This window comes from Salvelinus fontinalis, chromosome 4, assembly GCF_029448725.1.
Source record: "Salvelinus fontinalis isolate EN_2023a chromosome 4, ASM2944872v1, whole genome shotgun sequence".
Classification (NCBI taxonomy): domain Eukaryota; kingdom Metazoa; phylum Chordata; class Actinopteri; order Salmoniformes; family Salmonidae; genus Salvelinus; species Salvelinus fontinalis.
In genome coordinates this window covers 13,668,792-14,245,507 of record NC_074668.1, presented here as the reverse complement: position 1 = coordinate 14,245,507, position 576,716 = coordinate 13,668,792, and the positions used below count along the sequence as shown (strand labels likewise).

The window sequence follows — 576,716 nt, the reverse complement described above, 5'->3', positions numbered from 1 at the left end:
TCAGTTAACCACTTAACTGAGGAACTCAATTTAACCTTGCGCAATACCCTAGATGCAGTTGCACCCCTAAAAACGAAAAACATTTGTCATAAGGAACTAGCTCCCTGGTATACAGAAAATACCCGAGCTTTGAAGCAAGCTTCCAGGAAATTGGAACGGAAATGGCGCCACACAAAACTGTAAGTCTTCCGACCAGCTTGGAAAGACAGTACCGTGCAGTACCGAAGAGCCCTCACTGCTGCTCGATCATCCTACTTTTCCAACTTAATCGAGGAAAATAAGAACAATCCAACATTTATTTTTGATACTGTTGCAAAGCTAACTAAAAAGCAGCATTCCCCAAGAGACAATGGCTTTCACTTCAGCAGTAATAAATTCATGAACTTCTTTGAGGAAAAGATCATGACCATTAGAAAGCAAATTACGGACTCCTCTTTGAATCTGCGTATTCCTCCAGGGCTTAGCTGTCCTGGATCTGCACAGCTCTGCCAAGGCCTGGGATCGGGAGAGACACTTAAGTGTTTTAGTACTATATCTCTTGACACAATGATGAAAATAATCATGGCCTCTAAACCTTCAAGCTGCATACTGGATCCTATTCCTACTAAACTGCTGAAAGAGCTGCTTCCTGTGCTTGGCCATCCTATGTTGAACATATTAAGAGGTTATAAGACTGTCATCTGATGAAGTTGTTTCTTGGTTGATTTGGTTTGTTCTATTTTAGTTTGGTTGATTTTGTGCATGCTACCTGTGCTGTGAAAAATGTTTTTTCTATTTGTTGGTGAGCTAACATAAATACATATTGTGTTTTCCCTGTAAAACATTAAAAAAATCTGACATGTTGGCTGGATTCACATGATGTGTATCTTTCATTAGCTGTATTGGACTTGTTAATGTGTGAAAGTTAAATATTTCAAAAAAATATTTTTGGAATTTCGCGCTCTGCCTTTTCAGTGGAATGTGGGAGGAGTTCCGCTAGCAGAACCCCGGGGCTCGACAGGTTAACAAGTCCAATACAGCAAATGAAAGGTACACATCTTGTGAATCCAGCCAACATGTCCGATTTTTAAAATGTTTTACAACGAAAACAGCACGTATATTTATGTTAGCTCACCACCAAATACAAAAAAGGACAGACGTTTTTCACAGCACAGGTAGCATGCACAAAGCCAACCTAACTAACCAAGAACCAACTAAACTAACCAACAAACAACTTAATCAGATGACAGTCTTATAACATGTTATTCAATAAATCTATGTTTTGTTCGAAAAATGTGCATATTTCAGGTATAAATCATAGTTTACATTGCAGCTACAATCAGAAATTGCACCGAAAGCAGCCAGAATAATTACAGACACCAACGTCAAATACCTAAATACTCATCATAAAACATTTCTGAAAAATACATAGTGTACAGCAAATGAAAGACAGGCATCTTGTGATTCCAGCCAATATTTCCGATTTCTTAAGTGTTTTACAGCGAAAACACAATGTAGCGTTATATTAGCTTACCACAATAGCCAGAAACACAAGCCATTTCCCAGTAGCAAAAGTTAGCGATCGTAACAAACCAGCAAAAGATATATAATTTTTGACTAACCTTGATAAGCTTCATCAGATGACAGTCCTATAACATCAGGTTATACATACACGTATGTTTTGTTCGGAAATGTGCATATTTAGAGCTGAAATCAGTGGTTATACATTTTGCTAACGTAGCATCTTTTTCCCACAACGTCCGATATTTTTCGGACACTTTTTCTGACACACACATTCTGACCAAATAGCTATTCATAAACATAACAAAAAAATACACGTTGTATAGGAAATGATAGATACACTAGTTCTTAATTCAATCGCCGTGTTAGAATTCTAAAAATAACTTCATTACGACATCCAGCTTAGGTATAGCGAGAGAGTACCGAATAGCTGGGCGCAAACGACTAGCACAACATGTTCGACAGATATATGAAATAGCATCAAAAAATGGGTCCTACTTTTGCTGATCTTTCATCAGAATGTTGTACAAGGGGTCCTTTGTCGGGAACAATCGTTGTTTGGATTTAGAACGGCCTTTTTCCCTCTCAATTTAGCAAGCACACTTGCCAAGTGGCGCGAATCTCTCCATGTCAACAAATGGAAGAGAACGGAACACGGCAAAACTCCCGAAAAAAATTCAATAATCTGATTAAACTATATTGAAAAAACATACTTTACGATGATATTGTCACATGTATTAAATAAAATCAAAGCCGGAGATATTAGTCGTCCATAACGGCAGCTTATCAGAAGGCAAATCCAGGTCCCTGCTCGCACTCTCCAGAAAACAGGAAACTGGTGACACGTCATGCCAAGAGCTATGATTCGAGTCCAGATCAAGTTACACACTCGATTTCTTCTCTCACTCCTTGTCGACATCTAGTGGAAGACGTATGAAGTGCATCTAAACGAATAAATATCAAGGACTTTAATAGGCAGCCCCTAGAAGAGAGCATCGATTTCAGATTTTCCACTTCCTGTCAGGAAGTTTGCTGCAAAAGGAGTTCTGTTTTACTCACAGATATAATTCAAACGGTTTTAGAAACTAGAGAGTGTTTTCTATCCAATAGTAATAATAATATGCATATTGTACGAGCAAGAATTGAGTACGAGGCCGTTTGAAATGGGCACCTTTTATCCGGCTACTCAATACTGCCCCTGCAGCCCAAACAGGTTAAATAAAGGTTCTAAAGCCATGATTGAATTTTCATGCTGTTTAAAGGCACAGCCAACTTCGTGTATGTAAACTTCTGACCGACTGCAATTGTGATACAATGAATTATAAGTGAAATAATCTGTCTGTAAACAATTGTTGGATAAATGACTTGTGTCATGCACAAAGTAGATGTCCTAACCGACTTGCCAAAACTATAGTTTGTTAACAAGACATTTTGTGGAGTGGTTGAAAACAAGTTTTAATGACTCCAACCTAAGTGTATGTAAACTTCCCACTTCCACTGTATATATCTCACTAGTTCAGGATATTTAAGCCTCCATATATCCACTAGTTCCAATATATGCATGAAATTCAGGATTTCCTTAATTAAGTGTATGAGGGTGATAGTTTGTGGTGTGATTTAAAACCGCATTATAATCTGCCACCATAATAACAGACTCTTGTATTGTTTGGGTTGTTAAATGATGATATATATTTTCAAAGAAGCTTGGATCATCATTATTTGGACCGTATAGGTTAAAGAGCTATATTTGTTTATGGTCCAATAAAATATTTAAAATCATCCATCTACCTTGAGGATGTTTTTGGACAATTTGCACATTAGGATTATTGTTAATTAATATCGTCACCCCTTTTGAATTTCTTTGCCCATGGGAGAAATATATTTCCCCACTTTTTCCACAAAACTTCATCTAAAATTGTTGAATGAGTTTACAGTAAACAATAGATATTATATTCCTTCTCTTTAAGCCAGGTAAATACTGATCTTCCTTTCTTATTATCAGCCTCACCATTACAATTATAACTGGATATACTTATTTCACCATTTACCATAATAAGATACACATTTCTAATCTATTCATCATAATATATGTTTGTAAACTCATCATTAAAAGGTACCATAGTGATTGAGTGTCCATATAGCTGTACCATGATATTTGAATTTCTACTAAGTAAACCTCCAATTGTTCTGCGCTATTCCACCCACTAAAACCCCTCCCCGTACCAAGTTGAGTTGTCATTCCAGTGACCGGCAGCAATCCCCGTCCCCCCGCATCCCGTGGCCCCCAAGAGACCATTGAAAAGAGAGAACACAGTGCCACCCACAGAACAGAGGCAGATCAACTGCAAAAAGCTTTCCCATTGCCCTCACCTTCATTTGCATTATATTTAGCTATTAAAATATATATTTAAAAAATCCTGCATATCCTAATTTCCATAATTAGCAAATAATATGTGTAATAATGTAGGCAGTTCATGCAAAGGACTGTTACCTATAAGCAGGATTGCCATTACAAGAATTACATTTTTTGCAAGCAATTATTATTTTAGCAAACAATTATTGTGATTCCTCCTATATTGTCCCTAACATCCTTACCACTTTGCAACAGATGTGGGATTCACAAACACACACACACACACACACACACACACACACACACACACACACACACACACACACACACACACACACACACACACACACACACACACACACACACACACAGTCTTGTACAGCTAACCTTGTGTGGACATACAATTCAGTCCCATTCAAAATCCTATTTTCCCTAACCCCTAACCCTAAACCTAACCCTAATCCTAACCCGTACTCTTACCCTAAGCCTAACCCTAACCCTAACCCTAACCTTAACCCTAACACTAACCCTAACCCAAAAACCTAAATCAATCAATCAATCAAGTTTATTTTATATAGCCCTTCGTACATCAGCTAATATCTCGAAGTGCTGTACAGAGACCCAGCCTAAAACCCCAAACAGCTAGAATGCAGGTGTAGAAGCACGGTGGCTAGAAAATACTCCCTAGAAAGGCCAAAACCTAGGAAGAAACCTAGAGAGGAACCAGGCTATGAGGGGTGGCCAGTCCTCTTCTGGCTGTGCCGGGTGGAGATTATAACAGAACTATGCCAAGATGTTCAAAAATGTTCATAAGTGACAAGCATGGTCAAATAATAATCATGAATAATATTCAGTTGACTTTTCATAGCCGATCATTAAGAGTTGAAGAACAACAGGTCTGGGACAGGTGGCGGTTCCATAACCGCAGGCAGAACAGCTGAAACCGGAACAGCAGCAAGGCCAGGCGGACTGGGGACAGCAAGGAGCCACCACGCCCGGCAGTCCCGACGTATGGTCCCAGGGCTCAGGTCCTCCGAGAGAAAGAAAGAGAGAAGGAGAAAATAAGAGAGAGCCAAGATTTTCAAAATGTTCATAAATGACAAGCATGGTCAAATAATAATCAGGAATAAATCTGTTGGCTTTTCATAGCCGATCATTAAGAGTTGAAAACAGCAGGTCTGGGACAGGTAGGGGTTCCGTAACCGCAGGCAGAACCGTTGAAACTGGAATAGCAGCCACCATTTCAGATTTTTAAAATGTTTTACAGGGAAGACAAAATATGTAAATCTATTAGCTAACCACGTTAGCAAAAGACACCATTTTTCTTTGTCCACCATTTTCTCTCTCCACCAGTAGTTATCACCAATTCGGCCAAATAAAGATATTGATAGCCACTAACCAAGAAAAAATCTCATCAGATGACAGTCTGATAACATATTTATGGTATAGGATAGGTTTTGTTAGAAAAATGTGCATATTTCAGGTATAAATCATAGTTTACAATTGCACCCACCATCACAACTCGACTAGAATAAATACACAGAGCAACGTGTATTACCTAATTACTAATCATAAAACATTTCGTAAAAATACACAGCATACACTAATTGAAAGACACAGATCCTGTGAATACAGACAATATTTCATATTTTCTAAGTGTCTTACAGCGAAAACACAATAAATCGTTATATTAGCATACCACATGTGCAAACATTACCAGAGCATTGATTCTAGCCAAAGAGAACGATAACGTAAATATCGCCAAAATATATACATTTTTTCACTAACCTTCTCAGAATTCTTCAGATGACACTCCTGTAACATCATATTACAACATACATACAGAGTTTGTTCGAAAATGTGCATATTTAGCCACCAAAATCATGGTTACACAATGACAAAAGTAGCCCAGCTGGTCAGAAAATGTTGTGCGCCATATTAGACAGTGATCTAGTCTTATACATAAATACTCATAAACTTGACTAAAAAATACAGGGTGGACAGCGATTGATAGACAATATAATTCTTAATACAATCGCTGAATTACATTTTTTAAATGATCCTTACTTTTCAATACAGGTTGCGCCAAGCGCAGCTACACCTAACAAAATGGCGGCATAAGCGTTTCAAATTTTTCGACAGAAACACGATTTATCATAATAAATTGTTCTTACTTTGAGCTGTTCTTCCATCAGAATCTTGGGCAATGAATCCTTTCTTGGGTCTAATCGTCTTTTGGTCGAAAGCTGTCCTCTTGCCATGTGGAAATGCCCACTAACGTTCGGCACGAACTGGAAACGTGCCCAGCGGTTCAAAGTGTCTCAGAAAGAAATGCCTCAAAATCGCACTAAACGGATATAAATTGCTATAAAACGGTTCAAATTAACTACCTTATGATGTTGTTAACACCTATAACGAGTAAAAACATGACCGGAGAAATATTACTGGCTAAACAACAGGTTGGAAGGAGGCGAGTCCGACATCCTTCGTGCGCCAGGCGCAGGCAGCCAAAGAAAGTTACTTCCGGTATTTGGTGATTTATAGAGGCACTGATTGCGCAATAGACTCCATTCAAAGCGTCATCACGTACTGACATCCAGGGGAAGACGTAAGAAGTGTCTGTTTCTCCATAGCATTTACAGGGACCTTTAAACTGACTCCAGATCAGGGGCCAAGATGTCTGAAATCTGACTCCCTATCATGAAAAGTGCTGTAGAAGGAGTTCTGTTTCACTCAGAGACAAAATTCCAACGGCTATAGAAACTAGAGAGTGTTTTCTATCCAATAGTTATAATAATATGAATATTGTACGAGCAAGAATTGAGTAGGAAGCCGTTTAATGTGTAGAGCAAATTATGCTAATGCAAAACAGCACAGAACAGAGCCTCGATTTCAGACTTTCCACTTCCTGGTCAGGAAGTTTGTGCCAAATGAGTTCTGTTTTACTCACAGATATAATTCAAACGGTTTTGGAAACTAGAGAGTGTTTTCTATCCAATAGTAATAATAATATGCATATTGTACGAGCAAGAATTGAGTACGAGGCAGTTTAATTTGGAAACGAATTTGTACTATGTTGAAATGGCACCCCCCTAGTGGCAAGAAGTTAATCACAGTTGTGCACTCGAGTCACATGACTTGGACTCGAGTCACAAATTTGATGACTTTAGACTTGATTTGGACTTGAAGCCTCGAGACTCGGGACTTTGAGTTGAGACTGATGACTTGAAATTATATGGCCAGGTTTTGTAACATGTTGTCACAAATTTTGTGACACAGAATCTGTGGATTACCCTTCCCCCAAGCCAGAGACAGTAGCCACAGCTTCGCCCTTACAAAAAACAATAGCAACATATTGGCTAGTGAAATGCACACTCAGCCCCTCTGATTGGACCAGCAAACTGTCAATCAACACGGGTCAGGTGAGCTAGCGAACAGTTTGCTGATTTGTTGTACAGCTATAGGATCAGGTACAGTGCAAACATCAAATTGTAGGGAGAAAGGATTGCCATAATTCTTTGCACATGACTGAAAGAAGTCCTCTGCCGAAGTTTGATTTTGTGAATATATGGATAAAAACTGCCGACCCAGATGTATTTATGCTTTCTGAAACCTGGCTTAAAAAATCTGTTACAGACAAAAATATTGGCATAAATGGTTACAATGTTTGTCGTACAGATCGTAAATCTAAGGGTGTTGGTGTTGCTGTATATGTAAAAGACATGTTCTCGGTGGTCGTTCTGACTTCTGTTACTAAACCTAAGCAATTTGAATATCTGTCTTTGAACCTAAACCTTGGCTCATCTTGCTGTTATAGACCTCCATCTGCTACTGTTAGCTCTCTGGATTGTATTTTCAAATTGTTATCACAGAATGTCAATTCTGAGTTTGTTCTGATGGGTGATCTGAATCAGGACTGGCTAACATCTAGCTCTGATTAACTTAAAATTCTGTGCAACACCTACACTCTCACTCAGATAGTCAACAGTGTACCTAGGTTGAAAATAAAATAATAATCCTCTAAAATCCTCTTTGATTGATTTGATCTTAACCAATACTCCTCATCGTTTTAACCTGTCTAGGATCAGCGTGGCGCTAGCGGCACACCCCCCCCCCCCCCACTGAAAAACCAGTGCCGCGAAATTCAAAAAAAATATTTTTTTAAAATATTTAACTTTCACACATTAAAGTCCAATACAGCTAATGAAAGACACAGATCTTGTGAATCCAGTCAACATTTCCGATTTTTAAAATGTTTTACAGGGAAGACACAATATGTAAAGATGTACATCTATTACCTAAAAACACATTAGCATAATCCACCATCTTTTATTTGTCCACCAACACCAGTAGCCATCACCAATTCGGCTAAACTAAGATATTTATAGCCCCTAACCAACAAAAAAACTCATTAGATGACAGTCTGATAACATATTTATGGTATGGGATAGGTTTTGTTAGAAAAAAGTGCATATTTCAGGTAGATGGCATAGTTTACAATTGCACCCACCATCACAAATGGACTAGAATAATTACAATGAGCAACGTGTGTACCTAACTACTAATCATCAAACATTTCGTAAAAATACACAGCATACACGAATCGAAAGACACAGATCCTGTGAATACAGACAATATTTCAGATTTTCTAAGTGTCTTACAGCGAAAACACAATAAATCGTTATATTAGCTTAGCACATAGCAATTAGCAGCCCAGCATTGATTCTAGCCAAAGTGAGCGATAAAAGTCAACATCGCCAAAAGATATTAATTTTTTCACTAACCTTCTCAGAATTCTTCCGATGACACTCCTGTAACATCACATTACAACATGCATATACAGTTTGATCGAAAATGTTTATATTTAGCCACCAAAATCATGGTTAGACAATGTGAAATGTAGCTCAGCTGGTCAGAAAATGTCCTTGCGCCACTTAGACAGTGATCTACTCTTATACATAAATACTCATAAACGTGACTAAAAAATATAGGGTGGACAGGGATTGATAGACAATTTAATTCTTAATACAATTGCGTTATTACATTTTTTAATTTATCCTTACTTTTCAATACAGTTTGCGCCAAGCGAAGCTACGTCAAAAAACATGGCGTCCTAAGCCACTAAAATGTTTCGACAGAAACACGATTTATCATAATAAAAATGTCCTACCTTGAGCTGTTCTTCCATCAGTATCTTGGGCAAAGGATCCTTTCTTGGGAGAAATCGTCTTTTGGTGGAAAGCTGTCCTCTTGCCATGTGGAAATGTCAACTGCGTTCGGGATGAACTGAAAAGCGTGCCCAACTTTTCACATCGTTGCAAAAATAAATGTCCCAAAATCGCACTAAACGGATATAAATTGCTATAAAACGCTTTAAATTAACTACCTTATGATGTTTTTAACTCCTATAACGAGTGAAAAGATGACCGGAGAAATATAACAGGCTAAACTAACGCTTGGAACAGGTGCGCGCCGGTGTCCTCTAGGCTCATGACGCAGCTCCCAAAGAATGACTAGCTTCAGGGTTTTTTCATTTGTAGGGCCTGTGAACGCGCAATCGACCCCGTTGGAATCGTCATCACGTAAAGGCATCCAGGGGAAGACGTAAGAAGTGTCCGTATAGTCATAGCAACGACAGTGCCCTTTTAAATGACTTCAGAAGAGTGGCCAACATTTCTCAAATCTGACTCCATGTCAGGGAAATTGCTGTAGAATGGGCTCTGTTCCACTTAGAGACAAAATTTCAACTCCTATAGAAACTATAGACTTTTTTCTATCCAATAATAATAATAATATGCATATTGTACGATCAAGGATTTTGTGGGAAGCCGTTTAAAAAATTAGCCAAATTAGCATAAATAGTCTAAACAGCGCCCCCATCCCCAACAGGTTAATGCTTCTGGTATTTTTGCAAATGACATAAGTGATCACTGTGCTATTGCCTGTGAGACATGTTAAATTCCTAAGAAATCTCCACGTGTTATTACGAAAAGAAACTGGAAGCGGTTTGAAATTCAAGGTTTTTTACATGATGTATCTAGCATTGAATGGAATAGAATGGAATTAATCCCTGATGTTGAACTAGCCTTTTCTTACATCCACAACGCATTCCAGGATTTATGCAATAGGCATGCCCCCTCTAAAAAAATCAGAATGAAGGGCAGAGAGAACCCTTGGTTTACTAAGGAACTTACAAAAATCATAAGGGAACGGAATGCTATGTGGGCTAAAGCAAGAGGGACTGGTTTGTCAGATGATTGGATTGCTTTTAAACGTCTTCGAAATATGGGTGTGGCTATGATCCGTAAGTTAAAAGCAGACCACCAGATCTACTTCACAAAATGTAAATAATCCATCCAAATTTTGGCAAGTAGTGAAAGGTTTGGAGTGCAGAAAATATACACAGCTTCCTAAACAATTGTTGGTCGACACACATATTGTAACTGAGATAACCTCCATTCTGAAAGCCTTGAACCAGCATTTTTTAGATGCAGGCAGTTTATTTGAAAAGGTCAAAGGTATAATTGAGCCCCTTAAAAATGTACCTGACACCCCTGTGCACTCCTTCACCAGGTTCTCCTTTTCATCCTTCTCTGTTTCAGAAGTGTGAAAGAAATGTATTTAAAAAAAATCCCCTGGCCCTGATGAACTAGACCCCCACCTCCTACACCTAGCCACAGACATCATTGCTCCCCCCTTAACATGTATTTTTAACCTTACGCTTGATGTTAAGGAAATCCCCAATTTATGGAAATTTGCTTTTGTACTGCCTCTCCTGAAAGGTGGAGATCCCTCGTTACTTGAAAACTATCGACCCATATCAAAATTGTCTGTATTGTCAAAGGTACTGGAGTCCTTAGTTAGTAGGCAGCTAAAGACCTACTTCCAAGAAAACAACATCTTAAATTGAATACAATCAGGTTTTAGATCTGGCCACAACACTGTTTCAGCAACATTGAAGGTTTTAAATGACATCCACTGTGCTCTTGATAAGAAGTTACATTGTGTGTCTGTTTTTATTGATTTGTCAAAGGCTTTTGGCACCGTGGACCATGCTGTGTTAGTGCAAAGGTTAAAATGTTGTGGAATTACTGGTCATGCTCTAGATTGGTTTATAAATTACCTATCAAATTGTACACAATGTGTAATGGAGGATGGTTGTAAATCCATAGAGGTGTGCTCAGGTGTTCTGCAAGGTTCTATTTTGGGCCCACTGTTGTTCATTTTCGCTGTTGTTCATCAATCGCTGGTTGAAAACTGTTTTCTGCCCCTCCCAAAAGATAGAATTTGTAGATAATTGGCCCTCTTTCTGGGACTCACCCACAAACAGGACCAAGCCTGACCTGCTAAGGAGTGACGGACTCCATCCTACCTGGAGGGGTGCTCTCATCTTATCTACCAACATAGATAGGGCTCTAACTCCTTTAGCCCCACAATGAAATAGGGTGCAGGCCAGGCAGCAGGCTGTTAGCCAACCTGCCAGCTTAGTGGAGTCTGCCAATAGCACAGTCAGTGTAGTCAGCTCAGCCATACCCATTGAGACTGTGTCTGTGCCTCGACCTAGGTTGGGCAAAACTAAACATGGCGGTGTTCGCCTTAGCAATCTTATTAGGATAAAGACCTCCTCCATTCCTGCCATTATTGAAAGAGATCGTGATACCTCACATCTCAAAATAGGGTTACTTAATGTTAGATCCCTCACTTCAAAAGCAGTCATAGTCAATGAACTAATCACTGATCATAATCTTGATGTGATTGGCCTGACTGAAACATGGCTTAAGCCTGATGAATTTACTGTGTTAAATGAGGCCTCACCTCCTGGTTACACTAGTGACCATATCCCCCGTGCATCCCGCAAAGGCGGAGGTGTTGCTAACCTCTACGATAGCAAATTTCAATTTACAAAAAAAAAAATGGCGTTTTCGTCTTTTGAGCTTCTAGTCATGAAATCTATGCAGCCTACTCAATCACTTTTTATAGCTACTGTTTACAGGCCTCCTGGGCCATATACAGCGTTCCTCTCTGAGTTCCCTGAATTCCTATCAGACCTTGTAGTCATAGCAGATCATATTCTAATTTTTGGTGATTTTAATATTCACATGGAGAAGTCCACAGACCCACTCCAAAAGTCTTTCGGAGCCATCATCGACTCAGTGGGTTTTGTCCAACATGTCTCTGGACCTACTCACTGCCACAGTCATACTCTGGACCTAGTTTTGTCCCATGGAATAAATGTTGTAGATCTTAATGTTTTTCCACATAATCCTGGACTATCGGACCACCATTTTATTACGTTTGCAATCGCAACAAATAATCTGCTCAGACCCCAACCAAGGAGCATCAAAAGTCGTGCTATAAATTCTCAGACAACACAAAAATTCCTTGATGCCCTTCCAGACTCCTTCTGCCTACCCAAGGGCGTCGGAGGACAAAAATCAGTTAACCACTTAACTGAGGAACTCAATTTAACCTTGCGCAATACCCTAGATGCAGTTGCACCCCTAAAAACGAAAAACATTTGTCATAAGGAACTAGCTCCCTGGTATACAGAAAATACCCGAGCTTTGAAGCAAGCTTCCAGGAAATTGGAACGGAAATGGCGCCACACAAAACTGTAAGTCTTCCGACTAGCTTGGAAAGACAGTACCGTGCAGTACCGAAGAGCCCTCACTGCTGCTCGATCATCCTACTTTTCCAATTTAATCGAGGAAAAAAAGAACAATCCAAAATTTATTTTTGATACTGTTGCAAAGCTAACTAAAAAGCAGCATTCCCCAAGAGAGGATGGCTTTCACTTCAGCAGTAATAAATTCATGAACTTCTTTGAGGAAAAGATCATGACCATTAGAAAGCAAATTACGGACTCCTCTTTGAATCTGCGTATTCCTCCAGGGCTTAGCTGTCCTGGATCTGCACAGCTCTGCGAGGGCCTGGGATCGGGGAGATACTTAAGTGTTTTAGTACTATATCTCTTGACACAATGATGAAAATAATCATGGCCTCTAAACCTTCAAGCTGCATACTGGATCCTATTCCTACTAAACTGCTGAAGGAGCTGCTTCCTGTGCTTGGCCCTCCTATGTTGAACATAATAAACAGCTCTCTATCCACCGGATGTGTACCAAACTCACTAAAAGTGGCAGTGATAAAGCCTCTCTTGAAAAAGCCAAACCTTGACCCGGAAAATATAAAAAACTATCGGCCTATATCGAATCTTCCATTCCTCTCAAAAAAAATTGAAAAAGCTGTTGCGCAGCAACTCACTGCCTTTCTGAAGACAAACAATGTATACGAAATGCTTCAGTCTGGTTTTAGACCCCATCATAGCACTGAGACTGCACTTGTGAAGGTGGTAAATGACCTTTTAATGGCGTCAGACCGAGGCTCTGCATCTGTCCTCGTGCTACTAGACCTTAGTGCTGCCTTTGACACCATCGATCACCACATTCTTTTGGAGAGACTGGAAACCCAAATTGGTCTACACGGACAAGTTCTGGCCTGGTTTAGATCTTACCTGTCGGAAAGATATCAGTTTGTCTCTGTGAATGGTCTGTCCTCTGACAAATCAACTGTACATTTTGGTGTTCCTCAAGGTTCCGTTTTAGGACCACTATTGTTTTCACTATATATTTTACCTCTTGGGGATGTTATTCGAAAACATAATGTTAACTTTCACTGCTATGCGGATGACACACAGCTGTACATTTCAATGAAACATGGTGAAGCCCCAAAATTGCCCTCGCTAGAAGCCTGTGTTTCAGACATAAGGAAGTGGATGGCTGAAAACTTTCTACTTTTAAACTCGGACAAAACAGAGATGCTTGTTCTAGGTCCCAAGAAACAAAGAGATCTTCTGTTAAATCTGACAATTCATCTTGATGGTTGTAAAGTCGTCTCAAATAGAACTGTGAAGGACCTCGGCGTTACTCTTGACCCTGATCTCTCTTTTGACGAACATATCAAGACTGTTTCAAGGACAGCTTTTTTCCATCTACGTAACATTGCAAAAATCTGAAATTTTCTGTCCAAAAATGATGCAGAAAAATTAATCCATGCATTTGTTACTTCTAGGTTAGACTACTGCAATGCTCTACTACCCGGATAAAGCACTAAATAAACTTCAGTTAGTGCTAAATACGGCTGCTAGAATCCTGACTAGAACCAAGAAATTTGATCATATTACTCCAGTGCTAGCTTCCCTACACTGGCTTCCTGTTAAGGCAAGGGCTGATTTCAAGGATTTACTGTTAACCTATAAAGCGTTACATGGGCTTGCTCCTACCTATCTTTCCGAGTTGGTCCTGCCGTACATACCTACACGTACGCTACGGTCACAAGACGCAGGCCTCCTAATTGTCCCTAAAATTTCTAAGCAAACAGCTGGAGGCAGGGCTTTCTCCTATAGATCTCAATTTTTATGGAACAGTCTGCCTACCCATGTGAGAGACGCAGACTCGGTCTCAACCTTTAAGTCTTTACTGAAGACTTATCTCTTCAGTAGGTCATATGATTGAGTGTAGTCTGGCCCAGGAGTGTGAAGGTGAACGGAAAGGCTCTGGAGCAACGAACCGCCCTTGCTGTCTCTCCAGGGCCGGTTCCCCTCTCTCAACTGGGATTCTCTGCCTCTAACCCTGTTACTGGGGCTGAGTCACTGGCTTGCTGGTGCTCTTTCATGCCGTCCGTAGGAGGGGTGCGTCACTTGAGTGGGTTGAGTTACTGACGTGAACTTCCTGTCTGGGTTGGCGCCCCCCCTTGGTTGTGCTGTGGTGGAGACCTTTGTGGGCTATACTCGGCCTTGTCTCAGGATTGTAAGTTGGTGGTTGAGGATATCCCTCTAGTGGTGTGGGGGCTGTGCTTTGGCAGAGTGGGTGGGGTTATATCCTTCCTGTTTGGCCCTGTCCGGGGGTTTCTTCGGATGGGGCCACAGTGTCTCCTGACCGCTCCTGTCTCAGCCTCCAGTATTTATGCTGCAGTAGTTTATGTGTCGGGGGGCTGGGGTCAGTTGGTTATACCTGGAGTACTTCTCCTGTCTTATCCAGTGTCCTGTGTGAATTTAAGTATGCTCTCTCTAATTCTCTCGTTCTCTCTTTCTCTCTGAGAACCTGAGCCCTAGGACCATACGTCAGGACTACCGGGCATGCTGACACCTTGCTGTCCCCAGTCCGCCCGGCCTTGCTGCTATTCCAGTTTCAACTGTTTCTGCCTGCGGTTACGAAACCCCTACCTGTCCCAGACCTGCTGTTTTCAACTCTTAATGATAGGCTATGAAAAGCCAACTGAGATTTATTCCTGATTATTATTTGACCATGCTTGTCATTTATGAACATTTTGAAAATCTTGGCTCTCTCTAATTTTCTCCTTCTCTCTTTCTCTCGGAGGACCTGAGCCCTAGGACCATACGTCGGGACTACCGGCCGTGGTGACTCCTTGCTGCCCCCAGTCCGCCTGGCCTTGCTGCTATTCCAGTTTCAACTCTTCTGCCTGCGGTTATGGAACCCCTACCTGTCCCAGACCTGCTGTTTTCAACTCTTAATGATCGGCTATGAAAAGCCAACTGAGATTTATTCCTGATTATTATTTGACCATGCTTGTCACTTATGAACATTTTTGAACATCTTGGCATAGTTCTGTTATAATCTCCACCCGGCACAGCCAGAAGAGGACTGGCCACCCCTCATAGCCTGGTTCCTCTCTAGGTTTCTTCCTAGGTTTTGGCCTTTCTAGGGAGTTTTTCCTAGCCACCGTGCTTCTACACCTGCATTCTAGCTGTTTGGGGTTTTAGGCTGGGTTTCTGTACAGCACTTCGAGATATTATCTGATGTACGAAGGGCTATATAAAATAAAATTGATTGATTGATTTTCTATATCAACAACATTGGGGATCTTATTGAAACAGCGGATGTTCATTTTTATGCAGATGATACTGTTCTTTCTTCAAGTGGTAGTAGTTTATCTTTAGCTTTTGAAAAGGCCTAAAGTGTCACGTTCCTGACCTGTTTTCTGTTGTTTTGTATGTGTGTGATGGTCAGGGCGTGAGTTTTGGGTGGGCAGTCTATGTTTTCTGTTTCTATGTTGGTTTTGGGTTGCCTGGTATGGCTCTTAATTAGAGGCAGGTGTTTTGCGTTTTCCTCTAATTGAGAGTCATATTAAGGTAGGTTGTTCTCACTGTTTGTTTGTGGGTGATTGTCGCTGTGTCTGTGTTTTTTGCACCACACGGTACTGTCTCGTCTCGTTCGTTCGGTCGTTCCTGTTCATGTGTTCTTCGTTTCATGTAAGTTCGTAGTTTAGGTCTGTCTTGTTCGTTTTGTTATTTTGTAATTAGTCAAGTGTATTTCGTGTCTGTTCTTCGTCTTGCAATAAAGTCATTATGTATTCACAACCCGCTGCGCCTTGGTCTACTAACTCACCGAAAGACAGCCGTTACAGAATCACCCACCAAACCCAGATCAAGCAGCGGGTTAACGGACAGCAACGACAGCAGCAGTGGGAAAAGGAGGATTGGACATGGGAAGAGATCCTGGACGGTAAAGGACCCTGGGCAGAGCCAGAGGAGTGTCGCCGTTCCAAGGCGGAGCTGGAGGCATCTAAAGCGGAGAGGCGACGTTATGAGGAGGCAGCACGGAAGCAAGGCTGGAAGCCCGCAAGTACTACCCAAAAATTTCTTGGGAGGGGGTTAAGAGGTAGTGGGCCGAGGGCAGGTAGGAGACCTGCGCCCACTTCCCAGGCTAACCGTGGAGAGCGGGAGTACGGGCAGACACCATGTTACGCAGTAGAGCGCACGGTGTCTCCTGTACGGGTGCATAGCCCAGTGCGGGTTATTCCACCTCCCCGCACTGGTAGGGCTAGATTGGGCATTGAGCCAAATGTCATGAAGCCGGCCCTACATATCTGGCCACCAGTACGTCTCCTTGGGCCGGCTTACATGGCACCAGCCTTACGCATGGTGTCCCCGGTTCGCCTACACAGCCCAGTGCGGGTTATTCCACCTCCCCGCACTGGACGGGCTACGGGGAGCATGCAACCAGGTAAGGTTGGGCAGGCTCAGTGCTCAAGGGAGCCAGTACGCCTACACGGTCCGGTATTTCCGGCGCTACCTCCTCGCCCCAGCCCAGTACCACCAGTGCCTACACCACGCACCAGGCTTCCAGTGCGTTTTAAGAGCCCTGGTCCTCCTCCACCGACTCTCCCTATGGTGCGTGTCTCCAGCCCAGTGCCTCCAGTTCCGGCACCACGCACTAAGCCATCTGTGCGTCTCCAGAGCCCTGTACGCACTGTTCCTTCTCCCCGCACTCGCCCTGAGGTGCGTGCCCTCAGCCCGGTACCTCCAGTTCCGGTACCACGCACCAGGCCTATAGTGCGTTTCGAGAGGTCAGTGTGCCCTGTCGCTGCTCCCCGCACTAGCCTTGAAGTGCGTGCCGTCATCCCGGTACCTCCAGTTCCGGCACCACGCACCAGGCCTACTGTGCGCCTCAGCAGGGCAGAGTCGGCCGTCTGCCCAAAGCCTTCTGCACTGCCTGTCTGCCCAGCGCCGTCTGAGCCATCTGTCTGCCCAGCGCCGTCTGAGCCATCTGTCTGCCCAGCGCCGTCTGAGCCATCTGTCTGCCCAGCGCCGTCTGAGCCATCTGTCTGCCCAGCGCCGTCTGAGCCATCTGTCTGCCCAGCGCCGTCTGAGCCATCTGTCTGCCCAGCGCCTTCTGAGCCATCCGTCTGCACAGCGCCTTCTGAGCCGCCCGTCTGTCCCGAGCCATTAGAGCCGTCCGTCAGTCAGGAGCCGCTAGAGCCGTCCGTCAGTCAGGAGCTGCCAGAGCCGCCAGCCAGTCAGGAGCTGCCAGAGCCGCCAGCCAGTCAGGAGCTGCCCTACAGTCAGGAGCTGCCCTACAGTCAGGAGCTGTCCTACAGTCATGAGCTGCCCTCCAGTCATGAGCTGCCCTCCAGTCATGAGCTGCCCTCCAGTCATGAGCTACCCTACAGTCATGAGCTGCCCTTCAGTCATGAGCTGCCCAACAGTGATGAGCTGCCCTACAGTCATGAGCTGCCAGCCAGTCATGAGCTGCCTTACAGTCATGAGCTGCCCTACAGTCATGAGCTGCCCTACAGTCATGAGCTGCCCTACAGTCATGAGCTGCCCTACAGTCATGAGCTGCCCAACAGTCATGAGCTGCCCGACAGTCATGAGCTGCCCGACAGTCATGAGCTGCCCGACAGTCATGAGCTGCCCTACAGTGATGAGCTGCCCTACAGTCATGAGCTGCCCTACAGTCATGAGCTGCCACTCAGTCCGGAGCTGCCACCCAGTCCGGAGCTGCCACCCAGTCCGGAGCTGCCACCCAGTCCGGAGCTGCCACCCAGTCCGGAGTTGCCATTAGTACAGAGTTGTCCCTCTGTCCTAAGCTGTCCCTCTGTCCGGAGCTACCTCTCTGTCCTGAGCTGTCTCCTCTATGTAGGAGGGGCCTTAGTAAAGGTTCCTGGACCATGGTTGGGGGCGAGGGTCGCCACTCAAAGGACGCTAAGGAGGGGGACAAAGACAGTGGTGGAGTGGTGTCCTCGTCCATCGCCGGAGCCGCCACCGCGGACAGATGCCAACCTGACCCTCCCCTTGAGTTTTAGGGGTGCGCCCGGAGTTCGCACCTTGAGGGGGGGGGGGGGTTCTGTCACGTTCCTGACCTGTTTTCTGTTGTCTTGTATGTGTGTGATGGTCAGGGCGTGAGTTTTGGGTGGGCAGTCTATGTTTTCTGTTTCTATGTTGGTTTTGGGTTGCCTGGTATGGCTCTTAATTAGAGGCAGGTGTTTTGCGTTTTCCTCTAATTGAGAGTCATATTAAGGTAGGTTGTTCTCACTGTTTGTTTGTGGGTGATTGTCGCTGTGTCTGTGTTTTTTGCACCACACGGTACTGTCTCATCTCGTCTCGTTCGTTCGGTCGTTCCTGTTCATGTGTTCTTCGTTTCATGTAAGTTCGTAGTTTAGGTCTGTCTAGTTCGTTTTGTTATTTTGTAATTAGTCAAGTGTATTTCGTGTCTGTTCTTCGTCTTGCAATAAAGTCATTATGTATTCACAACCCGCTGTGCCTTGGTCTACTAACTCACCGAAAGACAGCCGTTACATAAAGAGTATTTAACATCATAAAACAGAATCTGTATGGTTTAAAGATTTCTAAATTTGGGCAAAACAAAATGCATAGCATTTTCAAATGCCAGCCATGTTACAAATCATGGCATTGCTACATTGCCTGGACATACTATAGAGCAAGTTAAAGTGTACAAATATTTGGGTGTGTGGGTTGATGATAAGCTGAGCTTCACTGTGCATGTAGAGAACTTGATAAGGAAGCTCAAACTGAAAATAGGATTTTATTCCCGGCATAAGGCTTGTTTTTCTTTTGAGGCCAGGAAGGAGCTGGTACAATGTATATTACTGTCGGTTGTAGATTTTAGTGAAGTTATACAGTATATATGCAGGCCTCAGCCACTACCCTGAGAGCACTTGATTCAGTGCATCATGCAGCCCTCAGGTTCATTGCAAATCAGAAACGTCTAACACATCATTGTGATCTCTACAGCGCTGTTGGCTGGTCGCCATTGACCTTGCGTAGGCTTAAACACTGGTATACACTGATTTATAAGGCCATATTGGGTAAAATGCCTTTTTATCTCTGTTCTTTTTTAGTCAGGTCAGTAAATAAATATCAATTACGGTGCCATTCTGATTTTCTTCTAACAGTACCAAAAATTAGAACTGTCACACCCTGACCTTAGAGTTCCTTATTTTTCTCTATGTTTGGTTAGGTCAGGGTGTGACTCGGGTGGGAAAGTCTATATTTTCTATTTCTTTGTTTTTGGCTGAGTGTGGGTCCCAATCAGAGGCAGCTGTCTATCGTTGTGTCTGATTGGGGATCATATATAAGTTGTCAATTTCCTTTTGGGTTTTGTGGGATCGTGTTTTCTGTTTAGTGTTTTTATGCCTGACAGAACTGTGTGCTTTCGTTTTCGAGTGTTTTTTGAATATTAAAATCATGAACACTTTCCACGCTGCGCCTTGGTCCACTCTTCATTTCACAAACGAGAGCTGTTACAAGAACAGGTCATGGTAGAAATAGTTTTAGTTACTTAGCACCGTGGTCCTGGAATTCTCTCCTGAACATTTAAAAATGTGATGATCTAGTTTCGTTGGTGGAGTTTAAACACTTGATCGATGTTTATATCATAGAAGAGTGTAATTGTTTTTAGGCCAGCTGTTTTTAGTCAAGATGTTTGTGTTTTTAATGTAATATGTAATTGTTGTACTGGTTGTGTGTTTATAGTTTTGTTTAATGTTGTGTTGGTGTATGTAAGTTGTTTTGTCTGAAACGTTGTTCCCCCTGCTGCTATTGGACCAGGTCTCTCTTGGAAAAGAGATATTATCTCAATGAGAAAAAACCTGTATAAATAAAGGTCAACAAAAAAATAAATAAATTGATATGACGCTCCCAATACATTTTGGTGATCAAGCACATTAACTGTTTACTTTGCAAGCTCACCATAGGGGTATACTACGAAAGAAGTTAGATCTACTCAAGGTTTTTGAAAGCTAGCCAGCTATTGCGATGATGGATTTTGCTCTTCTGCCTACCGCTAACTGTAGTAGGCTTGTAACTGCACATGCATGTCGCACGTGGCTAGTTGAACGCCCAACTCTTCAAACATGGGCGAGGCAGTGACAAATTGTCATTTGTGCCGAAATCAAAATGAAAGTCATACAAAAGTGTTTCTGTGCATAAAGTTTCAAATACATTTCGTCATTACTAAATGTGTATTGTGATATGTATTTTAATATGGCTGCGATCCCGTTAACGGTCGATATATCGATATATCGATCGATATGACAACAGGGTGTCAAATTCAAACAACAGAAAACTCAGAATTAAAATTCCTCAAACATACAAGTATTTTATACCATTTTAAAGGTAATCTTGTTGTTAATCCCACCACAGTGTCCGATTTCAAAAAGGCTTTACAGCGAAAGCGCCACAAACGATTATGTTAGGTCACCGCCAAGTCACAGAAAAACACAGCCATTTTTCCAGCCAAAGACAGGAGTCACAAAATGCGGAAATAGAGATAAAATTAATCACTAACCTTTGATGATCTTCATCAGATGACACTCATAGTACTTCATGTTACACAATACATGTATGTTTTGTTCGGTAAAGTTCATATTTATTTCAAAAAATCTCAGTATACATTGGCGCGTTATGTTCAGTAGTTCCAAAAACATCCGGTGATTTTGCAGAGAGCCACATCAATTTCCAGAAATACTCATAATAAACGTTGATCACAGATACAAGTGTTACACATGGACTTTTAGATCCACTTCTCCTTAATGCAACCGTTGTGTTCAATTTCAAAAAAGCTTTACGGAAAAAGCAAACCATGCAATAATCTGATGTCGGCGCTCAGAGCTCAATCAAGACACAAAGATATCCGCCATGTTGTGCAGTCAACAGAAGTCAGAAATAACATTATAAATGTATTCACTTAACTTTGATGATCTTCATCAGAAAATACTCTCAGGAATCCCAGTTCCACAATAAATGTTTGATTTGTTCGATAATGTCCATCATTTATGTCCAAATAGCTACTTTTGTTAGCGCGTTTGGTAAACAAATCAAAACTCACGAAGCGCGTTCACTAGTTCCGTTACAGTCCGTAGAAACATGTCAAACAATGTATAGAATCAATCTTTAGGATGTTTTTAACATAAATCTTCAATAATGTTCCAACCGGAGAATTCCTTTGTCTTCAGAAAAAGCCAATGGAATGGGAGCTACCTCTCATGTGAATGCACTTGACCAGCTCGTGGCTGCTGGCAGACCTCTGACTCATTCCCCTCTTATTCAGCCCCCCTTTACAGTAGAAGCCTCAAACAAGTTTCTAAAGACGGTTGACATCTAGTGGAAGCCTTAGGAAGTGCAACATGACCAATATCCCACTGTATCTTCAATAGGGGCTGAGTTGAAAACCAATCAACCTCAGATTTCCCACTTCCTGGTTGGATTTGTTCTCAGGTTTTTGCCTGCCATATGAGTTTTGTTATACTCATTAAATGAATGGTTACAGTAATTCACCTATTGCCAAATACACTGTTATTTTTTGATGTGACCTGTTTGTAAACCCATTTTTGCCATTGGGCCTGGACATCAGACTCCAGAACCATTTATTGCAGAGTTGTGTCAATGGTCGGTTTTCAATAAGATAACACTCACCAACTGGTCATAGCAGGCTGAAATACGTTGCGTTGGGATGTTATCTTAAACTTTTTAACATTTGCAACAAGCACGGTAACAAGATTCGTTGTTACAACTCTGTAATTACAGACTGCAATTACCATCAGTTACATGTTGCTATTACAGTGTAACTATGCATTACTACAATTCATTACAATACTTGTTACAGTGTAATTATATATGTGAATACAATGTAATAAGGATCCCTTAAAATTAAGTTTTTCCAAACTTATTTTATCATGTGCTTTTATCGCGGGAGGCTAGAGAAAATATGACAACTGATTTGTTCTCTTACAGCAGGATCTACTTGAATAGGTTTAGTTGAATTACATTTCTGAAAGCAGCGTACTGTAGCATATTCTTTTACAGAAACAACCCTGATTTTGTCAAATGCAATAAAACATGACAATATTGAGACCTTGCCATTGGACTCCCTTTAGATACCCTTTTCAGCACATTGTAATTACTAGTGAAACAGAAATGAGCATACAGTAAATGTCATAGTTAACTACATCCCCACACAGTGCATGTTTCATATTTACTTGAGTGCAGCGCATACATTTGCATGATAGTACTCAGACATGGTGTTGTGTGTTGATTTCTTGATGCACATTAGATAGTAATTACAATATGTATTTCCTGATATCAATTTCCTTTTTACTTCCACCAAACCATACCTTCCATACTATTAAAGTGATACTTATTGGCACGATATCACCTAATATAATGGAGTATTCCTAGTCTAGCTCTATTCAGAAGCCACACACCAAGTGTGCAGTGTTTTCTTCTCCTTCATCCTCCCCTCAGGGATCAGCCTCCGGCTATAAGGAGAACCCAAGGTCGTCTGGCTGGGAAACCTGCATAATGGCCAGAGCAGGTGTGCCCCTGGGATCCACAGCTTGTCTACACAATTCATGAACTCACCTAATCACTTAGACGCCTAGTACCCCCATCCAGAGTCCGCACAGATACATGGAGATAGTGGGATATCCAATGTTTATTGTTCAAAAATAACTATTTTGGTAATTTACCTAGAAATATATGGCACATTGTGAATAATGTCATAAGCAGCAATCATAACCATAGTAGTGTGCCCTGGAGCATGTTTGTTGTTGCTCTGATGCAATGATGATACCTCCAGGAGATGACAGAGGTTTTCATATTGCAGTTTTGGGAAAAGGGTAACAAATATATTGCCAGATTAATGGTTTTATGCTTTTCTGAGCTAATTCTACTTACAGTATCTGTAAGATTCTGCCATATTAAGTATAAATGTAAAACAAAACCAAGAAGTTTAAGGGAACTTGGCGATAATGTTGTTTCTCGATAGATTGTAGCGTTTGGTATAAAGGCCAGAACCAGGACTATGGCTGACACGGCACTGGGGGGCCTTTGGACCTCTGTTTACCCACAACAATTCATCTGAGCGGCAAGGGCGATCCAGACATAAGCCACCAGCGCTGACTGCCAACTCACATTCATGCTGAATCATACAGCATAGGGCAAAAGGCTGATTTTAGCAAATGTTCTCCGGGGGTTCACTCACTCAGCAGCCAGTTTGGCAGGAAATCCTACTTTTCTTTTTCTGGGGAGAGATCTATAGTTTTACAACACCAATTCTGGACAATTAGCTTGATTGGACCTGGCTCACGTGTGTTGCTTCTTCTCCCACATTGATTAATTAATAGACACAAATCAGAACTTTCATAGCCTGATTTATATTAGTAGAACATGGGCCTTTAAGGCAGTTGAGTGGAGAGTATTTGGCATATGATGCAGTGATTTTTTAGACAGCTGTCAGAATATGCTCATTGCTCAGCTATAAACTGTGATTTCTACCACTCTAGTTGAGGACAAGGATGAAGAGGTCATCCAATGCTGCTTAAGTGTGGAATCTCAAAGTAGGTTAAAAGGAGATGAGTAAAATACATGTAGCTACCTCTATATCATTATCAGCCTTATGTCCACAGTGTGTGACCAAGTAAAATACCAGGGCTCTCATATCTAATCCACTCTTCTATCTCATTGCTCTCCTTCACCAATTTTTGGTTACACTTTATTTGGATAGTCAACCCGCAGATGCTCTACAGCAGGGCTTTCCAGCTGAATCAGGTTAGTTACAACTAACCCTAACCTTAAACACTACCCTAACCTTAACCCTTACCCTAACCTTTATTCTAAACCTGACCCTAACTCTATTGTAACCTTAGCAAGCAGTTGCTTATTAACAGATGGAAAATCCAGATGAACCAAATAAAGTATGACCAATTTTTAAAATCAGATCTAGTTATCCAAGATACGTAGTTCACACACAGGCATTGCTACAGCTGCCTTCATAGATGTGATTATTTGGGTTTTCTCATAAGACAACTTCTCAAAACACAGCCTGCAGGTTAGGCCTCTGGCAAAACTGCCTAAAAAGCACGACAACAAAAAGTGTGTGCGTGTGTTTGTGTGTGTGTGTGTGTGTATGTACTTGTGTATGTGTGTGCAGGCATGCCACTACTTCACTTCAATCAAGCTAACCATGCACATTTGCTGGAGAATCAGGCTTCTTGCAAATCTATATCACACATCAGATGTAGGCCTAGTCAGCTGTTTTCTTTTAGAGGGGGAAAAACTGGGAAAACTTTGAGTTGAAATCCCTTTGTACTTACACATGCATGTGATGTATCATCCTTGTTTCCTACCCATCCAATCATTTAAACTGGAAATTGAAAGGACGTAGGGTATATGAAGGTACTGTACACAATACGGTTATTGGTCACATACACATATAGCAGATGTTATTGCGGGAGTAGCAAAATGCCTGTGTTCCAAGCTCCAACAGTGCAGTAGTATCTAACTATTTAACAACAATACACACACATTTAAAAGTAAAATAATGGAATTAAGAAATATTTAAATACTAGGACGAGCAATGTCGGAGTGGCATTGACTCAAATACAGTAGAATATAATACAGTATAAACATATGAAAAAAGTAAAGCAGTATGTAAAACCTTCTTCAGGTTAGGGTCCTTTTATCTCAATTTCCGCCTGACTGATGTGCCCAAAGTAAACTGCTTGTTGCTCATGCCCTGAAGCCAGGATTTGCATATAATTAGTATCATTGGAAAGAAGACACTTTGACGTTTGTAGAAATGTTAACATAATGTAGGAGACTATAACACAATAGATCTGGTAGGAGAAAATAAAGAAAAAACAACCAGATTTTCTTTTTTTGAGAGAGCCCATGCTCTTACAATGGAAAGTACAGGGAAATATTTAAATCTAGCTCCCAGTATGCAATTCCTATGGCTTCCACAGGATGTCAGCACTCTATGTTCAAGGTTTCAGGCTTGTTTCTTCCAAAACGAGTAAGAATAATGAGTTTTAGTACTGAGACACACTATTGGAAATTTGTGTATGCGCGCGCGATGAAGACAAGACGCATAATTTTTCTATTGAACATGCTTCTTTCTGTATGAAATATTATAGTTTGATTACATTTTAGGGTATCTGATGAGTAAATAGAAACGTATTTTGACTTGTTTTAACAAAGTTTAACGGTAGAGTTTTGGATTCCTTTCCCTGCATGTTGAACGAGTGCATTACTCAAATCAATGGCGCAAACTAAAGAGACTTTTTGGGATATAAATAAGGATTTTATCTAACAAAACGACACTACATGTTATAGCTGTGACCCTTTGGATGACAAATCAGAGGAAGATTTTCAAAAAGTAAGTGAATATTTAATCGCTATTTGTGAATTTATAAAACCTATGCCGGTGGAAAAATATATTTGATTTGGGGCGCCGTCCTCAATCAATCGCATGGAATGCTTTCACTGAAATGGCTACTGTAAATCGGACAGTGCAGTTAGATTAACAAGAATTTAAGCTTTCAACCGATATAAGACACTTGTATGTACCTAAATGTTTAATATCCATCATTTTTATAATTTTTTATTTGAATTGCGCGCCCTCCAGTTTCACCGGAAGTTGGCCCGCTAGCGGGACGCCTAGCCCTAAGAAGATTTATTTTTAAAGTTATTTGTGTTCCATTATTAAAGTGACCAGTGATTCCATGTCTATGTATAAAGGGCAAACGCCTCTACGATGCAGGGTTGAGTAACTAGGTGATAGCTGGCTGGTGATGGCATGATTGTGCTCTGCACTATGTTAACTTAACTTAAATTATATAAATATCAAAACCAGTCATGTCAATTACTGTGTAAAAATACAAAATATTTCAGTAGATTGTGGATGACAATTAATTAAATGTTGGTGGGTACTCATCACATAATATGAACTCATCATCAATGTTACCTCTAAGCTGCATGCGTACAGAGGCAAGCAGCTGCCCAGGGACTGCCTCTCAGAAGAAAAATCAGCACGCGCGCAGAGAAACCCGAGATTGAACTTCCCTTTACTGTGGGTATTGTGATCGAATCAACCCACTATTAGACATTTTCAATGCAATATACAGAATGAAAATTAACTATGCAATAATTCGTATGCAACACTAACTATGCAAGAGATTTTGTTGTAGGCAGAGCACATTGCCAGCAGCATATCACCCTGCACCCCACTGCTGGCTTGCTTCTGACACTAAGCAGGGTTGATTCTGGTCAGTCCCTGGATGGGAGACCAGCTACTGCTGGAAGTTGTGTTGGAGGGCCTCCTGTTGTATTTTTTTCATGTTAATTAATTCTGTGTTTCCGGTCCGAAATGACCTCCCTATTTTAGCGGATTATAAATACATAATAATGCATATATAATCACCTAATGTTATGTTAGAACTTTTTATCAACTTAAGTTATTGTGAACATTGCAAGTTTTGAATTTGCTATTTATGGCCTGTAGGCCTCATTGACCTGAGCTCATTAAACTAATTTTTGAGTAAAAAAAGCATAGTGTATGGATTATTTTGACTATAACAGATACTCAGATGAAACATATTGTGCTATTTATCACAGACTACTTTCTCCTCTAATGCATCTTCACTGTCCATTTCCTGGCCTCTCTCCTCCTCACCAGTATCATGATCATATCAAAGATATGATCAAGAGCCTTACATACAGTATATTGTTTGGTCATTGTGCTGCCACAGAATGAATTTTGAGGTCTTAAAGGTCTTAAAAAAGCTTTATATACCAGAGCTGCAAGAAAGGTTCTATATACTATTGAAACAATGTTGCAATTCTTTGTGAGAATGCCAACAGGTGTGGTTCCTGTGGGGGAAAGATTCTACTGAGGAAAGTTTCCCGTGGTGGATGCCATGGAAGCCAAGAAGGGGAGTGAGGTGTGTGTGTGTGTGTGTGTGTGTGTGTGTGTGTGTGTGTGTGTGTGTGTGTGTGTGTGTGTGTGTGTGTGTGTGTGTGTGTGTGTGTGTGTGTGTGTGTGTGTGTGTGTGTGTGTGTGTGCTCAAACGCACATGCATGTATGGGTCTGGGAGAGGAAGTGTGTCCATCTGATGAATGGGCATGTGCCTGAACTAAATTGTATACACTAATTGTAGTCTCACCCATTCATTGCTAATGACCGGTCATTTTTGATTGAGAACACCACAGGTGTACAAAAGTTAAATAAAACACCCAAAATTGAATGGAAATCATACAAATGTATTTTGTGTGTTCAGATGCCCTGTGTGGACTAAGTCATGGAACCTTTGACAATCAGATTAAATGAACACCATTTTTTAGAGAGATAACTTGTACATCGGTCCAATTCGACCGGAACGCAGCAGGAGGGTTAAAGGGGCAGTGTTGTAATTTGAGACAGGCTTGAATTAGCTAAGTTTGCCAATAGGCAGAGGGTAGCATCATTTGTCTGATTCTCTGTAATGCATGGGGATAATAATTTATTTTATTTTATAAAGTGGTTTGTTGCATCAAACTACACCACAAAATGTTCAGTCACTTCCTTATCTGAAGAGCAAGTGGATTTAACAGGTTAATGTCAAGCCCTGCATGTCTTATGGAATGTAAACCTACATTGAATACCACACATTGGCTGCTACTGTAGGCTGTTAAAATGTTATGTGATGCATTTCTCCATTGTTTTTGATGGTAGGGCACTACTGGTAGTTCTACATTATGATCAAATAGCCACAGTAGCCTACTTGGGCACTGTTAAAACACTAAATTCATTGTTCAGTGCCCCGGAAGTTGCACAGAAATTTCACAAGGTTCAAGTTTGCACTCGGCAGACCCAAAATTTGCTCAGTGCCAAAAAATATTAGAGTGAACATTGCTCATCACATCACCAAATTAACTCCTCACATTGCCAACTCAACAGCATCATTACTGAGATGTTGGAAGGTTTAAATCCCTAATTTAGATAAGATTAACAATTTCTTATATAAAGGGATTGTTCAGGATTTTGGAAATCAGCCCTTAATCTACTTCCCCAAAGTCAGATTAGCTCGTGGATACCGTTTTTATTTCTCTGCGTGCAGTTTGAAGGAAGTTGCTAACTAGTTTTAGAGCAATTGCTTACAATAGACTGCCAGTCATTGTGCTAATGCTAGTTAGCATTGGCAAGCGAAAATATCTCTAAATTCCTTCATACTGGATGCAGAGACATAAAAATGGTATTCATGATTTCATCTGAAATGAATACATTTCGATTACTTACAGAGAAATCACATACATATATTAAGTCAATCTTCCAGATAAAGAAGAGTTACACTTTAGCCACCTGTTTGAAATATATTATGAATTTATTTTTTATTTAACTAGGCAGGTCAGTTAAGAGGGGCAGAACAACAGATTTTTTCCTTGGCAGCTCAGGGGTTCAATCTAACAACCTTTCAGTTTCTGGCTCAATGCTCTAACCACTAGGCTACCTGCCGAATGCAGATAGTGCCTTGTATTCTATCCCCCATAGTGCATTATAGAACATTCCTAACAGCCCATTGTTCCATATAACGGCCTTTATATAGTATGATATATACATTTAAGGTAGACCTACAGGCATTCATAATAGTGCATGACTCTTTATAACAGTTAACTAAATGCATATATTAATGTCATTGCGGAGAGGAGGTGGATTATACAAACCAACGCTTGGAGCTGACTTCCAGAATGTATTCAGTCATTAGGCATTTCTAAAGCATACACCTCTATCAATGACAATACAGATAACAGCATCCAATCCATAGAGGGACCTCTGTCAGAGTTTAAGAATGAAATTCTCTCCTAACCAAGTGGAATTCATTGAGAGAATGCTGCAGACAGAGACCTGCAAGGGGCAGCTAATCGTAGTAAACCTCTACTCCATAATCTGCTCCCTCTTGATTGCTTTTTGTGACATCACCCATGGCCGAAAGCCAAGCACCAATTAATTATGGAATGCTTCCTTAGGAAAGTGTGGCTGGCGTGCCTTGATTGAAAAGTCCAAAGGCAAAATACAAAATGAAAGCCTATTTGGAAATACTGCCGCTGATGCTCAAAATAAGAAGAATTCAAAAAGGGTAGACATACAGCCTCAAGAGATGAAATACACGTCTTTGTAAAGTGTTCAACAGTGTTAGGTCTTTTATATTTTAGTATGAAATGGCAAAATGAAACATTTATCGTATTTATGTCAGCGTTATTCAAGCTAAAATTGCTCACAAAAGAACAAGGACCCTAGGGTAGGTTTTTTGTAGATAGGAACGCAAAGCTGTGAATATGAAGGCGAGTGTCAGAGGGTAGAAACACAACATAGCAAAGTACAAAACATAATGAGCCAATTAGTGAACAACCCCAGACTGGTATCAGTCCCCAAACACGCTGGCATTGTACTATCTACTCAGATAGGAACTGATGAATGTCGCAAATAGTTTATTTCATCCCTTTAAAGTGATGTTTTGTATTCTCCTATTGCTTATTTATTCTCAACTTTGACTATAGTCAATACACTCTCCTAAAAGATGGTATGCCCTAAACCTTTTCTGCCTTTCTCTCTATTCCCTCAAGTGAGGACTTCCCATCTTCTCCATTATTTGGCTTGTTGTGTTTACTGTCGGTGCAGTGAGTGTGAGCAGGCTCTGGCTCTTTGTCCAGACCAGAGATAAACCAGCTAGGAGACCAGGATTGCTATAACTACAGTGCCGTGAAAAAGTATTTGCTCCCTTTCTAATTTTCTCTACTTTTGCATGTTTTTTACACTGAATGTTGTCAGATCTTCAACCAAAACCAATTATTAGATAAAGGGAACCCGAGTTAACAAATAGCACAACAATTACATACTTATTTATTTAATGAACAAAAAAATGTAAGGGGATCATTCTCTTGCTGCGTGACCCAGCTGCGCTTCAGCTTCAGCTTCAGCTCACAAACGGATGGCCTGACATTCTCCTGTAGAATTCTCTGATACAGTGCAGATTTATTTATGTCGTCCAGGTCCTGAGACAGCAAAGTATCCCCAAACCATCACACTACGACCACCATGCTTGACCATTGGTATGCGGTTCTTACTGTGGAATGCAGTGTTTGATTTTTGCCAGGCATAATGGGACCCATGTCTTCCAAAAAGTTATACTTTTGAATTATCTGTTCCTAAAACATTCTTCCAAGAGTCTTGCCTTTGGAAACTTGAGTTAAGTTTTTGGATGACATGGGTCCAATTATGCCTGGTGAAAACCAGGTCTTGCATAACTTTGTTTATTAAATAAATAAAATAAGTATCCATTTGTATATTTATTTGTATTCTCAGGTTCCCTTTATCTAATACAATGACGAACCGTCATTCAGGGAAGACAGAGCCCCAGATTTTTAGCAAAATAAATCAATATTTATATATACATTTTTGTGCTTGCCTGTTTTGCATGTTATTTTGGCATTAATACGTGTCACATCAGTCTGCAATTAATGTAAAACAAAATATATATACCATTGAGTTAATAAAGCATACAAACACTGCCTCTTTTTTGTTTTCTTGAGTAAGGCAGCTCCAAAATGCAGGTGTTTCAGCCTAGCTCAGTGCTTTCTGTGGTGGTAGAGTAAGCCAGCAGAAAATACAGAGCTTTGCACTGTGATTAGCTCAGTGTTCTGTCACTCATGGGGACACTACGTCACCGCCAAGTCTAAGGGTAGAGCTATACAATTCCAGCCCCTTGGGTGCTGCCATAGACTTACATTAGAAATTCCCATCCAAGAAGGCTCAAGGTCATTGGCCACAGATATAATTACGTCAAATCACGTTATATGTTCAGTAGCTTTGATTGGATTGATCGTGTCAACATCTTACTTTCGCAATCCCTACAGTCCCTATTGAAAATACAGTGGGATATTGGTCATGTTGCACTTCCTAAGGCTTCCACTAGATGTCAACAGTCTTTAGAAACTTGTTTGAGGCTTTTACTGTAAAGGATGGACTCATAATCGCTCTTTGAGTCAGTGGTCTGGTAGAGTGCCACAGGCTCGTGACGCTGTGTCACGTGAGAGGTAGCTCGCCTTCCATCGCATTTCTGAAGACAAAGGAATTCTCCGGTTGGAACATTATTGAAGATTTATGTTAAAAACATCCTAAAGATTGATTCTATACATCGTTTGACATGTTTCTACTGACTGTAACGGAACTTTTTGACATTTCGTCTGCAACTAGTGAACGCGCTTCGTGAGTTTTGATTTGTTTACAAAACGCGCTAACAAAAGTAGCTATTTGGACATAAATGCTGGACATTATCAAACAAAACAAACATTTATTGTGGAACTGGGATTCCTGGGAGTGGATTCTGATGAAGATCATCAAAGGTAAGTGAATATTTATCATGTTATTTCTGACTTCTGTTGACTGCACAATATGGCGGATATCTTTTTGGCTGGTTTGGGCTCTGAGCGCCGTACTCAGATTATTGCATGATTTGCTTTTTCCGTAAAGCTTTTTTGAAATTGTCACACCCTGGCCTTAGTTATCTTTGTTTTCATTATTATTTTAGTTAGGTCAGGGTGTGACATGGGGATGTATGTGTTTTGGTTTGTCTAGGGGTTTGTACGTTTAATGGGGCAGTGGACTTGTCTAGGTGTTTGTATGTCTATGGCTGCCTAGATTGGTTCTCAATTAGAGACAGCTGTGGTTGATTGTCTCTGATTGAGAGACATATTTAAGGCAGCCATAGGCATTTGGGTTTTGTGGGTAATTGTCTATGTTCTATGTTGCATGTGTGCACTTAGTTCTGTTTAGCTTCACGATTGTTTGTTGTGTTAATTTTGTAAGTGTTTGTTTTTTCCTTCATTAAAGAAGATGTATTTTTCACGCGCTGCGCCTTGGTCCTCTCTTTCTCAAGAAGACGATCGTGACAGAATTACCCACCAATCTAGGACCAAGCGGCGTGTCAAGCGGCAACAGGACCCACCTACACAAGATTCATGGACATGGGAGGAGAAACTGGATGGAAAGGGACCTTGGGCACAACCGGGAGAATATCGCCTCCCTTGTGAAGAGCTGGAGGCAGCTAAAGCCGAGAGGAGGCGATATGAGGAGGCAGCACGGAAGCAAGGCTGGAAGCCCTTGAGTACAACCCAAAAATTTCTTGGGGGGGGGGCTTAAAGGGAGAGTGGCGAAGTCAGGTAGGAGACCTGCGCCTACTCCCTGTACTTACCTTGGAGAGCGAGAGTACGGGCAGACACCGTGCTACGCAGTAGAGCGCATGGTGTCTCCTGTACGTGTGCATAGTCCGGTGCGGTACATTCCAGCTCCACGTATCGGCCGGGCTAGATTGAGCGTTGAGCCGGATGTCATGAAGCCGGCCCAACGCATCTGGTCACCAGTGCGTCTCCTCGGGCCGGCTTACATGGCACCAGCCTTACGCATGGTGTCCCCGGTTCGCCTACATAGCCCGGTGCGGGTTATTCCACCTCCCCGCACTGGTCGGGCGACGGGGAGCATACAACCAGGTAAGGTTGGGCAGGCTCAGTGCTCAAGGGAGCCAGTACGCCTGCACGGTCCGGTATTTCCGGCGCCACCTCCCCGCCCAAACCCAGTACCACCAGTGCCTACACCACGCACCAGGCTTCCTGTGCATCTTCAGAGCCCTGTGCCTCCTCCACGCACTAGCTCTAAGGTGCGTGTCTCCAGCCCTTTACCACCAGTGCCTACACCACGCACCAAGCCTCCTGTGTGTCCCCAGAGTCCTGTGTGTCCTGTTTCTGATCCCCTCACTAGCCCTGAGATGCGTGTCCCCAGTCCGGTACCACCAGTTCCGGCACCACGCACTAGGCCTAATGTGCGTCTCCAGGGTCCAGCATGCCCTATTCCTTCTCCCCGCACTAGCCTTCAGGTGCGTGTCCCCAGCCCGGTACCACCAGTTCCGGCACCACGCATGAGGCCTACAGTGCGTCTCAGCCGGCCAGAGTCTGCCGTCTGCCCAGCGGCGCCTGAACTGCCCGTCTGCCCAACGGCGCCTGAACTGCCCGTCTGCCCAACGGCGCCTGAACTGCCCATCTGCCCAACGGCGCCTGAACTACCAGTCTGCCCAACGCCGTCTGAACTGTCCGTCTGCCAAGCGCCGCATGAATTGCCCGTCTGCACTGAGCCTGCAAAGCCGCCCGTCTGTATTGAGCCTGCAAAGCCGCCCGTCTGCAATGAGCCTTCAGAGCCGTCCGCCAGACAGGAGCCGCTAGAGCCTTCCGCCAGACAGGAGCCGCTAGAGCCTTCCACCAGACAGGAGCAGCCAGAGCCTTCCGCCAGACAGGAGCAGCCAGAGCCTTCCGCCAGACAGGAGCAGCCAGAGCCTTCCGCCAGACAGGATCAGCCAGAGCCTTCCGCCAGACAGGATCAGCCAGAGCCTGCCGCCAGACAGGATCAGCCAGAGCCTTCCGCCAGACAGGATCAGCCAGAGCCTTCCGCCAGACAGGATCAGCCAGAGCCTTCCGCTAGACAGGATCAGCCAGAGCCTTCCGCCAGCCATGAGCAGCCAGAGCCTTCCGCCAGCCATGAGCAGCCAGATCCGTCAGCCAGCCATGAGCACACAGGTCCGTCAGCCAGCCATGAGCAGCCAGATCCGTCAGCCAGCCATGAGCAGCCAGATCCGTCAGCCAGCCATGAGCTGCAGTCCCTCAGTCCGGAGCTGCCGTCCCTCATTCCGGAGCTACCCCTCAGTCCGGAGCTACCCCTCAGTCCGGAGCTACCCATTCGTCCGGTGGCGCATTCTGGGATGGTATTCAGTCCGGGACTTTCTACAAGGGTCACCGCTCCAGAGGCGCCACCAAAGCGGGTATTGACAATGGTGGAGTGGGGGCCAAGTCCCGCACCCGAGCCGCCGCCATATTAAGGCCCACCCCGGACCCTCCCCTTCAATGTCAGGTCGTGCGGTCGGAGTCCGCACCTTTGGGGGGTGGGGGGTACTGTCACACCCTGGCCTTAGTTATCTTTGTTTTCATTATTATTTTAGTTAGGTCAGGGTGTGACATGGGGATGTATGTGTTTTGGTTTGTCTAGGGGTTTGTACGTTTAATGGGGCAGTGGACTTGTCTAGGTGTTTGTATGTCTATGGCTGCCTAGATTGGTTCTCAATTAGAGACAGCTGTGGTTGATTGTCTCTGATTGAGAGCCATATTTAAGGCAGCCATAGACATTTGGGTTTGTGGGTAATTGTCTATGTTCTATGTTGCATGTGTGCACTTAGTTCTGTTTAGCTTCACGATCGTTTATTTTGTTCATTTTGTAAGTGTTTGTTTTTTCCTTCATTAAAGAAGATGTATTTTTCACGCGCTGCGCCTTGGTCCTCTCTTTCTCAAGAAGACGATCGTGACAGAAATCTGACACAACGGTTGCATTAAGGAGAAGTGGATCTAAAATTCCATGTATAAAACTTGTATCTTTGATCAACGTTTATTATGAGTATTGCTGGAAATTGATGTGGCTCTCTGCAAAATCACCGGATGTTTTTGGAACTACTGAACATAACCTGCCAAAGTATACTGAGATTTTTTTATATAAATATGGACTTTACCGAACAAAACATACATGTATTGTGTAACGTGAAGTCCTATGAGTGTCATCTGATGAAGATCATCAAAGGTTAGTGATTCATTTTATCTCTATTTCCGCATTTTGTGACTTCTGTCTTTGGCTGGGAAAATGGCTGTGTTTTTCTGTGACTTGGCGGTGACCTAACATAATCGTTTGTGGTGCTTTCGCTGTAAAGCCTTTTTGAAATCAGACACTGTGGTGGGATTAACAACAAGATTACCTTTAAAATGGTATAAGATTCTTGTATGTTTGATGAATTTTAATTATGAGTTTTCTGTTGTTTGAATTTGGCGCCCTGCACTTTCACTGGCTGTTGTCATATCGATCCCATTAGCGGGATCTCAGCCATAAGAAGTTTGTAAGCAAGTCAACCATATCAGCTATGTTTTTATAAAAGGCAGTAAATGAGGCTGAATGAACTGTTTCGCTGCCAGATAAGGCTCCACTGATAGCCAGGTGTAGCAGTGGTAAGGTATTGGGACTGGTGTTGGGACAGCTTTATGTAGGTCCTAACAGTTTGTGGGCACTGTTTGTCACCGGTAAAGTGCAATTAATGTATTGTTTAGTGATATGTTGTGTAGTGGCTTCGCTGGCATGCGTCCCACAATTATTATTTTTTGCCCCACCTGTCACGACTTCCACCGAAGTCGTTTCTTCTCCTTGTTCGGGCGGTGTTCGAGCCATCGTCGATCCATTTTTAATTTTCCATTTGTTTTGTCTTGTTTTCCTACACACCTGGTTTCAATTTCCCTCATTTATTGTTGTGTATTTAACCCTCTGTTCCCCCCCATGTGTTTGTGCGGAATTGTTTTTTGTAAGTGATTGTGCACATGTGCGCATCGGGTTTTGTACCCATGTATGTTATTTCGTTATGCCGTTGGTTTTACAATTAAACTGCTCCGGCTATTACCTAGTTCTGCTCTCCTGCGTCTGACTTCCCTGCCACCAGTTACGCACCCCTTACAGAATTCCACAACACCCATATGGAGTCAGTAGGAGCAGGTGCCACTGGTGTAGGGGTCGAGGCGCGCGTCCTGGAGCAAGAGGCGATGATCCACCATCACGGCGCTGCCCTGGACCGCGTTGTCCAAACCATGGACCGCTGGGAGAGACAGGGAGTTCCTCCAGCGCCTTCCCCAGCACAACAGGGGCCTCCACTACTCACTCCCCCTGCACCTGGTTCCAGTGGGATTCAACTCACCCTCCCCGGGGAGTACAATGGGACAGCTGCCCACTGCCAGGATTTCCTGCTGCAGTTGGATTTATACCTGGCAACCGTCCACCCGGATCCTTCAGGCCGTGAGAGGGTGTCCGCCCTCATCGCATGCCTCTCGGGGAAAGCCCTGGAGTGGGCCAACGCCGTGTAGGTGGAAGGAAATGCGGTGCTGGACCACTTTGAGGAGTTCACCCATTGTTTGCGGGCAGTCTTCGACCACCCGCTCGAGGGCAGAGTGGCGGGTGAACGTCTTTTCCACCTGCGGCAGGGGAAGAGGACGAGTTCGCTTTGGACTTTCAGACCCTGGCCACAGGAGCGGGATGGAACGAGCCCTGAATGACCACTTTCGCTGCAGTTTGCGAGTGGACATCCGTCGAGAGTTGGCCTGCATGGACACCACCCTTACCTTCGAGCAGCTGGTAGACCTGTCCATTCGGCTGGATTTCCTGCTTCCAACAGACCCCGATCTGGACGTCCGCTCCGATGCCCATGGAGTTGGGAGGTGCTGCGCTCAGGGAGACCAGAAAAGGTTCCGTTGTGGCCGCCGAGGTGCCGGGTTGGTTCCTCTGGAGGTCGAGGCAGCAGGCAGGGCATTCTGGCGTCACCCCAGGTGAGAAGGCACCATTCTCACCCAGAGCCCTCTGTTGCACACATGTTTTTGTTCGTCACTTTTCCTGAGTTTTCCCCGCATAAGGCGCTCGATTCAGGCGCGGCTGGGAATTTTATTGACAGATCATTTGCCCATAGTTTAGGGATCCCCATTGTTCCTGTGGCTAAGCCCTTCCCAGTTCACACCTTAGATAGTCGACCGTTAGGGTCAGGGTTGATTAGAGAGGCCACCGCTCCCCTGGGCAGGGTGACGCAGGGGGGTCACGCGGAGAGAATCAGTCTCTTTCTCATTGACTCCTGCGTTTCCCGTGGTGCTAGGCCTACCCTGGTTAGCTTGTCATGACCCCACTGTTTCATGGCTACGGAGGGCTCTCATGGGGTGGTCGCGAGAGTACTCGGGGAGGTGTTTAGGGGTTTCCGTAGGTGCTACTACAGTGGAAAGTCCAGACCAGGTCTCTCCCGGGTCCTTTTCCCCCGAATATGCCGATTTGGCTCTCGCCTTCTGTAAAAAGAGGGCGACTCAATTACCCACCCGTTGATGGGGGGATTGTGCGATAAATCTCCTGGTAGACACTGCACTTCCCAGGAGTCACGTGTATCCTCTGTCACAGGCGGAGACAGTGGCTATGGAAACATATGTCTCCGAATCCCTACGTCAGGGGTACATTCGGTCCTCCACTTCCCCCGCCTCCTCGAGTTTCTTTTTTGTGAAGAAGAAGGAGGGAGGTCTGCGCCCGTGTATTGATTATTGAGGTCTTAATCAGATAACTGTGAGATGCAGTTACCCGCTAGCTCTTATCGCCATAGCGATTGAGTCAATGCACGGGCTCGCTTCTTCACCAAACTTGATCTCAGGAGTGCTTACAACCTGGTGTGTATCCGGGAGGGAGACAAGTGGAAGACAGCGTTCAGTATGACCTCAGGGTATTATGAGTACCTCGTCATGCCGTACGGGTTGATGAATGCTCCATCAGTCTTCCAAGCCTTTGTAGACAAGATTTTCAGAGACCTGCACGGAAAGGGTGTAGTGGTGTATATTGATGACATTCTGATATACTCCGCTACACGCGCCGAGCATGTGTCCCTGGTGCGCAAAGTGCTTGGTTGACTGTTGGAGCATGACCTGTACGCCAAGGCTGAGAAATGTCTGTTCTTCCAACTGTCTGTCTCCTTCGTAGGGTACCGCATTTCCACCTCAGGAGTGGAGATGGAGAGTGACCGCATCTCAGCTGTGTGTAATTGGCCGACTCCCACCACTATAAAGGAGGTGCAGCGGTTTCTAGGGTTTGCCAATTACTACCGGAGGTTTATCCGGGGTTTTGGTCAGGTAGCGGCTCCCATTACCTCACTGACCGGTAAGTTTGCAGTGGTCGGCTGAGGCGGACAGGGCTTTCAGTCACCTGAGGGCTCTGTTGACCTCGGCTCCAGTGCTGGCCCATCCGGATCCCTCTTTGGCATTCATAGTGGAGGTGGACACGTCCGAGGCTGGGATAGGAGCCGTGCTCTCTCAGCGCTCGGGTACGCCACCGAAGCTCCGCCCCTGTGACTTCTTCTCGAGGAAGCTCAGCCCGGCGGAGTGAAACTATGACGTGGGGGACCGGGAACTGTTGGCTGTCGTTAAGGCTTTGAAGGCGTGGAGACATTGGCTTGAGGGGGCTAAACACCCTTTTCTCATCTGGACTAACCACCGTAATCTGGAGTACATCCGTGCGGCGAGGAGACTGAACCCTCGCCAGGCAAGGTGTGCCATGTTTTTCACCCGTTTTGTTTTCACCCTTCTCTGCAGACTAGGTTCCCAGAACTGTAAGTCAGATGCACTGTCCCGGCTGTCTGACACAGAGGAGCGGCCCATGGATCCCACCCCCATACTTCCGGCCTCCTGCCTGGTGGCGCCGGTAGTGTGGGAGCTGGACGCGGACATTGAGCAGGCGTTGAGTGCAGCGCACGCTTCCCTCCAGTGTCCCGCTGGGCGTCTGTACATTCCGTCTGCTGTCCGTGACCGGCTGATCTATTGGGCCCACACGTCACCCTCCTCTGGTCATCCAGGCATCGGTCGGACGGTGCGCTGTTTCTTTATTTTTTCTATTTTCTAAATTGTAGAATAATAGTGATGACATAAACTATGAAATAACACATATGGAATCATGTAGTAACCAAAAAAAAGTGTTAAACAAATCAAAATATGTTTTATATTTGAGATTCTTGTAAGTAGCCACCCTTTGCCTTGATGACAGCTTTGCACACTCTTGGCATTCTCTCAACCAGCTTCATGAGGTAGTCATCTGGAACAGTTGTGTTGTGACAAGGTAGGGGGTGGTATACAGAAGATAAAATACCAAGGCCATATTATGGCAAGAGCAGCTCAAATAAGCAAAGAGAATTCATTAGAGTTACCTGCAACTGTGTTATTTCTTAGTGTTGATGTCTTCACTATTATATGACCATGTAGAAAATATAAAAATAAAGAAAAACCCTTGAATGGGTAGGTGTGTCCAAACTTTTGACTGGTACTGTATAATGTAAAGACTACAGTATCATAATTTTTATAGTGTTAGATAATACATTGCAATTTGAAAGTGTTTCTTCATAATATCATGAAATGTATAATTGAAAACCAAGGCAAGCTTTTGATTTCAGTTCCAGTAATCTTTTCTCGCTGAGAAAATGCTGTGTACACAGCTTGTCTGAAGCAGATACTTGCAGCTTTCGATAGCATAGCTGTGTGTCTGCAGGACACATCCATCATGTGCCAAGATAAGGCCATCTGTCTCTTAGCTGCAGTGTGTATGTCGATTGAGCTATAGTAAATTATACATACAGAGAGGAACAACATTATGTTAAAAAGAGACTGAAACGATGACACAAGTATTGTAGTCTTATGCCCCCCCCCCCCAAAAATATATATTTTAAAATTATAATCCAAAAATTATAACTGCACTTGCTTTGTCATACTAGCACTGATTTTGCTGATATCTTATTTGTTGAGGAAAACATGTACTCACTACGACTGAGAAGTATTTTCCTCACCTATCTATTTTAAGATTAATGCACTAACTGTAAATTGCTAAAATATCAATGTAACAATGGCGATGAGAGAAAATAATTCACCCAATCAAAGTAAAGCATTTTCAGGATTATTTTAGAATTTCAACCGTCAGTATTCAATTTGAATAGACTGATGATGTTAGAAGTTTTTTGATTATTTCAGATATTCACCAGTCAGTATTCAACTTGAGTACTGACATTGTTTGTGTTAAAAAGTTATTGCTCTGTAACCTCTTACTTGCATTATCTTCTCTCTGTTTTCATGCCAAGAGAAGAGAGTACTGTACCAGCATAACTTTCACTTATCACAAAAAGATGTGTTGAAGGGAAACTTTAGTATCTGTTTTATCAGGAAACATTGAGCCACAAGAGTATGCTTATATAATGGGAAGGTCTATCTCAAACCATTCATTTTAGGTATCTAAGATAATTACTGTTTATCGTTTTTCCACTTAGCATTTTGGTGCATATACGTCCTCACTGCGATAAAAGAAAAGTATTATCATTCCATACACAGAGGATTTCAACATTTGGAGTTGGACCACAACCAACTGTTTTAGTTAAATAACCCCCACCCCCCCCACCACCCTAAGCCTTCTGATCCCATTTAAAAATGGGTTTGAAACTGATAAGGATTTGGCTGTTTCAGGAGATTGCAACTGCTCTGATGAGTGCCCTTTTATTACACTCTTGAAGGACATTATTTATAAAGACTAATACGTATTTATGTACATTTTGTATGGAAAATCTGTTTAGCATATCCATATTCATATGTGAAATTGAATGTTCAAGTCAAGTTGTTTAAGAATACTTTCTCTTTTGAAAATGAGTGTCAAATTTAAAATACAAATAAATATCTTGCAATGAGTGGAAGAGGGAAGTCGATAAAGCATGTGTTTCAGCAGAAAGTCAAGGGTGAGTTAAGATAAGGGGCATCCTGATTAGGAGAGTGATAAAATGGATGGCTCCACTCATAGCTCTCAATGGCAAACAGAGATATACAGAGAGAGAAAGAAAGAGAGAAAGTGAGAGAAAGAGAGGTCGAGAAAGAGAGACAGCGAGAATGATAGAGACAGAAATAGAGAGCAAAGAACACATCGGGTGAGGAAGTGATTCACCCTAGACATAGGGTATGGGAGATGGGTGCATAAGGAGAGGTGCAGGGAAGAGCTACGTGGATTTTAAGCATTTCAGTCCTGGTTAAGAAACTAATACCTCAATTCAGCACCTGCAGCATGACATAATGCATGCTGTTCACGTATCCATCTCTGCCTGACAGAGACCCCTTGAGGGAGGAAAGAATGAGAGAGAGAATGGGAGGAAAGAGATAAATATAGGGGAGAGAGAGAAAGAACAGAGAGGGACTCAGCTCTGAATAGGTAGGCACTGACGATTATATACTGTGACTTTACTACCTTGATAACCCAAAAGCTCATTGTGCCACATCCCAGTGGAGTGAGATGAGAGAAGCAGGTTCTCTCTACATGTCTATGAGGGTGAACAAAAATGTGTATTTAGTTATTGTAACAACTAGATCAGATTAACGTGTTGCCATGAGTTACCAAACATGCAGTGTCTTCTCCTGCTGCTCTCTGACTCATTGACCTATGGTAGGCTGGATGAGTCTGGCTAAGCAGTGATTTGTCTGCTCTGAGGGAGGGTTGACCACACATGCACCTAAGCAACGCGCACACTCCGGGAGGTTGCCTCAACACTTCAACACAACCATACAGATCATGTGATTCTGTCGACAAACAGCTTTCTTTGTCATGTGTGACAACCTGGCGCAAATAGAGCAAAAACCATCCAGGCCTTAGTCAGAACCTCACATGGTGCTCAGCTACGTACATAGAAGGAGTCTGACTCAGTGACAGCTGACACTATGGACAGCCTGACTGCAGGCTACATTCTCTCTCCCGTACTCTGCACAAAGATGCTATTGCCAGAAGAACAGTACTGTGCGCTCAGTCGATATGACGGTGTGTAGCATCATAGAGCTCTACCTCAATTTGTATCAAAGAAAAATAGAGAAGCATCGACCAAATTTCCTCATAGCATACCCAGAAAGATGATCTGTTATGCGTAAGACCAGTGATAAATACCAGGATTTGAAAAGGGCAGTGGTGCACAACATGTTTAAAGAGTTAACTCCAACATGATGTTGAAGATGGCTTGACTTCAAGAACACCCTGACCTGTGTTTGACTCTGCACTGCTGGGACCTGCGTGACGCCAACACGATCCTCAGCGCTCAGGTCCAGGACACGGGCTCTCAGAGCCAGTTACACGGGCTCTCAGACCCAGAACACAGCCTCTCAGACTCAGGACCCTCAGCTCTCAGACTCAGGACCCTCAGCTCTCAGGCCCTAAATTATCAGGCCTTAAACTCTCAGGCCCAAGACACAGGCTGCTTGTTCGCATTGGAGCAGGGATTATCCACTGCTGTCTGGTGGGCTCTCAAACACTAATGAAGTGCTGCCCTTAGTTCCCCTGAACACACACTCTCTCTCACACACACACTCTCTCTCACACACACACGCACACGCACGCACGCACGCACGCACGCACACACACACACACACACACACACACACAGACACACACACACAACCTCAAGGGACACCCAGGGGAGGCTTCTGGATAGGTGCTATATAAATGCAAATGTGGCAGGACACATTGCTCCTCCATTTGCTCTTCATTGAGGGAGGAGAGGACAAGAGGAGGTAGGAATAAAGCCCTGTACTGACACTGCCATTAGATAAAAAGCAACCTTTAATTTTCCATGGACTTGTAAAGATTGCAGCCCTTCAAGGTTGCTGCCCTACACAGTCATCTCTGGGGGAGAGTGTAAGGATCCTTTATTAAAGCAGTCAGACACTAACAAACGACTGCAATACACTTCACTCTACACTGCATGAATTCATCAGAGGAAAAGGTCTCTTTGTGCCCTCTTTGTCTCTGCCAGAGTAGAGGAAAGACTCATTAAAGATTCGAAGTGAGGAACACCTTGTTTATGATTCTCTGTTGGGCTCTGAAAGGAATCCACAGAGAGCTGCTTGCCACACCGGTATACTGTACCAATTGATATCTCTTTGTTCAAATGCGGGAGCTGTCCTCCTGTAAGTAGCAGTTACAGCTAAAAAAAGTTTGAGATGAACGTACCCTACCTGATTTGAATGTTAACCATTAGGAGTTACACATAGTAACTGTACCCAGTCAGCATGCTTTGCTCTGGTGAGAGCGTACATCAGACAATAATACCTGGTTTAGTCTAATGGTGTGGTGGATCATATCACAGAGAAGGGAAATAAATAATTGGAATTATAAACGCCAATCAAGTTTACTGTTTCAACCGTTTCATTTACTTTTTATTGTTTTATTTACTGTTTTTACTGCTTCATTTACTGTTTTTACTGTTTCATTTACTATTTTTACTGCCCCATTTACTGTTTTTGCTGCTTCATTTACTGTTTTTACTGTTTTATTTACTGTTTTTACTGCTTCATTTACTGTTTTACTGTGTTATTTACTGTTTTTACTGCTTCATTTACTGTTTTTCTGTTTTATTTACTGTTTTTACTGCTTCAATTACTGTTTTTACTGTTTTATTTACTGTTTTTACTTCTTCATTTACTCTTTTTACTGTTTTATTTACTGTTTTTACTGTTTTATCTACTGTTTTTACTGCTTCATTTACTGTTTTTACTGTTTTATTTACTGTATTTACTGTTTTATTTACCTTTTTACTGTTTTATTTACTGTTTTTACTGCTTTATTTACTGTTTTTGCTGCTTCATTTACTGTTTTTACTGCTTCATTTACTGTTTTTACTGTTTTATTTACTGTTTTTACTGCTTCATTTCCTGTTTTTACTGTTTTATTTACTGTTTTTACTGTTTTATTTACCTTTTTACTGTTTTATTTACTGTTTTTACTGCTTCATTTACTGTTTTTACTGCTTCATTTACTGTTTTATTTACCTTTTTACTGTTTTATTTACTGTTTTTACTATTCAGAAGACAAATCATATAGACACTACAGGTGACTAATTGACAACCATTGTCACGACTTCTACCGAAAACGATGCCTCCCAATGTCAGGGTTTCCTATTACAACTGGAGCTCTACCTAGCAACTGCTCACCCGGCGCCTTCGGACCGAGAGAGGCTGTCCACCCTCGTCACATGCCTCTCAGGGAGAGCCCTGGAGTGGGCCAAAGCCGTGTGGGGCTTTGGAGATGGAAGGAGATGCGGCGCTGGACCACTTCAAAGATTTCACCCGCCGGTGAACGTCTCGTACATCTGAGGCAGGGGACGAGGAGCGCCCAGGAGTTCGCTCTGGACTTCCGGACCCTGGCCACTGGCGTGGGATGGAACGACAGGGCCCTGATCGACCACTATCATTGCAGTTTGCGCGAGGATGTCCGTCGGGAGTTGGCCTGCAGGGACACCACCCTCACTTTCGATCAGCTGGTGGACCTGTCCATTCGGTTGGATAACCTGCTGGCTACCCGCAGACGTCCAAATCAGGGTCTGTCGGTTCCACTCCCAGCACCACCGCTCTGACACCGATGGAGGTGCTGCGCTTAGGGAGACCAGAGGAGGTTCCGTTTCATGCACTATCTGTGGCCGCAGAGGGCACACTGCCGGTCGGTGCAGAGGAGGTTCCTCTGGGAGTCAAGACAGCAGGCAGGGCGCTCTCGCGTCACCCCAGGTGAGCCGGCACCATGCTAACCCAGAGCTCTCTGTTGCTCACATGTTTTTAAATGTTACTTTTCCTGAGTTTTCCCCACATTCCCAGCATAAGGCACTCGTCGATTCAGGCGTAGCTGGGAATTTCATTGACAGATCATTTGCCCATAGATTAGGGACCATTGTTCCAGTGGATATGCCCTTCCCAGTTCACAGCCTAAACAGTCGACCATTAGGGTCCGGGTTGATTAGGGAGGTCACCGCGCTCCTGGGCATGGTGAGGCAGGAGGGTCATAAGGAGAGAATCAGTCTCTTCCTTATTGATTCTCCTGCGTTTCCCGTGGTGCTAGGCCTACCCTGGTTAGCCTGTCATGATCCCACTGTTTCGTGGCAACGGAGGGCTCTCACGGGGTGGTCACGATAGAGGTGTTTAGGGGTTTCTGTTGGTGCTACTACGGTGGAAAGTCCAGACCAGGTTTCCACCATGCGCATTCCCCCTGAATATGCCGATTTGGCTCTCGCCTTTTGTAAGAAGAAGGCGACTCAATTGCCACCCCATCGACAGGGGAATTGTGCGATAAATCTCCTGGTAGACTCCGCACTTTCCAGGAGTCATGTGTAACCTCTGTCACAAGCGGAGACGGCGGCTATGGAGACATATGTCTCTGAATCCCTGCGTCAGGGGTACATTCGGTCTTCCACTTCACCCGCCTCCTCCTTTCTTTTTTGTGAAGAAGAAGGAGGGGGTCTGCACTCGTGTATTGACTATCGAGGTCTAAATCAAATCACGGTGAGGTACAGTTACCCGCTACCTCTCATCGCCACGGCGATTGAGTCAATGCACGGGGCGCGCTTCTTCACAAAACTAGATCTCAGGAGCGGGTACAACCTGGTGCGTATCCGTGAGGGAGACAAGTGGAAGACGGCGTTCAGTACCACCTCAGGGCATTATGAGTACCTCGTCATGCCGTACAGGGTTGATGAATGCTCCATCAGTTTTCCAAGCCTTTGTAGATGAGATTTTCAGGGACCTGCACGGACAGGGTGTAGTGGTGTATATTGACGACATTCTGATATACTCCGCTACACGCGCCGAGCATGTGTCCCTGGTGCGCAGGGTGCTTGGACGATTGTTGGAGCGTGACCTGTATGTCAAGGCTGAGAAATGCCTGTTCCCTACGGCCTTACAGACTGCGGAGGCCTTGTTTACAGACGTCTTCCGGCACTACGGGGTGCCTGAGGACATAGTGTCTGATCGGGCTCCTCAGTTCACATCTAGGGTCTGGAGGGTGTTTATGGAACGTCTCGGGGTCCCGGTCAGCCTTCCCTCAGGTTTTCACCCCGAGAGTAACGGGCAGGTGGAGAGAGTTAACCAGGATGTGGGTAGGTTTCTGAGGTCCTATTGCCAGGACTGGCTGGGGGAGTGGGCAGCGTTCGTGCCCTGAGCAGAGATGGCCCAGAACTCACTCCACCACTCCTCCACTAACCTCTCCCCCTTCCAGTGTGTATTGGGGTATCAGCCGGTTCTGATTCCTTGGCATCAGAGTCAGACTGAGGCTCCTGCGGTGGACGACTGGTTCCGGCGCGCGGAGGAAACATGAGATGTCGCCGATGTCCACCTTCAGCGCGCCGTGCTGTGCCAGAAAGTAGGCACAGACCGTCACTGCAGTGAGGCCCCGAAACCTGCCCCTCCGCCTGCCCTGTCGGAAGCTGGGTCCGTGGTTTGTGGGGCCATTTAAAGTCCTGAGGGGAATGAACGATGTTTGTTACAGGTTACAGCTTCCCCCCGATTACCGCATTAACCCCTCGTTCCATGTGTCTCTACTCAGGACGGTGGTGGCTGGCCTGCTCCAGGAGTCTGAGGTGGGGGTACTGTCACGACTTCTGCCGAATTCGATGCCTCTTCTTGTTCGGGCGGTGTTCGGCGGTCAACGTCGCCGGTCTTCTAGCCATCGCCGATCCCTTTTTCATTATCCATTTGTTTTGTTTCGTTTTCCCACACACCTGGTTTTCATTTCCCAATTACTGGTCATGATATAACCCTCTGGTTCCCCCATGTCTTTGTGTGTGATTGTTTATTGTTAAGGTCGGTAAGTTTCCGGCTGGTTTTTCCGGGTGCTGTTTTCACCCGTGTTTTGTGGCAACCGTTATTGTTCGCACATTGGTATTTGTTTACTTTGTGCTATTTTCTTTAGTAAAGTGCGTTGTTCACTCATATCTGCTCTCCTGCACCTGACTTCATGCACCAGCTACACCCACCACCTGACAACAATCTTTAAAGAAAATCAATAGCCGACATGACACATCCACTTTGCTTGCTGATTCAGTTGTCTGAGTTCGTCTGAGGTCTGAGTTTGCTAACACACATTACATAGACACAAGGCACAGGCTTCAGTAAATTCAGGTCTCACCTGTTTCCTGGTCAATTTGGCAAGTGGTATCTTACAGGTATACTCCTACCTACCTCTTAATTTAAAAGGATATGCTCTTTTTCCCTGTTTAGCTCAAAGTAAGTGAGAATCTACTTATAAGTCGTCATTCAAATCAAATGTTATTAGTCACATGCGCCAAAAACAACAGGTATAGATAGACCTTACAGTGAAATGCTTACTTACAAGCCCCTAACCGACAGTGCAGTTTCAAAAAATGCGGATAAGAATAAGGGATGAAAGTAACAAGTAATTAAGAGCAGCAGTAAAAAAAATAACAATATATACAGGGGGGGTGCCGGTACAGAGTCAATGTGCGGGGGCGCCGGTTAGTTGAGGTAGTATGTACATGTAGGTAGAGTTATGAAAGTGACTATGCACAGATGACAACATGAGTGGCAGTGGTGTGGAGAGGGGGGGGGGGGGAATGTGAATAGACTAGATGTTCAGGAGTCTTATGGCTTGGGGGTAGAAGCTGTTTAGAAGCCTCTTGGACCTAGACTTGGCTTTCCGGTACCGCTTGCCGTGTGGTAGCAGAGACAACAGTCTATGACTAGGGTCTTTGACAATTTTTAGGGCCTTCCTCTGACACCACCTTGTATGGAGGTCCTGGATGGCAGGAAGCTTTGCCCTGGGCCGTTCGCACTACCCTCTGTAGTGCCTTGCGGTTGGAGGCCGAGCAGTTGCCATACCAGGCAGCGATGCAACCAGTCAGGATGCTCTCGAGGGTGCAGCTGTAGAACCTTTTGAGGATCTGAGGATCCATGCCAAATCTTTTCAGTCTCCTGAGGGGGAATAGATTTTGTCGTGCCCGCTTCACAACTGTCATGGTGTGTTTGGACCATTTTAGTTTGTTGGTGATGTGGATACCAAGGAACTTGAAACTCTCAACCTGCTCCTCTGCAGCCCCATCGATGAGAATGGGGGCGTGCTCGGTTTTCTTTTTCCTTTAGTCCACAATCATCTCTTTTGTTTTGATCACATTGATGGAGAGGTTGTTGTCCTGGCACCACACGGCCAGGTCTCTGACCTCCTCCCTATAGGCTGTCTTGTTGTCGGTGATCAGGCCTAGTAGCACTGTTGTGTCATCGGCTAGTTGAATGATGGTGTTGGAGTCATGCCTGGCCGTGCAGTCATGAGTGAACAGGGAGTACTGGAGGAGGCTGAGCATGCACCCCTGAGGTGCCCCTGCGTTGAGGATCAGTGTGGCAGATGTGTTATTACCTACCCTTACCATCTGGTGCGGTCTGTCAGGAAGTCCATGATCCAGTTGCAGAGGGAGGTGTTGAGTCCCAGGGTCCTTAGCTCATTGATGAGCTTTGAGGGAACTATGGTGTTGAGCGCTGAGCTATAGTCAATGAATAGCATTCTCACATAGGTGTTCCTTTTGTCTAGGGGGAAAGGGCAGTGTGGAGTGCAATAGAAACTGCATCACCTGTGGGCGGTATGCAAATTGGAGTGGGTCTAGGGTTTCTCGGATGATGGTGTTGATGTGAGCCATAACCAGCCTTTCAAAGCACTTCATGGCTACAGACGTGAGTGCTAGGGGTCGGTAGTCATTTAGGCAGGTTACCTTAGTGTTCTTGGGCACAGGCTCTATGGTGGTCTGCTTAAAACATGTTGGTATTACAGACTCGGACAGGGAGATGTTAAAAATGTCAGTGAAGACACTTGCTAGTTGGTCAGCGCATGCTCGCAGTACACGTCCTGGTAATCTGTCTGCGGCCCTGCGGCCTTGTGGAATGTTGACCTGTCTAAAGGTCTTACTAACATCGGCTGCGGAGAGCGTGATCAAACAGTCTTCCGGAACAGCTGATGCTCTCATGCATGTTTCAATGTTATTTGCCTCGAAGCGAGCATAGAAGTAATTTAGCTCGTCCGGTAGGCTCGTGTCACTGGGCAGCTCTCGGCTGTGCTTCCCTTTGTCGTCTGTAATGGTTTGCAGGCCCTGCCACATCCAAGGAGCGTCAGAGCCAGTGTAGTACAACTCAATCTTAGTCCTGTATTGACTCTTTGCCTGTTTGATGGTTCATCGGAGGGCGTAGCAGGATTTCTTATAAGCTTCCGGGTTAGAGTCCTGCTCCTTGAAAGCGGCAGCTCTAGCCTTTAGCTCAGTGCGGATGCTGCCTGTAATCCATGGCTTCTGGTTGGGTTATATAGAAACGGTTACTGTGAGGACGACGTCATCGAGCCAATGACAGATGTGGTGTACTCCTCAATGCCATTGGAGGAATTCCGGAACATATTCCAGTCTGTGCTAGCAAAACAGTCCTGTAGCTTAGCATCTGCTTCATCTGACCACTGACTATCATTGATACTATTCTAGCGTCATGGGTTTAATCTAATTTCATTCACCCAAAATGTTGCCTCACAGAAAAGCACATGTTCAGTAATAATGACCACAACAAATTAAGAAAAGCTATGACATTTTCTTGTTGATGTCTATAAGTACAGATCTAATAGATTCTTTTAAAGTTATTTTTTGGGAAACTGACTATCCACGTAGACTCAGCGAAATGACGTTTCCCCGAGCAGCACCGGAGATATTGAGATAAGCAAGATGCAACACTTCGCTCTCACAAAGGCACACACAGTATCTGCGCATGCACACAGGTTCGCTTCACACTGTGTACAGCGTGGTAGCCAGGGCACCAAAACAGCAGAAAAATTGAGCCTTGCGCTTCAACTCTTCAATCACCTGGTTGTCAGAAGAGGGGAAGGAAAAAAGTAGTTGAGTGTCATCCGCATAACAATGATAGTAGAGACCATGTGACGATATGACTGTGATGAGTGATTTGGTGTATAGAGAGAAGAGGGTTTAGGACTGGACCCTGGAGGCACCAGTAGGGAAAGTACGTGGCGCAGACACAGATCCTCTCTAAGCCACCTGAAAGGAGCGGCCTGCCAGGTAGGATGCAATCCAAGACTGTGCAGAGCGTGAAACGCTAAGCCCCGAGAGTGTGGAGAGAAGGATCTGATGGTTAACGGTGTCGAAGGCAGCAGATGGATCTAGGAGGATGAGAACAGAGGAGAGAAAGTCAGCTTTGGCAGTGCAGTGAGCCTCCGTGACACAGAGAAGTGCAGTCTCGGTTGAGTGTCCCGGCTTGAAGCCTGACTGGTGAGGGTGAAGAAGATTGATCTGAGAGAGATAGCGAGAGAGTTGTTTTGGAAAGAAAAGAAAGAAGGGATACCGGTCTGTGGTTTTTTAGTCGACTGTTGGTTTCTTGTGGAGGGGAGCGACTCAGGAAGTGAAGAATGGGAGAAGGTCTCCAGAGATGGCCTGGAGAAGGGAAGAGAGGGGGTGGGGTCGAGTGGGCAGGTTATGGGCGGCCGGAGAAAAGGGGACAAAGAGATCACAACGTAGGGTAGTTCTGTGTGAGTGGGACCAGTGGACTCAATAGGCTGAGTGAATGAGGACCGTGACTGTTATGGAGAATTTAACGACCTGTGGGAGGGTGGAGGGCGAACGGTGGATAGGGTGTATCCTGAACTGGAAACATGACAGACGTCTACAAATGAGATATGTTCCTGACAAGTAATTTGATAGTTTTTAAACAACCACAGACAGTGTATATAGCAAGGTAGGGAACTTTGGACTGCTCACTTTTCTCCATTGCTGCCTCAGTGGTTATTATATGTAATTTTCATCAACCAGGTGATTCATAAAGGCCGTTCCCTGGATAGACAACCATAGATTCAACCGTCATCATAATTTATGTACATGTGTTGTAGGCCTACATGGTCTTCTGTGAAGCCCAGTGACACTTTTCTCAGTGGTCTATGACTTATGGATTCCTATAGTCTTCCTCTGAATGTAGGCCTATGTTCAAATAATCACCACTGTCTCTATAACTGTATTTGTTTTATGCAGGTGCATACTGTGTTGTGAGAATATTCTAGAGCCCTCTGGGAAATAACATTATTTGTTTGTTTTCCTCCCAAATCCAGGGACTGAGAGGTGACAGGGTAGTGTTAGGCACATATCACCACAGCACAGGAGATACAAGAGGCACTGTGGGTCACTCAAACCAAAATATTCCAAGATTTTGTCTTAGTGAGCAACATGGTCTCAGAGCATTTTGTATTACTATTTTTGTAAATTCTAGACACTATTTAGTATGATATGGTACAGGGCAGGTTCTTATGGTACAGGGCAGGTTTCAGACATAAGTGGTTGCTTAGGGCTCCCGGCCGCTACGAGGCCCTTGACTGAATTCTTTAAAATAAATATTAGAATACACTAGGTGCAATTTTGAAATTTGGTTGTGTATTAGCAGTTTTTCTGTTGTTATGTCAGTCACTGACAGTCACTCAATTAGCCATGTCAGCTAACAATTGTCAGCTAAAAATCAACACTGTATATCAAGCTGACAGGCACATCTTCCCCTTCCTGGAATAGACTTGAAGGGGAAGATAACTGGTTAAATCAACATTGTTTCCATGTCATTTCAACCCACAAAAATCTACGCGATGACACTGAATCAATACGGAAAATTCATTGGATTTGCAAAAAGTCATTAACATAAAGGAATTATAATTTTTTTCAACCAACTTTTAACATAAATCCCAGGACATGGTGAAATTCAATCAAACTCAACCAAATGTAAATCAAAACTAGACTTTGAACTGATGTCTGTGTCCAGTGAGACTTCTCATCGTCACTGTAGCTACATGCTGTATTTTGCTGAAGGACTAGACTACTGAAAGTGTGTCAATATAGCAGCAGACTAATTACACAGTTAAGTCAGGCCAGAAATTAGTATCTTCAAGGGCAGAAAATTGTCCAACAGAAATGAGAAGTGCAAGCTGATAGTTTTCAAATAAACAGGTGAAGAATTCATCACTGTAACGGCGATCCTCCTCCTCTCCATCTTCGGAAAAGGAGGAGTATTGAGGGAACCAAGGCGCAACGAAGTTTGAACACATATTTATTAAACAAGACGAAAAACGAACACGAACTACACTTGAAATGATACAAAATAACAAACGACGTAGACTGACCTAAACATGAGAACTTACATTGTTTCCATTTCGTGCGTTCTTCGTGTCAGACTACATAAACCGAAACAGTCCCGTGTGGTACGAAATAACATACAGACACGGAAGACAATCACCCACAAACAAACAGTGAGAACACCCTACCTAAATATGACTCTTAATTAGAGGAGAACACAAAACACCTGCCTCTAATTAAGAGCCATACCAGGCAACCAAAACCAACATAGAAACAGAAAACATAGACTGCCCACCCAAAACACACGCCCTGACCAATTACACATACAAAAACAACATAAAACTGGTCAGGACCGTTACATAACCCCCCCCTCAAGGTGCGAACTCCGGGCGCACCAGCACAAAGTCCAGGGGAGGGTCTGGGTGGGCAGTTGACCACGGTGGTGGCTCCGGCTCTGGACGCTGTCCCCACACCACCATAGTCACTCCCCGTTTTTGTCTTCCCCTCCCAATGCCCACCCTAAAACTCACATCCCCTAAATAAACAGCCAGCACCAGGAGAAGGGGCAGCACCGGGACAAAGGGCAGCACCGGGACAAGGGGCAGCACCAGGACAAGGGGCAGCACCGGGACAAGAGGCAGCACCGGGACAAGGGGCAGCACCGGGACAAGGGGCAGCACCGGGACAAGGGGCAGCACCGGGACAAGGGGCAGCACCGGGACAAGGGGCAGCACCGGGACAAGGGGCAACACCGGGACAAGGGGCAGGTCCCGGCTGATAAACTCTGGCAGATCCTGGCTGAGGGACTGTGGCAGGTCTATGCAGGCTGACGGCTCTCGACGCTCATGGCAGACTGACGGCTCTCGACGCTCATGGCAGGCTGACGGCTCTCGACGCTCATGGCAGGCTGACGGCTCTCGACGCTCATGGCAGGCTGACGGCTCTCGACGCTCATGGCAGGCTGACGGCTCTCGACGCTCATGGCTCTCTGACGGCTCTCGACGCTCATGGCTCTCTGACGGCTCTGGCTGCTCATGGCTCTCTGACGGCTCTGGCTGCTCATGGCTCTCTGACGGCTCTGGCTGCTCATGGCTCTCTGACGGCTCTGGCTGCTCATGGCTCTCTGACGGCTCTGGCTGCTCATGGCTCTCTGACGGCTCTGGCTGCTCATGGCTCTCTGACGGCTCTGGCTGCTCATGGCTCGCTGGCGGCTCTGGCAGATCCTGTCTGGTTGGCGGCTCTGGCAGATCCTGTCTGGTTGGCAACTCTGGCAGATCCTGTCTGGTTGGCGGCTCTGGCAGATCCTGTCTGGCTGACGGCTCTAGCGGCTCCTGTCTGGCGGACGGCTCTAGCGGCTCCTGTCTGGCGGACGGCTCTGTAGGCTCATGGCAGACGGGCGGCTTTGCAGGCTCATGGCAGACGGGCGGCTTTGCAGGCTCATGGCAGACGGGCGGCTTTGCAGGCTCATGGCAGACGGATGGCTCAGACGGCGCTGGGGAGACGGATGGCTCAGATGGCGCTGGGGAGACGGATGGCTCAGGTGGCGCTGGGGAGACGGATGGCTCAGATGGCGCTGGGGAGACGGATGGCTCAGATGGCGCTGGGGAGACGGATGGCTCAGGCCGGATACGGCGCACTGTAGACCTGGTGCGTGGTGCCGGAACTGGAGGCACCGTGCTAAGGATAAGCACCTTCCTACTAGTGCGGGGAGCAGGGACAGGGCACACTGTACTCTCAAAGCCTACTCTATCCCTGATGCGAGGTACCGGCACTGGTGACACCGGGCTGAGGACAAGCACATCAGGATTAGTAGGGGGAGAAGATACAGTGTGTTCAGGGCTCTGGAGACGCACAGGTGGCTTAGTGCGTGGTGCCGGAACTGGAGGCACCGGGCTAGATACACGCACTACAGGGAGAGTGCGTGGAGGAGGAACAGGGCTCAGGATACGCACTGGTAGCCTAGTGCGTAGTGTAGACACTGTAGGTACTAGGCTGGGGCGGGGAGGTGGCGCCGGAAATACCGGACCGTGGAGGCGTACTGGCACTCTTGAGCATTGAGCTTTTCCAACCTTACCTGGTTGAATACTCCCGGTTGCCCGACCAGTGCGGGGAGGTGGAATAACCCGCACCGGGCTATGTAGGCGAACCGGGGAAACCATGCGTAAGGCAGGTGCCATGTATGCCGGCCCGAGGAGACGCACTGGAGACCAGACGCGTTGAGCCGGCCTCATGACACCTGGCTCAATACCCAATCTAGCCCTACCAGTGCGGGGAGGTGAAATAACCCGCACTGGGCTATGCACTCGTACAGGAGACACCGTGCGCTCTACTGCGTAACACGGCGCCTGCCCGTACTCCCGCTCTCCACGGTAAGCCTGGGAAGTGGGGGCAGGTCTCCTACCTGCCCTTGGCCCACTACCTCCTAGCCCCCCCCCAAGAAATTTTTGGGAGTTACTTACGGGCTTTTTTGGCTTCCGTGCCAGACGCGTTCCCACATAGCTCCGGTTCCTCTCTCCGGTAGCCTCTGCTCTCCCCAGTGCCTCCAGCTGCTCCCATGGCTTTTCGGGCTTCCAGCCACGTCTCCTTTCTGCCTCCTCAAACCACCGCTCCTGGGCTTTAGCTGCCTCCCTCTCTTCCTGAGAGCGGCGATTCTCTCCTGCCTTAGCCCAGGGACCTTCTCCATTCATTATCTGCTCCCAAGTCCAGAAATCCTTGTTTTCCTGTCGAGCTTTCCCTTGCCGCTTGGTCTTAGCGTGGTGGGTGATTCTGTAACTGCTGTCGCTCTCCTCATCCTCGGACGAGGTGAGGAGAGAAGGATCTTCAGACCAAAATGCAGCTTGAGGGAAATAAGCCATCTTTTATTTTAAATACGACGATGGCAACACGAAACACAAAACACTTTCAAATTTACAAAACAAGAAAACGACGTTGACGAAACCTGAACATAAACTTACATAACTAAACATAAACTCACGGACAGGAAACAGACGACATCGAAACGAAACGAAACGAACAGCCAAACAGTCCCGTATGGTACATACATTACACGACACAGGAGACAATCACCCACAAACAAACAGTGAGAACACCCTACCTAAATATGACTCTTAATTAGAGGAGAACACAAAACACCTGCCTCTAATTAAGAGCCATACCAGGCAACCAAAACCAACATAGAAACAGAAAACATAGACTGCCCACCCAAAACACACGCCCTGACCAATTACACATACAAAAACAACATAAAACTGGTCAGGACCGTTACAATCACGGACTTGGTGGCAATGGTACATTGGAAAATATCCAGAAACCAAGGCGGAATTCAATGCTGTTCTTATACAAGAAGTGAACATCATTTTCACAGTTCTATATCTTTGCCTCAGTTGGGCCCAAGGGCAGTCAGTCTCATTACCCTTGTGGTATTTAGCTGCTATGGTCCAACTATTTTGTAATAACATGGGGAACACAACGGCTTTTGAATTACTGAACAAAAGGCATCTCAAGTGTCTCAAGCCACGCTGCCTCAATATACTGAAGGGTAATTTAGCGTCTCAATTGAACTAATGAATCAAATGCTGGCTTTAAATATACCACGTCTTTGAAACCCGCTGCATTTTCAAAGCACACATTAATACAGGAAGGGAAGTATGCAACAGAAAGCTTTTACTAGCAGGACAGAGTGACACTAAGCTTAATGGGGAGATATAAAGAAAGAAATAACCTTTTTTAGTTGACGAGAATCCTACAGGAACAGTTGTGTGATCCAAGGCGAGGGAGGATCCTGAAAGCTCCCCCAATGATTTGTGTTGCATGGTCTTTAAATGTGCGGCAGGTAGCCCAGTGGTTAAGAGCATTGGATTTGTTAACGGAAGGTTGCTGATTTGATTCCCTGAGCCGACCTAACTGATAAAAAAAAAAATGTATTGTCCGATGTGCCCTTGAGCAAGGCATTTAACCATAACTGCTCCTATAAGTCGCTCTGGATAAGAACGCCTGCAAATGACTCAAATGTAATGTATATCAAGATCATCCCCTGTGCTTTCCCATTGCATCTACACAGGAGTTCTTATCTTGCCTCATTTACACATCAATATATGTTTGATCATCATCATGCATGCAACTTAAAAGTGCTTTTGGGGCCACAGAACTAGGCAATATTTTTAAGCACATAAGACTATTCATCATTACCCTTTTCATTCCATCTAATTAGTTAACTAGAAAGACATGTGTGAAACATCTAGAACACATTTGTGTTCCCAATTGGATTCTGTGTGTTGCTAGTGCCATGTCAATTGCTTCCAGCCTCGTTTGAGCAATTAGAAGGAATACTGTTTTGCCATACCTCTCTTTTCATTCTGTGTGTGATTTGTCAGCCGTGCTCACCCAATCTTTAATGAAAAACTGTCAGGGAGTTATCCTCATCTCTGGTGAACAGAAATAAATGTTGCTACAGTGTCTTGACATTGAGAATTCACCAGGCTTGTGTACACTTAAACAGTCCAGACAGGTAGTGTATACCACAACCAATATCTAATAGTGGCTTTTACTTTTCCTGCCCACAGTGAATCATTTCACTACTCCCGCTACTGTTCGCATTTTAATACCTCAAAGTATTTCATATGGATTTTGTCATAAGCTCCAATCAATAACCCTCCAGTGATTTGTGGCTACTGTTTAAGTCGAGCAACAGGCCCAGCTGACAGTAAGAACATGCAGTAGGGCTGCAGAGATACGTGATGAATTACTAATATTTAGTTAGTTAAGCATACATATGTACAGTACCAGTCAAACGTTTGGACACATCTACTCATTCAAGGGATTTTCTTTATTTGAAATATTTTCAACATTCTAGAATAATAGTGAAGACATCAAAACTATTAAATTAAACATTTGGAATCATGCAGTAACCAAAAAAGTGTTAAACAAATCAAAATGTATTTTATATTTGAGATTCTTCAAAGTAGCCACCCTTTGCCTTGATGACAGCTTTGCACACTCTTGGCATTCTCTAAACCAGCTTAATCTGGAATGCTTTTATAACAGTCTTGAAGGAGTTTCCACATATGCTGAGCACATGTTGGCTGCTTTTCCTTCACTCTGTGGTCCAACTCATCCCAAACCATCTCAATTAGGTTGAGGTCGGGTGATTGTGGAGGACAGGTGCTGCAGCACTTCATCGCAGGTAGCCTAGGTGTTAGAGCGTTGGGCCAGTAAGTGAAAGGTTGCTGTATCGAATCTCAGAGCTAACAAGATAAAAATCTGTCGTTCTGCCTCTGAGCAAGGCAGTCAACCCACTGTTCCTCGGGCGCCAAAGACGCCCCCCGCATCTCTCTGATTCAGAGGTTGGGTTAAATGCGGAAGACACATTTCAGTTGAAGTCATTCAGTTGTACAACTGACTAAGTATCCCCCTTTCCATCACTCTTCTTCTTGGTCAAGTAGCCCTTACACAGCCTGGAGGTGTGCTGGGTCCTGTTGAAAAAAACAATAGCCCAAACCAGATGGGATGGCGTATCGCTGAAGAATGCTGTGCTGGTTGCCATGCTGGTTAAGTGTGCCTGGAATTCTAAATAAACCACTAACAGTGTCACCAGCAAAGCACCCCCACACCATCATACCTCCTCCTCCATGGTTCACGGTGGGAACCACACATGCGGAGATCATCCGTTCACCTACTCAGCGTCTTACAAAGACATGGCGGTTGGAACCAAACATCTCAAATTTGGTCTCATCAGACCAAAGGACAGATTTCCACCTGTCTAATTTCCACCATTGCTCATGTCCATTGGACCAAGAAAGTCTCTTCTTCTTATTGGTGTCCTTTAGTATTGGTTTCTTTTCAGCAATTCGACCGTGAAGGCCCGATTCACACAGTGTCCTCTGAACAGTTGATGTTGAGATGTGTCTGTTACTTGAACTCTGTGAAGCATTTATTTGGGCTACAATTTCTGAGGCTGGTAACTGTAATGAACTTATCTCTGGGTCTTCCTTTCCTGTGGCGGTCCTCATGAGAGCCAGTTTCATCCTAGCGCTTGATGGTTTTTGCGACTGCACTTGAAGGAACTTTCAAAGTTCTTGAAATGTTTCATAATATGGACTTGGTCTTTTACCATATAGGGCTATCTTCTGTATACCCCCCTACCTTGTCACAACACAACTGATTGGCTCAAACGCATTAAGACGGAAAAAAATTCCACAAATTAACTTTAATCAAGGCACACCTGTTCATTGAAATGCATTCCAGGTGACTAGCTCATACAGCTGGTTGAGAGAATGCCAAGCGTGTGCAAATCTGTCATCAAAGCAAAGGGTAGCTAATTAAAGAATATAAAATATAACATATCTTTTGATTTGTTTAACACTTGTTTGGTTACTAAATGATTCCATATGTGTTATTTCATGGTTTGATTTATTCATTATTATTCTACAATGTAGAAAATATTAAAATAAAGAAAAACCCTTGAATGAGTAGGTGTGTCCAAACTTATGACTGGTACTGTATATCTGATGGCCGTTAGCCAGTATGTTAGCCCCTAGAGGCCCTTACGGGGAAAAAACTCACATGTGAATACGTTTGAAGTGTTCCAAAAACATGTTTCCATGCGATCACGTCATCTTATTGGAACATACAATTACACATGTGAAAACGTGAAGTGATTCAAAAACATGTTTTCAAGTGAAATTTCATGTGAAATCATGTGATTTTCCACATGTGAAAGCATGTGTTTTTTCTGTAAGAGGAGAAACAATGCTCAAGAAAGCATGTGAATTTAATGTAAAGATGTGTATCTTTTTGTTCTGTTCGCCTACCCATTTCCATGGGAAATGTGTGACAGTAAATCACAATTTCTATCACCTGAATACTACTATACATTGTGCAGTAGGATAAAAATACATATATAGTCAGGTTTGTATTTAAAACGATTTATTCTCTATACAAGAGCTCTGTCGAGAATGTTAGTATTTCCCAGAAGCAATCAGGGGTAGCTAGGAAATGCATTGTGGGAGAAAGTGACACTCCAATTACCTGCTGGAGGCTATAGGGGCAGCTCTTCGATGCGTCCTTGGGGTTGTGACACTCTCCCTTTTAGCTCCCCTCAGATTTACTGGAATCAGTGGTTGCTGCTGAGCAGGGCACTTTATAAATACATCTCCTCTCAATTACAGTGTCCGTCCGCCCTGGGCGGCCAAGTGGAGCCGGGATGGCTTCATCCCCTGGGACTCGGTGCTATAGATCAGGCCCCCGAATGGCCACCTAACCCCGTCAATCTCCGTTATCGCCCACGCAAGGGACACACAAGACACGTTCCCATATAATCAGTGCAGTGCCGATCACTGGGAGGGAGCAACACAGAAACAAATGCTTTTTATTCCTTGCCTTCAGGTTGATGAGCAGTACAGGGGAAAGTGGATCTGGTATTTTATTTAAAAAAGGTCATGTAATCATATAATCCACTGAAATGAAAGAGATCTAATACACGTTAGCTTAGTTAGTATTTATAGCATGCACATAGACCTGTTATTAGCATGCATACAGACTTTATAAATATGCATGCAGCGTTTAAAAGCATAAATTGTCACACCCTGATCTGTTTCATCTCTCTTTGTGATTGTTTCCACCTCCCTCCAGGTGTAGCCTATCTTCGCCATTATCCCCTGGGTATTTATTTCTGTGTTCTCTGTTTGTCTGTTGCCAGTTCGTCAAGTTAACAAGCGTTTTTGTTCTCATCTCCTGCTTTTACCAGTCTCTCTTTTCTTGCCCTCCTGGTTTTGACCCTTGCCTGTCCTGACACTGAGCCCGCCTGGTTGGCCACTCTGCCTACCCCTGACCCTGAACCTGCCTGCCGACCTGTACTTTTGCCCCACCCCTGGTTTACTGACCTCTGCCTGCCTTGACCTGTCTTTTGCCTTCCCCTATTGGATTATTAAACCATTGTTAATTTGACGTGTCTGCATCTGGGTCTTACCTTCATATCTGATATGCATACAGCCTTAATAAGACGATAGAAAGTGACCCATTTAGGGGATCTGCATGGTTCTGGTATCGTTTCGACCAAAAGTTCTACTGCAACAGGGTGATCAAATTAAGGTCCTACATCTGTAATGGTTACAATGTGATATGATGATGATGATGATAATTGAGCTGGTTATATGTCTGAAACCATGTGTTGCTTGACGTCACTGAAGACAGTGAACCGATAGCAGCATAAAGAGCATGCAAGGTGTATTCATGTTACCACAGTATGATCTCATTAATGATTTCCAAAGTGATTTTGTCAGCTACTCTGTGTTTCTCATTAACCTCTATGTTGTGTCAACTATTAACCTGAAAGGTTTTTCAACAAGAACTCCTGTACACACAGAATAGGAGAGGTTTTCAAACTCCATTGCACACCATGCATAGTTGGGGAATACAGTATGTATTTGAAGATTAAACTCTTCAACTTTACATCATTCATCACACAACCTCACCTCCTCCCAGGAACCCAGAGCTGGAATATCTCATCTTTGTCAACTCAGGGGAGATAGTTCAAACTAAATCAAAAACATGCGTACATCTAGTATGTGTGACAAAGGGGGATCTAGTTGATTTGCTGTCCATTCCCACACAGTTGGGGAAGTTGCAGTGAATACTTTTTTTTGGAAATGATCATAATCCCAATATCTTTGCACAGCGACACAGCGACACAATGTGTGCATAACAGGTTGGTCTATGTAGCATACTTTAGGAGCAGGTCAGATTCTGAGGTGGGGATATAGCTACTGTTCACACAAGCTTCTTTCTTTCTTTCAGTTGTTCTACAGGCCTTTCTCTATACCCTCACCATGCTAGCATCCATGTTGTTATACTTTCTGTTACTGAAAATTTATGATAATCGCTTTTCTTATTTTTGTTTTGCTGAGTGCTCGGTGTTGTGACTAATTCATTTGACTCCATAGCCTGTAATGTTATTAAGTGCATTGGAATTGCTTGTGCTTTTAGAGACCATCCACATTTGAGTTATAAAATGTTTTGTCTTTCAAAAAAATTGAAAAGGTATTGTATCCATTCATCACAAGTTTTTGTCATGATTCTCCAATGTTGGTATATACACTGCTCAAAAAAATAAAGGGAACACTAAAGTAACACATCCTAGATCTGAATGAATGAAATATTCTTATTAAATACTTTTTTCTTTACATAGTTGAATGTGCTGACAACAAAATCACACAAAAATGATCAATGGAAATCAAATTGATCAACCCATGGAGGTCTGGATTTGGAGTCACACTCAAAATTAAAGTGGAAAACCACACTACAGGCTTATCCAACTTTGATGTAATGTCCTTAAAACAAGTCAAAATGAGGCTCAGTAGTGTGTGTGGCCTCCACGTGCCTGTATGACCTCCCTACAACACCTGGGCATGCTCCTGATGAGGTGGCGGATTGTCTCCTGAGGGATCTCCTCCCAGACCTGGACTAAAGCATCCGCAACTGCTGGACAGTCTGTGGTGCAACGTGGCGTTGGTGGATGGAGCGAGACATGATGTCCCAGATGTGCTCAATTTGATTCAGGTCTGGGGAACGGACGGGCCAGTCCATAGCATCAATGCCTTCCTCGTGCAGGAACTGCTGACACACTCCAGCCACATGAGGTGTAGCATTGTCTTGCATTAGGAGGAACCCAGGGCCAACCGCACCAGCATATGGTCTCACAAGGGGTCTGAGGATCTCATCTCGGTACCTAATGGCAGTCAGGCTACCTCTGGCGAGCACATGGAGGGCTGTGCGGCACCCCAAAGAAATGCCACCCCACACCATGACTGACCCACCGCCAAACCGGTCATGCTGGAGGATGTTGCAGGCAGCAGAACGTTCTCCACGGCTTCTCCAGACTCTGTCACGTCTGTCACATGTGCTCATGTGCTCAGTGTGAACCTGCTTTCATCTGTGAAGAGCACAGGGCGCCAGTGTCGAATTTGCCAATCTTGGTGTTCTCTGGCAAATGCCAAACGTCCTGCACGGTGTTGGGCTGTAAGCACAACCCCCACCTGTGGACGTCAGGCCCTCATACCACCCTCATGGAGTCTGTTTCTGACTGTTTGAGCAGACACATGCACATTTGTGGCCTGCTGGAGGTCATTTTGCAGGGCTCTGGCAGTGCTCCACCTGGTCCTCCTTGCACAAAGGCGGAGGTAGCGGTCCTGTTGCTGGGTTGTTGCCCTCCTACGGCCTCCTCCACGTCTCCTGATGTACTGGCCTGTCTCCTGGTAGCGCCTCCATGCTCTGGACACTACGCTGACAGACACAGCAAACCTTCTTGCCACAGCTCGCATTGATGTGCCATTCTGGATGAGCTGCACTACCTGAGCCACTTGTGTGGGTTGTAGACTCCGTATCATGCTACCACTAGAGTGAAAGCACCGCCAGCATTCAGAAGTGACCAAAACATCAGCCAGGAAGCATAGGAACTGAGAAGTGGTCTGTGGTCACTACCTGCAGAACCACTCCTTTATTAGGGGTGTCTTGCTAATTGCCTATAATTTCCACCTGTTGTCTATTCCATTGCACAACAGCATGTGACAATTATTGTCAATCAGTGTTGCTTCCTAAGTGGACAGTTTGATTTCACAGAAGTGTGATTGACTTGGAGTTACATTGTGTTGTTTAAGTGTTCCCTTTATTTTTTTGAGCAGTGTATATTTATATCATAGCAAATTATTGATTATACCACTAAATCAGTATAATTCCTGAGTGTCTCAACCATTGTAGAACACACTTTATTGGTTTAAGCTTCTCTCTCCATTTTTCATTGAAATCATTCTGGTACACTGGTGGGGGAAAAAAGGAAAGCATACAAACGCCCTAGATGGGGGATGGCAGATGGGAGGTTTACAACAGCAACCGAACAACAGCACACAGGGGAGTCACAGACACACACATTACCATACAATACTAACCCAACCCACCACGGTAGCCCTTGACTCCCATTGGAGATGTGACAGCACATAGGGTCCCAAATGGCCACCACTATCCTGCAGGCATATGTTGCCATGGTTTCAGATGGTTCTCTTCAGCATTCTTAAGCCAGGGCATGTTGGGCATAATGTTGCCTCGAGCAAATGTTAACTATTTAATTTTTACTTCCCTATTTTTAAGTGTGTATCTCTTTTAGAATAACATTTCTTAATTAAAGGTAGGGAAGTAGCGTACTCAACACCTTTTGTTAATGGAAAATAGTATATTGTGAGGCTGATCTGTCAATTAATGATGATGCGTTTTGCATTATATGATGAGGTGGCAAGAGACACTTTGCTTCTTGAAAATCCTATACCTTAAACTTCACTGCTGACATGAAAAACATTTTGGGACTGTATTAACAGTGGATTGAGTAAAATGAAAATAAAAACATAATTTTTGGAGTGGATGTTTGCTTTAAAGCCATAGCATCAATAAAACAGGATAAGACATACTCTTTAACATGTTATGGTGCCTAAATGCTGTACATTGTCTATACAGACGAAAATAATTATTGCCTGAGGATGAAATCCTAACAATGACAGAAAGCATCTCTCTCTCTCACACACTCACACACACACACACACACACACACACACACACACACACACACACACACACACACACACACACACACACACACACACACACACACACACACACACACACACACACACACACACACACACACACACACACACACACAGAGAGAGAGAGACAGAGAGAAACAATGTACAAATACACAACACACAAGCACACACACCTTGCTACGTGTATAATGTTTAGGAAGCATTGCAGAACCCTGTCGCTGTATGTTACCTATCCACCTGTAGGCCATATTTGATGGAGCAATTACGCTGTCACCTGCTGCGCTAACAATATGTTTAAACAGTGAGCAACTGATATCTCGAACAGGGCATGCTGTTTTGTAGACCTTCGGCGCCTGCAGCATTTCCGCTTCCATTTGTGCAATCCACACAGAGGTTTCAGAGGTGAGAACAATAGTGCTACCAGGAGGTTGCATTCAGTGATGAACTTCACCACCGTAGGACAGCAGGGGCAGGTTCCCAATTTATGCTCTGAATATAAAGTCCAGTGACATCAAAGCACGACACCTAAAGCTGTACATCTGAATGGTCACCCTGACCCCTGACACAGTTGTTGTTGTGTTTTTGTTTTGTTTGTGATGAGAAAAGATTATCACATTGACCAGAGAAGAGGGTCATCTCCTGGTAACGCATGTTCTCCTTTTGCAACCAAACTGCCTGTCCAACGTTTACTAATGTGATTAATGGAATTTCACTGAAATTAACTGAAATGGCACTTTTAATATAAACGTGGGAGAGCAGCACAGGAGGTTGGTCGCACCGTACTTGGGGAAGACGGGCTCGTGGTAATACCTGGAGCAGAATCAGAGGAATGGTATCAAATACATAATTCACATGGGTCCCATGTGTTTGATGTCGTTCCATTAGCTCCTTTCCAGCCATTATTATGAGCCGTCTCCACTCAGCAGTCTCCACTGGAGAGAAGACAGATAAAACATTTTGTAATGGTAATTGTATTGATAAAAAACACCATACAGCGCAGTCATCATGATGCACACACTAACAACTGCAGCAAGGCAACTCCACATGTGGGAAAATCACAAAGAGAATATACAGTGTCATTAAATGTGTAGCACGTCATTTCTCATAGATTTGTGACTAATACACTTGTTTGGTTTCTGATTGCATGGGGCTATAGTTAATTTGCTGTTCACTTCAGGTATTGGGGGAAACAAAAACTATACCAATATGAAAAGTGTACATTGCATTCGGAAAGTATTCAGACCCTTTGACCTTTTCCACATTTTGTTAAATGGATTAAATAATTTTTTTCCCTCATTAATCTACACACAATACCCCATAATGACAAAGCAAAAACAGGTTTTTAGAAATGTTATATAAAAAAACTGAAGTATCATATTTACATAAGTATTCAGACCCTTTACTCAGTACTTTGTTGAACACCTTTGACAGCAATTACAGCCTTGAGTCTTCTTGAGTATGACGCTACATGCTTGGCACACCTGTTTTTGTGGAGTTTCTCCCAATCTTCTCTGCAGATCCTCTCAAGCTCTGTCAGGTTGGATGGGGAGCGTCGCTGCACACTATTTTCAGGTCTCTCCAGATATGTTCGATCGGGTTCAAGTCCGGGCTCTGGCTGGGCCTCTCAAGTTTTTTCAGAGACTTGTACTGTTGGAAGGTGAACCTTCACCCAGCCTGAGGTCCTGAGTACTCTGGAACAGGTTTTCATCAAGAATCTCCCTGTACTTTGCTCCATTCATCTTTCCCTCGATCCTGACAAGTCTCCCAGGCCCTGCCGCTGAAAACATCCCCGCAGCATGATGCTGCCACCACCATGCTTCACTGTAGGGAAGGTGCCAGGTTTCCTCCAGACGTGACACTTGGTATTCAGGCCAAAGTGTTCAGTCTTGTTTTCATCAGACCAGGACATCTCATTTCTCATGGTCTGAGAGTCTTTAGGTGCCTTTTGGCAAACTCCAAGTCGGCTGTCATGTGGCTTTTACTCAGGTGTGGTTTCCGTCTGGCCACTCTACGATAAAGGCCTGATTGGTGGAGTGTGGTTGTCTGAGATGGTTGTCCTTCTGGAAGGTTCTCCCATCTCCACAGAGGAACTCTGGAGCTCTGTCAAAGTTACCAATAGGTTCTTGGTCACCTCCCTGACCAAGGATCTTCTCCCCCAATTTCTCAGTTTGGACGTGGGCCAGCTCTAGGATGAGTCTTTGTGGTTCCAAATGTCTTCCATTTTAGAATGATAGAGGCCACTGTGTTCTTGGGGACCTTCAATGGTTCAGACATTTTTTGGTACCATTCCCCAGATCTGTGCCTCGACACAATCCTGTATCAGAGCTCAACGACCTCATGGCTTGGTTTTTGCTCTGACATGCACTGTCAACTGTGGGACCTTATATAGACAGGAGTATGCCTTGCAAAATCATGTCCATTCAATTGAATTTACCGCAGGTGGACTCCAATTAAGTTGTAGAAACATCTCAAGGATGATCAATGGAAACAGGATGCAACTGAGCTCAATTTCGAGTCTCATAGCAAAGGGTTTGAACATGTATGTAAGTCTGAATACTTATGTAAATAAGGTATTTCTGTTTAAAAAAACATTTTTTGCTAAAGTAAAAAAAAAAACATTTTCATTTTGTCACTATGGGGTATTGTGTGCAGATTGATGGGGATTTTTTTTATTTCATTTTAGAATAAGGCTGTAATGTAGCAAAATGTGGATAAAGAGAAGGGGTCTGAATACTTTCCGAATGCAATGTATTTCCCTTATATAATGGACAAACCAGGGATTATATACTGTACATATTATTGCTCAGTTGTGTTGTGTCTCCAACAGAAATGTAAAGGCCCATAAATAATTCGGTCCGCAATCAGCTGGTTGTAAAAATTCTAATTTCAGTTTATGTGACAAAACATAGTGTAGAGAGTCATTGTATCATCAAAACCACTGAGAAATTTATTTTCAATAACCATAAAATAAGGCATCATATTTCCAGCTGTTTGAAGCTAGTGTGCATAACCGACAGTAAAATTACGCACAAATTAAACAAATTGAGAGAAAATAGACCCCATAGAATGGATCTAGTGCTTATCAGACTTGCATTCAATGAGGAGAGATCTATAACTCCCATTTCTTTGTGAACTGTCGGGATGCGGACTCTGGCTCCACTCAATATTTATTTTCCAATACAATAATAAATACTGTAATGCAACCTAGCCAGTGTCCCAAATGTGGTTGACAACATTTGCTCTTTTGTCAAAGTACATTGCTGCTCACATACACATAGCTGCAGGAAGTAAGGGTGCTGAGGGTGCTACAGCACCCCAACCCTAAAACATCTTCCCGCTGCCATGCATATGCAGCAGAAATGTATTATGTTTTTTCATGCCCTGATCTGTTTCACCTGTCATTGTGCTTATCTCCACCCCCTTCAGGTATCGCTTATTATCCCCGTTGTATTTATCCCTGTGTTTCCTGTCTTTCTGTGCCAGTTCGTCTTGTTTTGCTATGTCAACCAGTTTTCCGAACTCCTTTTTCCAAGTCTCTGTTTTTTCCTAGCCTTCCTGGTTTTGACCCTTGCCTGTCCTGACGCCGAACCCACCTGCCTGACCATTCTGCCTGTTCTGACCTCGAGCCTGCCTATCCCTTTGTACTGTTTGGACTCGGACCTGATCACTGAACCCCTACCTGTCCTGACCGCGAGCCTCCCTATCGCCTGGTATTGCTTGGACTCTGACCTGGTTAATGAACTCTCGCCTGTCCCTGACCTGCCTTTTGCCTACCCTTTTTGTTATATTAAATATCAGAGGTCAACCATCTGTCTCCTGTGTCTGGATTTGGGTCTCGCCTTGTGCCCTTATTGTATGAACTGGCCATGACAGACCCAGCAGACTTGGACCAGCTCAGTCACATTGTCTACCTGCAGGGAGCCACCATTGGGAGGCATGAGGAGCTACTACAGGACCTTTTGGAAGGGCTTCATTCCCTGACGGAATGCCACGACCAAGGGTTCAAGGCTATAATGGAGCAAATCAGGGAGTTAGCTCATAGGCAGCACGCCACATTTGCGACCTCTAAGCCACCCAGTAACCTTTCTACTACAAGTGGATTTGTTCAACCTACCCCTAATCCCCGAGAATCCCACTTACCTCCTCTGGAGCATTATGCAGGCGATCCTGGTACCTGCCCGGGAGTTCCTTTCCCAGTGATCCCTCATTTTGGAACTCCAGCCCTTTTCGTTCCCGTCGGACCGATCGAAGATAGCGTTTTTAAGAACCAGTGTATCTTTCATTTGCCATACAACAAGTATTTTTATGTCAAATTTATGATGAGTTCTTTGGTCAGATTAGGTGAGTGTCCAAAATAGCTCCGGACATTCTGGTGAATCGATGCTACACATTCACAATGTATAACCATGGTTTGCAGCTCTAAATATGCACCTTTTCGAACAAACATAAGTGTATTGTATAACCTGATGTTATAAGACTGTCATCTGATGAAGTTGGTCAAGGTTAGTGATTAATTTTATATCTTTTGCTGGTTTTTGCAATAGCTACCTTTTGCGGTGAATAAATGCATTTGTGTGTTTGGCTATGGTGGTAAGCTAATATAATTCTATATTGTGTTTTCACTGTAAAACACTTAAAAAAATCGGAAATATTGGCTGGATTCACAAGATATTTATCTTTTGTTTGCTGTACACCATGTATTTTTCATAAATGTTTTATGATGAGTATTTATGTATTTCACGTTGCTCTCTGTAATTATTCTGGCTGCTTCGGTGCTATTTGTGACGGTAGCTGCAATGTAAAACTATGATTTATACCTCAAATATGCACATTTTTCGAACAAAACATGAATGTATTGTATAACATGTTATAAGACTGTCATCTGATGAAGTTGTTTCTTGGTTAGTGACTAATTATATCCTCTATTTGGTCGGTTTTGTGATAGCTACCTATGCGGTAGAAACATGGTGAAAATATGCGGTTGAGTCTGGCTATTGTGGTTAGCTAATAGAAATACATATTGTGTTTTTGCTGTAAAACATTTAAAAAATCGGAAATGATGGCTGGATTCACAAGATGTTTATCTTTCATTTGCTGTATTGGACTTGTGATTTCATGAAAATTATATTATATGATATCCCTGTCCCGTTAGGCTAGGCTATGCTAGTCAGCTTTTTTGATGAGGAGGATCCCGGATACGGGAGAGAGAAGTGGTACAGGTTAAAGTCCAATACAGCTAATGAAAGACACAGATCTTGTGAATCCAGCCAACATGTCCGATTTTTAAAATGTTTTACAGGGAAGACACAATATGTAAAGATGTAAATCTATTAGCTAAACACATTAGCATAATCCACCATCTTTTCTTTGTCCACCAACACCAGTAGCTATCACCAATTCGGCTAAACTAAGAAATTGATAGCCACTAACCAAGAAAAAACCTCCTCAGATGACAGTCTGATAACATATTTATGGTATTGGATAGGTTTTGTTAGAAAAATGTGCATATTTCAGGTAGATGTCATAGTTTACAATTGCACCCACCGTCACAAATGGACTAGAATAATTACAATGAGCAACGTGTTTACCTAACTAATAATCATCAAACATTTCGTAAAAATACACAGGATACACTAATCGAAAGACACAGATCCTGTGAATACAGACAATATTTCAGATTTTCTAAGTGTCTTACAGCAAAAACACAATAAATCGTTATATTAGCATAGCACATGTGCAAACATTACCCCAGCATTGATTCTAGCCAAAGAGAGCGATAACGTAAACATCGCCAAAATATATTAATTTTTTCACTAACCTTCTCAGAATTCTTCAGATGACACTCCTGTAATATCACATTACAACATACATATACAGTTTGTTCGAAAATGTGCATATTTAGCCACCAAAATCATGGTTAGACAATGAGAAAAGTAGCCCAGCTGGTCAGAAAATGTCGTGCGCCATATTAGACAGTGATCTAGTCGTATACATAAATACTCATAAACGTGACTAAAAAATATAGGGTGGACAGCGATTGATAGACAATTTAATTCTTAATACAATCGCGGAATTACATTTTTTAAATTATCCTTGCTTTTCAATACAGTTTGCGCCAAGCGAAGCTACGTCAAAAAAGATGGCGTCCTAAGCCATCATAACATTTTTCGACAGAAACACGATTTATCATAATAAATTGTTCCTACTTTGAGCTGTTCTTCCATCAGAATCTTGGTCAAAGAATCCTTTCTTGGGTCTAATCGTCTTTTGGTCGAAAGCTGTCCTCTTGCCATGCAGAAATGCACATTGCGTTCGGCATGAACTGGAACGGTGTCCAGAGATTCACAGTGGCTCAGAAATAAATGTCCCAAAATCGCACTAAACGGATATAAATTGCTATAAAACGCTTTAAATTAACTACCTTATGATGTTTTTAACTCCTATAACGAGTAAAAATATGACCGGAGAAATATAACTGGCTACACTAATGCTTGGAAAAACAGTAGGTCGGTGTCCTCCGCGCGCCTGACGCACGTAGAAAAGAGTTCCTACCTACAGGATTTTTTCATTTATAGTGGCTGTGATTGGGCAATCGATACCATTCAAAGCGTCATCACGTAAAGGCATCCAGGGGAAGACGTAAGCAGTGTCCGTATACTCATAGGAATAACAGTGGCCTTAAAACTGACTCCAGAACAGGGGCCAAAATGTGTGAAATCTGACTCCATGTCAGGGAAATTGCTGTAGAATGAGTTCTGTTCCACTTAGAGACAAAATTTCAACGGCTATAGAAACTATAGACTGTTTTCTATCCAATAATAATAATAATATGCATATTGTACGATCAAGTGACAACAGCACCCCCTAGCCTTAACAGGTTTTAATGTGTGAAAGTTAAATATTTTAAAAATATATTTTTTTTGAATTTCGCGGCTCTGCCTATTCAGTGGGACCCCAGTCCTAGCGGCACCCCAGTCCTAGACAGGTTAATGCAACCGCCGTGTTAGATTTTTTAAAATAACTTTACCATAACAAACAGCTTGCGTTATTGCGAGACAGCGCTCGCCAAAACGGCAGAGAATAGGAATCAACATTTTCCACAGAAATACGAAATAACATCATAAATTGTTCTTACTTTTGCTGAGCTTCCATCAGAATCTTGTACAAGGAGTCCTTGGTCCAGAATAAATCGTTGATTGGTTTTAGAATGTCCATTTCTTCTGTCGAATTAGCAACCTTAGCTAGCCATGTGGCGCGAACATGCACATCTTCTCTTGACGCAAAGAACGGAAAATTCCAAAAGTCCCAATAAACGTTGAATAAACTGATAAAACTCGGTTGAAAAAACCTACTTTATGATGTTATTATCACATGTATCAAATAAAATCAGAGCCGGAGATATCCGCCGTGTATACCGAACGCTTATCAGAAGACAATGTCGACGTACTTTGCGCGCCAGAGAAGACAAAGAAATTTCCAGACCTGTCACTCCAAAAGCTCTTGTTTGGCCTCAGATCAAGCTAGACACCCCATTCCACCTTCCACTGCCTGTTGACATCTAGTGGAAGGCGTATGAAGTGCATGCATATCGATAAATATAAGGCAATTGAATAGGCAGGCCCTGGAACAGAGCATCGTTTTCAGATTTTTCACTTCCTGTATGGAAGTTTGCTGCAAAATGAGTTCTGTTTTACTCACAGATATAATTCAAACAGTTTCAGAAACTTGAGAGTGTTTTCTATCCAATAGTAATACTAATATGCATATTGTATGATCAAGAATAGAGTACGAGGCAGTTTCATTTGGGCACGATTTTTTCCAAAGTGAAAACAGCGCCCCCCTATTGACAAGAAATCACGCCAATGTCCGGAAGGGCGCTCTCTTGGGCAATGGCTGTGTGGGAGCAGCAATCCACTGTGTGCCTTAGCCTGGAGGAATTCATGGCAGAAGTGAGGAAGGTTTTCGCCTCCCAGGAGGGCTCAAACTACTGCAGGTACATCAGAACTTTCATTGTGTGGCAGACTATGCAGTAGATTTTCGCACATTGCCTGCCGAGAATTCCTTGAATCCGGAGGCTCTGTTTGACACCTTCCTCCATGTACTATCGCAGGGGATAAAGGACGAGTACGCAGCTCGGGAAATACCACGGGACCACAATTCCCTCATCGCCCTGGCGATTAGAATTGAGAGGAAGTTGGGTCTCAGGAAAAACCCCTGATTTCCCATGGAATTATGGGTGAGTTAGATGCTCCTGAGCCCATGCAACTGGGAAGAGCTAGGTTATCGATTGGGGAATTCTCACGTAGGCAGAATTCTAACTGATGTCTGTAATGTGGAGGGGCGGGACATTATATTGCCACTTTCCCTGTTAAGAAAACCTTTTCTTTAGTGTGTACAAGTACTCTGGTGAGCCAGACTGGGAGTCTCCTAATTTCCATCACCCGGCCACCTTTTTTTGTGATTCTGCTGTGGGGAGACCAGTCTAAGTCTCTCCGGTTGCTCATTGACTCTGGGGCTGATGAAAGTTTTATGGATGCTACCATGGTTTCTGAATTAGGTACTTCCATTCAACTTCTCTCTGTCCCCATGGATGCAAGGGCAGTGGACGGCCGGTCTATTGGAAGAGTCACCCATAGCACAGTGCCCGTTCACATTCGGGTATCAGGAAAACACAGTGAGACCATACAGTTCCTCCTCATCGATTCACCCCATGTTCCTGTGGTTTTGGGATTTTCTTGGCTCCAGAAACACAATCCTGTTATTGACTGGACCACGAGCTCCATCCCTGGTTGGAGCCCATTTTGTCATTCTCATTGCCTTAAAGCGGCACAGCTGTCCTTGAGACGTCCCCGTCAGGATGTCAACAAAGCCTCGGATGTCTCTGCCGTTCCCACTGAGTACCGTGACCTCCTGGAGCTCTTCAGTAAGGCACAGGCTACTTCTCTTCCCCCGCACCATCCTGATGATTGTGCCATTGATCTCCTCCCAGGCACCACACCACCTCGTGGTCGGCTATATTCTCTCTCCGGCCCGGAGACCAAGGCCATGGAGGAGTACATTGAAGATTCTCTGGCTACTGGAGGCATCCGTCCGTCTGCATCGCCTGCCGGCGCAGGGTTTTTCTTTATGGAGAAGAAGGACAAGACCCTGCGTCCATGAATTAACTACCGGGGTCTGAATGATATAACGATCAAGAATCGTTACCCCCTACCACTCTTCTCCTCGGCTTTCGAACTTCTCTAGGGGGCCACCATTTTTTCCAAGATTGACCTTCGGAATATCTACCATCTGGTTTGGATAAGTGAAGGAGATGAGTGGAAGACAGCATTTAACACAGCCAGCGGACATTATGAGTAGCAGGTCATGCCGTTTGGACTCACCAACTGTCTTCCAGGCTCTGGTAAACGATGTGCTCCGGGACAGGCTAAACTGTTTTCTGTTCGTCTACCTTGACGACATCCTGTTTTTTTCTTCGTCTGCCCAAGAACACATTCTTCATGTCAGGAAAGTCCTTCAGCGCCTCTTGGAAAACCAATTATTCGTGAAAGATGAGAAGTGTGAGTTCCACCGCTCTACAATCTCCTTTCTGGGATATGTCATCGCTGATGGTAATGTCCAAATGGATCCTGAAAAAGTGAAAGCAGTGGTATAATTGACCTCAACCTTCGTCCAGGGTGCAGTTACAATGTTTCCTGGGATTCGCTAATTTCTACTATCATTTCATTCGGGGCTACAGCACCCTGGTGGACCCCCTCTCAGCACTCACCTCGCCCAAAGTACCATTCACATGGTCTCCAGCTGGACCTGAATCAACAGTTCACCACAGCCCCCATTCTCGTTCATCGAGATCCGTCCCGTCAATTTGTGTTAGAGGTTGATGCTTCTGATGTTGGAGTGATCTGCCCAGGACCAAAAGCTACATCCCTGTTCTTTCCTGTCCCATGGTATCAATCCTGCAGAGAAGAACTACGACATAGGAACTACTGGCGGTCAAGGTGGTGCTGGAAGAATGGAGGCACTGGCTGGAAAGAGCAGAGCAGCCACTCTTGGTTTGGACCGACCATAAAAATGTTGAATATCTCCGTACAGCCAAGTGGCCAGTTGGAGTGAGCTAAACAGGACCTGGAAACCACCCTAAGATGCCTGGTCTAAACCAAACCCACTACCTGGAGTCGACAACTGGTATGCCCGGGAACACCCTTCCCTGTTCAGCCACAGGACTCTCCCCTTTTGAGTGCTCTATGGGGTTTCAGCCTCCGCTCTTCCCAGAACAAGAGCAGGAGGTAAATGTATCCTTGGCCCAGATGGTTATCTGCCTCTGTCGACGTATCTGGAGAAGAGCTCAGGTGGCACTTCTCAAGACCAACTCCACGTATTGTCAACAAGCGGACCGCCGCTGGACTCCAGCTCCCCGCTACCACATTAGGCAGAAGGTATGGCTTTCCACACGGACCTGCCCCGTTGGGTGGAGTCCCGCAAACTGTCCCACCATTTCATTGGTCCTTTTCCCATCTCTAGAGTCCTTTGTTCCACTGCTGTCTGTCTTTTGCTAACCCGTACCCTCCGTATTCACCCTACTTTCCATGTGTCTAGGATTAAGCCCGTGTCTCACAGTCCTTTATCTTCTGTCTCCAGGCCCACCCCTCCTCCTCGTGTCATCGATGGATATCCGGCATACACAGTGAAATGCCTCCTGGGTGTTCGACCACGGGGCAGGGGTTTCCAGTACCTGGGTGACTGGGAGGTTTACGGCCCGGAGAAGAGGTGCTGGGTTCCCGCTAGAGACATCCTGGATCCAGCACTTATCGCCAACTTCTACCCCTGTCAACGAGGTATGCGCACAGGTAGGGCGTCAGTTGGCACCCCTAGAGGGGGGAGGGTACTGTCACTCCCTGATCTGTTTTACCTGTCCTTGTACTTGTCTCCACCCCCTCCAAGTGTCGCTTATTCTCCCCAGTGTATTTACCCCTGTGTTTCCTATCTCTCTGTGCCAGTTCTTCTCTGACCTGGTTTATGAATTCACGCCTGTGCCCTTATAATGTTTACAGAATGGGTCAGGAGTGTAAAAGGTTAATTCTGCAATCATGCTTACTGTGAGATACTGTGGTTGCTAGAGGCTTGTGTTAGATGACTCACACCTGGCTGTTGGACAAAGTGATGGATCCCACTGGTCAGTGTGTGGGCTGAGGGAACCAGGATCCTACTGGTCAGTGTGTGGGCTGAGGGAACCAGGATACTACTTGTCAGCGTGTGGGCTGATGGAACCAGGATCCTACTGGTCAGTGTGTGGGCTGAGGGAACCAGGATCCTACTGGTCAGCGTGTGGGCTGATGGAGCCAGGATCCTACTGGTCAGTGTGTGGGCTGAGGGAACCAGGATCCTACTGGTCCGTGTGTGGGCTGAGGGAACCAGGATCCTACTGGTCAGTGTGTGGGCTGAGGGAACCAGGATCCTACTGGTCATTGTGTGGGCTGAGGGAACCAGGATCCTACTGGTCAGTGTGCGGGCTGAGGGAACCAGTTTATGCCAGCTTCAGCTGTAGTGTGGAAGGAGAGAGGGGAACCATTTGAACAGCTCTAGAGATGCTGTACCAATGGGCTTGCTTTTAGATATAGAGGAAAGAAATGAAGAATGATAGCAGTTAAGCACTGTTCAAAACATGGTTAGAATAAGAGCAGAATGGAGGTCATTGCAGTGACTCAGTCATTGTGGTGCATTGACTGAAGTCCATTGCACACAAGATCTGAGTGTGTGGCTTAGTAGATTTCTCCCACTGAGTATCTCTGTGGCACCAGAAGGTAAATGGGAAGATGGGCACCAGATTAGTCATTTCCTCTTTGACTTTGAGAAAACTACAGCAACAAAGCAGAATTATTGACTTCTTCAACAGACATCCCACAGGTTAAATATAGTCACAGACAGAACATTAAGTTAAATTCAAGTGATAGGAAAAAAGATCACAGAATTCATGCAATGTTTTTGATTAACCAATGTTATATCAAGATGTCAGGAATTGATGATTAATAAATCATCAAAATATTAACACGGTTTATCATTAAGTGAAGTGATAAGGTTGAATGACAATAGTACCTCTTACTGGAAATCCTGCAAAATAATTCTCTCACGTTATGCGCCAGTACAGACGGGAATGATGTGTGTTTTGTTTCCCATGGACGTTTCTTCAACGTATCCATCTCTGTGTGGCTTGTGCTGGAAAATGTCAGTTTTAAGCGAAGGAATCCATCTTTTTGTCGCCGTGGGGATAAGCGATGCACATATTTTTAAGTCCTCCAATGAAGGGCGTGTGGATCTTTCTCATCATCTGTCTGCATGACACATTCTCAGTAAGCATCCCCATAGGCTGCCAGGACGACAACAGCAGTAGAATACAAATCTGACCTCTGATTCTTCCAGTAAGATAGCATATAAAAAAAGACTTCATTGTTTTCATCAATCCATCAATCAAAGCTTAAAAAAGGTGGTACTGACTGAACCTCTCTGTGTAAGTTTATGTGCTATTTTAACCAGTGAGTCTACAAATCCAATTCAATAACGGTGCACTGTGTTATGGAGCTTTGCTCCCAGACTTCCATTGGCATGTGAGTCACAGCTCTCCATTTGTCCCTCTAACCAAGGTCGTATACTGCCAATGACCAGGTAGAGATTATAGGAAAATGTAACGTTTTCATTAATCTCATATCTAGGCTCCCTTAAAAATCAAGTGACATTGATTTTTGCTTTTAGTGCACTGAAATAGCCTCAATATTGTTGTTGATCTCACAGAGCCTGCACAGCGCGATTGACATAAGCCTCAAGACGGGTGACGGAGCAATCTAATTCTATGGGACGACGGAGTAAATCTAAGGACAGCACATTCACATCACATTGTATTACACAAAAAGAAAAGGGAAAGGCATCAAGTGAGGGTTGAAAACAACCAAGCCTGTTAAGCTTTGACAGCTAACCTGGTGGCTGCACGGGCCCTAGAACCCATTCAATAACCTGGACGGGAACACTTCCAGTTGTTTGTCTTTCACAGAGAATCCATTAAAAAGTTCTCTCTCTCTGGGTTTACAATGTATTCGCCTCGTACCCTATAAATCATTCCCAGACTAGGCCCCTCTGCCTACTGTGCTCTCCCATTTGTCCTGTTTATACATCCAAACACCCATCCAGACAGCATTGAGAGTTTACTCATTTGGAGAATGATTAGGATGTAAACACATGGAGAGATGCCAGGTCATATAGAACCCAATCGGTTCTGACATATTATCAATATAGTTAATGCACATATGGGTTACTATCCATTGATTTATTTGTGTCTTGCTGTCTTGTCAATGAGGAGTCTACAAGGTACATATTAAGTTAGGATGAGAGTTTTTCAATGCAGTATTTAACAAGTCCACTATGAAGGTGCAGTGAGATACCGTATGGGTTGGACTTATTTTCTTGTCAATCATCTTGAAAAAACAAATACTTAAAAAGTGGAAATCAACCAGTCCTCCATGGTTAGCACATGGAGAGGTCAAATGCTTTATTATCTAAAAGTTGAAATTGCGTGGGTGACAGAGAGAAACAAAATGGGGCAGTTTCAGGCCATGTGGTGGAGAGTGATGTGGGCGCTGGAGATGGGGTGTGAGCAGGTGGGTCTGGGCAGGGTGATGTGGGGACTGGAGATGGGGTGTGAGCAGATGGGTCTGGGCAGGGTGATGTGGGCGCTGGAGATGGGGTGTGAGCAGGTGGGTCTGGGCAGGGTGATGTGGGAGCTGAAGATGGGGTGTGAGCAGGTGGGTCTGGGCAGGGTGATGTGGGAGCTGAAGATGGGGTGTGAGCAGGTGGGTCTGGGCAGGGTGATGTGGGAGCTGAAGATGGGGTGTGAGCAGGTGGGTCTGGGCAGGGTGATGTGGGAGCTGAAGATAAGGTGTGAGCAGGTGGGTCTGGGCAGGGTGATGTGGGAGCTGAAGATAAGGTGTGAGCAGGTGGCTCTGGGCAGGGGTGATGTTGGGGATGTTTGTGTGTGTGTGTGTCTATATGCTCTCATTTACATTTGGATGTTTTGAACCAAATCCTGGTATCTGCCAAGGATCTAAAACAAAATCACAAACCAAAATAGAGTTCTATTAGAGTTCTATATATTGAATTGTTTTAGGAAGGTAATTCCAAGGATAATTTAGCAATTTGATTTAGAATCATAAGATCGCTTGAAGATATATTTAAAACATATTTGATGAAAAATTCTTTTTGGCCTTACTGCTACCAGCCCGTATAAACGTATTGAATAACAGATTCACTACAGAGAACAACAGATAGTTCCCCCAAACATCAAAAGTATTCAGACCCCTTGACTTTTTCCACATTTTGCTACGTTACAGCCTTACTCTAAAATGGATTAAATAAATAAAAATCCAAATCAATCTACACACAATATCCCACAATGACGAAGTGAAAAGAGGTTTTTAGACATTTCTGCAAATTTATAATAACAAAAAGAATACAGAAATACCTTTAAATAATTATTTGAATAAATATTCATACCCTTTTCTATGAGACTCGAAATTGAGCTCAGTTGCATCCTGTTTCCATTGATCATCCTTGAGATGTTTCTACAAACTGATTGTCCACCTGGTAAATTCTTAAAGAAGAAGTTACAGGTCTGAGTGCCAGAAATCTTGCTTGTTTGTAGGTGACCAAATACTTATTTTCCACCATAATTTGCAAATAAATTCATTAAAAATCCTACAATGTGATTTTCTGGATTTTTTTTTCTCATTTTGTCTGTCATAGTTGAAGTGTACCTATGATGAAAATTACAGGCCTCTCTCATCTTTTTAAGTGGGAGAACTTGCACAATTGGTGGCTGACTAAATACTTTTTTGCCCCACTGTATATGTCAGTTGAACAAAGGAATGGAAGTACAATATATATACAAAAATTTGTGGACACCCCTTCAAATTAGTGGATTCAGCTCTTTCAGCCACACCCATTGCTGACAGGTGTATAAAATTGAGCACACAGCCATGCAGTCTCCATAGACACAAATTAGCAGTAGAATGGCCTTACTGAAGAGCTCAGTGACTTTCAATGTGACACCGTCACAGGATGCCTCCTTTTCAACAAGGCAGTTCATCAAATTTCTGCCCTGCTAGAGCTGCCCCGGTCAACCGTAAGTGCTGTTATTGTGAAGTGGAAATGTCAAGGAGCAACAACAGTTCAGTCAAGGGAATGGTAGGCCACACATGCTCACAGAACGGGACCGCCGGGTGCTGAAGCGCATAACGCTTAATAATCGTCTGTCCTCGGTTGCAACACTCACTACCGAGTTCCAAATTGCCTATGGAAGCAACGTTAGCCCAATAACTGCTCGTTGGGAGCGTCATGAAATGGGTTTCCATGGACGAGCAGCCGCACACAAGCCTAAGATCACCATGTGCAATGCCAATGTCGGCTTGAGTGGTGTAAAGCTCGCTGCCTTTGGACTCTGGAGCAGCGGAAACACGTTCTTGTTACACCCTGATCTGTTTCACCTATCTTTGTGCTTGTCTCCACCCCCGTCCAGGAGTCACCCATCTTTCCCATTATCGCCAGTGCATTTATACCTGTGCTCTCTGTATGTCTGTTGCCAGTTCGTCTTGTCTCATGTTCCTATTTTTCCTAGTCTCTGTTTTCTAACCATCCCGGTTCTGACCTTTTCTGCCTGCCCTGACACTGAGTCCACCTGCCTGACCATTCAGCCTTCCGTGACATCGAGTCTGCCTGCCGCCCTGTACCTTTCGGATTATGACCTGGTTAATGAACTTCTGCCTGTCCTCGAACTGCCTATTGCCTGCCCCTTGAATTTTAATAAATACCAACGACTCAAACCATCTGTCTCCTGTGTCTGCATCTGGGTCTCGCCCTGTGTCGTTACAGTTTTCTGAAGTGATGAATCACGCTTCACCATCTAGCAGTCAGACAGACGAATCTGGGTTATGCCAGGATGCCAGGACAACGCTACCTGCCCCATTGCATAGTGCCAACTGTAAAGTTTGATGGAGGAGAAATAATGGTCTGGTGCTATTTTTCATGGTTCGTGGCGCACCCGTTAGATCCAGTGAAGAGAAATCTTAACGCTACAGCAGACAATGACATTCTAGACGATTCTGTGATTCCAACTTGGTGGCAACAGTTTGGGGAAGGCCCGTTCCTGTTTCAGAATGACTATGCCCTGCACAAAGCAGGGTCCATACAGAAATGGCTTGTCGAGATTGGTGTGGAAGAACTTGACTGGTCTGTACAGCGCCCTGACCTTAACCCCATAGAACACCTTTGGGATGAATTGTAACGCCGACTGCGATCCAGGCCTAATCGACCAACATCAGTGCCCGACCTCACTAATGCTCTTGTGGCTGAATGGAAGCAAGTCCCCCCAGCAATGTTCCAATATCTCGTGGAAAGTCTTGCCAGAAGAGTGAAGGCTGTTATAGCAGCAAAGGGGGAACCATCTCCATATTAATGCCCATGATTTTGTAATGAGATGTTCGACGAGCAGGTGTCCACATACTTTGCGTCACGTAGTGTAAATCCACAACCCTACCCAACTGTGCTTCTCTGTCTGCACAAAGCATTGGGAAATTCCTTTCCACAGAACTACAGAAATCCATCTAACTTGCTACATCCTACTCCGAGTGAGTGAAATAATCAAGCTTTTTAACAGCTTGGAACAGTTCCTTGTCTTTAATCAGTCCACAATACAGAGATAATTCATCTGTGTTATTTTTTCTGTCATAAATCATGCTGTGACATTGATATAATTGCCTTTGATTGTGATCTTGGGGGATTCCTGGTGTGATAGAGCGTTTGCTTCCTGATTTAGCTCCCCTACCCCATAAACCATCCCTCCATTTCTCTACCTCTCCATCTCTCTAGATCTTAGAAATGCTGAAGACAGGATCTTTAAGAGCAGGCCCAGGTTGAAAGTTCTTGAGGAATGTGGAGATGAATCTAGGAGGAAAAGCTTATTTCTTTCCTGATTCCCACTCCTTTTCTTTGCTCCTAGTGGGAGCCGTTTAGAGTCTCTCTGTCTGATTGACATGAAAGTGTCAGGGATGTCGAAGGCGATTAATTGCTTGTCAAAACCACGCCACCTCAGGGAGTCTTGAACGGGCTGCGGAGGATGTGCTCAATTGGAGCTCTCGCAGCATTTTACCCCGGATGCTGAGGGGAAGGTCAATGCACTGGAGTCCGCAGAGAAGAGGAAGAGAGCAGACGAATCAGGGTGTTAATGCTACATGATGGATGTGCAGAGCGATGCATCTGGAAAGAAGGCCTCAGCACAGAAGTCAATATAAATGTATACGTACACAGTTAGCGAGACATTCATCAAGTAATCAACTTCAAACTGTTTTTCGCCCCTAAAAAGTTGAGAGAAATGTAAGCTCAAATCGCGTACGCCCCCAGAAACAAAGTCAAAATCATAGTGACTAGAATGTCAAAACATCAAAGTGTCTAGAAATGGGATTTGTGAATTGCTGTGATATGGGTTACGCTATACATTTACAGTAAGCCACATTAATAGAGATCTTGAAGTAACATTATAGTTAACTCCACATCATTACATAATGCATTTGTTTGTGTTGTTTCTGATGCACTCAGGCCCAGTTATTTTATTTTATTTTCTGAGCAGGGGGCAAAGTGGCTCGTTCATACGCTATTTGGAAGAAGGCCCCATTGACCATGGTCCTGCTTTGAGCACACGCTATGTTTTATGTGCCTTGATAAGAAATGATTTATTTGGATGCATAAGGAACCTACAAATTTCAAATAGCCCATGAAAAGATAAGATAGCAGAGTCTGCAGTGCATTGCACTGCTAATTTATCATTGTTCTGACGTACATTCCCCGCAAGGTAAAACAAGCTGCTAGACTTTATGGAGCGTAATAAGGAGATAAAAGTATGGAATATGAAATGTTCCGGGTTATGGTTTGCAATTCTCCAAAAATTAAATAGATACATTGCCTTCAGAAAATATTCATACCCCTTGACTTATAAGACATTTGTTTGTGTTACAGCCTGAATAAAAAACGTATTAAATAGATTTACACACAATACCCCATAATGACAAAGTGACAACATGTTTTTAGATTTTTTTGCTAATTTATTGAAAATGAAATACAAAAAAAATCTAATTTACTTAAGTATTCACACCCATGAGTCAATACTTTGTTTAAGCACCTATCAATGATGACAGCTGTAAGGCTTTCTGGGTATGTCACGGCATTCAGAGGAAGAAGGTGAGGACCAAGGTGCAGCGTGATACGTGTTCATATTATTTATTCGAAACTGAATACTAAATTCAAAATAACAAAAGGAATAACCGAAACAGTTCTGACAGGTGATACAAACACTAAACAGAAAATAACCACCGACAACTAACAGTGGGAAAACAGGCTACCTAAGTATGGTTCTCAATCAGAGACAACGATAGACAGCTGCCTCTGATTGGGAACCATACCAGGCCAAAACATAGAAATACAAAACCTAGGCATACAAACATAGAATGCCCACCCACATCACACCCTGACCAAACAAAAATAGAAACATACAAAGCAATCTACGGTCAGGGAGTGACAGGGTAAGTCTCTAAGAGCTTTCCACACCTGGATTGTGTGGAAAACACAACATTTGCCCATTTTTCTTTTCCAAATTATTCAAGCTGTGTCAAATTGGTTGCTGATCATTGTTAGACAACCATTTTCAGTTCTTGCCATGGATTTTCAAATAGATTTATGTCAAAACTGTAACTCGGCAACTCAGGAACATTCACTGTCTTCTTGGTAAGCAACTCCAGTATTCAGTTGAAATCGGAAGTTTACATACACCTTAGCCAAATACATTTAAACTCAGTTTTTCACAATTCCTGACATTTAATCCTAGTAAAAATTCCCTGTCTTAGGTCAGTTAGGATCACCACATTATTTTAAGAATGTGAAATGTCAGAATAATAGTAGAGAGATTTATAAATTTCAGCTTTTATTTATTTCATCACATTCCCAGTGGGTCAGAAGTTTACATACACTCAATTAGTATTTGGAAGCATTGCCTTTAAATTGTTTAACTTGGGTGAAACATTTCGGGTAACCATCCACAAGCATCCCACAATACGTTGGGTGAATTTTGGCCCATTCCTCCTGACTGAGCCGGTGTAACTGAGTCAGTTTTGTAAGCCTCCTTGCTTGCACATGCTTTTTCAGATCTGCCTACAAATTGTCTATAGGATTGAGGTCAGAGCTTTGCGATGGCCACTCCATTACCTTGCCTTTGTTGTCCTTAAGCCATTTTGCCACAACTTAGGAAGTATACTTGGGGTCATTGTCCATTTGGAAGACCCATTTGCGACCAAGCTTTAACTTCCAGACTAATGTCTTGAGATGTTGCTTTAATATATCCACATAATTTTTCTGCCTCATGATGCAATCTATTTTCTGAAGTGCACCAGTAGGACTCGTTTTACTGTGGATATAGATACTTTTGTACCTGTTTCCTCCAGAATCTTCACACGGTCCTTTGCTGTTGTTCTGGGATTGATTTGCACTTTTCACACCAAAGTATGTTCATCTCTAGGAGACAGAGCGCGTCTCCTTCCTGAGCGGTATGACGGCTGCGTGGTCCCATGGTGTTTATACTTGCCTACTATTGTTTGTACAGATGAACATGGAACCTTCAGGCATTTGGAAATTGCTCCCAAGGATGAACCAGACTTGTGGAGGTCTACAATTTTTTTCTGAGGTCTTGGCTGATTTCATTTGAATTTCCTATGATGTCAAGCAAAGAGGCACAGCGTTTGAAGGTAAGCCTTGAAATACATCCACAGGTACACCTCCAATATACTCAAATGTTGTCAATTAGCCTATCAGAAACTTCTAAATCCATTCTACATCCAATTTTCTGGAATTTTCCAAGCTGTTTACAGGCACAGTCAACTTAGTGTATGTAAACTTCTGACCCACTGTAATTGTGATACAGTGAATTATAAGTGAAATAATCTGTCTGTAAACAATTGTTGTAAAAATGACTTGTGTATTGCACAAAGTAGATATGCTAACCGACTTGCCAAAACTATAGTTTGTTAACAAGACATTTGTGGAGTGGTTGAAAAACGAGTTTTAATTTCTCCGACCTTAGTGTATGTAAACTTCCGACTTCAACTGTATATTTTGCCTTGTGTTTAAGGTTATCGTCCTGCTTAATTAATCTCCCAGGATTGTGTTTAGGATTTTGCCCTTGCTCATCTCCATTCTGTTTCTTGTTTATCCTTATAAACTCTCCAATGCTTACCGATCCCAAGCATACCTATAACATGATGCAGACACCACTATGCTTGAAAATATGGAGAGTGGTACACATAACACTTTGTATTCAGGACAAAAAGCTAATTGCTTTGCCATATTCTTTACAGGCTTCCTTCTTTTCACTGTCAATTAGGGAAAGGGGGATACCATGTCAGCTGAACAGCTGAATGCATTCAAATGAAAGGTGTCTTCTGCATTTAACCAAACCCCTCTCAATCAGAGAGGTACGGGGGGCTGCCATTATCAACATCCATGTCTTCAACATGAGAACAGTGAGTTGACTGCCTTGCTCAGGGCTAGAACAACATATTTTTACATGATCAGCTCTGGTATTCGATCCGGCAACCTTTCAGTTACTGGCCCAAAGCGTTAACCACTAGGCTACCTGTTAGTTTTTTGGAGTAACTACAGTGTTGTTGATCCATCCTCAGTTTTCTCCTATCAGAGCTATTAAACTCTGTAACTGTTTTAAAGTCACCGTTTGCCTCATGATGAAATCCCTAAGCGTTTTCCTTCCTCACCGGCAACAGAGTTAGGAAGGGCGCCTGTATCTTTGTAGTGACTGGGTGTATTGATACACCATCCAAAGTGTAATTAATAACTTCACCAAACTCAAATGCATATTCAATGTTTGCTTTTTATATTTTTACCCATCTACCAATAGGTTCCCGTCTTTACAAGGCATTAGAAAGCCTCCCTGGTCTTTGTGGTTGAATCTGTGTTGGAAATTCCCTGCCCAACTGAGGCACATTACAGATAATTGTATGTATGGGGTACAGAGTTGAGGTAGTGATTTAAAAATCATGTTAAACACTATTATTGCACAAGGAACAAGTCTTATTATGTGACTTATGAAGCACATGTTGACTCCTGAACTTATTTAGGCTCGCCATAACAAAGGGTTGAATACATGTAGTATTGACTCAAGACATTTAAGCTTTTAATGTTTTATTAATTTGTAAACTTTTTGAAAAACGTCATTCCACTTCAACAATATGGGGTATTGTGTGTAGGCCAGTGACCAAACAAATCTCAATTAAAAGCATTTTAAATTCAGTCTTTAACACAAAAAAATGTGGAGAAAGTCAAGATGTATGAATGCTTTCTGAAGATTGTCACATGATTGCCTGACCCACTTGCTTACTAGGTACAGTTTTGAATGTTGTGAATATGTATTGTAAACTGTTAAACTTTATGATTACTATGATTGTTGCTCTCTGGGCAATCCTAGTTTTATCTGGGTAAACGTTTTATATGGCTGTTATGTGTAGAAAATGGATGTTTTAATCTGCAGTGTGTGAACAACATATTGTATATCTGTGGGGGTCTCTGGTCTCTGAAACTTTAACCAAGCTACTGGACCACTACTGTTTCAAAATGACCTTTTCAAACAAACAGCTATTTTATTAACGGGTGTTTCGAAGGGGATGTCATTTTCTTAAATATACTGTAGGGAAATGTCACAAGAGCCACACTGAACAGCAAAGTGTTGTAAAATACAGCACTCTGGTTGGAAGACGCATTATATGATTTTTGAGTGGAACATTAATCTGCCTATTACCTGGTGATTGCATCAGGAGACAATGTTTTTCACCCCGTTGAGCCTTTCTCAGTAATGGGAAATTATCAGCAAAGATTGCATGGGTGGTTTAAGTAAGTTTTAATAACAAAATAGTCTCCGACACACCTTCAGAGCAAGAGAATGAGAGAATTTCTTCAACATGATATGGCAATGCGGGAGATAGACGTAACATCACTTTGAGTAGTGGATGGAGTGTATCAATGAAACATATAATATGTTCACAGTGCAGTCCATTTGCTCCATAAACTCTGCCTCAAATGAAAATGACTACATTGTAATGTCAACAATACCAAACAGTTATTCCCAGCAGTGTTACAAAGTCTATTTTTACTGATGTCATGTTTGTATATGAAACGAACAAGAGCCAATAGCCAGTTATTACCTCAGAATAAAGATCATTAGTTGAATGATTACTGCTTGTGTATAGATGTGCTTAGGAGATACAGATGATCCTTCGTAGTAACATTTCATTAAGATATTATCTATGCTTAAGCCTCTCACTCGCGCTTTGTGAGTTCGCTCTGTCACACACTTTTGTCACTGCTGTGTGGCTGTCCAAAAGCATTAAAAAAATTGTTTCTAACAGATGTAAGACAAAATCAGTTATAGAAAGTGCCAATACATTTTTTAAACTGATAACCCACTGTAGTGATTTCAAATGATCGGTTAGTGGCGTTAAAGCCTATATCCAGCATATTCATCACATCTGCACACAGACAAGCACACACAACACACACACATTTCTTTCTAGCAGACTGTCACTGTTGAAACAGAGTGTGAGGGCTGGATTTATTATTCAAAACGTAGTTATTCACAGGCTTGAAGGCAGATAGGCTGTCTTGGTTTGTTTACCTCCAAAATATCCCCAGAAGCTGTCACTGAGCACACACCTGGGGAAGTAGTCAACCTGCTTCTGCCTCCCCACAAAGGCACTGGGAGTGTGGGGTAAAGCCAACCTGCTGGGTCCCCACATCGTCAGCTAGAGTGGAGGTCCCTGGAGCAGGGTAGTGACATGGGGGGTATGAAGGGGGGGGGGGGGGGGGGGGGGGGGGGGGGGGTATAGGGAGGATGGGATATAGGAAGTGAGGTATAGGGAGGAGGTATAGGGCCCAGAGTTTTTCCTAATCAGGTCATGTGTTCAGTAAAAACACTTGGCTGGCCCTACTGATGTTGGGTAAAATGTAACCTTTGTAGAGATTTAAGAGTTCCTTTTTTAGGGTTTTTGAGAACTGTGATGTTTCAATGCTTGTTTGTAATGCTTGTTTTTAATGCTTATTTTTAATGCCGATGTTAAAGATAAGCGAGACTAAACATGCTATTTATTCTGAATTTTGTTGAGTGTCATGCTGTTTTATCTGTCTTGGAAAAAAGTGCAGTATTTCATCATGGCAATAAATGGTATGAGTAACTCCTTAGTGGGATGATGTAGACTAGAGCAATAGCATCATGAAGACGGAGGGAGGAGGGAGGGTGAAGACGGAGGGAGGAGGGAGGGTGAAGACGGATGGAGGGTGACAACGGAGGGAGGAGGGAGGGTGAAGACGGAGGGAGGGGGGAGGGTGAAGACGGAGGGAGGAGGGAGGGTGAAGACGGAGGAAGGGGGGAGGGTGAAGACGGAGGGAGGAGGGAGGGTGAAGACGGAGGAAGGGGGGAGGGTGAAGACGGAGGGAGAGGGGGGGTGAAGACGGAGGGAGGAGGGAGGGAGAAGACGGAGGGAGGGAGAAGACGGAGGAGGGAGGGTGAAGATGGGGGGAGGGTGAAGACGGAGGGAGGGGGGAGGGTGAAGACAGAGGGAGGGGGGAGGGTGAAGACGGAGGGAGGAGGGAGGGAGAAGACGGAGGGAGGGTGAAGACGGAGGGAGGAGGGAGGGTGAAGACGGAGGGAGGGGGGAGGGTGAAGACGGAGGGAGGGGGGAGGGTGAAGACGGAGGGAGGGGGGAGGGTGAAGACGGAGGGAGGAGGGAGGGTGAAGACGGAGGGAGGGGGGAGGGTGAAGACGGAGGGAGGAGGGAGGGAGAAGACGGAGGGAGGAGGGAGGGTGAAGACGGAGGGAGGGAGGAGGGAGGGTGAAGACAGAGGGAGGAGGGAGGGTGAAGACGGAGGGAGGAGGGAGGGTGAAGAATGAGGGAGAAGGGAGGGTGAAGACGGAGGGAGGAGGGAGGGAGAAGAATGAGGGAGAAGGGAGGGTGAAGACGGAAGGAGGAGGGAGGGAGAAGAATGAGGGAGAAGGGAGGGTGAAGACGGATGGAGGAGGGAGGGAGAAGAATGAGGGAGAAGGGAGGGTGAAGACGGAGGGAGGGTGTCTTTGATATAGTTTGTATACGTTTGTATCCCTGGGTTAGTAGTGTTCATGCTTGTGTGTACAGTATCCATTTAATTGCAAGAAAGTGTTAGTGTGTTTCTGTGTGTGTTTCTGTTTGTTTATCTTTATTGTTTAAGGGGTTTGGGGTCTGTCTGCAGTGTGGGCTTTTAAATTACATTTGTAACAAATCAGAAGTTAATATAGAAGTCTGTGGACAGAGTAACACAAGCTTCCTTTGATGTATCGCTCTGGGTGTTCCACATTATTGCCTCTATTTACACAGTCTATTGAGTCATTCAAAACACACAAACAATAACAAAAAGTTTCAAAGTATACATCCCATGCCTGCCTAACCAGAACAAAAATCATCTAAATAATGATGGTTTCAACTTCAAACAATTTCAAGCCTGTTTTTCCGAAAATGAAACGTAATATAAAGGTAACAATAATGAGAAATAAAACCTGGTCATGCTTCAGTTGGTTCTACTATTGACACGGATTAAATGCATTTGAATCCATTTAATTTATCTTTTTACTGAATACATTTCAAGGAGTATTTCTTTAATAAAACACTATTGTCACAGCTAGGAGTAAAGTGATAGTCGCAAAATATATGACACCGTTTTAAAAAGCATTTAAGCTTCGCTACAGACGGCAGGCATTTTTTGCAATGAAAATGTAATTATTCTGCACCTTTGCCATGTCGGATTTTCTTAAAGGTTATGCTTGTAGAGAACAGCCTGTACACAACCACCATGTCTCAGGGAAAGAGGATGTAAATTAATTAAAAAAGGAAACACTATTGTCTCGTTTATGAGAGGCAAAGTTCCTGGGCAAGTCTGAAGAATCATTATACTGCTCTGTCACAAGGCACTAAGAGATTGTCATGGACAAATCTGAAAATCTGACAGTGTATTTGCCCACAACAAATACAAATATACGAACACTGGCGGAGATTCAAACCATCGAAAGATGATCAAAATTGTCACTCCAATTGACTCTTATAGGTGATTTATGTTTGAGGTGGCATCTAAAGCAATTTTGGCAAGCACAAAATCAACAAACGTCTGGTAAATTCCCTTTAAAAATCTACTTCATCAGTGCACAGGTTGTTCATTTGCATTGGTTTTAATCGTGGCTATAAGCATCCGACCAGCATGATGAGTATCTTCATAAAGAGTGGAGATACCTTTTATGAATCATACTTTGTTAAAGGCCAGTTTTTACAATATGTCACTGCTATTTATCATACAGTACACTGTACCTACTTCTGAACCTTACCCTGAAAGTAAGTAACCTTGCACAAGTTTTGGCTTGTGTGCGCCAGAACGACTCATAGGAGCAGGAGACCATATCCTGTTTCTGTAGCGTGAGGCAGATTGACAGGACGCTATTCAATGGCAGGGCCTTATCCCCAATCTATCTCCTTAAGGCAGAGTGCCAAGCAGAGATGCATTGAGTCACATTTTTACAGTCTTTGGTATGACTCGGCCGGGGATCAGGGCTTGCACTCTAACCACAAGGCCACTGAGTTGGTCTGAAACGTGTGCATCCTTGCTATGTCAAGCTGTTGGGGGTGATGGACATTGATCTAGTACACAGGTGGCTGTGACCCATAAGGCAGTCATGTTGTGAGTTTCACAATATTGGATGACTTCTTTCCATGATGTCAACAAATCAAGAAGCCACATTTAAGTGTGCTTTGGGTCTATGTGTCAATTTGCAATTAATTTTGCATATCTACAGTTTACAATCCATTCAGGCCTCTCCTGTATCCAACCCCCCCACCCCACCACCCCCAACCCCATTTTGTAACCTCTCCATCTTTTGTTCACTTACTGTCGATGACAGATGTGTTCAAAGCCACACACAAACTCAAATCGATTACTATGTGTACAAACAAGTGGCAGAAGAAGACAAAGGAGGGCTGAAAATAGCAGCAGCCATCCTTCACTTCTTCGAACAACCACATTTCCCCAGAGCTCCTCTCCTAGTCTTTCTCCCTCCTGTTCCCTTGGGGTGACCTAGGAAGAATTCCTCAAGCTATTTTTCCGCGTCACAGCCTCCGAGAGCTATAATTTGCCTCGACACGAGCAGCGCTCCATCGAGCTCGTATATCCTCCATGTGTCGAGCATTGCCGTTGGGCCGGGTCTCTGCGATCAGCAGTGAAATGCTTGGTCACTCAGCACACAGGGTATTGGGCCCTGAGAAATTGCCTGGCAAATTCCACCCCGCGCTCTGCGGTAGACCGAGGGGGCTCATATGAGAACACTTGTCAAAACAGTTCACAGTTCACCTGACTGCCAATCTCACAGTATGTGTCTGCTTTACCACCTTGAGGCTCTAGATATGGCAAGGTAAGGTCCACTGATATCTCTCTCTGAGCATAGTGGCCAAAACTTTCGGTTAGACTTTGGTCAATATATCAGTGTAATTCTTGTGGCTCAACCCATTTCTCCACAATATTTAAATCCTTGATTTATGTTGTTGTGAAACTACTGCTGAGCAACAAGAGTAATGCAGTATGTTGACTGCAAATTTGAATATATCTAAAATGGTACAGAAGCATTGACACCATATGCTAGTGCGTGTAGGATCACACAATATTCGTCATACATATTATGACAATACATCTAAGTTATATAAGCGCACACACACACACACACACACACACACACACACACACACACACACACACACACACACACACACACACACACACACACACACACACACACACACACACACACACACACACACACACACACACACACACACACACGGAACAGAGAGAGATAGCATCATTCTGTCAGATGGTGTCTTTTAATCAGATCTGTATCGGACACCAATGTCTTGCTCCCAGACAAGCTAAACACCTTCACCTGCGTTGAGAATAACACAGTGCTACCAACGATGCCCGCTCCCAAGAACTGTGGGCTCTCGTTCTCCGTGGTCAGCGTGAGTAAGACATTTAAACGTGTTAATCCTCGCAAGGCTGCCGGTCCAGACGGCATACCTAGCCGCGTCCTCAGAGCATGCGCAGACCAGATGGCTGGAATGTTTATGGACATATTCATTCTCTCCCTATCCCAGTTTGCTGTCCCCACTTGCTTCAAGATGTCCACCATTGTTCCTGTGCCCAAGAAAGCAAAGGTAACTGAACTAAATGACTATCGCCCTGTAGCACTCACTTCTGCCATCATGAAGGCTAGTTAAGGATCCTATCACCTCTACCTCACCTGACATGCTAGAACCACTTCAATGTGCTTACCGCCCCAAAAGATCCACAGACAATGCAATCGTCATCACACTGCACACTGCCCTATCCCATCTGGACAAGAGGAACACCTATGTCAGAATGCTGTTCATTGACTATAGCTCTGCCTTCAACACTATAGTACCTTCCAAGCTCATCATTAAGCTCGGCGCCCTGGGTCTGAACCCCGCCCATGTGTAAATGGGTCCTGGACTTCCTATTGGGCCGCCCCCAGGTGGTGAAGATGGGAAACAAAACCTCCACCTCCACTTCGCTGATCCTCAACACAGGGGCCCCACAAAGGTGTATGCTCAGCCCCCTCCTGAACTCACTGTTCACCCATGACTGCGTGGCCACACACGCCTCCAACTCAATCGTCAAGTTTGCAGATGACATAACTGTAGTAGGCCTGATTATCAACAATGATGAGACAGCCTACAGGGAGGAGGTAAGGGCCCTGGTGGAACGGTGCCAGGAAAATAACCTCTCCCTCAACGTAAAAAAAACAAAGGAGCTGATCGTGGACTACAGGAAACAGCAGAGGAAACAGCAGAGGGAGCCCCTATCCACAGTGACGGCACCGCAGTGGAGAAGGTGGAAAGTTTAAAGTTCCTCGGTGTACATATCACTGACAATCTGAAATGGTCCACCCACACAGACAGTGTGGTGAAGAAGGCGCAACAGTGCCTCTTCAACCTCAGGAGGCTGAGAAATTCAGCTTGGCCCTTATTAAGACCCTCAGAAACTTTTACAGATGCACAGTTGAGAGCATCCTGTCGGGCTGTGTCACCACCTGGTATGGCAATTGCACCCTCTCCAGAGGGTGGTGCGGTCTGCCCAACGCATCATCAGGGGCACACTGCCTGCCCTCCAGGACACTTACAACACCTGATATCACAGGATGGCTAAAAAGATCACCAAGGACTTTAACCACCCAAGCCACGGCCTGTTCACCCCGCTATCATCCAGAAGGTGAGGTCAGTATAGGTGCATCAAAGCTGGGACCGAGAGAGTGAAAAACAGCTTCTATCTCAAGGCCTGTTAAATAGCCATCACTAGCCGGCTACCACCTGGTTTCTCAACCCTGCACCTGAGAGGCTGCTGCCCTATATACATAGACATGGCCACTTTAATAATGTTTACATACTGCTTTACTCATCTCATATGTATATACTGTATTCTATTGTACTGTGTTTATTCAATGCCACTCCGACATTGCTCGTCCTATTATTTATGTTTAAGAAATTCATTTATTTCTTAATTCCGTTGTTTTACTTTTAGATTGCTGTGTGATTTGTTAGATACTACTGCACAGTTGGAGCAAGAAACACAAATATTTTTGCTACACCTGCTAAATATGTGTATTTATTTATTTAATTTAACTAGGCAAGTCAATTAAGAACAAAATCTTATTTACAATGACGGCCTACCCCGGCCAAACCCGGACGACGCTGGGCCAGTTGTGCGCCACCCTATGGGACTTCCAATCACAGCCGGATGTAAAACAGCCTGGATTCAAACCAGGGACTGTAGTGACACCTCTTGCACTGAGATGCAGTGCCTTAGACCGCTGCGCCACTCGAGAGCCCAATACATTTGATTTGATTTACAAAAGAGCCAAATAGTTTAACCAGTTTAACCAATAACTTTTAAAAAAAGACAATTTGTCAAAAGCTGATTCCTCAAAGGTAAACGGAACTGTTAGCCCTGGCATTTCTTTTGATGGATTATGAGCTTTGCTTTATCAGTAGATTAGGACACCTGAAGCAGCAGAATTCTAATGAAGCTGGCAGAGAGTGTGTGGTAGAGGGAGAGGAGAGCGAAGCTGCAGCTCAAGGCTCCCTTCCCACCACTGGATATATCTGTCAGGCTTAACTCAGCTGAACACTCGCAGGCATGCTTAACCCTGAAGTTATTTTGGAGGTTATGATTATCTGTGATATTTGAGCCTTACTGACAGGATGCTATATAAGTCAAATGAAAACAATCACTGAATTGTTTCACTACTTTTCATTACCAATCAGAAGTACAGAGCAACAAAGCTCTATGCCTAGCATACAGGGTCAGACACATAATGGTGTCAAAAGGGACTGAGGTAGTCTACAACCCAACATGTAAGTCCTGAAGCCAATTTTCATAGGACTTTAAATATAATGGTCCAACATTAACAAACACCCTGGTTCAGAAAAACTCTGCTTCGCACAATGCTTTGCACAATGCTTTGCACAATGCTTGGCACAATGCCTCTAACATGGCCGGGTTCCATCAAACTCAGCTTATTTTACACATACAAAGGTGAGACTCCACTATTCTCCCTCCATTTGTGTTTAACATTTGAAAAGGAGCAATCCCACAGCGGCGAACAAAGGGCGGGCCTGCCAACACAGTGCAAGACCCTCCGCCTGGTTCGCGCGATGACTGACGACCAGGTCTCTCTGCAACGCAATGCCATGAAGCCTCTGGCAGATCGATCAAGCCTCTCGTTGCAATGCTGGCATGCTACTGTTACAAATGCCCATGAAAAGAGATGGATACTTCCACCATGCTCACTATTTCAATGATGAATTGATCCTTGGCAGCATTTTCCCCTGCCTTCCCTATTTTGGCACTTTTCTTTAGTTACATTTAGGTCAAGCCACACACCTCTAACTGGGCACAGATATCATTTTAACGTCTAGTTTTGATTACATTTTGGTTTAGTTGTCAACTAACAAATTAAAACGGGAAATCAACAAGGAATGTCACCATGTCTGCGGCTATGGAACCCTGACCTGTTCACCGGACGTGCTACCTGTCCCAGACCTGCTGTTTTCAACTCTCTAGAGACCGCAGGAGCGGTAGAGATACTCTTAATGATCGGCTATGAAAAGCCAACTGACATTTACTCCTGAGGTGCTGACTTGCTGCACCCTCACAACTACTGTGATTATTATTATTTGACCATGCTGGTCATTTATGAACATTTGAACATCTTGGCCATGTTCTGTTATAATCTCTATCTGGCACAGCCAGAAGAGGACTAGCCACCGCTCATAGCCTGGTTCCTCTCTAGGTTTCTTCTTTCTAGGGAGTTTTTCCTAGCCATCGTGCTTCAACACCTGCATTGCTTGCTGTTTGGGGTTTTAGGCTGGGTTTCTGTACAGCACTTTGAGATATCAGCTGATGTACGAAGGGCTATATAAATACATGTGATTTGATTTGATTTGATGTCATTGGATTTAGGTTATATATAAGTTATATGATAACTTTTTGAAAATCCAATCAGTTTCAACATTGATTCAACGTCATCACAATGATTTTTTGTTGTTGTAATGATGTGAAAACAATGTTGATTCAACTAGTTTTTTGCCCAGTTGGCTGTAACTGGTTGAGAGGGTGAATGATGAATCCATAGGCGCATTGCAATGTGAGTGGATTTATGTGGCTAAAACCTGTGGTTGTGTTGTTTTTGGTGTGTGATATTGTTTGGTTGTGTGCTGAGACGTATGAAGCACAGTCTGTCTGCTCAACACAAGAGACCTCTGAAGGATTTAAAGCTTGCAAAGAATCAAAGCTTGAGTCATGAAAATAATGTAGCACAGATGAAAAACCACAATGGACTGTGTCTAGCGCCAGCTGGATAATGTTTACTCCTTTTTTTTATTTTTATAATGGCAATACACACATACTACACATCTAAGAAGTAATCCCAGAACAACAGACAGAGAATAAAATATTTGAAAGGTCAAAAGTGAATGCAAAAACACAATACCCATACAGCATCTGTTACAACTCCGCATAAAGAGCCTTTCTCTCGTGTCAGACAGAGCTTATCGTACACATGTAAGATGCATGCCTAGACAGACTGGATCATTTTAGGGACGTGTTCAGTTGTGATCCATGTAAGAATGGGAGTCAATAACTATGGAACGTCGGTCACTGCGCTCTTAGAAGAAGTAAATGGTTTGCTGAGCAGCATATCCTGGATGGAGGGAGTTGACACTCAATTTAAGAATTAACAATCCGGATGACTTGTCAGCTAGGTTTTTAAATCAGTAAAGAACAGGTCATGCCACAAGACTGCTGATTATAGAATCAAGTATAAACTCCCTCCACTCCACATACTTCAGAGAAAGCATTGTGGCGAATGCATTAGCTGCAACAATTGATTTCTATGCCCACTCTCCCATACACAAAATCACACTGTTACAGACCATATTCTTAGGTTTGGTCTTTTCATTTACAGGAAGTAATGAGCCATAATGGGCCAGTCAGCTTGTTTACTCAGAAATGGTTAGTGATGCCACAGAAAGCACAAAGGAGCTCACTAAAAAGCAAACAATCTAGGCTTGAAAATAAATGTCCCTCCAGTATAAGTTAGAGATGGTCAGGTACAGACTATCTGTGAATCACAGCAGATGCAAAAATAAAAGTTCACCTCACAATGGTGTTATCTGCATTTAATAAAACTTAGCAATTGAATAATAATTCTGAAAATGGGAAATCTGGGTTTGACAGTTATGGATTGTACCCCATCAGTGTACTGCAGTCTCTCCTACAGGACTACAAAGACAGTTGACAGACTGTGAGAAATTGATGGACTCCAAAGAGAGCTTGGGCCTATCAATCATGGAAATTACATCTCACATCGTCTCCTAGACTCCTTCAGAGTATGTCCTTTAACTTATGATAACATAATTTTAGAGTCTGGGCACATACGACTTTCCAAACCCAGCCCAATACCTTTCCAAACCCTTTCCAATCCCAGCCTAATACCTTTCCAAACCCAGCCCAATACCTTTCCAAACCCAGCCCATAAACTTTCCAAACCCAGCCCAAAACCTTTCCAAACCCATCCCAATACCTTTCCAAACCCAGCCCAATACCTTTCCAAACCCAGCCCATAACCTTTCCAAACCCAGCCCATAACCTTTCCAAACCCAGCCCAAATCCTTTCCAAACCCAGCCCAAAACCTTTCCAAACCCAGCACAATACCTTTCCAAACCCAGCCCAATACCTTTCCAAACCCAGCCCATAACCTTTCCAAACCCAGCCCAATACCTTTCCAAACCCAGCCCAATACCTTTCCAAACCCAGCCCAATACCTTTCCAAACCCAGCCCAATACCTTTCCAAACCCAGCCCATAACCTTTCCAAACCCAGCCCAAAACCTTTCCAAACCCAGCCCAATACCTTTCCAAACCCAGCCCAAAACCTTTCCAAACCCTGCCCAAAACCTTTCCAAACCCAGTCCATAACCTTTCCAAACCCAGCCCATAACCTTTCCAAAACCAGCCCATAACCTTTCCAAACCCAGCCCAAATCCTTTCCAAACCCAGCCCAATAGCTTTCCAAACCCAGCCCAAAACCTTTCCAAACCCAGCCCAAAACCTTTCCAAACCCAGTCCAAAACCTTTCCAAACCCAGCCCAAAACCTTTCCAAACCCAGCCCAAAACCTTTCCAAACCCAGACCAAACCCTTTCCAAACCCAGCCCAATACCTTTCCAAACCCGGCCCAAAACCTTTCCAAACCCAGCCCAAAACCCAGCCCAAAACCTTTCCAAACCCAGCCAAATACCTCTCCAAACCAGCCCAAAACCTTTCCAAACCCAGCCCAATACCTTTCCAAACCCAGCCCAATACCTTTCCAAACCCAGCCCAAAACTTTTCCAAACGCAGCCCAAAATCTTTCCAAACCCAGCCCAATACCTTTCCAAACCCAGTCCAATACCTTTCCAAACTCAGCCCCAAAATATTCCAAACCCAGCCCAAAACCTTTCCAAACCCAGCCCAAAACCCAGCCCAAAACCTTTCCAAACCCAGCCCAATACCTTTCCAAACCCAGCCCAATACCTTTCCAAACCCAGCCCAATACCTTTCCAAACCCAGCCCATAACCTTTCCAAACCCAGCCCAAAACCTTTCCAAACCCAGCCCAATACCTTTCCAAACCCAGCCCAAAACCTTTCCAAACCCAGCCCAAAACCTTTCCAAACCCAGACCAAACCCTTTCCAAACCCAGCCCAATACCTTTCCAAACCCAGCCCAAAACCTTTCCAAACCCAGTCCATAACCTTTCCAAACCCAGCCCATAACCTTTCCAAAACCAGCCCATAACCTTTCCAAACCCAGCCCAAATCCTTTCCAAACCCAGCCCAATAGCTTTCCAAACCCAGCCCAAAACCTTTCCAAACCCAGCCCAAAACCTTTCCAAACCCAGTCCAAAACCTTTCCAAACCCAGCCCAAAACCTTTCCAAACCCAGCCCAAAACCCAGCCCAAAACCTTTCCAAACCCAGCCAAATACCTCTCCAAACCAGCCCAAAACCTTTCCAAACCCAGCCCAATACCTTTCCAAACCCAGCCCAATACCTTTCCAAACCCAGCCCAAAACTTTTCCAAACGCAGCCCAAAATCTTTCCAAACCCAGCCCAATACCTTTCCAAACCCAGTCCAATACCTTTCCAAACTCAGCCCCAAAATATTCCAAACCCAGCCCAAAACCTTTCCAAACCCAGCCCAAAACCCAGCCCAAAACCTTTCCAAACCCAGTCCAAAACCTTTCCGAACCCAGCCCAATACCTTTCCGAACCCAGCCCAATACCTTTCCGAACCCAGCCCAAAACCTTTCCAAACCCAGCCCAAAACCTTTCCAAACCCAGCCCAAAACCTTTCCGAACCCAGCCCAATACCTTTCCGAACTCAGCCCAAAACCTTTCCGAACCCAGCCCAAAACCTTTCCAAACCCAGCCCAATACCTTTCCAAACCCAGCCCAAAGCCCAGCCCAATGCCTTTCCAAACCCAGGCTCCATGCACAACATATTAGTAAACAAGGATTCTATCTGTCATATGAAAAAGAAAGTGAGTAAAAATGAGATACGCCATCACCTTTAGCCATGTCCAACCCAGCTGGTGCTGAATGGACTAATACTGGCTCCCACGGTGTTGAGAGGGGCCTATCATGTATTACAGTGAACAGTGGTAATCCCACATGATCTCGGACTCCATTTTCCATGGCTGAAGGCAGCAGGCAAACTTCCCTGCTGTCCATACTCATCCTCCCTTTGATTTATTGGTTGGACCACTGCAACGCCCGGACAGACAGATCATAGCCACGCCACACACTCCCATGCACACCTGCAGCTTAAAAGGTCAAAGGTCAGGAGCAGATCTAACAGTGCAAGATCAATATCCCGCTCCTCGGGGGAGGAAGTCATCATTGCAAGGTTAATTTAGCCGCCTCAGAATACATGAAATGAGTGATTATGATCTTGCTGTGTTTCAATAGAGGTTGAATAAAATCGAAACCTTGCGTTATAAGTTGTAGCAAAAGATAATAATAGTACATTACCGCTATTATCAACCCGAATATGGGCAAAGCAGCGACACGACTCAATTTAACATTGTTTGCCGCAATTTAGTCATGGAGGTGCATTTGATGAATCTTAGTTGCACCACAGTGCCTTTTGAAAATGTTGATACATGTACTTTTAGAGTAAATATTTTCACTGTGTGAAGACTAAGATGTAAATAAAAGCCTGAAAAAAAGATAGAAGAGCAGTGTATTTGGACTGCGTGAGCGTGTCTGGCTCGTGGACTGAGGCAAGTAGCAGGTGTTCTTAAAAAGTCTGTCTAGCCTTTGCCTGGCCAGAATCAGATGTTTAACTAATGGCGGATAGATCCAACCAACAGAGCCATCAAACCACATTCCAAAAACATCTACCAAACAAAATAAAAACAAAATAAACAAAACCCTTGGGCAGCCAGTCATGCATAAACAAGCCTGGAATAAATTATGCACTATTCATGAATAATTAAAGCATAACTGAATTGAAGGGGAGGCCAAAAGCGAGTTCTAAAAATAATAGGAATGAAAATAAGTAAAAGGAATGGCATATTCCCAGTCTTGGCCAGCAAAGCTAACACCTGAATTAACCTTTATAGGCACACACATTATTTTCTGCCACGGCAAGCCAACCACATTGCATGGTTCAGCTTAGGTTCAAAGTTATCTCCAATCCTGCACACCCACAGATCCACAGTTCTTTAGTGGGCATACACAGAAGCAAGACCTTGAGCTTGTGGCAAACAAAACGGCAGAAGGGCTGAATAAACATTTGAGAATTATAAAAATAACATATGATGGGGATCAAATTATCGAATGATGTTGCACCTAAATTAAACAAAATAACACTTCAAATGAAATTAGTCATAGTGAGTATGAAAACACTTTTTCAGACCGTGAGTCCAAACTTTTTTACAGTTAATATTGCTATTTCTATCTATAACGTTACACTTTAAAATGTTTGAGAACTGCCAAAAAAAGCAATCTTCAGATTTCAAGTTTGGACCTATGGGAGTGGATGGGGAAGAAAACCAACATGTTCTGATTGAGAGAGAAAAGAGTCCAACAGAGAAGTGGAGGGTATACCCAGGAATATAAGCCTGACGTTTTTAGGGGAATGCATGAACCACTCTCCAGGGTTTATATACCTGGGCTCTTCACAGACAAGTCCAGCTTCTTGCTTCAGGGCAACTTAAGACACCTGCTTGCATAGAAATGGGTTTGCTGCTGTTGATTTATGTTTTATTAAGAGATGTCTTGCTCGCTAAAGATCACTCAAAGATAGACCTCAGATTATACCCAGTTTGTATGTGTGAGAACATACATGTTTTATAAGTTCATGTTTGAGAGTATACGGGAAAATACCTTACTTTAAACTGAACCAATAGCTGCGCATATTAGGTTTTTTTTGTCTGTTGTAGTACAACAATTCTTACTGAGGGAGGTCTGATAATTACAGTACAGCATATCATTACATCAATCATCCGACCAATTCCACAAGGAAGTTCCACATCAATAAAACTCAAATCAATAAAACTGAGAAAGTGGGGAAAGACTATTTAACTTGAAGGCATTCACTCAACATGCACCACTGCAGAACTCCTTCATAACAGTTGTCCTATCTTGGAATACATAATGTGTGCCAATGGTTCAAGTTGTGTTACAAGCTTTGGTTTTTTCATTTAGGTTTTGAGGTTGGACATATAGTTCGTTAGCAAGTAGGGTGTCACTTCGTTAATCAGTATGTGCTACACCTGTGCTGGTTCCCATCTCATTTGTGGGAACGTGTTTCACCTGGCCCAGGTGCTATTTAAGAATGGCTGGTCCAGTGCTCCAGTTGTCCTGATAGATCTGGAGGGTTAACGCCTTTAGTTGGCACTCCCTATTTAGAGTTCTAGACAAACAATCCTTTATCTGATTTAATTTTGCTCCACCATTTTGCTTTTCTTCCTGTCTTTAAGTTTGTGGGTTTTTATTTTGTTTGCATCTTAGTGGGAAAATTTAGTGGGCGCTCATGGTGGGTGTCTTTTAGGACCCAGTTGTTGATGCTATGCAACTTTCAGGGACACCCCAAACAGTGTATTTTAGAACCCTTCCTAAAACTCCATCTGTTTAGTTTGGGTTGTTGTCAGTGACTCTTTGTTAGTTCCCCCTTCTGTTTGAGCGACACGTCTTGTTTTCTTTCTGGGGAACGTAACAGTGGGTAATTACAATGGATATGCTGTATCTTGTAGTCATGACGATGGACATCGTGTATTACATTTTGAAAAAGAAAAGGCAGAGTGAGTCAGTTCAATGATTATCATAGAGCCTGCTAGCCCATTAATCATTCCAATGTTTCATTGAGGAGTTATGGTGTGGAAATAGACTGTGGTAATAGAGATTGACACAAGAAAAGGGAAAGGGGGATACCTCGTCAGTTGTACAACTGAATGCCTAAAACTGAAATGTGTCTTTGGCATTTCACCAAACCCCTCTGAATCAGAGAGGTGCGGGGGCTGCCTTAAATCGTCATCTACGTCTTAGGCACGCAGGGAACAGTGGGTTACTGCCTTGCACAGGGGCAGAATGACAGATGTTTGCCTTGTCTGCTTGGAGATTCGATCCAGCAACCTTTCAAGAGAGAAGGTGGTGGAGGTGGAGGAGGGGAGGAAGAAGAGCTCAAATAGAGAAGAGGGGAGGAACAAGGGCTCAAATAGAGAACAGGGGAGAAGAAGGGCTCAAATAGAGAACAGGGGAGAAGGGCTCAAATAGAGAAGGGGGTGGGCCCAAATAGAGAAGAGGGGGAGAAGAAGGGCTCAAATAGAGAAGGGGGAGTCCAAATAGAGAAGCGGGGGGGAAGAAGGGCTCAAATAGAGAAGCGGGGGGAAGAAGGGCTCAAATAGAGAAGCGGGGGGAGAAGGGCTCAAATAGAGAAGCGGGGGAGAAGAAAGGCTCAAATAGAGAACAGGGGAGAAGAAAGGCTCAAATAGAGAAGAGGGGGTGAAAGAAGGGCTCAAATAGAGAACAGGGGAGAAGAAAGGCTCAAATAGAGAAGAGGGGGGAAGAAGAGCTCAGGTAGAGAAGAGGGGGGGGAAGAAGGGCTCAAATAGAGAAGAGGGGGGAAGAAGGGCTCAGATAGAGAACAGGGGAGAAGAAAGGCTCAAATAGAGAAGAGGGGAAGAAGAAGGGCTCAAATAGAGAACAGGGGAGAAGAAAGGCTCAAATAGAGAAGAGGGGGGAAGAAGGGCTCAGGTAGAGAAGAGGGGGGGAAGAAGGGCTCAAATAGAGAACAGGGGAGAAGAAAGGCTCAAATAGAGAAGAGGGGAAGAAGAAGGGCTCAAATAGAGAACAGGGGAGAAGAAAGGCTCAAATAGAGAAGAGGGGGGAAGAAGGGCTCAGGTAGAGAAGAGGGGGGGAAGAAGAGCTCAAATAGAGAAGAGGGGGGAAGAAGGGCTCAGGTAGAGAAGAGGGGGGGAAGAAGGGCTCAAATAGAGAAGAGGGGGGGAAGAAGGGCTCAGATAGAGAAGAGGGGGGGAAGAAGGGCTCAAATAGAGAAGAGGAGGGGAAGAAGGGCTCAAATAGAGAAGAGGGGGGAAGAAGGGCTCAAATAGAGAACAGGGGAGAAGAAAGGCTCAAATAGAGAAGAGGGGGGAAGAAGGGCTCAAATAGAGAAGAGGGGGGGAAGAAGGGCTCAAATAGAGAAGAGGAGGGGAAGAAGGGCTCAAATAGAGAAGAGGGGGGGAAGAAGGGCTCAAATAGAGAAGAGGAGGGGAAGAAGGGCTCAAATAGAGAAGAGGAGGGGAAGAAGGGCTCAAATAGAGAAGAGGAGGGGAAGAAGGGCACAGATAGAGAAGGGAGGAGGAAGAAGGGCTCAAATAGAGAAGAGACTGGGAAGAGAGGCTAAAAAAGAGAAGCGGAGGGGGGAGAAGGGCTCAAATAGAGTAGAGGGGGGAAGAAGGGCTCAGATAGAGAACAGGGGTGGCGGGCTCAGATAGAGAAGCGGGGGGAAGAAGGGCTCAGATAGAGAACAGGGGGGGCGGGCTCAGATAGAGAAGCGGGGGGAAGAAGGGCTCAGATAGAGAACAGGGGGGGGGGGAGGGCTCAGATAGAGAAGTGGGGAGAAGAAGGGCTCAGATAGAGAAGTGGGGAGAAGAAGGGCTCAGATAGAGAAGAGGGAAAAGGGGACATAGTAAAATATTTGAGGTGAGGGAAAGAATAACTGAGTGAGCTTTTCTGATTTTGAGCTGAGGAGTTTGCTCTTTACAGGGGCCTGAGTTCAAATCACTAGTTTCACCTCTTTCCACTCGCATCTGTCAGAGAGTCCATCTCGGTTGGACACATCGATGCAGAGTGAATGAATCTCTTCAGAATATACCGCGCACTATAATTATAGGTTGCCACCATCGGCCCTATCCATTCAAGTGACTGGTGTAATTGGTTGGAGAGAATCCAAAGAGGACAACTTCTCAACTTGAGGGGTATGGTAGGTGCTATCCTTTGGCGGGCTTCGTGAAAGGAATAATAAGCTCTTGACAATGACTTTTCTGTGGATTTATTCAGCTTTAAAAAGCATATTCTCCTTTTTCTCTTCTGTGTGAGATGATTGAAGAGAGAGGACAACCATCAGTGACATTTAAAACTACATTTGTTGCATATTTCACTTTGAATCAGGGTTTCAACCCTGCAAATGAACACCATCACTAGCACGGATTTAGATGTGATTTAGTTCATGCTTTCAGTAAAAAGACTGAATTATGCAAAATGCACAAACACACTATCAATATGGGTTGAAACACTGATCAAGTCAAACCAAATGTTATTTGTCAAATCAAATGTTATTTGTCACATGCGCCGAATACAACAGGTACACCTTACAGTGAAATGCTTACTTACAAGCCCTTAACTCTACCGCTTCTCTCTCCCGGATCCAGGATCCTCCTCATCAAAAAAGCTGACTAGCATAGCCTAGCCTAACGGGACAGGGATATCATATAATATAATTTCATGAAATCACAAGTCCAATACAGCAAATGAAAGATAAACATCTTGTGAATCCAGCCATTATTTCCGATTTTTTAAATGTTTTACAGCGAATACACAATATGTATTTATATTAGCTAACCACAATAGCCAAACACACAACGGCATATTTTCACCATGTTTCCATCGCATAGGTAGCTTTCACAAAACCCACAAATAGAGAGAAAATTAATCACTAACCTTGAGCAACTTCATCAGATGACAGTCTTATAACATCATGTTATACAATACATTTCCGTTTTGTTCGAAAATGTGCGTATTTATAACTACAAATCCTGGTTTTACATTGCAGCCACCATCACAAATAGCACCAAAGCAGCCAGAATAATTACAGAGAGCAACGTGAAATACATAAATACTCATCATAAAACATTTATGACAAATACATGGTGTACAGCAAATGAAAGATAAACATCTTGTGAATCCAGCCAATATTTCAGATTTTTTAAGTGTTATACAGCGAAAAAACACTATATAGAATTATATTAGCTCATCACAATAGCCAAACACACAACACAATTTACTCCCCGCCAAAATAGTGTCATGACTGTCCTGATCAGGTCAGGTTACAGGAGACCACAACCCTACAGATTATCTCTCACCCCAACAGATGAGGAGAGATCTAGGGGTCTGAAGATGTGGGGGTTTTATGACCCCTCACACCCATGGTAATTCTGAGGCCACAGACAACATTCCTTTGTCCCTCTCATTATGGAGAACCAGCCTCAGAACTGTAAACATGCAATAAAGGGACTTTGGAACAATGGTTTCCGTCAACTACAATGGTGGTCATGACGATAGATGGAATATGAAAATGTATGTCATTTTTGTTTTGTTATTAAAGGTTGATAGATGACGTTATTATGAAAACATTGTAACGTTAAGAGTTTTCCTCGTATATGCTTGATGTTTATACATTGTACGTTGTGTGTAAAATGTCCAAATCAATGAGAATGTTTCGGTAAAGATGAAATGTGAAGTTAGTTGTCTAAAATTGGATTTGAATAAAATCCATACCTTGCCCCTTAAACTTGGTACGCCCAGAGAATTGCCCTGAAGGTGGTTACACCCACTTCTGACCCGAGGGTATAAAACCTGTGAGTGCAGAATTAACAGATTAGACTAAGTGACCCGAGCTTTAGCCAAAGGTCTAAAAGGTCAACGAACCCAAAACACAACAAGTTTGAAGACAAATAAATATTTTTCTACCCAAGCTACGGATGAGAAGCGGTGTCTAAGCGGGTGAATTCAAGCCGAACCACCTAGCCTCCACTCCCCATCGAATCGTGGTATCTACACTCTTTCATCTTTACGCTGTGAGCTCTGAGCTACAGAGCTATCTGTCCTCCGAAGACCCCTTCCAGAGCAAGGACAAGGGAACAGGCCAGTAAGCCAAAGGACACGGACATCGTGAAGACACCTTGAGAGGTGCGCAGGAGAAGTGCGTCATTGAGCAGCCTGAACGGTCCACGCGGGAAAATCCACGGAGACCTTCAACAAGTAATTACATCATTATATTCTGACTCATAACAGCGGCAGTTTGGGGCAAGGCTAGGGTTAGAATGAGCATAGCTGACAATTTCACCCAAATGTATATTCCTCTCATGTACTTTCTCCCTTTCTCTCTCTTTTAAATCCCCATTTTGGGTAACACGCACCATAGTGTGTTGGCCCGTTATACTAAGTTCTAATCAATAGCCTAGAATGTGTTTTTGTGTATGTGTATCTTTTATCATCATTTTAGCTTTTTAGTAAATAAACATTCAACTAAGACTGGTGTGGTGCGAATTCATTAGTGAGACTCCGTGCAGAATCCCGGGCTATACGACGTTCAGAACGAGATTGTTAGAGGCAACTGGTTAATTAGCAGCTGTGGTAAAATCGATATTCTGATAATCTTTGAGTTAATTTGGGAAATAGAAACTCAATAAAACTAGTTTTCCCATGGTGCCCCAGGTTAATGAGTTAATAATTGCTTGATTCAGTTAATCACGTAATTAGAAACTTGTAATCATTCGATGAGCAACAGTCGCCACATTAACTAATACAACGTCACGACAATAGCTTGCACAAAACCGACAAAATAGAGATTAAATGAATCACTAACCTTGAACAACTTCATCAGATGACAGTCTTATAACATCATGTTATACAATACATTTATGTTTTGTTCGAAAATGTGCATATTTAGAGCTGCAAATCGTGGTTATACAATGTGAATACGTAGCAACAATTCACCAAAATCTCCAGAGATATTTTGGACAGTCACCTAATCTAATCAAAGAACTCATCATAAACTTTACTAAAAAATACATGTTGTACAGCAAATGAAAGATACACTGGTTCTTAATGCAACCGCTGTGTTAGATTTAAAAAAATAACTTTAGTAGAACATACAGCATGCAGTATTGTGAGACAGCGCTCACATATTCTCCGCCTTGTTGAAGCCAACATTTAACACAAAAATACGAAATAACATCATAAATATTCTCTTACCTTTCTTGAGCTTCCATCAGAATGTTGTGCAAGGAGTCCTATTTCCAGAATAAATCGTTGTTTGGTTTTAGAATGTCCATTTCTTCTGTCGAATTAGCAACTTTAGCTAGCCATGTCGAGCTCACGTGTCCAAGAAATGTTTGCGCCCGGAACGAAAAATTCCAAAAGTCCCAATAAACAGCGAATAAACTGATCAAACTCGGTTGAAAAGTCCTACTTTATGATGTTTTTCTCATATGTATCAAATAAAATCAGAGCCGGCGTGTATAACGAACGCTTTTCAGAAGACAATGTGAGGCTCCCCTGCGCGCCGTCGAAAACTGCCAAAAGAGCTGACGTGTCATTCCAAAAGCTCTTATTCGGCCTCAGATCAAGCTAGACACCCCATTCAACATTCCACTGCCTGTTGACATCTAGTGGAAGGCGTATGAAGTGCATACAGATCGATAAATAAAAGCCAGTTGAATAGGCAGGCACTGACACAGAGCCTCGTTTTCAGATTTTTCACTTCCTATATGGAAGTTTGCTGCCAAATGAGTTCTGTTTTACTCACAGATATAATTCAAACAGTTTTAGAAACTTCAGAGTGTTTTCTATCCAATGTTAATAATAATATGCATATTGTATGATCTAGAACAGAGTACGAGGCCGTTTAATTTGGGCACGATTTTTTCCAAAGTGAAAACAGCGCCCCCCTATCCACAAGAATTAACTAACAATGCAGTTTTAAGAAAAAAAAGTGTCAAAATATTTCCAAAAATAAACTGAAGTAAAAAATATATAAAAAATTTTTAAATTAAGGAGGAACAATAAAATAACAGTTGCGAGGCTATATACAAGGGGTACCAGTACAGTGTCAATGTGCAGGGGGATAGGTTAGTTGAGGTAGTGAAAACCATATGTGCATGTCGGTAGAGGTAAAGTGACTATGCATGGGTAATAAACAGAGAGTAGTAGCAGCAGTGGGGGCTGGTGACAATGCAAACAGCCCGGGTGGCCATTTAATTAGCTGTTCAGGAGTCTTCTGGCTTGGGGGTAGAAGCTGCTAAGAAGCCTTTTGGACCTAGACTTGGCACTCTGGTATCACTTGCCGTGCGGTAGCAGAGAGAACAGTCTATGACTAGGGTGGGCGTTTTGAGCATTCCTCTGACACCACCTGGTATAGAGGTCCTGGATGGTGGAAAACTTGGCCCCAATGATGTACTGGGCCGTACACACTCCCTCTGTAGTGCCTTGCAGATGTAGGCCGAGCAGTTGCCACACCAGGCGGTGATGCAACCAGTCAGGATGCCCTCGATGGTGCAGCTGTAAAACCTTTTGAGGATCTGAGGACCAATGCCAAATCTTTTCAGTCTCCTCAGGGGGAATAGGCGTTGTCGTGCCCTCTTTACGACTGTCTTGGTGTGTTTGGACCATGACAGTGGACACCAAGGAACTTGAAGCTCTCAACCTGCTCCACTACAGTTGATGAGAATGGGGGCATGCTTGGTCCTCCTTTTTCTGTAGTCCACAATCATCTCCTTTATCTTGATCAAGTTGAGGTAGAGGTTGTTATCCTGGCACCACACTGCCAGGTCTCTGACCTCTCATCATTGTCGGTAATCAGGCCTACCACTGTTGTGTCGTCTGCCAACTTAATGATGGTGTTGGAGTCTTGCTTGGGTGAACATGGGTGAACATAGAGTACAGGACCGGACGCACCCTTGAATGGATGACCCCATGAAGGGCCCCTGTGTTGAGAATCAGCATGGCAGATGTGTTGTTACCATCCCTTACCACCTGGGGGTGGCCCGTCAGGAAGTCCAGGAACCAGTGGCAGAGGGAGGCATCTTGTCCCAGGGTCCTTATCTTAGTGATTTGAGGGCACTATGGTGTTGAACGCTGAGCTGTAGTCAATGAATAGCATTCACACGTAGGTGTTCCTTTTGTCCAGGAGGGAAAGAGCAGTGTGGAGTACAATATAGATTGCATCATCTGTGGATCTGTTGGGGCGGTATGAGATTTAGAGTGGGTCTAGGGTTTCTGGGATAATGGTGTTGATGTGAGTCATGACCAGCCTTTCAAAGCACTTCATGGCTACAGACGTGAATGCTACGAGTCGGTAGTCATTTAGGCAGGTTACTTTGGTGCTCTTGGGTGCAAGGACTATGGTGGTCTGCTTGAAACATGTTGGTATTACAAACTCGTTCAGGGACATGTTGAAAATGTCAGTGAAGACACTTGCCAGTTGGTCAGCACATGCTCGGAGTACACGTACTGGTAATCCATCTGGCCCTGCAGCCTTGTGAATGTTGACCTGTTTAAAGGTCTTACTCACATCGGCTACGGAGAGCGTGATCACACAGTCGTCTGAAACAGCTGATGCTCACATGCATGCTTTAGTGTTGCTTGGCTTAAAGTGAACATAGAAGATTTTCAGATTGTCTGGTAGGCTTGTGTTATTGGGCAGCTTGCAGCTGTTCCTCCCTTTGTTGTCCGTAATAGTTTGTAAGCCCTGCCACATCCGACGAGTGTCGGAGCCGGTGTAGTACGATTCAATCTTAGTCCTGTATTGACGCTATGTCTGTTTGATTGTTCGTCGGAGGGCATAGGAATTCTTATAAGCACCTGGGTTAGAGTCACGCTCCTTGAAAGCGGCAGATCTACCCTTTAGCTCAGTGCGGATGTTGCCTGTCATTTTTATTTTTTATTTCACCTTTATTTAACCAGTCGCAGGCAGCAGAGAACTGGAAGGAAAGGCGTCCAAATGAGGTTTTGGCTTTAGGGATGATCAGTGAGATACACCTGCTGGAGCGCGTGCTACGGGTGGGTGTAGCCATCGTGACCAGTGAACTGAGATAAGGCGGCACTTTACCTAGCATAGCCTTGTAGATGACCTGGAGCCAGTGGGTCTGACGACGAAAATGTAGCGAGGGCCAGCCGATTAGGGCATACAGGTCGCAGTGGTGGGTGGTATAAGGTGCTTTAGTAACAAAACGAATGGCACTGTGATAAACTGCATCCAGTTTGCTGAGTAGAGTATTGGAAGCTATTTTGTAGATGACATCGCCGAAGTCGAGGATCGGTAGGATAGTCAGTTTTACTAGGGTAAGTTTGGCGGCGTGAGTGAAGGAGGCTTTGTTGCGAAATAGAAAGCCGACTCTAGATTTGATTTTGGATTGGAGATGTTTGATATGAGTCTGGAAGGAGAGTTTGCAGTCTAGCCAGACACCTAGGTACTTATAGATGTCCACATATTCTAGGTCGGAAGCGTCCAGGGTGGTGATGCTAGTCGGGCGTGCGGGTGCAGGCAGCGAACGGTTGAAAAGCATGCATTTGGTTTTACTAGCGTTTAAGAGCAGTTTGAGGCCACGGAAGGAGTGTTGTATGGCATTGAAGCTCGTTTGGAGGTTAGATAGCACAGTGTCCAAGGAAGGGCCAGAAGTATACAGAATGGTGTCGTCTGCGTAGAGGTGGATCAGGGAATCGCCCGCAGCAAGAGCAACATCATTGATATATACAGAGAAAAGAGTCGGCCCGAGAATTGAACCCTGTGGTACCCCCATAGAGACTGCCAGAGGACCGGACAACAGGCCCTCCGATTTGACACACTGAACTCTGTCTGCAAAGTAGTTGGTGAACCAGGCAAGGCAGTCATTAGAAAAACCGAGGCTATTGAGTCTGCCGATAAGAATATGGTGATTGACAGAGTCGAAAGCCTTGGCCAGGTCGATGAAGACGGCTGCACAGTAATGTCTTTTATCGATGGCGGTTATGATATCGTTTAGTACCTTGAGCGTGGCTGAGGTGCACCCGTGACCGGCTCGGAAACCGGATTGCACAGCGGAGAAGGTACGGTGGGATTCGAGATGGTCAGTGATCTGTTTGTTGACTTGGCTTTCAAAGACCTTAGATAGGCAGGGCAGGATGGATATAGGTCTGTAACAGTTTGGGTCCAGGGTGTCTCCCCCTTTGAAGAGGGGGATGACCGCAGCAGCTTTCCAATCCTTGGGGATCTCAGATGATACGAAGGAGAGGTTGAACAGGCTGGTAATAGGGGTGCGACAATGGTGGCGGACAGTTTCAGAAATAGGGGGTCCAGATTGTCAAGCCCAGCTGATTTGTATGGGTCCAGGTTTTCCAGCTCTTTCAGAACATCTGCTATCTGGATATGGGAAAAGGAGAAGCTGGGGAGGCTTGGGCGAGTAGCAGCGGGGGGGGGGGGGTGGGGCTGTTGGCCAAGGTTGGTTTCTGGTTGGGGTATGTACTGTATGTACGGTGTATGTGTGTATGCACTTTTTGATGAAGCCAGTGACTGATGTGGTGTACTCCTCAATGCCTTCGGAAGAATCCTGGAACATATTACAGCCTGTGCTAGCAAAACAGCCTGTAGCTTAACATTTGCATCATCTGACCACTTCCTTATTGAGCGAGTCACTGGTACTTCCTGCTTTAGTTTTTGCTTGTAGCAGGAATCAGGAGGATAGAATTATGGTCCGATTTGCCAAATGGAGGATGAGGGACAGCTTTGTACGCGTCTCTGTGTGTGAAGTAAAGGTGGTCCAGAGTTTTTTAATATTCTGGTTGCACATTTAACATGCTGGTAGAAATGAGGTAAAACTGATTTTTTTCCCTGCGTTAAAGTCCACTAGGAGCGTCGACTCTGGATGAGCATTTTCTTGTTTGCTTATGGCCTTATACAGCTCGTTGAGTGCCGTCTTAATGCCAGCATCGGATTGTGGTGGTAAATAGACAGCTACGAAAATATGGATGAAAACTCGGTCCGTAGTACACCAATGATTCACACACCTGGCAATCAAATAATCCTTACACAATAATGTTCTTATCTCTTGAATAAGATAGAGGGTATGCTCCTTGATACACTACATGACCAAAAGTATGTGGACACCTGTTTGTCTAACATCTCATTCCAAAATCATGGGCATTAATTTGGAGTTGGTCCCCCCTTTGCTGTTATTACAGCCTCCATTCTTCTGGGAAGGCTTTCCACTAGATGTTGGAACATTTCTGTGGGGACTTGTTTCCATTCAGCCATAAGAGCATTAGTGAGGTCGGGCACTGATGTTGGGTGATTAGGCCTGGCTCGCAGTCGGCGTTCCAATTCATCCCAAAGGTGTTCGATGGAATTGAGGTCAGGGCTCTGTAGGCCAGTCAAGTTTTTCCACACCATTCTCGACAAACCATTTCTGTATGGATCTCCCTTTGTGCACTAAGGGGCCTAGCCCGAACCATGAAAAACAACCCCAACCCATTACTCATCCTCCAAACTTTACAGTTGGGACTATGCATTCGGATAGGTAGCGTTCTCCTGGCATCCGCCAAACACAGACTCGTCCGTCGGACTGCCAGATCGTGAAGTGTGATTCATCACTCCAGAGGATGCGTTCCACTGATCCAGAGTCCAATGGTGGTGAGCTTTACACCACTCAAGCCGGCGCTTGGTATTGCTCATGGTGATCTTAGTCTTGTGTGCGGATGCTCGGCCATAGAAACCCATTTCATGAAGCTCCCAACGAACAGTTATTGTGCTGACGTTGCTTCCAGAGGCAATTTGAACTTGGAACTTGGTAGTGAGTTTGCACCCGAGGACAGACTTTTTCATGCGCTAAGCTCTTCAGCACTCGGCGGTCCGTTCTGTGAGCATGTGTGGCTGACCACTTCGCGGCTGAGCTGTTGTTGTTCATAGACGTTTCCATTTCACAATAACAGCACTTGAATAGGTGCAGCTCTAGCAGGGCAGAAATTTGACGAACTGACTTGTTGGAAAGGTGGCATCCTATGACTGTGTCACGTTGAAAGTCACTGAGCTCTTCTGTAAGGCCATTCTACTGCCAATGTTTGTCTATGGAGATTGCAATGCTTTGTGCTTGATTTTATACACCTGTCAGCAACGGATGTGGCTGAAATAGCCGAATCAACTAATTTAAAGGGGTGTCCGAATACTTCTGTTTATATACAGTGCATTTGGAAGGTATTCACACCAATTGATTTTTTCCACATTTTGTTACGTTACAGCCGTATTCTAAAACTGATTAAATCGTTTTTTCTCATCAATCTAAACACAATAACCCATATTGACAAAATGATAACGGGTTTATAGTATTATTTTACTATAAACAAAAAAATATATTTAAAAAAATATATATATATATATTTCTTATTTACATAAGTATTCGGACCCTTTGCTATGAGACTAAAAATTGAGCTCAGGTGCTTCCTGTTTACATTGATCCTCCTTGAGATGTTTCTACAACTTGATTGGAGTCCACCTGTGGTAAATTCAATTGATTGGACATGATTTGGAAAGGCACACACCTGTCTATATAAGGTCCGATAGTTGACAGTGCATGTCAGAGCAAAAACCAAACCATGAGGTCGAAGGAATTGTCCGTAGAGCTGCGAGACAGGATTGTGTCGAAGCACAGATCTGGGGAAGGGCACAGAAAAATGAATGCAGCATTGACGGCCCCCAAGAACACAGTGGCTTCCTAGAGCTGGCTGGCCAAACTGAGCAATCGGGGTGAAGGACCTTGGTCAGGGAGGTGACCAAGAACCTGATGGTCCCTCTGACAGAGCTCCAGAGTTCCTCTGTGGAGATGGGAGAAACTTCCAGAAGGACAGCCATCTCTGCAGCACTCCACCAATCAGGCCTTCATGGTAGAGTTGCCAGACGGAAGCCACTCCTTAGTAAAAGGCACATGACAGCCCACTTGGAGTTTGCCAAAAGGCACCCAAAGGACTCTCAGACCATGAGAAATAAGATTCTCTGGTCTGATGAAACCAAGATTGAACTCTTTGGCCTGAATGCTAAGCGTTACGTCTGGAGGAAACCTGGCACCATCCTACAGTGAAGCATTGTGGTGGCAGCATCATACTGTGGGGATGTTTTTCAGCGTCAGGGACTGGAAGACTAGTCTGAATCGAGGGAAAGATGAATGGAGCAAAGTACAGAGAGATCCTTGATGAAAACCTGCTCCAGAGCACTCAGGACCTCAGACTGGGGTGAAGGTTCACCTTCCTAACGGGACAGCGACCCTAAGCAGACATCCAAGAAAACGCAGGAGTCGCTTCGGGACAAGTCTCTGAATTTCCTTGAGTGGCCCAGCCAGAGCCCGGACTTGAAAGTGATTGATCATTTCTGTTGAGACCTGACAATAGCTGTGCTCCTCATCTAACCGGACAGAGCTTGAGAGGATCTGCAAAGAAGAATGGGAAAAATACAAGTGTGCCAAGCTTGTAGTGTCATACCCAAGAAGACTTATTTGGCTCTTTAGCTCTAATTGCTGCCAAAGCTGCTGCAACAAAGTACTGAGTAAATGGTCTGAATACTTATTTAAATGTGATCTTTTTTATGTGTTTTTATTTTGTCATTATGGGGTATTGTGTGCAGATTGATGAGGGGGAAAAACGATTTAATCCCTTTTAGAATAAGTCTGTAACGTAACAAAATGTGAAAAAAGTGAAGGGGTCAATACTTCCTGAATGCACTGTATTGTGTATATCTCAGTGTCGACGAGAAGTGGTTCCGTAGACCATGAGTGTGCCGTTTTTCTTAGCATCAATATTACTGATGCGTGAATGTCTGAATGCTGTTTTTGGTTCTTGATTGATTTCTCAATCCAGAAACAGTCAACATGAAATCTTATTACATTTCTGTTCTGTACATTAAACATATTGTAGCATCATTATGATTCTGGTAACAAGTTAGTTATCTGAAAATGTGCTATATTGTTTCAACTAATGTCTGAATGAATGAGGCCAGTTTTCAACTGTTAAAGCTTGAATCCTTATTTGAAACAATAAGAAAGCGGGCACCCCACCTCTGTTTTGGTAAAAAGCTGAGGGCTGGGCCTGGAGAAATGTGACCACTCTCAAAATCAGAGACAGAGCTAATGATACAAGGACTGAGCATCCATGATATCAACATTATAAGTTTTGAGGCTACACAGTATTTGTTTAAATTTATATTTTTTACAAACATAAGTTATATTCTTCAGGAATCAATGGGCATATCATGAATTAATCATTCATATGTCATTAAAAAGTCAAACTCAATGTAGCAACCAAGGATTCTAGCTTTAAAGATGATAGCTAGGCAAAGGTCTCCATATAAGTGATGGAACGTTTCTCACTTTGCTTCTTTTCCTCGAGGAAGAGCACACTGTCCTTGTGCAAGAATATTATGATTTCTTCAGATATCCTGTTGGGTTTGAGCTATCTGTGGAGATAGACAAAAGGTTTTCTGACAATAAAGGTTTTCAATGTGAGTCACATGACAGGCTTCAGTTGTTTCCTTTGAACAATGTCCTTCTCGTGCAAAGAAAAATAATGTATAGTGAGCTCAAAGTATTGGGACAGTGACACATTTTTTATTGTTTTGGCTCTGTACTCCAGCACTTTGGATTTTAAATGATACAATGACGACGAGGTTAAGTTGCAGACTGTCAGATTTAACTTGAGGGTATTTTCATCCATATCAGGTGAAATGTTTCGAAATTACAGCACTTTTTGTATAAAGTCTCCCCATTTCAGGGTATCAAAAGTATGTACGTAAAGTGTTATAAATACTAAACGGTTCACTCGATATGGATGAAAATACCCGCAAAGTAAAGCTGACAGTCTGCACAAAAGTATGTGGAGATTGCAACACTCACTACCGAGTTCCAAACTGCCTCTTGAAGCCACGTCAGCACAAGAACTGTTAGGGAGGCCAGGAGAACGCTACTTGCCCGAACGCATAGTGCCAACTGTGAAGTTTGGTGGAGGAAGAATAATGGTTTGGGGCTGTTTTTCATGGTTCGTGCTTGGCCTCTTAGTTCCAGTTAAGGGAAATCGTAACACTGCATCATACAATGACATTGTAGAAGATTCTGTGCTTCCTGTTTCAGCATGACAATACCCCCATGCACAAAGCAGGGTCCATACAGAAATGGTTTGTCGAGATCGGTGTGGAAGAACTTGACTGGCCTGCACAGTGACCTGACCTCAACCCCATCGAACACCTTTTGGATAAAATGGAACACCGATTTCTGTAAATCCTTGCCAGAAGAGTGGAGGCTGTTATAGCAGCAAAGGTGGGACCAGCTCCATATTAATGCCCATTATTTTGGAATGAGATTTTGTATGGTTGGATACCACGAAAATACCCAATTTTCGTGGTATCCAACCGCTAGTAATTACTATCTTGTCTCATCGCTACAACTCCCGTACGGGCTCGGGAGAGACGAAGGTCGAAAGCCATGCGTCCTCCGAGGCACAACCCAACCAAGCCGCACTGCTTCTTTAACACAGCGTGCCTCCAACCCGGAAGCCAGCCGCACCAATGTGTCGGAGGAAACACCGTGCACCTGGCCCCCTTGGTTAGCGCGCACTGCGCCCAGCCCGCCACAGGAGTCGCTGGAGCGCGATGAGACAAGGAAATCCCTACCGGCCAAACCCTCCCTAACCCGGACGATGCTAGCCCAATTGTGCGTCGCCCCATGGACCTCCCGGTCGCGGCCGGCTGCGACAGAGCCTGGGGGCGAACCCAGAGACTCTGGTGTTAGCACTGCGATGCAGTGCCCTAGACCACTGCGCCACCCGGGAGGCTGGAATGAGATTTTTGACAAAGATGTGTCCACATACTTTTGGTCATGTATTGTAATTGTCGCTGTATCATTTCAAATCCAAAGTGCTGGAGTACAGGGCCAAAACAACAAAAAATCTGTCACTGTCCCAATACTTTTGGAGCTTGCTGTATTTCCTGCACTAAACATTTTGTCCATAACCTAATGGATTTGTCAGATTTAATAATACCAGGGTCGATGTCCATGGAATGACCTCAAAGTACTTTTGTCCAATCAAAAATAATTTGAAGTATGGCCTAATATTGGGATACTGGAGAACAATGACGTTAGTATTCAGAAGGACATTTTTTATTTATTTTTTCTCTCAGTTACATGAATCGTAGACAGTGGATGTAAAAAGAACATTCATAATTTTTTAGATGTGCATCTGCGCTCTCCTTTTTAAAACTTTTTTGTGTAAGGGTGAAATGGTAAGATCAGTACAAAAGAATAAGCTACCCTTACTTTCCAACCACATGCATTAAAAGTGAAGCAAACTGAAAATATACAGCAGCTCTTGGAGGACAATATGCATTCATTAGCAAAACAAATACACCAATGTTTTAACCTCAGTAGGATATGATAAGACTATGTGCCGAAATGCATAGGTTTTAACAATAAAAACATACACTGAGTCTACAAAACATCAAAAACACCTGTCCAAATCATAGACTGACCAGTTGAATCCAGCTGAAAGCTATGTTCCTTTATTGATGTAACTTGTTAAATCCACCAATAAGTGTAGATGAAGTGGAGGAGACAGGTGAAAGAAGGATTTGTAAGCCTTGAGACATGGATTGTGTATGTTTGCCATTCAGAGTGTGAAGACACAAGATTTAAGTGAATGGGGTATGATAGTAGGTGCCAGGAGCACTGGTTTCCGTGTGTCAAGAACTGCAACGCTGTTGGGTTTTTCAAGCTCAACACTTTCCCGTGTGTATCAAGAATGATCCACCATTCAAAGGACATGTCCTAATATTTGGTATACTCAGTGTATTCTTGAAGCCCAGCTCTATTGTCCTCTAAGACACCATTTTAGGCTGGCATTAAGCAATTGTCAAATGCATGATGGTTGGCAATTTCGACCACCACTTGGCTATTTTCAAAAACTTGTACCAACATTGGTAAAATATCTGTCTTATGTGATCTTTCTTGCGTTGAGGTGAGAGGGGTGGCAAAATCTGAGGTGTCCTAAAAAAGTGACAATTTCAGGCAGCGCTGGTGGGGATATTTAAGACCAAAAAATGGTCTTAGTGGTAACGCAGTTAGTTATGGCATGGATTTTGACAGCAGAAGTGCAGCCCATTCAGCAGTGTTGCACAGCGCTAATTCAGTGCATTTTTCCACATTTTGTTACATTAGCCTTATTCTAAAAATGATTCAATAGTTTTTTTTCCCCCTAATCAATCTACACACAATACATCATAATGACAAAGCAAAAACAGGTTAAGACATTTTTACAAATGTATAACAATAAAAAAACTGACATGTTACATTTACATAATTATTCAGACCCTTTCTCAGTACTTTGTTGAAGCACCTTTGGCAGTGATTACAGCCTTGAGTCTTCTTGGGTATGACGCTACAAGCTTAGCACACCTGTATTCAGGGAGTTTCTCCCATTCTTCTGTGCAGGTCCTCTCAAGCTCTGTAAGGTTGGATGGGAAGTGTCGCTGCATGGCTATTTTCAGGTGTCTCCAGAGATTCTCGATCGGGTTCAGGTTCAGGTCCGGGCTCTGGCTGGGCCACTCAAGGACATTCAGAGATTTGTCCCAAAGCCACTCCTGCGTTGTCTTGGCTGTGGTCGTTGCCCTGTTGGAAGGTGAACATTCGCCCCAGTCTGAGATCCTGAGCGCTTTGGAGCAGGTTTTCATCAAGGATCACTGTACTTTGCTCCTTTCGTCTCACCCTCAATCCTGACTAGTCTGCCAGTCCCTGCCACTGAAAAACATCCCTGCAGCATGATACTGCCACCACCATGCTTCACCGTAGGTATGGTATTGGCCAGGTGATGAGCGGTGCGTGGTTTCCTCCTGAGGTGACGCTTGGCATTCAGGCCAAAGAGTTCAATCTTGGTTTCTTCAGACCAAATAATCTTATTTCTCATGGTCTGATAGTTCTTTAGGTGCCTTTTGGCAAACTCCAAGAGTGTAGCTTCCGTCTGGCCACTCTACTATAAAGGTCTGATTGGTGGAGTGCTGCAGAGACGGTTGTCCTTCTGGTGGGTTCTCCCATCTCCACAGAGGAACTCTGGAGCTCTGTCACATTGACCATCAGGTTCTTGGTCACCTCCAGCATGGCCGGGCGGTCAAAACTTCTTCCATTTAAGAATGATGAGGCCACTGTGTTCTTGGGAAACTTCAATGCGCACAACTATTTTGGTACCCTTCCCCAGATCAGTGCCTGGACACAATCCTGTCTCGGAGATCTATGTACAATTCCTTCGACCTTATTGCCTTGGTTTTCGCTCTGACATGCACTGTCAACTGTGTGACCTAATACTTATATAGACAGGTGTGTGCCTTTCCAAATCATGTCTTAACTATTGAATTACCACAGGTTGACTCAATTCAAGTTGTTGAAACATCTCAAGGATGATCAATGGAAACAGGATGCACCTGAGCTCAATTTCGAGTCTCGTAGCAAAGGGTCTGAATACTTATGTAAATAAGGTATTTCAATTATTATTATGTTTTAACATGTGCTAACATTTCTAAACCTGTTTTAACTTCTCAATTAATTTTGTTTTGTCCTTTCCAATGCATTCCCCAAGTAGTCAAGACGATCGATAAAGGGTTTTGCTGTGAGACCGCTTAATCACCAAAGCTGTATTAAAAGGTCAAGTTTGGGAGCAGTGGGCCTCCCGGCTGGCGCAATGGCCTAGGGCACTGCATCGCAGCGCTAGCTGTGCCACCAGAGATTCTGGGTTCGCGCCCAGGCTCTGTCGCAGCCGGCCGCGACCGGGAGGTCCGTGAAGTGACGCACAATTGGCCTAGCGTCGTCCGGGTTAGAGAGGGTTTGGCCGGTACGGGAGTTGTAGAGATGAGACAAGATAGTAACTACTAACAATTGGATACCACGAAATTGGTGAGAAAAACGGGGTAAATTTAAAAAAATAATCATATTAAGCAGCGGATACTGATGAAGAGAAAGTAGAGATGAAGGAGTGGAAGGAGGATAGGTCCTCTGCAAGTTTAGTTTCCCTCCATTTCCACTCAGCTGCCTGCAGCCCGGTTCTGTTAGCACACAGTGAGGGTGAGGTCAAAAGAGTGAAGAAAGGAATTGAAGTCAGGCGTCGGGAGGTTAAAGTACCTCAGTACGATGAGTGGTGAGCACTTGTCGTGAAATTAGCTAATCAAGGAGTCAAGCTCATTAACCTGTTTGGGCTGCAGGGGCAGTATTGAGTAGCCAGATAAAAGGTGCCCATTTCAAACGGCCTCGTATTCAATTATTGCTCGTACAATATGCATATTATTATTACTATTGGATAGAAAACACTCTCTAGTTTCTAAAACCGTTTGAATTATATCTGTGAGTAAAACAGAACTCATTTGGCACAAACTTCCTGACCAGGAAGTGGAAAGTCTGAAATCGAGGCTCTGTTCTACTTCCTGCCTATAAATGGGCATGAAACGTATTAGTATACATGCACTTCATAGACCTTCCCCTGGATGTCAAGAGGCGTTGAGAGAAGAAATTGAGTGTTTATCTTGGTCTGAAATGGAATACAAGCTCTTTGTATTACGTGTCACCCATTTCCTGTTTTCTGGAGAGGGTGAGGAGGCACCTGGATTTGCCTTCTGTTTAGCTGCCGTTATGGACGACTAATATCTCCGGCTTTGATTTTATTTGATACATGTGACCATATCATCATCGTAAAGTATGTTTTTTCAATATAGTTTAATCCGATTATTGACATTTTTTCAGGAGTTTTGCCGTGTTCCGTTCTCTGAGTTTGTTGACGATGGAGAGATTCGTGCCACTTGGCTAGTGTGCTTGCTAAATCGAGAGGGAAAGAGGCCGTTCTAAATCCAAACAACGATTGTTCCCGACAAAGGACCCCTTGTCCAACATTCTGATGAAAGATCAGCAAAAGTAAGAAACATTTTATGATGCTATTTCATATATCTGTCGTACATGTGAACTAGTCGTCGGCGCCCAGCTTTTGGGTGCTCTAGCTATACCGAAGCTGGATGTCGTAATGAAGTTATTTTTAGAATTCTAACACGGCGATTTCATTAAGAACTAATGGATCTATCATTTCCTATACAACATGTATTTTTTAGTTAAGTTTATGAATTGCTATTTGGTCAGAATATGTGTGTCAGAAAAAGTGTCAAAAAAATATCCGGACGTTGTGGGAAGAAGTAGCTACGATAGCACAATGTATAACCACTGATTTCAGCTCTAAATATGCACATTTTCGAACAAAACATAAGTGTATGTATAACCTGATGTTATAGGACTGTCATCTGATGAAGAATATCAAGGTTAGTCAAAAAATTATATATCTTTTACTGGTTTGTTACGATCGCTAACCTTTGCTACTGGGGAATGGCTTGTGTTTCTGGCTATTGTGGTAAGCTAATATAACGCTATATTGTGTTTTCGCTGTAAAACACTTAATAAATCGGAAATATTGTCTGGAATCACAAGATGCCTGTCTTTCATTTGCTGTACACTATGTATTTTTCAGAAATGTTTTATGATGAGTATTTAGGTATTTGACGTTGGTGTCTGTAATTATTATGTCTGCTTTCGGTGCAATTTCTGATTGTAGCTGCAATGTAAACTATGATTTATACCTGAAATATGCACATTTTTCGAACAAAACATAGATTTATTGTATAACATGTTATAAGACTGTCATCTGATGAAGTTGTTTCTTGGTTAGTTTGGTTGGTTCTTGGTTAGTTAGGTGGGCTTTGTGCATGCTACCTGTGCTGTGAAAAATGTCTGTCCTTTTTTTGTATTTGGTGGTGAGCTAACATAAATATACGTGCTGTTTTCGCTGTAAAACATTTTAAAAATCGGACATGTTGGCTGGATTCACAAGATGTGTACCTTTCATTTGCTGTATTGGACTTGTTAATGTGTGAAAGTTAAATATTTAAAAACTATATATTTTGAATTTCGCGCCCTGCACTTAAAACTTCTCTAGGATAGGGGGCAGCATTTTCACGTTTGGATGAAAAGCATACCCAAATTCAGCTGCCAGCTACTCATCCCCAGAAGATAAGATATGCATATTATTAGTAGATTTGAATAGAAAACACTCTGAAGTTTCTAAAATTGTTTGAATCATGTCTGTGAGTATAACAGAACTTATTTAGCTGGCGAAACCCTGAGGACAAACCATTCATTTTTTCTTTTTTGAGATCACTCTCTTTCCAATGAGCTTTCATTGGGAATCCAGATTTTTAAAGGACCTTCTTGCAGTTCCTACCGCTTCCACTGGATGTCAACAGTCTTTAGAAATTGGTTGAGGTTTTTCCTTTGTGTAATGAAGAAATACGGCCATCCAGAACGAGGGTAACTTGAAGTGTACTGTTAGATAGAGGCCCGTGACCTGAAAGCTAGCTACAATTTGTTTTAATCCTGTATTGAACACAGATCCGTCTTCAATTTTATCGATTATTTACGGGAAAAAATACCTAAAGTTGTATTACAAAAGTAGTTTGAAATGTTTTGGCAAAGTTTACAGGTAACTTTTGAGATATTTTGTAGTCACGTTGCGCAAGTTGGAACCGGTGTTTTTCTGGATCAATCACGCCAAATAAATGGACATTTTGGATATATATCGACGGAATTAATCGAACAAAAGGACCAGTTGTGATGTTTATGGGACATATTGGAGTGCCAACAAAAGAAGCTCGTCAAAGGTAAGGCATCAATTATATTTTTATTTCTGCGTTTTGTGTCGCATCTGCAGGGTTGAAATATGCTGCTCTCTCTTTGTTTACTATGGTGCTATCCTCAGATAATAGCATCGTTTGCTTTCGCCGAAAAGCCTATTTGAAATCTGACATGTTGGCTGGATTCACAACAAGTGTAGCTTTAATTTGGTATCTTGCATGTGTGATTTAATGAATGTTAGATTTTTCTAGTAATTTATTTGAATTTGGCACTCTGCATTTTCGCTGGCTTTCCCAGAGAGGTGTTAAGGAACTCTCCAAGGGAACCTGGTGGGCGATAGATGACAACAATGTTAAGTTTGGAATTCCAATGAGGACATATACAGTTGAGAGAGGGGGAAAAGAGAAACTCTACATTTAGGAGAAATTAATAGCCCTGTGCCACCACCATGACAACCATATGCTCTTGGACTACGAGAGAACATATAGTCAGATGACGAGAGAGCAGCTGGAATAGCGGTGTTCTCTGGGGTAATCCATGTCTCCATCAGGGCCAAAAAGTGTAGGGACTGAAGGGCAATATAGGCTGAGATGTACTCAGCATTATTGACCGCAGATCAGCAGTTCCAAACACTGCCGGAGACTAGGAATTCTACATGGGTTGTACTGTAAATTAGAAGGGGTTTCATCCACGGGTGGGGAGCGTCTGTAAAACCTACAGGGAGAAGAGCGAACTGGGACAGAAAACACACACATACTTGCCAAAGCTACAAAATAACCAAATGAAATCAGCAGAAAATAACTAGGTAAGAGACTCAAGTGAGAGAGTGGTGTGGAGTCTTCCTCAAACAACTTGGCAGAACGGCGACCACACCGCTGCTTGACAATACTGCCGGTGACAAAACAGGGGAGACTGAAGTACTAGCACTAATTCCCTAGCAGAGGTGAAAGACAAAACCTCCCAGCACTGATTGCTGATTGGCTGGCAGAGGTGAAGAAAACACGCTCACAAATTAGCAAGACTGTTACACAAATAGGCCTGAAACTAAGCTAAGTCCACAACGATAGTCACAGGTACTGACCAACCAGACAGTTCAAACAGCAATGATAAAGTGGTCTATTAGGTAACAGACAGCACTTATATTCAATTGCCCTAGCAAGACAGTACAAACAGCTACTTATTGAGTCAAAAAATATACTTGCTACTTTTGTGGGAGCTGATGTCCTTCCAAACTATAGATGATGTTAGATAAGGAGTTAATGTAACCTCATATTAAGTGAGCTATTAGCACCAACCATACCATTTACCTGTCAAACTGTTGCTTAGGCCCAGAGGATTTAACAACTGCAATTTAATTAATCTACCTGGACAACTCTCTACCGAAAAACAACCCTTTGATGTCACATTGACAGCAGTACAAATGTGTAAAACCCTTCAAAACCAATGTCGCTCAATGTGAACCGTTTCGCCCTGTGTGTCCCTGAGTGACCTTGCTTTAGGGTGATTCTGTCAAGGAGGGCTGTGATGTTTAGTGAGAGGAACTCGACAGTTGTCTAGTCTAGAGGGATATCTGTTCTCCTTTCTGGATCTCTTCGACAGAAGTGGCTCTCAGGGAGCCGGCAGCACTCAGCGGATGCCCAGCGTTGTGGATTGTGTGGAGATTGATCGCTCGGTAGGACACTGGCTCGTGCAGATGGTGTCCCTGTGGCATCTGATGATGGACTAGCCAATCCCTCCCCCCTGGTTATCCATATGAGTGTGATAAGCTGCAATGGGCCTCGTTAAAGAGACGGGGAAATGCCACTCTAACAGTGATGGAGTGCTGGAGATGCTGGCTAACATTGTGGCCAAGGAAAGGGGGGGGTGAATGCATCAGGAGACAAGCATTGTACCCACCTGCACTCATTTGATAAATAATATACTTTAAAATATTAAACTTTGATGTTATCCTCTTGAACTTGTTAAAAGTTCAAATAGAAACAGCCAATACCTTATTCATCTGAATTCATGAGATTGCTTGTGATGGTGTTGTGTGAATATTGAAGCCCTAGACAAATGTACTTTATAACAAAAATATCATACAATCCATTCAATTGGGTTTTAATTGTGCTTTCTATCAAAGCATATTATTTTAAAAATCTTACTTTTTGTGGAAAGTGTGGAAAAGTATTTTTGAAAGTACACCTTTTCATATTGTATTTATGGCTTAGCCTTTTTCCAGGCCATGTTTACAGGGACATATTGATTTCAGACAGACACATTTATCATTGGTGTTTATGTCCAACCTATTGATGAAGTTCTCCCTCTCTCCCTAGCACATTTGCAGGAACATTATGCTGAACAAAAACATAAACCGCAACATGTAAAGTGTTGGTCCCATGTTTCATGAGCTGAAATGAAAGATCCAATAAATGTACAAAAATATTATTTCTCTATAATGTGCATGAATTTGTTTACATCCATGTTAGTGAGCATTTTTTTGCCAAGTACCTGACATGTGTGGCATAACAAGAAGCATATTAAACAGCATTACACAGGTGCACCTTGTGCTTGGTACTCTAAAATGTGCCGTTTTGTCACATAACATAATGCCACAGATGTCTCATGTTTTGATGGAGTGTGCAATTGGCATGCTGACTGCAGGAAAGTCCACCAGATCTGTTGCCGGATAATTGAATGTTAATTTCTTTACAATAAGCCACCTCTAATGTTGTTTTCGAAAATTTGGCAGTACGTTCAACCGGTCTCACAACTGCAGACCAGGTGTAACCATACCAGCCTAGGACTTCCACATCCGGTTTCTTCACTTGTGAGATCGTCTGAGACCAGGACAGCTGACGAAACTGATGAGTCCCACCTGAGAAATGAATGGATGCGCTAGTGACATTTCCAAGACCTGTTTTAGTGGTAATGGCGTAATTTGGATTTGATAAATAGCTCTGGGTTTAAATGGACCAAAAATAAGGTGAGAAACAACTTGTGCATCATTAACCATTCTCACTGCTTTATTGTCACACATGATTTGCACTTGATAGATGATAGAATGTCACTACACTGCCTGTTTGATTAGACACCACTTCAGGGAAGACACAGAGGACTGGAAATCAGGTGTCTGTTCAAGATATGGATTACATTAGAGGAGGATTGACAATACCACATAATCAATTTAGCCGTACTGTGTTAGGTTGGCATGTATTCATATGAAACACATTTAATTAATGCAGGAGCAATTGAAGATGACATTGCCAAAAGTATTAGATTACATTGCTTATTCTGTGTGTAGCTACATTGTTGGTTATGCTACTACGCAATCCTGACTGATTCTAGGTAGAACAATCAACCTGGTTTGAAAATTAAATAAACATTTATTTCAAAAGTGATTTAATATTCAGAAATGCCACATTTACATTTTTATTGTGTATTATCTTTTTTTATCCACTGTTCCATTATCTCTTTCATCATGGCTTTGAAACAACACACAGTAAACAGCTAATATACTGCCTGTGTACTGGATGTAGTAATAAAACGTTCCTTTACTGTTTGCTCTCATGTTCTACGTGATTACCCTGAATCAAAAAGTTAATTAATAAATAAAACATGTTGGATGAGCTTAGTAGGATGAAAGGGGAGGCACGTTCTGCCCTTGTCCAAGGCAGTTAACCCCCAAAACAACCGGGTGCTGATGACGTTGATTAAGGCGGCCCCCCGCACCTCCCTGATTCAGAGGGGTTGGGTTAAATGCGTAAGACACATTTCAGTTGAATCCATTCAGTTGTGCAACTGACTAGGTATCCCCTCACCCTAGTAAAGCTTGCATTCTGTCATTGCATCTTAAACATAATCGAAACACAAATCCATGCAGTCAATCCAGAAACAAATATAGTATACCATATTTGTTTCCAGCTAAATGTTGAAGGACACAAATGTCATTACACCACATCCACTAAATTGACTGGATTGATGTGGATCATGTGTAAACAAGATTAAGTGACATTTAAAGACTCAAAACAAAAACAACAAATACATCTGTATATATTTTGATTCTCTCTCTAAAGTGCAAAGTTGCCTTTTATAATTTAAAAAGTAATACTATTCACTTTCTCACTGCTATGACAATAATTTCATTTTGGCTGTTTTTGCCCTGTTGGATTCATTGAATTCATTTAGTTGGTTCCGAGAAGAACAGTAAAAGCAAGATGGACGTCCTTCAAAAGGAATTTAAGTTTAAGGAAGTTCAAAAGTTACCATTTAAAAAAATGCACATTGAAGTATATCACATTCTGTCACGATCGTGTGGCGGATTGACGGACCAAAATGCAGCAGTTGGAAAATAAGCCATCTTCTTTATTAACACCACAAAGATGAACACGACACAAAACTCTATACAAACTAACAAAACGACCGTGAAGCTACAAACGTTGTGCACATACATACATGCTACAAACGTTCTACATAGACAATTACCCACAACCAATGAGAGCCTATGGCTACCCTAAATAAGGCTCCCAATCAGAGACAACCGAAATCAGCTGTCTCTAATTGGGAACTCATTCAGGTAACCATAGACTCTCCTAGACAACTAAACATACATAGACAACACTAGAAACATGTACTCCACACAAACCCATATACTATACACAACCCCTTTTACCATAAACAACACCCAAAACCAACAAAACATAAACATTCCCCATGTCACACCCTGACCTAACTAAAATAATAAAGAAAACAAAGAATACTAAGGCCAGGGCGTGACACATTCTGCAACAGATGAGATTATCTGCTTCCTTTCTTCCTCATTTAGAGCTTGTCTTCTTTTATTGCTACTTTGCACATTCATCTACTGCAAATCTACCATTCCAGTGTTTTACTTGCTATATTGTATTGACTTCGCCACCATAACCTATTTATTGCTTTTACCTCCCTTATCTCACCTCATTTGCTCACATTGTATATAGACTTATTTTTCTACTGTATTATTGACTGTATGTTTGTTTTACTCCATGTGTAACTCTGTGTCAAACTGCTTTGCTTTATCTTGGCCAGGTCGCAGTTGTAAATGAGAACTTGTTCTCAACTTGCCTACCTGGTTAAATTAAATTACATTAAAAAATTGCGATGACCAATGCTGTGATTGAAACATCTGGGAAAAAATTGTAGATTTGAGGACTGGATTTGAGCAATCACAAAAGGGAGGACCTCGTCTTCATCACAAAGGGAGGACATCATTTTCATCACAAAGACAGGGGGGAAATGGGCCGGAATCACTATACATCTACAGTACACTGAGAGTGAATCAAATGTCTGTTATGTCTAAATAATTGTCAAGTTATAAGGTTTAATCATCATGCATTAGCCACTCTTTCTCAGAGGAAACTCTAAGAAAAGGTATCTCCTGGTCCATGTTACTTTCAGTTATCTTATGTGAGAATGTGTGTACTATACAGTTTTGTGAAATGTGCTCTTTGATTATGCATTGGACTCTGGCGCATCAAATCATTAAATAGCCTAATCAGATACAAGTGGTTGTATTGAGTTTCCATAACAATCTCATTACAACCTAAGCAAATACCAATTGAGCAATATGGTACTAATGAACACTGAATCCATGTGATCACAGTAATGTATTTAGGCTAGTCAATTACATTTCCAAATACTGAATAATCCCTGAGCCAATGAATTTAAATGGGATTGTGAGGATTATATTGGAAATAAAGAAGGGAATTAAATGCATTATGTACAGATTAGCGTAAACCCCATAATCTGTTTGTCCTAAAACGACTTTGTCTGGGGGAAGCCTCAGTCCACCTGTCTCTAGAGGACATTGCGTCACTGTGTCTCAATGCCCCCATCTTTCTTCCTGTATATTTTACTCTGAAAAGATGAGAACATGAAAGCTATTGGGCAATACTTAAAACCCGTTTTGTCAAACGTTTTTATATCTTGCAGTTTCCTAAAATAGAGCCGTTTCCATGTCCCACTGGATTTATTCCACATGGATATCCCAAAAACCTGCAGTCTTGATTCCCATAAGGAATGGAAAAAATGTGCTTCCTGTTATTAGCTGTGTTGCTTTGAAACCTGACCGTATTCCTGCGAGAACGGACCCAATTACCACAAAAAATCATAGACATTCCAAATGTAGGGGATAGGATACCCTAGTCTGATCCAGTATAACGTTTTGCATTTACTTTGGCAATGATCAACATCCCATCCCATGAGCATAAACATTTGAGAATACTCAAAATTAAATAATTCCCTATCCCAACTTGCTAAATTTCTGTTCCTCAATCAATATGTTTGAAAGTGAGGAGTCCGGCTGGTCTGGAAGCCACCCAAAGATGTTTGGTTTAGGAGCAACATCATCAAATGAAGCAGAGTGATTGGTTGTCACCTGCAGCTAATCTTGTACGTTTGTTTATGTGTAACTCTGTGTTGTTTTTGTCGCACTGCTTTGCTTTATCTTGGCCAGGTTGCAGTTGTAAATGAGAACTTGTTCTCAACTGGCCTACTTGGTTAAATAAAGGTGAAATAAAATGTAAAAAAATATTTAAAAAACAGCTGTGGAGCCATGACATGAAGGATCTAATCAGCCCACTTACATAATCAGTCTAATAATCCATTTAAAAGTTCATAAAGAGTGAATTATAAATGCCAGAAATAACCACAGGCCTTAATCTATTGCACAATCTCTCACTTCCTGTCCACATCCATTCACTTGAATGAGGATATTAATGGCATGTTTTAAGGATTCGTAATAAAACATTTCCTTTAAATTATGTGGCCATGATTTAGCCAGTTAGACACTTTCTCGTGATGGGTTTTGTTGTGGCAAGGTCACACAGACCTATTTCTGTGAATTTTTCTTAACCGTGTTTTTTTTTTTTTTTTATCTGCAATATGAGAGTAATATTTTCAGATTTGAGTCAACAAAATGGGCTCTGTTTGATAGATGGTACCCGAATCCATTGGGTTGGAGTTTTGTAATCAAAAGCTCCTCTAAGTGAGTGCAGAACACAGTGACATGAAATGCAATAAGAAATGCAATAATCTCCACATAGGGAAAATATATACTTTAGTAAGAGAGATTCAATGGTGGCAATGAATGTGATAACACTCAAACACTGTGTGTGGCCATGTGGCCGTGTGTGTGTATGTGTAGACTGTCGAACCCTGTGGAGAAACACCATTAACTTTTAGCAGCTCCTCAGCAGGGTTGGAGGTTCAAGGAGATTAGAGGGGGCTGCAAAAGGCTGATGGTTCATCTAACATTACAATGTTATCATGTATGAGGGCACAGTTGGCACTTTTCCCTGCCGCCTCTTCTCCACTCAGCCAGATACAACACAAAGATTCTTCTCTTCGTGAATTTTTCCCATCCACCAAGCTTCAATGCAACCAAACACAGTGGGAGAGACAGAGCAATAACGAGACAGCGAAAGCAAAAGACAGAGAAGGGGGAGATGGAGAGAGAAGAAGAAAGTAACGGACCTAGTACAGCTGGACATTCACTAATGGTTCTGTTTCCCTCAAGTTGGTTCTAGCTTTGCTTGCAGTAAAGCTTATTCATTCAGCACTTTAACTTATGAATTACTTAGATTTAAATCAGAAATTACATTTCCTTATTGCCTTCCTTCGGCTTCCGTTATTGGATATATAAATTGTAGCTTTATCAGTTTAAATATGAATGTATACTCCAGAAAATTAGAATTTCTTGGAGAAATAAATCATGCTTGTCAGAGAACTATTAATTACATATTGATTTTTAAAAAACTAATTATTGTGAATAGTTTATATTGCTGATTGGTTTTCAGTTTTTGCACTCTGAGCTAAGAGGCCGACGTAGGAAACCGAGAAAGATTAAAAATACTTTACATTTGATCGCAGTTCGAGGGGCTTGAGTCATTAACCTCATCCATACTTTGGATGAGATGAATATGGACAGTCAATCTACATATTCTGACTTGAACTTCCACTACAGTTCAGGTTACTGTGTTCTACCCCTGCTGTAGAAGAGGATGGGACAGAGTTGAAACAAAAATAGACAAAATTATGAAAAAGTGAAAAACCCTTGTCTGATGTAAAGATTAATGCAGTCATATAAGTAGAGTAAGAAGATTACTCATTTAAATAACCTTGCTTAAAATAGTGGAAAGCTTCATTAATCTTCATGTCAATCCCAGGGGAACATGGGACAAGTAATTAGAGCTAATAGGAAATTCATATTTTTTCCCCATTTCACGGAGTTATTCTTCAGAGCTACAGTATCTGTCAAATGGGAAATTGTGGGACAGAGATAGTCCCTGCTACCTAGGTGGCATATTAGATGGAGATAGCATTTTTTCATTAAGATGTTCCCATTGAGTTTGAATATATTTTAGATTTTAAATTCTTTACAGTAGCCATTCTCTCAACTAGCTTCACCTGGAATGCTTTTCCAACAATCTTGAAGGAGTTCCCACATATGCTGAGCACTTGTTTGCTGCTTTTCCTTCTCTCTGCGGTCCAACTCATCCCAAACCATCTCAATTGGGTTGAGGTCGGGTGATTGTGGAGGCCAGGTCATCTGATGTAGCACTTTGTCATGACGTTGGCCTGTTTGGGTACAGAAAGCCCATCCCCCTCTCTCTCCCTGCCTCTCCCTGCCCCCTACAACTACGCTGCTGTGGTCAGAGAGAGGTCGGAAATTCCTGAGGAGAAGACCCAGCCACATGGCCACGCAGTATAAGAGGCAGAGTAAGCTTTCATAGAAAACAAAGGAATTTCTTCCACCTCACAAAACTTGAGGTCCGAACAACATTTACGTTCCGGAGAAAGTATAAAAGATCGGTGAAGAATCCAGCTACGAACTGGTCCGTTTGTTACAACTTGGGGAAGCTCATGGGAAACGGTGTGGCCACATTACCATAACGCTGTTTATATAATAGCCTCAGATATGAGGTTTACATCTAATTGTTGTATAAGATGAATGAGTGAGATGATACTGTTGTGTAATATGATGTTGGACTATTTAATGAAGGAAAATCCAATTCCCTTTTGATTTGAACAAAATCAGAGGACCGCCCCTGAGCCCAGTTAGGGTCAGGCATCCTGGGACAGCCCTTTTCTGTAATTCCGAATAAAACCCAACTTTCAGAAATTATCACCAGACCATGTTTCTCTCAATCACGGGAGTACAAAGGTTGCAGACCATTGCGGAATCTTTTAACCATACCACGTGGTTAAACTCTTAGACTATTGATACCGACAGAATAACAACAAGTCTTTGATATTAATTACTAGTCTGCAGCTAGGAATTCGGTATCATTGAACGTGAAGAACGACAACCGCCGAAACATCCATTCTACAACAACACGAATGAATGTCACTCTGAACTAACCCCTCTAACCACGACAGAGAGAGAGAGGACGGAAACTCTCCAACAGAAACTAACTTTTGAACAGCGATCAAGATGACACACTGAGCGTAAATATATATATTGATTGCAATTGTTCCCGAATGAGTGAGCGTTCATGTGCAAAGGATTAGCATTTCAATTGTTATAATTATTAACTCTGTAGTGACTTCCCAGTCGACCCCCACTTCATTTTGGTCTAACAAGCCGCCATGCCGGTTTAGCCCACTAGGGCACATTCTCATATCATTTCTTGTAACCATAGTTACTTTGTTTGTTTGTTTATGCATTTCTGTGAATTACTTAGTAATAAATAAATGATTTAAGACAATTGATGTATGGATGACTCATGGTGAAGACTGGGTTCGTGCAGATAACCAACAATTTACCACGTTTGGAATGAGACTAACGTGAGGTAAAGTAAATAATTCATTAATTAAGAAGACTATTGATCAGATATGAAAATATCTGAAAAGTTATTTTAGGAAGTGATAACTTTGTGATCTGATTATTTTCCTTGGTCCCCCGATTTCCTAGTTAATTACGGTTACATGATTAATCAGTCTAATCGTGTAATACTAATTACAGAGAATCTTTGATAAAACTAAGCCTTCAATTTAATGATAGTAAAGACATGACACTCTCTTTCTTGGTCAAATAGCCCTTACACAGCCTAGAGGTGTGTTGGGTCATTGTCCTGTTGAAAAACATGATAGTCCCACTAAGCCCAAACCAGATGGGATGGCGTATTGCTGCAGAATGCTGTGGTAGCCATGCTGCTTAAATTTGCCTTGAATTCTAAATAAATCACTAAGTGTCACCAGCAAAGCACCCAAACACCATCACACCTCCTCCTCCATGCTTCATGGTGGGAACCACACATGCGAAGATCATCCGTTCACCTACTCTGCATCTCACAAAGAAATGGCGGTTGGAACCAAAAGTCTAAAATTTGGACTCATTGCTTGTGTTTCTTGGCCCACGCAAGTCTCTTCTTCTTATCGGTGTCCTTCAGTAGTGTTTTTTGGGGCAATTTGACCATGAAGGCCTGATTCAGGCAGTCTCCTCTGATCATTTCAAATCTAATCAAAGTTTATTTGTCACGTGCGCTGAATACAACAGGTGTAGACCTTACATTGAAATGCTTACTTACAGGCTCTAACCAATAGTGCAAATAAAGTATTAGGTGAACAATAGGTCAGTAAAGAAATAAAAACAACAGTAAAAAGACAGTGAAAAACAGTAGCGAGGCTATATACAGTAGCGAGGCCATAAAAGTAGGGAGGCCACACACAGACACCGGTTAGTTAGGCTGATTGAGGTAGTATGCACATGTAGATATGGTTCAAGTGACTGCATACAGTGGGGCAAAAAAGTATTTAGCCACCAATTGTGTAAGTTCTCCCACTTAAAAAGATGAGATAGGCCTGTAATTTTCATCATAGGTGCACTTCAACTATAACAGACAAAATGAGAAAAAAAAAATGCAGAAAATCACATTGTAGGAGTTTTAATGAATTTATTTGCAAATTATGGTGGAAAATAAGTATTTGGTCACCTACAAACAAGCAAGATTTCTGGCTCTCACAGACCTGTAACTTCTTCTTTAAGAGGCTCCTCTGTCTTCCACTCGTTACCTGTATTAATGGCACCTGTTTGAACTTGTTATCAGTATAAAAGACACCTGTCCACAACCTCAAACAGTCACACTCCAAACTCCACTATGGCCAAGACCAAAGAGCTGTCAAAGGACACCAGAAACAAAATTGTAGACCTGCACCAGGCTGGGAAGACTGAATCTGCAATAGGTAAGCAGCTTGGTTTGAAGAAATCAACTGTGGGAGCAAATATTAGGAAATGGAAGACATACAAGACCACTGATAATCTCCCTCGATCTGGGGCTCCACACAAGATCTCTCCCCGTGGGGTCAAAATGATCACAAGAATGGTGAGCAAAAATCCCAGAACCACACGGGGGGACCTAGTGAATGACCTGCAGAGAGCTGGGACCAAAGTAAAAAAGCCTACCATCAGTAACACACTACGCCGCCAGGGACTCAAATCCTGCAGTGCCAGACGTGTCCCCCTGCTTAAGCCAGTACATGTCCAGGCCCGTCTGAAGTTTGCTAGAGAGCAATTGTATGATCCAGAAGAAGATTGGGAGAATGTGATATGGTCAGATGAAACCAAAATATAACTTTTTGGTAAAAACTCGTCGTGTTTGGAGGACAAAGAATGCTGAGTTGCATCCAAAGAACACCATACCTACTGTGAAGCATGGGGGTGGAAACATCATGCTTTGGGGCTGTTTTTCTGCAAAGGGACCAGGACGACTGATCCGTGTAAAGGAAAGAATGAATGGGGCCATGTATCGTGAGATTTTGAGTGAAAACCTCCTTCCATCAGTAAGGACATTGAAGATGAAACGTGGCTGGGTCTTTCAGCATGACAATGATCCCAAACACACCGCCCGGGCAACGAAGGAGTGGCTTCGTAAGAAGCATTAAGGTCCTGGAGTGGCCTAGCCAGTCTCCAGATCTCAACCCCATAGAAAATCTTTGGAGGGAGTTGAAAGTCCATGATGCCCAGCAACAGCCCCAAAACATTACTGCTCTAGAGGAGATCTGCTTGGAGGAATGGGCCAAAATACCAGCAACAGTGTGTGAAAACCTTGTGAAGACTTACAGAAAATGTTTGACCTCTGTCATTGCCAACAAAGGGTATATAACAAAGTATTGAGAGAAACTTTTGTTATTGACCAAATACTTATTTTCTACCATAATTTGCAAATAAATTCATTAAAAATCCTACAATGTGATTTTCTGGATTTTTTTTCTCATTTTGTCTGTAATAATTGAAGTGTACCTGTGATGAAAATTACAGGCCTCTCTCATCTTTTTAAGTGGGAGAATTTGCACAATTGGTGGCTGACTAAATACTTTTTTGCCCCACTGTATATGATGAACAGAGAGTAGCAGTAGCATAAAATAGGGGTTGACAGGTGGTGGGTGGCGGGACACAATGCAGATAGCCCAGTTAGCTAATGTGCGGGCGCACTGGTAGGTCGGGCCAATTGAGGTAGTATGTACATGAATGTATAGTTAAAGTGACTGTGCACATGTGATTAACAGACAATAGCAGCAGCGTAAAATAGGGGTTGGGGGGGGGGGGGGGGGGGGGCCCACAATGCAATTAGTCCAGGTAGCCATTTGATTACCTGTTCAGGAGTCTTATGGCTTGGGGGTAAAAACTGTTGAGAAGCCTTTTTGTCCTAGACTTGGCACTCCAGTACCGCTTGCCATGCGGTAGTAGAGAGAGCAATCTATGACTGTGGTGGCTGGGGTCTTTGACAATTTTTATGGCCTTCCTTTGACACCGCCTGGTGTAGAGGTCCTGGATGGTAGGCAGCTTAACCCCAGTGATGCACTGGGCCGTACGCACTACCATCTATTGTGCCTTGAGGTCGGAGGCCGAGCAATTGTCGCGCCAGGCAGTGATGCAACCAGTCAGGATGCACTCGATGTTGCAGTTGTAGAATCTTTTGAGTATCTCAGGACCCATGCCAAATCTTTTTAGTTTCCCGAGGGGGAATAGGCTTTGTAGTGCCCTCTTCATGACTGTCTTTGTGTGTTTGGACCTTTCTAGTTTGTTGGTAATGTGGACACGGAGGAACTTGAAGATCTCAAGCTGCTCCACTACAGCCCCGTTGATGAGAATGGGGGCATACTCGGTTCTCCTTTTCCTGTAGTCCACAATCATCTCCTTAGTCTTACGTTGAGGAAAAGGTTGTTATTCTGGCACCACCCGGCCAGGTCTATGACCTCCTCCCTATAGGCTGTCTCAACAGTTGATATTGAGATGTCTGTTACTTGAACTCTGTAAATGAGAAGTTCTCTCATATCGCCTCCTCTCAGCTTTAGCTGCCTCCAGCTCTTCGCGATGGAGGCGATATTCTCCCGGTTGTGCCCAAGGTCCCTTACCATCCAGTATTTCTTCCCAAGTCCATGAATCCTGTGTTCGCTGCTCCTGCTGCTGCTTATCACACTGCTTGGTCCTTTTGTGGTGGGTAATTCTGTCACGATCGTCTTTAGGTGAAAGAGAGGACCAAGGCGCAGTGTGATATAGATACATCTTCTATTTATTTGAGAAGATGAAATGAACACGGACACTAATACAAACTTAACAAAAACAACAAAGAAGCTACAAACGAAAGTGCAGACACAAGCTACTAACGTCAAACATAGACAATTACCCACAACCTACCTAATGCCTATGGCTGCCTAAATATGACTCTCAATCAGAGACAACGATAGACAGCTGTCTCTAATTGAGAACCAATCCAGGCAACCATAGACTTACATAAACACCTACACTGAACACAACACCATACACTACAAAACCCCCTACACAATACACACACCCTAAACTAGACAAAAACACACAAACATCCCCCATGTCACACCCTGACCTAACTAAAATAATAAAGAAAACAAAGATAACTAAGGCCAGGGCGTGACAGTACATTTGGGAATCATATTCAGCAGTAGGCCATACAAGGCACAGAAACGCATGTTTTTGATTCTTACTAAGATTAATAAAACATCTCAAATGACCTACTCACTTTACCATAAACATAATTGTTTCTCTTGTTGTCAATTCGAACACACACTATTTACACATTCATTTGTGACGCCCAAAGAAAAATAAATTACAGTTAGAACTCCACAGCAGAAAAACATGATTATTGTTGCTAGGCTACCATTTCAGCGCTTTTACCTAGCGGTTTGAGTGTGCCTTTATTCCAGAGGGAATACAAAAGTGAGTGTTTGAAAGAATGTTTAAAAGAACATTATAAGGATTTTGTATTTGTAAAATTATTGATAATGTCTTCAAAACTCAAATAAGCATCAGACATTGCCTTTGTTTAGCATGCAAAATGCATATGAAGATCATGATATGGAACTCAGTCAAGAGCATATTCAAGGTATGTGCTGAGAAAATACACTACACTACACTGACCAAAAGAATGTGGACACCTGCTCATCAAACATCTCATTCCAAAATCATGGGCATTAATATGGAGTTGGTCCTCCCTTTGCTGCTATAACAGATTCCACTATCCTGGGAAGGTTTCCACTAGATGTTGGAAAATTGCTGCGGGGAGTTCCATTTAGCCACGAGCCAGGCAATTAGGCCAGCGTTCCATTTCATCCCTAAGGTGTTCGACGTCATTGAATGCTGAAGCTTTCCCTTCACTAGAACTTAGAGGCCTTGCCCGAACCATGAACAACAGCCCCCAGACCATTATTCCTCCTCCACCAAACTTTACAGTTTGCACTATGCATTCGGGCAGGTAGTGTTTTTTCTCGTATCTGCCAAACCCAGATTAGTCCGTCAGACTACCAGATGGTAAAGTGTGATTCATCACTCCAGAGAATGCATTTCCACTGCTCCAGAGTCCAGGAGAGGCGAGCATTACACCCTCCAGTCGACGCTTGGCATTGCGCATTGTGATATTAGGCTTGTGTGCCACTCGGCCGTGGAATCAGGCTCACAAAAAGTTTTTGTGCTGATGTTGTTTCCAGAGGGAGTTTGGAATTCGATAGTGAGTGTTGCAACTGGAGACAGACGATTTTTACGTTCTACACGCTTCAGCACTCGGTGGTCCCTTTCTGTGAGCTTGTGTGGCCCACCACTTCGTGTCTGAGTCGTTGTTGCTCTTAGATGTTTCGAATTCACAATAACAGCACTTACAGTTGATCGGGACAGCTCTAGCAGGGCAGAAATTTGGAATGGTGGTATCCTATGACGATGCTACGTTGAAAGTCACTGAGCTCTTCAGTAAGGCCATTCTACTGCCAATGTTCATCTATGGAGATATTATTGGCTGTGTGCCCAATTTTATACACTTGTCAGCAACTGGTGTGGCTGAAATAGCAGAATCCACTAATTAGAAGGGGTGTCCACATACTTTTGTAAACATAGTGTATTCTATGTAGGCTTACTGTCAGTATTTGTCATCATATAGAGAAAATAAGATGTCCACTTAGGCCTATGTCAAGATATCTAATGAGTCAATATCCTGCCATACCATGTATGATATCCAGAGGGAATTCAACAAGTATTTGTGCATGAAGGAAAAATATGGATTTCATATTTGTCAAATTATTGAGCATCTATTGAAAACTCATCAGAAATCATCTTTATTTTCAGCATATCTGGAATCAATATAGCATCATATCTTGAATGTGCTGAGAAAACACAGAAATGCAATGTATTTGTCAACATCAAGAGAGAAAATATGTATATCCATATCTGGCCATAGGAAATGTCCATATTCGGAGTAACAAAACATTAACAACACCTGCTCTTTCCATGACATACTGTAGACTGATCAGGTGAATCCAGGTGAAAGCTTTAATCCCTTATTGTTGTCACTTGTGTAAATCCACTTGGGCCAACATCCCTGTGGATTGAGGAGGGGGGGTAAAGAATAGGAGAAATTATTCATTTGAACAATGATTAAGATGGAATGTATTCACAAGGTAGATGTAGGAATAGAAGCAACACATCCAAACAAATGATTTATAATTACTTGGACTCTCTCCCACACAGACATCCATTTTCAATATGCTGCAAATGTGGGATCATTTGTACACACTGGGGACGGAGTAGGATTAGAAACTACACACCATTTTTCAAGCTAGTTGGATTGAACCACGGTTCCACAAATACCATGACTCCCTTAGTGGCATCGCTTAACCCGTTACAGTCTAAGCCCTGCCTAAGCCTGTCTAAGCTAGATGGAATTGTTTTAAGAAGGCCATACCAGGGATAATTTAGTTTTTTTATTTAGAATTTTAAGACCCCTAGAAGTATGAAAAATATAGAAAAAATATATTTGATGAACATTTGTTGCTATTATCCCATACAAATGCATTGCATATAAATATTAATTAAACGGAACAACAGATATTCCGCCCAAAATATCTAAAGGAAGTTTGTTCTGAAGTGTCTGTCCTATATCTGAGAGATATAAGAAAGATCAGGAAATAAATGTTTTTGTTAAGGTTTTTAACCCCTTATTTTTTTGCACTTAACAGTCTCCATATATAGTATACTGTACTTCCATAATTTTTTTAACTGGTACCTTCAGGACCTTCAGACAAATCATGTGAGGCCCATGGGCATCTTAGAGCAAAACAACCAACATTCACATATTTGTGAGAGTATCACCTTTCCACAGTGGGGTCATATTAGTGTGTAGCCCAAACAGACAGAAGTTGGCAGATCGACTGTACCGACTTCAGATGAGTCCCAAGACGCTTGTGGGGGTTGTGGAGCAAAATGAAGAACACTCTTTCGGGGAGTGGTCATAATAGTTTGTAGGCCAAAACATTCGGACGCAACAGACGATTTTGTAAGAAGACGGATTTTCAGGATGTCTCATTTTCTGACAAACACCGCTCAAGCTCTGTCACCGCAGATGCGGAACTGTGAAATCCACGGATGCGGTGGATTGAGATGCATCCAATGCAAATAGATATCTAGCTTAAACTGACCGATTTTTATGGCGGACCGGACATCGACACTTGGGGGGTTTTAATAATTGTGGAGTTAAACATAGCCATACTGTAGTCCACATGCTTCTCTTTACTAAGCTAACATATGGAATTGTTTTAAGATGGTCGTTCCAATGACCATTTAGCTATTTGATTTTGAATTTTAGGACCCCTTAAGGTGTTGATGACACATTACATTTGGCCTTACTGCTATTAGCCGATAGAAACACATTAAATAACAGATTCATACATCGATAAAGGAAGTTTGTTCTGAAGTGTCTGTACTATATCTGAGAGAAATAAGAAAGATCAGGAAGCAAATTATTTATTTTTGACTTATATTTAACCTGTTATTTTAGGCACTAAAATATATCCATATATACAGTTGAAGTTGGAAGTTTACATACACTTTAGCCAAATACATCTAAACTCAGTTTTTCACAATTCCTGACATTTAATCCTAGTAACAATTCCCTGTATTAGGTCAGTTAGGATCACCACTTTATTTTAAGAATGTTAAATGTCAGAATAATAGTAGAGAGAATGATTTATTTCAGCTTTTATTTCTTTCATCACATTCCCAGTGGGTCAGAAGTTTACATACACTCAATTAGTATTTGGTAGTATTGCCTTTAAATTGTTTAACTTGGGTCAAACGTTTCGGGTAGCCTTCCACAAGCTTCCCACAATAAGTTAGGTAAATTTTGTCCCATTCCTTCTGACTGAGCTGGTGTAACTAAGTCAGGTTTGTAGGCCTCCGTTCTAGCACACGCTTTTTCAGTTCTGCCCACACATTTTCTATATGATGAGGTCAGGGCTTTGTGATGGCCACTCCAATACCGTGACTTTGTTGTCCTTATGCCATTTTACACAACTTTGGAAGTGTGCTTGGGGTCATTGTCCATTTGGAAGACCAATTTGCGACCAAGCTTCAACTTCATGACTGATGTCTTGAGATGTTGCTTCAATATATCCACATCATTTTCCTTCCTCATGTGAAGTGCACCAGTCCCTCCTGCAGCAAAGCACCCCCACAACATGATGCTGCCACCCCCGTGCTTCACAGTTGGGATGGTGACATTTCTCCAAAAAGTACGATCTTTGTCCCTGTGCCAGTTGCAAACCATAATAGTCTTGCTTTTTTTATGGTGGTTCCTTGCTGAGTGGCCTTTCAGGTTATGTCGATATAGGATTTGTTTTACTGTGGATATAGATACTTTTGTACCTGTTTCCTCCAGCCTCTTCACAAGGTCCTTTGCTGTTGTTCTGGGATTGATTTGTGCTTTTCGCACCAAAGTACGTTCATCTCTAGGAGAAAGAATGCTTCTCCTTCCTGAGCGGTATGACAGCTGTGTGGTCCCATGGTGGTAATACTTGCGTACTATTGTTTGTACAGATGAACGTGGTACCTTCAGGCGTTTGGAAATTGCTCCCAAGGATGAACCAGTCTTGTGGAGATCTACAAGTTTTTTTCTGAGGTCTTGGCTGATTTCTTTTGATTTTCCCATGATGTCTAGCAAAGAGGCACTGAGTTTGAAGGTAGGCCTTGACATACATCCACAGGTACACTTCCAATTGACTCAAATGATGTCAATTAGCCTATCAGAAGCTTCTAAAGCCTTGACATTATTTTCTGGAATTTTACAAGCTGTTTAAAGGCACAGTCATCTTAGTGTATGTAATCTTCTGACCCACTGGAATTGTGATACAGTGAATTATAGGTGAAATAATCTTTTTGTAAACAAATGTTGGAAAAATTACTTGTGTCATGCACAAAGTAGATGTCCTAACCGACTTGCCAAAACTATAGATTGTTAACAAGCGAGTTGTGGAGTGGTTGCTAAACGAGTTTTAATGACTCCAACCTAAGCGTATGTAAACTTCCGACTTCAACTGTACTTCCATACATTTGTAAAAAATGGTACCAGGTTAGCTTCAGACTAGTTTTGAGGATTGTGGGCATCCTAGAGAAAAAGAAAATGCACGACGCGTACCGGTTCGTGAGCGACTCATCTTTCCATAGAGTGGTCATATTAGTGTGCAGGACGATACAAATGTTTTCTTGTGAAGACCACTTTTCGGGATGTCTCATGGTCTGACAAACACCACTCATCTCTATCTTAAATTGATATATATATATATGTTTTAAACTATGCTAATTGAATTCCCTTGGTGGAAAAGTTAGCTACTCTAGAGGGTCTTAATCATGTACAGTGCCTATTTTGTTGCATTACAACCTGTAATTTAAATATATTTTTATCTGGATTTCATGTAATGGACACACACAAAATAGTCCAAATTGGTGAAGTGAAATTAAATAAATAAGAAATAGAAAAATATTTTCAAAAATGTGAAAAATATGAAATGGACAAGTGGTGCGTGCATATGTATTCACCCCCTTTGCTGTGAAGCCCCTAAATAAGATCTGGTGCAACCAATTATCTTCAGAAGTGACATAATTAGTTAGATTGCACACAGGTGGACTTTATTTAAGTGTCACTTGATCTGTCACATGATCTCAGTATATATACACCTGTTCCGAAAGGCCCCAGAGTCTGCAACACCACTAAGCAAGCAGCACCATGAAGACCAATGAGCTCTCCAAACAGGTCAGGGACAAAGTTGTGGAGAAGTGCAGATCAGAGTTGGGTTCTAAAAAAATATCAGAAACTTTGAACATCCCACAGAGCACCATTAAATCCATTATTAAAACATGGAAAGAATTTGGCACCACAACAAACCTGCCAAAAGAGGGCCCCCCATCTAAACTCATGGACCAGGCAAGGAGGGCATTAATCAGAGAGGCAACAAAGAGACCAAAGATAACCCTGAAGGAGCTGCAACAGCGGAGATTGGAGTATCTTTCAAGAGGACCACTTTAAGCCATACACTCCACAGAGCTCGGCTTTACGGAAGAGTGACCAGAAAAAAAGCCATTGCTTAATTACGACAAACGTAAGCAAACACGTTTGGTGTTCGCCAAAAGGCATGCGGGAGACTCCCATAACATACAGAAGAAGGTACTCTGGTCAGATGAGACAAAACGTAGATTTTTGGCCATCAAGGAAAACGATATGTCTGGCGCAAACCCAACAGCTCTCATCACCCCGAGAACACCGTTTTCGTCGGCAAGGACTGGGAAACTGGTCACAATTGAGGGAATGATGGATGGCGCTAAATACAGGGAAATTCTTGAGGGAAACCTGTTTCAGTCTTCTAGAGATTTGAGACTGGGACGGAGGTTCACCTTCCAGAAGGACAATGACCCTAAGCATATTGCTAAAGCAACACCCGAGTGGTTTAATGGGAAACGTTTAAATGTCTTTGAATGGCCTAGTCAAAGCCCAGACCTCAATCCAATTGAGAATCTGTGGTATGACTTAAAGATTGCTGTACACCAGCAGAACCCATCCAACTTGAAGGAGCTGGAGCAGTTTTGCCTTGAAGAATGGGCAAAAATCCCAGTGGCTAGATGTGCCAAGCTTATAGAGACATACCTCAAGAGACTTGCAGCTGTAATTGCTGCAAAACGTGGCTCTACAAAGTATTGACTTTGGGGGGGATGAATAGTTATGCACGCTCAAGTTTTCTGTTTTTTTGTCTTATTTTGCATCATCAAAGTGGTAGGTATGTTGTGTAAATCAAATGATACAAACTCCCAAAAATGTTAATTCCAGGTTGTAAGGCAGCAAAATAGGAAAAATGCAAAGGGGGGTGAATACTTTCGCAAGCCACTGTACAACATGGCCTGAGTGTGTGTGTGTATGTGCATGCCCATGTGTGTGTGTGTGTGTTATTTAATTTACGGTAGACACTAATTAGACGATATCAGAAACAGACACATCTGGTAATAGATAAGCAACAGTGGCAAAGGTGAGGAACTTTGCACCAACTTACTTTCCCTTAGGTTTTGATTGCAGCGATGATTTACTTTAATTTTTGCTAGCTTTTCTAGTTATCACCAAACCTCTGCTGTCACAAAATGACTCAACATTTCGTAATGTTCTTAACTGTCTCAAGCTGTAACACAAGCTGTTTTCCTACTATAGTGTGCATTCGGTCTGAGGACTAACAACAGACAATAAATACTGTAGGTCCATAATAACCAGGCTTTGAAGAGTGCATAGAGATGCATAGGATGGAGTCTGAGCTCATAGTTTGTTGCCACTTAGGTATTTGCTCGAATCCTTTCCTCCATTTGCACCACAGGCATCCACTTATTATCTGAAGTTTTTTGCTAACCTTAATGTGCATAAGCTGCTTTGAACTGTGCCCGGAAGCTGCCTTGGACCCAAGCGCGCCTCGGCAGTATTCCCTCTCGCAATGCCTGAGCCACTTTTCCCACTCTGTGACAATGACCATGGTCAGGTTTTCACTCAGGAAAGGATATAGAGTGGGAATCACACCTGCACATGCTGATATGTCTTGGGAACCTGAGAACTGCTGAACAGAAATGACTTAGATGTCAAAACACCCTCGTCCCATTGATGTTTTGTCTTGTAAATTGTAAAGTGGAGTAGAAAAAAACACACAAGCATCCATGGAGCCAAACATGTATTACTTGTTATTTTATTCCCTTTTTCTCCCCAATTTCGTGATATCCATTTTGTCTCATCGCTTCAACTCCCCAACGGGCACGGGAGAGGCGAAGGTCAAGTCACCACCCTATGGGACTCCACTTCACGGCCTGTTGTGACACAGCCTGGGATCGAACCCGGGCCTGTAGTGACGCCTCAAGCACTGCGTTGCCGTTCCGTAGACCGCTGCACCACTCGGGAGGCCCTATACATGTATTTTTTCAATCAAATTCTATATTTACTTTCCATTCCAGCCTTTACAATGAGCCCCTCCTCCTATAGCTAATGTCACTAGCCTTCTCTGGTGAGATTAGGTAACAGGTTTGGGAAAACATGAGCACATCTAAATTCATGAACAATGCTACACTTTCTTGCATTTGATTGCGATTTTGTTTTTGCTTGTTTGTGTGTACTTTGAATGTGTGTGTGAGTGTGTGTGTGTGTGTGTGCGTACAAGAGCTCTAGACAGTTTCATAGTTGATGGGGTTATTTTTTGCCCACTCTGCAATATGCTGATGCAGTTGTTACACCCTGCCCCCAAAACTGCACATTGAGATCGCACTATACAGCTGACTCTGAAGTGCTAGGAGCACATGGTGATGCTCATCCTGGTTAAGCTCTTCAGAGGAATAAAGAAATAAGGTTACAGGAATAAAGTATAGTACAAGGAAAGAACAGCGAAGAAGCATCATCTTGAATGTCTCCTTGTCACTTGTACTCTAATTCTCCTCTATCTATCTATGTCTCCCCTCCCGGAGGACCTGAGCCCTAGGACCATGCCTCAGGACTACCTGGACTGATGATTCCTGGCTGTGCCCGTCCCCAGTCCACCTGGTCGTGCTGCTGATCCAGTTTCTGCTGTTCTGCCTGTGGCTACGGAGCCCTAACATGTTTTCCTGCCTTTCTAGGGAGTTTTTCCTAGCCACTGTGCTTCTGCGAGTTGAATTGCTTGCTCTTTGGGGTCTTAAGCTGGGTATCTGAAAAGCACTTTGTGAGAACCTCTGATGTAAAAAGGGCTTTCTAAAAATACATTTTGTTGATTGAAATGTGATACTGCTACTGGTTGAAAACTGAACTACTAAAACCATATATCAGCAAAAGTACAACAGTCAGTGAAACAGAATTAGGGTAAGTGTTAAATGTTGGAGGACTGCTACAGTGAATTTACCGTATTGCAGTTTTTCTACTCGTCTATAAACAGACCATGAACACAACCAGATCAATGTTCTACACTGTAGAATAGAATACCCAGAGCCAACAACCCTAAATCTGTGATAACTTCTGAATATGTAGGATTATTGGGTGTAATATTGGTCCAGAATGCGTTTGTTGTGGATGTGTATGATTACTGAGTTCATAACCTAAGTAACACAAACACTGCTGTCTATCTTACAGTAACTGTTATCTGACAGTAGACAGTGTCCTGGTCATTTTGTGTGCTGTTGTTTCACTTAAAAGCATTTACAGATTTATTTTTACATCATGATCACATAGGCCTTTATAATATGTACATATTTGTGTTGATTTAGTGTTGATTTAACAGTTGAAGCTGTAAAGCTTAAGATGGAAGTATACAATAAATCCCTTTGTTAAATATGGGATTTTTATAGCCTTTTTTCAGTCCATACAGAAATAAACTTACTTGGGTCGTTCCACCAATTAAGTGCCTTTTGAGAGTTTAACATGACGTCATAAAGAGCACTCGTTCAACTTCATAAAAAACATGTTTTCCCATATCAAGAGGTAAAACAAATCCAAAATGACTATAGGAAGTGCCAATTAAGTGGAAAATAATGTAATAGGGTTCACGATTTGTTCTTAGGTCAGCCATAAATCCCCTTGTGGCAGGGGGAACGTAAGCTTGTTGGTTACAACAGAGAGTGGCAATTGAATGCAGGCTTCACAAAAAAAAGAAAATGTTAAAACATTTCTAGCATGTCTGTGGGTAACAGGGTTGACTTGATATGCGCGACCCGCTCAGATTCCACCATGAAACACCAGAAGAAGTCAGAAAAGAGTAAAACCAGTTCACCTGCTTTTACGCTATGATTTGACTATTTGATGTTCAATGTTTCTTTTGAATAAAATATTTAAAAATAAATAGTTTCACCATATTAAAACGAGAGTTTTGTTCACATAACAGGGTTGACTTTAAAATCAGGGACAGACGTAAATTAATTACTTATCACATTAAATAAATAATTATCTTCAGATTTGACTGTCAAAGCAAGAAAATAACTACGGATGTTGGTACTTACAGATTTATTGAATTATCCATGCGGTTTATATTAAAGGGCACCTCATTTAATATAACATGCTTCTAAAATGAAATATTGGTGCACAATTTCTACTTTAAAAAACAAAGAAATTTCAAAAGGCACTCATTGCGTGGACCCACTTATCCTCCTTCCCTTGGTGGCTGTGGTCTTTTTTTGCTTTCTACGACCCATATATTTCAAGTAAATCCTGAAATATATCACTGCAGATTTTTTACTTCCTACAAGCGCGGGTGGTGCTGTCATTTCATTTGCTATGCATATATTTACATGCCATGCTTTGGAAATTTGGGCAAACACTGTATTTTAAGGTGGGAGGATTTGATCCTATGTAGAAAAATGTCTAATTATGTTTTATTATATCGGATAAAAGTTGAGACTCAGAGCTAGACTGCAGTTGAACAATGAGAAGGTAATTATACTTTGAAAGTTGATAAACATGTAACCACACATTTGAGAAAATGGCCCTTGAATGTTTTGGTACACCTACTGGAGAGCACCTCTTTATCAACACCCATACAGCATCATTCACACCCTCTTACAGTGGATTGCAAAAGTATTCACGCCCTTGGCATGTTTCCTATTTTTTTGCCTTACAACCTGGAATTAAAATTGATTTTTTGGGGGGTGTTTGTATCATTTGATTTAACTAACATGCCTACCAGTTTGAAGATGCAAAGTATTTTTTCTTGTGAAACAGAAAATAAACAAAAAAATGAAAACTTGAGCGTGCGTAACTATTCACCACCCAAAGTCAATACTTTGTAGAGCCACGTTTTGCAGCAATTACAGCTGCAAGTCTCTTGAGGTATGTCTCTGTAAGCTTGGTACATCTAGCCACTGAGATTTTTGCCCATTCTTCAAGGCAAAACTGCTCCAGCTCCTTCAAACTGGATGGATTCTGCTGGTGTACAGCAATCTTTAAGTCATACCACAGATTCTCAATTGAATTAAGGTCTGGGCTTTGACTAGGCCATTCCAATACATGTAAATGTTTCCCCTTAAACAATTCGAGTGTTGCTTTAACCTTTCACCTATCGCCAAAATATATACATTTTTTCACTAACCTTCTCAGAATTCTTCAGATGACACTCCTGTAACATCATATTACAACATACATATAGAGTTTGTTCGAAAATGTGCATATTTAGCCGCCAAAATCATGGTTAGACAATGACAAAAGTAGCCCAGCTGGTCAGAAAATATCGTGCACCATATTAGACAGTGATCTAGTCTTATACATAAATACTCATAAACTTGACTAAAAAATATAGGGTGGACAGCGATTGATAGACAATTTAATTCTTAATACAATCGCGGAATTACATTTTTTAAATTATCCTTACTTTTCAATACAGGTTGCGCCAAGCAAAGCTACACCTAACAAAATGGCGGAACGTGCGTTTAACATTTTTCTACAGAACAACGATTTATCATCTTAAATATTTCTTACTATGAGGTGATCTTCCATCAGAATCTTAGGCAATGTATCCTTTCTTGGGTCTAATCTTCTTTTGGTCGAAAGATGTCCTCTTGTCTGTCGAAATGCCCACTAACGTTCGACCGGGACCCCGAAACGTGCCCGGCGCTTCAAAGTGCACAACAAAGCAATGCCTCAAAATCGCACTAAACGGATATAAATTGCTATAAAACGGTTCAAATTAACTACCTTATGATGCTGTTAACACCTATAACGAGTAAAAATATGACCGGAGAAATATTACTGGCTAAACTAAAGCTTGGAAGGAGGCGAGTCGGATGTCCTTCGCACGCCAGGCGCAGGCAGCCAAAGGAAGTTACTTCTGGTATTTGGTGATTTATAGAGGCACTGATTGTGCAATCGACTCCATTCAAAGCGTCATCACGTACTGACACCCAGGGGAAGACGTAAGCAGTGTCTGTTTCTCCATAGCATTTACAGTGACCTTTAAACTGACTCCAGATCAGTGGCCAAGATGTCTGAAATCTGACTCCATATCAGGAAAAGTGCTGTAGATTGAGTTCTGTTCCACTCAGAGACAAAATTCCAATGGCTATAGAAACTAGAGAGTGTTTTCTATCCAATAATAATAATAATATGCATATTGTACGAGCAAGAATTGAGTACTAGGCAGTTTAATCTGTAGAGCAAATTATGCTAATGCGAAACAGCACCCCCTATAGTTGCAAGAAGTTAACAGTATGCTTAGGGTCATTGTCCTGCTGGAAGGTGAACCTCCGTCCTAGTCTCAAATCTCTAGAAGACTGAAACAGGTTTCCCTCAAGAATTTCCCAGCATTTTGTGCCATCATCATTCCTTCAATTGTGACCAGTTTCCCAGTCCCTGCTGATGAAAAACATCCCCACAGCATGATGCTGCCACCAGCATATTTCAGTGTGGGGATGGTGTTCTCGGGGGGATGAGAGGTGTTGGGTGTGTGCCAGACATAGCATTTTCCTTATCTGGCAAAAAAGCTACATTTTAGTCTCATCTGACCGGAGTACCTTCTTCCATATGTTTGGGGAGTCTCCCACATGACTTTCGGCGGACACCAACCATGTTTTCTTATTTTTTCTTTGAACAATTACTTTTTTTCTGTCCACTCTTCTGTAAAGACCAGCTCTGTGGAGTGTACAGCTTAAAGTGGTCCTACGGACAGATACTCCAATCTCTGCTATTTTAGCTCCTTCAGGGTTATCTTTGGTCTCTTTGTTGCCTTTCTGATTAATGCCCTCCTTGCCTGGTCCGTGAGTTTTGGTGGACGGCCCTCTCTTGGCAGGTTTGTTCTGGTGCCACATTCTTTAAATTTTTTAATAATGGATTTAATGGTACTCCGTGGGATGTTCAAAGTTTCTGATATTTTTATATAACCCAACCCTGATCTGTACTTCTCCATAACTTTGTCTCTGACCTGTTTGGAGAGCTCCTTGATCTTCATGGTGCTGCTTGCTTGGTGGTGCCCCTTGATTAGGGGTGTTGCAGACTCTGGGGCCTTTCAGAACAGGTGTATATATACTGATATCATGTGACAGATCATGTGACACTTAAATAATGTCCACCTGTGTGCAATCTAACTAATTATGGAACATCTGAAGGTAATTGGTTGCACCAGATCGTATTTAGTGGCTTCATAGCAAAGGGGGTGAATACATATGCACGCACCACTTTTGCGTTTTTTTTCCCTTTCTTTTTTTTTAACCTCTCTAGGGTACGTGAGACGGTAGCGTCCCACCTCTTCAACAGCCAGTGAAACTGCAGGGCACCGAATTCAAAACAACAGAAATCCCATTATTAAAATTCCTCAAACATACATGTATTTTACACCATTTTAAAGATACACTTGTTGTTAATCCAGCCACAGTGTCCAATTTCAAAAAGGCTTTACGACGAAAGCAAACCAAACGATTATGTTAGGTGAGTTCCTATTCACAGAATTACACAGCCATTTTTCGAGCCAAAGAGAGGATTCACAAAAAGCAGAAATATAGATAAAATGTATTACTAACTTTTGATGATCTTCATCAGATGACACTCATAGGACTTCATGTTACACAATACATGTATGTTTTGTTCGGTAAAGTTTATATCTATATCCAATGTATGGAATTTTAGATGCACATCTCCTTAATGAAACCGCTGTGTCAGATTTCAAAAAAGCTTTACGGAAAAAGGAAACCATGCAAAAATCTGAGGTCGGCGCTCAGAGCCCAATCAAGACAAAAATATATCCGCCATATTGTGCAGTCAACAGAAGTCAGAAATAACATTATAAACATTCACTTACCTTTGATGATCTTCATCAGAATGCAGTCCCAGGAATCCCAGTTCGAGAATAAATGTTTGTTTTGTTCGATAATGTCCATAATTTATGTCCAAATTCCTCCTTGTTGTTCTAGCGTTCAGTACACTTTCCAAACTCACGACGCGGAGGCAAGTCCAGCGGAAAGTACAGTCGAAAAGTTAAAAAAGTTATATTACAGTCCGTAAAAACATGACAAACGAAGTATTGAATCAATCTTTAGGATGTTTTTAACATAATTCTTCAATAATGTTCCAACCGGAGAATTCCTTTGTCTTCAGAAGTGTGATGGAACAGAGCTCGCTCTCACATGAACGCGCATGGTCAGCGCATGTTCAGGTCATGGTAGACCTTACTCAATCCCCTCTTATTCGGCCCCACTTCACAGTAGAAGCATCAGACAAGGTCCTAAAGACTGTTGACATCTAGTGGAAACTTTAGGAAGTGCAACATTACCAATATCCCACTGTATCTTCAATATGAGCTGAGTTGAAAATCGACCAACCTCAGATTTCCCACTTCCTGGTTGGATTTCTTCTCAGGTTTTTACCTGCCATATGAGTTCTGTTATACTCACAGACATCTTTCAAACTGTTTTAGAAACGTCAGAGTGTTTTCCATCCAAATCTACTAATAATATGCATATTCTAGCTTTTATGGCTTTGTAGCAGGCTGTTTACTCTGGGCATGCTTTTCATCCGGACGTGAAAATACTGCCCCTTACCCCAAAGAAGTTAAACAATAATCTTTTTCATTTCACTTCACCAATTTTGACTATTTTGTGTATATCCATTACATGAAATTCAAATAAAAATCCATTTAAATTACAGGTTTTAATGCAACAAAATAGGAATAACACCAAGGGGGATGAATACTTTTGCATGGCACTGTAAATCTTAGCTGCTCCCATCACCTGTGAGGCCATCTGCTAAACAGCGTGAGTAACGTAGTAAACAGATTTCAAGACTAAAAGTGGTAAAAGTAGTAGCCTACAATATGGAACAACTCCAGCTAAAAATAAACGTTATCTTGTCCTTAGCCTATAGTTAATTTGGAAAGTATTCAGATAATGAATTTTTCCACATTTTGTTATGTTACAGCCTTGTTTTAAAATGGATTAAATAAATACAAGCTCATCAGCAATCTTCACACAATACACCATAATGACATTTTTTGCAAATGTTTTACAATTCAAAACAGGAATACCTTTTTTACATACGTTTTCGGACACATTGCTATAAGACTCAAAATGGAGCTCAGGTGCATCCTGTTTCCATTCATCATCCTTGAGATGTTTCTACAACTTTATTGGAGTCCACCTGTGTTAAATTCAATATATTGGACATGATTTGGAAAGGCACACAACTGTCTATATGCAAAAACCAAGCCATAAGGTCGAAGGAATTGTACGTAGAGTTCAGCAGCATTGAAGGTCCCAAGAACACAGTGGCCTCCGTCATTCTTAAATTGAAGAACTTTGGAACCACCAAGACTCTTCCAAGAGCTTGCCGCCCGGCCAAACTGAGCATCCGGGGGAGAAAGGCCTTGGTCAGGGAGGTGACCAAAACAGAGCTCTAGAGTAACTCTGTGGAGATGGGAGAACCTTCTAGAAGGACAACCATCTCTGTAGCACTCCACCAATCAGGCATTTTTGGTAAAGTAGCCAGACGGAAGCCACTCCTTAGTAAAAGGCACATGACAGCCCGCTTGGAGTTTGTCAAACGCCACCTAAGCACTCTCAGACCATGAGAAATAAGATTCTCTGGTCTGACGAAACCAAGATTGAACTCTGTGGCCTGAATGCCAAGTGTCATGTCTGGAGGAAATCTGGCACCATCACTACAGTGAAGCATAGTGGTGGCAACATAATGCTGTGGGGATGTTTTTCAGCGGCAGGGGGCTGACTAGCAAAGATCGAAGCAAAGATGAACCAATCAAAGTACAGAGAGATCCTTGATGAAAACCTGCTCCAGCACGCACAGGACCTGAGACTGGGGTAAAGGATTCACCTTCAAACAGGACAACGACCCTAAGCACACAGCTAAGACAATGCAGGAGTGGCTTCGGGACAAGTCTCTGAATGTCCTTGAGTGGCCCAGCCTGAGCCCGGTCTTGAACCCGATCAAACATCTCTAAAGAGACCTGAAAATAGCTGAGCAGCAACGCTCCCCATCCTACCTGACAGAGTTTGAGAGGATCTGCAGAGAAGACTGGGAGAACTCCCCAAATACAGGTGTGCCAAGCTTGTAGCGTCGTATCCAAGAAGACTTGAGGCTGTAATTGCCACCAAAGGTGCTTCAACAAAGTACTGAGTAAAGGGTCTGAATACATTTAGAAAACCTGTTTTTGCTTTGTCATTAAGGGGTATTGTGTATAGATTAATGAGGGAAAACATTTTTTAAATCAATTTCAGAATAAGGCTGTAACATAGCATAATGTTGAAAAAAGTCAAGGGGTCTGAATACTTTCCGAAGGCACCATATATCCTAATCTGACTTTGGTGCAGGTCATGTTGTTATTCACATTACCGTCTGTCACGACTTCTACCGAAGTCGGTCCCTCTCCTTGTTCGGGCGGTGTTCGGCGGTCGACGTCACTGATCTTCTAGCAATCACTGATCCATTTTTCATTTTCCATTGGTTTTGTCTTGTCTTCCTTCACACCTGGTTACAATCTCATCTTGTACATGTTGTGTATTTAACCCTCTGTTCCCCTCATGTCCTTGTTGGAGATTGTTTGATTGTTTGTTAGTGCTATTATGTGTTGGTGCGCGATGGGTTTTGTACCCATTTTATAATTTTTTTGTATATTTTTGTTTTTGGAGTTTGTTTTGTGAGTTCTTATTAAATACTCTGTTTATACCAAGTTCGTTCTCCTGCACCTGACTTCTCTGCCACCAACACGCACACCTTACACCGTCTCTGGAAAACACACACTATATGAAATAAAATCTAAGTTGATTTGTCACATGCACACGATACAGAAGGTGTAAAAGTTACTTGCATATTTGCATAGTAGCAATAAAAAAACTATGTGTCCAGATAAAAATATTTCATAAATATTTTATAATTATTAGATGATGCTTACTCGGACGCACTTGTCTAAATTGATGGGTCATGTGAAAGAAATGCTTTAACCACCTCCCTGCCATATTTAGCTAAGTGGATGGGTCACTATTATCTAGACATGTACACACAATAGATGGCTGTAATCACCAACAGACACACCTGGCTAACTTGATGGGTCATGTAATCCTCTGGTCAAGTGGAATCTTTTGTTTAGACATGTAGCTAGCTAGTTATCTTAACAATGCATGGTTGATAGCACCAAGAGTGTTCAAGGGTGTCATGAAGGCAAATGGTTGCTACTTTGAAGAATCTCCATAGTTTGATTGTCTTCACTTTTATTCTACAATGTAGAAAATAGTAAAAATAAAGAAAAACCCTTGAATGAGTAGGTGTCCAAACTTTTGACTGGTACTGTATATACAGGATATGTTCAAACGCCTCTCCTGTGAAGTAGTGACATGCGACACACATAGTTTATGTGTCGGGGGGCTAGGGTCAGTTGGTTATACCTGGAGTACTTCTCCTGTCTTATCCAGTGTCCTGTGTGAATTTAAGTATGCTCTCTCTAATTCTCTCGTTCTCTCTTTCTCTCTGAGAACCTGAGCCCTAGGACCATACGTCAGGACTACCGGGCATGCTGACACCTTGCTGTCCCCAGTCCGCCCGGCCTTGCTGCTATTCCAGTTTCAACTGTTTCTGCCTGCGGTTATGGAACCCCTACCTGTCCCAGACCTGCTGTTTTCAACTCTTAATGATCGGCTATGAAAAGCCAACTGAGATTTATTCCTGATTATTATTTGACCATGCTTGTCATTTATGAACATTTTGAAAATCTTGGCTCTCTCTAATTTTCTCCTTCTCTCTTTCTTTCTCTCGGAGGACCTGGGCCCTAGGACCATGCGTCGGGACTGCCGCCCGTGGTGACTCCTTGCTGTCCCCAGTCCGCCTGGCCTTGCTGCTATTCCAGTTTCAGCTGTTCTGCCTGCGGTTATGGAACCGCCACCTGTCCCAGACCTGTTGTTTTTCAACTCTTAATGATCAGCTATGAAAAGCCAACTGAAAATTATTCATGATTACTATTTGACCATGCTTGTCACTTATGAACATTTTTGAACATCTTGGCATAGTTCTGTTATAATCTCCACCCGGCACAGCCAGAAGAGGACTGGCCACCCCTCATAGCCTGGTTCCTCTCTAGGTTTCTTCCTAGGTTTTGGCCTTTCTAGGGAGTTTTTCCTAGCCACCGTGCTTCTACACCTGCATTCTAGCTGTTTGGGGTTTTAGGCTGGGTTTCTGTACAGCACTTCGAGATATTATCTGATGTACGAAGGGCTATATAAAAAATAAAATTGATTGATTGATTGATTGACATACGCCTAGCTTCCTCAACAGGGTCACAAATATGACTTCCTCAATACTGTACATAGACTTAATCCAATCAAATGTTTACATGTGCGGATGTAGGGTCTTAATTTGCTACAGCAGGAATACAATCCTGCAACAACACAAAATGTGAATAATTCTATTTAAAAAAAAGTACTATTATTTAAAAAAATATATATATTCAAATACACTACAAGTTTGCATTTCCTGCTGTGAGCCTCATTGCAAAATGTGTAGAATAGCATTGGGACTAGACATAAAACTGCATAAAAGAAATCTGGCCCATGGCAATATGTGTAGATTTGAAGGAAATGAGCTTTAAAACAGCAATATTTTCTTTCAGCCTCATTGCAAAATGTGTAAAATAGTATGAGATAGCTGTAAAAGTGCAAAAATTTGTACAAATTTGTTTCAAAAAATATCTTTGCCCCATGGAAAAATGTGTAGAATTGTCGGAAGATTTCTTAGTTGGGGGGGTGGGTGCTTGCTCAGACCTTGCCGGCTGGGCCCCGCAAACTGTGGCATGCCACTGATTGTGACACACAAACAACATTTGGCAAACACACTACTTGTGACTGCTGTGAGATACAACAGAAAACCTTGGCTCACAACATTGTTCTCAGAATATCATCGTAAGACGAAAACTGCCATCTTAAAACCAAATAATGCATTCTCATTTAAATTGGCCAGATTACTGTGTTCCGATTATTCACATCTATGCCAAGAATATACTCCATAGGATTTATCAGCTTAGAGCGCTGGAAGAAAAATAAGACTTCTTAAGACAGAACACCCAAGTCTGCATGAAGAAACCCTGAAAACCTGCATCAATTATGTGAATTCCTTCTTTTCCCCCTGAAACATGACCTAATTCTTTATACCTAAGGGACCCCATCTGAAATCCCCTTTCCTGTTTCCTATGTGTGTAGTGAAAATGGTTATAAATGCAGCAACAGAAGATAAAAGGAGGGCTGTACCACTGTGAGCCAGGGTGGGTTGGAAGAGAACCAGATACTGACTACTATTAGCAGCAATGCGCTGAGGTGACATCTTCTAGGTCAAAGTAAATCACCTCTGTATCATTGCTCTTTTTATGTCTCTCCTTGAAGTCAATACAGTTTGAAAATATGTTCTATTCCCGTTGATGCATGATTTACTCCATGATAATATTGGTAGCAGAATAAATCATATTAGATGTTAATTACTATATTATTACTATTTGTATAATTGCCCTCAAGTGAATTGGCCTTAAAAAGGACAAAAGAATAAACATGAACCCTTTAGATTGGTGGTCATATGGTTGACCACTCATTAGTATATGTATTAAGATGAATGGAATGCTTCTCTAACAATACCTCATATCATTACAAGGAGAAGATGAGGAGCCCACTGCACCGCTATTAAGGAGTGTTAGGGTCAGATGTAGACCACACCTCCTTCTAAACACAGCCCTGTGGTGTACACCAACCGCATGGCTCCTTACACAAGCATAGGTATGGCATATTCTAGGATTTCCTGATTGATGTGGAGATGAAACATTAGGATATCATGCTTTTGTGATAAATCATTATTTAGTTCTCTGTAAAAGTTCTACTTGGCAAGTGCAGTGTGCAGGAGTTTCATTTCTTGGACGTTCCCTGTAATAACCGATGCACCATCTACATAATACTGACTACAGCAGCTATTTGTCACGACTTCTGCCGAAGTCGTTGCCTCTCCTTGTCCGGGCGGTGTTCGGCGGTCGACTTCACCGGTCTTCTAGTCATCATCGATCCATTTTTCATTTTCCATTGGTTTTGTCTTCTCTTCCCACACACCTGTTGTCAATCCCATTCATTACCTGTTGTGTATTTAACCCTCTGTTTCCCTTCATGTGTTTGTCAGAGATTGTTCGTTGTCATGTGTTGTGTTAATTGTGTATAGGTGTGCGACGGGTCTTCGTACCCAGATTTGTTTTTATATTTTTTCCGTGAGTGTTATGGAGCAGATTACTAGGACTTTAATTAAAGTACTCCATTCTACACTCTATTTGACTCTCCTGCGCCTGACTTCCTCTGCCACTTATACACGCCATTGTGACACTATTAGTGGTAAGAAAATAAAACGATCATCCCCATTTCATTTATATTATTTGTGTATACTCTGGGACCATCAATGAAACAAACCAAAAAACTGTGAAGTAGGGTAAAAAGAAGAAGGGGAAAAATGAAGGATATGATTGATTCTAAGTACAGTCATTAGACCATGCCCAAACCTGAGCTGGAGTTGATAAGGCATAATACCAGGCTTAGGATTTGAAGTGAACACTGGCTTCTTCTTCATACGTACGCATCCCAATCCCTAAACTTCAAACCAGACTGGAGGGTGTATTGACGCGTAGCTTGATATGCAAAAGAGCGTGGCAAGGCAACAGCAATAAGCAATAAACATGCTAATTTAAGAGAGTGTGTAGCAACAACCTATGTGTGACCCCCCCACCAAAAAAAGTGTCACATCAAAAGGCTTAACATTCTGTAAAGCTCAGGAACAGAAAGAGTGGGTATGGCGCAGGTTGAGCCACATAGTTTGTTTTCTCTTTTCCACCCGTAACTTATGAAATATTAAAGGGTGTTTTGATAGGAATAAAATAATCATCACTCCTGACATTTACATATAAAGTACTATGCATTCAATGGAATAATGCCTGTGCTCAAGGCCAGGATAATACTGTTTATGAGTGTAGAGCTCTATTTCTCCAAGCCTTCAGTTTAGACTGAGTTAATGTGTAAGAGAGAGAGAACAAGAGAGAGAGAGAGAGAAGGAGAAAGAGAGAGGGGGAGAGAGAGGGGGAGAGCGCAAGAGAGAGAGATACAGACAGACATAGAGAAAGACAGACAGACAGGAAGTCAGAGAGAAAGAAATGGGTAAGAACTTTCTTTCCCCTCCTTGTCTCTTTTGATCTCACCCTTTCCCAGGCTCCTCCCACTCACAAAGCTGGCAATACGCTTAACCACATCTTTACTCGAGGCTGCTTAACTACTAATCTCACCGCAACCGCCTCCAGGTCTCTGATCACTACTTTGTTTCGTTTTCTGTCTTCCTCTCCTCCAACCCTACCCACGCAGCCCCTACCCAGATGGTCATTTGCCATTGCAATCTTCTCTTTCTCCCACTACTCTTTCCTCTTCTATCCTATCATCTCTCCCCTATGATAAGTCCCTCTCACTCCTGTCTCCTGATTCTGCCTCTTCGACCCTACTCCTCCATTTTCTGCATCATATGACTCACAATGTCCCCCTTTCCTTCCGGTCGCCTGGGCCCTCCCCTCCTTGGCTGAATGACTCATTGCAAGCTTGCAGAACAGGGCTGCGCGTAGCTGAGCAAAAATGGAGGAAAACGAAGCTTCCGGAGGACCTATCATGCTTTCACTCATTCCACTCTAGCGTCTCTTCCTCTGTATCTGCTGCTAAAGCCACTTTCTATCACTCTCAGAACGATATTCTTGACCCTAACCAGTCAGGCTTCAAGACGGGTCAATCAAACAAGACTGCTCTCCTCTGTGTCATGGAGGCTCTCCGCACTACCAAAGCTGACTCTTTCACCTCTGTTCTCATCCTCCAAGATCTATCTGCTGCCTTCGACACTGTGAACCATCAGATCCTCCTCTCCACCCTCTCAGGGCTGGGCACCATAGGCTCTGTATATTCTTGGATTGCATCTTACCTGGCAGCCTGCTCCTATCAGGTGACATGGAGAGGATCTGTGTCTGCACCATGGACTCTCACTACTGGTGTCGCTACCTCACACAGGAAGTGGCGCAGTTCCTAATCCAGGCACTTGTCATCTCCCGTCTAGACTCCCTGCCTGTGTCATAAAACCCTTGAAACTTATCCAGAATGCTGCAGCCCGGGAGGTGTACAATTTTCCCAATGTCACCCTGCTCCTCCGCACATTCCGCAGGCTTCCAGTTGAAGCTCGCATCCACAACAAGACCATGGTACTTGCAGAGCAACAAGAGGAATATGCTCTCCCCTACCTTTAGGCTATGCTCAAACCCTACACCCCAACCCGAGTACTTCACTGGTCTCTTGGCCCTCCCACCCCTACGGGAGGTCAGCTCCCGCTCATCCCAGTCAAAGCTCTTCTCTGTCCTGGCACCCCAATGGTGGAACCAGCTTCCCCCTGGAGCTAGGACAGCAGATTCACAACCCATCTTCCCAAAAACATCTGAAACCCTATCTCTTCAAAGAGTGTCTTAAATAATTCCACATCACCCCTCCCAAACCCCATAAAGAAATCCTAAAATAAAAAGCCTTTAGTTAACTGAACCCCCCCCCCATCCGCTAGCACTGACTCTGCTGATAGCTACTTTATTGAGGGAAAATGTACTTACTATGACTGAGATGTGGTTGTCCCACCTAGCTATCTTAAAATGAATGTACTAACTGTAAGTCGGTCTGCATAAGGGTGTTGCGTTTACGCACTGAAGGTAGGTGAGGAGTCAAACGCAGGAGAGCAGAGATGTCAGTGTAGCGTATATTTTAATAAAGGCAAGTCCAAAAACACGGTACAGTACAATCCCCAAAAACAACGCCCAGTACCCATAACAGTACCCATAACAGTACCCATAAGGCGCAAAAACACAACGCACCTTACTATAATAACCACACGCGAAATACACTGAGGAAAGCCTCCACAAGCAACAAGAAAAATAATCCTGCACAAACCTAAGCGGGGAAACAGGGGTAAATATACACACAGAAATTAAAGCAAATGAAAACCAGGTGTGAATGAACCAAAGACAAAACAAACGGAAAAGGAAACATGGATCAGTGATGGCTGGTAGGCCGGCGACGCCGTCCACCGAGCACCGCCTGAACAGGGAGAGGAACCCTGACAATGAGAGTTTGCTAAATGACTAAAATGTCAATACAAAAGGTAGAACTAGGAGTAAGTAGCCAAAGAGAATGGATCTATAATCTGGATCTATTATTGAATAATGGGTCTATTGAGAAAGTTGAAGAGTCTAAACTTCTGGGTGTCACCTAAGATGGCAAGCTACAGTTGCCTAATTAAATAAAGGTTATATATAGATAAGTATCATGGTTAAAACGCAGACACTCAATGGTTACTAAAATGGGAAGAGGTATGTCCATGATAAGGCATTGCTCTGCTTTCTTGATATCTCAGTCAACCAGACAGGTCCTACAGGCCCTAGTTTTGTCATACCTGGACTACAGTCCAGTTGTGTGGCCAGGTGCTGCAAAGAAGGACACATAGCCAAATTGTAGTTAGTCCAAAACAGAGCAGCATGTATTGCACTTAAATGTACACGGAGGGCAAATGTCAATGACATGTATGTCAATCTCTCCTGGATCAAAATTGAAGAGAGATTGACTGCATCAACATTGGTCTTTGTGGGAGGTGTTGATGTGTTGAAGGGACTGAACGGTCTGCTCAAGCAGTTGGCACACAGTTCGGACACTCATCGGTATCACACAAGACATGCAATCAGCGGTCTCTTCACAGTGCCCAGGTTCAGAACAGAGGCTAAGAAACACACAGTATTAAATAGAGCCATGACTAAATGGAAATCTCTGCCACCCCAGGTAACTCAAACTAGCAATACAACCAGATTAAAAAAACAGATGAAGGGACTGTGAAGAGACACACAGACATTTTATGTATTTTGCATTCTATTATGTAATGTATTATGTATGTGACATGTGGTTGGGATACGACCGTGATATGTGGTCGTCTCGCCTGGCTATCTTTAGATGAATGCACTAGCTGTGGGTCGCTCTGGATTGGAGTGTCTGCTGAATGGCTAAATTGTAATATAAATGTAGTGCTATGTATATTTATGTATATTATGTATTTTATTTGTTGTGTTTTTTCTTGTTCCCCAGGAAGTAGCAGCTAATTGGGGATCCTAATAAATACTAAATACTAAATGGAGAGAGGGCAGATGGAATAATGGAAGAGAGCGTACATCAGTTGATTGGAGGAAACTACAAACTAGAGCGAGAGCAAGAAGGCACTTTAATGACATTTCCCTCTCACCTGCCTGCCTGTCTGCCTGTGGTGCGTCTGTGCGCATCGGTAACACAGTGGCAAGGAGTATGCTATGAGTGAATGTTTTTTTTATGATCATCTCAGAAAACAAAGAGTATGGAGTTGTATGCTTGCTGTTTTTTCACAATGTTGTGTAGTCAATGGTTACTAAATGTAGAATTGGTGACACGTTCCCACCATATCAAATGTAGATAACATCCAGACGGAGTATAATTCTCAACTTCAGCGATGTTGACGCTATTGATTACAAATCCAATACTAACCTCTATTATTATATATATCTCTCCACATACTGTAGTGGCTTATTGACTTTAGGTCACAGGAGGTTGGTGGCACCTTAAATGGGGAGGACGGGCTCGTGGGAGTGCCTGGAGCGGAATGAGTGGAATGGTATCAAATACATCAAACATATGGTTTCCATGTGTTTGATGCCATTTCATTTGCTCTGTTCCACCCATTATTATGAGCCGTCCTCCCGTCTGCAGCCTCCACTGCTTTAGGTGATATCTCGAGTTTCTCAGTCATCGTACATTAAAATATTAGGACAAAATTGACACCTAAAAAACATCCACAACAGCATCGTATCTATCAGGCACATTCTTTGACTCCTTCCTGTAAAATATGGACAGTGTCTATACTTGAGAAGGAATGCACTTCTACTGTTATACCTCAGTTATATGTATATCTCTACCTCAATGACCTCGTACCGCTGCACATTCCCTCTTTATTGGTACCCATTGTACTGTATAAAGCCAAGATATCATTGTGCATTGTCTGTCTATTATTACTTGTGTTATTACGTGTTTTACTTTTCTATTACTTCTCTATGTTCTTTCTCTCTGTATTGTTGGGAAGGGCCCATAAGTAAGCATTTCACTGTTAGTCCACACACGTTGTTTACGAAGCATAACATTTGATTTATTTTTCGTGACACATTCCTACTGTATGGTTGATGGATGGGTGATGAGTGCTTTGTATTTATATTAAGTAATTATATTGTACAACATGAGTAAGCTCAATAACCCTTACAGTTCAGTCAGTTAATGCATTACCCTGTAGAGTGCATTTCATCATTGTACCTCCAGGGGGGTTCACGACTCTCAAGGCCTCTACCCACCTTGACCACAGGGGTTCAAATGAACATCATTAGGCCCAGGTGTAACGGTCATAAACCCTTGTGAGACAATCACAATAAAAAAAAGATATCTCAGTCATTAGCCATTAGATTAGAGCCCCATGCCTCTTTATTGCCGAATGTATAAAAAAAAATACAAATGGATATTGAATTCACTCCCCTGGAGTTCGTTTATGAAAGAATCTTAGCTAGAAAACAAAGCACTTGTCAAATAGTTTTCATGGCTGGCAGCAGCTCAGAAATTAGTTTAGGGTTGACCTCATGGATTCCTGTACCTCCACCACAACTGGCTGACACAGACAGACAGACAGACAGACAGACAGACAGACAGACAGACGGAACAGACAGACAGACAGACAGACAGACAGACAGACAGACAGACAGACAGACAGACAGAAGGGTAGACTATAAAAGTATAGGAACCAATCAGCTGATTGGAGGAAACTAAAAAGGAGAGAGAGAGCAAGCGGATGCTTTAATGAGATTTCCCTCTCACCTGCCAGTGTGTGTGTGTGTGTGTGTGTGTGTGTGTGTGTGTGTGTGTGTGTGTGTGTGTGTGTGTGTGTGTGTGTGTGTGTGTGTGTGTGTGTGTGTGTGTGTGTGTGTGTGTGTGTGTGTGTGTGTGTGTGTGTGTGTGTGTAACACAGTGGCAAGGAGTATATTATGAGGGAATCTGCTTTTTTTTGTTGATAATCTCACAAAACAAAAATCAAAATGAGAAGATTTCCAAAGTGTATGCAATTGTATGCTTGTTGTTTTATCACAATGCTGTGTATTCAATGGTTACCAAACATAGAATTGGTGACACGTTCCCACTATATCAAATTTAGATTGAGTATAAATCTCAACTTGGAGAAAGAAAGGAGACAGAAAGAGAGAGAGAGATGAGGGAGAAAGAGAAATAGAAAAAACAATATGGAGAAAGAGAGGAGACAGAAAGAGAGAGAGAGAGAAAGAGAGAGAGAGAGAGAGACAGAGAGAGAGACAGAGAGAGAGAGACAGAGAGAGAGACAGAGAGAGAGAGAGAAAGTATGGCTGCAGGAAGTTTTCCCTTATATACTGGAGGTCAAAGCAGACTGTCTCTGAAGTTGGGGAACACTAAACGTATTTTACGCTGCAAGCTCACTGCCCCACAAGAGTGTGAGAGGAGTTCAAACGGATTTCACTCCTCTTTTACCAGGCCTCCTCCCTCCCTTCCTCTCCCCACTCCATTCCTCTCCTCCCTCATTCTTCTAGTGGACTGTGAGCTCCGGAGCCCTCTGAGCCATTCCTCCAACTGAAAGGAAGACAGTAATACAGTTTCAGAGTCTCTCAGGGCTTGGCTTTCATTTCACACATGTCCAAAGCAGCTGACTCTGGGTCAGTCTGACATGTTTAAAGCACATAAAAAATACAAAGTGTTGGAACCCTCAGAACGACCCACATCAGTCATCTCTAAATGACTGAAGTGGATAACACACGCCATAGCGAACCTAGCACTTGAAAGAGCTTTAATTGAAATACAAGCACACACGTTAGATATACTGTATATCTGCCACACAGTACAGTATATTGGAGTACAGTTCAGTGTGTGGGTTTTTGTGCATATCTTGTTAGGCTCTATTACTCATACTCTTTCTGACAAATTGTCAATTGGTCTAACCACTAGATCACCATTTATTATGAGACTCTTCTTCTCTGGTGGGATATCACAAGAGGTCATGGACTAGAGGTCATGAACTGTTGACGCCATTTTATTCCAAGGCATAAGGCAAAGATTCAGACACCACACTATGTGACTTTATTACACACAGTTATTTTGTCATGAATATGATCCGATTAAAAACAAAAAAGTGAGAAGTAGGGATTGGTCTGAAGCTGAAAAAGAAAGCAAATGTACGAGCACCAGAATGCCTACTTCACCCATGCTCTACCAAGGTTTTTCCAGCACACTGCTCTGACCTACTACAGTAGCTATGTAAGTCTACTTTCAACAATGTGTAGGCAGGTGGCTTGGGATTCAAACCTCCCATAATAATGTGATGTGTACCACATACAAGGTAATGTATTCCATTCTTCCCACCCCACACTAAGACATTACCCCTTTCCACTAATTTTCAAGCTGATTTAAGTAGATTTAAAATGTGACATCACCTGGATTTACCTGGTTAGTCTATGTCATGAAAAGAGCAGGTGATCTCAATATGTTGTACACTCACAGTATATATATATATTATTTTAATAGCAGAACACTGTAAAGTCCATTATCCATCTGAAAAGTATGAATTAGGCTGTTTGATTAGGTTTTAATCCTAAGCAACCTGCACACACATTGTTTGAAGTACAACAGATCAACATGGCTACTGTAGTAGGTCAGACCTTTGTGCTTTCTATTTCGGCTGTGCCTTCTCACTTAAAACAAATTTCCATGCTTTTTACACCGGAAGGTGATTATACAACATTATTATACAACGTTATAATACAGCAATACACAGCAATAAAAGTAAAGGTACACAATAATGAAAAATGGCAACAGAAATAATGTAGTTATTAGTATTTATGTCATTTTAACAGCTGATTTTCCAGAGGGAAGCAAAAAATCTGAAACCCATTTAAGCCAATATGGAGTAAACTGAAAACATTTTCCCTGATCTCTTTTAACAAGACAATCAAGAAAGATCCTGGAAAATACACAAATAATCAATATTATTTGCATGAAAATGTACTTTAAAGTTTACTGAAGAAAGACCTAGTACTACATTATCTGTAAACAATAGTGAGTTATGTAAAAAAATATATTTTACAGTCGTTCTCAGTAACGGTGGGACGGATCATGACGAGAGTGTCTCAATCTCAAGTTGATTTAGACATTTTTATTGACATTGGTGTCATTTTGGCTTATATAGGATGGTAGGGAGATCTGAATTTAATGTTGATCTTCAACCAATGCATATAATTATGAAGCTATAAGGAAGGATACACTAACAGTGTGTTCAAAGATGCTTTAAGAGATGAATAATATCCTTCTGTGAAAGGGTAGCTGTAACATGTTGAGCAGGAAATCCAAGGTCAGGGTGAAACCCATTGACTGCATTAATGTTTCCACTTAAACTCTCCAATGCATCGAATTTAAGCTTTTAGGTTTGCATTGATTACATGCTGCGCTTGGACTTGGAGGCTCTCTAAGGCAACACACTGCGCTCCATTAACTAGCAAGTGGTGGTACTCAGCCACCAGAGATGATACACTGAGGAACAGCAAAACAGAGCTGATTGCAGTGCATTCATGTATGTCCATTTTTTCTGCAGCCCTATGTTGTTTACATGGATTCATTTTCTTCCAAGTAATTAGGTTTGAACAATTTAAAGTAAATGTCACACTGGAAACAAACTTTGTCAGATGTTTTCATACCTTGGGTGTGTCCTGAAGTCACGCTGTTTCCATGTCTCACTGCATTTATTCCATAAATACACTATATATACAAAGTATGTGGATTAGTGGATTCGGCTATTTCAGCCACACCCGTTGCTGTCAGGTGTATAAAATTGAGCACACAGCCATGCAATCTCCATAGACAAACATCGGCAGTAGAATGGCCTTACTGAAGATCTCAGTGAAATTCAACATGGCACTGTCATAGGATGCCACCTTTCCAACAAGTCAGTTCGTCAAATTTCTGCCCTGCTAGAGATGCCATGGTCAACTGCAAGTGTTGTTTTTGTGAAGTGGAAATGTCTAGGAGCTACAATGGCTCTGCCGCGAAGTGGTACACACAAATGCTCACAGAATGGGACCGCCGAGCGCTGAAGCGCGTAGCGCGTAAAAATCGTCTGTCCTTACAACACTCACTACCAAGTTCCAAACTGCTTCTGGAAGCAACGTCAGCACAAGAACTCTGCTTCATGAAATGGGTTTCCATGGCCGAGCAGCTGCACACCATCCACAATGCCAAGATGGAGTGTTGTAAATCTCCCCGCCATTGGACTCTGGAGCAATGGAAATGAGTTCGGTGTGATGAATCACGCTTCACCATCTGGCAGTCCAATGGAAGAATCTGGGTTTGGCGGATGCCAAGAGAACGCTACTTGCCCGAATGCATAGTGCCAACTGTAAAGTTTGGTGGAGGAGGAATAATAGCCTGGGGCTGTTTATCATGGTTGGGGCTGGGCCCCTTAATTCCAGTGAAAGTAAATCTTCATGCTGCAGCATACAATGACATTCTAGACAATTCTGTGCTTCCAACTTTGTGGCTACAGTTTGTCCACATACTTTTGGTCATGTAGTGTATATTTTATACATTTATATATATATATATATATATTCATATTTATATTTTATATGTATTGATCCCTAGAAGAAATGGGAAAACAAAATTAGCACTGGCAAATTATAGCACAATTGTCAAAAAAAAGCTGTTATCAAATAATAGCTTGAAAGGTAAACTAAGCTAGCTGTACATGTCTTGTTCTCCATACCTAAATTCATATACCATGCCTTCATAAATTATCCACACCCCTTTACTCTCTCCTAATTTTGTTGTGTTACAGCCTGAATTTATAATTGATTAAATTGAGATTTGTCACTGGCCTACACACAGTACTCCATTTTTATATTTTTTATAAATGAATGAAAACGAAAAGCTGAAAAATTCTTGAGTCATTAGGTATTCAACACCTTTGTTATGGCAATCCTAAATAAGTTCAGGAGTTCTATTTGTTTAACAAGTCACATAATAAGTTGCATTATGTGTGCAATAATAGTGTATAATGTGATTTTTCAATTACTTCATCTCTACCCCACACATACAATTATCTGTAAGGTCCCTCGGTCGAGCAGTGAATTTCAAACACAGATTCAAACACAAAGACCAGGGAGGTTTTCTAATAAATCTCCCTTTGAGCATGGTGAAGTTAATAATTACACTTTGGATGGTGTATCAATGGGGAGTATTTCATAATAAAAAGAAACGGAATGGAGCTAAGCACAGGCAAAATCCTAGAGTAAAACATGGTTCATTCTGCTTTCCACCAGACACTGGGAGATTAATTCAACTTTCAGCAGGGCAATAACCTAAAACACAAGGCCAGATCTACACTGGAATTTCTTACTAAGACACTGAACCTTTGTGAGTGGCTGAGTTGTAGTAACCCTTGTGTGGTGTTCGGGTCTGTGGGACCCATTGTCAATGTTTACTAGTAGAAAAATTATACAATGAATTATTTTGCCTACCTGAGACTCATTGGCCTTGGCTCATTTTCTGTGAACAACATGTAAAATAACAAATGTTCATTGTGTGCACACTGTGCACCCCCCTACACATTTATATCACATATGTAGTGTTTCGGGTCCACTGGATCCAAGGGTAATAAAAGTGTGTGTGTGTGTAGGTGAAAACAAGTAAAAATTCAACAAAAAGGTTTGCTGTGTACCTTCACTCTGTCTTCCTCCTCCCTGGGCCTGCTGTTTCAACATAGCACAAATAACCTGTCTGTCTCCCTGCCTGTCTGCCTGTCTTCCACTTATCTCTCACTCTTTACACTTTGTAGTGTGTGAAACTACATAATATCTTAAGGGAACCTGAACAATGTTATTACATTACACTATTTCAATGAAATAAAAATAAATCTTTATTTTCCCACACTCTACCCCAGCCAGGTGCAAATTGGGGGAGGTACACAACAAATAAATAGCTTTGCATGTGTGGCTCCTTACCACAATCAATCAGCATGGAAAAAATTATCTCAGCTCAGAGGGCTTTAGAAATCATTTTTGCAGAGCGAGAAGCTAGTGTGGAAGGACCGTCTTCCACTTTGGAATTTGAAGAAATTTCAGAATTTGAGGATCATGTCTCTGTCAATTTGGAGTCTGACAGTGAGTTGGAAGAAGAGGATGAGATTGACCCTCAGTCAGCCCCAGGACCAGCCCGTCAGCAGCCAGACCCAGGACCAGCCCGTCAGCTACCAGCTCATCAGCAGCCTGCAAGAGGAGAAATATGTATGTCAAAAAATGGTGAAATTGAATGGTCTTCTTGCCCAGGGAATGAGCCACCCCACATGGCTGCCAATGTGATATGGATGCAACCAGGGCCGACACGGATGGTGGTTACTCATGTGCAGGACATAAAGTCTTCTTTTCCCAGACACCATCCAGAAAATCATTCTGGACTGCACTAACTTGGAGGGAAGGTGTGTTTTTGGAGAGAGATGGACCAAACTCATTTACATGCATATTTTGGGGTTCTTGTCTTTATTAGTGTTTTCAGATCCAATGGGGAATCCACAGAGTCCCTGTGGGATGCAGAAACTGGCAGAGAACCTTTCTGTGCAACAATGTCTCTGGAAAACCTCCACATTATTTCCAGGATTATCCGCTTCGATAACCAAGAGACCACCACGTTTTATAACCCTGGGCCCAACATTACTGTTGATGAGCAGCTTATGCCATTTAGTAGCCACTGCCCCTTCAGGCAGTATACTTTTTTTTACCCTTTTTTAACTAGGTAAGTCAGTTAAGAGCAAAATCTTATTTACAATGACAGCCTACTGGAGAACAGTGGGTTAACTGCCTTGTTCAGCGGCAGAACGACAGATTTTTACCTTGTCAGCTCAGGGATTTGATCCAGCAACCTTTCGGTTAGTGGCCCAACGCTCTAACCACTAGGCTACCTGCCACCCCATACCATCTAAACCAGCAAAATATGGATTGTAGATCTGGGCTGCTTCATCATATGCGTGGGACTCGCAAGTTTATACAGAGAAGCCAGATGGAAGAGAAGAACCAAGGGATATGGGTTGTCCTGGACGTGACACGGGGACTCTGTGGCCACAACATCATATGCGATAACTTTTTTACAACACACAAGCAGGGGCAGGAGCTCCTCAAGAGGAAGCTTATGATGGTAGGAACAGTATGAAAATATGAAGCCAGAGCTCCCACCTCAGCTATTGAATACACGGAACAGGCCTATCAATTCCTCTAAGTTTGTGTTCACGGCCGACGCGTCCTACGTGCCAAAGAAAGTCAAAAATGTGGTACTCATAAGTAGGCTGCATAGGATGGGAGAATGTGTGGCCAGGAACATCAAAAACCAGCAAACATATTAGATTACAATGCCACAAAGGGAGAGATGGACAATTCAGACATGCTTGTAACTGGCTACAGCTACAATAGAAGAACCCTACGCTGGCCGCTTGTGGTATTCTTCAATCTCTTGGACATCTCAGCGTACAATGCATTTGTCATCTGGATGGCGTTGAACTCAGATTGAAACAGAGGGAAGCTCCAGAGGAGACAGCTCCTTCTTGAGGAGCTGGGCAAGGCATTGATAAGACCTCAAATCCAGAGGAGGCAACATACCCCAAGGACCCCATCTTCTGCATCCATTGTGAGGAGGACTCAGGAGGAGGATGCTGGTGCCCCATCCGCCCGACCCACAGAACCAACAACTCCAAAACCAGAAGTGAGTGTGAGTGATGCTGTTACATGTGTGTGTGTCTGACTCTCCTACCCTGGCCTGCTGTAACTCAACAAAAAAAGAAACGTCCCTTTTTCAGGACCCTGTCTTTCAGGACCCTGTCTTTCAGGACCCTGTCTTTCTTTTTTACGAAGAACTTCAAAGATCTTCATTGTAAAGGGTTTTAACACTGTTTCCAATGCTTGTTCAATGAACCATAAACAATTAATGAACATGCACCTGTGGAACGGTCGTTAAGACACTAACAGCTTACAGACGGTAGGCAATTAAGGTCACAGTTAAGAAACCTTAGGACACTGAAGAGGCCTTTCTACTGACTCTGAACAACAGCAAAAGAAAGATGCCCAGGGTTCCTGCTCATCTGCGTGAACGTGCCTTAGGCATGCTGGAAGGAGGCATGACGACTGCAGATGTGGCCAGGGCAATAAATTGCAATGTCCATACTGTGAAACGCCTAAGACAGCGCTACAGGAGGAAGGACGAACAGCTGATCGTCCTCGCAGTGGAAGAGCACGTGTAACAACACCTGCACAGGATCGGTGCATCCGAACATCACACCTGCGGGACAGGTACAGGATGGCAACAACAACTGCCCGAGTTACACAAGGAACGCATAATCCCTCCATCAATGCTCAGACTGTCCGCAATAGGCTGAGAGAGGCTGGACTGAGGGCTTGTAGGCCTGTTGTAAGGCAGGTCCTCACCAGACATCACCGGCAACAACGTCGCCTATGGGCACACACCCACCATCGCTGGACCAGACAGGACTGGCAAAAAGTACTCTTCATTGACAAGTCGCAGTTTTGTCTCACCAGGGGTGATGGTCGGATTCGCTTTTATCGTCGAAGGAATGAGCGTTACACCGAAGCCTGTACTCGGGAGCAAGATTGATTTGAAGGTGAAGGGTCCATCATGGTCTTGGGCAGTGTGTCACAGCATCATCGGACTGACCTTGTTGTCATTGCAGGCAATCTCAACGCTGTGTGTTACAGGGAAGACATCATCCCCCCTCATGTGGTACCCTTCCTGCAGGCTCATCCTGACATGACCCTCCAGCATGACAATGCCACCAGCCATACTGGTCTTTCTGTGCATGATTTCCTGCAAGACATGAATGTCAGTGTTCTGCCATGGCCAGCAAAGAGCCCAGATCTCAATAACATTGAGGACGTCTGGGACCTGTTGGATCCGAGGGTGAGGACTAGGGCCATTCCCCCCAGAAATGTCTGGGAACTTGCAGCTGCCTTGGTGGAAGAGTGTGGTAACATCTCACAGCAAGAACTGGCAAATCTGGTGCAGTCCATGAGGAGGAGATGCACTGCAGTACTTAAGGCAGCTGGTGGCCACACCAGGTACTGACTGTTACTTTTGATTTTGACCCCCCTTTTGTTCAGGGACACATTATTCCATTTCTGTTAGTCACATGTCTATGGAACTTGTTCAGTTTATGTCTCAATTGTTGAATCTTATTATGTTCATACAAATATTTACACATGTTAAATTTGCTGAACATAAACGCAGTTGACAGTGAGAGGACGTTTCTCGAGTTCATGTGCGTGAGTTGGTTAGTAAAATTCCTGAACTAAGTGTTTTCATCATTCTAGATTGCAGCTGGTAGCAGCAAGAAGAAGCGCTGCGATGAAGGAAAGGGAGACACTGTACACATACATCAAGTGCAAGAAATACATTTGCAACACACACACAGAAAAACTCTGTCCCTCGTGTGGTGTGTAGACCAGCCTTAATCTGTGTTCATTTGTTAATCATTTCCATAAAAACTGTATGTAAAATCTGTCCTTCCAATTTGTTCAGTTCAAAGCAATAAACATCTATAGTGATGAAAACCTTGTTTCATTTCTATTTGTTCAAGATAAACATAAGTTATTCCTCCCATGTCTTGATTATAATTTATTTTTGTTGACAAAAATCACATTTTTAAATAAATTAAAAAAATGCGTTTTTATTGATAAATGTGATCTAGAAGAGGTAAATAACAAATAATAACCATGTATGCTGTCTACATTGCTTGTAATTGACATAAGTCAACATCTAAGTATTAAGTATTTTTACAAAAATTGTTATGGCTGTATTGTTATATAAACCCAATAATGTTGTCGGTCCATCAGACCTGCGAACATTGGGTGAATAAAAAAAACATGAACACCACACAATGGTTAAATCTGACAAGACCTGAAAGACCTGAAAATGATTGTCGAGCAATGATCAATAAATCAAAAGAGAACCATCACGCTCTCCCAGAAGCTCGGCTGGTGCGCAACACCCACTAATTCAGACAAACAAAGATGTGTAATGGGTTCACACTAAAAACATATGTTGCATAAAGCTTACTTCATTATTCAACATTGTTTTACTGCATCAGGGACCGTGCACACAGATGTTTAGGCTTTACAGCCTTCGTCAGTGTGTAGGTACAACTTCCTTTAATTCAAAACAGCATTTGTAAAGAACTACAGATGAACAGCAGGTACTTCTAATCAGGGTTGCAACTCATCTGCCAATCATGAGATAGGCCAAGAATTGATGTGATGTATCTAGGTGATTTGTGCGTTGCCCTTTGTGCCCGCTCCCATACCCTATAATTCTGTATCACTTTGTAACTAATTTGTATACAGGTAGACCAGAAAAACCACATCCCTGATTGGCAGACGAGTGGTAACACTGATTAGAAGCACCTGCTGCTCATCTGATGTATCGACACACTGAAGAAGGCTGTAAACCCAAAACGTCTCTGTACTCTATCCCTGATGCAGTAAAAAAATAAAGAAATATTGAATAATAAAGTAAGCTTTATGCTAGCAACGACCAACAACCACTTTGACAGAGCATGAAGAATTTTGAAAAGAATAATGGGCAAATGTTTCACAATCCAGGTGTGGAAAGCTCTTAGAGACTTATCCAGAATGACTCACAGCTCTAATCGCTGCCAAAGGTGATTCTAACATGTGTTGACTCAGGTGGTTGAATACTTATCTAATTAAGATAAGTAAATGTTTTATTTTTTATGATTTATTTTCCAAATGTTAGATTTTGTTTTCCAATTTGACATTACAGTATGTTGTGTAGATTGTTGACAGGAAAATTCCAATTAAATCAATTTTAATCCCACTTTGTAACACAACAACATTTTCAAAAGGTCAATGGGTGTGAATACTTTCCAAGGCCCTGTATCACTTGTGATGTGTTATCAAGAACATGTTCATACTAGGTTTTTGTTAATGTGTCTGTACCTGTTTGAGTAGCATCCTATTGTGTATTGAAGGGAAATCTGTTGTTTGCAGAGATTTCTGGGGCATTGTATAATTTCCTTCCAAGTTCCTGGATGTCTACTTAATATAGATCTAGAATACAACTGAGTGAAATGTAGTTGTACAGTAAATGTTGAAATTAATGAGGCACTCTTAAGTGTAAAGGTGACACAACTGGACACATTTAGTAGCCAGGGAGCCAAAGCAACATAACCTGGCCTTGCTAACTAACAGGAGATCTCCAGCTGTTGAACGATATCTTCTCTCATTTGCAGACATCTCATTATCAATAAGACATAGAGCCAATTAGTAGTAACATTTTATGAAACCTGGTTCATATACTGTAGCAACATATTCACAATCCAATTTACTTACCATGTCAAATGTAATGGCATACTGTAGGTGCCCTTGAGTATACAGCAGGTTAACATTTTCTATTGTAAGACACTCAGAGAGTAATTCAGTTTGGCTTTAAATTACACAATTTGCAATGACCAAATATACGTTAGCTATGTTAAATATTTTCCAGTCTCAAAAAAAGCTAAACATTTTTAGGCAGGGAAATATATACTCTTAAATTTTGTATAGTTATCACAGCAAATAATCATTTTTAAGTAAGTATTAATGTGAATCTGGCTGCTACAGTATCTCTGTGAAAAGAGAGATTGTGGTGAAGATTACATCCATTTTGAACTCTTACTCTGTTCCTGCGAGAGATGCAAGTCACAAAATTAATTAAGATCATTCAGGGATATGGATAAAATAAACCTCTTCACTCTATCCCACCATCCACTTTGTGTGACGCTCAAAATAGATAGCCCACTCACAATCTACAAATTGGACCGAACCCAAACTTGAGATTCGCACCACAGCCTTCAAACTTTTAAATCTACCACTGACATCAATGATTTACATAAAAGTTCTGCATGTCGTGCGTGTGAGGCTAGGGTCATTGGTACTGTCTTAGGACTAGACAGTGACTGGGCACTGGGTTGGTCTTCACATGCTACTGGCAGACAGTCTATTTGCCAGGCGGCAAAGCCAATGCAAAATACCTTTGGACATGTTAAGCCAAGGGAATGCATGAATAAACCATAAATGAACAAACGTTGGCTGTTCACATTTATCTTCAGAACTGCATTTCATTTTATTTTATTTTTACTCTCTAACTGTGTGGTTTATATAGAGAAAAAGTTCTGCCTGATTTCTAAGTAGCATTGTATATGCTCTCACATGATCATCATCAATCTATCAAGATCCGTATGAGATCGAATCAAGCAGTCTGCTATGACGAGGGAATAACCCGCAGAAGCCCAAGGTTCAGTGATTTCAAAATGTCCAGACCTAACCAACACTGACTGATCCAACTCTTTTCAAACCTTTTCACTGCAGACATATAGAAAAATCGACATAGTCCTTTGAAAAATATGATTTCTCAAACGTAGCCTCTGGTGAGAGTTCATTGGCTGAAGAATGCTGTCTGAATTTGTTTTATTCAAGATCAGCAAATCAATGTTCTGTCTGCAGTCTTCTTCTTCCTGAAATATTTCTAACATTTATATTAGCTCATGGTATTAGGCAAATCCTGCCACACACAAATGGTTCAGTTAGCATCCCTGGTAACCTTCTAATACGTTGCATTAACTGTATTGCCTTGGCAGTTCGCCGAAATCTCTCTCCCTGTATCGCGCATCTGTTTCAACCACAAGCTTCTGTTGGTCTCACCAGTCTGCCCAAGCAAAGCCCCATAAATCCAAGCCACTGGATCCTTTTAAAGCCGCTGGCGTCCCCATGAATTACAAGAAACTCCGCTGAATGAATCAATACCACCAGCCATGTGATGATTGTGTGCTGACTGGGAAGAGAGAGCTGTGATGCAGTGAGGGTCACTGACTGTTCTCTACGGGTGTCAGGCAGGCAGGCAGGCAGGCAGCTAGGCAGGCAGGCAGGCAGGCAGGCAGGCAGGCAGGCAGGCAGGCAGGCAGGATACCTTTGTTTAGGGGAAGTTTTACAGGGGTAAGCCAGGAAAGGTTACTGATACCCTGTTTGTTTTTCACAGTGATTATAGAGCAAATAAACTCGTACTTAATGAAGCTGAGACTGACTTTCCTTACCAGAAAAAAAACCTGAGAGAGTGGTTGAAGCTTCTGTTCAGTCACATCAAGGTGTTGGGAAAGCACTTTAAACTGCAAAGGTGTATTTATTTCTAACACACATAGTAAAATGGTAATAATACAATAATAACCTATGAATATCCATTTCTGTTGGTATTCAAGCACCACCAGGCACCATTTGGTAGGTAGTTACCAATTATGTCAAACTCTGTTAGAAAAATATGGAAATTTATCCATTCTTCATTTACACATTCCATAGCGGTCATGTTAGACTGGCATGGAAAATGACTGCCTGTATGTTGAGTGGCATACTACGCTGGTACTTCAATTATAAACATGCATGTAGAGTGAATCTGGTTATTTTCAAGTCTGTTTGTAGCTTGCTTCTTAACCATTGATGTGTTTTGAATGATGTGTTATTAATCTAATGGAATTATAAATCTGGTCCACAGTGATCATTGATTCAGTTGAGCCCCTATCAGTGCATTACTTGTTTGTTCAACGTCTAGCGAGCAATGCACCTTTACAGTAAATGCCTGAGCTATACATAGAGATGACAAGGTGTATCATTGTCAGACAGACAAAGGCAAGTGGCCCCCATTCAAAAGTATGCAACGCTTCAGTGATTCCGACATATCTATTATAAATTGTGAGATCCTTTCTGCTTTCCTTTGATAGAACCCACCAGCTGTGGCCCTCTGAGAGTTAATTCCCAGTGTAACACACTTGCATGAGCAAATGCTCACGAAGGGCCCTTATACCCCCCCCTTCCCTATCCAAGACATGGAGATTCTCCCCATGTGATAACCAACTGGGGAAATAAGACCAAAGAGTTGCGTCATATGCATATCCCATATTTACATAGCAACCATTTATCATTTGAGACAACTCTATGGATGGGTTTCCCTTTGGTCGTAATATTAATCAAGACAAAATCAAATATGAAAAAAAAGTAAATCAAAAACATGTAAATACGGGGGAAGCTTCTCGTCTGAGTGGAGCCACATGTCTTGAGTAAATATTGCATGCAAATAAACTGTAAGGGTAAGCAGAAAAGGTAAGGGAGAGAGCCCAGTTTGCAAAAAGGAGGTTTGTCACACTCAGCACTTTGGCCTGCAGTAACGTTTAGATTTTACATAGTGGTTGGTTTTAGGGACACCTAGATACACTATATATACAAACGAATGTGGACACCCCTTCAAATTAGTTATTTCAGCCACAACCGTTGCTGATAGGTGTATAAAATCGAGCACACAGCCATGCAATCTCCGTAGACAAGCATTAGCAGTAGAATAGCCTTACTGAACAGCTCAATGACTTTCCACGTAGCACTGTCATAGGATGCCACTTTTCCAACAAGTCAGTTTGTGAAATTTCTACCCTGCTAGCGTTGCCCCGGTCAACTGTAAGTACTGTTATTGTGAAGTGTAAATGTCTAAGAGCAACAACGGCTCAGACTCTAAGTGGTAGGCTACAAAAGCTCACAGAATGGGACCGCCGTGTGCTGAAGCACGTAGTGAGTAAAAATCGTCTGTTCTCAGAACACTAGCGAGTTCCAAACTGCCTCTAGAAGCAACGTCAGCACAAAAACTGTTCGTCCGGAGCTTAATGAAATGGGTTTCAATGGCCGAGCAGCCGCACACAAGCTTAAGATTACCATGCGCAATGCCAAGCGTTAGCTGGAGTGGTGTAAAGATTGCTGGCATTGGAGTGATGAATCACGTTCTCCATCTGGCAGTCCGACAAACAAATCTGGGTTTGGCGGATGCCATTAGAACGCTACTTGCACGAATGCACAGTGCAAACTGTAAAGTTTAGTGGAAGAGGAATAATGGTCTGGGCTGTTTTTCATGGTTCGGACTAGGCCCTTTAGTTCCAGTGAAGGGAAACCTTCACACTACAGCTTACAATTACATTTTCAACGATTCTGTTCTTCCAACTTTGTTGCACCAGTTTGGGGAAGGACCTTTCCTGTTTCAGCATGACAATGCCCCTGTGCACAAAGCGAGGCACATACAGACTCAGACTCAATGTCAAAGTAATTGATAGATTCCTTGTGAGGACATCGGAATATACAGTTACATGGTAATACAGAGGTCATACAATGAGTTTTGTAGTGATTCCTATGTAATTGATGTTTGTTGGTCCGTGGTGTGTGATGAGGAACAAACAGACACTGCACTTGACACATTTATGAAATTGCTTATTCAAATTACTAATAAGCATTTACCCATCAAGGAATTGAAAAATTGCATGGTTGAGAAGGAAACTGATTGGCAAACATATTGCAAATAGAGAACTCATGTGACTAAAATTAATAAAAAGAAGAAGAAACTATACTATGAAACAAAGATAAATTACATAAATAATGATAGTGAAAAGCTTTGGAGAACCTTAAATTATCTTTATGGAAAAAAGGCAAACTAGACAGTTTTTGTGTTTTGGGAACATATATTTTGTGATGTCCCCACAATGTTCCCACCAGACTGTTACTAAAACCTAATGAAACATACTGGAAACCTTTAAAGAACACATTACATGAGTTATAGGAACGTTCTTGCAACAACAGGCAAATGTTTTATACAAACATACGCACTTTGGGGGAATGTTCTGCGGTGGTTGTAACAGATGTTGTGCACAACATTTAGTGAATGTTAGGAGAACCGTTCAAGGATATTTAAACTAAAACATTTTTTATAAATAAATGTATTTTATCAAACACATTCTCTGAATGTTTTTGGGATGTTATCATACTAATGTTAGATAAAACCCTAACTAGAACTTAATGGGAATCTTAGCTAATGTTCTGGGAATGTTCCCAGTTTGCTGGGTTATTTTAGGGTACAGCAGCTTCTAGATTACTACAGCCAAATCAGACATTGTTTTTCCATAGAGTCTGTGCATCCCCTCCAGTTTAGCAAATCTTTTAACTGAAAAACTCACATAACACACAAACTAGCATGCACACACAAATGCACACACAAACCAGCATGGTGTTTACGCGTTCTCTGAAGAGCAAAAAGCAGTGCAGGAGTGGGAGAGGAGAACTAAATGTATCATATGAGGCAAAACACATCACCCTGATGATGTGGCAAGTGACACTTTGCTTCTTGAAAATTCTATATCTTGAAAACTTGACTGCTGACATGTCAAATATTTTGGGACCTTATTAACAGTGGACTAATGAAACAAATACCAAAATATAGTTGTTTTTTTCTTTAATGTAGTACATACACCTACTGGCCTGCTACACTGGACCCTTTTGCAGAGCGTGAGCCGGCCTTGAAACCTGGGCGTAAGTGTAACAGCTCTGAGACAGGGCCGCACTTCTCAGCATAAAATTATGTTCTCGTTCTTTTTTCAAGATTTTGACACGCAGCTCACACCCGCGAACAATAAGATTAAGTGGCTTGCACTCTGCTCAAACTGGCAAAAGGTTATGCTTCCAGTGTAGCAGGTAAAAACCTACTGTTTTCTCTATGCCCCAGTGTAGTTCCTATGTTATCCCCACTGTTGGTCTTTTTTTCAGTTCAGATCTGGCATATATTTTGCATCAAAATGGCTATATTCCAAAACAACACCATGTAATCACAGCACTACTGTATCACGTCATTACCTAGAGCAGACAGTGAGCTCACTGAACTATCAGATGCATGTGAGACAATAACTCATTTCCTAATGGGAAATATCCCCCCAACACTATAAAGCAGCTATTGGCTAATTAGCATACAGTTTCACCATACTATTGGGTGCAATTATTATTCTATTTCCTTTGTAGATAACCTTGTTGAGTAGAGGTCATATTAAGTGTTCTAATTAACACTAATTTTATACTAATTATGTTGACAGGCCGCTAAAACACAGCAGGCAGAATAAAACCATATCATCTGATTTACGTTATTACGTTTGCATCGCTCTCATAATCTCATTACGCTACGACAGTATTTTTCAAAGTGTCGATGAAACGAAGCATGAAAGTCACATGGTGTTGCTACTACTTGTGGGAGTTACAGAATTTCCCTGAATCCACGCAGCATTCATCCATTTATATCAAAGCCATTTTGAAGCCGTACCAAATAAGAAAGCACAACGTAACCACCTTACAACTGTTCGTCTAGTGAGCCTAGCCATGAAATAATATCTTCTCCCAACAAGAGAAGAGTAGGTACATGACAGACTCCCAATCTGACCAATCTAGTAGATGGATCTTGTCTGCCTTTCCCTTGAAGCTACTGTCAGTGTGGCAATGTTTTTGTTCACTCAGACACACAGACATAGGCAGGACTACTCTCCTGGGTGGCAACGCAGATAAACAAGGAGTAGCGCTTCAAACCGAGACCACGTCAGACTCACTCAAAAGAAGGAAGGAAATCTCAAGGTCCTCCAGAGGGTGTAAGAGAGATACATAGAAAGAGGGAGAGAGAGAGGGTTGAACAAATGGAAAGAATGGAATAATATGTCATGCTAATGCTATCCCTGTTATCGTTCAACTGTCTAGTTTAGCATAAGAGGACAACAGAGGTCAGAGATAGATGATAGGTCAGAGAGCTATAACTACGAATGAATCGATTGTAATCAACAGAAATATATAATACAACAGCTTTTCGGGATTTAGATTGGTTTACACTAATTTGAATAAACTACCTTTACTTCTGACCCACTGTTCTGCCTGAAGTGTTATAATCCACTATGGCTATAAAAGCAAATTCAATTTGCTACCAAAGTGTTTTTTAAACAAACAGTCTCACGCTATGAGGTGTAACGGTTAGTTGTTCTAATGGAGCCACTGAACCTTCCTGGTTTGGAATTCATGTCAACGAACTAAACTTCTAATGTATTTTACAGCATTCAGGATCAAATTCAAATAGCATGCTGTTACATTCAGTCCCACTCCGTGCAACTTACACATCAGAGCTCAGGGACACAAAGCAACAAACTCACTTATTGACAGAACACACTTGCACAGCACACACACACAAAATGAATTACTGTAAACCAAACCCAACACCAGAGTTCCCCAAATGGCAGCACTCGGGTGTTCTGAGCAAAAAAACATTTAATGTACACTACTTTTCAAAAGTTTGGGGTCACGTAGAAATGTCCTTGTTTAAGAAAGAAAAGCTAATTTTTTGTCCATTAAAATAACATCAAATTGATCCGAAATAGTTAATGTTGTAATGACTATTGTAGCTGAAAATGGCAGATTTTTATGGAAAATCTACATAGGCGTACAGAGGCCCATTATCAGCAACCATCACTCCTGTGTTCAAATGGCATGTTGTGGTAGCTAATCCAAGTTGGTCATTTTAAAAGGGTAATTGATCATTCGAAAACCCTTTTGCAATTATGTTAGCGCAGCTGAAACTGTTGGCCTGATTAAAGAAGCAATACAACTGGACTTCTTTAGACTAGTTGAATATCTGGAACATCAGCATTTGTGGGTTCGATTAAAGGCTCAAAAGGGCCATAAACAAAGAACATTCTTCTGAAACTTGTCAGTCTATTCTTGTTCTGAGACGTGAAGGCTATTCCATGCAAGATATTGCCAAGAAACTGAAGATCTCGTACAACGCTGTGTACTACTCCCTTCACAGAACTACACAAACTGGCTCTAACCAGAATTGAAAGAGGAGTGGGAGGCCCCAGTGCACAACTGAGCCAGAGGACAAGTACATTAGAGTGTCTAATGTAGAAACAAACGCCTCACAAGTCCTCAACTGGCTGCTTCATTAAATAGTACTCACAAAACACCAGTCTCAACGTCAACAGTGAAGAGGTGACTCCGGGATGCTGGCCTTCACAGAACTTCACAGCCCTATATCATGCTGAGATTTTGTCCAGTAATTTCTGAAGGAATTGTCTTTTTTATAATATTTCATAAAATTCCCAGACAGAATTAAGTCACTGCTCCTGGACTGTGTGTCATGTTCCTGACCTGTTTTCTTTTCTTTTGTCTTGTATTTATTTAGATGGTCAGGGCGTGAGTTGGGTGGGTTTGTCTATGTGTGATTTTCTATGTTGAGATGTTTGTGTTCGGCCGGGTATGATTCTCAATCAGAGGCAGCTGTCAATCGTTGTCCCTGATTGAGAATCATACTTAGGCAGCCTGGGTTTCACGTGTGTTTTGTGGGTGTTTGTTTCCGTGTTTGTATTCGTGCCACACGGGACTGTTGTCGGTTGTATTCATTTTTGTTATTTTGGTTTCATGTTAGTGTTCAGTTTCGAGTTAATAAATTATCATGAGCACTACCCACTCTGCGTGTTGGTCCGATCCATGCTCCTCCTCGTCTGAGGAGGAGAACGACTATGACGACCGTTACACTGTGAAACATTTCCTATAGAGAAATCAGAGAGGCTACAACCACTGCATGTCCTCTGTTAATAAGCATACTTTAAACCCCACCATTTTAAACTTGTTTTCTTGTAAAAGCATTCAGTTCCTGATACAGTTTTGGACTTTTTTGATAATCACTTGATTTCAGTGATTATCCACATTTTCAATAACCTGTCAAACGTATTTCAGTGTCTTGAAAATGATATACATTGTCTGTTTTCATTCCACTGACTACCACTAACATCTACTTTCAATTCATTATGTATTCCATCAGTAATGCTTTCACTAAACATGTCACTCCTAGAGACAGAGGTCTTTGTGACCATCTGTGATGCAGCACATGGCTTTCATCATTACTCGGGCACTGACGCACGTATGCACGAATGCAGACACACACACACACACACACACACACACACACACACACACACACACACACACACACACACACACACACACACACACACACACACACACACACACACACACACACACACACACACACACACACACGCGCGCGCTCATGTTGAGAAAAACAATTAAAGCAGTACATCTCTTAGATAGATACACACAACATCCAGCTATACATTTCATTATACCCTCAAATGGGTCCACGCAATTACTGTTAACCCATAAGAGTCTAAGCCCTGTCTAAACTGTGGGAGGGATTGTTTTGAGAAAATCATACCAAGGATAATTTTGCTATTTGTTTTTGAATTTTAAAACCTCTTGAAGTATCCCCCCCCAAAATGAAACTATTATTTGATGAACATATAATTATTTGGCTTTACTGCTGTTAGCCCATACAAAAGCATTGAGTAACAGATTGACTCCATGGAACAACAAATAGTCCACCCCCAAAAAAAATCTAAAAGGAATTTTGTTCTGAAGTATTTGTCCTATATCTGAGCGTTATAAGAGAGATCGGGAAACATATTTTTTCCCTCCATGTATTTAACACCCTTTTTTATCCCTAAACATTCTCCGTATACAGCAAACTTCCATTAATTTGTTAAACTTGTTCCGGGGGACCTTCAAACGAGTCTTGTGAGGCCTTTGGGCATCCTATGTACGTGTTCATGAGAGTCTCACCTTTACACTAAGGGGTCATATCATGTAGTCCAAACTGTTCGGACACTACAGACAGAATTTGTCTGATCGGCTATACCGACTTCAGACGAGTCCTATGAATATTGTGGTTGTCGTAGAGTCTAATTTTACCATAGAAGGGTCATAATAGTTTATAGGTCATACCGTTCGGAGGCTACAGACGGTTTTGTGAGAAGAGCGATTTTCGGGAGTTCTCATGGTCTGATAAACTCTGCTCTAGCTCTGTCACTTTTCACAGCAGATGCGGAAGTGTTACATCGGCGGATGCAGTGGATTGAGACGCATCCATTGCAAAAAACATACCTCTAGCTTAAACTGCCCAATTGTTTATTATGATAATTCGATTTCAGAGGGAGCGACCTTAGGGGTTTTTAATCCCTCATCATATTCGTACTTCTGTTTGCAGTGTATTTCCTCAATCATATTGATCTTGGCATGACACTTGGCATAAAATTACTAAAAGAAAAGCCATATTGTAAATTACAGCGAAGAATGACTCCAGGTAGACAGAACCTAAGAACCTTACGGAGGAATAGGTCTCAAGAGAAGCCTTATGTTCACCAACAATGTCCTTGAAAACAACTGTGTGCCACCCACATTCCTTGTTGTGTGCATTTCCTGGTGTTGGTTGATATATACATTTGACTAATGGTTTAAAGACAAGGTTGTCACATCACACATGGTGAGGCTATCCAAACCCACACGTGGAGCTCTTTAATTGTTTGATAATTTACAGCTATCTCTATATTGTATGCTGTGATTATCTTTTCTGACCTAAATCTTATGAGAAGATATCCATAACAGCCATACCACAAATGGTATGCTTCTGGTTTACAAACTCCTAAGCACAATAGTAATTGTGGAGGTATTAGCGTGTGTCTGTGTGTGTGTGTGTGTGTGTGTGTGTGTGTGTGTGTGTGTGTGTGTGTGTGTGTGTGTGTGTGTGTGTGTGTGTGTGTGTGTGTGTGTGTGTGTGTGTGTGTGTGTGTGTGTGTGTGTGTGTGTGTGTGTGTGTGTGTGCGTGCGTGCGTGTGTGCGTACACGTGTGTGTCCTTTATAAGTTATTGTATTGTGCTGAATGTTGTGTGGAGCGTAAATGTGAAACATATGGAGGAATAACTAGCATAAGTGTAAAATTAACTGTGGTAAAGATGCAGAACAAATCTATTCATCTGCATTTACGCCCCCTGAGGCGTCTGGTTTCTATGGATACCGCAGTGGGCAGTAAGCTGAGCTTTTACCTGTTCAGGTTCTGGAGATGCTTAAGAGAGGGTATTATTCACTCCACTACTGTCAACATATGCTTAACACTGATAATATACTACATGATTTGAAAATATGGAGTTGTGTTCAAGTCTCAGTACTGTAAATTAAATTAAATTAGATGCTTGTGACCAATGTTTTTTTCTGTGCGGTACACATGCAAGTGGGAAGTTGTGTGTCTTTAAAAAGCTGCTCTGATAAAAGACACTAGAAAGTAGGGAATGGCTCTGCATAATGTGGGGTTGGGATGCTGGGATCAAAGGTGAACTGCACTCACCGTTTATGCATGTCTTGGTTTCAGTGCTCATTTAGAAATGCAGCAGCCATTACTTAAGTCCAAACAAGATTTATCTTTGGGGAGTGGTTCAATATGGGTGTTTCTTGGGTGTGTCTTTGATATTCAATGACAACAAACTAACAAGGGTAGTAGTGAGTAACTTAGTGACAGCGAGGACAGCTAAGCTAGCTTTGCTAGGGAGAGACGTTTTAGGAGGGAAGAAGTTGAGGACTTCCTCCCTCCTAACTGACTTGCTATCTCAAGATGATCTGCTAATTCAGTTCTATGTGTAGGCTAAAGCCTGCACTGACCTTTGTGTTAGCCAACTTGACAGCAGCTAGCGAGTTAGCATAGCTTAGGGATAGCTACAGTAAGAAGTACCAGTGTACTGGGATGTGTTTCACGAGACACCCGTTCTACAACATCTAGCTACGAAAGTAGCTTGCAATTTTACGTTTTATCATGTCATGTAAAGACATAGATACCATGGAAACAATATCAACAACTGTGAGTTAAATGCCGGTCTTCAGTCAGCTCAGCTGTCAACACAATATTCTGTAACTGGCTAGTTTTGTCTCATCTCTCCTTATGTCCGCTGTTAGATCTTTCCCAGAACTAATATCCCTACAGGTGTAGGCTACATGCACATTTCTCTGGGTGAGGTTTTGTCTTCATGTCTCCAGTGGGTGATGAAGTCCCTTCCATCTATGTAATGTATTACAAATTATGGACAGGCATAGTCAAGTGGCAGGAGAGATGGAATGCATGACACTCCATCCTGGATATGACAGAGTTTGACTCAAACCATGGGTCCAGCAGGCAGAGTTCAATAAATACAGGCAGATGTGAGATGCAGGAAGATAGCACTCTTCTCATACCACCCTGTAGCTACTATCCAAGTTTCCTCTATTAGAAAAGCTTCGAATCTGTCAGTAGCCGACAGAGTAGTCTCACATTGTCATACCTCCAAAATCACATATGTGTCATTCCTCCCTTGGACAATTTTGTATTGCAAAACATGGTTTGAATGGTCCGCTGGATGGTCCGCCGGATTTGACATTTCAAGAACCCTCCCCCCATATGCCTGTTGAAAGGGGTGGTACGTGTTATGTTCGTCACTGTTTTACAACTGGATAGGACACATTTTGTAGAAAGTTGTTCCATATCCTAGCTAGTTTGCAACATTGCAAAAATGGAAGAAAATATAAATCTGTTTTAAAACTCCTTTGCTTGAACACTTTTTCGTGAGTCTATTTACAGGCTATGGTAGAATTTTAGTGGAAATGAAGAACTTTGATCACTTGTGGGGTTGATATGACCATATTCCGGTGGCCGCGAAGTGTCAAATTGAATCAACATTGCTGCATTTTTGTCATATCAGACAACATTTAAACGCTAGCTTGCAAAAAATATATATATATAGATGATATTGATTTTAGCATTTGCTTAGCCTCGTAGTGAGGAGCCTACGTCAACTCACCAACATTACGACCAGGAATACGACTTTCCCAAAGCAGATCCTCTGTTTTGCCCACCACCCAGGACAATGGACCGGGTCCCAGCCGGCGACCCAGAGCAACGACGCCGTAGAAGGGGCAGACGGAGCGGTCTTCTGGTCAGGCTCCGTAGACGGGCACATCGCACATTGCGCACTGCTCCCGAGCATACTACTCGCCAATGTCCAGTCTCTTGACAACAAGGTAGACAAAATCCGAGCACGGGTTGCATTCCAGAGTGTCATCAGAGACTGTAACGTTCTTTGTTTCACGGAAACATGGCTCACTTGAGACACGCTATCGGAGTCGGTACAGCCAACTGGTTTCTTCACGCATCGCGCCGACAGAAACAAACATCTTTCTGGTAAGAAGAAGGGCGCGGGTGTATGCCTTATGATTAACGAGACGTTGTGTGATCATAACAACATACAGTGTGGTTGGCGAGCTGCGGTCACTCCTACCAGATCCAGTTTCTGTATTGAAGTGGTGTGGAATGGTTGGCCAGCTGCGGTCACTCCTACCAGATCCAGTTTCTGTATTGAAGTGGTGTGAAATGGTTGGCGAGCGGCGGTCCTTCCTACCAGGTCCAGTTTCTGTATTGAAGTGGTGTGGAATGGTTGGCGAGCTGCGGTCACTCCTACCAGGTCCAGTTTCTGTATTGAAGTGGTGTGGAATGGTTGGCGAGCGGCGGTCCTTCCTACCAGGTCCAGTTTCTGTATAGAAGTGGTATGGAATGGTTGGCAAGCTGCGGTCACTCCTACCAGGTCCAGTTTCTGTATTGAAGTGGTATGGAATGGTTGGCGAGCTGCAGTCACTCCTACCAGGTCCAGTTTCTGTATTGAAGTGGTATGGAATGGTTGGCGAGCTGCAGTCACTCCTACCAGGTCCAGTTTCTGTATTGAAGTGGTGTGGAATGGTTGGCGAGCTGCAGTCACTCCTACCAGGTCCAGTTTCTGTATTGAAGTGGTATGGAATGGTTGGCAAGCTGCGGTCACTCCTACCAGGTCCTGTTTCTGTATTGAAGTGGTATGGAATGGTTGGCGAGGTGCAGTCACTCCTACCAGGTCCAGTTTCTGTATTGAAGTGGTATGGAATGGTTGGCGAGCTGCGGTTCTTCCTACCAGGTCCAGTTTCTGTATTGAAGTGGTATGGAATAGTTGGCGAGCGGCGGTCCTTCCTACCAGGTCCAGTTTCTGTATTGAAGTGGTGTGGAATGGTTGGCGAGCTGCGGTCACTCCTACCAGGTCCAGTTTCTGTATTGAAGTGGTGTGGAATGGTTGGCGAGCTGCAGTCACTCCTACCAGGTCCAGTTTCTGTATTGAAGTGGTGTGGAATGGTTGGCAAGCTGCGGTCACTCCTACCAAATCCAGTTTCTGTATTGAAGTGGTGTGGAATGGTTGGCAAGCGGCGGTCCTTCCTACCAGGTCCAGTTTCTATATTGAAGTGGTATGGAATGGTTGGCGAGCTGCGGTCCTTCCTACCAGGTCCAGTTTCTGTATTGAAGTGGTATGGAATGGTTGGCGAGCTGCGGTCCTTCCTACCAGGTCCAGTTTCTGTATTGAAGTGGTGTGGAATGGTTCGCAAGCTGCGGTCACTCCTAACAGGTCCAGTTTCTGTATTGAAGTGGTGTGGAATGGTTGGCGAGCTACGGTTCTTCCTACCAGGTCCGGTTTCTGTATTGAAGTGGTATGGAATGGTTGGCGAGCTGCGGTCCTTCCTACCAGGTCCAGTATCTGTATTGAACTGGTGTGGAATGGTTGGCAAGCTGCGGTCACTCCTACCAGGTCCAGTTTCTGTATTGAAGTGGTGTGGAATGGTTGGCGAGCTGCGGTCACTCCTACCAGGTCCAGTTTCTATATTGAAGTTGTGTGGAATGGTTGGCGAGCTGCGGTTCTTCCTACCAGGTCCAGTTTCTGTATTGAAGTGGTATGGAATGGTTGGCGAGCTGCGGTCACTCCTACCACGTCCAGTTTCTGTATTGAAGTGGTATGGAATGGTTGGCGAGCTGCAGTCACTCCTACCAGGTCCAGTTTCTGTATTGAGGTGGTATGGAATGGTTGGCGAGCTGCGGTCACTCCTACCACGTCCAGTTTCTGTATTGAAGTGGTATGGAATGGTTGGCGAGCTGCAGTCACTCCTACCACGTCCAGTTCCTATATTGGCCGTCACAGCTACAGCTTCCAAGGCTACAAGGAAGAGCATAATGAAGCACCTGGCCATGCAGCAATGTGTTGAGTTGGTGAAAAGTCCTGGCAGGGACAACATCATAGCACAGGTGGCTGATGGCACCTTAATTGGAGAGGACGGGCTCATAGTATTGGCTGGAACGGAGTAAATGGAATGGTATCATACACATGGTTACCATGTGTTTGATACCATTCCACTTACTCCATTCCAGACATTATTATTAGCAGTTCTCCCCTCACCAGCCTCCTGAGCTGTAGAGAAGTGTTCATGGTTGCTCCGAGTTGGCGTCAAAGGGGCCTGAGAACCCAAGGACTGGCATATACTGTAAGAGAATGGAAGATTGTTCTTTGCTGTACAACAAGGTTTCGTCAGCATTTCCTTGGGGAGAAATCTGTGCATCCAACTAGAGCAGAGAAAACACTGGAAAATAGGCTTTTCGACATTTACTCTTTCAGAGACACAACTGAGCACATAAAACTGCACATCATCGCAGCCTTGAAAGATGAGACATCTTATCTCAGAGTTGTGATGGCTACTTCATCACCAGGAATGGTGTATACTTTAAGGATGTCAAAATCAAATCAAATGTATTTATATAGCCCTTCTTACATCAGCTGATACATCAAAGTGATGTACAGAAACCCAGCCTAAAACCCCAAACAGTAACCAATGCAGGTGTAGAAGCACTGTGGCTAAGAAAAACTCCCTAGAAAGGCCAAAACCTAGGAAGGAACCTAGAGCGGGACCAGGCTATGAGGGTTGGCCAGTCCTCTTCTGGCTGTGCCGAGTGGAGATTATAACAGAACATGGCCAAGATGTTCAAATGTTCATAAATGACCAGCATAGTCAAATAATTGTAATCACAGTGAACAGGTCAGGGTTCCATAGCCGCTGGTAGAACAGTTGAAACTGGAGCAGCAGCACGGCCAGGTGGACTGGGGACAACAAGGAGTCATCATGCTAGGTAGTCCTGAGGCAAGGTCCTAGGGCTCAGGTCCTCTGAGAGAGAGAAAGATAGAGAGAATTAGAGAGAGCATACTTAAATTCACACAGGACACCGGATAAGACACTGTGGCCCCTTCCAAGGATACCCCCCGACAGGGGGGGGACTACATGTCCATCATGTAGTCAACTATAGGCCACCTCAAGACCTTGAATTCTACATGCCAGCATATGGCCGAGTGGGGAGGGACGTCATAAGCTCACATTCACTTATCCTGTAGCATGGAAGACAGCTTGCTGGAGTTTCAGATAAGATGAGACTGTCTGTGTCAAACAGTACTAGCTGCAGGTGGGTGAAACTGTTACAGCTCTTTGATGATGAGGTCATGCAACCAATATCACCCAAACATGACTGCCGTGACAATTGTGCTACCTCATGCAACTACAGGGATGTATGTGAGGGAAATGTAAGTCCTTTGGAGAGGCATGCAGGACAACAATTACAACCAAGACATGGGCTGGTCAGTGAACAGTATAGGCAATACCTGAGAGAGAAATTACACAACCTTGAATTTGAGATGGTGCACACTTACTTTCTTGAATTTAGGAAAAATGTTCTGCTCTGCCCATTGCTCATATGAGACATGGTATTGCACTACTGTCTCTCATCACTGAGGTTTTGATAACAATTGATAACAATTGAGTGATGATGATTATGATGATTCAGTGTTAGGACGACTTGGGGCTTTTGCAGACTGTGTATACATGAGGACTTTTACAGGAATAGATATCTAAGAAAGTCTCAAGGTTTTGCTCACCTGAGGTGGAGTATCTCATGATAAGGTGTAGACCATATTATTTACCAAGAGAGTTTTCATCTATATTCTTTGTAGCTGTCTATTTAAAACCACAAACCGATGCTGGCACTAAGACAGCACTCAATGAGCTGTATAAGGCCATAAGCAAACAGGAACATGCTCATCCAGACGTGGCGCTCCTAGTGGCCAGGGACTTTAATGCAGGGAAACCTAATTTCTACCAGCATGTTACATATGCAACCAGATGGAAAATAACTCTAGACCACCTTTACTCAACACACAGAGACGTGTACAAAGCTTTCCCTCGCCATCCATTTGGCAAATCTGACCATAATTCTATCCTCCTGATTCCTGCTTACAAGCAAAAACTAAAGCAGGAAGCATCAGCGACACGGTCAATAAAAAAGAGGTCAGATGAAGCAGATGCTAAGGTACAGGACTGTTTTGTTAGCACAGACTGGAATATGCTCCAGGATTCTTCAGATGGCATTGAGGAGTACACCACATCAGTCACTGGCTTCATTAATAAGTGCACCGATGATGTCGTTCCCACATTGACTATACATACATACCCCAACCAGAATCCATGGATTACAGGCAACATCTGCACTGAGCTAAAGGGTAGAGTTGCCGCTTCCAAGGAACGGGACTCTAACCCAAAAGCTTATAAGAAAGCCCGCTTTGCCCTCCGATGAACCATCAAACGGGCAAAGCATCAATACAGGACTAAGATCGAATCGTACTACACTGGCTCCGACGCTCGTCGGATGTGGCAGGGCTTTTATTACAGACTGCAAAGGGAAGCACAGCCGCGAGCTGCCAAGTGACACAAGCCTACCAGATGAGCTAAATTACTTTCATGCTCGCTTCGAGGCAAGTAGCACTGAAACATACATGAGAGCATAAGCTGCTCTGGACGACTGTGTGATCACGCTCTCCGCAGCCAATGTGAGTAAGACCTTTAAACAGGTCAACATTCACAAGGCCGCAGGGCCAGACGGATTAGCAGGACGTGTATTCTGAGTATGCGCTGACCAACTGGCAAGTGTCTTTCAACCTCTCCCTGTCTGAGTCTGTAATACCAACATGTTTCAAGCAGACTACCATAGTCACTGTGCCCAAGAATAGTAAGGTAACCTGCCTAAATGACTACTGACCCATAGCACTCACATCTGTAGCCATGAAGTGCTTTGAAAGGCTGGTCATGGCCTACATCATCACCATTATACCAGAAACCCTAGACCCACTCCAATTTGCATACCACCCCAACAGATCCACATATGATGCAATCTCTATTGCACTCCATACTGCCCATTCCCACCTGGACAAAAGGAACACCTATGTGAGAATGCTATTCATTGACTACAGCTCAGCGTTCAACACCATATTGCCCTGAAAACCCATAACTAAGATAAGGACCCTGGGACTAAACATCTCCCTCTGCCACTGGATCAGCAAACGTAAAACCTCTTGAAGCTAGGGGGCAGAACTTGTATGTTTGGAAAAATAAGGTTCCCATTGTAAGCTGCCTATTTCTCAGGTCCAGATGCTAGAATATGCATAAAATTGACAGAGTAGGATAGAAAAAACTAAAAAGTTTCCAAAGCTGTCAAAATATTGTCTGTGAGTATAACAGAACTGATTTTGCAGGCGAAAACCTGATGAAATCCAACCCAGAAGTGACTCTTATTTTGAAAAATCACTGTTCCATTGCCTGCCTTTCGTCCATTTAAAGGACTGAGCACGCACCCCTGAGGGGTCCCCGTGTTGAGGATTAGCGTGGCGGATGTGTTGTTACCTACCCTTGTGTTGTTACCTACCCTGACTTCCTGACGGGTCGGCTACCTGAAGGGTAGGTAACAACACATCCACCATGCTTATCCTCATCACGGTGTAATTTTTTATTTTATATATACATATATACATACAGTATATATTTTAACCTTTTTTTAACTAGTCAAGTAAGTTAACAACAAATTCTTATTTACAATGACGGCCTATTATTAAAGTGAACATGTTTTGTGAGTCTACCTTGTCATTTGTTTCAGTACTACGTCTTCTTTCCTATTTCCTACATCACTTATCTAACTCTTGCATTTAAGATAATGTCCTTTCTAGTGCCTCAGCACTACAGCTGAAATCAACTGTCAACGTTTGTCCCTCTGTCATGTGCCAAACGAGCACACATATATTTATTTTCATGGTGTAAGTTCAGTTTGTGGTTGCTGATCCACATCACTAGTTCTTAATAGCCCAATTTGTGCAACAGGTTAGTTTGGAAGTTCTGGATGCTTGGGTAGACCCTGCTAGGTGTCAAAGCAAACACTTTCTGATCAAGAAGCACACTTACCATATGAGAAGGGGAAAGGGAATACCTAGTCAGTTGTACAACTGAATGCCACAACTGAAATGTGTCTTCCACATTTAACCCAATTGAATCAGAGCGGTGCAGGGGGCTGCCTTAATCAACATCCACATCTCCGGCACCCAGGGAACAGTGGGTTAACTGCCTTGATCAGGGGCAGAACGACAGATTTTTACCTTGTCAGCTTGGGGATTCGATCCAGCAAACTTTGGGTTACTGGCCCAATGCTCTAACCACTATGATTGATGTCATCAGAGTTACTTGAGATTGAGTGCTTTCCAGACTCTGGCTTCAGCTCACAGTCTTTATCAAATCAACTGATAAACTGAAGATATTATTAAATGTAACTTACAAATGTGAGCCTGTAGGACTTGTGTAACACTGTTTTCAACCTATATATCTATGAAGAGTGTAATGATTAATACGAGGATAATAAACAAACAAACAAAAGTTAACCTGTAGCTGCATGGCCTATTGCAATGACAAAAGTTAGCCGTAGATTAGCTATGTTGTTCGAAAGGTAGAGCACTTACTTAATTAACTATGCAGTGATCACTTTTGTTATTGCCACTTACAGACAAAAAATGGGTGCTTGTAGCGGTTTAATTCCTATATCTGGTGGCTGGTCATCTGTCGCTGGGGCTGCGTCCCTGCGATAGGCCTCATCTCGCCGGACTCTCTGTGCTTTCCTGAACAGACACTCCTTTGGTACTTCTGAGGGTCGAGACAGCCACGGGACATTATTCGTTCTAAATCTAGAATTTGCTATATCCCTCACAAAACAGATGTTTCTTTCCACGTCATTGGCACTTTTTTAAAACTTGAGTAGAAGATTGCGATAGGAGCCACCTACTGCTTTTGAAAACTCAGCGTGACAGGTCCCGTTATCTCTTCTAAAGCCAGTGTGTAGTCCGATCACAATAAAGACGATTTACCTTGCAAAAGGTTATGTTTGTTCCTGGTACATTCATACGGTTCACGACAAACACGGCATACATCAACATATTTTGATGGGGTTTTAATCAGCGATTTCACGGCCATCCTCACACACTGTTGTACCTACGACACTAATCTAGTGAGCACCTCCACCAAGCAAGGCATTTGATTGGTTTGGTGTGTTGCGAGGCGTCACTGATTTACACCCTGAGTTCTCACCCTTTTCCAGCTGATTTTGTGACATGGGCTTCCCCAGGCTTCCCGTTTAGCATGGTTCTGAACGAGACTACCTACAGAGTAATATGAGGAGAGAGCAATTGCTGAACTTATGTAGATAATCTGAACAAAGTGTTTCGATAACTTCAAGTGAACACTTCTATGTAGAATAAACCATCCTTCACATAATACTGTAGAAGCAGTGTTCTGCTGATATAACAATCTGCAAATATTACATTTGTCTTACAAATTCTATTGTCATTCACAGCCAATACAGATACTGTACCAATCAACATTATGTCTGGTGGTACATGTTAGTCATCATCACTTCGTATGGTGTCTCATATAAGATGGTTCCCTGACATGTTTGAAGAATACACAATTTTACATAATACACTATGTTTATGACTCATTTCGATTCCACATAGGCCGTTTATAACCAAAGAAGTTGGTTCTAGGAGGCAGTTCCACTTTAAGTGAAGCATTTCTAAATACAGTCTGCTCTTTATTAGACTACAAGTAGACTATTTTAACGAAAGGACTGTATTGAATAATTTTTGACTCATTTATTGACAGGATGCTTTCTTCACTTAGAGATAGGCATTATTGTTGCCATGCAATCCCACTACATTGTCCATGGTTCTGCTCTTGTCCAGATCCTGAGTCCTTGCATTTATTTTCAACAGTTGACTAAAGTTTAAGAGTGAAAAACCCTCAAACGAATAATGTATTTTAAGTTCCTCAGCATACCTCAGCTTTGAATTGAATAATGTGAAATTGAATAATGTGTCTCTGAACAAAGGGGGGGGGGGGGGGGGTCAAAGTAACAGTCATTATCTGGTGTGGCCACCAACTGCATTAATTACTGCAGGGCATCTCCTCCTTAATGGACTGCACCAGATTTGCATTGGCTACACGGCTGGAAATGGTCAAACTCTGAGACTATCGATCTTGACAGAATAAGAGCAAATCTTAGATATTAATTACTAGTCTGCAGCTAGAAATTATGTGAACCTGAAATGCGAAGACCGACAACCGCCAAAACATCTATTTTATAAGAACATTTCTGAATGTTACTCTGAAGTATACATTCTAACCAAGAAAGACTTCAGGGAAGCAGAGAGACGCTCGGATGAACTTTCCAACAGAAGGACTGACAACATACTGGGCGTAAATATATATTGATTGCAATTATTCCTGAATGAGTGAGCGTTCATGTGCAAAGGATTAGCATTTCAATTAATATAATTATTAACCGTGTAGTGAGTCTTTTGTCTTTCCCGCCCTTCTCAGTCCACACCCACTTCCCTTTGTCCACCAAGCCGTCATATCGGCTTAGCCTACTAGGAAACCTCCTCTATCATTTCATTGTAACCGTATCTACTGTGTTGTTTGTTTATGCATTTCTGTGATTATTTAGTTCGTTAGTAAATAAATGATTAAGACAATTGGTATATGGATGATTGATAGTAAAGGCTGGCTTCGTACAGATAACCAACAATTTACAACGTTTGGAATGAGACTAACGTGAGGTAAAGAATAATTAATTAATTAGAAGACTAATTGATCAGACATTAAAATATCTGAAGCGTTATATTAGGAAAATTATAACTTTTTAAATCTGAAGATTTTCCTTGGTGCCCTAACTTCCTAGTTAATTACATTTACATGATTAGTTTAATCACGTAATAATATTACAGAGAATTGATTTGATTAAATAACAGTCTTCAATTTAATGATGCCAAAGACACGACACAGATGAGCAGGGACCCTCGGCATCTTCCTTTTGGTGTTTTTCAGAGTCAGTAGAAAGGCCTCTTTAGTGTCCTAAGTTTTTATAACTGTGACCTTAAAAGTCTACCGTCTGTAAGCTGTTAGTGTCTTAACAACCATTCCATTTACATTTACATTTACATTTAAGTCATTTAGCAGACGCTCTTATCCAGAGCGACTTACAAATTGGTGCGTTCACCTTATGATATCCAGTGGAACAACCACTTTACAATAGTGCATCTACATCTTTTAAGGGGGGGGGGGGGGGGGGGGGTTAGAAGGATTACTTTATCCTATCCTAGGTATTCCTTAAAGAGGTGGGGTTTCAGGTGTCTCCGGAAGGTGGTGATTGACTCCGCTGACCTGGCGTCGTGAGGGAGTTTGTTCCACCATTGGGGTGCCAGAGCAGCGAACAGTTTTGGCTGGGCTGAGTGGGAACTGTACTTCCTCAGAGGTAGGGTGGCGAGCAGGCCAGAGGTGGATGAGCGCAGTGCCCTTGTTTGGGTGAAGGGCCTGATCAGAGCCTGAAGGTACGGAGGTGCCGTTCCCCTCACAGCTCCGTAGGCAAGCACCATGGTCTTGTAGCGGATGCGAGCTTCAACTGGAAGCCAGTGGAGAGAGCGGAGGAGCGGGGTGACGTGAGAGAACTTGGGAAGGTTGAACACCAGACGGGCTGCGGCGTTCTGGATGAGTTGTAGGGGTTTAATGGCACAGGCAGGGAGCCCAGCCAACAGCGAGTTGCAGTAATCCAGACGGGAGATGACAAGTGCCTGGATTAGGACCTGCACCGCTTCCTGTGTGAGGCAGGGTCGTACTCTGCGAATGTTGTAGAGCATGAACCTACAGGATGTTAGTTGAGAACAACAGGGTGTTGTCCAGGATCACGCCAAGGTTCTTAGCACTCTGGGAGGAGGACACAATGGAGTTGTCAACCGTGATGGCGAGATCATGGAACGGGCAGTCCTTCCCCGGGAGGAAGAGCAGCTCCGTCTTGCCGAGGTTCAGCTTGAGGTGGTGATCCGTCATCCACACTGATATGTCTGCCAGACATGCAGAGATGCGATTCGTCACCTGGTTATCAGAAGGGGGAAAGGAGAAGATTAATTGTGTGTCGTCTGCATAGCAATGATAGGAGAGACCATGTGAGGATATGACAGAGCCAAGTGACTTGGTGTATAGCGAGAATAGGAGAGGGCCTAGAACAGAGCCCTGGGGGACACCAGTGGTGAGAGCACGTGGTGCAGAGACAGATTCTCGCCACGCCACCTGGTAGGAGCGACCTGTCAGGTAGGACGCAATCCAAGCGTGGGCCGCGCCGGAGATGCCCAACTCGGAGAGGGTGGAGAGGAGGATCTGATGGTTCACAGTATCAAAGGCAGCCGATAGGTCTAGAAGGATGAGAGCAGAGGAGAGAGAGTTAGCTTTAGCAGTGCGGAGCGCCTCCGTGACACAGAGAAGAGCAGTCTCAGTTGAATGACTAGTCTTGAAACCTGACTGATTTGGATCAAGAAGGTCATTCTGAGAGAGATAGCAGGAGAGCTGGCCAAGGACGGCACGTTCAAGAGTTTTGGAGAGAAAAGAAAGAAGGGATACTGGTCTGTAGTTGTTGACATTGGAGGGATCGAGTGTAGGTTTTTTCAGAAGGGGTGCAACTCTCGCTCTCTTGAAGACGGAAGGGACGTAGCCAGAGGTCAAGGATGAGTTGATGAGCGAGGTGAGGTAAGGGAGAAGGTCTCCGGAAATGGTCTGGAGAAGAGAGGAGGTGATAGGGTCAAGCGGGCAGGTTGTTGGGCGGCCGGCCGTCACAAGACGCGATATTTCATCTGGAGAGAGAGGGGAAAAAGAGGTCAAAGCACAGGGTAGGGCAGTGTGAGCAGAACCAGCGGTGTCGTTTGACTTAGCAAACGAGGATCGGATGTCATCGACCTTCTTTTCGAAATGGTTGACGAAGTCATCCGCAGAGAGGGAGGAGGGGGGGGGAGGATTCAGGAGGGAGGAGAAGGTGGCAAAGAGCTTCCTAGGGTTAGAGGCAGATGCTTGGAATTTAGAGTGGTAGAAAGTGGCTTTAGCAGCAGAGACAGAAGAGGAAAATGTAGAGAGGAGGGAGTGAAAGAATGCCAGGTCCGCAGGGAGGCGAGTTTTCCTCCATCTCCGCTCTGCTGCCCGGAGCCCTGTTCTGTGAGCTCGCAATGAGTCGTCGAGCCACGGAGCAGGAGGGGAGGACCGAGCCGGCCTGGAGGATAGGGGACATAGAGAGTCAAAGGATGCAGAAAGGGAGGAGAGAGCAGTAGGAGTAGCAGTGTTATCTGTGGTAATCCATGTTTCCGTCAGTGGCAAGAAGTCGAGGGACTGGAGGGAAGCATAGGCTGAGATGAACTCTGCCTTGTTGGCTGCAGATCGGCAGTTCCAGAGGCTGCCGGAGACCTGGAACTCCACGTGGGTCGTGCGCGCTGGGACCACCAGGTTAGTGTGGCAGCGGCCACGCGGTGTGAAGCGTTTGTATGGTCTGTGCAGAGAGGAGAGAACAGGGATAGACAGACACATAGTTGACAGGCTACAGAAGAGGCTACGCTGATGCAAAGGAGATTGGAGTGACAAGTGGACTACACGTCTCGAATGTTCAGAAAGTTAAGCTTACGTTGCAAGAATCTTATTGACTAAAATGATTAAAATGATTAAAATAATACAGTACTGCTGGCTGGTGAAGTAGGCTAGCTAGCAGTGGCTGCGTTGTTGACTTTGTTTGAAAGTGTAGCTGGCTAGGTAACCTCGATAACTGGCTAGGTAACCTCGATAACCTCGATAATTACTCTAAACTACACAATTGTTTTAGATACAAAGACAGCAAAGACAACTATGTATCTGGCTAACACTACACTAATCAAATCGTTCCGTTGTTATGTATTATTAGTTTCTACAGTGCTGCTAGTCGGTAGAAGTTGACTAGCTAGCTAGCAGTTGTTGACTAGGTAGGAGAACGGTGGCGCGGCGCGGCGGACGAAAATAGCTGGCTAGCTAACCTTGATAATTACTCTAAACTACACAATTATCTTAGATACAAAGACAGCAAAGACAACGATGTAGCTAGCTAACACTACACTAATCAAATCGTTCCGTTGTAATGTATTAGTTTCTACAGTGCTGCTAGTCGGTAGAAGTTGACTAGCTTGCTAGCAGTTGTTGACTAGGTAGGAGAACGGTGGCGCGGCGCGGCGGACGAAAATAGCTGGCTAGCTAACCTCGATAATTACTCTAAACTACACAATTATCTTAGATACAAAGACAGCAAAAACAACTATGTAGCTAGCTAACACTACACTAATCAAGTCGTTCCGTTGTAATGTAATAGTTTCTACAGTGCTGCTATTCGGTAGAAGTTGGCTAGCTGGCTAGCTAGCAGTGTTGACTACGTTAGAAGGACAAAAATAGCTGGCTAGCTAACCTCGATAATTACTCTAAACTACACAATTATCTTTGATACAAAGACGGCTATGTAGCTAGCTAAGAAAAATTGCTCAGATCAAACAAATCAAACCGTTGTACTGTAATGAAATGTAATGAAATGTAATATTACCTGTGGAGCGAAGCGAAGTGCGACTACTCGTTCCAACCCGGAAGCTATGACAGGTGCATGTTCATTCATTGTTTATGGTTCATTGAACAAACATGAGAAACAGTGTTTAAACCCTTTACAATGAAGACCTGTGAAGTTATTTGGATTTTTATGAATTATCTTTGAAAGACAAGGTGTGAAAAGTTTAGTTTATCCCTCCAATTTTTTCCACTGTTGTGCAAAGCTGAGATGAACCCAACTGAATTGTACACAAATATATTAGAAGTAACTGGTCCTTGAATCCAGGCATTTTCAAAACCTCTCAGAAGAGGCTGAAATCTTCTTAGCGGTGAGAAGGAACGGATTTCTACAGCTCAATGTTCAGCTCCACAAGCAAATTTGCTAATTACTCCATCTTCTCGCTGCTGTTTTGCAAATCAATGGAAGGGGGGGGGGGAGCAGCTTTTCAGCAGCTTTTCAGAGGCTTACACTCCTCAAAGGCGTTCCTGAAATTGGAACGGAAAAATGTCAAGTGTGCTGCTTTGCAAAAGATGTAGATGGGGAAATTGAAAATCCTTTTCTTGCCTGGCTGACAGACGTTCTCATTGCCAGAGATACATACTCAACCAAGACTACCTTCAGCAACACCCGGCATTATTTACATATTTCACTTGGGTGCATGAACATGACTGTTTTATGCCTGGCTGGGTGAGAATGGGCACAAACATTCCATGACAGCTATCATATTACAATGTGCTATGTGTCGGGATAGAGAACATGGATACGGATGGCCAGGACAGTATCCACCACAGATGTCGATAAAATGATTCTTTCCCAGGGGCCAATGGAACTGTCATGTCAGCTTGGATTTTGTCTTTGCTTCGTTTATCGATCGTTTCATATTTTTCGCCCACAGGGTCAATGTTGATGCAAAGATGAATCTCTTGCATTTACTCTGCCACTGTTAGGTTGAACGGGATGTTGTTGCCAATGCAGTAATGCGTCAAAACTGATATTGACACATGTAAAGGCCTATGGGGAAGTCAAAACACGTGCAATGGCCTTTTCAAATGTTGTCTTTGAACTTTGTATGCATCACCAAAATATTTGATGTTAGGGCTAGTAGAGCTGAAAAAAAGACATCAGAGGGTGGTCCAGAACAGAATAATGATATACAACATGCCAAGATAACATCTGATCTATTAGTCCAATCGTTATTTGCTGGCTCTCCCTCAGTGCAGGCCTCTGCATCCTGAACTCCCAGAGGACCCGTGGTTTCTTTGCAACAGATCTTCTTCTCATCCTTATTGATAGGCCTATATACAAGTACATTACATAAATAAATACAGCATTTCAGCTCTACCACTCTTTTAATACATCTGTATGCTAGCTTTAGAACATACCTGCAAGTAGTAATGTGTTAAACTATTGTATTGAACAAAACAACCAGCTTCACCGAAAGATGGCTGCTGGAATGTTTCGCTCAGAAACAACCACTCTCTCAATGTCTTGGGTTTCTAAAAGTCACTATTCTCTGTCGATACGGTCAAAGCAATGCCTCTGCCACTCACTGAGATATGACTGTTCTCTAAACAAAACAAGCCGTTTCTTTCCATTACTGATGAAGAGTAAAGAAATAAAGAAATCAAGTCAATTCAAATAAATTCATGAGGCCCTAAACTATGGACTGGGATTACATATATGCATCTCTTGGTCACAGATACGTTCAAAAAAAGTAGGGGCGTGCATCAGAAAACCAGTCAGTATCTGGTGTGACCACCATCTGCCTCATGCAGCGTGACATATCTCCTTCGCATAGACTTGATCAGGTTGTTGATTATGGCCTGTGGAATGTTGTCCCACTCCTCTTCAATGGCTGTGCAAAGTTGCTGTATATTGGCTGGAACTGGAAAAGCTGTTGTACACGTCGAATCAGAGCGTCCCAAACATGCTAAATGTCTGGTGAGTTTGCAGACCATGGAAGAACTGAGACATTTTCAGCTTCCGGAAATTGTGTACAGATACTTGTGACATGGGGCAGTGCATTATCATGCTGAAACATGAGGTGATGGCAGCGGCTGACTGGGACGACAATGGGCCTCAGGATCTCGTCACGGTATCCACAGTTGAAGTCGGAAGTTTACATACACTTAGGTTGGAGTCAATAAAACTCGTTTTCAACCACTCCGCAAATTTCTTCTTAACAATCTGTATTTTTGGCAAGTCTGTTAGGACATCTACCTTGTGCATGACACAAATAATTTTTCCAACAATTGTTTACAGACAGATTAATTAACTTATAAATCACTGTATCACAATTCCAGTGGGTCAGAAGTTTACATACACTAAGATGACTGTGCCTTAAACAACTTGGAAAATTCCAGAAAATTGTCATGCCATTAGAAGCTTCTGATAGGCTAATTGACATCATTTAAGTCAATTGGAGGTGTACCTGTGGATGTATTTCAAGACCTACCTTCAAACTCAGTGCCTCTTTGCTTGACATCATGGGAAAATCAAAAGAAATCAGCCAAGACATCAGATAAAAAATGTAGACCTCCACAAGTCTGGGTCATCCTTGGGAGCAATTTCAAAATGCCTGAAGGTACCACGTTCATCTGTACAAACAATAGTACGCATGTATAAACACCATGTGACCACGCAGCCGTCATACCGCTCAGGAAGGAGACGCGTTCTGTCTCCTAGAGATGAATGTACTTTGGTGCGAAAAGTGCAAATCAATCACAGAACAACAGCAAAGGACCTTGTGAAGATACTGGAGGAAACAGGTACAAAAGTATCTATATCCACAGTAAAACGAGTCCTATATCGAAATAACCTGAAAGGCCGCCCAGCAAGGAAGAAGCCACTGCACCAAAACCACCATAAAAAAGCCAGACTACGGTTTGCAACTGCACATGCGGACAAAGATTGTCCTTTTTGGAGAAATGTTTGGCCATAATGACCATCGTTATGTTTGGAGGAAAAAGAGGGAGGCTTGCAAGCCGAAGAACACAATCCCAAACGTGAAGCACGGGGGTGGCAGCATCATGTTGTGGGGGTGCTTTGCTGCATTAGGGACTGGTGCACTTCACAAAATAGATGGCATCATGAGGAAGGGCAATTATGTGGATTTATTGAAGCAACATCTCAAGACATCAGTCAGGAAGTTATAGCTTGGTTGCAAACGGGTCTTCCAAATGGACTATGACCCCAAGCATACTTCCAAAGTTGTGGCAAAATGGCTTAAGGACAACAAAGTCAAGGTATTGGAGTGGCCATCACAAAGCCCTGATCTCACTCCTATAGAAAATTTGTGGGCTGAACTGAAAAAGCGTGTGCGAGCAAGGAGGCCTACAAACCCGACTCAGTTACAACAGATCTGTCAAAAGGAATGGGTCAAAATTCACCAAACTTATTGTGGGAAGCTTGTGGAAGGCTACCCGAAATGTTTGACCCAAGTTAAATGGCTGCAAGCACGACGTCGGTACACTTATGACAACAGCCAGCTCAAGTGCAGGGCGCGAAATTCAAAATATATATTTTTTAAATATTTAACTTTCACACATTAACAAGTCCAATACAGCATATGAAAGGTACACATCTTGTGAATCCAGCCAACATGTCCGATTTTTTAAATGTTTTACAGGGAAGACACAATATGTAAATCTATTAGCTAAACACCTTAGCAAAAGACACCTTCTTTTCTTTGTCCACCAACACCAGTAGCTATCACCAATTCGGCTAAACTAAGATATTGATAGCCACTAACCAAGAAAAAACCTCATCAGATGACAGTCTGATAACATATTTATGGTATAGGATAGGTTTTGTTAGAAAAATGTGCATATTTCAGGTAGATATCATAGTTTACAATTGCACCCACCGTCACAAATCGACTAGAATAAATACATAGAGCAACGTGTATTACCTAATTACTAATCATCAAACATTTCGTAAAAATACACAGCATACACTAATCGAAAGACACAGATCCTGTGAATACAGACAATATTTCAGATTTTCTAAGTGTCTTACAGCGAAAACACAATAAATCGTTATATTAGCATACCACATGTGCAAACATTACCAGAGCATTGATTCTAGCCAAAGAGAGCGATAACGTCAACATCGCCAAAATAAATTAATTTTTTCACTAACCTTCTCAGAATTCTTCAGATGACACTCCTGTAACATCATATTACAACATACATATAGAGTTTGTTCGAAAATGTGCATATTTAGCCACCAAAATCATGGTTAGACAATGACAAAAGTTGCCCAGCTGGTCAGACAATGTCGTGCGCCATATTAGACAGTGATCTAGTCGTATACATAAATACTCATAAACGTGACTAAAAAATATAGGGTGGACAGCGATTGATAGACAATTTAATTCTTAATACAATCGCTGATTTACATTTTTTTAATTATCCTTACTTTTCAATACAGTTTGCGCCAAGCGAAGCTACGTCTAACAAAATGGCGTCATAAGCGATTAACATTTTTCGACAGAAACACGATTTATCATAATAAATTGTTCTTACTTTGAGCTGTTCTTCCATCAGAATCTTGGGCAAAGAATCCTTTCTTGGGTCTAATCGTCTTTTGGTTGAAAGCTGTCCTCTTGCCATGTGGAAATGCCCACTGCGTTCGGCATGAACTGGAAACGTGCCCAGAGATTCAAAGTGTCTCAGAAATAAATGTCCCAAAATCGCACTAAACGGATATAAATTGCTATAAAACGGTTTAAATTAACTACCTTATGATGTCTTTAACACCTATTACAAGTAAAAACATGACCGGAGAAATATTACTGGCTACACTAAAGCTTGGAAAAAGAGAAGGTCGGTGTCCACCGCACGTCCGGCGCAGCTGGAAAAGAGTTACTACCTACACGTTGATCTGATTTAGAGGCTGTGATTGCGCAATCGACTCCATTCAAATCGTCATCACGTAAAGACATCCAGGGGAAGACGTAAGCAGTGTTAGTATCCTCATAGCATTCACAGCGACCTTTAAACTGACTCCAGATCAGGGGCCAAGATATGTGAAATCTGACTCCATGTCAGGGAAATTACTGTAGAATGAGTTCTGTTCCACTCAGAGACAAAATTTCAACGGCTATAGAAACTAGAGACTGTTTTCTATCCAATAATAATAATAATATGCATATTGTACGAGCAAGAATTGAGAAGGAAGCCGTTTAGAAATTACACGATTTCCAGAAAAAGTGACAACAGCACCCCCTATCCTAAAGAGGTTATAACATGTTATTCAATAAATCTATGTTTTGTTCGAAAAATGTGCATATTTCAGGTATAAATCATAGTTTACATTGCAGCTACAATCAGAAATTGCACCAAAAGCAGACAGAATAATTACAGACACCAACGCCAAATAACTAAATACTCATCATAAAACATTTCTGAAAAATACATAGTGTACAGCAATTGAAAGACAGGCATCTTGTGATTCCAGACAATATTTCCGATTTATCAAGTGTTTTACAGTGAAAACACAATATAGCGTTATATTAGCTTACCACAATAGCCAAAAACACAAGCAATTTCCCAGTAGCAAAAGTAAGCGATCGTAACAAACAAGCAAAAGATATATAATTTTTGGCTAACCTTTATTTTCTTCCTCAGATGACAGTCCTATAACATTAGGTTATACATAGACTTATGTTTTGTTCGAAAATGTGCATATTTAGAGCTGAAATCAATGGTTACACATTATGCTAACTTAGCTACTTTTTCCCACTACGTCCGGATTTTTCCTGACACTTTTTCTGACACACATATTCTGACCAAATAGCTATTCATAAACATAACAAAAAAATACATGTTGTATAGGAAATGATAGATCCATTAGTTCTTAATGAAATCGCAGTGTTAGAATTCTAAAAATAACTTCATTACGATATGCAGCTTCGGTATAGCGAGAGAGTACCCAAACGTTGGGCGCCCACGACTAGTTCACATGTACGACAGATATATGAAATAGCATCATAAAATGTTTCTTACTTTTGCTGATCTTTCATCAGAATGTTGGACAAGGTGTCCTTTGTCCAGAACAATCGTTGTTTGGATTTAGAACGGCAACTTTCCCTCTTGATTTAGCACGCGCACTAGCCAAGTGGCACGGATCTCTCCATCGTCAACAAACTCAGAGAACGGAACACGGCAAAACTCGCGAAAAAAATTCAATAATCTGATTAAACTATATTGAAAAAACATACTTTACGATGATATGGTCACATGTATCAAATAAAATCAAAGCCGGAGATAGTAGTCGTCCATAACGGCAGCTAAACAGAAGGCAATCCCACTGTTCACCTCGCGCTCCCCAGAGTACCGGAAATGAGGGACACGTCATACAAAGAGCCTGTATTCCACTTCAGACCAAGATAAACACGAAATTTCTTCTCTCACAGCCTCTTGACATCCAGGGGAAGGTCTATGAAGTGCACGTAGACTCTTACGTATCATGCCCATTTATAGGTAGGAAGAAGAACAGAGCCTCGATTTCAGACTTTCCACTTCCTGGTCAGGAAGTTTGTGCCAAATGAGTTCTGTTTGACTCACAGATATAATTCAAACGGTTTTAGAAACTAGAGAGTGTTTTCTATCCAATAGTAATAATAATATGCATATTGTACAAGCAAGAATTGAGTACGAGGCCGTTTGAAATGGGCACCTTTAATCAGTGCTTCTCAATACTGCCCCTGCAGCCATAAAAAGTTAAACAATTTAAAGGCAATGCTACCAAATATTAATTGAGTGTATGTACACTTCTGACCCACTGGGATGTAATGAAAGAAATAAAAGCTGAATAAAATAATTCTCTCAACTATTATTCTGACATTTCACATTCTTAAAATTAAGTGGTGATCCTAATTGACCTAAAACAGGACATTTTTACTAGGATTAAATGTCAGGAATTGTGAAAAACTGAGTTTAAAGGTATTTGGCTAAGGTGAATTCAAACTTCCAACTTCAAACCTGCTCGCTCACACAATCACGTATGGGTGGTCTGCGGTTGTGATGCCGTTTGGACGTACTGCCAAATTCTCTAAAAAGACGGAGGCGGCTTTTGGTAGAGAAACAAACATGCAACAGCTCTGGTGGACATTCCTCCAGTCAGCATGCCTGTCACGTCTACTCCCGCTCCTCCCCTCTGGCATTCAACGTCGCTTGTATATGAACCACTAGTCCTGGGATTCATCACTACGCACACCTGGCATCAAGCTTTACACTCACCTGGACTCCATTACATCACTTATTACATCCCCTATATCTGGTACTCCCTTCGGTTCTTCCCCAGTCAGTATTGTTTATGTGGTTCAAGTCTATATGCTACTCGTGTTTGTTATATAGTTCGATGTTCCATTTATTATTAAACTCACCACCTGCACTTGCTGTCTAACTCCCAGCGTATACGTTACAATGCCAATTGTACACTCCCTCAACTTGAGACATATGTGGCATTGTATTGTGTGACGAGACTGCACATTTTAGAGTGGCTTTTAATTGTCCCCAGCACAAGGTGCACCTGTGTTATGATCATGCCAGTTAATCAGTTTCTTGATATGCCACACCTATCAGGTGGATGGATTATCTTAGCAAAGGAGAAATGCTCACAAAAAGGGATGTAAACAAAGTTGTGCCCAACATTTGAGAGAAATAAGCATTTTGTGCTAATGGAACATTTCTGGGATCTTTTATTTCAGCTTATGAAACACGGGAACAACACTTTACATGTTGTGTTCATATTTTGTTCAGTATATTTCTGGGTACAGTAGGTCTCATTGATTAAGTTCACATTTACACAATTCTTAGGTCTGAAAGTCTGACCACTTTCACAATAAGCTTCTCTGACTCTCTGAACAAATTATTTCCAGATTCAGTGACCCTACTAAACCGTATCTAATTCAATATCATTCCACATGATTGAGCTGCACAAAGAAACAATTATTTCCTCAGTCCCCTTACCCTGTATCCCCTCCACCCACAGTGTCCTGTGTGTCATTGACGTCCAGCTTGGCGTCTGATGCATCACAGCTAGGGTTGTGGAGAATGTGCTGCAGGCCCACTAACAGCCAGGCACAGAAACATTTGCTCATACATGCAGGCACAGGTCTGGGAGATCACAGAAGATGAATGTCTCTATTTAGTTCCACACAATCTAAGCATAGGTAATCCCTTCATTTGCTGCAAAATTGAGCTTTAGGGCCATTAACTCTAAATTGTGCGGGTGTGTTTTTGATTGCCACCTGTGAGAAACCGTTTTGCATAGCAAGGGAATAGTCATTCAGTGACCGCCAGTGAGAGGTATAGAGATGAGGGCAGAACAATCACTGAATCAGGTACCACATGCAGTTGGGCTTTCATTAAAGTAACTATTGCTAAACATGGAGCTCCCTCTGAAAGAAAACCACAGGTTTCCCCCTTCCCATGTCGGGCTGTTTACCACTGACCAGCAGAGGTTGCATTCAAAACACAAGTTTCCGATTTTTCAGCAATACTGAGTTGTATGGCCACATGTTCAATATTACATGCATAGATTCACCATGCACATCTATCTCTGACTAAAATTTAAATGGGATGCTATTAGTTTGGCAGGATTGCTACACATGGATTTGAACTCAACAATATTTCACCTGTTTTAACCTAAACGCGACGCTGTAATACACAGGTCATATTTTATTAATTGACTGAGCGTGGAGCTTTGCATTAGGTCAGAGTAAACATGTTTTCCAAGACCACGACTACAGAGGCCTTGACCAAGGCCTTAGTCCAAAGCTATTTTAATCAATTCACTGGGCTGCACAGCAGCATGATCTAACATCCTCAACACATGTGAGTTGAGAATTTCCCACAACCACAAGTATGAGGTCTTTTTCCTGACCTTCATGGTAACAAAGGATGATTTAAATATTGGTTTGGCTGGTTTGAGGAACGTTCACCGTCGGGTGGTCAACAGCTTCAACCAGAGGGACTCACATGAGTGCTTCTTCTGAAAAGGACATTACTACTACTTTCTGCCATTAGGATATACCAAATAGTTGGCTAATGTATGTGTGACTCAAATGTACCTCAATATATTTTGGGTAGATTGTATTTTAGGATAGATGTCTAGACTGAGTTCACTGCCTTTCAGATTGTTGACTAAATGGAGGAATTGACAAAGCATGTTGATAGGTCCCGAATCAAACTCTAATAAAAAAATCAAGCTTACTTCTATTGCCTGTAAATACCACAAAATAGCATTACATGTGTCAATAATCAGACCTTTAACAGCCTTTAAATAGACATTATAATGCATCGAAGCCGCTGATTTCCTTTGAACTGAATTGATAAGCTTGTCTCAAGATGGTGGATCCTCTGTTCTCTGATCGTCAGGGTGGGGAGGAGGAAGAGGGAGAGGATATGTTCATAACTCACACTGTTGTGCTGTAAATCTGGTTGTCTCATGTGGGTGCACGGCATATTGATCTTTGTGCTGCGAGAAATATAGTCCTCACCCATCCCCCCTGTGTTGATATATGGCCTTGTGATGGTGAATCAAGCAGGCCTTCAGATACTGTATGTGCAAGGCTGAGACCAGGGCCGTATTTTGATGGCTTGACTTAGCACATATTAAGAGCCCTGCCTCAGGGTTACTACGCAGCGTGAGAGGCCAAACATCACCATGGGGATACCATACTTTTCCTGTAAAGCATAAACAACACAAGTGTGCGTTTAAACAACAACAATTACCCAAGGAAACATTAGTATACTAACACCAGAAATTATGCCAAAACAAGAAGCGAGATAGGGCCTTGAAAGCAGTGGTGTAAAGTAGTTAAGTAAAAATACTTTAAAGTACCACTTAATTAATTTTTTTAGGTATATATACTTTACTTTACTATTTATAATTTTGACAACTTTTACTTCTGTCACGGCCGATGGTGGAAGAAGTGGACCAAGATGCAGCGTGGTGAGCGTACATATTCCTTTTATTTTGGATGACGCCGACAAAAAACTATAAACATTACAAAAACGGCCGTGAAGGTAAAGGGCTATAGTGCCACAAACTAAGACAACTACCCACAATGAAAGGAGGGAAAAGGGCTACCTAAGTATGGTTCCCAATCAGAGACAACGATAGACAGCTGTCCCTGATTGAGAACCATACCCAGCCAAAACATAGAAACACAAAATCATAGAAAACAAAACATAGAATGCCCACCCCAAATCACACCCTGACCAAACCAAATAGAGACATAAAAAGGCTCTCTAAAGTCAGGGCGTGACAATGTCACGTTTGTTTGAAATCAGGAGACCAAAGCGCAAAGTTGTATGCGTACATTCTCTTTAATATAAGAATGAACACTGAACAAAACTAACAAAACAACAAAATGAACCGTGAAGCTATACAAAGAGTGCTGAACAGGCAAATACACATAGACAAGAACCCACGAAACCAAAAGGGAAAATGGCAACCTAATTAGGATCCCCAATCAGAGACAACGATAAACAGCTGCCTCTGATTGGGAACCAATTCAGGTCACCATAGACCTACAATTACATAGACTTACAAAAAACTAGATCTACAAAAAACCTAGACAATACAAAACAAGCATACCCACCCTTGTCACACCCTGACCTGACCAAAATAATAAAGAAAACATAGATAACTAAGGTCAGGGCGTGACAGACAACTTCACTCCATACATTTTCCCTGACACCTAAAAGTACTCGTTACATTTTGAATGTACTGCCACTGATCTGACGGACTCACTAAACACAAATGCTTAGTTTGTAAATTATGAAATTATGTTGGAGTGTTGGAGTGTGCTCCTAACCAGAAAAAAATAAAAAATAATAATTGTGTCGTCTGGTTCGCCTAAGATATTGTAAGGAATTTGAAATGATTTATACTTGTACTTTTAATTCTTAAGTATATTCTAGCAATTACATTTACTTTGAAACTTAAGTATATTTCAAACCAAATATTATACTTTTACTCAAGCACTATTTTACTGGGTGTCTTTCACCTTTACTTGAGTCATTTTCTATTAAGGTACTGTATCTTTACTTTTACTACAGTATGACAATTGGGTACTTTGCCACTGCTTGAAAGGGAAGGCGTACTTAACTGCCCAAAAAGAAAGTAAACAAAACTGTTTGAAGAACAGCGGCACCCTGCCAGGTGTCCCTCTGAGGAGGAAACTGTGTGAAGCATTAACGGTGCATGGATAAAAGCACTGGGGAAACAAGACAGAAAAAAGGCCTATTACAACATATGTGTTGTGATAATTGCCTTGTTTGCGCTATAACCTGTTAGTTCATATGCCTTGACACTGTGATAATTAAGCATTTCACTGTAACGTCTACATCTATTTTTGTTTTTATATATAGGCCTAAGGTCGAGACAATAACAAGACAGTTGCAGAATATATTCAAACCACACCTTTGTTTCATGGCATCCACAAAGCATATTGCATGTCATAAACAGTTACATGACCTACAGCATGGTCAATCAAGTTAATGTTTCAGACATTTTCGGACTTCTAAACAGCTATTGATTTAGAACAGCAGAGAGTTATCGCATGTTCCAAAGAAAACAGGAGCTGCCTACACTATTCCAGCACCATTTCAACTTCAACATTTCAAAGCCATCAAATCACCTATGCTTAGTCTAATACGGTGACAACTAAAAGATTCCAAACACAATTTAGTCCAATCAACGTAAGCTAAATATCATGTGGATGTCCATGGTACTGATTTCTGTGTGTGTGTGTGTGTTTGTGTTTGTGTTTGTGTTTGTGTGTGTGTGTGTGTGTGTGTGTGTGTGTGTGTATGTGCGTGTGCGTGCGTTCGTTCGTGCGTGCGTGCGTGCGTGCATAAGTAGAAAGAACATGTTGACTTACCCTACTTGTAGAGACATGCAAATGCCAATTGGAATCCGGTCTGCTTAAGTGTGCACCACCCATCAAATGTTGGCTCAATAACCCACATTTTCTACTTAACATGGTTTTCAGGAAATATTCCAAAAGTATGTAAATCAGCTCTTGTTCTACCACTCCATAAGGGCAGGGATAGTAACAATCTTAATAATTATCGTCCCCATTTCAAGGCTTCCTTGTCAAGCTAAGATTCTTGAATTGTTGGTAAATGTACAACTTTGCTCTTTTTTATCTGAACATTTTATTTTGAAGGTAAACCAATCAGAGTTTCGGCCTGGGCATAGCACTATTACAGCAACCACTTTAGTTGTTAATGATTTTGTCCGTGCTTTATACACTAAAAGTGCTGCTTTGATTGGTGATCTGTCAAAAGCTTCTGATACTGTTGATCATGATATTTTATTGAATAAGTTGTCCTCGATAGGCCTGAGCTCTGACGCCAGTTCATTGTTTTATGATTATCTTAGTGACAAAACTCAGGCCATCATGATTGATGGTGTTAAGTCTGCATTTCTTTATGTGGATGAAGGTGTACCACAGGGAGTTGTTCTCTTCACTATTTATACAAGCCTCGAGTATTTTTGGGAATGACTCTGCAAGCTTGGCACACCTGTATTTGGAGAGTTTATCCCATTCTTTTCTGCAGATCCTCTCAATCTATGTCAGGTCGGATGGGCAGCGTCGCTGCACAGCTATTTTCAGGTCTCTCCAGAGATGTTCGATCGGGTTCAAGTCCGGGCTCTGGCTGGGCCACTCAAGAACATTCAGAGACTTATCCCGAAGGCACTCCTGCGTTGTCTTGGCTGTGTGCTTAGGGTCGTTGTCCTGTTGAAAGGTGAACCTTCTCCCCAGTCTGAGGCCCTGAGCACCCTGGAGCAGGTTTTCATCAAGAATCTTTCTGTACTTTGCTCCGTTCATCTTTGTCTCAATCCTGACTAGTCTCCCAGTCCCTGCCACTGAAAAACATGGTGCCAGGTTTCCTCCAGATGTGACGCTTGGCATTCAGGCCAAAGTGTTCAATCTTGGTTTCATCAGACCAGAGAATCTTGTTTGTCATGGTCTTAGAGTCTTTAGGTTCCAAGCTTCTACCATTCAAGAATGATAGGGGCCACTGTGTTCTCGGGGACCATCAATACTCCAGAAATGTTTTGTACCCTTCCCCAGATCTGTGCCTCAACACAATCCTGTCTCTGAGATCTACGGACAATTCCTTCGATCTCATGGCTTGGTTTTTGCACCGACATGCACTGTCAACTGGGACATTATATATACAGGTGTGTGCCTTTCCAAATCATGTCCAATCAATTGAATATACCACAGGTAATCAAGTTGTAGAAACATATCAATGATGATCCATGGAAACAGGATGCACCTGAGCTCAATTTCGAGTCTCATAGCAAAAGGTCTGAAAACGTATGTAAATAAGGTGTTTCTGTTTTTAAAAACCTATTTTTCGCTTTGTTATGATGGGGTATTGTGTGTAGATTGATGAAGAAAACAGTTTATTTAATCCATTTTAGAATAAGGCTGTAACGTAATTATATTTGGAAAAAGGGAAGGGGTCTGAATACTTTTCGAATGCACGGTATGTTACTAGGTTGCCGCAATTCGCCGGTTCCAATCACGTAACAATTCATGATGCTGTTTAATGTGTGCCCAATTTAAAGAGTACATGGAAGTGGTCCTTCCAATTATGAGGAAGTTAGTTACATTTGAATTAGACAGATTTTGTGTTATTTTGCCATACAGTGGCAAGAAAAGTTTGTGAACCCTTTGGAATTACCTGGATTTCTGCATAAATGTAACATACAATTTTATCTGATCTTCATCTAAGTCATAACAATAGACACATATGGTGTGCTTAAACTAATCAATTATTGTATTTTTCTTGTCTATATTGAATACATCATTTATACATTCACAGTGTAGGTTGGAAAAGTATGTGAACCCCTAGGCTAATGACTTCTCCAAAAGCTAATTGGAGTCAGGAGTCAACTAACCTGGAGTCGAATCAATGAGACGAGATTGGAGATTTTGGTTAGAGCTGCCCCATAAAAAACACTCACAAAATTTGAGTTTGCTTTTCACAAGAAGAATTGTCTGATGTCAACCATGTCTCGAACAAAAGAGATCTCAGAAGACCTAAGATTAAGAATTGTTGCCTTGCATAAAGCTGGAAAGGGTTACAAAATGATCTCTAAAAGTCAGTCCATGCTAAGACAAATTGTCTATAAATGGAGAAATTTCAGCACTGTTGCTACTCTCCTTAGGAGTGGCCGTCCTGCAAAGATGACTGTAATAGCACAGCGCAGAATGCTTAAGAAGAATCCTAGAGTGTCAGCTAAAGAAATCTCAGTAAGATGCTAATATCTCTGTTGACGGGTCTACAATACGTAAAACACTAAACAAGAATGATGTTCATGGGAGGACACCATGGAAGAAGCCACTGCTGTCCAAAAAAACCACATTGCTGCACATATGAAGTTCGCAAAAGAGCACCTGGATCTTCCACAGCGCTACTGACAAAATATTCTGTGGACAGATGAAACTAAAGTTGAGTTGTTTGGAAGGAACACACAACACCATGTGTGGAGAAAAAAAGGCACAGCACACCAACATCAAAACCTCATCCAAACTGTAAAGTATGGTGGACGGAGCATCATGGTTTGGGGCTGCTTTGCTGCCTCAGGGCCTGGACAGCTTGCTATCAACTGCAAAAAATGTGGCAAAGAAATTCACTTTATATCCTGAATACAAAGCGTTTGGGGAAAATCCAACAAAACATCACTAAGTACCACTCTTTATATTTTCAAGCATGGTAGTGGCTGAATCATGTTATGTGTGTGCTTGTCATCGGCAAGGACTAGGGAGTTTTTTAGGATAAAAACAAATGGAATGGCTAAGCACAGGCAAAATCCTAAAGGAAAATATTGTTTTCTGTTTTCCAACAGACACCGTGAGACAAAGTCCCCTTTCAGCAGGACAATAACCTAAAACACAAAGCCAAATATACACTCGAGTTGCTTACCAAGACGATTTTGAATGTTCCTGACTGGCTTAGTTACAATTTTGACTTAAATAGGCTTAAAAATCTATGTCATGACTTGAAAATGGCTGTCCAGCAATGATCAACAATAAACTTGACAGAGCTTGAAGAATATTTAAAAGAATAATGTGCAAATATTTAAAAATTATCCAGAAATACTCACAGCTGCTATGTGTTGCCTAAACTTTACATATTGATGTTATATTGAGCTGGTTACATGGCATATGAATGACAGTCATCCAGTATGCTGTAATAGAAATAAGGCCATGCTCATAAAACATTTTTTTGCAATCTATTATGCAGTTAGAACCAACTGACAAAAAGCTTCAGAGCGTAGTGGACTTAATCAGCAAACTCAGCCAGATACCATTTCCAACCACAGTTTGAATAAAAAAATGCAGGTTTTTGGATCTCTCAATGCAGGCCAAGTGTTTCAAGAGGCCGCCAGCAACTTCCATTGGCTGTATGTGCAGTGGAAACAGATGGGAAGGGGCGTTCAGTGGCAAAACGCCACTGAACGGGTCAATATAAGATATGATATTTTGCATACATTGTTTCAATGTGCTTCAGCCATACAATGCTCTTTCTACTGTATATTTGTCAAATATGGCTCATGTCCCACCACAAAAAAAATATATATGTATTTACATGGTTTCGTAAATCACTGTAAATGGAGCATCTTCTAGCTTATTTGAGCACATTTACAGTGTTGGAGCTGCTGCAACAGCATGAGCAGAATAAATAGAGAAAGCATTGATGCCAGCGGGATCAATAGCCAGGGACTATCTGCAGAAAGAAAATAGGAATAGGGATGCCAGCCCAGGGAAAATAACACTGCTCTGTGTCCCAATGCAGGGGGGGTGGGGGGGAAGACAATGCAATATTCTCTTTGGAATTAATTCAGTGTCTGTACTCCAAGAGGATCTAATTTGGTCCTGCATTCCTCCCGTACACTTTCAATCTGTCCCTGGCTCTCTTCTCTCTCCTTCTCTCTTCATTTCTCTCATTCTCCATCTTTCCCAATCCCTCCCTACGTTCTCTCTCTCTTCTGTCCTCTCGCTGTGCCTCTGCCTTGGGTCTTTGTTAGACTGGCTTTGGTAGTGAATGTGGCAGAAGGTGAGAGGGAGGCCTTGAAGAGAATTCAAGGGCCCTGATTGGGAAGGAGAGCACAAGGACCTGCAGACACAGGAGATGAAACAGGCAGTGAGAGGTATGAAAAACATCTTCCCCCTTGAGAGAAGGGGGAAGAAGAGGTAGATATAGAGAGACAGAGAGATTCATAGATAGAATAACCTCCAGTTTCAGGTAAAACAAAGGAATGATGCTGAGAGGCAATGTTTTCAGTCTGTAGGCTACTCATTCATAACTCTTGACCTCATTACATTTTGAATTGGAGCTCAAAAGATGATTGAGCCAGGTAACTTTGGGTAACTTTGGGACCGGATTCAAGATAAATGCATGGCACACCTTAGTACAATTGTTGATTCTTATAATAAGAGATAGATATACAGTACCAGTCAAAGGTTTGTGGGACCAGGGATGGTGAGGGACAGGCAGAGGTTGGAGGAGACCAGCGGCAGCTTGTTGAGTGGTCTTGTTTTGTGCACACACCGTGCAAGCCGCGACAAATGCGGAGACGTCAGGGACCATGGTGGGCCAGCAAAATCGTCATCGTACAAAAGCCAGGGTCCGGCGGGAGCCCGGGTGGCAGGCCAGTCTGGAGGAGTGGGCCCACTCCAGGACCTCGGAGCGGACTGCGTAAGGCACGAACATCCGGTTATCTGGACCCCCCCGGGGTTAGGCTGGGAATGCTGTGCCTCCCAGACCTGTTTCCCTATACCCCAGCTGAGTTCCGTCGCCAGGCACGTGGTGGGAAGGATGGTCTTGGGCTCCAGGTAATAGCCGTGGGTCTATAATGGCATCCGGCTTGACATTATTGGATCCCGGCCGATAGGAGAGAAAGAAGTTGAAACGTGTGAACAACAGGGTCCAGTTGAGTTGAGGCGCTTGGCGGTGCAGAGATTATCCATATTTTTGTGGTCAGCCCATACGATGAATGGGTTTACCTCCCCTTCCAGCCAGTGCTTCCATTCCTCCAACGCCATCTTCACTGCGAGAAGCTCCCGATTTCCCACATAGTAGTTGTTCTCGGTGGCGTTAAGGCGTTTGGAGAAGAAGGCGCAGGGATGTAGCTTCAGGTCCAGGGCAGAACGCTGGGATCGGACCGCCCCCACTCCTACATCCGACGCATCGGCCACCACCACAAACTGACGGGAAGGATCGGGATGAACCAGGATGGGAGCAGTGGTGAAGCAGTGTTTGAGGTCCCGGAATGCCCGGTCAGCAGCAGGGGACCCTGTGAACAGAACCTTGGGAGAGGTGAGTGCTGACAGGGGGGAAGCCAGGGTGCTGTAACCCCGGATTATGCGGCGATAGAAGTTGGCCAACCCCAGAAAACATTGCAGCTGCATCTTGGACAAAGGCTGAAGCCAATCCACCACCACTCTCACCTTCCCTGGACACTCCCAGCGGAGATGATGTACCCCAGAAAGAGGATGGTGGAGTGATGGTACTCACACTTCTCTGCCTTAATAAACAGCTGGTTCTCCAGGAGATGTTGAAGAACCTGTCGGACGTGGAGCACATGTTCTTAAGGGGAGTGGGAGAAGACAAGAATGTCATCAATGTAGACAAAGACAAACCGGTTCAACATACCGCGGAGACATCATTTACCAGAGTTTGGAACACAGCAGCGGAATTGCTACCCATGGCCCGGCTAGCTGTCTGAATCTCCGTGACCCCAACCAACCTCACTACTCCCTGGACCCTTATGATCACTCGGCTAAGCATGCCTCTCCTTAATGTCAATATGCTTTGTCCATTGCTGTTCTGGTTAGTGTTTATTGGCTTATTTCACTGTAGAGCCTCTAGCCCTGCTCATTATACTTTATCCAACCTTTCAGTTCCACCACCCACACATGCGATGACATCACCTGGTTTCAATGATGTTTCTAGAGACAATATCTCTCTCATCATCACTCAATGCCTAGGTTTACCTCCACTGTATTCACATCCTACCATACTTTTGTCTGTACATTATACCGTGAAGCTCTTTTATCGCCCCCAGAAACCTGCTCCTTTTACTCTCTGTTCCGGACGTCCTAGACGACCAACTCTCATAGCTTTTAGCCGTGCCCTTATCCTACTCCTCCTCTGTTCCTCTGGCGATGTGGAGGTGAATCCAGGCCCTGCAGTGCCTAGCTCCACTCCTATTCCCCAGGCGCTCTCTTTTGATGACTTCTGTAACTGTAATAGCCTTGGTTTCATGCATGTTAACATTAGAAGCCTCCTCCCTAAGTTTGTTTTATTCACTGCTTTAGCACACTCTGCCAACCCGGATGTCCTAGCCGTGTCTGAATCCTGGCATAGAAAGACCACCAAAAACACTGAAATTTCCATCCCTAACTACAACAGTTTCAGACACGATAGAACGGCTAAAGGGGGCGGTGTTGCAATCTACTGCAGAGATAGCCTGCAGAGTTCTGTCCTACTATCCAGGTCTGTACCCAAACAATTTGAACTTCTACTTTTAAAAATCCACCTCTCTAAAAACAAGTTTCTCACCGTTGCCGCCTGCTATAGACCACCCTCTGCCCCCAGCTGTGCTCTGGACACCATATGTGAACTGATTGCCCCCCATCTATCTTCAGAGCTCGTGCTGCTAGGTGACCTAAACTGGGACAAGCTTAACTCCCCAGCCATCCTACAATCTAAGCTTGATGCCCTCAATCTCACACAAATTATCAATGAACCTACCAGGTACCACCCCAAAGCCGTAAACACGGGCACCCACATAGATATCATCCTGACCAACTTGCCCTCTAAATACACCTCTGCTGTTTTCAACCAAGATCTCAGCAATCACTGCCTCATTGCCTGCACCCATAATGTGTCAGCGGTCAAACGACCTCCACTCATCACTTTCAAACGCTCCCTGAAACACTTCAGCGAGCAGGCCTTTCTAATCGACCTGGCCCGGGTATCCTGGAAGGATATTGACCTCATCCCGTCAGTAGAGGATGCCTGGTTATATTTTTTAAATGCCTCCCTCACCATCTTAAATAAGCATGCCACATTCATGAAATTTAGAACCAGGAACAGATATAACCCTTGGTTCTCTCCAGACCTGACTGCCCTTAACCAACACAAAAACATCCTGTGGCGTTCTGCATTAGCATCGAACAGCCCCCAAGATATGCAACTTTTCAGGGAAGTTAGAAACCAATATACACAGGCAGTTAGAAAAGCCAAGGCTATCTTTTTCAAGCAGAAATTTGCTTCCTGCAACACAAACTCAAAAAAGTTATTGGACACTGTAAAGTCCATAGAGAATAAGAGCACCTCCTCCCAGCTGCACACTGCACTGTGGATAGGGAACTCTGTCACCACCGATAAATCCACTATAATTGAGAATTTTAATAAACATTTTTCTACGGTTGGCCATGCTTTCCACCTGGCTACCCCTACCCAGGTCAACAGCACTGCACCCCCCACAGCAACTCGCCCAAGCCTTCCCCATTTGTCCTTCTCCCAAATCCAGTCAGCTGATGTTCTGAAAGAGCTACAAAATCTGGACCCCTACAAATCAGCAGGGTTAGACAATCTGGACCCTTTCTTTCTAAAGTTATCTGGCGAAATTGTTGCAACCCCTATTACTAGCCTGTTCAACCTCTCTTTCGTGTCGTCTGAGATTCCCAAAGATTGGATAGCACCTGCGGTCATCCCCCTCTTCAAGGGAGGGGGGGGGGGGGGTACTCTTGACTCAAACTGCTACAGACCTAAATCTATCCTACCCTGCCTTTCTAAGGTCTTCATAAGCCAAGTCAACAAACAGATTACCGACCATTTCGAATCCCATCGCACCTTCTCCGCTATGCAATCTGGTTTCAGAGCTGGTCATGGGTGCACCTCAGCCACGCTCAAGGTCCTAAACGATATCTTAACCGCCATCGATAAGAAGCAATACTGTGCAGCCGTATTCATTGACCTGGCTAAGGCTTTCAACTCTGTCAATCACCACATCCTCATCGGCAGACTCAATAGCTTTGGTTTCTCAAATGATTACCTCGCCTGGTTCACAAACTACTTCTCTGATAGAGTTCAGTGTGTCAAATCGGAGGGCCTGTTGTCCGGGCCTCTGGCAGTCTCTATGGGGGTGCCACAGGGTTCAAATCTTGGGCCGACTCTCTTCTCTGTATGCATCAATGATGTCGCTCTTGCTGCTGGTGAGTCTCTGATCCACCTCTATGCAGGTGACACCATTCTGTATTCTTCTGGCCCTTCTTTGGACACTGTGTTAACAACCCTCCAGACGAGCTTCAATGCCATACAACTCTCCTTCCGTGGCCTCCAACTGCTCTTAAATACAAGTAAAACTAAATGCATGCTCTTCAACCGATTGCTGCCTGCACCTGCCCGCCCATCCAGCATCACTACTCTGGACGGTTCTGACTTAGAATATGTGGACAACTACAAATACCTAGGTGTCTGGTTAGACTGTAAACTCTCCTTCCAGACTCACATCAAACATCTCCAATCCAAAGTTAAATCTAGAATTGGCTTCCTATTTCGAAACAAAGCATCCTTCACTCATGCTGCCAAACATACCCTCGTAAACCTGACCATCCTACCGATCCTCGACTTCGGCGATGTCATTTACAAAATAGACTCCAATACCCTAATCAATAAATTGGATGCAGTCTATCACAGTGCCATCCGTTTTGTCACCAAAGCCCCATATACTACCCACCAATGCGACCTGTATGCTCTCGTTGGCTGGCCCTCACTTCATACTCGTCGCCAAACCAACTGGCTCCAGGTCATCTACAAGACCCTGCTAGGTAAAGTCCCGCCTTATCTCAGCTCGCTGGTCACCATAGCAGCACCCACCTGTAGCACACACTCCAGCAGGTATATCTCTCTGGTCACCCCCAAAGCCAATTCCACCTTTGGCCGCCTCTCCTTCCAGTTCTCTGCTGCCAAAAATCTCTGAAACTGGAAACACTTATCTCCCTCACTAGCTTTAAGCACCAGCTGTCAGAGCAGCTCACAGATTACTGCACCTGTACATAGCCCATCTAAAATTTAGCCCAAACAACTACTTCTTCCTCTACTGTATTTATTTATTTATTTTGCTCCTTTGCACCCCATTATTTATATTTTTACTTTGCACATTCTTCCACTGCAAATCTACCATTCCAGTGCTTTACTTGCTATATTGTATTTACTTTGCCACCATGGCCTTTTTTGCCTTTACCTCCCTTATCTCACCTCATTTGCTCAGAATTGTATATAGACTTATTTTTCTACTGTATTTTTGACTGTATGTTTGTTTTACTCCATGTGTAACTCTGTGTTGTTGTATGTGTCGAACTGCTTTGCTTTATCTTGGCCAGGTTGCGATTGTAAATGAGAACTTGTTCTCAACTTGCCTACCTGGTTAGTTAAAGGTGAAATAAAAAAATAAAAAAATATAATTGGTGATTCCAAATGGCATGACCAAATACTCGTTGTGGCTGCTGGCCGTGTTGAAGGTGGATTCCCACTCATCCCCCTCCCGTATCCGAACCAGGTGGTAGGCGTTCCGTAGATCCAGCTTGGAAAACAAGGAAGCGAAGTGTCCCGGGCCTTGTTGAACACCTCCCGAAGGTCCTAGTACTCCCCGGGAATGGCGGAGAGGTCCAGGGCACCTTCCGAGCCCCCAGGAAGACATTCCGGGGGAGGGTGCGCTGACATCAGACACTCGGCGTGGCCAGCCCATGATGGCACCAGTAGACCAGTTGATGGGATTGTGTCGCTGGAGCCAGGAGAATCCCAATACCACAGGAATCTGAGGAGACTTGATGAGCAGGAATTGAATAGTCTTGCTGTGATTCCCTGACACCCACAGGTTGATGGGAGTGGTAATAGGAGTGACCCGGCCTGTAGAGCGCCTGTTCAGCACTCTAACATCCATGGGAGTGAAGAAGGGCTGAGTGGGGATGTTCAGCTCGGAAGCCAGGGTAGCGTCCAAAAAACATTGGCCACAGAGTCAATGAGGAACCGGAGAGATTTAGACTGGTTTCCCCACAGCAGAATGGCATGAACAGGGGTGCGAGCAAGCGAATCAGGAAAGTTCTCCATAGGGCCCACCAAAGTACTCGCTCCAACCAGTGAGCCTGATCTTTTTAAAGGACAAAAGAACACAAAATGACCAAGAGTCCCGCAGTACAGACAATTCTTTGTGTTGATCCTGTATTTCCGTTCTGCTGGCGATAGCCCAGCTCTACCAATTAGTTGCATAGGCTCGGGAAGCGGTGACTCAGCCGGCTTCGGAAGGTCAGGAAGCCGGGTTCTCTCAGCAACAAGATCGTCAGGGACATCGATTCGGATGGTCAAAGCAATGAGAGAATCGAGATCCGTGGGTAACTCCCGAACAGCAAGCCCGCCCTTGACCTCTTCCGAGACTCCGTTCAGGAACATATCGAACAGTGCTTCCTGGTTCCAAGCACTCTCCACTGCCAACGTGCGGAAATCCACCGCATAGGTGGCCACACTGCAGGAGTCCTGCCGAAGCTAGATTAGTTTCCGGGCAGCTTCTCTCCCGGGGAAAGGGCCGTAAAAAACCTTCTTCACATCTCCCACAAACCCCTCAAGACTAACGCATATGGCCGGCTGTTAATCCCATACAGCAGTAGGGTCTGCTGGATCAGTCATGGCCTTTTCGTACTATCAGGATTTGAAGGTAAGACCCAGATGCAGACTGTGTTAGAGTAACAATGTGTATTACAGCAGCAGGGCAGGCAAATGACAGGTCAAGGCAGGCAGGGGCCGATAACCAGAGTAGTGGGGGAAAGGTACAGGATGGCAAGCAGGATCAGGGTCAGGCAGAGTGGTCAGGCAGGCGGGCTCAGAAACAGGACAGGCAAGGGTCAAAACCAGGAGGGCAAGAAAAAGAGAGACTGGGGAAAAGCAGGAGCTGAGACAAAACCTGCTTCCCCATCCCCTGTGGTTTCACGTCGGTTGAGAGTACTATGGTTGTCCCTCAGCCCGACATCTTTGAAGTTTACCAGGATGTCGCCAAGAAGGATGGAGGGTTACGTCCATGTATAGATTACAGAGGACTCAATGAAATCACCACAAAATACCGTTACCCTCTCCCGTTGGTGCACAACAAGAGAACATCTCTGTGGGGCCCTGTTCATTACCAAACCGGACCTGCGGAGTGCATACAATCTCATCCGCATCCGGGAGGGGGTTGAATGGAAGACTACGTTTAGCACGATATCTGGTCACTATGAGTACTTGGTGATGCCATTTGGTTTAGCCAATGCACCGTCAGTGTTCCAGGCATTCGTTAATGAGGTGTTCAGTTACAGTTGTTGTTCGTAGACGGCTGAGCCATTGTTGCTCCTAAACGTTTCCACTTCACAATAACAGTACTTCCAGTTGACCGAGGCAGCTCTAGCAGGTCAGAAATTTGATGAACTGATTTGTTAGCAAGGTGACATCCTATGATGGTGTCACGTTGAAAGTCATTGAGCTCTTCAGTAAGGCCATTCTACTGCCAATGTTTGTCTATGGAGATTGAATGGCTGTGTGCTGGATTGTATTCACCTGTCAGCAACGGGTGTTGCTGAAATAGCTGAATCCACTATTTTGAAGGGGGGTCCACATACTTTTTGTATGCATAGTGTATATGGCACATAGAAATACTAAGTGGGTGGTCAGCAGAGATAGGTGGGATGGGTTGAGGGAAACTGAGGGTTGAGATGTGGAACTGGAAGTGGGAGTGGAGTTGCTAGGTGGAGGGGTAGTATGACGGTCAAAGATAAAAGTCAAAAGTAAAGACAAAATAAACAAAAAAAAGTATGTTTGAATGACACTGAGGGGGAATACTGTTACATCCAATGCCGGTTTGCCTGAGGCTGATGCCGCGCAGGTGCTTGTACGCACATACAAATGAATACACACACTCACATTCAAATGCAGACAGGTGCACACACACGGACACACACATACACACATCTAAATAGTGCCACACATGCACTCAAACACACACAGTTGGCCTTGCTGTTTTGATTTGTGTTGTACTTGATGTCTTTCGTTTTTTGCATTGTTGTTGTTTTCTTTTTCTCTTTTCTTTTTCCTGTTAGTTGTTGGTCATTGCATGGCTGGCATTGTGAAGATGCTGGAGGAAACAGGTACAAAAGTATCTATATCCACAGTAAAACAAGTCCTATATTGACATAACCTGAAAGGACGCTCAGCAAGGAAGAAGCCACTGCTCCAAAACCGCCATAAAAAGCCAGACTACGGTTTGCAACTGCACATGGGGACAAAGATCATACTTTTTGGAGAAATGTCCTCTGGTGTGATGAAACAAAAATAGAACTGTTTGGCCATAATGTCCATCGTTATGTTTGGAGGAAAAAGAGGGAGGCTTGCAAGTCGAAGAACAACATCCCAACCGTGAAGCACGGGGTGGCAGCATCATGTTGTGGGGGTGCTTTGCTGCAGGAGGGACTGGTGCACTTCACAAAAGGAAGGAAAATTATGAGGAAGGAAAATGATGTGGATATATTGAAGCATCATCTCAAGACATCAGTCATGAAGTTCAAGCTTGGTCGCAAATGGGTCTTCCAAATTGACAATGACCCCAAGCATACTTCCAAAGTTGTGGCAAAATGGCTTAAGGACAACGAAGTCAAGGTATTGGAGTGGCCATCACAAAGCCCTGACCTCAATCCCATAGAACATTTGTGGGTAGAACTGAAACAGCGTGTGCGAGCAAGGAGGCATACAAACCCGGCTCAGTTACACCAGCTCTGTCATGAGAAATGAGTCAAAATTCACCAAACTTATTGTGGGAAGTTTGTGGAAGGTTACCCAAAATGTTTGACCCAAGTTAAACAATTTATAGGCAATGCTACCAAATATTAATTGAGTGTATGTAAACTTCTGACCGACTGGGGATGTGAGGAAAGAAATAAAAGCTGAAATTAATTATTCTCTCTACTATTATTCTGACATTTCACATTCTTAAAATAAAGTGGTGATCCTAACTGACCTAAGACAGGACATTTTTTCTCTGATTAAATGTCAGGAATTGCGAAAAACTGAGTTTAAATGTATTTGGCTAAGGTGAATTCAAACTTCCGACTTCAACTGTGTGTGTGTGTATATATATATATATATATATATATATTATAGTAAAGTGAATATGCACTGAGTATACACTGAGTATAAAAAACATTAAGGACACCTGCATTTTCCCTGACATAGACTGATCTGTTGAATTCATGTGAAGGCTATGATCCCTTATTCATATCACTTGTTAAATCCACTTCAATCAGTGTAGATGAAGGGGCGGAGACAGGTTAAAGAAGGATTTTCAAGCCTTGAGACAATTAAGACATAGATTGTGTATCTGTGGGATTCAGAGGGTGAATGGACAAGACAAAAGATGTAGGTGCCTTTGAACAGGGTATGGTAGTTGGTGCCAGGCGCATCCGTTTGAAGAACTGCAACGCTGCTGGGTTTTTCACACTCAACAGTTTCTCGTGTGTATCAAGAATGGTCCACCACCCACAGGACATCCAGACAACTTGACACAACTGTGGGAAGCATTGGAGTTAACATAGACCAGCATCCATGTGGAATGCTTTCAACTCAATATTAGGAAGGTGTTCCTACAGTAATGTTTGGTATACTCAGTGTACAGTAACACAGAGAGATGAATTAGAAAATACTCAAATTAACTCAAACCCTACACCCCAACCAGAGCACTCCATTCTGCCACCTCTGGTCTTTTAGCCCTCCCAAAGTCAGGACTGCTGAGTCCCTGCCCACCCTCCAAAAACGTCTGAAACCACACCTCTTGAAAAAGTATCTTTGAAGAAAAAAACACTAACAGCCTTGCTTTGTTTGCACTAACACTCGCTTGTGTCTTTTCTTGCCAGCACTGACTTTGCTGAGATCTACTTTTAAAGAGGAAAAAAGCCTACTATGACTGTGATTGTGGTTGTCTCAGCTGGCCATTCTAAGATGGATGCACTTTGGATCAGAGAATCTGCTAAATGACTCAAATGTAATGCAAATGATTTCATGAAAACTTCTTACATCAGAGAAGATGGTTCTGATGGGAGGAAAGCTCATGAAATCATTTGGATGAATAAGAAAGTCTGCCTGGCCTAAGCATATAAATTCAGAACCAACCCTCTAATAGGAACCTGGACAGAGATGCATGTCAGCTGAGATCTTGAACTGAACTGCTTTCCAGAAGACATTAGCCTAAAATTGGAGCTGGGAGCAGCTAAATGAAGGTACCTGTTTTGTATCAGTGAGCATTGCCAGTTCTCTCAGGGGTCTGGTAAAAGAAACGAGAAGAGGGAGAAGAGTGGTTGATAATTTAATCTACATCCCACCCTTCTGAATTTTGGCGGTGCTTTGTAGCCATTAGCCTAGCAGTATCAGCACGTGTTGGGAGGAGCTGGGGTTTGTCTCTATCAGTGAGACAGCGCCCCAGTCAGATTGCTGTGACCGACCGTGTACTGCGCGCTCCTCATCCGCCAGTGTTTTCACACATACGCACACACACCGTCTCTGACACTCACGCGCACTCAGAGTGAAACCGTCTACCGGGACCTGTACGCACGCATAATCTCTCTTGGCTATCGCATCACATCGCGCATCACTGCGGAGAGGGTAAGGCAGGTAGCGGACCCTTGGCACTGCCACTTGTTTCAACACTCAGCATTCCAGGTAGACTAGTGCGGTACTGTCCGTGACTCTCTTCGGAAAATAAGAGGACTTACCACCGCCAGTCGAAGAGGAGGTACTAGGCTACTACCGTCACAGACTAGCCCCGCGGCTCGGTGAGAGGAAGAACTTTTGTTGTTTTGATTCGTGATTTTCTCACATTCCTTAAACCTTGGAAGTGAAACCTGCTATTTGAGAGAGGATGGGACCGTTACTCGTATTCATCGTCCTCTGCTTGAGCGCCGCTGTCCCGCATCTTGTGAAAGGTGAGTAGAGGAGCGCAATTTTATGGATGGGGATAGTCGAGAGGAAGTAGGCTATGCTTTATGTCTGGGTGGGTTTCTCTATATCCAATGACACCCGCTGAAACAGATTAGGCTATATGTGGCAAGAATTAACATTTATTTCCCATCAAAGTGTGATGTTTTAATACGGGATGTGGCAAAATATTCTAGGCTACTAAATACGCCCTGGTTGTCATGTTATGCAAGAGGTAAACGCAGTAGACATATACAGTGAGTGTTAACTGAGTTATTTTTCATTTTCCAATTGTGTATGGTAGCCAAATTTCTGGAAATAATACCGATATTAAGGAGCATGCACAATAGCTTTGACAGTTATTCAGCAAAGCTTAACGCCCGTTCTGAATCCTTTCCGATCTGAGCGGCTATTCCTCGCGTATCATAACTCTCCTGTAGGCTACTTGGGCACGTTCGTCCACTTTAGTATAATTCCAGCATCCAAACTGTGCACCGGCCATTGATGAATGGAAAGAGACATCTGTTACAAAACACCAAAAAGCGTTAATGACATTCAGATATTGTCTAACCAGGCCTTCCGTACTGGGTACAAGGTAGGGAAGGATGTATTTTATGTTTGTTGTGATTGACATAATCTATTTTATTGTGGTGTTGAAAACGCCAGCCATGATGTTGAAGTGCTTGAAGTGGGTAATTGGTATGCTGTTATGCTTTGCTTATTGGTTGTGTGGTGCATTGGCACAGTAGCGTGTCATCAACTATGCCACAAAAGCATACTGAAGTGGAAAAGTCCACATCCACGTTTATAAACACAGTCACTACAGTTATTGTTATTTGTGGTCATTATATTTAATTTGACTTAATCAAATGAGGGGGGGGCATTTATTTTTTTACAGTACAGAGGGAGGGTAATGTGAAAATAATTTATGAACCACCCCAGTAATTTTTTATAGCAGAATTTTGTTGTTACCAGAATTAAAGGGACAGAAGCTCAGGTTGACCTTTATTGTCATGAATCTTGCCCTGGATGCAGAACAGATCGATTTCTGCTAAATTGGCCAGCTGCAAAGTCAAAATTGGCCATATTGTACACATTCATGAAAATGTATTTTGAAATGGTTAGCAGTGTGGTTAAGGTTAGGTTTAGAATCAGATTTTATGACTTTGTAGCTGTGCCAGCTAGTGACCAATCTGCAGAGCTGCCTCCAGGGCAAGATGAATTACAATAAATGCCAACCTGAGAAGGAAGCCAGAAAATGACAAATGTCTTCAGCAGATCATAATGTGAAAGCGGATGATGGAACCAGATGTAATCTTGCTTGATAATTTCAGGGAATGTCAAACCGTTGCTCTTACTCCCTATTATAACATTAGTTGCAATGCGAAACCCATATTAGGCTACCCATGACCTCATAAAACATCTCGAAGCGGTAGGCTAGGCTAACTGGGATCTCACTTGAACAGTCTACCACTGAGACTGTTGCGTGTTAAACTCTGCTGTGTTGAATTGCAGTTAATTAACTGAGGATTTGTTGAATGCAAATGAGTCATCAACATTGAGACATTGTGATTTAGAAATCAACAGTTATCTTGTGCAATTATGGTGACCATAGAAGACCGCATATCGCATAATGTTTTACATGAGTCCTTTGGCAGCCAATTACCCTCCTTTGATCTGTGCAGCTGTTGTTGAAGAGTGAAATGAGGATAGTGTGTTGACACAGCAGTTAGCCTACTGTAAGTCAGGTCAGAAGATTTGACTTCTGGTGGATAAAAGACTTACTCTCAGTGACACATGGCTACATTTATTAAAGGTGCAATATGTAGAAATTGCTCCGCCATTTCCTGGTTGCTAAAATTCTAATATTGTAACGGTCCTGACCTGTTTTATGTTGTTTTTGTATGTGTTTATGGTCAGGGCGTGTGTTTTGGGTGGGCAGTCTATGTTTTGTATTTCTAGGTTGGTTTTTGTGTTCGGCCTGGTATGATTCTCAATTAGAGACAGGTGTGTATCGTTTGTCTCTAATTGAGAGTCATACTAAGGCAGCCAGGGTTTCACTGGGGTTTTGTGGGTGTTTGTTCCTGTGTCCTCACAGGACGGTTGAAGGTTAGTCACATTTGTTGTTTTGTAGTTTTGTAGTGTCTTGTTTGCTGTTGTCATTAAAAGATGGCTTATTTCCCTCAATCCGCATCTTGGTCCTATCCATGCTCCTCCTCGTTTGAGGAGGAGAACAACATTGACTGCCTTTACAGAAACACCCACCATAACAGGACCAAGCGGATTGAGGAGAGAGAAAAGGAACTAAAGCACTGGACACAGGAGGAATGGTCTTGGGAGATCATGGACGGAAAAGGACCCTGGGGAAGGGTTGGAGAGAATCGCCGCTCTCGGGAGGAGAGGAAGGCAGCCACAGCCCAGGAGCGCTGGTATGAGGAGGCAGCACATAGGAGAGGCCGGAAGCCCGAGAGGCTCACCCAAAAATTTCTTGGGGGGGGGGGGGGCTAAAGGGGAGTGTGGCGAAGCCGGGTTGGATACCTGAGCCAACTCCCCGGGGTTGCCGTGGAGTAAGAGGGCGTCGTACTGGTCAGACACCGTGTTATGCGGTAAAGCGCACGGTGTTCCCAGTACGCGTGCTTAGCCCAGTGCGGGCTATTCCACCTTGCCGCACTGGGAGGGCTAGGTTGGGCATCGAGCCGAGTGCCATGAAGCCGGCCCAACGTATCTGGTCTCCAGTACGTCTCCTCGGGCCGGCGTACATGGCACCAGCCTTACAGGTGGTGTCCCCGGTTCGCCTGCATAGCCCAGTGCGGGCTATTCCACCTCGCCGCACTGGCAGGGCTACGGGGACCATTCAACCTGGTAGGGTTGGGGAGGCTCGGTGCTCAAGAGCACGTGTCCTCCTTCACGGTCCGGTATATCCGGCGCCACCTTCCCACCCCAGCTCAGTACCACCAGTGCCTACACCACGCACCAGGCTTCCAGTGCATCTCCAGAGCCCTGTTCCTCTTCCACGCACTCTCCCTATGGTGCGTGTCTCCAGCCCGGTACCTCCAGTTCCGGTACCACGCACCAGGCCTAGAGTGCGCCACGAGAGTCCAGTGTGCCCAGTTCCTGTTCCCCGCACTCGCCCTGAGGTGCGTGCCCTCAGCCCGGTACCTCCAGTTCCGGTACCACGCACCAGGCCTATAGTGCGTCTCAGCCGGCCAGAGTCTGCCGTCTGCCTAGCGCCAGAGCCGTCCTGCCGTCTGCCTAGCGCCAGAGCCGTCCTGCCATGACCTGCCAGAGCCGTCCAGCCAGGACCTGCCAGAGCCGTCCAGCCAGGACCTGCCAGAGCCGTCCAGCCAGGACCTGCCAGAGCCGTCCAGCCAGGACCTGCCGGAGTCCCTCAGCCAGGACCTGCCAGAGCCGTCCAGCCAGGACCTGCCAGAGCCGTCCAGCCAGGACCTGCCGGAGTCCCTCAGCCAGGACCTGCCTGAGTCCCTCAGCCAGGACCTGCCTGAGTCCCTCAGCCAGGACCTGCCGGAGTCCCTCAGCCAGGACCTGCCGGAGTCCCTCAGCCAGGACCTGCCGGAGTCCCTCAGCCAGGACCTGCCGGAGTCCCTCAGCCAGGACCTGCCGGAGTCCCTCAGCCAGGACCTGGCGGAGTCCCTCAGCCAGGACCTGGCGGAGTCCCTCAGCCAGGACCTGGCGGAGTCCCTCAGCCAGGACCTGGCGGAGTCCCTCAGCCAGGACCTGGCGGAGTCCCTCAGCCAGGACCTGGCGGAGTCCCTCAGCCAGGACCTGCCGCCCCTTGTCCCGGTGCCGCCCCTTGTCCCGGTGCCGCCCCTTGTCCCGGTGCCGCCCCTTGTCCCGGTGCCGCCCCTTGTCCCGGTGCCGCCCCTTGTCCCGGTGCCGCCCCTTGTCCCGGTGCCGCCCCTTGTCCCGGTGCCGCCCCTTGTCCCGGTGCCGCCCCTTGTCCCGGTGCCGCCCCTTGTCCCGGTGCCGCCCCTTGTCCCGGTGCCGCCCCTTCTCCCGGTGCTGGCCGCTCATTTAGGGGATGTTAGTTTTAGGGTGGTCATTGGGAGGGGAAGACAGAAGCGGGGAGTGACTATGGTGGTGTGGGGACAGCGCCCTCAGCCTGAGCCACCACCGTGGTCAACTGCCCACCCAGACCCTCCCCTGGACTTTGTGCTGGTGCGCCCGGCGTTCGCACCTTGAGGGGGGGGTTCTGTAACGGTCCTGACCTGTTTTATGTTGTTTTTGTATGTGTTTATGGTCAGGGCGTGTGTTTTGGGTGGGCAGTCTATGTTTTGTATTTCTAGGTTGGTTTTTGTGTTCGGCCTGGTATGATTCTCAATTAGAGACAGGTGTGTATCGTTTGTCTCTAATTGAGAGTCATACTAAGGCAGCCAGGGTTTCACTGGGGTTTTGTGGGTGTTTGTTCCTGTGTCCTCACAGGACGGTTGAAGGTTAGTCACATTTGTAGTTTTGTAGTGTCTTGTCTGCTGTTGTCATTAAAAGATGGCTTATTTCCCTCAATCCGCATCTTGGTCCTATCCATGCTCCTCCTCGTTTGAGGAGGAGAACAACATTGACTGCCTTTACAAATATTTTGCCAAATTTCAGTTTATGTGACAAAACAAGCAAGTATAGTGTAGTGAATCATTATACTATCTGAACCTCTGTTTCATTGATATTTACATTTGGATAAGCAAATTCATACTTTCTCATCTTTTGGTTGCTAGTCCCAGTTGTTCGATTAGTTTCATATTTGAGGATGCCACCCAGTCGTTTGTTCTTTATGTTCCGTTGTTCTTTATGTTCTGATGCAAGCTAACCAGCTAGCTACGGCTAACACAGTCATGACCTCTGCAGCCAGAATAACAGCAAAGTAGCTGTTTCTCTGTTGACATTCATTTGGATACATCCATAACAAAATAATGCCTAATTTTGTCTGGCATAGCTAGAAACGTTTGCCTTCTCGCCAGGACACTCGACACTGTTCATTACGAGTAGACCACACTGCATATCAAACACTAGACTAGAAGCTAGCTAAATAGTTTGTTCCTAGCAAACCTGCCAATATGACAACCGAATTCAAAAATATTAGTTGCTGAAAACTAGCTAGTCAAACTACAAAACGTGGGAGGATTTGACAGCATAGTGCCAGTTGCGTCATGACTGCAACAGTAGGGACCGTATAAATTCATGTTCATCACTCTCCATGTTATGTCATCAGTCTCTGCGAAAACAAATCAATGCTAGATAGCTATGTTTTTCCTCATTTGACCTGCATTTACAATGAATGGTTGTTGGTTTAGCTTTCTGAACCCTTGTAGCAAGTATGGTCTGCATGTGTAGACGCACGCTTGTTGCGTCATGATTGCAAGGTGTCACAATATATTTCCCAACTGTCCCGATATCCTTTCCAACTGCCCCGGTATCTGGTTTTAATGTCTATTCTAAAATGATAGACAATCAGAAACGAGCATTCAACAATGCTGTGGTATATAGTGCATTCTGAAAGAATTCAGACCTCTTGACCTTTGTCACATTTTGTTACGTTACATCCTTATTCTAAAATTGATTAAAATAATTTTTTACCTCATCAATTTAGACACAATACCCATAATGACAAAGTGAAAACTGATTTTTTTAAATGTTTGCAAATGTATAAAACATGTAAAACAGAAACCTTCTTTATGTAAGTATTCAGACCCTTTGCTATGAGACTCGGAATAGAGCTCAGGTGCATTCTGTTTCCATTGATCATCCTTGAGATGTTTCTACAACTTGATTGGACACCTGTGGTAAATTAAATTGATTGGACATGATTTGGGAAGGCTCACACCTGACTACATAAGGTCCCACAGTTGACAGTGCATGTCAGAGCAAAAACCAAGCCATTAGGTCAAAGGAATTGTCCATAGATTTCAGAGACAGAATTGTGTCAAGGCACAGATCTGGGGAAAGGTATTCTGCAGCTTTCAAGGTCCCCAAGAACACAGTATTCTTCATCATTCTTAAATGGAAGAAGTTTGGAACCACCAAGACTCTTCCTAGAGCTGTCCACCTGGCCAAACTGAGCAATCGGGGGAGAAGGGACTTGTTCAGAGAGGTGACCAAGAACCCGATGGTCACTCTGACAGAGCTCTAGAGTTCCTCTGTGGAGATGGGAGAACCTTCCAGAAGGACAACCATCTCTGCAGCACTCCACCACTTATACTGAGTGGCCAGACGGAAGCCACACCTCAGTAAAAGGCACATGATACCCCGCTTGGAGTTTGTCAAAAGGCACCTAAAGGACTCTCTGACCATGAGAAACAAGTTTCTCTGGTCTGATGAAACCAAGATTGTACTCTTTGGCCTGAATGCCAAGCGTCACATCTGTAGGAAACCTGGCACCATTCCAACAAGACAACGACCCAAAGCACACAGCCAAGACAACGCAAGAGTGGCTTCGGGAGAAGTCTCTGAATGTCTTTGAGTGGCCCAGCTAGAGCCCGGACTTGAACCTGATCGAACATCTCTGGAGAGAACTGAAAATAGCTTTGCAGCAATGCTACCCATCCAACCTGAAAGAGCTTGAGAGGATCTGCAGAGAAGAATGGGAGAAACTCCCCAAATGCAGGTGTGCCAAGCTTGTAGCATCATACCCAAGAACACATGAGGCTGTAATCGGTGCCAAAGGTGCTTCAACAAAGTACTAAGTAAATGGTATGAATACTTATGTAAATGTCATATTTCCGTTTTTTATTTTAATACATTTGCAAAAATGTCTAAAAGCGTATTTTTGCTTTGTCATTATAGGGTACTGTCACAGATCCCTCATGAACTTCCGTTACACACAGCTGGCCCCTATTCCCAGTGATTAGTAATTGTATAAGTGTGCCCTGTGTTTTTGTTATTTGTTTGTTTGGTCTTCGTCCCCGTGCCCTTACACGGCACGCCGTAATTTGGGTGAAATAAAAACCCATATTACACATTCCTGTGCTTGTCTCCCGATCATTCATACCTACGTGACAGAATAATCGACCATTAAGGGAGACAGCGGGTATGGCTCGTCCGACGACACTGCGACTGATCTATCCAGCGCCGCCACAACTTTGGCAGCTGCAACTCGGCCATCCGACATCGCCAGAACCGGTCTTCGGGTCCTGATCGACCCACACTGCGTTCCTGTGATCATCCTCGAGGCCGCTGTTGTTGCGCTGCTGGTGCAGCACGTCGGGGGGGGGGGGGGGGTACTGTCACGGATCCCTCCGGAACTTTCATTACACACACCTGGCCCCTATTCCCATTGATTAGTAATTGTATAAGTGTGTCCTTGGTTTACCAGTGTCCTGTCGATTATTGTTACTATGTCCATTGGTCGTGTGAGTACCTGTGCTGTGTGTTTGGGCTTTTGTGCCCTTGTGGATTGCGCAGATGATTATGGTTCTCGTTCCGTGTGTTAATCATTGTGCGCTTGTGTTATTTATTCAAGGTACTCCTCACTCTTTTGTTTGGGTTTCATCCCTGTGTTTTGTGTGGTGTTTGGTCTTCATCCCCGTGCCTTTACACGGCACGCCGTAATTTGGGTGTACTAAAAAACCCTATTACGTATTCCTGTGCCTGTCTCCCAACCCTTTATGCCAGCGTGACAGGTATTTTTTGTAGATTGATGAGGGGGGAAACAATTCAAACCATTTTAAAATAAGGCTGTAATGTAACAAAATGTGGAAAAAGTCAAGGGGTCTGAATACTTTCCAAAGGCACTGTAATGTATTTGAAGCTGTTTGAAGCTGGTGTACAAAGTAAAAAATGCAAAAAGAAAACTTAATTAAGGACGGGAAGGCAAGAAATAGCACACATAGAACATATTACTTGCTACCACTTACTTGCTTTCAATGCTAATGACATATAAACATGTTTTTAAGTAATACACATACAAGTAATGAATTACTTCCATCATGTAAACATATTGATATTAAGTGGTGTAAAGTAAAAATACTTTAAAGTACTACTTAAGTCGTTTTTTGGGGTATCTGTACTTTACTTTACTATTTATTTTTTTGACAACTTTTACTTTTACTTCACTACATTACTAAAGAAAATATTGTACTTTTTACTTCATACATTTTCCCTGACACCAAAAAGTACTCGTTACATTTTGAATGCTTAGCAGGACAGGAAAATTGTCTAATTCAAGCACTTATCAAGAGAACACCTGATCACCCCTACTGCCTATGGCCTGGCTCACTAAAAATAAATGCATATTGTCACGTTCCTGACCTTGTTTTCCTTTTGTATAGTTGTGTTTAGTGGGTCAGGACCTGAGCTGGGTGGGCAGTCTGTGTTGTTTGTTCTATGTTAAGTGTCAGGTTTAATTGACCTTGTATGGCTCTCAATCAGAGGCAGGTGTTTTACGTTTTCCTCTGATTGAGAACCATATATAGGTAGGTTGTTTCACATTGTTTGTTGTGGGTGGTTGTATCTCGTGTCTGTATGTCTACCACACGGGACTGTTTCGTTTGTGTTTCATGTAGTCTGTTCCTGTTCGTGCGTTCTTCGTTTATTGGAAGTTCTCAAGTCCAGGTCTGTCTACATCGTTTATTTGTTTTGTAGTTTATTCAAGTGTTTTTCGTGTTTCGTGTTTCGTCTTCGTCTGTAAATAAATCTATATGGATTCAACATACGCTGCGCTTTGGTCCTCTGATCCTTCTCGCCTCTCCTCGTCTGAGGAGGAGGACGAAGTAGACAATCGTTACACATATTTTGTAAATAATGTCTGAGTGTGCCCCTGGCTATCCATTAATTTTAAAAACAAGAAAATTATGTTGTCTGCTTTGCTTAATATAATTAATTTGAAATTATTTATACTTTTAATTTTGATACTTAAGTATATTTGAGCAATTACATTTACTTTTGAGACTTAAGTATATTTAAAACCGTGTACTGTTATACCTTTACTCAAGTAGTATTTTACTGTCTGACTTTCCCTTTTACTTGAGTAATTTTCTATTAATGGATCTATACTTTTATGACAATTGTGTACTTTTGCCCCCACTGTTGATACCAATTTGTAAGTCGCTCTGGATAAGAGCGTCTGCTAAATGACTTAAATGTAATGTAAATGTAATATGTCTACATCTTCTGTGTGTATAAGATGGTTAAATAAAGTGTATTTGCCTATTTTCAAACAGGTGTAGGATCTTAATTCAATCACTCTTTTGTTGTTAAGAAATTTACTGCACCACAGGAAATATAGATAAGCTTTGTGATTTACCTAAGTTCACTGAAAACCTGTGTTAATTAACACATGGTTATATTAACAGTGTTGAACTTTTAATGTAGTTACATTTTGGCCAGCTAACAGCCTAACCACCGATCAAGCAACATTATGGACTAAACATTAAAATCATGTTGCTGCAGGATTATTTTTGCTGCACGATAGTGGTCAAATTAAGATCCTACACCTGTAAATAGGTAATGTATTCCTCTGTCTCTAGTTATTTGGCAACACGTTAGTTAGCCTCAGGAGTCAGCCTTGTCAGGCAGGTCTAAGCCTCTCCTGTCGGGCTCTGCCTAGAGCAGCAGTAGTAAGACTGCTGTGGAGCCCTAAGTCTCCCCGTGTCGACTCCCATTGTCAAGACATAATACTCCCTCCCAGTCCCCGCACAATGCACGCACAGCCAAGGTACATTGGGTCTATTTTGTTTCAAGGCTCAGTCACTTCAAAATATATCCAGAGCGAGGTCTTCAATTAATCATTCATCTTTTATTCCTGAAAATGTAGTGGGATTTCGTCCATCTGTTTGTGGCTTTAAGCTCATCCAGGGATAATGGTGTACTGGGTAGGGGTTGGGGGGTTGGGAGTGGGGGGAGTTGATTTCCCACAATGATATCCCCTTCGCAAACTCTGAGGGGATAATTTCTACAAATATGTGGTCATAACGGTTGTTCCAGCTGGTATTACATCACATGTTCAGTTAGATGAGAGTCAGTATGAGCAAGTAAACTTTGTTAGCAGCAGTAAAATCTTTTAGCAGCAGTAAATTTATATTTTTAACTGGAGCTAAGAGGACAGTGGGTGGTCCACAAGGCTTACTGCAGGAAAAAACAGCCACAGAGCCGATCACAAATCAATCACATCTCCCCTGAATTCTCACACAATGATCCCTACTTCAAGTGTCTAATCCCACTCGAGAATTTGCTCCAATTGGATTTTAGTGTCTCAAATCCTCTGAAGCAATATTTTCCCAGTTATATTCTCCCCCTCACCCCTCTGTATTGCCAAAGGTAGCAGGTGTCTGTGGAGACACTCCATTGAGTGTTTGAGAGTGTCACGGGGCAGCTCTGTCTGCGGTAACATATGGTTTGGTTCCCAAGGCTGATTCTCACCTATTGTACGCGCACTTGCCTGGGTACGCCACATGACTAAGGGCAGTAGTGTGAAGTACTTAAGTAAAAATACTTGAAGTCGTTTTTTTGGGGGTATCTATACTTTACTTTGCCATTTATATTTTTGACAACTTTTACTTTAACTACACTATATTCTTAAAAAGAAAATAACCCAAAAGTACTCGTTACATTTTGAATGCTTAGCAGGACAGGAAAATGGTCCAATTCACACAATTATCAAGAGAACGTCCCCGGTCATCACTACTGCCTCTGATCTGGAGGACTCGCTAAACACAAATGCTTCATTTGAAAATGATATCTGCGTGTTGTAGTGGCTAACCGTAACAAAAATATATATAAATACAATTGTGCCATCTGGCTTGATTAATATTAGCAATTTGAAATTATTTATAATTAAGTATATTTAAAACCAAATACTTTTAGACTTTAACTCACTTTTAGACTTCTACTCAAGTAGTATATTACTGCGTGACTTTCACTTCTGTTAAGGTATCTTTACTTTCACTTCTGTTAAGGTATCTTTACTTTCACTTCTGTTAAGGTATCTTTACTTTCACTTCTGTTAAGGTATCTTTACTTTCACTTCTGTTAAGGTATCTTTACTTTCACTTCTGTTAAGGTATCTTTACTTTCACTTCTGTTAAGGTATCTTTACTTTCACTTCTGTTAAGGTATCTTTACTTTCACTCAAGTATGACAATTGGGTACTTTTTTCACCATTGACACACACACACCACTTTCAGAAGTGACACCTCTTTCTCTGGAACCACAAGAGATGTAAGCTAAGTGTAACCTTAATTCTGACAAGCTTTATTGTCTCTATGTCATGACAAGATTATGAAGCTTTATCCATTATTCCCATCCCTACGTATGTGACCTGTCATAGCTTTGTGGCTAGTGCACTATTCTCAAAACCTTCTAGATGTATTGTATTTTAGAGCAGACTTCGCTGTTCTTCATTTTTTATCATAATTGCAGTAGGATATCCAAAACCTAAAATCAGTGTAGAAACAAATTACTGATATTAGTGCAAGACGGTTTGTGATAATTCTTAAAAACAACAGACAAAGCCTTATATTTTTAATATGCAGTGTCTTAGACGACTAAAATATAATTTATATCGCTGAACTGGTTAGCTTTGAATTTGATGATTTGTAGTCGACTGAAACTGATTCCCTCAAAGGAAATATGAAAACGCGAACCCCACAATAAAATAGGTTTTGGTTTACGTTACTAAGCAGCATGTTAGTAAAACATGTGAGTCCTAAATGCATGCAGATGATAGCTATCTATCTGAACGGCCATTCTATACATCCCCCATTCCTCATCTGAAGGTTATGGCTTATGTTAAGGTCACTTTTAATAATGTAGCCTTGCAATCTACCATATTGCCCTTCACTCTCCCTGTAAATGGCATGGTCTTCAATCAATGGAGAGTGGTTAAACTCTGAGATCATCAGTCGCGATAACTGTGAAAATCCTGGTTGCTCATTGGACGACAATCCAAGCAAATGGAAATGCAACACATAGACACAGAGGGTGAAACAGGAGTGATTATTTTCATAATGCACTCTACTCTTGATGAAGTGTCATAGTCCAGACTCATTGTTCTCTTTTATTCCTTACGTGGCTTTGTCAGTGCAGATGCTGTTTAGTAATATTAATATTTGGAGGGGAGTTCATTTTTCTCCTGTGTTGATAGGCTAATGGCTATGGTAGTATGTGTGTTTACTGTGAACTTGTATGTGTTGTACTAATCGGCTCTCACGCCTGAGTTATTGGGAGAGCATTAGGTGGTAAAATAATATTGTTAAATGTGCTATGGTTTAAAGGTTACTCTGTCTAGGTCATAGGGAGTGGCTTTGTAGTAAAAGTTCAGTTGAAACTGAAACGAAAATAAATGTTGAGACTATAATACAAAGACCAAATCAGAGACCACTAGATGTCCTAAGATTTCCAGCACGTTTAAGAATTAGAATAACACAGAGGCTTTAGGACTGTTAGTGAGATTAAAGTTGGACAGGCACTGTAAGGAGAGAAATGATGCAGAGAGCTTTGGATGAGATTTATATTTTATCTGTTCACAAGAAACCTGAGCCAGATGTTTTCTATAAATAAGCGCAGGCCCTTTAATGTCTATTTAACGTCTATTAGGGTCACATATGATTGTTTTCGAGTTTTTCAGGGCAAGACCTTAATCACATTTTATCACTGATTGGGTCAAGCAGTGTTCCGTGTACAGAGGCCAATTATCAGCAACCATCACTCCTGTGTTCCAATGGCCAATAGCAAATCCAAGTGTATCATTTTAAAAGGCTAATTGATCATTAGAAAACCCTTTTGCAATTATGTTAGCACAGCTGAAAACTGCTGTTCTGATTAAAGAAGCAATAAAACGGCCCTTCTTTAGACTAGTTGAGTATCTATCTGGAGCATCATCACTTGTGGGTTCGATTACAGGTTCAAAATGGCCAGAAACAAAGAACTTTCTTCTGAAACTCAACTCGTCAGTCTATTCTTGTTCTGAGAAACTAAGGCTATTCCAATGCGAGAAATTGCCAAGAAACTGAAGATTTTGTACAACGCTGTGTACTACTCTCTTCACAGAACAGCACAAACTGTCTCTAACCAGAATAGAAAGAGGAGTGGGAGGCCCTGGTGCACAACTGAGCAAGTGGACAAGTACAGTAGTGTCTAGTTTCAGAAACAGATGCCTCACAAGTCCTCAAATGACAGCTTTATTAAATAGTACCTGTAAAACTCAATGTCTCAATGTCAACAGAGAAGAGGCGACTCCGGGATGCTGGCCTTCTAGGCAAAGTTATTTTGTCCAGTGTCTGTGTTCTTTTGACTATCTTAATCTTTTCTTTTTATTGTCCAGTCTGAGATATGGCTTTTTCTTTGCAACTCTGCCTAGAAGACCAGCATCGCGGAGTTGCCTCTTCACTGTTGACGTTGAGACTGGTGTTTGTGGGTACTATTTAATTAATGAAGCTGCCAGTTGAGGACTTTTTTTCTGTTTCTCAAACTAGACACTCTAATGTACTTGTTCTCTTGCTCAGTTGTACACCGGGGCCACCCACTCCTCTTTCAAAATAGTTTTGTTTTTCATCTATGGATAGTCACTTGAACTATACCTACATGTACATATTACCTCAATTAGCCCGACTAACTGGGGCCCCCGCACATTGACTCTGTACCGGTACCACCTGTATAAAGCTGTTATTTTCACTGTTATTTTACATTTTTTTATAAATGTTTTGGGTATTTTGTCCTTCTTATTCATTTTTTTCTTCACTTATCTATTGTTTACCTAATACCTATTTTTTACTTAAAAATTGCACTGTTGGTTAGGGCTTGTAATTAAGCATTTCACTGTAAGGTGACATGTTGTATTCGGTACACGTGACAAATAAACTTTGATTTGATTTGAAGATGTGTCCTACCTCCAATGATATAGTAGTAGTAGTACACTGAGGTTAAGTTACCTTAGTCAAAATATGATTGCAGGTTAATAGAATATAGCTCTACTTTGCTCTGATAAAATCTCTCCATGAGAGAATAGAACACCACTGCTTTTTCAATAAGCCCGATCTTCTTATTCTGGATCAAATGGGAGGTGGCTTAAGATCTTACCTCCGACATACCCCAGGAGATAGGGGAGGCTCATTTTAATTCTGGAAGGGTACACTCCAAATCATGGACTTCCTTACACCTTTTTGTTCTCTTGCAGGATGAATATGTACTTGGATTCAAGTACAAAATGGAACAATGCTAACTGTGCAGGAAAAAAATAAATAACGTAAAGGCACAGTAATGCAAACTGTATTTAACTCTCTCTCCTCAGAGTAATAATGTTTAATAATTTAACTCTCTCAGAGTAATACTGTTTTTATTTACTTTAACCGTAAACGGCAGGTTTGATTAAACAGGGACCTTAGTTTCTCTAAGGCTTTGGGTCTAGCAACCACTGAGAACCATGTGAATTATTGAAGAGGTACTTTAACCTGCAGAGGTGAGCTCTATGCTTAATATACAGTATTGTAGTTATCAAGCCAGAATTTCTGAGTCATATCTCTCTCTCTCTCTCTCTCTCTCTCTCTCTCTCTATATCTCTCTCACTTCTTCTCTTTCTCTCTCCCTATCTCTCCTTCTCTCCCTATCTCTCCTTCTCTCTCTGTCTCTCTGTCACACTCTCACTCACTCCCATACTGTCCTTCCTTCCTTCCTTCCTTCCTTCCTTCCTTCCTTCCTTCCTTCCTTCCTTCCTTCCTTCCTTCCTTCTCTCTCTCTCTCACTCTTCCTCTCCCCCTATCTCTCCTCTCTCTCTCTCTCTCTCTCCCATACTGTGCTTCCTCTCTCTCACTCTCACTCTCTCTCTCCTCTCTCTCACTCTCTCTCTCCTCTCTCACTCTCATTCTCACTCTCTTTCTCTCTTTATCTCTTTGTCTCTCTGTCTCACTGTCTCACTGTCTCTCTTTCTTTTTCTTTCTCGCTCTCTTTCCCATACTCTGTGCTTCTATCCCTCTCTCCCTTAGTCAGCACTCCCAGCGTGATGTTGTTAGGCACGTTAACTGCATTAGGCACATGCAATATCCCAAGATTTGTCTGTGGATTTCATCCGATTCTCAGACTCATCAGCTCTCCCAGAGTTCACAGCATTTTCCCTGCTCTGTTAACTTTTATTTAATTGAATGTGCCAGAGCCTGTGTGTGCGTGTGTGTTTTTGCATCTGTGTGTGTGCGTGCTTATCCATCATTTTGATAGTATGGGTGTGTGCAGTTATGCATCTGTTAATTGTTAATTTGTGTGTGTGTGTGTGTGTGTGTGTGTGTGTGTGTGTGTGTGTGTGTGTGTGTGTGTGTGTGTGTGTGTGTGTGTGTGTGTGTGTGTGTGTGTGTGTGTGTGTGTGTGTTTGTGAATATTAACTTTGTGGGCTGCTCGCATATGTTTTTAACTCTGATTCGTTGAGAGCTAACCCAGAAATGTCATCGCTAAAATAAAGAGTTATTCCACGAAGGGTTCCTCTTGTGTTTTGCTCAGACACTGACTGTAGAGCCAAAAGCTTCAGTCATCCCACCACTCAACCAGCATGTCAACACACTGATATGTTTCACCATACAGCCTAATATAGATTAATAGCCAACACTATAGGTACTGTGTATGGTTGTCTTTTTTTGGTGTTATCAAGAAGGATCCCACCTTTGGGATATGATGACTGTTGGAATAATATTGTTGTGTAGGAGTACGTGAGCCAGTGTGTGTCATAAGAGTAGCTCAGACAAGGCAAGAGAGACAAATGGGATTTATTATTTGGGGTTATTTGGGGCGAAAGATGATCCTTGAAAAAATATCTAGTGAGAACGGAGGTACGATTTAGTTATGTGAAATGTCTCCAGTGCAGCTGTTTTAGATTCCCCTTGGGGTGTTGGCACAGACAGAGACCAGCTCAAACAATGTGTGGATGGTATCTGCATGTGGACATTGCCGTTGCGCTGCAGTCCCTCACTCTCCAACCTGAAGAACATCAACACCAGATGATGGGAGAGGTTAGGGTCGGTGAAGGCGGATGTTTAGTGGGAAAATGCTTGTTCCTTCGGCTCTGGAGGCAGAGCATTGATCTAATAATTGATTCTTGAAGAACACAACTTAGAAATGCCCCATAAGCCTAGTTCAACTGTCTTATCCAATCAGAACTGAAAATATAGGCTTGTTTTTTAAACAAAGTTAACATACACTACGTAGCCCACCAGAGTCAACTGATGCACCGGTGTGTCAATCTAAGTTACATAATAAAAAAATCCCCATCAAAATCCGTCAGTTTAAGCTAGAGATATCCATTTTTTTGTGTTGAATGTGTTTCAATCCACTGCATCCGCCAGTGTCGCACTTCCTCATCTGCAGTGAAAGGTGGCAGAGCTAGAGCGGTGTTTGTCAGACCGTGAGACATCTTGAAAATGGGTCTTCTCATGTCAATGTCTGTAGCGTCCGAACGGTCTGACCTACAAACTATTATGACCACTATGGAAAGGGGAGACTCAAGAACACGACGGTGTTCTCCTTTTTGCTACGATCCCCACAAGTGTCAGGATATCAAGAAGCTGATTAAACAGCATGATAATTACACAGGTGCACCTTATGCTGGGGACAATAAAAGGCCACTCTAAAATGTGAAGTTTTGTCACACAACACAATGCCACAGATAGTTCAAGTTTTGAGGGAGCGTGCATTTGGCATGCTGACTGCAGGAATGTCCACCAGAGCTGTTGCCAGAGAATTTGTTAATTTCAATATCATAAGCCGCCTCAAGTTGTTTTCGAGAATTTGGAAGTATGACCAACCTGCCTCACAACCGCAGACCACGTGAATGGCGTTGTGTGAGCGACCAGGTTTGCTGATGTCAACGTTGTGAACAGAGTGTCCCATGATGGTGGTGGGGTTAGGGTATGTGCAGGCATAAACTATGGACAACGAACACAATTGCATTTTATCGATGGCAATTTGAATTTACAAAAATACAGTGATGAGATCCTGAGGCCTATTGTGAGTCCCATTTTTTTTAAGGTATCTGTAACCAACAGATGCAAATCATGTGAAATCCATAGATTAGGGCCTAATGAATTTATTTCAATTTACTGATTTCCTCATATGAACTGTAACTCAGTAAAATCAATAAAATTGTTGCATGTTGTGTTTATGTTTTTGTTCAGTATACAGTGGGGAGAACAAGTATAAAATGCAAATTAATTACTTAAAAATCATACAATGTGATTATCTGGATTTTTGTTTTAGATTCCGTCTCTCACAGTTGAAGTGTATCTATGATAAAAATTACAGACCTCTACATGCTTTGTAAGTAGGAAAACCTGCAAAATCGGCAGTGTATCAAATACTTGTTCTCCCCACTGTATATGCATTTCCTAAGTTTTTGTTTTTTATATGTCCTAGATTTAGGACAGACACTTTAAAACCTTGTTTCTTATGATACATTTTTTGACTGTCCTTTTTGACATTTATTAATGTGTTATTCAATGTGTTTATATGGGCTTTTTAAAATGATTATATGATCCATAGTATGACCATCTTAAAACATATTCCATATGTCAGCTTAGCACCCCCACCACCCCTCACCCATTGTCTTAGACTAAAGAATTAAAACTATCATTTTGATATCATGAATGGTCAGTCCTTGCATCCATAGCTCTGTCTATGAATTTGAGTGGTTACCTTTTTCCAGCCATATCCCTCAACTTTTTACCGACACAGGGGTGGGGAGACACTTTAAATTCAGAAGGGAGTTTGGATTTGAGGAATGAGATTTTCTCTCCTCGGAGGTTTTTTCCTTTGAAACATTTCCCTGCTGCTTAGAAGGCACCTGGTCTCCCTTTAGAGTGTGGTCAATGTCTCATCCCTCTCTCCCATGATTTAGACCAGGGGTTCCCATCTCCGGACCTACAGTCCCCAAAATGTGTGTTGTAACCCCAGACAAAACACCTGATTCAACTTGTCAATGGCTTGATGATTAGTTGACAAGTAGAATCAGGGGTGCTTGTCCGGAGCCACAACACAAATATGTACTGTTAGGGATACTCGTGGACTGGAGTTGGGAAACACTGATTGTAGAAACTGGTTTTCAAATGTCATGTTGTCTTTTATTGTAAAGGTCTTCTATGTAGATTATATTATGCCTAACACTTCACATAAATGTTGGAACATTTTGAAAGTGGAATGTGCATAGAATGTGGAATAGCTTAGGGCTGTGGTCTGCCAGGTGTGTGTGTGTGTGTGTGTGTATGTCTCTCGAAATTTGCATCTAGTGATGAATGGACAAAGCTATTTTTCAAGTAAACAACCATTCCATTGAGTGTATCTGTGTCTTACTGTGTTGTTTTATTTAAATACCTTTCTTATGTTATGTAGTGGGGGAGTGGAATCGAAAGAATGGGGAAAAACTACACATACTTACCCCCCTTTGTTTGTTTGCATGGCATATTAAAATAACATGAACCAAGCTATTTCTTGTCTATTTGAAATGGTTATATTCTGGATACATTTTCAGTTACAGTTTTCAGTTGTATTACTGACTCAGATATTATGTGGATTTAATGTCTGATACTATCTAAACATGCCAAAGGCTGTGGTGGGTTGTGTCCAGACATTAGCTAACCGCTAACCACACCAGACATTCCTCAGATGTGTTTGTGTTTTAAAGTGTTGGTCATAGTAAGTAAGCTTGCACAATCTGCCTGTTTTGTAACTACACGGGGACTTTTATTAGACCAGGAGACTTAGCTAACATTTATTTTATGATGGCACAATACGTTTGCAGAACTTCTTCCCAGTTGCAGTCGAAAGGCGATAGGTTGATGTCACTGTATCTTTAGCGCCCTTGCTACCCTTTAGTTTGCACCTCCAGTCCCCAAGGCAGCCTGTGTACAGGGCTTGAGCAGCCATGTTGATTTGTTCATATTGGCCCCCTTGCAGGGAGGACATTGTTGATCTGGGCTGGTAGGATGCCAGGGTTAATCAGGGATAGTTGTCTGTACACACTGGGCATCCTCACCATAGCTGAAGGCCCCAAGCTGCTGGCCAGACCAGCATGTAATCCATGGGTCAGGATGTGGCGGTTCAGCAGGTTATTTAATGAGAACGTATGCCCTTTTATCCCCCTGAGATTGTAATCAAAATGTACATTTTTAGGTTGATGTACCATACAACACCATAAATATTGAGCACAAAAATGTCACACCAAAAGCAAAACTATGCACCAAAGCAGTGAGGCGCTTGGATCTTAATGTTATGACTCCTTTGTTGCTGAGAATATTCCTGCTCATCAGGAAATGCAAACGTGTAGTGTATTTGAGTTTTAAAATGGCTTCTAAAGTTTGTAATTTCCACTACAAAAATTTTCATTAATTATAATCCATATATTAATTCACATTTCCTGTTGCTGCATGATTATTTTCCTGCTGTAGCAAACTGGCTCTAATTAAGATCCTACATCTGTATGAAGGAATTTAATATGACAAAGAAAGATTTGTTACCTGTATCACCATATGAGGTTGCTTAAAATCTCCCAAGTTTCCTGACACCCCTAGATCCAGCATTCACAACCCAATCAAGGATGCATCTGTAAAAACAGACGACAATAATGTCTGTAATGGACAATTAGATATTGTAGATCCATTTATTCCATCATTGCTATCTGACCAACAAAAGTGTGATTTGGACGTCGGACGTCGGCGGGGTGAGAGACCCCTACAGGGTCATTCTTCTGTTGGCTGGCAGTGTTGTTTTATCTGGTGTGAACATGGTAACTGTTCCTCACACTCCTTCCACTGAGTAACAGCCTCTTTAATCAGTGCTATGGTGCCCACCCTCAACATGTTAATGTAACAATGGAGTAATGGTGTGTTTAATAGGACGACGACCATGCAGGTTGGATTCCAACATGTGATGTTAACTTGATCTGTGAGAACAGTCAGATTTCATAGCAGGCCATTTGATGCATTTATGGCCCCATCTGTCTGTCTGTCTGTCTGTCTGTCTGTCTGTCTGTTTGCTGTTCTGTCTGTCTGTCTATGTCTGTCTGTCTGTTTGCTGTTCTGTCTGTGTGTCTGTCTGCATGTCTGTCTGTCTGTCTGTCTGTCTGTCTGTCTGTCTGTCTGTCTGTTTGCTGTTCTGTCTGTCTGTCTGTTTGCCGTACTGTCTGTCTGTCTATGTCAGTCTGTCTGTCTGTTTGCTGTGCTGTCTGTCTGTCTGTTTGCTGTTCTGTCTGTCTGTCTGTCTGTCTGTCTGTCTGTCTGTCTGTCTCTGCCTGTCTGTCTGCAGGTCTGTCTTTGCCTGTCTTGCTTTCTCTGCCTGTCTGTCTGTTTGCTGTTCTGTCTGTCTGTCTATGTCTGTCTCTCTGTCTGTTTGCTGTTCTGTTTGTCTGTCTGTTTGCCGTTCTGTCTGTCTGTCTATGTCTGTCTGTCTGTCTGTCTGTTTGCTGTGCTGTCTGTCTGTCTGTTTGCTGTTCTGTCTGTCTCTGCCTGTCTGTCTGCAGGTCTGTCTCTGCATGTCTGTCTTTCTCTGACTGTCTGTCTGTCTGTCTGTCTGTCTGTCTGTCTGTCTGTCTGTGTCTGTTTGCTGTTCTGTCTGTCTGTATTTCTGTCTGTCTGACTGTCTGTCTGTCTGTCTGTCTGTCTGTCTGTCTGTCTGTCTGTCTGTATGCTGTTCTGTCTATGTATGTCTGTCTGTCTGTCTGTCTGTCTGTTTGCTGTTCTGTCTATGTATGTCTGTCTGTCTGTCTGTTTGCTATTCTGTCTGCCTGTCTGTTTGCTGTTCTGTCTGTCTGTCTGTCTGTCTGTCTGTCTGTCTGTCTGTCTGTCTGTCTGTCTGTGTCTATGTCTGTCTGTCTGTTTGTTGTTCTGTTCCTCTGTCTATGTCTGTCTGTTTGTTTGCTGTTCTGTCTGTTTCTGTCTGTTTGCTGGTATGTCTGTCTGTCTGTCTGTCTGTCTGTCTGTCTGTCTGTCTGTCTGTCTGTCTGTCTGTCTGTCTGTCTGTTTGCTGTTTTGTCTGTCTGTCTCTGTCTGTCTGTCTCTGCCTGTCTGTCTGCAGGTATGTCTCTGTCTGTCTGTCTGTCTGTCTGTCTGTCTGTCTCTGTCTGTTTGCTGTTTGTCTGTCTGTTTGCTGTTTGTCTGTCTGTCGTTCTGTCTGTCTGTTTGCTGTTCTGTCTATGTCTGTCTGTCTGTCTGTCTGTTTGCTTTTCTGTCTGTCTGTCTGTCTGTTTGCTGTTCTGTCTGTCTGTCTGTTTGCTGTTCTGTCTGTCTGTCTATGTCTGTCTGTCTGTCTCCCTGTCTGTTTGCTGTTCTGTCTGTCTGTCTCCCTCCCTGTCTGTTTGCTGTTCTGTCTGTCTATGTCTGTATGTCTGTCTGTTTGCTGTTCTGTCCGTCTGTCTGTCTGTCTGTCTGCCTGCCTGCCTGCCTGTTTGCTGTTCTGTCTGTTTGCTGTTCTGTCTGTCTGTCTGTTTGCTGTTCTGTCTGTCTGTCTGTTTGCTGTTCTGTCTGTTTGCTGTTCTGTCTGTCTATCTGTTTGCTGTTCTGTCTGTCTGTCTGTTTGCTGTTCTGTCTGTCTGTCTGTTTGCTGTTCTGTCTGTCTGTCTGTTTGCTGTTCTTTCTTTCTTTCTCCATTTTCTTCTCTCCTCTCCTCGTTTTCTCACTGATCCTCCTTTGTTGCTGGGAGTGCTGGCCTATTCTAACCCCAGAAATTCATCCTCATAAAATGAATATGATTCCTTTGTAGATGGAGGCATCTCTGCTAGTGTGATTAATATCAGCTTGGTCGGAGGAGATGGGCGTGGTGGAAATTTAAACCCTCAATTTAACATTCCTCTGATAAGAATATTAAATGTCCCAGTGTACAAATATGGCAATTAACTCTCCACACCAAATCGCAGACCTCAGTGGAACAAAACAGAGTTAAGAGTATTATATTTGAGTTTGAAACTAATGAGTTATATGTATAGTGTGTCTACCACTGGGGGATGTCTCTAATGGTATTTTGCAATAAATGACCCCTGAGACAATTACAAAACCTCTGTAAAAAGGGTGCAGTTATGTCGGCATCAAAAGGCTTTTCTATCAAAGCCCCTCGATTGAAAACTATCCTTATTGTTGTTTCTATTCACTACATTCTGTCAGTCTCTATAGACAATCATCCCATTTCAAACGTGGAATAAATGTAAAACTCCTCTGGGCAAATCAATAGGCTTTTTGAGGAGGCTGTTCACTGTATTCTTCATCAGTTTTTGAGGAATATTCACCAGCATCTTCCCTGTTATCTGTTCCTGCTGTAAGTGTTCTCTTCACACACTCAGGCCTTGGAGGCTAAGACTGATCACACATGTTCACAGAGCTCTAATTATGCCACATCAGTTCCTAATGTATTCTTTGGTAGAACACTGCGGCTTGCATCCTGATTCGGTTTGATCTCAGGAACAAAACACTTTGATATGGTAGGCCTGCTCCCTTGTGTGATTTGTGTGTCTTTGTTTGCGAGCATATGGTAAGATTGTGTGTGTACTGAATACACTAGTATATATTTTATTTATTTGAGTTGTGAAAATTGCTTTATACTCGCCATAACTTGATAAAGACCTGTCGGTTTCTGATAAGATTTCAACAACCATGCACATTTCAAACCGAGTGTAGAAAATAACTTCTGATGTTGAAGGGTAAAGCTCAGTACCAAGAGACCTGCTGAGCTGGAGTCACAACCAACAACCAGTACCCAGGAGTGACCAGGAGTGACCAGGAGTGACCAGGAGTAACCAGGAGTAACCAGGAGTGACCGGGAGTAACCAGGAGTGACCAGGAGTGACCAGGATTGACCAGGAGTAACCAGGATTGACCAGGAGTAACCAGGATTGACCAGGAGTAACCAGGATTGACCAGGAGTAACCAGGAGTGACCAGGAGTAACCAGGAGTAACCAGGATTGACCAGGAGTAACCAGGAGTGACCAGGAGTAACCAGGAGTGACCAGGAGTGACCAGGAGTGACCAGGAGTAACCAGGAGCAACCCGGGAGTAACCAGGAGCAACCCGGGAGTAACCAGGAGTGACCAGGATTGACCAGGAGTAACCAGGAGCGACCCGGGAGTAACCAGGAGTGACCAGGATTAACCAGGATTGACCAGGATTAACCAGGAGTGACCAGGAGTGACCAGGAGTGACCAGGAGTGACCAGGAGTGACCGGGAGTAACAGGGAGTAACCGGGAGTAACTGGGAGTAACCGGGAGTGAGAGTTAAAGTGCAAAAGGGTGTTGGTTAAGATGGTACAGGTTTGTATGCATCGGTGCTAATATTGAAAGCCTGTATTTGTACGTAGTTGTTCCAAAGACAGGAAAGAGGTATCTGCTATTAGGTTTTTTACCATTGATCATCTCTTTCTAATGAGACATCTGTCTTTGACACAAAACAGTCCTGTCTTTGGACACAAATACTTTTCCTACACAGTACACACCCACTGTGTACACACTGGTTGAATCAACGTTGTTTTCACATTATTTCAATGAAACGACGTTGAATTGATGTCTGTGCCCATTGGGAACATGTTGACGACTGACTCTTGATTTATTTCTGCCCTCACAGCGATCAGCTTTTGTTTTGGATTTTCCAGTGTTGAAAATATTGCTTAAACGGGTGTTGGGAATTAGCCTTCTGAACGTGCTCTGTTTTTAAGGAGTCATGTCTTATTCATCTGAAATTCCATTGTGAAAATCATCAGGCAAACAAGAATGTTAATAAGTCAACCATTTAATGAACAAGGTCTCTGAAATGCTTTAATGTCTCAATGTACTGTAAAATATTCATACATTTTCTGGATCTCTGACTGTTAAAAAATAAATTGTGCAATACCCTATCGCCTCGCCCCTTTCCACAACCCCCCAATTTCATTTCATTACATGACATGTTTTATGGATCATATTAACCGTGCCACGAGAATTAATCAGAGTGATCTTGTCTCTGGAAGCGATGCAGATGTAGGATCTTAATTTGAGCAAGTTTACTACAGCAGGAAAATAATCCTCAGCAACAGGAAATGTGAATTAATACTGTATATGGATTATTTTTGTGGGGTCGATAGCCTGACATTTCAAAGTGGAAATTACAAACTTTAGAAGTATTTTTAAAGCTGCAATAAGTAACTTTTTGGGCAACCCGAACAAATTCACATAGAAATGTGAGTTATAGATCTGTCATTGTATTTGAAAGCAAGTCTAAGAAGCGATAGATGTGTTTTTATGTGCACTATTTTCATGCTTCCCGTTCTTAAGTTGTATTTTTGCGTCTTTTACTTTCGGTTTTGTTCACCAGCTTTGAAAAAATATTTCACAGCAGTTTAGATAGTAGAATGATTCTCTACACTATACTTGCTTATTTTGTCACAAACTGAAATTAGATGAACTATTACAATTTTAGCAACCATGAAATAGCACCTTTAAACCTCAAATACATTACACGTTTAAAGTGTCCTGCTTTGCAGGAAAGTTCTCCTCCAACAGGGGGATCAAATTAAGACCCTCGAATGACTCTAGCAGCAGTAAGGTTGTCACTAGTTACCACAGCCACAAAGTAGTAAACCCTGCCTATTTCTACTATTTCTCTTCTGAACATGTGATTTTAAACTTAACCCTAACCTTAACCTTAACCAGTCTGATAACCTTATGTCTAACCATAACCTTAAATTAAGTTAAAAAAAAGCCACATTTTTTATCATTAATTTGTACAATATAGCCAGTTTTGACCTTTTGGCTGTGGTAACTAGTAACAATGTAGAATTAGGCTCTCCTGGCTCAGCTCGGGCCTGAAGTAGGGCATCAGTAATGACACAGTAGAGAGAGGAGCAATCACACCACTCAGTGTTTGATGTAGTCAGCTCTGGGATCTGAGATCACAGATGCATCAGTAACCTAGATAACTGCATTGAAAGGGTTGTCTTGTGACAAGCTCTCAGCAGGAGCTATCGGATGGGATGTGGGGCTCCTTCCCTCTCGTCAATAATTCTGACCTCTAATGTTTAATATCGTTCAATCCAATGTGAGATGTGATTTTGTTATTGCAGAAAATAGTTGTACTCAAACAAAGTGTTGTGGCGTTCGTTATAATGAGTGGCCCAAGATGCAGCGTGGTATGGTTCCATCTTCTTTATTTTGAAGTGAAACTCAAAGAAAAAAATAAATCGCGAAACGAAACGTGAAGCTACTATAGTGCTCGCAGGCAACAATACATAGTAAAGATCCCACAAAGCACAATGGGGAATTTGGCTGCCTAAATATGATCCCCAATCAGAGACAACGATAAACTGCTGTCTCTGATTGGGAACCATACCAGGCCAACATAGATAATAAATCACCTAGATAACCCACCCTAGTCACTGTCACGCCCCAACCAACATAGAGAATAAACAGCTGTGTAATGATTCATCCAAGTAAAAGTGATCGGTATTGTATATTTCAAATGTGTTTGTTATTGGGTATAATATGGTACATTTGCTGAATGATTTTTGCTGGATTGTATGTTGGTAGTGATGGAATGTCAAAGCTATCACATTAGCAGACCTCATTTCCACCCCTATTCAAAGGCTGGAGTAAACCAAAATGCCTTAGTGTTGGCAACAGTAGCAGAAAGTGTGACAAAGTGAGAAAGTCAAAGGAAACGTTGTCTCAGCTACATAGAGAGCCTCAAGAAATATCACTGTGCTGGGTTAAGATACACCATATGCCAGACTGGCATTGGAAATCCGCAAGAGGCACTTTGGTCAGAACTTCAGCTGGTTAAATTGTCTGCCAGCTGCTCCTTGAACTCCCTTGAGACTTGTCTCTTATGTGTGTGAATTGCTTTGATTAGCTTTTGTTATTTATTGCAATTTGGCCCTGTCATATCTTGAATTTCAGAGACAAACAGACAAGAACACAAGCACAATTTTGCACATTTATTACCTCACTTTATCATCTATACATTTTGGCACTATAGAGTTTTACAATTTGCCTTTGAAATTAAACAATGTGAAATATTTGCCAACAAGTTCAATTTAATAACAACATAGGGATGAAGGGTCAAAGTAAACATTCAAATAACATTGAGGTTTTTGGATTATTCTAGATGTTAGATGTCCATGATAAGACTCAATCAGTATTACATTCCATAGCTATTGCTTAAGAAGATAAATTATGTTGGAAAATGCAGCTTTGGAGAGTTCCTGGAGAATTCTATTACCATATCCTCTTGTATGAGTTTAGAGTCAATTTATTCTGACTATCAAAGTATGTAGAATATCAAACATGTTACATTCTTTCTTATAGTGTATTGATAAATACTGTGTCTGTGTTTTACCTGAGAAGTGGAAGAATATGATATTGAAAAGTGCCTCCACAGGACACGTTGTTCAATCAATAGATTGATTGATGTACATAATTGGCTATAATTGTGTGGTTTTTAACTATAATTTACTTAGGACATAGGTTTAGCTTGTGAAAAGCCTTGGTCCATGTTACAGGTTAGTCTGTAAGCCCCTGAACTGTGCAGGCCCCAAGCAGAGTGCATTATGGCTGCCCTTCGCCCATGATGAGGTGAGTTATTGATCTCTTACTGAGACGGAAGCCCTCTGTGTACCTCTACAGGGCTTAGAGCTGGCAAAGCAGGCTAGGCATTGCACAGTGATGAGGGCTATAAACACTTAGAAAAAGGGTTCCTAAAGGGTTGTGCCCATCGGAGAACCCTTTTTGGTTTCAGGTAGAACCCTTTTGGTTTCCATTTAGAACCCTCTGTGGAAATGGTTCTTCATAGAACCAAAACGGGTTCTACTGGGAAACAAAAAGGGTTCTTCAAAGAGTTCTTCAATGGGGACAGCCGAAGAACCATTTTAGGTTCGAGAGAGCGCCTTTTTTTCTAAGAGGAAATAAGCTCGATATAAAATCAGTCTTCTACCACACTGACTTTGACCAAGTTCCCGGAACTTTCTTGTCACAAGCAGTTGGAAAGCAATTTTGATTACATCTCAGGAATGAGAAAGGAAAGTGGTGGAGGTCGTCTTATGTGGATGGAAGCACTTATCAGACAAAGTGCTGGATAAGCTAAGTCAGACTGTTGGCCTATGGCTGGGAGGAAAGACCCTCGTCCCTTTGAACGGTTTGGAAGGAGACATGGAGATTTCTGTGGCTGCTGAATCGGGTCTTTAGACATGGAACCCAAGGAGAAGGAAAAGTTTGGGTCTGAAGTTCAAGCGATGATTACAGTTTGGAGAAGCCACCTACCTCATAGCAACTGAAGCACGACCTCACCTGGTGATTATGGCATCTGGTTCCCAAAACCACGCTCACCACGACCGTGACTGTAGTGGTTTGGGTTGCAAACGCCAAGGGCTGACTTCATGGATATGAACGTCGGGGAAGCAAACAGTATTGTAGACTAATGATCCTCTCAGTTCAGATCCAACATTAGATAAACCAAAGCAACCTCTCAAAGTTAACAAACATTTACATGACATTGTGATCCCTTGGCTTTCGTCGTGAAAATGAAGCCATCACTGTCTGAACCTCACAGTTTCGCTGCCACCTGGATCCCATCGGCTCAGCAGATGTATTTAACCCCATAGAGGGGGCAAGGTTGAAGGATGGCTTCAGCGATTCACTGGATTCCCAGCATCACCAAAGGTCTCTCTCATCTTCAAACCCCTAGCAGACTATCAACAAAGCAGATCCATCTCCCTGGGCTGCGTCCTCCAAAAAGCAATCGAGCTATTTAGAGATAAACGGCCGGCCTGCTCCATGTCATTGCTACTTGCTATGGCTGTCACAGAGATGCAATGCTCTCTTTTCGTTCTCTCTTTTTTTCTCTCTTTCTTCTCCTCATCTCGTCTGCTTGGTTTTATTTGTCTTTGCATTGTTTTGGCGCTGCCTTTCTTTGGGAACAAATTCTCACTGTGTCGGCTCGTTAAGACCACAATGTCTGTATTTTATGTTTTATGTTTGCCTTTGACTCTTTCTGCATATTTTTGTTGTGTTTCTTTTCTCTCTTCTTTCTCCCATTCCCTTTAAACATTTAATCTAAATAACAGAAGAGACCCAGTGGGAGACCCACTGGGCACAGATGTCAGTTAAACATCTAGTTTTGATTTACATTTGATTGATTTGTCAACTAACCAGAATTCAGTGTAAAATCAACCAAAAATCTCAACGTCATTGGATTTAGGTTAAACGTGGGTGAGAAAAACACAAAATTCCCTTATGTTGATAATTTTTTTCAAATTCAATCAGTTTTCCATGTTGATTCAACATTATCAATGTTTTGTTGTTGTTGTTGAAATGACATCGAAACAATGTTGATTCAACCATTTTTTTCCAAATGTGGAGTGTCTTGTCTCCCTCTATTTCTACAATGACAATGTGGACTATAGAGGGATGATTCAGGCTTTTCTTTCATGAGAACAAATCATGTTCTAGTCACTTGGCATGTGTAACAAAAAGCCTCATTGTACTTTTTCCGCCTTTGTGATTTTTTGTCATTTGGTGAACCAATGTCAAACGCAAGGATAGTCCTTTTGTGTTCCATTAAAATATAATGACTTTATATTGGCTTGCATCCAGTCAACTGATTATCTTTGTGAAGCCCAAGAAGAGTGTTATTTTGTTTGGATGGTGGTCTAAATAAAGCTCTTAAGTATTTATCACTGTGGACCATGTGTCAATCGACTTTAGAGGAGGGTGTATAGGAGCTATTTGTAAAGATGAGCTAACACCAGAGCAAAGCTGGGCCTTTTAGAATGAACCATCCCAACAAAACATTTCTTTTGAAAATGGAGTAATGTTGTGTGCGGATTACCAACCCTGTAGAATCTTGTGACCAGTCTGACACTAGCTCACTCTCTGAACTCATTTGAGTTCTAATCAAATTCCAATTCTCCTTCTTTAGATTATTGTGCCAAAGAAATGATCCCCATTAGCGGACGCCAATGGCAACAGCTAGTCATACTGGGGTCCGTCACATAACGAAAAAGACATTACGATTTACATACATTTACAAAATGTGAACATGTAGTGTGTGTGTGTTTGTGCATCTATCACTTACACATACTGTACATGTCAGTAAATACACACAACAAGTAGGTCACATATGAGCGATCTTGCTGTTCTCTAACCCCTCGGGATCCAGTGTTCTTGTCTCCCTGCGTCTTGGAAGGGAAATGTTCGTACCAATCACTGTGAAAATGGGCCGCCTGACTCAATGTTCTGGCTGACAAGGCCTTTTCATGTGAGTGTTTCACTGGTTTCTCAGGGCTCACGTGTGCTAGAGGTGTGGAGGTTGGTAAGTGAGATCAGAAACACCCCCGGAAATGACACACACACATCTGTGATTGTGTGTGCATGGGTGTATCCAACCTCAACCTGAGCCCATGCTGCGTTGGTGGTTGTGGATTGAAAGCTTGCGTTGTGTCTGTCACTGTGGTATCGGTGGTGTCATACAGTATGTAACTGTTCACAGGTGGCGAGGTGTGATCTCTGAAATGTTAATATGGCGTCCCATCTGGCGTGTGGCAGCTTGTCTCCTTGGCTTGTGCTCTACCCCCCTTCTCCCCATCACCCCTTCCTGCCCTCCTCATGGCAGAGACACGTAATCCCAATTCACATGCCTCAGTCATCTGCACATACCGATCCTAGTGATATAATTTTTTCTCCCTGCACATTTCTTTCTCTTGCTCTATTTGCCCTATTTCTTTTTTAGCCCCCTTCCCCTCTCTCTCTCTCTCAATTAAATATCAATTTCAATTTAAGGGGCTTTATTGTCATGGGAAACATATGTTTACATTGCCAAAGCAAGTGATATAGATAATAAACAAAAATGAAATAAATAATAAAACATTAACAGGAAACTTTACACTCACAAAAGTTCCAGAATAATAAAGACATTGCAAATGTCATGTTATGTCTATATACAGTGTAATGATGTGCACATATTTAAAGTAGAAAAGGGAAAATAAATATAGGTTGTATTTACAATGGTGTTTGTTCTTCACTGGTTGCCCTTTTCTTGTGGAAACAGGTCACAAGTCTTGCTGCTGTGATGGCGCACTGTGGTATTTCACCCAATAGATATGGGAGTTGATCAAAATTGGATTTGTTTTGAATTCTTTGTGGTCCTGTGTAATCTGAGGGAAATATATGTCTCTAATATGGTCATACATCTGGCAGGAGGTTAGGAAGTGCAGCTCAGTTTCCATCTCATTTTGTGGGAAGTGTGCACAGACATTTTTGCAGAATTTTGCATACAGAGTCTCAATTTGGTGTTTGTCCCATTTAGTGAATTGTTGGTTGGTGAGCGGACCTCAGACCTCACAACCATAAAGGGCAATGGGTTCTATAACTGATTCAAGTATTTTTAGCCAGATCCTAATTGGTATATCGAATTTTATGTTCCCTTTGATGGCATAGGAGGCCCTTCTTGCTTTGTCTCTTAGTTCATTCACAGCTTTGTGGAAGTTACCTGTGGCGCTGATGTTTAGGCCGAGGTATGTATAGTTTGTTTTGTGCTCTTGGGAACGGTGTCTAGATGGAATTTGTATTCCTGGTCCTGGCAACTGGACTTTTTTTGGAACACCATTATTTTTGTCTTACTGAGATTTACTGTTAGGGCCCAGGTCTGACATAATCTGTGCAGAAGATCTAGGTGCTGCTGTAGGCCCTCCATGGTTGGGGACAGAAGCACCAGATCATCAGCAAACAGTAGACATTTGAATTCAGATTCTATTAGGGTGAGGCCGGGTGCTGCAGACTGTTCTAGTGCCCTCGGCAATTCGTTGATATATAGTCGAGAGCTTTTTTTGAAATCAACAAAGCATGAAAATACTTTGACTTTGTTTTGGTTTGTTTGTCAGATAGGGTGTGGAGGGTGAATACATGGTCTGTTATACAGTAATTTGTTAAAAAGACAATTTGACATCTGCTCAGCACATTGTTTTTTCGCTGAGGAAATGTATGAGTTTGCTGTTAATGATAATACAGAGGGTTTTCCCAAGGTTGCTTTTGACGCATATCCCCCGGTAGTTATTGGGGTCAAATTTGTCTCCTCTTTTGTGGATTGGCGTGATCATCCCTTGGTACCAAATATTGGGGAAGATGCCAGAGCTGAGGATGATGTTAAATAATTTAGGTATAGCCAATTAGAATTTGTGGTCTGTATATTTTATCATTTCATTTAGGATACCATCAACACCACAGGCCTTTTTGGGTTGGAGGGTTTGTATTTTGTCATGTAGCTCATTCAATGTAATTGGAGAATCCAGTGTGTTCTGGTAGTCGATTAGTTGATTCTAAGATTGCTATTTGATCATGTATATGTTTTTGCTGTTTGTTCTTTGTTATAGAGCCAAAATATTTATCTCCCTCTTATCTCATCTCTCTCTCTCTCAGCTCATTTCTCTCAATTCAATTCAAAGGGCTTTATTGGCATGGTAAAAATATGTTTACCTTGCCAAAGCAAGTGAAATAGATAATAAACTAAAGTGAAATAAACAGAAACATTAGATTATTCCCTCTCTTTCTCAAACACAAATTCTCTCTCTCTCTCCGTGTATTTGGTTTATTAGGATTTGCTTTATGTTTTATTTACACATACTGTATGGCTTTAAAAGTCATAAAAAAGTAAAATGCTAGAAGCTGGGGCTTTGACCCAACCACATGTTCACCAGAATACAACTACAGTGACTTTTAGAGGAGTGGAGAGCAGGAGCTGACTGGCATTTGTATATTATAACAGATTTTACAAGCCTTTTTTGCAATCCAAGCAATACGTCCTATTCTCTGTTCTGTATTTATGTGGAATATTCTGCAAAGTTCATTTGGAAACACTATAAATCCATTGTGTAAAGTCTTTTCATAATACCGCTCAACAGCACAATAGCTACTGAATGACATCTGGAGTCTGCTTTCTCCCTAACTCTCTGGGGAGACTCTGTAGCATCTGACAGATTCTTAGCTCTGCTTGCAGTAAATGTTAGCTTTAAGACATTTGGGGTTGTAGTAGAGTGAATTTGATGTACCAGAACAAGAAGTGAATAATTATTTAAAACACAATGGGGTTAATAAGCTCTTCTGTGTCTCTATGACAAAGGATTTCCAGAAATGTGCAACTGCCATTTGCCATCTTTTCTTTAGAAATGTACAGAGATTTGAAATGATTGGGTGTCCCATTGCATTAATTGACCGATGTGTCAACTTCAGGCTGCGACTCGACCCACAATGCATCTCTTGTATGGCGCCTACACCCAGCCAAAACTATCATATCACACAGAATGTGGCTACAAACAGAATAGTTTTTATTGCCATGTGTAGATGGGATGTTCCTCATTAGAGTTACAGCAGTTCCTTTGTATGACGCTACTCCAACAGGATGTTTGTGGAACAGAGAGGGATATTGAGCACATCCATGCTGATATACAATTGTTTTCTCACAGACACACACGAAAGCAGATGTGGAAAACATATTGATTAAAAGTAGAAGGCAGATGATTGCTCGTGATCAGGAAGTGGATGTGTCTGACAATTGGCTTGAGCTGAAAGGGTAAATATATTCTTCCTGTCATTCCCAGAAATGTGTTTTTCTAAGACCTTTTCTTAGGCTTGAAAGAGTAATTTGATGCTCAATTTTAGATTTTATTCAGGTTGCCAAAAACATTTATCCCCTAAAAGGGCTATAAAAAAAATATTTATCCACTATGCTATTGTACATTTAAAAAAAAAAAATCATACACATTTTCCTCTATTTTGTCTTAGTACACATTTTAATAGGAAAGCAACCCGAAGAAGATTACAAAAATATATTATGTTTTACTTGCAAAGCATTACTATTTGGTTTCAAGATCTTTCAAAGACATTACGCTTGGTGTTTGGGGTTTTAGGCTGGGTTTCAGTACAATAGTTTTGTGACATCTGCTAATGTAGAAAGGGCTTTATAAATACATCTAATTTGATGTAATGTATCTGTAACTGCTGTTGGAAGGAGAGGACCAAAGTGCAGCGTGGTACATGTCCATATTTATTTAATGAACACTGACATAACAAAAATAACAAAGAGAACGACCGAAACAGTTCTGGCTGGTGCAGACACACAACAGAAAACAACCACCCACAAAACACAGGTGGGATGAGGCTACCTAAGTATGGTTCTCAATCAGAGACAACGATAGACAGCTGCCTCTGATTGAGAAACACACTCGGCCAATTATAGAATGCCCACCCCAACTCACGCCCTGACCAAACCAAAATAGAGACATAACAAAGGCACTAAGGTCAGGGCGTGACAGTATCTCTAATATGAGCCAGATGATTGGTAACAGAGACTCAAAGCTCATTCTTAAGAGTGCATTGTTTTATTTTATTTGACCAAAGCCACATGTCAACGTAGCAGGTAGTGGTTTGTGGACAGGGTTGGGCGGATTACATGAAAAATGTAATCCGTTACTGTGATTTTTTTTTAAATAAAGTCATCGGTAATGTAATCATTTGGATTACTCAAAATGAGTAACAATCTGATGACATTTTGATAATTTGTAATACTTTAATATAGATTGTTTTTATTTAGTAACATGAGTATTTACAAATTGGGGATTAGTGTGAGAGCCTAAAGATCCTTTAATTCATATGTTCTATTCTATGTGTTAGAGCATAATCACAGGGCTCCATACTAACATTTTCAGTTGGTGGCACCAGCACATGATTTGATTGCACCACAATTGCTGTGGGATCATGCAATAGAAAATATTTGTAGCCTCATCATCTTATAAAAGTCATTCAAAGAGTTTCATTAAGAAGTTTAGTAAACTAAAGACTACTAAAATGTTACATTTAAATTAACACATTGTTTATTGTAACCACATGTTGAAGCACGGAATCATGATTCCAGATATTTTGATTTGCAACCTTAACCAGTGATTGTCATGAATTTGGGTTTTGACTAGGGAATTGTTGTTGTTATTTTTCTATCAAAATAGGGTTCCAGAATTTCCCCTTAATCTAGAATGTAATGAGCTGTTTTTAAGAGTGTAACTGTAATCAGATTACAAGTTGTTTTAAAGTAAGTAATCCAGGCTGATTAAAATTACTTCATTTTTGTAATTGGATTACGTAGTCCTCCTTGCTTTACCTTTCGTTGTGACTGTCAATGTGACACTCTGGGTCCACAACTCAAATTAACAGTAAATATCACAGTAGCTAACTATAAGCTACTCCGAGAAATTTTTATTCTAAAACATATTAGACTATTGAATAATGCAACCAAACCATATTACACTCAACAATTCAGTATGTGCAGACAATTAAAGGATTTATTTTCTTGTCCGTACACATTAAATTAGCTGACAATACACAGACAACTTCTGCTAGCTAGCTAACATCATCCTTCAACATCCTTCATGATCAAGTAATGTTAGCATATCAATAATGAACATTATCATACAGTGTCATTAATATTATAATATAGGCTACACAGCTATGTAACATTAGCTAGCTAGCTAGCTAAAGTAAATCATTTCTGCATCCTCAAATCAATGTGCTGGCTATTAGATGAATGAGATAGAAGCTTATAGGTTTAACCAGGCTTCATTTGATCAACATTGTGGATGTCATTATATAAAGTAAAAGCAAAGTGTGACAGAAAACATTGAAATTCTCTGGGAAGTACTCAGGGCAGTCAAGCAAAACAATCCACTTGAGATTTAAAGCTACGGCGACGATTTCAGAAAGTAACAGTTTGTTAATACAATTAGAGGTAAAAACTAAATAAAACAAGTCTCAAAAATGAAGAAAATATACATTTCAACTGTTTCAAAAACATGGCTCTGCTATTAAATGAAAGAGACAATTCTGTTTACGCTCCCCTGCCTAAAGCGGCGCAACTATTGGGCGGGTGTTGTGCCCTCCCTCCTGAGGTAGTGGTCAAGACGTGAGAGGTTTGCACGTTTACATAGACTAATATGTGTAGCCGAGCGTATTTTTGTGAAAACTCTAGTAAGTGTGAAGACCCTCTAACAGAAGCGTAGTGTTGTCACCTCTGACCACTTTATCTCTTTGTTTCCGCATGACTTCCAACTATTGATACAAGTTTCTGCTCAACCCACCCACTCTAACATGCTGACCACACCTGCGTGAGTAATGTGTGCAAAATTTAAAAAAAAAAATGTACACATGCATGTTATTCAGTTATTGCACCCATACGGCTCACGTGTATCAACGAGCGTCTGCGTAGCCAGCCGCTAAAATAGAACTTGGTTCTATTTGTGACGCTTGAGGCGCTGCAAGTCCCGCCTCTCCCATCACTTCATTGGTTTTTAGTAGCATATACCCACGTGGGTGATTGAAAGATGAACTGCGGTACACACTCTAGTCCAGTTGGTGGTGGTAATGCACCTTAAAGTTGGTTGCCAACCGCCATATAAAGTCCAAGGAAGAAGAAGTAGCCTGAAGGAGGAGAGATTACTAGAAACAAACTCGGTTTACCCTTTTATCTGTGTATTAATTGTCGGAGCAGAGGAACTTGTGCATTTCAGGTAAAATAACAACCAAATGTTTTTATCCCAGGACAAATTAGCTAGCAACAGCGAGCTAGCTAGCTAAATTGCCATAAATGTTTAATGCTTTTCAACCTGTCCTGAAATTAATATAGTTGGTTCAGAGTTCGTTTCGATATTTCAAACTGTGCGTCCTGATCACGTCAGTCTCACCATGTTCTGTTATGGAACAATCAAATGGAGGAATGATCATGTATAGGAGGAATGTGCAACATTTGCTTCTCAGCGAGAGAGAGAGAATAGTCTTCGTTTTTCTGCTAATCAATTCCAACAATATGATTGGTTCTTGAAGATTCTCTCACATTAATAGTTCTAATTAATAATTATATTAGCTTAATACCCACAACAAGGTGGTATTTTTATAAACACCAGCCAACTCAACCATCTTTTTAATTTGCCAATGCATTGTATTATTCCTAGTACCTCACTAATTGTCTGATTTAATTGGCCAATTACAGGTGTTTGGCAAAGGAATGAGTGACTGTGATTGGACGACCCCATCACAACCAGAGGTGGATCTACAACTAGAGTTGTGCCCGTATTTGTCACTCACTCTAATTTCCTGGAAAAAATACATAACCGAATGATAATAAGAATGTCAGTTTGATGTAATTCTTTACATTGGGCTTACTGTGAATGACTCCATGGGAAGTCCATTCTCAGAACTCATACAATAGTCAAACCAAACCAACCGAGATTTCCCCAGCCTGTTATTGTCCTGTGAGCATCAATCGCAGTATCCCACAATGGGAGGTTTCATAAACAAAACAAGTCATTTTATGGTCTGACAAGCCTCCATCTCCAGTGATTATGATGTTTGATGACATTTTAATATACATATATCTCGCTCTACAGTATATACTGTTGCTCTTTATTTATGACATGCTTAACTCAAAACATACAAATCAAGTAATATTCTTTGATGCACATTTACTGCATGACATCAATCAAAACGTACATCTGTCACTGATTCAGAGCTGGTCATGGGTGCACCTCAGCCACGTTCAAGGTCCTAAACGACATCCTAAACCGCCATCGATAAGAGACATTACTGTGCAGCCGTATTCATCGACCTGGCCAAGGCTTTCGACTCTGTCAATCACCACATTTTTATTGGCAGACTCGACAGCCTTGGTTTCTCAAATGATTGCCTCACCTGGTTTACCAACTACTTCTCTGATAGAGTTGAGTGTGTCAAATCGGAGGGCCTGTTGTCCGGACCTCTGGAAGTCTCTATGGGGGTGCCACAGGGTTCAATTCTCGGGTCGACTCTCTTCTCTGTATACATCATTGATGTCGCTCTTGCTGCTGGTGATTCTCTGATCCACCTCTACGCAGACGACACCATTCTGTATACTTCTGGCCCCTCTTTGGACACTGTGTTATCTAACCTCCAGACGAGCTTCAATGCCATACAACTCTACTTCCGTGGCCTTCAACTGCTCTTAAATGCAAGTAAAACTAAATTAATTCTATTCAATCGATCACTGCCCGCACCTGCCCGCCCGTCCAGCATCACTACTCTGGATGGCTCTGACTTAGAATACGTGGACAACTACAAATACCTAGGTGTCTGGTTAGACTGTATACTCTCCTTCCAGACTCACATTAAGCATCTCCAATCCAAAATTACATCTAGAATCAGCTTCCTATATCGCAACAAAGCATCCTTCACTCATGCTGCCAAACATACCCTCATAAAACTGACCATCCTACTGATCCTCGACTTCGGCGATGTCATCAATAAAATAACCTCTAACACCCTACTCAACAAATTCGATGCAGTCTATCACAGTGCCATCCGTTTTGTCACCAAAGCCCCATATACTACCCACCACTGCGACCTGTACGCTCTTGTTGGTTGGCCCTCGCTTCATACTCATCGCCAAACCCACTGGCTACAGGTTATCTACAAGTCTCTGCTAGGTAAAGCCCCGCCTTATCTCAGCTCACTGCTCACCATAGCAGCACCAACTCGTAGCATGTGCTCCAGCACGTATATCTCACTGGTCACCCCCAAAGCCAATTCCTCCTTTGGTCGCCTTTCCTTCCAGTTCTCTGCTGCTAATGACTGGAATGAACTGCAAAAATCACTGAAGCCGGAGACTCACATCTCCCTCACTAGCTTTAAGCACCAGCTGTCAGAGCAGCTTACAGATCACTGCACCTGTACATAGCCCATCTGTAAACAGCGCATCTATCTACCTCATCCCCATACTGTATTTATTTATTTATCTTGCTCCTTTGCACCCCAGTATCTCTACTTGCACATTCATCTTCTGCACATCTACCATTCCAGTGTTAAATTGCTATATTGTAATTACTTCGCCACCATGGCCTATTTATTGCCTTAACTCACTTATCTTACCTCATTTGCACTCACTGTATATAGACTTTTCTTTTCTTTTTTTCTACTGTATTATTGACTGTATGTTTTGGTTTATTCCATGTGTAACTGTGTTGTTGTATGTGTCGAATTGCTATGCTTTATCTTGGCCAGGTCGTAGTTGCAAATGAGAACTTGTTCTCAACTAGCCTACCTGGCTAAATAAAGGTGAAATAAAAATAAATAAATAAATTCATAGACAGTTATGTGGCTGCATTAAAGTAAACTGCCTTTTAATATAACAATGACTGGACCAATTTTACTGCAGACACACATTAATTGTGTCAGTTGGCCTTCTGCAACACTGGAATGTTAAGCAAATAGGACGCACGAAATCTCCAACACGAAGTTATCGTGTCCTAGGTTCTCCACTAGGCCACTTGACAGACACAAACAGGATTTTTCAGTCTCTGAGAGTGGTGTCTGTGCTGCCAGAATTAGCGGTGACAGCACTGTCATTCCTGATGCCACACTGCTTAATGGAGATAAGATCCATTAACCAGATTGGTTGTGACCTTGTCATTGGGCCGTGGGCCGGTGGGCACATAGCAGGAGTGATATGCGTTAACCGTCTATGACGTCACACCTCACTCGTCAGCACTGCTCAGCATTGTTCAGACATCACTGTCAGTCTCTCAATGCTCAAGGATTTGACCAGTCACATAAGGAATAAGTTTTTAATCGAGGTCATAGACACCATGATGTATCTAAATACCAGTCAATTCGTATGCCTGAATGTACCTCCGGTCCGTTTAAAATATACTGTACTTTACAGTTGACTGGTTATATTTGAGCGGAGTGCAGGGTGGACAGTTGGTACTTTTTGGGACTATTCTATTTCTTTACATTGTACCAGGCAATCAAGAGTTTCTCAAGTATTTTGAAAGTACTGTATGTGAACCAGGTCTGAGAGATGTGAGGTGGTCCCCCTTATGTACTACTTCTGGACAGAAGCAGAGCGCTCTGACTGGGGCTGTTAGTACTGCTGTGAAACTAGAGTGCTTTGGTTCTTTCATGAGTCCGAGGCCATCCAAAAGCTGTCATCACTCTGACCCACTGCTAGCTGAATGCTGCACTACCTGGTATTTTCCTCATCAGCTGACTCAATGAGTCAGATTGTTCAAGAAATTTGACAATGGCAAAGTGATTTGATTATTAAGATTCAGATTATTCAGATCTCCTAGTAAGCATGTTCCTATTTTCTTTAATTTCCCTTCCTTCATTAAATCAGTCATGGAATCATAAAAAATCACTGTTGGTAAAAATGGTTTGTGCAATCCATGCCACATCCTTTTGAGTAATGATACGCTATCTGTCTTGGGCAGCAGTTAGCCTAGCGGTTAACTGAAAGGAGGCTGATTCAAATCCCAGAGCCGACTATGTGAACAAAATGTTGACATGTCCTTGAGCAAGGTACTTAACCCTAGTTGTTCTGGACAAGAGTGTTGCTAAGTGACTGAAATGTCTGTGGAAGTAATGGTGATCTGAGTACAGTAAAAAAATGAACTCAGGCCATAATACAATGCCTGCATATCTACAACCACAGATAACTTGCTCAAACACCCCTTTATTGTTCCGCAGTGTGTATGGGCAGATTTTGTTTACGTTATGGTAACCATGTCTATTTCGTGGCCCACTGTCGGGCAAATGCATCGTGCGATTATTCTAACGTATCCACCCATAGATGTCTGTGGGGTTTTGTATATGTGCACTACGCATGGTTCCCTGTATCTCCTCAGTATACATTGGGGTAATTTCTGGCCTCTGCTGAACGACTTGGCTGGTATCCATTTACATTATGGATGGTCTTAAGGATGGTCATTGAGATGAAGCCAATCTGCCCCAGGGCAGTCGTATCATGCCACGGACAGTACCATCTCAGGCAGAGAGGAGGGGATCCCTTTGAAAAAGTCATCACTAGTGCCTTTTCGCAGACTCAATAATTGATGATTTCCATATGGAGAACCTTTTGCCGGAATCAATTCGATTCTAAAGCACGATGTATATAACTGATATATTGTCTATGGTTAAAGGCTCTCCCTGGAATACTGGGTATTAGGCAAAAGTGTAGAATACAGAAAGTAAGCTAGACAATGAGAATGTGTTCCATAATCCTTTTAGTCCTGACAAATTCTATATTATTATCATTGATGTATTTCATTTCGATGTGTGATGACTTGCAAGGATAATGTTGTACCTAGCTAACATTTGGAAATTGACATGACTTTTTGTAAAGATGGCCCTAAATGGACATGCCATTTCATGGGGTTTTTCTTTCCGTGAACTTTTTGTTGTTCTTGGGTAGGAGCGGTTTGGACTCTTGATATTAGTCTGTGTTTTATTTGGAGCTCAACTCAGACCATCTGACCACTCCTTAGACAGAACATTTCCAGCCAATGTATTCATTTGCCTCAGAAAATGAATGCAACAATTGGCACGTAAACGAATAGGATCATAAATATGTGATATATCTGTCTACTTCTTGGTCTATTAATCAATGAGCAGCTCTCCATTGAAAATATATTCACTAAGCTGCATACAAATTGAAGTATACAGGGTATGAAACAAGTGTTAGGCCTAATATGCAGCTCCTTTGCATAACAAACATTTTTTTCCATGACTCAGTACACATAACCATAGCACATTGGTTTAGTGCACACAGTGGTTTAAAGTGAGAAACAATTAAGGACAAATAGAAACAAATTACAACAAAATGCAAAGCAAAGCACAATAGCTGAGTGTGCAGTTGAAGAAAGTCAGATTTGAAGAGACACAACCAGAAGTCTCAGAACACACAGCCTTAAAACTGTCTAGGATGAGGGTGCCGCTAGCGGCACTCCCCCCCCACCCCCACTGAAAAACCAGTGCCGCGAAATTCAAAAAAAATATTTTTTAAAAATATTTAACTTTCACACATTAAAGTCCAATACAGCTAATGAAAGACACAGATCTTGTGAATCCAGCCAACATGTCCGATTTTTAAAATGTTTTACAGGGAAGACACAATATGTAAAGATGTAAATCTATTAGCTAAAAACACATTAGCATAATCCACCATCTTTTATTTGTCCACCAACACCAGTAGCCATCACCAATTCGGCTAAACTAAGATATTTATAGCCCCTAACCAAGAAAAAAACTCATCAGATGACAGTCTGATAACATATTTATGGTATGGGATAGGTTTTGTTAGAAAAATTTGCATATTTCAGGTAGCTGGCATAGTTTACAATTGCACCCACCGTCACAAATGGACTAGAATAATTACAATGAGCAACGTGTTTACCTAACTACTAATCATCAAACATTTCGTAAAAATACACAGCATACACTAATCGAAAGACACAGATCCTGTGAATACAGACAATATTTCAGATTTTCTAAGTGTCTTACAGCGAAAACACAATAAATCGTTATATTAGCATAGCACATAGCACATAGCAGCCCAGCATTGATTCTAGCCAGGGGAGCGATAACGTAAACATCGCCAAAATATATTATTTTTTTCACTAACCTTCTCAGAATTCTTCAGATGACACCCCTGTAACATCACATTACAACATACATATACAGTTTGTTCGAAAATGTGCATATTTAGCCACCAAAATCATGGTTACACAATGACAAAAGTAGCCCAGCTGGTGAGAAAATGTTGGTGCGCCATATTAGACAGTGATCTACTCTTATACATAAATACTCATAAACGTGACTAAAAAATATAGGGTGGACAGCGATTGATAGACAATTTAATTCTTAATACAATCGCGGATTTACATTTTTTAAATTATCCTTACTTTTCAATACAGTTTGCGCCAAGCGAAGCTACGTCAAAAAACATGGCGTCCTAAGCCACTAACATTTTTCAACAGAAACACGATTTATCATAATAAAAATGTCCTACTTTGAGCTGTTCTTCCATCAGTATCTTGGGCAAAGGATCCTTTCTTGGGTCTAATCGTCTTTTGGTGGAAAGCTGTCCTCTTGCCTTGTGGAAATGCCAACTGCGTTCGGGATGAACTGGAAGCGTGCCCAGCGATTCACAGCGTTTCAGAAATAAATGTCCCAAAATCGCACTAAACGGATATAAATTGCTATAAAACGCTTTAAATTAACTACCTTATGATGTTTTTAACTCCTATAACGAGTCTTAACATGACCGGAGAAAGATTACTCCCAACACTAATGCTTGGAACAGGTGCGGGTCGGTGTCCTCCACGCGCATGACGCACCAAGAAAAGAGTTGCTAGCTACAGGGTTTTTTAATTTATAGTGCCTGTGAACGCGCAATCGACCCCATTCAAATCGTCATCACGTAAAGGCATCCAGGGGAAGACGTAAGCAGTGTCCGTATACTCATAGCAATAACAGTGGCCTTTTAACTGATTCCAGATCAGGGGCCAACATTTCTGAAATCTGACTCCATGTCAGGGAAATTGCTGTAGAATGGGTTCTGTTCCACTTAGAGACAAAATTTCAACTCCTATAGAAACTATAGACTGTTTTCTATCCAATAATAAGAATAATATGCATATCGTACAATCAAGAATTTTGTGGGAAGCCGTTTCAAAAATTACACGATTAGCATAAATAGTGACAACAGCGCCCCCAGCCTCAACAGGTTAAATCACTCTGACATGGACTGTTAAATGTTTCTAGAGGAGAAGTTGGCCAGAATGGCTGGTACGGCAATAACATGTTTGGGATGTTTTTTTGAAACATCCGAAAAGGGTTGCTAAGAACTGTATTTTCATAGGATTTTTATCCGAAACTTTCTTGAAACATTATCAGTCTGCTGCACAAATACAGACGTATGATTATTGCGGTTTCGATCAGTGTTGACATGTACTGAACTTATTTTACAAGTCTGGCAACTCCTTAAGTATAATATCGCTTTTAGCATTTTATAAATACACTGTCACTGCTTGGGATTTGTCCGTATTGAACATATTGGATTTGTCAGTATGTAGGTCTCAGACAAGCATGAATTATGATATGATTACTTATTTGAGCTTATTTGGCCTGAATACCATTCCATATAGACAGGCATTATCCTTCCATCTACTTCCTGAGTACTCCTATGTCACTAATGCGTGTGTGTCAGTACTTGCTGTTTTTCAGCAACTCTAAAGCATCTCATAAACTGCACTATCCAAGCAGGCAACATCTGCTGTGGCTTACTGGCACACGCGCCCTGCCATCATGAAACAGGCTGGCTGGCAATACAAAAACATGGCCACTATTGGCAAGCAGAAGTCAAGTCTTTGGTCCCAAATTTGTTTACCTTTTCGAGTTAACTTTAGTTTATTCATAGACAGTGACAGTTAAAATTGCTGAGCACAATGCATACATCACCAACAGAAAGCCTACTAACTTTGAAAAAGTCTCGCCTCTATGAAAGTTTTCTTTTCTTTTTTGAAGCGTAGACAGACACAGACACAAAGCTATGGAAATGCACTTTGCAGTTACTGCCACTCAAACTTCTCACAAAAGAAGTCCCCTAGGCTACAATTGTAGTGGAAGAGGCAAATCTTACCAGCTGTAATTCATTACAAAACGGTGCAATTTTCTAACATTTAGAGAGTGATGATTTTGACAGGATACAACGTTTGCAAGTTATATGACTGCTCAATGAATGCAACAGACAAGTCTTTTTTTCTTAATGAGCTTTTGCAAATTTTAAGAAAAGTGAGGTTGGAACATTTCCCATTATGTTTAAGACTTTGAGAGGTTTCATAATGCTGTCGGCATTGCTTGGAGTTTTATTTCTATTGTGGTGCTGGAGAAATGACATATTAAGTCATATTTTGTAGAATCTTATACTGTAAAATGTCTTGCTGTAAGCCACTCTTACCAAACAAAGAAAAAAAATACATTAGTATTTATCTACAATATACTGAGAAATGTTTGGAGGCATTGGGAAGATAACATGAGAACAATAGTTCACAATAGTTTATTTTTAGCGTTTGTTAGTTCTCCAATGTAACGATACACTGAGTATACAAAACATGACAGTTTTTCCCAATTACACACTGAAACTGGCCCATGAGGCACAATGACACAAACCTGTAACTCATTTGGCAGAACCAGACACCAAATCTGCAATACTATTGGCACATGTTTTGCTTTATACTCAGATTGCAGTTCTATAACAAACATATAACAAACAATGCTCTACCTTTGCAAGTCCCATCCCCCAGGAACTCATTTTCATAGATGTGGCTGGATTCAATTTAGCGAAGACGAGGAGGGAACATCATTGGTCAACACGCCATCATTGAAGTAACTGGCCAGTGAGGGGGAAATGTCACCATATGCGCAGCTATGAGCCACAATGGGGTCCTCCACCACCATGCCACCTTTGGACCATACAACACTGCCCATCTCCTTCATTTCCTGAACACCTTACATGACAATCTTTTTCAGCCAGAGCAGAGAGGGCCAGGTGATCCTGAGCAGCAAATGTATATTCTAATTTGGGACAACATGACTTTCCATCGGGCTGCTCAGGTCTGCAGCTGGTTCCATGACCATCCCAGGTTTACAATTCTCTATCTCCCACCATATTCCCCATTTCTCAACCCCATTGAGGAGTTGTTTTCAGCATGGCGGTGGAAGGTGTATGATCACAAACCTCATGAACGGATGGCCCTTCTCCAGGCAATGGAGGAGGCCTGTGGTGACATTCCAGCAGAGTTCTGTGGTGGATGCGTCCTGCCAGAAGATATGTCCCCCGCTGTCTGGCCAAGGAGAATATCTCCTGTGATGTTGATGAAAATCTGTGGCCGGACCAAAACAACAGACATGACTGATTTGTTTCTTGACTTATGATTTAGATTGTATTGTATTTTGACAGTTTCTTTATCTATTCCGTACAATTGATATAACATACACTACAGTAGTACAAATAGGCCTACTTTTCTTCCTTTGCATATGCAAAATATATTTACTGAATGTGTGTTTACAGTATGCTGTTTGACATGTATTGAATAATGTTAAATATGAAATGTTCTTGCTTGAGTACACACAAACAATATACAGTATACTGTAACAACAAAGTCTTAGTCTTTACACTGAAATAGGTTCTGATAATAATGTTTTGAATATTTCACATTAGTGTGATCTCGGTTGTCACTAAGTTAGATTCATTTGATATGTGTATGTCTCATTTGTGTGCAGAGTTTCATTTTGAGTAGGGAGTACATCGCTGTGATTTTGATTACAGTGTTTCATTTAGCAAGGGGTCTGTGGGATTTGGGGAAATTGGCTAACTGTTTTGTGTTTCGATTTTTGAGTACCTGAGATGTAGTTTCAGCAAATGTGTGTTAACAACTGGGAAAAACTCTAAGAACACCTGCTCTTTCCATGACATAGACTGACCAGGTGAATCCAGGTGAAAGCTATGATCCCTTATTGATGTCACTTGTTAAATCCACTTCAATTAGTGTAGATGAAGGGGAGAATAAGGATTTTAAAGCCTTGAAACAATTTTGACATGTATTGTATATGTGTACCATTCAGAGGGTAAATAGGCAAGACAAAATATTTAAGTGCCTTTGAACAGGGTATGGTAGTAGGTGCCAGGTGCACTGGTTTGTGTCAAGAACTGCAACGTTGCCGGGATTTTCACACTAAAAAGTTTCCCGTGTGTATAAAGAATGGTCCACCACCCAAATGACATCCAGACAACTTGACATAACTGTGGGAAGCATTGGAATCAACATGTGCCAGGATCCCTGTCAAACATGTTCGACACCTTGTAGAGTCCATGCCCCGACAAATTGAAGCTGTTCTGAGGGCATATGGGGGGTGCAACTCAATATTAGGAAGTTGTTCCTAATGTTTGGTATACTTAGTGTATATGGCTGAAGTTAAGATTGTTTGTTATAACCCCAGTCAAAATTGTATTGAGCTGAGCAAAGTCAATGATACAGTATGTTTTTCTTGGCAAGCCACAATAAAATAACATTACAGAGAATATCTTCATCCAACTAGCTACAACAACATCATACTGTGGAAATAATCATACTTAGATGTATACACACACACACACACACACACACACACACACACACACACACACACACACACACACACACACACACACACACACACACACACACACACACACTTTCATATATATATATACACACACAAACTTACATAGATACACACACAGACTCACACGTCAGTCCTCTGGCCATGTTTTTGCGTGAGCTGTCCAGGACAATTCTCCAGTGTTGTTGGGCTAATCGCAGCCTGAGATAACATTGGTCTTACCATCATCTTTGGAACACACACTTGACATAGGAGGGGAAATTGGTTTGGATAATATATCATATGGAACAACCCTTGTCTTTTGTGCATGCATGTGTTTGTGTGTTTTATAAATACCTATTGGTTGTCGTCGGGTCAGTTCAGGTCCAGGTCTGATTGTCCTCAAGTCCGTTCAGGTCAGGGTCCAACTTTTTGGACCAGAGAAGACCTCTAGTGTGTGTGTGTGTGTGTGTGTGTGTGTGTGTGTGTGTGGGTAGGTGTGTGCGTACATGCATGTGTTGGTCTTTACAGTGGCAGAAGAGAAAGGGACACAAGGGAAACCACAATAAGAGAACTGTGGAATGTGTTTAGTCTCTTGGTCTTGGGATCAGAGGAGTCTTCTGGTGCATGGGAAACATCCACGAGGAGCTTCTCATGCCAGACATATGGGATAGCAGGAGATCAACTTCCTAGTTTTAGCTTCTTCACTGTCTTTGTCCTCAGTTACTCATGAGCTGTGGTTTTCGGTGCATTTATTTATGGATGTTCATTCATATGCATCTGTTTACTGGCATTCTTATGTGTGTGTTTATGCGTGTGTGTTTTATAGCAACTCTCATCTTTAGTAATCACCGCTATGACACTGTCCAGATGATTGAACATTGGACGAGCCAACAGGAAAACAGGAAAAACTCTTACCACTAGTAACGAGTCATGGGTTAAAAGGACTGACAAGAAGACATAAAGCAGACTCCGTTTATTGGATTAGCGTGGTAATGTGCAAGGTACTAGAACCCTTGGAGATGATTTAGCGTCTGTCTGAGAATGTGAGTGTATTTTTAGGACTAGGGTCCCTCCAGAGAATATTGGCAGAGACAATGTTGATGTTTGATTTTGTGAAAAGGAAATTGAGTCTGTTCCATGTGTCTCTCTCTCTCTCAGTATTGTATTTAGCTAAAATGCTCAACATGTTCAACACGTTTTAAACAGTACCCTGCTCAAGTGTCTTTAAAACTATTGCTTGAGAAATAGTTTTTTCCCCCATTTTAATGGAAATCTATTACAGTAAGGTGCTTAATTATTACCCAGAAGTTATTTGATATTGACAAAAAAATAGCTGCATTGGGCCTTGAAGTTTGTCACTCAAGAATGGCTAAATATATCCAGTCTGTCTCTGAATTCATACACCTTGGACTGTAAGGTAATGACAGTTAGAGAAGAGAATGGACATCACAGGACCTGCCCCAGCCTGGCACAAACCATTCACACATTTAAACTGGTAGCCAATCTTTTTAATGAAAAGGCTACACTTCACATTTGGCTACACTTCACAGGCAATACTATTGCACACTTGACATAACAATGGCCCACACATTCATCAAAACAAAGACATTAGCACAAACATCAGTATTTCTGGTAAACAATGAAAGCACCCCTTAAAAGGAAGAAACCAAATGATGAGAGGTTCTGCACAACCTTCACTGGCGCTCGCTCTCTAGGAGCCACTTCAGACCAGTAGTAGGCCTAGAGGCAGGTTGGCGATTAACAAACAAAGAGACAGACAGTAGGCGAGTTTTACATGGCCCGGTACTCCGGTGTTTGAGAGGACCCAACGATAGCAACTTTAGCAAATAATATTTGAAGCAAACAATGTGTCTGTTTTTATGTGTGGAATGGAAGGAATTGAATATTGAAATTCGCAGAGCTCTGTCTCTGTCTCTCACTCTCCTCAATTTCTCTCTTTCTTTTTCTCTCTTTCTAGCTCATGGTATATGTAGTCCTTACCATTCCCACATGCTAATTTCCCATTAGTATGCAGTGTTTAAGATGAAAACATGCACATGAAAGTAATCCTAAATTTCCTTATTGTTAGACAGGCAATCAACCCCTGAGAAATACAGACTCTGCTTAGATTGCAACCTCATGTTTACATCAAGAAAAAGAACATGGTAGATGCCACAAAGCCAGGGAAAACAACAGCTTTACAGTATATACAGTAACACCTCCCCTTGGCGTCTCTGTGTCTGGCTGGGTGTATGTCTGCGTGTTTGAGGCAGGCCTGCTCTAGCTTATGATTGGGGTAGAGATAGAGAGCTGTGATAACGATGGGAGACAGCCCAGCCCTCAGCCCTGCCACTCACCCATGGCATAGGAATCGGATTAAGAGGGGGATTCGGCCGTGCATGCCTCACAAAGTAATCCTACTGTACACTGGTCCAGAATGATGAGTCCACATTAGTCAGAGGCTAGTAGCCAGTATTTTAGCCATGGTGGCCTTGAGAGGGATGGGGTTTGGCCAAGCGCTAACATTTCATGATGGCATTGTGTACATTTAGGCTTTTCTGTGGTACTGTGTCTGGTTGATTGTCACCCGCTCACCTGTTATATCATACAGTATGCATGCATGCTATTGCGTTGTGATGGTGGGGGGTAATATATTGTGTACGCAGTGTTGGATGTACTGTACGTTGTGACTCAAAGTGGGAGGATTATTAACAGAGTATTTGAGTGACTCATCCATCCATCAGTCGAAGTATTAGTAAATTCTTTGATCAATAATTATATTGTAAATACAAAACCTTCAGTGTTCATGATGGAGTTATACCATTAAAGCCTTTATAGTTACCCTTTAGTAGTATTATACCATTAAAGCCTTTATAGTTACCCTTTAGTAGTATTATACCATTAAAGCCTTTATAGTTACCCTTTAGTAGTATTATACCATTAAAGCCTTTATAGTTACCCTTTAGTAGTAGTATACCATTAAAGCCTTTATAGTTACCCTTTAGTAGTAGTATACCATTAAAGCCTTTATAGTTACCCTTTAGTAGTATTATACCATTAAAGCCTTTATAGTTACCCTTTAGTAGTATTATACCATTAAAGCCTTTATAGTTACCCTTTAGTAGTATTATACCATTAAAGCCTTTATAGTTACCCTTTAGTAGTATTATACCATTAAAGCCTTTATAGTTACCCTTTAGTAGTATTATACCATTAAAGCCTTTATAGTTACCCTTTAGTAGTATTATACCATTAAAGCCTTTATAGTTACCCTTTAGTAGTATTATACCATTAAAGCCTTTATAGTTACCCTTTAGTAGTATTATACCATTAAAGCCTTTATAGTTACCCTTTAGTAGTATTATTTGAAAGTCTAACAATAAAGTAACTGCTCTCTCTTTTGCTCCTCCCTCCTCTCTTGTGCCCCTCTTCCCTCCCTCCCCTCCCTCTGTCTCTACAGCAGTAGATGGTGTGGAGCTGACTTCAGCAGGTGAGGTATTTCTACAATTGGTAACTTGTGTTCCCCTCATTTGTGTGTGTGTTTGTGTGTTCTACCCATCATCAGTACAATCATAATATGACCTTTCCTGTATCCCTTCAACCACTCTCCCACTCTCTCACTTTCTCAAACACACACACACACACACACACACACACACACACACACACACACACACACACACACACACACACACACACACACTAGAGGTCTTATCTGGTCCAAAAGGTTGGACCCTGACCTGAACAGACTTGAGGACAATCAGACCCGAACCCGAACTGACCCGACGACAACCAGACCTAGACCCGACACGGTTAAACCCAAGTGACCAAAAAAATATGTTTATCAGCCAATTTGCCCTTCTGGTTAATGAATAGGTATTTATATGTTGGCCAAGCCTTCTATAAGTCAATCAATTCACCTTATTAGTGTAAAATAAATATGCTTTAGGCTATGCAGAGTCGTGGTCCGGTCTATTCGGGTCCACTCAGCTATAGTTACATAGACCCGAGACCCAATGTCAATCAAACAGGACCCGGCCCAGACCCGAGGGAAAATATATCATCTTGGGTATTCGGGTTCGGGTGGACCCTTGAATACTCCTAAAACACACATTCACACGACCACGCAAGCCCACACACACACACACACACACCCCTGTGACTGCTGTGGATCCTGCTGCATTGATTGATTGAGTGATCAAGCCCAGTCAGTATCACTTTGCTTGACTCTTTTTACCAACTTTTTACCAATGATGTTTACGTGATGCTTTTAGTTCCTTTCTCTCTTTGAACAAACATACATCCCTTGCCTTATACTCCACAGACTCTAAACAGGCATTGAACCAATTAGAGACTTCTGTTGTTCTGCCTTGCCACAGAGAATTTCATGGAACAAATGTTTACCATTGATCGACAACATAGATTCCCCAAGTTTGAGAACTTGAAAACACTTTGGTCCAGAACACTGCCAAACAACCAACCAAGTCCACAATATTTGATCATGCAAATATGAATGAAAGAATGAAACTCATTGAAGTATGCCTATAATTGAGTGATATATAATTTGAGTCAAGACGGTAGGACTGATTATGCAATTAGATTCTTCCATTTTTTGAGAATGCTCTTCTATACAAAAAAGCCTCAATAAGCATTCTACACATTGTTCTTACTTGAAAATAGCCCTATGAGTCAGGGTAGTTAGTGAGTGGAAAACGTTCCATCCCTGTATGAGCTCTGTACCAGGCTGTATCACAACCGGCTTTGATTGGGAGTCCCATAGGGCGGCTCACAATTGGCCCAGCGTCGTCCGGGTTTGGCCGGTGTAGGCCGTCATTGTAAATAAGAATTTGTTCGTAACAGACTTGCCTAGTTAAATAAAGGTTAAATAAAAAATAAATGAAATAAAAATCTCTGGTTAGTGTGCCTCCATAAGCATTTCTGTGATATTGTCCTCATGCTTCCCCAAGCAGCTGGCTGATGTTATTTGATGCACTTATTATTAGCATATGGTGTATAACGGGATGGATTGCTGGCGTACCTTGTCCATAGACTGGCTACATGGTAAGGAAAACAATGTGTGATTTTGTCATTTGGGTAACTATCCCTTTAGGATCGGCACAGTGGTTAATTATAAGCCCTCCAATGCATCTTCTGCTGCCTCAGAAAGGATGTTTGGCAATCACATGCAATTTCCAGTTACTTTGAAAGAGGAAAAGAAATGTAACAGAAGAAGCTTTTTAGAAACTCTGTAAGTATTAAATGGAACTGAAATATTATTTATTGCAGTTTTAGACTTGTCAAATACACAAGATCTCAGAGTTGAGAGGTCTCGATCAATGTTGTCTGTTGTTAGTCTTTCTGGTTGGTAATGGGAATACTTTGGGTATCTCCCTGGTGTCAATAGTCTGAAAAGATGAGCCTACGTAAAGTAGGGGTTGCAAAATAGTTGGGAAGAGATTTTTGACATACCGATTCCATGGCACATGGTTTATGAATTGATACGCAAAACAACGACGGATTGAAAACTTTGAATTTTTATATTTAAATTATTATACAAAATTCTTGCAACCAATAGAATGTTATTTACATGGGGGATCCAACCTACCCAGCTCTGTAGATTTTGTTGCGAAGAGGTAGAATCATAAGGTAATTTGTCCATATGTAGCTTGTTTTTGGTCACAGGTCCAGGAATGCCTGAATAATTGCAATATTTACCTGGAGCTAACCCTCAAAAGTCATACTCAATCGATGAATAATATAATAATACTTTTAGCAAAAAAATTAAAAGATCAATTTACAATCTGTAGAAACAGTGACAATAAAGGTTCAGAACTTTTGTGAAACATCACAGCACAGTTGAACAAATATATGGCAAAATAGAAATCCAATATGGATGGTGTTAAGAGATAGATGGGAGGGGTTGAATGGAGCTGAAGGTTGGGACTAATAACAACTAATAACAACAAGATAACTAATGTAAAACATACTGTGCCCGTAAAACGTATATAGGTTAATAACTTTTGTGAAAGAGCACATTTTGAAAGATATGGCAAATAGGATGGACATCATAAATAGATGGGAGAGGTTGAGGGTAGATGAAGGACAGGAGCAAAAACAAACAAAATAGAACTATTGTAAAATAGAATGTGTCCATAAAATGTACACTATCGTTTGGGGTCACCTAGAAATGTCCTTGTTTTTGAAAGAAAAGCACATTTTCTGTCCATTAAAATAACATCAAATTGTTCAGAAATACAGTGTAGACATTGTTAATGTTGAAAATGACTAGTGTAGCTGGAAACAGCTGATTTCTTTATGGAATAGCTACATAGGCGTACAGAGGCCCATTATCAGCAACCATCACTCCTGTGTTCCGATGGCATGTTGTGTTAGCTAATCCAAGTTTCTAATTTTAAAAGGGTAATTGATCATTAGAAAACCCTTTTGCAATTATGTTAGCACAGCTGAAAACTGTTTTGATTAAAGAAGCAATAAAACTGGCTTTCTTTAGACTAGTTGAGTATCTGGATCTTCAGCATTTGTGGGTTCGATTACAGGCTGAAAATGGCCAGAAACAAAGAACTTTCTTCTGAAACTCATCAGTCTATTCTTGTTCTGAGAAATGAAGGCTATTCCATGCGAGAAATTGCCAAGAAACCGAAGATCTGGTACAACAATGTGTACTACTCCCTTCACAGAACAGCACAAACTGTCTCTAACCAGAATAGAAAGATGAGCGGGAGGGCCCGGTGCACAACTGAGCAAGAGGAGAAGTACATTAGAGTGTCTAGCTTCAATAAATAGTACCCACAAAACACCAGTCTCAACGTTAACAGTGAATAGGCAACACCGAGATGCTGGCCTTCTACGCAGAGATGCAAAGAAAAAGCCATATCTCAGACTGGCCAATGAAAAGAAAAGATTACGATGGGCAAAAGAACACAGACACTGGACAGAGGAACTCTGCCGAGAAGGCCAGCATCCCGGAGTCGCCTCTTCACTGTTGACATTGAGACTGGTGTTTTGCGGCTACTAGTCATTTTCAACATTAACAATGTCTACACTGTATTTCTGATCAATTTGATGTTATTTTAATGGACAACAAATGTGCTTTTCTTTTGAAAACGAGGACATTTCTAAGGGACCCCAAACTTTTGAACGGTAGTGTATGTATGTACAGTTGAAGTTGGAAGTTTACATACACTTAGGTTGGAGTCATTAAAACTCGTTTCTCAACCACTCCACACATTTCTTGTTAACAAACTACAATTTTGGCAAGTCGATTGGGACATCTACTTTGTGCATGACACAAGTAATTTTTCCAACAATTGTTTACAGACAGATTATTGCACTTATAATTCAGACTACGGATTGCAACTGCATATGGGGACAAAGATCATACTTTTTGGAGAAATGTCCTCTGGTCTGACGAAGCAAAATAGAACTGTTTGGCCATAATGACCATCGTTATGTTTGTTGGAAAAGGGGGGAGGCTTACAAGCCGAAGTACACCATCCCAACCGTGAAGCACGGGGGTGGCAGCATCATGTTGTGGGGGTGCTTTGCTGCAAGAGAGACTGTTGCACTTCACAAAGTAGATGGCATCATGAGGTGGGAAATTATGTGGATATATTGAAGCAACATCTCAAGACATCAGTCAGGAAGTTAAAGCTTGGGTCTTCCAAATGGACAATGACCCCAAGCATACTTCCAAAGTTGTGGCAAAATGAGGACTGGAGTGGCCATCACAAAGCCCTGACCTCAATCCTATAGAAACGTGTGGGCAGAACTGAAAAGGCGTATGCGAGCAAGGAGGCCTACAAACCTGACTCAGTTACACCAGCTCTGTCAGGAGGAATGGGCCAAAATTCACCCAACTTATTGTGGGAAGCTTGTGGAAGGCTACCCGAAACCTTTGACCCAAGTTAAACAATTTAAAGGCAATGCTAGCAAATACTGATTGAGTGTATGTAAACTTCTGACCCACTGGGAATGTGATGAAAGAAATAAAAGCTGAAATAAATAATTCTCTACTATTATTCTGACATTTCACATTCTTAAAATAAAGTGGTGATCCTAACTGACCTAAAACAAGGAATTTTTACGAGGATTAAATGTCAGGAATTGTGAAAAACTGAGTTTAAATGTATTTGGCTAAGGTGTATGTAAACTTTATTCATGTATGTGTATATATATATATATATATTAGCAAAATATATATGGGGGTTTGGAAGTGATGCAGACAATTACATTGATGAAAGCTACCTATCTGCAGTTTTAAAGCTGATCTAACCCTGAAAAAAAAAGTAGGGGTCAATTCCATTTCACTCTCAGTCAGTTTTAATTGGACATGAAACTGTTAGATGTGACTGAATTCCTGATCCATTCATTTAGATGGATTTGACCCTAACTCTGACATATTCAGCTGTGGTCAACACACTGCATTGCTGGCACTATAGACAACAGCATTCATATCTCCATGCTCACGTCATGTCCTGTGCATCTCTTCTTAATCATGTCTTCTGTTTTAGATGGTTACAATGAGGTCAGAATCATGTGTTGCTATGGTGTTATGGTAGAATTTTCTTCTTTGTTATTCAAGTATACAGATGAACCTAATCTGGAACTTTTCAAGTTTCTGAAATGTTTTTTGATCTTTTAATAATAATTCCTCAGTTTATTTCATAGCAAAGTTGATTTTCTTCATGTGACATTCCATATCACGTTCCCATTTTGAGCATGTGAATGAAGGTGTTTAAAAACAATATGCAAGGCAAAACACATGTAGTATCATGTTATGTCGTTTCAGTTACTCACAAATGTGTACACACACGCAGGAAAGCACAAACACAAGCACGCGTACACACACACACAGACAGTACACAAAATGAAAAAAATCCTGCTGCTATTATACTTTCTTGTTTCACTAAGTAACTAATATTTTGTAATTATAGCTTTGAAAGTCACCTGTGAATTACCATGTTAAAAATCTGACCTTGTTACAAGGTGCCACTGCCATCAAATCAACATGTAATACCCCATCTATAACCCTGGTATGTCAGTGTGAAATCAATGGAACCTCTCTCACCAGTCATATCAGCTGAAAAGCTGCCTGACAGCCTTCATCCAGGCCACACAGCCTTCATCCAGGCATCACAACCTTCATCTAGGAAACACAGCCTTCATTTGAATATGTTCCCTAACACCAGTCATGGCAAACCACACAATAATCAGCCAATATTTGCTGTTTGATAGGGTCAGGTGTTACAAGCTTTAGTTGTGTGAAATATATCCATGTGGAAAAAATCCTGTACTTGTAAAAAACTAAATGTGCATGTTTGACCCCAGAGTGAAATAAAAACAGTGAAAATGTGCGGTACCAGTCAAACGTTTGGACACACCTACTCATTTCAGTGTTTTTCTTTATTTTTACTATTTTCTACATTGTAGAATAATAGTGAAGACATCAAAACTGTGAAATAACACATATGGAATCATGTAGTAATCATGTAGTCAACCAGCTTCATGAGGTAGTCACCGGGAATACATTTCAATTAACAGGTGTGCCTTGTTAAGTACATTTGTGAAATTTCTTTAAGCCAATCAGTTGTGTTGTGACAAGGTAGGGGTGGTATACAGCCTTATTTGGTAAAATAACCATTCCATATTATGGCAAGAGCAGCTCAAATAACCAAAGAGAAACAAACAGACAGTCCATCATTACTTTAAGACATGAAGGTCAGTCAATCCGGAACATTTCATGAACTTTCAAAGTTTCTTCAAGTGCAGTCGCAAAAACCATCAAGCGCTGTGATGAAACTGGCTCTCATGAGGACCGCCACAGGAAAGGAAGACCCAGAGTTACCTCTGCTGCAGAGGATAAGTTCATTAAAGTTACCAGCCTCAGAAATTGCAGCCCAAATAAGTTCTTCACTGAGTTCAACAGACACATCTCAACATCAACTGTTCAGAGGACATTGCATGAAACAGGCCTTCATGGTCGAATTGCTGCAAAGAAACCACTACTAAAGGACACCAATAATAAGAAGAGAGTCGTTTTGGGTCAAGAAACACGAGCAATGGACATTAGACCGGTGGAAATCTATCCTTTGGTCTGATGAGTCCAAATTTGAGATTTTTGGTTCCAACTGCCATGTCTTTTTGAGATGCAGAGTAGGTGAACAGATGATCTCCGCATTTGTGGTTCTCACTGTGAATCATGAAGGAGGAGGTGTGAGAGTGCTTTGCTGGTGACACTGTCAGTGATTTATTTAGAATTCAAGGGACAAGGGAATTCTGCAGCAATACGCCATCACATCTGGTTTGCGCTTAGTGGACTATCATTTGTTTTTCAACAGGACAATAACCCAACACACCTTCAGGCTGTGTAAGGGCTATTTGACCAAGAATGAGAGCGATGGAGTGCTGCATCAGATGACCTGGCCTCCACAATCACTCAACCTCAACTCAATTGAGATGGTTTGGAATGAGTTGGACCGCAGAGTGAGGGAAAAGCAGCCAACAAGTGCTCAGCATATGTGGGAACTCCTTCAAGACTATTGGAAAAGCATTCCAGGTGAAGCTGGTTGAGAGAATGACAAGTGTGATAATCTGTCGTCAAGGCAAAGGGTGGCTACTTTGAAGAATCTAAAATGAGTTGGACCGCAGAGTGAGGGAAAAGCAGCCAACAAGTACTCAGCATATGTGGGAACTCCTTCAAGACTATTAGAAAAGCATTCCAGGTGAAGCTGGTTGAGAGAATGACAAAAGTGTGAATCTGTCGTCAAGGCAAAGGGTGGCTACTTTGAAGAATCTAAAATATATTTTGATATTTTTAACACTTTTTTGGTTACTACATGATTCCATATGTGTTATTTCATAGTTTTGATGTCTTCACTATATATTATTCTACAATGTAGGAAATAGTTTAAAAATAAAGAAAAACCCTTGAATGAGTAGGTGTGTCCAAACTTTTGACTGGTACTATACATGCATCACAGAATTGGGGAGAAAAATGATTTTGTAATGCTAAAGTTGTAATATGAAGCAGTGCTTAATTAAACGATGTGTGACACATTTGTATAGCATTCGCCGACAGCTTCAGAAATTATCTGCAATTTTATGAACATCAGGACATACAGTATCTGTTACGTACGCCTCTTGGAGGGAACGCAACACCCCGCTACATCTCAACTCCATGTGGAGTTAAAAAGTATGTGATCGTAGGTGCGGGGAAGGACGACAGACAGAGAAAAATACCATTTACAGGTAAACATGGTAATGTGGGGAAAAGGGTCTTTGCTTTGGTCTGGACAGAACCAAAGCAAAGAAAGTCAAAGTTAAGGAATCCTCTCTCTAGAGGTCTTACCTAGTGTGCATAGACAGATTAAATACTACGGGTTATGTATGTCCGCAGGCCTCTTGCCTAAACCCTCCCAAGGTGCATTCCCCTTCCCCCCCTGGGAACAAATGAAAGAGAATAATTTACCAATAATTTACGTGAACAAGTTCATTAACCAATAACACTAAGTCCTGTTGGCATACACATACCTCTGAAGGAGTGGCTACAAAATAATATCAACAAAACGTTCACTGACCAACAACCAACACAGGACATAAAAAGTGCTCCTGGGGAAGGAACACTTGCTTTTATCAAGCTGGAGAAGGAGTTGGTAATTGAAGAGAGCTGTATCCCCTGATGAGAGGGAGGGGTCAGAGCTCCAATCAGCGATGGGGTCGACCATTCAGCTGCTTAGGAATCCAGGAAGCCATTTCCTGAAATACACACACATACAAACCCACAACAACACAGAAACTGGGGAACGTAACAGTATCTCTTCTCTTTATTGGATAAGAAATACACATTATTTTTAATTACTGCAATACCCGTTTGCTCTCTACTGGTTTTAATTAACGATGACTTTGATATGCATTTTTAATATGTGGTAAGGGAGCATTCATTATTTCGCTTGTGAGGGCCTTATTAATCCCCATAAACTTGTGTAATACATTAATAATGTACTGTACATTCGGCAAGTATTCAGAGCCCTTGACTTTTTCCACATTTAGTTACTTTACAGCCTTATTCTAAAAAGGATCAAATCGTTTTTCAATCTATAAGCAATACCCCAGAATGACAAAGCAAAAACATGTTTTTAGAATTTTTTTCCAAAAATGAAAAATATCACATTTACTCAAGTTTTCAGACCCTTTACTCAGTACTTTGTTGAAACACCTTTGGCAGCTTTTACAGCCTTGAGTGTTCTTGGGTATGAAGCTACAAGCTTGGTACAACTGTATTTGGGAGTTTTTTCCATTCTTCTCCGCAGACCCTCTCAAGGTCTGTCAGGTTGGATAGGGCGCATCCCTGCACAGCTATTTTCAGGTCTCTCCAGAGATGTTTGATCGGGTTCAAATCCGAGCTCTGGCTGGGCCACTCAAGGACATTCAGAGGTTTGTCCCAAAGCCACTCCTGTGCTCCTGATTTGATTTGATTTGACGACTCCTGTGTTGTCTTGGCTGTGTGCTTATGGTCGTAGTCCTGCTAGAAGGTCAGCCTTCGCCCCAGTGTGAGGCTCTGAGCGCTCTGGAGCAGGTTTTCATCAAGCATCTCTCTGTACTTTGCTCCGTTCAACTTTCCCTCAATCCTGACTAGTCTCCCAGTCCCTGCCACTGAAAAACATCCCCACAGTATGATGCTGCCACCACCATGCTTCACCGTAGGGATGGTGCCAGGTTTCCTCCAGACGAGACGCTTAGCATTCAAGCCAAATAGTTCAATCTTGGTTTCATCAGACCAGAGAATCTTGTTTGTCATGGTCTGAGAATCCTTTAGGTGCCTTTTGGCAAACTTTAAGCGGGCTGTCATGTACCCTTTTACTGCTTCTGTCTGGCTACTCTACCATACAATTCCTTCAACCTGATGGCTAGGTTTTTGCTCTGACATGCACTTTCAACTGTGGGACCTTATATAGACAGGTGTATGCCTTTCCAAATCATGACCAATTCATTGAATTTAAAACAGGTGGATTCCAATCAAGTTGTAGAAACATCTCAATGATTATCAATGGAAACAGGATGCTTCTAAGCTCATTTCCGAGTCTCATAGCCAAGGATCTAAATACTTACAGTCTATAAATAAGTTATTTCTGTTTACTATTTTTAATATGTTTGAAAAAAAATCTAAAATCCTGTTTTTGCTATGTGATTTCTGTAACGGCTGTCTAGTTCTTCCTCCTCCTCGGACGAGGAGAGGAGAGAAGGATCGGAGGACCAAAATGCAGCGTGGTAATTTGACATAATGATTTATTAACTGAAGTCAAAGACGAACCCGAAAAACACTTGGAAAATTACAAAACAAAAAACCGACGTAGACAGACCTGGACCTTACATAAATACACGAAGAACTCACGAACAGGAACAGACTACATCAAACGAACGAACAAACCGAAACAGTCCCGTGTGGTGCACATACACAGACACGGAAGACAATCACCCACAAACAAACATTGTGAACAGCCAACCTTTATATGGTTCTCAATCAGAGGAAAACGTCAAACACCTGTCCCTGATTGAGAACCATATAAGGCTAATTACAAGTGACCTAAACAAGAAACACAAAACATAGAATGCCCACCCCAACTCACGCCCTGACCAACTAAACACATACAAAAATAACATAAAACAGGTCAGGAACGTGACAGAACCCCCCCCCCCCCCCCCCCCCCCTCAAGGTGCGAACTCCGGAAGCACCACCAAAAGTCATGGGGAGGGTCTGGGTGGGCATCTGTCCACGGTGGCGGCTCAGGCTCTGGGCGTGGTTCCCATCCCACCATAATAAATCCCCGCTTCTTTATCCCCCTCACAATGACCACCCTCCAAATAACCCCACCTAAATTAAGGGGCATCACCAGGATAAGGAGCAGCACCGGAATGAGGGGCAACACCAGAATGAGGGGCAACACCAGAATGAGGGGCAACACCAGAATGACTGGCGGATCCTGGCTGGCTGGCTCTGGCAGATCCTGCCTGGATGACGGCTCTGGCGGATCCTGGCTGGATGACGGCTCTGGCTGGTTATGGCTGGATGACGGCTCTGGCTGGTCATGGCTGGATGACAGCTCTGGCTGGTCATGTCTGGATGACGGCTCTGGCTGGTCATGGCTGGATGACGGCTCTGGCTGGTCATGGCTGGATGACGGCTCTGGCTGGTCATGGCTGGATGACGGCTCTGGCTGGTCATGGCTGGATGACGGCTCTGGCTGGTCATGGCTGGATGACGGCTCTGGCTGGTCATGGCTCGCTGACGGCTCTGGCTGATCCTGTCTGGCGGAAGGCTCTGGCTGATCCTGTCTGGCGGAAGGCTTTGGCTGCTCCTGTCTGGCGGAAGGCTCTAGCGGCTCCTGTCTGGCGGAAGGCTCTAGCGGCTCCTGTCTGGCGGACGGCTCTGTAGGCTCATGGCAGACGGGCGGCTTTGCAGGCTCATGGCAGACGGGCAGCTTTGAAGGCTCAGTACCGACGGGCGGCTTTGAAGGCTCAATACAGACGGACAGTTCATGCGGCGCTTGGCAGATGGACAGTGCAGACGCCGTTGGGCAGACGGACAGTTCAAGCGCCGTTGGGCAGACGGGCAGTTCAGGCGCCGCTGGGCAGACGGTAGACTCTGGCCGGCTGAGACGCACTGTAGGCCTGGTGCGTGGTGCCGGAACTGGAGGTACCGGGCTAAAGACACGCACCTTCAGGCTAGTGCGGGGAACAGCAACAGGGCACACTGGACTCTCGATGTGCACTATAGGCCTGGTGCGTGGTACCGGAACTGGAGGTACCGGGCTGAGGGCACGCACCTCAGGGCGAGTGCGGGGAGAAGGAACAGTGCGTACAGGGCTCTGGAGACGCACAGGAGGCTTGGTGCGTGGTGCCGGGACTGGTGGTACTGGGCTGGAGACACGCACCATAGGGCTAGTGCGTGGAGGAGGAACAGGGCTCTGGAGATGCACTGGAAGCCTGGTGCGTGGTGTAGGCACTGGTGGTACTGGCCTGGAGCGAGGAGGTGGCGCCGGAAATACCGGACCGTGCAGGCGTACTGGCTCCCTTGAGCATTGAGCCTGCCCAACCTTACCTGGTTGTAGGCTCCCCGTCGCCCGACCAGTGCGGGGAGGTGGAATAACCCGCACCGGGCTATGTAGGCGAACCGGGGACACCATGCGTAAGGCTGGTGCCATGTAAGCCGGCCCGAGGAGACGTACTGGTGGCCAGATATGTAGGACCGGCTTCATGACATCCGGCTCAATACTCAATCTGGCCCGGCCGATACGAGGAGCTGGTATGTACCGCACCGGGCTGTGCACACGTACAGGAGACACCATGCGCTCTAATGCGTAACACGGTGTCTGCCCGTACTCTCGCTCTCCACGGTAAGTACAGGGAGTGGGCGCAGGTCTCCTACCTGACTTCGCCACTCTCCCTTCTAGCCCCCCCCCAAGAAATTTTGGGGGTTTACTCACGGGTTTCCTACCGCGTCGTTGTGCTGCCTCCATACGCCGGTATCCCTCCTCGCACTGCGCCAGAGAATCCCAGGCGGGCTCCGGCACTCGCCCTGGGTTGATCGCCCACCTGTCGATCTCCTCCCACGTCGTGTAGCCCAGATCCTTTTCCTGCTTCCGAGCTAGCTCCTCATATCGCCGCCTCTCTGTTTTCGCTGCCTCCAGCTCAGCTTTGGGGCGGCGATATTCTCCTGCCTTAGCCCAGGATCCTTTTCCGTCCAAAATTTCCTCCCATGTCCATGAGTCCTGGTTTCGCTGTTGCGCTCTCCCCCGTCGCTTGGTCCTAGGTCGGTGGGTGATTCTGTAACGGCTGTCTAGTTCTTCCTCCTCCTCGGACGAGGAGAGGAGAGAAGGATCGGAGGACCAAAATGCAGCGTGGTAATTTGACATAATGATTTATTAACTGAAGTCAAAGACGAACCCGAAAAACACTTGGAAAATTACAAAACAAAAAAAACGACGTAGACAGACCTGGACATGGAACTTACATAAATACACAAAGAACTCACGAACAGGAACAGACTACATCAAACGAACGAACAAACCGAAACAGTCCCGTGTGGTGCACATACACAGACACGGAAGACAATCACCCACAAACAAACATTGTGAACAGCCAACCTTTATATGGTTCTCAATCAGAGGAAAACGTCAAACACCTGTCCCTGATTGAGAACCATATAAGGCTAATTACAAGTGACCTAAACAAGAAACACAAAACATAGAATGCCCACCCCAACTCACGCCCTGACCAACTAAACACATACAAAAATAACATAAAACAGGTCAGGAACGTGACAATTACGGGGTATTGTGTGTAGATTGATGAGGGGGGAAAAGGTATTTAGTCCATTTAACAATAATCCTGTAACGTAACAAAATGTGGAAAAAGGGAAGGGGTCTGAACACCTTCCGAATGCACTGTATCTACGGCTCTTTTTGTAAACGGAGGTGGAGTTGCAGGTTTAATGGGCACTGGTTGGCCATTATGTAACACAAGACTGGACTTTCTGTGTAAAATAGCACTTTATATAATGGCCATGCTGCATTTCTGTGCTCTACTCTTAGACCTGGACCACTCAGACATTGACATGCTAAAAGCTCCTCACAATTCCGGTACATTCAGCGTGAGTTCTTGCACAGTACAAGCTTCTTTACAGTATGCATAATGATGCTCCTAAAGTAGCCAATTCCATTCTCTTTCAATCTGCATAGAATGATCTCTATGATTCCACTGTGATGTTTGAAAAAAGGAACTGTGAAGCTGAAGTGAAAAGCTTGGCACAGCATTTTCGTACTCTTATTAGTTAAAGTGTGTGAGTAATACCTTATACGCACTAATGCTAATTTAGCCTTATTGCAGATTTGACCACTTAATGGCAGTATGATCTCTATTAAGTCTAATACACTATTTAAATAATGTTACTGAAGTTGAACAGATCACTCTTTCACACATAATTATGTGCTGCTTTATTTCCAATGCCTGACGTGTCAGAAGCAGTGCTGACATATGAGGCTCGGCCCTTATTATTAATTAACTGTTAGGAAAGAAGCCGTGTTTGTGTTCTGCACAGAGGTGCGTAAGAGGAGTCAGCTGGGGCTTTTTCTGTGAATATTAAGATCTCTATTGGTGTAACCTTGTATCGGATCACATTCCCTGTACATATTGGATGAAAGGAATTGGAAAACACCATGACCTTTTAACTTCCTCTATGCATCTCTTTGATGTAGCTTTTCCTCCCGTACTTTCTTCCTTTTGAGAAATGTGCTTGACAGACCTCGATGTAGTCATATGAGCTTGACTGGTTAACAAAACTCTTGATGTAATGAAGCACAGGCTTTCTTTCATTCCATTACGAGCTGGTCATTCATGACTTTTCCAGATTTCCAGAATGTCCAATGCGTGATAAGGGCCTATGCATTGCCAATAATAAGTGAATCAGTCAATGCCTGACTGTATTATGGAGAGACTTATGCCAGCGAACTTTCGTTGACCACCTCGGTGGGGTGACTCTTCTCCTGGAGCAGTCTTCGTCTGATTGGCTCAGGCCTAATTAGGTTTGATTGGCTCACATGGTCAGAACAGGAAGTACTTTCTTCCAAGGTCCCATCTGCCACTGTTTTGACATTTCCATGGTCTGACTAGTCCTTCTTTCTCTTCCTCTTCTGTCAACGTCTTGAATGGTGTATTTTGTTTTGACCTCCCTGGGAGATATATTTGACATGCCGGAGTCTTAGGCACTTCCGTCTTACGTCTTTGATGTGCCTTTTATACTTTCTGACTTTGCAAGTGCATTCGTCTGTCATTGTCAAATGTCAATGTGTCTGATCCATTTCATCATGGCAGGGTGCAAGGACATGTACAGATAGAAAGGGAAAGAGGAAAGGACTTACTAAAAGCATCCCAGGATGTGTCCTGCTGAGAAGGCTACTGTCCCTTAATGTGGACCCATGCCAGTTGCTATCAGAGAGCACTGGGAAGGGTGGGCTGAAGAAGCAGTGTCAAATAAAAGGAAGTGACATAATCAGGCCAACGTTAGAGCCCTCTGCTATCTCACCAAGTATACATTTAGAGCAGAGGCTCTGAATTGTAACTTCCTAATTTACCACCCATGAATGCATGCAAGTGTAAAATACACACAATTTAAAGGACTGACGGTTCACAGTGTGTTACAAATTACATTTGATTGCATAATCTATAAACTATTTTATGTATATCTTTACTGTTCTTTGTTGGCCTTTTCAGACCGTACATGTTTTCCCATTGTTGTGTAAAATGCACTTGAAAAGGCGATAGTCACCAATAACGAGCAATAGTAATGTCATCTTTCTGTAGACACTAACTCTGCCACATGTCTCGGTGGGCAAAAAGCCTATGGGGAAATACATTTTATTTTTGTAGGGTTTTTTGATAAATGCAGAAAATAAGGCTTGTGGTAAACACAGGCTTCGGAGATTTTATAATTTTTTTCCTATTAAATATTCTTCATCAGTTAACTTTTTGTACATTTTGAAGCATTTATGCAATCAAAACAAGCACATTTAAACACATAAAGGCTTCATAATTCATAAATGTCATGTTAACTGACTGATATTATCTCATAGAACAAAACGTATAAGATATGGGGGGCAGCTAGCCTAGCGGTTAGAGATGCGAGCCAGCAACCAGGGGGTTACCAATTCGAATCCCGGGGCCGACGGGGAAAATATGGCAGGAACAGAGCTGGCAATCTGAGGGTTGCTGGTATCAAATCCTAGATGCTATTGCCTGCCGGTGTGCCCTTGAACAAGGCACTTAACCCCCACAACAATGGTGCCCAGTGTGGCAGCCCCCTGCACCTCTTCAAAAAAACTGTATGTGTGTTTTTCAAGGGGCTCGGTTAAAAGAACATGTCAAATTTCGGTTGGCTCTTGTGTGCAATTGACCAATAAAGTGATCTCAATATCCTAAACCTGTGTTTTCCTCAGACCTTATTTTCTGCGATTATCTCCAAACCTCGTTCTTTCCTCATGAATTTCTCCCATAGGAATGGCTGGTCCTGGGTGGCACAGCAGTCAAAAGCACGGCCCGCAGTGCTAAGGCGTCACTACAGCCTGGGGTTTGATCCCAGGCTGTGTCACAACCGGTCGTCACTGGGACCCCTATAGGACGGCGCAAAATTGGCCTAGTGCTGTCCGGGGTAGGGGAGGGTTTGGCCGGTGGGGCTTTCCTTGGCTCATCGTGCTCTAGCGACTCCTTGAGATGGTGCCGGGCGCCTGCAAGCTGACCCAGGTTGTCAGTTGATCAGTGTGTCCTCCGACACATTGTTGCGGCTAACATCCGGGTTAAGCGAGCAGTGTGATATGAAGTAGACGGCCAGGCGGGTAGTGTTTTGGAGGATGCACGACTCAACCTTTGCCTCTCCCGAGCCCATTAAGGAGTTGCAGAGATGAGCAAAGGGACCTAATTCAGGGAGAAAACAGAGTCAAAAAAAGAAGAAAAATACGCATGTGGCCATAGTACTGGGATTAGTACTGGGATTAGTACTGGTTAGTACTGGGATTAGTACTGTTAGTACTGGGATTAGTACTGGGATTAGTAGTGGTTAGTACTGGGATTAGTACTGGTTAGTACTGGGATTAGTACTGGTTAGTACTGGGATTAGTACTGGTTAGTACTGGGATTAGTACTGGTTAGTACTGGGATTAGTACTGGTTAGTACTGGGATTAGTACTGGGATTAGTACTGGTTAGTACTGGGATTAGTACTGGGATTAGTACTGGTTAGTACTGGGATTAGTACTGGGATTAGTACTGGTTAGTACTGGGATTAGTACTGGTTAGTACTGGGATTAGTACTGGTTAGTACTGGGATTAGTACTGGGATTAGTACTGGGATTAGTACTGGTTAGTACTGGGATTAGTACTGGTTAGTACTGGTTAGTACTGGGATTAGTACTGGTTAGTACTGGGATTAGTACTGGGATTAGTACTGGTTAGTACTGGGATTAGTACTGGTTAGTACTGGGATTAGTACTGGTTAGTACTGGGATTAGTACTGGTTAGTACTGGGATTAGTACTGGGATTAGTACTGGTTAGTACTGGGATTAGTACTGGTTAGTACTGGGATTAGTACTGGTTAGTACTGGGATTAGTACTGGGATTACTACTGGTTAGTACTGGTTAGTACTGGGATTAGTACTGGTTAGTACTGGGATGGGAGACCGCCTGGGAATACCAGGTGCCGTAAGCAAAAAATTGTGTTTTACAAAGAAAAGGAAAAGGAATCGCTGAACTAACCAGAGGTAACTCATTTCTGTTTTTTAGGACTACAAGCGGGCATGTTCTAGAGTTGTGGCTCAATTATGTATCCCAATACATAGATATGTACACTGTCCCTTGTGGGTTTATTGGGTTGGCAGTCATTTCTGTTTGTCAGGCTCCATATCCACTGTCCTCAATGTAACCCAGTCCTCTAACGCAGGGTTTCCCAAACTCGGTCCAGGGGCCCCCTGGGTACACATTTTGGTTTTTGCACAGCTGATTCAAATTGAGGACAGTGGATATGGAGCCTGACTAACAGAACTGACGTGCTCTAACAAGTGTGGTGATGAGGGAGGGTTCCTTTCTACTGGCCCTGATAAGGGGTCAGGATGGGGGATGGTTGAGGGTTGAGGTTCTGTGAAGTCACAGTTAGGGTGGGGGGTGCCAGCTTGTCAGAATGTTATGTGACTGTGAATACAAAGTAATCATGCTGATGATCAGCCAACCACAGTGGTTGGTTCAATCCGCCCCTGATTCACTCTACCCTCTCTCCACCACTCGACCCATTTTATGTGGGACCACCGGAGTTTGTAATCGAGGCTATAATGTTACGCATTCCTCAGGTTGCTGAGATGTTTGAAATGTGAACAACATTGTTGGTTGGTTGAAAGATTCACTTTACAGCAGATTTTTGTGGCCTGTGAATGTGGAATGTATATAGTAAGAAATAGAGAAATGCTGGATGAGAAAAATGAAATACCAAGAATAACCACAGGGAAAAAATCTCAGTAACATAGCCAAGCCAACTTGGCTAGCCAACTCAATGCCTGTGCTCAAATATGATTAATCAGCTTTAAAGGTTTATGGCCTTAGGTAGACTGTATACGGAGTTGACTGAGGAGTTTAGATTGCGGTCTTTAATGTACACTGAGTGTACAAAACATTAGGAAAACCTTCCTAATATTGAGTTGCACCCCCTTTTGCTCTCAAAACAGCCTCAATTCATCGGGGCATGGACTCTACAAGGTGTTGAAACGTGTTCCACAGGGATGCTGGCCCCTGTTGACTACAAATCTTTCACAGTTGTGTCAAGTTGGCTGGATGTCCTTTTGGGTGGTGGATCATTCTTGATACACACGGTAAACTGTTGAGCTTGAAAAACCCAGCAGCGTTGCAGTTCTTGAAACACTCAAACCAGTGTGCCTGTCACCTACTAGCATACCCCGTTCAAAGGTACTTAAATATTTTGTCTTCCTCATTCACCCTCTGAATTTCATACATACACAATCCTGCTACACTGATTTAAGTGGATTTAACCAGTGAAATCAGTAAGGGATCATAGCTTTCACCTGGATTCACCTGGTCAGTCTATGTCATGGAAAGAGCAGGTGTTCCTAATGTTTTGTATACTCAGTTCATATGGTTTATCCCTCGGTCTAATGAAATTTAGCTGAGTAAATATACAATCCCCCGGGCATTGGAACAAGCTAATGTTCCTAAAACCTGTTCCTAAAAAAACAATGTTCCTAAAACCTGCCAAATAGGATTTAGGGGCTCGACTGTACCCGACACACCGAAAATGTCAGCCTTTGGTGATTGATCTCAGAGGAAACATAGGACGCTTTTCTCTGTTTAACCACTCATCAGGTTTTCACCGTTGATTGATTGGGCTCTCTTTGCAGCCCAAAAAGAAATTGCGGAGCTGGGGCAGGCATCGCGTGGCACACATCTATCACGGCCCAAGGGCTAGAGCACACAAGACTACCTTGGCTGACATTCGCACAGCAAAGCCCCCAACCTCTTTTCAACACACACACACCGACAGCAAAGAGAACAACGTCGTAGGACAAAGAACGTTTTATCAGGGTGAAGTCTCAAAGGACACTGCTATTGTAGACCGCCCCTCTTTCTCTCTCTCTTTCTCCCTCTTTTTCTCTCGCACTTTCTCTCACTCTCTCTCATTCTCTCTCTCTTTCTCTTCTCTCTTCTCTCACTCTCTCTCTCTTCTCTCACTCTCTCTCTCTCACTCTCTCTCTCTTCTCTCACTCTCTCACTCTCTCTCTATTCTCTCACTCTCTCACTCTCTCTATCTCTTCTCTCACTCTCTCTCTCTCACTCTCTCTCTCTTCTCTCACTCTCGCTCTCTCACTCTCACTCTCTCTCTCTCGCTCTCTTCTCTCGCTCGCTCTCTCTTTCTATCTTTCTCGCTCTCTTTCTTTCACTTTTTCTATCTTTCCTGCTCTCTTTCTTTCACTCTTTCTTTCTCTTTCTTTTTATCTTTCTCTTTCTCTTTCTTTCTCTCTCTCTCTCTCTCTCTCTCTCTCTCTCTCTCTCTCTCTCTCTTTCTCTTTCTCGCTCTCTCTCTCTCGCTCTCTCGCTCTCTCGCTCTCTCATTCTCTCATTCTCTCTCTCTCTCATTCACTCTCACTCTGCTGTGGCTGTGCTTTGTGCAGGGATGTATTCTCCATTAGAGAGGCTTTCAGTGTTCCTTTGTGCCGTTATAGATCGTCACGTCAAAACAGCCCTGACGCCTGACACCCTCTCCTCCTCCTTAGAGAGCAAGGCCTTTGTGAAAGCTATTATACTTTCCTCTGTTCAACTAATTATCCACAAGTCTCATTAATACTGATACAGGAGTGAGGCGGAATGGGCTTGACTTTGATAGGGTTACCCTCGTTTGCAATTCATATGCAACGGCGTGCCACTGCCAACAACACGTAGCAATAAGCTAGCCTGTGTTCATTCTGAAGGCTGAATCTGCCCTGGATCTCTATGATGTTGTGTCATTGCTACTCTTTTCTTGTGACTGAGGTTAAGCAGATGAGCGAGAATAGGCTGTTTGTGTGTTGACTGGACACTAGCAATTGTGCTGAAATTGGTCGTTCACCTATCGAGGTGAGAGCGAGGACATGAATGGAACCCTGAGACCTGTCATCTCTTCCTTTATAGGTGTTACTGAAGACAAGGGACAAAGAATAAGGGACCTATCAAAAGGCAGTTATGCCTGTCAACAATTTGGTTTAAAAAAAAATACAAAAGACAATTCATTTGTAAGTTGGAAACATTTATTTTTGTCACAGGTGTTTTCATGTCCTTTGAAGCATTGCATATTGGCTCAAGTTGTTTTATTTAACATCCCAAGGTTAAATATGTGTTGAGCCAATACGTAACTTTAAGCCTTCTCAGTCACGATAAATTAATTGTGAACGGGCGATGCTCCTACCCTCCTGGTTATAAAATAGATCTGATTGATGTTTAAGTCTCTGCCAAATAAGTAAATCACAGCATTATACAACATAATTTGATTGTCGATTCCCCCCATTCCTTCAAAGTTATTTGCATGAATATCTTCCCTGTGAGAGATTACAAAAGTTTTGCCATCAAACTTCAACTGGGAAGTTTTGACAGCATCCAGGCAGTTCTACACCTCGTTGTTTAAAACATGAGGGAGCTATTGGCAGGCTCTGAGTTATGAATCCAATAAGCCTTCATCGAGGCCTTGTCATTTACATTTGGCCCACACTGCAGGTAGTAGTCGTCGGTGAGGGGTTTTAGATGGCAGTGTTATGGCACCATGTTGTAGGCACTGTCAGTGCAGTGACATATTGCTGTGTCATAAGTGTTTGCTTGTAATAACTTTGAGTCCAAGCCTTTGCTGTCATTATTATTCCCTAAGAAATGACATTGTAGCAAAACTAAATTGGAAAAATAGAAAAGGCCAGGGAAAAGATGAGCGTGCTAACCAAGTTATTAATCATCATCAACTGAGACAGACCAGGCACTTTCAAATAAAATATGTTTTCCTCTTATTGAGATTTCAGCTTTGCTTATTTGATGTGTGTTTTGCTGTGTGGGTGTATTTCTTGGCTTCATTGCAGTTACACAGGCTGAACTCCACGCTATGTTTTTCTCAGGAAATGCTGCTTTCCTAGTGTGGGGTATTCCAGGATCATTAGTGCAGCCTCCGTGCCTTGGGCAGCTCAGGATGGTTCGTACGAGGCTAGCTCTGGGCAGTTCAGGATGGTTCGTACGAGGCTAGCTCTGGGAAGCTCAGGATGGTTCGTACGAGGCTAGCTCTGGGCAGTTCAGGATGGTTCGTACGAGGCTAGCTCTGGGCAGCTCAGGATGGTTCGTACGAGGCTAGCTCTGGGCAGTTCAGGATGGTTCGTACGAGGCTAGCTCTGGGAAGCTCAGGATGGTTCGTACGAGGCTAGCTCTGGGCAGTTCAGGATGGTTCGTACGAGGCTAGCTCTGGGCAGCTCAGGATGGTTCGTACGAGGCTAGCTCTGGGAAGCTCAGGATGGTTCGTACGAGGCTAGCTCTGGGCAGTTCAGGATGGTTCGTACGAGGCTAGCTCTGGGCAGCTCAGGATGGTTCGTACGAGGCTAGCTCTGGGCAGTTCTGCAGAACTCTAGAACTAGATCTCTGTGAATGACAGGCACTTCATCTATCACTCTCCATCCATCTATTTACCCACCAGTCCTTTCCTCTGACTTAGAGTTCAACCCAGTGTATTGGATTCATTAAGTCAGTCGGAGATTCTCTGACGGAAAAGGCTGGACCACAACCTGATGCAATGCATCACTACTGTAATGATGTTTTCGCAAGCGTCCATGTCTAGTCAATAGTTATAATGGCAAAAGACCCCTTGATAATGTTGACCGTGTTTTGTCTCCTTCTGTTTGTTGTTTCTCCACTCAGGACCGTGCCACCCGAACCCATGCCACAACAGAGGAATATGTGAAATCAGTGAAACCTACAGAGGCGACACGTTCATAGGCTATGTCTGCAAGTGTCCAACCGGCTTCAACGGAATCCACTGCCAACACAGTAAGTTGGATGATCATCAATATCCTTGTATCTACCGGTGCTAACAATTCTAGGCAAAATCTCCATATGAAAAAAGAGTGAAGTAGAGATCTTAAAGAAAATGTTGCCATTCATATAAAGACTTTCCACTGGTTAAACGCTCACCTGTCATGACCATACAAGAGCTTAGAGAAAACAATAATGGTCCTTTACAGAAAGTAACGGTGTCTTTCAAACTTGAAAGAGTGGGTTCAGCAAAATGCCAGAGCGGTAAATCAGGTACAGGAAATAAAAGTGCTGAATTTGCTTTCTTTTGTAGAGTAGTGTTAGTGTTAGGAAATGTATGTTGCTACACTACATGATGTAAGACCTTGGACGGGAGCTGGTGTTACTGCATCTTACCTGTGTGTGTGTGTGTGTGTGTGTGTGTGTGTGTGTGTGTGTGTGTGTGTGTGTGTGTGTGTGTGTGTGTGTGTGTGTGTGTGTGTGTGTGTGTGTGTGTGTGTGTGTGTGTGTGTGTGTGTGTGTGTGTGTACATGTACACATACATTGTATTCAGGATGTTTCCTGTAAGAGAACTAAGACAAACACAAATATGAACATATCCTTGAACAATGCATTGCATCATTCAATTCAACATGTTAATCTGTGTTGCTTTTAATATGGCACAAAACAAACACAAAGCCAGGGCGACGGTGTGAATAGATCAACATGAGAGCAACATGTAGTCATAGCTACAAGGTGATCCTTTGAAAAATTCTACTTCACATTTTGAGAGTATTACATTATTACATTATTACAGTATTACTTGCACTGTTTTTGTGTGCTTTATCAAAGTAACCTTACCCCTCAGACCAGAAAGCAATTCTTATATAAACAGGGAAGAAGTAGGGAAGCCGCTAGCCATTAACGTGGGATTATGTGTCCAAAGTTTAGTCTTTGTTTGGAAGTGCTAAATCCTATATCCTGCTGGATGATATGTAGGCCAGCTCCTGTGGTCCCTATACCCTCTCTCCCTGCCTCTGCTTGGCAGATCCGGGCATTAGGTTTCCTTTCCTATACGCAGGCCATCTTCTTCACAGGTGTGTCTGTAAATAATGAAGAGCAGCTTTAATATATTCTGGTGAAGTCTGGGCGGGATGGATATTAGTTTAGAGACAGAAAGAGAAAGAAAGGGTGGGGGAGAAAAATGGTGGAGAGAGAGAGAGAGAGAGAGAGAGAGAGAGAGAGAGAGAGAGAGAGAGAGAGAGAGAGAGAGAGAGAGAGAGAGAGAGAGAGAGAGAGAGAGAGAGAGAGAGAGAGAGAGAGAGAGAGAGAGAGAGAGAGAGAGAGAGAGAGAGAAGAGAGAGAGAGTGAGAGAGAGAGTGAGAGAAGAGAGAGAGAGAGGATGAGAGAGAGAGAGAGAGAGAGATCTGGTATTTCCCCACTTACATGTAGGTTAAACAGACCCAGAAGATAAACAGAGATGTTCTGGAGAAAAGTGATTTTCTTTTCCTCCCTGCTATTGTGAGAAAGAGAGCATTCGAGACACAGTCTACAGAGAGTTATGGTTGTCTAAATGAACATGAGGGACAGGGGAGATTGACTGCATTTATGTCACCGCAGTCTTTGAATTTTTTTTTAACCTGCTTTAGATTTTATTAGCTTTCAAGTGAAATTAATTCCAGTTACTTTACTTAATAAATGCGTGGAATTCCTTTGTTATGGTGTTTTTGATCTTTAATACTATAACTGTGACTATGACTGTGACTGTATCACCCATGTGTATTTGTTCTACTGCCACGTCACACTCACTATGCCCCTGTCCCCCAACTTTTCTGACCGTTTCCGCATGTGATGCCTTATGGAAAGGTTTTGTGTGTGTATATATATATACTCTGTGCTCCATTTAGTTAGTCTGCCTTTTAATTAATTTAAAGTGAAAGTGTAAGGGGTGCGTACTGGCGGCAGAGAAGTCAGGCGCAGGAGAGCAAAAACTGTTTTACAACAGTGCGGTTTAATAAATAAAACCACCTTTAACAGTACAATAATAAATGTGTAAAACCCATCACACACCAGCTTAACGTGCACAAACATTACAATAAACAATTCCGGACAAGGACATGGGGGAAATAGAGGGTTAAATACACAACATGTAATTATGGAATTGGAACCAGGTGTGTGGAAGACAAGACAAAACAAATGGAAAATTAAAAGTGGATCGCGATGGCTAGAAGGCCGGCGTTGCCGACCGACGAACACCGCCCGAACAAGGAGAGGGACCGACTTCGGCGGAAGTCGTGACAGAAAGGGCCAAGTTCTTTGACTAAGTGACAGCTCTACATTTAATCCTGACTTTTTCAACATTAGCCTCATGAATTTGGCCCAAGGTTGATTTCTCAATGAGTGTTCCTGTTAGCATGCACATCATAGTTCAGTTATTGTTTTCCATTAAGCCCTGTGGGCGAGAAACCTATTTGAGATTGCCTGAATACGTGCTAATGGCTGCCAACCTGAATACGTGCTAATGGCTGCCAACCTAAATACGTGCTAATGCCTGCTAACCTGAATACATAACTAATGGCTACCAACCTTAATATGTAATAATTGCTGCCGACCTGATTGCGTAATAATGACTGTGACCCTTAATGTGTACTAATGGCTGCAAACTAAATAGGTACTACTGGCTGCCAACCTGAATACATACTAATAGCTGCTAACCTGAATATGTAATAATGGCTACCAACCTGAATGAGTAACAATGGCTGCAAACCTTAATGTGTACTGCTGACTTCCGACCTGCATGTGTACTAATGGCTGCAAACCTGAATATGTACTAAAAGCTGCCAAACTGAATGCATGCTAATGGCTGCCAAACTGAATACGTACTAATGGCAGCCGTTTTTATTTTCACTCATTACAGTCAAATTAATAAAAATCTGTACATGTATCTGAAGACATTAATAAACAACATCTTGTGTCTGGATAATTTCTGCAATTAATTGATAAAGGCACAGGAATAATTGTTCCCTCAGAATGACAGCTTTGCTGGCTTTGTTGAGGTACGGGTGGGCTTTTAATTGCTGACGAGCTTAATGGAAAAGATAAAATTGAGTCAGTCGGATTTTATCGGAGAGGAACAAACCCGAGTTGAATAGCTGCCTGCGTGCCTTCGTTCTAAATAGAGAAATATTGCCAGGGAATCCAGCAGAAACCAGAATGACAAGTAGGGAGAAGCAGAGACGATACTGAGATGTGTTTGCATATTGAACACTGGAATAAATGTAATGTTGTCTGGCTTGACACCATTTCACAGCTTATTTTGCTTTAAAACAAATCACAAGTCAAATAAAGTCAGAGAGCACTTCACCATTTTATTTACTACTAAACTAACCACAGTCTGTTCACCTCTTGCTCTTATTCTGATTGAACATATACTACATAATGTGCATGTCATCAGTACTGTATATGATGTTACCAATACTCTGGTTTGAGTGTGCAGCAGAGAAACCCAAGCCTTTGCCGTTTCCTTTACCTGCTCACTCTGTCAGACCCAAATCCAATTTCACACCTTTGAGCATTATCCTAAACACAGACAGTATTACACACCATGCTCTTCAGAGGTGGTTTATGAAGCACAGACATAAATGACATGGCATGAACAGCTCATGAAATATAAGCTATTTTAAGTATGTTTTGATGGACAGGTCTACAGCTGAGTTAACTTTTTTTGTGGTGAGCTATTCAGGAGACAAGTTGAGTTGTTGAGATTTTAGAGCACAGACAGGGCATTTCAGACACCTCAGCGACAAATTCGCAAACAGCTTTACAGAATAGTTTTGTACATTCGTGGTCGGCAGCTGAAGTACATTGTGTTGGCTTTGCCAAGGAAAACTAGTTATCAAGGAAAACTAGTTATCAAGGAAAACTAGTTATCAAGGAAAAATAGAAAGGTGTGTTTTGCACGTCTGGCTTCTAATCCTACACTTTTAGAAAAAAATATGTTATCTAGAACCTTAAAAGCTTCTTCGGCTGTCCCCATAGGTGAAATCTTTGCGTAATCTTTTTTGGTTGCAGATAGAACTCTTTTGGGTTCCATGTAGAGCCATTTCTACAGAGGGTTCTACATGGAACCCTTAAAGAGCTCTACCTGGAACCCAAAAGGGTTTTCTTATAGGGCTATATGATATGTCTCAAAAATAAATCTGACGTTTTTTGTTTGTTTATGTATTTGATGTGCACACCTTACTGAAGCCCAATATATCTCTGTTTCAATACTCTATCTACCAAGCAAACCTTTAGCTTTCTCCAGGATGCAGTACTGTGCTCTAGTTCTCTCTAATAGAATGTGAACATTTGGTTTGTTAGCACTAGGGATTCTCTGATTCTAACACAATTGGGCATCTGGTCATTGAAATGATGGACAGTTTAGGCTTTCATCAATATAAGATGATAAGATGGACAATTTTTGGGGGGCATAGCGCCAAGACAAGGATGGAGAATCTCAGGATTGTGAAGATTACAGTATGTGACTGAAAGTGTATTGGTTGAAATCCCTTGGGAGCAGATGGATATACCCTCGCTTATCCAGCCTCTCCTAGGTAAAATGGAGTCAATGCACATTCTGTCTGCCGTGAAAATACATGGGAAATGTAAAATATGTATTAACTTCATTGAATAGAGCTTAGAGAAATAAAACACCTGTCATGTCAAATTTGATATGTTATGTGATAGTAGTTGAATCAGTGCTTGGTATTGCAGACACAATCTGTAAAATCAACCCGTTTTCTGACATGGATTATAGTATGTTTGTTTTTCAAGTGTCCCCATATGATCGGTTCTCATGCTGGCGACCTTCCAGGAGTCTCCACAGTCTGTAAAAGGCACAGCAAGTCCCTGGCGGTTTGGCTTATTATCATCACTGTTATTATCACAGCTCTTATTTTGAGAGAAAGTGCCGCTGCGTTGTCATTACTCAAATGATGCGCTGTCATGTTCCCGTGGCGACAGGGGGCCGACTGTCAGACCACAGTATTCGGAAAATGGCTTATTATTGTAATGAAGTGTCAAACAGGCAGGCGATTGGGAGTGATCACCTCTGTGGCTGTAGGGGTCGGGCCTGTCCTGGACACACATACTGCGTCTTCCATCTACCAAGGACAGACAATACAGACAAATAAAGGTTAATTTGCTGTTGTTTACATTTTGCAGAAGCATCTTTCTTGCTTTCTCTGTGTTTTTTCTGTCTGTTGTAGGGTTAATGTGTCATGATACAACCACTTTTCTTGGGACTCTCAACTAATCCAGTGGACAACATTGGTTGTACTGTACAGTACCCCCTGTTAACTCCATCGCAGAACTGCCTGCAGCAATCAGATGGCAGGCTGTAGTCAACATGAGGCATTTCCTTTTCAAAACATCGGACCTATCCTGTCAGGAAGCGATGATAAACTAGGCTTAAATGAAATAGCACACCATCATTATAACAGTGCTCTCGCTAGGATCTCAGGGTGCTCCACTATCCTCACTCTCACTGATGTAGAAGGATACAGCACATCAGCTCAGTATGAGTAAACAGCGAAGCAGTGTACTATGAACTTAATGATGTCTCCAACACTCTCTTCCTGAAATAGGATAATGTAGGTAGAGAGGGCACAGAATCCCAGCCAGCGGGAAAGGCTGTGTGGTGATATGCACAGTGTTCCCAAGCTGGCTCCATGGAAAACAAGTTTAAAACATGGCTTCTTCTCTGAATGGGCTGGGGCTGTGCCTTCACTACATCCCTTTATTCCTCGGCCAGATGTCTCAGAGCGCATTTCGTCTACCATTTTTTTTTATTATCAATAAGCAGTCTTTGCCCTCTTTATTTTCAAACCATGCCAACAGGGCACAATTGATTGAAGCTAAACGTAGGATGTGTGGGTTTTTTCATATTTGATGATGTATTGACAGGTGCTGTCATGGCTTGTTGGCTCTGACGCCTGCTCGGCTCCTTGTTCTGAGGGAATCAGCCTGTGTTCATGGTGTGGTGCAATATGAGCCGTGAGGAGCAATTACTGTAAGTCAATACACCTGGGCAACATCAGAGCGGCCTTTCATCTGCACAGGCGACAGAGACGCTAGATCCGCATCTGGGCATAGTGTTGGGCTCTCCAATTATGCCTGCATTAGACACATTTATTTGATATGCTGCTGGAGAGATGCAGTGGTACCGCCACTTCTCAAACCTTCACACACACATAGGGAGAAAATATACATGCTTTGCTAACGCAACAGAATTATATTCAGCTCACAGCATCCCATCTCCATGAAATGCTCTCAGTGACTTTGGCAGAGCTGTTTTCCACTTCTCCAATTGTTGTGCGCTATCTACTCTTCAAGAGTCTAAGAGGCAGAGGTGTATCCCTGCATGTGTGTGTTAGCGTAAGAGAAGGTTTAGCCTGTACAGTACCAGTCAAAAGTTGACACACCTACTCATTCAAGGGTTTTTCTATATTCTTGCTATTTTCTACATTAAAGAATAATAGTGAAGACATCAAAACTTTGAAATAACACGTATGGAATCATGTAGTAAACAAAAAGTGTTAAACAAATAAAAACATATTTTGATTTTAGATTCTTCAAAGTAGCCACCCTTTGCCTTGATGACAGCTTTGCACACTCATGGCATACTCTCAACCAGCTTCATGAGGAATCTTTTTCCAACAGTCTTGAAGGAGTTCCCACATATGCTGAGCACGTGTTGGCTGATTTCCCTTCCCTTTATGGTACAACTCAGTCCAAGCCATCTCAATTAGGTTGAGGTTGGGTGATTGTGGAGGCCAGGCAGTCTGATGCAGCACTCCATCACTCTCCTTCTTGGTCAAATGGCCCTTACACAGCCTGGAGGTGTGTTGGGTCATTGTCCTGTTGAACAACTAATTATAGTCCCACTAAGTGCAAACCAGATGGGATGGCATATCACTGCAGAAAGCTTTGGTCGCCAGGCTGGTTAAGTGAATAAATAACAGTTTCACCAGAATAACACCCCCACACCATCACACCTCCTCCTCAATGGTTCACGGTGGGAACCACACATGCGGAGATCATCCGTTCACCTACTTTGCGTCTCACAAAGACACAGAGGTTGGATAGAATAAAATCTCAAATTTGTTAAAGTCAGACAAAAGGACATATTTCCACCATTCTAATGTTGAATGCTCGTGTTTCTTGGACCAAGTCTTTTCTTCTTATTGGTGTCCGTTAGTAGTGGTTTCTTTGCAGCAATTCGACCATGAAGGCCTGATTCACACAGTCTCATCTGAACAGTTGATGTTGAGATGTGTCTGTTACTTGAACTATGTGATGCATTGATTTGGGCTGCAATCTGAGGTGCAGTTAACTCTAATTAACTTATCCTCTGCAGCAGAGGTAACTCTGGGTCTTCCTTTCCTGTGGCGGTCCACAATAGAGACTGTCCTCAGTTTCATCATAGCGCTTGATTGGTTTTGCGACTGCACTTTCAGAAACTTTCAAAGTCCTTGACATTTTCTGGATTGACTGATCTTCATGTCTTAAAGTATTGATTGACTGTCATTTCTCTTTGCTTATTTGAGCTGTTCTTGCCATAATATGGACTTGGTCTTTAACCAAATAGGGCTATCTTCTGTATACCCCCCTATCTTGTCTCAATACAACTGATTGTCTCAAACGCATTAAGAAGAAAAGAAATCCCGCAATTTAACTTGTAACAAGACACACCTGTTAATTGAAATGTATTCCCGGTGACTACCTCATGAAGCTGGCTGAGAGAAGAGTGTGCAAAGCTGTCATCAAGGCAACGGGATGCTACTTTGAAGAATCTCAAATATTATGTTTTGATTTGTTTGTCACTTTCTTTGGTTAGTACATGATTCTAAATGTGTTATTTCATAGTTCTGATGTCTTCACTATTATTTTACAATGTAGAAAATAGTACAAATAAAGAAAAACCTTTGAATGAGTAGGTTTGTCCAAACTTTTGACTTGCACTGCATGTTTGAGTGAGTAGGAATGCGAGATAGTGTGGACGCGTTAGTGTGTGTGTGTGTGTCTGTCTGTCTGTCTGTCTGTCTGTCTGTCTGTCTGTCTGTCTGTCTGTCTGTCTGTCTGTCGGTCGGTCGGTCGGTCGGTCGGTCGGTCGGTCGGTCGGTCGGTCGGTCGGTCGGTCGGTCGGTCGGTCGGTCGGTCGGTCGGTCGGTCGGTCGGTCGGTCGGTCGGTCGGTCGGTCGGTCGGTCGGTCGGTCGGTCGGTCGGTCGGTCGGTCGGTCGGTCGGTCGGTCGGTCGGTCGGTCGGTCGGTCGGTCGGTCGGTCGGTCTGTCTGTCTGTCTGTCTGTCTGTCTGTCTGTCTGTCTGTCTGTCTGTCTGTCTGTCTGTCTGTCTGTCTGTCTGTCTGTCTGTCTGTCTGTCTGTCTGTCTGTCTGTCTGTCTGTCTGTCTGTCTGTCTGTCTGTCTGTCTGTCTGTCTGTCTGTCTGTCTGTCTGTCTGTCTGTCTGTCTGTCTGTCTGTCTGTCTGTCTGTCTGTCTGTCTGTCTGTCTGTCTGTCTGTCTGTCTGTCTGTCTGTCTGTCTGTCTGTCTGTCTGTCTGTCTGTCTGTCTGTCTGTCTGTCTGTCTGTCTGTCTGTCTGTCTGTCTGTCTGTCTGTCTGTCTGTCTGTCTGTCTGTCTGTCTGTCTGTCTGTCTGTCTGTCTGTCTGTCTGTCTGTCTGTCTGTCTGTCTGTCTGTCTGTCTGTCGGTCGGTCTGTCTGTCTGTCTGTCTGTCTGTCTGTCGGTCGGTCGGTCGGTCGGTCGGTCGGTCGGTCGGTCGGTCGGTCGGTCGGTCGGTCGGTCGGTCGGTCGGTCGGTCGGTCGGTCGGTCGGTCGGTCGGTCGGTCGGTCGGTCGGTCGGTCGGTCGGTCGGTCGGTCGGTCGGTCGGTCGGTCGGTCGGTCGGTCGGTCGGTCGGTCGGTCGGTCGGTCGGTCGGTCGGTCGGTCGGTCGGTCGGTCGGTCGGGTCGGTCGGTCGGTCGGTCGGTCGGTCGGTCGGTCGGTCGGTCGGGTCGGTCGGTCGGTCGGTCGGTCGGTCGGTCGGTCGGTCGGTCGGTCGGTCGGTCGGTCGGTCGGTCGGTCGGTCGGTCGGTCGGTCGGTCGGTCGGTCGGTCGGTCGGTCGGTCGGTCGGTCGGTCGGTCGGTCGGTCGGTCGGTCGGTCGGTCGGTCGGTCGGTCGGTCGGTCGGTCGGTCTGTCTGTCTGTCTGTCTGTCTGTCTGTCTGTCTGTCTGTCTGTCTGTCTGTCTGTCTGTCTGTCTGTCTGTCTGTCTGTCTGTCTGTCTGTCTGTCTGTCTGTCTGTCTGTCTGTCTGTCTGTCTGTCTGTCTGTCTGTCTGTCTGTCTGTCTGTCTGTCTGTCTGTCTGTCTGTCTGTCTGTCTGTCTGTCGGTCTGTCGGTCTGTCGGTCTGTCGGTCTGTCGGTCTGTCGGTCTGTCGGTCTGTCGGTCTGTCTGTCTGTCTGTCTGTCTGTCTGTCTGTCTGTCTGTCTGTCTGTCTGTCTGTCTGTCGGTCTGTCTGTCTGTCGGTCTGTCTGTCTGTCTGTCTGTCTGTCGGTCGGTCGGTCGGTCGGTCGGTCGGTCGGTCGGTCGGTCGGTCTGTCTATTTGACAGGATTAAATTGTGTTTTTTCTGTGTAATCCATTGATGATGCCCTTTTGTCATTTCAACATAAAAATTGAATGTGATGATGTTGAATCAATGGGGAAAACTGATTACGTTTGAAAAACAGTAATCAACGTAAGGGAATTTAGGATTCTTTTCACGCAACTTTTAACCTAAATGCAATGACATGGTAAAATCTTTTGATATCACTTTGAATTCAGATTAGTTGACAACTCAACCAAATGTAAATCAGTGTTGCCGGGGTTCAGCTTTGTGCCCACGGTGCTACCAACAGGACAAATTGGACACATTGTGTCACAGCCGTCGAATGAAGAGGACCAAAGCGCAGCGTGGATAGCGTACATATTCCTTTTTATTAGGATGACGCCGAGGGACCCTCGTTGCGGGCCTCGGACTGGGCACCCTCGTTGCGGGCCCAGGACTGGGCACCCTCGTTGCGGGCCCAGGACTGGGCACCCTCGTTGCGGGCCCAGGACTGGGCACCCTCGCTGCGGGCCCAGTACTGGGCACCCTCGCTGCGGGCCCCGGACTGGGCACCCTGGTTGCGGGCCCCGGATTGGGGACTGTCGCTGGGGGCTCCGGACTGGGGACCGTCGCTGGAGGCTCCGGACTGGAGACCCTCGCTGGAGGCTCCGGACTGGAGACCGTCGCTGGAGGCTCCGGACTGGAGATCGTCGCTGGAGGCTACGGACTGGAGACCGTCGCTGGAGGCTCCGGACTGGGGACCGTCGCTGGAGGCTCCGGACTGGGGACCGTCGCTGGAGGCTCCGGACTGGGGAACGTAGCTGGAGGCTCCGGACTGGGGAACGTAGCTGGAGGCTCCGGACTGGGGGAACGTCGCTGGAGGCTCCGGACTGGAGACCGTCGCTGGAGGCTCCGGGCTGGAGGCCGTCGCTGGAGACTCCGGACTGGAGACCGTCGCTGGAGGCTTCATGCCATGACTCCTCACTGGAGGCTTCGTGCCATGGATCATCACTGGAGGCTTCTTGCCATGGATCATTACTGGAGGCTTCGTGCCATGGATCATCACTGGAGGCTTCTTGCCATGGATCATTACTGGAGGCTTCTTGCCATTGATCATCACTGGAGGCTTCTTGCCATGGATCATCACTGGAGGCGTCGTACCATGGATCATCACTGGAGGCTTCGTGCCATGGATCATCACTGGAGGCTTCTTGCCATGGATCATCACTGGAGTGAGGAGACGTATGGGCAGTCTGGTACGTGGAGCTGCCACAGGGCTCACCAGGCTGGGGAGACATACAGGAGGTTTTGTCCGTGCCAGAGACACCGGATACACTGGGCTGTGTAGGCGCACTGGAGGTCTCCAGCTTAGAGCTGGCACAACCCGTCCTGGCTGGATGGTTATCTTCGCCCTGCACATGCGGGGCGCTGGCACAGGACGCACTGGGCTGTGCAGACGCACCGGAGACACTGTGCGTAGAGCCGACGCAGGATATACTGGGCCGAGGAGGCGCACTGGAGGTCTGGAGACCAGGGCTGGCACAATCAGTCCTGGCTGGATGCTCACCCTAGCCCGGCAGATGTGGGAAAGCTGGGATGTAGCGCACCGGGCTGTGAACGCGCACTGGAGACACCGTGCGCTCCACCGCATAACACGGTGCCTGACCAGTACGACGCTCGCCACGGTAAGCACGAGGAGTTGGCTCAGGTCTCCAACTTGACTCAGCCAATCTCCTCGTGTGTCCCCCCCCCACCAAAACATTTTGGGGGCTGCTTCTCGGGCTTCCTTGCTAGCCGTGTTCCCTCGTAACGCTGTGCCCATTTACTCCCTTGCCGTCCAGGATGTCCTCCCATGTCCAGTCCTCCTGAAAACGCTGCTCCCACTTACCACGCTGCTTGGTCCTTTGGTGGTGGGAAGTTCTGTCACGGCCGTAGAATGAAGAGCACTAAAGCGCAGCGTGGTGAACGTACATATTCCTTTTTATTAGGATGACGCCGACATAAACAATAAACAATACAAAAAACGACCTTGAAGCTTAAGGCTATAGTGCCACAAACAAAGACAACTTCCCACACTGAAAGGAGGGAAAAGGGATACCTAAGTATGGTTCCCAATCAGAGACAACGATAGACAGCTGTCCCTGATTGAGAGCCATACCCGGCCGAAACATAGAACTACAAAATCATAGGAGAAAAAAAACATAGAATGCCCACCCCAAATCACACCTTGACCAAACCAAATAGAGACATAAAAAGGCTCTCTAAAGTCAGGGCGTGACAGTACGAGGGGGCACCTCTGGTGCGTGACACATTGCCCTAGGATGGGCTACGTCTGTACTATTTAGCACGCTTACCAAATAAATGAAATCAAAATCAAACTGATCATGCAAAAAATATGCTTTTGATGTACCATATTTTAGACCATTTTCCATGATGTTGATTACTTTAAACATCTTCTTCTACAGAACCTGCTGGACCTATCGGAACCAAATTTGGTATATATCATCTATGAATGCACATCATTCAAGAATCTAGCAAAAGAAATATGGCCGCTAGGAGCCAATGAGCTTGCATTAATGTTTTTTCCTATCCAACAGCTCCACAATGTGGCCAAACTCAATCATACTTTACAGGTTAGCTAAACTCATTATAGCATCACTGTGTATTCAATATGAATGTGCTTGCAAATGTTGAGTCTTTACAGTGGTCGGAACATGTGAACCAAGTTTTGTTACAAAACAAAATATCTGTGACTGATTTATATGCATTTGTGACAGACCACGCCTATGTGCATGTTTATTGGTCAGTTGCAGCCATGTTGTTTGACATACTAGCCTGGATTATAGTGTGTTTACAGACATTGGTCCATAGATGCCATTTATCAAGTTTCCTGAAGGTTGGTCATTCGCTGGCAGAGGTAGCATTTTAAGTGTTTTTCACAAAATTCTAAATGGCGTAAAATCCATCATATTCTTCAGGCATATTTGTTCCGTGTGAGGAAAGGGACCTATGTACCAAATGTCATGACTCTAGGTCACATGGGGTGAAGGTTGTGACCTTTAAAAGTTTGCATATTCAATCGCTTGTTATACCTCCACCATGTGGCCAATTGGCATTGCATCGCATGGGAGGGTTATGGCCTTTGGACCTTTACCATCATGCCAAGTTACACCATCCTTAGCCTTACCATCTCACGGGAATGTGAATGTTATTTTACTTGTGGGAAAAACCCGGTATAATAATAATAATGAACGTCAACAAATACAATATGGTTTCACCAGCTACGCTGCTGAATCCCTAACTAGATGTTGAACTGATCTCTGTGCACCGTGGAAAGCGTCTGTGTGTGATTGAAATGGGTTGAAAAGGTCCACACAGATCAGTGTTGTGCATCAAATGTAAATTTGCCCCCTCATATCCCACTAGCCATTTCTCAGGCCCAAGAGGAGTTGGCCTTATCTTAGGTATCTGGGATAGCAAGCTGGGGAAACAAGCTGGAATCAAGGTGCTTAGGAAGGTCTGCGAGGCCTATCTCAGACCCTGAAATATTTTTCAGTCTCTCTCTACACCCTTAGCCCCACAGATCAGGACTGGCCATTCCATCTCTGGGTAAGGCTGTTGACTGAGCGACACAATCTGCCTCCGCATGCAGCACTCAAGACAGACTAAGCTTAGCTGTCTGTCAAATTATTGCCTGTCTGAGCTGAGGGAGAGGGAGAAAAATAGAGATAAAGAGGGGGAACTGAGGTAGGGAGAAGGAGAGAGAGAGTGAATAGTAGAGGCAGAGAGAGAGAGTTAAGAGTAGAGGCAGAGAGAGCACAGTAGAGACAGCTGGTAGTGAAAGAAGCCAACCGAAGGGGAGAATAGAAACAACAGAGATGCACAGATATATGTTTTGGTTAAGAAAGAGAGTAGCTGGTGATATAACTAGATGCCTGCAAAAAAAACAAAAAAAAAACAGATGAGAGAATCGGCCCAAAACTGATCCTGAACCCATTAGTTCCAGTTGAGGTGTTTTATATTTGTCTCCTCTGCTTCCCTCTCTGTCTCTGTGCACTTATTCACCTGGTTTATCTTTCCTGTGGAGGAGTCGCCGGGATCGAGTGGTTATTGAGGTTAATTGTGCGGACACACCCTCTGTCACTTGGGCTGTGTTGTCACCCCGGCCTCTGCAGCAGGCAGCCAGGGGTGGCCCCACTGGCACACCGCCAAGCAGCATAAATAGAGACGCATTCCCAAAATCCCAGGTGGCAGTAGCACTTACAACAGGACCAACCCTTGGGTGTTCAGCTGGACGCAACAGCCTAAACACTACAAGTAAATGTTCGGGACGAACAGCCATAGCCCTATTAATTCTGTATGGTCAGAAGAGTGTACTTCATCAACAATGAGGAAGTCATGTATTTAGGTGGGTGAAACAAAACTTGTCAAGAGCTAGAACAAGGAAGAGAAGAGAGAAAACTCTGACTATCGAAAAGTGCTGAGAATAATTTGACTGCAAACCAAATGGATGTACCTCGACCAGAGTAGAACATTTCACGTTCGCAGGTCAGTTTTGCCTGTTGAATATGCATCTACATAGAGAAACATCAGGGTTCATTGGGGCAGCAGGTTAACAAGGCAGTTAACCCACTGTTCCCTGGTAGGCCGTCATTGTAAATAAGAATTTGTTCTTAACTGACTTGCCTAATTAAATAAAAAATAAAAAAGGCTCAGTGCAGTCAAACATATGATTATCCTGTGTTTTAAATATATGTTCACACTATGTTGTTGGAAAAATTAAAAAAAATGATAGAAATGAAAATGATAGAAAAACGTCTGCATTGGACCTTTTAAATAAACAGCACAGAGATAAAGGGTTAGGAAGGAGTAGACTAATTGAATTGCCTCTGAATTGATTCCCCAGAGCTACCACTGCAGCATTCTAATTTGTTGCGACAATATCAATATCGAGTCTGCATAAACCATATATTTTCAGTTCATTGTGAAAACCAGCAGGATCAAGTGTACCATGACTATTTTTTTCTATTTGACAAATTTGACTATTTGTAAAATGCTTGCTGGATATCCTCCTGGTTTAAACACATGGTGTGAGGCTTTTACACTGGTACTTTGTTGCCTTAGCTGTTAGAGTCATGTAGATGGATGTAAATTGCACTGCCTTATAAAGCTACAAATACTCTGAAGCAGGTCTTATTCAATTGTTTTAAATGTCAGCGCTTTAGTGGCAAGGCATTCATTGTTTTCTGATAGTCTGCTAGAAATGGAAATAATGTATCAGCGTTACTTATTGGACATAATTTGACAGCATAAAGGCAAATGACCACAAAGATTGAGCTTGGCATGAGATGACTGCTTGCCAGCTTTTGTACTAAACCCACGGATCGGTGGGCTGTCTTGAAGACAGACTCATATTTCTTACTGAGCTGCACTTCCTAAATTCTATCTGGAAGCATTAGAGGTCCACGCTGACAAGGTTTTGATGATGGTAGCACTAACATAGTTGGTTCAATTCCAATAAGGGTTGCAAATACTGAATTGTCTATTTTATTAACAGGGAATAATGAACTTTCCAACAGTGTCACTTCTTTCTCCCTAAAGCCCCCTTCTACACTCTCCTCCCCTTACCTTATATCCTCCTCATATCTCTCAACTGATGGGCTTAGTCTATAAAGAACATCTCCATGATGTGAAGTGTGCCCATGGTGGATCAGACCCTCTTGTTCTGACTGATTAGTATTCCTTTCATATGTCTCGTAGATGCTCACTCTGAGCTTATTAAGATGACTCACAGCTCTCAACAGAGTGCCATTCGGGCGGGGTGTCGAGGGCTCTTCACATCTCCCCTGAACCCCAGGCATACAGCCCTCTGGTGACTCCGTCTCTCTCCTGGATGCTTTGTCTGTTATGCCCCGTTTCCACTGGCACTTAAAATTAGGACCAAATTGGGGCCAAATTTGAGCTGGCTCGAATGGAATTTTCAAATTTGAGCTGGGTCGAGGGAAACCCGGGCCAGTTTCACAACTGGTAACAGCTCAATTTGAATTTGGGCTGGTGACGCCATTACTATGTAACCACCAAGCTGATCACTGCTGGATGCTGACACAATGTTAGCTAGCTCGTCAGAGCTTGTTGCTGTTAACTAGCACATTTGGGCAAGCAGTACTACAATAGTCAGACATGACACAAATTACCACTATAGCTGGATCCGTTATTCATTTTTGCACTGCACAATAAACTTTTATGAGAACATTCAGCCCTCCAATGGGTACCTAGCTAGCAAATTAGAGTTGAAACAAGCTAGCTAGCTAACGTGAGCTTGCAGGAATTTTAGCTGGCCAGTTCATATTGAAAGCTAGCTACATTAGATACATCATAACAAACCTGGCATTTGATTTGCTTGGTTAGCTAGCTAGCTAATAGCCAATGCCATGGCAAGCAAGGTCGGAATTAAGCTAGCTACCTAGCCTGTTGTGCTAGCGACGACACTAACTGTTTAGCTAGCTAACATCAGCAAACTAAATACATGGCTCTGAGTCTGGCTGGCATTGGCATGAGTATTGGGTAACGTTAGTTTCAGCATGGTGAGGGTGAATTCAATTCTTAAACATCTTGCAAGCTAACAACATTAGCGAAGCCAGCTGATGTCACATATTGGCTACCTAACAACATGACATAATTTCTCATTTCTGGAGGCAGTGGAAATGCAATTTGAGCTAGCCCACCAAGGCCAGCCCAACCTGGATTGACTTCAAAGTGCCAATGTAAACATGGCTTTACATGATTCTCACCGGCATTCTAGATGTCTTTTCAACCATCACCATTCACAGTGTGTTTCTGAGTAGCTCCTCGCTAGCCAAATCCCACTTGAATATGTGTGTCCTTTCAATACACTGCTCTTAATCCCTCATTCACCACTAAATGTATCATCATGTCCCTCAGTGGGGATCTCATACATGACATGCAACAATACAGGAAAAGGGAAGCTGAGTAAGCTGTGTACTGGGATGGAGTTTAAGACATCCCTTTATGGGGGTAACACTCACGTTGCTGAGCTGTGAGATCTGTATGTAATTGTAACTGACTGACAAATTTAGACAGCTCTGTGATGTGAGTGTGAGAGACGGGCCATGCCGCTGCCTTATCTGTCAACCGAGATGAACAGGACACAATTCACCTCACAGGCACCCAGTCCCATCACATGAACAACACTGAAGGCTGTAGTATACATCCAGATTTAATAAGTGGCAAAACTGGTGAAATAACGCTGACTGTTTCCTTTCCATGCAATTTACATAGCTAATAGGATTTCACCCCCGAGGTCTGACTTCAATTACACTAGTCAAATATTTTCAACTATCAAAATCCCCTCAAATTAAGATATCAACAGACCAAGAAGAGCACTGGTACTTCACACTGAGCCGTGTGTGTGTGTGTGTGTGTGTGTGTGTGTGTGTGTGTGTGTGTGTGTGTGTGTGTGTGTGTGTGTGTGTGTGTGTGTGTGTGTGTGTGTGTGTGTGTGTGTGTGTGTGTGTGTGTGTGTGTGTGAGAGAGATACTTCTAGAGTTTGAAGTAGCTCATTGTATTCATTCCAGGTTATTTCAGCTACTGTTAATGAAGACCTCAACTCTCAACTTTCAACCCACTGAGGTGTCAAGCCTGTCTTTCCCTGAGAGATGATGTGAGATGATGGTTCTTTTATCCATCTTCTGCTTTGTGAGTGTACACCGTAACCTCAAAACTGTCAGGAGTGAGTGAAGATATTCACAAATAAACAAAAACAAGATGAGTGTTGAACCACTGAAGTGGTGAGAAGACAAGCACTAGAGTCAGCAGAACACAGAAATCAGCCTATAGGGAAGAATCATTCTAAATTTGCATTCTGAACTTCTCTCCACCATGAGGAACCACCTAACGGAAAATACCATGTCATTTCTATCCCGGTATAAGGAATACCTATAATCAATGGCTGCCATCTTTACCTCAGTGTGCTGTAGAATGGCTGATAAGTTAATGATATATGTTCCTCTGCTAAACAGATTGAGATGTGTGTTTGTCTGTCTGTGCCCAACACGAGGGTAGCTATGACAGCTCAACCTGAAGATCTGTTTTTCATTTCCCACATGGATTTATTTCAGTCATCAGGGAAGAGATGTGGTTTGCAATATATTTCAACATCAAATTGAACATCAGCCTTGAAGGCTTACTATGAATCATCAGGCTTTGACCCTGTCCTTGAGAACACCCTGACCCATCTCAAGTAGGATGATTACTGCTATATAGGAAGGGTTAGTACTATCCGTAATCCTTCGCACGTCCCTACCCTAAACCCTAACCCCTACTCCCCCTCCCCCCCTTTTCTTCCCAGTTTCGTGATTACGATCTTGTCTCATCACTGCAACTCCCCAACGGGCTTGGGAGAGGCAAAGGTTGAGTCATGCGTCCTCCGAAACATGATCCGCCAAGCCGCACTTCTTAACACCCACTCGCTTAACCCGGAAGCCAGCTGAACCAATGTGTCGGAGGAAACACCGTTCAACTGATTACCCAGGTCAGCCTGCAGGCGCCCGACCCGCCACAAGGAGACGCTAGAGCGCGATGAGCCAAGTAAAGCCCCACCGGCCAAACCCTCCCCTAGCCCGGACAATGCTGGCCCTATTGTGCTCCGCCCTATGGGACTCCCGGTCAAAACTGGTTATGACACAACACTGCGATGCAGTGCCTTAGACCGCTGCGCCACTCGGGAGGCCTTAACCCCTATCATAAACCTAAACCTAACCTTAACCATAAACCTTACCTAGCCGTTTTAAATTTAAACTTCAATGTGGTGACGTCAGAGTTGGGACGTCCCAAAGATTCCATTTAGACTATAGGAAGTGGGGTAAGAGAGGACAAGGTTATTCACTTCAATAGCAGAATTAAACAACTGGAGCTTTTTTCAGAAATGTATTCTGCTGAATAGACAACTTTAGTCTATCAATGTGCAATAAAAAAGTCTGCTTTATGAGTTACATTTCTATCGGCTGCTATTTGAATGTTTCATCCCTCTGAATACACCCCTGATAGCTGTAATTATCCAACCAGTGACTCAAAGTCACCAATTTAACAAAACTAAGAGGTCAGGGTCAAGTTCTCCATATAGCCCTGTCCAGGAAGAAGGATACTGTACTAAAAACAGAGACGTGGATTTTCAGCCACATTAAAATTGCTTCATAATTTAGAGTAGGTGGTAGTTGTGATGCGGGGGCAACGCCTGTGAGGAGATTACCTTTCATTCTGCTAATTAAATTTGGGCCATTTACAAATGTGACAGGACTACAAGCTATTAGCGCCCATTCATTTTAATGAGGGTCACTCAGCTGTGCTCTTTATCAGGCTTACTGACAGTCTGTTGAATATGTATAAGCCGCATGTCACTTCCAAAAACCCTTTAGATGGGAAACGTAAATAATATAGCAATTACGATTAAGTCACACAGTCAAGTGTACCTGGGCAGCGCAGTGGATTTGATTACCTGTCTGGTAGGGATCTCTTCATAGGTTTCTGTTTGGAGTTGTTGTGACTCAGTCAATTGTAAAACTAATGACCATTTTTCTGGGATTTTATATAGTCCCTCTGACGTATGAGCCTATGAGATGGAGCAGACTGGCTGTACCGTAGCATGGTTGTAGTGTAGCAGGGCTGTAGTGTAGCAGGGCTGTAGTGTAGCAGGGCTGTAGTGCCGCAGGTCTGTAGTGCAGCATTGCTGTAGTGTAGCAGGTCTGTAGTGTAGCATTGCTGTAGTGTAGCAGGGCTGTAGTGCAGCAGGGCTGTAGTGTAGCAGGGCTGTAGTGCCGCAGGTCTGTAGTGCAGCATTGCTGTAGTGTAGCAGGGCTGTAGTGTAGCATTGCTGTAGTGTAGCATTGCTGTAGTGTAGCATTGCTGTAGTGTAGCAGGTCTGTAGTGCAGCATTGCTGTAGTGTAGCAGGGCTGTAGTGTAGCATTGCTGTAGTGTAGCATTGCTGTAGTGTAGCATTGCTGTAGTGTAGCAGGTCTGTAGTGTAGCATTGCTGTAGTGTAGCATTGCTGTAGTGTAGCATTGCTGTAGTGTAGCAGGTCTGTAGTGTAGCATTGCTGTAGTGCAGCATTGCTGTAGTGTAGCATTGCTGTAGTGTAGCAGGGCTGTAGTGTAGCAGGTCTGTAGTGCAGCATTGCTGTAGTGTAGCATTGCTGTAGTGCAGCAGGGATGTAGTGCAGCATTGCTGTAGTGTAGCAGGGCTGTAGTGCAGCATTGCTGTTGTGTAGCAGGGCTGTAGTGCAGCAGGGCTGTAGTGTAGCAAGGCAGTAGTGTAGCAGGCAGGACTGTAGTGTAGCAAGAGTCAGTGTAGCCCAGTGGAGAGGGTTCTTGTCCCCTTCCCTCCACACCCCCAGGCCTGTTCCTGGTCCCTGGACATGCTGCAGCCAATTTAGCACTCTCCGCAAGTATCCCTTTCTGCCACAGAGTGCTATTCATCACTCTCATTATCGTCCAACTGAGACACACTTAGTAAAGAACAAGAGGGGGGAGGGGCAGGGAGTGAGTCCTTACGCTGGTCCAATCAGAACAGGCCCCAGGTCTAACTATAGAATGAGGTGTTGTCGGAGTCCGGATGGAAGGGGGGGGGGGCGAGATAGGGCTTAGTGGCAGGGGCTATCTGGCATGCATTATCCCTGGTCCACCCAAAGCCTGCTGCAAATTATTTGATTTAGTTTTTTCTAGTGCTTTTATATCACCTTGCTCTATGATTTAGAATGGACAGGTGCCCATACTGAAAATGAGAGTAGTTCAACAGTGAGTAAATGCATATTTCTGTGAAATGGTATGAAACATTTGTACATTACTTGAAATATTACACAATACAACATGTGTATTACCATAAAATATATCCTTTATACTCTAGCTATACAGATTCTAGGATCTAGGATCAAATTTGATCACTATTTTGTTGCTGAGAATTTTCATGCAAGTGTATTTGAGTTCTAAAAAGGCTTTGTAATTTCGACTTTGAAATTTCAGGCTTGATTTGCGCTAACGAAAAATGTAACAACCCTTACTAAAATGACCATTAATTATAATCTACATAATAATTCACATTTCCCGTTGCTACGTGATTCTTTTACTGCTGTAGCAAACTGGCTCAAATTAAGGTTCTACATCTGTAGTAGTAGCACCTCTTAGAAAGTAGAGAATCTAATGTAGTCATGAAAATGCCAGGGAATGCAGAGGGCAGTCTGGACAGGTTCTGAGGGAGAAGGCCAAGTTAATAGAGAAAATATAGAACCTTAATATTAACATGTACGCACACACACACACACACACACACACACACACACACACACACACACACACACACACACACACACACACACACACACACACACACACACACACACACACACACACACACACACACACAGAAAGACTCCCTCTCCAACCCTCCTTACCCTTCCTAGCCTGATGTCGACGGTGTAGAAAAACGCCTGATGTGCTTTGAACAGCAAATCAGTTTAAGCCTCTGCTCTGCCGTCTCCTCTGTGTATAATTTTACTGAGCTGAGTCAGGGAGAAAGTGAAGCTCCGAGGCGCTTGTCTGGGTGAGATAGATGAACGCTTCAGGATCAGCTCAGTAACATTCTGATAATGGTACATTATATGATGAAGATGATGAAATCACTCATCGCTTTGGATCTACAACTTTGTTTTGTGTTGTTCTCTCTTTCTCTTTGCACATTTATATGATGTGGTGTAACGACTAGAATCAAGTTGGTTCTCAGCTACAATAATGTGCACATTTATATTATGTGGTGTAACGACTAGAATCAAGTTGGTTCTCAGCTACAACAATGTGCACATTTGTTTGTTTAGCATCTCCACGCACAAAAGCTGCATAAACGCCCCTGAACATCTACATTTGAAAAAAGTGTAATAAATAATTTTAATATACACCACAATGAATCCATTATTTATTTTATTTAGGTCTAAAGAAACATTATGATGCCAGAAAAATGTATTTCAGAAGAATAGAAGATGAGTTGGCCTACTGTATGTTATATGGCTAAAAGTGATAATTTGAAACAGGACCTATATGCTAGATTTAGAGTTGTTTGGCCATTTTAGTTGTGTCCTTAGAAAACCTTAGAATGTCTTAGAAATCAAAACAGATATGGGCTGCATGTTGCAACTATAGGCTATTGATGATTTGTGAAAGTCGCAAAAAAAGCTTGTGCTCTTTTACTTGCCTCAGGCTGCTCAGCTCTTCTCTCATCCAGCGTTCATATTTCCACCCATCATATTATTGTCAATTTAATATTGTCTTTACTAATATGTAAAGTTTGTTTAGATTTAGAATGGCCAATTGTCAAATGGGCAGGAACAGGGGCAAGGGAAAAAATAAGTCATCTGTACGCATTCGAATAGCGAATGGAGGCCGTCCTATTTTTTAATGATGCCGGGTAGGCTACTATGGTTTTATAGTGGAGCTGCTTAATATGAGCAGCTGAGAAATACATATAACAACAAATATTTCACTCCACACATCAACCACTGTTTGAGGAGCATGCTCTCGCTCGGTGACAGGTGATATTCCTGTTTGAGGAGCATGCTCTCGCTCGGTGACAGGTGATATTCCTGTTTGAGGAGCATGCTCTCGCTTGGTGACAGGTGATATTCCTGTTTGGGGTGCATGCTCTCGCTCGGTGATAGGTGATATTCCTGTTTGAGGAGCATGCTCTCGCTCGGTGATAGGTGATATTCCTGTTTGAGGTGCATGCTCTCGCTCGGTGACAGGTGATATTCCTGTTTGGGGTGCATGCTCTCGCTCGGTGATAGGTGATATTCCTGTTTGAGGTGCATGCTCTCGCTTGGTGACAGGTGATATTACTGTTTGAGGAGCATGCTCTCGCTTGGTGACAGGTGATATTCCTGTTTGAGGAGCATGCTCTCGCTTGGTGACAGGTGATATTCCTGTTTGGGGTGCATGCTCTCGCTCGGTGACAGGTGATATTCCTGTTTGAGGTGCATGCTCTCGCTCGGTGACAGGTGATATTCCTGTTTGAGGAGCATGCTCTCGCTCGGTGACAGGTGATATTCCTGTTTGAGGTGCATGCTCTCGCTCGGTGACAGGTGATATTCCTGTTTGAGGAGCATGCTCTCGCTCGGTGACGGGTGATATTCCTGTTTGAGGAGCATGCTCTCGCTCGGTGACAGGTGATATTCCTGTTTGAGGTGCATGCTCTCGCTCGGTGACAGGTGATATTCCTGTTTGAGGAGCATGCTCTCGCTCGGTGACAGGTGATATTCCTGTTTGAGGTGCATGCTCTCGCTCGGTGACAGGTGATATTCCTGTTTGAGGAGCATGCTCTCGCTCGGTGACAGGTGATATTCCTGTTTGAGGTGCATGCTCTCGCTCGGTGACAGGTGATATTCCTGTTTGAGGAGCATGCTCTCGCTCGGTGACAGGTGATATTCCTGTTTGAGGTGCATGCTCTTGCTCGGTGACAGGTGATATTCCGCCCAAACTCTGTGTGCCATGGGCTCTCCAACCTCGTTCCTGCAGCTAACTAGTGCTTAATTTGGGAAACCAAGTGAAATCTGTTTGGAAACATTGATGTTTTTGCAACAAAACATATTTCACTAAACTGTTGACAGCCTCTCTGGCCGCTGGAGAAAGTACTAAAGGAGAGAGAGGAGAGGGAAACACATGGTGGTGAGATCCTGTATAGCTAAGGTAATTAATTATGAAAATAAATTAAAAATCCCTATTACTAGGCTATTTAAAATCACCCTGCACAATCAATGAACCTACAGCATCTCCTAGGGCTAAACGTTACCTCCCAGGTTTATGGATATACATTTTGGAGCGTAGCATAAGGTAACCAGTGCATCCAGTATGCATAATAATACTGTCCACACTCAAAGGTGATTACTCAAAAAATATTTTTGGAGTATAGGCTAGACCAATTACTTTCCAAATACATCTTTAATCCGATTTGCAATGCCTAATTGTTGGTAGGCTATGTACAGTATGTATTGTATAATGCCACATAAGCCTATGCATATGCATAATCTGTAATATGCGTATGGGTGTTTTGAATGAATCATCACCTTAGAAAGCTCTGTCCATTTCATTGTGTTAGGCCTTGAAACGACATCCACAATGACCATGATTTACACTCAGTTTCAACCTGCTATTGAACCTCTTTCTTCAAATTGATTGTCACAGTGAGGTGAGTTTTGAAAGCAGATACTGTTTAGAATATGATAAGTGTTTGATTGGATTTTTGATTGGATTTGCATTTGATGTCAGAATCAGTGGTTAGAGGGACAATACAGCCCTGAGTACCAGGCCATTAGGACCTGGTGGTCATTAGCAAGTTGGGTACTACCAAAGCATGCCCAGAGTGCATAAAAGGAGATTACTGTGACTCTACAGTCACAGAATTTTACTGCAGTTATGACTGACAGAGTGGCGGTAATATGGTCATCGCAACAGCCCTAAATACAGTAGATGAAACCACGTTTGAAACACATCATCCTACCTTGCTTAATGGTGATTGCACATAATCATGCTCATCAAATGAGCTTAGCAAACTGAACCATTTGGCAATGTGTGGTGCGTTACATGCTTATTATATGTTAATTACTGAATCGAATGCAAAGAGGCTGCCTTGGACTCCTCTCAGTTGCTAAGTCTTTGGCCCTGTGCCTGTGGATGTGCCTGTGTTGTAGTGAGATGGACCGGGGGGGTGTTTGTTTACCTGACCCCATGGACTAGCACATCCCCGTCTCTCTCCGGCTCTCACTGGACGGATTAACTGCATTCCCTCTAGTAATCCGCTCTCTCTCACCTGATTTACCGGCAACACAGCACCTTAAAGTCTCACTTTTCTACCGCTGAGTTTCTAGGGGTGGCTGACCTCTCAAAAAGGAGCAAATCATTGCCCTGGCTGTGTTTGTCTCTCTGTGTTACGGCCTGCTGCAGGCAATATGGTCCTGTGTAACTCAGCTGGTAGAGCAGAGTGCTTGCAATGCAAGGATTGTGGGTTTGATTCCCACGGGGGGACCTGTACGAAAATCTATGCACTCACTACTATAAGTTGCTCTACTTAAGAGTGTCTGCTAAATGACTAAAAAGTAATCTGAATGGCTCAGCCATCAATAAGCTGCTTCCAAACGTTTTAAACCCGCATTAGGAAGTTGAGTCTATCATAGTTTGTGTGGGATTCAATTACATTATGAAGGACAGCTCAGAACATCTGAAGATGGATTTTAAAGAACTGATTGGGTCTCTGCTTGACACCAACAAACGCCCCATAATATCTGGCCCAGTGCCCTCCCGAAATTGTGGCATTGAACATTTCAGCAGGCTTTTAGTCCTCCATAACTGGCTACGACACTATTGCAGCTCTGTTGGTGTAACATTTATTGACAGTTTTGATACCTTCTGGAAACAAAGCATGTTTTATAAGGAGGATGGGTTCCACCCAAATCATTTGTGTTCCTGGATCCTTTCACGGCATTATAAGGCTGCGTTGAGACAATGACTTATTAATGATCCAAGCCCAACTCAGTTCATCTCTACCATTGTGTCGCTGAGTTGTCATGTTTCAGAAAATGTATAATATCCCAGGGGTGTTAGAAGACCCAATGTAAGAAACCTAATGTATGTCGCTCTAACTGCCCGGAATGCCTCTGCTGATCCTACAGCTATTGTATGCAGTAATAATGTACCATGAACTAGAGTTATATTGTTAGCACTGAGGTGGTGTGCCCTAGTAGGAAGTCCACTGTGTTCAGCTCACACTGCACTAACATAAATAACATGAGCATGTCTACTTCTGATTAGCTTCCCAGTAAAGCAATAAAAACAATCAAGAATCCCAGAAAGTGCTAAAATATAGCCCACGTTAACGTATGTAGTCTAAGAAACAAGGTTCATGAAGTTGATAATTTGCTAGTAACAGATGACATTCATATTCTGACTATCTCTGAAACTCACTTAGATAACACCTTTGATGATACAGTGGTAGCAATACATGGTTATAACATATACAGAAAAGACAGAAATGCCAAAGGTGGAGGTGTTGCTGTTTATATTCAGAACCACATTCCTGTAAAGATTAGAGAGGATCCCATGTTAAATACTGTTGAAGTAATATGGCTACAGGTTCATCTGCCTCACCTAAAGCTCATTCTGGTGAGAAGCTGCTATAGACCACCAAGTGCTAACAGTCAGTATATGGATAACGTGTGAAATGCTTGATAATGTACATCCCCGTCTCTCTATGTGATATCAACAGAGAGGTATAAATATTTCAAAAACTTAAAGCATTATATTTGGTACAAATCATTCACTAAACCCTAAACCTCAACTAAATCGTGTAAAAAATAATGTGGAAATTGAGCAGGATGAGGAGACTATACTGCTTGGAGTAACCCTGGATTGTAAACTGTCATGGTCAAAACATGTTGATACAACAGTAGCTAAGATGGGGGGGAAGTCTGTCCATGATAAAGCGCTGCTCTGCCTTTTTTTTAATTATTGTCTTTTTAACCACACTATCAACAAGGCAGGTCCTACAGGCTCTAGTTTTGTCGCATCTGGACTACTGTTTAGTCATGTGGTCAGGTGCCACAAAGAGGGCAATTACAATTGGCTCAGAACAGGGCAGCATGGCTGGCTCTTAAATTCTTTATTCTCAAATTGATTATTATTATCTATGAACATTTGAACATCTTGGCCATGTTCTGTTATAATCTCCACCCGGCACAGCCAGAAGAGGACTGGCCACCCCTCATAGCCTGGTTCCTCTCTGGGTTTCTTCCTAGGTTCTGGCCTTTATAGGGAGTTTTTCCTAGCCACTGTGCTTCTACACCTGCAGTGCTTGCTGTTTGGAGTTTTAGGTTGGGTTTCTGTACAGCACTTTGTGACATCAGTTGATGTAAGAAGGGCTTTATAAATACATTTGATTGATTGATCGACATGGAGAGATAACATTAATAATATGCATGTAAATCTCTCATAGCCGAAAGTGGAGGAGAGATTGACTTCATAACTACTTGTTTATGTAAGAGGTGTTGACAAGCTGAATGCACCGAGCTGTCTGTTTAAACTACTAGCACACAGTATAGCACACTCGGACACTACTAGCACACACAGTAGCACACTCGGACACCCATACATACCCCACAAGATATGCCTCCAAAGGTCTCTTCACAATCCCCAAGTCAAGAACAGACTATGGGAGGCACACAGTACTACATAGAGCCATGGCTACATGGAACTCAATTCCACATCATGTAACTGATGCAAGTAAAATTAGATTTAAAAAACAGATACAAATACACCTTATGGAACAGCGGGGACTGTGACGAGACACACACGTACAGGCACAGACACAGACAAAAATGATAAGACACGCACTCTACACACACATACACATGGATGTTGTATTGTAAATATGTGATAGTGGAGTAGTGGCCTGAGTGAATACAATAAATGCATTGGGTTATTTGCTATAAAATATAATGTCATGTAATATTTTAAACTGTATAAAACTGCCTTAATGTTGTTATACCTATACTTATACCTTGTTATACCTACCTTATGGTACCTGTTGTATCATACATGTGTATTCTGCCTGCTAAGGTTCTATAGATTCCAGTGATGTATAAAAGGCACGTGCTGTACTACTAATAATGTTCATTTATTGGATAAATATCAGTTACATTTAGCCATATGGCAGCATTGTAAGTGCAATATATTTAAGATGCCTGAATGACCTCAAAAAGAGAGGTTGAGTTGGCGACAAATGCAACCATTTCTGTCCGTGAGATCCGACATCTGGACACAGGCAGGTGGGAACCCTATTAAATACCCATCTGAGTGTCCCAATCAGCCAATTCGATACTCTGCTGTATGTTCAGCTCTGAATGGCATGACTGATTTATGTTTTCTTTTTTTAGACCCCTCTTTGATAATTCATAGTGGGGTTTTTTTCTTCTTTATGCAATTCTATGAAATAATGCAGGATAATGAGTTTGAAAAGCTGTTTTGAAAATCTCAGCTTTAATGATGATTGGCCCTTGTTGTCATGTATAATGCAGATACTAGTCAGTGTTTGTCAGGTTAATATTCTTAACGAGATTGTTAGGCCCCTCTAGGTTGAATTAATTAAAACATAATCCTCCTTGATTGCGACAGCCTCCTGCTATCAAGATGGAATCCCTCCGACAAGTGCTTGTTTGTTCATTTCACAGCTAATAATACGTTAGTCAGTGGGGGACAGGGTGTCTAACTGGGTGCTCTCATTTCAATCACGCTGCCCTTTGCATGGATGGATAATTATCTGTAATTGTCCTTTGGTGCCATCACAGAGCAGTCATAGCCAATGTCTCCAAAAGGAAATGTGCTCTACTCACCTCGGCAGAGTTACAAGGTGTCACTGGATTCCTTTCAAATAAATATTATCACACTATTAGAGTCACTTTGCGGGTGTCTCCTATTGACAACAATGATCAGCAACATGTGTTGGTAATAGTATGTCATCATGCCAAAATATCACTTGGACATATCAGAAAAGTGTTTCATGCATGATTTAATCCTAGTCATCATGAATGGAATCCGTTGAAGACGGTGGGACACCGCCTAGTTGGATAGAGCACGTCCTAATACTCCTTTACTTTGTCTTTGCAAACTGAGCAGTTGGTCAGGTCTGTTTCAGGGTGGCAGGTAGTCTAGTGGTTAAGAGCGTTGGGCCAGTCACTGAAAGGTTGCTGGTTTGAATCCCTGAGCAGACTAGGTGAATAATCTGCTGATGTGCCCTTGAGCAAGATGCTTTACTCTAATTGCTCCTGGTTAAGAGTGTCGGCTAAATGACTACAATGTTTCCCCACTCCCAAAGTTCAAAGAGGAATTGTGTCACCTCTTAAGCATAATCGAACATGACTGAACCCTGAGGTGTGCTTTTGATAAATTTATTCTGCAGTTTAGCAGAACTCCACAGCCCCCTACCTACCTACCAACCAACCACGCGAAGCCAATATCAATGTCTATGTCTATAGTGGCAACATTGAAAGCCCTTGTCTTTCTCAATTTGGACATATGGTCCAGATGAAATGCTTTTCAAAATATAACGTTCTCTTTGTTTCCCGGCGGGGTGCATGTTCTATCTGATTCTACTCAGTTATGGAGGACTTGTCTTTATTTGTTTCAGTGCTTTCAGTGCTTTCAGTGCTTTCATCGTCAGGTTGAGAAGGTTCATCTCCGCAGAGGTATTCTCTCCATCACACACATCATATGAGGGTTGGCTACTGTGACTGGTGCTCCATAGGTCTATGTGCTCTTTGAATATAATAGTGAATAAATGGAATGTTAGCCTATAATGAGTGCTAATGTGTTCCCATAACGATGTCTGAAACATTGTCACGGTAGCACATGTAAGCTTCACATGCCACAATAGACAGGCATACCAATGTGGATGTGATCTTCCTCAACTTTCAGAATGCAGTATTGCATGCGTATTGCAACAGTCTCATCACACTGCTAACTCTATCAGAATTCAATTCAGATATAGACAGAAATCCTCATTTGGAGTTTTGATTGTATACGGTGGGCTTGGCCAAATGCCTTCAGATGATGTGAGATAATGTGTGTTATGGATGTGTTAGCTTGGATACTGCACTTAGATGACAAAATTGCCTAAAAGAGTAGAATCAGCTCACCCAATTTTAGTCTATGATTTGACTATTATATGTTCAATGTTTCTTTAGGATTTTTTGTTTTCCAATGGAATAGTTTCAACACATTAAAATGAGAGTTCAGTTCACGTAACAGGTTTGACCTTAAAATGAGGGAAATATGTAAATTAATCACTAATCTTCAGAATTTACTTTGTCAAAGCAACACAAAAAACTATGGATTTACAATGATGGTGAAACGATTAAGTGGGTTAAAATCTTCCTAGAAGTGACACAGGTTTGACGGAGGGGCATGTCAAAATACAGAATTTTGGCACTTTAGCAAGATTTTATTTTCAGTTGAAGTCAGAAGTTTACATACACCTTAGACAAATACATTTAAACTCAGTTTTTCACAATTCCTGACATTTAATCCTAGTAAGAATTCCCTGCCTTAGGTCAGTTAGGATCACCACTTTATTTTAAGAATGTGAAATGTCAGAATAATAGTAGAGAGAATTATTTATTTCAGCTTTTATTTCTTTCATCACATTCCCAGTGGGTCAGAAGTTTACATACACTCGATTAGTATTTGGTAGCATTGCCTTTAAATTGTTTAACTTGGGTCAAACGTTTCGGGTAGCCTTCCATAAGCTTCCCACAATAAGTTGGGTGAATTTTGTCCCATTCCTCCTGACAGAGCTGGTGTAACTGAGTCAGGTTTGTAGGCCTCCTTGCTCACAAACACTTTTTCAGTTCTGCCCACAAATGTTCTATAGGAATGAGGTCAGGGCTTTGTGATGGCCATTCCAATACCTTGACTTTGTTGTCCTTAAGCCATTTTGCCATAACTTTGTAAGTATGCTTGGGGTCATTGTCCATTTTGGAAGACCCATTTGCGACCAAGCTTTAACTACCTGACTGATGTCTTGAGATGTTACTTCAATATATCCACATAATTTTCCATCTATTTTGTGAAGTGCACCACCTGCAGCAAAGCACCCCCACAACATGAGGCTGCCACCCCCGTGCTTCACGGTTGGGATGGTGTTCTTCGACTTGCAAGCCTCCCCCTTTTTCCTCCAAACGTAACAATGGTCATTATGGCCAAACAGTTCTATTTTTGTTTCATCAGACTAGAGGACATTTCTCCAAAAAGTACAATCTTTGTCCCCATGTGTAGTTGCAAACAACAGTCTGGCTTTTTTATGGCGGAAGCAGTGGCTTCTTCCTTGCTGAGCGGCCTTTCAGGTTATGTCGATATAGGACTCGTTTTACTGTGGTTATAGATACTTTGGTACCTGTTTCCTCCAGCATCTTCACAAGGACCTTTGCTATTTTTCTGGGTTTGATTTGCACTTTTTGCACCGAAGTACATTCATCTTTAGGAGACAGAACGTGTCTCCTTCCTGAGTGGTATGATGGCTGCGTGGTCCCATGATGTTTATACTTGCGTACTATTGTTTGTACAGATGAACGTGGTACCTTCGGATGTTTGGAAATTGCTCCCAAGGATGAACCAGACTTGTGGAGGTCTACAATTGTTTTTCTGAGGCCTTGCCTGATTTTCTTTTGATTTTCCCATGAGATCAAGCAAAGAGGCACTGAGTTTGATGGTAGGCCTTGAAATACATCCACAGGTACACCTCCAATTGACTTAAATTATGTAAATTAAGAATCAGAAGCTTCTAAAGCCATGACATCATTTTCTGGAATTTTCCAAGCTGTTTAAAGGCACAGTCAACTTAGTGTATGTAAACTTCTGGAATTGTGATACATTGAATTATAAGTGAAATAATCTGTCTTTAAACAATTGTTGGAAAAATTACTTGTGTCATGCACAAAGTATATGTCCTAACCGATTTGCCAAAACTACAGTTTGTTAACAAGACATTTGTGGAGTGGTTGAAAAATGAATTAATGACTCCAACCTAAGTGTATGTAAACTTCCGACTTCAACTGTATATAAAAAAATGTCTGATATAAAATTGTAAAAAATTAAAGTCAATGTTGATGCACAATTTCTACTTAAAATGTCAAAGGTACTCTTTTCGTGGAATGACCCACCAATGTCTATGTCTGTAGTGGCAACAGTGAAAGCCCTTGTCTTTTTCACTTTAGACATATGGTCCAGATGATATGCTTTTCAAAACATAATGTTATTCTCTTTGTTCCCCTGTGGTGTGCATGTTCCAGCTGATTCTGCTCAGTTATGGAGGACTTATCTTTATTCGTTTCAGTGCTTGAATTCTCATCACTGTCAGGTTGAGAAGGTTCATCTCAGCAGGGGTATTCTCTCAATATCACATGCATCATATGAGTGGGGGGCTACTGTGACTGATGCTCCATAGGTATATGTGCTCTTTGAATATCACAGTGTAATGTGTGCCTATATGAGGGCCACACATGTTCCCAGAATGATGTCTGGAACACACCTAGAACATGGTAGCACATGCAAACGGCACATGCCACTATAGACATAGGCATACCTTTGTGAATGTGACGTTCCGCAACTTTTAGAACACAGTATCGAATTTGTCTTTCAACTGTCTTGTCACGTCGCTAAATTGACTAAGCTTAATTTGGAGTTTTGATTGTATGCTGTGGGCTTGGCCAAATGCCATCAGCTGATACGAGGGCATTTGTACTATTATGGATGTATTAGCTTGGATTCTGCACTTAGATGTGGAAGATAACATCTCAGAAAATCATCATAAAAACATCCTAACAGGCTTATAATTTATTCATATTTGAGTTCTTAAACTTGCAGAGTTTGTTCCATAATCATGAAATCAGTGTTTATTAGTCACTGAAGAGTAGGGCATGCTTTAGAGTGGGATTAAGTGTCTTAGTACTTACTTTACTAGAGGCGGAAATGAGACCTTTGCTTATGTGTATGTTTCCAAATGCCAAGTTATGGATTCTTCTCAACATCTATTCCAACCTTTTTCTTGTGTGCATGAGACTGGCAGGATGCCATAAAGTGGATTCCTTTATGAGATCTCCTATCATGAAACACATGCGATTCACAGTAGGTTATTCTCAGCAGGACTTTGCCCCAAACACTAACTGACGTCAGTAACTGATCACAGACATAGCAAACAGACTGTGGACCAATGGGGATTTTTTTGGAAAGAAAACAGTAGAGCACTGATTTCGATCTGCCTCAAAAGAACATGATGGCTGACATGCGTCACTGTTCTGTGATCTGTAGATGAAATGGCATGAGACCAGCTAGTTCCAGCTAGATTGAAGATGTGTACATTCCTTACTAAGCTTAACCTAATATACATTCTTTACATTGCATAGCTCAAGTCTACACAGTAGTGGTGCAGTAGCCTGCTACAGTGCCTTGCAAATGTATTTATCCCACTTGGCATTTTTCCTATATTTTTGCATTACAACCTGTAATTTAAATGGATTTTTATTTGGATTTCATGTAATGGACATACACAACATAGTCCAAATTGGTGAAGTAAAATGAAAACAATTACTTGTTTCAAAATTACTTGTTTCAAAAATTACTTGAAACAAAAATAAAACTGAAAAGTGGTGCGTGCATATGTATTCACCCCCTTTGCTATGAAGACCCTACATAAGATCTGGTATTACCAATTACCTTCAGAAGTCACTTAATTAGTTAAATAAAGTCCACCTGTGTGCAATCTAAGTGTCACATGGTGTGTCACATGATCTCAGTATATATACACCTGTTCTGAAAGGCCCCAGAGTCTGCAACACCCCTAAGCAAGGGACACCACCAAGCAAGCGGCACCATGAAGACCAAGGAGCTCTCCAAACAGGTCAGGGACAAAGTTGTGGAGAAGTACAGATCAGGGTTGGGTTATAAAAAAAATCAGAAACTTTGAACATCCCACGGAGCACCATTAAAACCATTATAAAAACATGGAAAGAATGTGGTACCACAACAAACCTGCCAAGAGAGGGCCGCCCACCAAAACTCACCGACCGGGCAAGGAGGGCATTAATCAGAGAGGCAACAAAGAGACCAAAGATAACCCTGAAGGAGCTGCAAAGGTCCACAGCGGAGATTGGAGTATCTGTATATAGGACCACTTTAAACTGTACACTCCAGAGAGCTGGGGTTTACAGAAGAGTAGCCAGAAAAAAGTCATTGCTTAAAGTAAAAAACAAGAAAATATGTTTGGTGTTCGCCAAAAGGCATGTGGGAGACTCCCCAAACATATGGAAGAAGGTACTCTGGTCAGATGAGACAAAAAAGTTGCTTTTTGGCGCTCAAGGAAAACACTATGTCTAGCGCAAACCGAACACCTCCCATCACCCTGAGAACACCATCCCCACAGTGAAACATGATGGTGAAAGCATCATGTTGTGGGGATTTGTTTCATCAGCAGAGACTGGGAAACTGGTCAGAATTGAAGGAATGATGGATGGCGCTAAATACAGGGAAATACTTGAGGGAAACCTGTTTCAGTCTTCTAGAGATTTGAGACTGGGACAGAGGTTCACCTTCCAGCAGGACAACGACCCTAAGCATACTGCTAAAGCAACAGTCAACTGGTTTAAGGGGAAACATTTAAATGTCTTGGAATGGCCTAGTCAAAGCCCAGACCTCAATCCAATTGAGAATCTGTGGTATGACTTAAATATTGCTGTACACCAGTGGAACCCATCCAACTTGAAGGAGCTGGAGCAGTTTTGCCTTGAAGAATAGACAAAAATCCAAGTGGCTAGATGTGCCAAGCTTATAGAGACATACCCCAAGAGACTTGCAGCTGTAATTGCTGCAAAAGGTGGCTCTACAAAGATTTGACTTTGGGGGGTGAATAGGTATGCACGCTCAAGTTTTTTGGGGGTTGTGTTTTTTCTTGTTTGCTTCACAATATAAAATATTTTGCATCTTCAAAGTGGTAGGAATGTTGTGTAAATCAAATGATACAACCTCCCCCAACAACAATTTTAATTCCAGGTTGTAAGGCAACAAAATAGGAAAAATGCCACAGGGGTGAATACTTTCGCAAGCCACTGTATATATGTTTGTGGAAAGTCCCAAACCTAAATTGGTGGGTAGCATTAACGGTTGATCCCAGGAAACCATTTGATTTATTAGCTTCAGGAAGCCTGCCGCTCCGTCTTCAATAAATATTCCCCATGAATGCATGTTAATTAGAACCATGTCCTGCTAATTGCAAACATTTCTGCTTCAAAGAAATTAATGTGCCTTTTTTCTGTTTTCTTGGCTCTTGCAGATGTTAACGAATGCGAGAGAGACCCGTGTAAAAATGGGGGCATCTGCACAGATCTGGTTGCCAACTACTCATGTGAATGCCCTGGGGAGTACATGGGAAGGAACTGCCAATACAGTAAGTGCTGTATTTTTCTCTTATTTTCTCTTCTCTTCTCTTTTATGATCAGCCTTGCCTGGTGTACAGAACAGTTGGTAGCTAGTCCTGGCAAACAGAGCAAAAACATTATTTCATTTTGTTTCTTTGTTTCTTTTCTTTGTTTCTTACTCTAACCATCTTTCTGTATCTAAATCCACAAGGGTCTGTATCTGTGTGTTGTGAAAATTGTTGTGAGGATTCAGGGTTGTTCAAGATGAGAATCTGACTTGGAAAAAGCCATCCATGACTGTAGACAATCAATGGGGCAGACCTTGCACAACACACATGAACACACATACGCATGCACGTAACCACACACACACACAGATTCTTAAACTTACCCACGTACTCTGCTTCCACCAGACATATTCCCTCTTTTGGGACATTAACAATACTTACACTTTCTCTTAAAGTTACAACAATGTGCTAGTTTTGAGTAGTCCAGTGGGAGCTGAACTGAATTTTTTGTAATACAGTCATGTCATTGGACAAACTTTTGGCGCCGTCTAGTAGAGATTTTGTCAAAAAAGAAGCCTAAATATGTTGCTAGAGACTGGCCATATCCGAATACCCGTACTTGCGTTCTAGGCTGTAAGAGTGTACGCCCTGCTGCTCGTTGTTAAGCTAGTGCTCCTGCTACCTGTCTCTCCTTAACTTATTGAACGGTGTTTTGGCTTACTGCCCTGCAATTTACTGCTTGCTTCTACATCACCAACTTGCGAGTTGGTCTTCTCCCGCTCGTATAGTGTATGTGCAACTAGGAACCATACAATGAGCAAGTCCTCTACTTTCTCTCTGTTTGCCATACTGGTGTGTGACTCAGGTGTGTGTTGCTTGTGCTTTTGCCATTTCACAGGCTATGCTTGTTTCGGGAGGCAGGGTGAGGCTGTATTTGTGAACCCACTGTAGTTTATAGCAATTTTTTTGTAAATTATTGTCAAGAAGAGAGACACAGAAGCACAGTTAGCCTAGCTAGCCTGTAGTTTCAAATGGTGGTTGCTAATGAATGGTTTCAACGCTGCATTATAGGCTCCTGAGTGGCGTAGCAGTCTAAGGCACTGCATCTCAGTGCTAGATGCGTCACTACAGACACCCTGGTTCAAATCCAGCCGTATCACAACCGGCTGTGATTGGGAGTCCCATAGGGCGGCGCACAATTGGCCCAGCGTTATCTGAGTTTGGACGGTATAGGCCGTCATTGTAAATAAGAATTTGTTCTTATTAACTGACTTGTCTAGTTAAATAAAGGTAAAAAAATTATAATTAGCTAGGTTTATTTTAATCTATTCCAGGACAATGTGGACCGTCCAGACTTTCAATGTAGCAACTGTTTGCTCGCAGAGGGCTACAAAGGCGAAGAGCAAACAAGTAGCAAACTTACACAAGCTACTGGGGAAGCTACTGGGGAAGCCACTTCCGAATACTTTCTCTTCTACTCCAGTAGCTGGACGCCGCTCTGACCTGATGGGCGTGTCGCCCCCGTGTCGTCTCTCCATAACCGACTGGCTGGAGCTCTGAAGTGATCCCTCCCCAAAGGAGTTTCCCCCTTCCCTGGAAAATGGAGTTCGTAGAATGCTTCTGGATGACTTAGTAGATGATCCTATTATTTACCCTGCCACCAGCCAGAGAGGCACGAAAGCAGCAGACTTTGGCAATTGGGGCCTCTTTGGCGGTGGGAAACCCGGACTAGATACAGACTTCAAACAGCTTCATCACCCTTGATCCAGAGGTTCCAGAGCCTTCATCCCTGGGGGCTTCTGCTTCGAGATCGGTTCCGGAGGTATCTGCACCTTCGTCCCCTGTTCTGACTCCCTCTTCATTGGCTTTTACGGTGAATGAGACTTTGTTGGTTATAGGAGGCTCGAACCGTGTCCAAGAGTTGAGGACCTTTTGAGATTCTGCCTCTCGCAAGTCCTCAACGGGTCTCCCAAATCATGTAAGGTGTAGAAATAGGCAATGTCCTCTTCTATCTCGCCGGCTATAGTTTTAGGCAGCTCTATGGTGGTCCTCGAGCAAAAACCCTGTGCTAACCCAGGGTGTACTAACCCAGGGCTCGAGTACAGGATATTACTAAGCTTCTCCCTACCGTTCTGTCAGCACACATGGATTGATGCTGTTGTAGTCCATATGGCTGATAAACATGCCCCTTTCAAGTGACTCAGTCAAAAACGGAACTATTCCATGGTGCTCTCCTGTACTCTCAGACCTCCTCTTCATAAGAAATCAAGCCTGGGCCAAGGCTAGACAAACTGGCTCGTTAGCTGATTGGAAGCAATTTAGGCAATTGTTGAAAAAGGTGAACTGCCTCGGTTAAACAGGCCAAATCAAACTACTTCTGTAGCTCTATGACAGACTCTGTTAGTGATCCCTATAAATTCTGGAAAACTGTTATTAATTTACTGAAGTGGGGTGCCTGTACTTCCCTGCCTAAGCAAGTCGTTTTAGACTCCTGCATCATTACTGAAAAGTTACGATTTGTGATGTTTTTAAATCAGCATTTATCTCAGCTGGTTTCCTATTTGAAAGAAATGGTGGTCATACTGGTCTTGGCCAGTCAGTTGACTGTTCTTCACACATACAGCCTGCAGTTGCCTCGATGGATGATCAGTCAACCGCATGTGATTTGGGGAATAGTAGTCAGGGGTTTTCTTTTTGCCAACTGACAGAAACAGAAGTTATTGCTGCCTTATTAGTTATTGACACCAATAACTTATTAGGGGCTGACAATTTAGGTCCGTCTTTGCTTAAATGCAGCACCCAACATTGCTGGTTCAGTAACACACATTGTTTTCTACTTTAGTAGTAGGAAATATTTCAAAAGTGTGGAAATCAGCTTTTGTGCTATCACTCCATAAGGGCAGGGATAGTAGTGATCTTAATCATTATCTACCCATTTCCAGATTTCCTTTTCTTGCGAAAAATAGTAGAATCATTGGTCAACAAACAGCTACGTTATTTTCTATCTGCAAGTGGTATTCTTAATGTTAATCAATCGGATTCAGAACTAAATATAGCACCAGTACGGCTACCATAGTTGTTTATGTATTTATTACATTATTAGGGAACCCCATTAACTCTTCCTAGGGTCCAAACATATTAAAGCACTTACATTACATATTAACAAAAGATAAAACAGTACATCATATACCATTATTACACCACTGAAATGATATTGCAAATGCCTTAGATTATAGAAAGAATTGTGCTGCCATATAAGTTGACTTGTCAAAAGCTTTTGATATTGTAGACCAGAGCAAAGGCCGGCCCGGGGGCCGTATGTGGCCCGCGACCTGATTCGATACGGCCCGCGGAATCATGCTCAGATCACATATAGAATTTGCGATAGTTAAGTTTTGAAAAACATTTGTTATTCAAATAAAAAGCCAACTGAAAACTCACTTTTGTGTAAGGTTTTAACTCCCACCGCTTGTGGGACATTTATTTTGAAGACAAGTATAAATAACAACTGTACGAGGACAGACAGTGACTGACCAGCTGACACACACGTCACAGTTACAAATAGTAGCTAGCTAGAAATTGCGCAAAAATGCATTTTTCAAAGAAAAGAAAAGTATACTGAATGTAGGGTGTTCGAGCAACAGTGGTCATCGAAATATATCTTTATTGAGGTATCAGGGAAAGCTGTGTGCAAAGAGACAATCGCTGTCTTGAAAGACTACAACTTGTCCCAACACTTCCAGACGAAGCATGCAGAGAAATACAGGAATATGTCTTCTGAGCAGAGGGCAAGTGCATCGAAAGAGTTGCTTTCTCAGTTGCAAAAGCAGCAAGGACTTTTCACAACTGCATTCAGCAAACAACGGAATTGCGAGAGCTAGCTATGTACAGTCAAACAAAATTGCTAAACATAGCAAGCCATTTGCTGAGGGTGAATTCATTAAAGAACGTTTAATTGACTCTGCAGCAATAATTTGCCCCGACAAGAAAGAGCTGTTTGAAAATGTTTCCCTGTCAAGACTAAGTGACACGGCGTATTGAGGACATCGCAGAGAATATGGAACAACAGTTGAAAGACAAGGTAAAGGATTTCACCTATTTCTCCTTGGCCCTGGAAGAGAGCAGTGACATGACATGGCGCAGTTGTCGATATTCTTACGAGGCATAACCCCAGACTTTGAAATTAGAGGAGCTTGCTTCAGTGCAGTCAATGAAGAGCACAACCAGAGGGAAAAATGTAATGGAGGAGGTTAATAACCTCTTGAAGCTAGGGGGCAGAATTTTTATGTTTGGAAAAATAATATTCCCAATGTAAGCTGCCTATTTCTCAGGTCCAGGTACTAGAATATGCATATAATTGACAGAGTAGGATAGAAAACACTCTAAAGGTTCTAAAACGGTCAGAATATTGTCTGTGAGTATAACAGAACTGATTTTGCAGGCGAAAACCTGAGGAAATCCAACCCGGAAGTGACTCTTATTTAGAAAAATCACTGTTCCATTGCCTGCCTTTCGTCCATTTAATTGGATATCAACCAGATTCCTTTTTGGCTTCCTCAGGGTGTGAACAGTCTTTAGACATAGTTTCAAGCTTTTATTCTGAAAAATTTGTGAGATTTATCAAAACATGTCAGTGGATAGACGGAGGTCCTTACATTAGTTCATTTGCTCAACACTGGTTGCTTGACATTTTCTTTCTCTCCAGTATTGAATGGTTTACAGTCCGGTTGAAATATTATTGATTATTGATGTTAAAAACAACCTGAGGATTGATTATTAAAAACGTTTGACATGTTTCTACGAACTTTACGGATACTTTTTGGAATTCGTCAAGCCTTGATGACCTGCCTAAGGCTGTGGAATACTGAACATAACGCGCCAAACAAATGGAGGTTTTTTGTTATAAAAATAATCTTTATCGATCAAAAGGAAAATTTATTGTGTAACTGGGAGTCTCGTGAGTGCAAACATCCGAAGATCATCAAAGTTAAGCGATTCATTTTATTGCTTTTCTGGCTTTCGTGACCAATCTACATTGCTGCTAGGTGTTCTTAATGTTTTGTCTAGTGATCGATAAACTCACACAAACGCTTGGATTGCTTTCGCTGTAAAGCATATTTCCAAATCTGACACGACAGGTGGATTAACAACAAGCTAAGCTGTGTTTTGCTATATTGCACTTGTGATTTCATGAATATAAATATTTTTTGCAATTTTTGAGGAATTTGGCACTCTACAATTCAGCAGTTGTTTATGAAAATGATCCCGCTAAAGGGATCCGTGCGTCAAGAAGTTTTAATAAGTGTGTGGCACAGCTGGGACTGAGTTTTGAAAAGTTATCCAGTGTGACCACTGATGGGTGCCTAAACTTGACATGAAAAAATGTTGGCCTTTTGAAAAGGATACAAGATCACGTAGCTGAGCTGAACCCAGATTGGGAAATTATTTTCCTGCATTGCATTATTCATCAGGAGGTGCTCTGTAAATGTGTTCTGAAAATGAGCCATGTCGTAGATAGTCACTGAAGTGGTAAACTTCATAAGAGCAAAATCTTTAAACCGTAGGCAGTATGTAAAAATCTGGTAAAAAGGTACAAATCTGTCGTTCTGCCCCTGAACAAGGGAGTTAACACACTGTTCATAGGCTGTCATTGAAAATATGAATTTGTTCTGAACTGACTTTCCTTGTTAAATAAAGGTAAAACAATAAAAATATATTTATATATATATATCTCACTGTTGGAAGAGCCCGGTCATGCAGATCTCCCCTACTACACAAACGTAAAATGGCTGAGTTTGAGGAAGGTACTTAAAAGGGTGTGGGACCTGAAGTCGGAGATTGCTGAGTTTTTGCAAATGAAAGGGAAATACGTGGATTTCCCTCAACTGCAAGATAAATAATGGTTTGCTGATTTTGCCTTCACCATGGACATCATGGCCCTTGTGAATGAACTGAATTCCAAACTACAAGGGAAGGGCCTTTTTGTACATCAGATGTACAGCCTTGTCAAAGCCTTTAAGGGAAAATTACTCCTCCTGACCCGCCAAGTAGAAGCCAACAATCTCACCCACCTTCCCACACTACTAGTCTGTTTTCTATCAGATGACCAGCGGGAGGAGTATACATTGCTGCTGCGTGTTTTGAATGGTGAGTTTTCTCGTTGTTTTGATGATGTCATAATGCTGGAAAATGACATGCTGTTGGTTTCCTCTCCTTTCACCTTCAATGTGGATAACGCTCCCACTGACCTGCAACTTGAGCTTATTGATCTTCAGTCTGATGCAGTGATTGGAGAACTATTCAAAACAATGTCACTGACGAGGTTCTATGCATCTCTCAATGAACAAAACATTCCAAAGATAAGGAGCCATGCTCAGAAGGTGTATGTACTGTTTGGGTCAACCTATGTATGTGAACAGACATTTTTATTCATGAAATATAACAAGTCAAGGCACAGATCATCTCTTACTGACTCTCACCTCTCAGCAATCCTGTGCATAGCGACGTCAGAAACTATACCTGACTTCACTGCTCTAGTCAATACCCATCAGACTTCACTCCTCACACTGATTGAGTAGTTTAAATGTAATGTTGAGCTCTCTCTCTCTCTTGTGTTTTTGTGCGTACCCGTTAACAAGAGTTCTGTCCGTGGTGCTGAATGCACAGTGTACTTTTCCCTCTGTGTAGTTCATTGCATGTTTAATAATGAAAATACCTACCAAAAGAAGAACATGGATGTGGTTTATTTCTGTGCATGTTAAAACAGTAAAATAAGTAACATATCTGGATGTGATTTTACAGTAGATATCTGTCAACGCAGTCATACACATGATGTATAATCCTGTAATATGAATCTGGCCCGCGATGGCAAAAATATGTTCTAATATGGCCCTCCATGGAAAATAATTGCCCAGGCCTGCTGTAAACTGTCCTTGATAGAGTTGGGTACTGATGCTTGCCGATGGTTTCATAATTATCTAAATGACAGAACTCAGGCCATCAAGGTAGAAAGGGTCAAATCTGAATTCCTTGAGTTACATAAAGGAATGGCCCAAGGTTCATTACTCGGCCCACTACTGTTTTCAATCTATATACATAACATAGGTAATGCTGTAAAAAATATTAATTAATTTGTATGCAGATGATACTGTGTTGTATTCCATTGCCACATCGGTTGGCCAAGCCTTTTCACATTTGAAGTCTAATTTCCAAGCACTGCAGTGGTCCTTATTGGATTCAAAGTTAGTGCTAAATGCAAACAAAACAATGCTTTTATTAGGTCCCATAACCCAGATTTAAATTAATTTGTAATGACTAGTTTGAATGGTACACAAATTGATCAAGTTCCATCCTACAAATATCTTGGTGTATGGCTTGATGACAAACTGTCATTTAAAGAACATGTCACTGTGCTGGTAAAGAAGTTGAAGTTCAAGGTTGGTTTCTTTTACAGAAACAAAGCATGTGACTTTTGTTAATAGGAAGGAAATTATCCAGGCCCTGGGGATATTATCTATATGCATGCAGAAGCATCTACACTTAAACCACTAGATGCTGTTTTCAATTGTGCCCTTAGGTGTATTACTGGTGATGGTTATAGAAGTGTGTTGGGCCTCTTTTTATTTAAAGGGAGAGCAGCTTTATCTTGTGTTTATCTACAAAGCACTAATGCAGAATCTTCCTATGTATCTATCATCATTAATTCAATTTAGACGTATAAATGACCAAACAGGGTCTCAGGGTTGGACAACACTGGAGGGCCCTTCGGTCTCCATAGATTTGGGAAAAGCAGATTATTTTTTTTTTTGCTCCCTTTATGTGGAACAACTTCCAGAGCTCTCTGAAATAAGATGTCCTGTTCCCCCTTGGTCAGTTCAGAGTGATGATCAGAGATCTCTATGTTCATAAATGTGTTTGTTTTTCTTAATATTTTTGTATATTGTATGTGTTTGATGTATTTATGCAGGGCTCATCTGTAAAACAGACCCTAGTGTCAGTATGACTTCACTGTCAAAATAAAGGTCAAATAAATAAATACAAATAAACAATACAATTCTAGGCATTTTGGGTATGCAATTTAAAAAAATATTTATAGTATGTTAAATTGCGCAAAATGTGTATGCTTTAAATACCAGGATGTCATATTCCTTTTGTCTTTTCATTTAGTATAATTCACTGCGCACTTTTTTAAGGAAGAGGATTGTCTTTTGAGACAGACGTGTGTTTGACAAGGGGACGCGCTGTACCAAAATGAACAAATGGCGGGAATCAAAGTAATTGCGCATTGGATGATGTATTCTCAGTAGGATGAGCCTAGTATGTTGATATTTGTTGATTAATGCAATTGTTTTTACGAAACAGAATGTTCTAAATAGAATGTATTATGATTTGTACACAATATGCAGTTTAGGTAATAGTAGGCAAGCCAGATTTCAGACAAAGACAATATATGTGCAGTCATGTACAGCTTCTGTAATTTAGTACTAAAGTTATCGTTGAAAAAAATAAGACCACGCACAATTACACTTTTTTAAATATTATTTTATAAGCATCTATATGTAAATTACAGCAACACGCTGGATACCATTTCCACCAGCATTTTTTGGTCTCTTTGACGCACTCAGAGCTAGAGTTCTGATTTCCCCTCATACCTTTGGTTTTGAAAGAATTTGAACTGATTCAAGAGCAGAAAAAAATTGACTTTTTGAATCAGGTGAGGATTGGGAGTCTTGAACTATTTTCTAACCTGGCTTCTGTGTTTCGGCCACAGCCACTGCTTAGAAGAAAGCTGTTTGATGGATTAGTTCAAGTCTGCACTCGCCAGATAGCAGAGTCCTTTTCCAACAGAGGGAAATGTCACTACAAAGTGCCTCAGCATTTACAGTCTGTAAACAACTTAATCTAGATATGCACCAGAAATCAACATCTTTATGTTTGTATTTTGTGAAGGCCCCAAGTGTGAAAGTTAATTTTTTTTCGTTATCATCATGAAATAGTCGCTGTCTGAACAATTTCTACTGGAGCAATAACAACACCTATTGTAGAGCAGAGATGGGCAACTTTAGTGGGGGTGGGGGCCACAAATCTGAACTCATCATGAGTGGTCCGCAGTGGTCCACAGATCTGCACACCCACATCCACATGCCATCAGAGCCGGCCCTTGCCTTTTGGGGGCCCTAAGTGAAATCTTGTTTTCATGAGTCTTTACAATATAGCCAATTTTGACTTTGCAGCTGGCCCATCTAGCGGAAATCGCTCAGTTCTGCCTCCAGGACAAAACTCATCCCAATAAACGTCAACCTGCTCTGTGAAGCATGTGGAAAGGAAATCCATAATAACGTCTTTGAAATACATATCATCCATGTGAATAAACCAACCAATAAACGAGTTGCCCAAGGGGCAAAACTCAAGGGCTTGTCATTGTAAATCAATCAGGAAATTGTCATCAGTTGAAAAGCAATTATTGGAAATTAACAACTATAATTGTCTGAGATTTGACACCACACATTCACTCATGGCAATGACATAGGGCAACTAGTGTGTCAACCAATTGAATGCCTTGAACCAAAAAATGTACAAATATAACTTTTCTACCTCCAACCAGACCAAGTGCAAACCCAGAGGTGGAGATCAGAGGTAGAGAAATACCTATTAAACGCTGAGCTATTCTGAGAGCAGTAGGGAGAGAGAGGGAGTACCAGAGATGTTTATTTTCTTATTTCCATTGCTGCACAGAGTGAGAGGACTGCTCACTGTCTCTCTCATCATCTTCAGAAGTGGCTTGTTTTTCCAAACCCTGGAGCCTGTTGGCTCAAAAAGACCTTGTTCATTCATTAAGCCATTTCTGGGAATTTCTAGGAGTTCAGTTGGGACGCACGCTGGTGAATGCCCACTGGCAAAGTGTCTGTGCATGCACAAGTGTTTGTGTGTGTGAGAGCCTGCATCAAGCCGGTGGGCATTCACAGGAAATTTTGTCAAACTTAACTTTTTGAATGTTAGTGCATGCATATTCACACCTCAGAATGGGTTTTCATTCGCTCCCCAGTCCTCCAGTCTTCCTTCTCATTAGTATTGCTGCGGTGGCCTTAATTTCAGTGTGGCTCTAATTTGTTGAGGCTGTATGTAAGCCTTGTGGGAGATTTATTCAGCTGTCACATGGTAGCGATGGTGGCGTTAGTGATGTGTGTGCTGTCGGAAAGGCTGAAGTATGCACAGGGAGCAGCAAGCTGAGGCCTAGGGCCTCCAGCCACAGCTGCTCTGCTCTGACGGACGCACGGCTGGCAGACAGATCATTAAAGGAGCCCTGTTATCTCCACAAGGTGAACGTTGCCACAGAGTTGCCGTAGCGGTGTTATGGCGTTGCTGCTAGTGCTGCTGCTAGGTTTGGTAGAGAATTGCTACAACATTGTTACAGTGTTTCTACACAGAGTTGTTACAGATTGTCTAATGGAACAGTATTGATAAAGTGTTGGAGCATTGGCTAAGGCTTAGTTGCTATAGTGTTTCTTCAGTGTTATAGAATGGCTTCCCTGGCAGTACACTGGGGGGGGGGGACTGGAATAGCGCTTTTATATTTTAATATATGCTCAACTGTAGGATCTGTGTTCACAACACTAACTCGGATATCTGGCATTAAAATGGCATTCTAATTACAAAAAATGGTGGTTAATCATATCAGCTATACATTAGGACTATTATACAAATCCAGGTGCCAAATCGAGTCATAACATAAAGGGTAGGTAATGTCAAGGGGGAAAAAACATGCTAAAATAAATAAGCCTTAGAAGTCAAGTTCTTTGTAGTGAAGATTAAATAACAGAATATAGAGAGCGACAGGAAAAGAGAAAAAAAACAGGCATATTGTTTCGACATTATTGAACTCTGAGTTACGGACGCCGCTCAGAAAAAGAATCCTTGTTAAAACTTGTCATGAATATAGGTGTCATAAGTTTATCCTGTGATGTGCTTTTTTTTTATTCCACCCAAACCGTCTTTTGATTGAGGGATGAAAGGATGAAGGAAAAACAGATTCCCTGCTCTGGCATAACAAGATTGAGAGGGTTTCTGCGGTGTACCACAGAAAGGCAGCCTTTGGTAAACATTAGTATTCATGGCTTTGAATCCAGGGGATTGGCCAGAGATTGCCAACCTGCAAATGAAATTGGGATTGTATGTCAACACAATGGAGCATTAGCAATGCTTAGCAATCACTTTAATACTAATCTTTGATAAGACAGGTTCCCTCACCGGTCCCCTCAAACCATTTCATTCTTTTAGTTAAAATTTGAGCAAAGAAGCTATTTCTTCTCTCCCAAAAAAGATAGGTTATTTAGAAAATAACCTTTTTCCATCAATAGTTTTCTGTTTGTAGAGGCAGACGACCAGGCAAAGCTGACAAGAGCACAGATGGAGTAGAGATACCAGATTTGAGCAAACACAAAAGCCTTTTGGAGACACTGACATCTCTCACTTGCCAATGCACTCATTTGCTCTTTCAATGGATTGACCTTCTGGTATGCCAGGATAAGTTCTTACCATACTACCCCTAATATACAGCAGGTGGACTTATGACCATAGGACACATAGGGTGTTTCTCAAAATGCATACTACCGTGCTCCGAGCACGCAAATTGGAGCACGGAGGGTCGGAGTATGAATTAAAATCAATGTATGCAAAACGGAGCAGGGAGGGCACTTCTCAAATGCGTGCTCTGTTTATACATATTTTGAATCATGCACAAGGAGTCACAAGGAGTCACTAGAGCGTGTCCGGCCAAACCCTCCCCTAACCCAGGCGGCGCTGGGACAATTGTGCGCTGCCTCATTGGTCTCCTGGTCACGGCTGGCTGTGACATAACCTGCTATCAAATCCGTGTCTGTAGTGACGCCTCAAGCACTGCGATACAGTGCCTTAGACCGCTGCGCCACTCGGGAGGCCATCAAATGAAATGTTTTATGCGTTCTCCACACTCTCGTCCTCACAAGAACGTACTCAAGAGAATGCACTTGGAGCATGAAAGTGTGGAGCACTGTAGTATGCATATTGAGAAACACCCAGAACATACAGTCTTTGAACTGTTTGATGATGAATCAACCAGAGAAAGAGAATGGAGTGAGTTATCAGACTGGAATACAGACAGGGATGGTGTCCCCAAGGCTGTCCACCACTCATTACACACACACACACACACACACACACACACACACACACACACACACACACACACACACACACACACACACACACACACACACACACACACACACACACACACACACACACACACACACACAGAGAGATAGACTCTTTCTGAGGACAAACCTTCTGACATCACCGGCTCCCTGCTTCCCTAGCTACGTTGTTACAGCAACTGGATCTGCTGTTGGTGTTTTCAAAATTGCCATTGCGTCTCCCACAACAGTATTTATTACTTGATAAGAAGGGTCTCTTTACGCTCCAGGCTACACAGGTTCACAGGGTTTGTATTTGTGTTTTTCATCTTGTGACTTTCACCTTTCGGCCAAAACATCATATCACAGACTTTGATGACTAGTGCTGCAGGCTAACCCTGCAGGATAGTGTTTCGTGACACATCCTATTGGTCAGTGCCCAAGGCTAAAACATGTAGATTCATTGTGCTCCCTGTTTGAGGAGTCTTCTAAAAAGTGGACAGTTTTGTCAACATGCTGACCAAAGCGAGTAGACATCAGTTAAGCATACTGTACTCACTGTGACACATTCAGTTGACACCCAGTTCATCTCACATACCGATTACCTAGATAAACAAAGGAATATAGTTGTGTCATATGCTGTCAGCATGCTTTGAATGCAGGTATATCAACACTCACTTAAATTTCGAGCCTATATGTTTAAATATACCCATGTCCTGTATGTTCAGTTACATTTCTAGTTATACCACCTTTGGCAAATCCCGGCATTGGATGTTATCATTTCTTATACATTAGTCACCAAGACAAGTTAGTGACTAAGTTGTGCAGTATTTGCTGTTGACCTGCACACATTGCACTGATATAAGCTTAGTCTTAAAATATCTCCTAACTGAGAATGTCTTTCTGAGAATGTTAGCTACTGTGGAAAATCTGAAGAAATAAGATAGCTTTGGAATAGTAATTGTAGCAACTTATTCTACGATGAAGAGGAAAAACTAAATCAGTCAACATCATTGTTATAGCCATGAATAATAATTGACCGTGTCTGGCATAGCCAAAAATACATGTAAGAAAGAGGGTTACCTAATCGTCATCTGTTACTTATCTGTTGTCTGGCAAAAGCTGGAAGACATTCTAATTAAAACAAATGATGCATTAAAACAATAGACTGTAAACTTAACCACTCCACAATGTTTCATTATTCTCTTTGTTGTTACCCTCCAAAGACCCACACAGACAACAAGAAGTTTAACCCTGGCTTCTACTGTGACTTCCTTTTAAAAATGCAAATGTTTAAGTGAGGTTTCTAATAAGAGCTAGGTGACGTATATGTTCATGTATGCATCTGTGTTAGCCATTGAGGGGTAGGTTTGGTAACAGGATAAATAGCAGATGAATAACTGAATTACTATGAAGTGCTTTTGTTGCCCTATAAATCAGTATGATGATATTTATTGGGCCAGCTGCAAAGACAAAATTGACTATATTATAAAAATTCCTGAAAACAAAAATCTTTAAGGACTTTGTGGCTTTGCCAACTAGTGACTACTCACTCTGCAGTGCTGCATCCAGAACAAGTTCATGACAAAATCCCAACCTGCTATAGATCACGTTGCAAACAAGTTATCTAAACATCATTTTGTCTGCCAACCTGCACATCATCTCTATTTTGTTATACCAATGTGAGGGGTTATGACAGGAAACAGTTTTGCAGTATCCTAGTGTGTGCTGCTGAAATAATGACAACCGAACCTGGAGATCTTTGTGATCACATTGCACTAAAAAAGGGAACCGGACCACGTTTCAACATGTGAAGATGGCGTTGCAGTGGATAGCAATTCTGCTATGTTTTCTTTTCTTTTTTTATGCTGATCTTAACTTTTTTGTGCATACAGGTGCATTAAGTATTCAGACCCCTTGACTTTTTCCACATTTTGTTACAATACAGCCTTATTTTAAAATGTATCAATCTTCACACAATAACCCATAATGACAAAGCAAAAACTGGTTAAGACATTTTTGCAAATGTATTAAAATAAATAGCAGAAATATATTATTTACTGAAGTATTCAGACGCTTCAGTCAGCACTTTGTTGAAGCACCTTTTGGCAGTGATTACAGCCTTGAGTCTTCTTGGGTATGATGCTACAAGCTTGGTACACCTGTATTTGGGGAGTTTCTCCCATTCTTCTCTGCAGATCCTCTCAAGCGCTGTCAGGTTGGATGAGGAGCGTTGCTGCACAGCTATTTTCAGGTCTCTCCAGAGATGTTCGATCAGGTTCAAGTCAGGGCACTGGCTGGGCCACTCAAGGACATTCAGAGACTTGTCTAGAAGCCACTCCTGCGTTGTCTTGGCTGTGTGCTTAGGGTTATTGACCTGTTGGAAGGTGAACCTTCACCCCAGTGTGAGGTCCTGTGCACTTATGAGAAGGTTATCATCAAGGATCTCTCTGTGCTTTGCTCCGTTCATCGTTCCCTCGATCCTGACTAGTCTCCTGGTCCCTGCCACTGAAAACATCCCCACAGCATGATGCTTACTTTACTTTACTGACTTTATTGTCACCATGGGGAAATGTTGGTGCAGTGTCATGTACACGTTTAAAGTGGTGTTTAAATAACAAAACAAATTGACATTACGACTTTCATAACAGTTACATACCAATAAAAAGAGACTAGCCTGCTGGCCTTACTGGGTCGATAGGAACATTAGCCCGAGCTATTTAGGAGGGATATCACACCTGGCACAAATTATTGTCTAGTTCTGTTTTTCCTGCTGAGGGGTGCCCTATACCTGCGCCCAGAGGGGAGTAGTTCAAAGTCCAGGTACAGGAGGTGGCTTGAGTCTAAAATTATTTTGTGAGCTTTGTGGAGGGCCCTGACCTTAAAGATCTCATCCAGGCCTTTCTGTTTGACTTCAAGTACCTTCATTGCTGTGGTGATAATCCTTCTCAGCATATTTCTCTGGCTGACAGTGGAATTGCCAAACCAACAAAAAACACAAAAAGTTAAAGTACTCTCAATGAAAAACTTGTAAAACAGAATCAGTATAGTACAATTAACACTGCCACCACCATGCTTCACCATAGAGGTGGTGCCAGGTTTCCTCCAGATGTGACGCTTGGCATTCAGGCCAAAGAGTTCCATCTTGGTTTCATCAGACCAGATATTCTTGTTTCTCATAGTCTGAGAGTGCTTTGGATTACTCTTGGCAAACTTCAAGGTGGCTGTCATGTGGCTTTTACTAAGGAGTGTCTTCCGTCCGGCACTCTACCATAAAGGCCTAATTGGTGGAGTGTTTGTCCTTCTGGAAGGTTTTCCCATCTCCACAGAGAAACTCTGGAGCTCTGCCAGAGTGACCATTGGGTTCTTGGTCACCTTCCAGACCAAGGCCCTTCTCCCCCAATTCCTCAGTTTGGCAGTGCAGCCAGCTCTAGGAAGTCTTGGTGGCATAAACTTCTTCCATTTAAGAATGATGGAGGCCACTGTGTTCTTGGGGACCTTCAATGCTGCAGAAATGTTAGTGTACCCTTTCCCAGATCTGTGGCTCGACATAATCCTGTCTCTGAGCTCTACGGACAATTCCTTCGACCTCATGGCTTGGTTTTTGCTCTGACATGCACTGTCAACTGTGGGACCCTAAAGAGACTGTCACGCCCTGGCCTTAGTATTCTTTGTTTTCTTTATTATTTTAGTTAGGTCAGGGTGTGACATGGGGAATGTTTAAGTTTTGTTGGTGTTGGGTGTTTATATGGTAAAGGGGTTATGGGGTGTAGTAGATGGTTTTGTGTTGAGTGTAGATGTCTAGCGTTGTCTATGTTGGTTAGTTATCTAGGAGAGTCTATGGTTACCTGAATGAGTTCCCAATTAGAGACAGCTGATTTCGTTTGTCTCTGATTGGGAGCCTTATTTAGGGTAGCCATAGGCTCTCATTGGTTGTGGGTAATTGTCTATGTAGAACGTTTGTAGCCTGTATGTATGTGCACAACGTTTGTAGCTTCAGGGTCGTTTTGTTGTTTTGTTAGTTTGTATAGAGTTTTGTGTCGTGTTCATCTTCGTGTTGTTTAATAAAGAAGATGGCTTATTTTCCAACTGCTGCATTTTGGTCCGTCAATCCGCCACACGATCGTGACAGAATTACCCACCATAGGACCAAGCGGCATGGAAGGCGGCAACAGGACCTACCTACACAGGATTTCTGGAGTTGGGAGGAGGAATTGGAAGGAGATGGACCTTGGGCTCAACCTGGAGAATATCGCCTCTCTCGTGAAGAGCTGGAGGCAGCGAAAGCCGAGAGGAGGCGATATGAGGAGGCAGCACGGAGACAAGGCTGGAAACCCGTGAGTACAACCCAAAAATTTCTTGGGGGGGGCCTTAAAGGGAGTGTGGCGAAGTCAGGTAGGAGACCTGCGCCTACTCCTTTACTTACCGTGGAGAGCGAGAGTACGGGCAGACACCGTGTTACACAGTAGAGCGCACGGTGTCTCCTGTACGCGTGCATAGCCCGGTTCGGTACATTTCGGCTCCACGTATCGGCCGGGCTAGACTGAGCGTTGAGCCGTATGTCATGAAGCCGGCCCAACGCATCTGGTCACCAGTGCGTCTCCTCGGGCCGGCGTACATGGCACCAGCCTTACGCATGGTGTCCCCGGTTCGCCTACATAGGCCGGTGCGGGTTATTCCACCTCTCCGCACTGGTCAGGCGACGGGGAGCATAGAACCAGGTAAGGTTGGGCAGGCTCGGCGTTCAAGGGAGCCAGTACGCCTGCACGGTCCGGTATTTCCGGCGCCACCTCCCCGCCCCAACCCAGTACCACCAGTGCCTCCTCCACGCACTAGCTATATGGTGCGTGTCTCCAGCCCTTTACCACCAGTGTCTAAACCACGCACCAAGCCTCCTGTGTGTCCCCAGAGTCCTGTGCGTCCTGTTGCTGCTCCCCGCACTAGCCCTGAGATGCGTGTCCCCAGCCCGGTGCCACCAGTCCCGGCACCACGCACCAGGCCTACAGTGCGCCTCAGCCGGCAGGAGTCTGCCGTCTGCACAGCAATGACTGAACTGCCCGTCTCCCCAGCGCCATCTGAGCCATCCGTCTCCCCAGCGCCATCTGAGCCATCCGTCTCCCCAGCGCCATCTGAGCCATCCGTCTGCAATGAGCCTGCAAAGCCGCCCGTCTGCCATGAGCCTGCAAAGCCGCCCGTCTGCCATGAGCCCACTGAGCCGTCCGCCAGACAGGAGCCGCTAGAGCCGCCAGCCAGACAGGAGCCGCTAGAGCCGTCCGTCAGACAGGATCTGCCAGAGCCGCCAACCAGACAGGATCTGCCAGAGCCGCCAACCAGACAGGATCTGCCAGAGCCGCCAACCAGACAGGATCTGCCAGATCCGTCAGCCAGCCATGAGCAGCCAGATCCGTCAGCCAGCCATGAGCAGCCAGATCCGTCAGCCAGCCATGAGCAGCCAGATCCGTCAGCCAGCCATGAGCAGCCAGATCCGTCAGCCAGCCATGAGCAGCCAGATCCGTCAGCTAGCCATGAGCAGCCAGATCCGTCAGCTAGCCATGAGCAGCCAGATCCGTCAGCTAGCCATGAGCAGCCAGATCCGTCAGCTAGCCATGAGCAGCCAGATCCGTCAGCTAGCCATGAGCAGCCAGATCCGTCAGCTAGCCATGAGCAGCCAGATCCGTCAGCTAGCCATGAGCAGCCAGATCCGTCAGCCAGCCATGAGCAGCCAGATCCGTCAGCCAGCCATGAGCAGCCAGATCCGTCAGCCAGCCATGAGCAGCCAGATCAGTTAGCCAGCCATGAGCAGCCAGATCAGTTAGCCAGCCATGAGCAGCCAGATCCGTTAGCCAGCCATGAGCAGCCAGATCTGTCAGCCAGCCATGGGCCGTCCCTCAGTCCGGAGCTGCAGTCCCTCAGTCCGGAGCTGCAGTCCCTCAGTCCGGAGCTGCCATTCATCAGTCCGGAGCTGCCCCTTACCCTGGAGCTGCCCCTTACCCTGGTGCTGCCCCTTACCCTGGTGCTGCCCCTTACCCTGGTGCTGCCCCTTACCCTGGTGCTGCCCCTTACCCTGGTACTGCCCCTGATCCTGGTACTGCCCCTGATCCTGGTACTGCCCCTTACCCTGGTACTGGACCTTAGTCCGGAGCTGTCCCTTAGTCCGGAACTGCCCCTTAATACAATGGGGTTAATGTGGAGGGGGGTCGTTTGGAGGAAGCCTAGGAGGTGGTTAGGTACTGTGGTGACGTGGGGACCGCGACCAGAGCCGGAGCCGCCACCGTGGAGGGAAGCCCACCCAGACCCTCCCCTAGACTGTGTATGGTGCGCCCGGAGTTCGCGCCTCAAGGGGGGGGTTATGTCACGCCCTGGCCTTAGTATTCTTTGTTTTCTTTATTATTTTAGTTAGGTCAGGGTGTGACATGGGGAATGTTTAAGTTTTGTTGGTGTTGGGTGTTTATATGGTAAAGGGGTTATGGGGTGTAGTAGATGGTTTTGTGTTGAGTGTAGATGTCTAGCGTTGTCTATGTTGGTTAGTTATCTAGGAGAGTCTATGGTTACCTGAATGAGTTCCCAATTAGAGACAGCTGATTTCGGTTGTCTCTGATTGGGAGCCTTATTTAGGGTAGCCATAGGCTCTCATTGGTTGTGGGTAATTGTCTATGTAGAACGTTTGTAGCCTGTATGTATGTGCACAACGTTTGTAGCTTCACGGTCGTTTTGTTGTTTTGTTAGTTTGTATAGAGTTTTGTGTCGTGTTCATCTTCGTGTTGTTTAATAAAGAAGATGGCTTATTTTCCAACTGCTGCATTTTGGTCCGTCAATCCGCCACACGATCGTGACAGAGACAGATGTGTGCTTTTCCAAATCATGTTTCATCAATTGAATTTACCACAGCTGGACTCCAATCGAGTTGTAGAAACATCTCAAGGATGTTCAAAATAAACAGGATGTACCTGAGCTCAATTTCGAGTCTCATGGCAAAGTGTCTGAATACTTATGTAAATAAGGTATTTCTGTTTTTACTTTTAATACATTTGCAAAAATTTCTAAACCTGTTTTACTCTTTTTTATTATGAGGTACTGCACTGTAATGTCTCCACCATCATTTCCTATGGACAGAACAGCGATCACTAACCTCGATTTGGAAAACATTTCTGCTTCAACGAGTTGGCAGCTCTGGACTTTCTCCTTATCCCAGTCCAGACCCTAATCCCCTGTACTTGAAAGAGGAAGCAGCGGGAGGCAGGCGAGGCGGCATCCTTTTGAGACTACGTCAGAGAGCAAATACACCTCCAATGACCACCTGTTTATTGGTGAACTAGCAATCACTGGAGAACAAACTGGATGAGCTCTGTTTGAGACTATCCTATCAACATGATCTGAAAAACTGCAATATTCTATGTTTCTCAGAGTCGTGGCTGAACGAGTACATGGATATACATCTTGCTGGTTTTTCTACGCATCAAGATCTGACGGCAGACTCTGGTAAAACTAAGGGAGGAGCGGTGTGTTGCTTTGTTAACAACAGCTGTATGTGTGTATAACAACAGCATTCGAATACCTCATGATAAGAGGCATACCATACTATTTACCAAGAGAGTTTGAATCTATATTACAACCACAAACTGATGCTGGCACTAAGATCACACTCAAGTAGCTGTATGGGGTCATAAGCAAACAAGAAAATGCACATTCAGAGGCAGCGTTTCTCGTGACCAGTGATTTTAATGCAAGGGATCTGAAATCAGTTTTACCTAAATTTTATCAGAATGTCACCTGTTCAACTAGAGGTGACAACACTCTAGATTACCTTTATTCCACACACAGAAACACACACAAGGCCCTCCCTTACTCTTCCTTGGGAAAATCAGATATTAACTCTTTCCTCCTACTTACAAGCAAAAACTCAAACAGGAAATGCCAGTGATGCGCTCAATACGGAAGTGGTCCGATGATGTGGATTCTAAGCTACAGGACTGTTTTGCTAGCACAGATTGGAATATGTTCAGGGATTCATCCTATAACATTGAGGAGTATACCACATCAGTCACCGGCTTCGTTAATAAGTGTATTGACAACGCCGTCCCCACAGTGATGGTACGTACATACCCCAACCAGAAGCCATGGATTACAGGCAACAGCCGCACTGTGTCCCGCTTTCAAGGAGCAGGACACTAATCCGGACACTTATAAGAAATCCGACTACAACCTCCGAAGAGCCATCAAACTGGCAAAGTGTCAATATATGAGTAAGATCAAATCCCACTACGCTGGCTGACACACGACGGATCTGGCAGGGCTTGCAAACTATCACCGATTTGAAAAAGGGAAACCCAGCCACCAGCTGTCGAGTGGCGTGAGCTTAACATAAGAGTGAAATGCCTTCTATGCTCGCTTCCATGCATAAGAGCACCATCTGACATCCTTGACATGTTCAACCTATCCCTGACCCTGTCTGTAATACCAACTTGTTTCAAGTGGACCACCGTAGTCCCAATGCTCATAACGCCAAGGTAACCTGCCTAATTGACTATCTCCCCGGAGCACTCATTTATAGCCATGACATGTTTTGAAGGCTGGTCTTGGCTCACATCAACACCATCATCCCAGACACCCTGGACCCACTCCAATTTGTATACCACCCCAACAGATCCAGAGATGATGCAATCTCTATTGCACTCCAAGCTGTAAATGTTATACAGCTGCACGATTGAGAGCATCTTGAATGGCTGCATCACCGCTTGGTACGGCAACAACAGCAAGGCACGCTAGGCGCTACAAAGGGTGGTGAGTACATCCCAGTACAGCCCAGCCCAGCCCAGTACATCACTGGAGCCGATTTCCCTGCCATCCAGGACCTCTATGCCAGGCGGTGTCAGAGGAAGGCCCAAAAAATTGTCAGACTCCAGCTACCCAAGCCATAGACTGTTCTCTCTAATACTGCACAGGGACAGGTCGAATAAACATGAAACATTTATGGAAATTGCTTGCTGTTGTGAGCTAATTTATCCTGGGATATAAATTGGGTTGCTTATTTTTCCTGAAATGCACAAGGTCCTCTACTCCGACAATTAATCCACAGATAAAACGGTAAACCGAATTAGCTTCTCATCATCTTTCCTCCTTCCTTCAGGCTTATTTTTCTTCTTTGGACTTTATATGGCGGTTGGCAACCAACTTTACGCTCATCTTTCATTCATCCAGATGGGTATATGCTCCTAAAAACCAATGAGGAGATTTGAGAGGCAGGACTTGCAGCGCGTTGAGCGTCACAAATAGAATGATGTTCTATTTTAACGCCTGGCCATGCAGACGCTCGCAAGCAGTGTGGGTGCAATGATTGAATAATATGTATATGTACATTTATTTTGCAACTCTCACGCACGTGATGTGTCTGGTCTGGTCAGCATGTAAGACTGCTAAACAAGTCTTCTATATAGCTAATTTAATGGCTGCCCGGACTACCTGCATTGACCCTTATTTGAACTAACTCTCATTCATTGACTCTAAGCACACGCACTGGACTCTACCCAAACACTCACACATACTTACACTGACACCCCAACACACACATACGCACACACAAACACACACACACACACACTACATATACCCACACACATACAGTATAAAATGCGCTCACATGCATACTGACCACCCCCGCACACACCCGCACTTTCACACTCACCACATACGCTGCTGCTACTACTCCACATACGCTGCTGCTACTACTCCACATACGCTGCTGCTACTACACCACATACGCTGCTACTACTACTCCACATACGCTGCTACTACTACTCCACATACGCTGCTGCTACTACTCCACATACGCTGCTGCTACTACTCCACATACGCTGCTGCTACAGCTCAGTCTATTATCTATCCTGTTGCCTCGTCACCTTACCCCTACTATGTATGTAGCTACCTCAATTACCTCGTACCCCTGCACATCGACTCGGTACTGGTACAGTAGTCCCTGTTACAATAACAATACTTGTTTTTGTTATTCACTGTGTATTTTTTCCTTTTGTCACTATTTTTATTTTAGAAAATGTATCTTCATCTTAACTCTGCATTATTGGAAAAGGATCTCTAATTAAGCATTTCACTGTTAGTCTACACCTGTTGTTCACGAAGCATGTGACATATACATTTTGATTGATTTGATTTTGATTTGAGACTTCACGCGAACAGAACTCAGACCATCTCTCCAGATCTTTTGAGGGGTGTAAGTTACTTTGGACGGCACTGAGTTCACAAAAATTGGCTGAAAGGGAACAAGTGTGGAAACATCCAAAGGGTGAGCAGTCGTAAGAAGCTTTTTACCTACCCAGGTCTTAAAATTCATCCTCAGTTAGAAAAATACATATCTGTAATTATGTGCAATTATGTGAAGTTGGTGGCTGAAGAAAATCACTCATCACAGACTAAGCGTACGCAGCAGGTCTGAAAACACATGACACCTTCATGCTTAAGCCTAGCTCGATGACATGCTGGTTTATTCGCCTAATAAGAGTGCCTCTACTCAGCAGTGTTTTTGCACAGCGTGGAAGCTCTCGCCTAATATTTTGCAGTCATGCATAGCTGTGAGTTGGAGAGGCTCGAGAACGCTGTGGGCAAAGGCCTTAAAGATGCTTTGCAAAGCAGTGTCATAGCAGCCTGTTAATGCACGCCTGAGCAAAACACTAAAAATAGCATTAAGCCCAAAGTAGTTAGAGAAGCACTAAAACCAGGGGTACAGACGAAGCTGGGCTGTTCCCCCTTTTAACCCTTCCAGTCCCCCGCAGGGTTCCCCTTCACCTGAAACACAGGGGTGAATGGTTGAGATGTAGCACATTGAGTTGGTCTATTTTGAAAAGAGAATGACATTTTGTTTTAGTTTGATATGATTAGTCAGACAATCTGAAATGTTCTAGTTGCATTACATATACAAAGCGCCCATTATTTGTTGTGGAGTTGCATTTGAAGAAGACTAATTTACGTAGCATAACTGCATTTCTCCGGACGATAAATCAATCCCAAAACGTACAGTTATTATTGCTACATGGTCAAATCGTTCCATTCCCATGCATCATGTCACTCTAATTGACTACAGCGTGAGGTAGGTGGAAACTTACAAACTGTTGTGTCCTTTGAGAGCAAAACAGATGTTTTTGCACACAGACTAGCAATTATTAAAAGGAGGGAAGGTGCTAAACACCTGACAGTCGAGGGCTGTTGTCTGTTCTTGTTCAAATCGAAACAATGCGGTTTATGCTTCCAGGTACTGATGTAAGAGTAGCCAAAATGTGCCATTCCTTGGTTCACATTCACTCACTACGATGGGCATGTGAGGAATCTACAGTATGTAGCTCGTTTTCAATTTGTTTTCAACTCTCCCATGTTTTTAATTAATATTTTTAAGAATTTCTGGGATGAGGCCCAATTGTTTGATTTTGCTTAAGAAATTACATCTTTGACACGGTGTGCATTATAATGGACACAACAAAAAGAAGCACTCCCAAGTTCAGCACAAGAAGCATTTTGTCTTTGAAAAGCGTTGGCAGGGTATACAATCCACAGATGCGGCTGTTAAAATGCTGCTAAAGTACCTGGACATGCTGCTTAGCAGATCCTCAGTAAAAAGGATTCTTACACTTTGGGTGATTTCATTTGAGCCATATTGGTGTCATGCCTCTCCACTTTAGCTCTGGAGCATTGATGGTATATAAACCCTGCTTGGGTCTGTTGACTGTGGTGATGATGTTGTCCAGGCAGAATAGTTGGAGTTCCTTTGGAGCCAGTCTGAGGGCTCTCTTTTTGGTGGAGGACTTAGAGAAGAGACTCATGGCTCCTGTGGAAGTGGATGGGTTGCAGAATGACCAGAAGGGCCCTCTAAATGAGGGAAACATTTAGGAGATGAACCAGATCAATGTCATTAGTTTGAACACGTGTCAAGGTGACCTGACTCTTTTCGACATCAAGGACAGGATTTCCATGGGAGAGAGCACCAACAAAGATACGATTTCGGTTAGCGAAGGCAAAAACTCAGTGTTTAGGACCGAGACTCTGCCTGATGTAACGGAGGGGAGCCCAACCATGGAGTACATCTTGTTCTGAGACAGATGGACATGGACAGAAAATCATGGACTGAGGAAGGAACATTGAAAAGCAGCAGTGCTGTAGAGAATGGGACGGTGGACCATCAGATTATTCCTATGAAGAAAGTATGCTGCTCCTCTGGTGCACACCTATACATATACCTTATTAACATATTCATGTTTTGAACAACCTCTATCTTAAACTCACTAGCCAGATACCTGTGAAACGTATGATTGCAAACGTATTTCACCCTTTATCTAACCCTATACATGTCTGTTTTTGTTCTGTATTCTCAGAATGCTCTGGACCACTTGGCATGGAGGGGGGCATCATCTCCAACCAGCAGATAACAGCCTCATCCACACATCGTGCTCTGTTCGGCCTGCAGAAGTGGTACCCCTACTTTGCCCGGCTCAACAAGAAGGGCCTGGTCAACGCATGGACGGCTGCCGAGAACGACAGATGGCCCTGGATCCAGGTAAGACTCAGATACCAGCTGGGAGAAACGAGTCACTCAGGTTACTAGACAGAGACAGATGTGCCCACTAAAACTCCTCACACACCAGAGCGAATCTGAGACGTGTGTGTGTGTACATCTGAATGTTGCCGTTAATGCAGTATTAACTGGAGTTTAGGAAGTCAGGATTTGTGACGTACTGTATTTGTTTTTAGAGTTGAAGTTACAGTACTTATATTATGCTTGGGTCCTATTTCAGTTCCTATTTTTGCTTGTAGTGTGACTTTACAGTTAATTAGTGTGTCAGTTGACTAGTGCCACAGTGCTGATTGGGTTTAGTGGCAGATTAAACAGTGAGAGCTGGACAGAACAGCTGTTGGTTCCACTCCTGTGTGTATTACCAGTGGGGTTGCTGGAGCGAATCACAGCATGTATGTGCTAAACCTCCGGCGTTCTTTCGTTCAGAAATGCAAATGCATATCCTTCACTCAGACCTACACAGTTGTGTACTCCGAGATTTGTCTCAGAGGTGCCAGTTCAGGCCTCAAAGTGTCTGTTTGGTTGGATTCGTAATAGCAACAATAAGTCAATTTCACTGTGTGGACATTGAAAGCAGTTAGTGAAAGGAAATGATATAATAACTATCCCATTGTGTCTCTAACAATAGACATGGATTATGGATTTATTTATTTTTTAGCTGTCATTTCTAAGTGTGTCCCAAATCTGTGTTATAGAACACAGAAATTGAAGAGAGCGATAAACAGAACGGGGGGCGAGAGAATGTGTAAAAGAGAGATTGGAGGAGAGGGTATATAGAAAGAATGATCCACAGAGATTATCTGAGGAGAAATGCAGAGCGAGAAAAGACAGACACATGCATGAAAGGGAAAGGTGAGCGAGACTGAGAGAAAAACAGAGTGCGAGAAGAAGTTTATTTGCGTTGTTTGTAACGTATTTTTTACTTATTTTGTACATAATGTTGCCACTACCATCTCTTTTGACCGAAAATAACCTCTGGACATCAGGACTGCGATTACTCACCACGGAATGGTAGAATCCTTTTTTCCCTTTAACAAATCTGACGAGCCCAACGCGAATGAAGTACTGCTTTCTCGGGAACAGGCCCAGATCCCCGTGATTTGCAAGTGGCCAGAGGGCGGGCTTCTTCTGAGAATTCTTTGGCTATCGAATAAACCCCCACTTCCTTCCATTCTGCTATCAAACGTGCAATCTTTGGAGAATAAAATCGATGACATACGCGGAACATTAAACTACCAACGGGACATTCAAAACTGTAATATCTTATGCTTCACGGAGTCGTGGCTGAACGACGACACTATCAACATACAGCTGGCTGGTTTAAACAGTTCAACATTCACAAGACCGAAGGGCCAGACGGATTACCAGGACGTGTGCTGCGAGCATGCGCTGACCAACTGGCAAGTGTCTTCACTGACATTTTCAACCTCTCCCTGTCCGAGTCTGTAATACCAACATGTTTTAAGCAGACCACCGTAGTGCCTGTGCCCAAAAACACTAAGGTAACCTGCCTGAATGACTACAGACCCTTAGCACTCACTTCTGTAGCCATTATCGCAGAAACCCTAGACCCACTCCAATTTGCGTACCGCCCAAACAGATCCATAGATGATGCAATCTCTATTGCACTCCATACTGTCCTTTCCCACCGGGACAAGAGGAACACCTATGTGAGAATGCTATTCATTGACTACAGCTCAGCGTTCAGCACCATATTGTCCTCAAAGCTTGTCGATAAGCTAAGGACACTGGGACTAAACACCTCCCTCTGCAACTGGATCCTGGACTTCCTGATGGCCGCCCCCAGGAGTTAAGGGTAGGTAAGAACACATCCGTTACGCTGATCCTCAACACAAGGGCCCCTCAGGGATGCGTGCTCAGTCCCTATTCCCCCAATTCCCCCTCAGGCGAAAATATTTCGCATGGGTCCTCAGATCCTCAAATGTTTCTACAACTGCACCATCAAGAGCATCCTGATTGGTTGCATCACTGCTGGTATGCCAACTCATCGGCCTCCGACCGCAAGACACTACAGAGGGTAGTGCGAACGGCCCAGTACATCACTGGGGCCAAGCTTCCTGCCATCTAGGACCTCTATACCAGGCGGTGTCAGAGGAAGGCCCTAAAAATTGTCAAAGACTCCAGCCACCCTAGTTATAGACTGTTCTCTCCTGTTCTCTCTGCTACCACATGGCAAGCGACACCGGAGCACCAAGTCTAGGTCCAAGAGGCTTCTAAACAGCTTCTAACCCCAAGCCATAAGACTCCTGAACATCTAATCAAATTGCTACACAGACTATTTGCATTGCCCCTCCCCCTCTTTTTACACTGCTGCTACTCTCTGTTGCTACTCTACTTGAATAACTCTACCTAAATGTATATATTACCTGAACTAACCGGTGCCCCCGTACATTGACTCTGTACCTGTACCCCCCTGTATATGGTCTCGCTATTGTTATTTTACTGCTGCTCTTTAATTACTGGTTTCTTTTATTTCTCACTCTTATCTGTATTTGTTTTAAACTGCATTGTTGGTTAGGGGCTCGTAAGTAAGCATTTCACTGCAAGGTTGTATTCCACGCATGTGACTAATACAATTTGATTTGAAGACAGAGTGGAAGGGAAAGGTGAGCAAGACAGTGCGAAAGAAGACAGAGAGACACATGGGTGGAAGGGAAAGGTGAGCGAGACAGACAGAGAAACAGAGGGAGCGAGAGAAAAGCAGCCAAGCGCATGGAGCATATAAGACAAATCTGAGATGACGTGGCCACTGAGGTGGTTTGTTTGGCTTTAATGATGCCACGTGGGATAATGTTGGGGATTCTGTGGAGCTCTGGCTTCAGGAGAGGGGCTCTGGGTAATTGGGACATGAGTAGAGTCGTGTAGACTTCTCTCAGCACTATGTGGTTTTAGGCGGTATGTTCTGAAAGTTTGTGCGTGGGTGTGTGTGTGTGGGTGTTTTGTGTTTTCCTAGTGTCAGGGCCAGCCCTGTCATGGTGTCAGGTTTAACACTCCAGTTCTGTGTGTTTGTCTGATGATTTATTGTATTGACAAGATAGCCAAGTGACCGCACTAACAATGGAAATATATGTCCTCAATGATTGAAGGCAGACGAGATCAGGTGGGACCATTCTAGCAAATGAGAAGGCAGATAGTTGTTGTGCATGTTGTTCACACACATAAGTCGTTTTTGTCAAAGTTGCCAGAATTCCACATGTATCCACTTATATCAGTACATTTGTAACAGCTTAAACATTATGAAACTTCTATTTGATCAAATGAGCCTTACTTAATTTGACACTCTCATAGACATCCATACAAAAAAGGGCTTATGTAACCCGGACAGATTTTGGGCGGGGTAAAACCTCTCCCTTCACCTCTTCCTCTCTGCTCTGTATTATTGAATAGCAAATAAATCAAACAGACAGTGTCATACTTTTAATAATACTGACATTGTGTATTTACACACTTTGTGTGGTTGTATTTCCAGATATATTGTATATATAACTGTATATATAACCTTTTAGAACTGTGTGCCTGTGTTTGTGAGCCTGTCTGTGTTTCTTCACGCATCTCTCTTTGTAAGGGAGCCTGGATTGTCCTCATTAGGGATCACACACACATGACATTGCTTCGCGACACTCCAGGGAAATCTGGTGTTGGCGTGACGTTGACGACATACCTCTCTGGTGGTTCTTGGATGAATTGAGATGCGACGATGTGATATGAATGTCTAAAACAAATAAAATCACTTGTGAATGCTAACAGGGTTAGGCTATAGATGAGAAGAGAAAGTGTTATTTTTCATTGAGGGGATGCAGCTTCTACTGCTCTACTCCACTCCACCCTTAACTCCAATGTTTTGGAAATGCAAAGCTCTGCATACAGTCATTGAAGAGTTAATTAAAAGGGAAAAAGCTAATCACCACCACTTGCTTTAGTACTTTAGAAAAGCCATGGCTTGGTATTTGTGTCATGGTTTGGCATTTATAGACATTTACTGATATGTCACGGTTTACGGACGCCCTTAGTAAGAGTCAAAGTTTTGTAGAGACATCAAAGCATTATTCACGTTGCATTATGGGCATTTTTGGACAGGAGTTGTATTATGCTTTTACACGTGCCGTATATTGTGGGAGCTAGGAAATGTCCCTCTCTGGTGGTTCTCGTCCTAATATCTGAGCTGCAAAAGTCCTGTACTCGGTTGCCCAAAAGCATTTTAAGGCTACGTTCATCGTTAGAACCTTTGGAGGAGCGTTATTAAATCTCTGTTTCCCAACCATCAGTTGCTTTTGAAAACACTTGTTATTTAACGGCTGCTGCAGACCACTCGTAGAACAGCTAAGTACATTGTTAAATGTTTTTTTGCCCTTCCGTGTCACTTTATACACAGATCTTCGCTAAGCACAAAATCAAGATGTTTATCTGTCTTTCTGTGACCGCCGATATCTTTAGAACTAATGTTACAAGTGACTACAAATACAAAGTTGCCCATTTCTTTGCATAACAACCAAAGGATATAAAGATCAGTGGAGGCTGCTTAGGGGAGGACGGCTCATAATAATGTCTGGAACGTTGCAAATGTAATGGCATCAAACAAATTGAAAACATGTGTTTGATACCATTCCACCTATTCCGCCCCAGCTATTACCACGATCCCGTCCTCCCCAATTAAGGTGCCACCAGTCTCCTGTGATAAATGTTTCAAATGAAATCCGAGATGACTGTATAAAAAGGTACATACAGTATAGGCTGCATAGATCTATACATTTCAATGATATTGAAATCAATTTCATATTAATTGAATTGAGTTTTATTCAGCTATTTGTACACCACTCTCTGTCATTTTTGACTCTATATATTTCATGATGTGTAACGTGCACAATAATGCACAAAATCTTGATTTAGTGCATTATAATAGGTTAAGCATTAGAATAAACCGGCTCAATATTTGTAGCCAAAAGGTGATATTATCTCTCTAGGAGCTGATCTGTCAATGGTATTGTGGAATAATTCTAATGTTAAATTGAGATTGGAAAGGGAGAAAGCTGATCCAAGAGCAGTGCTTACTTTCTTTCGATCCTATCAAAATCAATAGATGCCTCAACAATGCACTTAAGAACATTCACCCATTCACCATCGTTCACACTCTCAAACCTTTGCCCCACCCATCTCTTTAACGGTTGATCTGAGCGTTCTGTCCTAACAACAGCAGTCAAGCACCCAAGCTAACTGCCAAACATTGGCTAGCTTGCTAGCTACTTCCAGACACAAATGAGAGAACACCTCACTGACCATTTTACTCACCCTAGCAGAGCTGGCTAGGCTGTTTTTATTCTATCCAGAGCGTTGGTGACTGCAACTGTGCTGCTGGCAACAATTTACACTTTTTTGCCAATGTTTACTGACACCAGCCATATTCAATGGGTGTTGAGCATTCGTAAATGTGTCAGTTATTCTGCACTCTGGCACACTCAGACGAGAGTGCTTGAAATCGGAGTAGATAGCCAGAGTGAATTTACCAGCTAAATCTATCAACAGTTGTCGCAGTGACATTCTATTGAAATGCATACTTGCATAGTGGAGTCTTTTGTTAAGACATGTTGGAAGCTAGCTAAACAATGAACCATAATCCCAACTCATGACGTTACTAACCTGTATGAATCTACATGTAGCTAACCAGCCAGGTTCAATTTTAGCTAGCTAACATTAGGCTATAACTAGCAAAGCAAATGGCTTTGAGTAAATAATAAGTCATAATAATAAGATCATACACGTAACATTAGCTAGTGAGCCAGCCAGCTAATGTTAGCTAGATAGATAACAGTACACATTAACTTGGAATGAAAATGACTTTCTGTCAAAATTAGAAACGTGTAATATCCGAAAATGTAGATAGCTAGGCTATCTTACCCGTATACATCATGGATGGATGCTTCTCCCGGTCACAGAAGCCATGGGTGCCCTTATTTTGAAGATGTAATCCGGAGACATGTGTTTTCTCCATCTCCTTAGCTATCATAATCTAATTCCACTTATTTCAAAATTCGGTCTTCCAGAGCAACACTTATGCAGTTCTACTACGCAATATATATTTTTTAAAGCCGCGTTAGACAGGATTACCTACCCATACTAACCAACTCAAATAGACAGAAACGTGCTATATGGCAGACCAATCCAAACTCATCTCTCGCCATGTCCAGCCCACTCATTATCTCAGCCAATCATCGCTAGCAGTAAGGTTGCTGTCTTTTTGTGTGTTAAACCAACTAGGCTCATAATTTAACATTTTTATTCATATTTACAGATGGCATACAAGTTTGTTATTAAAGCACAGGTAAGTTTACATGTTATAGAAGGCATTTCTAAGTTCACGTTCAAATGGCTCTCCTGTGAAGTATTGACCCGCGACATACGCCTAGTTTCCTGAAAAGAGTCACATATAGGCGCAGGAGAAGGGGAATAAAGCATGCAAGATGAAGATCTGTTTTTCATCACACAGGGTTCTTTGGTTGTGTAAAGGACACAGGCCAATCTGATGTCCTCAATGCTGTAAATGTCTCAACAATTACAAGCCCCAATCTTGATTTGAGAGCATAATCAACTCTGAATATGTATCCAGCTGATGTGTTTTTCATTTTTTTATGCTGCAGATCGATCGTAGCTTCCATCAATTTAATTGTCTGTATCAATTCCAATCACCCAAATATTTGTTTGTAAATAATACAGTACCAGTCGTAAGTTTGAACACATCTACACATTCCATTTTTGTTTTGTTTTACTATTTTCTACATTGTAGAATAATAGTGAAGACATCACAACAATAAAATAGCACACATGGAATCATGTAGTAACCAAAAAAGTGTTAAACAAATCAAAATATATTTGAGATTCTTCAAAGTAGCCTTGCCTTGATGACAGCTTTGCACACTCTTGGCATTCTCTCAACCAGCTTCATGAGGAATCCTTTTCCAACAGTCTTGAAGGAGTTCCCACATATGCTGAGCACTTGTTGACTGCTTTTCCTTCACTCTGTGGTCCAACTCATCCCAAACCATCTCAATTGGGTTGTGGAGATTGTGGAGGCCAGGTCATCTGATGCAGCACTCCATCACTCTCCTTCTTGGTCAAATAGCCCTTACACAGCCTGGAGGTGTGTTTTGGGTCATTGTCCTGTTGAAAACGAATTATAGTCCCATTAAGCTCAAACCAGATGGGATGGAGTATCGCTGCAGAATGCTGTGGTAGCCATGCTGGTTAAGTGTGCCTTGAATTCTAAACAAATCAGACAGTGTCAACAGCAAAGCACCCCCACAACATCACAACACATCCTCCATGCTTCACGGTGGGAACCACACATGCGGAGATCATTCGTTTACTTATTCTGCATCTCACAAAGACACGGTGGTTGGATCCAAAAATCTCAAATTTAGACTAATCAGATTAGTGTCCTTTAGTAGTGGTTTCTTAGCAGCAATTTGATCAGGAAGGCCTGATTCACACAGTCTCCTCTAAAAAGTTGATGTTGAGATGTGTCTGTTACTTGAATTCTGTGAAGCATTTATTTGGGCTGCAATTATTATTTTTTTCATTTTATTTAACCTTTATTTAGCTAGGCAAGTCAGTTAAGAACAAATTCTTATTTACAATGACGGCATACCAAAAGGCAAAAGGCCTCCTGCGGGCACAAGGGCTGGGATTTTAAAAAAAGTATATATACATATATATATATATATATATATATATATATATATATATATATATATATATATATAATCACAACAAGAGAGACAACACAACATAAAGAGTGATCTAAGACAACAACATAGCAGGGCAGCAACACATGACGACACAGCATGGTAGCAGCACAACATGATAATTTCTGAGGCAGGAAACTCTAATGAATTTAATCCACTGCAGCAGAGGTAACTCTGGGTCTTCCTTTCCTGTGGCGTTCCTCATGAGAGCCAGTTTCATCATAGCGCTTGATGGTTTTTGCGACTGCACTGAAATTTTCCAGATATTGACTGACCTTCATGTCTTAAAATAATGATGGACTGTCGTTTACCTTTGCCTATCTGAGCCGTTCTTGCCTTTAATATGGACTTGGTCTTTTACCAAATAGGGCTATCTTTTGATGTCTTTGCTATCGTTCTAAAATGTAGAAAACAGTAAAATATATAGAAAAACTCGGAGTAGGTGTGTCCAAACGTTTGACAGGTACTGCATATGTATACACATATTTTTTAAATATGTTGTTGTTAATTATTTTCCACTAACCCTTCCACCCCTCCCCTAATGAAAACTAATGAACAACAACACTAATGAACTAATGAACAAACTAATGAACAACAACACTTAGGCTTCTACTTCCAGGTTATACATACTATATACATTTTACAGATACAATCTATTTTACAATAGTTATCTTTTGTTTGTTTTTACCTCTATCCTTCCGCTATCCTCAACCCCTCCCATCTTCATTTGAAGTCGGAAGTTTACATACACCTTAGCCAAATACATTTAAACTCCATTTTTCACAATTCCTGACATTTAATCCTAGTAAAAATTCCCTGTCTGAGGTCAGTTAGGATCACCATTTTTATTTTAAGAATGTGAAATGTCAGAATAATTGTACAGAATGATTTATTTAAGCTTTTTTTTCTTTCATCACATTCCCAGTGGGTCAGAAGTTTACATACACTCAATTAGTATTTGGTAGCATTGCCTTTAAATTGTTTAACTTGAGTCAAACGTTTTGGGTAGCCTTCCACAAGCTTCCCACAATAAGTTGGGTGAGTTTTGGCCCATTCCTCCTGGCAGAGCTTTTGTAACTGAGTCAGGTTTGTAGGCCTCCTTGCTCGCACACACTTTTTCAGTTCAGCCCACAAATGTTCTATAGGATTGAGATCAGGGCTTTGTGATGGCCACTCCAATACCTTGACTTTGTTGTCCTTAAGAGCATTTTGCCACAGCTTTGGAAGTATGCTTGGGGTCATTGTCCACTTAGAAGACCCATTTGTGACCAAGCTTTAACTTCCTGACTGATGTCTTGAGATGCTGCTTCAATAAATCCACATAATTGTCCTTCCTCATGATGCCTTCTATTTTGTGAAGTGCACCAGTCCCTCCTGCAGCAAAGCACCCCCACAACATGATGCTGTAACCCCCGTGCTTCACAGTTGGGATGGTGTTCTTCGGCTTGCAAGCCTCCCCCTTTTTCCTCCAAACATAATGATGGTCATTATGGCCAAACAGTTCTATTTTTGTTTCATCACACCAGAGGACATTTCTCCAAAAAGTAGGATCTTTGTCCCCATGTGCAGTTGCAAACCGTAGTCTGGCTTTTTTATGGCAGTTTTGGAGCAGTGGCTTCTTCCTTGCTGAGCAGCCTTTCAGGATATGTCGATATTGGACTCGTTTTGCTGTGGATATAGACATTTTTTGTACCTGTTTCCTCCAGCATCTTCACAAGGTCCTTTGCTGTTGTTCTGGGATTGATTTGCACTTTTCTATTCTCATAGTTTCTTCAGATTGTAAATTAAAGATCACATTTTTTGCTAAAAGTATTATTATACTATTGTTCGATTGACTATGACTTTTCAAATCACCCAGTAGTGCTATCTGCAGAGTAAGCGCCAAGTTAATGTTGCAATTCTTCATCCATTCCTGGACCTGCGACCAAAGACAAGCTACATGTGGACAGTACTAAAACAAAATATCTAATGATTCTGTCTCTTTGTAGCAAAATCTGCAGAGCTGGAGTGGTTGTATCCTCCGTATATATAACATTCTATTGGTTCCAAGATAGTTGTATAATAATATTATTTTAAAATTCAAAGTTTTTATTCCGGCGTCGTTTTGCGTATCAGTTCATAAACCATGTGCCTTGGAATCTGCACATTGTAAATCTCTTCTCAACTATTTTGAGATCTCTATGGCACGGCTGTCAATATTTGGTCCTTAAATGAAACTCTTTCAAATCACCCAGCAGTACTATCTGTAGAGTTAGCTCCAGATAAATGTTGCAATTGTTCAGGCATTCCTAGACCTGCAACGAAAAACAAGCTTCATATGGACAGTACCAAAACAAATGATCTAATGATTCTGTCTCTTCACAGCAAAATCTGCAGAGCTGGGATGGTTGTATCCTCCATATATATAACATTATTTTGGTTGCAATAATTTTTTAACTTGCAACCAACTTTCTATGGCTTGTTTTAAAAATAGCAATATTTTGGAGATTATTTATTTTTCAAATAACCAAAAAGGAAAGGTTGTAATCTGAATAAAGAAACAAAAGCCCATTCTTGAAAAGGGTGAGACATTCTTACTAATCTGCTAGAGAACCAGTTCAGATTTAAGTATAACTTTTGTATGACTGATGCCTTTAGTGAGAGGTCTAATGCTTTAATATTTAATCATTTCTGCCCTCCGAATTCCTATTCATTATATAAATAGGCCCGTCTAATTTTATCTGGCTTGAATATTTTTTATATTAATCATATTTTTTGCTCATATAATAAAAAATGAAAAAATAGGTCGCTAGGTGTACCTTAAGTAAACTGGGATATAGTTCATCAGGGTGATATTTCCACAAATATACAGGTATATTCCTTTCCGTGGTAGCAAGATATTTTCTATTTTTAATCTCTAAAGGTTGTTTTTCTTAGCAGTTCACACATGTTGAAATACATTATTTAATGTACAGCTGTAGGACCTTATTTGAGCTATATTGTCACAGCAAAATAATTCTGCAGCAACAGGATTTTAAAGTCTAGTCCATTATGTTGCTTTTATCGGTGGTTAGGCTGTTAGCTGACCAGAAGTAGGTTACATGAAAAGTGCAATACTATTAATAATGTGTTAGTATGTATTTTCAATGAAGTTATGTAAATCACGAAGCTCATCTGCCTTTCATGCAGTGCCAAAAAATCATCAGCAACAAAAGAGGGATCAGATTAAGATCCTACATCTGTAGGCACTGCACTGCGGAACACCTCACAGGGTTTATCAGATCACAGTATATGTGAACATATGTGAACAACATGAATTAAATGAAGTAACAATCATAATCAGTCATTTCTACTGGTCAGTGCTGACTTCCTCCACACAGTAAGCTATAAAGTTCAAACCACTGCAGAGAAACGACATTCACTACTTTAGGCATCTACTAAGTCAGTGGAACTAATCGGCCTGGCATGAAAACATATTCTTAATTCTGACAATAACACAGTATGTGACTGGTCCATTCTGACTCTAAAGAATGTGTAGGGGCATTATTACAGCCTGTGTGAATGACACAGTGTCAGCGCTGAGGGGGATGGATCTACGTGACTCAACCGATGTGCCACATTAGGGGCTTAAAACACAATCCTTCCTCCATTTAGGTCTTGAATACTTTGGCAGGTCCTCTGCCACTTCAAAAAACCACAGGGAAATAAAAATAAATGCTTGTCGAGGAGACCATTGCCAAAACTAATTGACCATTTTCAAACAATTACTGTATAAAAGAGTGGCGGATTTTAAGGACGACAGAATATCTTGAAATTGCAGTTTAAGAGTGGGATGATGTGAACTACAGCAGTGAGCTGGAAGGACTGAGTTTCTGATAACACCCGGTCTCACTTCTGTCTTACCTCAAGAAGCGGGAGACATCTTACTCAAGAAGCGGGAGGCATCTTACTCAAGAAGCGGGAGGCATCTTACTCAAGAAGCGGGAGGCATCTTACTCAAGAAGCGGGAGACATCTTACTCAAGAAGCGGGAGGCATCTTACTCAAGAAGCGGGAGGCATCTTACTCAAGAAGCGGGAGGCATCTTTCTCAAGAAGCGGGAGGCATCTTTCTCAAGAAGCGGGAGGCATCTTACTCAAGAAGCAGGAGGCATCTTACTCAAGAAGCAGGAGGCATCTTACTCAAGAAGCAGGAGGCATCTTACTCAAGAAGCAGGAGGCATCTTACTCAAGAAGCAGGAGGCATCTTACTCAAGAAGCAGGAGGCATCTTACTCAAGAAGCAGGAGGCATCTTACTCAAGAAGCAGGAGGCATCTTACTCAAGAAGCAGGAGGCATCTTACTCAAGAAGCAGGAGGCATCTTACTCAAGAAGCAGGAGGCATCTTACTCAAGAAGAAGAACCAGGAGGCATCTTACTCAAGAAGAAGAACCAGGAGGCATCTTACTCAAGAAGAAGAACCAGGAGTCATCTTACTCAAGAAGAAGAACCAGGATGCATCTTACTCAAGAAGCAGGAGGCATCTTTCTCAAGAAGAAGAAGCAGGAGGCATCTTTCTCAAGAAGAAGAAGCAGGAGGCATCTTTCTCAAGACGCAGAAGACATCGAACTCTAGAGGCAAGATGTGATCCGACTCTACTGGCTCTAACAGATTTGCTAAAAATATATATTGATTGCAGATGGGTTTAATGGTTGTATTTTATGAAGGGTGGACGGTTTGTTTTGAGTACATACTTACACTACACTGTTAGTGGGGAAACTGTGTAGCAATGTACAGATAAGTGAGGTTCTATTGTCCCAATAAGCACCAGCAAATTACAAAACTTTGAAGAGCAGCCATGATGGCGGCAGATGAGGGGCCATCTGACCTCAAACCCTTTCCCGTCTCAGAGACTCTCGACTGGGCCATCTCTTCCAGACCTCCCCCTCCATGGAGTTCACACTGAGCACTTCTCGTATCCCTGTCACTGCCGAATTGAGATCATGATGGGGGAAATTATCCTCATGTAATGCAGTGTCATTTTGATATATGGCCGGGGGAATTATGGGCCTTTTATGTCAGTCCGCTCATACTGAATCAATTTTCTTAAACTGACAATCACCGCTGAGCAGTATCCAGGCAGATGTTCTCAACAGAGCCTCACTCAGCGTGAACTAAGACACCACCAGTATTATGTGGAGTGACTGAAGTGTGTTTGTAAGTGGTCATTATCCGTGCAAAGAATCACACCAATTACCTGAGCACTAGGCCTTTTAGTCACAGTAGACTAATGAGAGAGAGAGAAGATGTTCATGTTGTTCTCGAGAATATGAAAAAAAAACAAGAGATAAGTGGGTGTTCATTGTGGCTTTGATTGCATTGAGGATGCTGTATAAGACTTTGTCAAGAAGACTTGAGTTACTGTAGTCAGCAAGTGAAGAAGTACATGCTCAGAGTGCATAGTCGTACTTCATTTCAGAGGCTAAGTTTGACCCTTGTGGTGGTGTTCCAAGAAAATATTGTCTATCCATCATTATCATGAACAGGGGCCTTTTTGGTTTTCACAGTATGATGTCTCTCATTCTTGTGGGACACAGTTCATTTGAGTTTCCCCTGATCTCACCCCAGGATGTTACGTGTGGTAGCAGGCGTTGTGAGGAAGTAGCAGTTGCCAAATGTACGGTGCATTCAGAAAGTATTCAGACCCCTTGACTCTGTCCACATTTTGTTATGTTTACAGTCTTATTCTAAAATGGATGAAATATTATTTTTTCACTCATCAATCTACATACAATACCCCATAATTACAAAGCAAAAACAGTTTTTTAGAAATTATTGCAAATGTATTACAATTAAAAAACTGATACATTTACTTAAGTATTCAGACTTTGTAGAAGGACCTTTGGCAGCAATTACAGCTTAGAGTCTTCTTGGGTATGATGCAACAAGCTTGGTACATCTGTATTTGGGAAGTTTCTCCCATTCTTCTCTGCAGATCCTCTCAAGCTCTGTCAGGTTGGATGGAAACCGTCGCTGCACAGCTATTTTCTGATCTCTCCAGAGATGTTCGATCGGTTTCAAGTCCGGGCTCTGGCTAGACCAATCAACGACATTCAGAGACTTGTCCCGAAGCCACGCCTGCATTGTCATGGCTGTGTGCTTAGGGTCGTTGTCCTGATGGAAGGTGAACCTTCGCCACAGTCTGAGGTCCTGAGCGCTCTGTAGCAGGTTTTCATCAAGGATCTTTCTGTACATTACTCCGTTCATCTTTCCCTCGATCCTGACTAGTCTCCCGGTCCCTGCTGCTGAAAAACATCCCCACAGCATGATGCTGCCACCACCATGCTTCACCATAGGGATGGTCCCAGGTTTCATCCAGATGTGACGCTTGGCATTCAGGCCAAAGAGTTCAATCTTGGTTTCATCAGACCAGAGAATCTTGTGACTTTTGGCAAACTTCAAGCGTACTGTCATGTGCCTTTTACAGAGTGTCGTTTGTCTGGCAATTCTACCAAAAAAGTGTGATTGGTAGAGTGCTGCAGATATGTTTGTCCTTCTGGAAGGTTATCCCATCTCCACAGAGGAACTCCGGAGCTCTGTCAGTATGACCATCAGGTTCTTTGTCACCTCCCTGACCAAGGCCCTTTTCCCCCGATTGCTCAATTTGGCTGGGCAGCCAGCTCTAAGAAAAGTCTTGGTGGTTCCAAACTTCTTCCATTTAAGAATGATGAAGAACACTGTGTTCTTGGGGACCTTCAATGCTGCAGAAATGTTTTGGTACCCTTTCCCAGATCTGTGCCTCGACATAATCCTGTCTCGGTGCTCTACGGGCAATTCCTTCGACCTCATGGCTCGGTTTTTGCTTTAACATGCATTGTCAAACTGTGGGACCTTATGTCGACAGGTTTGTGCCATTCCAAATCCTGTCCAATCAATTGAATCAACTCTAATCAAGTTGTAGAAACGTCTCAAACATGATCAATGGAAACAGGATGCACCTGAGCTCAATTTCGAGTCTCATAGCAAACGGTCTGAATACTTAAATAAGGTATTTCTGATTTTTATGTTAAAAATTGTGCAAAAAATTCTAAAAACCTGTTTTCACTTTGTGTTTATGGGGTATTATGTTGTAGATTGATGAGGAAAATGTGTTATTTATTCCACTTTAGAATAAGGCTGTAACGTAACAAAATGTGGAAAAAGGGAAGGGGTCTGAATACTTACCGAATGCACCTCAACACTGTTCTAATATTATTTTGACCCAGTTATGACTGTTGTGAAAATGAATCAGATTCAGATTAATCTGAGGCTGTGTGTGTGTGTGTGTGTGTGTGTGTGTGTGTGTGTGTGTGTGTGTGTGTGTGTGTGTGTGTGTGTGTGTGTGTGTGTGTGTGTGTGTGTGTGTGTGTGTGTGTGTGTGTGTGTGTGTGTGTGTGTGTGTGTGTGTGTGTGTGTGTGTGTGTGTGTGTGTGTGTGTGTGTGTGTATGTGTGCCCCTGTCTTTGTTTCTTTCCATATGTGTTCATTCAGCACAGCAGCAGTCCTTAGTTACCACCATAGTCTGTCCTCTATTACAGCAGCAGTCCTTAGTTACCATCATAGGCTGTATTCTATTACAGTTCTGTCAACATATGGAGCTATTAAAATTAATAATAAAATAACTTCTGACTGAAGAAAAGACTCTCTCTCTCTGTATCTCTCCTTCTCTCTGATAATGATCATACTGCTGTGCGTCAAACTTAAGGATTCTAACTGAAGCCCCGACCCGTCTCTGTCAGAAGTGCTTTAGTTTGGCAGTATATTGACAGGCTTGATTGGATTGACTGGCTGGCTGGCTGAATATGGTGTGAGAGGATAGACTAAAGTTGCATTCACACACAGTCCTGAGGAAGATAGATGACCTTGACAGGAACAGATAAAAGATCTGAGTGTAATGGCCAGAGGATGTCTGACACACACCGATGTGCCCTAGTAGGAAGTCCACTGTGTGCAGCTCACCCTGCACTAACATAAATAACCTGATACTGTTGAAGTAATATGGCTGCAGGTTTATCTGCCTCACCTAAAGCCCATTCTGGTGGGAAGCTGCTATAGACCACCAAGTGCTAACAGTCAGTATCTGGATAACATCTGTGGAATGCTTGATAATGTATGTGATATCATCAGAGGTATATTTTCTGCGTGATTTTAAATATTGACTGGCTTTCATCAAGCTGCCCACTCAAGAAAAAGCTTAAAACTGTAACCAGTGCCTTATCAGTCAACCTACCAAGGTAGTTACAAACAGCACAGGAATTAAATCATCAACATGTATTGATCACATCTTTACTAATGCTGCAGAAATTAGCTTGAAAATATTATCCAGATCCATCGGATGTATTGATCACAATATAGTAGACATATCTAGGAAAACCAAAGTTCCAAAGGCTGAGCCTAATATAGTGTATAAGAGGTCATACAATAAGTTTTGTAGGGATTCCTATGTTGTTGATGTAAATAATATTTGTTGGTCAGTGGTGTGTAATTATTATTTTTATTTTTATTTATTTCACCTTTATTTAACCAGGTAGGCAAATTGAGAACACGTTCTCATTTACAATTGCGACCTGGCCAAGATAAAGCAAAGCAGTTCGACACATACAAGAACACATAGTTACACATGGAGTAAAACAAACATACAGTCAATAAAACAGTGAAAATAAGTCTATATACAATATGAGCAAGTGAGGTGAGATAAGGGAGGTGAAGGCAAACAAAATATATATATAAATAAATTAAAAAATATATATAAAAAGGCCATGGTGGCGAAGTAAATACAATATAGCAAGTAAAAAAATAACACTGGAATGGTTGGTTTGCAGTGGAAGAAGGTGCAAAGTAGAGATAGAAATAATGGGGTGCAAAGGAGCAAAATAAATAAATACAGTAGGTAAAGAGGTAGTTGTTTGGGCTAAATTATAGATGGGCTATGTACAGGTGCAGTAATCTATGAGCTGCTCTGACAGCTGGTGCTTAAAGCTAGTGAGGGAGATAAGTGTTTCCAGTTTCAGAGATTTTTGTAGTTCGTTCCAGTCATTGGCAGCAGACAACTGGAAGGAGAGGCGGCCAAAGGAAGAATTGGTTTTGGGGGTGACCAGAGAGATATACCTGCTGGAGCGCGTGCTACGGGTGGGCGTTGCTATGGTGACCAGCGAGCTGAGATAAGGGGGGACTTTACCTAGCAGGGTCTTGTAGATGACCTGGAGCCAGTGGGTTTGGCGACGAGTGTGAAGCGAGGGCCAGCCAACGAGAGCGTACAGGTCGCAGTGGTGGGTAGTATATGGGGCTTTGGTGACAAAACGGATGGCACTGTGATAGACTGCATCCAATTTATTGAGTAGGGTTTTGGAGGCTATTTTGTAAATGACATCACCGAAGTCGAGGATTGGTAGGATGGTCAGTTTTACAAGGGTATGTTTGGCAGCATGAGTGAAGGATGCTTTGTTGCGGAATAGGAAGCCAATTCTAGATTTAACTTTGGATTGGAGATGCTTGATGTGAGTCTGGAAGGAGAGTTTACAGTCTAACCAGACACCTAGGTATTTGTAGTTGTCCACATATTCTAAGTCAGAGCCGTCCAGAGTAGTGATGCTGGACAGGCGGGCAGGTGCAGGCAGCAATCGGTTGAAGAGCATGCATTTAGTTTTACTTGTATTTAAGAGCAATTGGAGGCCACGGAAGGAGAGTTGTATGGCATTGAAGCTCGCCTGGAGGGTTGTTAACACAGTGTCAAGAGAAGGGCCAGAAGTATACAGAATAGTGTCGTCTGCGTAGAGGTGGATCAGAGACTCACCAGCAGCAAGAGCGACATCATTGATGTATACAGAGAAGAGAGTCGGTCCAAGAATTGAACCCTGTGGCACCCCCATAGAGACTGCCAGAGGTCCGGACAACAGACCCTCCGATTTGACACACTGAACTCGATCAGAGAAGTAGTTGGTGAACCAGGCGAGGCAATCATTAGAGAAACCAAGGCTGTCGAGTCTGCCGATGAGGATGTGGTGATTGACAGAGTCAAAAGCCTTGGCCAGGTCAATGAATATGGATGCACAGTACTGTTTCCTATCGATAGCGGTTAAGATATCGTTTATGACCTTGAGCGTGGCTGAGGTGCACCCATGACCAGCTCTGAAACCAGATTGCATAGCGGAGAAGGTATGGTGGGATTCGAGATGGTCGGTAATCTGTTTGTTGACTTGGCTTTCGAAGACCTTAGAAAGGCAGGGTAGGATAGATATAGGTCTGTAGCAGTTTGGGTCTAGAGTGTCTCCCCCTTTGAAGAGGGGGATAACCGCAGCTGCTTTCCAATCTTTGGGAATCTCAGACGACACGAAAGAGAGGTTGAAAAGGCTGGTAATAGGGGTGGCAACAATTTCAGCAGATAGTTTTAGAAAGAAAGGGTCCAGATTATCTAGCCCGGCTGATTTGTAAGGGTCCAGATTTTGCAGCTCTTTCAGAACATCAGCTGACTGTATTTGGGAGAAAGAGAAATGGGGAAGGCTTGGGCGAGTAGCAGAGGGGAGGGCAGTGCTGTTGACCGGGGTAGGGGTAGCCAGGTGGAAAGCATGGCCAGCCGTAGAAAAATGCTTATTGAAATTCTCAATTATAATGGATTTGTCGGTGGTGACAGTATTTCCTATCTTCAGTGCAGTTGGAAGCTGGGAGGAAGTGTTCTTATTCTCCATGGACTTTACAGTGTCCCAGAACTTTTTTGAGTTTGTGTTGCAGGAAGCAAATTTCTGCTTGAAAAAGCTAGCCTTGGCTTTTCTAACTGCCTGTGTATACTGGTTTCTAGCTTCCCTGAAAAGTTGCATATCACGGGGGCTGTTCGATGCTAATGCAGAACGCCATAGGATGTTTTTCTGTTGGTTAAGGGCAGTCAGGTCAGGAGAGAACCAAGGGCTATATCTGTTCCTGGTTCTAAATTTCTTGAATGGGGCATGCTTATTCAAGATGGTGAGGAAGGCATTTTTTTAAAATATCCAGGCATCCTCTACTGACGGGATGAGATCAATATCCTTCCAGGATACCTCGGCCAGGTCGATTAGAAAGGCCTGCTCGCTGAAGTGTTTCAGGGAGCGTTTGACAGTGATGAGTAGAGGTCGTTTGATCGCTGACCCATTACGGATACAGGCAATGAGGCAGTGATCGCTGAGATCTTGGTTGAAAACAACAGAGGTGTATTTGGAGGGCAAGTTGGTTAGGATGATGTCTATGAGGGTACCCGTGTTTACGGAATTGGGGTGATACCTGGTAGGTTCATTGATAATTTGTGTGAGATTGAGGGCATCAAGCTTAGATTGTAGGATGGCTGGGGTGTTAAGCATGTTCCAATTTAGGTCGCCTAGCAGCACAAGCTCTGAAGATAGATGGGGGGCAATCAGTTCACATATGGTGTCCAGAGCACAGCTGGGGGCAGAGGGTGGTCTATAGCAGGCGGCAACAGTGAGAGACTTGTTTTTAGAGAGGTGGATTTTTAAAAGTAGGAGTTCAAATTGTTTCGGAACAGACCTGGATAGTAAAACAGAACTCTGCAGGCAATCCTTGCAGTAGATTGCAACACCGCCCCCTTTGGCCGTTCTATCTTGTCTGAAAATCTTGTAGTTAGGGATGAAGATGTCAGAATTTTTGGTGGTCTTCCTAAGCCAGGATTCAGACACGGCTAAAACATCTGGGTTGGCAGAGTGTGCTAAAGCAGTGAACAAAACAAACTTAGGGAGGAGGCTTCTAATGTTAACATGCATGAAACCAAGGCTATTACGGTTACAGAAGTCATCAAAAGAGAGCGCCTGGGGAATAGGAGTGGAGCTAGGTACTGCAGGGCCTGGATTCACCTCTACATCACCAGAGGAACAGAGGAGGAGTAGGATAAGGGTACGGCTAAAAGCTATGAGAATTGGTCGTTTGGAACGTCTAGAACAGATTGTAAAAGGAAGTTTCTGGGGGCGATAAAATAGCTTCAAGGAATAATGTACAGACAAACGTATGGTAGGATGTGAATACAGTGGAGGTAAACCTAGGTAATGGGTGATGATGAGAGAGATATAGTCTCTAGAAACATCATTTAAACCAGGTGATGTCATCGCATATGTGGGTGGTGGAACTGAGAGGTTGGATATATAGTGAGCAGGGCTAGAGGCTCTACAGTGAAATAAGCCAATAAACACTAACCAGAACAGCAATGGACAAGGCATATTTACATTAAGGAGAGGCATTCTTAATCGAGTGATCATAAGGGTCCAGTGAGTAGAGGTTGGTTGGGGGCACGGCGATCCAGACAGCTGGCCGGGTAGCTGGCTATCGGTAGCAAGATAACATAGGATGGAGGTCTGTTTTTATTTTATTTATTTTTTATTATTTTTTTGTCACCTCGTTCGTTTCCGTCGGTAGATTAGTGGGGTTCCGTGTGGTAGAGGGGATCGATCCAATTGGCAAAATAGATATAGTGACCCAGGAAAAAAAAAAAAAAAAAATATAAAATTGTCCGGTATATTTATTTAGATAGCAGCCGATAAGACAGCTAATAATTAGCAGATGGGTATTCAGAAACGTCGCAATGGAAAAGCCTGTTGAAACCACCTCGGACAATTACGTCGGCAGACCAGTCGTGATGGATCGGCGGGGCTCCGTGTCTGCAATAAAGGGTCCAGTCCAATTGGCAAAGAGGTATTGTAGCCCAATAATTCGCTGGTTAGACCTCTTCGGCTAGCCGGCAGATGGGCCTAGCTCGAGGCTAGCTCAAGGCTAACTGGTGCTTGTTTCATTGTTTAATGAGGCGCAAACAGACACTGCACTTGACACATTTATGAAATTGCTTATTCCAGTTACTAATAAGCATCCACCTATTAAGAAAAGTACTGTAAAAAATGTTTAAATCCCTGTGGATTGATGGGGAATTGAAAACTTGCATGGTTGAGAGTGATGAGGCAAAAGGAATGGAAAATAAGTCTGGCTGCACAACTGATTGGCAAACTTATTGCAAATTGAGAAATGCTGTGACTAAACTGAATAAAAAGAAGAAGAAACTACACTATGAAATAAAGATAAATGACATAAAGAATGATAGTAAAAAGCTTTGGAGCAACTTAAATTACATTTTTGGGAAAAAAGCAAACTCAGCTCCATCATTCATTGAATCAGATGACTCATTCACAACAAAACCAACTGATATTGCCAACGACTTTAATGATTTTTTCATTGGCAAGATTAGCAAATTTACGTGTGACATGCAAGCAACTAACACTGACACTACACATCCAAGTATATCTGACCAAATTTTGAAAGACGAGCATCATTGGCAAGATTAGCAAATTTACGTGTGACATGCAAGCAACTAACACTGACACTACACATCCAAGTATATCTGACCAAATTTTGAAAGACGAGCAATTTTTGGGAAATTTTTTGGGAAAAAAGCTAACTCAGCTCCATCATTCATTGAATCAGATGACTCATTCACAACAAAACCAACTGATATTGCCAACTACTTTAATGATTTTTTCATTGGCAAGATTAGCAAATTTACGTGTGACATGCAAGCAACTAACACTGACACTACACATCCAAGTATATCTGACCAAATTTTGAAAGATGAGCATTGTCATTTTGAATTCTGTAAAGTGAGTGTGGAAGAGGTGAGCAAAGTATTGTTGTCTATCAACAATGACAAGCCACCGGGGTCTGACAACTTGGATGGAAAATTACTGAGGATAATAGCAGACGATATTGACACTTCTGCTTGCCATATTTTCAATTTAAGCTTACTAGAAAGTGTGTGCCCCCAGGCTTGGAGGGAAGCAAACACCATTCCGATACCTAAGAATAGTAAAGCCCTCTTTACTGGCTCAAAAGCCTACCAATCAGCCGGTTACAAATCCTTAGTACATTTTTGGGGAAAAATTGTGTTTGACAAGATACAATGCTATTTTACAGTAAACAAATTGACAACAAACTTTCAACATGCTTATAGGGAAGGACATTCAACAAGCACAGCACTTACACAAATTACTGATGATTGGCTGAAAGAATATTATGATAAAAAGATTGTGGGGGCTGTTTTGTTAGACTTCAGTGCAGCTTTTGACATTATCAATAATAGTCTGCTGCTGGAAAAACGTATGTGTTATGGCTTTACACCCCCTGCTATAATGTGGATAAAGAGGTACCTGTCTAACAGAACAAAGTGGGTGTTCTTTAATGGAAGCCTCTCCAACAAAATCCACGTAGAATCAGGAATTCCCCGGGGCAGCTGTCTAGGCCCATTATTTTTTCAATATTTACTAATGACATGCCATTGGCTTTGAGTAAAGCCAGTGTTACTATGTATGTGGATGATTCAACACTATTCATGTCAGCTACTACAGTGACTGAAATGACTGCAACACTTAACAAAGAGTTGCAGTTAGTTTCAGAGTGGGTGGCAAGGAATAAGTTAGTCCTAAATATTTCTAAAACTAAAAGCATTGTATTTGGGACAAATCATTCACAAAACCCTAAACCTCAACTAAATCTCGTAAGAAATAATGTGGAAATTGAGCAAGTTGAGGTGACACATTTTTTGGAGTAAACCTGGATTGTAAACTGTCATGGTCAAAACATATTGATACAACAGTAGCTAAGCTGGGGAGAGCTAAGCTGTCCATAATAAAGCGCTGCTCTACCTTCTTAACAGCACTATCAACAAGACAGGTCCTACAGGCCCTAGTTTTGTCGTACCTGGACTACTGTTCATTTGTGTGGTCATGTGCCACAAAAATGGACATAGGGAATTTTTAATTGGCTCAGTACAGGGCAGCACGATTGGCCCTTGGATGTGCATGGAGAGCTGATATTAATAATATACATGTCAATCTCTCCTGGTGGAAAGTGGAGGAGAGATTGACGTCATCACTACTTGTATTTATGAGAGGTATTGACATGTTGAATGCACAGAGCTGTCTGTCTGAACTACTGGCACACAGCTCGGACATCCATGCATACCCCAGAAACATGCCACAAGAGGTCTCTTCACAGTCCCCAAGTCCAGAACAGACTATGGGTAGTGCACAGTACTACATAGAGCCATGACTACATGGAACCCTGTTCCACATCAAGTAATTGATGCAAGCAGTAAAATTTGATTTAAAAAAACAGATAAAAATACACCTTGTGGAACAGCAGGGACTGTGAAGCAACACAAACATAAGCACAGACACATGCATGCACACACGATAACATACGCACTATACACATACGTACAGATGGATTTTGTACTGTAGATATGTGGTAGCGGTAGAGTAGGGTCCTGAGGGCACACAGTGTCTTGTGAAATCTGTGAATGCATTGTTATGTTTTTCAAATGTAGCTGCTAATGGGGATCAATAATAAATACAAATACACACGCTCACACACACAATACATACATGTATGAATATGTACACTCACACACAGACACACAAACTCACACACAAGGGTCTTGATTGCTGTTTTATCCCTTATTTCTCCACAGATAAACCTACAGAGGAGGATGCGGGTCACGGGCCTAATTACCCAGGGTGCAAAGCGCATCGGCAGCCCAGAGTACGTCAAGTCTTACAAAGTGGCCTCTAGTGATGATGGCAAGACCTGGAGGACAAACAAAGTCAAGGGCACAGACGAGGACATGGTGAGACACACACACACACTCACAGCAACTGGAGACCACACACCAAGTCAAGGGCAGAGTGGAGGACATGATGAGATGACTTTTTAATTAGCCAGCTCACTCCGGGTTCCTCTTCCTAGCACTTACCCCCCTCCACTTTTTATGACTTTTAGATTGCATTTTATACTATTTGGGGATAAACGGCCACCAAATAGACTCCCCGACACTCTGTCATTTTTGACAGCGCACCATGTCCCCTGTCCTGTCCTCCAACCAGCCATCCCCATTTTGACCCCTGCCACCAATAGATTGTGTATGTGTGCCATTCAGAGGGTGAATGGGCAAGACAAAAGTTTTAAGTGCCTTTGAACAGGGAACAGGGTATGAAAGTAGGTGCCAGGCGCACCAGTTGTTCATGCTGAACGGTTTCTTGTGTGTATCAAGAATTGTCCACCACCCAAGAACATGCAGCCAACTTGACACTACTGTGGAAGCATTGGAGTCAACATGGGCCAGCATCCCTGTGGAACGCCTTTGACAGCTTGTAGAGTCCATGCCCCAACGATATGAGGCTATTCTGAGGGTAAATGGGGGGTGCAACTCAATATTAGGAAGGTGTTCCTAATGTTTGGTATACTCAGTGTATATATCTACAGTACCAGTCAAAAGTTTCGACACACCTACTCATCAAGGGTTTTTCTTTATTTTTACTATTTTCTACATTGTAGAATAATAGAGAAGACATCAAAACTATGAAATAACACATATGGAATCATGTAATAACCAAGAAATTGTTTAACAAATCCAAATATATTTTAGATTCTTCAAAGTAGCCACTCTTTGCCTTGATGACAGCTTTGCATAATCTTGGTATTCTCGCAACCAGCTTCATGAGGAATGCTTTTCCAACAGTCTTGAAGGAGTTCCCACATATGCTGAGTACTTGTTGGCTGCTTTTCCATCACTCTGCTGTCCAACTCATCCCAAACCATCTCAATTGGGTTGAGGTCGTGTGATTGTGGAGGCCAGATCATCTGATGCAGCACTCTATCACTCTCCTTAGTCAAATAGCCCTTACACAGCCTGGAGGTGTTTTGGGGTTCATTGTCCTGTTGAAAAACAATTGATTGTCCCACTAAGCGCAAACCAGATGGGATTTCATATCGCTGCAGAATGCTGCGGTAGCCATGCAGGTTTAGTGTGATTTGAATTCTAAATAAATCACCAACAGTGTCACCAGAATAACATCCCCACACCATCACACCTCCTCCATGCTTCACGGTGGAACCACACATGCGGAGATCATCTGTTCACCTACTCTGCGTCTCACAAAGAGACAACGGTTGGAACCAAAAATCTCAAATGTTTTCCTTTGCGTGTCTTTATTTTGATGTTGAGATGTGTCTGTTACTCTGTGAAGCATTTATTTTGGCTACAATCTGAGGTGCAGTTAACTCTAATGAACTTATTATCTGCAGCAGAGGTAACTCTGGGTATTCCTTTCCTATGGCGGTCCTCATGAGAGCCAGTTTCATCATAGCGCTTGATGGTTTTTGCGACTGTACTTGAAGAATCTTTCAAAGTTCTTGAAATTTTCCAGATTGACAGACAGACCTTCATGTCTTAATAACGAAATGATGGACTAATGTTTCTCTTTGCTTATTTGAGCTGTTCTTGACATAATATGGACTTGTTACCACCTCTACCTTGTCACAACACAACTGATTGGCTCAAATGCTGTAAGAAGGACAGAAATTCCATAAATTAAGTTTTAACAAGGCTCACCTGTTAATTGAAATGCATTCCAGGTGACTACCTCATGAAGCTGGTTGAGAAAATGCCAAGAGTGTGCAAAGTTGTCATCAAGGCATCGTGTGGCTACTTTCTCAAATCTCAAATATAAAATACTGTATATTTTTATTTGTTTAACACTTTTTGGTTACTACAAGATTCCATATGTGTTATTTCATAGTTTTAATGTCTTCGCTATTATTCCACCATGTTGAAAATAGCAAAAATAAAGAAAAACCCTGGAATGAGTAGTTGTGTACCAACTTTTGACAGGTACTGTATACAGTTGAAGTCGGAAGTTTACATACACCTTAGCCAAATACATTTAAATTCAGTTTTTCACAATCCCTGACATTTAATCCAAGTAAAAACTCCCTGTTTTAGGTCAGTTAGGATCACCACTTTATTTTAAGAATGTGAAATGTCAAAATAATTGTAGAGAGAATGATTTATTTCAGCTTTTATTTCTTTCATCACATTCTCAGTGGGTCAGAAGTTTACATACACTCAATTAGTATTTGGGTAACATTGCCTTTAAATTGTTTAACTTGGGTCAAACGTTTCGGGTAGCCTTCCACAAGCTTCCCACAAATAGTTGGGTAAATTTTGTCCCATTCCTCCTGACAGTGCTGGTGTAACTAAGTCAGGTTTGTAGGCCTCCTTGCTCGCACACGCTTTTTCAGTTCTGCCCACAAAATGTCTATAGGATTGAGGTCAGGGCTTTGTGATGGCCACTCCAATACCTTGACTTTGTTGTTGCCATTTTGCCACAATTTTGGAAGTATGCTTGGGGTCATTGTCCATTTGGAAGACCCATTTGTGACCAAGCTTTAACTACCTGACTGATGTTGCTTCAATATATCCACACAATTTTCTTTCCTCGTGATGCCATCTATTTTGTGAAGTGCACCAGTCCCTCGTGCAGCAAAGCACCCCCACAACATGATGCTGCCACCCCCGTGCTTCAGGGTTGAGATGGTGTTCTTCGGCTTGCAAGCCTCCCTCTTTTTCCTCCAAACATAATGATGGTCATTATTACCAAACAGTTCTATTTTTGTTTCATCAGACCAGAGGACATTTCTCCAATACAAAGAGGTTCTGAGTACATCCACAGGTACACCTCCAATTGACTCAAAATGTGTCAATTAGCCTATCAGAAGCTTCTAAAGCATGACATTATTTTCTGGAATTTTCCAAGCTGTTTAAAGGCACTGTCAACTTAGTGTATGTAAACTTCTGACCCACTGAAATTGTAAATAAGTGAATTATAAGTGAAATAATCTGTCTGTAAACAATTGTTGGAATAATTACTTGTGTCATGCACAAAGTAGATGTCCTAACCGACTTGCCAATACAATAGTTTGTTAACAAGAAATTAGTGGAGATGTTGAAAATCAAGTTTTAATGACTCCAACCTAAGTGTATGTAAAGTACCGACTTCAACTGTATATTCTGACAACAATATAAACGCAACATGTTTCTAAGATTTTACTGAATTACAGTTCATATAAGGAGATCCGTTAATTGAAATGGTCACAGATATCTTTCAAAAATTTGCCTCACAACAGGGCTCAGGATCTCGTCAAAGTATTTCTTTGCATTTAAAATTGGCATCGATAAAATGCAATTACTTTCATTGTCTGTAACTTATAACTGCCCATACCATAACCCCACTGCCACCATGGGGCACTCTGTTCACAACGTTGACATCAGCAAACTGCTTGCCCAAACGACGTCATAAACTTGTTCTACGGTTGTAAGGCTGGTTGGACGTACCGGTTGGACGTACATGGCTGCAATCAGCATGGCATGCCAATTGCACGCTCCCTCAAAACTTGAGACATCTGTGGCATTGTGTTCTATGACAAAACTGCACATTTTCGAGTGGCCTTTTAATGTCCCCAGAACAAGGTCCACCTGTGTCATGATAATGCTGTTTAATCAGCTTCTTGATATGCCACAGCTGTCAGGGGGAGGATTATCTTGGCAAAGGATAAACACTCACTAACAGGAAGTAAACAGATGTGGGCACAACATCTGAGAGAAATAAGCTTTTGTGCAAATGGAGAATTTCTCTGATATTTTATTTCAGCTCATGAAATATGGGACCAACACGTTACATGTTGCGTTTATATTTTTGTTATATATACAGTATATAGTTGTTACTCTAACAACTGTAAGATTAATGAGGCATGCGGAACACCGGGGTGCAAGGCTAAACTCAAAACCCAGTTGTTAATTTTCTTGCCTGAGATCTTTGAGTCTGACTGAGTGTGCTAGCCAGAGAGTAGACTCTGATGTTCTGACCTAGAGGGAGCCCTCTTTTGAGTACACCTCTGTGCAATGCTGACCTGAATTCATCCAGAGAGAGCTGCATTCCTTAACACACACACAAACACACACACACAAACAAACATGCATACCACCTGAGAGGGCCCTGTGAAACACTATGTTAGTTCATTTGGGGATAGCACTGTAAAACGGTCTATATGGTATGGCAAGGTAATTGGTCCACTAATTCAAAACACATCGTGTGCTTACAAATTACCAGCTTAAATCGTGCAATTTAAAACATATATTTTTCCAGTAATTCGAGCTCATTGAATGGCAGCAATTTGTTGAGTTTCGAGTAGACACTAGAGACCGTGTGAGCGACTGTTCACAGAGACAATTTGCTTCCCCCTTCCTATCCCTTTTAACCCATCTTCTGTCGTATAATTTCCCTCCTCAGATATTCCGTGGAAATGTGGAAAACAACGCTCCTTCTGCCAACTCCTTCACCCCTCCCATTGAGGCGCAGTACGTGCGCATCTACCCCCAGGTCTGTAGGAGACACTGCACCCTGCGCATGGAGCTGCTTGGCTGTGAACTCACAGGTAATAATTCATGACTAGAGGTTCGCACAGGCCACCTAGGTGCGGGTAGAAGTTCCCCTTCTTGGAAGAACAGAACAGTTCTGCATTTCTCATGAAGTACAATAGGGGGCGCCATTGAGTACTGTCAAATCATATTTCTTTGGAAGTATTGTTTTGGAGGTCATTTGCAGTTCTAGAAAGGACTGTTTCCACTAACTAGTTTGTTTCTCCAGGCTGCTCTGAGCCCATGGGGATGAAGTCAGGCCACATCCAGGACTACCAGATCACAGCGTCCAGCCTCTTCAGAACACTCAACATGGACATGTTCACCTGGGAACCCAGCAAGGCCCGTCTGGACAAACAGGGAAAGGTCAATGCCTGGACTTCTGGACGCAGTGACCAGTCCCAGTGGCTTCAGGTAGGAGGCTACCCTGCTTCCCATCTAAGAAAACATAGGAACTGGAGTTTCTCCTGGCCACATAATCTGACCAGGAAAAACAGAGGATCGTAGGAATAGCCTAGTCAGGATAAATTAATTTGTTATTTTTCAGCAGAAACTTGCATAAAGGAACTTATACTATATGCATTCAGAACTTGTGGCTTATGGGGGAAATATACTTCAACTTTATTTTGTAAGCATCATACATCTACTAACTTCACCAGAACCTCATAACTCCAACTAGTCCTAATTCAACCACCTTTTCTATAACTACTCCTGAATGCAACTCCGGCCACGCCTGCACTGTGCTTGTGAATCTGCCCTCTTGTCCTCTTACCTTTAGCTGCAGCCCAGTACGTGCTGTCACACTACAGTTATCCTATTTGTGCTCATTAAGGTAACTGATTGTCTCAGACGACCCAGCCGGGGCCTTAAGCAAAGACGCATCCCTCAACGGACACTTATAGTTTGTCCTCCCAGGAACTTGAGAAGTATCTCGTTACCAAAAAGCGTGAGAGAGTGACTTAGAGTATATGAGAAGATTTTGTCTAGAATAACAGTTGGGAATAGAGCAGGTCACAGCTGTTTGGAATCATCGGGACTTAGCCAGATGTGAATGTGCATCAGTGTTTCAAAACAATCGTAGATATAGTCCAGATGCAGGATCTTAATTTGATCACCCTGTTGCAGGAGAACTTTAGTGCAATGCAGGAAATGTGTAACTTGTAGTGTAATTGAGGTAAAAAAAGGCTTCTGAAGTTTTCAATTTCCAATTTGCGATTTCAGACTTGATGTTCCCTTACGAAAAATATATCAATCCCTACAAAAATGTCCATGAATTATGATCATCATAATAATTCAAATGTCCTGTTGCTGCAGGATTATTTTCATGCTGTAACAAACTGACTCAAATTAAGATTCTACATCTGTATGTCCTTATTGTTTATTGCAGTGTCCGCAGTTGACTTAAGATGCTGAGAAGTTCCAGGGAAGGAGATAAAAGCTTCTCCCTACAGGCTGCACTGGTTCCAACATGAATTAAGCTATCCTGGCATTACAAAAGCTCTGTTATGAAACGTTGCTCGTTATGACACTGTCACCTGACCTGACAAGGACAGAACTCTGGATTCCAGTAGCCTATGTAACATGTCCAGACTAGGGCCTGGAGTTTTCTAGCTGGTTAGGTGACATGGTCAAGAAAACAATACAGGAATATTAAAAATACAGGAATATTTTGTTTTCTAGAACAGTAAAATAAAGGGCATAACATTTGTGTCTGATGGTAATCTCTGGGATCGGTTGTTCCCTGGCCTTTCTGTCGTCTCCTACCTCTCTGATAGTCCGTTAGAGCCTAGCGGTGACATAAACAGTGCCCCACAGTAGTGCCCCCTTGTCTAGCCATAATTACATTGGCTGAACCTGGCGTGAGATATGTTTTTATCACAGCAAAGGCCTTCTAAGAAGGAAGAGGCCAGGCTCTGCGGTTAGACTAGCTCCAGACAGGCCATGAAGCTCAGTTGAATTGATTGCTGTGGATAGAGGGAAACTCGTGGTTTGATATTACATGCTGTGCCTACAGGAGGAGGGAGAGGCTATGAAGCCAGCTGTTAAATCAATGGCTTCCTCCAACGACAAGGATACATGGCGATGCCCACTTCTCCCCACACCTTCTAGACCTACGGCAAGGAAAAATAAATAGAAGCATTGATGTTTTCACCTCACATTAGTGTGTTTGTCTCAGGAAGTATTGATGTTCATATGGTAATGTGCAGATGTGTTTGTTTATGTGTATGTGGGATGTGTATGAATGGATACACTCTACATATGAATGTTGGTGACTCTACTCACAGTTCAATATCTTCTCCGCACCAGTTGCCATGGTGAATAATTGATTACCAGTGACATTACTGGATGACTTTACATTTGATAGATTAATGGAATTAATCACACTTAGTGACAAATTAAGTATTCTAATTAATCAAGACAACTGCAGTAGAGCAGCAGGAAGAAAATCCTTTACAGAGTGCAAACACGCCAGACTAGATCTGGCCATGGAAGAGACTGAGCCCGCTCTCATCTGACTAACGAACCAGTCACTGTAATGAAATGTTGATATTGTCACATATGTATCTTTATCTTGAGGAGACCAAACAAACGTTGTGCATGATAAGGGTGAGACAGACTTTCGATATGACTTTCATGATTTTTTTTTAAGACCCACCTGCTCACACCCCCATCTCCAGTGTTTAAGTATACATTTTTTAAAGATGATTGATGAGAAAAGTATTGTCCAACCCATCGGGTATCTCACTGCACCCTCATATGCCGTGTCTTGAAATATGCAGATAGATGGATTAAAACTACATTTACACTGTAATAATTCCCACTTTAAATTACGTTCAGCTTATAAATGCTTCATAAAGCCTTCATAATGCCTTCATAAGCACTACAAAATGTGTTACAAAGCAGCTATAACCATATTTCATGCTTTATACAGGGTTCATAAATGTGGCATAACTGTGTGACATGATCACCTATGTCAAATGTGACATAACCCACTAGATTGAATATGATATAAACATGTGCTTTATAAAGGGTGACAACATGTGCTGATAAGCTCTAAAGTGATGTCATGTTAGTCACATTACACCTAATCTCTTTCCCAGACACTTCTGCCAAAATGTGTGGAAGGTCTAGTGGACCAAAGCATCAAACTTGGCCATCAGTTAATTTTTAGAAGATCAATTGTGGAAATGGGCATGGTTTAGCCATAATTATGACTTTTTGACTGTGTTAAGTAGTGACGATGATAAATCATTTACTCAGTAAGGTCACTCCTATAGAATTCTATGGTCACTCCCACTAAGGCCAACTTTTAATGGTTATCCCAGGAGTATATTATGTGTATACTATACTATGTGCTGTGTGCGCAATAGCCGAGGGACGACGTTACTCGAAGAAACACTTACCTTGATGAAAGCCCCCAACCTAAAGAAATTGAAAGTGTCTTTCTTCTGGAACCAAGTTACATGTTCCTCAGTACACAAACATGCACAGAACAACAATTAGCCATACTGCGCGGTGCTGGGCCCAGTCAGGTCTTTGACACATTCACCCACTCCCCCGATCACATAGCAGCCACAAAATGTTGTCACCATTATAACAGGTTGTAGTCAAGCCCTGGTCTCCGACATGGGAACAGAAGAGGAATACCTGGTGCGGTAGTCTCAGGTTGGACTACTCCAAATCATCTTGGTTCTGACACACGCACACAAACGCAAGCTTTGCAGGTCCATCAAATCATTTAAATACCTCTCACACCATACAGTAACCTGTAGATCATGAGACAACCTTCTTAAATGAACAGAATGTTAATAACCTATCTATTTACACGTTATGTAGTGTCCTGTAATACTTAGATTGAAGAGAGACACCTTCGGTCATTCATAACACATCCGTAAAGACTATATCGCATGATGCTTTACTTAATTTAAATTCAAACACTTTTGGTCATTTATAAGACATACATAAATGCCTTGTACCATATGACTCTGTACTTACTATAAGGTCAGACACCTTTGGTCATTCATAACTCATATATAAAGGCTTATTGATTTCAACACAAATGTATTAACACTCAGAGAATTATCACTAACAGCTAAAACAAATAAACATTAAAAACATGTTCAAACCATACATTTCCTTTTATTTGTAAATGTTTTAAGCAATACAAATACATTACATTTCTAAAAGTTCAGCAATGCAAATACATTGAACATTACACAGGGCTGTGAATAGTTTAGCTTGTCCCTAAGCTGGCGGACGTATGGTAATTGCCTTCCTGCTACAGTTACTGCATGTTGGTTCCAACCTTAAAAGTAACAACAAAGAAAGTTAGCAGGTCTGTTAGGGAATGCCTTTGTCACACCATCAGGAAAGGGAATTCCTGTGCTTCACTAGAAACTCAAAATGAGAAGATGGGAAACTCCATTCAAATCATATTATATTCCTCTTACAGTTACAAATCTCATAACATGACGACGGGACGCTGCGGTATCTAGGGGATTTGTATTTAGCTGAGCCTGCAAGCTAGCTAAATTTCGGATAGCTAGCAATTGTTGTGAAGTCACTGAACTTATTTTTTTTAAATGATTGAGGTAGCTACAGTAATCTAAGTCAACACTTAACTACTACAACCTAATTTAATTTACAAAAAAATAAAGGTTAACTTGTTTTTCATTGTCCAGTGGCAGCACAAATGGGCATTTTACTTTACTCCACCAATTCTATTGGGGACCGATTCACATCTTATGTGCGCTTACTGCACTACAGAAAACCCGCTAACCAAACAACAGTGCAGGGCATGCTCACTGAATTAAAGGGCAACTACCCTCAAAAATACACATTTCTTAGATTTTTACAAGACCTCAAAAGTCATCCCCTGATGTGGTTTAAACATCTACCTCACCTGCTTTTAAAAGGCCTTACCAACATTTTTTCCCATGAATGACTCCACTTTAGAGTGTGTGTAATCCTGCAGCACAGCATTTTGGGGGAAGGTCAGGTCCAACACTGACTATGCAGCCAAGAGTTAAAGTGGTTTGGCCATCCTAGAAATGCTGTAGTGAAATATAATATATCAAATTCAGCAGACGCTTTTATCCAAAGCGAATAACAGTCAAGTGTAAATAAATGTTTACGTATGGGTGGTTCTGGGAATCGAATCCAAATTCCTGGCTTTGCAATGCTCTTTGTGAAGCCTCAATTTAATATTATTTATAAAGGCCTTTATTAGGCAGTGCTTATGCCACCCTTTATAAAGCACAGGTTTATGTCAGCAGAATTCCAGCAGGATACCACCCTGGATCCCACTGCTGACTTGCTTCTGAAGCTAAGCAGGGTTGGTCCTGGATGGGAGACCAGATGTTGCTGGAAGTGGTGTTGGAGGGCCAAAAGGAGGCACCCTTTCCTCTGGTCTAAAAAAATATCCCACTGCCCCAGCACAGTGATTGGGGACATTGCCCTGTGTAGGGTGGCGTCTTTTGGATGGGACATTAAACGGGTGTCCTGACTCTCTGTGGTTACTAAAGATCCCATGGCACTTACTGTATGAGTAGGGGTGTTAACTGCAGTGTCCTGGCTTATTTCCCAAACTGGCCCCATACCATAATGGTCACCTAATCATCCCCAGTTAACAATTGCCGCATTACTCTCCCCTGTAACTATTCCCCAGGTCATTGCTGTAAATTTGAATGTGTTCTCAGTCAACTTACCTGGTAAAATAAAGGTAAAATAATGAATACATTTTTTTACATAGTGGGTTATGTCTCATTTGACATTGGTGTTTATGCCACATTTATGAACCCTTTATCAAGCATGACAAATGGTTATAGAAGACTTGTAACACATTTATGTAGTGTTTATGAAGGCTTTATGAAGGCTTTATGAATCCTTTATAAGCTGCATGTCATTTAAATCGGGACCCCACTGGTCTAACTCCACCCATAACTTTTGGTATTTAAAGCATTCCCAGCACTTTTTTGGTTTCTACATAATCCCAAATGTGTTATTTCATATTTTTGATGTCTTCACTATTATTCTACATTGTGGAAAATAGTCAAAATAAAGAAAAACCCTGGAATGAGTAGGTGTGTCCAAACTTTTGACTGGTACTGTAAGTTCCAACATCCATCTTGTACCAACATCAGTTATTTGTAAGTCTTTCTTCCAATAGTAAGAGATAGTCAGTTGGATAGGCTCTCTGCAAGGCTTTGTATATCTTACCTATCATATGAATATCCTTTTCTGAATCAAATAGGATTCCCTCAAGATTTTCCAAAATATTTCAAATAAAATAATTGTGATATGAAACTTTTAAATTGTTTGTATTTGAAAATATCTACTTTGGTCAGCCCAAAACTGCTTTTTAATTCTCTCATGGAAATAAATTACTTGATAATAGGAAATAAATGTAAGGTTTCTATGGCCTTAGTTTTCCATGTGGACCAATTTATCAGTCCATTCTGAAAAGCTATCCAAGGATTATGCCATCGGGTTGTGTTTTTGGGGAGTGATATTGGTTATTGCAGAATCTTATGGTTTCTTCCACATTGTTATAGCGTTCTTAACTTTGAAGTTGTTAATGTTCTTAGCTTCATCCTCGGAAAATAGACACGTAAAAAGATTCATCCTCGGAAAATAGACATGTAAAAGGATTCTTCCTCTGAAAATAGACACGTAAAAAGATTCATCCTCTGAAAATAGACATGTAAAAGGATTCATCCTCTGGAAATAGACACGTAAAAAGATTCATCCTCTGAAAATAGACACGTAAAAAGATTCATCCTCTGAAAATAGACATGTAAAAAGATTCATCCTCTGAAAATAGACATGTAAAAAGATTCATCCTCTGAAAATAGACATGTAAAAAGATTGATCCTCTGAAAATAGACATGTAAAAAGATTCATCCTCTGAAAATAGACATGTAAAAGGATTCTTCCTCTGAAAATAGACACGTAAAAAGATTCTTCCTCTGAAAATAGACACGTAAAAAGATTCATCCTCTGAAAATAGACACGTAAAAAGATTCATCCTCTGAAAATAGACATGTAAAAGGATTCTTCCTCTGAAAATAGACACGTAAAAAGATTCATCCTCTGAAAATAGACATGTAAAAGGATTCATCCTCTGGAAATAGACACGTAAAAAGATTCATCCTCTGAAAATAGACACGTAAAAAGATTCATCCTCTGAAAATAGACATGTAAAAAGATTCATCCTCTGAAAATAGACATGTAAAAAGATTCATCCTCTGAAAATAGACATGTAAAAAGATTGATCCTCTGAAAATAGACATGTAAAAAGATTCATCCTCTGAAAATAGACATGTAAAAGGATTCTTCCTCTGAAAATAGACACGTAAAAAGATTCTTCCTCTGAAAATAGACATGTAAAAAGATTCATCCTCTGAAAATAGACATGTAAAAGGATTCATCCTCTGAAAATAGACATGTAAAATTATTCTTCCTCTGAAAATAGACATGTGAAAGGATTCTTTGACTTTCAGTAGCGCTTCAAGTATCTGAGTTAGCTGTAGCCTGGTACATCTCAGAGACCCCTCCCAGGCAAACCGGTGACCCAGGGACCCCATCATACGTTAACAAACATTCAATTTTTTGTCTTGTCATCAGGTGAATGATAATGGCAAGGATAAGTGATCAACATTTCAAAACGAATAGGTTTGGTAAATCGTTTTTCATTATTTTGACCTCTCAACACTATAATTGGACGAGGAAGTGTAACTCTTGCAGCCTATAAACTAGAAAGGTAACGGCAAACACATTTTGGCTAAGAGCAGCCGTTTAGCTGGTTAAAACCTCTAACGCCTCCCTAACCCGGATCCGGGATCCCCCCCAACACAAAAGCTGACTAGCATAGCCTAGCCTAAAGTTACAGGGATATCATAAAATAAAATGTTCATGAAATCACAAGTCCAAGACACCAAATGAAAGATACAGATCTTGTGATTCAAGCCATCATCTCTGATTTGTAAAATGTTTTACAGGGAAGACACAATATGTAAATCTATTAGCTAACCACTGTTAGCAAAAGACAACAATTTTCTTACTCCACCATTTTCTTACTGCATCAGTAGCTATCACCAATTCGGCCAAATAAAGATATTGATAGCCACTAACCAAGAAAAAACCTCATCAGATGACAGTCTGATAACATATTTATTGTATAGGATAGGTTTTGTTAGAAAAATGTGCATATTTCAGGTATAAATCATAGTTTACAATTGCACCCACCATCACAACTCGACTAGAATAAATACAGAGAGCAACGTGTATTACCTAATTACTAATCATAAAACATTTCTTAAAAATACACAGCGTACACTAATTGAAAGACACAGATCCTGTGAATCCAGACAATATTTCAGATTTTCTAAGTGTCTTACAGCAAAAACACAATAAATCGTTATATTAGCATAGCACATGTGCAAACATTACCCCAGCATTGATTCACGGAAAAAGAGCGATAGCATTATCACCACCAAAATGTATTAATTTTTTCACTAACCTCAGAATTCTTCAGATGACACTCCTGTAACATCATATTACAACATACATATCGAGTTTGTTCGAAAATGTGGATATTTAGCCACCAAAATCGTGGTTATACAATGAGAAAAGTAGCCAAGCTGGTCAGAAAATGTCGTGCGCCATATTAGACAGTGATCTAGTCTTATACATAAATACTCATAAACTTGACTAAAAAATACAGGGTGGACAGCGATTGATAGACAATTTAGTTCTTAACGCAATCGCTGAATTACATTTTTTAAATTATCCTTACTTTCCAATACAGGTTGCGCCAAACGAAGCTACACCAAACAAAATGGCGGCATAAGCGTTTAACATTTTTCGACAGAAACACGATTTATCATCATAAATAGTTCTTACTATGAGCTGTTCTTCCATCAGAATCTTGGGCAATGAATCCTTTCTCCGGTCTAATCGTCTTTTGGTCGAAAGATGTCCTCTTGTCCCGTCGAAATGGCCACTATCGTTCACCATGCACTCAAAGTGCCCAGCTCCTCAAAGTGCATCACACAGAAATGCCATAAAATCGCCCTAAACGGATATAAATTGCTATAAACGGTTCAAATTAACTACCTTATGTTGTTTTTAACACCTATAACGAGTAAAAACATGACCGGAGAAATATTACTGGCTAAACAACAGCTTGGAAGGAGGCAAGTCCGATGTCCATCGTGCGTTAGGCGCAGGCAGGAAAAGAAAGCTACTTCCGGTCATTGGAGTTTTATACAGGCCCTGATTGCGCAATCGACTCCATTCAAAGCGTCACCACGTACTGACATCTAGAGGAAGACCTAGGCAGTGTTTGTTTCTCCATAGCATTTACAGAGACATTACAACTGACCTGGGAACAGGGGCCAAGATTTCTGAAATCTCACTCCCTGTCATGAAAAGTGCTGTAGAAGGAGTTCTGTTTCACTCAGAGACATAATTCCAACGGCTATAGAAACTAGAGAGTGTTTTCTATCCAATAATACTAATAATATGCATATTGTACGGGCAAGAATTGAGTACTAGGCAGTTTAATCTGGAGACCGATTTATGCTAAGTCGAAACAGCACCCCCTATATTCGCAAGAAGTTTTAAACAGAACTTTCCGCGCTGGTAGCCTTTTTGTTGGGTGCTTTTTCAAAGACTGTCAGATACTGTACACCAGTGAGTGTAATTAGCTTCAATGAGTGTAATATGCTGAATATTGGGACTTCATAAATAAAGTTGACATCATTAGAAATAAGATATTTTCCTATGTTCTACTTTAGTTATGTAATTCAAAATGTGTTTAGTCTGTTGTTTCTAACGATGTTCATAAAAACATTGATATACTTATTATTTTCGCCGACCCCTGCAGTACCCCTGGTTGAATCCCCCTGGTCCAGTACCATCGCTATACCACGTCAAATGTCTACTCTACAAAGACAATGCAAAGAGCAGGCTTGTTGAGCCTTCTGTGACTCTTGATCCCTTTGTTGTATTTTCTAAATTGATAGTAGTTGAAATAGGAAATGCATGCTTATACAAATAATTGACACAAAAGCTCAGATTGATGTTTTCATTCTGGCAACCATTTTGTTTTTCAGTAGCCTGCCAAACAATACAGAAACTGAATTAGCACAGATACTGAATGTTTTTTCATACTTTCTTTCCTACGTTGTTATTTTTCCTGGTCACCATTAATTTCTTCAAGAAAGCCCCGTCACTCCAAGTATGTAATTTGATACCTCAACATCATTCATTTTCCTCTTAATGAGTGTGTAGTTACCTACTACGTTGCCGTCCAGCATCTCAGGGAACCTTTGGGTACACGTACAGAATGAAGTTCTTTGTTTGGCAGTGCTCACTTGCCCCCGCCGCCATCCCAGTGTGTGGTCTGGCACCAACTCGGATATGTCTTATGAGATACCCGTCCATGGAACAACAGAACAGCATACCTATGGATCTCTCCCTTACTCAGGTGGCACAGGAAGTTGTGCTCCGCTGGCGTTAACTCATCAGGATGTATAATATCTCAGTGTGGTGAGAGCAGTACAATAGGATAGCAGAGGGATGTGTCTGTGGCAGCCAAGGGCTGTAGGCTGTGGTGCTGCCTCTTCCTTGTGACCAGGGTGGTGGAGTGTCTGGATGTTTTGTTGGTGTCCATGGGTCTTGTATCTGCTGTAGGGGGATCTCAAAGATGGGCAGTGGCCTGAATCCATACACCTTGTGAGCATGGAGGCTGGTCTTAGTTGAGAAGGTGTACAGAGATGAGGTGATTCGATTTATGCTCCGGGCCTTCGTTTTGGAACTGGGTGAGCCGGGTGCCCCGATTGAGGCCGACGGCGAAGTGACTGATGTCAAGCACGTGGAGTAATGGGCACTTAAGTACGGTCAGTTACCATTGATTGACAAGATAAATGCTCTTCTTATTGCATTCAGTAAATGTTTTCCTTTGTTTATATCTCCTGCGTTGTGTTGGAGCTCCAAGTGTCCATTTCTGTCTTGGCGCACCTCTATTGAATTACTGTGTTGACGCCATCGCCGATTCCATTCATATGATTCATGTTTAATATTAGTGGGGGCCCATATCATTTACTTTCATAATGGCCAGGGGTGCACCGCGAGATGAAACGACACAAACACAATTTTTGCCTTTCGACAGCCTAACACGTAAGAGGTGCAATTATTAGGATAGGCTAATGGCCCATTAGCACGCCCGACTGGACATTACACTTAAGTAGGACTCAAATCTACTGAAGAAGAAAAAACACTGACACAATTTATTTGTTTGGTATCTTTATTTTCATTTTCATGTCATGTATTTGACTTCAATGGTATACCATACTATTAATGTTGCCGTTGGTTTCTGAAGAGTTTGTTCACTTAATCCCTGACAGATTTGAAGTCGCCGAGTGTAGCAGAAGGAAGTAAGAACTGCACACTCTGCACAATGTATTGCTTCAACTTGTTGGGCCAAGGCATCTTGCCTTCTACCACACCTGACAAGTTCTGTGCCTCAGCACAGGAATGACTCTTCTGATCAAATGAGATGTACAGCCTGGTAGTTGACTTGTTGTAGAATGGTGTAATGGCCTTTAGGTCATGCTGGTAGTAGCTCCACAGCTGATTCTCAAACCAAAGACCTGAATGTGCTGAATGTACTGAGCCATAGGGGCCCAGGCTACTAGAGGTGCTGGAAGAGGCACAGCCATAGAGGCCCAGGGTACTAGAGGTGTTGGAAGAGGCACAGCCATAGAGGCCCAGGGTACTAGAGGTGCTGGAAGAGGCACAGCCATAGGGGCCCAGGGTACTAGAGGTGCTGGACGAGGCACAGCCATAGGGGTCCAGGGTACTAGAGGTGCTGGAAGAGGCACAGCCATAGAGGCCCAGGGTACTAGAGGTGCTGGAAGAGGCACAGCCATAGCGGCCCAGGGTACTAGAGGTGCTGGAAGAGGCACAGCCATAGGATCCCAGGGTACTCGAGGTAATGGAAGAGGCACAGCCATAGAGGCCCAGGGCACCAGAGGTGCTCTCTGTACTGGAGATGGATTACAGCCATAGGGGCCCATGGTACTCGAGGTAATGGAAGAGGCACAGCCATAGAGGCCCAGGGTACTAGAGGTGCTGGAAGAGGCACATCCATAGGGGCCCAGGGTACTAGAGGTGCTCTCTCTACTGGAGATGGAGGCACAGCCATGAGGCCCACGGTACTAGAGGTGCTGGAAGAGGCACAGCCATAGAGGCCCACGGTACTAGAGGTGCTGGAAGAGGCACATCCATAGGGGCCCAGGGTACTAGAGGTGCTGGAAGAGGCACAGCCATAGAGGCCCAGGGTACTAGAGGTGCTGGAAGAGGCACAGCCATGAGGCCCACGGTACTAGAGGTGCTGGAAGAGGCACAGCCATAGAGGCCCAGGGTACTAGAGGTGCTGGAAGAGGCACAGCCATAGGGGCCCAGGGTACTAGAGGTGCTGGACGAGGCACAGCCATAGGGGTCCAGGGTACTAGAGGTGCTGGAAGAGGCACAGCCATAGAAGCCCAGGGTACTAGAGGTGCTGGAAGAGGCACAGCCATAGCGGCCCAGGGTACTAGATGTGCTGGAAGAGGCACAGCCATAGGAGCCCAGGGAACTAGAGGTGCTGGAAGAGGCACAGCCATAGGATCCCAGGGTACTAGAGGTGCTGGAAGAGGCACAGCCATAGGATCCCAGGGAACTAGAGGTGCTGGAAGAGGCACAGCCATAGAGGCCCACGGTACTAGAGGTGCTGGAAGAGGCACAGCCATAGGATCCCAGGGTACTCGAGTTAATGGAAGAGGCACAGCCATAGGAGCCCAGGGAACTAGAGGTGCTCTCTCTACTGGAGATGGAGGCACAGCCATGAGGCCCACGGTACTAGAGGTGCTGGAAGAGGCACAGCCATAGAGGCCCACGGTACTAGAGGTGCTGGAAGAGGCACAGCCATAGCGGCCCAGGGTACTAGAGGTGCTGGAAGAGGCACAGCCATAGGAGCCCAGGGAACTAGAGGTGCTGGAAGAGGCACAGCCATAGGATCCCAGGGTACTCGAGGTAATGGAAGAGGCACAGCCATAGAGGCCCAGGGCACCAGAGGTGCTCTCTGTACTGGAGATGGATTACAGCCATAGGGGCCCATGGTACTCGAGGTAATGGAAGAGGCACAGCCATAGAGGCCCAGGGTACTAGAGGTGCTGGAAGAGGCACAGCCATAGGGGCCCAGGGTACTAGAGGTGCTGGACGAGGCACAGCCATAGGGGTCCAGGGTACTAGAGGTGCTGGAAGAGGCACAGCCATAGAAGCCCAGGGTACTAGAGGTGCTGGAAGAGGCACAGCCATAGAGGCCCAGGGCACCAGAGGTGCTCTCTGTACTGGAGATGGATTACAGCCATAGGGGCCCATGGTACTCGAGGTAATGGAAGAGGCACAGCCATAGAGGCCCAGGGTACTAGAGGTGCTGGAAGAGGCACAGCCATAGGGGCCCAGGGTACTAGAGGTGCTGGACGAGGCACAGCCATAGGGGTCCAGGGTACTAGAGGTGCTGGAAGAGGCACAGCCATAGAAGCCCAGGGTACTAGAGGTGCTGGAAGAGGCACAGCCATAGCGGCCCAGGGTACTAGATGTGCTGGAAGAGGCACAGCCATAGGAGCCCAGGGAACTAGAGGTGCTGGAAGAGGCACAGCCATAGGATCCCAGGGTACTAGATGTGCTGGAAGAGGCACAGCCATAGGAGCCCAGGGAACTAGAGGTGCTGGAAGAGGCACAGCCATAGGATCCCAGGGTACCAGAGGTGCTCTCTGTACTGGAGATGGATTACAGCCATAGGGGCCCATGGTACTCGAGGTAATGGAAGAGGCACAGCCATAGAGGCCCAGGGTACTAGAGGTGCTGGAAGAGGCACAGCCATAGGGGCCCAGTGTACTAGAGGTGCTCTCTCTACTGGAGATGGAGGCACAGCCATGAGGCCCACGGTCTATAGGTGCTGGAAGAGGCACAGCCATAGAGGCCCAGGGTACTAGAGGTGCTGGAAGAGGCACAGCCATAGAGGCCCAGGGTACTAGAGGTGCTGGAAGAGGCACAGCCATAGAGGCCCACGGTACTAGAGGTGCTGGAAGAGGCACAGCCATAGAAGCCTAGGGTACTAGAGGTGCTGGAAGAGGCACAGCCATAGAGGCCCAGGGTACTAGAGGTGCTGGAAGAGGCAGAGCCATAGAGGCCCAGGGTACTAGAGGTGCTGGAAGAGGCACAGCCATAGAGGCCCAGGGTACTAGAGGTGCTGGAAGAGGCACAGCCATAGAAGCCTAGGGTACTAGAGGTGCTGGACGAGGCACATCCATAGGGGTCCAGGGTACTAGAGGTGCTGGACGAGGCATAGCCATAGAAGCCCAGTGTGCTAGAGGTGTTCTCTGGCAAAGCCATAGAGGTGGTGGCTCTGCTTTCTTTTAGCAAGTGTGCCAACTCAATTATACTGGCAGCTTGCTTCTACATCATTTTAAACAAGCTTTCTTGCGAATAAACTTCCCCCGACTCATAGACGTCAATGTCTAGTTCCTCATCTGGAGCAGTTACTATTCTGAAAGGGACTTGAGGAATGCTGGGGAGAAGTGAGCTGACGTTTGCCGTGATGGTCCAGTGTGGTATTCCCTCGAAGGGGTCTCACATTTACATTTACATTTAAGTCATTTAGCAGACCCTCTTATCCAGAGAGACTTACAATTACATACATTCATACTTTTTTTGTACTGGCCCCCCGTGGGAATCGAACCCACAACCCTGGCGTTGCAAGCGCCATGCTCTATCAACTGATCCACACGGGGCTCAGAGATGGGTTATGGTGCTGGTTTCTCCTTAGAACCAGAGGGACAGGACTCTGTATGGCAGATGGATGTGGCTTTGGGGCTGCTGTGGAGGGTTGGGTTCAGCCTACCAATGACCTCTTCTGCTCTCCTCTCTGTTGTTTGAACTCAACCTCTTCCAGGTCACACTCCTCCTGTTTCACAGACAGATACTGCTGAAATTGTTGTTCCACCCCTTCCAATGTAGATGGGACATGATAATGGTGAGAGAGGACGATAGAATCCTGTGAAGCATAGAGATCAAACTAATTTAGCATACAAGCATTTGAATATTTTGAAGTTCGTTTGGAAAATATACAAGTACTTCCATGATTAGAAAAAGATTAGCAGCTTTAAAAAACAAAACAGAAACAATCAACATTGTAAATAATAAGTCTTAGCATTTCGATCTGTTGCGCTATGTGGTGTGAGTATTCTGTGTACCATTCCTCTTGCCCTCTGAAAGACAGCTGGAAAAATCTATGTAAATAAATATTTCTAATGTATTAGACGAAAGCACACCATCTGATTATGTTGTGTGGCAGGTCTGCTAACAGATCTCTGTTTCGTAGTGCAGTCAAAAGGGTGGACCAGAGAGTAGTGAAGTCCACCTCAGGCAGTGGACAAAGACAGTAGCAGTAGCTCTGGTAGTGTCAGGGTCTTGTAATGAAATGATCCTGAGCTGTGCTGTTTTATGGGTTAAGTTCCTGCCTTGCCCCTAAAGGGTGTTAGGGATGTGGCTGCAAGTGACCCCTGGTTTGCATATGAACAGATTAACCTGAAGAATGATGCACTAATGAGCTCATTAACCACATTACTGGTTGAATAAACTTTGTTTCCACCTTGTTTTCAACCCAAAACATCAATGTGATGACATTGAATCAACATGGGAAACGGATTGGATTTACAAAAAGTAATTTTTGTTGTTGATTTCACATTGAATTCACATTAGTTGACAACTCAACCAAATGTAAATCAAAACTAGACATTGACGTTTCTACCCAGCGGGTAGCCATCACAGCAGAATGCCCATGTCTAGGATGAGTATTAATGTCCCATTAACCCTACTACTGTGGCTGTAGTGAGAGACCGAACATATTATATTAGAAGTTATGGAGTGTGTCATACACTTTGAGACAGTACATTGGTAGCACACAACACTTTGGGGAGAGTAAAATATGGTCAGCTGTCTTGATTTTTTCCCCCAAAGAAAGCCAAGGCCTTGACATTAAACATTACAACAAACCTTAAACATGACAGCAAAAGGATGTACTCCCAGAGACATTAGGGCTGTTGACATTAGGGTTCCTAGAGCTATGAACATGAACAGAATAACAGTATGGTCGTTACGGCATGGAGAGTTTAACTGAGATAGTGATGAGCCTCGTATTGATGTATTTCGTTCACATGGTTGAAAGATCAATACGGCCTGTGAACAATCAATCTTAGTGTCAAGGCTGGACGCTTTGGGTTATCTAAGCTCCCATAAACTAATGCAGACAAATTTCTCTTTGTTCAAACCCCATGGCTTCCTTGCTCTCGTCTTGGATGTCTTCAATACAGAGATGCCGAGCTTTCCTCTTACGTTTGCCTCCAAGTTTGTTTAAGTGATAATGCCTTCGAAGCAGGTGTTTGGAGGATATTGGCATGGGAGTTTGTTAGGCCCGAGACGGCTTCGAGGGCATTAAACACCGGCTTCAAGGGCATTATCACTTTTATACAATGGGTTACCAACATATTCAAATAATGACTGACATATTTTCATTAAAAATGCTATTTTGATGAATTTATTCACACTATTTCATCCTTCCACAAGATATAGTCCTGACACAAATCTAGGGTTGCTATCCAAGCCGGCTGGTCGTTGGTTCTATCCGTTCGGTTGCCAGAGACACGACGCAGTCGTTCAGTCTTTTTGTTCTGTATCTATGGACGTGACCCAGTCGTTCAGTCTTTTTGTTCTGTATCTATGGACGTGACCCAGTCGTTCAGTCTTTTTGTTCTGTATCTATGGACGTGACCCAGTCATTCGTTCTAAATGTTCCATTGACTTACTGGCTGGCAACATTCCTATCCCATGCTTGCTAGCTACCCAACTACGGCTTACTTACAGTCACGTCAAACAGTGCTGACAGAATAACAACAGTAGCTGCATTTGTTTAAGCTGTTTTCTAGTGACATTTATTTGGATACATCCATAACAACGAGCTAATGAGGCACAATTTCGCCTGGCGTAAAAAATGTGCTCCCTCATTAGGACACTGTTGTTCAGTGGATCTAGCCAACAACACAGCTAACACAATAACTTCAAACTGAAGCTGGAAAGACAGCAAACTAGCTGCACTTCATTACGTTTGACCTTTTTTCAATTGATATTTCTTTCTATATATCCATAAAAATGATGCCAGCTGATTTATGATTTCGACTGGCTGAGAAACGCTGTCTGCCTGTCTTTCTCTCGTCACGATTCCCGACCCCTACACGTTCATTACTATGGGACAGTTGGAGATCGAATTTTAATATTGAAGCAATGTTGCTAATGTCGAAGGCACAGAGAGTAAGGTTTATACAAATCTCTGCTGTTGAAAACGAAATGTTAGTTAGTCTGAAAGAAATGTGTGATAAAGTCTAGATGCTTTTGATTGTGGAGAGGAAGTTTATAACTTCCCTGCCGGGGCTGATGAGACAGTGGATTGTGCAGTCAGATGGAACTGAGTAAATAGGCATTTTAATGTCATAGATTTAGCCGGGGGTAACTTGTGGAATAGACACCTTCTGGAATGCGCTATTAACCAATCAGTTTTCAGGATTAGACCCACCGTTGTATAATTCTGCACATCCACCACTAACTACACTAAAAATTACTGAGCCAGGTGAAAGTCTGACAGGCAGGCCCATGACGATGAGAACCATGGGTCTCTTCTCCCTGTGAGAGTATCTCACTGGTCTGACTTAGTTTCTTTCAGACTGACCATCCCAGTTGTTATCCTAATTATGGCTTTAAATTGCTTCTCCATGTTTTCCCTTTTCCTTTCTTGCCTGCCTTGCCTACCATATTGGTTTTCCTGTAGAAGACCTTCAGTATTCTAGTTGGATCTGTCTGTTGTACTTTTACAGAGAGTACAGAGCTACAGCTCTTTTCTGTCCATATCTCATAGGGGGGTATGGAGTGGCATTAGACGGGATGTTGGCCTGTAGAAGATAAACTAACAATAAGATATACATGTTTTTTTGTCTTTTCTGTTCTGTTTAACTTCTAGTTGGTCCCAATCCCGGATCCGGGAGCACCCTCATCAGTAAAAAAGCTGACTAGCATAGCCTAGCATAGCGCCACAAGTAAATACTAGCATCTAAATATCATGAAATCACAAGTCCAAGACACCAGATGAAAGGTACACATCTTGTGAAAAATCATTTCTGATTTTTAAAATGTTTTACAGGGAAGACACAATATGTATTTCTATTAGCTAACCACGATAACAAAAGACACAACTTTTTTTCCCACCATTTTTTTACTGCATAGGTAGCTATCACAAATTCGACCAAATAAAGATATAAATAGTCACTAACCAAGAAACAACTTCATCAGATGACAGTCTGATAACATATTTATTGTAAAGCATATGTTTTGTTCGAAACATTTGCATATTTCAGGTATAAATCTAAGTTTTACATTGCAGCCATCATCACAACTCTCCCCAAAGCAACTAGAATAACTACAGAGAGCAACGTGAATTACCTAAATACTCATCATAAAACATTTATGAAAAATGCACAGCGTACAGCAAATGAAAGACAAAGATCTTGTGAATCCAGCCAATATTTCAGATATTTTAAGTGTTTTACAGCGAAAACACAATTTAGCATTATATTAGCTTACTACAATAGCCAACCACACAGCAGCATTGATTCATGCACGTTAGCGATAGCGAAAAAAACAGCAAAAGAAATTACATTTTTCACTAACCTTCTCAAAACTTCATAAGATGATAGTCCTATAACATCATATTACACAATACATATATTGTTTGTTCGAAAATGTGCATATTTAGCTGCACAAATTGTGGTTATACAATGAGAATAGTAGCCAAGCTGCAAACAAAATGTCGGGAGAAATCTTAGGAGAGGCACCTAATCTAATCAATAACTAATCATAAATTTGACTAAAAAATACAGGTTGGACAGCAAATGAAAGATACATTAGTTCTTAATGCAACCGCTGTGTTAGATTTTTAAAATTAACGTTACTACGACATACAGCGTGCGTTAAAGCGAGACTGCACCGAAAGTAATGGCGGAATAGTAGTTTAACATTTTTCAACAGAACAACGAATTAACATCATAAATAGTTCTTACTATTTGATGAGCTTCCATCAGAATCTTGTGCAAGTTGTCCTTTGTCCAGAAGAATCGTTGCTCGGTTGTAGATTGTCGTCTTCAACTTTGGAATTAGCAGCAAACATTAGCCATGTGACGAAGACGTGTCCAACTCACTATAACGCAGCACAAATGAAATACCGAAAATCGCAATATACTGATATAAACTGATATAACTCGGTTTAAAACAACTACATTATGATGTTTTTAACACCTATATCGAATCAAATCAGAGCCGGATATATCTAAAGCCTATAACGAGAGCTTTTCAGAATGCAATTCTGAGGTCTGTCTTGCGTCATGATGAACGTTGAAAAGACTGCACACCCGGTTCCAAGAGCTTTTATACGGCCTCAGAACTACCCAGACACTCCATTCCAATTCTCACTGCTTACTGACATCTAGGGGAAGGCGTATGCAGTGCATGTCGACCCATAGATTACATGGAAATTTATAAACTGACCCTGGAACAGAGCCCCCGATTTGAGATTTTTCAGTTCCTGACAGGAAGTTTGCTGCAAAATGAGTTCTGTTTTACTCACAGATATAATTCAAACGGTTTTAGAAACTAGAGAGTGTTTTCTATCCAATAATAATAATAATATGCATATTGTACGAGCAAGAATTGAGTATGAGGCACTTTAATTTTGGAACGAATTTTTACAAAGTCGAAATGGCGCCCCCCTATTGAGAAAAGGTTTTAAAGTCCTAAACTTCTTTTTTTTATTCCAGCTCAATGTTGTGTGGTATAATCAATCAGCTCAAAAGCATTTTATTTTATTTGTCACCCTATGTTTATCAGATACAGAATATATGTTCCATAAAAGTCTGGTACTGAATTAAAAGTGTTAAGTTGTCAAGCACATCTCCCTAAGACTAGTGTGACAGGCTTCTTCTCAATTCTGTTGTTTAACTGAAACAAACAAAGAGAGAATTGAGTGATGTCCACCAAAATGTATTTTGAAATATTGTGCTCAAATAAGAGAGAGGGCCTTTGGCTTCAAATCATGTTTTTATGACCGTCTTTTCACAAAGAAAGTGAGATATTGTCAATAGAGATTTTTATTCGATAGGTTGTTTGAAAAATAAATGTTGTCTAGATTTTTCACAAATCAAGTTCGATTTTATCACTAGAGCTTTTAATCCAATTATTGCCTTCATAGACTGCCTGAAAAATACATTCTCTAAGCATTGTCTTCACTGGCAATGCTTTTTCCTGCCTCCAAGTGTCTCAAAGCAACACGAGGGAGCAACATAAACCTGTTTTCACCCTGGCTGTATCCTGCCTAGTTGAACCACCACCTGCCATTCACCCCTATAGATAAAATGTATGATCATCTGTGCACAAGCACCATTCATCTGGCCAGCTGGCCATCACCTGCACCTCACCCCTCAACGTTATCCTCCACCCCCTAATCCTGTACCATTTACAGTGATGAGGTAAGAACAGCAGGCAGTTTTTGATGGGCAGTTATGGGCAGGGGCACAACTTTCATTGGGGACATGTCCCCCCCACATTCTGAAATTGCATTTTTGTCCCCCCCAATTATATAATTGGAATGTGATACAAAACAAGGCAACGGTGTACTTTAGGACCATGCGGATGCCTACGAGCGGTCGGGTAGGATGTTTGGAGTGTTTATCCGACAGGATAAAAAAATAATTATATGTCCCAACCACTTCTAAAACCAATGTTGCGCCCCTGGTTATAGGTTAATGTGTGTCAAGTACTGTAGCATTTTGACTGACAACACAAGAGTATTATTATCCACAAGAGTATTATTATCCACAAGAGTATTTTTATCCACAAGAGTATTATTATCCACAAGAGTATTATTATCCACAAGAGTATTATTATCCACAAGAGTATTATTATCCACAAGGGTATTATACTTGATAACAGATGGAGAAAAAGTTTATCTAGAACCATTGTGAGAAAGGACAGAGGGGGTTGGATTGAATTGTAATGAATTTTCCATTGATCTCATCCTATTCGCTCACCCACACATTTGGATAACACATAAAACCAAATGTTTACTGCCATATATAACAACAGAGAAGATACTGTTTTCCACAAAATAGTTTTAACTGCAGTGCTGTGTTTTAATGCCGCCTGGTCTGGCAGTTGCTGTAAATGACCACATGTTTTCCGTTATGTGCCACATGTTCTCAATTGACGAGGGGAATAATAACAGATGAACTTGATGTGCTATCACGATCAATGTTGTAACCAGCATCTTTTGAGATTACCTGAGATGGAGAACTCCTCTCCTGTACAATTGCCCAAGTTATTAAGCTTCTTTTTTCCTCGGGTTTTTAAGTAGATTGTATTAACATGTTTTGTGAACAATAACATTGTAACTAGAAAGGCTGTCAAAAAATAACAAAGAAATGTGTATGTACAGTGCATTTGGAAAGTATTCAGACCCCTTAACTTCTTCCACATTTTGTTACGTTACAGCCTTATTCTAAAATGGATTATATATACAATACCCCATAATGACCAAGCAAAAACAGGTTTTTATGTGTTTTTGCAAATAAAAAACACACATTTACATAAGTATTCAGACCCTTTACTCAGTACCTTGTTGAAGCACCTTTGGCAGTGATTACAGCCTCAAGTCTTTTTGGGTATGACGCTACAAGCTTGGCACATCTGAATTTGGGAAGTTTCTCCCATTGTTCTCTGCAGATCCTCTCAAGCTCTGTCAGGTTGGATGGGGAGCGTCGCTGCACAGCTATTTTCAGGTCTCTCCAGAGATGTTAGATCGGGTTCAAGTCCGGGCTCTGGCGGGACCACTCAAGGACATTCAGAGACTATTCCCGAAGCCACTCCTGCGTTGTCTTGGCTGTGTGCTTAGGGTCGTTGTCCTGTTGGAAGGTGAACCTTCGCCCCAGTCGGAGGTCCTAAACACTCTCGAGCAGGTTTTCACCAAGGATCTCTCTGTACTTTGCTCCATTCATCTTTCACTCTATCCTGACTAGTCTCCAGGTCCCTGCTGCTGAAAACATCCCCACAGCATGATGCTGCCACCATCATGCTTCATCGTAGGCATTGGGCCAGGTTTCCTCCAGACGTGACACTTGGCATTCAGGCCAAAGAGAATCTTGTTTCTCATGGTCTGAGAGACCTTAAGATGCCTTTTGGCAAACTCCAAGCGGGCCATCATGTGCCTTTTACTGAGGAGTGGCTTCGGTCTGGCCACTCTACCATGAAGGCCTGATTTAATGGAGTGCTGCAGAGGTGGTTGTCCTTCTGGAAGGTTCTCCCATCTCGGGCTCTGTCAGAGTGACCATCGGAATTCTTGGTCACCTCCCTGAGCAAGGCTCTTCTCCCCCGATTGCTCAGTTCGGCCAAGCGGCCAGCTCTAGGAAGAGTCTTGGTGTCTAACTTCTTCCATTTAGGAATGATGGAGGCCACTGTGTTCTTGGTGACCTTCAATGCTGCAGAAAGGTTTTGGTACCCTTCCACAGATCTGTGCCTCGACACAATCCTGTCTAGGAGCTCTACGGACAATTCCTTCGACCTCATGGCTTGGTTTTGTCTGACATGCACTGTCAACTGTGGGATGTTATATAGACAGGTGAGTACCTTTCCAAATCATGTCCAATCAATTGAATTTACCACAGGTGAACTCCAATCAAGTTTTAGAATCATCAAGGATGATCAATGGAAACAGGATGCACCTGAGCTCAATTTCGAGTCACATAGCAAAGGGTCTGAATAATTATGTAAATAAGGTATTTCTTTTGGGGGTTTTTTGCGAACATTTTTAAAAACCTGTTTTCACTTTTCATTATGGGGTATTTTGTGTAGATTGATAAGGAAAAATAATAATTTAATCAATTTTAGAATACGGCTGAAACGTAACTAAATGTGGAAAAAGGGAAGGGGTCTGAATACTTTCCGAATGCACCGTATATATTACATTGGGGACAGTCTATACTACGTTTTTCCTTACCTGAGTGTTTGAGTGCAATTTTATTAGATTATATCAATAATTTCCAAGTTCCTGTTTTTGTAATGTGTTTTTCAAGACAACATAAAATATCATATGAAACTACATCTTCTGTATATATCTGCTTAATCTATTCACGCCTTGTGGGAGATGCAATTACACATGAGGAGCCTGAACTATAATCTGTCATGATGTTGCCAGGACGGAAGCTGGAAGCCATCGAAGCGAGCTGCCAAGCGTTCCAGCTGGCATAAGCTGATTAGTTAATTATGCACATTAACATGTCCATATAGCAAAGGGAACATTCCAGACACTGTGCTTTTCAAGTTTCACAATATCCCTGCTACAGCATAGAATACATATGGAACTTCTGGCATGTATTGTTTGAGCAGTAGTAAGACTTTGGCTGGTTATGCTAAACAGTCCTCAGAAAAAAGATAACTAAAGGAGGAATGGAGTGCTTAATCTCCTCTTAACTTCTGATAGTCCATTGGTTGTCTGAAAGTTAACTAGGCTTTATGCTGGACTAGTGTCATTATTAAGAATGCACATTTGAGTTTGGCCTTCTTTGTCCTTCTCTCATTGTGCCTATCTTACAGTATATTAGACAGGCGACAGAATTACTTTCTAGTTGCCAGATTGTTATTGAAGTAACTGTCCTACATTAAATTGTAAACTTGATGTGCTGAGTGTCCTGAAAAAAAAACACTGAAATCTCTTCAGGTCTTGACTCAAATTGCTTGGGAATAGTGAAAGGTTATAAAAGCATCCTTTTCCTAGAGTCACCCATACAGATAGTTTGGTGAGCAGAGAGACTGTAGTAGTGTACTGTAGCAACCCAAGATCAGCATCCCATAACATAATATCATCCCGTTTGTCTAACAAAACTCCCTCCTCTCCGTACCCCAGCACTGCTTTCCACTGCTTCTCTCCATACTTTAACTGGTCATGCAGCGTACTAAGGAGCCCAGTGGTGAGAAAAGTGTTGTAATCATTATTGTTATGAAGTGACTGAGCAGAATGCTTGAAACTGTGGGAAGGCACTACTCTCATATCCACAGGAAGATAAACATTGCCATCACTCAAATCCATAAGACACAGGGAGATTCTGCTATGGCAACACAAACACAGAAAATATTATAACACCGTTATGTTTAAGCTCTTGACCTAAGCGACATCAGTGTAAGACTAACAGATGTCTGTGCAGACTATGATAAACAAGCCAGGCCCTAGTTAATCGTGTTTTGCATAGACAAGCCACCACTGCATTGTGAGATTATCAAAGGAAGATCATGCGGTGGTGTCATAGTTCTGATGTTTGTTCTAAAACCTAATGTTGTAGGTCCAGAGCACTTCATAAAGACATGCATTCTACAGGCATTCCTCCCCTGCCGGTTCCATAATAGAGGGTGTGTGTTTTTAACTATGACTCAACACTGTGTGATACTTTCCTGGAGTTTCCCCTTTTGTTCTTTCTCACTGTCAGGTGTCCAGTTCAGATGGACCTGTTATGCATTATTTCTCAGTCAGACCCCCCACCCCCTCTCTTTTTAAATACCCTTTAGCAAGCGTGCACACACAGACTAGTTTTGTCATGATACCAGAATTTTGACTTCAAGTTTAGTATCACGATACTCGATAACATCACAATACTTATACCAAAACAATACCAAACCATACCATTGCAAAGAAACAAGGCGTATTAGCCAAAGTCACAGAATGGCATTTGATCCAGACAGATCTTTCTAGTTCAATACCATTGCATTTGAACATTTCGGTATTTGAATGTATGCATTAATGAATCAATTATATAAAAATACAGTAAATTTCACTTTGGTTTTTACCAGTCTAACTACATAACACTACAATTGTAATAATTTATCTCTATTGGTAAACTGGGTAAATCAAGATGTACAGTAGCCTAGACCTATTCACAATACAGGTGAATGCACATTGGTTAGGAGTGTGTACGTGAATTGAGCTATTGAGCTTGTTTTCATGAGGCTACAGATGAAAAACAATCTGTTTACCTTGCATTTTGGTCTTATATTATGGTACTGATCATGCATAGAATAAGCAATCACATATTTTATAGAACTGTGCATTGTCTCTTTAAGACCCATGATGTCATTCACACGCAAAGTCAGTTCGAGGCTCGAGCAAAGATGATCTTGACTGGGAGAGACGTGAGGCAGGGGAGACGAAGTGTAGTGATGTTTCGGTGTACCGTGCAACACTAACACACACGCATGTACGCATGCAAACACGCACGCCTGCACAAACACACACACATTTATACAGTGCCTTCAGAAAGTATTCATGCCCCTTGACTTATTCCACATTTTGTTGTTACAACATGAATAAAAAAAATATTAAATAAATGTTTTTCTCTCACCCATTCACACAATACTCCATAATGACAAAGTGAAAACATATTTTTTAAATGTTTCCAAATTGATTGAAAAAGAAATACAAAAATGTCTAATTTACATAGGTATTCACACCCCTGTGTCAATACATGTTAGAATCTACTTTGGCAGCGATTACAGCTGTGAGTCTTTCTGGATAAGTGTCTAAGAGCTTTGCAGACTTGGATTGTACAATATTTGCACGTTATTAAAATTGTTCAAGCTCTGTCAAGTTAGTTGTTGCCATAGATATCCAAGCCAATTTAAGTCAAAACTGTAGCTAGGCCACTGTGGAACATTCAATGACGTCTTGGTAAGCAACTCCAGTGTATATTTGTCCTCGTGTTTAAGGTTATTGTCCTGCTGAAAGGTACATTTGTTTCCCAGTGTATGTTGGAAAGCAGACTGAACCCGGTTTTCCTCTAGGATTTTGCCTGTGCTTAGCTCTATTCTGTTTATTTTTATCCTCAAAAACTCCCTAGTCCTTGCCGATGACAAGCACACTCATAACATGATGGTTCGTATTCATAACGCTTCGTGTTCAGGACATAAAGTTAATTTCTTTGCCACATTTTTTGCAGTTTTACTGTAGTGCCTTATTGCAAACAGGTTACATGTTTTGGAATGTTTATATTCTGTACAGGCTTCCTTCTTTTCACTCTGTAATTTAGGTCAGTATTGTGGAGTAACTACAATGTTGTTGATCCATCCTCAACTGTCTCTTATCACAGCCATTGAACTCTGTAATTGTTTTAAAGTTGGTGAAATCCCTGAGCGGTTTCTTTCCTCTCCGGCAACTGAGTTAGGAAGGACTTCTGTATCCTTGTAGTGACTGGGTGTATTGATACACCATTCAAAGTGTAATTAATAAATTCACCATGCTCAAAGGGATATTCAATGTCTGCTTACATTTTTTTTACCCATCTACCAATAGGTGCCCTTCTTTGTGAGGCATTGGAAAACTTTGTGGTTGAATCTGTTTTTGAAATCACTGCTTGACTGAGGGACCTTACATATAACTGTATGTGTTGGGTACAGAGATGAGGTAGTCATAAAAAAAATAATGTTAAGCACTATTATTTATTTTTCATTAATTAGTAAACATTTCTAAAAACACAATTCCACGTTGACATTATGGGGTACTATGTTTAGGCCAGTGACACAATATAAATGTAATCCATTTTAAATTCAGTCTCTAACACTACAAAATGTGGAAAAAGTCAAGGGGTGTGAATACTCTTCTGATGTCACTGCATCTACTGTATTGTCAATGTCTTGCGTATTCCCCTATGAAGACAAGCTGGAATTCAAATGTGGTATTCCAGTAGTTGTTGGGACCTCATAACAGACTGTTTATTCATTTCAAAATAAGCTCACCCTTTCCAACATTATTGTTTCCCTGTGTAAAATAGTACTTCTAATAGGAAGCAGCACCTCACCACTGTAAGTGAGGAGCCAAAGGACTGTAAACAAATTGCTTTCACCTCAGTAGACCAGGTTTAAGTCCCTCTACCCAGCCTTTCTTATAAGCTTACATGTCCCTGTGGCACAGGCAGAGAGATGAAATATGGCCTGTGAGCGCTGCTCTGGTGGTTCAGTGTCGTCTTTTTGCTCTGCAAGGAGGATTAAATGCAATACAAGCCCCCTTTGGATGTCCCAGAGAGCCCTGTGAGGGAGTTACCGCCTTGGTTCATGTTGTGGAGATATGATGTTAACTTCTCAGCCATACTTCCACTTGGCATTACTGCTGTGCACTGGCAGCCTGAAATACTGTATGCAGAAAAAAAGTATTTATTGGAAACTGGGGTGAATGTAGGAACTGGGCTAGCATGTTAAACCAGCAATCAGCAGTAGAAACAATAAAAAAGCATCCTCCCCACCCTTGTTTCAGTAAAAAGCTGAGGTATTCTATGAATGCAAGGACTGACCATCCATGACATCCAAATTCTAATTTTAACCATGTTTTTAGGCTGTGCAGTATTACATTTACTTTGTTTACAAACATTGGAGTAAAACAAAGCTTATAGTTTGGGTTCTGATGGGATGTGACAGCTGAACTAAGCTCATGAGGCATTTATAAGTTATATTCTTCAAGAATCAATGGGTACATGTCATTCATTTATAAAGAGGGTGGTACTGCCAAGCCACTCTGCTATAAGGCAGGACTGATTGATGCTAGTGCTCAATCCCCTATCTTTCTTCTGTGGAGCTCGCTTCATACAGACAATAATTTCTCTTACATTTGTTGGAGTTTAAAGGTGTTGTTACTTTACAATATTTAAGAACAAAACACGGCCGCTCTTGTAACATTGCTGTAGTGCTTTGAGTTGTTTATGAGTTAATCAACTGGCAATACAAACACTTTACCAGACTGCTACAAGGACATTTGTCATCCAGTAATCGGGCAGAACCACCTGCACAATGTCTGGGTCGTCATGCTTCTTCAGTTGGGATTTATCCATTTATTCTGGTCTCAATAACCTGCAAAGGTTATGAACAAGCTATAAAATAAGTCCCATTTCGCCTGCTCGTTTGTCATCCCTTGGCCACTTCATTTTCACAGCTAATTATCTCCAGTACAGTGATAAATATGTGTGGTGATTGTCTGTGGCACCCTGATAATTATACCCAGCTCTGATGATGGGGAGTGGGGAGAGGAGGGGGGTGGGGGGACATCTGCATGGAAACATTGAGAGAGAACCAGTTGGGCACGTGTGTAACTGGTCTCTGATAATATTAAATGCAGCACACTGCCTTAGTCAATTATCAGTGAGTTGCTACACCACACTACAACCTAAAAGGGTTTTTCAACTGTCCTCATAGGAGAACCCTTTGAATAACCCTTTTTGGTTGCAGGTAGAACCCTTTTAAGTTCCATGTAGAACCCTTTCCATATAGGGTTCTACATGGAACCCAAAAGGGTTTTCCTATGGGGACAGCCAGAGAACCCTTTTGGAACCCTTTTTTCTAAGAGTGTAATGCAGTAACTACAGCCATAGATGTACAACTGCCCTGCTGGTTACTGCCCTGCTGATTACTGTCCTTATGGTGTGGTGGATGAATCAGAATTAGTTGGGTAACATAAGTAATTAAGATGTCATATCTGCATAATATTCTTATGTGATATACTTTTTATTAGAATGTATTTCTAATAGACTCTAGTGTTGGCAGTTGTATTTTTTTCCCTCCGCTGGGGCTCAGTCACTTGGGGCCCAGAGAGGGGAGAGGTCAGGCTTGTCTTTCACATTTCCCTGGTGCTATGCAGAATATCAGAAAGGGAAGAGGACAGGATGGTACATTGTCTTCATATGTGAATGTATATGTTAAACCATGTAAAGGGATGGCGTGATTAAAGGGGAACCAATTACTTGTCTCCACAATGTCTGTGCGCAAGTCACTCCCTCCTTTGGCATTGTCTGGAACCATTGTATGTCCTCTCTGATGTTGCACTTATCCTGGGATAGTGTATGACCTAGAGGCTCACTCCCCTCAGTGAGCTTGTCCAGGAGTGGGGTCAAGAGGGGGTCTCTTGAGATGGGAGTATCTAGAGTTAACATTTGTTCTGCCATTGGATGAGGTAATGGTTCTGTGCTATGAAGTACCAGGAACGAGATTAGAACATCGTCTTAGGGACCACACTGAACGATAATTTATAGCGAATGTTATCTAGCTAAGGGATACTCCTTTCTCAATTATAAAGTCCCTTTGTGAACTGTTCCTAAGATCTGTGGTCCGTCATGTAAGTTGAGAGGGGTGTATCTTGGCTATAAAAGATCTTGGTACTTTTCTGTTATCACTTTTCAATGGTTCATTAGAGATGGCGCATCATTGAAAGTCAGATGCTATTGCAAAGCTCTTATTATTATTAAAAATGTAGTTTAAGTATAACTCTGACTGGTGTGTGAAGTTTTTAACTCTCCTCATTTGGTAAAGCAGAAATAAGCCACCACAATGGTTACTGGCCTGCTGGTTACTGCCCCACTGGTTACTGCCCTGCTGGTTATTACCCTGCTGGTTACTTGCTCATCTAGCAGTGATGTGTGTCATAATGGGGTTTGGGACCAAAGGCCAGCCACCCTGTCGTAATTGTCAGAGTCCAATGGGATCCGATTCAGTAAGAAATTGGAGCAGAAATGGATATTAAACAGCTTCAAAACAAGGCAATGATTGGATGATGGATGGATTCTCCATTACTGCTCAGAATGATGCATTGAGAGGAGTGTTTCTGATTGCTCTGCTTTTAAAACGTAATGTGGGTGAAAGCATACAGTAGGCATGTCTCTAAATGCCTATCATTTGCAGTAAATCTCTTAAAGCTGAGATCCGCATAAAGGGATACAGCGCCGCTGGTCGCCCCAGGCGTATTTAGGGGTTCAGCAGCGTAGCTGGAGAAACCCTATTGTATCTGTTGGCGTTCATCATTACTGTTTTCCTTTTGTTTATTAACCTTTTTCTGCAGTGGGCTAAATCAGGGTCACATAGTCTTTCTAGGTATTCTTAAACAAATCTACTTTGCAACAAAAGTATGCACCTCACACACATGGTTATGGGCTTAAAAAGTTAAGCGTTCATCCCATTACACTTTATATAATGTACATCACAGAATACTGAAATATAACAAAACCATATGACATAGAAACAGCAGATTTTTCGGCAGGTTTTTTAAATAATAAATAGAGGGTACATCAGCTTTAATACAGCATATAGATTAGGGTACACCAATGTAGTAGTCCGCATCATTTCCAATCCCCCATATATTTTTTTGTTAATATATATTATACATTATAGCCATACAACATTATAGGCCATGAGACCATTTGACTGCAGCGAAGGGCTACACAGAGAAGAGGAGCTCCAGTGTTGTGGTAAAACAAATGTTGCAAATACTTTCCTGTTCTATCATGCGTATAATGATGTGCAATGATGTCAGAGGGAAATAAAACAGTGCTCCTTGTTTGAAGTAACGTCTTTGTTGTTGTAATATGGCAAACGGATTTGTCTGGTTCACCGCTACGGACTCCATCTTTAAACAGACTGAAGAAAGAGAACAGCAGAGTTAATTGCGGGGTTATAATGACTAAGTCATGTTGCAATGAAAACAGTGCTGTAATCTTCATTATTGCTCTGCTCATAATATGTATTGCAGGTGATGTAAATTGAATTGGATCAGTTTAGGAAGAGGAATTGAGTTTGGAAGCTGCAGGCTATTTATAATATGACTGCATTTTGTTTTGGGCAGCAAATACAGTGTGTTCGGAAAGTATTCAGACCACTTGACTTTTTCCACATTTTGTTACGTTACAGCCTTATTCTAAAATGGATTAAAAAAATAAAATCCTTAACAATCGACACACAATACCCCATAATGACGAAGAAAATGTGTTTTTAATATAACGTATACATAAGTATTCAGACCCTTTACTCAGTACTTTGTTGGAGCACCTTTGGCAGCGATTACAGCCTAGATTCTTCTTGGGTGTGACGCTACAAGCTTGGCACACCTGTATTTGGGGAGTTTCTCCCATTCTTCTCTGCAGATCCTCTCAATCTCTGTCAGGTTGGATGGAAAGCGTCGCTGCATAGCTATTTTCAGGTCTCTCCAGAGATGTTGGATCGGGATCATGTCCGGGCTCTGGCTGGGCCAGTCAAGGACATTCAGAGACTTGTCCCAAAGACACTCTTGTGTTGTCTTGGCTGTGTGCTTTGGGTCGTTGTCCTGTTGAAAGGTGAACCTTCGCCCCAGTCGGAGGTCCTGAGTGCTCTGGAGCAGGTTTTCATCAGGATCAGGATTTGTACTCTGTACACCTTCCCCTCAATCCTGATTAGTCTCCCAGTCCCTGCTGCTGAAAAACATCCCCACAGAATGATGTTGCCACCACCATGCTTCACCATAGGGATGGTGCCAGGTTTCCTCCAGATGTGTCGCTTGGCATTCAGTTCAAAGAGTTCAATCTTGGTTTCATCAGACCAGAGAATCTTGTTTCTCATGGTCTGAGAGTCTGTAGGTGCCTTTTGGCAAACTCTAAGTGGGCTGTCATGTGCCTTTTACTGAGGAGTGGCTTCCGTCTGGCCACTCTGCAATAATGTCCTGATTGGTGGAGTGCTGCAGATATGGTTGTCCTTCTGGAAGATTCTCCCATCTCCGGAGAGGAACCTTGGAGCTCGGTCAGAATGACCATCGGGTTCTTGGTAACCTCCCCTGACCAAGGCCCTTCTCCCCCGATTGCTGTTTGGCCGGGCGGCCAGCTCTAGGACGAGTCTTGGTGGTTCCAAACCTATTCTATTTAAGAATGATGGAAACCACTGTGTTGTTAGGGACCTTCAATGCTGCAGACATGTTTAGGTACCCTTCCCCAGATCTGTGCCCCGACTCAATCCTGTTTTTTGCTTTGTCATTATGTGCTGTTGTGTGTAGATTGAATAGGGCAAAAAAATGACTTTATCAATTTTCGAATTAGGCTGTAACGTAACAAAATGTGGGAAAAGGGAAGGGTCTGAATGCTTTCCAAGTGAACAGAATGAGCTAAAGTGGCCTGGCATGTATTTCAAACATGAAAGTAAAGGAAGGAACACTAGCCAAAATTAGTAAGCTCTCATATCCTTTATAATTATGGAATTTCATACAATTGAAGTCTACTTCCTGTTTTTCTGCTTCCTCTTTATCATTCTGAATTACCCTTAACCTTTTGCAGATAGTATTTACAGTAGGCTTACTCTTTTTAAATTCATGAACCTGAAAATGAATCATTATGACAATTTCCAAGTGTCACAGGTAACGTGCGAATGAAGCAAGCTACAACGCTCACTAACACGTCAGGGACACTGACAAACCCCTAGGTATAAGAAAACAGGGATGTTAATTAGAAGTATTACTTGATAGATACCTGCTCTGTTCCTCTTCACATTGTCTGGGAGAAAGAAGACACTGGTGTTTTGATTAAATGACATGCATGGTGAAAAAGTGGAATGCAACAAGTAATTGGGAATGTTGAAGGGTGATCTGTCCTCAGTGTCCTTCAGGATAGGCCCCCTGTGGGACCACTGGAGGCATCTGGTCATGTATTCTCAAGCAGTCAGCAGAGTCCCCTGCAGCCTAACTATTGCTATTGCCAGCCTTCAATATTGATCTAGTCCAAAGTATTCATGATGGCATTTTGTCCGCGCAGACTGAGGATCCATGAGCGTTCAAAATTCTAATCAGTTTAAATGCATTCTTTATTCTCGGTGCTACCTGGCATTTTATCATTATGTGTCCTATTACTCCACACGCATAAGGGAATCAATAGGAACAGCACCTGCGGCGAAGTTGCCTTGCTGAACTAATTGAAGAAAGAGTGTTACAGATACAAAATCTCCAGGTGGTTCCCAATGCAATCAGAGAGAAGCACACAACCATTTAGCCACAGCTGTGATATTCGATGAAGGTGGCAAATATGAAATATGGAGCCTGCATCATGTGTGTGTGTATATGTGTGTGCGTGCGCTTGCATTTGTTTCTAGCTGCAGGTGTGTGGACTGGTCCTCTTGGGCAGGTGTGTGGACTGGTCCTCTAGGGCAGGTGTGTGGACTGGTCCTCTAGGGCAGGTGTGTGGACTGGTCCACCAGGGCAGGTGTGTGGACTGGTCTTCTAGGGCAGGTGTGTGGACTGGTCCTCTAGGGCAGGTGTGTGGACTGGTCCACCAGGGCAGGTGTGTGGACTGGTCTTCTAGGGCAGGTGTGTGGACTGGTCCTCTAGGGCAGGTGTGTGGACTGGTCCTCTAGGGCAGGTGTGTGGACTGGTCCTCTAGGGCAGGTGTGTGGACTGGTCCACCAGGGCAGGTGTGTGGACTGGTCCTCTAGGGCAGGTGTGTGGACTGGTCCTCTAGGGCAGGTGTGTGGACTGGTCCTCTAGGGCAGGTGTGTGGACTGGTCCACCAGGGCAGGTGTGTGGACTGGTCATCTAGGGCAGGTGTGTGGACTGGTCCTCTAGGGCAGGTGTGTGGACTGGTCCTCTTGGGCAGGTATGTGGACTGGTCCTCTTGGGCAGGTATGTGGACTGGTCATCTAGGGCAGGTGTGTGGACTGGTCATCTAGGGCAGGTGTGTGGACTGGTCCTCTAGGGCAGGTGTGTGGACTGGTCCTCTAGGGCAGGTGTGTGGACTGGTCCTCTAGGGCAGGTGTGTGGACTGGTCCTCTAGGGCAGGTGTGTGGACTGGTCCACCAGGGCAGGTGTGTGGACTGGTCTTCTAGGGCAGGTGTGTGGACTGGTCCTCTTGGGCAGGTGTGTGGACTGGTCCACCAGGGCAGGTGTGTGGACTGGTCCTCTAGGGCAGGTGTGTGGACTGGTCCTCTAGGGCAGGTGTGTGGACTGGTCCACCAGGGCAGGTGTGTGGACTGGTCCACCAGGGCAGGTGTGTGGACTGGTCCTCTAGGGCAGGTGTGTGGACTGGTCCTCTAGGGCAGGTGTGTGGACTGGTCCTCTAGGGCAGGTGTGTGGACTGGTCCTCTAGGGCAGGTGTGTGGACTGGTCCACCAGGGCAGGTGTGTGGACTGGTCCTCTAGGGCAGGTGTGTGGACTGGTCCACCAGGGCAGGTGTGTGGACTGGTCCACCAGGGCAGGTGTGTGGACTGGTCTTCTAGGGCAGGTGTGTGGACTGGTCCTCTAGGGCAGGTGTGTGGACTGGTCCTCTAGGGCAGGTGTGTGGACTGGTCCACCAGGGCAGGTGTGTGGACTGGTCTTCTAGGGCAGGTGTGTGGACTGGTCCTCTTGGGCAGGTGTGTGGACTGGTCTACCAGGGCAGGTGTGTGGACTGGTCCGCTAGGGGAGGTGTGTGGAGTGGTCCTCTAGGGCAGGTGTGTGGACTGGTCCACCAGGGCAGGTGTGTGGACTGGTCCTCTAGGGCAGGTGTGTGGACTGGTCCTCTAGGGCAGGTGTGTGGACTGGTCCTCTAGGGCAGGTGTGTGGACTGGTCCTCTAGGGCAGGTGTGTGGACTGGTCCACCAGGGCAGGTGTGTGGACTGGTCCTCTTGGGGAGGTGTGTGGACTGGTCCTCTAGGGCAGGTGTGTGGACTGGTCCTCTAGGGCAGGTGTGTGGACTGGTCCACCAGGGCAGGTGTGTGGACTGGTCTTCTAGGGCAGGTGTGTGGACTGGTCCTCTTGGGCAGGTGTGTGGACTGGTCCACCAGGGCAGGTGTGTGGACTGGTCCTCTAGGGCAGGTGTGTGGACTGGTCCTCTAGGGCAGGTGTGTGGACTGGTCCACCAGGGCAGGTGTGTGGACTGGTCCACCAGGGCAGGTGTGTGGACTGGTCCTCTAGGGCAGGTGTGTGGACTGGTCCTCTAGGGCAGGTGTGTGGACTGGTCCTCTAGGGCAGGTGTGTGGACTGGTCCTCTAGGGCAGGTGTGTGGACTGGTCCACCAGGGCAGGTGTGTGGACTGGTCCTCTAGGGCAGGTGTGTGGACTGGTCCTCTAGGGCAGGTGTGTGGACTGGTCCTCTAGGGCAGGTGTGTGGACTGGTCCTCTAGGGCAGGTGTGTGGACTGGTCCTCTAGGGCAGGTGTGTGGACTGGTCCACCAGGGCAGGTGTGTGGACTGGTCCACCAGGGCAGGTGTGTGGACTGGTCTTCTAGGGCAGGTGTGTGGACTGGTCCTCTAGGGCAGGTGTGTGGACTGGTCCTCTAGGGCAGGTGTGTGGACTGGTCCACCAGGGCAGGTGTGTGGACTGGTCCACCAGGGCAGGTGTGTGGACTGGTCCTCTTGGGCAGATGTGTGGACTGGTCCAAAAGGGCAGGTGTGTGGACTGGTCCTCTAGGGCAGGTGTGTGGACTGGTCCTCTAGGGCAGGTGAGTGGACTGGTCCACCAGGGCAGGTGTGTGGACTGGTCCTCTAGGGCAGGTGTGTGGACTGGTCCTCTAGGGCAGGTGTGTGGACTGGTCCTCTAGGGCAGGTGTGTGGACTGGTCCTCTAGGGCAGGTGTGTGGACTGGTCCACCAGGGCAGGTGTGTGGACTGGTCCTCTTGGGGAGGTGTGTGGACTGGTCCTCTAGGGCAGGTGTGTGGACTGGTCCTCTAGGGCAGGTGTGTGGACTGGTCCACCAGGGCAGGTGTGTGGACTGGTCTTCTAGGGCAGGTGTGTGGACTGGTCCTCTTGGGCAGGTGTGTGGACTGGTCCACCAGGGCAGGTGTGTGGACTGGTCTTCTAGGGCAGGTGTGTGGACTGGTCCTCTTGGGCAGGTGTGTGGACTGGTCCACCAGGGCAGGTGTGTGGACTGGTCATCTAGGGCAGGTGTGTGGACTGGTCCTCTAGGGCAGGTGTGTGGACTGGTCCACCAGGGCAGGTGTGTGGACTGGTCTTCTAGGGCAGGTGTGTGGACTGGTCCTTTTGGGCAGGTGTGTGGACTGGTCCTCTAGGGCAGGTGTGTGGACTGGTCCACCAGGGCAGGTGTGTGGACTGGTCCTCTAGGGCAGGTGTGTGGACTGGTCCTCTTGGGCAGGTGTGTGGACTGGTCCACCAGGGCAGGTGTGTGGACTGGTCCTCTAGGGCAGGTGTGTGGACTGGTCCTCTAGGGCAGGTGTGTGGACTGGTCCACCAGGGCAGGTGTGTGGACTGGTCCTCTAGGGCAGGTGTGTGGACTGGTCCTCTAGGGCAGGTGTGTGGACTGGTCCTCTAGGGCAGGTGTGTGGACTGGTCCTCTAGGGCAGGTGTGTGGACTGGTCCACCAGGGCAGGTGTGTGGACTGGTCCTCTAGGGCAGGTGTGTGGACTGGTCCTCTAGGGCAGGTGTGTGGACTGGTCCACCAGGGCAGGTGTGTGGACTGGTCATCTAGGGCAGGTGTGTGGACTGGTCCTCTATGGCAGGTGTGTGGACTGGTCCTCTAGGGCAGGTGTGTGGACTGGTCCTCTAAGGCAGGTGTGTGGACTGGTCCTCTAGGGCAGGTGTGTGGACTGGTCCACCAGGGCAGGTGTGTGGACTGGTCCTCTAGGGCAGGTGTGTGGACTGGTCCTCTTTGGCAGGTGTGTGGACTGGTCCACCAGGGCAGGTGTGTGGACTGGTCCTCTAAGGCAGGTGTGTGGACTGGTCCTCTAGGGCAGGTGTGTGGACTGGTCCTCTAGGGCAGGTGTGTGGACTGGTCCTCTAGGGCAGGTGTGTGGACTGGTCCTCTAAGGCAGGTGTGTGGACTGGTCCTCTTGGGCAGGTGTGTGGACTGGTCATCTAAGGCAGGTGTGTGGACTGGTCCTCTAGGGCAGGTGTGTGGACTGGTCCACCAGGGCAGGTGTGTGGACTGGTCCACCAGGGCAGGTGTGTGGACTGGTCCTCTAGGGCAGGTGTGTGGACTGGTCCTCTAGGGCAGGTGTGTGGACTGGTCCACCAGGGCAGGTGTGTGGACTGGTCCTCTAAGGCAGGTGTGTGGACTGGTCCTCTAGGGCAGGTGTGTGGACTGGTCCTCTAGGGCAGGTGTGTGGACTGGTCCTCTAGGGCAGGTGTGTGGACTGGTCCTCTAGGGCAGGTGTGTGGACTGGTCCACCAGGGCAGGTGTGTGGACTGGTCCTCTAGGGCAGGTGTGTGGACTGGTCCTCTAGGGCAGGTGTGTGGACTGGTCCACCAGGGCAGGTGTGTGGACTGGTCCTCTAGGGCAGGTGTGTGGACTGGTCTTCTAGGGCAGGTGTGTGGACTGGTCCTCTTGGGCAGGTGTGTGGACTGGTCCACCAGGGCAGGTGTGTGGACTGGTCCTCTAGGGCAGGTGTGTGGACTGGTCCACCAGGGCAGGTGTGTGGACTGGTCCTCTAGGGCAGGTGTGTGGACTGGTCCTCTAGGGCAGGTGAGTGGACTGGTCCACCAGGGCAGGTGTGTGGACTGGTCCTCTAGGGCAGGTGTGTGGACTGGTCCTCTAGGGCAGGTGTGTGGACTGGTCCTCTAGGGCAGGTGTGTGGACTGGTCCTCTAGGGCAGGTGTGTGGACTGGTCCACCAGGGCAGGTGTGTGGACTGGTCCTCTTGGGGAGGTGTGTGGACTGGTCCTCTAGGGCAGGTGTGTGGACTGGTCCTCTAGGGCAGGTGTGTGGACTGGTCCACCAGGGCAGGTGTGTGGACTGGTCTTCTAGGGCAGGTGTGTGGACTGGTCCTCTTGGGCAGGTGTGTGGACTGGTCCACCAGGGCAGGTGTGTGGACTGGTCTTCTAGGGCAGGTGTGTGGACTGGTCCTCTTGGGCAGGTGTGTGGACTGGTCCACCAGGGCAGGTGTGTGGACTGGTCATCTAGGGCAGGTGTGTGGACTGGTCCTCTAGGGCAGGTGTGTGGACTGGTCCACCAGGGCAGGTGTGTGGACTGGTCTTCTAGGGCAGGTGTGTGGACTGGTCCTTTTGGGCAGGTGTGTGGACTGGTCCTCTAGGGCAGGTGTGTGGACTGGTCCACCAGGGCAGGTGTGTGGACTGGTCCTCTAGGGCAGGTGTGTGGACTGGTCCTCTTGGGCAGGTGTGTGGACTGGTCCACCAGGGCAGGTGTGTGGACTGGTCCTCTAGGGCAGGTGTGTGGACTGGTCCTCTAGGGCAGGTGTGTGGACTGGTCCACCAGGGCAGGTGTGTGGACTGGTCCTCTAGGGCAGGTGTGTGGACTGGTCCTCTAGGGCAGGTGTGTGGACTGGTCCTCTAGGGCAGGTGTGTGGACTGGTCCTCTAGGGCAGGTGTGTGGACTGGTCCACCAGGGCAGGTGTGTGGACTGGTCCTCTAGGGCAGGTGTGTGGACTGGTCCTCTAGGGCAGGTGTGTGGACTGGTCCACCAGGGCAGGTGTGTGGACTGGTCATCTAGGGCAGGTGTGTGGACTGGTCCTCTATGGCAGGTGTGTGGACTGGTCCTCTAGGGCAGGTGTGTGGACTGGTCCTCTAAGGCAGGTGTGTGGACTGGTCCTCTAGGGCAGGTGTGTGGACTGGTCCACCAGGGCAGGTGTGTGGACTGGTCCTCTAGGGCAGGTGTGTGGACTGGTCCTCTTTGGCAGGTGTGTGGACTGGTCCACCAGGGCAGGTGTGTGGACTGGTCCTCTAAGGCAGGTGTGTGGACTGGTCCTCTAGGGCAGGTGTGTGGACTGGTCCTCTAGGGCAGGTGTGTGGACTGGTCCTCTAGGGCAGGTGTGTGGACTGGTCCTCTAAGGCAGGTGTGTGGACTGGTCCTCTTGGGCAGGTGTGTGGACTGGTCATCTAAGGCAGGTGTGTGGACTGGTCCTCTAGGGCAGGTGTGTGGACTGGTCCACCAGGGCAGGTGTGTGGACTGGTCCACCAGGGCAGGTGTGTGGACTGGTCCTCTAGGGCAGGTGTGTGGACTGGTCCTCTAGGGCAGGTGTGTGGACTGGTCCACCAGGGCAGGTGTGTGGACTGGTCCTCTAAGGCAGGTGTGTGGACTGGTCCTCTAGGGCAGGTGTGTGGACTGGTCCTCTAGGGCAGGTGTGTGGACTGGTCCTCTAGGGCAGGTGTGTGGACTGGTCCTCTAGGGCAGGTGTGTGGACTGGTCCACCAGGGCAGGTGTGTGGACTGGTCCTCTAGGGCAGGTGTGTGGACTGGTCCTCTAGGGCAGGTGTGTGGACTGGTCCACCAGGGCAGGTGTGTGGACTGGTCCTCTAGGGCAGGTGTGTGGACTGGTCTTCTAGGGCAGGTGTGTGGACTGGTCCTCTTGGGCAGGTGTGTGGACTGGTCCACCAGGGCAGGTGTGTGGACTGGTCCTCTAGGGCAGGTGTGTGGACTGGTCCACCAGGGCAGGTGTGTGGACTGGTCCTCTAGGGCAGGTGTGTGGACTGGTCCACCAGGGCAGGTGTGTGGACTGGTCCACCAGGGCAGGTGTGTGGACTGGTCTTCTAGGGCAGGTGTGTGGACTGGTCCTCTAGGGCAGGTGTGTGGACTGGTCCTCTAGGGCAGGTGTGTGGACTGGTCCACCAGGGCAGGTGTGTGGACTGGTCTTCTAGGGCAGGTGTGTGGACTGGTCCTCTTGGGCAGGTGTGTGGACTGGTCTACCAGGGCAGGTGTGTGGACTGGTCCGCTAGGGGAGGTGTGTGGAGTGGTCCTCTAGGGCAGGTGTGTGGACTGGTCCACCAGGGCAGGTGTGTGGACTGGTCCTCTAGGGCAGGTGTGTGGACTGGTCCTCTAGGGCAGGTGTGTGGACTGGTCCTCTAGGGCAGGTGTGTGGACTGGTCCTCTAGGGCAGGTGTGTGGACTGGTCCACCAGGGCAGGTGTGTGGACTGGTCCTCTTGGGGAGGTGTGTGGACTGGTCCTCTAGGGCAGGTGTGTGGACTGGTCCTCTAGGGCAGGTGTGTGGACTGGTCCACCAGGGCAGGTGTGTGGACTGGTCTTCTAGGGCAGGTGTGTGGACTGGTCCTCTTGGGCAGGTGTGTGGACTGGTCCACCAGGGCAGGTGTGTGGACTGGTCCTCTAGGGCAGGTGTGTGGACTGGTCCTCTAGGGCAGGTGTGTGGACTGGTCCACCAGGGCAGGTGTGTGGACTGGTCCACCAGGGCAGGTGTGTGGACTGGTCCTCTAGGGCAGGTGTGTGGACTGGTCCTCTAGGGCAGGTGTGTGGACTGGTCCTCTAGGGCAGGTGTGTGGACTGGTCCTCTAGGGCAGGTGTGTGGACTGGTCCACCAGGGCAGGTGTGTGGACTGGTCCTCTAGGGCAGGTGTGTGGACTGGTCCTCTAGGGCAGGTGTGTGGACTGGTCCTCTAGGGCAGGTGTGTGGACTGGTCCTCTAGGGCAGGTGTGTGGACTGGTCCTCTAGGGCAGGTGTGTGGACTGGTCCACCAGGGCAGGTGTGTGGACTGGTCCACCAGGGCAGGTGTGTGGACTGGTCTTCTAGGGCAGGTGTGTGGACTGGTCCTCTAGGGCAGGTGTGTGGACTGGTCCTCTAGGGCAGGTGTGTGGACTGGTCCACCAGGGCAGGTGTGTGGACTGGTCCACCAGGGCAGGTGTGTGGACTGGTCCTCTTGGGCAGGTGTGTGGACTGGTCCAAAAGGGCAGGTGTGTGGACTGGTCCTCTAGGGCAGGTGTGTGGACTGGTCCTCTAGGGCAGGTGAGTGGACTGGTCCACCAGGGCAGGTGTGTGGACTGGTCCTCTAGGGCAGGTGTGTGGACTGGTCCTCTAGGGCAGGTGTGTGGACTGGTCCTCTAGGGCAGGTGTGTGGACTGGTCCTCTAGGGCAGGTGTGTGGACTGGTCCACCAGGGCAGGTGTGTGGACTGGTCCTCTTGGGGAGGTGTGTGGACTGGTCCTCTAGGGCAGGTGTGTGGACTGGTCCTCTAGGGCAGGTGTGTGGACTGGTCCACCAGGGCAGGTGTGTGGACTGGTCTTCTAGGGCAGGTGTGTGGACTGGTCCTCTTGGGCAGGTGTGTGGACTGGTCCACCAGGGCAGGTGTGTGGACTGGTCTTCTAGGGCAGGTGTGTGGACTGGTCCTCTTGGGCAGGTGTGTGGACTGGTCCACCAGGGCAGGTGTGTGGACTGGTCATCTAGGGCAGGTGTGTGGACTGGTCCTCTAGGGCAGGTGTGTGGACTGGTCCACCAGGGCAGGTGTGTGGACTGGTCTTCTAGGGCAGGTGTGTGGACTGGTCCTTTTGGGCAGGTGTGTGGACTGGTCCTCTAGGGCAGGTGTGTGGACTGGTCCACCAGGGCAGGTGTGTGGACTGGTCTTCTAGGGCAGGTGTGTGGACTGGTCCTCTTGGGCAGGTGTGTGGACTGGTCCACCAGGGCAGGTGTGTGGACTGGTCCTCTAGGGCAGGTGTGTGGACTGGTCCTCTAGGGCAGGTGTGTGGACTGGTCCACCAGGGCAGGTGTGTGGACTGGTCCTCTAGGGCAGGTGTGTGGACTGGTCCTCTAGGGCAGGTGTGTGGACTGGTCCTCTAGGGCAGGTGTGTGGACTGGTCCTCTAGGGCAGGTGTGTGGATTGGTCCACCAGGGCAGGTGTGTGGACTGGTCCTCTAGGGCAGGTGTGTGGACTGGTCCTCTAGGGCAGGTGTGTGGACTGGTCCACCAGGGCAGGTGTGTGGACTGGTCATCTAGGGCAGGTGTGTGGACTGGTCCTCTATGGCAGGTGTGTGGACTGGTCCTCTAGGGCAGGTGTGTGGACTGGTCCTCTAAGGCAGGTGTGTGGACTGGTCCTCTAGGGCAGGTGTGTGGACTGGTCCACCAGGGCAGGTGTGTGGACTGGTCCTCTAGGGCAGGTGTGTGGACTGGTCCTCTTTGGCAGGTGTGTGGACTGGTCCACCAGGGCAGGTGTGTGGACTGGTCCTCTAAGGCAGGTGTGTGGACTGGTCCTCTAGGGCAGGTGTGTGGACTGGTCCTCTAGGGCAGGTGTGTGGACTGGTCCTCTAGGGCAGGTGTGTGGACTGGTCCTCTAAGGCAGGTGTGTGGACTGGTCCTCTTGGGCAGGTGTGTGGACTGGTCATCTAAGGCAGGTGTGTGGACTGGTCCTCTAGGGCAGGTGTGTGGACTGGTCCACCAGGGCAGGTGTGTGGACTGGTCCACCAGGGCAGGTGTGTGGACTGGTCCTCTAGGGCAGGTGTGTGGACTGGTCCTCTAGGGCAGGTGTGTGGACTGGTCCACCAGGGCAGGTGTGTGGACTGGTCCTCTAAGGCAGGTGTGTGGACTGGTCCTCTAGGGCAGGTGTGTGGACTGGTCCTCTAGGGCAGGTGTGTGGACTGGTCCTCTAGGGCAGGTGTGTGGACTGGTCCTCTAGGGCAGGTGTGTGGACTGGTCCACCAGGGCAGGTGTGTGGACTGGTCCTCTAGGGCAGGTGTGTGGACTGGTCCTCTAGGGCAGGTGTGTGGACTGGTCCACCAGGGCAGGTGTGTGGACTGGTCCTCTAGGGCAGGTGTGTGGACTGGTCTTCTAGGGCAGGTGTGTGGACTGGTCCTCTTGGGCAGGTGTGTGGACTGGTCCACCAGGGCAGGTGTGTGGACTGGTCCTCTAGGGCAGGTGTGTGGACTGGTCACCTAGGGCAGGTGTGTGGACTGGTCCACCAGGGCAGGTGTGTGGACTGGTCCTCTAGGGCAGGTGTGTGGACTGGTCCTCTAGGGCAGGTGTGTGGACTGGTCCTCTAGGGCAGGTGTGTGGACTGGTCCTCTAGGGCAGGTGTGTGGACTGGTCCTCTAGGGCAGGTGTGTGGACTGGTCCACCAGGGCAGGTGTGTGGACTGGTCCTCTAGGGCAGGTGTGTGGACTGGTCCTCTAGGGCAGGTGTGTGGACTGGTCCACCAGGGCAGGTGTGTGGACTGGTCATCTAGGGCAGGTGTGTGGACTGGTCCTCTATGGCAGGTGTGTGGACTGGTCCTCTAGGGCAGGTGTGTGGACTGGTCCTCTAAGGCAGGTGTGTGGACTGGTCCTCTAGGGCAGGTGTGTGGACTGGTCCACCAGGGCAGGTGTGTGGACTGGTCCTCTAGGGCAGGTGTGTGGACTGGTCCTCTTTGGCAGGTGTGTGGACTGGTCCACCAGGGCAGGTGTGTGGACTGGTCCTCTAAGGCAGGTGTGTGGACTGGTCCTCTAGGGCAGGTGTGTGGACTGGTCCTCTAGGGCAGGTGTGTGGACTGGTCCTCTAGGGCAGGTGTGTGGACTGGTCCTCTAAGGCAGGTGTGTGGACTGGTCCTCTTGGGCAGGTGTGTGGACTGGTCATCTAAGGCAGGTGTGTGGACTGGTCCTCTAGGGCAGGTGTGTGGACTGGTCCACCAGGGCAGGTGTGTGGACTGGTCCACCAGGGCAGGTGTGTGGACTGGTCCTCTAGGGCAGGTGTGTGGACTGGTCCTCTAGGGCAGGTGTGTGGACTGGTCCACCAGGGCAGGTGTGTGGACTGGTCCTCTAAGGCAGGTGTGTGGACTGGTCCTCTAGGGCAGGTGTGTGGACTGGTCCTCTAGGGCAGGTGTGTGGACTGGTCCTCTAGGGCAGGTGTGTGGACTGGTCCTCTAGGGCAGGTGTGTGGACTGGTCCACCAGGGCAGGTGTGTGGACTGGTCCTCTAGGGCAGGTGTGTGGACTGGTCCTCTAGGGCAGGTGTGTGGACTGGTCCACCAGGGCAGGTGTGTGGACTGGTCCTCTAGGGCAGGTGTGTGGACTGGTCTTCTAGGGCAGGTGTGTGGACTGGTCCTCTTGGGCAGGTGTGTGGACTGGTCCACCAGGGCAGGTGTGTGGACTGGTCCTCTAGGGCAGGTGTGTGGACTGGTCACCTAGGGCAGGTGTGTGGACTGGTCCACCAGGGCAGGTGTGTGGACTGGTCCTCTAGGGCAGGTGTGTGGACTGGTCCTCTAGGGCAGGTGTGTGGACTGGTCCACCAGGGCAGGTGTGTGGACTGGTCCTCTAGGGCAGGTGTGTGGACTGGTCCTCTAGGGCAGGTGTGTGGACTGGTCCTCTAGGGCAGGTGTGTGGACTGGTCCTCTAGGGCAGGTGTATGGACTGGTCCTCTAGGGCAGGTGTGTGGACTGGTCCTCTAGGGCAGGTGTGTGGACTGGTCCTCTAGGGCAGGTGTGTGGACTGGTCCTCTAGGGCAGGTGTGTGGACTGGTCCACCAGGGCAGGTGTGTGGACTGGTCCTCTAGGGCTGGTGTGTGGACTGGTCTTCTTGGGCAGGTGTGTGGACTGGTCCTCTAGGTCAGGTGTGTGGACTGGTCCTCTAGGGCAGGTGTGTGGACTGGTCCTCTTGGGCAGGTGTGTGGACTGGTCCTCTATGGCAGGTGTGTGGACTGGTCCACCAGGGCAGGTGTGTGGACTGGTCCTCTAGGGCAGGTGTGTGGACTGGTCCTCTAGGGCAGGTGTGTGGACTGGTCACCTAGGGCAGGTGTGTGGACTGGTCCACCAGGGCAGGTGTGTGGACTGGTCCTCTAGGGCAGGTGTGTGGACTGGTCCTCTAGGGCAGGTGTGTGGACTGGTCCACCAGGGCAGGTGTGTGGACTGGTCCTCTAGGGCAGGTGTGTGGACTGGTCCTCTAGGGCAGGTGTGTGGACTGGTCCTCTAGGGCAGGTGTGTGGACTGGTCCTCTAGGGCAGGTGTATGGACTGGTCCTCTAGGGCAGGTGTGTGGACTGGTCCTCTAGGGCAGGTGTGTGGACTGGTCCTCTAGGGCAGGTGTGTGGACTGGTCCTCTAGGGCAGGTGTGTGGACTGGTCCACCAGGGCAGGTGTGTGGACTGGTCCTCTAGGGCTGGTGTGTGGACTGGTCTTCTTGGGCAGGTGTGTGGACTGGTCCTCTAGGTCAGGTGTGTGGACTGGTCCTCTAGGGCAGGTGTGTGGACTGGTCCTCTTGGGCAGGTGTGTGGACTGGTCCTCTAGGGCAGGTGTGTGGACTGGTCCACCAGGGCAGGTGTGTGGACTGGTCCTCTAGGGCAGGTGTGTGGACTGGTCCTCTAGGGCAGGTGTGTGGACTGGTCCTCTAGGGCAGGTGTGTGGACTGGTCCTCTAAGGCAGGTGTGTGGACTGGTCCTCTTGGGCAGGTGTGTGGACTGGTCGTCTAGGGCAGGTGTGTGGACTGGTCGTCTAGGGCAGGTGTGTGGACTGGTCCACCAGGGCAGAGTACGGAATGAGACTAACAATGAGACTCGTGTACACTCATCATACTCATCTCCAGGGGGCCTGTAGAGAAAAATAGAGAATAACATTTAAGAGCTGTTGCTCAGGAATCTTTGGTAACGCCAAACGTCATTGTCTCTTATAATCATTAGAACATCAGATGTGAATTCATGATTCCAGGAATATCTTAGACGTAACTTAAACTAATTTGAAAAACTCATCTGATACTAATTTAATTAAAGCATTATTGGTGGAGCCTAATTTCAATCCAGTCCAATATGGCCCTTACTTAGCTCTATTTTATTCAATTTCCACGCAGCTAGCGCGCTTATTCAATTAGCCTCCAAATGAAGTTACTGTGGGGACGCTAGATCCATCTGCTTCCCGGATTCAGTTGGGTGCTTTTTAGTGTCCCCCGGCCATCACATCTTTAAACGAACAGCCCTCCTTTGAGCCTGGATAATGCTACACCTCACCTTCCGTTATCTTCTCTCTTCTTATCTTCTAGCACACGTCGGCCTCATCCCCCTGTCTCTTTTCTCGCTCAACTGATGCTGGATGTTTATTTATTTATTTATTTATTTTATCTTTGAATGATTGATTCATGAGTTTCCAGCAGAGAGAGAGAGCCTTAATCTCAGGGATCTGTAGGAATGTAAGGATTGAAGGCGCCTCAACTCAAATCAGGGCTGCCCAGATTGCCTCCTATGCATTCTACATGTGTATCTGGCTGTTTCAACATATATCAAAGCCAATCTCCCACTCCAAGACCAGACTTGTATCCATGTGCTTATCTCAGTGCTTTTCTATCAGAGATTCTTATTGAATATTCACAAGTAGATGGTGCACCTTGTAGATGTAGCATCTTGTCAGTCACACACGATGATAATATGATTGATCTGGAGCTGTCCATTTTAAGAAAGGGTGCAACACTAGAGGAAACTAGGTATAGATCATATTAGAGGCCTTGCTTGGCATTCACAGTTTGTGTCTGTCAACACAAACTGTCTTTGTGTGTGTGTGTGTGTGTGTGTGTGTGTGTGTGTGTGTGTGTGTGTGTGTGTGTGTGTGTGTGTGTGTGTGTGTGTGTGTGTGTGTGTGTGTGTGTGTGTGTGTGTGTGTGTGTGTGTGCGTGCATGCTTCACACTTGCCACTTTTAGCACTCACAAAGACCACTAAGGAAAGAGAAACGTATAATAAACTTGTAATCGATTTTTGAACAAAATTAATGGCTGCCCTTTATCCTAGTATAGTAGATGAAAAGAGAGTACAGAGATACTACTCTGCGCCTGATCTGTAAGTCTTAACCCTGTGTTAACCCTGCCACCTGCCAAATCCAACGTAAATGCTGTTTATGAGAATCACAGTGGGTGTAATTTCCAGCGTCCTCTCTGCTGTTGTAACACCAAATCAAAGTGTATTTGTCACATGCGCCGAATACAACAGGTGTAGGTAGACCTTACCGTGAAATGCTTACTTACAAGCCCTTAACCAACGATGCAGTTCAAGAGTTAATAAAATATTTACTAAGTAAACTAAAGTTTAAAAAAATTATATTTCAAAAACTAACACAGTACAATTGCATAACAATAACAAGACTTTATACAGGGGGTACCGGTACCGAGTCAATGTGTGGGGGTACAGGTTAGTCGAGGTCATTTCTGACTGCATCCCAATAATCTCTCTTTTCTCCCAAAGAGTACACTTGTTTACTTCCCTTCATGAATTTAAAAGGAAATAACAGGTACTATAGCCAATGCCTACACCAATCCAATGCTTTTAAATGTGTGGGGATTAGTAAACGGGTGCACACTTCAGGAGAAAGCAGGTATTATTTGGATACGCCCCGTGGATTTGTGTCCCTCTCTACTCTCCAACAGATATAGGACACGACACACTAAACCAATGGAGTCCCTCCACACTGTCAAAGCTTTAAAGGGGCAGTGCATTGAGTTATTTTCATTAAATAGACACACACAGTGATTTATTAGACATACAGTGATGATTTAAAAATACAATTACAAAGGCTGCATGGGGGCTTTAAATGATCTGTCAGCATGGTTGATTCCATGGCCGTTTTCTTCCCCCCATTTGATTTGAGTTAATGAGACAAGCAGAGTATCTCTAGCCCATCCCTAGAAACATGGAATTGATTTTACAGAAGGATGTAGAATGTTTACCTTTTAATAACTGGATTTGATCCAAGGTTTCTTTGGGAAATTGATCACCCGCCTTAATTTTGTTTTTATAATCCATTCTGTCTTTGTCTTTTGGCACCCAGGTGAATTTATGCTTAAATCTTCTTCTCAAGAACTTAGCTTTGGCCCGCTGGTTTAAATGATGTATGGGGAAAAAAGGCTCCCACTAAATGAAAAGCTGTCAAGTCTTTTCAACTGTGTGTGCTGTGTCAAATTCACTCTGATCACGGTAGTCTCTCCTCAAAGGCACTCAACAGTTTTACACCTGCATGTTTTAGCATAACGTTTTTTCACATCAGAAAAAATCAATTTTTATTTAACAGTGAAACGCTTACTTACGAGTCATTTTCCAACAATGCAGAGGTAAAGATAAAGATACGAATAAAAAAATAGAAATAGTGACAAGGAATAAATACACAGTGAATAATGAATAACAATACAGAGTAAAAATAACATGGCTATATAAAGGGAGTACCAGTAGGGAGTCGAGGTGCAGTGGTACGAGGTAATTGAGGTAGCTAAGAACATATAGGTAGGGGTAAAGTGACTAGGCAACAGGATGAAAACTAGACAGTAGCAGCATATGTGGTGAGTGTGAAAGTGTATGTGTGTATGAGATCGTGTGTTTGTGTATGTGGTGTCAGTACACATGTGTGTGCATGTTTTGTATATGTTGTTTTGGTGTGTCAGTGTAAGCATGTGTGGGTAGATTCCAGTGTGTGTGCATAGAGTCAGTACAAGAGAATTAGTGCAAAAAAGGGTCAAAGCAGGTAGTCCGGGTAGCCATTTGATATTTAGCAGTCTTGTGTAGCAGTCTTATGGCTTGGGGGTAGAAGCTGTTCAGGGTCCTGTTGGTTCCAGACATGGTGCACTGTTACCGCTTGCCGTGTAGTGGCTCGAACATTCAGACTGCTTTGTAGTGTCCTTCGATTTACTGTTTACTGGAAGGCTTAAAACTACCACTCTGGCTTGAAGATGCACACTTTTATTAGCTCATTTTTGACCAATATTGGGAAGCTGTCACCAATATTTCTCCACAATTTTCTCAACATAGCCTAGTATTTCCACTCAACACTTGACACACAAGTGGATTCGGTATGCGCCACAACTGTCATTGAACCTTTGCTCTAGGAGGGTGAGGCGACATGCGGCACTGTTAAAAGCAGTCGATTTGTCAGAGCGAGCAGGAAGTTCTGTGTTGAACTTTGCTTGTCTTGCACTTAGCTCATCCCAGCAGGGGCTGGTCTCACGCCAATACAGCCAGTACTGAGCCTTTAGTATCTCCACTGTGAGTTAGGCCCCGAGGCAACAGAGGTGTACGCACCTCTTACTTGACAGAACCCGCCTTTTGCCATGTCAGTGCTCAGCGGAGGCCTTATGTGATTTGACATCCCGCTGCCTCAAGTGAAAACGGTAGTCATGGAAGGGGTTGGGAGTTGGGATTGTGTGTGTGTGTGTGTGTGTGTGTGTGTGTGTGTGTGTGTGTGTGTGTGTGTGTGTGTGTGTGTGTGTGTGTGTGTGTGTGTGTGTGTGTGTGTGTGTGTGTGTGTGTGTGTGTGTGTGTGTGTGTGTTAGGTGTTTCAGTCTAATATTCCCATGTGGTGTCTCCCAGTTGGGCTGGCCTGAGTGTTGCCTGGAGTTGGAGCCAAGACTGTGATTATCAGGTCATCAGGCTTAAGCCTCGACACGACCACCTCTTCAACAGGCTTTCCCAGAGGCGTTTGGCCTATTAAATCCATTGAGGTGGTGTTCTAGAACATGCTTGGAGCCTGTTCTGTGTGTTGCTAGGGGATTCACAGGTCGGGATCTGTGTTGACTCAAACAGTTGACATATAGAAACTCACACACATTTATCCCTTCATAAAAAGAAACTCAACAGCATTATGCTTGCATGTCTCGATACTATGATGTTTTATTCAAATACAGGGCCCCTTGCTAATATACAGGAAGAGACACTCCTATCTAGTTTTCTGAGCACAGATGTCACGCTAGGGAAAACCATGGGAATTGGCCTATTCCTCTCACACCTCTGCTTTAAGCTTTAACGATGGCGGCCCCAGTTTGGGGTTGATGGGCCATGATATCATCCTGTCCAGTCCACATCCCTGCACAAACTGTACTTACAGTATACTAACCTGGCTCCTGCTCTGTGCACTGTGTACACTCCACACACACTCACAAACCCAGGCACACAGACAAGCACATGCACACTTCCCCACAGGCTAGAAATTGGGTCAGGTTATATGAGCAGTGTAGATTAAATGAGTCTTCAACACACACAATTAAATGAGCACAGCTTGAGGGGGAGCTAGCTGCTGTCTGCTGCTATAGATGTATGGTATGGAGCAGCAGAGGGGATAACTGTGTTCCTCTACAGCAGTCAGCCCTCAGACAACAGCACCACTTCAAATATGGACATGGGGATTACACGTCGACTTTCAACTTAATGAGCAGACGAGGGAGTTTCTCTCTCTTCCCGTTCTCTCTCTCTCTCTCTCTCTCTCTCTCTCTCTCTCTCTCTCTCTCTCTCTCTCTCTCTCTCTCTCTCTCTCTCTCTCTCTCTCTCTCTCTCTCTCTCTCTCTCTCTCTCTCTCTCTCTCTCTCTCTCTCTCTCTCTCTCTCTCTCTCTCTCTCTCCTCTCTCTACTCTCTCTCTCTCTCTCTCTCTCTCTCTCTCTCTCTCTCTCTCTCTCTCTCTCTCTCTCTCTCTCTCTCTCTCTCTCTCTCTCTCTCTCTCTCTCTCTCTCTCTCTCTCTCTCTTTGTCTGTGAGAAACACATGCATATGTCGCCTCTTAGCGCCATGACAAGAATTCTAGCACCCCCAGGTGTTGCAGGGGCAGTGCTAATTAATTCTCCAAAATACATTTTGTGAATACGCAAATGTTTTCCGCAGTTGGGGGAAACGGGTGGAAATGGAGAACAGGGGTTGGGCGGGTGGGACTCTTGTGTCGTCTTCTACTCCCCCGAGGAGAAGGATACAGAGAAAGAAAGGAATGCTGGTATTGTTTTTTGTGTGTCTTTCTCCACCACAGCCATGCAGAGGTTGCTGAAAAGACTTCAAAAGCCTCCGGTGTGCCAGGGTTAAGTGTGTTGGGGGAAGGTTGGGGGGTTGCCTGGCTCTAACAAGCTTATCTCACCCTTTAATTCGGTTTGGGCCATCAAAGTGTTGGGAGCTGGCTGCGCCAGAGGCGGTTGTATTTTTTGACCGCTACCTGTGACAGCAATTACAGGTTCCCCTTCAAGCGTGCCTTTGTTTTGGTGGCAGACTCGACTGGTTGGCCAGAATGAGATTACCTCTGCGCTGTGCTCTGCTTGGAGGGTAATCAAGCATTACAATGTGACGTGTCACTCCTTTTCTCAATGAGCAGCTTCTCTCTGAAGCTTTTTGCAATTATTGTAATTATAAAAGAGAGGTTACCATAAACGTATTTATATGCACCATAGGAACATACTGTACCCCCCCCCCCCCCCCCCCCCCCGAGAAACAGACATGAACACTTCGTTAAACAAAGAGGCGAAGGTTCTTTCAATTATTTTTTGAAGGAGGTATCACATGAATAGTGTATTCATAGCAAACGATTTAAGCCCATGTGTATAATTTCATACATGATAACAAGGTAAAGTGCCCTTGTACCAAGACTTAAATTAGGACCATAACTGTGCAACTGACGTACAAACTCAGAGAGCGAACCCATTTTATAATGTTTTCAGAACCCCAAAAGCTGGCTGCTTACTCCATATCACGTAACTCTGTTTTATAAGAGCACAGAAAGATTGACAGCAAGCCATAGCTTTTCCTCCTTACAAGTCAGGGAGCAGGCCTGAGCCTGCCTCCCTGCTCCTCCAACAGGGTGTCTGTAGTGAAAACTTCTATGACTCCCTGGGGAATCACCCCGAAGTCTGTCAGGAGCTGGGAGGGTTGAACAGGACTGAAGGCATGCTCTGAAGCAATATCTGGGCTTTATGACAGGTGTTGTGGAGATTTGAGCTCATGTGCAACACGCGCCATAGTGAGGCATGTTTGTATTGTGATATGTTGTATTGGGCGGCAGGTAGCCTAGCAGTTAAGAGAGAGTTGGTCCAGTAACCAAAATGGTATTGATTTGAATCCCGGAGTCGACTAGGTGAAGAATCTACAGCCTAAATGCTCTAAGTCACTCTGGATGAAAACGTCTGCTAAATGACTAAAAGGTTAATGTAAAATTGTTTTACAATGCATAATAATATAATGTCTGGAATGATGTACAGTAACGTAGAGTCATGCGAGGGTCTTGAAAACATGAGAGAGAAGCCACACTATCACATACTCACTCTGACCAGACTAATCAGGATAATATATGGGCTCCTGCTGTATGTTGTAAATTCAGTTTAGGAAATCCAGCTCTCTGAATCGTACTTCCCCTCTCTACTTTTTGACCGCCATTCTCTCTCTGCCAATATGTTTTATTAGTTTCCATGCAATGGCAAAACTCAGTCTGTCCTCTCTCCAGCACATGCAGGGGACTGTTGTTGTCCATGGATCTGATAAGACAGTTATGGTCATGATGTTATAGACATTAGGTCTTGATACTTTGCCACCACAGTTTGGTCATGCAACTGCAGAGAGTTTGATGATAGTGGTCAGCAAATGTTTTTCATTTTTCAAATCCAGACATTTACAAAGTAATTTAGCAAATCAAATCAAAACAAATGTATTTATATAGCCCTTCTTACATCAGCTGATATCTCAAAGTGCTGTACAGACACCCAGCCTAAAACCCTCTCATCCAGCCCAACTAGGGTTAAGTGTCTTGCTAAAGTGCATATCAACAGATTTTTCACCTTGTCAACTTGGGAATCGAACCATCAAACTTTCAGTTACTGGCCCAACGCTTTTAACCGCTAGACTTTCTGCCACCCTGGACTTCTGGATCATTTGTGGTCTAAAAGTATTTATGGTTATGGTTCCTCTTTTAAACTATCATCCATGGTTACTATGTTGAGCTCTAAGACATTACCTGAGAGTGCAATGTCAGGCAATTTATTTGATCCTTAAGCCACGCATTAAGGTGGTATTTTTATTGTCGTGTGAAAGAGATTTAAAGGATCTTATCGTTGACAGAATGCAAAATGTATGACCCGAACATTACCTGTTTTTCTCCCTGGTTCCTCTGTGGGATGCAACCTGGTATGATTAGGGACTCAACATGCACACATTTGTTTGTTTATTTCCTCAGATGCAAGGCTATGCTGATTGAGGCTAAATTATGAAAGATAAAGCGAAAACGTCCATAATTCTGCTCAGATACTATAGATAACTTTTCCCTCAATGCACAGTTCTATACTCCAGGGATACCCATCTTACATTCAGTGTGCCTTGCTCTCAGGTTCTTCCACTTTAGATTCAAACAATGTATTGTTTTTGGCATTGTGAATTCGCATACATTAGTCATTGAGCATAATCAACGCATAATAAATATAGAGATGCTAACCCAGACAAACCATTGACTTAATTGGTGGTAATTGTATGAAATCCTGCATGGGCTTGGTAATAGTAAAACAGATAGTTATGGTACATTCTGTACGTTGTTGTTATTGCGTGTTAAAGTCCAGGCTTAACACAACAGCCAGAAACATGAACTGTTGTGTAAGCTGTAAATAATGAGGAATAATTTAACCTTAAAAGTAAATGATGTAACAGCTACACTGTTTACTACCAAGCCCTTTGATGTAGGCTACAAATGAGAGTGTGTTAAAACATTTACCCATATGATGCTGCCCGGCTCTCTGAAGCTGCTCTGGCCGGCAATTTCTGCTCTGCTGAGGAGAGGCCTTGTTGTTCAATATGCTGTGAATAATTGAAGGTTACTTCTTGCAACCAAATGTACAATGTCTTTATAAATCGTCTCTGGAGATAAGAAGAGAAAAGATGCTGACGGACTGGAAGGAGAAAATTGAGCATCACTGACACTTTCGTTTAGCTGAGTCAGAGAGGTGACTAAGTAACGTTTATTTATCTCTCCCCCCCACCCCACCCACCCCATTCTTTATCTCACTCTCTGTCTCTCTCAGGTTGACATGCTCCTGCCTACTAAAATCACCGGCATCATCACCCAGGGGGCCAAGGACTTTGGCCATGTCCAGTTCGTGGGCTCCTACAAGGTGGCCTACAGCAACGATGGAGAGAGGTGGCTCCTATATCAAGATGAAAAACAGAAGAAGGACAAGGTGAGCCATCCACACTCCATGAAGATAACCAAACTGCTCCATTAAAAAATACATGGAACACAAACACTGCATATTCCCTGAGTAATGGAAGGAACAGTGTCTAGCAGAACTCAAGCAGAAGTATTAGTAGTTATAAAAGCCAAACAATATTTCAACATTCAGCAGTAATATCCCAAATGCATCCAAATAAAAATGTCCATTATGAAAACATTGAATAAAATAGTAAATTAATGGGAGAAGCAGAATGAATGGAGAAATGTGTTGTGCAGCCTGTAGTTGTCCAGATCCGTCCCAGTCTCATCTCTCTGTTAGCATTGCATCTTCTTATCTCGGGCTCCAGCACAGCTTGCTGGGGCCTCTCTGCCGTCGTCTCGTCTCCTGGATCAGATAAGGGCATGTTGTCTAGCAGTCCTGGTTGGTACACTGCCCGAAAATGTGTTTGCAGTCCTTCAGTAGAGTACACGTGTTCGTTCCAATTGCCCACGCCAGCCAGCGGAAGGGAAGGAGGTTGTGGCAGTCTCCCTGCTATCAGGAGAGCAGCAACATTACTCGGGCTGTTGTTTTAGAGGAGGCCTGTTTACTTTGCTACTCTCGCTGTGTTGTTTAAAGATAAGGACTTCATGGTGCTGTTGCTTACAGACTTGCGATGGTCAGAGTAGGGCTAACCTGGGAGGAAACACACCTAAACACACACACAGAGATCTCTTGATTTATTCAATACTGTAAAACACACTGGCAGCTTCCAGTCTTTGTTTAATATCATAAAGTGAACTACATTTTCCCAGAAGCATTCCATCACCAAATGAGCATTATGACAAGTGATCAAATTAGCTGTTTTATAGAGTCAAATGTTGTTTCCTGAAGCAGGCTTTCATAACGGGAGCATGGCGAAGATAAGGGTTCTAAAACAGATATACAGTATATCACAAAAGTGAGTACACCCCTCACATTTTTGTAAATATTTGAGTATATCTTTTCATGTGACAACACTGAAGAAATGGCACTTTGATACAATGTAAAGTAGTGAGTGTACAGCTTGTATAACAGTGTAAATGTGCTGTCCCCTCAAAATAACTCAACACACAGCCATTAATGTCTAAACCGCTGGCAACAAAAGTGAGTACACCCCTAAGTGAAAATGTCCAAATTGGGCCCAAAGTGTCAATATTTTGTGTGGCCACCATCATTTTCCAGCACTCGACCATGGCGAGACCTGTTCTGAGTGGAACCTGTCCAGTTAAACCGCTGTATGGTCTTGGCCACCGTGCTGCAGCTCAGTTTCAGGGTCTTGGCAATCTTCTTATAGCCCAGGCCATCTTTATGTAGAGCAACAATTATTTTTTTCAGATCCTCAGAGTTCTTTGCAATGAGGTGCCATGTTGAACTTCCAGTGACCAGTCAGTAAGAGGGAGTGTGAGAGCGATGACACCAAATTTAACACACCTGCTCCCCATTCACACCTGAGACGTAACACTAACGAGTCACATGACACCTGGAAAATGGCTAATTGGGCCCAATTTGGACATTTTCACTTAGGGGCTCGCACTTTTGTTGCCAGTGGTTTAGACATTAATGGCTGTGTTGAGTTATTTTGAGGAGACAGCAAATGTACACTGTTATACAAGCTGTACACTCACTACTTTGCTACAATGTAAAGTGTCATTTCTTCAATGTTGTCACATGAAAAGATATACTCAAATATTTACAAAAATGTGAGGGGTGTACTCACTTTTGTGATATACTGTATAATGGTAACTTGTTATTATGACACATATCACCCTCCAATGGGCACACATCAATTTACTGTATGCCCTCATGTGCCAATAAATGGTCAGTTTAGCGGCCCATGCCTGAAAATACTTCTCCATCCCCTGATTGAATGCCTCGCTTGAGGAGTTTATAATTTCAACGCCCGGGATGATCTTTGGATGCAGGCCATCGCGTTTTCAACCAATCTCAATTTTGAGCACTGGAAGACTTTCAAACAGTTGTCAAACCTGGCAGGACCGAGAGAGAAGAGGTAAAGGAGACAATGGCAGGATCCTAGCAACCATTTTAAAAAATTTTTATCTATAGTTCCTCATTTGTAACCATAAGCGTAGACTAAGAATACAGCGACACTATGTAATGGCACATTCATATGCAACATATGAAATAAGTGTTAATAAACTATGCAATCCACAACAAAACATCCTATCAAAACATCCTATCAAAACATCCTATCAAAACATCCTAATTAGTGACCTTAATTCTAAAACCCGCAGACCCTCAGCGCTCCGTGGAATGAGTGACACGTGTTTTGGAGCATATTTGAGAGCAAGGCCTGGAGGGCTGTTAATCAGTGTGTCCCAGGACAGAGCTGTGATGAGCTTTCCAGATATATTACTTTTCAAGGTGTTTCCGCCTCTCAGGCATTTAATGCTAGAGGACGCATTAGGCTGCCGGACTCCAGAGGCGTTTCCTGTTACGCCACAGGCTTGGAGAGGTTGGTCGGGCTAAGAGCCCTGCGTGTGTGTCTGTGGATTCATGCATGACTGTTTGAGAGAGAATCTGAGTGTGTGTTTGTATGTGCACATTCATGCATGTGTGCGTGCAATACGGAGAGTGTGTGAACGTTTGTGTGTGTGTGTGTGTCTCTGTCTGGGTGGGGGTCTGGTTGGGCACAGTGGCTGAGCCTTGTAAATATTCTCTTCAAGTCTCTCCCCTCCTGAGCCTCAGTGTGGCAGAGACCGAGATGAGAGGCCTCGGTCAGCATACAGATACCCTTGGACACAGACACTACCAGGGACATGGACACAGACACTACCAGTGACATGGTTACAGACACTACCAGGGACATGGACACAGACACTACTAGGGACATGGCCACAGACACTACCAGGGACATGGCCACAGACACTACCAGGGACATGGCCACGGATACTACCAGGGACATGGCCGCAGACACTACCAGGGACATGGCCGCAGACACTACCAGGGACATGGCCACAGACACTACCAGGGACATGGCCACAGACACTACCAGGGACATGGCCACAGACACTACCAGGGACATGGCCACAGACACTACCAGGGACATGGCCACAGACACTACCAGGGACATGGCCACAGACACTACCAGGGACATGGCCACAGACACTACCAGGGACATGGCCGCAGACACTACCAGGGACATGGCCGCAGACACTACCAGGGACATGGCCGCAGACACTACCAGGGACATGGCCGCAGACACTACCAGGGACATGGCCGCAGACACTACCAGGGACATGGCCACGGACACTACCAGGGACATGGCCACGGACACTACCAGGGACATGGCCACAGACACTACCAGGGGCATGGCCACAGACACTACCAGGGACATGGCCACCGACGCTAGCAGGGACATGGCAACAGACACTACCAGGGACATGGCCACAGACACTACCAGGGACATGGCCACAGACACTACCAGGGACATGGCCACAGACACTACCAGGGACATGGCCACAGACAATACTGGCTGTCACTCACTTAGATGTTGCATGTATTTATACACCATACATTCCGTCGCTATCTATCTGTCTATCTATCAAACAAATGCAAATTCACACAGGAACACACACCTCCATTTATACACTGACACATGGAAACACTGACACACTCACACATTGATTTAACACAAGCAGACTTGTCAACATGCATATCCTCACACTTGCACTCAAAAACATTTACACATTCAGTGATAGCACCATATTCGCAGCAGCCCACTGATCTCACTGCAGATTCCTATTTGCCAATATTTGCAGAGTACGTTGATGGGGGAAATCAAGCACAGAAGTAATTGATTCATGTGTAATGGTGTTCCACTTAGGAGCCAAAGGGTTAATTAGCCAGTGGACCTGCCAATTCCCCTCAGGTCAGAGGGTAACAGCATGTTAGATGGCGTAAATACAATCATAGTTTAAGATTAACCACTAATAGCTCTCGTTTCCTCCCCCTTTGGCAGTGCTCTGTACACCATCACATCTGAAACATGCGGTGAAGGGTCAAGATTAGCTGTGATTCGGTCTATATTGCCTCACCGCTTGAAGAAGTGGTTGGCTTGCGGATGTGAATTTGATTGAGCGGAACCAATGAAGGCAAGGCTGAGCTGAGATTGCCTAGCGTCACCCTTGCTAGCCACAAGCTACATAAGAGCTGTAGTTTGCTAGGCCTAGGAGACCTGCACTCTTCGCCTCTGCCGCAGTTTTGAATAATGAAGAATGGTCAGTGGTCAACCCCCTGAGTCCCCCCAGGCTCGTCCAGTAATGTACGCCCTTGACTGGCTCAGGCAGTAAAATCAATGCTGGGGGAAAGGCCGGCTCCTGGGTCAAACTAAAGGTGTGCCGCAGAACGGAAGGAGATGGACTATTCGGTACACAACCATTGGCCATTAGATTAGAGCGAAAGCAGTTTGCAGTCATTGTAGAGGGATAAAAAAAAATCCCACTCTGTAGCATAGAATTCCACCATAGACTGTCAGTTAGGGCATGTGAGGACACATGAATGGATGTCTTTGTTCGAGGAGGTTTGGAACATGGTGTGTCTTCTCCGAGAGGCTGCAGAAGTCTAGAGATTCAGGACGTGCTCAGTATGAACCAAGTCAAATAACTAGACCCAAACATCTGGCCTTTTCTTCCAACTCCCCTCATCTTGGCAGGGAGATGCATAGCTTTACTTTACATTTTTGCCTTTTTAAAGAGATGTTTTTGAAAAAAGATACAAATAATTGACTTTGTTTATTGTATTATACCAAGAGACTTGTGCGTTATAAAGATTGGTGTCACGCCCTGACCTTAGAGAACCGTTATATTTCTCTATTTGTTTAGGTCAGGGTGTGATTAGGGTGGGCATTCTATGTTTCCTATTTCTTTGTTTTTGGCCGAGTGTGGTTCCCAATCAGAGGCACGCTCCGGTTCCTCCGGCGATGATTCACGGCTCGGAGTTTGGTTTCACAGAAGCCGAGGGATCAGCGCAGGGAGCGGGGGCTACGTCCCGAACCGGAGCCGCCACCGAGGGTAGATGCCCACCCGGACCCTCCCCTATAGGTTCAGGTTTGCAGCCGGGAGTCCGCACCTTTGGGGGGGGTGGGTGCTATCACGCCCTGACCTTAGAGAGACGTTTTATTTCTCTATTTGGTTAGGTCAGGGTGGGCATTCTATGTTTCCTATTTCTTTGTTTTTGGCCGAATGTGGTTCCCAATCAGAGGCAGCTGTCTATCGTTGTCTCTGGTTGGGAATCATACCTAGGTAGCCTTTTTCCCACCTGTGTTTTGTGGGTAGTTATTTTCTGTTTAGTCTCTGTTACCTGACAGAACTGTTCGCTTTCATTTTGTTACTTTGTTCAAGTGTTTCTTTCCACGCTGCGCTTTGGTCCACTCCTTCCGACGACAGGCGTTACAATTGGACCCAGTCAGTGAACTTCTATATTTACCAGACCTGAGTTCAAATTCCATTTACTGTATTTCAATTACTTCAAAATGTATTTTATTTGTTTAGTATTTGGATATTTTATTATTTTAAAATACAAGTTGTTGAATATTGGAATGTATTTGGAAATACACCTGGAAAGTGTTGGCGTGTATTTGAAAATACTCAAGTATATCTTTAAATTAAATATTTAAATATTCCCATGCATTTCAACAAAGGTCTGTTTGGTATTTGAAATAATACATTTTGAAAAAATATATATGAAAAACACATTTTAAATAGTAGGCTATTTATAGGAAATTATTAGGAAATACTTTCAAATACTTACAATAGAAGTAGTTGATTCAGGTCATATTATTAGAAAGTATGAAAATACACTGTACATAAGTATCTCAATTACAAATAACCAAATACTCATGTATTTGAACCCAAGTCTACTATTTTCCAAGTAAAACCACAAGGGCAAGTCAGTTGCATCCTATTTTTCGCTTTCTCTTCTCCTCTTTCTCACTGTTTGTTACTGTTTGTTCTTTTTTAGTTGTCCTGCACATCTCTTGTTTCACCCTGTTTGTTTCATAGAGACAGCCTGACAGTGTGGACGTCTCTGGACGGCTCCAGAGAGATCCTTGTCATATTTCAATCAACTGCTGTTTTTCTATTCTTCCTGGCCTCCCTGTTGTAATAGCTCAACTGTATCTTGTGTCTGCTATATTACCGTTGTGGCAGCACTCCTGCAATTGATTCCACCGGTTCTCTTCTCCTGAGCCCAATAGACTTCGATTAAACTGTACAATATATAGCAAGGGTAAAGATTGTAGGTCCATACAGAACGGTTTAACAACGTAAGATTTGATACAGGCCCTTCTCAAAAATGTTTTTTACTCCAACATTCCTCCATGATAGAATGAGCTTCAATATTTGGTGTGTTGCTCTATTAAATCTACTGTAAATTGTCTCCCTGCACCGAAACTTGATGGAATATGACCACTCTTCTTTGTTTTTAGGAGGTGGAACATGTCACAAATTGCACTGCTGTGGAGAGAAGAAGAAAATGGAGTCATAGAAATGTTAATAGTGAGCAGAAAAAGGTTAAGAAAGTCCCCAATAATGGATTTCTAGATATATCCATAGCAGAAGTAACAGTGCAATCTATTGCACTCTTATTGCTGTATTCATGGCCTAGAAATGGGATTTTTTTTACTCAGCCTTTATTTCACAGTGGAGTATCTGTACCTGTTGCACCTCAAATCACATGCTCATCAATTCACCTATTTTATTTCAAATAAAAGCATTTTCATTAGTTTAAGTTACTGTAGGCTATATGAAAAAAAGATGCCAAAATTCAGGTGAAACAGAAAGCATGTGTTTTGGAACATGGTAACAGCTTATTTTTATAACAACACCATAGATAAATAAAATACCCCAACTACCAAGACGTATGGTCAAAGGACATCAGTAGCCTGAACACGTCAGTAGCCTGAACACGTCAGTAGCCTGATCACGTCAGTAGCCTGAACATGTCAGTAGCCTGAACACGTCAGTAGCCTGATCACGTCAGTAGCCTGAACATGTCAGTAGCCTGAACACGTCAGTAGCCTGAACATGTCAGTAGCCTGAACACGTCAGTAGCCTGAACACGTCAGTAGCCTGAACATGTCAGTAGCCTGAACACGTCAGTAGCCTGATCACGTCAGTAGCCTGAACATGTCAGTAGCCTGAACACGTCAGTAGCCTGAACACGTCAGTAGCCTGAACATCAAAATAAACCCCAAGTGGCATTGATAAATAGTGAAACTCGGCACAAAAGAAAATAAATTATTAGAATGAATGTACAATAAGTGTCAATATAACAGCAGTAAACAATTGTCAATTATTATCAACTCGTGCTTGTGTGCATCTTCACGTAATGGCATCAGTTGGATTTACTTTAGCTGTTGTCCCTTGTCCTAACAGGTGACAACATTTTTGTAATTTGACTTGCTTGACACTTTGACTTACCTTTGTTTGGTTGTAGTGCATAATAGTATGCGGTTTTGTCTTTATTGTGTCCCCGTTCACGGTGTCTTGTCATTCTTCAGCATATTTGTGGAGTGCACCATTGTGGAGTACAATGGCTGTGCAGGTGCCTTATTTTGCACAGAGGGAGAGAGCTCCCGTCTCACTTTGTTCATGGTGCCGGCCAGACTTTGCAAGCAACTTATTCGCCAATGACCATGAAGTGAAGAAATTGTACGTGGTGACATTTCTCCCCTTGCCTACATAAAGTTCCACAAGCCTCATCACCACATTCTCCGACACTCGCTCACTTGCTAGGCGATGTGGAATTATCCCAGAATTTGAAAGCCATTCAGAATGTACAATTACGTACGCTCTCACTGTGTAGGCTACTGTAAGTAGGCCAGAGTTGACTGATAAGACTGCTTTGATTCGGTGGACTGATATAGAGTACATACCATTTTAAAATGAGGGCTATAATTACAATAGAATGGCCCGCCCTGTTCTTCATTCACAATTGGTGATTACATAATTATGCTTCGTTCGCTTCCCCTCACTCATCAACTCACCCATTCTCCCCATCATACTTTACTTCATTTATTTAATCTGTTGTTATATGAGTGAAATTAGTATCGGTATATAGTTTAGGTTCAGTTTTGAGGCAATTGTCGGGGTGATTATCAGCTGGGCACTTTCAAATGTTGGAAGAAGGAGACGGGCAGGCCACATTGTTGAGAGAAGGAGAGGAGCAGGCCACATTGTTGGGAGAAGGAACGGAGCAGGCCACACTGTTGGGAGAAGGAGAGGAACAGGCCATACTGTTGGGAGAAGGAGACGGGCAGGCCACACTGTTGGGAGAAGGAGCGGAGCAGGCAACACTGTTGGGAGAAGGAGCGGAGCAGGCCACACTGTTGGGAGAAGGAGACGGGCAGGCCACACTGTTGGGAGAAGGAGACGGGCAGGCCATACTGTTGGGAGAAGGAGAGGAGCAGGCCACACTGTTGGGAGAAGGAGCGGAGCAGGCCACACTGTTGGGAGAAGGAGCGGAGCAGGCCATACTGTTGAGAGAAGGAGAGGAGCAGGCCACACTGTTGGGAGAAGGAGACGGGCAGGCCACACTGTTGGGAGAAGGAGACGGGCAGGCCACACTGTTGAGAGAAGGAGAGGAGCAGGCCATACTGTTGGGAGAAGGAGCGGAGCAGGCCACATTGTTGGCAGAAGGAGTGGAGCAGGCCACACTGTTGGGAGACGGAGCGGAGCAGGCCACACTGTTGGGAGAAGGAGCGGAGCAGGCCACACTGTTGGGAGAAGGAGCGGAGCAGGCCACACTGTTGGGAGAAGGAGCGGAGCAGGCCACACTGTTGGGAGACGGAGCGGAGCAGGCCACACTGTTGGGAGAAGGAGACGGGCAGGCCACACTGTTGGGAGAAGGAGCGGAGCAGGCCACACTGTTGGGAGAAGGAGCGGAGCAGGCCACACTGTTGGGAGAAGAAGCGGAGCAGGCCATACTGTTGGGAGAAGGAGCGGAGCAGGCCACACTGTTGGGAGAAGGAGACGGGCAGGCCACACTGTTGGGAGAAGGAGCGGAGCAGGCCATACTGTTGGGAGAAGGAGACGGGCAGGCCATATTGTTGGGAGAAGGAGCGGAGCAGGCCACACTGTTGGTAGAAGTAGAGGAGCAGGCCACACTGTTGGGAGAAGGAGCGGAGCAGGCCACACTGTTGGGAGAAGGAGACGGGCAGGCCACACTGTTGGGAGAAGGAGCGGAGCAGGCCACACTGTTGGGAGAAGGAGACGGGCAGGCCATACTGTTGGGAGGAGACGGGCAGGCCACACTGTTGGGAGAAGGAGACGGGCAGGCCACACTGTTGGGAGAAGGAGCGGAGCAGGCCACACTGTTGGGAGAAGGAGCGGAGCAGGCCACACTGTTGCGAGAAGGAGCGGAGCAGGCCATACTGTTGGGAGAAGGAGCGGAGCAGGCCACACTGTTGGGAGAAGGAGACGGGCAGGCCACACTGTTGGGAGAAGGAGCGGAGCAGGCCATACTGTTGGGAGAAGGAGACGGGCAGGCCATATTGTTGGGAGAAGGAGCGGAGCAGGCCACACTGTTGGGAGAAGGAGCGGAGCAGGCCATACTGTTGGGAGAAGGAGACGGGCAGGCCATATTGTTGGGAGAAGGAGCGGAGCAGGCCACACTGTTGGGAGAAGGAGACGGGCAGGCCACACTGTTGAGAGAAGGAGAGGAGCAGGCCATACTGTTGGGAGAAGGAGCGGAGCAGGCCACATTGTTGGCAGAAGGAGTGGAGCAGGCCACACTGTTGGGAGACGGAGCGGAGCAGGCCACACTGTTGGGAGAAGGAGCGGAGCAGGCCACACTGTTGGGAGAAGGAGCGGAGCAGGCCACACTGTTGGGAGAAGGAGCGGAGCAGGCCACACTGTTGGGAGACGGAGCGGAGCAGGCCACACTGTTGGGAGAAGGAGACGGGCAGGCCACACTGTTGGGAGAAGGAGCGGAGCAGGCCACACTGTTGGGAGAAGGAGCGGAGCAGGCCACACTGTTGGGAGAAGAAGCGGAGCAGGCCATACTGTTGGGAGAAGGAGCGGAGCAGGCCACACTGTTGGGAGAAGGAGACGGGCAGGCCACACTGTTGGGAGAAGGAGCGGAGCAGGCCATACTGTTGGGAGAAGGAGACGGGCAGGCCATATTGTTGGGAGAAGGAGCGGAGCAGGCCACACTGTTGGTAGAAGTAGAGGAGCAGGCCACACTGTTGGGAGAAGGAGCGGAGCAGGCCACACTGTTGGGAGAAGGAGACGGGCAGGCCACACTGTTGGGAGAAGGAGACGGGCAGGCCACACTGTTGGGAGAAGGAGCGGAGCAGGCCACACTGTTGGGAGAAGGAGCGGAGCAGGCCACACTGTTGCGAGAAGGAGCGGAGCAGGCCATACTGTTGGGAGAAGGAGCGGAGCAGGCCACACTGTTGGGAGAAGGAGACGGGCAGGCCACACTGTTGGGAGAAGGAGCGGAGCAGGCCATACTGTTGGGAGAAGGAGACGGGCAGGCCATATTGTTGGGAGAAGGAGCGGAGCAGGCCACACTGTTGGTAGAAGGAGCGGAGCAGGCCACACTGTTGGGAGAAGGAGACGGGCAGGCCACACTGTTGGGAGAAGGAGCGGAGCAGGCCATACTGTTGAGAGAAGGAGAGGAGCAGGCCACACTGTTGGGAGAAGGAGACGGGCAGGCCACACTGTTGAGAGAAGGAGACGGGCAGGCCACACTGTTGAGAGAAGGAGAGGAGCAGGCCATACTGTTGGGAGAAGGAGCGGAGCAGGCCACATTGTTGGCAGAAGGAGTGGAGCAGGCCACACTGTTGGGAGACGGAGCGGAGCAGGCCACACTGTTGGGAGAAGGAGACGGGCAGGCCACACTGTTGGGAGAAGGAGACGGGCAGGCCACACTGTTGAGAGAAGGAGAGGAGCAGGCCATACTGTTGGGAGAAGGAGCGAAGCAGGCCACATTGTTGGCAGAAGGAGTGGAGCAGGCCACACTGTTGGGAGACGGAGCGGAGCAGGCCACACTGTTGGGAGAAGGAGCGGAGCAGGCCACACTGTTGGGAGAAGGAGCGGAGCAGGCCACACTGTTGGGAGAAGGAGCGGAGCAGGCCACACTGTTGGGAGACGGAGTGGAGCAGGCCACACTGTTGGGAGAAGGAGCGGAGCAGGCCACACTGTTGGGAGACGGAGCGGAGCAGGCCACACTGTTGGGAGACGGAGAGGAGCAGGCCATACCTTTGGGAGAAGGAGACGGGCAGTCCATACTGTTGGGAGAAGGAGACGGGCAGGCCACACTGTTGGGAGAAGGAGAGGAGCAGGCCATACTGTTTGGCGAAGGAGCGGAGCAGGCCACACTGTTGGGAGAAGGAGCGGAGCAGGCCACACTGTTGGGAGAAGGAGACGGGCAGGCCACATTGTTGGGAGAAGGAGCGGAGCAGGCCACACTGTTGGGAGAAGGAGCGGAGCAGGCCACACTGTTGGGAGAAGGAGACGGGCAGGCCACACTGTTGGGAGAAGGAGCGGAGCAGGCCACACTGTTGGGAGAAGGAGCGGAGCAGGCCACACTGTTGGGAGAAGGAGCGGAGCAGGCCATACTCTTGGGAGAAGGAGCGGAGCAGGCCACACTGTTGGGAGAAGGAGACGGGCAGGCCACACTGTTGGGAGAAGGAGCGGAGCAGGCCATACTGTTGGGAGAAGGAGAGGGGCAGGCCATATTGTTGGGAGAAGGAGCGGAGCAGGCCACACTGTTGGTAGAAGTAGAGGAGCAGGCCACACTGTTGGGAGAAGGAGCGGAGCAGGCCACACTGTTGGGAGAAGGAGACGGGCAGGCCACACTGTTGGGAGAAGGAGCGGAGCAGGCCACACTGTTGGGAGAAGGAGACGGGCAGGCCACACTGTTGGGAGAAGGAGACGGGCAGGCCACACTGTTGAGAGAAGGAGAGGAGCAGGCCATACTGTTGGGAGAAGGAGCGGAGCAGGCCACATTGTTGGCAGAAGGAGTGGAGCAGGCCACACTGTTGGGAGACGGAGCGGAGCAGGCCACAATGTTGGGAGAAGGAGCGGAGCAGGCCACACTGTTGGGAGAAGGAGCGGAGCAGGCCACACTGTTGGGAGAAGGAGCGGAGCAGGCCACACTGTTGGGAGAAGGAGCGGAGCAGGCCACACTGTTGGGAGACGGAGTGGAGCAGGCCACACTGTTGGGAGAAGGAGCGGAGCAGGCCACACTGTTGGGAGACGGAGCGGAGCAGGCCACACTGTTGGGAGACGGAGAGGAGCAGGCCATACCTTTGGGAGAAGGAGACGGGCAGTCCATACTGTTGGGAGAAGGAGACGGGCAGGCCACACTGTTGGGAGAAGGAGAGGAGCAGGCCATACTGTTGGGAGAAGGAGCGGAGCAGGCCACACTGTTGGGAGAAGGAGCGGAGCAGGCCACACTGTTGGGAGAAGGAGACGGGCAGGCCACATTGTTGGGAGAAGGAGCGGAGCAGGCCACACTGTTGGGAGACGGAGCGGAGCAGGCCACACTGTTGGGAGAAGGAGACGGGCAGGCCACACTGTTGGGAGAAGGAGCAGAGCAGGCCACACTGTTGGGAGAAGGAGCGGAGCAGGCCACACTGTTGGGAGAAGGAGACGGGCAGGCCACACTGTTGGGAGAAGGAGCGGAGCAGGCCACACTGTTGGGAGAAGGAGACGGGCAGGCCATACTGTTGAGAGAAGGAGAGGAGCAGGCCATATTGTTGGGAGAAGGAGCGGAGCAGGCCACACTGTTGGTAGAAGTAGAGGAGCAGGCCACACTGTTGGGAGAAGGAGCGGAGCAGGCCACACTGTTGGGAGAAGGAGACGGGCAGGCCACACTGTTGGGAGAAGGAGCGGAGCAGGCCACACTGTTGGGAGAAGGAGACGGGCAGGCCATACTGTTGGGAGGAGACGGGCAGGCCACACTGTTGGGAGAAGGAGACGGGCAGGCCACACTGTTGGGAGAAGGAGCGGAGCAGGCCACACTGTTGGGAGAAGGAGCGGAGCAGGCCACACTGTTGGGAGAAGGAGCGGAGCAGGCCATACTGTTGGGAGAAGGAGCGGAGCAGGCCACACTGTTGGGAGAAGGAGACGGGCAGGCCACACTGTTGGGAGAAGGAGCGGAGCAGGCCATACTGTTGGGAGAAGGAGACGGGCAGGCCATATTGTTGGGAGAAGGAGCGGAGCAGGCCACACTGTTGGTAGAAGTAGAGGAGCAGGCCACACTGTTGGGAGAAGGAGCGGAGCAGGCCACACTGTTGGGAGAAGGAGACGGGCAGGCCACACTGTTGGGAGAAGGAGCGGAGCAGGCCACACTGTTGGGAGAAGGAGACGGGCAGGCCATACTGTTGAGAGAAGGAGAGGAGCAGGCCACACTGTTGGGAGAAGGAGACGGGCAGGCCATACTGTTGAGAGAAGGAGACGGGCAGGCCACACTGTTGGGAGAAGGAGTGGAGCAGGCCACACTGTTGGGAGATGGAGAGGAGCAGGCCATACTGTTGGGAGAAGGAGACGGGCAGGCCATACTGTTGGGAGAAGGAGACGGGCAGGCCACACTGTTGGGAGAAGGAGAGGAGCAGGCCACACTGTTGGGAGAAGGAGACAAGCCGGCCATACTGTTGAGAAAAGGAGTTGCGACGGTGTAAACCATTCAAAAAAAGGACATGCCCTCCTTATTAAACTAGTTATAACTCCAATTCTTATTGTGATAGAGGTTAAGATTCTAACAATGTCAGTGTATTATATAAACTTATTTAGGAAAAGTCAGGGACAGAGGAGGGCATGACTTAAAAAATGGCAGAGTAATCACATATATTTCAAATGTCATGTGCAGTTACAATTACTGCTTTAGCGGTTCTAGGGCTAAAGGTGTTGTTGTTTGTCTGCAGACCTGTGGTGGGGAATGACTAAAGCCTGACTAAATGACTAATGACTAATGACTAAATCCATAGGGGGAAATAATGGAGTACAGGTGACTGGTGGCACCTTAATTGGCTGGAACGGAGTGAATGGAATGGTATCAAACACATCCCACAGATGGTTACCATGTGTTTGATACCATTCCATTCTGGAGGGGATGGCAGCTGTTTTTATGGGCTCCTGACCAATTGAGCTATTTGGTGTATTTTTCTGCGCTGATCTTAACTGTTTTGTACATAATGTTTCCGTCATCGTTTCCTATGACCGAAAATACCTTCTGGGCATCAGAACAGGTAACAGGTCACCTCGATTTGGACGAGAACTTCTACATCAATGAGTCGGAGGCGAAAGACCCAAATTCCCAAAACTCAAAGTTTGAAGAGCCGGCGCTATAAAGGCCAGCCTGCGGGATACCTGATGAGGCTATGTCAGAAAGTGGATAAATCGCCCTCCATTTGGCAAATCTGACCTTAACTCTGTCCTCCTGATTCCTGCTTACAAGCTTAAACTTTAACAGGAAATACAAATGACGCTAAGCTACAGGACTCTTTTGCTATCACAGACTGGAATATGTTCCCAGATTCATCTGATGGCATTGAGGAATTTACTGCATCAGTCACCGGCTTCATTAATAAGTGCATTGACAACGTTGTCCCCGCAGTACATACATATCCAAACCAGAAGCCATGGGTTTTAGGCAACATCCTCACTGAGCAAAAGGCTAGAGCTGACGCTTTCAATGAGCAGGTCACTAATCCGGACGCTTATAAGAAATCACAGATGAACCATCAAACAGACAAAATGTTAAATACAGGAACAAGACTGAATCCTACTACACTGGCTCTGACTCTTCGGATGTGTCAGGGCTTGCAAACTATCACAGATTACAAATGGAAACCCAGCCACTAGCTGTCCAGTGATGCAAGCCTACCAGATAAGGTGAATAACTTCTATGTGCGCTTCAAGGCTAGCAACGCTGATCTATGCATGAGAGCACCAGCTGTTCCAAACGAATGTGTGATCACGCTCTCCATAGGTGATGTGAGTAAGACGTTAAAACAGTTTAACATTCACAAGGCAGCAGGGCCAGACGAGTTACCAGAACGCTTACTCAGAGCATGGACTGACCAACTGGCAGTGTCTTCACTAACATTTTCAGTCCCCCCCCCCTCAAACAGTCTGTAATATCTACATGTTTCAAGCAGACAAGCATAGTCCTTGTTCCCAAGAACGCCAAGGTAACCTGTCTAAGTGACTATCAACCCCGTAGCACTCACAAATATAGCCTTTCAAAGGCTAGTCATGGCTCACATGAATATCATCATCCCAGACACCCTGGACCCACTCCAATTCGCCAACTGCCCCAACAGATCCACAGATTACGCAATCTCTATTGCACTCCAGAATGCCGTTTCCCACCTGGACAAAGTAACACTCACGTGATAATGCTGTTCATTCACTACAGCTCAGCGGTCAACACCATTGTTCCCTTCAAGCTCATCACTAAGCTAAGGACCCTGGGATTAAACACCTCCTTCTGCAACTGGATCCTGGACTTCTTGACGGCCCGCCCCCAGGTGGTGAGTTTTGGCAACAACACATCTGCTATGCTGACCCTCAAAACGGGGGCCCCTCAGGGATGCATACTTAGTCCCCTCCTGTACTCCCTGTTCACTCACGACTGCATAGCCGCGCACAACTCCAGCACCATCTTTAAGTTTGCAGATGACACAACGTTGGTAGGATTGATCACCGATGACAATGAGACGCTCTACAGGGAGAGGGTCAGAGAGAGTGTCAGGCAACTGCTTGGCATCTGACCACAAGGCACTACAGAGGGTAGTGTGTATGCCCCCAGTACATCACTGGGGCCGAGCTCTCTGCCATCCAGGACCTCTATACCAGGCGGTGTCAGAGGAAGACCCTAAAAATTGCCAAAGACTCCAGCCACGCAAGTCATAGACTGTTCTCTCTGCTACTGCACGGAAAGCAATACAGGTGTACCAAGTTTGGAACCAACAGGACCATGAACAGCTCCTACCCCCAAGCTATAAAACTGCTAAATAGTTAGTTAAAATGTTAACCAATAGCTACCCGGAATATCTATTGACCCTTTTTGCACTAATCTCTTTGACTTAACACATGCGCTGCTGTTACTGTTTTTTATCTATCCCATTGCCTAGTCACTTTATCCCTACATATATGTACATATCTACCTCAATTACATCTTACCCCTGCACATTGACTCGGAACTGGTACCCCGTGTATATAGCCAAGTTATCGTTACTCATTGTGTATTTATTCCTTGTGTTATTGTTTTTCTATTTATTCCTATTTTATTTTTTTATATATATTTTTCCACTATTTATTTCTGCATTGTTGGGAAGGGCCCGTAAGTAAGCATTTCCCTGTTAGTCTACACCTGTTGTTTACGAAGCATGTGACAGATATATTTGATTTGATTTGATTCACTCTATTCCAACCATTATTTTGAGCCTTCCTCCCCTCAACAGCCTCATGTGGAATGGAGGTGGGAGAAAGAGCGGTAGGAAAGAACTAGGGACGAGAAACTGTAGGGAGGGAAACCATGAAAAAGAATGAAGGATGAAGAGTTGGTCCTTAACTGTACAGCATGCTGTATGAGTAGACGTGTGAATACCAAAGACATTCTTAATCGAATCCAGAGTAGGAGAGACATGATCAAGAGAAAAAGACCAAACGACACAGGAGGAGGAGAGAGAAACAGATGAGGAGAGACATGAGGAGAGAGAAAGTAACTCCTTACATGTCCATGTTTTGCATGCCTAGTGGTGTGTGTGTGTGTGTGTGTGTGTGTGTGTGTGTGTGTGTGAGTGTGTGTGTGTGTGTGTGTGTGTGTGTGTGTGTGTGTGTGTGTGTGTGTGTGTGTGTGTGTGTGTGTGTGTAGGTTTTTTAAACCTAACATACTGCTTCCCCCATCAATCAGAGGCTGGATTGCCTGTCACCCTCTCTTCATGCAGATAAGGGCCCTTGAGGCCCCCTGTGTTGCACTACCACCAGAGATCCAGGGGGTAAACTGCAGTAAGCTGCAACCACTCTACCTAAACCCATTCCAACCCATTGCCTCCCTTTTTGGGTTAAATAGCTCCATCAGAATATTGTGTTCACTTTAGACCTACTCTGTATCTGCATCCAGCACACTGGTTTAATGGGTCAGGTCAGAGTCTTGTGTGGTCATGAGTCTATAACATGTGTGTTGGTTGCTTCCACCAAGACCTCCTCTGTTTCACCAAAACAAATGTGGTTGCAGTGGTGGGTTTGCTATGCTGGCGATGCCGGAACATTGATGTTTGAATAGCTGCATGTATTTGGAACCACACTTCCATGAGATCATAACTGATTAGAATAAATAACTATTTGATTGACTTGTTTTCATACTTTGGTTTTTACTAAGGCTAATTAAGATTTCCTCCAATCCTCCATTTAAACCTATTTAATTGAAGAATCAAGGGAAGATTCATTTGATGGGGGATTGTGTACGAAGAGTTTCTAAAATGTGTGGCAAATTAGTTCACATAAAATAAACATGAAGATATTTGTCATTTGTATTATCTTCAAGCTCTAAGAGATAGTGTCTTCAAAAACAGTTTATTGGTGTAAACATCAACAGTATCCATTTTGGGCTCACTATTTACATCCTTTTTAGGACTCTGGTCTGGACCATTAAACCAGTCTGCTGGATAATGTCTTCACCTTGAGTGTGAGGGGTATCGGAGATGACACTTATTTTGTAAGAATTCACACCTTTGGCATTCACGCCTCTAAGTAAGTGTGGAGTGGTTTTTGGAGAGAAACCTGATATGTTTGTTGAATAGGGAGGTGTGGGCATCTTTTGTGAATGTATTTGCAGATTGCAATAAAAGACAACATCCTTCATTGTACATAAACACAGACTCTAGTGAGTGCATCAGATATGTTGATCATATCTGACACACACGCCAACAGTTATGAATCAAATCATGCTTGGAAGTCATTGGGAGATTTGCACGAAAGGGTCACATCCACATATCCTGTGTAGAATTACATAATGTCTAATTATTTTTCACATAAAAGCAACATGAAAGATAACAAGGCCCATATTGATGTATACAAAACAGCACAGAACCAGTTCTAACTCTCCATTTTTACACTACTAAATCAGAGTTAGGACTTTTTCCTGACTATGTGATCTGACAGGGAAAAACGCTTGGCCCTAATGAAATAACATTTTATTGGTTGCATACATATATCTTGTAGATGTTATCGCAGATGCAGCAAAATGCTTGTGTTTCTAGCTCCAACAGTGCAATAATACCTAACAATACAAAACAATATACACAAATTCAAAAATGAAATGAGAAAGGAATTAAGGAATTAAGAAATATCAGAAAGAGCCATGTCAGATTCTGAATATAAATATGTATGTATATTATGGTATTTATAGACATTATGGACAGTAAATGAATAAAGGTGTGTACAGCAGTAGGATGAGCCTTGACTAGAGAACTGTATATACTGTATATATGAAGTGGGTAAAACAGCATATACACATTATTAAAGTTAACAGTGTTCAATGACTATGTACATAGGGCGGCAGTCTCTCAGGTGGGTGGTAGCTGGCTAGTAAAAGTGACGAAGTTCAGGGCAGGGTACTGGGCGGAGGCTTTATGTGCCCTACTCACTGTGCCCAGTCAGAACTGCTGTAATTCTAGAGCTTTCAGCAGCATACTCTCCCAGGGCTTGTGTAGGGCTGATGATAAGGACTTGGTATGAGTGCTATCGCTGATCATACCCAAGGCCCCAGTAAAGCCATTGAGAAGACATCCTCCCTAGTGGGGGAATTACCTTAGTGCGTGTTAGCGATCTGTGGAATATTTTAGGAATTGAGCAGCCTGAAGTGACTATGGAGTGTCTTGCAGTAGGAGGATAATGCAGGCCTTCTCACTGCTCTCTTCAGTAAGGAGCAGGATTCTTAGAGTGGAAATGCGGTGTGGCTTGCTCAAGTGTCATTATTTCACGCGAATCCTGTGCACGATGCAGCAGAACACATCAAAGTAGATCAGAAATGGAATATCTTTAGCTTTTGAGACCCTTCTACCATACATACCAGCTAGAGTTCCCTTACATCACAACTGAATATCCCTGGTCCTGGAAGGACCGACAGGAATTAACTTTGTATTTGATAATCAACACCTAATCGTTAAGCCCTTGATTAGTTGAATGAATCAGATGTGCTGGTGCTGGGCAAGAAAAGGTTTGCCCCCCAGTGGGGCCCCAGGAACAGAACTGAGAAAGCCTGAGAAAACCATAGAAAGGTGTCTGAAAGAATGCTTTCTAGGGTTCATAGTTGGCTAATGTCAAGTCAACCACTCAGAATGTCTTCAGCACCTGCAGGGGTCCGTCCCACTGGTTTTCCATTTCACATAATGGCGAGTCCCATTACATCCCAATTAAATAGTCATAATCACGCTTGTTTAATTGAAATGATCACGGCCTTCAATGAAGCGGTCCCAGTAGGTACCTATCACCCATATTCCATTTAATTCTACTGTCGATTAACCACACTTAGACACAAGGCTTGTATTTATCAACAACACAGTGTGCATCCCAATACATTTGTTATGCTTGTTTATATTTGAATATTTTATTCTCGCTCGCTTAACTACATATCAGCAGAGAGATTGATCATTTGCTTCTGGGCTGTTGTTTAGCAAACTGCCTGTCTATTGGGTTTTGATGGATGCTACTGCACCAAGAATGGTCTGCCGTGAGGGAAATGACAATAGGTTGCTACAGTATGGAAGTACGTTATGGAAATGTAGCCATCAGAATTATGTAGCCTACACAGCATGTCCATCTCTCTTTATCTTCTTCTAACCTTTGCTCTTGCTATCCTTTCTTATTTCCCTTTGTTTGCGTGATGAGGTGCACAAATGCTAATAAGCTTTCTGAGGTCTGTGTGGGTGTTCAAGATCACAATTCATTTAATGTCATTCCCACTGTCCTTCCTTTCGCAGGTGTTCCAAGGAAACTTTGACAATGACACGCACAGAAAGAACGTGATTGCTCCGCCCATCTACGCCCGATTTGTCCGGATCCTTCCATGGTCGTGGTACAGCAGGATCACTTTGCGTGCAGAGTTACTGGGATGCACAGAGGAAGAGTGACCAACCCCTCCCCCTCCCCCTCCTCCCTCCCCCCTTTAATAATGGATCATCTAGCCCAGATCCAGTGTTTCAATATAAACTGTGCAACCTGTAAAAAGAAATCAATTTCAAATGGATTTTTCAAGAATACGTGTTTGGTTGTGTTGGGTTGCTGTTTGTTTTTTGTACAATGATTTAAACTTGTCCTTGTCCTCATTTTTTTCTTTTTGTGGGTAATGTCTTTTTTTTCTCCAGATTTCCATCGTGTTTCGAATGAACTTGTGTAACATATTTGACTGGCAGGGGTGGGGGAGTGGGGAGGGGAATCACACTGATTTAAACCTATTGCCATGGAAGCTACTGTACAGTGTCACTTTTTAACAAAGACGACATGAAACCTATCTACCATGCTTCATTGGACATTATTAACCCCACTTCAACTCATAGCGGAACTATCCAAGAAATCCTTCAACGATGACAACTAAAATACTACAGTGACAGATATATTTTACACCTCTTCAAGCCAGGCTTTTACCATTGCTGACACTGACATTGTAACGCAAGTCAAAAACAACAACAATGCCAATGTATTTTATGTAAAACACTTAATAATTGCATGGTGCATAAATTATTATATTAAATGTATATTATGACAAATCATTTATAACTCCTTCCCTAAGAGCAATCGCTTTGTTTTAGGGATCTATTTTTACGTGCATTTTAAATAGTTCTGATACACACCGCAAAAGCTTAAAGAGTGACTGATCTGCTCGACGAATAACAAGCAGAATAGACACTGACCTTGATGGGCTAGCTGAGTGAAGAGTCCAAATGCTCTCAGCTTTTTATTGCTTCTTTAATTTATTTCAATGTAATTTGCATTTCAAGATATTTACCTGGAATTACGTCACATTTGTAGAATTGTATACTTTGTTTACTTTTGTTTTTGTCTGCTTTTGTATCCTGCCCAATTCTGCCTTTACAATATCCTTTTGAATCAATTTGAAAAGCTCAGGATAGAAATCATCCATCCATACCCACAATTTTATCATTTCTAAGAGTAAGCCCTCCTTTTAATATAATATTTTAAAAAATGTTTACATTTACAGACATTACCATGGCAATTAAATTAATAAAATGACAAACTTACTTCACAGAAATATTTTATTTATTTATTATATTTTCTTTTTTATATCAAAATACATAGTGACAGCATAACACAAACAGCTTTCTATTCATGCATTTTCAACAAAAAAACACAGTAAGAACTTTGAATATATATATCTGTCTTTGTTTGATATGTACAATGAACATTATCAATTGTTGTTTGAGTATGTCACTGTATTTCAGTGTTGCATTTTAAAGTATCATTACGTGCATCATAAAAAAAAATATTTGAATGACACCAGAAATACCAGAATAGTCAAGGACTTATGCCCATTTTTTGCAATATGATTGGGGGAAAAAGCCACTTGACTTTTACCCTTGTTTGTGCAATTTCCAATCGGAATGTCCCTGGAGTGACCTTTATGATATTGGGACATTACGTCCCAAAAATAAAGTTGCCCGATGTATTTCATTCATAATTCTGAATCCCATATACGCTGATAGAGCGATTTTGTTTGAACAACATTGGATGTGAAGTTGCTATTGGTGTAAAACAGTGTAACATTTGTTAGATCCATGGACACAGCATAAGCGTCATGCCATGCAACTAACTCACTTTTTATAATGGATGTATTTGGCTAGGCATAATGTTTTTTATTTAATTTTTTGATATCTTGGCTTTTGATTGAGCTATTTACTAGTATTTCTTGTCCAGCTGTTCCTGTCTCCATAAGGTTGTCTGCTTGATTGATCATTCTAGATGGCTGCCTGTGTGCACTTTTCACAACGGGATTTTACTGACCAATGGATATGGCAGCATGACGTATTAGGAGGGATACAGTATCAAATATGTCCATGTCCACAGGCACATTTTGTTATAACATTATGTTACAGGTCCTTTAATTTGCACTCACCATTGCTGCATTGTAAAACCTTGGCTAACTGGTGAAGGGGAACCAGGACGTCCATATTGTGTTTCTGTGTCTACTCAGTCTGAGTATCAAGCGCTATCTAGCAAAGTGTACCAATTATATGCTGATTAGTCCAAGCTTGCGAAGGAGAGTCAGAAACTAATACTGTGTACAGCTGAAAAAATATGTGGCTTCAAACATGAGCTCTTTCAGTTTGACCAATAAAAATATGTCTGTGAATCGAATGGCTTGCCTTTTTTTGCTCGCAAAGGTGTCACGTTACCGTATTCAATAGGAGAGTCTTTTCTCGTTCTCTGCTCTGCTTTCTCCCAGCGTCTGATTACACGTGGCTGTGCTGTAGCGTGTCGCCTTCATTGATTTACCGTACCGCTGCCATGCTTAGTTCCTTCATTGCACTTTCAACTTCATTCTCTTTGCTGTGGCAGGGGATCAAGACGTGAGTCGAAGGCCAAACGTGAAACTGCACTGTCTATTAATGAATCAATTACGTGAGATCCCGTATGGGGAGATAATTGCCTCGTAACTCAGGTGAGTGAAATTGCGCACCAATTAAAAGCTGATTAGAAAACAATCTGTTTAGTCTGCCTGCCCCATCCGTTATATCAGGGGTGTCAAACTCATTCCATGGAGGCCGAGTGTCTGCTGATTTTTGTTTTTTCCTTTCAATTAAGACCTAGACAACCAGGTGAGGGGGTGGGGGCAGGACCCAGTTTGGGGAAACCCTGCGTTAGAGCATGATCCGGAAAAGAGGAGATGCCGGTGGAATGAGGAGTGTGTCTTAGCAGAGCCCCAGCCTGATTTACAACTGCAGCCTGGTAAACAGGCTCTGGATGAATGCTTCCTGGGGGTATGTAGACTAGAAACAAATCGATGGAAGAATTTGGGTGAATGACTGCAAACACAGCCTTTTTTGCATTCCTAGCATAGACAAAGCCATGCCTCCAACTTGCCTTGTGTGTAGTTATATTGCAAAGTATGTATACAATAAGAATCTTAAGCTGCTAACAAGGCTGTAACTTGAATAATAACATTGAGGTTGAGCATTAACAGTTTTTATAAGAGGCTTTATTTTATTTGAGGTAAATGCATAATGTAATAAATAATAGTTTTGCACATAATCAAAGGTGTCTTTTTTCTTAGTGTAGAGGTAGTATTGTCTTTGGAAACCAATTTACACTCAATGTCTTCACCCTCTCACACATCTTTACTTATACAAAATATGTATGCTTTGTACCATTCTTTCATCTTGCCTTAAGGTTGTGCAAAAAAATAACCAAGGAAAAAAGTAAACAAATGTCAGTACAGCAAGCTACTGTTCACTGACAGAAGGAAATTGGAATTCATAAGGTCACTTCACTCAAAGAACCCCAGACCAAAGGATTAGACGGAAATGTACTTAGGAAGGCCTCAGACTGTCAAACCCAGACCAGGACCTTGAATTAGACCTGCCAGACTTTTACTCCATCACCTTGCTTCAGTGACTGGTGCATTCCCCATGCTGAGTGGTACCTATGGCCCTGACAGGTCCTGACAACTCCGTTGACTCCCTTGTTGAAGAGTGAGTGAAGATCATGTCAATCCATGTCAGCTCACCCCATGCATCTCTGTCTAGATAGTAACCAGGTCTGACATTGCTGACACACTCACATGCTCTCAGCTTCACACCTTTCCCCTTCACTCGCCCTGTGTGTGTGTGTGTGTGTGTGTGTAACCATGCATGCAAGTGCTTTCAGACAAATAAAGGTTAAGTGATGTTTTCACATCTTTAAATAGATGTAAAGCCCATTACCAAAACAAATAATCATCTTGTTCTAGATAGCAATGGCAAGTGTTTCCAAGAAACATATATGTATAGTAAATATCCTCAAACAATGCTGATACTGTCATTGAGCATAAGTGGGTCCAAATGGATCACAAACATAACAATTACATAGCATTTTTAAAGCAGGAGTTGTAGAGGAGCACTCATAGCAACCAGTAATTTTGCAACAACAACAAAACATCAATTTAGTTTGTTATCTGGACCATAATGGAATTCTAATGTCTGTGTTTCTCATTCCTGGTCCTCTCATACGATTTAATTAAGCACTCCATTTCCTTTTCCTTTTTAGTATTTCGGTTTGAATTGTTCTTTCAATTCACACCACTTTGGGACTTTTTACCTCTTTACCTACTTTTATTTTTATTTATTTATTTAACCTTTATTTAACCAGGTAGGCAAATTGAGAACACGTTCTCATTTACAATTGCGACCTGGCCAAGATAAAGCAAAGCAGTTCGACACATACAACAACACATAGTTACACATGGAGTAAAAACAAACATATAGTCAATAATACAGTGAAAAAAAATAAGTCTATATACAATGTGAGCAAGTGAGGTGAGATAAGGGAGGTGAAGGCAAACAGATATATGTATAAATAAATAAAATATAAAAAGGCCATGGAGGCGAAGTGAGTACAACACAGCAAGTAAAATAAAAACTAAAAAACACTGGAATGGTTGGTTTGCATTGGAAGAAAGTGCAAAGTAGAGACAGAAATAATGGGGTGCAAAGGAGCAAAATAAATTAATAAATAAATACAGTAGGTAAAGAGGTAGTTGTTTGGGCTAAATTGTAGATGGGTTATGTACAGGTGCAGTAATCTATGAGCTGCAGCGTGCCGTTGCCTCTCTTCAATAAAGTTGGAGCCCTAGAACTGCTGAGTTGTGACCAAAGTGTGAAGTATCTTATATAATCTTACATATTTTACATTACCACAGATTATTGCTCATAATTATCAATACTGAAAATTGTTGTATGATTTCTAGTTCAATGTGAGTTTATTTGGAGATACAGGAAGTAATTTATTACCAAAACAGGACCACCTCTGAGAAAGATGTTTGTACACCTGAATAGAATGGCAGATCCAGTGTAAGAGCGATACAATTCCTTTTCCATGATCCGTAGAGTGTGACATTTCTGACGCATCCCTGTCAACTATAGTCATCTGGTTGCCCCTCAAAACCAAAAAGCAAACACAACCAACAACATGTTTCTGGCTACTGAACATCTACAACACAACCAAACACTCAGTGTGCAAAGCGCATCTGCTTTCCCAAGACATCATTATTCCAAACACAAGCATTTGGGGACAATCAGGTGACCCGCGATACAAGCCAGTATTCCATGTCCATTCATGTCTGAGGACCTCTGGAGATGAGGTGGAAATTGGCCACTAAGGGCAACAGTGAGTGCTGTTAGCTTCAAGTAGGATCCACTTTTGCTACGGATGGGGGATGGTGAAAGAGCGTAAACATCTGCCTCTGATACCAAAGTTTGCAAGTTGAAATTCAGTGACAGAAAGTCATTTTTCATATTTTTGTTTAAAGCCTATCCCAAAACTTAACCCTTATCTTAACCATTCGGGGTTAATACCTAACATTAATCATTTGGAGTTAATGCCTGAATTTAAGCCTCAACTTTAAAAAAAAATCTGAGTTAATGCCTAAACTTAGCCTTAAACACTTTGAAATTTGACGTTTGAGAAGCATGGATGAACGCCTAATTCTGATGTGAACTGGTAGTTTGAGGAATACTTCTATTTCCATTTTGACATCCAATGTCAAATCTAGTGGGATGGCTCAGGTACTACTAATACTCAGGTACTACTACATGTACTTCAATTCCATTAAACTTCTCCAGCCATTTACAGAAGAGCTGGATCCCCTGCCGTAATCCAGCTCTATTTTCTGTTAGTCAAAACGAGTGAGACAAACAAAAGATTTGTGAACAAATTTTATTCCCTCAATATGTCTTGGAGTCAATACTTTTTTTCCTAAAATAATAACTGGATTATGTTATGGTTTCAATAGGGAAGGTATTGACATTTCCCATTTCAAAATATTGTTGTCTCTCTTTCTGCTCTCCAACTGTGTTCCCGACTGCAAGAGAAAATGGACAACACATAATATCTGCTATTAATATCTGACGTTAAGTACTGAGAACAAAAGTTGTGCTTGGTGGGTGGAATTTAATTTGGAGTCCTGTCTTTTTCCGTGAGGCTATTTGCAGAACGACATGGAGATTAAAGGTCTCGTTCCCATCAGGAGTTAGTCCACCCCTACCGGGGACGCTGTGAAGTGGCTCATTATCAGCTGAACAGGAATGACAGCACTTGCATGACAGAGAAGTCTCCCCCGCTGTTCCCGTGTGTTCTAACAGGCAGAGCCCACACACTCTGTCAGATGGGCTGACCAAAGGAGAGGCAGGGGGACTGATGAGGCACAAAATAAATAGCAGAGAAAAGTTTTGTTGTTGCGTAACCTAATGAAGGGCTGACCTGTGGGTGCAGAATCCTCGTTCGGGAACATGACATCCTTACTAGTGACATCTAGAGAACTATTCATGAGGCATGTCAAGACATTGATCACTCCATATTCCATGCAGTGCAGACGACATGATGGAGATTTTCAGCAGTGGCTGTTCAAACAGAGGTCTGCAGTCACTGTCTTACATGCACATTAAAGCAGAGTCATGGTGGACAGTTTGCTGCTGAGCCCTTAATGATGTAGAATTATTGCATTAGCCAAATCAATATGTTTTGCCTGTTGTCGATAAAGGAAGGAAAACAAACAAGTTAGAGTGAATATGGATGCGGATATTGATGCACTTGTGCATGTGTGTGTGTGTGTGTGTGTGTGTGTGTGTGTGTGTGTGTGTGTGTGTGTGTGTGTGTGTGTGTGCGTGCGTGCGTGCGTGCGTGCGTGAGTGTGAGATATAGAGACATAGTGGGAAAGAGAAAGTATGGCTGTGTAGGTAGCATCTTAAAATGCCATATTTTATGAGGTGTTCTTAAGGAAATATATAATTACGCATGTCACAGAGATAGAGGATGTGTGGCCAGGCTGGCGTAGCTCTTTCCTGCAGTCAATGACCAAAAGCACACTATTTGGCTCATTGGTGGAATGTTATTTATATTTTTCACAATTTCATAAATAATATAGACGTTGTTGTTTTTTTAACGAAAATCCAGTGTTTTTATGTCAAGCAGATTTGTTACATTTCCGTGTTCTGTGATGTATATAAAGTGTAATATTGGGATGCAAACTCAAAATTGAATACATTTCAAATGTATATCTGGCATGGTGTCTTCTTTTTTTGAGCTCATAACCATGTCTGTGAGGTGTATACTTTAGTTTCAAAGTAGATTTGTTTAAGAATACCAAGAATCACTCTGTGTGACCCTGATTTAGCCCACTGCAGTAAAAGGTTCATGAGATTTACTGATGAACCACAATGGTAGCTTCCAGCTCATACAGACAGCCACATTTAGTACAGACATCCATGACAGATAGATACCTTGGTTTTATGGGACTGTAGTATATTATATACTAGTGTTGGTAGCTTTATGAGTATGCTATGTTATTGTGATAATATTGAATCCCGGAGCGGCTTAGTACTTGTGTCGGCATTGTGGTTTCAGAGCAGACAATAGAACAGAACTCTTACTCAGAAATCAGTAAGATTTTGTGGAAAGTATGAATGCAGTTAACTATCCTCCATCCAGACTGCTGTGTGCATTGATCTTTTTATTTCACCTTTATTTAACCAGGTAGGCCAAATGAGAACAAGTTCTCATTTACAACTGCAACCTGACCAAGACAAAGCAAAGCAGTGCGACAAAAACAACACAGAGTTACACATGGGATAAACAATCGTACAGTCAATTTTTTTAATTTTTAATTTCACCTTTATTTAAACAGGTAGGCCAGTTGAGAACAAGTTCTCATTAGCAACTGCGACCTAGCCAAGATAAAGCAAAACAGTTCGACAGAACAACAACACAGAGTTACACATGGAGTAAACAAACATACAGTCAATAACACAATAGGAAAAAAATCTATGTCAAGTGTGTGCAAATAAGGTAAGATTAGGGAGGTAAGGCAATAATAGGCCGTAGTGGCGAAGTAATTACAATTTAGCAATTCAAAAATGGAGTGATAGATGTGCAGAAGATGAATGTGCAAGTAGGGATACTGGGGTGCAAAGGAGCAAAATTTTTTTTTTAAGAATAACAATATGGGGATGAGGTAGTTGAATGGGCTATGTACAGATGCAGTGATCAGTGAGCTGCTCTGACACATGATGCTTAAAGTTAGTGAGGGAGATGTGAGTCTCCAGCTTCAGTGATTTGTGCAATTCATTCCAGTCATTGGCAGCAGAGAACTGGAAGGAAAGGAGGCCAAAGGAGGAATAGGCTTTGCGGGTCACCAGTGAAATATACCTGCTGGAGCGCGTGCTACGGGTGGGTGCTGCTATGGTGACCAGTGAGCTGAGATAAGGCGGAGCTTTACCTAGCAAAGACGTATAGATGACCTGGAGCCAGTGGGTTTGGCGACGAATACGAAGCGAGGGCCAGCCAACGAGAGCATACAGGTCACAGTGGTGGGTATTATATGGGGCTTTGGTGACAAAACAGATGGCACTGTCATAGACTACATCCAATTTGCTTAGTAGAGTGTTGGAGGCTATTTTATAAATGACATCGCCGAAGTCAAGGATCGGTAGGATAGTCAGTTTTACAAGGGATGTTTGGTAGCATGAGTGAAGGATGCTTTGTCGAGAAATAAGAAGCCGATTCTAGATTTGATTTTGGATTGGAGATGCTTAATGTGAGTCTGGAAGGAGAATTTACAGTCTAATCAGACAATTAGGTATTTGTAATTGTCCACATATTCTAAGTCAGAACCGTCCAGAGTAGTGATGCTAGACGGGCGGGCAGGTGTGGGCATCGATCGGTTGAAGAGCATGCATTTAGTATTAGTAGCATTTAAGAGCAGTTGGAGGCCACAGAAGGAGAGTTGTATGGCATTGAAGCTCGTCTGGAGGTTAGTTAACACAGTGTCCAAAGAAGGGCCAGAAGTACACAGAATGGTGTTGTCTGCGTAGAGGTGGATCAGAGCATCACCAGCAGCAAGAGCAACATCATTGATGTATACAGAGAAAGAGTCGGCCCGAGAATTGAACCCTGTGGCACCCCGTAGAGACTGCCAGAGGTCCGGACAACAGGCCCTCCAATTCGACACACTGAACTCTGTCTGAGAAGTAGTTAGTGAACCATGTGAGGCAGTCGTTAGAGAAACCAAGGCTGTTGAGTCTGCCGATAAGAATGTGGTGATTGACAGAGTTGAAAGCCTTAACCAGGTCGATGAATATGGCTTCACAGTATTGTCTCTTATCGATGGCGGTTATGATATCGTTTAGGACCTTGAGCGTGGCTGAGGTGCACCCATGACCAGCTCGCAAACCAGATTGCATAGCGGAGAAGGTACGGTGGGATTCGAAATGGTCGGTGATCTGTTTGTTAACTTAGCTTTCGAAGACCTTAGAAAGACAGGGTAGGATAGATATAGGTCTGTAACAGTTTGGGTCTGGAGTGTCTCCCCCTTTGAAGAGGGGGATGACCGCGGCAGCTTTCCAATCTTTGGGGATCTCAGACGATATGAAAGAGAGGTTGAACATGCTAGTAATAGGGGTTGCAACAATTACGGCGGATAATTTTAGAAAGAGAGGGTCCAGGTTGTCTAGCCCATCTGATTTGTAGGGGTCCAGATTTTGCAACTCTTTCAAAACATCAGCTATCTGGATTTGGGTGAAGGAGAAATGGGGGAGGTTTGGGCAAGATGCTGTGGGCGGTGCAAGGCTGTTGACTGGGGTAGGGGTAACCAGGTGGAAAGCATGGCCAGCCGTAGAAAAATGCTTTTTGAAATTCTCAATATTCATGGTTTTATCGGTGGTGACAGTGTTTCCTAGCCTCAGTGCAGTGGGCAGCTGGGATGAGGTGCTCTTATTCTCCATGGACTTTACAGTGTCCTAGAACTATTTGGAGTTTGTGCTGCAGGATGCAAATTTCTGTTTGAAAAAGCTTGCCTTTGCTTTCCTAACTCCCTGTATATATTGGTTCTTAACTTCCCTGAAAAGTTGCATATTGCGGGGGCTATTCAATGCTAATGCAGTTAGCCACAGGATGTTTTTGTGCTGGTCAAGGGCAGTCAGGTCTGGAGAGAACCAAGGGCTATATCTGTTCCTGGTTCTAATTTGTTTGAATGTGGCATGCTTATTTAAGATGGTGAGGAAAGCACTTTTAAAGAATAACCAGGCATCCTCTACTGACGGAATGAGGTCAATATCCTTCCAGGATACCCGGGCCAAGTCGATTAGAAAGGCCTTCTCACTGAAGTGTTTTAGTGAGCGTTTGACAGTGATGAGGGGTGGTTGTTTGACCGCGGACCCATTATGGATGCAGGCAATGAGGCAGTGATTGCTGAGATCCTGGTTGAAGACAGCAGAGGTGTATTTAGAGGGCAGGTTGGTCAGGATGATATCTACGAGGGTGCCCGTGTTTACAGATTTGGGGTAGTACATGGTAGGCTCATTGGTAATTTTGTGTGAGATTGAGGGCAATAACACAATAGAAAAAGCTGTATACAGTGTGTGCAAATGAAGTAAGGAGGTAAGGCAATAAATAGGCCAATAGTGACAAAGTAATTACAATTTAGCAATTTACACTGCAGTGATATATGTGCAGATGAGGATGTGCAAGTAGAAATACTGGTGTGCAAAAGAGCAGAAAAACAAAAACAAATACGGGGATGAGGTAGGTAGTTGGTTGGCTGGATGGGAGATATACTCTGCTACCAAGCAAAAAGGCAGTAACTGCTCATAGCGTGGAACTGAGAAAAATAGCTTTTTGTAGCAAAAATTACATTAACTAATTTTCAACCAAATGAGTAGTTACTGCCTTTTTGCTTGGTAGGGCAGAATAAGTCTCCAACTTCAGTGATTTTTGCAATTTGTTCCAGTCATTGGCAGCAGAGAACTGGAAGGAAAGGAAGCCAAAGGAGGAATAGGCTTTGTGGTCACCAGTGAAATATACCTGCTGGAGCGCATGCTACGGGTGGGTGCTGCTATGGTGACCAGTGAGCTGAGATAAGGCGGAGCTTTACCTAGCAAAGACGTATAGATGACCTTGAGCCAGTGGGTTTGGCGACTAATATGTAGCGAGGATCAGCCAACGAGAGCATACAGGTCACAGTGGTGGGTAGTATGTGGGGCTTTGGTGACAAAATGGATGGCACTGTCATAGACTGCATCCAATTTGCTGAGTAGAGTGTTGGAGGCTATTTTGTAAATGACATCGCTGAAGTCAAGGATCGGTAGTATAGTCAGTTTTACGAGGGTATGTTTGGCAGCATGAGTGAAGGAGGCTTTGTTGAGAAATACGAAGCCGATTCTAGATTAAATTTTGGATTGGAGATGCTTAATGTGAGTCTGGAAAGAGATTTTACAGCCTAGCCAGACACCTACGTATTTATAGTTGTCCACATATTCTAAGTCTGAACCGTCCAGAGTAGTGATGCTAGTCGGGCGGGTGGGTGCAGGCAGTGATCGGTTGAAGAGCATGCATTTAGTTTTACTTGCATTTAAGAGCAGTTGGAGGCCACGGAAGGAGTGTTGTATGGTATATATATACAGAGAAAAGAGTCAGCCTGAGAATTGAACCCTGTGGCACCCCCATAGAGAAGGCCAGAGGTCCGGACAACAGGCCCTCTGATTTGACACTCTGAACTCTATCTGAGAAGTAGTTAGTGAACCAGTCGAGGCAGTCATTAGAGAATCCAAGGCTGTTGAGTCTGCCGTTTATATGCTGCTGTAGTGTATGAATGCAGTTAACTAGCCTCCATCCAGACTGCTGTGTGTATATGCTACTGTAGTGTATGAATGCAGTTAACTAGCCTCCATCCAGACTGCTGTGTGTATATGCTACTGTAGTGTATGAATGCAGTTAACTAGCCTCCATCCAGACTGCTGTGTGTATATGCTACTGTAGTGTATGAATGCAGTTAACTAGCCTCCATCCAGACTGCTGTGTGTATATGCTACTGTAGTGTATGAATGCAGTTAACTAGCCTCCATCCAGACTGCTGTGTGTATATGCTACTGTAGTGTATGAATGCAGTTAACTAGCCTCCATCCAGACTGCTGTGTGTATATGCTACTGTAGTGTATGAATGCAGTTAACTAGCCTCCATCCAGACTGCTGTGTGTATATGCTACTGTAGTGTATGAATGCAGTTAACTAGCCTCCATCCAGACTGCTGTGTGTATATGCTACTGTAGTGTATGAATGCAGTTAACTAGCCTCCATCCAGACTGCCACCCACAACATTTGAATATAACAGCGCTAGGGAATTAGATCAGCTGCCACTAAATATGTTTACAGATGCTATTCCAGGGATCACATTGACGTTTTTTTTTAAATCTCTAGAGCACTTATGTGTTGTAACATTGTCTAATGTACTGTATTTTGCAGACAGTTAAAATCACAAAACTGAATATAATATTATTTCAATCATTCAGGAGACTCACTTTGTATACTGAGCAGTGTGAGGACAAACAACTATTCAATCAAATAATTCTCAAAGGGCTTGTCAGCAGTTTTCCAAGAGGGGACTGCATGAATTTCCATAGAAGCCAATGCTAGTTAATTATAGCAGATTTTTGTCGTTAACACTTACCTAATTTGTCGGTATGGGTCTGTGTTTGTCACACTCACAATTGTGGGCGCATGTGTTTTGCGTACGGTGCAAAATCTTTCTCGTTATCTTGTTTGTGGAGTCCGTGGGGAGTCTTTGGCAGACCTGGGCCAACCTTGTGCGCAGCATTCACTTCTCTAACTAAATTATTGCTAATGTTATTTGGGATTCCAGTTACCTATGGAACATTGAAGTAAGTCAAGTATGCTACCAAAAAGCTTCAGAGATTGCCAGGCAAACTCCTCTCCTGTATCTTATTTAGGCCAGATCTACCGTGAGCTAAGGATTATGGGTCTTTCTATAACCTAGGCTACCAATGAGCATTTCTTGTAGTGGAGCTGTTTGGAGCTGTTACAAAATCATTAATAATAAATAGCTTTTTTTCTCTTCATGTGAATACATTAAGATATAGAGGGGGAACGTAGATAGATTCAATATGTATCTACATTCCATAGGGTTGCAGGTAGCCTAGTGGTTAGAGTGTTGGACTAGTAACTTGAATGTTGGAAGATCAAATCCCTCAGCTGACAACATGGCATTCATGACCGCAGTAAAGTTCCATGTGACTATTGAGTCACAGTAATCTCCTTTTATGCACTCTAGACATGCTTTGGTAGTACCCAGCTTGGTAACGACCAACAGGTCCTAATGGCCTGGTTTCTCAGGGCTCTATTGTCCCTCTAACCACTCTAACAATGCAAATGCAATCAAAATTCACATCAAAACACATCAGCAAAACAGTATCATGCTTTTAAAACTCACCTCACCGTGATAATTTGAAGAAAGAAGGTCAATAGTAGGTTGAAACTGAGTGTAAAATGTGTCGTTGTGGATCTTGTTTCAAAGCAATATCCACAACGAAATGGACAGCGATTTCTAAGGTGATGATTCATTCAAAACACTCATACACATACCGTACCTTCAGAAAGTATTCAGAATTCACATTTTGTTACATTTTGTTACATTACAGCATTTTTCTAAAACTGATTAAAAAAATATAAAATCCTCAACAATCTACACACATAATAACACATAATAACACATAATGATGAAGCGAAGACAGGTTTTTATAAATTTTTGCAAATGTATTACAAATAAAAAACAGAAGTACCTTATTTATATAAGTATTCAGACCCTTTGCTATGAGACTCGAAATTGAGCTCAGATGCATCCTGTTGTCATTGGTCATCTTTGAGATGTTACTACAACTTGATTGGAGTCCACCTGTGGTAAATTCAAGTGATTGGACATGATTTGGAAAGGCACACATCTGTCTCTATAAGGTCCCACAGTTGACAGTGCATGTCAGAGCAAAAACCAACCTATGAGGTCGAAGGAATTGTCTTTAGAGCTCCGAGACAGGATTGTGTAAAGGCACAGATCTGGGGAAGGGTACCCAAAAATGTCTGTAGCATTGAAGGTCCCCAAGAACACAGTGGCCTCAATCATTCTTAAATGGAAGAAGTTTGGAACCACCAAGACTCTTCCTAGAGCTGGCTGGCCAGCGAAACTGAGCAAACGGGGGAGAAGGGCCTTGCTCGGGGAGGTGACCAAGAACCCAATGGTCACTTTGACAGAGCTCTAGAGTCCCTCTGTGGAGATGGGAGAACCTTCCAGAAGGACAACCATCTCTGCATTACTGCACCAATAAGGCCTTTATGGTAGAGTGACCAGACGGAAGCCACTCCTCAGTAAAACGCACATGACAGCCCACTTGGGGTTTGCCAAAAGGCACCTAAAGTCTCTCAGACAATGAGAAACAAGATTCTCTGGTCTGATGAAACCAAGATTGAAACCAAGAGTGAAACCAAGAGTGCACATCTAATTAGTTGGATTGAAGCCAGAGTGTGACTAGTAGACATGTAAATATATACTTTCTCTGTTTCCAGCAGGTCTCCGGCTACCCAGACCTGTCTGATCAGCCTGGTAGGGTGCCGTGGGTGTCCAGCTTACACCTGTGAAAATCTGTGTGTGTATAGCAATGGAATGAAACATCCAACCAATACCTCAAGTGTCGTGCTGTAGATCCACCACAGACCTGAAGGGTTGTGGGGTCCTGTCCTGAAACAACCCCTAGCCCCTACCACTAGACACTTGTGGAGATCTGGACAGGTGTAAGCAATACTGCCAAAATTCCACCAAGCCTATCAGAGGGTGAGGTGGACCTCTCACCATGTCACCACCCATCAATCCCTTTCAGATCTCCACAAGTTTCTAGACTCTGGGCAGTAGGGGCTAGGGGTTGTTTCTGGACAGGCCATGGGTATCACGGTAGCTCAGTCAGTCAGTCAGTCAGTCTGGCACTGTAAAAAAATTGTTAGATGTCAAATACTTGCTTCCTCTGTCCTTGGGAGAATCTCAATTGCATTTTCTTGATTCGTTGCATTCTCTCTCCTCGTCTCCTCAAAACCCATTAGATGAGAAGGTCAGAGGAAAGAGGATTTGAGGAATGTGAGGAATGAAGGATATGCAATTGAGATTGGTCCATTGTTTCCTCCATTCCTCATCTCCCTCTCAAAGTACATTGGTTCCTCCCCTCGGGCTCCAATGCACTTTCAAGGAGAGGCAATGAGTGGAGAAAACAAAGACAGAGGATGCAAGAATATGATGTTAAGTTTACACACACACACACACACACACACACACACACACACACACACACACACACACACACACACACACACACACACACACACACACACACACACACACACACACACACACACACACACACACACACACACACACACACACATTGCTTGAACAGTTTATTGATTATAATGATTTCATTATTGGTTATTATTATTGACAATTATTTTATTGACAGTACCCATTGTATTAAATGATTGTATTAAATGTTTATATCAACCATAGATAAATATAGAAATGCTGTTGCTAGTGCCCCATCTCGACAACGTCCGGTGAAATTGCAGAGCGCGAAATTCAAAATACAAAATTCGTAATATTAAACATTCATGAAAATATAAGTGTCTTACATTGTTTAAAACCTTAACTTCTTGTTAATCCAGCCGCTTTGTCAGATTTCAAAAAGAAAATTTCAGAAATCATGCGATTATCTGAGGACAGCGTCCCGCGTACAAAAGCATTAAAAACATTTTCCAAACAAGCAGAGGCGTCACGAAAGTCAGAAATAGCGATAAAATAAATCACTTACCTTTGAATATCTTTCTCTGTTTGCAATCCCAAGGGTCCCAGCTACATAACAAATGGTCGTTTTGTTTGATAAAGTCCTTCTTTATATCCCCAAAAAGTCAGTTTAGGTAGCGCGCTTGATTCAGTAATCCACCTGTTTCCCTCGTTCAAAATGCATACAAAAGAATCCCAAAAGTTAACAAGAAACTTTGTCCAAAAAAGTCAAACAACGTTTCTAATCAATCCCCAGGTACCCTAATATGTAAATAAACAATCAAATTTAAGATGGAGAATAGTATGTTCATTCAAATAACGAAGTGCGCGCCCTCATCCATGCGCACCACAATACTGCAGTCAAAATGAGAGCCACTTATAAAAATGACAAATTCTAGTTAATTTTTCAAAATACAAACCTGAAACTCTTTCTAAAGACTGTTGACATCCAGTAGAAGCCATAGGAACTGCAATCTGGGAGGTATTCCTTTGATTTACCCATAGGCAGCCATTTCAATGGGTGGTGCCCTCGAAAAGAAAATATTCCGGATGGATTCTCCTCGGGTTTTTGTCTGCCATATCAGTTCTGTTATAATCACAGACATTATTTTAACATTTGGAAAATTCAGAGTGTTTTCTATCCAACAATACCAGTTATATGCATATCCTAGCTTCTGGGCCTGAGTAACAGGCAGTTTACTTTGGGCACGTCATTCATCCAAATTTCCGAATACTGCCCTCTATCCCTAAAAAGATTTATACTGTATATGCTGCATCAGATGCATCTGGGAGAAGTATGACTTACTTAGGCAACACACAGCTCCCCTATCTATTAGAGAGGAGAACAGTAAAACACACCATAGCAGCCCCATCTTAATGGCCTTTCCAAGGTCATCTCAGTAGCAACCTGGGGAGAATTCTGGCTTCCCACAGGGTGGAAGGAGGCATTGTATTAGTCTGACCTTTTCCCAAAGGTGCCTGCATGTGCAAACCAATTGTTATCTAAGATCACCCCAGTTGCCCTCAGATGAGGCAGAAGATATGTTACAGGCTGAGTGCATTCGGCTGTTGTTTACTGTAAATATGCTATTCTTCTGTCTGTGTTGGCTGGTGGGAAAGGACATTAAGTCCAGAAAGTCTGTGGGTTTATTCTGTAGCCATGGGTTCACCAACAAGAGAGAAACCAGTGTGATGGCAAAATTTGGGGTGAACTGTTGTAACTTCTCAAGGGATATGTTCCGTTCCTTTCATAGACTCCTAGTATGTCTGCAACCTAACACAAGGCCATTGTGTTCCGGAACGGTTGCTTGTATAAAGAACTGTTGTGTAAACAGTATGATTGTATAGTTACCTCCCACTATGTAAGGGACATAGAGCCATTCACTCTTGCAGTTCATCCCTGTGAAATCAGAGATACAGTAGATCTTCCCTGCAGCTGCTTGATTAAAGATTTTTCTATTATACAATTAAATAGTCTCTGCCTTCATCTTTGGATCTAATTTTCCACAACATCAGCTTTCACATTGGGAAAAGATTCACAGAGAAAGTGTTAAAATATCAACATAAATTGTATCCCTTAATCTTGTGCTGTTCCTAAACGTATTACTAGTTTCATGACTGTTACAATTGTGTTCTTCGCTGTGGATTTGACTTTAGCTTTACCGAATTCAAGGGTTTTCTTGGAACTAATCCTTTGATATTAACACAGCATGCCGTCACACACAGAAATGGTCTCTGAGATTGTCTCTGAAAAAAAGTGCATTATGTAATAGAAATGAAAGGAAGTCACAATGTGCATCACCTTGGACTCGTAAGTCCTCTTGTACAAAGATATTCTCTCTGAGTGTCTGAGCCCAGAGGGAGAATCATTTTGGCATGTCTTAATATGATGAAATTAACAGCCAAGGATAGTAAATTAAATCACTGCCAGCATCAGGGGATTATTATAAAGAATCAAGGTTTTAAATGAATACTGTGCAGCAATTTTAATCAAATATAATTTATTTGATGACGAAAGAGGGTAACTGTTGAGAGTTGTTTGCTGAAGCATAGAGGCCTATTTGAACACACAAGTGAAATATTATCAACCTATATCCTTTATGTGGTTACCAGGACACTGGTAAACGTGGCACAGTAACAGTGACTATTGAGTTGCACCTTTGTGTCTTTAATGTATGCCACAAGGTCATGAGTGTCTGTGACTCAATGTCTTTGACTGCACGGGGAGCCTTACAGTAAAGTCACACTGACAATTATTCTTCATCCAAAGCTCTGCCACCATATCATATATGTTACGCTCTATTTCATGCTATGTGGTTGACCGCATTGATGCATAGAAATTAATACAGAGGACTGTGTCTAATTGTGTAAAACATTCTGCTGGAGAAAATGGAAACATAGTCACATTCCCAAGTGGCGCAGCGGTCGAAGGGTGGCGCAGAGGTCGAAGGGTGGCGCAGAGGTCGAGGGCTCCCGAGTGGCACAGCGGTCGAAGGGTGGCGCAGAGGTCGAGGGCTCCCGAGTGGCGCAGTGGTCGAAGGCACTGCATCTCAGTGCAAGAGGCGTCACTATAGTCCCTGGTGCAAATCCAGGCTGTATCACATCCAGCTGTGATTGAGAGTTCCACAGGGTGTTGCACAATTGGCCCAGTGTCATCCGGGTTTGGCCGGTGTAGGCCGTTCTTAACCTGTCTAGGATCAGCGTGGCGCTAGCGGCACACCCCCCCCCCCCCACTGAAAAACCAGTGCCGCGAAATTCAAAAAAAATATTTTTTTAAAATATTTAACTTTCACACATTAAAGTCCAATACAGCTAATGAAAGACACAGATCTTGTGAATCCAGTCAACATTTCCGATTTTTAAAATGTTTTACAGGGAAGACACAATATGTAAAGATGTACATCTATTACCTAAAAAACATTAGCATAATCCACCATCTTTTATTTGTCCACCAACACCAGTAGCCATCACCAATTCGGCTAAACTAAGATATTTATAGCCCCTAACCAACAAAAAAACTCATTAGATGACAGTCTGATAACATATTTATGGTATGGGATAGGTTTTGTTAGAAAAAAGTGCATATTTCAGGTAGATGGCATAGTTTACAATTGCACCCACCATCACAAATGGACTAGAATAATTACAATGAGCAACGTGTTTACCTAACTACTAATCATCAAACATTTCGTAAAAATACACAGCATACACGAATCGAAAGACACAGATCCTGTGAATACAGACAATATTTCAGATTTTCTAAGTGTCTTACAGCGAAAACACAATAAATCGTTATATTAGCTTAGCACATAGCAATTAGCAGCCCAGCATTGATTCTAGCCAAAGTGAGCGATAAAAGTCAACATCGCCAAAAGATATAAATTTTTTCACTAACCTTCTCAGAATTCTTCCGATGACACTCCTGTAACATCACATTACAACATGCATATACAGTTTGATCGAAAATGTTTATATTTAGCCACCAAAATCATGGTTAGACAATGTGAAATGTAGACAAGCTGGTAAAGAAAAAGTCCTTGCGCCACTTAGACAGTGATCTACTCTTATACATAAATACTCATAAACGTGACTAAAAAATATAGGGTGGACAGGGATTGATAGACAATTTAATTCTTAATACAATTGCGTTATTACATTTTTTAATTTATCCTTACTTTTCAATACAGTTTGCGCCAAGCGAAGCTACGTCAAAAAACATGGCGTCCTAAGCCACTAAAATGTTTCGACAGAAACACGATTTATCATAATAAAAATGTCCTACCTTGAGCTGTTCTTCCATCAGTATCTTGGGCAAAGGATCCTTTCTTGGGAGAAATCGTCTTTTGGTGGAAAGCTGTCCTCTTGCCATGTGGAAATGTCAACTGCGTTCGGGATGAACTGAAAAGCGTGCCCAACTTTTCACATCGTTGCAAAAATAAATGTCCCAAAATCGCACTAAACGGATAGAAATTGCTATAAAACGCTTTAAATTAACTACCTTATGATGTTTTTAACTCCTATAACGAGTGAAAAGATGACCGGAGAAATATAACAGGCTAAACTAACGCTTGGAACAGGTGCGCGCCGGTGTCCTCTAGGCTCATGACGCAGCTCCCAAAGAATGACTAGCTTCAGGGTTTTTTCATTTGTAGGGCCTGTGAACGCGCAATCGACCCCGTTGGAATCGTCATCACGTAAAGGCATCCAGGGGAAGACGTAAGAAGTGTCCGTATAGTCATAGCAACGACAGTGCCCTTATAACTGACTTCAGAAGAGTGGCCAACATTTCTCAAATCTGACTCCATGTCAGGGAAATTGCTGTAGAATGGGCTCTGTTCCACTTAGAGACAAAATTTCAACTCCTATAGAAACTATAGACTGTTTTCTATCCAATAATAATAATAATATGCATATTGTACGATCAAGGATTTTGTGGGAAGCCGTTTAAAAAATTAGCCAAATTAGCATAAATAGTCTAAACAGCGCCCCCATCCCCAACAGGTTAACTCACTTACCTAGTTAAATAAAGGTCAAATAAAAACATTCCATGAGTTTCCCTGCCATGTAGCATGGTAAAACCATTACTGAGGATTTGTTAAACAATTGCATGTTATGGTAAATCAACACTTACAGTATTTGTCAATCGCCTTGAATAAAATTATTATGATCTGATTCAATTAAGCAATAAAGCGTGAGGGGGTGTGGTATATGGCCAATATACCATGGCTAAGGGCTGTTCTTACGCACGGCGCTATGCGGAGCCCTTAGCCGTGGTATATTGGCCATATATCACAAACCCCCGAGGTGCCTTATTGCTACTATAAACTGGTTATCGACGTAATTAGAGCAGTAAAAATAAATGTTTTGTCATACCCATGGTATACGGTCTGATATACCACGGCTGTCAGCCAAACAGTATTCAGGGCTCGAACCACCTAGTTTGTAATTGGTATTATGTTGTGTGTATTACGTGATTAAAAAGTTGTTATTTTTGGTTATAAAATAATATATATGCAATACACATTCAATCTACAGTACAATCACCACAGGTGAAGAACTAGAGATGATAACATTAAATGAGAAGAAATACAATAGAGAGAGAAATCAGTGATGAGTCACACGTGGCCCTTATCAAGACAGCTCTGGCATTTACTTCAGAGCTCACAAGTATGCAAATTGCCTCTGTCGATTTGTTAAACTCGAGAGCAAATGCTGACAGCACCATCTGACAGGGAACCTTGATTACATTCGAAAAAATAACAACAAACAGCTGTGTGTGTGTGTTTTTCCTCTGTCTGTCTGTCTGTCTGTCTGTCTGTCTGTGTGCGCGCGTGGTTATTTGCAATGGTACAACAACTGACCTCATCATTCTCTCATATTAAATGAGTTAATAGCGTGGGCAAAACATAATGGGTTCTGATTAAAAACATTACACTCTAGCTTTCCAGCTGAATGTTTTAAAGGAAGTGATAATTAAAGTCTAACTTTGTTCCACCCTAGCTACTGTTAGCTGGCAATGAAGCATTTCTCTGCTTTGACATAATGATGTACTGAGCAACACTTTAAGGGACAAATTGGAGAAAGAAGAAGGAAGAAAGTGGCAGAGAAAGTGCACAAGGATAAAGAGAGACATAGGAACAGAAATACGGTGTCAAAGGCGGCAAACGGCAATAGAGTTACATGCTGGAGAGAGGAGTGACCAATGAGAGTGATGAGAGAGATCAGAGCCAGACAGAGAGACAGAGAGAGTGAGGGAGAGAGAGAGAGGGAAATAGGCAGAGAGAGAGAGAAATGGGTCCATCTATGCTGTGACTGCATTGTGACTGTGAAAAGAAATCAGCCAAATCCATGCATGAGCGAGGTTCTGGTGAGCACCCAGTCGATTTCCCAATCCATGTCAAGAGGAACGTGAGTTCTCAGGGCCTGAGAGGTACCTCTTAGCAGTATGTAGTATGTACACTTTTCACAAAAAAAGATTCAAAACGGAAATATTGTCTCCCTGTAACAGGAGAATTTGAATAAATATAAAACATTTATAATTGCTGCTAGGGTGCAGCTGGAAGTGGTGATTATAGGCTATGCAATGCAGTAACTTACCTAGGGGGCTATGGTTTGGAGAAGGCTCTGCAAACCAACCGACCTCATACCATCAAGTATTCTCACAGCTTGTTAGAGAATTGTGAACTGCCATAGCACAGTGGTCTGAGCAGCATGCTTCGACTTTGAGGCTCACGAGTTTGAACTCAGTGCTGGGCAATGGTTTTGACACTTTGTATGAATGGAAACTAATGTTGTTATTTAATCAATCCAAAGGCTGCTGCGTACCTACCTCCAAAGGCACCTAACTTAGTAGGTAGCACTTTTTCCTGTAGATTATGGGATTTGAAGGCTGCATCACTTGATAACACATATTCATTCCACTGAGCAGGAGACGTTTGTAGCCACTGTAGAAGTGTGAGAAAGTAGTGCTAGCAATTCAGTGAACATCTAACCCAAAATGGAAATATCTGACACAAATAACAAGTAAACAAGTAATAGAATCAATCTCCTCAGTAGCTGTTAATGAATGAAGTTGACCCCAACCAGAATAATTATCTTACTATGGTATAGCTTCCCTCCTCTCCAACCTGGTCTCAGAGCATTTCTTATTATTCTGTACATAAATCCGTGACACTCCATTTAGAATGTGTTATGTTTCGTATGGTATGGATTAATTTGTGGATGTCCATCACCCATTTCGTATGATATGTTACGAATTACATTTCAAATTATCTGTTACAAATTTGCTAAATGTACAATATTTTCAGAATTGGCAAAATGTACAATATATTGGGCTTTTGCAAAACGTACGACATGTTACGAATTCTACATAGCTCGCTAATGTTAGCCAGCCTGCAGGTTAGGGTTAGGGTTAGTGTTATCTAAAAGGGTTAAGGTTAGTCAAATGGTTAGCTGAAAGGGTTAAGGTTATGGTAAGGGGAAGGGTTAACTAACATGCAAAGTCCCAAAGTAGCTATAAAGTCTTGTTGTAAGTAGTTGAAAAGTTGCTAATTAGTTAAAATGCTGAAGTTGTCTGTGATGTTATTCAAACTCGCAACCTTTAGGTTGCTAGACGTTTCAGTTATACTCCCACCCATCCACCCCACTTTAAGTAACCATCTGTCTTATGTAACGATATCAAACATAACATATCATACTAAATGGAGTGTCTCGGATTTACGTACAGAATAATATGATATGCTCCAAACCCAGGTTGTCCTTGCTTGGTCTGCTGCTCCGTCTTTGTGGACATGACAGGTAAGCTTGCATGCATGACATCATACAGGCAAAGTTTTTTTGAGATAGCTAAATAAGCTATTTTACTGACTGCTTAATAATAACGGTGTTTCACTGTGAAGCTAATATTGCATTGCAGCTGCTATTTTTTTCTAATGAGGAGGCTTGCATTGTGATGAATTCATACAACTATCAAACTTGTGCCCCCTATTTAAAAATAGCAAAACATTTCAAATTATTGAGTGACAGGTTGGCGCAAAATTTGTATCTCCCCGCTGCACTATGTCAGCACCATGGACAGAGCGCAGCTCGGTGTGTGTAGGGGGTTTATGTTAGCCGGTAATTGCAAATAAAATAAATGAAAATCCTCCCACTTGCTGGCCAACAGATTTTCTCATGGTGTTTTCATTCAATATGTTTTTTAGTACATGTATCTTAAGCCATCCCGTTAAATACGGTATACACCTAATTAGAATTTTTCCGACAGACTCAATAGAATACATTAAGAGAATGGGTTCAGAATATAGGGATCAATGAAAGACCGCCATCTTTACATATTTGTCTCCGTTTCAGCGCAAACTGGTAGATTTAAAAATACTCTGATCCTGTATGTAAGTTTGGCACATTTTAGTTTTATGAAAGTACGTATGAATGAAAAATAAAATTGGTTTGGAGAGCCTTTACGCACAACGTATATTGATGAATAAAAAATACAGGGGTTTGATTCATCCTGAAAGTTGTCATATTCAAGTTCAATCCATAAACTATTGGAAGGTGGGGAAAAGTGTACAATTGGGGTTGAACAATAGTCCTATGAATATACCCTAATTCTCTCTAATCATGGAACTATATGACGGCCCAGTCGTTGTGAACTGTGGTCTGAGTTCCATAATGATTGCACAACGTTAGCCTATGGTCCACTAATGCTAGCTACCCTCAGCAATTACTTACAAGGACGTGACAGAGGCAAGAAAGGTACAATGAATGGAATGGAATGGTGCAAAAATAAATGTATGTAGGTATTACTGACGGTGGCTCCCGATAGTGGCTAATATTTAACCTGATGCAAATTGTAAAATAAAACAGAGAAAAGCCCGGGCATATAATCGAAACATTCTAAATCGCACATATCAACCCGGCAGGTTCAGCACAACAGAAGCCCTTTAGCTTGGGTCTCCACATTTCTTAAACGCAAATTCTGAGGGCACACAATTAACATTCTGAATAACGGCACAGCTATGTATATGTCACGTTCCTGACCTATTTCTGTTAGTTTGTTATGTGTGTTAGTTGGTCAGGACGTGAGGTTGGGTGGGCATTCTATGTTTTCTGTTTCTGTGTTGGTTTTGGGTTGCCTGGTATGGCTCTTAATTAGAGGCAGGTGTTTGGCGTTCCTCTAATTAAGAGTCATATTTAGGTAGGCGTTGTCACAGTGTTCGTTGTGGGTGAGTGTCTTCCGTGTCTGTGTATATGTTTGCACCATAAGGGACTGTTTACGGTTTGTTCGGTTTATGTAGTCTGTTCCCTATTCGTGTGTTCTTCTTGTTTTATGTAAGTTCGTCGTCTAGGTCTGTCTACACCGTTTGTTGTTTTGTTAGTTTAGTTAAGTTCGTGTTTTCGTTAAATAAATATGTGTTCAAACTCCACTGCGCCTTGGTTCGATCAATACTCCTCCTTTTCGGGCGAAGAGGAGGAGGACCGCCATTACAGAATCACCCACCAAATCTCCAGAACCAAGCAGCGGAGTAAACGGAGTAAGGGACAGGAAAAGAAGGAGGAATGGACTTGGGACGATATATTGGACGGGACAGGTTGCTACACATGGGAGGAGATCCTGGCTGGTAGGGATCGCCTCCCATGGGAACAGCTAGAGGCACTGAGGAGAGCAGAGGCTACCGAGAGAGGAACCGGAGTTATGAGGGAACGCGTCTTGCACGGAAGCCCAAAAAGCCCGTGAGTAACACCCAAAAATTTATTGGGGGGAGGCTAAGAGGTAGTGGGCTAAGAGGTAGTGGGCCAAGGGCAGGTAGGAGACCTGCGCCCACTTCCCAGGCTTACCGTGGAGAGCGGGAGTACGGGCAGGCGCCGTGTTACGCAGTAGAGCGCACGGTGTCTCCTGTACGAGTGCATAGCCCAGTGCGGGTTATTCCACCTCCCCGCACTGGTAGGGCTAGATTGGGCATTGAGCCAGGTGTCATGAGGCCGGCTCAACGCGTCTGGTCTCCAGTGCGTCTCCTCGGGCCGGCATACATGGCACCTGCCTTACGCATGGTTTCCCCGGTTCGCCTACATAGCCCGGTGCGGGTTATTCCACCTCCCCGCACTGGTCGGGCGACCGGGAGCATTCAACCAGGTAAGGTTGGGCAGGCTCAATGCTCAAGAGAGCCAGTACGCCTCCACGGTCCGGTATTTCCGGCGCCACCTCTCCGCCCCAGCCTAGTACCTACAGTGCCTACACTACGCACTAGGCTACCAGTGCGTCTCCTGAGCCCTGTTCCTCCTCCACGCACTCTCCCTGTAGTGCGTGTATCCAGTTCGGTGCCTCCAGTTCCGGCACCACGCACTAAGCCTCCTGTGCTCTCCAGAGCCCTGTACACACTGTTTCTTCTCCCCCTACTAATCCTGATGTGCTTGTCCTCAGCCCGGTGTCACCAGTGCCGGTACCACGCACCAGGTATAGAGTGGGCTTTGAGAGTACAGTGTGCCCTGTCCCTGCTCCCCGCACTAGTATGAAGGTGCGTGTCCTTAGGCCGGTGCCTCCAGTTCCGGCACCACGCACCAGGTCTACAGTGTGCCTTATCCGGCCAGAGCCACCCGTCTCCCCAGCGCCATCTGAGCCATCCGTCTCCCCAGCGCCATCTGAGCCATCCGTCTCCCCAGCGCCATCTGAGCCATCCGTCTCCCCAGCGCCATCTGAGCCATCCGTCTGCAATGAGCCTGCAAAGCCGCCCGTCTGCCATGAGCCTACAGAGCCGTCTGCCAGACAGGAGCCGCTAGAGCCGCCCGCCAGACAGGAGCCGTTAGAGCCGTCCGTCAGACAGGATCTGCCAGAGCCGCCAACCAGACAGGATCTGCCAGAGCCGCCAACCAGACAGGATCTGCCAGAGCCGCCAACCAGACAGGATCTGCCAGAGCCGCCAACCAGACAGGATCTGCCAGAGCCGCCAACCAGACAGGATCTGCCAGAGCCGCCAACAAGACAGGATCTGCCAGAGCCGCCAACCAGACAGGATCTGCCAGAGCCGCCAACCAGACAGGATCTGCCAGAGCCGCCAGAGAGCCATGAGCGTCCAGAGCCGTCAGCCTGCCATGAGCGTCGAGAGCCGTCAGCCTGCCATGAGCGTCGAGAGCCGTCAGCCAGCCATGAGCGTCGAGAGCCGTCAGCCGGCCATGAGCGTCCAGATTCGTCAGTCAGCCAGGAGCTGCCCTTCAGCCAGAAATGGCTATATACCCAGAACTGCCCCTCAGTCCAGAGCTGTCTCTCTGTCCGGAGCTGCCTTTCAGTCCGGAGTTGCCCCTCTATTATGATCTCCCTCTCTATCTTGATCTACCTCTTTATTCTTATCTATCCCTCTGTCTTGATTTATCCCTCTGTCCCGGTGCTGTCCCTGTCATGGATGTTACAAAGAGGATTTTGTGGGGGTAAGATATGGGTGGACATTTTTAGGGGTAGATGGAGGTTGGGATTGACTATGGTGGGGTGGGGACCTCGCCCGGAGCCTGAGCCACCACCGTGGTCAGATGCCCACCCAGACCCTCCCCTAGACTTTGTGCTGGTGCGCCCGGAGTTCGCACCTTATGGGGGGGGTTATGTCACGTTCCTGACCTATTTATGTTAGTTTGTTATGTGTGTTAGTTGGTCAGGACGTGAGGTTGGGTGGGCATTCTATGTTTTCTGTTTCTGTGTTGGTTTTGGGTTGCCTGGTATGGCTCTTAATTAGAGGCAGGTGTTTGGCGTTCCTCTAATTAAGAGTCATATTTAGGTAGGCGTTGTCACAGTGTTCGTTGTGGGTGAGTGTCTTCCGTGTCTGTGTATATGTTTGCACCATACGGGACTGTTTACGGTTTGTTCGGTTTATGTAGTCTGTTCCCTATTCGTGCGTTCTTCTTGTTTTATGTAAGTTCGTCGTCTAGGTCTGTCTACACTGTTTGTTGTTTTGTTAGTTTAGTTAAGTTCGTGTTTTCGTTAAATAAATATGTGTTCAAACTCCACTGCGCCTTGGTTCGATCAATACTCCTCCTTTTCGGGCGAAGAGGAGGAGGACCGCCGTTACAGTATATCCTACTTCACTGTGGAAAAGGGTCCGCAATACATGTCACGCTGACCTGTTTGCTTCCTTATGGATGCTTTCACATTCGTCTCCAGGGCTCTTAACGAAAAATCATCTAAAACAATTGTGTGTTTACAATCACCTTCTCCAAACGTATTACTCATGTACCTAGCTCTTATGTGTTTCCTGGCCTGTCTTTCCTCCATTTAAAGGGGTATCAACCAGATTCCTTTTCCAATGGCTTCCTCAGGCTGTGACCAGGCTTCTAGACATAGTTTCAGGCTTTTATTTTGAAAAATTAGCGAGATTTTTCAAAGTAGTCAGGTGTCCTCTGATTAGTTCCTGCGCGCGAGAGGGTAGCTCTCCATTCTCTTTTTCTCTCTTATTAAATAGGTTACGGTCCGGTTGTATTATTATCGATTATGTTTGTTAAAAACAACCTGAGGATTGATTATAAAAAAACATTTGACATGTTTCTACGACCATTACAGATACTTTTTGGAATTTCCGTCGAACAGAACGAGGCTTTGGTTTTCTGAACATAACGCCTAACCCAAATGGCGTTTTTTTGTTATAAAAGTAGTATTTATCGAGCAAAAATAACATTTATTGTCTAACTGGGAGTCTCGTGAGTGCAAACATCTGAAGATTATCAAAGGTAAACGATTAATTTTATTGCTTTTCTGACTTTCGCGACCATGCTAATTTGGGGCTAGCTGTTGTAGCATTGATTGATACACTCACAAAAGCTTGGATTTCTGTCTCTGTAAAGCATATTTTCAAAATCTGACACGATTGTTGGATTAACAACAAGCTAAGCTGTGTTTTGGTATATTTCACTTGTGATTGCATGACTATAAATATTTTTTGTAATATTTTGCGCCCTGCTCCTCGCACTCGCCCTTGACTGGTGCGTGTCACCAGTCAAGGTGCCACCTGTGCCGGCCCCACGCATCAGGCCTCCAGTGCGCCTCCCCAGTCCAGAGCTTCCCGGCGACGGTCCCCAGTCCAGAGCTTCCGGCGACGATCCCCAGTCCAGAGCGCCTCCCCAATCCAGAGCTTCAGGCGACGGTCCCCAGTCCAGAGCTTCCCGGCGACGGTCCCCAGTCCAGAGCTTCCCGGCGACGATCCCCAGTCCAGAGCTTCCGGCGACGATTCCCAGTCCAGAGCTTCCGGCGACGATTCCCAGTCCAGAGCTTCCGGCGACGATTCCCAGTCCATAGCTTCCTGCGACAGTTCCCAGTCCGAACCATTGTTTCTCTATGGTATAGTAGGTCAGGGCGTGACTAGGGGGTGATTTAGTATATGTATGTCTATGTTGTATTCTAGTTTATTATTTCTATGTGGGTATTCTAGTTTTCATATTTCTAGGTTGGTGTGCTTGATATGGTTCCCAATGAGAGGCAGCTGGTTATCGTTGTCTCCAATTTGGGATCATATTTAAGACGCATTTTTCCCACCTGTGTTTTATGGGATATTGTTTTGAGTTAGTGCACGTAGGACCTCTGTAGTCAGGGTTCGTTGTTAGTTTATTGTTTATTATATTGTTTTGTGTGTTTCCATATTAAATATGTAGAAACCATATCGCGCTGCACCTTGGTCCGATATTTATTCCAGCGAACGTGACAACTCCAGTGAATATTTGGCCTTGTGTTTTAGGTTATTGTCCTGCTGAAAGGTGAATTTGTCTCCCAATGTCTGTTGAAAAGCAGTATAATAACATAACACTTTGTATAACACTTTGTATTCAGGATATAAAGTTAATTTCTTAATATATTTTTTTGCAGTTTTACATTATTGCCTTATTTCAAACAGGATACATGTTTTGAAATATTTATATTGTGTTAAGACTTCGTTCTTGTCACGTTCCTGACCTATTTCTGTTAGTTTGTTGTATGTGTTAGTTGGTCAGGACGTGAGTTTGGGTGGGCATTCTATGTTTTCTGTTTCTATGTTGGTTTAGGGTTGCCTGGTATGGCTCTCAATTAGAGGCAGGTGTTTGACGTTTCCTCTAATTGAGAGTCATATTTAGGTAGGTTGTTTCACAGTGTTCTTGTGGGTGGTTGTCTCCTGTGTCAGTGTTTGTCGCGCCACACGGGACTGTCTCGGTTTATGTAGTCTGTTCATGTTCGTGAGTTCTTCGTGTTTTATGTAAGTTCGTATAGTTCAGGTCTGTCTACGTTTTCGTTTTGTTATTTTGTATTTTTTTGTAAGTGTTTTTCCCGTGTTTCGTCATTGTCCTAAATAAATATTATGTATTCACAACCCGCTGCGCCTTGGTCGAATCACTACTCCTCCTCTTCGGTTGTAGAGGAGGAGGAATACCATTACAGTTCTTTTTACTCTGTCATTTAGGTTAGTGTTGTGGAGTAACTACAATGTTATTGATCCATCCTCAGTTTTCTCCTATCACAGCCATTAAACTCTAACTGTTTTAACGACACCATTGGCCTCACGGTGAAATCCCTGAGCAGTTTCCTTCCTCGCAAACAAGTTAGGAAGTACGCCTTTAGCTTTGTAGTGACTGAGTGTATTGATACACCCAAAGTGTAATTAATAACTTTACCATAGTCAAAAGGATATTCAATGTCTGCTTATTTTTACCCATATACCAATAGGTACCCTTCTTTGTGAGGCATGGGAAAACCTCCCTGGTCTTTGTGGTTGAATCTGTGTTTGAAATTCACTGCTCAACTGAGGGGCCTTACAGATAATTATATGTGTGGGGTGCAGAGATGAAGTAGTCATTCAAAAATCATGTTAAACTCTATTATTTTGCACAGAGTGAGTCGAAGGAACTTATTATGTGACTTGTTTAGCACATGTTTTATTAATGAAAAAATATATACGTAAACATAATTCCACTTTGACATTATGGGGTATTGTGTTTAGGCCAGTGACACAAAATCAAAATGTATTCAATTTTAAATTCAAGCTGTAACAAACATTTTTTTTCAAAGTCAAGTGGTGTGAATACTTTCTGAATGCAATGTAAGTAATTCCCAAGCGAGGGACATCTCACGGAGATGAACCTCCAACATTCATAAGCTTTTTCAGTACTTGAGGTCAAATTTTGTCAGACAGCCACAGGGTTTTTTTATACACAGGACAGGAGTTTAAAGGTTTTTGTTCTAGCCCTTCACTAACACCTAATTCATCTAATTGTGGTCTAAATCGAAGACTTAAAATCGAAGAATCCTGTGACGGTCAGTGCCATTTAAGATTAAGGAGGATATGATCACCCTCTGGTTGGTACTGTCATCGCAAAAACCTAGTCCTTTTTTAACTGACTAAAGGTGATTTATCTATTTGACAAGCATTCCATGCAATATAAATAAAGCATTTCCTTGTTTGCCACGACAAATCTAATGTGGCAATTTACCCTAGATTTGTATGAATGGAAACTAATGTTGATTATTTGTTTCCTATTTATGTTATCCAAAAGTGTCTGGTATGGTCATTTCCTGTCAAGATCGGGGATAAAATAACCTTGGACTGCCCATATTTGAAATGTGTAACCACTATACATCGTCAATCAGAGGAATGTGTTGTGTTTGTGCCAGAAGGGCATGGGTGGGAATCAAACCCATCCCGACATGGTAGGTCCTATATGTGAGCGCTGAATGCAGCGGGCCTAACCGCTAGACCACCCCAGACCACAATTGACCTCAATTTTGACTTAATTCGTAACCTTAAGGTACACTAGACACTTGTATGTCGTAGCCTAGTGAAGACCAATATCTATCTTGTTTTATTAGACTATATAAAATGATGGTGGTTGATGTGTATGGCTGCATTTCAGATACTTTTTTGTACATTTAAATGTTGCTGTAATAGGGCTTATGCCTAGCGTTTGAGAGAGAGAGAGAACATTGTTTTGATAGCAAGCCCTGATCCCAATGACTCTACTGCCTGCGCAAGGAGAAAAATATCTGCTCATTTTCAGCCACTCACGAGGCTCATTTAAATTTCCTGATGCATCAAGAAAAATTCTCGGTGACAAGAGAGTGAACAAGTTAAGATCCGACATCTGTAGGCTATGCTTAAAGAGTGATGAGATATGTTTAAAGCTTCGATGTCTAACATTTCCCTGGGGCCTCTCTCTATTGTTGCTCGCCTTAATGTCAGCGTTTCACAGACTGTCGACTTAACTTTCTCTTTTTTATGCCAAACTTTTGTGCAAAAACCAAAACCCCCCAAACCCCTTGTCTGAGAAAAATGCAATAGGAATTTCTGAAAAGAGGCATATAAGGCAGAACTAGAATATTGGATTCTCATAAGACTTGATATACTATCTTGAACTAAGATGCCATTTAAAGATTTATTTGACAACTTTGTCCCCTGTGCTAAAAATGTCAAATGAGCAAGAGTAAACGGGAATTGTAGAAAAAGGAAAGGTTTAAGTTGCATTAGAATGAGCGGGTGGCAGGTAGCCTAGCGCTTAAGATTGTTGGGCTGGTAACTGAAAGGTTGTTGCTCTGAATCTCCGAGCCAACTAGGTGAAAGATCTGTCCATGTGCTCTTGAGCAAAGAACTTAACTCTAACTGCTCCTTTAAGTCATCTGAATAAGACTGTCTGTTAAATGACAAAAATGTAAAATGTCATGATTGAACCCAGTACTCGCTGGAAGCACTATTTTCCCCTTTTCAATTTGAGAATATGTAACTTGTCCAATAAAACTGCTTATTTTCATTCAAATCAAAAGAAGCATGCCTCCCTATTGTAGGCCTCTGGTAACATGAGAAATAGGTTGTGCTTTCATAACAAGGAATTTAATGACAACAATATTGAGAACACAGAATGGAGAAATTGATTTCAATGTAATATCCCACAAGTCTGACAAAGTGATTCATGACCCCCCCCCCCACCCCACCCCACCACCACTCTCTCTCTCACTGAGAGGATTTGGGAGTAACACTCTTTCCTTTAGTCTTCACAAAATGTATCTTTCTTGAAACTTGGTTCCAGAGGGGGAATTTTTCGTTTGATCAAATACTATGTATTATATAGAGGGTGAGCAGTTCCAAGGGCAAACACATCGACCCAGTGCTTTGTCATCTAATGACTTTGAGACTTGAATAGGTTATGGAAGCTTTTATCTTCCCTTAGTGCTACAGGCTTATGAAACACAGTCAACATGCTCACATTGCTTGTTTATCTTCACTTTGAATATGCATGCTGCTCTACACTCACTTTGGACCCAATTAAAGTCACATCATATAAACAATAGACCCTCAAGGTAGCATTAGTGAGGTTTGGATAGTCGACTGTGGACAGTGATATATGGTGTTTATGGGGCTTTAAGTCGTTAGGCATTTTCACTACAGTCTGTATCTGTAACTGTAATTGGGCCAGTAACCGAAAGGTTGCTATTTTGAATACCCGAGACAACAAGCTGAAAAATCTGTCGATGTGCCATTGAGCAAGGCACTTTAGCCTAATTTGCTCGATGGGCACTGCACTACTATGGCTGACCCTGTAAAACAACACATTTCACTGCACCTATCCAGTTTACATGACAATAAAACTGTTTAAAATGTTTACTAATCAACCTTAACCCTTACATGCCAGAGGTAACTGTATTTAAAAACTGCTTGTTTACAAACACATATGAATATTAAATTACCTAATGTCAATTCCAACAGTAGACAACTGAATTTCCACTTGTATTGTAGATACATACTGCTGCTTGTTATGATATATTTTCAGGACCATCATGTTCCATATTGCAGCAGCATACCACCCTGCATACCACTACTGGCTTGCTTCTGAAGCTAAGCAGGGTTGGTCCTGGTCAGGCCCTGGATGGGAGACCAGATGCTGCTGGAAGTGGTGTTGGAGGGCCAGTAGGAGGCACTCTTTCCTCTGGTCTAAAAAATATCCCAATGCCCCAGGGCAGTGATTGGGGACACTGCCCTGTGTAGGGTGCCGTCTTTCGGATGGGACGTTAAACGGGTGTCCTGACTCTCTGAGGTCATTAAAGATCCCATGGCACTTATCGTAAGAGTAGGGGTGTTAACCCCGGTGTCCTGGCTAAATTCCCAATCTGGCCCTCAAACCGTCATGGTCACCTAATAATCCCCAGTTTACAATTGGCTCATTCATCCCCCTCCTCTCCCCTGTAACTATTCCCCAGGTCGTTGCTGCAAATGAGAACGTGTTCTCAGTCAACTTACCTGGTAGAATAACGGTGAAATAAATAAATAAAGAAATTAAGAACATTCTGTGCCTTTAGAAAATATTCATACCCCTTGACTTATTCCACATTTTGTTGTGTTACAGCCGGAACTCAAAATTGCAAAAAATATATTATTTTCTCAACCATCTACACACAATACCCCATAATGACAAAGTGAAATCATGTTTTTAGACATTTGAGCAAATTTATTGAAAATGAAATAAATAAATACATACAGTACCGGTCAAAAGTTTGGACACACCTACTCATTCAAGGGTTTTTTCTGAATTTTTTACTATTTTCTACATTGTAGAATAATAGTGAAGACATCAAAACTATGAAATAACACATATGGAATCTTGTAGTAACCAAGAAGTGTTAAACAAATATATCTTATATTTGAGATTCTTCAAAGTTGCCACCCTTTGCCTTGATTACAGTTTTTCACACACTTGGCATTCTCTCAACCAGCTTCATGAGGTAGTCACCGGGAATACATTTCAATTAATAAGTGTGCCTTGTTCAAAGTTAATTTGTGGAATTTCTTTCCTTCTTAATGCGTTTGTGCCCTTCAGTTGTGTTGTGACAAGATAGGGTTGGTTTACATAAGATAGCCCTATTTGTGTAAGGGGTGCGTAACTGGTGGCAGGGAAGTCAAACACAGGAGAGTAGGACTTGGTGAACAGCCAGAGCAGTTTAATATATAAAACTAATGGCATACAAAACAATAAAAACATGGGTACAAAACCCATAGCACACCAGTAACACATAGAACGAGTACTTACAAAATAAACAATTCCCGACTAGGACATGGGGGGGAAAAGAGGGAAAATATAAAACATGTAATTAGGGAATTGAAACCAGGTGTGTGTGAAAACAAGACAAAAATGGATCGGCGATGGCTAGAAGACCGGTGACCTTGACCGCCGAACACCGCCCGAACAAGGAGAGGAACCGACTTCGGTAGAAGTTGTGACAATTTGATAAAAGACCAAGTCCATATTATGGCAAGAACAGCTCAAAAAAGCAAAGAGTAACAATAGTCCATCATTACTTCAAGACATGAAAGTCAGTCAATCTGGAAAATGTCAAGAACTTTGAACGTTTCTTCAACTGCAGTCGTAAAAACCATCAATCGCTATGATGAAACTGGCTCTCATGAGGACTGCCACAGGAAAGGAAGACCCAGAGTTACCTCTGTTGCAGAGAATAAGTTCATTAGAGTTACCAGCCTCAGAAATCGGCAATTAACTGCACCTCAGATTGCAACCCAAATAAATGCTTCACAGAGTTCAACAAACAGACACATCTCGACATCAACAATTCAGAGGAGTGTGTGAATCAGGCATTTATGGCCAAATTGCTGCAAAGAAACCAATACTAATGACCTCCCGGGTGGCGCAGTGGTCTAGGGCACTGCATCGCAGTGCTAGCTGCACCACCAGAGTCTCTGGGTTCGCGCCAAGGCTGGGCTGTGTTCGCGCCCAGGCTCTGTCACAACTGGGAGGTCCGTGGGCTGACGCACAATTGGCATAGCGTCGTCCGGGTTAGGGAGGGTTTTGCCGGTAGGGATATCCTTGTCTCAGTATGTAAAATGTATGCACTCTACTGTAAGTCGCTCTGGATAAGAGTGTCTGCTAAATTACTAAAATGTAAATACTAAAGGACACCAATAAGAAGAAGAGACTTGTTTGGGCCAAGAAACACGAGCAAAGGACATTAGACCAGTGGAAATCTGTCCTTTGGTCTGATGAGTCCAAATTTGAGATTTTTGGGTCCAACCACCGTGTCTTTGTGAGACGCAGAGTAGGTGAACAGATGATCTCTGCATGTGTGGTTCCCACCATGAAGCATGGAGGAGGAGGTGTGATGGTGTGGGAGTGCTTTGCTGGTGACACTGTCTGTGAATTATTTAGATTTTAAGGCACACTTAACCAGCATGGCTACCACAGCATTCTGCAGCGATATGCCATAACATCTGGTTTGTGCTTATTGGGAGTTTAAATTGAGCTCAGGTGCATCCAATTTTTTTAGATGATCCTTGGAGATGTCACTACAACTTGATTGGAGTCCACCTGTGGCCAATTCATTTGTTTGGACATTATTTAGAAAGAAACACACCTGTCTATATAAGGTCCCGCAGCTGACAGAGCTTGTCAGAGCATAAACTATACCATGAAGTCCAAGGAACTGTCCAGATATATAATTGTGATAAACCATAAATCTGGGGAAGGGTGTAAAACAAGTTCTAGAGTCTTTCCAAGAGCACAGGGGTCTCCAACATTGGGATATTGAAAAAATGTGTAACTACCCAGACTCTGCCTAGAGCTGGCCATCTGACCAAACTGAACAACCGGGCAAGAAGGACCTTGGTCAGGGAAGTGGCCATGAACTCAATGACCACTCTGACAAAACTACAGAGTTCCTTGGCTGAGATGGGAGAACCTGCCAGAAAGACAACAGTCTCTCCACCACTAAACCAATCTGGTCTTTATGGGAGAGTGGCCGGACGGAAGCCACTCCTGAGAAAAAGGCACATAACAGCACGCCTGGAGTTTGCAAAAAGGCACATGAAAGAATCTGAGATCATAAGGCAAAATATTATGTGGTCTGATGAGACAAACATTTAACTATTTGGCCTGAATGCAAAGTGCTATGTCTGAAGAAAATCAGCCATAGCTCATCACCCATCTGAATTTTGGCCCATTCCTCCTGACAGAGATGGTGTAAATAAGTCAGGTTTGTAGGCCTCCTTGCTCACAAACACTTGTTCAGTTCTGCCCATGAATTTTCTATAGGAATGAGGTCAGGGCTTTCTGATGGCCACTCCAATACCTTGACTTTGTTGCCATTTTGCCATATCTTTGGAAGTATGCTTGGGGTCATTGTCCATTTGGAAGACCCATTTGCGACCAAACGTTAACTTCCTGACTGATGTCTTGAGATGTTGCTTCAATATATCCACTATTTTGTGAAGTGCACCAGTCCCCCCTGCAGCAAAGCACCCCCACAACATGATGCTGCCATCATGCATGATGATGTTTACAGGTAAAATAGTCTAGCGTTAGCTAGCTACATTTTCAGATATTACACGTTTTCTAATTTTGACAGAAAGTGATTTCATTTCAAGCTAAAGTGTACTGTTAGCTAGCTAACGTTACTATTTGTTTCCCAGAGCTGTTTTCTGTTCTAGTTAGAGCCTAATGTTAGCATTGAACATGGTTGGTTAGCTCCCAGCACCATGGCACTGTTCATTGTTGTTTAACTAGCTAATGTTAGCTGGCTGGCTGATTAGCTAACGTTACATGACGTGTGTACAACACCCTATGAATATGACCTATGTCAGAAAACGTCTGCAAAAAAGCTTAATGAAAACGCAGACCTAACTAGCAGAGCTGGTTAGGCTGTTTCCATGTTATCCAGAGGTAAACAAATCATCAGCTAGAGCGTCAAGTGTGCGCTCCGAGAGCGAAACGAGATGGGTTGGGCTAAAGCTTAAGATGGTGTGAACGATGCTGAATGGGTGTAAACAAAGAAGAGCTCTTCACTAGATAGCAAACTATTCAAAGGCCATTTTCTCAAAAGTGAATTTACAAGTTGATCAACTTTCCAAGCAGAATTACTTTCCCATTGTTCCTCAAATGCTGTGTATGATATACCATTTTGTAGCTCTGAGTATCTATTTTTTATCTAATGTAAAAAACACCCTTTCAAATTTTGCTACATAAGACCGAAATCAGGTTGTGAGTCACTATTGGTGTGTGAATGGAGAGCTAGCTAATGAATGATAAGGCTTTATAAATGTTTGAAAGAGCTGGCCTGGGACTAAGCTCGCTGGCAGCAGTAAGAGGCTACAGACTTGAGGTGGAAGGGAACGTTATGCGATGCATGTGACCACCTTGCCAAACAGACACTTTCCATGTACTTGTCAACATTATGTTTGTTGTGTATAGAATCTAAGCTTTGGTTAAAATGTCCATATCATACTGACATACAAAACATTTAATGTTAGTTAACTCTGTTGCACTTTTTTCTTTCTATTGTGGTAAATGACACACTTGATTTAAAACCAACAAATACCTATTATGGTGTTTTATAATTCAGTGCATCTATTGCTGTAGTATAGTAAAGGGCCTTGTGTGTATTAACTGTCTTGTCTGTGTTTTCAAACAAGTATTGCTATAATACATTATGCACCATAGTATTATAAGTCATTATAGTTAATGATCTATGAAACCTCATACTGAGTTTTATAACCGCTTATGAATTAACCTGTTAGGGGTGCAGCCCGACACCGGTACACTTATGACAACATCCAGCTCAAAGTGCAGGGCCCGAAATTCAAAATATATTTTTTTTAAATATTTAACTTTCACACATTAACAAGTCCAAGACACCAGATGAAAGGTGCACATCTTGTGAATCAAGCCAACATGTCCGATTTTTAAAATGTTTTACAGGGAAGACACAATATGTAAATCTATTAGCTAACCACGTTAGCAAAAGACACCACTTTTCTTACTCCATCAGTTTTTTACTCCATCAGTAGCTATCACAAATTCGGCCAAATAAAGATAAAAATAGCCACTAACCAAGAAACAACCTCATCAGATGACAATCTGATAACATATTTATTGTATAGCATATGTATAGCATAGCATATGTATAGCATAGCATATAGCAACATTTGCATATTTCAGGTATAATTCATAGTTTACATTTCAGCTACAATCCGAAATTGCACCGAAAGCAGCCATAATATTTACAGACACCAACGTCAAATACCTAATTACTCATCATAAAACATTTCTGAAAAATACATAGTGGACAGCAATTGAAAGACAGGCATCTTGTGATTCTAGACAATATTTCCGATTTATTAAATGTTTTACAGCGCAAACAAAATGTAGCGTGATATTAGCATAGCAGCAATAGACAGAAAAACTTGGGCGCCCACGACCAGTCAACATGCACGACAGATATATGAAATAACATCATAAATTGTCTCTTACTTTTGCTGATCTTTCATCAGAATGTTGAACAAGGTGTCCTCTGTCCAGATGAGTCGTTGTTTGGATTCAGAATGGCAAATTTCCCTCTTCACTTAGAATTGGCACTAGCCGAGTGGCACAAATCTCTCCGACGTAAACACAGTCAGAGGACGGAACACGGCAAAACTCCCGAAAAAATTCCAATAATCTGACTAACTATATTGAAAAAACATACATTACGATGATATGTTCACATGTATCAAAAAAATTCCGAGCCGGGGAAAGTTTTCGTCTATTACGGCAGTAAAACAGAAGGCAATGGCACTTCCTTGTCGCGCGTTTCAGAGAACCGGAAGTGGACGGTCACGTCAAAGAAATAGCTTTTATTCCACCCCTGACCAAGATGAACACAAAATTTCTTCTCTCACATCCTCTTGAGACCAAGAGGAAGGCGTATGGAGTGTAAGTAGACTCCTCAGTGTCATGACCATATATAGGCATCAAGTTGAACAGAACACATATTTCTGACATTTCACTTCCTGGTCAGGGAAAGTGCTGCCAAAGGAATTCTGTTTCACTCAGAGAAATAATTCCAACGGTTTTAGAAACTAGAGAGTGTTTTCTATCCAATATTAATAATAATATCCATATTGTACGAGCAAGAATTGAGTAGGAGGCCGTTTGAAATGGGCAGGATTTCACTGGCTACTCAACACTTTCCCTTGCAGCCAGAAGAAGTTTTTAACATAGATGCTTGAAGCCAGTGTTATATTCCATTAGAAAGGGTATTATTATGTGTTATACGTATGCACTTCATAGAAAGTGTTACCAAATGTGTAAATGGGAATGTTTTGGCAGAAATACATTATGTTGGAATTGGTACCATTCCTTCAGCATTGTGCAGTGGAGAGAGTGAAAACAAGGGTCTGTTTTGCCCAGTGAGGTATTGAGAGCCTAGGCTTATGACTGTCCATTACTAAAGTAGGATCTTAATTTGATCTCTCTTTTGTTGCTAAGATTTCCTGCATAGGGAAAAATGTATCAACCCATAATCCATATAATAATTCACATTTCATGTTGCTGAAGGATTATTTTCCTGCTGTACCAAACTGGCTCAAATTAAGATCCTAAATCTGTAACTTCTTGGATGGGACAGAGGCAGACAAATGGCCAAACTGTAGCAAGTGATTACTTGAACTTCATTTGAGTGTGCAAGCTTGTGTTGTTTATGAGAAGTCAGCTCTGTCCAGAAACAACCCCTACACACTTGTGTAGCGTTGAAATTATCCGAAAGGTTTAGGCAATACAGTAGCTCCTGGCTGTGTTTTATTCCGGGAAGATGTTTCCTCCAATCTGCACTTGTTCACTCTCCTTCACAGATCTCATAGGACTGGATTTGTGAAAGCAACATGGCGGAAACTAGGTGGAGCTGTTGCTTACACCTACCCAGTTGTCTCATATTCATAGAGAAGAGTGAACAAGGGGAGTGGGAAGGTAACGTCCCAGAATGAGACCCATATCTAGTCTTCTCAGGTCTACACTACAAGTGCATAGCCCCGTGGGGGAGGGGCCATAGGGTGTTTCTAGATGGGGACATGGTGAACTATATTAAGTGTTTCTACACGGGGACATGGTGAACTATATTAAGTGTTTCTAGACGAGGACATGGTGAACTATATTAAGTGTTTTTAGACGGGGACATGGTGAACTATATTAAGTGTTTCTACACGGGGACATGGTGAACTATATTAAGTGTTTCTACACGGGGACATGGTGAACTATATTAAGTGTTTCTAGACGAGGACATGGTGAACTATATTAAGTGTTTCTAGACGAGGACATGGTGAACTATATTAAATGTTTGTAGACGGGGACATGGTGAAATATATTAAGTGTTTCTAGACGGGGACATGGTGAACTATATTAAATGTTTGTAGACGGGGACATGGTGAAATATATTAAGTGTTTCTTGACGGGGACATGGTGAACTATATTAAGTGTTTCTAGACGAGGACATGGTGAACTATATTAAGTGTTTCTAGACGAGGACATGGTGAACTATATTAAATGTTTGTAGACGGGGACATGGTGAAATATATTAAGTGTTTCTAGACGGGGACATGGTGAACTATATTAAATGTTTGTAGACGGGGACATGGTGAAATATATTAAGTGTTTCTTGACGGGGACATGGTGAACTATATTAAATGTTTGTAGACGGGGACATGGTGAAATATATTAAGTGTTTCTTGACGGGGACATGGTGAACTATATTAAATGTTTGTAGACGGGGACATGGTGAAATATATTAAGTGTTTCTAGACGGGGACATGGTGAACTATATTAAATGTTTGTAGACGGGGACATGGTGAAATATATTAAGTGTTTCTTGACGGGGACATGGTGAACTATATTAAATGTTTGTAGACGGGGACATGGTGAAATATATTAAGCGCTGAACCCTTTTTCCTCATAGTGTGATGTATTTGCGGCAGGTACCCTAGTGGTTAGAGCGTTGGGCCGTTAAAAGTTTCTGGATCGAGTCCCCTAGCTGACAAGGTAAAAATCTGTCGTTCTGGCCCTGAGCTAGGCAGTTAACCAACTGTTCCCCGGGCCCCGAAGACCTGGATGTAGATTATTCAGAGGGGTTGTGTTAAATGCAGAAGACACGTTTCAGTTGAAGGCTTTCAGTTGTACATCTGACTAGGTATCCCCCTATTCACAGGACTTGGGGGAAAAGTGTGTTATCTTGAACATGATTGCGACATCTTGCACATGATCACATAGAGGTCATCGCAAGTAGACAAAGACTGACTAAATAGGTCAATGTGATATATGTACCATTCTCTTGATCAATTGTGGTTCCAGTCCATCTCACCTTGCTATCCAGTTAATGTGTTATTCATTGATAGTAGATTGCAACACAGTGGGATTCACATGTGTGAAATTGAAGATAACCTTTAAGGGTTTGCTAATAGTGCATAGCCTTCCATTTATATTGTAATTTCAACCAAGCTGACAATTATTGATGAGTCATGCACATGCTATCTTATGAAACTCTGTTTATAAGGGGATTGGTGAAATTAAACTATGCATTCACAAATTCTGTTATAATGTGTCATCTTCCAACTAAAAGTTTGACTCAACGGGGGAAGATATACAGTACATACACCAAAGACCAAACTATGTGGACATATGCCCATCAAACATCCTATAACAAAATCATGGGCATTAATATTAAGTGGGGTCCCCTTTGCTGCTTCAACAGCCTCCACTCTGGGAAGGCTTTCCACTAGAATGTTGGAACATTGCTGCGGGGATTTGCTTCCATTCAGCCACAAGAGCATTACTGAGGTTGGGCACTGATGTTGTGCGATTAGGCCTGGCTCGCAGTCGGCGTTCCAATTCATCCCAAAGGTGTTGAGGTCAGGGCTCTGTGCAGTCCAGTCATGTTCTTCCACACCAATCTTGATAAACCATTTCTTTATGGACCACGCTTTGTGCACAGGGGCATTGTGATGCTGAACAGGAAAGGGCCTTTAGCAAACTGTTGCCACAAAGTTGGAAGCAGAAAATCGTCCAGAATGTCATTGTAAATCAAATCAAATCAAATCAAATTTTATTAGTCACATACACATGGTTAGCAGATGTTAATGCGAGTGTAGCGAAATGCTTGTGCTTCTAGTTCCGACAATGCAGTAATAACAACAAGTAATCTAACCTAACAATTCCACAACTACTACCTTATACACGCAAGTGTAAAGGGATAAAGAATATGTACATAAAGATATATGAATGAGTGATGGTACAGAACGGCATAGGCAAGATGCAGTAGATGGTATAGAGTACGGTATATACATATGAGATGAGTACTGTAGGGTATGTAAACATAAAGTGGCATAGTTTAAAGCGGCTAGTGGTACATGTATTACATAAAGATGGCAAGATGCAGTAGATGATATAGAGTACAGTATATACATATACATATGAGATGGGTAATGTAGGGTATGTAAACATTATATTAAGTGGCATTGTTTAAAGTGGCTAGTGGTACATTTTTACATAATTTCCATCAATTCCCATTTTTAAAGTGGCTGGAGTTGAGTCAGTATGTTGGCAGCGGCCGCTAAATGTTAGTGATGGCTGTTTAACAGTCTGATGGCCTTGAGATAGAAGCTGTTTTTCAGTCTCTCGGTCCCTGCTTTGATGCACCTGTACTGACCTCGCCTTCTGGATGATAGCGGGGTGAACAGGCAGTGGCTTGGGTGGTTGTTGTCCTTGATGATCTTTATGGCCTTCCTGTGACATCGGGTGGTGTAGGTGTCCTGGAGGGCAGGTAGTTTGCCCCCGGTGATGCGTTCTGCAGACCTCACTACCCTCTGGAGAGCCTTACGGTTGTGGGCGGAGCAGTTGCCGTACCAGGCGGTGATACAGCCCGACAGGATGCTCTCGATTGTGCATCTGTAGAAGTTTGTGAGTGCTTTTGGTGACAAGCCGAATTTCTTCAGCCTCCTGAGGTTGAAGAGGCGCTGCTGCGCCTTCTTCACAACACTGTCTGTGTGGGTGGACCAATTCAGTTTCTCCGTGATGTGTACACCGAGGAACTTAAAACTTTCCACCTTCTCCACTACTGACCCGTCGATGTGGATAGGGGGGTGCTCCCTCTGCTGTTTCCTGAAGTCCACAATCATCTCCTTTGTTTTGTTGACGTTGAGTGTGAGGTTATTTTCCTGACACCACACTCCGAGGGCCCTCACCTCCTCCCTGTAGGCCGTCTCGTCGTTGTTGGTAATCAAGCCTACCACTGTAGTGTCATCCGCAAACTTGATGATTGAGTTGGAGGCGTGCATGGCCACGCAGTCGTGGGTGAACAGGGAGTACAGGAGAGGGCTCAGAACGCACCCTTGTGGGGCCCCAGTGTTGAGGATCAGCGGGGTGGAGATGTTGTTACCTACCCTCACCACCTGGGGGCGGCCCGTCAGGAAGTCCAGGACCCAGTTGCACAGGGCGGGGTCGAGACCCAGGGTCTCGAGCTTGATGACGAGTTTGGAGGGTACTATGGTGTTAAATGCTGAGCTGTAGTCGATGAACAGCATTCTCACATAGGTATTCCTCTTGTCCAGATGGGTTAGGGCAGTGTGCAGTGTGGTTGCGATTGCGTCGTCTGTGGACCTATTGGGTCGGTAAGCAAATTGGAGTGGGTCTAGGGTGTCCGGTAGGGTGGAGGTGATATGGTCCTTGACTAGTCTCTCAAAGCACTTCATGATGACGGAAGTGAGTGCTACAGGGCGGTAGTCGTTTAGCTCAGTTACCTTAGCTTTCTTGGGAACAGGAACAATGGTGGCCCTCTTGAAGCATGTGGGAACAGCAGACTGGGATAAGGATTGATTGAATATGTCCGTAAACACACCAGCCAGCTGGTCTGCGCATGCTCTGAGGACGCGGCTGGGAATGCCGTCTGGGCCTGCAGCCTTGCGAGGGTTAACACGTTTAAATGTTTTACTCACCTCGGCTGCAGTGAAGGAGAGCCCGCAGGTTTTGGTAGCGGCCCGTGTCAGTGGCACTGTATTGTCCTCAAAGCGGGCAAAAAAGTTATTTAGCCTGTCTGGGAGCAAGACATCCTGGTCCGCGACGGGGCTGGTTTTCTTTTTGTAATCCGTGATAGACTGTAGACCCTGCCACATACCTCTTGTGTCTGAGCTGTTGAACTGCGACTCTATTTTGTCTCTGTACTGGGACTTAGCCTGTTTGATAGCCTTGCGGAGAGAATAGCTACACTGTGTGTATTCGGTCATGTTTCCGGTCACCTTGCCCTGGTTAAAAGCAGTGGTTCGCGCTTTCAGTTTCACGAGAATGCTGCCGTCAATCCACGGTTTCTGGTTTGGGAATGTTTTAATCGTTGCTGTGGGTACGACATTGTCAATGCACTTCCTAATGAACTCGCTCACCGAATCAGCATATTCTTCAATGTTGTTGTTGGACGCAATGCGGAACATATTCCAATCCGTGTGATCGAAGCAGTCTTGAAGCGTGGAATCAGATTGGTCGGACCAGCGTTGAACAGACCTGAGCGCGGGAGCTTGTTGTTTTAGTTTCTGTTTGTAGGCTGGAATCAACAAAATGGAGTCGTGGTCAGCTTTTCCGAAAGGAGGGCGGGGGAGGGCCTTATATGCGTCGCGGAAGTTAGTATAACAATGATCCAGGGTTTTACCAGCCCTGGTAGCACAATCGATATGCTGATAGAATTTAGGGAGTTTTGTTTTTAGATTAGCCTTGTTAAAATCCCCAGCTACGATGAATGCAGCCTCAGGGTGTGTGGTTTCCAGTTTACAAAGAGTCAGATAGAGTTCGTTCAGGGCCATCGATGTGTCTGCTTGGGGGGGAATATATACGGCTGTGATTATGATCGAAGAGAATTCCCTTGGTAGATAATGCGGTCGACATTTGATTGTGAGGAGTTCTAGATCAGGTGAACAGAATGACTTGAGTTCCTGTGTTTTGTTATGATGATCACACCACGTCTCGTTAATCATAAGGCATACCCCCCCGCCCCTCTTCTTACCAGAAAGATGTTTGTTTCTGTCGGCGCGATGCGTGAAGAAACCAGCTGGCTGCACCGACTCCGTTAGCGTCTCTTGAGTTAGCCATGTTTCCTTGAAGCAGAGCACGTTGCAATCCCTGATGTCTCTCTGGAATGGTACCCGTGCTCGGATTTCATCAACCTTATTGTCAAGAGACTGGACATTGGCGAGTAGTATGCTAGGGAGTGGAGCACGATGTGCCCGTCTCCGAAGCCTGACCAGGAGACCGCTACGTTTGCCCCTTTTACGGCGTTGCGTGGGTCGCCGGCTGGGATCAGATCCATTGTATTGGGTGGAAGGCAAAAAACTGGATCCGTTTCGGGAAAGTCATATTCCTGGTAGGAACGATGGTTAGTTGACGTTAATCGTATATTCAGTAGTATGCTGTAGTTTTAAGATTTTCCTTCAATGGAGGTAAGCGGCCTAGCACGAACCATGAAAAACAGTCCCAGACCATTATTCCTCATCCACCAAACTTTACAGTTGGCACTATGCATGGGGCAAGTAGCATTTTCCTGGCATCCGCCAAACCTAGATCTGTCAGTCGGACTGCCAGATGGTGAAACGTGATTCATCACTCCAGAGAATGCGTTTTCGCTGCTCCAGAGTCCAATGGCCGCAAGCTTTACACCAACCCTGCCGACGCTTGGCATTGCACATGGTGATCTTAGGCTTGTGTGTGAAATGGAAACCCATTTCATGAAGCTCCTGACGAACAGTTTTTGTGCTGACATTGCTTCCAGAGGTAGTTTGCAACTCCGTAAATGAGTGTTGCAACCGAGGACAGGGTATTTTTACTCGCTATGCACTTCAACACTCGGCTGTCCCATTCTGTGAGCTTGTGTGGCCTACCACTTTGCGGCTGAGCCGTTGTTGCTTCTAGATGTTTCCGCTTCACAATAACAGCACTTACAGTTGACCGGGGAATCTCTAGCAGGGCAGAAATTTAACTAACTGACTTGTTGGAAAAGTGGCAACCTATGACGGTGCCACGTTGAAAGTCATTGAGCTCTTCAGTAAGGCCATTCTACTGCCAATGTTTGTCTATGGAGATTGCATGGCTGTGTGCTCGATTTTATACACCTGTCAGCAATGGGTGTGGCTGAAAGAGCCGAATCCACTAATTTGAAGGAGTGTCCAACTACTTTTGTATAGATAGTGTACATGTCATGTGTATAGAAATGTGTAGTAGATTTGAAATATCAAAGATCAGAACAAATAGACATCAATGCCCTCAGGATTTGAGGAATTTAAGACTTTATCCACCAATAATTTTCAAGGTCATTTTGTAATGCAAAAACATGTACTGCTTTAGTATATGTCTCATTACTGAAATACAGTATACACATGAAGTCCATGTGTATATGCATTAATTTAAATGTGTCGTCCCACTCTGAAATCTCTTTTAGATTTGTGATACCAAAGATCACAACACATTTACATCAAAGCCCATCAAGACCTAACAGAAAACAATGTTTCACTTCAGAGAGCGTTTCAAAACAGCCACACTCTCATCTCCTCCGATGAAGATTCCATGTCATGAAAGTTTAATGACCAAACAACTGAGTCCTCTGAAGATTCACAAATAAAAATAAATGTGACTTGAAAATCCCAAGAGGAGGAAGGAGGTGAAGAGATGAAATAATATAATATATTATTACAAATAATATATTCTTGGTTGAAATGAAATAAATGCTCAAACATTATATATTTTTACTAGATTTTTAAGAGAAAGTGTGACAGTATTGGTTTGAACATCAAACATAAGACTCACACATATTGCTTTGTATTACGTTTTATGTACTGTATTTTCTCTATTACTGTAACGTCCAGGTGTATAAGAAAAATGGCGAGACTGATATATTAACTGAGTAAAATTGGCTACACACAAACTTGCCAAAGTTTTATTCTCTCTGCCTCTCTATTTTATTCTCTGTAAAACATATCCAGCCAAATCTCTTTCAGCTCCAGCTTCACTTCTTGATGAGATTGAACCTTGGAAAACCTTTCTCAACTCTGTCTGAAGAGTTCAACGGCTTGGCTGCCGACATCCATACTGTAAATCAGCAACTTGTATCCTGGGCTATCATTTAAACCTCACAAAAGAGACCAAAATGAAGAGTGCACTGGGCTGAGCATAGAGAAAGAGAGAGCACAATCAGGCCCGTGCAGAACAGGGAGTAGAGAGGGAGACGGGAGTGGAAGAGGAATATGGCGAATGGTGAGAAAAGAAAACGACTCCAGTAAAGTTCCTGTGGATGAAATGTAAATTTGCTCAATCAGCTATTGAAGTTCATTGAAGACCTTATGAGAAGATCCAATACTACATTATGTTCACTATCACAGGGTCTAAAGCAGAAGGGCAGTGGAAAAGTGCTGATGGCAAGGTGCAGTGCATGGGTTGGTGAAGGCAACAGTCTTAAGTTAATATGCTTTTCATCTTTCAAGTGGTTGGGAAGTTGTTTGTCTTTGGAGCCTGACCACATTAAACAGACATAGGGTCTGGAATCAGGCACGGCGACTACACCGGGGCTAGGGGGAACTATAGCCAAGTCACAAATCTGCGTAGCCCTAGTTAAGCCCCCTCAAGCATTTTAGCATTGAAAAAAAATGTAAATAAAGAAATATGTAAAAGTTAATAACCAGCCATTCTGTTCCCAATCCGATCCTGGCTGCGTGTGCTCGTGCCGCACGTGCGTGAACCCTATGACATGTGTGTGTGTGTATTTGTGTGTGTGTGGGGGGGTCTGGTGTTAGGCTACGCTATGTGAGCTAACTTCTAGCTAGCTAGTCACCCATCTCGCCCCGTTGCAATTGATCGTTTTCTGATCAAGAGAAGAGTGCGGGTAGAGAATTAAAATCCAGATCCAGGCCATGTCTCCAAGGGGGCCAAAGAAGAAGAGTGAGATAAGAAAGATGAGTCGGAGAGAGAAACTCGTGAGCCACGACGTGAAGGAGCACAAGAGCAGTTTGTTGCTGCTAGCTGCTCCACAGTCACCGTTAGCTGCACTGTTAGCACAGCCACCGCTCCCTCTAATTTAAGTCAGTCACCTGTTGAAGAACCAAGGCGCCCTCTTCTTCGGCGTTACCCAGCCACAAAAGTTGGACAGCAGGATCGTTACTTCAGGACCGTGCTTTCTGCTTCGCATGCCGCCACTTTCAACGTCCAGGAAACCATGGTCAAATCAAATCAAAGTTTATTTGTCACGTGCGCCGAATACAACAGGTGTAGACCTTACAGTGAAATGCTTACTTACAGGCTCTAACCAATAGTGCAAAAAAGGTATTAGGTGAACAATAGGTAAGTAAAGAAATAAAAACAACAGTTAAAAGACCATGAAAAAGAACAGTAGCAAGGCTATAAAAGTAGCGAGGCTACATACAGACACCGGTTAGTCAGGCTGATTGAGGTAGTATGTACATGTAGATATGGTTAAAGTGACTATACATATATGATGGACAGAGAGTAGCAGTAGCGTAAAAGAGGGGTTCGTGGGTGGCGGGACACAATGCAGATAGCCCAGGATGGCCAATGTGCAGGAGCACTGGTTGGTCGGGCCAATTGAGGTAGTATGTACGCGAATGTATAGTTAAAGTGACTATGCATATATGATAAACAGAGAGTAGCAGCAGTGTAAAAGAGGTGTTGGGAGGCACACAAAGCACGTAGTCCGGGAAGCCATTTGATGACCTCTTCAGGAGTCTTATGGCTTGGGGGTAAAAACTGTTGAGAAGCCTTTTTGTCCTAGACTTGGCACTCCGGTACCGCTTGCCATGCGGTAGTAGAGAGAACAGTCTATGACTGGGGTGGCTGGGGTCTTTGACAACCTCTACACCGCCTGGTGTAGAGGTCCTGGATGGCAGGCAGCTTAGCCCCAGTGATGTACTGGGCCGTACACATTACCCTCTGTAGTGCCTTGCGGATGGAGGCGCGAGCAATTGCTGTACCAGAAAGTGATGCAACCAGTCATGCTCTCGATGTTGCAGCTGTAGAACCTTTTGAGGATCTCAAGTATTCTTTGCAATAGAATTAATCGCTAGATTGTACTGATAGCCAGCTTGTTTTCGACCATGTGTGAACAGTTGACAAGGGTAAATGCACTTCTCGTTGTGGCTGCACTGTAGATATTATTCCCTTCATTTCTGACGTTGTGATAGCCATTTCATCCGAAACATTATTACCAATGCACAGTTGTCTGATTATGAATATGGAATAAATGCACTTGAAAATTGTCATGAAAATCTACTATTTTCTTAGCACCCCAACGTATTGGTCAAGCCCCCCCTTAGCACCGGGAGAGAAAAAATCCTGGTGCCGTGCCTGTCTGGAATGTACAATTGTGTACCTTCATTTAGTATGTTATGTTACATTACGAATGGAATAATGGTCTGGTTACTTAAGACAGAAACGAAAGCAATGAGGTTGGCCCGGGGAGGATGGGTGGGCGTATACCGTGACCGTCTACCAATCAAAAGGTTGCACGTTTGAGTCGCGTCCAGGAACAACTGTAGCATTTTAGCTAACCCTTCCCCTAACCCTTTTCCTAACCTTAACCTACACTGAGTGTACAAAACATTAAGGACACCTTTCTAATATTGAGTTGCACCAGCTCCTTTTGCCCTCAGAAGAGTCTCAATCCGTCGGGGCATGGACTTTACACGGTGTCAAAAGCATTCCACAGAGATGCTGGCCCATGTTGATTCCAATGCTCCCCACAGTTGTGTCAAGTTGGCTGGATGTCCTTTGGGTGGTGGACCATCCTTGATACACATGGGAAACTGTTAAGTGTGAAAACCCCAGCAGTGTTGCAGTTCTTCACACAAACCGATGCACGTGGCACCTATTACCATACCCCGTTCAAAGGCGCTTAAATCTTGTGCTTTGCCCATTCACACTTTGAATGGCACACATACACAGTCCATGTCTCAATTGTGACCCACCACCTAGATGAGGTCCTATACAGCACTACTACATGATTTCATATGTGTTATTTCAGAGTTTTGAAGTCTTCACTATTATTCTACAATGTAGAAAATAGTAAAAAATAATAATAAAAACCCTGGAGTAGGTGTGTCCAAACTTTTGACTGGTACTGTATATAGAATTGAAAGAAAAACATCTCAAATGAATATGCAACCATTTAAACAACTGCATTAGCATGACAAGCAAAAATGTATTTTACACACTGATCTAAAAGTGGATCTTTTCCTTCCAAAAACATTTCTTCCACGCTGGAATCAAAACTGTGGTCACTCAAAGTCCTACCGTGCGCCCTGTTTGCTTTCCACTTGAGAATGAACACTGTTGCACACAGCTCTAGCATGATGGCTGTTTGTCGTACAAAGGGTGATCACATACTGCTGTAAAGCCCAGCTCATTGGATATCTAGCTAGCTACGTTTCAAAACGATACGTGGTCATTTGACCAAGACACTGGCAATTAAGTGAACACCGCTCGTCTCATTGGTGCGTAATGATGGCTGACCTTCATGGGCTAATTGACATGTTGTGTAGCCAAAACGTAATGTAGAATGATGAAACATGGTTTGGTTTTTCTCTGTCTGACGATTGCACAAAAACCAAACTTGACTAATCGTCACTAATCGTTTTGACGATTACACACCGTTTTGACGATTAGATTTCATAAATTGTTTTGTTGCAAGTTTAAAGAGTCAGAATTCATGCAAAACACTCTATACAACATGGATCGTGTTGGGTTATAAAAATGTATTTTATCAAACAAAACAATGGTACATTTTATCTCTGGGACTCTCAGGATGACAAATCAAAGCAAGATTACTGAATGTAAGTACATTATTTACCGTCAGACATGAATGTATCAAACCAATTGCCCTGATAAAAGTGTTTTGTTGTTGTGCACTATCCTCAAACATTAGCATGGTATTTTTTCGCTGTAATAGCTGCTGTAAATTGGACACTGCAGTTAGATTAAGCTTTCTGATGATATAAGACATGTCTATGTCCCTGAAAGTTGGCTGTTGTTTACAACGCCATTCTAGTCACATATCCTGTAGAGGTTAAATTGTGTTTTTTACATTGTATAAAAGTAAAGACTCAGCGCTAGAAAATGTCATATCATACACTGCAGTTGAGGAACAATGGGAAAGTAATTCTGCTTTGAAAGTTGATTAACTTGTAACCCCACTTTTGAGAAAATGGCCCATGAACGTTTTGGTACACCTACTGGAGAGTTCTTCTTTGTCTACACCCATTCAGCATCCATCTCTTTAGGGATTTACATGTGCTGAAATGTCCTAAACAGAGTGAATAAGGTAGTGTATTAAACAACCAAAGATTTCAAGACTAACAAGGGTGAAAGCAGTACTAAAAAGTAGCAGTACAAATACACATTATCTAGTCCTTGTGTAAGGGCTGTCTCTCTCCTCATCCTCGGACGAGGAGAGGAGAGAAGGATCATCAGACCAAAATGCAGCATTCGGGAAATAAGCCATCTTTTTATTATTAACGACGGCAACACGACACAAAACACTTTCAAATATACAAAACAAGAAAACGACGTTGACGAAACCTGAACATAAACTTACATAACTAAACGTAAACTCACGGACAGGAAACAGACGACATCAAAATAAACGAACAGCCAAACAGTCCCGTATGGTACATACATTCGACGACACAGGAGACAATCACCCACAAACAAACAGTGAGAACACCCTACCTAAATATGACTCTTAATTAGAGAAGAACGCAAAACACCTGCCTCTAATTAAGAGCCATACCAGGCAACCAAAACCAACATAGAAACAGATAACATAGACTGCCCACCCAAAACACATGCCCTGACCTAAACACATACAAAAAACAACATAAAACAGGTCAGGACCGTTACAGAACCCCCCCCTCAAGGTGCGAACGCCGGGCGCACCAGCACAAAGTCCAGGGGAGGGTCTGGGTGGGCAGTTGACCACGGTGGTGGCTCCGGCTCTGGACGCTGTCCCCACACCACCATAGTCACTCCCCGCTTCTGTCTTCCCCTCCCAATGACCACCCTAAAACTAACATCCCCTAAATGAATGGCCAGCACCGGGAGAAGGGGCAGCACCGGGACAAGGGGCAGCACCGGGACAAGGGGCAGCACCGGGACAAGGGGCAGCACCGGGACAAGGGGCAGCACCGGGACAAGGGGCAGCACCGGGACAAGGGGCAGCACCGGGACAAGGGGCAGCACCGGGATAAGGGGCAGCACCGGGACAAGGGGCAGCACCGGGACAAGGGGCAGCACCGGGACAAGGGGCAGCACCGGGACAAGGGGCAGCACCGGGACAAGGGGCAGCACCGGGACAAGGGGCAGCACCGGGACAAGGGGCAGCACCGGTACAAGGGGCAGCACCGGGATAAGGGGCAGCACCGGGACAAGGGGCAACACCGGGACAAGGGGCAGGTCCCGGCTGATATACTCAGGCAGATCCTGACTTAACGGCTCTCGACGCTCATGGCTGGCTGACGGCTCTCGACGCTCATGGCGGGCTGACGGCTCTCGACGCTCATGGCGGGCTGACGGCTCTCGACGCTCATGGCGGGCTGACGGCTCTCGACGCTCATGGCGGGCTGACGGCTCTCGACGCTCATGGCGGGCTGACGGCTCTCGACGCTCATGGCGGGCTGACGGCTCTCGACGCTCATGGCGGGCTGACGGCTCTCGACGCTCATGGCGGGCTGGCGGCTCTCGACGCTCATGGCGGGCTGACGGCTCTCGACGCTCATGGCGGGCTGACGGCTCTCGACGCTCATGGCGGGCTGACGGCTCTCGACGCTCATGGCTCTCTGACGGCTCTGGCTGCTCATGGCTCGCTGGCGGCTCTGGCAGATCCTGTCTGGTTGGCGGCTCTGGCAGATCCTGTCTGGTTGGCGGCTCTGGCAGATCCTGTCTGGTTGGCGGCTCTGGCAGATCCTGTCTGGTTGGCGGCTCTGGCAGATCCTGTCTGGCGGGCGGCTCTAGCGGCTCCTGTCTGGCGGGCGGCTCTAGCGGCTCCTGTCTGGCGGACGGCTCTGTAGGCTCATGGCAGACGGGCGGCTTTGCAGGCTCATGGCAGACGGGCGGCTTTGCAGGCTCATGGCAGACGGGCGGCTTTGCAGGCTCATGGCAGACGGATGGCTCAGACGGCGCTGGGGAGACGGATGGCTCAGATGGCGCTGGGGAGACGGATGGCTCAGATGGCGCTGGGGAGATGGATGGCTCAGATGGCGCTGGGGAGACGGATGGCTCTGGCCGGATACGGCGCACTGTAGACCTGGTGCGTGGTGCCGGAACTGGAGGCACCGGGCTAAGGATAAGCACCTTCCTACTAGTGCGGGGAGCAGGGACAGGGCACACTGTACTCTCAAAGCCCACTCTATACCTGATGCGAGGTACCGGCACTGGTGACACCGGGCTGAGGACAAGCACATCAGGATTAGTAGGGGGAGAAGATACAGTGTGTACAGGGCTCTGGAGACGCACAGGAGGCTTTGTGCGTGGTGCCGGAACTGGAGGCACCGAACTGGATACACGCACTACAGAGAGAGTGCGTGGAGGAGGAACTGGGCTCAGGAGACGCACTGGTAGCCTAGTGCGTAGTATAGGCACTGTAGGTACTAGGCTGGGGCGGGGAGGTGGCGCCGGAAATACCGGACCGTGGAGGCGTACTGGCACTCTTGAGCATTGAGCCTGCCCAACCCTACCTGGTTGAATGCTCCCGGTCACCCGACCAGTGCGGGGAGGTGGAATAACCCGCACCGGCCTATGTAGGCGAACCGGGGAAACCATGCGTAAGGCAGGTGCCATGTATGCCGGCCCGAGGAGACGCACTGGAGACCAGACGCGTTGAGCCGGCCTCATGACACCTGGCTCAATACCCAATCTAGCCCTACCAGTGCGGGGAGGTGGAATAACCCGCACTGGCCTATGCACTCGTACAGGAGACACCGTGCGCTCTGCGTAACACGGCACCTGCCCGTACTCCCGCTCTCCACGGTAAGCCTGGGAAGTGGGCGCAGGTCTCCTACCTGCCCTTGGCCCACTACCTCTTAGCCCCCCCCCAAGAAATTTTTGGGTGTTACTTACGGGCTTTTTGGGCTTCCGTGCCAGACGCGTTCCCTCATAACTCCGGTTCCTCTCTCCGGTAGCCTCTACTCTCCTCAGTGCCTCCAGCTCAGCTTTCGGACGGCGATATTCTCCCGGCTGTGCCCATGGACCTCTCCCGTCCAATATTTCGTCCCAAGTCCAGGAGTCCTTGTTGCCCTGTCGAGCTTTCCCTTGCCGCTTGGTCCTAATTTGGTGGGTGATTCTGTAAGGGCTGTCTCTCTCCTCATCCTCGGACGAGGAGAGGAGAGAAGGATCATCAGACCAAAATGCAGCATTCGGGAAATAAGCCATCTTTTTATTATTAACGACGGCAACACGACACAAAACACTTTCAAATATACAAAACAAGAAAACGACGTTGACGAAACCTGAACATAAACTTACATAACTAAACGTAAACTCACGGACAGGAAACAGACGACATCAAAATAAACGAACAGCCAAACAGTCCCGTATGGTACATGCATTCGACGACACAGGAGACAATCACCCACAAACAAACAGTGAGAACACCCTACCTAAATATGACTCTTAATTAGAGGAGAACGCAAAACACCTGCCTCTAATTAAGAGCCATACCAGGCAACCAAAACCAACATAGAAACAGATAACATAGACTGCCCACCCAAAACACATGCCCTGACCTAAACACATACAAAAAACAACATAAAACAGGTCAGGACCGTTACACCTTGGCCTATATCCTAATCTGACTTTAGTGCAGGTTGTGCTGTTCTTCACATTACCGCCTCTGGTAAACACACACTATATCAAATAACATCTATGTTTATTTGTCATGTGCACATGATACAGAAGGTGTAAATGGTACAATGAAATGGTTACTTGCATAGTGGAGTCTAGCTAGCAAGCTAAACAATGAACCATAATCCCAACTCATTCTACCATGCACCATGCATTAATCGGCAGATACAGTAGCTAAAGCTAATCAACTAGGTTCAATGTTAGCTAGCTAGATAATATTAGGCTATAACTAGCGATGCAAATGGCTTTCTGAGATACAAATAATATTATTATACAGATCATATACAAAACATTAGCTAGCATGTCAATCAGCTAACATTAGCTAGATAGCTAACAATATGCTTATCTCCCAATGAAAGTGACTTTCTGACTAAATTAGCAATGTATAATACCTTAAAATGTAGCTACATGGCTGAATGCTTCTCCCTCTCAATTTTTCTGTGGCTAAACCAACTAGTCTTGTAATTTAACATTTGCATTCGTATTTACAGATACAAGTTTGTTATTAAGGCACATGAAGGTTGACTGTTCCAGAAGGCATTTCTGCCCTCAAATATATTTTTGATACAAATAAAAATAAAACGTTCAAATGCCTCTCCTGTGAAGTAATGATGTGCGACATACGCCTAGTTTCTAGAAACGGGTCACAATTTTCTCATTGCTTAAAAATCCTTCTTTAACCGGTCTCCTCTCCTTCATCTACACTGATTTAAGTGGTTTTAACAAGTGGCATTAATAAGGGATCATCTCTTTCACCTGGATTGAGCTGGGCAGTCTGTCATATAATTCTCCTAACCTACTAGTTAAATTCTCTTAAATTGTTGTTATCACAAAGGTTAACGACGCAACAAGCAGCCCTGGCTTCAGAGCAAGTCGTATACTACTATACATTCTCCAAGACCTTTGATGCATTATGTCATCCATTCCATGTGAGATTGTATGACCGGGTAGGACTTATGATACTATACGTCCACCAATTTGTATGACATTGTACGACCACTATTCCATTCGTAACATAATGTAATATATCATACTACATTCCAAACACTACAAATTACCGTGAGGCCAGGTTAATCTTTGATACATCATTCGTTTTACCATCGCTAGCTGCAACACTGCCTGAATGTCCAAAGAACTCTAATTAAAATACTCCACAGAGTTAGCTTCCCAATCAAGAATAAAATAATTCACACTCCAGATATTGACGGTTTTTGGGAGGTTTTCTGAGGTTTCTCACATGCACTTAGCTAAATTATAGATGAGCAGTCCGTACACCTAAAATAATTGCCTCCAAATGATAAAGCTTACTTCTCGCTATCAAACATGAAAGGTTGAAGCGTGTACATCATTTGCTCTCATATGTCATTTGAACAAATTGTTTTGATATGAAAGGATGAGAGCATTATTTATTCATGTGACAAAGTTATTGAATGCAGAGGGAGCCTCATTAAATGTGTCCTTTTTCTCTCTGAGTCATAAAAAGACCAGATGAGCCCATCAGTAGCTGAGCTACCAGCAAGCCTGTGTGCCCCGTGTAAGCAAAGTCTGGCATCTCTCTCTGTGTGTGTGTTTTCATGCATGTATGCATGTGTGTATGCATGTGTGACAGTGAGAAACAAAAATAGAGAAAAGAGAGAGAGCAAAAGGAGACTTGTAGTGCAACAACAAAACAGAGTTCTCCTTCCCCTCCAACGTTAGAACTTGGACGAGTTGGCGGTCACACAAGTTCATTTCAATAAATCAGTGTACTGAGGCAGAGAGAGCCTGCCTGCCCTATCTGGATTCCCACACAGTGTACTGTGCCTGGCACCCTCCTCATCAGACGGATTCTTCAGTGACACAACACAATAACATGGACGGTTAAAAACCCTGCTTCCGCTTTGCAAACACGGCATCTGTCCCCTGCAGCTGTCCTCACTCGTGTTCTCATCTGCGGAGGTCAGGCCACCCACGACCCCTGGACTGGCCAGGTGCCCTCGGGGCATGGTTGCTCTGCCAACTGCTCAGATGAACTGTCTTGGCTGCTTCCAGGCCTCACTCAGGCTTTTGATCTATCTGCCCTGTTTTGTGAGAACAACAAGCACTCGTGCCACGGACAGTTTTGTTCAACACCAGGCATGCTCTGAAACGACGGCTGTTAAAACTCCCCTAGGTATCAGGTAGAGGGAAGCCAGTGAGAACATTGGGCAGAGTTGTATCAGTGGTTTCCAACACCCAAACTTTGAAATTTAGTATTTTGCCATGTCCAAGTAAGAAATGGCTTGGACAATGTGATCAGTCTCCAATTGAATCATGACATTTTGATTTGATCTCTCTCTAATATATTTTGCAGATATATTTCGTGGTAGTAAAATATGTAATAATAGGAAGTGGTTGTGGTGGTCTGTTGTTCCTGTCAGCCTCAGATGGAGTTGGCAAGATCCTTTATAGCAGCTGGGAAAAGGTAGCTGAATAGTGATCTACTGCTGGCATACTATACTGAACAAAAATATAAACATAACATGCAACAATTTCAATGATTTTCCTGAGTTAAAGTTCATATAAATAATCAGTCAATTGAAATGAATCTATTAGGCCCTCATCTAAGGGATTTCCCATGACTGGGCAGGGGTGCAGCCATGGCTTGGCCTGGGAGGGCATAGGCCCACCCACTGGGGAGTAAGGCCCAGCCAATCAGAATTAGTTTTTCCCCACAAAAGGGCTTTATTACAGACAGAAAAAATCCTCAGTTTTATCTGCTGTCCGGGTGGCTGGTCTCATACGATCCCACAGGTGAAGAAGCCTGTGTGGAGATCCTGGGCTGGCGTGGTTACACGTGGTCTGCAGTTGTGAGGCCCAGTTGGACGTACCGCGAAATTCCCTAAAACGAAGTTGGAGTTAATTTATGGTAGAGAAATGAACATTCAATTCTCTGGCAACAGTTCTGGTGGACATTCCTGCAGTCAGCATGCCAATTGCCCGCTCCCTCAAAACTTTAGACATCTGTGGCATTGTGTTGTGTGACAAAACTGCACATTTTAGAGTGGACTTTTATTGTCCCCAGGTGAAGGTGCACCTGTGTCATGATAATGCTGTTTAATCAGGTTCTTGAAACGTCACACCTGTCAGGTGGATGGATTATTTTGGCAAAGGAGAAATGTTCACTAACAGGGATGTAAACTAATTTGTGCACAAAATGTGAGATAAATAAGCTTTTTGTGCATATGGAAAAAGTCTAGGATTTTATTTCAGCTCATAAAACATGGGACCAACACTTAGTTTATATTTTTGTTCAGTATAATTATAGTCTCTGATGCGCATATTGGCCTTCATGGCCTGCCAGTTTAGTGTTGATGGAATTGAATTTGAAATCTACAACTTCAAGTTTCATAACTCATATTGGATTTCCTTGGATACTGATATGAATTGTTCTACCTATTTAGGTTAGTGTAATGTAATTCCATCATTCCTTATTCAAACTGCACGTTAGATTGTACGAATGAGCAATGTACCCTTAATCATTGAAAAGCATTTATATTTTTCCTCCATTTGCTAAAATGCATCATATATATTCATTGCATATTATTGTGTGTCTAACCCTCACTAACAATTAATTTATCTTTACTCCTCTGACCATTTCATCTATCTACTTCATGCAAGCCGTGAAACCGTGATAATACTTTTCCATTCCAATCCATCCTTTGATTTCACTCAAATAGCCCACGTGGAATGGCAGTGGATTTATATTACGATGACCAGGTTTGAAATTACACAGACATAACAATTTGGACATATCTGGCTGTGGGGAATGCAAATCATTTACAATATCAAGATGAAAATGCCTGTCACAGCACAACATTATAAAGCTGCCACACTCAATATATTCATTTGTATAGGGGGACAAAAGTGTCAAAGAGAAAATAAGTGTGTGTGTGTTGGGATGATGGGGTTGTGAATCATCAAAGCCACTCAATTAGGTGATCATGAACGTAATTTACTTTTTTAATTAGATATTTTCAAGGCGCCACTATTTCTACAAATTTAAGTCAATATAACACAAATTAAATGTAATTGGTTAGTTGTCAAAATGCCATGCAGTCTGTTGCAGGCACATACTGAATATCCCATTATTGAGATATGCTGATTGGTGACTGTAAGCGGCGTATGATGGGCCTACGCACACCCACTCTATCTTCCTCTCTCACTCACATTAAGGCCTGTCTGTGCTGTTCGATAAGGGCCTTGAATTAACATTTTAATAAAGGGACTGTTCTAGTTGTCTGTCTTTGTCTTTTCTTGGAGAACAAGGAAATAAAACTTACCTTAGGCCAGTACAATATGTGTGCAACCCAAGATGGCCTACCAAAGAAAACAATGAATGTATGATTGGCAAGTACATTGATAGTGTTCATTTCAAACAAAAATGAATTAATCTTCTGAGAATGCCAAAGAAATGGCATCCCAAAGTCCAACATCACTGCTAAATGTTAGAATGGCATCCCAGAGTCCAACATCACTGCCAAATGTTAGAATGGCATCCCAGAGTCCAACATCACTGCTAAATGTTAGAATGGCATCCCAGAGTCCAACATCACTGCTAAATGTTAGAATGGCATCCCAGAGTCCAACATCACTGCCAAATGTTAGAATGGCATCCCAGAGTCCAACATCACTGCCAAATGTTAGAATGGCATCCCAGAGTCCAACATCACTGCTAAATGTTAGAATGGCATCCCGGAGTCCAACATCACTGACAAATGTTAGAATGGCATCCCGGAGTCCAACATCACTGCTAAATGTTAGAATGGCATCCCAGAGTCCAACATCACTGCCAAATGTTAGAATGGCATCCCAGAGTCCAACATCACTGCTAAATGTTAGAATGGCATCCCAGAGTCCAACATCACTGCTAAATGTTAGAATATTATCCCAGAGTCCAACATCACTGCTAAATGTTAGATGTCTTTAGAGCAAGAAAGATTTAAGGACTGTTGTAGAATATTCTTCCTTTTCTGTTTTGTGGTTCATTAAGTCTTTCCTCCCAGGTTTTTACTGACTCATCTCTCTTTTGATTTCACTCCTCATGTCCTCTTCCTCTATCAAAGTCTATCCTCTCTCCTAAATTCACTCTTTATATCTGATATATCACAAACCAATCCACGAGGTAACTTACATTTCTATTCATTTCAAATGACACATTCCTCATTTTTATTCTATTTCAGTAGCAACCTCTCCATCCATCTTATCTTGGTAAAGAGGAGATGAGACACCAACAGCTATTCACATAGATAGTGTTTGGACTGCATATGCTATTGATTCCTGGTACATAGCTATTCCCCTTAATTTCACCCAAATCCTAACAACAGGGACAACAATTGTCTGGAGCTGGCTGACCAAGTAGGTCATGCAGATCCAAGAGAAGTTGAAGATCCAGGTAATTTGACTGTCTCTGGTTGCAACATTCACTAACCCTTTCATTGTTCACTGTCACGTTAAACTGCTGCAAATAGCCTATTTAGCCTGTGTTCCCCTAGACTAGTAATGAGTGTGTTGAAGTAGTTTATTAAATTAGCATCGGTGGTTTAGCAGTAGAGGCAAACTCTCTGCAGTGAAAGCCTAGAAATTGCCTCTGTTTACGACCCCCCTTCTCCCCTCCTCCTATATTCAGCCAGCCAGCCAGCCAAATGGACTCTTTGGCTAGCACATTCAGCACTAAGTGGCTATTTGTTGTCTCTGTGCTCTTGTCTGTGTTCCATTGTTAGAACTGGGTGCAATAAGGCTATTTTGTGCTTACTTTTTTTCTTTAAATGCTGAGCCAATTTGGATTAAATACAAGTTAGCATTCTACTCACTGTGAACAGGAATAGAATGTAGCTAAATCCCATTCCATTTGGGACTGACTGCCTAGTACATTGACAGTGTTACCTAATTGTTACATTCTCTAAATTTATCCAAGCTAAAGTCAGTTTCAGTACTCAATCATTTTGTCTGCCCAACAGCCAGACTCCAATGATAAGTCATGTTTTTGAATAGCATTGCATTGAATTAAAACACAATCAAATGCTGATACTGACAAGTCACAATGCAATTGCTTTACATCTTTCTCAGTAGTGCTTTGATGAGCTTTCTCAATACTGCTTTGATGAGCTTTCTCAGTAGTGTTTTGATGAGCTTTCTCAGTAGTGCTTTGATGAGCTTTCTCAGTAGTGCTTTGATGATCTTTCTCAGTAGTGTTTTGATGAGCTTTCTCAGTAGTGCTTTGATGAGCTTTCTCAGTAGTGCTTTGATGAGCTTTCTCAGTAGTGCTTTGATGAGCTTTCTCAGTAGTGCTTTGATGAGCTTTCTCAGTTGTGCTTTGATGAGCTTTCTCAGTTGTGCTTTGATGAGCTTATTCAGTTGTGCTTTTGACAATGCAATTGCTTTACAGCTTTCTCGGTGGCCATCCTCTGCTAAATCAAGTTATTGGGGGCCAGGTGATTATGGCTACTCAAACTTGCATCTTGTAGAATTTTTCCATTACTCGACTGTTGTGCTGTTTACGTTTTTTTTACATTGTTAAGAAGGAAAAAAATCTGTATTACCTCTTTTTCAAGTCTTAAAAAAACACTACTATACTCTGCCCCTTAATGTTGCCCGTATCAGGCAGAAAAGACGCAGCTCAATGTCAAGAATCATATCTTGTGATTTCAGGCGTGTAACCGGAGGGGGCAACACCACTGTCGCCTCTAACGTTTAATTTGGAGATTAGAAAAAGAAACACATTTGCATGAAAATAACATTACTGAAACTGCAATCAGACGGAGATGGTCTAGGCTAAAGTGTCATTCTCCTGAGACGAGGCTAGGGCCGTATCTTTAATTGAAACGAGAAATGGGGATAAACCTTTCGGAGATAAGCTGAGCGGGCGTTTTCATCTTCTTTCACCTCCGTCCCCTCATTTTCTCTCCTCCACCCTCATGATTTATTTATCTCCTGTTTTTGCCCAGACTGTATTGGGGTTTCTACATTGTATGCTGAATTACTATGAGCTACAGCTATTTGATATTTTAGGAGACAGATATTTTACTAGAATGCGTGCCTATAGTGGATCAGTCATGCAGATATAGTCATGTCAGTGAGTGTGTTCTTCCTTGCTCACATACCAAATTCACACAGTCGATCTTTTGTATTGTAATGACCCTTACCTTCGTACATAGGCTCAATGCTATCTCACCCAAGGGATAACACTTTTGGAGCAGTGGTTAGCAAGTTTGCATACATGCTGGGTAACCCGGGGTCGACACCTGCAAGGGAAGTTGCACTACTGCCGACCACTACGGTACGCTCAGTGCTCACTTACCCATCCACTGCTCTCTTTATTAGAAAAGTCATTCCCTGACTTACCGTCACTGAATCACTGGTGCCAATGAGTGCCCATATCTTTCGTCAGGCAAATGAGAAAAGGTTAATTCTGGCCTAACGAGCTGGATGAAGTCTGTGGTATCGCAGCGGGCCACACGGCTCTGTGATGCGTTAATGAGGAGCGATGGCTGGGGCGAGAGGAGAGGCTGAGCAAATGAGTGAAGGCTGCTAATTCTCCTTCTCGCCTGGAACGGGAGATAAGAGACAGATTAAGATTAACAATGTCCAGCCTGTTGAATGCGTGATTATTAAGCACTCAGAACAGTCACTAACTTCCTTAATGGCACTTCACATAAGAGAAAGAGCGTGAGAGAGAGAGAGAGCGTGTGTGTGTGTGTTTGCGTGTGTGTGTGTGCTTGCATGCGTGCACACAAGCGCGCGTGTGTGTTACGACACAGACCAGGAGCAATGTTCCACTTGCCATCCCTCAGAACATGTCTGTGTAGATTCTTGTCCTTTTTGTTCACCCTCTCCACGGCTCCCTATGTTCAGCCTCTTCATCCCTCTATTGTTCCTCCTCTCCACCTCTGTTTAGTGACTAAATGTCAACACTTGGCTCCATGGAGACTCCATTTTCCATACTGTGAGAATGGCGCTGCAGTAGATAGCAGCGGTTTTACGGGCTCCTGACCAATTCTGCTATTTTGTGTATGTTTTTAAACTGATCTTATCTTTTTTGTACATAATGTCTGCGCCATCATTTTCTATGACGAACAGCTTCTGGAGATCAAAACAGCAATTACTAACCTTGATCTGGATGATAATATCTACTTCAATGAGTCAGCAGCTCTAGACGTTCTACTTACTTTGAACCAGGCCCTAATCCACGGGACTCGAAAGAGGAAGCGACGGCGCAAAAGAGGCAGACGAGCCAGCATCCTGACTACGTTGGCGAGCAATTAAACTGCCTCTACCCTCCGTTCTGTTGGCGAACGTACAGTCACTAGAGAACAAACTGGACTAGCTCTGTTCGAGACTATCCTATCAATGGGACCTGAAGAACTGTAATATTCTATGTTTTTTGGAGATGTGGCTGAAGAAGGATGTGGATAATATACTGTACATCTCGCTGGCTTTTCCATGCATCGTCAAGACTGGTTGGCAGCCTCTGGTAAAATGAAGGGGGAGGGGTATGTCTCTTTGTTAACAACAGCTGGTGCCGAACTTTAGTGTTAAGGAAGTCTCACGTTTTTGTTCACCTTGTGATAAACTGCATACCGTACTATTTACCAAGAGAGTTTTCATTCATATTTTTCACAGATGTCTATTTACCACCACAAACCGATGCTGGCACTAAGAACCCAGTCAGCTGTATAGGGCCACAAGAAAACGCACACCCAGAGGCGGCACTTCATGTGGCCAGTGATTTTAATCCAGGAAAACTGACATTTGTTTTACCTTGTTTTTACCAGCAGGTCACCTCAAAATCGAATCAAATCAAATGTTATTTGTCAAATTCTCCAAAAACAACAAGGCTAGACTTTACCATGAAATGCTTACTTACGAGCCCTTTCCCAACAATGCAGAGTTAAAAAGTAAGACAAATGTGCAAAATTGAAAGCCATAGATTACAGGCAACATCCACAATGAGCTAAAGGCTAGTGCTGCCGCTATCAAGGAGTGGGACTCTAACCCGTATGCTTATAAGAAATCCCACTACGACCTCCGATGAGCCATCAAACAGGCAAAGCGTCAGTACAGGACTAAGATAGAATACTACTACAGCTTCCGGTGCACATGGTAAAAAATGCTGCTGCTTCTTTATGGGACCAAACTCTTTCAAAACTTTTTTTTAAATCTAAACGTTTTCAAAGTTTAAAACATAGCAATCGGATCGTGAATGGAGGCAGCTGAAGTCTGAATCCCGTGAGGGTGAAAGACAGTCAATAGACAGACTTGTTGGGGATTGTTTGGTGAGTAATCTAGCTGGCCTAACTATAATGTTACATTTAGCTGGGTCTCTAACGTTACCTTGAACAGCAATAACAGAAACACTTAACCGCTAAAACATATTGAAAAAATGATGGAGGAAATTAAGCTGAGTATTTAAAAAGGAATTAATAGTAAGGTTGACAGCTTACATGCATCTTTGGAGAAAGCCATTCAGGATAATCGTACAGCTTTGCTGACTCAACTGGAGAATAACAACAAGCAGTTACAAGACCACATAGTGCTTGATGTTGGACGTCTGGAGTCCCGTGTAGAATTCCTAGAATCTGGGATAATAGGCGCTGCCAAAACAGCAAAGTTCAACCCAGACGTGCCTATCATAGTGGCAGAACAGCCAGCTGATGAAAACGAGGGCCTAATCTCCAAACTGAAACAGATGATATCAGTAGGCCTAGGCTGCGAAAAAGAGGTGATTGCAGTTGAAAGAATGAGGGAGAGATGTAAAGGTCCTGGGTTGTGAAGGTGGAGTGTTGGTCCGTGGAGGAGAAAGTGGCTCTGTTACGAAAAAAACAAAAGCTGCGAGACCATCCTAATTGTAAGTCTTCCTTTGATCAGCCAAGTCCCACACCGATCTCCTTATAGAACTGAACTTCTGGACGCTTCTGAGGGAAACACCAGGAGCAAAGGACTATTTTGTCACGGGAAGTGGACGGGTCATGAAACGAGATCAACCAGAAGGACAACGCAGACAAGGACATGGGGTGTACAGACCTACATCATACTGAGGGGCTTCCCATCCCCTACGAGATTCGATTTCAATAGCGCATTGGAATGTTACGGATGGACTACATTAAACAATAAATTACGAAAATAATACTAAAATCCTTAAACCCAGACATTATCTCAATAAATGAAACGCATTTGCGTCGGCAAGAAACTATTGATATTGAAGGGTATGTATGGTATGGACACAACATAAACACTCATGTGAAAGCACCCAGGGGCTCTGGGGGACTGGGAATATGTGTAAAGTCTGATATGAGGATAGCATATAAAATGTAAATGATTGATAAAGCCATACAAGGAATTATTGGTTTGCGCTTTGAACATAGGGAGTCAGATTATTGTTTTGTTGTGTTTTCATACTATTTGCCACCTGAACAGTCCACATGGGGTAGAGATGCATCCTCCTTCTATTGTCATTTGTTTAGTCAAGTATACCTACATACAGAAGCAGATGCTATTTACATATGTGGGGATCTTAGCAGTCGAATTGGGAGGGTAAATGACTATATAAAGGATATTAATGATGTTCCATTGCATGTTGCTTTGGATAGCTTGGTTAGTCACCATGGGGAAACCCTATTAGAATTTCTTTGGGAATATTCTCTAAAATATTTATCATTAATGGAAAGATATGCCCCTTAAGTGATAACTTTACATCCTTATCTGTCAAAGGAGAATCTGTGGTTGACTATATAGTTACCCTCCAAAAAACTCTGCAAAGATGCCAAGAAACAACATTTGATTTAGATGTGTGGTATGAAACATTTTGTGATTTTATATATCCTTAAATTTGAAAAAATTATGTGAATAAAGAATACACTCCCAAGTCCAGGAAAGTTTACAAGCCGAGCAAACCTTATTGGAATGATGAGTTAATGGATCTATGGTGAGCAATGCGCAAGGCTGAGTACTTATTTTTACTGTGTAAAGATAGGAATACAAGAAAACAGTGTAGGAAGGAATTTAAGAAAATACAGCATGTGTTTGATAAAAGATTGTGCCTATTTAAGCAGAGATATCAGAGACGGCAGTTATTACACCTTGAGGAGATACAGACAAGAAATCCTCAACAGTTTTGGAGCCAAATAAACAAGTTAAGACCAAAACAACATCAGAAAATTGCAATGGAAGTCAGGGAAGAACTCTAATATTTCACAGGTACTTAAGGAGTGGGAAAAGGGGTTTGCTAGTTTGTTCTCAGGTAACAAAAATGTGGCATATTTTGAGGAAGAATTTTATAAAGACATATGTTCCCTGAGAACTAAACTGGAAATACAATGTTAGAACCCTCTTATATATGTAACCCGTACCGAAACGAGGAGCTGTCTGTGGCAGAAGTTAAGAAGGTGATTGACGCTGCAAAGAAATGGGAAAGCGTTTGACATTGAACTGCATAACGAGGTTTTAAAATTCCTTAAATGAATTGATGTTATATATGATTTGCTCCAAATTTGTTTTGAGTACAGTATACTGCCATCCACTTGGTTTAAGTCTATAGTGAATCACATTCCCAAATCTTTAAAAAAAATGACCTGAGAGTGTCACTGAATTATAGAGGCATAAGTTTATTAAGTACAATATATAAATTATATTCATCCATCCTCAACGATAGGCTAATTACATTTTCGGAGGATCAAAACATTCTGGTGGAAGAACAAAAATCCAGAGCCTGTATAGATCATATCTTCTCGGTCTGTACAATAATCAGAAATAGATTACATGAAGAGAAGCCTACTTTTGCATGTTTCATTGATTTCCAGAAATAGGGATCTTTTAGACTATAGTTTGTTCAAGACAGGGGTTGATGATCAAGCAATCCAGTCTCTTTACAAAGTACCAATTGCTTGTGTGCGTGTTAACCTGTTGGGGATGGGGGCGCTGTTTAGACTATTTATGCTAATTTGGCTAATTTTTTAAACGGCTTCCCACAAAATCCTTGATCGTACAATATGCATATTATTATTATTATTGGATAGAAAACAGTCTATAGTTTCTATAGGAGTTGAAATTTTGTCTCTAAGTGGAACAGAGCCCATTCTACAGCAATTTCCCTGACATGGAGTCAGATTTGAGAAATGTTGGCCACTTTTCTGAAGTCAGTTAAAAGGGCACTGTCGTTGCTATGACTATACGGACACTTCTTACGTCTTCCCCTGGATGCCTTTACGTGATGACGATTCCAACGGGGTCGATTGCGCGTTCACAGGCCCTACAAATGAAAAAACCCTGAAGCTAGCAAGTCTTTTCTTGCTGCGTAACGCGCGTGGAAGACACCGACCCTCTCCTGTTCCAAGCGTTAGTTTAGCCTGTTATATTTCTCCGGTCATCTTTTCACTCGTTATAGGAGTTACAAACATCATAAAGTAGTTAATTTAAAGCGTTTTATAGCAATTTATATCCGTTTAGTGCGATTTTGGGACATTTATTTTTGCAACGATGTGAAAAGTTGGGCACGCTTTTCAGTTCATCCCGAACGCAGTTGACATTTCCACATGGCAAGAGGACAGCTTTCCACCAAAAGACGATTTCTCCCAAGAAAGGATCCTTTGCCCAAGATACTGATGGAAGAACAGCTCAAGGTAGGACATTTTTATTATGATAAATCGTGTTTCTGTCGAAACATTTTAGTGGCTTAGGACGCCATGTTTTTTGACGTAGCTTCGCTTGGCGCAAACTGTATTGAAAAGTAAGGATAAATTAAAAAATGTAATAACGCAATTGTATTAAGAATTAAATTGTCTATCAATCCCTGTCCACCCTATATTTTTTAGTCACGTTTATGAGTATTTATGTATAAGAGTAGATCACTGTCTAAGTGGCGCAAGGACATTTTCTGACCAGCTGAGCTACATTTCACATTGTCTAACCATGATTTTGGTGGCTAAATATAAACATTTTCGATCAAACTGTATATGCATGTTGTAATGTGATGTTACAGGAGTGTCATCGGAAGAATTCTGAGAAGGTTAGTGAAAAAATTAATATCTTTTGGCGATGTTGACTTTTATCGCTCACTTTGGCTAGAATCAATGCTGGGCTGCTAATTGCTATGTGCTAAGCTAATATAACGATTTATTGTGTTTTCGCTGTAAGACACTTAGAAAATCTGAAATATTGTCTGTATTCACAGGATCTGTGTCTTTCGATTCGTGTATGCTGTGTATTTTTACGAAATGTTTGATGATTAGTAGTTAGGTAAACACGTTGCTCATTGTAATTATTCTAGTCCATTTGTGATGGTGGGTGCAATTGTAAACTATGCCATATACCTGAAATATGCACTTTTTTCTAACAAAACCTATCCCATACCATAAATATGTTATCAGACTGTCATCTAATGAGTTTTTTTGTTGGTTAGGGGCTATAAATATCTTAGTTTAGCCGAATTGGTGATGGCTACTGGTGTTGGTGGACAAATAAAAGATGGTGGATTATGCTAATGTGTTTTTAGGTAATAGATGTACATCTTTACATATTGTGTCTTCCCTGTAAAACATTTTAAAAATCGGAAATGTTGACTGGATTCACAAGATCTGTGTCTTTCATTAGCTGTATTGGACTTTAATGTGTGAAAGTTAAATATTTAAAAAAAATATTTTTTTTGAATTTCGCGGCACTGGTTTTTCAGTGGGGGGGGGGGGGGGGTGTGCCGCTAGCGCCACGCTGATCCTAGACAGGTTAATGAATATCGTACAGATTGGTTTCCCACACCCTCGGGTGAAAAACAAGGAGATGCATTATCACCGACTTTGTTTGCTTTGTTTATAAATGATTTGGCAAAATAAATGAAACAGTTAAATATTGGAGTAAGATATGATGATGAAATGCTAAGTACCCTTTTATATGCTGATGATATTATTTTGATGGCAGAAACTAAACAAGACCTGCAGAACATGTTATTATGTGCAGTCAATTGGTCTAGAAGACTCATGATTAATCAGACAAAAACACAGATAATGCATTTTAGAAAAGCAACTACTACGAGAAGTGTTTTTCAGTTTTGTTTTGGTGAAGACGTTCTTGAGTTTACTAGCATTCATAAATATTTGGGTCTTTTTACTGATGAACATATTACCTTTCTATACTCAACATCTGCCCTGGCCGACTCAGCAAGTAGAGCTCTTGGGGGAGTAATAGAAAAAACTAAAACACTGAAAGATATTGATTATGCCACGTATTCCAAACTGTATCATACATGTGTGTGTCCTGTTCTGGACTATTCAGCAGGAGTGTGGGGTGCTAAGATGTATTTTACAAATGAACATGTTCATAACAGAGCAGTACATACTTTTTCGGTATCCACAAGTGTGCACCTATACTTGCAATAACTGGGGACATGGGCTGGGAACCCTGTGAGGTGAGATGGAAGGCATGTACTGTATGGTGAGACTTTGGAATAGACTGTTAGATATGCCAACTGCCAATATGCCAACTGCCAGAATAGCTAGTAAAGTTTTTCAATGGGATCTATACATAGGGGAGCCTGGGCAACTGAAATGTTTGACCTTTTTCAACAGTCTGACTGTGAACATCTGTATTCACAACATTCACTTCCGGCGCCGACAGAGATGGCCGCCTCGCTTCGCGTTCCTAGGAAACTATGCAGTATTTTGTTTTTTTACGTGTTATTTCTTACATTGGTACCCCAGGTAATCTTAGGTTTCATTACATACAGTCGGGAGGAACTACTGAATGTAAGAGCAACGTCAACTCACCATCATTACGACCAGGAATATGACTCTCCCGAAGTGGATCCTTTTTTTTTGCCTTCCACCAAGTACAATGGATCGGATCCCAGCCAGCAACCCTAAACAACGACGCCGTAAAAGGGCCAAACGAAGCGGTCTTCTGGTCAGGCTCCGGAGAAGGGCACACCGCGCTCCACTCCCTAGCATACTACTCGCCAATGTCCAGTCTCTTGACAACAAGGTTGATGAAATCCGAGCAAGGGTAGCATTCCAGAGAGACATCAGAGACTGTAACGTTCTTTGCTTCACGGAAACATGGCTCACTCAAGAGACACTAACGGAGTCAGTGCAGCCAGCTGGTTTCTTCACGCATCGCGCCGACAGAAACAAACATCTTTCTGGTAAGAAGAGGGGCGGGGGGGTATGCATTATGATTAACGAGACGTGGTGTGATCATAACAACATACAGGAACTCAAGTCATTCTGTTCACCTGACATAGAATTCCTCACAATCAAATGTCGACCGCATTATCTACCAAGGGAATTCTCTTCGATTATAATCACAGCCGTATATATTCCCCCCCAAACACATCGATGGCCCTGAACAAACTTTATCTGACTCTATGTAAACTGGAAACCACACACCCTGAGGCTGCGTTCATTGTAGCTAGGGATTTTAACAAGGCTAATCTGAAAACAAAACTCCCTAAATTCTATCAGCATATCGATTGTGCTACCAGGGCTGGTAAAACCCTGGATCATTGTTATTCTAACTTCCGCGATGCATATAAGGCCCTCCCCCGCCCTCCATTCGGAAAAGCTGACCACGACTCCATTTTGTTGCTTCCAGCCTACAAACAGAAACTAAAACAAGAAGCTCCCACGCTCAGGTCTGTTCAACGCTGGTCCGACCAATCTGATTCCACGCTTCAAGACTGCTTCGATCACGTGGTTTGGGATATGTTCCGCAATGCGGCCAACAACAACATTAACGAATACGCTGATTCGATGAGCGAGTTCATTAGAAAGTGCATCGGCGACGTAATACCCAGAGCAACGATTAAAACATTCCCAAACCAGAAACCGTGGATTGATGGCAGCATTCGCACAAAACTGAAAGCGCGAACCACTGCTTTAAACCAGGGCAAGGTGACCGGAAACATGACAGAATACAAACAGTGTAGCTATTCCCTTCGCAAGGCAATCAAACAAGCTACGTGCCAGTATAGAGACAAAGTAGAGTCGCAATTCAACAGCTCAGACCAAGATGTCTTGCTCCCAGACAGACTAAATGACTTTTTTGCTCGCTTTGAGGACAATACAGTGCCACTGACACGGGCCGCTACCAAAACCTGCGGGCTCTCCTTCACTGCAGCCGAGGTGAGTAAAACATTTAAACGTGTTAACCCTCGCAAGGCTGCAGGCCCAGACGGCATTCCCAGCCGCGTCCTCAGAGCATGCGCAGACCAGCTGACTGGTGTGTTTACGGATATATTCAATCAATCCTTATCCCAATCTGCTGTTCCCACATGCTTCAAGAGGGCCACCATTGTTCCTGTTCCCAAGAAAGCTAAGGTAACTGAGCTAAACGACTACCGCCCCGTAGCACTCACTTCCGTCATCATGAAGTGCTTTGAGAGACTAGTCAAGGACCATATCACCTCCACCCTACATGACACCCTAGACCAACTCCAATTTGCTTACCGACCTAATAGGTCCACAGACGACGCAATCGCAACCACACTGCCCTAACCCATCTGGACAAGAGGAATACCTATGTGAGAATGCTGTTCATCGACTACAGCTCAGCATTTAACACCATAGTTCCCTCCACACTCGTCATCAAGCTCGAGACCCTGGGTCTCGACCCTGCCCTGTGCAACTGGGTACTGGAATTCCTGACGGGCCGCCCCCAGGTGGTGAGGGTAGGTAACAACATCTCCACCCCGCTGATCCTCAACACTGGGGCCCCACAAGGGTGTGTTCTGAGCCCTCTCCTGTACTCCCTGTTCACCCACGACTGCGTGGCCATGCACGCCTCCAACTCAATCATCAAGTTTGCGGATGACACTACAGTGGTAGGCTTGATTACCAACAACGACGAGACGGCCTACAGGGAGGAGGTGAGGGCCCTCGGAGTGTAGTGTCAGGAAAACAACCTCTCACTCAACATCAACAAAACAAAGGAGATGATTGTGGACTTCAGGAAACAGCAGAGGGAGCACCCCCCTATCCACATTGACGGGACAGTAGTGGAGAAGGTGGAAAGTTTTAAGTTCCTCGGTGTACACATCATGGACAAACTGAATTGGTCCACCCACACAGACAGCGTTGTGAAGAAGGCGCAGCAGCGCCTCTTCAACCTCAGGAGGCTGAAGAAATTTGGCTTGTCACCAAAAACACTCACAAACTTCTACAGATGCACAATCGAGAGCATCCTGTCGGGCTGTATCACCGCCTGGTACGGCAACTGCTCCACCCACAACCGTAAGGTTCTCCAGAGGGTAGTGAGGTCTGCACAACGCATCACCAGGGGCAAACTACCTGCCCTCCAGGACACCTACACCACCCGATGTCACAGGAAGGCCATAAAGATCATCAAGGACAACAACCACCCGAGCCACTGCCTGTTCACCCCGCTATCATCCAGAAGGCGAGGTCAGTACAGGTGCATCAAAGCAGGGACCGAGAGACTGAAAAACAGCTTCTATCTCAAGGCCAACAGACTGTTAAACAGCCACCACTAACATTTAGTGGTTGCTGCCAACATACTGACTCAACTCCAGCCACTTTAATAATGGGAATTGATGGAAATTTATGTAAAAATGTATCACTAGCCACTTTAAACAATGCCAATTAATATAATGTTTAATACCCTACATTACTCATCTCATATGTATATGTATATACTGTACTCTATATCATCTACTGCATCTTGCCATCTTTATGTAATACATGTATCACTAGCCACTTTAAACTATGCCACTTTATGTTTATATCCCCTACATTACTCATCTTATATGTATATACTGTACTCTATACCATCTACTGCATCTGCCTATGCCGTTTTGTACCATCACTCATTCATATATCTTTATGTACATATTCTTTATCCCTTTACACTTGTGTGTATAAGGTAGTAGTTGTGGAATTGTTAGCTTAGATTACTCGTTGGTTATTACTGCATTGTCGGAACTAGAAGCACAAGCATTTCTCTACACTCGCATTAACATCTGCTAACCATGTGTATGTGACAAATCAAATTTGATTTGATTTGTACGAAAACCAAATTAAGGGAGACATAGATATGATTAAAAAACAACTGTTGATGCAATATGAAAACAAATGGGTGGAGGAGATTAATCAAAAACCCAAATTGAGAACATTTTGTTTGATTAAGGGTGAATTTGTGTGTGAGAGATATATTATGTATATTGTCAAGCCCTGACCTTAGAGATCCTTTTTATGTCTATTTTTGGTTGGTCAGGGCGTGAGTTAGGGTGGGCATTCTATGTTGTGTTCTATGTTTTCCATTTCTATGTGTTTGGCCGGGTGTGGTTCTCAATCAGAGGCAGCTGTCTATCGTTGTCTCTGATTGAGAACCATACTTAGGTAGCCTTTTTCCACCTGTGTGTTGTGGGTAGTTGTTTTCTGTTTTGTGTCTTCACCAGACAGGACTGTTTCGTTTCGTTTACTCTCTTTGTTGTTTTTTGTTATTTCAGTGTTCAGTGTATTTATTAAATTAACATGAACATTTCCCACGCTGAGTTTTGGTCCACTCCTTCTTCCCAGGACAATCGTGACAGTATAACCTACCTAAAAGCAAGAGATTGCTATGTGCACAGGTAAGATCAGGGATATTGTCTCTGTGTATTGAAACAGGTAAGATCAGGGATATTGTTTCTGCGTTTTGAAACAGGTAAGATCAGGGATATTGTTTCTGCGTATTGAAACAGGTAAGTTCAGGGATATTGTCTCTGCGTATTGAAACAGGTCAGTATTGTGGTGAAATGGAAGAGGAAAGACTATAACTATTGTGACCTCAAATAAATAGAGGATGAAACTCATTTTATCCTCTATTGCCCTTTCTATCATGATATACGCTTGCTCTTATTCCAGAAAGCACACCAGACATACCCTGGCATTATGTGGCTGAGTGATGAGGAGAAATTGAAATGTTTTTTTGTCCATTGTGTATTTACATTTGTGGAATATTTACATAAAGCCTGGAATCAAAGAAAAAGGACTACCTGTAATTAAATTGTACAAATATTTTGCTTCTATGTGGTAAATGGCAGCTGTGTATATAGATTGTGTATAGACTTGTCTCCCATATTAATATTCTCTTTGTGTCAGACTGGGTTCAAGTGACTTGTCTTTCTTTTTTTCTGTATTTATTTGTCTGCATATGGTGTGTATGAATGTGTACAGTGCCTTGCAAAAGTATTCACCCCCAAATGGATTTTTATTTATATTTCATGTAACGGACATACACAAAATAGTCCAAATTGGTGAAGTGAAATTAAAAAAATAACTTTCAAAGAAGAAGAATTATCATTTAATTACCATAGTGAATTATTGTAATGTTTGTTTGTGTCAATTAATCCCATAAGGGATGGGTTAACAATTGGCAATTTTTAACAAAAATAAAATGTCATTCATTAATTCACTACAAAGGTTCTGATGCTCGTCGGATGTGGCATGGCTTGCAAACTCTCACGGATTACAAAGGAAAACCAAAACGTGACCGGCCCAGTGACACGAGCCTGCAAGATGAGCTACAGTAAATACCTTCTATGCTTGCTTCAAGGCAAGCATACACTGAACCATGCATGAGAGTACCACCTGTTCTTGATGACTGTGTGATCTCGCTCTCCGTAGCCAATGTAAGACCTTTAAACAGATTAACATTCACCAGGCCGAAGGCTACAAGGATTACCAGGATACAACCTCAGAGCATGCTCTGACAAGCTGGCAAGTATCTTCACTGACATTTTCAACCTATCCCTGACCCAGTCTCTAATACCTACATGTTTCAAGCAGACCGCCATAGTCCCTGTGCCCATGAACGCCAAGGTAACCTATCTAATAACTACCGCACCGTAGGTCTCACATACGGTATGTAGCCATGAAATGCTTTGAAAGGCTGGTCATAGCTCACATCAACACCAACATCCTAGACATGCTGGACACAATCCAACTCACACACCGCCCCAACAGATCCACAGATGATAAAATCTCTATTGCACTCCACACTGCCCTCTCTCACCTGGACTAGAGGGTTGGCAACAACACATCTGCCATGCTGACCCACAATACGGGAGCCCCTCAGGGATGCATGCCTAGTCCCCTCCTGTACTCCTTGTTCACCCACGACTGCGTGGCTGCACACAAATCCAACACCATCATCAAGTTTGCTGACAACACGACAGTGGTAGGCCTGATCACCAATGACGATTAGACAGCCTATAGGCTGCCAGGGTAACAACCTCTCCCTCAACGTCAGCAAGACAAAGGAGCTGATCGTAGACTACAGGAAACTGAGGGCCCAATACGCACCCATCCACGGGGCTATAGTGGAGTGGGTTGAGAGCTTCAAGGTCCTCTCTATCCACATCACTAAAGAATTAACATGGCTCACACACACAAACACAGTCGTGAAGAAGGCACGACAATGCATCTTCCCGTTCAGGAGATTTGGCATGGGCCCAAAGGAGTACATCACTGGGGACAAGCTCCCTGCCTTCCAGGACCTCTATACTAGGCGTTGTCAGAGGAAGCCCCTAAAAATTGTCTAAGACTCCAGCCACCAAAGTCATAAACTGTTCTCTCTGCTACCGCACGGCAAAGGGTACCAATACACCAAGTCTGGAACCAACCGGACCCTGAACAGCTTCTACCCCCAAGCCATTAGAACGCTAAATAGTTAACCAAATAGCTACCCGGACTATCTGCATTGACCCTTTTCATACTAAATCTTTTGATTCATCACATATGCTGCTGCTACTATTCATTATCTATCCTTTTGCCTTGTCACTTTACCCCTACCTACATGTACATATCTACCTTAATTACTCTGTACCCCTGCACATTTACTTGGTACTGTACCCTGGGTATATAGCCAAGTTTTCATCACACATTGTGCAATTATTATTTTTTTTGTCTCTGTCATAAGCAAAACATTTAAACATGTAAAAATGGGGAGATGTCTGTTCGTAATAAAGAGATTGTAACGCTTGTTCTCCTCCTCTTCGTCCGAAGAGGAGGAGTAGGGATCAGACCAAAATGCAGCAGGTTTTGAGAACATAATGAATTTATTAAACCACGAAGACGAACACGAAACAACACTTGGAATAATTACAAAATAACAAAACGAACGAAGACAGACCTGAAATAGAGAACTTACATATAACACGAAGAACGCACGGACAGGTATAGACTACAAACAAAACGCTATAGTCCCGTGTGTTACGAACATACAATACAGACACGGAAGACAACCACCCACAAACAAACAGTGTGAACACCCTACCTTTATATGGTTCCCAATCAGAGGAAACGTCAAACACCTGTCTCTGATTGAGAACAATATAAGGCTAACTACCAATGGCCTAAACATAGAAACACAAAACATAGAATGCCCACCCCAACTCACGCCCTGACCAACTAAACACATACAAAAATAACAGACAACAGGTCAGGAACGTGACAGAGATGCTTTGCTTTTTTGACAACACACTCCACAAAACAAATCCTGCAGGCTGTAGTTTTATCTTATTTTGATTATTATCCAGTCATATGGTCAAGTTCCACAAAGAAAGACCTAGTTGAGCTGGAGCTGGCCCAGAACAGAGCCTTGCTCTTCATTGTATTTTCTTTATTTAACTAGCAAAGTCAGTTAAGAACAAATTCTTATTTACAATGACGGCCAACAGCCAAACCCTAACCCGGACGACACTAGGCCAATTGTGCACCACCAACTGGCCCAATAACGTCCAGTTGTGATACAGCCTGGAATAGAACCTGGGTCAGTAGTGATGCCTCTAGTACTGAGATGCAGTGCCTTGGACCGCTGCACCACTCGGGAGCCACTTGTAATCAGAGGGCTAATGTTAATATTAATACTATGCATGCCAGTCTCTCTTGGCAAAGAGTTGAGGAAAGACTTACTGCATCACTTCTTGTTCTTATAAGAAACATGAAAGTGTTGGAAATTCCAAATTGTTTGCATAGTCAACACACAGTACTGACACACACACTTATCCCACCAGACATGCCACCTGGGGTCTTTCACAGTCCCCAGGTCCAGAACAAATTCAAGGAAACGTTCAGGTATTATTCAGAGCCATGAGTGCAGGGAACTCCCTTCGATCTTACATAGTGCAAGTGGACAGCGAAGAGACGACTCACAAGTCCTCAACTGGCAGCTTCATTAAATAGAACCGAGCAAAACACCAGTCTCAACGTCAACAGTGAAGAGGCGACACCCGGGATGCTAGCCTTCTAGGCAGAGTTGCAAAGAAAAAGCAACATCTCAGACTGGCCAATAAAAAAAAAGATTAAGATGTGCAAAAGAACACAGACACTGGACAGTGGAGTTGCATTCCGGAGTTGCCTTTTCACGGTTGACATTCAGACTGGTGTTTTGCGGGTCCTATTTAATGAAGCTGCCAGTTGAGTACTTGTGAGGCATCTGTTTCTCAAACTAGACACTCTAATGTACTTGTCCTCTTGCTCAGTTGTGCACCAAGGCCTCCCACTCCTCTTTCTATTTTGGTTAGAGCCAGTTTGCGCTGTTCTTTGAAGAGAGTAGAGTACAGCGTTGTACCAGATCTTCAGTTTCTTGGCAATGTCTCGCAATTTCTCAGAAAAAGAATAGACTGACGAGTTTCAGAAGAAAGATCTTTGTTTCTGGACATTTTGAGCCTGTAATCGAACACACAAATGCTGATGCTCCAGATTCTCAACTAGTCTAAAGAAGGCAAGTTTTATTGCTTCTTTAATCAGGACAACAGTTTTCAGCTGTGCTAACATAATTGCAAAAGGGTTTTCTAATGATCAATTAGCCTTTTAAAATTATAAACTTGGATTAGCTAACACAACGTGCCATTGGAACACAGGAGCGATGGTTGCTGATAATGGGCCTATGTACGCCTATGTAGATATTCCATAATAAATCTGTCGTTTCCAGCTACAATAGCCATTTATAACATTAACAATGTCTACACTGTATTTCTGATCAATTTGATGTTGTTTTAATGGACAAAAAATTAGCTTTTCTTTCAAAATAAAAGGCCATTTCTAAGTGACCCCAAACTTTTGAATGGTAGTGTAAATGTGATATTTCAGTTTAAATATATATTTTTTTGCAAACTTTTCTACAAAACAGTTTTTTCTTTGTCATTATGGGGTATTGTGTGTAGAATAATGAGGGGAAAAAACTATTTTAAATACATTTTAGAATAAGGCTGTGACCAGTGATCTGGGTCAACAGCATCAATGTAACAGTGTTCCTTCCATCCCTCTCCTCGCCCCTACCTGGGCTTGAACCAGGGATCCTCTGCACACATCGACAACAGTTATCATCGAAGCTCCGTTACCCATCGCTCCACAAAAGCCACAGCCCTTGCAGAGCAAGGGAAACAACTACTTCAAGGTCTCAGAGCGAGTGACGTCACAGATTGAAACGCTATTAGCGCGCACCCCCGCTAACTAGCTAGCCATTTCACACCAGTTACACTGGCACCAGCAAGACTAGCTGTCACCATTGGCATCGGCTAATGGGGCTCCTAGTAAATAAAATCTCAATCTATGCATTGTTGGAAAGGGACCGTAAGTAAGCGTTTCACTGTTAGTCTACACCTGTTGTCTATGAATCATGTGACAAATAACATTTTCTTTGATTTTATTCTCCTAAAGAAGTTTCAAAGGTCAGCGATTTTCACCTCACTGGGTTTAAAAGTGTTTAACGGGAAAGTATTTTTTTCCTTCAAAGATTGAAGGAATATTTCTTCACAGTCGTATAGGTGGGGGATCAAGCTATCACACTACTCCATGTTTGCTTCTATGACTTCATAAGGTTTGGGCAACATAATATGTAAGGTATTATGGAATTTAATACAAGCTCATTTGATTTGCAGTGGTGTAAAGTACTTCAGCAAAAATACTTTAAAGTACTACTTAAGTAGTTTTTTGGGGTATTTGTACTTTGCTATTAATATTTTTGACCAATTTTACTTCACTACATTCCTAAAGAAAATATTGTACCTTTTATTCAATACATTTTCCCTGACATCAAAAGGTTCTCGTTACATTTTGAATGCTTAGCAGGACAGGAAAATAGTTTAATTTTAGCACTTATCAAAAGAACACCTTGTCATCCCTACGGCCTCTGGCCTGACAAACTCACTAAACACAAATGCATCTTTTGTAAAGAATGTGTTGGAGTGTGCCCCTGGCTATCCATACATTTTAAAAACAAGAAAATGGTTTAGTCTGCTTTGCTTAATATATTAAATTTGAAATGATTTATAATTACTTTTGATACTTAAGTATATTTGAGCAATTACATTTACTTTTGATACTTAAGTATATTAAATAAAATATAAAATATAGAGCGAGGTCTTCAATTAATCGTATTCATCTTAGATTTCTGAAAATGTAGTGGGATTTCGTCCATCTGTTTATGGCTCATTCAGGGATAATGGTGTACTGGGTAGGGATTGGGGGTTGGGGGTTGGGGGGGGTTGATTTCCAGCAGTAAAATCTGATGTACATTTTTTGCTGGTGCTAAGAGGACAGTGGGTGGTCCACAAGGCTTACTGCAGGAAAAAACAGCAACAGAGCAGACCACAAATCAATGACATCTCCCCTAAATTCTCACACAATAATCCCTAATTCAAGTGTCTAATCCCACTCGAGAATTTGAATTTGTCTTTGCTCCAATTGGATTTTAGTATCTCAAATCCTCTGAAGCAGTATTTTCCCAATTATATTCTCCCCCTTACCCCTCTGTATTGCCCAAGGTAGCAGGTGTCTTTGGAGACAGTTTCTATCACTCCATTGAGTGTTTGAGAGTGTCACAGGGCAGCCCTGTCTGCTGTAACATATGGTTTGGTTCCCAAGGCTGATTCTCACCCATTGTCTGCACACTTGCCTGGGTACACTACTTATACTTTAAGTTGTTTTTGGGGGTATCTGTACTTTTACTCTAACTTCACCACATTAAATTGTGAATGATGTACTTTTTACTCCATACATTTTCCCTGACACCCAAAAGTACTCATTACATTTTGAATGCTTAGCAGGACAGGAAAATTGTCCAATTCAAACACTTATCAAGAGAACATCCCTGGTCATCCCTACTGCCTCTGATCTGGAGGACTCACTAAACACAAATGCTTCATTTGAGAATGATGTGTTGTAGTGTGCCCCAGGCTATCCGTAAATAAAAAAATATATAAATAAAATGGTGCTGTCTGATTTGCTTAATATAAGCAATTTAAAATGATTTATACTTGTACTTTTGCTTTTGATACTTAAGTATGTTTTTGCAATTACATTTACTTTTGATACTTAAGTATATTTAAAAACAAATACTTTTAGACTTTTACTCAAGTAGAATTTTACTGGGTGACTTTCACTTTTACTTGAGGCATTTTCTATTAAGGTATCTTTCCTTTTACTTAACTTTGACAATATGGTACTTTTTCCACCACTGTTGATTTATAACAGAATTTCAAATCAAATCAAATTTTATTTGTCACATACACATGCTTAGCAGATGTTAATGCGAGTGTAGCGAAGTGCTTGTGCTTCTAGTTCCGACAATGCAGTAATAACCAACAAGTAATCTAACCTAACAATTCCACAACTACTACCTTATACACACAAGTGTAAAGGGATAAAGAATATGTACATAAAGATATATGAATGAGTGATGGTACAGAACGGCATAGGCAAGATGCAGTATATGGTATAGTGTACAGTCTATACATATGAGATGAGTAATGTAGGGTATGTAAACATAAAGTGGCATAGTTTAAAGCGGCTAGTGATACATGTATTACATAAAGATGGCAAGATGCAGTAGATGATAGAGTAGAGTATATACATATACATATGAGATGAGTAATGTAGGGTATGTAAACATTATATTAAGTGACATTGTTTAAAGTGGCTAGTGATACATTTTTACATAATTTCCATCAATTCCCATTATTAAAGTGGCTGGAGTTGAGTCAGTATGTTGGCAGCAGCCACTAAATGTTAGTGGTGGCTGTTTAACAGTCTGTTGGCCTTGAGATAGAAGCTGTTTTTCAGTCTCTCGGTCCCTGCTTTGATGCACCTGTACTGACCTCGCCTTCTGGATGATAGCGGGGTGAACAGGCAGTGGCTCTTGTGGTTGTTGTCCTTGATGATCTTTATGGCCTTCCTGTGACATCGGGTGGTGTAGGTGTCCTGGAGGGCAGGTAGTTTGCCCCCGGTGATGCGTTGTGCAGACCTCACTACCCTCTGGAGAGCCTTACGGTTGTGGGCGGAGCAGTTGCCGTACCAGGCGGTGATACAGCCCGACAGGATGCTCTCGATTGTGCATCTGTAGAAGTTTGTGAGTGCTTTTGGTGACAAGTCGAATTTCTTCAGCCTCCTGAGGTTGACGAGGCGCTGCTGCGCCTTCTTCACAACGCTGTCTGTGTGGGTGGACCAATTCAGTTTGTCCGTGATGTGTACACCGAGGAACTTTTAAAACTTTCCACCTTCTCCACTACTGTCCCGTCAATGTGGATAGGGGGGTGCTCCCTCTGCTGTTTCCTGAAGTCCACAATCATCTCCTGTGTTTTGTTGACGTTGAGTGTGAGGTTATTTTCCTGACACTACACTCCGAGGGCCCTCACCTCCTCCCTGTAGACCGTCTCGTCGTTGTTGGTAATCAAGCCTACCACTGTAGTGTCGTCTGCAAACTTGATGATTGAGTTGGAGGCGTGCATGGCCACGCAGTCGTGGGTGAACAGGGAGTACAGGAGAGGGCTCAGAACGCACCCTTGTGGGGCCCCAGTGTTGAGGATCAGCGGGGTGGAGATGTTGTTGTTTGTATGCAGTTAAGTGTAACGATCCTCTTCGTCTGATGAAGAGTAATCAAGATCGGACCAAAACGCAGCATGGTAAGTGTACATGTTAATTTATTATAACAGAACACGAAACAAAATAACAAAGATAGAACAACACAAAACAGTTCTGTCTGGCGCAGACACAAAGACAGAAAACAACTACCCACAAACCACAGGTGGGAAAAGGCTACCTAAGTATGGTTCTCAACCAGAGACAACGATAGACTCTTATTGAGAACCACACCCGGCCAAACACACAGAAAAAGAAAACATAGAACACACAACATAGAATGCCCACCCCAACTCACGCCCTAACCAAACCAAAAATAGAGACATAAAAAGGATCTCTAAGGTCAGGGCATGACATTAAGAAAAGCTTGATTAAAGCAAACACAAAATGCAAATGAGAGAAATGCTCTTGATATCAGGAAGTGGGTATGCTACGCAATTATTAATTAATATTCTCCAGTAATCAACCACTGCTGATTTGAGACATCGACCAAGCATCATTAACATTACCAACAATATATTGTAAATCACGCAAACCAGACAGGACCTTCCCAGAGTGAGGTCAGAGTGAGTTCAGAGCCTCTGAGTCTGGAACAGCTGGATGCACTGCTGCTTGCATCAGGTTTGTCATTTTTGATCACTCATGTGATTTTATTGTGGCTCCTCACATAAGCTTGCCCTGTAACAGAACAACAGATGGTGAGACCTGAGAGTTTCCTTTTAAAGCAGGTTTAGGCTGCCCTCTGAGTTGACTTTGTGTGTGTGTGTGTGTGTGTGTGTGTGTGTGTGTGTGTGTGTGTGTGTGTGTGTGTGTGTGTGTGTGTGTGTGTGTGTGTGTGTGTGTGTGTGTGTGTGTGTGTGTGTGTGTGTGTGTGTGTGTGTGTGTGTGTGTGTGTGTGTGCGTGCGTGCGGATGTGCACTCCTAATACCTTTGTGTGTTTGTACAGGATCAACTTTATTCGAGTTTGTCAATAAGACTGTTAAAAACTGCACCAATGTCATGTGTGTAACTATGAATATGTGAGTGTTCTTTTTTTATCCTGCACTCCTGCTTCCTCTACCTCCCCATGCATAATACATCCCTGTCACCTTTGCTCTGTCTGAGCGAGTGACTCTCCTCTCTTATCAAAGGAGTTTGACCTGAGGAGAAACCAACTCCAGTGCTGCATAAACAGGCCTGCGGTCTATAGCAGGGAGGCATGGGCCCAGATGGAATCCCCTCTAAAGCAGGCCAGAGTTTAGATACTAGCCAATATCTATTAACCTTAAAGGCCCAGTGGAGTCAAAATTCATTTCCAACAGCTGATGAAAAAAATATCAGTGTTATTTCTTGATAGTTGCTGGTTGAAAATATAATCTGCACAGGACCTTCTAATCAGCAGGTTTGCACGTGCAGGAGTTTTGCTTAGCCTGTGGACATCACCAGGCGATAAATTGGTTAATAGACCAATAATAAATAGAGCTCCAAACCTCTGCCAATAACAGCTAGTTTTCAGTTTCTCTTCCCCACTCAGACCACTCCTAGACAGTCGTAGCTTAATTCTATTTTTGTCCATTTTAATGGAAAACTATTTATAGTAAGGTACTTAATTACCCAGAAATGATTTGATAGTGATATAAAAAATGGCTGCATTGGTCCTAATATTTAATTGTGAGTCAAAACTAAATCTGCTCTTCAAGCCAAACTGGAAAACAAGAGGGTAATATTCTACAGCGTTCCACTGTGCTAGTGGAGATGCATGTTTGGCTTTCTGTTTGTTGACGATGAGTGGTGGACTACATTTGTGTGTATGTACATGAGATCTCCATTTGTGGCACTGAGAGTGACTGCCCACGGTAAGGCTTCTTCTGGTGGTAAAAAACAACATCTGGCTGAAAGAAATACAGAGACAGATAAGATGATTAGATTAGATGACTCTGCATGCCATTAGTGTTCTGTATCTACATTTTCTTAATGGCATCCAGTGAGAGTGTGGCACCTCTTCCTCATCTGGATGTGTTTTCCACAACACATTACTTCTGTTCATAAGAACACATGTCATTTCCCTCTCACACATACAGTATACACACAATATACACACAAACAGCCTCCTTTGAATATACATACTCTACCTCTAACGCTCACGCAGATACAGTTGAAGTCAGAATTTTACATACACTTAGGTTGGAGTCATTAAAACTCGTTTTTCAACCACTCCACAATTAACAAACTATTGTTTTGGCAAGTCGGTTAGGACAGCTACTTTGTGCACGACACAAGTAATATTTCCAACAATTGTTTACAGACAGATTATTTCACTTATAATTCACTGTACCACAATTCCAGTGGGTCAGGAGTTTACATACACCAAGTTGACTGCCTTTACACAGCTTGGAATATTCCCAAAAATGGTGTCATGGCTTTAGAAGATTCGGATAGGCTAATTGACATAATTTGAGTCAATTGGAGGTGTACCTGTGGATGTATTTCAAAGTCTACCTTCAAACTCAGTGCCTCTTTGCTTGACATTATGGGAAAATCAAAAGAAATCAGCCAGGACCTCAGACATTTTTTTGTAGACCTCCACAAGTCTGGTTCATCCTTTGGAGCAATTTCCATATGCCTGAAGGTACCACGTTCATCTGAACAGTAGTACGCAAGCATAAACACCATTGGACCACGCAGCAGTCATACCGCTCAGGAAGGAGACGCGTTCTGTCTCCTAGAGGTGAACGTACTTTGGTGCGAAAAGTGCAAATCAATCCCAGAACAACAGCAAATGACCATGTGAAGATGCTGGAGGAAACAGGTACAAAAATGTCTATATCCACAGTAAAACGAGTCCAATACCGACATAACCTGAAAGGCCGCTCAGCAAGGAAGAAGCCACTGCTCCAAAACCGCCATAAAAAAGCCGGACTACATTTTGCAACTGCACATGCGGACAAAGATCGTACTTTTTGGAGAAATGTCCTCTGGTCTGATGATACAAAAATAGAACTGTTTGGCCATAATGACCATCGTTATGTTTGGAGGAAAAAGGGGGACGCTTGCAAGCCGAAGAACACCATCCCAACCGTGAAGCTCGATGGGTGGCAGCATCATGTTGTGGGGGTGCTTTGCTGCAGGAAGGATTGGTGCACTTCACAAAATAGATGGCATCATTAGCAAGGTAAATTATGTGGATATATTGAAACAACATCTCAAGACATCAGTCAGGAAGTTAAAGCCTGGTCCCAAATGGACAATGACCCCAAGCATACTTCCAAAGTTGTGGCAAAATTGCTTAAGGACAACAAAGTCAAGGTATTGGAGTGGCCATCACAAAGCCCTGACCTCAATCCTATAGAACATTTGTGGGCAGAACTGAAAAAGCATGTGCGAGCAAGGAGGCCTACAAACCTGACTCAGTAACACCAGCTCTGTCAGGAGGAATGGGCCAAAATTCACCCACCTTTTTGTGGGAAGCTTGTGGAAGGCTACCCGAAACGTCTTAAAGGCAATGCTACCAAATACTAATTGAGTGTATGTAAACTTCTGACCCACAGGGAATGTGATGAAAGAAATGAAAGCTGAAATTAATCATTCTCTCTACTATTATTCTGACATTTCACATTCTTATAATAAAATGGTGATCCTAACTGACCTAAGACAGGGAATTTTTACTAGGATTAAATGTCATGAATTGTGAAAAACTGAGTTTAAATGTACTTGGCTAAGGTGTATGTAAACTTCCGACTTTAACTGTACGTACAACAGGCACCACAATTCTCACACACAAGAAAATATTATTCACTTTTCTTCAGTGTCCACCAAAGCCATGCAGGAGCTACCTGTCAGAGATACAGATTATGTTAAAGAGGTGGTTCTACAGTATGGGTTTTGTTACCTCAACCACCTTGGATTAATTGGTACTTTGCAGCAAGGTCTTGCATGTGAACAAGTACACAAGACCAAGTAACAGCGAGCACTATGTTATATGCTATATGCTATATTGTGTTATATGCTATATTTTGGTGTTTCCTCTCCCAATATGTTGGCTGTTAACAACAATTCAAATCCAACACCAGCAGCACTATTTGACATTGGATTGGGTTGCTGTTCTGGAAAGCCAAAAGTAAACACCATTTTGTTTTTGTGAGACTCCTGCATCCTCTTGCTCTTCTTCAACTCAGGATGTGTCAGTATCGGGTGAATGGTGCCAACGGTTCCTCACTACCTCTCTCAATAGCCAATTGGGAGATGGGTTACATACTGATTCAAATAACAACCAACACAGGTGTCCCAGAACTAAAATCTTGCGTAATTGGCCAGATGCCAGTTCTGGGTCCCATCGTGTTAGTAGGGACAGATCCAGGATCAGAACCAGAACAAAGAGCTCACCTTCTCTCTTTGCAAGTTACAGGCAAGTATATGGGCTAAATGTCCCCTTCCCTTCCCGAAATATGAAAGATGCCAACACCTGCGAATTTTTGATTTGTCCAAAGTACCGGAAATAATGCTGCTCGTTATCTCATGCATCCTGTTGTATCATTACAGATCTACGATACAATGTCTGTTTATGTAGTCTTTCCACTAGAGATTACCTCTGATACATCCAGTTTCCGTAAGCAGTCATACTTTTTCTTCAGTTTGCAGAGGCAGCCGTTCCAGTGTCTTATAACAGGCTACATCTAATGCTGCATGATGTAAATACCTCAAGTCTTTCAAGATGGCTGCCATGGATTCATCCCTGACTCAAGGTCTTCCCTGGGGCAGTCAGCAGGAAGTCGGGCTGTGAGTATAGATGCTGTGCGGATCAACATAAGGCACGAAAACAAGAATAACACATCCTCTTTGCTCCAGGCAGTATCGTCTCCTCTCCTCCTCCCCCAGTCTCATGGAGCCTCTCAGACGGTGTGAAGCTATCGCCTGGAAATCAGCAAACGTTAGCGCTTATCATGGCCCACCTGTTACCATGTGGAGGATTGGCTGTGTGCTGTCTTCCCTTCCAAGATTAGCTCAGTGTGGTCTTGCTGTGAGGGGCCAGGCAGCCTCTTTAGAAGTCATCTAGGGAGAAGGAGTGAAGAGGATCAGAAGGCACACCATAAAAATCCACAATTATGAAAACACACTGACAAAAATATAACCACAGACACACACAGACATGCACGCTCGTACACACACAGATAGATTTAAATGAACCTCAAGGTTGCAGATAAAATCAAATGAGTCTCCACTCCTCTGCTCACTATGCTATCACACCATCACCCACCTCCATTCACCTCCCATAGCACTCAATCTAATTCAATTAGAGGTCATAATGTTATATAGTATTATTCTCCTGTACCAATGGAATTAGTAATTCAAGGTCATTCACGTGATGTAAACCAGTGATTGGAACAATGTGCCAGCCAGACTGCTGTGCTGCCTAGGTCACATGGTTTTCATTCCTCTCAAGGTAGAGCTTCTATGAATTATCTTGAAGCTTATTTGACTCTCCTGAGTAATGTAGCACAATATAACCTGCATCTGTTATGTTCATGAATGTGCACCAGTATGACTGGGTCTGCAGATGGCACAGATATAAACCCATTCGTTCGCCTAAACAACATTCATTTAGGCATGTCCTTTTAGCACTGTTTCCTAGTACTTGTTCGAATAGACCGAGTTTCCCTGTCTCTGTCCAGTTTTTGTCTCTCTTCATTGCGATAATGGAATTCTGCCCATTCTTGTCTCCTCAGCGACCCAGAGAAGGTCAAAGATTAATTGGATTGGCATTCCCAGTGATCCCGTTGGCACAGGAAAATTGCTTAAGCCCACTGGAGTTCTGTTCCCGGAAAAGAGTGGAATGCTGAATAAAATGCTTCAGGTAGACAGAACAGCACATTTCCTCCTCGGGATAGCAACAACTTTGCTTTCCTGTACCGTGTGGTGGTACTGCAAATACACGACCCATAGCGTTCGGGTTCTACTCCATTGCATTTCATGATTTTTCACAATCTCCAGCCTCTCCCAGTCTCCTTCTCAGTATTTGAGACAGGGAGTCACTCTCACATTTCTCTCTTTCCCTCTCATTCTCTACCTTCTTCTTTCCTGTCTACCTCTCTCTCTGTGTAACTTTTAAGAAGCTTCAGAAAGTGTCCAGAAAATACTTGTCCCCACACATACCAGTGGCAGAAAGACTTAGCAATAGCACTGGGAAGATATTCCTCGAATCCCAAATGGCCTTTTGTTAACCATTACCCCAGAGGCACATGCCTCAGAGACTCTTAAATTCTGTGTTTTGTTTCCCCAAATGAGAGGGTTTAAATGGGACTGGTTGTGATAATGTGGTTTGTATAGGAGCAGACTGAGAGGCGTGTATGATGTGATAGTCAGTGCTGGTTCAGATGGATGGAACCCAATGCTCTCACTAACACCATGTTTGTTTGGTTCATCACCATAGCACGTTTTCCATCTGGAAATTAAAAACCATCCTGTGTAGCATTTGGTTATCGATCCAAACATGTTGTGATCCGTTTTTTTATTAACGCGTGTTGATAGGGATTAGGCCCCATGCACTGAGCATCAATGATGTTAAAAGAGCGACAGTCGCATTCAGAGATGATTAAAAAAAAGTCTAACTCAATTTGTGAGGTAATGTGGCCCTGTGTTAGTCCCCATGGCGTTCCTCCTCTGGATCTAACTTAATCGTTCCTGAGCCACTGTTTCCAGGGCTTCTGTTTCCAGGGCTTCTGTTTCCAGGGCTTCTGTTTCCAGGGCTTCTGTTTCCAGGGCTTCTGCCACACTGACTCTAACATCGTCTCTTCCTTACTGCTTATCCTGAGAGTGCTTCTCCCTCTTCCCAAGTGAAACTCTAATCCTGATTGTGGCCCAGACTGAAAAAAGAGAGGATTTGAAATCAATACTCAGTATCAATACTGTGAGTAATATGGTTTTATAGTAACATCTCAACAATTGTTTGTAGTCAAAATTGAGGCCAAAGACACTGACAGTAAATCTACTAGTGCACAGACTCTCCAGTTTCATTGATTCTGGAACTATGGCTCTAGACCAACACTGTGTGACACAGCTAAATGATTTTGGACTGAAACCCAGTTTGTCTTTTGCCCTGGTCTCCAGTTTCACTGATCCTGGGACTGTAACTCCTGACACTGAAGCACTGTTTTTGGACTCAAACCCAAATTGTCTTTTTCAGTTGATCCTGTTTCAGTAGCTCTGCCTGGATCTCCTGTCTGCTGTTCGCCATGCTCAGTAATGCAGGTTCAGAGAGCAGTGTTGTCCGGTGAGATCAGAGTAGACCTCAATCCTGCCCTCCCTCAGGGAAGCACTCACAATAGAGGGAGAGGTGGCTGAAATGAACACAGAGGCAGAGAGAGAGAGAGAACATGCCATTTAGCAGATGCTATCCAAAGTGTCTTACAGTCATGCGTGCATATATATTTTCTATGTGTGGCCCCAGAGGGAATTGAACCCCATAGTTTGCCCTTGGTGTTTCAAGCGCCCTGCTCACAAACTGAGCGACACAGGACCACGTGAGTGTGAGGATAAGACACACTGGCTTATGTTACAGTATCATAGAGCCATTTACAGTCTTCTAAAATCATTTAAAGAAATGTTGTCTTATCAAACCATCTGAGTCCTAGGTCCATGACCTGGAAGTTGAACTAAACCGCATGGAGCCAGTGAGTGGATTGTGGTGAGTGCAGCCTCTTTTAGTAGCCTCCTGAAGGAGATCTACTGGCTCTAATCTTAATCACAGTAATTAGATGAGATTTCCACAGCGGGAAATGGACTAATGGAATTTATAATCATCTGGAATAGCACACTTTAAGCTGGAGAAAATGGCTGGATAGAGATGGCGCCTTTTCAAAACAGCTACACCTGCTTTGCATAAACTTCTAAACATAATACTTTAGTTGGAGTATGCCTAACATATTTGGAGTGTTTGATGTGTGCAACTAACTGTGGTTTGAGTCTGACTGTGTTGATGTTAGATAGGATATGTAATACTATATCAGGTAAGTTAAGTATGAACGCTCCATGGAGGAAAACTGTAAATGTCCAAGTTTACATCACACATTTATAACTCAGTCTGTGCATTGTGTAAAAAAAGTGTCCTCCCCCGAGGTGAAATACTCAGAATTCCACACAGGATCCCAGAAAAGAGCAGCGTTCATAGATTGATTAATTTAACTGAGGGAAAAAGGATAGCCTTTAACCCTCTCAGGTAAGGCCAGACATACATCATCATCCTCCTCTAGTCTCTGCATCCACTTGATCTGAAAATGGCAACAATCTGTATCACTCTCTGTCTCACCTTCATTTACAGAGTTCTGCCCCATTGTCCATCACCTCTTTAAAGACCATAGACTGATTTTCTGAATTCAATAGAATTTTGGTTTCAGGCCATTACCCTGTGCTACAAAGAAACTCACCATATTCTTTTTAGTGTTCCTACATCATTAAATAACCCCAATGAGTAAAAAGAGGTCAGGACAGACTTCCACATGGAAGAAGAGTGGATTCAGACCATTACAAGTCAATAAGGGGGTACTGGTTACAGTTTTTTAGCTGAAGTGAACAGACAGTTGGCTACTGATTGCTCTCCTCAACCCACTCCTACAGCAACGGTCACAGTATTATATACCCTTAAGGACAGACTAGAGCAGGGCTGTTCAATTCAGGTCCTGGAGGGCCGAAACACTTCTGGTTTCTGTTTCTACTTGGTAGTTAATTGCACTCACCTGGTGTTTCAAGTCTGAATCAGTCCCTGTTTAGAAGAACAGGATGAAAAACAGAGATGTTTTGATCCTCCAGAACCGGAATTTAACAGCCCTGGACTAGATGCTTCCAGGACTTAATAAAACTGTGTCTGATGGCACCATCTGCTGGTAATTTTGTTACACTGCACTTGCTGCCACCAGGTTGAGTTTTTTTAAATTTAACTAGGCAGGTCAGTTAAGAACAAATTCTTATTCACAACAACAGCCTACCCTGGCCAAACCCAGACAACACTGAGCCAATTGTGCATCGCCCTATGGGACTCCCAATCACAGCCAGATGTTATACAACCTGGATTTGAACCAGGGACTGCAGTGACACATTTTGCCCTGAGATGAAATGCTTTAGACTGCTGCACCACTCAGGAGCCCAGTGTGCACATAATTTCAGAAGATGCTTTATAGTGTCATGCATCTTACCTCACACTGATAATTTATATAATTTCATGGAATGTGTAAATACATAAAACATATATACATATGCATTCTCGGTCTCTGTTTTAACATTCTTCTCCTAAAAGACAGGGTGTATATTAGGGCTGAATGATATGTGAAATTTAGGATAAGCCAGATGTAATATAAGGAAGTTAATCTTCAGGGGTCTGTGGACAGTGGAGACAGCCCCCCCTGCTGGCTCTTTTGGGGTTGAACATTGTCAAGAGAAATGTCAAGAGAGGCTGGCTGGCCGTAGGGTAAGGTGACTGGCAGATCATTCCAATAATATCAATTTGCAGACTGCAGTAACTACAAGGAACACCCCTACACAAAACCCAGTTAGCATCACGTCACTGTACGACACTCCCACTACACGATGGGTTAGGATTAGCAATGGGTTAGGGTAAAGGTTTAGCCTTTTTCGAGCGAAGAGACCAACTTCAGAGCCAATAAAGGAATAAGTACATATTTGTGTGTAAATCGAGCTTATCAATTGAAACATAATTCTTGCTTGGATTTGCTGTGCTATTTTGTCAGAATTTAAGTATTCCTTAAAACTCTTGCATAGCTCTCTACTTGGTGGGCATTCATTGTAATCAACTATGCGATAATCCCCTACAAGACACACCCCCAGTCTGCAGTCTGCAGATAGACACTGCTTCGGTAATTGGGGTCCTATGATCATGCTATTCAAGGAGCAGGCATTGCAATTCAAGGAGAAGAAATCATGCAGGCAATGAGTGAGAGCACTCATCTCTCGTGGGATATTGTTCTTAGCCTCTTCTTGCTCTCCTTAGGGACAGAAATGCACTGCCTGTCCCATTTTCAGCAGTAAAATAAGTCAAATAAGATAACACATTACTTATACTACTCAGCACCAACGAGCTCTCATTTCAGCCTCACTCATACACAGAACAAAGCCCTATGCATAAAAAAGAGCAAATCAGTAAATGTATCAAATTGAATTATTGTAGCATTTAAAAATATATATATATATATACATAGGCATTCAACCGCCAGTTGTGTGCATATGAAATCTCTGTGGCTATGATGAGTTGCACACTGAAACACAAATGGGCCAGAATGAATATGTTGTCGTGTGCATAGCTATTTGGGCCGTGTACATCTGTCTTAGAAGGCGTGTAAGTGCATTCTTTCTGTGGGTGTAATGGGAGTAGATTTAATCATATTCAGCACAGAGTAGCATGTTCCTGTGAGCCGGCTGACACACATCTTGCTCAGTGGAGAGCATCACTCTCAGATCTCTCAGAACAAATAGGTACTGTATATCATTTAACCCTCCTCTCCTCCCTCCCATTTTTTTCTCCCCCTGCTCCTCACTACTCCTTCCATCTTGGTAATTAGGTGGTCTTGCCCCATTACCAGTCCCCCTTGATGAACGCTATCCCCATGGTAACATCTGGAAAAAGAAAAAACAGAGCCATGGAGACGCCCATGATGGATGATCCATGGAGATCAACGTGCAAAACCAATCACAGCTGAATAACACCAACGCTAAGGAGGGAAGGCTACATAAATGTGTGTGCGTGCGTGCGTGCATGCGTGCGTGTGTATGCGTGCATGTGTATGTGTGTGTGTGTGTTTGGAGAGGGGGGGCGTACAATGAACATGAGAGGGGGAGTCTTTAGAAGTGAGAAAAGGTGGGTTGGGGAGCAAAGAAAATAAAAGCAGATTGTGTTTTGACACAGCATTCCTCAGTAAAATGGTTTGGGACCAGGAAAGAGTGTGTGTCAAATGTGATATTTTATTTATTAGGATCCCCATTAGCTATTCCTGGGGTTCAAACAGGGTTAAAACAGTTACATCACAACAAAACACAACAACACAATTAATCATACAATACATTATTACAGATTTACAATATAAGATCCACAATATAACAATACCACAAAATTACAATGCGTGTGTTAGTGTGTGTGTGCGTATGCGTGTGTCTCTTCATAGTCTGCAGGGGTTGTTTTATCTGTTTTTTAAATCAGATTTTAGTGGTCGCTTGAGTTACTTGATATGGAAGAGTCCCATTTAGTCATAGTGAACTTAGCGAACTTAGCTCAATGGAAACATGATTGATTGGAATGCTACTGTGGTGGCAGGGGAGCAGCTAACCCTTAGCACCCTCAGTCATTACAGTGGTGGCAAGGGAGTAGCTAACCCTTAGCACCCTCAGTCATTACTGTGGTGGCAGGGGAGTAGCTAACAATTAGCACACTCAGTCATTACTGTGGTGGAAGGGGAGTAGCTAACTCTAAGCACCCTCAGTCATTACTGTGGTGGCAGGGAAGTAGCTAACCCTTAGCACCCTCAGTCATTACTGTGGTGGCAGGGGAGTAGCTAACCCTTAGCACCCTCAGTCATTACTGTGGTGGCAGGGGAGTAGCTAACCCTTAGCACCCTCAGTCATTACTGTGGTGGCAAGGGAGTAGCTAACCCTTAGCACCCTCAGTCATTACTGTGGTGGCAGGGGAGTAGCTAACCCTTAGCACCCTCAGTTATTACTGTGGTGGCAGGGGAGTAGCTAACAATTAGCACCCTCAGTCATTACTGTGGTGGCAGGGGAGTAGCTAACCCTTAGCACACTCAGTCATTACTGTGGTGGCAGGGGAGTAGCTAACAATTAGCACCCTCAGTCATTACTGTGGTGGCAGGGGAGTAGCTAACCCTTAGCACCCTCAGTCATTACTGTGGTGGCAGGGGAGTAGCTAACCCTTAGCACCCTCAGTCATTACTGTGGTGGCAAGGGAGTAGCTAACCCTTAGCACCCTTAGTTATTACTGTGGTGGCAAGGAAGTAGCTAACCCTTAGCACCCTCAGTCATTACTGTGGTGGCAGGGGAGTAACTAACCCTTAGCACACTCAGTCATTACTGTGGTGGCAGGGGAGTAGCTAACAATTAGCACCCTCAGTCATTACTGTGGTGGCAGGGGAGTAGCTAACAATTAGCACCCTCAGTCATTACTGTGGTGGCAGGGGAGTAGCTAACAATTAGCACACTCAGTCATTACTGTGGTGGCAGGGGAGTAGCTAACCCTTAGCACCCTCAGTCATTACTGTGGTGGCAGGGGAGTAGCTAACAATTAGCACCCTCAGTAATTTCTGTGGTGGAAGGGGAGTAGCTAACAATTAGCACACTCAGTCATTACTGTGGTGGCAGGGGAGTAGCTAACCCTTAGCACACTCAGTCATTACTGTGGTGGCAGGGGAGTAGCTAACAATTAGCACCCTCAGTCATTACTGTGGTGGCAGGGGAGTAGCTAACCCTTAGCACCCTCAGTCATTACTGTGGTGGCAGGGGAGAAGCTAACAATTAGCACCCTCAGTCATTACTGTGGTGGCAGGGGAGTAGCTAACAATTAGCACCCTCAGTCATTACTGTGGTGGCAGGGGAGTAGCTAACAATTAGCACACTCAGTCATTACTGTGGTGGCAGGGGAGTAGCTAACCCTTAGCACCCTCAGTCATTACTGTGGTGGCAGGGGAGTAGCTAACAATTAGCACCCTCAGTAATTTCTGTGGTGGAAGGGGAGTAGCTAACAATTAGCACACTCGGTCATTACTGTGGTGGCAGGGGAGTAGCTAACCCTTAGCACCCTCAGTCATTACTGTGGTGGCAGGGGAGTAGCTAACAATTAGCACACTCAGTCATTACTGTGGTGGAAGGGGAGTAGCTAACTCTAAGCACCCTCAGTCATTACTGTGGTGTGGAGATGCTTGCATTCGTCTTTGCTGCTAACTTAACACAGCCTTCCAATAACGCTCTCGTCATCCTCCTTTAAACGTTACTATCATCTACTGTCACGCCCTGACCTTAGAGATTCTTTTTATGTCTCTATTTTGGTTGACTATTGTTGTCTCTGATTGAGAACCATACTTAGGCTGCCCTTTTCCCACCTGTGTTTGTGGGAAGTTAACTTTGTTTAGGGCACATTGCCTTTAGCTTCACGGTTTGTTTTTGTAGTGTTTATTATTTTGTTCGGCGTCATTCTCATAAATAAAGGAAAATGTACTTCCTTTGACGTCCGTGACATCTACTCACCTCACCAAAACTAACCCCACCCTCCTCCACCACCACATACAGCACAAACACCCTCCACTTAGCTGCGGATCATTCGACTGATTTAAATGTGAAAACAGAATGTTTTGCTTGATATGAATGAATGTGATATGAACATACTGTACTTGCCTGCTGAACATACCTGTCACGTCTGTACTGGACTGGAAGCCGCTCTGCTGCTTTCTCACCTTATTTACCGTCATCCTACCTTCAATCATCTGTCTGTTATCTATCCTATTGTGAAATGGAAGGATAGGAGAACTGTTTGTAACATGTTTACCCATTCTATAATCCCTATTCTCAGGCTTATCAGACAACGAAGGTGGAGAGTCACAAACAGTGCCTGGAGGAACAGGTGCTAGACCACAGCTTAACCGCACATCCCTTCTATTCTGTGGAGGAAATCCAAATCAAAGTAATCCCTGTCACATGTGGTTAGTTTGTTTTTTTAGATGGTTTAAGTTTGCTCAGCTGGATAAAGGAATGTATTGACTCATACCTCAAGCTGCGACACCCTCTAAATGCTCCAGTGTATTTTTCTGATGACACATCAACAGAGATGGCTCTCCTTGTTTCGCTGACACGTACTATGCACTGCATCACGCATCCCAACAGGAGGAATGTGTGGGACAAAGAAGGTCTTCTTGTTTGTCACCTCAACTAAATGATACCCTATTGTGTTTGACCCTTTTCATTATCCTCCCTCTCTGGGAGGATTTCCTTCTCCACCAAAGCAGTATCAATTAAAAGTCCAATGCAGACGTTTTGATAACAATATGAAATCATATCTAAGTACCTTACAGTTACTGTTTTCAATTAAAATTAAAGTCAATGATCTACCCTGTGAGTGTTTATGAAAGTTTTCACTGCCTCAGAGTGATTTGAGCGACAACAAAAAACCTTGGACACAAGATCCAGGTCGGGCCCACATTTTGTTATGTTCCCAAATAAGAAACCAACATTTTTTGCTCAACAGAAAAAGGGAACTAACAAATGAGCCACTGACAACCATAACAAAAAAGTGGGGTTTTAAAATGGGTTCTGAAAGGCATCCATGGGGTTTCTCTTAAGAAAACCCTAGAGTCTATTGACACGTGTCAATTTAAGTAACATAATAAAAGAATTACCTTAAAAATCTGTCAGTTTTAGGTAGAGATATAATTTTCTGCATGGGCTACGTCTCAATCAATCACATCTGTCTATGTCGCCCTTCCGCATCTTCGGTGGTAAGTGGCAGAGCTACAGCGTCGTTTGTCAGACAAGGAGACATCCAGAAAAAAATCTGTCTCCTCACGAAAACGTCTGTAAAATCCAAATGGTTATGACCACTCTATAGAAAGGGGAGACTCTCGAATACGATGGTGTTCCCTGTTGTGCTCTACGCCCCCCACAACTGTCAAATGACTCGACTAAAGTTATTAACGCTGATGTGCCAACTTTTGTCTGTTTGGGCTACAATCTAATATGACCCAACTGTAGAAAGGCGATACTCTCACCAACACGGGACTCGTCTAATGGTAACCCATACAAATGAATGGAAGTATGGAGGTAGTTTTGTGAAACAAAAATAAGGGGTTACATATGTGTCCAAAAAAATGACAAATATTTCCTGAGCTTTCTTATATATCCTAGATAAAGGACAGATACTTCAAAACCTTGTTCCTTATTATTGATTATTTTGACTGTCTTTTCTGCTATTTATGGATGTATTATTCAATGCATTTTTATGGTCTTTAGTAGTAAAGGCTGAATTCAAATATTTGTTTTGTTACCTAAAGGGGTCCTAAAATTCAGGTGAAACTAACGACTGACTAACGAGGCGACAGGTGCAATACATCCTGACCAACAAGGATGATTCCAATCAGTGTGCGTCGACACCTAAATAGAATCAACCTTGAAAACGAAAACCAAAGCTGGTAACACCGTTGATTGTTCATTTCCTACAGGATTTTTTTTTTTCAAGTATTGATTTCTCCAAACAACATTCAATATTCTTAATTAGATCCAAATCAGACAGGGTCCTTGGTAAAATGTCATTTTGCACACATCACAGCTTGTTACAGCTTGATTACATACATTCTGAAGACAAGTTCAAAAACATGCCCATTAATTGACCCTGCAGCATGATAACTTGGTCTTTCTCTCTGACTCTATTAGCTAACAGACTGACAGACTGGCCCGAGAGAGGAAACACAAGGCAAAACCCTTCCTGTGGTTATTGGAGGGGCTTGTTTCAAGACTTCTTACACCAGCTCATTTAGCCACCTTCTCTGCCTGTGTCATTTCTGCTTTTGATGGAAAGTCAGTGGGAGGCACAGAAGGGACTAGCTTGCTGCCCATCTCAGAGATGATCTTGCTTTGGTCAGCAGAAATGACTGTCTTGCATAATGCATTATCTATTGGGCTCTGATCTTGCTATTGTTTGATAGGTAATCTGTGGGCATTGCACTGCATATGGAAAACATCAAATCTATCAGGATGAATGGGAAACATGAACACATAGCCCAACACATTTGGTTGTAATCTTTCATTAGTAGACCTATTTGTTAACATTTAAATCATTTTTTATCATGAAATTTCATAACAAACAGGATTTAAACTAAATGTCAAACTTTAGAACATTTCCACAAAGTGCCCATGAAATAAAGCTTGACTGGTTCTGGGAATCTTCTTTACACCTTTGGTTTCAACTCCCATTTCTGCCTTGGGGGGATTATTTTTAGCTTTGATGATAGCAGACAAAGCATTTTTCTATCTGGGTCATATCTGAGGGGAGAAAGCAAGCTAGCACTGCTCGCTCAGTCTGTCAAAATAGCAGCAAGGCTATAGAGATCATCCCTATAGCAGAATTCACCCAGAGACTCCCCCTTTTTTCCCAGTCTTAGAGGAGGGAGCAAAGCACTACAGAGACAAAGAGAAAGACAGTCACCTGTATTATATGGAATGTCATGTCATCTGTCACCAGTCTGCCTCAGAGCATGGGTACAACTCAGAACAATATCATCTCTTTTTAACCCTAAAAGAGGAAACATATTTTTAGCTTAAAGGCGCCAACGGGGTCATTTTTTTTACCCAAAATAGGTAATGATTGCAAAGATACAATGTCTGTCAAGCGGTAACACTTTTTATTACCCTTTTGTAACACAAGTAAATGGTTTACACTCCCCAAAATAAGCATATTTAACAACAACAAAAAATCTAACATTTATTGTCAAATCTGGTGTATTCAAATATAGGTTTTTGTAAAAAATGAATGTCTGGAACAGATCTTTTGACACCCATAGCTACTTGTTATGAACATTTGTTTGTTATTCATTCAAATTGAAAAAGTATCTGTGATACTCAGAGGCTGAGAATTTGGTGATTGAGCTAATCTGACATACCGGTACGACCTATGATGACCACTGATATCGGCGATATTTGGGCACCGGTGCCATCTGACGTTTAGCTCTAACTTTGGAAAACTATGGGCTAACAACTCGATTCCAATTGCATCTGAAATGTGAGACTCTCAACATCACAACTTTATTTATTTTTTTACATTGTTTAGTAATTATTTTGTTATAGGGGCTGCCACGCCCCATGGGCCAAATCTGGAGTGGCTCCATATCTATATGTTTTCAGGGTACTGTGCATCTATCTATTTTTTGCTTTTATCACAAAGTTGACTATTTATTCCACATTTTCATCTTAGAATACAACCACTAGAATACAACAGATTTATGTTTTTTCATGTCTCCATATTAACACAGAAATCAAGGCACATTATGTATTTTTTGTTTGTAACTAGTTGCTTGACAGTCAAAAAATGTCAAAAAATGTATGAAGGGTCAACATTTACCCCTATTGACGCTCTTATGGTTAAAGGTCATCGCTGATGCCAACATTAGTTGTAACAATTAGAAACTAGCTTGTCAGTCCTCTGTGGGCTTCTGGAAAATCCTGTGTAGATGCTGTCTCTGACTGACGATTAAGCAGTTTATTTTGGTAATAGCTGTTTTCAGAACTTTGAAATGGCTCAAGATGTTATTTTACTGCACTGACAGAAGGCTTGACTCTATCACTGGTTAGAGAGTTTGGGATAATAAATACACAGTAGTTATAATAAAGTCTTAAAATGCCTATTTTTCTACCCATCTTAGTAGACCTCATTCTAAAGGCCTTTACTCCTGACCCAAGAATACTGCCAAGCCCAATATACTGTACATCAGCTCTTCACTCAACTAAAAAGTCTTGTTGTTTAGTTGTCTATTATCATATAATACAATCACAAACTTCAATTAAAACTTGAATAGAAAATTACACGGCCAAACTTAGCAAAGAACAGAAAAAGAGAGAAGGATGGGGATATTGCATGCAGATGGCTTGACTGGTATGAATGTCACACATTGCCTGAGGAGTAGTCATTATTGCCATAAAGGGGAGGAGTCTCTTTTTGAACTTTACGTAATTGTTTGGGAGTTTGCTTGCCCTCGGGAAGCATTGAGTTTTTAATCAGTGGAGACGGCTGAGGGGAGAACGGCTCATAATAATGTCTGGAACGGAGCGAATGGAATGGCATCAACCACATGGAAACAATGTGTTTGATGTATTTGATACCATTCCACCAATTTCGTTCCAGCCATTACCACGAGCCCGTTGTCCCCTATTAAGGTGCCACAAACCTCCTGCGGTGTATTTGTCACGCACACTTTCAAAGCTGGGGCTAATTTGTTTTGGTTTATTTTGCAGATGTTTTAAATAGTGCATCTCATTAGAGGCTTTGATAAGGAAGTGAAACCTTTTTTAACCTCTTGATCTCTCCCTGTAACTCTGATGAGCACAGCATCAGTGATCTTTAACATTGCTTTTAGTAAACCACGTAGCCTAGCAGTTAAGAGTGTTCGGCCAATACCTAAAAAGTCATTGGTTCGAATCCCTGAGCCGGACAAGGTGGAAAAAATCGTCCCTTCTGCCGTTGAGCAAGGCAGTTAACCCCCAACAAAAACAGCTCCCCGGGCACCGATGATGTCGATGAAGGCAGCCCCTTGCACCTCTGATTCAGATGGGTTGGGTTAAACGCAGAAGACACATTTCGGTTGAATGCATTCAGTTGTGCAACTCACTAGGTTTCCCTTTTTCCCAATACTTCAAATATTTCCCCCCAAGATAATATGCTTTCGTATGGTACCCATATGGTAACTGACAATAGATGGAGTAAAAACTGGTACAAAACACTCATCCAGTCCCTCACTACAGTGTCATTTAACACTGCATTTAGTAAACCAACAGTACTTCAAATAGTTTCCCTGGAAAAGTATGCTTTGTATGTTACATGGACCACTACCTAAACGGGACCTAAAAGGTCTCCAAATTAGCTGTCACTATCCTGATGTTGAAATGGAGCTGAAACAATCACCCATCATCTCTATACAATCCAACACAGCAATGTTTGGATGCTCATTTTGTTTATGGGAGAAATCTATACACTGTCAAGACGCAACCTACAGTACACATGCTCTCTCCATAGACTGGGCTGCAGTGTGACACATCACTGCAGAACATCTGCTAGACAGCTGAGTCCACACTGTCTTTACAGGGTGTCTGCATAACAGTCCTATAATACTTCAGATGTTGAACACTGCTCACGTGTGTGTGTGTGTGTGTGTGTGTGTGTGTGTGTGTGTGTGTGTGTGTGTGTGTGTGTGTGTGTGTGTGTGTGTGTGTGTGTGTGTGTGTGTGTGTGTGTGTGTGTGTGTGTGTGTGTGTGTGTGTGTGTGTGTGTGTGGTGTGTGTGTGTGTGTGTGTGACCTATGTGGGGATATTTCATATGTGTATATCTTAGTATGTGTCCATTGGTATTTATGCATACTGCACCAGCAGGAACTGAGTTAGGCTAACTGGGAAGTGTGAGTCTGTCTCTACCTGTGTGTTTAGTTGTCTGTACAATAATGTAGACGTGCCTTTTTCAGTGGGTTTGCAGATGTAAGACAAGGGTGTGTGTTTCAAATCAAATGTTATTGGTAACATACATATATTAGCAGATGTTATTGTGGGTGTAGCAAAATGCTTGTGTTCCTAGCTCCAACAGTGCAGTCATATCTAACAATTCACAACAATACACACACATCTAAAAGTAAAAGAATGGAATTAAGAAATATATAAATATTAGGACTAGCAATGTTGAAGTGGCATTGACTTAAATACAGTAGAATAGAATACAGCATATACACATGAAATGAGTAAAGCAGTATGTAAAAATTATTAAAGTGTCCAGTGATTCCATGTCTATGTATATAGGGCAGCAGCCTGTAAGGTGCAGGGTTGAGTAACCGGATGTTAGCCAGCTAGTGATGGCTATTTAACAGTCTGATGGCCTTGAGATAGAAGCTGTTTTTCAGTCTCTCAGTCCCAGCTTTGAAAAAACCTGTACTCACCTTCTGGATGACAGCGGGGTGGACAGGCAGTGGCTCGGGTGGTTTATGTTCTTGATGGTCTTGTTGGTCTTCCTGTAACATTGGGTGCTGTCGGTGTCCTGGAGGGCAGGCAGTGTGCCCCCGGTGATGCGTTGGGCAGACCGCACCACCCTCAGGAAAGCCCTGCAGTTGCGAGCAGTGTCTGTGTGGGTGGACCATTTTAGATCGTCAGTGATGTGTACGCTGAGGAACTTGAAGCTGTCCAACTTCTCCACTACGGTCCTGTCGATGTGGACAGAGGGGTGCTCCCTCTGCTGTTTCCTGAAGTCCACGATCAGCTCCTTTGTTTTGTTGACATTGAGTGAGAGGTTATTTTCCAAGAACCACACTCCCAGGTCCCTCACCTCCTCCCTGTCGGCTTCCTCGTCATTGTTTGTAATCAGGCCTACTACTGTTGTGTTGTCTGCAAACTTGATGATTGAGTTGGAGGCGTGCATGGCCATGCAGTCATGGGTGAACAGGGAGTACAGGGGGGGCTGAGCACGCATCCTTGTAGGGCACCTGTGTTGAGGATCAGTGAAGCGGAGGTGTTGTTTCCTACCTTCACCACCTGGAGACGGCCGTCAGGAAGTCCAGGACCCAGTTGCACAAGGCGGTGTTCAGACCCAGGGCCCAGAGCTTGATTATGAGCTTAGAGGGTACTATGGTGTTGAAGGCTGAGCTATAGTCAATGAACAGAATTCTTACATAGGTATTCCTCTTATCCAGGTGGGATAGCGCAGTGTGCAGTGCAATGGCGATTGCATCGTCTGTGGATCTTTGGGGAGGTAAGCAAATTCAAGGGGGTCTAGCGTGTCAGGTAAGGTAGAGGTGATATGATCCTTAATTAACTAGCCTCTCAAAGCGCCTCATGATGACAAAAGTGAGTGCTTCAGGGCGATAGTCATTTAGTTCAGTTACCTTTGCTTTCTTGGGTACAGGAACAATGGTGGACATCTTGAAGCAAGTGGGGACAGCAGACGGGGATAGGGAGAAATTGAATATGTCGGTAAACACTCCAGGCAGCTGATCTGTGCATGTTTTGTGGACCGGATAGGGATGCTGTCTGGGCCGGCAGCCTTGCGAGGGTTAACACACTTTCATGTCTTACTCACATCAGCCACGGAAAACGAGAGCCCACAGTCCTTAGAAGCGGGCTGTGTCGATGGCACTGTGTTATCCTCAAAGTGGGTGAAGAAGGTCTTTAGCTCGTCCGGGAAAAAGACGTCGGAGTTTGCGACGTGGCTTGTTTTCCCTTTGTAGTCCGTGATTGTCTGTAGACCCTGACACATACGTCTCGTGTCTGAGCCATTGAATTGCAACTCCACTTTGTCTCTGTACTGACGTTTTGCCTGTTTGATTGCCTTAAGGAGTGAATAACTACATTGCATGTAATTCAACCATATTCCCAGTAACCTTGCCATGGTTAAATGCGGTGGTTCGCACTTTCAGTTTAGCATGAATACTGCCATGTGTCTATGGTGTCTGGTTTGGATAGGTTTTAATAGTCACTGTGGGAACAACAACTGAGTCACCGTGCCCGTGTATACATCAATGTTATTATCCGAGGCTCCCCGGAACATATACAAGTCCGAGGGATCAAAACAATCTTGAAGCATGGATTCTGATTGACCAGACCAGGGTTGAATAGACCTTAGCACAGGTACTTCCTGTTTGAGTTTCTGCATATAGGTAGGGAGGAGCAAAATTTAGTTATGATCTGATTTTCCAAAGGGAGGGCGGTGGAGGGCCTTGTTGGCATCCCGGAAGAGAGAATAGCAGTGGTTGAGTGTTTTCCCAGCGCTAGTACTACAGTCAATGTGTTGATAGAACTTCGGTAGCATTTTCCTGAAATTTGCTTTGTTAAAATCCCCAGCCTACAATAAACGCGGCCTCAGGATATGTGGTTTCCAGTTTGTATACAGACCAGTGTAGTTCCTTGAGGGCCATCGTGTTATCGGCTGGAGGGGGAATATACACAGCCGTGACTATAACCAAAGAAAATTATCTTGGGAGGTAATACGGTCGGCATTGAATTGTGCGGTATTCTAGGTCGGGTGAACAAAAGGACTTGAGTTTCTGTACGTTATCACAATCACACCATGAGTGGTTAATCATGAAACATACACCACTGCACTAATCTCGGAGAGTTCTTTATTCCTGTCTGCGCTACGTACAGAGAACCCAGCTGGCTGTATGGAAGGGGACAGTATATCCGAAGAGAGCCATTATTCCGTGAAACAGAGTATGTTACATTCCCTGATGTCTCTCTGGAAGGAGATTCTCACCCTGAGCTCGTCTACTTTATTGTCCAAGCGGTGGATGGTGTGCCCGCCTCCTGAGTCGGACAAGAATTCCACTCAGAGAACCTCTTCTCCGCCGGCAGCATCTTGGAACAGCCTCTGGGATAAGTTAAATTCCCCTTGGGGGTGCAAACAAAGGATCCAATTCGGGAAATTCGTATTGCTGGTCATAATTCTGGTGAGTTAGCTCCGCTCTGATATCCAAAAGTTTTTTATGGATGTATGTAATAACACAAAACATGTTCTGGGCTAATAGTTTAAGAAATAACACACAAACAAAATACTCAAAGTTGTATAGAAACTAGAAGCAGAGCTGCCATGTCTGTCCGCTCCATCTTATGTGTGTATGTGTGTATCTTTGCGAATGTGTGCATATTCACTGACAGTACAAAGCATTTGGAACACCTTCCTAATACCGAGTTGCACCCCCTTTTGCCCTCAGAACATGATGGCCCATGTTGACTCCAATGCTTCCCACAGTGACTGATGTCCTTTGGGTGGTGGACCATTGTTGATGCACACAGGAAACTGTTGAGCGTGAAAAACCCAGCAGCGTTGCAGTTCATCACAGAAACCATGCACGTGGCACCTACTACCATACCCCAGTCAACGGCACTTAAATATTTTGTCTTGCCCATTCACCCTGTGAATGGTACACATACACAATCAATGTCTCAATTGTCTTAACGCTTAAAAATAATTATTTAACCTGTCTCCTCCCCTTCACCTACACTGATTGAAGTGGATTTAAGTGATCATAGCTTTCACCTGGATTCACCTGGTCTCTCATGGAAAGAGCAGGTGTTCCTAATGTTTTACCCACTCAGTGTTTGTCGTATTTGCTTGTAAGTCTGTTTAAAATCAGGTCCCGGGGGAACTTTATGTGGGTGTTGTGCTTGCTGTCACCACCGCAATCAATCTCGTTGCCTCTCCCAGCTGCTGATTCGCCGCAGGCAGAGCAGAAATGTACTGAATACATTTCACCGCAGGCCGAGACGGATCCGCCACACACATTTAAATTTGATGCTCTATTACCTCTTAATGCAGGAGATTGACCTGCAGGCTCAATAATCGTACAATAAGTTTGAGCAATCGCCACTGATTTCACCCCTCTGCCATCCAAGTCATGTTCCCTCTCAGCCAAGAATGGCACATTTTTAGTCTTAACATTCTCTCTGGCAAAGCGCTTGATGAAATGTATTCCCCTGGTGCCAACGGAAAGAACACTAGACATGCTAGAGATTAGAAAAGGAGTACATTCATTATGTACAGTTTATGCCTCTGTTTATGGTCAATGAATTAGCAGAGGCAATATGTGTGTGTTTGTGTGTGTGTGTGTGTCTGTGTGGCCACACCGAGAGCTTGTCCACGTGTGTCTTCAGCTCATGCACAATGTAGAGGTGCTTGAACTCCCCCTACAGTCGAGACGACAGGCACAGGTACATGGTGGCGCGCCCTAACAGGCCCGGTACATGGTGGAGCCTCACAACAGGCCCGGGTACATGGTTGCGCCCCCAAACAGGCCTGGGTGTATGGTGGAGCCCTCAAACAAGACCATGTACATGGTGGAGCCCCCAACCAGGCCCAGGTACATGTTGGAGACCCCTAACAGGCCTGGGTATACAGTGGAGCCTTCAGACAGGCCCAGGTACATGGTGGAGCCCCCTAACAGGCCTGGGTATATGGTGGAGCCCCCTAACAGGCCTGGGTATATGGTGGAGCCCCCTAACAGGCCTGGGTATATGGTGGAGCCCCCTAACAGGCCTGGGTACATGGTGGAGCTTCACAACAGGTCTGGGTACATGGTGGAGCCCCCTTACAGGCCTGGGTATATGGTGGAGCCCCCTAACAGAACTGGGTACATGGTGGAGCTTCACAACAGGTCTGGGTACATGGTGGAGCCCCCTTACAGGCCTGGGTATATGGTGGAGCCCCCTTACAGGCCTGGGTTCATGGTGGAGCCCCCTTACAGGCCTGGGTATATGGTGGAGCCCCCTAACAGAACTGGGTACATGGTGGAGCTTCACAACAGGTCTGGGTACATGGTGGAGCCCCCTTACAGGCCTGGGTATATGTTGGAGCCCCCTAACAGAACTGGGTACATGGTGGAGCTTCACAACAGGCCTGGGTTCATGGTGGAGCCCCCTAACAGGCCTGGGTACATGGTGGAGCTTCACAACAGGCCTGGGTTCATGGTGGAGCCCCCTAACAGGCCTGTGTACATGGTGGAGCTTCACAACAGGTCTGGGTACATGGTGGAGCCCCCTAACAGGCCTGGGTACATGGTGGAGCCCCCTAACAGGCCTGGGTACATGGTGGAGCCCCCTTACAGGCCTGGGTACATGGTGGAGCTTCACAACAGGTCTGGGTACTTGGTGGAGCCCCCTTACAGGCCTGGGTACATGGTGGAGCTTCACAACAGGCTAGGGTACACGTTGGAGCGCCCAAACAGGCCTGGGTACATGGTGAAGCCCCCACACATGCCTGGGTCAATGGTGGAGCCCCCAAACAGGCCCGGGTACATGGTGGAGCCCTCAAACAGCACTCTGTGTTTGTAGAACTCAGCTCTGCGGAGACAAGAACGAGGTTTAGAGAAGAAGGGATGGAAGACTAGTTGTCTGTGTACACAGAGCAAGCAATTAACACTGGCCTCCCATCATTTGGACTGAGGTCACAGGGGAGAGGCTGTGTTAGGTGTCAAGGGTCTTCTCATGTCCCTGCTATGGTTAACATGCCTGCTTCTCATAAAACGAGCCCTTTAACCTTTCAAACAAACACTGCTGTCTGAACAAAGCTACCCCTGGAGTAATGCCAACTTTGAGAAATTCTGGTGTTGTCTCACCTCACATGAATCCTGCTGCACTGTAGGTGTAAAGGGCGTCACGCTGCTTGCTTAGTGAGTACCTATTCTTCCTGATTTGGCTCACACCGAGGCTCGAAATCAGGACCTCTGCCTTGCTAGTGCAAGCAACCACCTTCCTGAAGTGACTTACCAGTCAGCGCCACGCAAAACACTAGCTATTCTCTGCCGCAAGTGTGGACACCTCATGAGAAGTAAGTTTCACACATCCCCATGTGTATGTATTAGCAACTAGTCATTTTAATCTGAGAAAATAAAAGATTTCTGTCATGTGAATGTCGACTCTCTCTGCAGGTCATCAGTAACACTGATCTCCTGGGAAGAACCATAAGAGCTGTCAGTAAACTGAATTGGAACTAAACTCACTATTTCTTAGGGGAACACCAATGCTATGGAGGAAGTCTGGACATGCATTCTGTGTTGAAATCAGTCTGGAGTATACAGTTGAAGTCAGAAGTTTACATACACCTTAGCCAAAAATATTTAAACTCAGTTTTTCACATTTCCTGACATTTAATCCTAGTAAAGATTCCCTGTCTTAGGTCAGCTTCAGCTTTTATTTCTTTCATCACATTCCCAGTGGGTCAGAAGTTTACATACACTCAATTAGAATTAGTTAACATTGTCTTTAAATTGTTTAACTTGGGTCAAACATTTTGGGTAGCCTTCCACAAGCTTCCCACAATAAGTTGGGTAAATTTTGTCCCATTCCTCCTGACAGAGCTGGTGTAACTGAGTCAGGTTTGTAGGCCTCCTTGCTCACAAACACTTTTAGGATTGAGGTCAGGGCTTTGTGATGGCCACTCAAATACCTTGACTTTGTTGTCCTTAAGCCATTTTGCCACAACTTTGGAAGTATGCTTGGGGTCATTGTCCATTTGGAAGACCCATTTGCGTCCAAGCTTGAACTTCCTGACTGATGTCTTGAGATGTTGCTTCAATATATTCACATACTTTTTTTCCTAATGATGCCATCTATTTTGTGAAGTGCACCAGTCCCTCCTGCAGCAAAGCACCCCCACAATATGATGCTGACACCCCGTGCTTCATAGTTGGGATGTTGTTCTTCGGCTTGCCATCCTCCCCCTTTTTCCTCCAAACATAACAATGGTCATTATGGCCAAACAGTTCTGTTTTTGTTTCATCACACCAGAGGACATTTCTCCAAAAAGTACGATCTTTGTCCCCATGTGCAGTAGCAAACCGTAGTTGGGCTATTTTAAAAAGTAGATGTCCTAACCGACTTGCCAAAACTATAGTTTGTTAACAAGAGTGGAGTGGTGGAGTGGTTGAAAAACAAGTTTTAATGACTCCAACCTAAGTGTATGTAAACTTCCGACTTCAACTGTATGTACTGTCTGTGTGGGTTTTACAGTATGTATGGCACCCAAACATGTGGCTTTACAGTATGTATGGCATCCAAACATATGGCTTTACAGTATGTATGGCATCCAAACATGTGGAATCGCTAAAATGTACTTAAGTATCAAAGTATGAGTAAAAATATAAATCATTTTTAATTCCTTCTATTAAGCAAACCAGACGGCACAATTATTTTTTCTATTGCTGGAAAACTCAGACATAATAACAATCATTTATAATAATTTATTAACAAAGCATTGTGTTTAGTGAGTCCGCCAGATCAGAGGCAGTAGGGATAACCAAGGATGTTCTCCTGATAAGTGTGTGAATTGGACCATTTTTCTGAATGTGCACTACGGCATTTGAATGTGCACTAAGTCAATTTGATGGAAACACATCATTGTTGGAAAAATTTGCAAATTCATTTTAATGTGTTTTTTAGAATATTGGTGTCACGACTTCCGCCGAAGTCGGTCCCTCTCCTTGTTCGGGCGATGTTCGGCGGTCGACGTCACCGACCTTCTAGCCATCACTGATCCATCTTTCATTGGTTTTGTCTTGTCTTCCTTCACACCTGGTTCCAATCCCATCAATTACATGTTGTGTATTTAACCCTCTGTTTCCCCTCATGTCCTTGTTGGAGATTGTTTGATTGAATGTGATGTGCAAGTTATGTGTTTGTGTGCGACGGGTTTTGTACCCACTTTTGTTATTTTGTATAATTTGGTTTTTGGAGTTTTGTCAGCACTTATTAGACGACTCAGTTTATACCAAGTCGTTCTCCTGCACCTGACTTCCCTGCCACCAACACGCACCCTTTACAGAATCTCCGACCACGACTATGGAGTCAGCAGGAGAAGGTATCCCGGCCATTGAGGTGGAGGAGTGCGTCCAGGAGCATGCAGTTATGCTTCACCATCTTGGTGTCGCCATGGATCGCGTTGTCCAGACAATGGATCGTTGGGAGAGACAGGGAGTTCGACCACCCGCCCGAGGGTAGAGCGGCGGGTGAGCGCCTCCACCATCTGAGGCAGGAGACGAGGAGTGCCCAGGAGTTCACCCTGGAGTTTAGGACCCTGGCTGTCCGCGAAAGGATGGAACAACAGGGCCCTGATCGACCATTACCACTGCAGTCTGCGCAAGGATGTCCGTCGGGAGCTGGCCTGCAGAGACACCACCCTCACGTTTTAACAGCTGGTGGACCTTTCCATCCGGCTGGACAACCTGCTGGCTTCAGATCGGGGTCTGGTGATTCCATCCTCCCGCACCCCCTCTCCGATACCCATGGAGCTGGGAGGGGCGGTGCGCAGGGATACCGGAGGGGGTTCCCGCTCGTGCACCATCTGTGGCCGCAGAGGTCACACTGCCAGTCGGTGCCGGGTTGGTTCCTCTGGGAATCGAGACAGCAGGCAGGGCGCTCTGGCTTCACCCCAGGTGAGCCGGCACCATTCTCACCCAGAGCCCTATGTTGCACATATGTTTGTGTCTGTTATGTTCCATGAATTTTCCCCGAATTCCCACCATAAGGCGCTCGTCGATTAAGGCGCGGCTGGGAATTGTATTGATAGTTTAGTGATCCCTATTGTTCCCGTGGATGTGCCCTTCCCCGTTCACGCCTTAGATAGTCGACCATTAGGGTCAGGGTTAATTAGGGAGGTCACCGCGCCTTTGAGCATGGTGACGCAGGGGGGTCATACGGAGAGAATTAGTCTCTTCCTTATTGACTCTCCTGCGTTTCCCGTGGTGCTGGGCCTACCCTGGTTAGCTTGTCATAACCCCACTGTTTCTTGGCCACAGAGGGCTCTCACGGGGTGGTCGCGAGATTGCTCAGGTAGGTGTTTAGGGGGTTCCGTTGGTGCTACTTCGGTGGAAAGTACAGACCAGGTCTCCACCGTGCGCATTCCTCCTGAATATGTCGATTTGGCTCTCGCCTTCTCCAAAAAGAAGGCGACTCAATTACCACCCCATCGACGGGGCGATTGTGCGATAGATCTCCTGGTAGATGCTGCACTTCCCAGGAGTCACGTGTATCCCCTCTCACAGGCGGAGACGGAGGCTATGTAAACATATGTCTCCGAATCCCTGCGTCAGGGGTACATTTGGTCCTCCTCATCACCCGCCTCCTCAAGTTTATTTCTTTGTGAAGAAGAAGGAGGGAGGTCTACGTCCGTGTATTGACTATCGGGGTCTGAATCAGATCACTGTGAGGTACAGCTACCCGCTACCACTCATAGCCACAGCGATAGAGTCAATGCACGGGGCGCGCTTCTTCACTAAACTAGATCTCAGGAGCGCTTACAAGAGACAGGAGACAGCTTTCAGTACCACCTCTGGGCACTATGAGTACCTCGTCATGCCGTACAGGTTGATGAATGCGCCATCAGTCTTCCAAGCCTTTGTAGATGAGATTTTCAGGGACCTGCACGGGCAGGGTGTAGTGGTGTATATTGATGACATTTTGATATACTCCGCTACACGCGCCGAGCATGTGTCCCTGGTGCGCAGAGTGCTTGGTCGCCTGTTGGAGCATGACAGGTACGTCAAGGCTGAGAAATGCCTGTTCTTCCAACAGTCCGTCTCCTTCCTAGGGTATCGCATTTCCACTTCAGGGGTGGAGATGGAGAGTGACGGCATTGCAGCCGTGCGTAATTGGCCGACTCCCACCACGGTAAAGGAGGTGCAGCGGTTCTTAGGGTTTGCCAACTACTACCGGAGGTTTATCCTGGGTTTTGGTCAGGTGGCGGCTCCCATTACCTCACTGCTGAAGGGGGGCCCGGTGCACTTGCAGTGGTCAGCTGAGGCGGACAGGGCTTTTAGTCACCTGAGGGCTCTGTTTACCTCGGCTCCCGTGTTGGCCCATCCGGATCCCTCTTTGGCGTTCATAGTGGAGGTGGACGTGTCCGAGGCTGGGATAGGAGCGGTGCTCTCTCAGCGCTCGGTACACCACCTAAGCCCCTGTGCCTTCTTCTCGAAGAAGCTCAGCCCGGCGGAGCGAAACTATGATATGGGGGACCAGGAGCTGTTGGCTGTCGTCAAAGCCTTAAAGGCATGGAAACATTGGCTTGAGGGGGCTAAACACCCTTTTCTCATCTGGACTGACCATCGCAATCTGGAGTACACCCGGGTGGCGAGGAGACTGAACCCTCGCCAGGCAAGGTGGGCCATGTTTTTCACCCGTTTTGTGTTTAACTTCTTTGGGGTAGGGGGCAGTATTTTCACATCCGGATGAAAAGCGTGCCTCAGCCATAAAAGCTAGAATATGCATATTATTAGTAGATTTGGATAGAAAACACTCTGAAGACCTATGAATGCTGTCTTTTCCCCCTACCACTTGCCTCGTCCATTCATTTTGAAAGAGTATTTTCCTGTTAGCATAATCAGTGCTCTAACTCCCCCTTGCGCTGGTCTGGAGCAGTGACGCAGTGACACAGGGTATCGTACTAAACCACAAATTACCTCTAAATCCCGCGGCATAATCTCAAAGCGTTTAGTTGAGCAACCACTGTACAACATTCCCACAAAGTCTCACAATAAAGATGTTCTATTCAAATATATCATATACCTTCAACAGATGAAGGCCAGACATATAAAATACATGCCACTGGACGTTTGTCTGTTTGCCCTGAGGCCTCAGAGGTCAAGGGTCACCGAACTGAACTAACATCAGAACTCCCAGGTGCAAGGGAAGCACACAGACACTGCATCAGGGGAAAAGTCATAAACAGCATTCAGGGGAAAAGTCATACACAGCATTCAAACCAACATCGTCCATGGGCCAATCAAAACAATAAATGATTCTTTAAATGGGCCTATAGTGGCAAAAGAAGACACACATCAGTTGGCCCAGCTCTAGTGGTTTTGTGCAGTATGATCATTACATACTGTATGTACAACAACAGCAAAATAATGTGATTTCCAGAATGTCTGGCGTTGACACTAATTCAAGACTGTCTACGTAAATAGTTACGAAATGTACAAAAAAAGTGTTTAAGGGTCTTTCAATCTTTTATTCATTACATCATTGAAAAGGTACCGCCAATGAAACATTTGTCATGCAGGTGTTATCAAAAACTTCCAATCGCACACGTAAGTGACTCACTGCATGGCAGAATGTTTACCATGTCTCCGCTTGTATATCTACAGTATGTCAGTGCCATAGATATTCAGTAGAGACACTCGTCAGGCTATCCCTAACTAACACTGATTGATTTGTTGTTGTCCCGTTTTCAGTGCAAAGTTTTTTGGCACAAAAAGTTGCCTATTTACATACGTGTAAGTGCTACACAGATACAGTTTGATAGATTGATTGATTGATTACCTTATCCGTAAACATGCCTACTAACTGCCCTGATACCTCACCAGTTCATGAACAAGATAAGGCTCCTCTTTGTTAGCTGATTAAATGTCTGTCAAAGTTGTCTGATGAGAGAGAGGCGAAATGCTGTGAGGTATTCTGTCTGTCAAGCATTGAGCCATGAAATTGGTTTGAAAATACAGGCTGTAATATAAAGACTTGACAAACAACACGACATCAGATGTTACAGTTTGTTCATTTGATAACAAAGCAGTGTAGTTGTGTGACTTTGAGTTTAGGGTGTGTGTGTGTGGGTATGCGTGTGTGTGTGTGCGTATTTTATGAATTAAATTAAAACATTGCAGTACATTAGTCTATTTGACTAATGTAAATACCCTCATGTCAATTAGGGCAGTGGAACATGGGAATTATTAATTGTCTCCATAAAAAGATTATAGCTGTCCTGTGAGCATCCAGCGTCTTAAGTAAAACATCTTCTACCACTATACATTAAGCGAATATATATATATATATATATATTTTATTTTTATGTATGGCGCCATGGGTTAGACAGTTTTCCATGTTGTGAGTGTCTGGCGTGGCATGATGAGGAATCCCTGGGGATAGGGACGGGCATCCTGAGGCTTTGCCAAATACTAATGACGTCGCCCCTCTGTGAGTGGGTGAAACAGTGGGTAGGTATATTTCATCGTCAAAGACCTGACTAACTCAGTCCCTCTCAACTTCAGCGCCAACTTCTCAAGGTGTGCACAACTCTTTTTGACTGTTGAAGGGGCATAGTAATGTGCAATGTTTAATGTATTGCTTTCTCATAAATTGCACCTCTTATCTGTTAAAATCTTTTACTTGACCTGTGGTGAATATCTGTGATGCGTGGATGTTTTTCAGTCATGGCGAATGTTCATGCAGCATTGATGGGCACGAGCAGGATCAGGTGGAGTTATTGTAGGGTGAGAAAGCAACCAGAAGCTGTATATCAAATCAAACAATAATCTTTTTGTTTAATAATATTAATTCACTGTAAAAGTGCAATCTTTCTATAGTTTGTCTTTTTAAACAGTATCCACATAATTATATAAGGACGGGTATGGCTGTAATACAAAGTAGCCTAGGCTAAGATATTATTTCAAGATTCAAGTTTTATTGCAAAAGTACTTTGAAATGACTTTCTTTTGTGCAATGCATTATTTGTCAGTAGGCTACAGTGCACCATGGAGGGAAGTATAGTCTTTGTGTACACTGAACAAAAATATACCATGTAGGGAAGTATAGTCTTTGTGTACACTGAACAAAAATATACCATGTAGGGAAGTATTGTCTTTGTGTACACTGAACAAAAATATACCATGTAGGAAAGTATAGTCTTTGTTACACTGAACAAAAATATACCATGTAGGGAAGTATAGTCTTTGTGTACACTGAACAAAAATATACCATGTAGGGAAGTATAGTCTTTGTGTACACTGAACAAAAATATACCATGTAGGGAAGTATAGTCTTTGTGTACAATGAACAAAAATATACCATGTAGGGAAGTATAGTCTTTGTGTACACTGAAAAAAAATATACCATGTAGGGAAGTATAGTCTTTGTGTACACTGAACAAAAATATACCATGTAGGGAAGTATAGTCTTTGTGTACACTGAACAAAAATATACCATGTAGGGAAGTATAGTCTTTGTGTAAACTGAACAAAAATATAGCATGTAGGGAAGTATAGTCTTTGTGTACACTGAACAAAAATATACCATGTAGGGAAGTATAGTCTTTGTGTACACTGAACAAAAATATACCATGTAGGGAAGTATAGTCTTTGTTACACTGAACAAAAATATACCATGTAGGGAAGTATAGTCTTTGTGTACACTGAACAAAAATATACCATGTAGGGAAGTATAGTCTTTGTGTACACTGAACAAAAATATAAACACAACATGTAACGTGTTGGTCCCGTGTTTCATGAGCTGAAATGTTTTTCCCCAGAAATGTGTTACATCCCTGTTAGTGAGCATTTCTCCTTTGCCAATATAAATCATCCACCTGACTAGTGTGGCATATGAAGAAGCTGATTAAACAGCATGTTCAGAAACACCTTGTTCTGGGGACAATAAAAGCCCACTTTAAAATCTCAATTTTTTTCACACAACACAATGCCACAGATGTCTCAGGTTTTGAGGGAGAGTGCAATTGGCATGCTGACTGCAGGAATCTCCACCAGACCTCCACATCCAGCTTTTTCACCTGAGGGGTCATGGGGGGGCTTGCTGAGGAGTATTTCTGTCTGTTATAAGCCCTTTGGTTGGGAAAAACTCATTCTGATTGTCTGGGCCTGGCTCCCCAGTGGGTGGGCCTGGCTGCCAAGTCGGTGGACCTTTGCCCTCCCAGGCCCACACATGGCTGCACTCCTGCACACTCATGTGAAATCCATAGATTGGAGCCTATTTAATTTATTTCAATTGACTGATTTCCTTATATGAACTGTAACTCAGAAAAATCTTTGAAATTATTACTTATTTATTAATTTACTTTAGGGTAGATCAGCTTTAATATTGTGGCATCTATCAATGAAATTGTCTGCATCATTTTCCCATATATATACATATTTGGTAAATATATGTATGATTTCTCTTAATTTTGACTAATTTCTACATTGTAGAATAATAGTGAAGACATCAAAAACTAATAAATAAATAAAATAACCCATAGTGAATCAGGTAGTAACCAAAAAGGGTTAAACAAATCAAAATATATTTTAGATTTTAGATTTTTTTTTTAAGTAGCCACGTTTGCCTTGATGACAGCTTTGCACACTCTTGGCATTCTCTCAACCAGCTTCATGAGGTATTCACCTGGAATGCATTTCAATTAACAGGTGTGCCTTGTTAAAAGTTCATTTGTGGATTTTTTTTCCTTCTAAATGTGTTTGAGCCAATCAGTTGTGTTGTGGCAAGGTAGGGTTGGTATACAGAAGATAGCCCTATTAAGTAAAATACCATGTCCATATCAAATAAGCAAAGGGAAAAGACAGTCCATCATTACTTCAAGACATGTAATTCAGTCAATATGGAACATTTCAAGAACTTTGAAAGTTTCTTCAAGTGCAGTCGCAAAATCCATCAAGCGCTATGATGAAACTGGCTCTCATGAGGACCGCCACAGGAAAGGAAGACCCAGAGTTACCACTGCTTGCAGAGGACAAGTTCATTAGAGTTTCCAGTCTCAGATTGCAGCCCAAATAAATTCACATTTGTGGCCTGCTGGAGGTCATTTTGCAGGGCGCTGGCAGTGCACCTCCTTGCACTAAGGCGGAGGTAGCGGTCCTGCTGCTGGGTTGTTGCCCTCCTACGGCCTCCTCCATGTCTCCTGATGTACTGGCCTGTCTCCTGGTAGCGCCTGCATGCTCTGGACACTACGCTGACAGACACAGCAAACCTTTTTGCCACAGTTCACATTGATGTGCCATCCTGGATGAACAGCACTACCTGAGCCACTTGTGTGGGTTGTAGACTCCGTCTCATGCTACCACTAGAGTGAGAGCACCGCCAGCATTCAAAAGTGACCAAAACATCAGCCAGGAAGCATAGGAACTGAGAAGTGGTCTGTGGTCACCACCTGCAGAATCACTCCTGTTTTGGGGGGTGTCTTGCTAATTGCCTATAATTTCCACCTTTTGTCTATTCCATTTGCACAACAGCATGTGAAATTTATTGCCAATCAGTGTTGCTTCCTAAGTGGACAGTTTGATTTCACAGAAGTGTGATTGACTTGGAGTTACATTGTGTTGTTTAAGTGTTCCCTTTATTTTTTTGAGCAGTGTATATGTGTATGTATCCTCCAAACACAGGCTTTGAGGGCATTATCACTTTTATGCAACAGGCCTCCAAATCAATACTGATTTACATATTTTCAATAAAAACTAACTTAATTTTTATTAACTTATTCATACTATTTCATCCTTCCACAAGATATAGTCCTGACACAAATCTAGGGTTGCTACCCAAGCCGGCTGGTCGTTGGTTCTATCCGTTCGGTTGCCAGAGACGTGACCCAGTCGTTCAGTCTTTTTGTTCTGTATCTATGGACGCGACCCAGTCGTTCATTCTAAATGTTCCATTGGCTGGCAACGTTCTTATCCCTTTGCTTGCTAGCTAGCCAACTACGGCTAACTTACAGTCATGTCAAACAGTGTAGTCAGAATAACAACAGTAGCTGCATTTGCATTTGTTTAAGTTGTTTTCTAGTGACATTTATTTGGATACATCCATAACAATGAGCTAATGAGGCGCTATTTTGCCTGACAGAATATGTGCTCTCTCATCAGGACACTGTTGTTCAGAGGAGCCAACAACACAGATAACACAATCACTTCAAACTGAAGCTGGAAAGACAGCAAAGTAGCTGCACTTCGTTTTATTTTACCTTTTTTTCAATTGATATTTCTTTGTATGTATCCATAAAAATTATGACAGCTGATTCATGATTTCGACTGGCTGAGAAACTCTGCCTGCTTGTCTGCCTCGTCCCGGCACATGCATTACTATGGGACTGTCACGATCTTTCAAGATCGAACCCAGAAGCAGACCAGGACAAGGAGCGTAGGAAGAAGATGAGTATTTATTTACAATTAAATGTGAAAAGGTAGATATATCCAGATGGCGTAGCGGGCAGCGGTGCTGAATTGATGAGAGGAAATAGGTGAATCCAATGGAGTAGTTGAATCCTCTGTCAACCAGGCGGGAATGGAGTGAATGATCCAGGTGAGTAACTGAAGGCAAAACAAACGGAGGTAAGTTCAAGGTAAGCAATACGTAAACGAAAACAACAAAACAAATACTATCCGACTGGAGTCTGGTACTAAGGCACAACATACTGTTCATGGCTAACGATCCGGCAGGGAATGGAAGTCAGGTCAGAGCTTTTGAAGGGGAGAGATGATGATCAGGACAGGTGTGCAGATTACTGATGGGAAACAGGTGCGGGTGAACATCAATCTCCCAACGAGCTAATTCGCCCGGCAACCAGACAGGGTGCGTTCCAGGACACCTGAAACACACTCCAGGACAGACACACAGGCAAACCCAGACTCAGGAAGCGGGATTCGTGACAGGGACAGCTGGAGATTGAATTTGAATATTGAAACAATGTGTGACCCTGATTTCCTAGCCACCGTGCATCTACACCTGCATTGCTTGCTGTTAGGGGTTTTAGGCTGGGTTTCTGTACAGCACTTTGAGATATCAGCTGATGTACGAAGGGCTATATAAATAAATTTGATTTGATTTGATTTTGAAATGTCATAAAGACAAACAGCAAGGTTTATACAAATCGCCCCTGTTGAAAACTAAATGCTAGTCTGAAAGAAATGTGAGATAATATCTAGATGCTTTTTGTAGTAGAGATCAAGTTTATAAATTGCCTGGCTGGGCTGATGAGACAGTGGATTGCGCAGTCAGATGGAACAGAGTAAATAGGCATGTGTGTGTCTGTTACCATTACACCCTAGTGGACTGCTCCATCTCTTTTCATTATTGCTTGACCTATAAGGAACAGTGATGATGCATCAGTCACATCAGTCAATGAAAATCATTTTATTAACAGTGTACAGCAGGCATATCCCTCTCTGTATGTCAACCATAAGTCATAGAGGTGTTGTGCCCTCATGTGGTGATACAGTTCCATTACACTTTATACTGAATGCCTATATATGTAAACAAACAACTGGCAGATCACTTAATTATCCTGTAGCATGCATGTCTTTTAATTGGAATGATTCAGTAAACATGTCTTTTTCATATAGGCTTCATACAAGACCTTGTGGAACATAGGTTACCAAGGGAGATTAACATAATACTTTGAAGGGAAACATGTTAAATTATGCAGTACCTACATTGGAAATTGAGGTCAATGTTGGGGCTTGGAAGTAACAGTACTTCAAAGCTTCTAGAAGTTAAGTTAAGAATATGTCCATAGACTGATGATGTCCAATGATGGCCATGGACTGAAAATGCTAATGGTGTGATGTTTACATTAGTTCAGTATCTGTGTCATATTTGAATCCCAAAGACATTTTTCTAAACAATAATATGGAATAGGATTTATTTTTAAATTATTGATCTGCTTTCGCTCTCTCTCTCGCGCTCTCCCCTCACTCTCTTCCCCTCCCTCACTTTCCCTCACCCACTCCCCCCTCTCTTTTCTCTGGTTGATTTTAGAAAACACACTTAATGTATTCACACATTGACACATTGTTTGAGCTGTTGAATGCTCCAGTAACTGCTTGTAGCACATACGGGTCTTTGACTTTTCCCAAATGTCTATTTATGTCATTGTAATTCAGATATCACATAATATTTCATTTATATAGTAACATTTAGCAGCAACATGTTGAGATTGTTTCCAATTCCATGTACTGTAGACACTGCACAACATTATATTTTTTATACTATTATGCAGTAATAAAATATTTTACAGTCTTTCTGACAATTCAATCAATTTTCAATTTTATTTTATATAGCCCTTCGTACATCAGCTAATATCTCGAAGTGCTGTACAGAAACCCATCCTAAAACCCCAAACAGCTAGTAATGCAGGTGTAGAAGCACAATTCAGTTGTTTGATGCTTTTATTGTTTGATTATTTAAATTTCACAGTAATATTTTTTAAATAGTTTATCCACGGACTAGCCACATTTTCTGCAAGTATAATCTAACAATGGAACTTTCATGGGAGGTTATTCAATATCGACAAATATCTGGACTCTTTACATACACTCTTGTGTCTATGAACGAGTTCATATGGGATCCCTCAGAATTAAGTGGTACCAAATGTTTTTTCTCAGGCAACAATAGGCCACTGTTGAACTTGCTCGTTTATAGACCTGGGGTCGTATAATAGTAAAATAGAGATTTGAGCACTTCAGGTTCTTGACGTTAGTGGAAGGCAGTAAGGGTTCACAAATAAAAAAATCTCCACATTGGCAACCAACCTAATTTCATCACACTCTGGCAGTTTTCATAGGTTTAATTTCCTTCTGTACATTGCAACAGGAGATGGAGAGTCTGGAGATGTTAGTGCTGGAACCAAAGTCTTCTGACACAGTTCATGGATCAGGATAGCATTTTGTGATAGATTGATCTCTCATAATGTGTGCTCTACCGACTAATGTATGGCAATAGGTTTAAAGTCAGCAACCTCTTTACAGAGAACACGATTACATCCAGATGTGTCTTGTTTAATTTTCCCCCTATGCATTGGTTGTGTTAACTGGTAGCTGGGGCTGTACATTAGAACGTTGACATTGTATTGTGTGGCAGATAACTCGGCTACTGCATTACATAAGCACACAGAAGCTTGGGGGACTCTTCTCATGCATGCAGTACCTACAGTACCCTGAGCTGGGCCTACCCTCACGGTACCCCATGCTATGAATGACCCATAGAGCACTACCCTCCCGAGCACATCCCCTCGGTTCATAGCACAGGCCAAAAATCCATCTTAGACCTGTGTATCACCCTTGTATGTAACAGAGGCTCCTTTTCCCCTCGGGAAGCCATGACACCTTCGGAGACTGTGTTGGGGTTTGGGGGGTGGTGAGAGGGAGGTACTCAAGCATCAAGCGTGGCATGGGGGAAGGAATATCTTCAGAAGGATGGCATTTCGGAGCTGGGAGTTTACACAGCAGTTTATTTTTCTTTGTGTGTTTGGGGGGTTAGGGAGAGTTGAGGGTGAGAGGCCGAGAACCGCCAACGGCAGGCCTGCTCCTATGAAGTTGGGGCCACTGAGGTCTGGTTGTTTTAGCCTAGGAGGTCGTGGAGCGGGGAGAGGAGGCTGGAGACCCACGAGGTTGGCCCAAAGTGCACCCAGACTGCCTCCAGACTCCCTGGTCACCAAACCTGAACACACAACTACTAATAACTACCATCGCTTGGTCTTTAGAGGTTTACATACTCCAAAATTTACTAGAAATGTATTGAACAGTATCATTTAGTTACCATATTTGTCTGCACATATGATCTGTGCTATAAACACAAATGAAGAGGTGTTGAAAAGTCATAATTTTGAGTAAAATAATTGCAGCAAGAGCTCCAACAGCCCAATTCATAATTGAGCAAGAAGTGAACAAGGAGTCTACATAAGACCTCATATGCTGTCCAGCCTCCCACTCAGAGCATTCCAACTCACATGGATACAGTGCATTAGACAGTAGGGTGCATTTTGGCTCATTTTGCACTTTGTACTCAAAATACTGGTTCAAGAAGACTGCCGGCCATTTAAAGTTTCCACTTGGCCTTAAACGGCTGTGGAAAATATATATGCATCCAGCAGATCCGTGTAGCTGGGGGATGACTATCTACTTATAGCCAGGGGGAGGAGGGATAGAGAATGTACATACTGTATAGGGGGGGGGGGTCTCATGTCTCTCTCTTAATTGTCCTGGAGCTCGTTCATCAATAAGGTTTTTAACAATGCGTCCGTACAATTCTCCCTACGTTTTTATGCCTTTAATCCCATTACTGCCTGCTGGTGGGAAAGACAGAGCGATGGATGAGAAACAGATTGATGTGCGTAGCCAATGAGCTTTACTGCACAGAAGAGAATTGTATTCTATAGGCTGTAAACTGAAACATAATTATATCAATATGCAGCCTTTGGTAA

At 43.3% G+C, this 576,716-nt stretch overlaps 1 protein-coding gene across 2 annotated transcripts; it reads left to right on the top strand.

Annotated features, from left to right (window-relative positions):
• Positions 1-223,231: 223,231 nt before the first annotated feature.
• LOC129853131 (EGF-like repeat and discoidin I-like domain-containing protein 3) lies at positions 223,232-458,008 on the top strand. Of its 2 annotated transcripts, none has more exons than XM_055918856.1 (10): positions 223,232-223,755; positions 273,123-273,149; positions 294,647-294,775; positions 329,288-329,401; positions 353,925-354,106; positions 377,363-377,518; positions 382,020-382,164; positions 382,377-382,561; positions 435,492-435,647; positions 455,617-458,008. In XM_055918856.1, exons 1-10 carry the CDS (start codon positions 223,692-223,694, stop codon positions 455,764-455,766), a joined length of 1,308 nt encoding a protein of 435 aa, XP_055774831.1. In that variant the 5' UTR covers positions 223,232-223,691; the 3' UTR covers positions 455,767-458,008. The 2 variants fall into 2 exon arrangements, with proteins under 2 accessions (XP_055774831.1, XP_055774830.1); XM_055918855.1 differs by having other exon boundaries at positions 223,236-223,755; positions 273,120-273,149.
• The last annotated feature ends 118,708 nt before the right edge of the window (positions 458,009-576,716 follow it).

Bases quoted from the DNA above. Each gene is read 5' to 3' on its own strand.
- LOC129853131 (XM_055918855.1), top strand. From the start codon at position 223,692: ATGGGACCGTTACTCGTATTCATCGTCCTCTGCTTGAGCGCCGCTGTC. The intron at 294,776-329,287 runs GTAAGTTGGATG...TGGCTCTTGCAG, and splicing joins CGGAATCCACTGCCAACACA to ATGTTAACGAATGCGAGAGA. The intron at 382,165-382,376 runs GTAATAATTCAT...TTGTTTCTCCAG, and splicing joins GCTTGGCTGTGAACTCACAG to GCTGCTCTGAGCCCATGGGG.